Genomic DNA, 576,716 nt, shown 5'->3' with positions numbered 1-576,716 from the left:
AGATAGGAAGTTGGTCTCGCTTGCTTTAAAGTGCCAAGAGTTTTCAATGGCGGCAACGCCGTTCGTATACGTTTGCCTCTACATTCCACATATTTTGACCGAGCTGCATCAAACTTGGCCTGAGTGATCCTGGAGGCTTGCCCGTCAATCCTACGTCATCACATTATGACGTCATCTAAGCCCCGCCCCCTCGGAACCGGAAGTGCCGTTTTTTTCCTTGGAAAGCTCTGTTTATGGCTCTCTTGACCTAATCAAGGTGATTCTGTGTTGGATGACAGATAGGAAGTTGGTCTCGCTTGCTTTAAAGTGCCAAGAGTTTTCAATGGCGGCAACGCCGTTCGTATACGTTTGCCTCTACATTCCACATATTTTGACCGAGCTGCATCAAACTTGGCCTGAGTGATCCTGGAGGCTTGCCCGTCGATCCTACGTCATCACATTGTGACGTCATCTAAGCCCCGCCCCCTCGGAACCGGAAGTGCCGTTTTTTTCCTTGGAAAGCTCCGTTTATGGCTCTCTTGACCTAATCAAGATGATTCGGATGATAAACTCTGTCAATGCTCACTGCTGGCTGAACCGTGTGGGCGTGGCCAAATGGCGAATATCAGTCCCTCGCCATATACATACGTTTGGCTCTAATTCACACATGGATCATCCGATTGGCGCCAAACTGGATATGTATGACCTTTGTTCTGCTCTAAAGAGCCCAACGGGTTTGAGATGTAATTTGGGGAAAATGCGCGACAGCTTCTGCAGCGGCTAGCGGGCGGCGGTGCTGGAAACTGCGGCAGAGCTTCTGCGGTGGGGAGCGGGCTGCGGCTCTGGAAAACGCGCGAGAGCTTCTGCGGTGGCCGGAACCCCCGCGGTGGCCAATAGGCCGGAGCGGCGCTTGCTGCGAGGGCCGCCCGAGGCTGCTTGCAGCTTTAATTAGGCCCGAGCAGCAAAGCGCTGCGAAGGCCTATTGTATCTGTACTGTTTATTAGGCCCGAGCAGCAAAGCGCTGCGAAGGCCTATTGTATCTGTACTGTTTCTTATTATTATTAGGCCCGAGCAGCAAAGCGCTGCGAAGGCCTATTGTATCTGTACTGTTTATTAGGCCCGAGCAGCAAAGCGCTGCGAAGGCCTATTGTATCTGTACTGTTTCTTATTAGGCCCGAGCAGCAAAGCGCTGCGAAGGCCTATTGTATCTGTACTGTTTCTTATTATTATTCTTCTTACGATTCTGCCCCCCTCTTCGTGTGCCTTTTTGGGGGCTTTATCATATTCAAAAACTCACCAAACTTGGCGGAAGCGACTAGGCGGTTTAAAAATTTTGAATTTTAAGGTCGCCGCAAAAATCGCAAAAAAAATTGCTCAACGGCGGCAACTAGCAATTTTCAAAAGACCCATTGCTATTCACTTACTTCATCGTAGAGACTTGAAATTCGGTACAGTTGTAGAGCTCACTAAGACGCTCAGAATTTACAAGTAATGTCATAGTGCAAGTATCGCAGGAAGTCGGCCATGTTGGATTGAAGGTCCATTTCGGACCCTGATTTGGCCGTTTACAGCCTTCGTATTTGATCGAACTCCTCCTAGGGATTTCGATTGATCGGCTTCAAACTCGGTCAGTCTGATCATAAGGCATGTCTGATTTAAAGTTATCAAATTGGTGAGTTTTGGAGCATGTTGAAGGGGGGTTAGCAGGGGTCAAAGTTCACCTACACGCCATGAAACAAAAACCTCTTATATTTCCTATACAAAAACACATAGAGGGACCAAACTTTCAGTGATTGATCGACATCGGGTGTCCTAAAATACCCTGCAGTGAAATTTTTTTTTTATGTAGGCCACGCCCCCTGAGAGCAGGAAGTGTAATGTTTTACTGTGAACGGTCGCTATCTTAGCCCTTTGACCTAATCAACATGAAACTGTGTCCAGAGACAGAAGACATGTTGGTGTGTTGTGGATTCCAACCCCGACCTGCTGCGATGAAGCAGGTGGGCGTGGCGGCGTTGCGAACGCCATCGAATTTCGTTTGGCTCTGAATTCCACAGTTTCGGGGTGAGCTGCTCCAAACTCACTAGGATGGATCCTTATCCATCCCCGAACAGGAATCCATAGCGATATTTGGTGGGCGTGGCCTAATTTTTCTATAGCGACCCCTAGAGTATTTTAAATGAACAGCCCCAGGCCATGCTTTATCCTAGAATTACGAAACTTGGTACATATGTGTATCTTGTCAGGACGTACAAAAAAGTCTCTTGGAGCCATGCTCTAAACCCAACAGGAAGTCGGCCATTTTAGATTGAAGTTCATTTGACCTCGATTTTGACATTTAGAGCCTTCGTATTTGATCGAACTCCTCCTTGGGATTTCGATTGATCGGCTTCAAAGTCGGTCAGTCTGATCATAAGGCATGTCTGATTTAAAGTTATCAAATTGGTGACATTTGAACAGGTGGAAGGGGGGTTAGCAAGGCTCAAAGATCCCCTGTGATTGACTGTGTAATACAAAGGGCTTTGTCATGTGTAGGGCAATGCTGCCCTCTGGTGTCGAATTACTGAAATAATGAAACTATTTCAGTAATTTCAGTAAATCGACACCAGAGGGCAGCATTGCCCTACGGAATGACAGTTCAGTGTTGAATTAAAGAGGAAAAAATTAAATAATTTGTAATTCTAACACAAAAACTGACAGAGACACCAAAGTTTGAGTTATTGATCATCCTCGGGTGTAGAATAATATCCAATGGTCAAATGATGACATCACGTAGGCCACGCCCTCTGACAACAGGAAGTCTTGTATTTTACTGTGAACGGTCGATAGCTTCTGCACCAAACTTTGCACGAGTGACCCTGGTGGGATCCTTGACGACCCTATGTCATCATATTATGACGTCATCTAAGCCCCGCCCCCTCGGAACAGGAAGTGCCGTTTTTTTCCTTGGAAAGTTCCATTTATGGCTCTCTTGACCTAATCAAGATGATTCGGATGATGAGCTCTGTCAATGCTCGCTGCTGGCTCAACCGTGTGGGCGTGGCCAAATGGCGAATATCAGTCCCTCGCCATATGCATACGTTTGGCTCTAATTCACACATAGATCATCCGATTGGCGCCAAAGTGGATATGCATGACCTTTGTTCACCTCTAAAGAGCCCAACGGGTTTGAAATGTAATTTGACTCCACTGCGCCCCCTAAGTTCATACATCGGCTGTATCTCCTCGACGCATCGACCGATCTGCACCAGATTTTTTGACAGTCGTCGTGAAGCGCTGCCGAACGCATTAACGCGTATCGCCCGGTGGACGGGCGGGGGAAATGCGCGACAGCTTCTGCGGCGGCTGGCGGGCGGCGGTGCTGGAAACTGCGGCAGAGCTTCCGCGGTGGGGAGCGGGCTGCGGCTCTGGAAAACGCGCGAGAGCTTCTGCGGTGGCCGGAACCCCCGCGGTGGCCAATAGGCCGGAGCGGCGCTTGCTGCGAGGGCCGCCCGAGGCTGCTTGCAGCTTTAATTATTATTACGATTCTGCCCCCCCAAAGAGGCGCCTTTTTGGGGGCTTTATCATATTCAAAAACTCACCAAACTTGGCGGTGGCGACTAGAAAATTTAAAAATTTTGAATTTTAAGGTTGTCGCAAAAATCGCAAAAAAAATTGCTGAACGGCGGCAACTAGCAATTTTCTGTTGACACAATGGTATGAACGTACTTCATCGTAGAGACATGAAATTTGGTACACATGTAGAGCTCACCAAAAGACTCAGAACTTACATTTAATGTTATAAGCCAACTATCACAGGAAGTCGGCCATTTTGTATTGAACGTCCATTTTTTACCTCGATTTTGACGTTTACAGCCTTCGTATTTGATCGAACTCCTCCTAGGGATTTCGATTGATCGACTTCAAACTCGGTCAGTCTGATCATAAGGCATGTTTGATTTAAAGTTATCAAATTGGTGAGTTTTGGAGCATGTTGAAGGGGGGTTAGCAGGGGTCAAAGTTCACCTACTCGCCATGAAACACGAAACTCTTATATTTCCTATACAAAAACACATAGAGGGACCAAACTTTCAGTGATTGATCGTCATCGGGTGCCCTACACTACCCTATGGTCAAATGATGACATCACTTAGGCCACGCCCCCTGAGAACAGGAAGTGTCATGTTTTACTGTGAACGGTCGCTATCTTAGCCCTTTCACCTAATCAACATGAAACTGTGTCCAGAGACAGAAGACATGTTGGTGTGTTGAGGATTCCAACCCTGACCGGCTTTGACATAGCAGGTGGGCGTGGCGGCGTGGCGAAGTGACCTGTAACGCCGTTGCCATACGTTTGGCTCTGAATTCCACAATTTCGGGCCCAGCTGCTCCAAACTCACTAGGATGGATCCTTATCCACCCACCGATAGGAATTCATAACAAAATTTGGTGGGCGTGGCCTAATTTCTCTATAGCGACCCCTAGAGTATTTTAAATGAACAGCCCCAAGCCATGCTTAAACCTAGAATTACGAAACTTGGTACACATGTGTATCTTGTCGGGCCGTACAAAAAAGTCTCTTAGAGCCATGCTCTAAACCCAACAGGAAGTCGGCCATTTTAGATTGAATTTCATTTGACCTCGATTTTGACGTTCACAGCATTCGTATTTGATCGAACTCCTCCTAGGGATTTCGATTGATCGGCTTCAAACTCGGTCAGTCTGATCATAAGGCATGTCTGATTTAAAGTTATCAAATTGGTGACTGTATGAGCTTGCTGAAGGGGGGTTACCAGGGGTCAAAGTTCACCTACTCGCCATGAAACACGAAACTCTTATATATCCTGCACAGAAACTCACAGAGACACCAAATTTTCAGTTATTGATCAACAATAGGTGTCCTAAAATACCCTGTGGTGAAATTATGACATCGCTTAGGCCACGCCCCCTGAGAACAGGAAGTGTCATGTTTTACTGTGAACGGTCGCTATTTTAGCCCTTTGACCTAATCAACATGAAACTGTGTCCAGAGACAGAAGACATGTTGGTGTGTTGTGGATTCAAGCCCTGACCGGCTGCGATGAAGCAGCTGGGTTTGGCGGCGTGGCGAAGTGACCTGTAACGCCGATGCCATACGTTTGCTTCTAGATTCCACATGTTTCGACCGAGCTGCACCAAACTTGGCCTCAGTGATGCTGTTGTGATGCCTGACAATGCTATGTCATCATATTATGACGTCATCTAAGCCCCGCCCCCTCAGAATGAATTAGAGAGATCTTCTGTGTAATTACATAATAAACAGTACATGTTCGTCGTTTGTAGGGCAATGCTGCCCTCTGCTGGCCACTGAAATAGTTTCATTATTTCAGTAATTCGACACCAGAGGGCAGCATTGCCCTGCAGATGAAATTCTTCGATTTTGTAATACACAGGAAAAAATGAAAAATTGGTATTTCTAACACAAAAACTCACAGAGACTCCAAACTTTCAGTGATTGATCGTCATCAGGTGGCCTACAATACCATATGGTCAAATGATGACATCACGTAGGCCACGCCCCCTGAGAACAGGAAGTGTCATGTTTTACTGTGAACGGTCGCTCTCTTAGCCCTTTGACCTAATCAACATGAACCTGTGTCCAGAGACAGAAGACATGTTGGTGTGTTGTGGATTCAAGCCCTGACCGGCTTTGAGATAGCAGCTGGGTGCGGCGGCATGGCGAAGTGACCTGTAACGCCGATGCCATACGTTTGCTTCTAGATTCCACATGTTTCGACCGAGCTGCACCAAACTTGGCTTGAGTGATGCTGGTGTGATACCTGAAAATTCTATGTCATCAGATTATGACGTCATCTAAGCCCCGCCCCCTCAGAACAGGAAGTGCTATTTTTTTCCTTGGAAATTTTCATCTATGGCTCTCTTGACCTAATCAAGGTGATTCTGTGTTGGATGACAGATAGGAAGTTGGTCTCGCTTGCTTTAAAGTGCCAAGAGTTTTCAATGGCGGCAACGCCGTTCGTATACGTTTGCCTCTACATTCCACATATTTTGACCGAGCTGCATCAAACTTGGCCTGAGTGATCCTGGAGGCTTGCCCGTCGATCCTACGTCATCACATTATTACGTCATCTAAGCCCCGCCCCCTCGGAACCGGAAGTGCCGTTTTTTTCCTTGGAAAGCTCCGTTTATGGCTCTCTTGACCTAATCAAGGTGATTCTGTGTTGGATGACAGATAGGAAGTTGGTCTCGCTTGCTTTAAAGTGCCAAGAGTTTTCAATGGCGGCAACGCCGTTCGTATACGTTTGCCTCTACATTCCACATATTTTGACCGAGCTGCATCAAACTTGGCCTGAGTGATCCTGGAGGCTTGCCCGTCGATCCTACGTCATCACATTATGACGTCATCTAAGCCCCGCCCCCTCGGAACCGGAAGTGCCGTTTTTTTCCTTGGAAAGCTCCGTTTATGGCTCTCTTGACCTAATCAAGATGATTCAGATGATGAGCTCTGTCATTGCTCGCTGCTGGCTGAACCGTGTGGGCGTGGCCAAATGGCGAATATCAGTCCCTCGCCATATTCATACGTTTGGCTCTAATTCAAGCATGGATCATCCGATTGGCTCCAAACTGGATATGTATGACCTTTGTTCACCTCTAAAGAGCCCAACGGGATTGAGATGTAATTTGGCTCCACTGCGCCCCCTAAGTTAATACATCGGCTGTATCTCCTCGACGCATCGACCGATCTCCACCAGATTTTTTGACAGTCGTCGGGGAGCGCCGCCGAACGCATTCACGCGTGTCGCCCGGTGGACGGGCGTGGAAAATGCGCGACAGCTTCTGCGGTGGCTAGCGGGCGGCGGTGCTGGAAACTGCGGCGGAGCTTCTGCGGTGGGGAGTTGGCTGCGGCTCTGGAAATCGTGCGAGAGCTTCTGCGGTGGCTGGAACCCCCGCGGTGGCCAATAGGCCGGAGCGGCGCTTGCTGCGAGGGCCGCCCGAGGCTGCTCGCAGCTTTAATTAGGCCCGAGCAGCAAAGCGCTGCGAAGGCCTATTGTATCTGTACTGTTTATTAGGCCCGAGCAGCAAAGCGCTGCGAAGGCCTATTGTATCTGTACTGTTTATTATTATTATTATTCTTACCCCCTCTTCGTGCGCCTTTTTGGGGGCTTTATCATATTCAAAAACTCACCAAACTTGGCGGTCGCGACTAGGCGGTTTAAAAATTTTGAATTTTAAGGTCGTTGCAAAAATCGCAAAAAAAATTGCTCAACGGCGGCAACTAGCAATTTTCAACGGAACCTTTGCAATTCATTTATTTCATCGTACAGACATGAAATTTGGTACACATGTAGAGCTCAAAAAGACATTCAGAATTTGGTATAGATTTCATAGTGCAACTATCACAGGAAGTCGGCCATTTTGTATTGAACGTCCATTTTTTACCTCGATTTTGACGTTTACAGCCTTCGTATTTGATCGAACTCCTCCTAGGGATTTCGATTGATCGGCTTCAAACTCGGTCAGTCTGATCATAAGGCATGTTTGATTTAAAGTTATCAAATTGGTGAGTTTTGGAGCATGTTGAAGGGGGGTTAGCAGGGGTCAAAGTTCACCTACTCGCCATGAAACACGAAACTCTTATATTTCCTATACAAAAACACATAGAGGGACCAAACTTTCAGTGATTGATCGTCATCGGGTGCCCTACACTACCCTATGGTCAAATGATGACATCACTTAGGCCACGCCCCCTGAGAACAGGAAGTGTCATGTTTTACTGTGAACGGTCGCTATCTTAGCCCTTTCACCTAATCAACATGAAACTGTGTCCAGAGACAGAAGACATGTTGGTGTGTTGAGGATTCCAACCCTGACCGGCTTTGACATAGCAGGTGGGCGTGGCGGCGTGGCGAAGTGACCTGTAACGCCGTTGCCATACGTTTGGCTCTGAATTCCACAATTTCGGGCCCAGCTGCTCCAAACTCACTAGGATGGATCCTTATCCACCCACCGATAGGAATTCATAACAAAATTTGGTGGGCGTGGCCTAATTTCTCTATAGCGACCCCTAGAGTATTTTAAATGAACAGCCCCAAGCCATGCTTAAACCTAGAATTACGAAACTTGGTACACATGTGTATCTTGTCGGGCCGTACAAAAAAGTCTCTTAGAGCCATGCTCTAAACCCAACAGGAAGTCGGCCATTTTAGATTGAATTTCATTTGACCTCGATTTTGACGTTCACAGCATTCGTATTTGATCGAACTCCTCCTAGGGATTTCGATTGATCGGCTTCAAACTCGGTCAGTCTGATCATAAGGCATGTCTGATTTAAAGTTATCAAATTGGTGACTGTATGAGCTTGCTGAAGGGGGGTTACCAGGGGTCAAAGTTCACCTACTCGCCATGAAACACGAAACTCTTATATATCCTGCACAGAAACTCACAGAGACACCAAATTTTCAGTTATTGATCAACAATAGGTGTCCTAAAATACCCTGTGGTGAAATTATGACATCGCTTAGGCCACGCCCCCTGAGAACAGGAAGTGTCATGTTTTACTGTGAACGGTCGCTATTTTAGCCCTTTGACCTAATCAACATGAAACTGTGTCCAGAGACAGAAGACATGTTGGTGTGTTGTGGATTCAAGCCCTGACCGGCTGCGATGAAGCAGCTGGGTTTGGCGGCGTGGCGAAGTGACCTGTAACGCCGATGCCATACGTTTGCTTCTAGATTCCACATGTTTCGACCGAGCTGCACCAAACTTGGCCTCAGTGATGCTGTTGTGATGCCTGACAATGCTATGTCATCATATTATGACGTCATCTAAGCCCCGCCCCCTCAGAATGAATTAGAGAGATCTTCTGTGTAATTACATAATAAACAGTACATGTTCGTCGTTTGTAGGGCAATGCTGCCCTCTGCTGGCCACTGAAATAGTTTCATTATTTCAGTAATTCGACACCAGAGGGCAGCATTGCCCTGCAGATGAAATTCTTCAATTTTGTAATACACAGGAAAAAATGAAAAATTGGTATTTCTAACACAAAAACTCACAGAGACTCCAAACTTTCAGTGATTGATCGTCATCAGGTGGCCTACAATACCATATGGTCAAATGATGACATCACGTAGGCCACGCCCCCTGAGAACAGGAAGTGTCATGTTTTACTGTGAACGGTCGCTCTCTTAGCCCTTTGACCTAATCAACATGAACCTGTGTCCAGAGACAGAAGACATGTTGGTGTGTTGAGGTTTCCAACCCTGACCGGCTTTGAGATAGCAGCTGGGCGTGGCGGCGTGGCGAAGTGACCTGTAACGCCGATGCCATACTTTTGCTTCTAGATTCCACATGTTTCGACCGAGCTGCACCAAACTTGCCTTGAGTGATGCTGGTGTGATGTCTGAAAATTCTATGTCATCAGATTATGACGTCATCTAAGCCCCGCCCCCTCAGAACAGGAAGTGCTATTTTTTTCCTTGGAAACTTTCATCTATGGCTCTCTTGACCTAATCAAGGTGATTCTGTGTTGGATGACAGATAGGAAGTTGATCTCGCTTGCTTTAAAGTGCCAAGAGTTTTCAATGGCGGCAACGCCATTCGTATACGTTTGCCTCTACATTCCACATATTTTGACCGAGCTGCATCAAACTTGGCCTGAGTGATCCTGGATGCTTGCCCGTCAATCCTACGTCATCACATTATGACGTCATCTAAGCCCCGCCCCCTCGGAACCGGAAGTGCTATTTTTTTCCTTGGAAACTTTCATCTATGGCTCTCTTGACCTAATCAAGGTGATTCTGTGTTGGATGACAGATAGGAAGTTGGTCTCGCTTGCTTTAAAGTGCCAAGAGTTTTCAATGGCGGCAACGCCGTTCGTATACGTTTGCCTCTACATTCCACATATTTTGACCGAGCTGCATCAAACTTGGCCTGAGTGATCCTGGAGGCTTGCCCGTCGATCCTACGTTATCACATTATGACGTCATCTAAGCCCAGCCCCCTCGGAACCGGAAGTGCCGTTTTTTTCCTTGGAAAGCTCCGTTTATGGCTCTCTTGACCTAATCAAGATGATTCGGATGATGAGCTCTGTCATTGCTCGCTGCTGGCTGAACCGTGTGGGCGTGGCCAAATGGCGAATATCAGTCCCTCGCCATATTAATACGTTTGGCTCTAATTCAAGCATGGATCATCCGATTGGCTCCAAACTGGATATGTATGACCTTTGTTCACCTCTATAGAGCCCAACGGGATTGAGATGTAATTTGGCTCCACTGCGCCCCCTAAGTTAATACATCGGCTGTATCTCCTCGACGCATCGACCGATCTGCACCAGTTTTTTGGACAGTCGTCGGGGAGCGCCGCCGAACGCATTCACGCGTGTCGCCCGGTGGACGGGCGGGGAAAATGCACGACAGCTTCTGCGGCAGCTAGCGGGCGGCGGTGCTGGAAACTGCGGCAGAGCTTCCGCGGTGGGGAGCGGGCTGCGGCTCTGGAAATCGCGCGAGAGCTTCTGCGGTGGCCGGAACCCCCGCGGTGGCCAATAGGCCGGAGCGGCGCTTGCTGCGAGGGCCGCCCGAGGCTGCTTGCAGCTTTAATTATTATTATTATTCTTACCCCCTCTTCGTGCGCCTTTTTGGGGGCTTTATCATATTCAAAAACTCACCAAACTTGGCGGTCGCGACTAGGCGGTTTAAAAATTTTGAATTTTAAGGTCGATGCAAAAATCGCAAAAAAAATTGCTCAACGGCGGCAACTAGCAATTTTCAACGGAACCTTTGCAATTCATTTATTTCATCGTACAGACATGAAATTTGGTACACATGTAGAGCTCAAAAAGACATTCAGAATTTGGTATAGATTTCATAGTGCAACTATCACAGGAAGTCGGCCATTTTGTATAGAACGTCCATTTTTTACCTCGATTTTGACGTTTACAGCCTTCGTATTTGATCGAACTCCTCCTAGGGATTTCGATTGATCGGCTTCAAACTCGGTCAGTCTGATCATAAGGCATATCTGATTTAAAGTTATCAAATTGGTGAGTTTTGGAGCATGTTGAAGGGGGGTTAGCAGGGGTCAAAGTTCACCTACTCGCCATGAAACACGAAACTCTTATATTTCCTATAAAAAAACACATAGAGGGACCAAACTTTCAGTGATTGATCGGCATCGGATGTCCTAAAATACCCTGTGGTGAAATGATGACATCACTTAAGCCACGCCCCCTGAGTACAGGAAGTGTCATGTTTTACTGTGAGCGGTCGCTCTCTTAGCCCTTTGACCTAATCAACATGAAACTGTGTCCAGACACAGAAGACATGTTGGTGTGTTGAGGATTCCAACCCTGACCGGCTTTGAGATAGCAGCTGGGCGTGGCGGCATGGCGAAGTGACCTGTAACGCCGATGCCATACGTTTGCTTCTAGATTCCACATGTTTCGACCGAGCTGCACCAAACTTGGCTTGAGTGATGCTGGTGTGATACCTGAAAATTCTATGTCATCAGATTATGACGTCATCTAAGCCCCGCCCCCTCAGAACAGGAAGTGCTATTTTTTTCCTTGGAAACTTTCATCTATGGCTCTCTTGACCTAATCAAGGTGATTCTGTGTTGGATGACAGATAGGAAGTTGGTCTCGCTTGCTTTAAAGTGCCAAGAGTTTTCAATGGCGGCAACGCCGTTCGTATACGTTTGCCTCTACATTCCACATATTTTGACCGAGCTGCATCAAACTTGGCCTGAGTGATCCTGGAGGCTTGCCCGTCAATCCTACGTCATCACATTATGACGTCATCTAAGCCCCGCCCCCTCGGAACCGGAAGTGCCGTTTTTTTCCTTGGAAAGCTCTGTTTATGGCTCTCTTGACCTAATCAAGGTGATTCTGTGTTGGATGACAGATAGGAAGTTGGTCTCGCTTGCTCTAAAGTGCCAAGAGTTTTCAATGGCGGCAACGCCGTTCGTATACGTTTGCCTCTACATTCCACATATTTTGACCGAGCTGCATCAAACTTGGCCTGAGTGATCCTGGAGGCTTGCCCGTCGATCCTACGTCATCACATTATGACGTCATCTAAGCCCCGCCCCCTCGGAACCGGAAGTGCCGTTTTTTTTCCTTGGAAAGCTCCGTTTATGGCTCTCTTGACCTAATCAAGGTGATTCTGTGTTGGATGACAGATAGGAAGTTGGTCTCGCTTGCTTTAAAGTGCCAAGAGTTTTCAATGGCGGCAACGCCGTTCGTATACGTTTGCCTCTACATTCCACATATTTTGACCGAGCTGCATCAAACTTGGCCTGAGTGATCCTGGAGGCTTGCCCGTCAATCCTACGTCATCACATTATGACGTCATCTAAGCCCCGCCCCCTCGGAACCGGAAGTGCCGTTTTTTTCCTTGGAAAGCTCTGTTTATGGCTCTCTTGACCTAATCAAGATGATTCGGATGATAAACTCTGTCAATGCTCACTGCTGGCTGAACCGTGTGGGCGTGGCCAAATGGCGAATATCAGTCCCTCGCCATATACATACGTTTGGCTCTAATTCACACATGGATCATCCGATTGGCGCCAAACTGGATATGTATGATCTTTGTTCACCTCTAAAGAACCCAACGAGTTTGAGATGTAATTTGGCTCCACTGCGCCCCCTAAGTTAATACATCGGCTGTGTCTCCTCGACGCATCGACCGATCTGCACCAGATTTTTCGACAGTCGTCGGGGAGCGCCGCCGAACGCATTCACGCGTGTCGACCGGTGGACGGGCGGGGAAAATGCGCGACAGCTTCTGCGGCGGCTAGCGGGCGGCGGTGCTGGAAACTGCGGCGGAGCTTCTGCGGTGGGGAGTTGGCTGCGGCTCTGGAAATCGTGCGAGAGCTTATGCGGTGGCCGGAACCCCCGCGGTGGCCAATAGGCCGGAGCGGCGCTTGCTGCGAGGGCCGCCCGAGGCTGCTTGCAGCTTTAATTAGGCCCGAGCAGCAAAGCGCTGCGAAGGCCTATTGTTTCTGTACTGTTTCTTATTATTATTATTATTACGATTCTGCCCCCCCAAAGAGGCGCCTTTTTGGGGGCTTTATCATATTCAAAAACTCACCAAACTTGGCGGTCGCGACTAGAAAATTTAAAAATTTTGAATTTTAAGGTTGTCGCAAAAATCGCAAAAAAAATTGCTCAACGGCGGCAACTAGCAATTTTCTGTTGACACAATGTTATGAACGTATTTCATCGTAGAGACATGAAATTTGGTACACTTGTAGAGCTCACCAAAAGACTCAGAACTTACATTTAATGTTATTAGCCAACTATCACAGGAAGTCGGCCATTTTGTATTGAACGTCCATTTTTTTCCTCGATTTTGACGTTTACAGCCTTCGTATTTGATCGAACTCCTCCTAGGGATTTCGATTGATCGACTTCAAACTCGGTCAGTCTGATCATAAGGCATGTTTGATTTAAAGTTATCAAATTGGTGAGTTTTGGAGTATGTTGAAGGGGGGTTAGCAGGGGTCAAAGTTCACCTACTCGCCATGAAACACGAAACTCTTATATTTCCTATAAAAAAACACATAGAGGGACCAAACTTTCAGTGATTGATCGGCATCGGATGTCCTAAAATACCCTGTGGTGAAATGATGACATCACTTAAGCCACGCCCCCTGAGAACAGGAAGTGTCATGTTTTACTGTGAGCGGTCGCTCTCTTAGCCCTTTGACCTAATCAACATGAAACTGTGTCCAGACACAGAAGACATGTTGGTGTGTTGAGGATTCCAACCCTGACCGGCTTTGAGATAGCAGCTGGGCGTGGCGGCGTGACGAAGTGACCTGTAACGCCGATGCCATACGTTTGCTTCTAGATTCCACATGTTTCGACCGAGCTGCACCAAACTTGGCTTGAGTGATGCTGGTGTGATACCTGAAAATTCTATGTCATCAGATTATGACGTCATCTAAGCCCCGCCCCCTCAGAACAGGAAGTGCTATTTTTTTCCTTGGAAACTTTCATCTATGGCTCTCTTGACCTAATCAAGGTGATTCTGTGTTGGATGACAGATAGGAAGTTGGTCTCGCTTGCTTTAAAGTGCCAAGAGTTTTCAATGGCGGCAACGCCGTTCGTATACGTTTGCCTCTACATTCCACATATTTTGACCGAGCTGCATCAAACTTGGCCTGAGTGATCCTGGAGGCTTGCCCGTCAATCCTACGTCATCACATTATGACGTCATCTAAGCCCCGCCCCCTCGGAACCGGAAGTGCCGTTTTTTTCCTTGGAAAGCTCTGTTTATGGCTCTCTTGACCTAATCAAGGTGATTCTGTGTTGGATGACAGATAGGAAGTTGGTCTCGCTTGCTTTAAAGTGCCAAGAGTTTTCAATGGCGGCAACGCCGTTCGTATACGTTTGCCTCTACATTCCACATATTTTGACCGAGCTGCATCAAACTTGGCCTGAGTGATCCTGGAGGCTTGCCCGTCAATCCTACGTCATCACATTATGACGTCATCTAAGCCCCGCCCCCTCGGAACAGGAAGTGCCGTTTTTTTTCCTTAGATAGCTCTGTTTATGGCTCTCTTGACCTAATCAAGATGATTCGGATGATGAGCTCTGTCATTGCTCGCTGCTGGCTGAACCGTGTGGGCGTGGCCAAATGGCGAATATCAGTCCCTCGCCATATTCATACGTTTGGCTCTAATTCAAGCATGGATCATCCGATTGGCTCCAAACTGGATATGTATGACCTTTGTTCACCTCTAAAGAGCCCAACGGGATTGAGATGTAATTTGGCTCCACTGCGCCCCCTAAGTTAATACATCGGCTGTATCTCCTCGATGCATCGACCGATCTGCACCAGATTTTTTGACAGTCGTCGGGCAGCGCCGCAGAACGCATTCACGCGTATCGTCCGGTGGACGGGCGGGGAAAATGCGCGACAGCTTCTGCGGCGGCTGGCGGGCGGCGGTGCTGGAAACTGCGGCGGAGCTTCTGCGGTGGGGAGCGGGCTGCGGCTCTGGAAATCGTGCGAGAGCTTCTGCGGTGGCCGGAACCCCCGCGGTGGCCAATAGGCCGGAGCGGCGCTTGCTGCGAGGGCCGCCCGAGGCTGCTTGCAGCTTTAATTATTATTCTTATTTTTCTGCCCCCCCAAAGAGGCGCCTTTTTGGAGGCTTTAGCATATTCAAAAACTCACCAAACTTGGCGGATGCATACGGGGAGTTTAAAAATTTCGTATTTTAAGGTCGCCGCAAAAATCGCAAACAAAATGGCTCAACGGCGCCACCTAGCAATTTTCAAAAGACCCATTGCTATTCACTTACTTCATCGTAGAGACTTGAAATTCGGTACAGTTGTAGAGCTCACTAAGACGCTCAGAATTTACAAGTAATGTCATAGTGCAAGTATCGCAGGAAGTCGGCCATGTTGGATTGAAGGTCCATTTTGGACCCTATTTTGGCCGTTTACAGCCTTCGTATTTGATCGAACTCCTCCTAGGGATTTCGATTGATCGGCTTCAAACTCGGTCAGTCTGATCATAAGGCATGTCTGATTTAAAGTTATCAAATTGGTGAGTTTTGGAGCATGTTGAAGGGGGGTTACCAGGGGTCAAAGTTCACCTACATGCCATGAAACAAAAACCTCTTATATTTCCTATACAAAAAAACATAGAGGGACCAAACTTTCAGTGATTGATCGGCATCGGGTGTCCTAAAATACCCTGCAGTGAAATTTTTTTTTTACGTAGGCCACGCCCCCTGAGAGCAGGAAGTGTAATGTTTTACTGTGAACGGTCGCTATCTTAGCCCTTTGACCTAATCAACATGAAACTGTGTCCAGAGACAGAAGACATGTTGGTGTGTTGTGGATTCCAACCCCGACCGGCTGCGATGAAGCAGGTGGGCGTGGCGGCGTTGCGAACGCCGTCGAATTTCGTTTGGCTCTGAATTCCACAGTTTCGGGGTGAGCTGCTCCAAACTCACTAGGATGGATCCTTATCGACCCGCCAACAGGAATCCATAGCGACATTTGGGGGGCGTGGCCTAATTTCTCTACACGGTCCCCTACAATATTTTAAAAAATCAGCCCCAAGCGATGCTTTAACTTAGAATTACGAAACTTGGTACACATGTGTATCTTGTCAGGACGTACAAAAAAGTCTCTTGGAGCCATGCTCTAAACCCAACAGGAAGTCGGCCATTTTAGATTGAATTTCATTTGACCTCGATTTTGACGTTTACAGCCTTCGTATTTGATCAAACTCCTCCTAGGGATTTCGATTGATCGACTTCAAACTTGGTCAGTCTGATCATAAGGCATGTTTGATTTAAAGTTATCAAATTGGTGAGTTTTGGAGCATGTTGAAGGGGGGTTAGCAAGGCTCAAAGATCCCCTGTGATTGACTGTGTAATATGTTACACAGTCAATTACAGAGGGGATTATTTTGTCATGTGTAGGGCAATGCTGCCCTCTGGTGTCGAATTACTGAAATAATGAAACTATTTCAGTAATTTCAGTAATTCGACACCAGAGGGCAGCATTGCCCTACGGAATGACAGTTCAATGTTGAATTATAGAGGAAAAAATTAAATAATTTGTAATTCTAACACAAAAACTGACAGAGACACCAAAGTTTGAGTTATTGATCATCCTCGGGTGTAGAATAATATCGAATGGTCAAATGATGACATCACGTAGGCCACGCCCTCTGACAACAGGAAGTCTTGTATTTTACTGTGAACGGTCGATAGCTTCTGCACCAAACTTTGCACGAGTGACCCTGGTGGGATCCTTGACGACCCTATGTCATCATATTATGACGTCATCTAAGCCCCGCCCCCTCAGAACAGGAAGTGCCGTTTTTTTACTTGGAAAGCTCCGTTTATGGCTCTCTTGACCTAATCAAGATGATTCGGATGATAAACTCTGTCAATGCTCGCTGCTGGCTGAACCGTGTGGGCGTGGCCAAATGGCGAATATCAGTCCCTCGCCATATGCATACGTTTGGCTCTTATTCAGGCATGGATCATCCGATTGGCGCCAAACTGGATATGTATGACCTTTGTTCACCTCTAAAGAGCCCGACGGGTTTGAAATGTAATTTGGCTCCACTGCGCCCCCTAAGTTAATACATGGGTTGTATCTCCTCGACGCATCGACCGATCTGCGCCAGATTTTTCGACAGTCGTCGGGGAGCGCCGCCGAACGCATTCACGCCTGTCGCCCGGTGGACGGGCGGGGAAAACGCGCGACAGCTTCTGCGGCGGCTAGCGGGCGGCGATGCTGGAAACTGCGGCAGAGCTTCCGCGGTGGGGAGCGGGCTGCGGCTCTGGAAAACGCGCGAGAGCTTCTGCGCTGGCCGGAACCCCCGCGGTGGCCAATAGGCCGGAGCGGCGCTTGCTGCGAGGGCCGCCCGAGGCTGCTTGCAGCTTTAATTAGGCCCGAGCAGCAAAGCGCTGCGAAGGCCTATTGTATCTGTACTGTTTCTTATTAGGCCCGAGCAGCAAAGCGCTGCGAAGGCCTATTGTATCTGTACTGTTTTATTATTATTCTGCCCCCCTCTTCGTGTGCCTTTTTGGGGGCTTTATCATATTCAAAAACTCACCAAACTTGGCGGTCGCAACTAGAAAATTTAAAAATTTTGAATTTTAAGGTTGTCGCAAGAATCGCAAAAAAAATTGCTGAACGGCGGCAACTAGCAATTTTCTGTTGACACAATGGTATGAACGTACTTCATCGTAGAGACATGAAATTTGGTACACTTGTAGAGCTCACCAAAAGACTCAGAACTTACATTTAATGTTATAAGCCAACTATCACAGAAAGTCGGCCATTTTGTATTGAACGTCCATTTTTTACCTCGATTTTGACGTTTACAGCCTTCGTATTTGATCGAACTCCTCCTAGGGATTTCGATTGATCGACTTCAAACTCGGTCAGTCTGATCATAAGGCATGTTTGATTTAAAGTTATCAAATTGGTGAGTTTTGGAGCATGTTGAAGGGGGGTTAGCAGGGGTCAAAGTTCACCTACTCGCCATGAAACACGAAACTCTTATATTTCCTATATAAAAACACAAAGAGGGACCAAACTTTCAGTGATTGATCGGCATCGGGTGCCCTACAATACCCTATGGTCAAATGATGACATCACTTAGGCCACGCCCCCTGAGAACAGGAAGTGTCATGTTTTACTGTGAACGGTCGCTATCTTAGCCCTTTGACCTAATCAACATGAAACTGTGTCCAGAGACAGAAGACATGTTGGTGTGTTGTGGATTCCAACCCCGACCGGCTTTGACATAGCAGGTGGGCGTGGCGGCGTGGCGAAGTGACCTGTAACGCCGTTGCCATACGTTTGGCTCTGAATTCCACAATTTCGGGCCCAGCTGCTCCAAACTTACTAGGATGGATCCTTATCCACCCACCGACCGGAATTCATAACAAAATTTGGTGGGCGTGGCCTAATTTCTCTATAGCGACCCCTAGAGTATTTTAAATGAACAGCCCTAAGCCATGCTTTAACCTAGAATTACGAAACTTGGTACACATGTGTATCTTGTCAGGACGTACAAAAAAGTCTATTAGAGCCATGGTCGAAACCCAACAGGAAGTCGGCCATTTTGTATTGAAGGTCCATTTTGGACCTCGAGTTTGACGTTTACAGCCTTTGCATTTGATCGAACTCCTCCTAGGGATTTCGATTGATCGGCTTCAAACTCGGTCAGTCTGATCATAAGGCATGTCTGATTTAAAGTTATCAAATTGGTGACTGTCTGAGATTGCTGAAGGGGGGTTACCAGGGGTCAAAGTTCACCTACACGCCATGAAACACGAAACTCTTATATTTCCTATACAAAAACACATAGAGGGACCAAACTTTCAGTGATTGATCGTCATCGGGTGCCCTACAATACCCTATGGTCAAATGATGACATCACTTAGGCCACGCCCCCTGAGAACAGGAAGTGTCATGTTTTACTGTGAACGGTCGCTATCTTAGCCCTTTGACCTCATCAACATGAAACTGTGTCCAGAGACAGAAGACATGTTGGTGTGTTGTGGATTCAAGCCCTGACCGGCTGCGATGAAGCAGCTGGGTGCGGCGGCATGGCGAAGTGACCTGTAACGCCGATGCCATACGTTTGCTTCTAGATTCCACATGTTTCGACCGAGCTGCACCAAACTTGGCTTGAGTGATGCTGGTGTGATACCTGAAAATTCTATGTCATCAGATTATGACGTCATCTAAGCCCCGCCCCCTCAGAACAGGAAGTGCTATTTTTTTCCTTGGAAACTTTCATCTATGGCTCTCTTGACCTAATCAAGGTGATTCTGTGTTGGATGACAGATAGGAAGTTGGTCTCGCTTGCTTTAAAGTGCCAAGAGTTTTCAATGGCGGCAACGCCGTTCGTATACGTTTGCCTCTACATTCCACATATTTTGACCGAGCTGCATCAAACTTGGCCTGAGTGATCCTGGAGGCTTGCCCGTCAATCCTACGTCATCACATTATGACGTCATCTAAGCCCCGCCCCCTCGGAACCGGAAGTGCCGTTTTTTTCCTTGGAAAGCTCTGTTTATGGCTCTCTTGACCTAATCAAGGTGATTCTGTGTTGGATGACAGATAGGAAGTTGGTCTCGCTTGCTTTAAAGTGCCAAGAGTTTTCAATGGCGGCAACACCGTTCGTATACGTTTGCCTCTACATTCCACATATTTTGACCGAGCTGCATCAAACTTGGCCTGAGTGATCCTGGAGGCTTGCCCGTCGATCCTACGTCATCACATTGTGACGTCATCTAAGCCCCGCCCCCTCGGAACCGGAAGTGCCGTTTTTTTCCTTGGAAAGCTCTGTTTATGGCTCTCTTGACCTAATCAAGGTGATTCTGTGTTGGATGACAGATAGGAAGTTGGTCTCGCTTGCTTTAAAGTGCCAAGAGTTTTCAATGGCGGCAACGCCGTTCGTATACGTTTGCCTCTACATTCCACATATTTTGACCGAGCTGCATCAAACTTGGCCTGAGTGATCCTGGAGGCTTGCCCGTCGATCCTACGTCATCATATTATGACGTAATCTAAGCCCCGCCCCCTCGGAACTGGAAGTGCCGTTTTTTTCCTTGGAAAGCTCCGTTTATGGCTCTCTTGACCTAATCAAGATGATTCGGATGATAAACTCTGTCAATGCTCACTGCTGGCTGAACCGTGTGGGCGTGGCCAAATGGCGAATATCAGTCCCTCGCCATATACATACGTTTGGCTCTAATTCACACATGGATCATCCGATTGGCGCCAAACTGGATATGTATGACCTTTGTTCTGCTCTAAAGAGCCCAACGGGTTTGAGATGTAATTTGGGGAAAATGCGCGACAGCTTCTGCAGCGGCTAGCGGGCGGCGGTGCTGGAAACTGCGGCAGAGCTTCTGCGGTGGGGAGCGGGCTGCGGCTCTGGAAAACGCGCGAGAGCTTCTGCGGTGGCCGGAACCCCCGCGGTGGCCAATAGGCCGGAGCGGCGCTTGCTGCGAGGGCCGCCCGAGGCTGCTTGCAGCTTTAATTAGGCCCGAGCAGCAAAGCGCTGCGAAGGCCTATTGTATCTGTACTGTTTATTATTAGGCCCGAGCAGCAAAGCGCTGCGAAGGCCTATTGTATCTGTACTGTTTCTTATTAGGCCCGAGCAGCAAAGCGCTGCGAAGGCCTATTGTTTCTGTACTGTTTCTTATTATTATTATTATTACGATTCTGCCCCCCCAAAGAGGCGCCTTTTTGGGGGCTTTATCATATTCAAAAACTCACCAAACTTGGCGGTCGCGACTAGAAAATTTAAAAATTTTGAATTTTAAGGTTGTCGCAAAAATCGCAAAAAAAATTGCTGAACGGCGGCAACTAGCAATTTTCTGTTGACACAATGGTATGAACGTATTTCATCGTAGAGACATGAAATTTGGTACACTTGTAGAGCTCACCAAAAGACTCAGAACTTACATTTAATGTTATTAGCCAACTATCACAGGAAGTCGGCCATTTTGTCTTGAACGTCCATTTTTTTCCTCGATTTTGACGTTTACAGCCTTCGTATTTGATCGAACTCCTCCTAGGGATTTCGATTGATCGACTTCAAACTCGGTCAGTCTGATCATAAGGCATGTTTGATTTAAAGTTATCAAATTGGTGAGTTTTGGAGTATGTTGAAGGGGGGTTAGCAGGGGTCAAAGTTCACCTACTCGCCATGAAACACGAAACTCTTATATTTCCTATAAAAAAACACATAGAGGGACCAAACTTTCAGTGATTGATCAGCATCGGATGTCCTAAAATACCCTGTGGTGAAATGATGACATCACTTAAGCCACGCCCCCTGAGAACAGGAAGTGTCATGTTTTACTGTGAGCGGTCGCTCTCTTAGCCCTTTGACCTCATCAACATGAAACTGTGTCCAGACACAGAAGACATGTTGGTGTGTTGAGGATTCCAACCCTGACCGGCTTTGAGATAGCAGCTGGGCGTGGCGGCGTGGCGAAGTGACCTGTAACGCCGATGCCATACGTTTGCTTCTAGATTCCACATGTTTCGACCGAGCTGCACCAAACTTGGCTTGAGTGATGCTGGTGTGATACCTGAAAATTCTATGTCATCAGATTATGACGTCATCTAAGCCCCGCCCCCTCAGAACAGGAAGTGCTATTTTTTTCCTTGGAAACTTTCATCTATGGCTCTCTTGACCTAATCAAGGTGATTCTGTGTTGGATGACAGATAGGAAGTTGGTCTCGCTTGCTTTAAAGTGCCAAGAGTTTTCAATGGCGGCAACGCCGTTCGTATACGTTTGCCTCTACATTCCACATATTTTGACCGAGCTGCATCAAACTTGGCCTGAGTGATCCTGGAGGCTTGCCCGTCAATCCTACGTCATCACATTATGACGTCATCTAAGCCCCGCCCCCTCGGAACCGGAAGTGCCGTTTTTTTCCTTGGAAAGCTCTGTTTATGGCTCTCTTGACCTAATCAAGGTGATTCTGTGTTGGATGACAGATAGGAAGTTGGTCTCGCTTGCTTTAAAGTGCCAAGAGTTTTCAATGGCGGCAACGCCGTTCGTATACGTTTGCCTCTACATTCCACATATTTTGACCGAGCTGCATCAAACTTGGCCTGAGTGATGCTGGTGTGATGTCTGAAAATTCTATGTCATCAGATTATGACGTCATCTAAGCCCCGCCCCCTCGGAACCGGAAGTGCTATTTTTTTCCTTGGAAACTTTCATCTATGGCTCTCTTGACCTAATCAAGGTGATTCTGTGTTGGATGACAGATAGGAAGTTGGTCTCGCTTGCTTTAAAGTGCCAAGAGTTTTCAATGGCGGCAACGCCGTTCGTATACGTTTGCCTCTACATTCCACATATTTTGACCGAGCTGCATCAAACTTGGCCTGAGTGATCCTGGAGGCTTGCCCGTCAATCCTACGTCATCACATTATGACGTCATCTAAGCCCCGCCCCCTCGGAACAGGAAGTGCCGTTTTTTTCCTTGGAAAGTTCCGTTTATGGCTCTCTTGACCTAATCAAGGTAATTCGGATGATAAACTCTGTCAATGCTCGCTTCTGGCTGAACCGTGTGGGCGTGGCCAAATGGCGAATATCAGTCCCTCGCCATATACATACGTTTGGCTCTAATTCACACATGGATCATCCGATTGGCGCCAAACTGGATATGTATGACCTTTGTTCACCTCTAAAGAGCCCGACGGGTTTGAGATGTAATTTGACTCCACTGCGCCCCCTAAGTTGATACATCGGCCGTATCTCCTCGACGCATCGACCGATCTGCACCAGATTTTTCGACAGTCGTCGGGGAGCGCCGCCGAACGCATTCACACGTGTCGCCCGGTGGACGGGCGGGGAAAATGCGCGACAGCTTCTGCGGCGGCTGGCGGGCGGCGGTGCTGGAAACTGCGGCGGTGCTTCTGCGGTGGGGAGTTGGCTGCGGCTCTGGAAATCGTGCGAGAGCTTCTGCGGTGGCCGGAACCCCCGCGGTGGCCAATAGGCCGGAGCGGCGCTTGCTGCGAGGGCCGCCCGAGGCTGCTTGCAGCTTTAATTATTATTCTTCTTACGATTCTGCCCCCCTCTTCGTGTGCCTTTTTGGGGGCTTTATCATATTCAAAAACTCACCAAACTTGGCGGAAGCGACTAGGCGGTTTAAAAATTTTGAATTTTAAGGTCGCCGCAAAAATCGCAAAAAAAATTGCTCAACGGCGGCAACTAGCAATTTTCAAAAGACCCATTGCTATTCACTTACTTCATCGTAGAGACTTGAAATTCGGTACAGTTGTAGAGCTCACTAAGACGCTCAGAATTTACAAGTAATGTCATAGTGCAAGTATCGCAGGAAGTCGGCCATGTTGGATTGAAGGTCCATTTCGGACCCTGATTTGGCCGTTTACAGCCTTCGTATTTGATCGAACTCCTCCTAGGGATTTCGATTGATCGGCTTCAAACTCGGTCAGTCTGATCATAAGGCATGTCTGATTTAAAGTTATCAAATTGGTGAGTTTTGGAGCATGTTGAAGGGGGGTTAGCAGGGGTCAAAGTTCACCTACACGCCATGAAACAAAAACCTCTTATATTTCCTATACAAAAACACATAGAGGGACCAAACTTTCAGTGATTGATCGACATCGGGTGTCCTAAAATACCCTGCAGTGAAATTTTTTTTTTATGTAGGCCACGCCCCCTGAGAGCAGGAAGTGTCATGTTTTACTGTGAACGGTTGCTATCTTAGCCCTTTGACCTAATCAACATGAAACTGTGTCCAGAGACAGAAGACATGTTGGTGTGTTGTGGATTCAAGCCCTGACCGACTGCGATGAAGCAGCTGGGTGTGGCGGCGTGGCGAAGTGACCTGTAACGCCGATGCCATACGTTTGCTTCTAGATTCCACATGTTTCGACCGAGCTGCACCAAACTTGGCCTCAGTGATGCTGTTGTGATGCCTGACAATACTATGTCATCATATTATGACGTCATCTAAGCCCCGCCCCCTCAGAATGAATTAGAGAGATCTTCTGTGTAATTACATAATAAACAATACATGTTCGTCGTTTGTAGGGCAATGCTGCCCTCTGCTGGCCACTGAAATAGTTTCATTATTTCAGTAATTCGACACCAGAGGGCAGCATTGCCCTGCAGATGAAATTCTTCGATTTTGTAATACACAGGAAAAAATGAAAAATTGGTATTTCTAACACAAAAACTCACAGAGACTCCAAACTTTCAGTGATTGATCGTCATCAGGTGGCCTACAATACCATACGGTCAAATGATGACATCACGTAGGCCACGCCCCCTGAGAACAGGAAGTGTCATGTTTTACTGTGAACGGTCGCTCTCTTAGCCCTTTGACCTAATCAACATGAACCTGTGTCCAGAGACAGAAGACATGTTGGTGTGTTGAGGTTTCCAACCCTGACCGGCTTTGAGATAGCAGCTGGGCGTGGCGGCGTGGCGAAGTGACCTGTAACGCCGATGCCATACTTTTGCTTCTAGATTCCACATGTTTCGACCGAGCTGCACCAAACTTGGCTTGAGTGATGCTGGTGTGATACCTGAAAATTCTATGTCATCAGATTATGACGTCATCTAAGCCCCGCCCCCTCGGAACCGGAAGTGCTATTTTTTTCCTTGGAAACTTTCATCTATGGCTCTCTTGACCTAATCAAGGTGATTCTGTGTTGGATGACAGATAGGAAGTTGGTCTCGCTTGCTTTAAAGTGCCAAGAGTTTTCAATGGCGGCAACGCCGTTCGTATACGTTTGCCTCTACATTCCACATATTTTGACCGAGCTGCATCAAACTTGGCCTGAGTGATCCTGGAGGCTTGCCCGTCGATCCTACGTTATCACATTATGACGTCATCTAAGCCCCGCCCCCTCGGAACCGGAAGTGCCGTTTTTTTCCTTGGAAAGCTCCGTTTATGGCTCTCTTGACCTAATCAAGATGATTCGGATGATGAGCTCTGTCATTGCTCGCTGCTGGCTGAACCGTGTGGGCGTGGCCAAATGGCGAATATCAGTCCCTCGCCATATTAATACGTTTGGCTCTAATTCAAGCATGGATCATCCGATTGGCTCCAAACTGGATATGTATGACCTTTGTTCACCTCTATAGAGCCCAACGGGATTGAGATGTAATTTGGCTCCACTGCGCCCCCTAAGTTAATACATCGGCTGTATCTCCTCGACGCATCGACCGATCTGCACCAGTTTTTTGGACAGTCGTCGGGGAGCGCCGCCGAACGCATTCACGCGTGTCGCCCGGTGGACGGGCGGGGAAAATGCACGACAGCTTCTGCGGCAGCTAGCGGGCGGCGGTGCTGGAAACTGCGGCAGAGCTTCCGCGGTGGGGAGCGGGCTGCGGCTCTGGAAATCGCGCGAGAGCTTCTGCGGTGGCCGGAACCCCCGCGGTGGCCAATAGGCCGGAGCGGCGCTTGCTGCGAGGGCCGCCCGAGGCTGCTTGCAGCTTTAATTATTATTACGATTCTTCCCACCTCTTCGTGTGCCTTTTTGGGGGCTTTATCATATTCAAAAACTCACCAAACTTGGCGGTCGCAACTAGAAAATTTAAAAATTTTGAATTTTAAGGTTGTCGCAAAAATCGCAAAAAAAATTGCTGAACGGCAGCAACTAGCAATTTTCTGTTGACACAATGGTATGAACGTACTTCATCGTAGAGACATGAAATTTGGTACACTTGTAGAGCTCACCAAAAGACTCAGAACTTACATTTAATGTTATAAGCCAACTATCACAGAAAGTCGGCCATTTTGTATTGAACGTCCATTTTTTTCCTCGATTTTGACGTTTACAGCCTTCGTATTTGATCGAACTCCTCCTAGGGATTTCGATTGATCGGCTTCAAACTCGGTCAGTCTGATCATAAGGCATGTTTGATTTAAAGTTATCAAATTGGTGAGTTTTGGAGCATGTTGAAGGGGGGTTAGCAGGGGTCAAAGTTCACCTACTCGCCATGAAACACGAAACTCTTATATTTCCTATACAAAAACACATAGAGGGACCAAACTTTCAGTGATTGATCGTCATCGGGTGCCCTACACTACCCTATGGTCAAATGATGACATCACTTAGGCCACGCCCCCTGAGAACAGGAAGTGTCATGTTTTACTGTGAACGGTCGCTATCTTAGCCCTTTGACCTAATCAACATGAAACTGTGTCCAGAGACAGAAGACATGTTGGTGTGTTGAGGATTCCAACCCTGACCGGCTTTGACATAGCAGGTGGGCGTGGCGGCGTGGCGAAGTGACCTGTAACGCCGTTGCCATACGTTTGGCTCTGAATTCCACAATTTCGGGCCCAGCTGCTCCAAACTCACTAGGATGGATCCTTATCCACCCACCGACAGGAATTCATAACAAAATCTGGTGGGCGTGGCCTAATTTCTCTATAGCGACCCCTAGAGTATTTTAAATGAACAGCCCCAAGCCATGCTTAAACCTAGAATTACGAAACTTGGTACACATGTGTATCTTGTCGGGACGTACAAAAAAGTCTCTTAGAGCCATGCTCTAAACCCAACAGGAAGTCGGCCATTTTAGATTGAATTTCATTTGACCTCGATTTTGACGTTTACAGCATTCGTATTTGATCGAACTCCTCCTAGGGATTTCGATTGATCGGCTTCAAACTCGGTCAGTCTGATCATAAGGCATGTCTGATTTAAAGTTATCAAATTGGTGACTGTATGAGCTTGCTGAAGGGGGGTTAGCAGGGGTCAAAGTTCACCTACTCGCCATGAAACACGAAACTCTTATATATCCTGCACAGAAACTCACAGAGACACCAAATTTTCAGTTATTGATCAACAATAGGTGTCCTAAAATACCCTGTGTTGAAATTATGACATCGCTTAGGCCACGCCCCCTGAGAACAGGAAGTGTCATGTTTTACTGTGAACGGTCGCTATCTTAGCCCTTTGACCTAATCAACATGAAACTGTGTCCAGAGACAGAAGACATGTTGGTGTGTTGTGGATTCAAGCCCTGACCGGCTGCGATGAAGCAGCTGGCTGTGGCGGCGTGGCGAAGTGACCTGTAACGCCGATGCCATACGTTTGCTTCTAGATTCCACATGTTTCGACCGAGCTGCACCAAACTTGGCCTCAGTGATGCTGTTGTGATGCCTGACAATGCTATGTCATCATATTATGACGTCATCTAAGCCCCGCCCCCTCAGAATGAATTAGAGAGATCTTCTGTGTAATTACTTAATAAACAGTACATGTTCGTCGTTTGTAGGGCAATGCTGCCCTCTGCTGGCCACTGAAATAGTTTCATTATTTCAGTAATTCGACACCAGAGGGCAGCATTGCCCTGCAGATGAAATTCTTCGATTTTGTAATACACAGGAAAAAATGAAAAATTGGTATTTCTAACACAAAAACTCACAGAGACTCCAAACTTTCAGAGATTGATCGTCATCAGGTGGCCTACAATACCATATGGTCAAATGATGACATCACGTAGGCCACGCCCCCTGAGAACAGGAAGTGTCATGTTTTACTGTGAACGGTCGCTCTCTTAGCCCTTTGACCTAATCAACATGAAACTGTGTCCAGACACAGAAGACATGTTGGTGTGTTGAGGATTCCAACCCTGACCGGCTTTGAGATAGCAGCTGGGCGTGGCGGCGTGGCGAAGTGACCTGTAACGCCGATGCCATACTTTTGCTTCTAGATTCCACATGTTTCGACCGAGCTGCACCAAACTTGGCTTGAGTGATGCTGGTGTGATACCTGAAAATTCTATGTCATCAGATTATGACGTCATCTAAGCCCCGCCCCCTCAGAACAGGAAGTGCTATTTTTTTCCTTGGAAACTTTCATCTATGGCTCTCTTGACCTAATCAAGGTGATTCTGTGTTGGATGACAGATAGGAAGTTGGTCTCGCTTGCTTTAAAGTGCCAAGAGTTTTCAATGGCGGCAACGCCGTTCGTATACGTTTGCCTCTACATTCCACATATTTTGACCGAGCTGCATCAAACTTGGCCTGAGTGATCCTGGAGGCTTGCCCGTCAATCCTACGTCATCTAATTATGACGTCATCTAAGCCCCGCCCCCTCGGAACCGGAAGTGCCGTTTTTTTCCTTGGAAAGCTCTGTTTATGGCTCTCTTGACCTAATCAAGGTGATTCTGTGTTGGATGACAGATAGGAAGTTGGTCTCGCTTGCTTTAAAGTGCCAAGAGTTTTCAATGGCGGCAACGCCGTTCGTATACGTTTGCCTCTACATTCCACATATTTTGACCGAGCTGCATCAAACTTGGCCTGAGTGATCCTGGAGGCTTGCCCGTCGATCCTACGTCATCACATTATGACGTCATCTAAGCCCCGCCCCCTCGGAACCGGAAGTGCCGTTTTTTTCCTTGGAAAGCTCCGTTTATGGCTCTCTTGACCTAATCAAGGTGATTCTGTGTTGGATGACAGATAGGAAGTTGGTCTCGCTTGCTTTAAAGTGCCAAGAGTTTTCAATGGCGGCAACGCCGTTCGTATACGTTTGCCTCTACATTCCACATATTTTGACCGAGCTGCATCAAACTTGGCCTGAGTGATCCTGGAGGCTTGCCCGTCAATCCTACGTCATCACATTATGACGTCATCTAAGCCCCGCCCCCTCGGAACCGGAAGTGCCGTTTTTTTCCTTGGAAAGCTCTGTTTATGGCTCTCTTGACCTAATCAAGATGATTCGGATGATAAACTCTGTCAATGCTCACTGCTGGCTGAACCGTGTGGGCGTGGCCAAATGGCGAATATCAGTCCCTCGCCATATACATACGTTTGGCTCTAATTCACACATGGATCATCCGATTGGCGCCAAACTGGATATGTATGATCTTTGTTCACCTCTAAAGAACCCAACGAGTTTGAGATGTAATTTGGCTCCACTGCGCCCCCTAAGTTAATACATCGGCTGTGTCTCCTCGAGGCATCGACCGATCTGCACCAGATTTTTGACAGTGGTCGGGGAGCGCTGCCGAACGCATTCACGCATGTCGCCTGGTGGACGGGCGTGGAAAATGCGCGACAGCCTCTGCGGTGGCTAGCGGGCGGCGGTGCTGGAAACTGCGGCAGAGCTTCTGTGGTGGGGAGTTGGCTGCGGCTCTGGAAATCGTGCGAGAGCTTCTGCGGTGGCTGGAACCCCCGCGGTGGCCAATAGGCCGGAGCGGCGCTTGCTGCGAGGGCCGCCCGAGGCTGCTCGCAGCTTTAATTATTATTACGATTCTGCCCCCCTAAAGAGGTGCCTTTTTGGGGGCTTTATCATATTCAAAAACTCACCAAACTTGGCGGTCGCGACTAGAAAATTTAAAAATTTTGAATTTTAAGGTTGTCGCAAAAATCGCAAAAAAAATTGCTCAACGGCGGCAACTAGCAATTTTCTGTTGACACAATGGTATGAACGTACTTCATCGTAGAGACATGAAATTTGGTACACTTGTAGAGCTCACCAAAAGACTCAGAACTTACATTTAATGTTATAAGCCAACTATCACAGGAAGTCGGCCATTTTGTATTGAACGTCCATTTTTTACCTCGATTTTGACGTTTACAGCCTTCGTATTTGATCGAACTCCTCCTAGGGATTTCGATTGATCGACTTCAAACTTGGTCAGTCTGATCATAAGGCATGTTTGATTTAAAGTTATCAAATTGGTGAGTTTTGGAGCATGTTGAAGGGGGGTTAGCAGGGGTCAAAGTTCACCTACTCGCCATGAAACACGAAACTCTTATATTTCCTATACAAAAACACATAGAGGGACCAAACTTTCAGTGATTGATCGTCATCGGGTGCCCTACAATACCCTATGGTCAAATGATGACATCACTTAGGCCACGCCCCCTGAGAACAGGAAGTGTCATGTTTTACTGTGAACGGTCGCTATCTTAGCCCTTTGACCTAATCAACATGAAACTGTGTCCAGAGACAGAAGACATGTTGGTGTGTTGAGCATTCCAACCCTGACTGGCTTTGACATAGCAGGTGGGCGTGGCGGCGTGGCGAAGTGACCTGTAACGCCGTTGCCATACGTTTGGCTCTGAATTCCACAATTTCGGGCCCAGCTGCTCCAAACTCACTAGGATGGATCCTTATCCACCCCCCGACAGGAATTCATAACAAAATTTGGTGGGCGTGGCCTAATTTCTCTATAGCGACCCCTAGAGTATTTTAAATGAACAGCCCCAAGCCATGCTTTAACCTAGAATTACGAAACTTGGTACACATGTGTATCTTGTCAGGACGTACAAAAAAGTCTCTTAGAGCCATGGTCGAAACCCAACAGGAAGTCGGCCATTTTGTATTGAAGGTCCATTTTGGACCTCGACTTTGACGTTTACAGCCTTTGCATTTGATCGAACTCCTCCTAGGGATTTCGATTGATCGGCTTCAAACTCGGTCAGTCTGATCATAAGGCATGTCTGATTTAAAGTTATCAAATTGGTGACTGTCTGAGATTGCTGAAGGGGGGTTACCAGGGGTCAAAGTTCACCTACTCGCCATGAAACACGAAACTCTTATATATCCTGCACAGAAACTCACAGAGACACCAAACTTTCAGTTATTGATCATCAATAGGTGTCCTAAAATACCCTGTGGTGAAATGATGACATCACTTAGGCCACGCCCCCTGAGAACAGGAAATGTCATGTTTTACTGTGAACGGTCGCTATCTTAGCCCTTTGACCTCATCAACATGAAACTGTGTCCAGAGACAGAAGACATGTTGGTGTGTTGTGGATTCAAGCCCTGACCGGCTGCGATGAAGCAGCTGGGTGCGGCGGCGTGGCGAAGTGACCTGTAACGCCGATGCCATACGTTTGCTTCTAGATTCCACATGTTTCGACCGAGCTGCACCAAACTTGGCTTGAGTGATGCTGGTGTGATACCTGAAAATTCTATATCATCAGATTATGACGTCATCTAAGCCCCGCCCCCTCAGAACAGGAAGTGCTATTTTTTTCCTTGGAAACTTTCATCTATGGCTCTCTTGACCTAATCAAGGTGATTCTGTGTTGGATGACAGATAGGAAGTTGGTCTCGCTTGCTTTAAAGTGCCAAGAGTTTTCAACGGCGGCAACGCCGTTCGTATACGTTTGCCTCTACATTCCACATATTTTGACCGAGCTGCATCAAACTTGGCCTGAGTGATCCTGGAGGCTTGCCCGTCAATCCTACGTCATCACATTATGATGTCATTTAAGCCCCGCCCCCTCGGAACCGGAAGTGCCGTTTTTTTCCTTGGAAAGCTCTGTTTATGGCTCTCTTGACCTAATCAAGGTGATTCTGTGTTGGATGACAGATAGGAAGTTGGTCTCGCTTGCTTTAAAGTGCCAAGAGTTTTCAATGGCGGCAACGCCGTTCGTATACGTTTGCCTCTACATTCCACATATTTTGACCGAGCTGCATCAAACTTGGCCTGAGTGATCCTGGAGGCTTGCCCGTCGATCCTACGTCATCACATTATGACGTCATCTAAGCCCCGCCCCCTCGGAACCGGAAGTGCCGTTTTTTTCCTTGGAAAGCTCCGTTTATGGCTCTCTTGACCTAATCAAGATGATTCGGATGATGAGCTCTGTCATTGCTCGCTGCTGGCTGAACCGTGTGGGCGTGGCCAAACGGCGAATATCAGTCCCTCGCCATATACATACGTTTGGCTCTAATTCACACATGGATCATCCGATTGGCGCCAAACTGGATATGTATGACCTTTGTTCACCTCTAAAGAGCCCAACTAGGTTGAAATGTAATTTGACTCCACTGCGCCCCCTAAGTTAATACATCGGCTATATCTCCTCGATGCATCGACCGATCTGCACCAGATTTTTTGACAGTCGTCGGGGAGCGCTGCCGAACGCATTCACGCGTATCGCCCAGTGGACGGGCGGGGAAAATGCGCGACAGCCTCTGCGGTGGCTAGCGGGCGGCGGTGCTGGAAACTGCGGCAGAGCTTCTGCGGTGGGGAGTTGGCTGCGGCTCTGGAAATCGTGCGAGAGCTTCTGCGGTGGCTGGAACCCCCGCGGTGGCCAATAGGCCGGAGCGGCGCTTGCTGCGAGGGCCGCCCGAGGCTGCTCGCAGCTTTAATTATTATTCTTATTTTTCTGCCCCCCCAAAGAGGCGCCTTTTTGGAGGCTTTAGCATATTCAAAAACTCACCAAACTTGGCGGATGCATACGGGGAGTTTAAAAATTTCGTATTTTAAGGTCGCCGCAAAAATCGCAAACAAAATGGCTCAACGGCGCCACCTAGCAATTTTCAAAAGACCCATTGCTATTCACTTACTTCATCGTAGAGACTTGAAATTCGGTACAGTTGTAGAGCTCACTAAGACGCTCAGAATTTACAAGTAATGTCATAGTGCAAGTATCGCAGGAAGTCGGCCATGTTGGATTGAAGGTCCATTTTGGACCCTATTTTGGCCGTTTACAGCCTTCGTATTTGATCGAACTCCTCCTAGGGATTTCGATTGATCGGCTTCAAACTCGGTCAGTCTGATCATAAGGCATGTCTGATTTAAAGTTATCAAATTGGTGAGTTTTGGAGCATGTTGAAGGGGGGTTACCAGGGGTCAAAGTTCACCTACATGCCATGAAACAAAAACCTCTTATATTTCCTATACAAAAAAACATAGAGGGACCAAACTTTCAGTGATTGATCGGCATCGGGTGTCCTAAAATACCCTGCAGTGAAATTTTTTTTTTACGTAGGCCACGCCCCCTGAGAGCAGGAAGTGTAATGTTTTACTGTGAACGGTCGCTATCTTAGCCCTTTGACCTAATCAACATGAAACTGTGTCCAGAGACAGAAGACATGTTGGTGTGTTGTGGATTCCAACCCCGACCGGCTGCGATGAAGCAGGTGGGCGTGGCGGCGTTGCGAACGCCGTCGAATTTCGTTTGGCTCTGAATTCCACAGTTTCGGGGTGAGCTGCTCCAAACTCACTAGGATGGATCCTTATCGACCCGCCAACAGGAATCCATAGCGACATTTGGGGGGCGTGGCCTAATTTCTCTACACGGTCCCCTACAATATTTTAAAAAATCAGCCCCAAGCGATGCTTTAACTTAGAATTACGAAACTTGGTACACATGTGTATCTTGTCAGGACGTACAAAAAAGTCTCTTGGAGCCATGCTCTAAACCCAACAGGAAGTCGGCCATTTTAGATTGAATTTCATTTGACCTCGATTTTGACGTTTACAGCCTTTGTATTTGATCAAACTCCTCCTAGGGATTTCGATTGATCGACTTCAAACTTGGTCAGTCTGATCATAAGGCATGTTTGATTTAAAGTTATCAAATTGGTGAGTTTTGGAGCATGTTGAAGGGGGGTTAGCAAGGCTCAAAGATCCCCTGTGACTGACTGTGTAATATGTTACACAGTCAATTACAGAGGGGATTATTTTGTCATGTGTAGGGCAATGCTGCCCTCTGGTGTCGAATTACTGAAATAATGAAACTATTTCAGTAATTTCAGTAATTCGACACCAGAGGGCAGCATTGCCCTACGGAATGACAGTTCAATGTTGAATTATAGAGGAAAAAATTAAATAATTTGTAATTCTAACACAAAAACTGACAGAGACACCAAAGTTTGAGTTATTGATCATCCTCGGGTGTAGAATAATATCCAATGGTCAAATGATGACATCACGTAGGCCACGCCCTCTGACAACAGGAAGTCTTGTATTTTACTGTGAACGGTCGATAGCTTCTGCACCAAACTTTGCACGAGTGACCCTGGTGGGATCCTTGACGACCCTATGTCATCATATTATGACGTCATCTAAGCCCCGCCCCCTCAGAACAGGAAGTGCCGTTTTTTTACTTGGAAAGCTCCGTTTATGGCTCTCTTGACCTAATCAAGATGATTCGGATGATAAACTCTGTCAATGCTCGCTGCTGGCTGAACCGTGTGGGCGTGGCCAAATGGCGAATATCAGTCCCTCGCCATATGCATACGTTTGGCTCTTATTCAGGCATGGATCATCCGATTGCCGCCAAACTGGATATGTATGACCTTTGTTCACCTCTAAAGAGCCCAACGGGTTTGAAATGTAATTTGGCTCCACTGCGCCCCCTAAGTTAATACATGGGTTGTATCTCCTCGACGCATCGACCGATCTGCGCCAGATTTTTCGACAGTCGTCGGGGAGCGCCGCCGAACGCATTCACGCCTGTCGCCCGGTGGACAGGCGGGGAAAACGCGCGACAGCTTCCGCGGCGGTTAGCGGGCGGCGATGCTGGAAACTGCGGCAGAGCTTCTGCGGTGGGGAGCGGGCTGCGGCTCTGGAAAACGCGCGAGAGCTTCTGCGCTGGCCGGAACCCCCGCGGTGGCCAATAGGCCGGAGCGGAGCTTGCTGCGAGGGCCGCCCGAGGCTGCTTGCAGCTTTAATTATTATTACGATTCTGCCCCCCCAAAGAGGCGCCTTTTTGGGGGCTTTATCATATTCAAAAACTCACCAAACTTGGCGGTGGCGACTAGAAAATTTAAAAATTTTGAATTTTAAGGTTGTCGCAAAAATCGCAAAAAAAATTGCTCAACGGCGGCAACTAGCAATTTTCTGTTGACACAATGGTATGAACGTACTTCATCGTAGAGACATGAAATTTGGTACACATGTAGAGCTCACCAAAAGACTCAGAACTTACATTTAATGTTATAAGCCAACTATCACAGGAAGTCGGCCATTTTGTATTGAACGTCCATTTTTTACCTCGATTTTGACGTTTACAGCCTTCGTATTTGATCGAACTCCTCCTAGGGATTTCGATTGATCGACTTCAAACTTGGTCAGTCTGATCATAAGGCATGTTTGATTTAAAGTTATCAAATTGGTGAGTTTTGGAGCATGTTGAAGGGGGGTTAGCAGGGGTCAAAGTTCACCTACTCGCCATGAAACACGAAACTCTTATATTTCCTATACAAAAACACATAGAGGGACCAAACTTTCAGTGATTGATCGTCATCGGGTGCCCTACAATACCCTATGATCAAATGATGACATCACTTAGGCCACGCCCCCTGAGAACAGGAAGTGTCATGTTTTACTGTGAACGGTCGCTATCTTAGCCCTTTGACCTCATCAATATGAAACTGTGTCCAGAGACAGAAGACATGTTGGTGTGTTTAGGATTCCAACCCTGACCGGCTTTGACATAGCAGGTGGGCGTGGCGGCGTGGCGAAGTGACCTGTAACGCCGTTGCCATACGTTTGGCTCTGAATTCCACAATTTCGGGCCCAGCTGCTCCAAACTCACTAGGATGGATCCTTATCCACTCACCGACAGGAATTCATAACAAAATTTGGTGGGCGTGGCCTAATTTCTCTATAGCGACCCCTAGAGTATTTTAAATGAACAGCCCCAAGCCATGCTTAAACCTAGAATTACGAAACTTGGTACACATGTGTATTTTGTCGGGACGTACAAAAAAGTCTCTTAGAGCTATGCTCTAAACCCAACAGGAAGTCGGCCATTTTAGATTGAATTTCATTTGACCTCGATTTTGACGTTTACAGCATTCGTATTTGATCGAACTCCTCCTAGGGATTTCGATTGATCGGCTTCAAACTCGGTCAGTCTGATCATAAGGCATGTCTGATTTAAAGTTATCAAATTGGTGACTGTATGAGCTTGCTGAAGGGGGGTTACCAGGGGTCAAAGTTCACCTACTCGCCATGAAATACGAAACTCTTATATATCCTGCACAGAAACTCACAGAGACACCAAATTTTCAGTTATTGATCAACAATAGGTGTCCTAAAATACCCTGTGGTGAAATGATGACATCGCTTAGGCCACGCCCCCTGAGAACAGGAAGTGTCATGTTTTACTGTGAACGGTCGCTATCTTAGCCCTTTGACCTAATCAACATGAACCTGTGTCCAGAGACAGAAGACATGTTGGTGTGTTGAGGTTTCCAACCCTGACCGGCTTTGAGATAGCAGCTGGGCGTGGCGGCGTGGCGAAGTGACCTGTAACGCCGATGCCATACGTTTGCTTCTAGATTCCACATGTTTCGACCGAGCTGCACCAAACTTGGCTTGAGTGATGCTGGTGTGATACCTGAAAATTCTATGTCATCAGATTATGACGTCATCTAAGCCCCGCCCCCTCAGAACAGGAAGTGCTATTTTTTTCCTTGGAAACTTTCATCTATGGCTCTCTTGACCTAATCAAGGTGATTCTGTGTTGGATGACAGATAGGAAGTTGGTCTCGCTTGCTTTAAAGTGCCAAGAGTTTTCAATGGCGGCAACGCCGTTCGTATACGTTTGCCTCTACATTCCACATATTTTGACCGAGCTGCATCAAACTTGGCCTGAGTGATCCTGGAGGCTTGCCCGTCAATCCTACGTCATCACATTATGACGTCATCTAAGCCCCGCCCCCTCGGAACCGGAAGTGCCGTTTTTTTCCTTGGAAAGCTCTGTTTATGGCTCTCTTGACCTAATCAAGGTGATTCTGTGTTGGATGACAGATAGGAAGTTGGTCTCGCTTGCTTTAAAGTGCCAAGAGTTTTCAATGGCGGCAACGCCGTTCGTATACGTTTGCCTCTACATTCCACATATTTTGACCGAGCTGCATCAAACTTGGCCTGAGTGATCCTGGAGGCTTGCCCGTCGATCCTACGTCATCACATTATGACGTTATCTAAGCCCCGCCCCCTCGGAACAGGAAGTGCCGTGTTTTTCCTTGGAAAGCTCTGTTTATTGCCTTCTTGACCTAATCAAGGTGATTCTGTGTTGGATGACAGATAGGAAGTTGGTCTCGCTTGCTTTAAAGTGCCAAGAGTTTTCAATGGCGGCAACGCCGTTCGTATACGTTTGCCTCTACATTCCACATATTTTGACCGAGCTGCATCAAACTTGGCCTGAGTGATCCTGGAGGCTTGCCCGTCGATCCTACGTCATCATATTATGACGTCATCTAAGCCCCGCCCCCTCGGAACAGGAAGTGCCGTTTTTTTCCTTGGAAAGCTCTGTTTATGACTCTCTTGACCTAATCAAGATGATTCGGATGATAAACTCTGTCAATGCTCACTGCTGGCTGAACCGTGTGGGCGTGGCCAAATGGCGAATATCAGTCCCTCGCCATATACATACGTTTGGCTCTAATTCACACATGGATCATCCGATTGGCGCCAAACTGGATATGTATGACCTTTGTTCTGCTCTAAAGAGCCCAACGGGTTTGAGATGTAATTTGGGGAAAATCCGCGACAGCTTCTGCAGCGGCTAGCGGGCGGCAGTGCTGGAAACTGCGGCAGAGCTTCTGCGGTGGGGAGCGGGCTGCGGCTCTGGAAAACGCGCGAGAGCTTCTGCGGTGGCCGGAACCCCCGCGGTGGCCAATAGGCCGGAGCGGCGCTTGCTGCGAGGGCCGCCCGAGGCTGCTCGCAGCTTTAATTAGGCCCGAGCAGCAAAGCGCTGCGAAGGCCTATTGTATCTGTACTGTTTATTATTATTATTATTACGATTCTTCCCACCTCTTCGTGTGCCTTTTTGGGGGCTTTATCATATTCAAAAACTCACCAAACTTGGCGGTCGCGACTAGAAAATTTAAAAATTTTGAATTTTAAGGTTGTCGCAAAAATCGCAAAAAAAATTGCTGAACGGCAGCAACTAGCAATTTTCTGTTGACACAATGGTATGAACGTACTTCATCGTAGAGACATGAAATTTGGTACACTTGTAGAGCTCACCAAAAGACTCAGAACTTACATTTAATGTTATAAGCCAACTATCACAGAAAGTCGGCCATTTTGTATTGAACGTCCATTTTTTTCCTCGATTTTGACGTTTACAGCCTTCGTATTTGATCGAACTCCTCCTAGGGATTTCGATTGATCGGCTTCAAACTCGGTCAGTCTGATCATAAGGCATGTTTGATTTAAAGTTATCAAATTGGTGAGTTTTGGAGCATGTTGAAGGGGGGTTAGCAGGGGTCAAAGTTCACCTACTCGCCATGAAACACGAAACTCTTATATTTCCTATACAAAAACACATAGAGGGACCAAACTTTCAGTGATTGATCGTCATCGGGTGCCCTACACTACCCTATGGTCAAATGATGACATCACTTAGGCCACGCCCCCTGAGAACAGGAAGTGTCATGTTTTACTGTGAACGGTCGCTATCTTAGCCCTTTGACCTAATCAACATGAAACTGTGTCCAGAGACAGAAGACATCTTGGTGTGTTGAGGATTCCAACCCTGACCGGCTTTGACATAGCAGGTGGGCGTGGAGGCGTGGCGAAGTGACCTGTAACGCCGTTGCCATACGTTTGGCTCTGAATTCCACAATTTCGGGCCCAGCTGCTCCAAACTCACTAGGATGGATCCTTATCCACCCACCGACAGGAATTCATAACAAAATTTGGTGGGCGTGGCCTAATTTCTCTATAGCGACCCCTAGAGTATTTTAAATGAACAGCCCTAAGCCATGCTTTAACCTAGAATTACGAAACTTGGTACACATGTGTATCTTGTCAGGACGTACAAAAAAGTCTATTACAGCCATGGTCGAAACCCAACAGGAAGTCGGCCATTTTAGATTGAAGTTCATTTGACCTCGATTTTGACGTTTACAGCCTTTGCATTTGATCGAACTCCTCCTAGGGATTTCGATTGATCGGCTTCAAACTCGGTCAGTCTGATCATAAGGCATGTCTGATTTAAAGTTATCAAATTGGTGACTGTCTGAGATTGCTGAAGGGGGGTTACCAGGGGTCAAAGTTCACCTACTCGCCATGAAACACGAAACTCTTATATATCCTGCACAGAAACTCACAGAGACACCAAATTTTCAGTTATTGATCAACAATAGGTGTCCTAAAATACCCTGTGGTGAAATTATGACATCGCTTAGGCCACGCCCCCTGAGAACAGGAAGTGTCATGTTTTACTGTGAACGGTCGCTATCTTAGCCCTTTGACCTAATCAACATGAAACTGTGTCCAGAGACAGAAGACATGTTGGTGTGTTGTGGATTCAAGCCCTGACCGGCTGCGATGAAGCAGCTGGGTGTGGCGGCGTGGCGAAGTGACCTGTAACGCCGATGCCATACGTTTGCTTCTAGATTCCACATGTTTCGACCGAGCTGCACCAAACTTGGCCTCAGTGATGCTGTTGTGATGCCTGACAATGCTATGTCATCATATTATGACGTCATCTAAGCCCCGCCCCCTCAGAATGAATTAGAGAGATCTTCTGTGTAATTACATAATAAACAGTACATGTTCGTCGTTTGTAGGGCAATGCTGCCCTCTGCTGGCCACTGAAATAGTTTCATTATTTCAGTAATTCGACACCAGAGGGCAGCATTGCCCTGCAGATGAAATTCTTCGATTTTGTAATACACAGGAAAAAATGAAAAATTGGTATTTCTAACACAAAAACTCACAGAGACTCCAAACTTTCAGTGATTGATCGTCATCAGGTGGCCTACAATACCATATGGTCAAATGATGACATCACGTAGGCCACGCCCCCTGAGAACAGGAAGTGTCATGTTTTACTGTGAACGGTCGCTCTCTTAGCCCTTTGACCTAATCAACATGAACCTGTGTCCAGAGACAGAAGACATGTTGGTGTGTTGAGGTTTCCAACCCTGACCGGCTTTGAGATAGCAGCTGGGCGTGGCGGCGTGGCGAAGTGACCTGTAACGCCGATGCCATACTTTTGCTTCTAGATTCCACATGTTTCGACCGAGCTGCACCAAACTTGGCTTGAGTGATGCTGGTGTGATGTCTGAAAATTCTATGTCATCAGATTATGACGTCATCTAAGCCCCGCCCCCTCAGAACAGGAAGTGCTATATTTTTCCTTGGAAACTTTCATCTATGGCTCTCGACCTAACCAAGGTGATTCTGTGTTGGATGACAGATAGGAAGTTGATCTCGCTTGCTTTAAAGTGCCAAGAGTTTTCAATGGCGGCAACGCCATTCGTATACGTTTGCCTCTACATTCCACATATTTTGACCGAGCTGCATCAAACTTGGCCTGAGTGATCCTGGAGGCTTGCCCGTCAATCCTACGTCATCACATTATGACGTCATCTAAGCCCCGCCCCCTCGGAACAGGAAGTGCCATTTTTTTCCTTGGAAAGCTCTGTTTATGGCTCTCTTGACCTAATCAAGATGATTCGGATGATAAACTCTGTCAATGCTCGCTGCTGGCTGAACCGTGTGGGCGTGGCCAAATGGCGAACATCAGTCCCTCGCCATATGCATACGTTTGGCTCTAAATCACACACGGATCATCCGATTGGCGCCAAACTGGATATGTATGATCTTTGTTCACCTCTAAAGAGCCCAACGAGTTTGAGATGTAATTTGGCTCCACTGCGCCCCCTAAGTTAATACATCGGCCGTGTCTCCTCGAGGCATCGACCGATCTGCACCAGATTTTTTGACAGTGGTCGGGGAGCGCTGCCGAACGCATTCACGCATGTCGCCTGGTGGACGGGCGTGGAAAATGCGCGACAGCCTCTGCGGTGGCTAGTGGGCGGCGGTGCTGGAAACTGCGGCAGAGCTTCTGTGGTGGGGAGTTGGCTGCGGCTCTGGAAATCGTGCGAGAGCTTCTGCGGTGGCTGGAACCCCCGCGGTGGCCAATAGGCCGGAGCGGCGCTTGCTGCGAGGGCCGCCCGAGGCTGCTCGCAGCTTTAATTATTATTACGATTCTGCCCCCCCAAAGAGGCGCCTTTTTGGGGGCTTTATCATATTCAAAAACTCACCAAACTTGGCGGTCGCGACTAGAAAATTTAAAAATTTTGAATTTTAAGGTTGTCGCAAAAATCGCAAAAAAATTTGCTCAACGGCGGCAACTAGCAATTTTCTGTTGACACAATGGTATGAACGTATTTCATCGTAGAGACATGAAATTTGGTACACTTGTAGAGCTCACCAAAAGACTCAGAACTTACATTTAATGTTATAAGCCAACTATCACAGGAAGTCGGCCATTTTGTATTAAACCACCATTTTTTTCCTCGATTTTGACGTTTACAGCCTTCGTATTTGATCGAACTCCTCCTAGGGATTTCGATTGATCGACTTCAAACTCGGTCAGTCTGATCATAAGGCATGTTTGATTTAAAGTTATCAAATTGGTGAGTTTTGGAGTATGTTGAAGGGGGGTTAGCAGGGGTCAAAGTTCACCTACTCGCCATGAAACACGAAACTCTTATATTTCCTATAAAAAAACACATAGAGGGACCAAACTTTCAGTGATTGATCGGCATCGGATGTCCTAAAATACCCTGTGGTGAAATGATGACATCACTTAAGCCACGCCCCCTGAGAACAGGAAGTGTCATGTTTTACTGTGAGCGGTCGCTCTCTTAGCCCTTTGACCTAATCAACATGAAACTGTGTCCAGACACAGAAGACATGTTGGTGTGTTGAGGATTCCAACCCTGACCGGCTTTGAGATAGCAGCTGGGCGTGGCGGCGTGGCGAAGTGACCTGTAACGCCGATGCCATACGTTTGCTTCTAGATTCCACATGTTTCGACCGAGCTGCACCAAACTTGGCTTGAGTGATGCTGGTGTGATACCTGAAAATTCTATGTCATCAGATTATGACGTCATCTAAGCCCCGCCCCCTCAGAACAGGAAGTGCTATTTTTTTCCTTGGAAACTTTCATCTATGGCTCTCTTGACCTAATCAAGGTGATTCTGTGTTGGATGACAGATAGGAAGTTGGTCTCGCTTGCTTTAAAGTGCCAAGAGTTTTCAATGGCGGCAACGCCGTTCGTATACGTTTGCCTCTACATTCCACATATTTTGACCGAGCTGCATCAAACTTGGCTTGAGTGATCCTGGAGGCTTGCCCGTCAATCCTACGTCATCACATTATGACGTCATCTAAGCCCCGCCCCCTCGGAACCGGAAGTGCCGTTTTTTTCCTTGGAAAGCTCTGTTTATGGCTCTCTTGACCTAATCAAGGTGATTCTGTGTTGGATGACAGATAGGAAGTTGGTCTCGCTTGCTTTAAAGTGCCAAGAGTTTTCAATGGCGGCAACGCCGTTCGTATACGTTTGCCTCTACATGCCACATATTTTGACCGAGCTGCATCAAACTTGGCCTGAGTGATCCTGGAGGCTTGCCCGTCGATCCTACGTCATCACATTATGACGTCATCTAAGCCCCGCCCCCTCGGAACCGGAAGTGCCGTTTTTTTCCTTGGAAAGCTCCGTTTATGGCTCTCTTGACCTAATCAAGATGATTCGGATGATGAGCTCTGTCATTGCTCGCTGCTGGCTGAACCGTGTGGGCGTGGCCAAATGGCGAATATCAGTCCCTCGCCATATTCATACGTTTGGCTCTAATTCAAGCATGGATCATCCGATTGGCTCCAAACTGGATATGTATGACCTTTGTTCACCTCTAAAGAGCCCAACGGGATTGAGATGTAATTTGGCTCCACTGCGCCCCCTAAGTTAATACATCGGCTGTATCTCCTCGACGCATCGACCGATCTGCACCAGATTTTTTGACAGTCGTCGGGGAGCGCTGCCGAACGCATTCACGCGTGTCGCCTGGTGGATGGGTGTGGAAAATGCGCGACAGCTTCTGCGGTGGCTAGCGGGCGGCGGTGCTGGAAACTGCGGCAGAGCTTCTGCGGTGGGGAGTTGGCTGCGGCTCTGGAAATCGTGCGAGAGCTTCTGCGGTGGCTGGAACCCCCGCGGTGGCCAATAGGCCGGAGCGGCGCTTGCTGCGAGGGCCGCCCGAGGCTGCTTGCAGCTTTAATTATTATTATTATTCTTACCCCCTCTTCGTGCGCCTTTTTGGGGGCTTTATCATATTCAAAAACTCACCAAACTTGGCGGTCGCGACTAGGCGGTTTAAAAATTTTGAATTTTAAGGTCGTTGCAAAAATCTCAAAAAAAATTGCTCAACGGCGGCAACTAGCAATTTTCAACGGAACCTTTGCAATTCATTTATTTCATCGTACAGACATGAAATTTGGTACACATGTAGAGCTCAAAAAGACATTCAGAATTTGGTATAGATTTCATAGTGCAACTATCACAGGAAGTCGGCCATTTTGTATTGAACGTCCATTTTTTACCTCGATTTTGACGTTTACAGCCTTCGTATTTGATCGAACTCCTCCTAGGGATTTCGATTGATCGACTTCAAACTCGGTCAGTCTGATCATAAGGCATGTTTGATTTAAAGTTATCAAATTGGTGAGTTTTGGAGCATGTTGAAGGGGGGTTAGCAGGGGTCAAAGTTCACCTACTCGCCATGAAACACGAAACTCTTATATTTCCTATACAAAAACACATAGAGGGACCAAACTTTCAGTGATTGATCGTCATCGGGTGCCCTACACTACCCTATGGTCAAATGATGACATCACTTAGGCCACGCCCCCTGAGAACAGGAAGTGTCATGTTTTACTGTGAACGGTCGCTATCTTGGCCCTTTGACCTAATCAACATGAAACTGTGTCCAGAGACAGAAGACATGTTGGTGTGTTGAGGATTCCAACCCTGACCGGCTTTGACATAGCAGGTGGGCGTGGCGGCGTGGCGAAGTGACCTGTAACGCCGTTGCCATACGTTTGGCTCTGAATTCCACAATTTCGGGCCCAGCTGCTCCAAACTCACTAGGATGGATCCTTATCCACCCACCGACAGGAATTCATAACAAAATTTGGTGGGCGTGGCCTAATTTCTCTATAGCGACCCCTAGAGTATTTTAAATGAACAGCCCCAAGCCATGCTTAAACCTAGAATTACGAAACTTGGTACACATGTGTATCTTGTCGGGACGTACAAAAAAGTCTCTTAGAGCCATGGTCGAAACCCAACAGGAAGTCGGCCATTTTAGATTGAATTTCATTTGACCTCGATTTTGACGTGTACAGCATTCGTATTTGATCGAACTCCTCCTAGGGATTTCGATTGATCGGCTTCAAACTCGGTCAGTCTGATCATAAGGCATGTCTGATTTAAAGTTATCAAATTGGTGACTGTATGAGCTTGCTGAAGGGGGGTTACCAGGGGTCAAAGTTCACCTACTCGCCATGAAACACGAAACTCTTATATATCCTGCACAGAAACTCACAGAGACACCAAATTTTCAGTTATTGATCAACAATAGGTGTCCTAAAATACCCTGTGGTGAAATGATGACATCGCTTAGGCCAAGCCCCCTGAGAACAGGAAGTGTCATGTTTTACTGTGAACGGTCGCTATCTTAGCCCTTTGACCTAATCAACATGAACCTGTGTCCAGAGACAGAAGACATGTTGGTGTGTTGAGGTTTCCAACCCTGACCGGCTTTGAGATAGCAGCTGGGCGTGGCGGCGTGGCGAAGTGACCTGTAACGCCGATGCCATACGTTTGCTTCTAGATTCCACATGTTTCGACCGAGCTGCACCAAACTTGGCTTGAGTGATGCTGGTGTGATACCTGAAAATTCTATGTCATCAGATTATGACGTCATCTAAGCCCCGCCCCCTCAGAACAGGAAGTGCTATTTTTTTCCTTGGAAACTTTCATCTATGGCTCTCTTGACCTAATCAAGGTGATTCTGTGTTGGATGACAGTTAGGAAGTTGGTCTCGCTTGCTTTAAAGTGCCAAGAGTTTTCAATGGCGGCAACGCCGTTCGTATACGTTTGCCTCTACATTCCACATATTTTGACCGAGCTGCATCAAACTTGGCCTGAGTGATCCTGGAGGCTTGCCCGTCAATCCTACGTCATCACATTATGACGTCATCTAAGCCCCGCCCCCTCGGAACCGGAAGTGCCGTTTTTTTCCTTGGAAAGCTCTTTTTATGGCTCTCTTGACCTAATCAAGGTGATTCTGTGTTGGATGACAGATAGGAAGTTGGTCTCGCTTGCTTTAAAGTGCCAAGAGTTTTCAATGGCGGCAACGCCGTTCGTATACGTTTGCCTCTACATTCCACATATTTTGACCGAGCTGCATCAAACTTGGCCTGAGTGATCCTGGAGGCTTGCCCGTCGATCCTACGTCATCACATTATGACGTCATCTAAGCCCCGCCCCCTCGGAACCGGAAGTGCCGTTTTTTTCCTTGGAAAGCTCCGTTTATGGCTCTCTTGACCTAATCAAGATGATTCGGATGATGAGCTCTGTCATTGCTCGCTGCTGGCTGAACCGTGTGGGCGTGGCCAAATGGCGAATATCAGTCCCTCGCCATATTCATACGTTTGGCTCTAATTCAAGCATGGATCATCCGATTGGCTCCAAACTGGATATGTATGACCTTTGTTCACCTCTAAAGAGCCCAACGGGATTGAGATGTAATTTGGCTCCACTGCGCCCCCTAAGTTAATACATCGGCTGTATCTCCTCGATGCATCGACCGATCTGCACCAGATTTTTTGACAGTCGTCGGGGAGCGCCGCCGAACGCATTCACGCGTGTCGCCCGGTGGACGGGCATGGAAAATGCGCGACAGCTTCTGCGGCGGCTAGCGGGCGGCGGTGCTGGAAACTGCGGCAGAGCTTCTGCGGTGGGGAGTTGGCTGCGGCTCTGGAAATCGTGCGAGAGCTTCTGCGGTGGCTGGAACCCCCACGGTGGCCAATAGGCCGGAGCGGCGCTTGCTGCGAGGGCCGCCCGAGGCTGCTTGCAGCTTTAATTATTATTACGATTCTTCCCACCTCTTCGTGTGCCTTTTTGGGGGCTTTATCATATTCAAAAACTCACCAAACTTGGCGGTCGCAACTAGAAAATTTAAAAATTTTGAATTTTAAGGTTGTCGCAAAAATCGCAAAAAAAATTGCTGAACGGCAGCAACTAGCAATTTTCTGTTGACACAATGGTATGAACGTACTTCATCGTAGAGACATGAAATTTGGTACACTTGTAGAGCTCACCAAAAGACTCAGAACTTACATTTAATGTTATAAGCCAACTATCACAGAAAGTCGGCCATTTTGTATTGAACGTCCATTTTTTTCCTCGATTTTGACGTTTACAGCCTTCGTATTTGATCGAACTCCTCCTAGGGATTTCGATTGATCGGCTTCAAACTCGGTCAGTCTGATCATAAGGCATGTTTGATTTAAAGTTATCAAATTGGTGAGTTTTGGAGCATGTTGAAGGGGGGTTAGCAGGGGTCAAAGTTCACCTACTCGCCATGAAACACGAAACTCTTATATTTCCTATACAAAAACACATAGAGGGACCAAACTTTCAGTGATTGATCGTCATCGGGTGCCCTACACTACCCTATGGTCAAATGATGACATCACTTAGGCCACGCCCCCTGAGAACAGGAAGTGTCATGTTTTACTGTGAACGGTCGCTATCTTAGCCCTTTGACCTAATCAACATGAAACTGTGTCCAGAGACAGAAGACATGTTGGTGTGTTGAGCATTCCAACCCTGACCGGCTTTGACATAGCAGGTGGGCGTGGCGGCGTGGCGAAGTGACCTGTAACGCCGTTGCCATACGTTTGGCTCTGAATTCCACAATTTCGGGCCCAGCTGCTCCAAACTCACTAGGATGGATCCTTATCCACCCACCGACAGGAATTCATAACAAAATCTGGTGGGCGTGGCCTAATTTCTCTATAGCGACCCCTAGAGTATTTTAAATGAACAGCCCCAAGCCATGCTTAAACCTAGAATTACGAAACTTGGTACACATGTGTATCTTGTCGGGACGTACAAAAAAGTCTCTTAGAGCCATGCTCTAAACCCAACAGGAAGTCGGCCATTTTAGATTGAATTTCATTTGACCTCGATTTTGACGTTTACAGCCTTTGCATTTGATCGAACTCCTCCTAGGGATTTCGATTGATCGGCTTCAAACTCGGTCAGTCTGATCATAAGGCATGTCTGATTTAAAGTTATCAAATTGGTGACTGTATGAGCTTGCTGAAGGGGGGTTACCAGGGGTCAAAGTTCACCTACTCGCCATGAAACACGAAACTCTTATATATCCTGCACAGAAACTCACAGAGACACCAAATTTTCAGTTATTGATCAACAATAGGTGTCCTAAAATACCCTGTGGTGAAATTATGACATCGCTTAGGCCACGCCCCCTGAGAACAGGAAGTGTCATGTTTTACTGTGAATGGTCGCTATCTTAGCCCTTTGACCTAATCAACATGAAACTGTGTCCAGAGACAGAAGACATGTTGGTGTGTTGTGGATTCAAGCCCTGACCGGCTGCGATGAAGCAGCTGGCTGTGGCGGCGTGGCGAAGTGACCTGTAACGCCGATGCCATACGTTTGCTTCTAGATTCCACATGTTTCGACCGAGCTGCACCAAACTTGGCCTCAGTGATGCTGTTGTGATGCCTGACAATGCTATGTCATCATATTATGACGTCATCTAAGCCCCGCCCCCTCAGAATGAATTAGAGAGATCTTCTGTGTAATTACTTAATAAACAGTACATGTTCGTCGTTTGTAGGGCAATGCTGCCCTCTGCTGGCCACTGAAATAGTTTCATTATTTCAGTAATTCGACACCAGAGGGCAGCATTGCCCTGCAGATGAAATTCTTCGATTTTGTAATACACAGGAAAAAATGAAAAATTGGTATTTCTAACACAAAAACTCACAGAGACTCCAAACTTTCAGTGATTGATCGTCATCAGGTGGCCTACAATACCATATGGTCAAATGATGACATCACGTAGGCCACGCCCCCTGAGAACAGGAAGTGTCATGTTTTACTGTGAACGGTCGCTCTCTTAGCCCTTTGACCTAATCAACATGAAACTGTGTCCAGACACAGAAGACATGTTGGTGTGTTGAGGATTCCAACCCTGACCGGCTTTGAGATAGCAGCTGGGCGTGGCGGCGTGGCGAAGTGACCTGTAACGCCGATGCCATACTTTTGCTTCTAGATTCCACATGTTTCGACCGAGCTGCACCAAACTTGGCTTGAGTGATGCTGGTGTGATACCTGAAAATTCTATGTCATCAGATTATGACGTCATCTAAGCCCCGCCCCCTCAGAACAGGAAGTGCTATTTTTTTCCTTGGAAACTTTCATCTATGGCTCTCTTGACCTAATCAAGGTGATTCTGTGTTGGATGACAGATAGGAAGTTGGTCTCGCTTGCTTTAAAGTGCCAAGAGTTTTCAATGGCGGCAACGCCGTTCGTATACGTTTGCCTCTACATTCCACATATTTTGACCGAGCTGCATCAAACTTGGCCTGAGTGATCCTGGAGGCTTGCCCGTCAATCCTACGTCATCACATTATGACGTCATCTAAGCCCCGCCCCCTCGGAACCGGAAGTGCCGTTTTTTTTCCTTGGAAAGCTCTGTTTATGGCTCTCTTGACCTAATCAAGGTGATTCTGTGTTGGATGACAGATAGGAAGTTGGTCTCGCTTGCTTTAAAGTGCCAAGAGTTTTCAATGGCGGCAACGCCGTTCGTATACGTTTGCCTCTACATTCCACATATTTTGACCGAGCTGCATCAAACTTGGCCTGAGTGATCCTGGAGGCTTGCCCGTCGATCCTACGTCATCACATTATGACGTCATCTAAGCCCCGCCCCCTCGGAACCGGAAGTGCCGTTTTTTTCCTTGGAAAGCTCCGTTTATGGCTCTCTTGACCTAATCAAGATGATTCGGATGATGAGCTCTGTCATTGCTCGCTGCTGGCTGAACCGTGTGGGCGTGGCCAAATGGCGAATATCAGTCCCTCGCCATATTCATACGTTTGGCTCTAATTCAAGCATGGATCATCCGATTGGCTCCAAACTGGATATGTATGACCTTTGTTCACCTCTAAAGAGCCCAACGGGATTGAGATGTAATTTGGCTCCACTGCGCCCCCTAAGTTAATACATCGGCTGTATCTCCTCGATGCATCGACCGATCTGCACCAGATTTTTTGACAGTCGTCGGGGAGCGCCGCCGAACGCATTCACGCGTGTCGCCCGGTGGACGGGCATGGAAAATGCGCGACAGCTTCTGCAGCGGCTAGCGGGCGGCGGTGCTGGAAACTGCGGCAGAGCTTCTGCGGTGGGGAGTTGGCTGCGGCTCTGGAAATCGTGCGAGAGCTTCTGCGGTGGCTGGAACCCCCACGGTGGCCAATAGGCCGGAGCGGCGCTTGCTGCGAGGGCCGCCCGAGGCTGCTTGCAGCTTTAATTATTATTACGATTCTTCCCACCTCTTCGTGTGCCTTTTTGGGGGCTTTATCATATTCAAAAACTCACCAAACTTGGCGGTCGCAACTAGAAAATTTAAAAATTTTGAATTTTAAGGTTGTCGCAAAAATCGCAAAAAAAATTGCTGAACGGCAGCAACTAGCAATTTTCTGTTGACACAATGGTATGAACGTACTTCATCGTAGAGACATGAAATTTGGTACACTTGTAGAGCTCACCAAAAGACTCAGAACTTACATTTAATGTTATAAGCCAACTATCACAGAAAGTCGGCCATTTTGTATTGAACGTCCATTTTTTTCCTCGATTTTGACGTTTACAGCCTTCGTATTTGATCGAACTCCTCCTAGGGATTTCGATTGATCGGCTTCAAACTCGGTCAGTCTGATCATAAGGCATGTTTGATTTAAAGTTATCAAATTGGTGAGTTTTGGAGCATGTTGAAGGGGGGTTAGCAGGGGTCAAAGTTCACCTACTCGCCATGAAACACGAAACTCTTATATTTCCTATACAAAAACACATAGAGGGACCAAACTTTCAGTGATTGATCGTCATCGGGTGCCCTACACTACCCTATGGTCAAATGATGACATCACTTAGGCCACGCCCCCTGAGAACAGGAAGTGTCATGTTTTACTGTGAACGGTCGCTATCTTAGCCCTTTGACCTAATCAACATGAAACTGTGTCCAGAGACAGAAGACATGTTGGTGTGTTGAGCATTCCAACCCTGACCGGCTTTGACATAGCAGGTGGGCGTGGCGGCGTGGCGAAGTGACCTGTAACGCCGTTGCCATACGTTTGGCTCTGAATTCCACAATTTCGGGCCCAGCTGCTCCAAACTCACTAGGATGGATCCTTATCCACCCACCGACAGGAATTCATAACAAAATCTGGTGGGCGTGACCTAATTTCTCTATAGCGACCCCTAGAGTATTTTAAATGAACAGCCCCAAGCCATGCTTAAACCTAGAATTACGAAACTTGGTACACATGTGTATCTTGTCGGGACGTACAAAAAAGTCTCTTAGAGCCATGCTCTAAACCCAACAGGAAGTCGGCCATTTTAGATTGAATTTCATTTGACCTCGATTTTGACGTTTACAGCCTTTGCATTTGATCGAACTCCTCCTAGGGATTTCGATTGATCGGCTTCAAACTCGGTCAGTCTGATCATAAGGCATGTCTGATTTAAAGTTATCAAATTGGTGACTGTATGAGCTTGCTGAAGGGGGGTTACCAGGGGTCAAAGTTCACCTACTCGCCATGAAACACGAAACTCTTATATATCCTGCACAGAAACTCACAGAGACACCAAATTTTCAGTTATTGATCAACAATAGGTGTCCTAAAATACCCTGTGGTGAAATTATGACATCGCTTAGGCCACGCCCCCTGAGAACAGGAAGTGTCATGTTTTACTGTGAACGGTCGCTATCTTAGCCCTTTGACCTAATCAACATGAAACTGTGTCCAGAGACAGAAGACATGTTGGTGTGTTGTGGATTCAAGCCCTGACCGGCTGCGATGAAGCAGCTGGCTGTGGCGGCGTGGCGAAGTGACCTGTAACGCCGATGCCATACGTTTGCTTCTAGATTCCACATGTTTCGACCGAGCTGCACCAAACTTGGCCTCAGTGATGCTGTTGTGATGCCTGACAATGCTATGTCATCATATTATGACGTCATCTAAGCCCCGCCCCCTCAGAATGAATTAGAGAGATCTTCTGTGTAATTACTTAATAAACAGTACATGTTCGTCGTTTGTAGGGCAATGCTGCCCTCTGCTGGCCACTGAAATAGTTTCATTATTTCAGTAATTCGACACCAGAGGGCAGCATTGCCCTGCAGATGAAATTCTTCGATTTTGTAATACACAGGAAAAAATGAAAAATTGGTATTTCTAACACAAAAACTCACAGAGACTCCAAACTTTCAGTGATTGATCGTCATCAGGTGGCCTACAATACCATATGGTCAAATGATGACATCACGTAGGCCACGCCCCCTGAGAACAGGAAGTGTCATGTTTTACTGTGAACGGTCGCTCTCTTAGCCCTTTGACCTAATCAACATGAAACTGTGTCCAGACACAGAAGACATGTTGGTGTGTTGAGGATTCCAACCCTGACCGGCTTTGAGATAGCAGCTGGGCGTGGCGGCGTGGCGAAGTGACCTGTAACGCCGATGCCATACTTTTGCTTCTAGATTCCACATGTTTCGACCGAGCTGCACCAAACTTGGCTTGAGTGATGCTGGTGTGATACCTGAAAATTCTATGTCATCAGATTATGACGTCATCTAAGCCCCGCCCCCTCAGAACAGGAAGTGCTATTTTTTTCCTTGGAAACTTTCATCTATGGCTCTCTTGACCTAATCAAGGTGATTCTGTGTTGGATGACAGATAGGAAGTTGGTCTCGCTTGCTTTAAAGTGCCAAGAGTTTTCAATGGCGGCAACGCCGTTCGTATACGTTTGCCTCTACATTCCACATATTTTGACCGAGCTGCATCAAACTTGGCCTGAGTGATCCTGGAGGCTTGCCCGTCAATCCTACGTCATCACATTATGACGTCATCTAAGCCCCGCCCCCTCGGAACCGGAAGTGCCGTTTTTTTCCTTGGAAAGCTCTGTTTATGGCTCTCTTGACCTAATCAAGGTGATTCTGTGTTGGATGACAGATAGGAAGTTGGTCTCGCTTGCTTTAAAGTGCCAAGAGTTTTCAATGGCGGCAACGCCGTTCGTATACGTTTGCCTCTACATTCCACATATTTTGACCGAGCTGCATCAAACTTGGCCTGAGTGATCCTGGAGGCTTGCCCGTCGATCCTACGTCATCACATTATGACGTCATCTAAGCCCCGCCCCCTCGGAACCGGAAGTGCCGTTTTTTTCCTTGGAAAGCTCCGTTTATGGCTCTCTTGACCTAATCAAGATGATTCGGATGATGAGCTCTGTCATTGCTCGCTGCTGGCTGAACCGTGTGGGCGTGGCCAAATGGCGAATATCAGTCCCTCGCCATATTCATACGTTTGGCTCTAATTCAAGCATGGATCATCCGATTGGCTCCAAACTGGATATGTATGACCTTTGTTCACCTCTAAAGAGCCCAACGGGATTGAGATGTAATTTGGCTCCACTGCGCCCCCTAAGTTAATACATCGGCTGTATCTCCTCGACGCATCGACCGATCTGCACCAGATTTTTTGACAGTCGTCGGGGAGCGCCGCCGAACGCATTCACGCGTGTCGCCCGGTGGACGGGCGTGGAAAATGCGCGACAGCTTCTGCGGCGGCTAGCGGGCGGCGGTGCTGGAAACTGCGGCAGAGCTTCTGCGGTGGGGAGTTGGCTGCGGCTCTGGAAATCGTGCGAGAGCTTCTGCGGTGGCTGGAACCCCCACGGTGGCCAATAGGCCGGAGCGGCGCTTGCTGCGAGGGCCGCCCGAGGCTGCTTGCAGCTTTAATTATTATTCTTATTTTTCTGCCCCCCCAAAGAGGCGCCTTTTTGGAGGCTTTAGCATATTCAAAAACTCACCAAACTTGGCGGATGCATACGGGGAGTTTAAAAATTTCGTATTTTAAGGTCGCCGCAAAAATCGCAAACAAAATGGCTCAACGGCGCCACCTAGCAATTTTCAAAAGACCCATTGCTATTCACTTACTTCATCGTAGAGACTTGAAATTCGGTACAGTTGTAGAGCTCACTAAGACGCTCAGAATTTACAAGTAATGTCATAGTGCAAGTATCGCAGGAAGTCGGCCATGTTGGATTGAAGGTCCATTTTGGACCCTATTTTGGCCGTTTACAGCCTTCGTATTTGATCGAACTCCTCCTAGGGATTTCGATTGATCGGCTTCAAACTCGGTCAGTCTGATCATAAGGCATGTCTGATTTAAAGTTATCAAATTGGTGAGTTTTGGAGCATGTTGAAGGGGGGTTACCAGGGGTCAAAGTTCACCTACATGCCATGAAACAAAAACCTCTTATATTTCCTATACAAAAAAACATAGAGGGACCAAACTTTCAGTGATTGATCGGCATCGGGTGTCCTAAAATACCCTGCAGTGAAATTTTTTTTTTACGTAGGCCACGCCCCCTGAGAGCAGGAAGTGTAATGTTTTACTGTGAACGGTCGCTATCTTAGCCCTTTGACCTAATCAACATGAAACTGTGTCCAGAGACAGAAGACATGTTGGTGTGTTGTGGATTCCAACCCCGACCGGCTGCGATGAAGCAGGTGGGCGTGGCGGCGTTGCGAACGCCGTCGAATTTCGTTTGGCTCTGAATTCCACAGTTTCGGGGTGAGCTGCTCCAAACTCACTAGGATGGATCCTTATCGACCCGCCAACAGGAATCCATAGCGACATTTGGGGGGCGTGGCCTAATTTCTCTACACGGTCCCCTACAATATTTTAAAAAATCAGCCCCAAGCGATGCTTTAACTTAGAATTACGAAACTTGGTACACATGTGTATCTTGTCAGGACGTACAAAAAAGTCTCTTGGAGCCATGCTCTAAACCCAACAGGAAGTCGGCCATTTTAGATTGAATTTCATTTGACCTCGATTTTGACGTTTACAGCCTTCGTATTTGATCAAACTCCTCCTAGGGATTTCGATTGATCGACTTCAAACTTGGTCAGTCTGATCATAAGGCATGTTTGATTTAAAGTTATCAAATTGGTGAGTTTTGGAGCATGTTGAAGGGGGGTTAGCAAGGCTCAAAGATCCCCTGTGATTGACTGTGTAATATGTTACACATTCAATTACAGAGGGGATTATTTTGTCATGTGTAGGGCAATGCTGCCCTCTGGTGTCGAATTACTGAAATAATGAAACTATTTCAGTAATTTCAGTAATTCGACACCAGAGGGCAGCATTGCCCTACGGAATGACAGTTCAATGTTGAATTAAAGAGGAAAAAATTAAATAATTTGTAATTCTAACACAAAAACTGACAGAGACACCAAAGTTTGAGTTATTGATCATCCTCGGGTGTAGAATAATATCCAATGGTCAAATGATGACATCACGTAGGCCACGCCCTCTGACAACAGGAAGTCTTGTATTTTACTGTGAACGGTCGATAGCTTCTGCACCAAACTTTGCACGAGTGACCCTGGTGGGATCCTTGACGACCCTATGTCATCATATTATGACGTAATCTAAGCTCCGCCCCCTCAGAACAGGAAGTGCCTTTTTTTTCCTTGGAAAGCTCCGTTTATGGCTCTCTTGACCTAATCACGATGATTCGGATGATAAACTCTGTCAATGCTCGCTGCTGGCTGAACCGTGTGGGCGTGGCCAAACGGCGAATATCAGTCCCTCGCCATATACATACATTTGGCTCTAATTCACAGATGGATCATCCGATTGGCGCCAAAATGGATATGTATGACCTTTGTTCACCTCTAAAGAGCCCAACGGGTTTGAGATGTAATTTGGCTCCACTGCGCCCCCTAAGTTAATTCATCGGCCGTATCTCCTCGACACATCGACCGATCTGCACCAGATTTTTCGACAGTCGTCGGGGAGCGCCGCCGAACGCATTCACGCCTGTCGCCCGGTGGACGGGCGGGGAAAACGCGCGACAGCTTCTGCGGCGGCTAGCGGGCGGCAATGCTGGAAACTGCGGCAGAGCTTCCGCGGTGGGGAGCGGGCTGCGGCTCTGGAAAACGTGCGAGAGCTTCTGCGGTGGCCGGAACCCCCGCGGTGGCCAATAGGCCGGAGCGGCGCTTGCTGCGCGGGCCGCCCGAGGCTGCTTGCAGCTTTAATTAGGCCCGAGCAGCAAAGCGCTGCGAAGGCCTATTGTATCTGTACTGTTTATTAGGCCCGAGCAGCAAAGCGCTGCGAAGGCCTATTGTATCTGTACTGTTTCTTATTAGGCCCGAGCAGCAAAGCGCTGCGAAGGCCTATTGTATCTGTACTGTTTCTTATTATTATTCTTCTTACGATTCTGCCCCCCTCTTCGTGTGCCTTTTTGGGGGCTTTATCATATTCAAAAACTCACCAAACTTGGCGGAAGCGACTAGGCGGTTTAAAAATTTTGAATTTTAAGGTCGCCGCAAAAATCGCAAAAAAAATTGCTCAACGGCGGCAACTAGCAATTTTCAAAAGACCCATTGCTATTCACTTACTTCATCGTAGAGACTTGAAATTCGGTACAGTTGTAGAGCTCACTAAGACGCTCAGAATTTACAAGTAATGTCATAGTGCAAGTATCGCAGGAAGTCGGCCATGTTGGATTGAAGGTCCATTTCGGACCCTGATTTGGCCGTTTACAGCCTTCGTATTTGATCGAACTCCTCCTAGGGATTTCGATTGATCGGCTTCAAACTCGGTCAGTCTGATCATAAGGCATGTCTGATTTAAAGTTATCAAATTGGTGAGTTTTGGAGCATGTTGAAGGGGGGTTAGCAGGGGTCAAAGTTCACCTACACGCCATGAAACAAAAACCTCTTATATTTCCTATACAAAAACACATAGAGGGACCAAACTTTCAGTGATTGATCGACATCGGGTGTCCTAAAATACCCTGCAGTGAAATTTTTTTTTTATGTAGGCCACGCCCCCTGAGAGCAGGAAGTGTAATGTTTTACTGTGAACGGTCGCTATCTTAGCCCTTTGACCTAATCAACATGAAACTGTGTCCAGAGACAGAAGACATGTTGGTGTGTTGTGGATTCCAACCCCGACCTGCTGCGATGAAGCAGGTGGGCGTGGCGGCGTTGCGAACGCCATCGAATTTCGTTTGGCTCTGAATTCCACAGTTTCGGGGTGAGCTGCTCCAAACTCACTAGGATGGATCCTTATCCATCCCCGAACAGGAATCCATAGCGATATTTGGTGGGCGTGGCCTAATTTTTCTATAGCGACCCCTAGAGTATTTTAAATGAACAGCCCCAGGCCATGCTTTATCCTAGAATTACGAAACTTGGTACATATGTGTATCTTGTCAGGACGTACAAAAAAGTCTCTTGGAGCCATGCTCTAAACCCAACAGGAAGTCGGCCATTTTAGATTGAAGTTCATTTGACCTCGATTTTGACATTTAGAGCCTTCGTATTTGATCGAACTCCTCCTTGGGATTTCGATTGATCGGCTTCAAAGTCGGTCAGTCTGATCATAAGGCATGTCTGATTTAAAGTTATCAAATTGGTGACATTTGAACAGGTGGAAGGGGGGTTAGCAAGGCTCAAAGATCCCCTGTGATTGACTGTGTAATACAAAGGGCTTTGTCATGTGTAGGGCAATGCTGCCCTCTGGTGTCGAATTACTGAAATAATGAAACTATTTCAGTAATTTCAGTAAATCGACACCAGAGGGCAGCATTGCCCTACGGAATGACAGTTCAGTGTTGAATTAAAGAGGAAAAAATTAAATAATTTGTAATTCTAACACAAAAACTGACAGAGACACCAAAGTTTGAGTTATTGATCATCCTCGGGTGTAGAATAATATCCAATGGTCAAATGATGACATCACGTAGGCCACGCCCTCTGACAACAGGAAGTCTTGTATTTTACTGTGAACGGTCGATAGCTTCTGCACCAAACTTTGCACGAGTGACCCTGGTGGGATCCTTGACGACCCTATGTCATCATATTATGACGTCATCTAAGCCCCGCCCCCTCGGAACAGGAAGTGCCGTTTTTTTCCTTGGAAAGTTCCATTTATGGCTCTCTTGACCTAATCAAGATGATTCGGATGATGAGCTCTGTCAATGCTCGCTGCTGGCTCAACCGTGTGGGCGTGGCCAAATGGCGAATATCAGTCCCTCGCCATATGCATACGTTTGGCTCTAATTCACACATAGATCATCCGATTGGCGCCAAAGTGGATATGCATGACCTTTGTTCACCTCTAAAGAGCCCAACGGGTTTGAAATGTAATTTGACTCCACTGCGCCCCCTAAGTTCATACATCGGCTGTATCTCCTCGACGCATCGACCGATCTGCACCAGATTTTTTGACAGTCGTCGTGAAGCGCTGCCGAACGCATTAACGCGTATCGCCCGGTGGACGGGCAGGGGAAATGCGCGACAGCTTCTGCGGCGGCTGGCGGGCGGCGGTGCTGGAAACTGCGGCAGAGCTTCCGCGGTGGGGAGCGGGCTGCGGCTCTGGAAAACGCGCGAGAGCTTCTGCGGTGGCCGGAACCCCCGCGGTGGCCAATAGGCCGGAGCGGCGCTTGCTGCGAGGGCCGCCCGAGGCTGCTCGCAGCTTTAATTATTATTCTTCTTACGATTCTGCCCCCCTCTTCGTGCGCCTTTTTGGGGGCTTTATCATATTCAAAAACTCACCAAACTTGGCGGAAGCGACTAGGCGGTTTAAAAATTTTGAATTTTAAGGTCGCCGCAAAAATCGCAAAAAAAATTGCTCAACGGCGGCAACTAGCAATTTTCAAAAGACCCATTGCTATTCACTTACTTCATCGTAGAGACTTGAAATTCGGTACAGTTGTAGAGCTCACTAAGACGCTCAGAATTTACAAGTAATGTCATAGTGCAAGTATCGCAGGAAGTCGGCCATGTTGGATTGAAGGTCCATTTCGGACCCTGATTTGGCCGTTTACAGCCTTCGTATTTGATCGAACTCCTCCTAGGGATTTCGATTGATCGGCTTCAAACTCGGTCAGTCTCATCATAAGGCATGTCTGATTTAAAGTTATCAAATTGGTGAGTTTTGGAGCATGTTGAAGGTGGGTTTCCAGGGGTCAAAGTTCACCTACACGCCATGAAACAAAAACCTCTTATATTTCCTATACAAAAAAACATAGAGGGACCAAACTTTCAGTGATTGATCGGCATCGGATGTCCTATAATACCCTGCAGTGAAATTTTTTTTTTACGTAGGCCACGCCCCCTGAGAGCAGGAAGTGTAATGTTTTACTGTGAACGGTCGCTATCTTAGCCCTTTGACCTAATCAACATGAAACTGTGTCCAGAGACAGAAGACATGTTGGTGTGTTGTGGATTCCAACCCCGACCGGCTGCGATGAAGCAGGTGGGCGTGGCGGCGTTGCGAACGCCGTCGAATTTCGTTTGGCTCTGAATTCCACAGTTTCGGGGTGAGCTGCTCCAAACTCACAAGGATGGATCCTTATCCATCCCCGAACAGGAATCCATAGCGATATTTGGTGGGCGTGGCCTAATTTTTCTATAGCGACCCCTAGAGTATTTTAAATGAACAGCCCCAGGCCATGCTTTATCCTAGAATTACGAAACTTGGTACATATGTGTATCTTGTCAGGACGTACAAAAAAGTCTCTTGGAGCCATGCTCTAAACCCAACAGGAAGTCGGCCATTTTAGATTGAAGTTCATTTGACCTCGATTTTGACATTTAGAGCCTTCGTATTTGATCGAACTCCTCCTTGGGATTTCTATTGATCGGCTTCAAAGTCGGTCAGTCTGATCATAAGGCATGTCTGATTTAAAGTTATCAAATTGGTGACATTTGAACAGGTGGAAGGGGGGTTAGCAAGGCTCAAAGATCCCCTGTGATCGACTGTGTAATACAAAGGGTATCCTTTGTCATGTGTAGGGCAATGCTGCCCTCTGGTGTCGAATTACTGAAATAATGAAACTATTTCAGTAATGTCAGTAATTCGACACCAGAGGGCAGCATTGCCCTACGGAATGACAGTTCAGTGTTGAATTGAAGAGGAAAAAATTAAATAATTTGTAATTCTAACACAAAAACTAACAGAGACACCAAACGTTCAGCTATGGATAATCATCGGGTGTGCAATAATATCCAATGGTCAAAAGATGACATCACTTAGGCCACGCCCCCTGACAACAGGAAGTCTCGTATTTTACTGTGAACGGTCGATAGCTTCTGCACCAAACTTTGCACGAGTGACCCTGGTGGGATCCTTGACGACCCTATGTCATCATATTATGACGTCATCTAAGCCCCGCCCCCTCAGAACAGGAGGTGTCTTTTTTTCCTTGGAAAGCTCCGTTTATGGCTCTCTTGACCTAATCAAGGTAATTCGGATGATGAGCTCTGTCAATGCTCGCTTCTGGCTGAACCGTGTGGGCGTGGCCAAATGGCGAATATCAGTCCCTCGCCATATTCATACGTTTGGCTCTAATTCACACATAGATCATCTGATTGGCGCCAAACTGGATATGTATGACCTTTGTTCACCCCTAAAGAGCCCGACGGGTTTGAAATGTAATTTGACTCCACTGCGCCCCCTAAGTTAATACATGGGCTGTATCTCCTCGACGCATCGACCGATCTGCACCAGATTTTTTGACAGTCGTCGGGGAGCGCTGCCGAACGCATTCACGCGTGTCGCCTGGTGGATGGGTGTGGAAAATGCGCGACAGCTTCTGCGGTGGCTAGCGGGCGGTGGTGCTGGAAACTGCGGCAGAGCTTCTGCGGTGGGGAGTTGGCTGCGGCTCTGGAAATCGTGCGAGAGCTTCTGCGGTGGCTGGAACCCCCGCGGTGGCCAATAGGCCGGAGCGGCGCTTGCTGCGAGGGCCGCCCGAGGCTGCTTGCAGCTTTAATTAGGCCCGAGCAGCAAAGCGCTGCGAAGGCCTATTGTATCTGTACTGTTTATTATTATTATTATTATTATTATTATTATTCTGCCCCCCCAAAGAGGAGCCTTTTTGGGGGCTTTATCATATTCAAAAACTCACCAAACTTGGCGGTCGCAACTAGAAAAATTAAAAATTTTGAATTTTAAGGTTTTCGCAAAAATCGCAAAAAAAATTGCTCAACGGCGGCAACTAGCAATTTTCTGTTGACACAATGGTATGAACGTACTTCATCGTACAGACATGAAATTTGGTACACTTGTAGAGCTCACAAAAAGACTCAGAACTTACATTTAATGTTATAAGCCAACTATCACAGGAAGTCGGCCATTTTTTATTGAAAGTCCATTTTTTTCCTCGATTTTGACGTTTACAGCCTTCGTATTTGATCGAACTCCTCCTAGGGATTTTGATTGATCCGCTTCAAACTTGGTCAGTCTGATCATAAGGCATGTCTGATTTAAAGTTATCAAATTGGTGAGTTTTGGAGCATGTTGAAGGGGGGTTAGCAGGGGTCAAATTTCACCTACTCGCCATGAAACACGAAACTCTTATATTTCCTATACAAAAACACAGAGAGGGACCAAACTTTCATTGATTGATCGTTATCGGGTGTCCTAAAATACCCTGTGGTGAAATTATTTTTTTAAGTAGGCCACGCCCCCTGAGAACAGGAAGTGTCATGTTTTACTGTGAACGGTCGCTATCTTAGCCCTTTGACCTAATCAACATGAAACTGTGTCCAGAGACAGAAGACATGTTGGTGTGTTGAGTATTCCAACCCCGACCGGCTGCGATGAAGCAGGTGGGCGTGGCGGCGTTGCGAACGCCGTCGAATTTCGTTTGGCTCTGAATTCCACAATTTCGGGCCCAGCTGCTCCAAACTCACTAGGATGGATCCTTATCCACCCACCGACAGGAATTCATAACAAAATTTGGTGGGCGTGGCCTAATTTCTCTATAGCGACCCCTAGAGTATTTTAAATGAACAGCCCCAGGCCATGCTTTAACCTAGAATTACGAAACTTGGTACATATGTGTATCTTGTCAGGATGTACAAAAAAGTCTATTAGAGCCATGGTCGAAACCCAACAGGAAGTCGGCCATTTTGTATTGAAGGTCCATTTTGGACCTCGAGTTTGACGTTTACAGCCTTTGCATTTGATCGAACTCCTCCTAGGGATTTCGATTGATCGGCTTCAAACTCGGTCAGTCTGATCATAAGGCATGTCTGATTTAAAGTTATCAAATTGGTGACTGTATGAGCTTGCTGAAGGGGGGTTACCAGGGGTCAAAGTTCACCTACTCGCCATGAAACACGAAACTCTTATATTTCCTATACAAAAACACATAGAGGGACCAAACTTTCTGGGATTGATCGTCATCGGGTGTCCTAAAATACCCTGTGGTGAAATTATTTTTTTACGTAGGCCACGCCCCCTGAGAACAGGAAGTGTCATGTTTTACTGTGAACGGTCGCTATCTTAGCCCTTTGACCTAATCAACATGAAACTGTGTCCAGAGACAGAAGACATGTTGGTGTGTTGTGGATTCCAACCCCGACCGGCTGCGATGAAGCAGGTGGGCGTGGCGGCGTTGCGAACGCCGTCGAATTTCGTTTGGCTCTGAATTCCACAGTTTCGGGGTGAGCTGCTCCAAACTCACTAGGATGGATCCTTATTGACCCGCCAACAGGAATTCATAACAAAATTTGGTGGGCGTGGCCTAATTTCTCTATATCGCCCCCTAGAATATTTCAAAAAATCAGCCCCAAGCCATGCTTTAGCTTAGAATTACGAAACTTGGTACACATGTGTATCTTGTCAGGACGTACAAAAAAGTCTCTTGGAGCCATGCTCTAAACCCAACAGGAAGTCGGCCATTTTAGATTGAAGTTCATTTGACCTCGATTTTGACGTTTACAGCCTTCGTATTTGATCAAACTCCTCCTAGGGATTTCGATTGATCGACTTCAAACTTGGTCAGTCTGATCATAAGGCATGTTTGATTTAAAGTTATGAAATTGGTGAGTTTTGGAGCATGTTGAAGGGGGGTTAGCAAGGCTCAAAGATCCCCTGTGATTGACATATGACACAGTCAATTACAAAGGGGATATTTAGTCATTCCGTAGGGCAATGCTGCCCTCTGGTGTCGAATTACTGAAATAATGAAACTATTTCAGTAATTTCAGTAATTCGACACCAGAGTGCAGCATTGCCCTACGGAATGACAGAGTTCATTCCGTAGACAGAAGACATGTTGGTGTGTTGTGGATTCATTAGAGATTCAAGGTTCTCTAATCAAGAGAACCTTGATTAGGCTCTCTTGACCTAATCAAGGTGATTCTGTGTTGGATGACAGATAGGAAGTTGATCTCGCTTGCTTTAAATTGCCAAGAGTTTTCTATAGCGGCAACGCCGTTCGTATACGTTTGCCTCTACATTCCACATATTTTGACCGAGCTGCATCAAACTTGGCCTGAGTGATCCTGGAGGCTTGCCCGTCAATCCTACGTCATCACATTATGACGTCATCTAAGCCCCGCCCCCTCGGAACCGGAAGTGCCGTTTTTTTCCTTGGAAAGCTCCGTTTATGGCTCTCTTGACCTAATCAAGATGATTCGGATGATGAGCTCTGTCATTGCTCGCTGCTGGCTGAACCGTGTGGGCGTGGCCAAATGGCGAATATCAGTCCCTCGCCATATTCATACGTTTGACTCTAATTCAAGCACGGATCATCCGATTGGCTCCAAACTGGATATGTATGACCTTTGTTCACCTCTAAAGAGCCCAACGGGATTGAGATGTAATTTGGCTCCACTGCGCCCCCTAAGTTAATACATCGGCCGTATCTCCTCGACGCATCGACCGATCTGCACCAGATTTTTTGACAGTCGTCGGGGAGCGCCGCCGAACGCATTCACGCGTATCGCCCGGTGGACGGGCGTGGAAAATGCGCGACAGCCTCTGCGGCGGCTAGCGGGCGGCGGTGCTGGAAACTGCGGCACAGCTTCTGCGGTGGGGAGCGGGCTGCGGCTCTGGAAACCGCGCGAGAGCTTCTGCGGTGGCCGGAACCCCCGCGGTGGCCAATAGGCCGGAGCGGCGCTTGCTGCGAGGGCCGCCCGAGGCTGCTTGCAGCTTTAATTATTATTACGATTCTTCCCACCTCTTCGTGTGCCTTTTTGGGGGCTTTATCATATTCAAAAACTCACCAAACTTGGCGGTCGCGACTAGAAAATTTAAAAATTTTGAATTTTAAGGTTGTCGCAAAAATCGCAAAAAAAATTGCTGAACGGCGGCAACTAGCAATTTTCTGTTGACACAATGGTATGAACGTACTTCATCGTAGAGACATGAAATTTGGTACACTTGTAGAGCTCACCAAAAGACTCAGAACTTACATTTAATGTTATAAGCCAACTATCACAGTAAGTCGGCCATTTTGTATTGAACGTCCATTTTTTACCTCGATTTTGACGTTTACAGCCTTCGTATTTGATCGAACTCCTCCTAGGGATTTCGATTGATCGACTTCAAACTCGGTCAGTCTGATCATAAGGCATGTTTGATTTAAAGTTATCAAATTGGTGAGTTTTGGAGCATGTTGAAGGGGGGTTAGCAGGGGTCAAAGTTCACCTACTCGCCATGAAACACGAAACTCTTATATTTCCTATATAAAAACACATAGAGGGACCAAACTTTCAGTGATTGATCGGCATCGGGTGCCCTACAATACCCTATGGTGAAATGATGACATCACTTAGGCCACGCCCCCTGAGAACAGGAAGTGTCATGTTTTACTGTGAACGGTCGCTATCTTAGCCCTTTGACCTAATCAACATGAAACTGTGTCCAGAGACAGAAGACATGTTGGTGTGTTGTGGATTCCAACCCCGACCGGCTTTGACATAGCAGGTGGGCGTGGCGGCGTGGCGAAGTGACCTGTAACGCCGTTGCCATACGTTTGGCTCTGAATTCCACAATTTCGGGCCCAGCTGCTCCAAACTCACTAGGATGGATCCTTATCCACCCACCGACAGGAATTCATAACAAAATGTGGTGGGCGTGGCCTAATTTCTCTATAGCGACCCCTAGAGTATTTTAAATGAACAGCCCTAAGCCATGCTTTAACCTAGAATTACGAAACTTGGTACACATGTGTATCTTGTCAGGACGTACAAAAAAGTCTATTACAGCCATGGTCGAAACCCAACAGGAAGTCGGCCATTTTAGATTGAAGTTCATTTGACCTCGATTTTGACGTTTACAGCCTTTGCATTTGATCGAACTCCTCCTAGGGATTTCGATTGATCGGCTTCAAACTCGGTCAGTCTGATCATAAGGCATGTCTGATTTAAAGTTATCAAATTGGTGACTGTCTGAGATTGCTGAAGGGGGGTTACCAGGGGTCAAAGTTCACCTACTCGCCATGAAACACGAAACTCTTATATATCCTGCACAGAAACTCACAGAGACACCAAATTTTCAGTTATTGATCAACAATAGGTGTCCTAAAATACCCTGTGGTGAAATTATGACATCGCTTAGGCCACGCCCCCTGAGAACAGGAAGTGTCATGTTTTACTGTGAACGGTCGCTATCTTAGTCCTTTGACCTAATCAACATGAAACTGTGTCCAGAGACAGAAGACATGTTGGTGTGTTGTGGATTCAAGCCCTGACCGGCTGCGATGAAGCAGCTGGGTGTGGCGGCGTGGCGAAGTGACCTGTAACGCCGATGCCATACGTTTGCTTCTAGATTCCACATGTTTCGACCGAGCTGCACCAAACTTGGCCTCAGTGATGCTGTTGTGATGCCTGACAATGCTATGTCATCATATTATGACGTCATCTAAGCCCCGCCCCCTCAGAATGAATTAGAGAGATCTTCTGTGTAATTACATAATAAACAGTCCATGTTCGTTGTTTGTAGGGCAATGCTGCCCTCTGCTGCCCACTGAAATAGTTTCATTATTTCAGTAATTCGACACCAGAGGGCAGCATTGCCCTACGGAATGACAGTTCAATGTTGAATTAAGGAGGAAAAAATTAAATAATTTGTAATTCTAACACAAAAACTGACAGAGACACCAAACCTTCAGTTATTGATCATTATCTTGTGTCCAATAATATCCAATGGTCAAATGATGACATCACGTAGGCCACGCCCCCTGACAACAGGAAGTCTTGTATTTTACTGTGAACGGTCGATAGCTTCTGCACCAAACTTTGCACGAGTGACCCTGGTGGGATCCCTGACGACCCTGTGTCATCATATTATGACGTCATCTAAGCCCCGCCCCCTCAGAACAGGAAGTGCTATTTTTTTCCTTGGAAACTTTCATCTATGGCTCTCTTGACCTAATCAAGGTGATTCTGTGTTGGATGACAGATAGGAAGTTGATCTCGCTTGCTTTAAAGTGCCAAGAGTTTTCAATGGCGGCAACGCCGTTCGTATACGTTTGCCTCTACATTCCACATATTTTGACCGAGCTGCATCAAACTTGGCCTGAGTGATCCTGGAGGCTTGCCCGTCAATCCTACGTCATCACATTATGACGTCATCTAAGCCCCGCCCCCTCGGAACCGGAAGTGCCGTTTTTTTCCTTGGAAAGCTCTGTTTATGGCTCTCTTGACCTAATCAAGTTGATTCTGTGTTGGATGACAGATAGGAAGTTGATCTCGCTTGCTTTAAAGTGCCAAGAGTTTTCAATGGCGGCAACGCCGTTCGTATACGTTTGCCTCTACATTCCACATATTTTGACCGAGCTGCATCAAACTTGGCCTGAGTGATCCTGGAGGCTTGCCCGTCAATCCTACGTCATCATATTATGACGTCATCTAAGCCCCGCCCCCTCGGAACCGGAAGTGCCGTTTTTTTCCTTGGAAAGCTCTGTTTATGGCTCTCTTGACCTAATCAAGTTGATTCTGTGTTGGATGACAGATAGGAAGTTGATCTCGCTTGCTTTAAAGTGCCAAGAGTTTTCAATGGCGGCAACGCCGTTCGTATACGTTTGCCTCTACATTCCACATATTTTGACCGAGCTGCATCAAACTTGGCCTGAGTGATCCTGGAGGCTTGCCCGTCAATCCTACGTCATCACATTATGACGTCATCTAAGCCCCGCCCCCTCGGAACCGGAAGTGCCGTTTTTTTCCTTGGAAAGCTCCGTTTATGGCTCTTTTGACCTAATCAAGATGATTCGGATGATAAACTCTGTCAATGCTCGCTGCTGGCTGAACCTTGTGGGCGTGGCCAAACGGCGAATATCAGTCCCTCGCCATATGCATACGTTTGGCTCTTATTCAGGCATAGATCATCCGATTGGCGCCAAACTGGATATGTATGACCTTTGTTCACCTCTAAAGAGCCCAACGGGTTTGAAATGTAATTTGGCTCCACTGCGCCCCCTAAGTTAATACATGGGTTGTATCTCCTCGACGCATCGACCGATCTGCGCCAGATCTTTCGACAGTCGTCGGGCAGCGCCGCTGAACGCATTCACGCGTATCGCCCGGTGGACGGGCGGGGAAAATGCGCGACAGCTTCTGCGGCGGCTGGCGGGCGGCGGTGCTGGAAACTGCGGCGGAGCTTCCGCGGTGGGGAGCGGGCTGCGGCTCTGGAAACCGAGCGAGAGCTTCTGCGGTGGCCGGAACCCCCGCGGTGGCCAATAGGCCGGAGCGGCGCTTGCTGCGAGGGCCGCCCGAGGCTGCTCGCAGCTTTAATTAGGCCCGAGCAGCAAAGCGCTGCGAAGGCCTATTGTATCTGTACTGTTTATTATTATTAGGCCCGAGCAGCAAAGCGCTGCGAAGGCCTATTGTATCTGTACTGTTTTATTATTATTCTGCCCCCCTCTTCGTGTGCCTTTTTGGGGGCTTTATCATATTCAAAAACTCACCAAACTTGGCGGTCGCAACTAGAAAAATTAAAAATTTTGAATTTTAAGGTTGTCGCAAAAATCGCAAAAAAAATTGCTCAACGGCGGCAACTAGCAATTTTCTGTTGACACAATGGTATGAACGTACTTCATCGTAGAGACATGAAATTTGGTACACTTGTAGAGCTCACCAAAAGACTCAGAACTTACATTGAATGTTATAAGCCAACTATCACAGAAAGTCGGCCATTTTGTATTGAACGTCCATTTTTTTCCTCGATTTTGACGTTTACAGCCTTCGTATTTGATCGAACTCCTCCTAGGGATTTCGATTGATCGGCTTCAAACTCGGTCAGTCTGATCATAAGGCATGTCTGATTTAAAGTTATCAAATTGGTGAGTTTTGGAGCATGTTGAAGGGGGGTTAGCAGGGGTCAAAGTTCACCTACTCGCCATGAAACACGAAACTCTTATATTTCCTATACAAAAACACATAGAGGGACCAAACTTTCAGTGATTGATCGTCATCGGGTGCCCTACAATACCCTATGGTCAAATGATGACATCACTTAGGCCACGCCCCCTGAGAACAGGAAGTGTCATGTTTTACTGTGAACGGTCGCTATCTTAGCCCTTTGACCTAATCAACATGAAACTGTGTCCAGAGACAGAAGACATGTTGGTGTGTTGAGCATTCCAACCCCGACCGGCTTTGACATAGCAGGTGGGCGTGGCGGCGTTGCGAACGCAGTCGAATTTCGTTTGGCTCTGAATTCCACAATTTCGGGCCCAGCTGCTCTAAACTCACTAGGATGGATCCTTATCCACCCACCGACAGGAATTCATAACAAAATTTGGTGGGCGTGGCCTAATTTCTCTATAGCGACCCCTAGAGTATTTTAAATGAACAGCCCCAAGCCATGCTTTAACCTAGAATTACGAAACTTGGTACACATGTGTATCTTGTCAGGACGTACAAAAAAGTCTCTTAGAGCCATGGTCGAAACCCAACAGGAAGTCGGCCATTTTGTATTGAAGGTCCATTTTGGACCTCGACTTTGACGTTTACAGCCTTTGCATTTGATCGAACTCCTCCTAGGGATTTCGATTGATCGGCTTCAAACTCGGTCAGTCTGATCATAAGGCATGTCTGATTTAAAGTTATCAAATTGGTGACTGTCTGAGATTGCTGAAGGGGGGTTACCAGGGGTCAAAGTTCACCTACTCGCCATGAAACACGAAACTCTTATATATCCTGCACAGAAACTCACAGAGACACCAAACTTTCATTTATTGATCATCAATAGGTGTCCTAAAATACCCTGTGGTGAAATGATGACATCACTTAGGCCACGCCCCCTGAGAACAGGAAATGTCATGTTTTACTGTGAACGGTCGCTATCTTAGCCCTTTGACCTCATCAACATGAAACTGTGTCCAGAGACAGAAGACATGTTGGTGTGTTGTGGATTCAAGCCCTGACCGGCTGCGATGAAGCAGCTGGGTGCGGCGGCGTGGCGAAGTGACCTGTAACGCCGATGCCATACGTTTGCTTCTAGATTCCACATGTTTCGACCGAGCTGCACCAAACTTGGCCTCAGTGATGCTGTTGTGATGCCTGACAATGCTATGTCATCATATTATGACGTCATCTAAGCCCCGCCCCCTCAGAATGAATTAGAGAGATCTTCTGTGTAATTACATAATAAACAGTACATGTTCGTCGTTTGTAGGGCAATGCTGCCCTCTGCTGGCCACTGAAATAGTTTCATTATTTCAGTAATTCGACACCAGAGGGCAGCATTGCCCTGCAGATGAAATTCTTCGATTTTGTAATACACAGGAAAAAATGAAAAATTGGTATTTCTAACACAAAAACTCACAGAGACTCCAAACTTTCAGTGATTGATCGCCATCAGGTGGCCTACAATACCCTATGGTCAAATGATGACATCACTTAGGCCACGCCCCCTGAGAACAGGAAGTGTCATGTTTTACTGTGAACGGTCGCTCTCTTAGCCCTTTGACCTCATCAACATGAAACTGTGTCCAGAGACAGAAGACATGTTGGTGTGTTGTGGATTCAAGCCCTGACCGGCTGCGATGAAGCAGCTGGGTGCGGCGGCATGGCGAAGTGACCTGTAACGCCGATGCCATACGTTTGCTTCTAGATTCCACATGTTTCGACCGAGCTGCACCAAACTTGGCCTGACTCATCCTGGTGTGATACCTGACAATGCTATGTCATCATATTATGACGTCATCTAAGCCCCGCCCCCTCACAACAGGAAGTGCTATTTTTTTCCTTGGAAACTTTCATCTATGGCTCTCTTGACCTAATCAAGGTGATTCTGTGTTGGATGACAGATAGGAAGTTGGTCTCGCTTGCTTTAAAGTGCCAAGAGTTTTCAATGGCGGCAACGCCGTTCGTATACGTTTGCCTCTACATTCCACATATTTTGACCGAGCTGCATCAAACTTGGCCTGAGTGATCCTGGAGGCTTGCCCGTCGATCCTACGTCATCACATTGTGACGTCATCTAAGCCCCGCCCCCTCGGAACCGGAAGTGCTATTTTTTTCCTTGGAAAGCTCTGTTTATGGCTCTCTTGACCTAATCAAGGTAATTCGGATGATGAGCTCTGTCAATGCTCGCTTCTGGCTGAACCGTGTGGGCGTGGCCAAACGGCGAACATCAGTCCCTCGCCATATGCATACGTTTGGCTCTTATTCACGCATAGATCATCCGATTGGCGCCAAACTGGATATGTTTGACCTTTGTTCACCTCTAAAGAGCCCGACGGGTTTGAGATGTAATTTGACTCCACTGCGCCCCCTAAGTTAATACATGGGCCGTATCTCCTCGACGCATCGACCGATCTGCACCAGATTTTTGGACAGTCGTCGGGGAGCGCCGCCGAACGCATTCACGCCTGTCGCCCGGTGGACGGGCGGGGAAAATGCGCGACAGCTTCTGCGGCGTCTGGCGGGCGGCGGTGCTGGAAACTGCGGCAGAGCTTGCGCGGTGGGGAGCGGGCTGCGGCTCTGGAAAACGCGCGAGAGCTTCTGCGGTGGCCGGAACCCCCGCGGTGGCCAATAGGCCGGAGCGGCGCTTGCTGCGAGGGCCGCCCGAGGCTGCTTGCAGCTTTAATTTTTATTATTCTGCCCCCCTCTTTGAGCGCCTTTTTGGGGGCTTTATCATATTCAAAAACTCACCAAACTTGGCGGTCGCAACTAGGCGGTTGAAAAATTTTGAATTTTAAGGTCGCCGCAAAAATCGCAAAAAAAATTGCTCAACGGCGGCAACTTGCAATTTTCAACAGACCCATTGCTATTCACTTACTTCATCGTAGAGACTTGAAATTCGGTACAGTTGTAGAGCTCACTAAGACGCTCAGAATTTACAAGTAATGTCATAGTGCAAGTATCGCAGGAAGTCGGCCATTTTGTATTGAAGGTCCATTTTGGACCTCGATTTTGACGTTTACAGCCTTCGTATTTGATCGAACTCCTCCTAGGGATTTCGATTGATCGGCTTCAAACTCGGTCAGTCTGATCATAAGGCATGTCTGATTTAAAGTTATCAAATTGGTGAGTTTTGGAGCATGTTGAAGGGGGGTTACCAGGGGTCAAAGTTCACCTACACGCCATGAAACAAAAACCTCTTATATTTCCTATACAAAAACACATAGAGGGACCAAACTTTCAGTGATTGATCGACATCAGGTGTCCTAAAATACCCTGCAGTGAAATTTTTTTTTTATGTAGGCCACGCCCCCTGAGAGCAGGAAGTGTAATGTTTTACTGTGAACGGTCGCTATCTTAGCCCTTTGACCTAATCAACATGAAACTGTGTCCAGAGAGAGAAGACATGTTGGTGTGTTGTGGATTCCAACCCCGACCGGCTGCGATGAAGCAGGTGGGCGTGGCGGCGTTGCGAACGCCATCGAATTTCGTTTGGCTCTGAATTCCACAGTTTCGGGGTGAGCTGCTCCAAACTCACTAGGATGGATCCTTATCCATCCCCGAACAGGAATCCATAGCGATATTTGGTGGGCGTGGCCTAATTTTTCTATAGCGACCCCTAGAGTATTTTAAATGAACAGCCCCAAGCCATGCTTAAACCTAGAATTACGAAACTTGGTACACATGTGTATCTTGTCGGGACATACAAAAAAGTCTCTTAGAGCCATGGTCGAAACCCAACAGGAAGTCGGCCATTTTAGATTGAAGTTCATTTGACCTCGATTTTGACGTTTACAGCCTTTGCATTTGATCGAACTCCTCCTAGGGATTTCGATTGATCGGCTTCAAACTCGGTCAGTCTGATCATAAGGCATGTCTGATTTAAAGTTATCAAATTGGTGACTGTATGAGCTTGCTGAAGGGGGGTTACCAGGGGTCAAAGTTCACCTACTCGCCATGAAACACGAAACTCTTATATATCCTGCACAGAAACTCACAGAGATACCAAACTTTAAATTATTGATCATCATTAGGTGTCCAAAAATACCCTGTGGTCAAATGATGACATCACTTAGGCCACGCCCCCTGAGAACAGGAAGTGTCATGTTTTACTGTGAACGGTCGCTATCTTAGCCCTTTGACATAATCAATATTAAACTGTGTCCAGAGACAGAAGACATGTTGGTGTGTTGTGGATTCAAGCCCTGACTGGCTGCGACGAAGCAGCTGGCTGTGGCGGCGTGGCGAAGTGACCTGTAACGCCGATGCCATACGTTTGCTTCTAGATTCCACATATTTCGACCGAGCTGCACCAAACTTGGCCTGACTCATCCTGGTGTGATGCCTGACAATGCTATGTCATCATATTATGACGTCATCTAAGCCCCGCCCCCTCAGAATGAATTAGAGAGATCTTCTGTGTAATTACATAATAAACAGTCCATGTTCGTTGTTTGTAGGGCAATGCTGCCCTCTGCTGCCCACTGAAATAGTTTCATTATTTCAGTAATTCGACACCAGAGGGCAGCATTGCCCTACGGAATGACAGTTCAATGTTGAATTAAAGAGGAAAAAATTAAATAATTTGTAATTCTAACACAAAAACTCACAGAGACACCAAAGTTTGAGTTATTGATCATCCTCGGGTGTAGAATAATATCCAATGGTCAAATGATGACATCACGTAGGCCACGCCCTCTGACAACAGGAAGTCTTGTATTTTACTGTGAACGGTCGATAGCTTCTGCACCAAACTTTGCACGAGTGACCCTGGTGGGATCCTTGACGACCCTATGTCATCATATTATGACGTCATCTAAGCCCCGCCCCCTCGGAACAGGAAGTGCCGTTTTTTTCCTTGGAAAGCTCTGTTTATGGCTCTCTTGACCTAATCACGATGATTCGGATGATAAACTCTGTCAATGCTCGCTGCTGGCTGAACCGTGTGGGCGTGGCCAAACGGCGAATATCAGTCCCTCGCCATATACATACGTTTGGCTCTAATTCACACATGGATCATCCGATTGGCGCCAAAATGGATATGTATGACCTTTGTTCACCTCTAAAGAGCCCAACGGGTTTGAGATGTAATTTGACTCCACTGCGCCCCCTAAGTTAATTCATCGGCCGTATCTCCTCGACGCATCGACCGATCTGCACCAGATTTTTCGACAGTCGTCGGGGAGCGCCCCCGAACGCATTCACGCCTGTCGCCCGGTGGACGGGCGGGGAAAATGCGCGACAGCTTCTGCGGTGGCTGGCGGGCGGCGGTGCTGAAAACTGCGGTGGAGCTTCTGCGGTGGGGAGTTGGCTGCGGCTCTGGAAATTGTGCGAGACCTTCTGCGGTGGCCGGAACCCCCGCGGTGGCCAATAGGCCGGAGCGGCGCTTGCTGCGAGGGCCGCCCGAGGCTGCTTGCAGCTTTAATTATTAGGCCCGAGCAGCAAAGCGCTGCGAAGGCCTATTGTATCTGTACTGTTTATTATTATTATTATTACGATTCTTCCCACCTCTTCGTGTGCCTTTTTGGGGGCTTTATCATATTCAAAAACTCACCAAACTAGGCGGTCGCGACTAGAAAATTTAAAAATTTTGAATTTTAAGGTTGTCGCAAAAATCGCATAAAAAATTGCTGAACGGCGGCAACTAGCAATTTTCTGTTGACACAATGGTATGAACGTACTTCATCGTAGAGACATGAAATTTGGTACACTTGTAGAGCTCACCAAAAGACTCAGAACTTACATTTAATGTTATAAGCCAACTATCACAGAAAGTCGGCCATTTTGTATTGAACGTCAATTTTTTTCCTCGATTTTGACGTTTACAGCCTTCGTATTTGATCGAACTCCTCCTAGGGATTTCGATTGATCGACTTCAAACTCGGTCAGTCTGATCATAAGGCATGTTTGATTTAAAGTTATCAAATTGGTGAGTTTTGGAGCATGTTGAAGGGGGGTTAGCAGGGGTCAAAGTTCACCTACTCGCCATGAAACACGAAACTCTTATATTTCCTATACAAAAACACATAGAGGGACCAAACTTTCAGTGATTGATCGGCATCGGGTGCCCTACAATACCCTATGGTGAAATGATGACATCACTTAGGCCACGCCCCCTGAGAACAGGAAGTGTCATGTTTTACTGTGAACGGTCGCTATCTTAGCCCTTTGACCTCATCAACATGAAACTGTGTCCAGAGACAGAAGACATGTTGGTGTGTTGAGGATTCCAACCCTGACCGGCTTTGACATAGCAGGTGGGCGTGGCGGCGTGGCGAAGTGACCTGTAACGCCGTTGCCATACGTTTGGCTCTGAATTCCACAATTTCGGGCCCAGCTGCTCCAAACTCACTAGGATGGATCCTTATCCACTCACCGACAGGAATTCATAACAAAATTTGGTGGGCGTGGCCTAATTTCTCTATAGCGACCCCTAGAGTATTTTAAATGAACAGCCCCAAGCCATGCTTAAACCTAGAATTACGAAACTTGGTACACATGTGTATCTTGTCGGGACGTACAAAAAAGTCTCTTAGAGCCATGCTCTAAACCCAACAGGAAGTCGGCCATTTTAGATTGAATTTCATTTGACCTCGATTTTGACGTTTACAGCCTTTGCATTTGATCGAACTCCTCCTAGGGATTTCGATTGATCGGCTTCAAACTCGGTCAGTCTGATCATAAGGCATGTCTGATTTAAAGTTATCAAATTGGTGACTGTATGAGCTTGCTGAAGGGGGGTTACCAGGGGTCAAAGTTCACCTACTCGCCATGAAACACGAAACTCTTATATATCCTGCACAGAAACTCACAGAGACACCAAATTTTCAGTTATTGATCAACAATAGGTGTCCTAAAATACCCTGTGGTGAAATTATGACATCGCTTAGGCCACGCCCCCTGAGAACAGGAAGTGTCATGTTTTACTGTGAACGGTCGCTATCTTAGCCCTTTGACCTAATCAACATGAAACTGTGTCCAGAGACAGAAGACATGTTGGTGTGTTGTGGATTCAAGCCCTGACCGGCTGCGATGAAGCAGCTGGGTGTGGCGGCGTGGCGAAGTGACCTGTAACGCCGATGCCATACGTTTGCTTCTAGATTCCACATGTTTCGACCGAGCTGCACCAAACTTGGCCTCAGTGATGCTGTTGTGATGCCTGACAATGCTATGTCATCATATTATGACGTCATCTAAGCCCCGCCCCCTCAGAATGAATTAGAGAGATCTTCTGTGTAATTACATAATAAACAGTACATGTTCGTCGTTTGTAGGGCAATGCTGCCCTCTGCTGGCCAGTGAAATAGTTTCATTATTTCAGTAATTCGACACCAGAGGGCAGCATTGCCCTGCAGATGAAATTCTTCGATTTTGTAATACACAGGAAAAAATGAAAAATTGGTATTTCTAACACAAAAACTCACAGAGACTCCAAACTTTCAGTGATTGATCGTCATCAGGTGGCCTACAATACCATATGGTCAAATGATGACATCACGTAGGCCACGCCCCCTGAGAACAGGAAGTGTCATGTTTTACTGTGAACGGTCGCTCTCTTAGCCCTTTGACCTAATCAACATGAACCTGTGTCCAGAGACAGAAGACATGTTGGTGTGTTGAGGTTTCCAACCCTGACCGGCTTTGAGATAGCAGCTGGGCGTGGCGGCGTGGCGAAGTGACCTGTAACACCGATGCCATACTTTTGCTTCTAGATTCCACATGTTTCGACCGAGCTGCACCAAACTTGGCTTGAGTGATGCTGGTGTGATGTCTGAAAATTCTATGTCATCAGATTATGACGTCATCTAAGCCCCGCCCCCTCAGAACAGGAAGTGCTATTTTTTTCCTTGGAAACTTTCATCTATGGCTCTCTTGACCTAACCAAGGTGATTCTGTGTTGGATGACAGATAGGAAGTTGATCTCGCTTGCTTTAAAGTGCCAAGAGTTTTCAATGGCGGCAACGCCGTTCGTATACGTTTGCCTCTACATTCCACATATTTTGACCGAGCTGCATCAAACTTGGCCTGAGTGATCCTGGAGGCTTGCCCGTCGATCCTACGTCATCACATTATGACGTCATCTAAGCCCCGCCCCCTCGGAACCGGAAGTGCCGTTTTTTTCCTTGGAAAGCTCCATTTATGGCTCTCTTGACCTAATCAAGATGATTCGGATGATGAGCTCTGTCATTGCTCGCTGCTGGCTGAACCGTGTGGGCGTGGCCAAACGGCGAATATCAGTCCCTCGCCATATACATACGTTTGGCTCTAATTCACACATGGATCATCCGATTGGCGCCAAACTGGATATGTATGACCTTTGTTCACCTCTAAAGAGCCCAACGGGTTTGAGATGTAATTTGACTCCACTGCGCCCCCTAAGTTAATACATCGGCCGTATCTCCTCGACGCATCGACCGATCTGCACCAGATTTTTCGACAGTCGTCGGGGAGCGCCGCCGAACGCATTCACGCCTGTCGCCCGGTGGACGGGCGGGGAAAATGCGCGACAGCTTCTGCGGCGGCTAGCGGGCGGCGATGCTGGAAACTGCGGCAGAGCTTCTGCGGTGGGGAGCGGGCTGCGGCTCTGGAAAACGCGCGAGAGCTTCTGCGGTGGCCAGAACCCCCGCGGTGGCCAATAGGCCGGAGCGGCGCTTGCTGCGAGGGCCGCCCGAGGCTGCTTGCAGCTTTAATTATTATTACGATTCTTCCCACCTCTTCGTGTGCCTTTTTGGGGGCTTTATCATATTCAAAAACTCACCAAACTTGGCGGTCGCGACTAGAAAATTTAAAAATTTTGAATTTTAAGGTTGTCGCAAAAATCGCAAAAAAAATTGCTGAACGGCGGCAACTAGCAATTTTCTGTTGACACAATGGTATGAACGTATTTCATCGTAGAGACATGAAATTTGGTACACTTGTAGAGCTCACCAAAAGACTCAGAACTTACATTTAATGTTATTAGCCAACTATCACAGGAAGTCGGCCATTTTGTCTTGAACGTCCATTTTTTTCCTCGATTTTGACGTTTACAGCCTTCGTATTTGATCGAACTCCTCCTAGGGATTTCGATTGATCGACTTCAAACTCGGTCAGTCTGATCATAAGGCATGTTTGATTTAAAGTTATCAAATTGGTGAGTTTTGGAGTATGTTGAAGGGGGGTTAGCAGGGGTCAAAGTTCACCTACTCGCCATGAAACACGAAACTCTTATATTTCCTATAAAAAAACACATAGAGGGACCAAACTTTCAGTGATTGATCGGCATCGGATGTCCTAAAATACCCTGTGGTGAAATGATGACATCACTTAAGCCACGCCCCCTGAGAACAGGAAGTGTCATGTTTTACTGTGAGCGGTCGCTCTCTTAGCCCTTTGACCTCATCAACATGAAACTGTGTCCAGACACAGAAGACATGTTGGTGTGTTGAGGATTCCAACCCTGACCGGCTTTGAGATAGCAGCTGGGCGTGGCGGCGTGGCGAAGTGACCTGTAACGCCGATGCCATACGTTTGCTTCTAGATTCCACATGTTTCGACCGAGCTGCACCAAACTTGGCTTGAGTGATGCTGGTGTGATACCTGAAAATTCTATGTCATCAGATTATGACGTCATCTAAGCCCCGCCCCCTCAGAACAGGAAGTGCTATTTTTTTCCTTGGAAACTTTCATCTATGGCTCTCTTGACCTAATCAAGGTGATTCTGTGTTGGATGACAGATAGGAAGTTGATCTCGCTTGCTTTAAAGTGCCAAGAGTTTTCAATGGCGGCAACGCCCTTCGTATACGTTTGCCTCTACATTCCACATATTTTGACCGAGCTGCATCAAACTTGGCCTGAGTGATCCTGGAGGCTTGCCCGTCAATCCTACGTCATCACATTATGACGTCATCTAAGCCCCGCCCCCTCGGAACCGGAAGTGCCGTTTTTTTCCTTGGAAAGCTCTGTTTATGGCTCTCTTGACCTAATCAATGTGATTCTGTGTTGGATGACAGATAGGAAGTTGGTCTAGCTTGCTTTAAAGTGCCAAGAGTTTTCAATGGCGGCAACGCCGTTCGTATACGTTTGCCTCTACATTCCACATATTTTGACCGAGCTGCACCAAATTTGGCATGAGTGTTCCTGGTGGGATGCCGGACGATCGTACGTCATCGTATTATGACGTCATCTAAGCCCCGCCCCCTCAGAACAGGAAGTGCCGTTTTTTTCCTTGGAAAGCTCCGTTTATGGCTCTCTTGACCTAATCAAGATGATTCGGATGATGAGCTCTGTCATTGCTCGCTGCTGGCTGAACCGTGTGGGCGTGGCCAAATGGCGAATATCAGTCCCTCGCCATATTCATACGTTTGGCTCTAATTCAAGCATGGATCATCCGATTGGCTCCAAACTGGATATGTATGACCTTTGTTCACCTCTAAAGAGCCCAACGGGATTGAGATGTAATTTGGCTCCACTGCGCCCCCTAAGTTAATACATCGGCTGTATCTCCTCGACGCATCGACCGATCTGCACCAGATTTTTTGACAGTCGTCGGGGAGCGCCGCCGAACGCATTCACGCGTGTCGCCCGGTGGACGGGCGTGGAAAATGCGCGACAGCTTCTGCGGCGGCTAGCGGGCGGCGGTGCTGGAAACTGCGGCAGAGCTCCTGCGGTGGGGAGTTGGCTGCGGCTCTGGAAATCGTGCCAGAGCTTCTGCGGTGGCTGGAACCCCCGCGGTGGCCAATAGGCCGGAGCGGCGCTTGCTGCGAGGGCCGCCCGAGGCTGCTCGCAGCTTTAATTAGGCCCGAGCAGCAAAGCGCTGCGAAGGCCTATTGTATCTGTACTGTTTCTTCTTATTAGGCCCGAGCAGCAAAGCGCTGCGAAGGCCTATTGTTTCTGTACTGTTTCTTATTATTAGGCCCGAGCAGCAAAGCGCTGCGAAGGCCTATTGTTTCTGTACTGTTTCTTATTAGGCCCGAGCAGCAAAGCGCTGCGAAGGCCTATTGTATCTGTACTGTTTATTATTATTATTATTACGATTCTTCCCACCTCTTCGTGTGCCTTTTTGGGGGCTTTATCATATTCAAAAACTCACCAAACTAGGCGGTCGCGACTAGAAAATTTAAAAATTTTGAATTTTAAGGTTGTCGCAAAAATCGCATAAAAAATTGCTGAACGGCGGCAACTAGCAATTTTCTGTTGACACAATGGTATGAACGTACTTCATCGTAGAGACATGAAATTTGGTACACTTGTAGAGCTCACCAAAAGACTCAGAACTTACATTTAATGTTATAAGCCAACTATCACAGAAAGTCGGCCATTTTGTATTGAACGTCAATTTTTTTCCTCGATTTTGACGTTTACAGCCTTCGTATTTGATCGAACTCCTCCTAGGGATTTCGATTGATCGACTTCAAACTCGGTCAGTCTGATCATAAGGCATGTTTGATTTAAAGTTATCAAATTGGTGAGTTTTGGAGCATGTTGAAGGGGGGTTAGCAGGGGTCAAAGTTCACCTACTCGCCATGAAACACGAAACTCTTATATTTCCTATACAAAAACACATAGAGGGACCAAACTTTCAGTGATTGATCGGCATCGGGTGCCCTACAATACCCTATGGTGAAATGATGACATCACTTAGGCCACGCCCCCTGAGAACAGGAAGTGTCATGTTTTACTGTGAACGGTCGCTATCTTAGCCCTTTGACCTCATCAATATGAAACTGTGTCCAGAGACAGAAGACATGTTGGTGTGTTGAGGATTCCAACCCTGACCGGCTTTGACATAGCAGGTGGGCGTGGCGGCGTGGCGAAGTGACCTGTAACGCCGTTGCCATACGTTTGGCTCTGAATTCCACAATTTCGGGCCCAGCTGCTCCAAACTCACTAGGATGGATCCTTATCCACTCACCGACAGGAATTCATAACAAAATTTGGTGGGCGTGGCCTAATTTCTCTATAGCGACCCCTAGAGTATTTTAAATGAACAGCCCCAAGCCATGCTTAAACCTAGAATTACGAAACTTGGTACACATGTGTATCTTGTCGGGACGTACAAAAAAGTCTCTTAGAGCCATGCTCTAAACCCAACAGGAAGTCGGCCATTTTAGATTGAATTTCATTTGACCTCGATTTTGACGTTTACAGCCTTTGCATTTGATCGAACTCCTCCTAGGGATTTCGATTGATCGGCTTCAAACTCGGTCAGTCTGATCATAAGGCATGTCTGATTTAAAGTTATCAAATTGGTGACTGTATGAGCTTGCTGAAGGGGGGTTACCAGGGGTCAAAGTTCACCTACTCGCCATGAAACACGAAACTCTTATATATCCTGCACAGAAACTCACAGAGACACCAAATTTTCAGTTATTGATCAACAATAGGTGTCCTAAAATACCCTGTGGTGAAATTATGACATCGCTTAGGCCACGCCCCCTGAGAACAGGAAGTGTCATGTTTTACTGTGAACGGTCGCTATCTTAGCCCTTTGACCTAATCAACATGAAACTGTGTCCAGAGACAGAAGACATGTTGGTGTGTTGTGGATTCAAGCCCTGACCGGCTGCGATGAAGCAGCTGGGTGTGGCGGCGTGGCGAAGTGACCTGTAACGCCGATGCCATACGTTTGCTTCTAGATTCCACATGTTTCGACCGAGCTGCACCAAACTTGGCCTCAGTGATGCTGTTGTGATGCCTGACAATGCTATGTCATCATATTATGACGTCATCTAAGCCCCGCCCCCTCAGAATGAATTAGAGAGATCTTCTGTGTAATTACATAATAAACAGTACATGTTCGTCGTTTGTAGGGCAATGCTGCCCTCTGCTGGCCACTGAAATAGTTTCATTATTTCAGTAATTCGACACCAGAGGGCAGCATTGCCCTGCAGATGAAATTCTTCGATTTTGTAATACACAGGAAAAAATGAAAAATTGGTATTTCTAACACAAAAACTCACAGAGACTCCAAACTTTCAGTGATTGATCGTCATGAGGTGGCCTACAATACCATATGGTCAAATGATGACATCACGTAGGCCACGCCCCCTGAGAACAGGAAGTGTCATGTTTTACTGTGAACGGTCGCTCTCTTAGCCCTTTGACCTAATCAACATGAACCTGTGTCCAGAGACAGAAGACATGTTGGTGTGTTGAGGTTTCCAACCCTGACCGGCTTTGAGATAGCAGCTGGGCGTGGCGGCGTGGCGAAGTGACCTGTAACACCGATGCCATACTTTTGCTTCTAGATTCCACATGTTTCGACCGAGCTGCACCAAACTTGGCTTGAGTGATGCTGGTGTGATGTCTGAAAATTCTATGTCATCAGATTATGACGTCATCTAAGCCCCGCCCCCTCAGAACAGGAAGTGCTATTTTTTTCCTTGGAAACTTTCATCTATGGCTCTCTTGACCTAACCAAGGTGATTCTGTGTTGGATGACAGATAGGAAGTTGATCTCGCTTGCTTTAAAGTGCCAAGAGTTTTCAATGGCGGCAACGCCATTCGTATACGTTTGCCTCTACATTCCACATATTTTGACCGAGCTGCATCAAACTTGGCCTGAGTGATCCTGGAGGCTTGCCCGTCGATCCTACGTCATCACATTATGACGTCATCTAAGCCCCGCCCCCTCGGAACCGGAAGTGCCGTTTTTTTCCTTGGAAAGCTCCGTTTATGGCTCTCTTGACCTAATCAAGATGATTCGGATGATGAGCTCTGTCATTGCTCGCTGCTGGTTGAACCGTGTGGGCGTGGCCAAATGGCGAATATCAGTCCCTCGCCATATTCATACGTTTGGCTCTAATTCAAGCATGGATCATCCGATTGGCTCCAAACTGGATATGTATGACCTTTGTTCACCTCTAAAGAGCCCAACGGGATTGAGATGTAATTTGGCTCCACTGCGCCCCCTAAGTTAATACATCGGCTGTATCTCCTCGACGCATCGACCGATCTGCACCAGATTTTTTGACAGTCGTCGGGGAGCGCCGCCGAACGCATTCACGCGTGTCGCCCGGTGGACGGGCGTGGAAAATGCGCGACAGCTTCTGCGGCGGCTAGCGGGCGGCGGTGCTGGAAACTGCGGCAGAGCTTCTGCGGTGGGGAGTTGGCTGCGGCTCTGGAAATCGTGCGAGAGCTTCTGCGGTGGCCGGAACCCCCACGGTGGCCAATAGGCCGGAGCGGCGCTTGCTGCGAGGGCCGCCCGAGGCTGCTTGCAGCTTTAATTATTATTACGATTCTGCCCCCCCAAAGAGGCGCCTTTTTGGGGGCTTTATCATATTCAAAAACTCACCAAACTTGGCGGTGGCGACTAGAAAATTTAAAAATTTTGAATTTTAAGGTTGTCGCAAAAATCGCAAAAAAAATTGCTGAACGGCGGCAACTAGCAATTTTCTGTTGACACAATGGTATGAACGTACTTCATCGTAGAGACATGAAATTTGGTACACATGTAGAGCTCACCAAAAGACTCAGAACTTACATTTAATGTTATAAGCCAACTATCACAGGAAGTCGGCCATTTTGTATTGAACGTCCATTTTTTACCTCGATTTTGACGTTTACAGCCTTCGTATTTGATCGAACTCCTCCTAGGGATTTCGATTGATCGACTTCAAACTTGGTCAGTCTGATCATAAGGCATGTTTGATTTAAAGTTATCAAATTGGTGAGTTTTGGAGCATGTTGAAGGGGGGTTAGCAGGGGTCAAAGTTCACCTACTCGCCATGAAACACGAAACTCTTATATTTCCTATACAAAAACACATAGAGGGACCAAACTTTCAGTGATTGATCGTCATCGGGTGCCCTACAATACCCTATGATCAAATGATGACATCACTTAGGCCACGCCCCCTGAGAACAGGAAGTGTCATGTTTTACTGTGAACGGTCGCTATCTTAGCCCTTTGACCTCATCAATATGAAACTGTGTCCAGAGACAGAAGACATGTTGGTGTGTTTAGGATTCCAACCCTGACCGGCTTTGACATAGCAGGTGGGCGTGGCGGCGTGGCGAAGTGACCTGTAACGCCGTTGCCATACGTTTGGCTCTGAATTCCACAATTTCGGGCCCAGCTGCTCCAAACTCACTAGGATGGATCCTTATCCACTCACCGACAGGAATTCATAACAAAATTTGGTGGGCGTGGCCTAATTTCTCTATAGCGACCCCTAGAGTATTTTAAATGAACAGCCCCAAGCCATGCTTAAACCTAGAATTACGAAACTTGGTACACATGTGTATTTTGTCGGGACGTACAAAAAAGTCTCTTAGAGCTATGCTCTAAACCCAACAGGAAGTCGGCCATTTTAGATTGAATTTCATTTGACCTCGATTTTGACGTTTACAGCATTCGTATTTGATCGAACTCCTCCTAGGGATTTCGATTGATCGGCTTCAAACTCGGTCAGTCTGATCATAAGGCATGTCTGATTTAAAGTTATCAAATTGGTGACTGTATGAGCTTGCTGAAGGGGGGTTACCAGGGGTCAAAGTTCACCTACTCGCCATGAAACACGAAACTCTTATATATCCTGCACAGAAACTCACAGAGACACCAAATTTTCAGTTATTGATCAACAATAGGTGTCCTAAAATACCCTGTGGTGAAATGATGACATCGCTTAGGCCACGCCCCCTGAGAACAGGAAGTGTCATGTTTTACTGTGAACGGTCGCTATCTTAGCCCTTTGACCTAATCAACATGAACCTGTGTCCAGAGACAGAAGACATGTTGGTGTGTTGAGGTTTCCAACCCTGACCGGCTTTGAGATAGCAGCTGGGCGTGGCGGCGTGGCGAAGTGACCTGTAACGCCGATGCCATACGTTTGCTTCTAGATTCCACATGTTTCGACCGAGCTGCACCAAACTTGGCTTGAGTGATGCTGGTGTGATACCTGAAAATTCTATGTCATCAGATTATGACGTCATCTAAGCCCCGCCCCCTCAGAACAGGAAGTGCTATTTTTTTCCTTGGAAACTTTCATCTATGGCTCTCTTGACCTAATCAAGGTGATTCTGTGTTGGATGACAGATAGGAAGTTGGTCTCGCTTGCTTTAAAGTGCCAAGAGTTTTCAATGGCGGCAACGCCGTTCGTATACGTTTGCCTCTACATTCCACATATTTTGACCGAGCTGCATCAAACTTGGCCTGAGTGATCCTGGAGGCTTGCCCGTCAATCCTACGTCATCACATTATGACGTCATCTAAGCCCCGCCCCCTCGGAACCGGAAGTGCCGTTTTTTTCCTTGGAAAGCTCTGTTTATGGCTCTCTTGACCTAATCAAGGTGATTCTGTGTTAGATGACAGATAGGAAGTTGGTCTCGCTTGCTTTAAAGTGCCAAGAGTTTTCAATGGCGGCAACGCCGTTCGTATACGTTTGCCTCTACATTCCACATATTTTGACCGAGCTGCATCAAACTTGGCCTGAGTGATCCTGGAGGCTTGCCCGTCGATCCTACGTCATCACATTATGACGTTATCTAAGCCCCGCCCCCTCGGAACAGGAAGTGCCGTGTTTTTCCTTGGAAAGCTCTGTTTATTGCTCTCTTGACCTAATCAAGGTGATTCTGTGTTGGATGACAGATAGGAAGTTGGTCTCGCTTGCTTTAAAGTGCCAAGAGTTTTCAATGGCGGCAACGCCGTTCGTATACGTTTGCCTCTACATTCCACATATTTTGACCGAGCTGCATCAAACTTGGCCTGAGTGATCCTGGAGGCTTGCCCGTCGATCCTACGTCATCATATTATGACGTCATCTAAGCCCCGCCCCCTCGGAACAGGAAGTGCCGTTTTTTTTCCTTGGAAAGCTCTGTTTATGACTCTCTTGACCTAATCAAGATGATTCGGATGATAAACTCTGTCAATGCTCACTGCTGGCTGAACCGTGTGGGCGTGGCCAAATGGCGAATATCAGTCCCTCGCCATATACATACGTTTGGCTCTAATTCACACATGGATCATCCGATTGGCGCCAAACTGGATATGTATGACCTTTGTTCTGCTCTAAAGAGCCCAACGGGTTTGAGATGTAATTTGGGGAAAATCCGCGACAGCTTCTGCAGCGGCTAGCGGGCGGCAGTGCTGGAAACTGCGGCAGAGCTTCTGCGGTGGGGAGCGGGCTGCGGCTCTGGAAAACGCGCGAGAGCTTCTGCGGTGGCCGGAACCCCCGCGGTGGCCAATAGGCCGGAGCGGCGCTTGCTGCGAGGGCCGCCCGAGGCTGCTCGCAGCTTTAATTATTATTATTACGATTCTGCCCCCCCAAAGAGGCGCCTTTTTGGGGGCTTTATCATATTCAAAAACTCACCAAACTTGGCGGTCGCGACTAGAAAATTTAAAAATTTTGAATTTTAAGGTTGTCGCAAAAATCGCAAAAAAAATTGCTCAACGGCGGCAACTAGCAATTTTCTGTTGACACAATGTTATGAACGTATTTCATCGTAGAGACATGAAATTTGGTACACTTGTAGAGCTCACCAAAAGACTCAGAACTTACATTTAATGTTATTAGCCAACTATCACAGGAAGTCGGCCATTTTGTATTGAACGTCCATTTTTTTCCTCGATTTTGACGTTTACAGCCTTCGTATTTGATCGAACTCCTCCTAGGGATTTCGATTGATCGACTTCAAACTCGGTCAGTCTGATCATAAGGCATGTTTGATTTAAAGTTATCAAATTGGTGAGTTTTGGAGTATGTTGAAGGGGGGTTAGCAGGGGTCAAAGTTCACCTACTCGCCATGAAACACGAAACTCTTATATTTCCTATAAAAAAACACATAGAGGGACCAAACTTTCAGTGATTGATCGGCATCGGATGTCCTAAAATACCCTGTGGTGAAATGATGACATCACTTAAGCCACGCCCCCTGAGAACAGGAAGTGTCATGTTTTACTGTGAGCGGTCGCTCTCTTAGCCCTTTGACCTAATCAACATGAAACTGTGTCCAGACACAGAAGACATGTTGGTGTGTTGAGGATTCCAACCCTGACCGGCTTTGAGATAGCAGCTGGGCGTGGCGGCGTGGCGAAGTGACCTGTAACGCCGATGCCATACGTTTGCTTCTAGATTCCACATGTTTCGACCGAGCTGCACCAAACTTGGCTTGAGTGATGCTGGTGTGATACCTGAAAATTCTATGTCATCAGATTATGACGTCATCTAAGCCCCGCCCCCTCAGAACAGGAAGTGCTATTTTTTTCCTTGGAAACTTTCATCTATGGCTCTCTTGACCTAATCAAGGTGATTCTGTGTTGGATGACAGATAGGAAGTTGGTCTCGCTTGCTTTAAAGTGCCAAGAGTTTTCAATGGCGGCAACGCCGTTCGTATACGTTTGCCTCTACATTCCACATATTTTGACCGAGCTGCATCAAACTTGGCCTGAGTGATCCTGGAGGCTTGCCCGTCAATCCTACGTCATCACATTATGACGTCATCTAAGCCCCGCCCCCTCGGAACCGGAAGTGCCGTTTTTTTCCTTGGAAAGCTCTGTTTATGGCTCTCTTGACCTAATCAAGGTGATTCTGTGTTGGATGACAGATAGGAAGTTGATCTCGCTTGCTTTAAAGTGCCAAGAGTTTTCAATGGCGGCAACGCCGTTCGTATACGTTTGCCTCTACATTCCACATATTTTGACCGAGCTGCATCAAACTTGGCCTGAGTGATCCTGGAGGCTTGCCCGTCAATCCTACGTCATCACATTATGACGTCATCTAAGCCCCGCCCCCTCGGAACCGGAAGTGCCGTTTTTTTCCTTGGAAAGCTCTGTTTATGGCTCTCTTGACCTAATCAAGGTGATTCTGTGTTGGATGACAGATAGGAAGTTGGTCTCGCTTGCTTTAAAGTGCCAAGAGTTTTCAATGGCGGCAACGCCGTTCGTATACGTTTGCCTCTACATTCCACATATTTTGACCGAGCTGCATCAAACTTGGCCTGAGTGATCCTGGAGGCTTGCCCGTCAATCCTACGTCATCACATTATGACGTCATCTAAGCCCCGCCCCCTCGGAACCGGAAGTGCCGTTTTTTTCCTTGGAAAGCTCCGTTTATGGCTCTCTTGACCTAATCAAGATGATTCAGATGATAAGCTCTGTCAATGCTCGCTGCTGGCTGAACCGTGTGGGCGTGGCCAAATGGCGAATATCAGTCCCTCGCCATATGCATATGTTTGGCTCTTATTCACGCATAGATCATCCGATTGACGCCAAACTGGATATGTATGACCTTTGTTCACCTCTAAAGAGCCCAACGAGGTTGAGATGTAGTTTGGCTCCACTGCGCCCCCTAAGTTAATACATCGGCCGTATGTCCTCGACGCATCGACCGATCTGCACCAGATTTTTCGACAGTCGTCGGGGAGCGCCGCCGAACGCATTCACGCGTGTCGACCGGTGGACGGGCGGGGAAAATGCGCGACAGCTCCTGCGGCGGCTAGCGGGCGGCGGTGCTGGAAACTGCGGCGGAGCTTCCGCGGTGGGGAGCGGGCTGCGGCTCTGGAAACCGCGCGAGAGCTTCTGCGGTGGCCGGAACCCCCGCGGTGGCCAATAGGCCGGAGCGGCGCTTGCTGCGAGGGCCGCCCGAGGCTGCTTGCAGCTTTAATTATTATTCTGCCCCCCTCTTCGTGCGCCTTTTTGGGGGCTTTATCATATTCAAAAACTCACCAAACTTGGCGGAAGCGACTAGGCGGTTTAAAAATTTTGAATTTTAAGGTCGACGCAAAAATCGCAAAAAAAATTGCTCAACGGCGGCAACTAGCAATTTTCAAAAGACCCATTGCTATTCACTTACTTCAACGTAGAGACTTGAAATTCGGTACAGTTGTAGAGCTCACTAAGACGCTCAGAATTTACAAGTAATGTCATAGTGCAAGTATCGCAGGAAGTCGGCCATTTTGTATTGAAGGTCCATTTTGGACCTCGATTTTGACGTTTACAGCCTTCGTATTTGATCGAACTCCTCCTAGGGATTTCGATTGATCGGCTTCAAACTCGGTCAGTCTGATCATAAGGCATGTCTGATTTAAAGTTATCAAATTGGTGAGTTTTGGAGCATGTTGAAGGGGGGTTAGCAGGGGTCAAAGTTCACCTACACGCCATGAAACAAAAACCTCTTATATTTCCTATACAAAAACACATAGAGGGACCAAACTTTCAGTGATTGATCGACATCAGGTGTCCTAAAATACCCTGCAGTGAAATTTTTTTTTTATGTAGGCCACGCCCCCTGAGAGCAGGAAGTGTAATGTTTTACTGTGAACGGTCGCTATCTTAGCCCTTTGACCTAATCAACATGAAACTGTGTCCAGAGACAGAAGACATGTTGGTGTGTTGTGGATTCCAACCCCGACCGGCTGCGATGAAGCAGGTGGGCGTGGCGGCGTTGCGAACGCCATCGAATTTCGTTTGGCTCTGAATTCCACAGTTTCGGGGTGAGCTGCTCCAAACTCACTAGGATGGATCCTTATCCATCCCCGAACAGGAATCCATAGCGATATTTGGTGGGCGTGGCCTAATTTTTCTATAGCGACCCCTAGAGTATTTTAAATGAACAGCCCCAGGCCATGCTTTATCCTAGAATTACAAAACTTGGTACACATGTGTATCTTGTCAGGACGTACAAAAAAGTCTCTTGGAGCCATGCTCTAAACCCAACAGGAAGTCGGCCATTTTGTATTGAAGGTCCATTTTGGACCTCGAGTTTGACGTTTACAGCCTTTGCATTTGATCGAACTCCTCCTAGGGATTTCGATTGATCGGCTTCAAACTCGTTCAGTCTGATCATAAGGCATGTCTGATTTAAAGTTATCAAATTGGTGACTGTATGAGCTTGCTGAAGGGGGGTTAGCAGGGGTCAAAGTTCACCTACTCGCCATGAAACACGAAACTCTTATATTTCCTATATAAAAACACATAGAGGGACCAACCGTTCAGTCATTGATCATCATCGGGTGTCCTAAAATACCCTGTGGTGAAATTATTTTTTTAAGTAGGCCACGCCCCCTGAGAACAGGAAGTGTCATGTTTTACTGTGAACGGTCGCTATCTTAGCCCTTTGACCTAATCAACATGAAACTGTGTCCAGAGACAGAAGACATGTTGGTGTGTTGTGGATTCCAACCCCGACCGGCTGCGATGAAGCAGGTGGGCGTGGCGGCGTTGCGAACGCCATCGAATTTCGTTTGGCCCTGAATTCCACAGTTTCGGGGTGAGCTGCTCCAAACTCACTAGGATGGATCCTTATCCATCCCCGAACAGGAATCCATAGCGATATTTGGTGGGCGTGGCCTAATTTTTCTACATTGCCCCATAGGATATTTTAAAAAATCAGCCCCAAGACATGCTTTGACTTAGAATTACGAAACTTGGTACACATGTGTATCTTGTCAGGACGTACAAAAAAGTCTCTTAGAGCCATGCTCTAAACCCAACAGGAAGTCGGCCATTTTAGATTGAAGTTCATTTGACCTCGATTTTGACGTTTACAGCCTTCGTATTTGATCGAACTCCTCCTAGGGATTTCGATTGATCGACTTCAAACTTGGTCAGTCTGATCATAAGGCATGTTTAATTTAAAGTTATGAAATTGGTGAGTTTTGGAGCATGTTGAAGGGGGGTTAGCAAGGCTCAAAGATCCCCTGTGATTGATTGTGTAATATGTTACACAGTCAATTACAAAGGGGATTATTTTGTCATGTGTAGGGCAATGCTGCCCTCTGGTGTCGAATTACTGAAATAATGAAACTATTTCAGTAATTTCAGTAATTCGACACCAGAGGGCAGCATTGCCCTACGGAATGACAGTTCAATGTTGAATTAAATAGGAAAAAATTAAATAATTTGTAATTCTAACACAAAAACTCACAGAGACACCAAAGTTTGAGTTATTGATCATCCTGGGGTGTAGAATAATATCCAATGGTCAAATGATGACATCACGTAGGCCACGCCCTCTGACAACAGGAAGTCTTGTATTTTACTGTGAACGGTCGATAGCTTCTGCACCAAACTTTGCACGAGTGACCCTGGTGGGATCCTTGACGACCCTATGTCATCATATTATGACGTCATCTAAGCCCCGCCCCCTCAGAACAGGAAGTGCCGTTTTTTTACTTGGAAAGCTCCGTTTATGGCTCTCTTGACCTAATCAAGAAGATTCGGATGATAAACTCTGTCAATTCTCGCTGCTGGCTGAACCGTGTGGGCGTGGCCAAACGGCGAATATCAGTCCCTCGCCATATGCATACGTTTGGCTCTTATTCAGGCATAGATCATCCGATTTGCGCCAAACTGGATATGTATGACCTTTGTTCACCTCTAAAGAGCCCAACGGGTTTGAGATGTAATTTGGCTCCACTGCGCCCCCTAAGTTAATACATGGGTTGTATCTCCTCGACGCATCGACCGATCTGCGCCAGATTTTTTGACAGTCGTCGGGCAGCGCCGCCGAACGCATTCACGCGTATCGCCCGGTGGACGGGCGGGGAAAATGCGCGACAGCTTCTGCGGCGGCTGGCGGGCGGCGGTGCTGGAAACTGCGGCGGAGCTTCCGCGGTGGGGAGCGGGCTGCGGCTCTGGAAAACGCGCGAGAGCTTCTGCGGTGGCCGGAACCCCCGCGGTGGCCAATAGGCCGGAGCGGCGCTTGCTGCGAGGGCCGCCCGAGGCTGCTTGCAGCTTTATTCTTATTACCTTTCCTACATTCCCCAACTTTTTTATGAATGCTATAAAAAAAATCTTGCTTTGTCTTCTCTATCCCATTGTTCCTGCCATTTCTTCCTAATATACTTTTTACTTATACGTTTGACCTCATTTTTACTTATTTTGATATTAAGATCAACATTATCCTTTTTTGCTGCATTTTTAGCAAATTTATCCGCCAACTCATTTCCTACTATTCCAATATGGGCAGGAATCCAAACTAATTTAACCCTGGACCCATATTTTTTAATTCTAAAAGTTGATTGATTAATATCCAATATGATATCTTGTCTTGTTTCTGAATTTTGCTCTAAAATAATTATTAATGCACTACTTGAGTCTGAACAAATCAATATCTCCTTCTTCCTCGTTTCCTCACTCCATTCTTAATATAATATAATATAATATATATAATATAGCCATTAATTCACCTGTGTATACTGTCAACCTATCTGTTACTCTTTTATTTTTCATAATATTTAAGTCTGGAATTATAAATGCTATTCCTATTTTATCATTAGATCTAGCCAGATCTAGAGAAACTCATCCATGCGTTCATCTTCAGTCGTATTGATTATTGCAACAGCGTCTTCACAGGTCTGTCCAACAAATCAATCAAACAGCTGCAGCTGATCCAGAATGCTGCTGCTCGCGTTCTCACTAAAACCAGGAAGATAGAGCACATAACACCAGTTTTAAAGTCCCTCCACTGGCTCCCTGTAGCTCAAAGAATAGACTTTAAAATACTGTTAGTTTATAAATCACTGAACGGCTTAGCACCACAATACATTAAAGATCTGCTTTTATTGTATGAACCTTCCAGACCTCTCAGGTCTTCCGGTTCTGGTCTGCTCTGCATCCCCAGAACCAGAACCAAACGAGGAGAAGCAGCTTTCAGCATCTATGCACCACAAATTTGGAACAAACTTCCAGAAAACTGTAAAACAGCTGAAACACTGACTTCTTTTAAATCTAGACTAAAAACCCACCTGTTTAGAATTGTATTTGAAATGTAATCAATTACAAATTTATTGATGGAACTTGACTTAATGCTTTGTTTTGATTATTGATTCTATATTGCATTGTGTTTCTGTGTTTGTAATGATGTAAAGCACTTTGAAATGTCTTGCTGCTGAAATGTGCTATACAAATAAAATTTGATTGATTGATTGATTGATTAGACATTTTAGAAGCATCTGTATATATACTTGTATATACTCTGCATATTCTTTCCTTATATACCTTTCCACCTCTTTCTTTTCTATTTGTCTGCCTTTTTCCAATAAACTTAAATCAACTTCAGCTTTTCCACTTAACCAAGGTGGAGTATCAGGAATACTCACCACAGGACTAATTAAATAATAATTTATTCCTACCTCATTTATTTCATTATTAATAATCCATCCAAAACTATTTATCTTCTTTTTTTTTTTTTACTTTTTCTTGACATGGTTGTAATATAACATTTGGAGGAAAACTTTCCTTATGTCCTTTAATATTTGCCCAATAATTTATGGCTAGTTGTTTTCTCCTGAGCTCCAGTGGCATCTCACCCATTTCAACTTGTAAAGCTGATACTGGGGTTGTTTTCATTGCTCCGCAACAAATTCTTAATGCCTGATATTGTATTCTATCTATTTCTTTTAGTAAACTATTAGAAGCTGAATTATATACAATACATCCATAATCAAATACTGATCTAATTAGTCAGATGTATATTATTTTTAAAGCTTTCCTACCAGCTCCCCAATCTTTACCTCTTAAACATCTCATTATATTTAGTTTTTTTTTTTTTTACTTTTCTCAATAATTTTTTTAATATGTATTTTCCATGTAAGTTTTTTATCAAACCAAATTCCTAAATATTTTATCTGATCTATCCTTTCTATAACATTCTCATATAATTTAAGATTTACATTAACATTTATTTTCCTATTAGTAAATGTAACGAATTTAGATTTAGATATTGAAATTCTAAATCCCCATCTTCTACACTTTTTATTGCCTCTTGTATTTTCTTATTTACAAATTTTACGTTTTTTCCCCCTTTTCCAAATAAGACCATCATCTGCAAATAATGTCACTCCAAATGGGAGGGTCTAACAATTAACAACGTAATCTAAACATTTCCAAATATAAAAATGAATTACAAATTTTGGTTCTAAATTAACTTAAATATATTCCAACTACCCAAAGAACAAAACTAAATTGGTAAAAAGTACAAACTACAAAAATTTTGCATAAATGGCCACAACAATTAGGTATGTCACCTATTAGTTCAGCTACATAATAAGAAATGTTTTGTTCGATTTGTCTGGATTCCTGCTCATGTAGGTAAAGAAGGAAATGAAGAAGTAGATATATTAGCTAAACAGGCCCCAAAAGCAGATATTATTAACTTAAATATTTCTTTCAGCAAAAGTGAGGGAAAATCTATTATTCAAAATAAAATCCTTAAGGTTTGACAGGAACAATGGGCTAATCATGACACTGGTAGAGATTTATATAAAATTCAAAAGACTGTGGGAGGTAATGGTTGCATGAATGGAAGGTGGAAAGAAGAGATAGTCATATCTCGATGTGGAATTGGTCATACTGCACTTAATAGTTCTCTTTTCAGAATAGGGAAACATGAAACTGGGACTTGTAATTATTGTAATCAGATGGAAACAGTGGAACATGTCTTATTAGAATGTAACAAGTATTCAGAGGAACATCAGCATTTAAAGTCGATACTAAATAGAGAGAAAATAGGATTTTCTATGATAAATCTTTTAGGAAATAAATCAAATTCTGTTAGAAATCAATTAATTAGATCTTTAAAAAACACTGGGTTATTTAATCGTATTTAAAGTATATATGTACAGTATATATGTGTATTCATGTGCATATACACACATACATATATATATATATATATATATATATATATATATATATATATATATGAGTGTGTATGGATGTGAATTTGCACATTCGTGCATACCATTGAGGTGTGTATTATTAAATTCCCTCTGAGATAATTGATGACCACACTCCAGTCTGGTAGGTGGCGGTAAAGTTGGTTGCCATCCGCCAATAAAAAAAACTAAAGAAGAAGAAGCAGGAAATGCTTTAGAAACAAACAAAACCCCAAACTCGCTCTGTGGCCCCACGTTCATTTCAGAGTTCCCGAGGTCTTTTGAAAAAGTGACCTAGATAATCGTAGAGAGGTAGAATGTAAAAGGAACAAGGGAGTGACCCACGGCGAGCTACGAGTTCTGTAGCTGTGATAGTTTAGCAGCTTACTATAGTTTAGCCTAGCTTACATGTCTATGGCGTCCCCAGTAGATCTCCCACTGGTCGGCCCGACTTCTTCCTCACTCTCAGCTGCGGAGACAAAGCTGCCTTTTCTTCGTCAGCAGCTCCACTCTGTTGTCTCTTCCCCGGGTAGTGTGATGGTGGAGTCGGTTGACGAAGCTGAGGGTCTGTACGTGGCGGTGGAACGCTGTCCCCTGTGCACCACCTCCCGCCGTAGGCTTACTTGTGCCCGGTGCATTCAGGCCGGAGACTTCGTATTCTTCGACGGGAGGAATAGTGAAAGGTAAAGGTATCAGTGAGGACTAAAATCTGCTATACTTGTGTTTTTCTGTGCAACTCCCCCATCCCTCCCCGAGGAGCAGAAACTGGCAGGCGAAGAAGAGCTTTACAGAAGAGCCTATAGGGGTTACTTGAAGAACCACTTCCATTTCAGTATTTGTTTTTTGATTAATCTATGACTATAAAGCTATGATAATTTTAATATTTATCAGTCCCCAGTTAAGTTAGTTTTAAGTTGGGTATTCGACACTCGGACAGTGGTTTACTGCAAAGATCATTGCTTCTTGTATGTGACATACATTATGGTTAGCTTAGGGGCAATCAGCAATTAAAAAAAAAACAACTTTATTTAGTCAAAGTAAACACAAACAAGTATGGCAAGTAACAGTAGTGTAACTCAATTGCTGGGTTTCAGAAGACGTCACCCAATGCAGATGGAGAGCAAGAAGTAAATGCATCCCATTTATTTCTTTTGATTCAGCATCAAAATGTCTAAAGTCTGAGTCATATGGTTGTTCCAACCGTTTTAATAGAGAGAAAGATAAACATTATTCTCGTGTTTCAAAGGTAGTTGGTCACAAGGGAGTTAATTTTAACAAACTTACCGAAAAAAGAGGAGAAAAGTGGATCGACAATCTACAGGTAAAAACAGGCGGTGTGAAAACTAACAATGCCAGAGTTTGCATCGCCACTTTCTAACAGGTAACGATTGCATCGTTTAAATTGTATTTTCAGATATTTTATTGGACAGTTACTTAGAAAGACAAGCATTCATATGTAAGGTGAGCTATATTATTTTTATGCCCCAGGTTGGTTGTCCTCAGAGCGCTAATGTTGTTGGTGTAACCCAGAGACGTCAAAGTCAAATACACCGAGGGCCAAAAAAACAAATTTGCTACAAGCCGAGGGCCGAAACTATTTCAATGTTTATTAAAACACATTGAAATGATTGCACATAGCCTATTGAACCAAGACCTAACACAGTGTATATTATTTAATAATTAAATGAATAAAGCCATATTTTCTTATGGATCTGTCAGTAATTTCAAGTGAAACCATTTTTCAACAGGCAAACAGACAAAAACGAACTTCCTTCAAAGAAAAATCGCATGTTCTGTACATTAAAAGAATAAAGCAATATTTTGTTATGGCTCTGTCAGTAACCTCAAGGGAAAACATTTTCAACAGGCAAACAGCAAAAAATTAAATAGTTTTTAAAAACAAAATATTTTTCTTAATATCAAGATAAATACATAAATACAGGTCCTTCTCAAAATATTAGGATATTGTGATAAAGTTCATTATTTTCCATAATGTAATGATAATGATGTTGTGCAGTGTTTTCTGCCATACTTTTTCCTTCCCACAGACTTCCTACTGAGGTGCCTTGATACAACACTCTGGGAACAGCCTATTCGTTCAGAAATATCTTTGTGTCATACCCTCTTGCTTGAGGGTGTCAATGATGGCCTTCTGGACAGCAGTCAGGTCGGCAGTCTTACCCATGATTGGGGTTTTGAGTGATGAACCAGGCTGGGAGTTTTAAAGGCCTCAGCAATCTTTTGCAGGTGTTTAGAGTTAATTCGTTGCGTCAGATGATTAGGTTCATAGCTCATTTAGAGACCTTTTTCATGATATGCTAATTTTGTGAGATAGGAATTTTGGGTTTTCATGAGCTGTATGCCAAAATCATCCGTATTAAGACAATAAAAGACCTGAAATATTTCAGTTAGTGTGCAATGAATCTAAAATATATGAATGTTCAATTTTTATCATTACATTATGGAAAATAATGAATTTGATCACAATATGCTGATATTTTGAGAAGGACCTGTAAAAGTGCATGCATTATAAACTAAAAATGCATTATTGTGCTGCTCTATGATCCTACCGATCACTGCTTTCAAATAGTAAAATAAAAAAATTAATAAATCAAATCAGTTGTATTCTTTCTCATGGCTCTTATCTGCAATTTTCCCTGAGTCCATTCAACTGAAAAATAAATATGAATAAATAAAATATAATAAAATAAAATACAAAAATCTATGGCACACAGACAAAACAATAGAAGAAAAATCACGTCTTGTACAAACAAATGTAAAAATACGTTGCTGCTCTGTGATGCTCACTTGTCTGAGACTGAGCCTGATACTTGGTGGTGTCTCATCTTTTGCACAAGTTCATCAATGTTCGGTGTTAGGCTCTGAGCTGAGGAAATGCTCAGGATTGAGTGAAAGTGATTATCAGTAAGATAATGATGTGATGTTTTGATTAGCTTCATTAAAGAGAAAAGTTGTTCACACAGGTATGTGCTGCCAAATATAGAGAGCGTCCGAACAGCTTGGATGCGCAATTGGGTCGGTGATGAAACGTGCGAACTCAGCAGCACCCACTCTCATGTTTTTCCTTCAGTGTGTCATTGCGCTGGAGCTCAATCAACTCCATTTGTATATTTGGTGGTGCGCTTTCTACACCAACTGCAAAAGGATTGCTGAACAGTTCAAACCTGCTTTTTTGGACTTCAAAGTCAGCAAGTCGGCGGCAAATATGTTGACTTTATCAGCAAACTGCACTCAGGAACACAGCGGTAAAGAGCTTCTCTTTCATGGTCTGGCAGTGGAAAAGTGGCTTAAGTTTTCTTTCCTCATCTGCGTCTCCCACAGACTCAGCTTGGTTTTAAAGGCCTTGACTGTACTGTACATATCAGAGATGATACGTCCCCGTTCCTGCAGCTGCAGATTCATCACATTCATATGGCTCGTGACGTCACAGAGAAACGCCATTTTGCACAGGAAAGTTTCATCTCTGTGCTCTGTTGTGACTTTCCCCTTGCTTTCCATGAACGGACAGATCTCCTCACGCAGCTCGAAACATCTTTGCAGCACCTTTCCCTGGCTTAACCATTGCACCTCTGTGTGATACGGTAAGTCACCATACTCTGTATCTAACTCACCCAGAAATGCCTTGAACTGGCAGTGATTTAAACCTTTGGCTCTGATGATGTTAACTGCTCGCGTTATGGTGCTCATTACATGTTCCATTTTCAAGGCTTTACCACACAACGACACTTGGTGTATGATGCAGTGATAAGCTGTCAGGTCATCCTTGACGTTTTCCTCCTGCATCCTCTCACGCATCCTTGCCACCAATCCACTCCTGTGCCCACACATTGCGAGTGCTCCGTCTGTGGTTAATCCCACAGGTTTTTCCCAAGGCAGCCCCATCTCATTTACACATCTGGATACCTCTTCATACAGATCCTGTCCTGTAGTTGTGCCATGCATAGGACGTAATGCCAAAAACTCTTCTGTTATGCTCAGGCTGGAGTCTACTCCACGAACGAAAATTGACAGCTGGGCAATGTCAGATGTGTCCGTGCTTTCATCCACAGCAAGAGAATATGCGATGAAATCTTTTCCCTTTCTCACAAGTTGTTCTTTTATATTGGTGGAAAGCTGGTCTACACGTTCAGCAACGGTGTTTCTGCTCAAGCTCACGTTTGAGAATAGTTGTCTTTTGTCTGGGCACACTGCGTCACAAACTTTAAGCATACAGTTTTTGATAAACTCTCCTTCTGGAGTGTGTCAGCAGTTCCTGCAAGATGAAGGCATTGAAGCTATGGACTGGCCAGCCCGTTCCCCAGACCTGAATCCGATTGAGCACATCTGGGACATCATGTCTCGCTCCATCCACCAACGTCACGTTGCACCACAGACTGTCCAGGAGTTGGCGGATGCTTTAGTCCAGGTCTGGGAGGAGATCCCTCAGGAGACCATCCGCCACCTCATCAGGAGCATGCCCAGGCGTTGTAGGGAGGTCATACAGGCACGTGGAGGCCACACACAATACTGAGCCTCATTTTGACTTGTTTTAAGGACATTACATTAAAGTTGGATCAGCGTGTAGTGTTATTTCACTTTAATTTTGTGTGTGGCTCCAAATCCAGGCCTCCATTGGTTAATAAATTTGATTTCCATTGATGATTTTTGTGTGATTTTGTTGTCAGCACATTCAACTTTGTACAGAACAAAGTATTCAATGAGAATATTTCTTTCATTCAGATCTAGGATGTGTTATTTGAGTGTTCCCTTTATTTTTTTGAGCAGTGTATATATATATATATATATATACTGTATATACAGTATATATATATATATAAAAATAAATACATATACATATGTATCTGTATATACATGTGTATATATGTATATGTCAAACTGGTGTTGGACAGGAGCTCTTGATGATTGTACTTGTCTCTATAGATACTCTGAGAAATGGGGAAGGCTACAGAAGCTTGAGGAAGAGAAGGAAAGACTGCAGCAGAGGTAAAACATAATGGAACAAGTTACAAATGCATGTTCAGTTTGTGATTGATGTCACTTTTAACCATTAATAATGAATTTTGAAAATTTTTACTTCTCAGTGTCCTACGTGTGATGGGCAAGCGGCTACAGGCTGATGAGATGGTGAGTTCATATTTGTTACGATTAGGGGTGTAACAGCGCAAAGTAAGAAGAAATGAGATATTGAGGTCGCAAGAATGAGACAGGATGATATTAAAGAAAACTTAAGATTTTTCTGGGCGTATGCGGCTTTGGCCCTCACAATCCCTTCAACCAATTCTTTCTTCACTTCTCGGAGTGTGGATTCCTTGCCTGCCCTGAACGAAGCGTCCCTGACTGTCAGAAGCTCTCACCTCAGCACTCAGCCAGGTTTTCTGGTTCGGGTAACAAGTTACAGTCCTGGTGGTGATGACATCATCAGCACACTTGGAGGCTGACAGAGGAGGTGTATTCCTCCAGTTCCACCTCTCCCTCATAAGTAGCTCTGAAGACCTGCCAATCTGTGCACTGAAAACAGTCCTGGAGCACACAGGCTGCATCCCTGGGTCACACAGTGACTGTCTTCTTCGTTGGTCTAATCCATCCCATCAGTGGACGATATGCTGGTGCCAGCAGGATGGAGATGTGGTCAGAGAGGCCAAGACGGGGGCGAGGAAGAGCTCTGTACCCACCGTGAATGTTAGTGTACACACAGTCCAGAGTATTGTCTCCGTGTGTGGGGAAGGTGATATGGTGGTAAAAACTGGGCAGTGTCCATCAGTTTCACGTGGTTAAAGTCCCCCACAACCACGTAAAACAACTCTAGGTGCTTCATTTGCAGTGAGATAATGGTGTCATGTAGCTCCTTTGATGCTTCGTTGCCGTTAGCACGCGGAGGGATGTAAACAATGGTGAGGAACACGGCAGTAAACTGCCAAGGCAGAGAGTATGGCCGACATTTCGCTCTCATGAGTTCTATCACCTCAGAGCAGCAGTTTTTAACCAGTCCATAGTTCGTACACCAACCTTCATTCACGTACATACAGAATCCTCCTCCCCGTGTTTTTCCTGACCATTGGTTGCGGTCCGCTCTGAATAACTGAAGACCGTTCATCTGGAAGGCTGAGTCTGTCATGTTGCTGTTAAGCCAGGTTTCCCTTAGGCAAAGATTGGCACAATTCTTCATCTCTGCAGAAACTCTCAGCCTCAGATGTAACAAATCCGCTTTGTTATCCAGTGACCGGACATTGGCCAGAAACGGAGTCGGAATAGGTGGCTTCCTAGCCTTAAGCTGGGCCATCGCACTGCCCGCTTCCCCCTCTTCTGTTTTCGGGCACAATGTTTTCTTTTGACTGTTCCTTTTTACGCCCTGTTGCACTAGTCCGTTGTTCTGGGGAGCCGCTGTCTCCCAAGTGCCAATTTCAGCCTTGGTGATTAACAGCTGAACTGTCTTTGTATCAAATCCAGCTTTAAACTTCTCCACAACAGTATCTGGGACCTGCCTGGTGTGTTCCTTGGTCTTCATGATGCTCTCTGCGCTTTAAACCCCGAGACGATCACAGAGCAGGTGCATTTATACGGGGACTTGATTACACACAGGTGGATTCTATTTATGATCATCAGTCATTTAGGACAACATATGAATGTGTGGGCATGTGTGTATGGGGGTGCACACATGTGTCTGTGGGCATGTGCGCACGTGTGTATGTTTATATATGTATGTATGTGTGTATATATATGTGTGTGTGTATATATGTATATATATATACTGTATGTATATGTGTGCATATGATTTTTTTTTCTTTCAGAAATGGAAGATCATGCTCTTTAAGAAAAAGAGAGACCAACTAAAGGAGGCGGTTGCCTGGGGTAATGAAGAGGTGAAGAGCTGTGAGTGTTGGGTTCTTTGTCTGAATATTCTGATTAAATTATTTGCATCTCCTTATTTTCCGTCTTCTGTTTCAGATCGTGAGCTCCTTCTGCGCTCTCAAGAGGAAACTCAGAGGCTGCAGCGGCGTGCTGGAAGGCATCAGGAAAAGAGGGACAAAATTGATCGCCACAACCGCCGTCTGGTGGAGCTGTTGGAGAAGCGCAGCCGAGAACAACACAACAAACTCAGTCAACTGGCAGCTCTCAGACGAGACCACATCCAGGAGCTCATCACGCACATTTTCCATATGCAAGAGGAGAAGCAAAGCAGCAGGTTGGCAAATATAGCACAGCAGACAGCAACTGGCATCATCTTGCATGTTCTGCTGCTTCAGTAAGACTCCATTCAATCGTTTCACACAGTTCACAGGGACTTTTCTCTTTTATTTCCTGTTTTTTAAAGTATACACACAAAAAGACCACAATTTCTTGCATATAGTGTCTTTTAAAGTGCCTCTAGGTTTTTTCCATCTCTGAACAAGTACATCAAAAGAAAAATGAAGTACAGATAAATCTTTTCAGACTTTATCTATTCCAAGAGTGTTTGTCCATGTCTTTATCTATCCACCCACTTCAGGGTTTCCCCCAGTGTATCATAAGCCTGACAAGGCTTTACTTTCCTCCCCACCAGGCTAAGTATTGTTTGTTAATGTTAAATAGGGTTCTTTATTGACCAGTTACAGTAAAGATGGATTAAGCTAGGTTTATTGTTGAGTCACTGAACTGTATGAGGGTGTTTTTCCAAATTATGTCAGCTCGTCTACCTCTGAATTTTTGTAACTTAACATTTTTAACACAAAATCATGGTGGTGATTGCCCTAGCACCCTTACCACCAGGCTTAGCAAGTTTTCTGTGGAAAACCCTGCAACTATTGTCAAATATAAGCTGATTAATTCAAGTCACTACCTAACTAATGTATGGCTGCATATAATAAGTTTTTGTTTATTATGACATTTATTAGTTTAATACCAAGAAGTAGATTTGGTTGAATAATTTTTTTTTTTTTACCCCTCCAGGGGGTCTTTTGTGGGCTCTAGTGTCCCTTATATGAAAGTAGGCTGACAGGAAAGGGGGAAGACCTGTGGCAAATATCGCTGGGTCCAGGAGTCGAACCTGCGACGGCCGCGTCGAGGACTCAAGGCCTCCAAACATGGGTTGCGCTGTCCCCTACGCCACCACGGCACGCCCTAATTATTTTTGCATTTTTGTGACGTACAAAGAGCAATGTTCCTGAAATATTTCTTGAGAGTCTAAACATTCAGCCTCGGCCCTGGACTCAGAAGCACCAGTCCTGACGCCGTTACTGCTGTTTTATTCTGTCCTTTGTTTCTTCCATCATTTCTTCCTTCCCTTCTTCAGTTCTTGGCTCTCGAAACTTTTATTCCATCCCTTGTTCTTTTTGGTTATACTTAATTTTTTTTCGTCTATAGTTTTCTCCTGGTTTTTGTCTTTAAAATATTTGTACCTTCTAACCTGTATGCAAGTGGGTGCATACTGTGCAAGTTGTTCAGATTTCATATTTCCACTACAGAAATTTTGTTGAACACCGAGGGCCACTACTGTTACATATTTTTACCTTATTAAACTTTTATTTTGTTTGTGATTGAGATGATCACCTGCTGTAATATGTAACACAAAATAAAAGTCCATAAAAGAATTACAGTATTTTATTAGTGCATGAATAAGGGAGAGCTGCATGTAGTAGTGGGACTGTGAGAGGGGGGCGTTGATGATGTGTTCACATACTCCTCAGAAAGTATGTAATTGCTCCCCTGATCCAAAGCTTCACTTCATATTTCTTTGGGTTGATATGTTTTCTTTTTATGGTCACTGGTTTGCAGGTTTATTTTTACTTTGGTGGTCATACATCTGTATACGCTGCCGCACTTAAAACTATACCTAACATAGCAACACTACATACAGCATATGATAAAAGCATTGGAGCACAAATCTGACATCTGGAGGGAAAAATAGCAATTGCATACATTTGAAATTAAATTATTTCATTTTATTTGTGTCGCAGAGACCTGTCTGATGTCACAGAGGTCGGCCTCGCTCTAACCTCTAGCACAGTGACCGAGCTGGCAGAAGCCCGGAGAACCACTTACCTGTCTGGACGCTGGATCTGGGACGACCAGAATGGAGAGACCAGCATCAGCATCACAGGGACACCGGTTGTTTTGCCAAGCAACGGAGACTGCTCCGCCTACTACAGCTGGGTGGAAGAGAAGAGCACCAGCTCTGGCCCAGGTAAGGAGGCTGGCTTAAAAAATAGGATGATGTTCCGATTGATCAACCATCGATCATTATTGGCTGACTTCCATAAAAAAGTATGTAATAGCTTTTGTTCTATTTATATTTTGTTCAGACATTTTTAATCTGAACAACAGAAACAGAAGGAAAATTTTTCTTTTAATACTTTGAGACTGAATACTTTCCTAAATATAGTAGCTGCAGGAACATAAACTTATGTTTTTTTGTTTTTTTTAGGTTTTATATAATACTGCAAAAAACCTGTTGAGTTAATTTTATCAAATGAGTAACTATGATTTCTGGGGGGTTACAGACCTTCTGAGCTCCACTCCGCTGTGAACCGCAGAGAGGTTCTGCAAGACGCATGTTCGGGAAATGAGAGATCACACAATAAAGCCAGTGATAAAAAATAATGAATGGTGTCATATAAAATACAAAAGTTCTCAACTTCCAAATTTAATATTTGCCGCCCACTGCTCTCTCCGCCTTGACTGGTGCTCCTGCTGTGACTTGAGAGTGAAACTTAATTTGTTTCAGAATGAACTCCACATATGCATGGCATGAGCCATAACTCATACACGCTGACACCATATATAAATATACCCATATTTTCATAAACATAGGAACTATTTAGTGCAAATGTAGTCTGTCTTGATGAATTATTTAGAAAATACGGATGTTGAGCTCGTGCAGCTTCCTGTTAGAGCAGTGTTATCTTCCAAGAATGATTTGGCACTTGCTCTGGCGTTGGTAAAAATAGAATTGTTTCTAATTTTGCTCCACCCTACTGAAGGGCGGCACACTGCAATGCCATGCTCAGCCGTGCAGACGCAGTGTAAGTGCTGTCATTGATAATAGGGTGTGGGTATTTACTGCGGCAGATGCACTGTAGCGGAGCGGCGCGCAGCCGGATGTAGTGTATTGTAAGAGATATCCTTGAAATAAAACCCATGTGTTGACTGTGCCTGGCAGAGCTTTCGTTCGGAGCTGCTACATTATTATCTTTAAGCTCTGTGTATTGTGCACAATATAGAAATAAACCCGAGTGTTTTCATCTAAAAGTGATTGGTATTTTTTTTTTTTTCACAGCAAGCTTTAGAGAGACGTGACAGTGCACAGTCTGGTGGAAACCAAACAGCGACATGTGAAATTTTACACTATTCTAGTTTCATGACCTGCCCAGAACATTCACATGTTGGGACACACCAGAACTTGAACAAGTTACTTAAGTAACTGGATTATTTTTAATTAAAGAGGAATAATTATTATATGCATAGGTCTGTTATTACCATTTTGTGATTTGGAGGCAACAGATGTCCTTACTCCCCAGAAATGTTGGAGTCATTGTTGCTTCCTGAACAATGTGGCTCAATAAATAGAATTGCAGTCCTTCATTAGAACCAGCTGCCTCTTCATCAGTCCATCTAGTTTCTTCCTCAGGAAGATTTTATTTGATTTTGTAAATGTGGGGGGGTGGTTGATCGCTGATGATGCCTGGAAACATTTTTTTATTGATTTTCAGAACTTTATATAAACATCAACAAAAGCAAACAAAAACAACCCACCCCAAATCAACAAGGAGCACTGCAGTGTCTACATGAAAACATACATACAGCCTTAATACACAAAATACAGACATTCCCGGGTATGGTTCAAAGTAGAAAGTCCCCAAACTGTCAAAGGGCAGCAGAGTGAGTGACACATTGAATGTAACAAAAAAGGGTAGAGTGGTCAGTCCTCATCTCCAGTTGATATCACAGTCTATGTAAGAAAGATTGCAATGGGTTCCAGATCCTCCAGAATTTGTCTGATGTTTGATGAAGATTGTGAGTCAGTTTTTCAACTGAGATAATAGCAGAAATTTGTGATATCCACATATCAACTGCAGGGCCTGTGGTGCTGACCATCTCAGTAGTATACATTTCTTGGCCAGAAATTTAGTATCTGTAAAGATTTTGTATCTGCATTAAGTAGAATGTCTGGAGCATGATTAAAAAGACAGAAGGAGGGGGTTAGTAGGGACTGTTTAACAAACGATCCCTTGTATCATCAGATGAACCACTTTCTAGAAAATGTGAATACAATTGCAAGACCAAAATAAATGAATAAATGTGCCCCTATGTATTTTGCATTTATGACAAAAATCTGAAGCATCAGGGAACATCTTCTGAAGGTGAACAGGTGTATAATAAGTTTGGTAGAAGAATTTAAAGTTCTGCTCATGTATAGAAACCGAGGTGCAGTTGGGAAAGAGATCTCTCCCCAATCTGCTGGATTGAACGTCAGCCCTAGGTCATGCTCCCACACCAGTTTCATAGCATCATAACTTAAGGAATCAGAACCAGATAACAAACTACAGTACAGACCAAAAGTTTGGACACACCTTTTAATTCAATGAGTTTCCTTTATTTTCATGACTATTGACATTGTAGATTCACACTGAAGGCATCAAAACTATGAATAACACATGTGGAAATATGCACTAAACAAAAAAGTGTAAAACAACTAAAAATACCCCTTATATTCTAGCTTCTTCAAAGTAGCAACCTTTTGCCGTGATTACTGCTTTGCACACACTCTGCATTTTCTTGATGAGCTTCAAGAGGTAGTCACCTGAAATGGTTTTCACTTCATAGGTGTGCCCTGTCAGGTTAATAAGTGGGATTTCTTGCCTTATAAATAATCATGAAAATAAATAAAATCCATTGAATTAGAAGGTGTGTCCAAACTTTTAGTCTGTACTGTATGTATTTTAAAGATAAGTCCTATAGGAGACTTTGCCATGACAATTATATTTTCTAACTCAGACATTTTGTGAGAGAACTCACAAAAGTACGGATCTGTAGGAATTTATAGAAATCTCTGTTAGAAATATTGAAATTAGCTCTAACTTGTTCAAAGGGTTGAACAGAGTCAGAGTCCAGTATGTTCATAATAATTGACAGTCCCTTAGATGACCATTCAGACAAACCAATGCTTCTAATCTGTGAAGGTAAATCTGTGTTCAAAGTTAACTGCGACAACGAACAGAAGGTGGAGGAGATATTTAGATACAGTGCCTTGCAAAAGTATTCGGCCCCCTTGAACTTTTCAACCTTATGCCGCTTTTCAGGCTTCAAACATAAAGATCTAAAAAAAATTATTATTTTGTGAAGAATCAACAAGAAGTGGGACACAATTTTGAGGTGGAATGAAATTTATTGAATATTTTAAACTTTTTTAACAAATAAAAACCTGTGAAGTGGGGTGTGCAATATTATTCGGCTCCTTTACTTTTCAGTGCAGCAAACTCACTCCAGAAGTTCAGTGAGGATCTCTGAATGATCCAGTGTTGTCCTAAATGACTGATGAGGATAATTAGAACCCACCTGTGTAGAATCAATTTCATCTGGAACAAGGAGAAGAAAGATCAGAGATGCAGCCAAGAGGCCCATGATCACTCTAGATCTACAGAGATCTACAGCTGTGGTACACTGCACAAATCTAGCCTTTATGGAAGAGTTGCAAGAAGAAAGACATTTCTCAAAGATATCCATAAAAAGTCTCATTTAAAGTTTGCCACAAGCCACCTGGGAGATGCACCAAACATGGAAGAAGGAGCTCTGGTCAGATGAAACCAAAATCAAACATTTTGGCCACAATGCAAATGATATGTTTGGCGTAAAAGCAACACAGCTCACCACCCTGAACACACCATCCCCACTGTCAAACATGGTGGTGGCAGCATCATGGCTTGGGCCTGCTTTTCTTCAGCAGGGACAGGGAAGCTGGTTAAAATTGATGGGAAGATAAATGGAGCCGAATACAGAACCATTCTGGAAGAAAACCTGTTGGAGTCTGCAAAAGACCTGAGACTGGGACGGAGATTTATCTTCCAACATAAAACAAAATCTACAATGAAATGGTTCACAAATAAATGTATTCAGGTGTTAGAATGGCCAAGTCAAAGTCCAGACCAGAATCCAATCGAGAATCTGTGGAAAGAGCTGAAAACTGCTGTTCACAAGCGCTCTTCGTCCAACCTCACTGAGCTCCAGCTGGTTTGCAATGAAGAATGCTCAAGAACTTCAGTCTCTCGAAGTTCTTGGTTTTGTCTAATAGAGACAAAACCAAGCGACTTGCAGCTGTAATCGTGACAAAAGGTGGCGCTACAAAATATTAATGCAAAGGAGTTGAATAATATTGCACGCCCCACTTTGCAGGGTTTTATTTGTTAAAAAAGTTTAAAATATCCAATAAATTTTGTTACATCTCACAATTATGTCCCACTTGTTGTTGATTCTTCACAAAATAATAAAAATCTTACAGTTTTATGTTTGAAGCCTGAAAAGCGGCAAAAAGTTGAAAAATTCAAGGGGGCCAAATACTTTTGCAAGGCACTGTATTTCTTCACATCTCATCAAGCCAGCAAAGTACTTCAAACAATGAAGTTACTTCTGAGAAGAACTATTTGGTCTATGCCACTTATAAAGAAAAGGGAATTAAGTTAGCTTGGGAGACGAGACTGAAATTCCAGATCTAACCATAAAGAGTTCCTTCTATTCATAAATCAATTTGATATGATTTTAAGTTGTGCTGACCAATAATAAAGCTGCAGAGAAGGTAAAGATAAACTACAACATGCTTTGGCTTAGTTAATATGGAAAACTTGACTCTTGGGTGTTTGTTGTTCCAGACAAAGCAAGATAAATAAGAATTTATTGATTTGAAGTTTGCAGAGGATAGATAGCAGGGAAGATTTTGATATAAATAGTTCAGTCACAGAAGAATATTCATTTTTATGGTGTTAATTCTCCCTAATAAAGAGGTTGGCAGGGGAGCCCATTTTATTAAATCATTTTTAATCTTCTGAATTAAAGGTGAGTAATTAGTTTCAAGTTATTCAAATCAGGTGTAACAAAACTACCCAGATATTTGAAGTCTCTCATAGACATTTGAAAGGGAGATTGCATGAACCTTTCTGGGGGGGATGGTAAAAGGGGTGGTGACGGACTTTCCTATGTTGATTTTGTATCCTGACAAAACACTGAACGTAGCCATAGATTCCAGGATTGCTGGAATTTATTTCTCAGGATTGCACATATACTAATGTACGGCATCTGCAAGTAGTGAAATTATATGGTTTCTACTGCCTATATTGATTCCAGATGCATCCAGATTAGTCCTAATAATATTGGCCGGAGGTTCAATAAACAATGTAAACGATAAGGGCGAAAGGGAGCACCTCTGCCTACAAACCCTATGACTCTTGAATAGCTCAGACATCAAGCCATTTGTGTTAACCTAGGCTGTTGGGTCTGAATAAAAGCTTTTAACCAAATTGATGAAATTTGGTCCCAGACCAAATTTATGTAACACCTGTAAAAGAAACAACCATTCAACTCGGTTAATAGCCTTCTCTGCATCTAGGGAAACAATTAGTGCTGGCTCTTTGTGAATATTAAGATATTGAACAACATTAAAACGCGTCATATATTGTCTGTGCCATTTTTATAAATCCTACCTGATCTGGGTTTATTATTTTAGGGAAGATGTTTTCCAATCTTTGGGCCAATACTTTTGCCACAATTCTAAAATCAGCGTTAAGCAGACTAATACATCTAAAGGAGGAACAATCCAGGGAACTTACCTTCTTTTAAAAGCAGACTGATGGAGGCGTGTCTCCACGAGGGGGGATGCCATTACTCAAAATATCATTAACAGCGGGCATGAATATTGGTTGAATCTCTGGCCAAAATGACTTAAAAAATTCCAATGGAAACCCATGGGGTCTGGGACATTTTTGTTTGGCATAGATTTAATTGCAGCCCAAACTTCCTCCAGAGTGATAGCAGAATCTAAGAAGGCGCGATCCTCTCTCGTGACAGAAGGTAGAGATATACTGCTCAGATAAGAGGAGATATCTTCCGGGTCAGCCACGTCCGTGTATAGAGATGTATAAAAATCCCAGAAAGTGCTGTTAATAATTATTGGGTCGTATGTGACGTTCTTGTTCTGCATTCTTGTCATATTAATTAAACGACTCTTATCTTGATTTTTCAATAAATGGGAAAGCATGCGACTGGATTTATTACCAAATTCACAGACCTGGAAAATGTACAATGACCTCAGAAAGGAAATGACAACACCATCAGAAAACACCAGCATATGCTGTCACATTGTGTTCTACACAAAGGAATGTGGCCAGATTTCCTGAAAGTTGATTTTTATTTGGTGAGTTAGTTGATGAAGCTGTTATTTGAATTATTGTATTAAATTTGAGAGGCTAAGGCAGTTCAATATATTTTTTCACAGGAAACTTGCCTTCAATGTTCTGGTAGCTTTGTATTTTGGTAACCAACATTTTAAACTTTTTCTCCAGTTGAACGCATAGTTTATTTTAAATATTAAATGTTAACATCGGTTTTTTGTTGTTGTTGAACAACAAAGTTCATGTTGTTCAATTCGGGTTTATGTTTAACAATCTTTCACAGTAAACTAAATGAACCATGTGTTGCTCTGAACTTACTAAGATGCAGGATTAAGGTTTTTCAACATGGTTGACACCACGAATAACATTTCATGCACACAGAAAGGCAACTTTGAGCAGTAGGTGAAACAAAAATTAAAGGTTGAATGTAGAGTTCATTAAACAAATCAATCTTATCATAAAATGTTGTTGAATATTCAGTTCTATGTATTATAATGTGACATAATCAAGAGAAATAAGTGGTTTATATACAATTCTGGTAATGAGTTGGTTATAGTGGAATAAATGAAACTTCTTGACTTTAAATTTTCAGTAATATGTTCAAAGCAAAAGCAACACAAACGTAGTAGAGTTGATTGACTCCAATTTCTTTTTTTATTTCGTAAATGTGGGGGTCTGTTTGACCTACAATGACCCCTGGAAATGTTTTTGTTATCTTTAAAATGATAGCTGCACAAACATTTTTTCTGAACAAACCAGCACAAATGTAGTCCAGTTGATTGACACCAAATTATTCTTTTGTAAATGTGTGCAGGTTTTTGCTGCAAAAACCAGCACAAACATTTGACACCAGTTTCATTAGATTTGAAAAAGATTGGGGGACCAATTTCACTCAGGTGGGCAGCGGGGGCTACGGAGGCGGATAGCATCATCCGAACCAACGACATATACCAGCCGACTATTAGTGGGGTCCAGTGAAGGTGGGTGCAGAAAAGAGACCAGGTACCGCTCCATTTCTTAGAGAAGCTTCAGGAAATCTTGCAGAAAGCCCTAGATTTTACCAGTTGGCCACTACGTTTACTCCGGCAGCGCCAGCGTTTACGCTGAGGAAGTGGAGCAAGGCTGCTACAAAGGTGAGCAAGTATCCAACCAGAGAAGCGGAACAGCTGAGACGTTCACACAATGATCCTGATCAGTTTTCACCAAATCTTTGACAGAGAGGCGAAGATCCTGCAGTGTTTAGTAATCATACATAAGTAGTGAACCGACATTAATGATAATAAACAAAAGTGGCATACACACACTTGGCAGCGAGAAATGGCAAGCCTCACACACAGGTGCCATCTTGTCTGACACACCATCCACTAACATTTTCGTCTATGAAAACTCACAAATCTCGTCATGTTTTAGTCATCAAAAGACATCATCATCAAAACAAATAACAAATCATCTCTTGGAGTGGCAGCAGATGTTTCCACTGTGGCCCTCCCAGGGGCCCAGCACTCCGGGGGACTTTTGGATGTCTATGGCTCCAATCTCTCCCGTGACTGCCTCAGGTTCAGGGAGTAGGTCTGTGGCTCCTAACACCTTCTGCTGAACATTTTTATGTAGAAACTGGGGCTAACACAATTAAATTGATTATTCAAGTAGTCATCAACTAATTTAGTATTTGAAAACATCCCACTATGTTGATAGTGTAATTGTTAGATGCAGCCCTAATAGAAACCTTGTATAAACAAGCACGCTCATAGGTTTAATATACATGTTGCGTGGAGAAATGTAGAGAAAGCTGTAATGCCAAACAATTCTTAATGCCACACTGTAGGACGGTACACATTAAAGAAGAAAGCAGTATTCAAGCATATTACTGGAAGACTCAGTGAATGGAAAAAATGCACTTGTATTTTATTCAGAATTGTGTACTTTAAAATTGAACCTCCAAAAAAAAAAAAAAAAGTCCCAGCTCCTGGTATGTTTGGTGTTAATATAGAAAATGTTTGGAGTGGCTTGTAAAAATAAAACTTCTGTCAAAGGTCAGAATTTAGACAGTCCTGTGTATTTTGTTCTCGAATGAAATGAATTATAGCTTAAATAAATTTTACAGTCATAAGAAGTCTCAAATATTTAAACTTCAAATTTGAAACAGTCACCAAATTGGACATGGAAAGTCATTGTGTTTCCTTGAAATGGTTTACATCTCTGAGGAGACGGAATATTTCAATTAAACATTCATGTATCTTCCTGCAGAGCTCGACCACATTAACCCAGCTCACACCATCAGTGCTGCACTGTGCTACGCCACCCAGCTGGTCACCATTCTGTCCCACATCCTGGATGTCAACCTGCCCAAGAGGCTCTGCAACAGGTAGAGCCGGATTTTGTGATTGCTCCAGCCTTGCACCGTGCAGTTTAATATGATGGCTTGAGGGTGTACTGTATGGAGAGCCATTTCAGCTAAAATTAACTAAATAAATATGTAAATAAAGAAATAAGTAATTGGCTTCTTTATTCCTATTTATGTAATTATTTATTTATTATTTTATGTATTTCTGCATTTATTTCTATTTCCATTTCCTTATTTGTTTAGACTTTTTCCATTTTCCTTATTCATTTAGATGAAATAATAAATAAATGCATAAATAAATCAATATAAATCGGAATAAAGTGGCCAATTACTTATTTATTTACCTATTTATTTAATTTTGGCTGAAATGGCTCTCCATAATACTGGTGATTAACTTGTTTCTTCAGCGAGTTCTGCGGAGAGAATCTCAATCGGCATCGCTTCACCAGATCCCTGAACAAGCTCAACACCAACATCCTCCACCTCTGCTTCTCACAGGTCAGCCCCAATACACTGGAAGTGTTATTTGATAACCACCATAGGAGTTCTTCATATGTCCTCTTTGTTGGACTGTAGCCACCAATAAATACATCTTGTGCTAACTTGTAATGTGTAACTTTTGTTGCAATTATTATTATTTATGCAGATGTTGGTTGTTGTCATGGTTTGTTGGTTTAGTTTAGTTTATTTAGGACCTACATTTAGCTGCAGCAATGCTGCCACTATTTTTGAAGTGATTCACACATCACTTCATTACATCACTAAAACTGGTTTTAGAAATGAAATAAACCAAAAAACAAAATAACCAACATGGCATAATACATGTTCTGTTTGCTTTGTTTTCTGTCCGTTCAGAAAGCAGGATTAACAAGCCCTGATTAGAATGCAGACATACAGTATATTATAATATATTTATAATAATATGTATAATGTTTTCTTTCTAAGGTAGGCTCTTGTGTCAGGTAATCTAAATTAGTGTTAGGGAATAATTAAAGCTTTTAAGATTTATGAACTCTTGGTTAGCTTCATAGTGGGGGCTGAACCCTGGTATTATACCAAACATCATAGCTAATATTATGTAGCATTGTTGGAGAATTGAAAGGTGGCTAACTCATAAATACAGCATATAGGTAAAGAAATAACGCACAGAGACGTAGTTCTTCCTGCTGGTCAAGACGGGCTAGGAGATTTATTACACTCTTCCATGGATTCGTCTTACAGCTTCATCGGTACAAAAACCAAAAATCTCCCCGTATTCTTATCACCCTCTTTTATACACTCTCATCTTTACTGATGTGAGTTGGAAAGTTTCGACCAATAGCAATACTGTCCTTGGTTTACGTAAGGATTCTGGCAGCCCTTAGACTGAGTGTGTGTTGGACTTCCTTGAAAATATTCGGGACCTCTTGACCTCAACATCTGCTCCATTTCAGAATTGCCGAATAATCCAAATCATCACAAATTGTTGTTCTTATCTGTCCAAACAGCAAACTTCCCAAGTCATATTTGGTCCAACTTTGCGCTTCGCACGCAAGGAAAGGGAGAGTGTCAGGTCAGTTTGACCCAAAGAGGTGCCAAGAATCCTTTCACAAAAACAACTCCATAAATAGTATTTCCTCTCATACAGCATTTCGCCGGTGGACATAAGTACAGCATAGTAATATTCTATTCACAAAATATAGACAATAATATGTTGATGTTACTTGTAAAAAGTTATGCCCCAATCCTTGACATCAATAGTTTGTTGATTTGAACAGAAATATCTGGCAGTGCCTAGGCTTCTTCTGCTGTTTTGGTTTAGCCAAGTAGGAGGGGCAATTGCTCCAAGATGGCCACCATATTTCCTGTGCCCGAACAGCCAATAGGGAGTCTGTTAGAATTATTATGTGTTGTTATCACTCTTACATTAGTAGTTTTACATATATCACTCTTATATTAGTAGTTTACATTACTAGCTTGCTTTTCATTTTTAGGTTTTAGGTTTACTGTGTATGAATCAATGCTATGTTGAAGCTTTTTGACCCACATTTACAGAATGTCTGTATAGCATGATTATCTCTAACAAACAGAATGTTCCCCCTGCCCTTGTGAGAAATCGCTCCCATGAGAAAGTACTGGATGACCAGTACTTTCTCAGGTTTTGTCTCTGTGTGCAGAGACAAAACCTATGTTTTCTCTTTGTCTCTCCCTTGTGTGAAAATAAAAGACAATCTCTAACTGAGGGTTTTCAGAACTCGTGGTGGGCAGCTTGTAGAAGCAGCTCGCTGTGATTTCTCCTTTTGCAAAAGCTTGGTTGAAAACTAATAAATGTTGTCTGTGATTCTTTTTATGTAGGTTGAGAACATACCTATCAGTCTATTCTTTATTATGTCTATGGTGGCTACAATCCAGTAGCTTGTCACTGTCTGTGTGTGAATGTGTGGGTGATTAATTGTGGTCCTCTGGACTTTAAGCGCTATAAACTACAGGCTATTTACCAACCCAGCCATCCATCATTGCTAACAGGCTTTAGTTTAATATTTGACTTATGTAAATATCTAAAATGCATAGCCAATTTATTTTTATAATGTTTGATTTGTTTTGGATCTGTACTTGATTTTTCCTTTAATTTCCATGTGTTAGTTACTTTTAAGTTTTATGTACTGCTGGTAAATTGCTCAAGGATTGATAAGACTTTTCTAAGATATGTGGCAGCTCCAAGGATTTGGAATGTAATGCTAGCTCACATTAGGCAGGCCTCATCAATGTCTATTTTTAAATCTGCTTTAAAAGCCCATCTTTTTTCATTGATTTTTGACCCAGCATGAGAGGTCAATTTATTTGTCAAGTTGTGTTAACATCTTTTATGTGTTTTCCTTTTTTTATGTAAATGTTTTTATATAATGTCTTTTCAGCATCTTGGTCAATTTTGCTGTTTTAAAAGTGCTTATAAAAAGCTTGTCTTGTCTAGGGTTGAGTCTAGTAAAATGTACATTTGAAAAATATGTAGAAAGGGAATGAGAAAAGGTGCATCATATTTCTAGGGCTTGTGACTGCAGCTTATAATTTTCTACAGCTGATTATAACTTCTGGCCTTCCTTTGTGTTTAGCATGTCAACAGTGAAAAGCTTCATCCTCATCACACTCTCAGGAACATCATGTTTCTGGTTTCCCTTGACAACAATAACCTGGGCAGGTGAGTTCACTAATGTCGGCCTGTCAGTGTTTGCTTTAAAGGTTTGAAGTTCGTCTTTGTCTTTGGGTTTTCTCAGGGTTGTGGTAATGAAAGACCAGCTCTTTGTTTTTTGTATTCAGTGCACTGTGGGAACACCTGTCTGAAACAAAGCCACACTGTCTTTATCTGAGATTTACATTTGTAGACTGTCCATTCAGACAACATGGTTCAGCGCCATGGTAAGGTCAGTAAGGTTTGAGGTTTTATGTGTTTTGCTGCAGGACTGGTTCATTCGAAGTGAGCTCTGACCTGGAGGAGTCCATAGAGTTTGTTGAGCCAGAAGCATCGGGGTTGACTGAGGAAAGTGGAGATGAATCAGTGACAGATGAGGAGACGGACCTGGGCACAGACTGGGAGACAGTACCCAGTCCACGATTCTGTGACATTCCCTCTCAGGTTAGAACACTTGTTTAACTGCTCTTGAAGCCAGCAAAGAGCTATCTGTTATGACTAATACTCCAGTTAACACAGAAATATTTTTACTCCACTTAGATTTCTTACACACACAAAAAAACTTAAATGAAAACTGCAGTATGCAACTTTAATAAAACATTTTTTTACATATTTGTTGAAACTGTTATTACGTCATGATTGTATGGTAAAGATCATATGTTGATAAACTTCTGCCAGTGTTACCTAGAATCAACCAATCAGATCCAAGAGGAGGGTCTTAGCGCTTTCAATCACAATCTCATGTGGCGCTGCTCATCACCAACTCCCCCTCCCACGACAGCTTCTTCCTGTCATGAGTGCTCAGACTAGTTACCATAGCTACCAGTGACAGTTTTCCTGTAAAGGTAAGATGTTTCTCTGCTATTAGCAAGTTAAGCAGCATTGATTGACAGTACTAAGAACCTCCTCCTGGCTGTGATTGGTTGCTTTTGGTTAAGAAGGGTGCAGTTCTTCAGATGGCAATAGTAGCTCATAGAGGAAGTGGTGAAGATTGACCTGTTTGATGTCACATTTTATTAAACACTTGTAGCTTTTAGTGTTTCTAGGTCTTCCTGTTTTTTGGTATCCCATTTTCTCAAAAACATAAACTGTCATCAACTTTTTTATTGTTGTGCAAAAAGTAGAATTTTCCATCATGTCATTAATAGAAATTGGTAGAGTTACAGGACATAAAAAATGTCCTCATCTTGTGCACAAAAAGAAATGTTGAATTTCTGAACATATCTTAACACCAGGAAGTAAAACAGAACACCTACAGTGGCTTGCAAAAGTATTAGTATCCCTTGAACGTTTACATATTTTATCACATTATAAAGACAAACATAAACACATTTCAATGGAATCTAGGGCTGTTGTAAACGAATATTTTAGTAATCGAGTAATCTGTCGATTATTCTTACGATTAATTGCGTAATCAGATAAAAAAAGATCAAATAGAACAGTGGTAAATCTAACATAACAGCAGTATTACTATCACATATCAACATCAGTTGAATTTTTCACATTTGAGCTTCCCTAAAAACAACTTTTCTGTAGTTTAGAAAATTAACTTGTAACAAAAATAGCTCACTTTCTAAATTAACCTGAAGAAAAGTTATACAAAAATCTGAAATTATATTCAATTTAATAATAAAGAGGCAGGCTCACAAATAAGCTTATAAAAAAATGTCTATACTCCAGCTTTTGGTTTATGTATTCATCTTAAGTCAGTTTAATAGATGAACTCTCACCTTGCCCAGACATTTATAGCTCTCATGTTCAGCAATAATAACGACGGGATTTGACACCTGCATTTGTCACACACAGAAACACATCTACCAGCTATGTAACGTCACGATGTGCATCGCCACCCATTAGTGGCGACCGGGATGATATGAAATAAATTTTCCGGTTTGTCTGTAAAGCTACACTTACGTTAATCTTCTAATTCGCAGCCGCCCACAGTGTACAGTCTATCCGCTCACCTGTATAAATACACCTGCAGCGTTCTTCCCCGCTGTTCGCTCTGAACCGCCACCAGGCAGCAGCTCAAGGAGGAGAAAAGACTGCCGTACTCCAGGCATCGCGCCAGTCATTTTAAAGATGTTTATTGGTCCCCCGAAAAACGACAAAGATCCAGACATTATCATCAAACAATAAAATCCTCCCAGGCTGAACTTGAAAACTGGACGTTATGCTGCTAACACTTAGCTTTCGTCAACAACTCAGGCGGAAGTGAGAGCTCCGCGCAACGCAAGTGATAACCCGGCCGGAACACGGTGCGCTAAATAATAGAATATAAATTAACGAAGCTTCGAGGCAGATAAAATTTCCTCGAGAAATTTTAAGAATCGAGGTACTCGAATCACTCGAGGAATCATTTCAGCCCTAATGAAATTTAATGTGACAGACCAACACAAAGTGGCATACAATCGAGAAGTAGAAAGAAAATTGTACATGATAAAGGGTTTTCTCCCAGAAAACTTGCTAAGCCCGGTGGTTGAGTTGGTCCACCAGCGGCCCATCGTGTTTTTGTATTAAAAGATGTTGACAGTAAATTTAAAAATATTACTGGGTAATTATGTTACGTGAAGATATTGCCAGTGAAATGCTATATAAACCCACAATTATAGTTTTAAAGACAACAAATAAAAAAATACAATTAAAATAAATATCAAGTATTTGCACTTCTGTTAAATCCAAATAAACTAAGTAGCTGCTTCAGGCTCCACAGGCCTTTAGGGCTCCTGTAAATGCTAACATTTCAACACAGACCACATATGCAAATGCTTAACATTTGTTTATTGAGAATTTCAATGCTGCTAAAGTTGATTTAATAGTTTCAGCATAGATAAATTAAAAGATTTTAAATTGTTTAACATTTAAATTTAAGATTTTAAGGAGCTGGCAAATTTACTTTGTAAACGTTCAAAAAACAATCTTCATAGTTAGATTTTTTTTTTTTACCACGGCTACAGTCTGATGTTGAGTTTAATCTTTGAGTTTGAGCTCTGCTTGTTCACAAATACATCTCAGTAAACTGCAATTATCACTGATTGCTTTAAATGTTGGCCAATTAAATTAGGCCATCTCTCCCAGAATTGACTAAATCCAAGTTGAAATGCTGTTAGTGGTGCTGAGGTTCTTGGCAGCAAGAGGGCCCCACTAATTGATGAGCGATCCTCCCCCAATCATTTCAGGGCATTTGTCACCAACTGACCAATTAGCGTTCCAAGTACAGTTCTCCGACAATATTGACAGCATCTATCATAGAAAACACGCTGGGGTCAGAGAGATTTTGAGGAAAATAATAGAAAATCAAGGTCCCAGTTGTCAGTGGGTAATATGCAATCCGTCACCCAGAACATACAGAGGGTGGAATACAATTTATTACATTTCCAAAACCAAAAAGGAGTCTGGAATAACGCAAGAAATGGATCATGGACTGCAGCTCAGCTCACGTCCCGTTGAATGAAACTGATGGACGGGAACCACGTTAGTCACCAGGAAGGTAACCGGTAGTAAACATCCCAGTTTTTGTCATAACATACTTACTGATAGCTCCATGCTAATGACTCACAGCTGACAGCTAAGTGTCAAATAAACACAACTCAGTTAAATTAAAATAACGCTAAACATCTAATCATTTCCAGATCAATAAGTGAAGCTACTTATGCTGGATTTTATGCGTGTAGATTCCACCGGTAGCTCTATGGCAGCATGAAAACAGTCTAGGCTAACTGCTATATTGGAATCTAAACACCGTTTCATACTATTGTTTATTTCTAAGCATTTTCCTGAAGGCAGATTTTCACAAGCTGGTATTATTCAAGTCATTACTCACCCATTTTGTACATGCAAAGTGCGTCCCACAGCGTTCACACTCACAAAATCCAGACTTTGTGTCGCTCATTTTTCCTCTTGGGCTTTATCGTTGATTCCTCCGTTATTTCCCGCTAATAACCTTATAGACCTGACATAGGACTAGTTAGAGAATTTTCTTGCCTGCCGTATTTGCCTCAGTGTTGGTTTATAATACAAAAATGACTCAAAATATGTCTCTTGTCCTTAACACTAAATGCAGCAGCTATCTTCAGTTTTACATCTCTCAGAATATGATCTGCTGTTTTCAGTTGTTTAACTAAAACACGGAAGCTGTCTTTACCCAATCCATTTTCAGATGTATGATGTAAGATCTGTTAGTGAACGCATTAGCTCCAGTTCACACTCCAGACCAGATGGTGGCAGTATTGCACACTTTCAGTTGTTTTTTTCCTGCGCATTGTGGTTAAAAACACAATACATAGCTAAAGTTGCAAGCAGCATTGAAAACTCATGCCATTCCCACATGCGTCCACCAGGGGGCGCATTTGCAGAATCTTCCAAATCACCTTCAGTCCGTCTCAGTTCGAGTCCAGCTGGAAAAATTAAACGTTTGGCCCAGTGGTGCCCAAAGTTGGTCCTGGAGGGCCGGCATCCTGCATGTTTTAGTTCTCTCCTTGGTGGTATTGGTGGTAGTAACAACCTTTTCAGCAGGTCGGTGTTCTTCTTAGGCTTCTAATGAGCCATCATTGGATCCAGGTGCGTTAAACCTGGAGAGACTAAGGGAGAGACTAAAGCATGCAGGATGCCGGACCTCCAGGACCGACTTGGGGCACCACTGGTTTAGCCGAAATCCAACCTTCTAGAGAGGAGTCACTGTTTTCTGCTGAAGTACTGGTGGGTGCTTTCTGTAGGTTTTCTAACATCCTGTGTGACTTTTAAGACTTAGTGGATATGGTTTCAATCCTATATCATATACAGGGAGACGCTGCAAAAGTCACCAATAATGTTCAGTTTCTTCTCTGAGTGGATGGGCCTAAGTGATGTTATAAAACTACCACATCAATGTGTCTCATAGTGCTCACTTGATGCACAAAAAATCTGGTGCATATTTATTGTGCACTAGATTGCAAAGATTATTTTATTTAGATATAATCCTATTGGCCTGTTTAGAGGTTAATACGGATAATTTATATCCAGTTTGGTGGAAACTGGATGATGCATGTGTAATTTAGAGTCAACTGTATTTAAACGGCAAGAAATTGGAATTTGCCATTTATCCACACTGACATGCTAATGTCAAAAGCCAGTGTTGAGAGAAGGATTTAGCCTCATGTTGTTCTATGTCACTAAAACACAGGTTTAAATCTACTATAGTAAAAGGATATGTATATATATATATACAGTATACATATATATATATATATATATATATGTATACTGTATATATATTAGGGGTTGTGTCAACTAGTAGATTACTCTTTATCTGCAATGACTTTTTACAAGGGGACTAGTCGCAATCACGCATAACAAATTTTTCTTACAAAATGAAAGATGAACTAGGTGAGTCAGATGGTTCGAATTGTATAAAAAGGTCAGTAATTTACCAAATGGGTACTGCAAAGTCCAAAAAAGGCTACCGGAATAGGCGCATTACATGGTGCACTGGTTAGAGCAGCCGCCCTGCAGATAGAGGCTGTAGTCCTTCTTTAAGTTCGGCTCCTGTCTTCGGTTCCTTTACCCCATGTTTCTCTGCCCCTTACCCCATTCTCTCTACCCCCTTCCTGTTGAATTACTGTCACATAAAAACAACTAGTGCATAAAAGAATTCTTAAAGGAAAAAAAAACACCTTAATAATGTGTTTCATTGCAGCATGATGTCAGACTTTTCATCCATCCGACTGATCGTGTCACCCTGTGCGTTGAAGCTTCTAACATGGCACTTTTACATTCTTATAAAAATGACTGTTTGACAACATCTGGAAACGTGGTTCAAGCTGCATTCTGAGGATCTGACAGAGACTTTGCCTGCTGTCTTCTGCATATTGGTTCATCCCACAAAGACAGAGAATCACAGCTCTTTGTGTTAGAATAGAATGTCTAACGCTGCAAATAATAAATTGTTCTTTGCCTGGTGAAATAAAGGTTTAACTAGCTTTAGCAGCAGCTACCATGTTTTCTTCCAGGATTGTGCCTCCACCATAATCCTCAAGTGGAGATATGCACTGCCTTTTGTTGCTCAAAAGGCATGAACACCCTATACCCCCCCCAAAAAAATACTTTGTTTGTGGTTATGTGGGAAAAAAAGAAGAAAAAAGTCAAGTAAAATTAAAGATTTAAAAGATTTGAAGTGTATAAAAAGAATAAGCAGAGTAATGAGTTATGTTTGAACCCCTGTGGGACCTTGGTTGACAAACTTTTCTCCCTTTACTTCTGCAGTCAATGGATCTTTCCCAGAGTACTCTGCAGGTTTCCCAGCCATCGGCTAATTCTGGAGGAATGATTTCATCTGCTGCTGCCTCGGTCACTTCCTGGTTTCGTGCTTACACAGGCCAGCGTTGATTCAACCTCACCAAGGGATAATCTGGGCTGTGATCAAATCAGACCAGGAGGTCTAACATCAGCAAAAACCAACTTTAGATTGTTTTTATCTCAGTTTCTTTGTCGTTGGTTGTTAACAAAACAGAAAGATCTTGCATAATTTAAAAACTGCAACTTTAGAAAGATCAGAGTTGACAGTTGGAGCTGCTATCGAAAACTTGTACACTAATATTTTCAAATGCTTCAGTTCTATTTGTTATGAATGTGAGGTATGATGGTTGTTCTTTGTTAGTGTATGTGCTATATGCACAGACTGGACTCTCAAAACAATTTGTTTGGCATGTGAACAATCACCATCATTTTTTTCTTCAATAAAATACTTTTCCTGGAGTTCATATGCAGGATGTTTTGTTTTATGCAATTCTAGAATTGCACCTCTCAGGATGGCCCCTCTTCAGAGTAATGGATCTAAAGTTTATTTATTACTGTATGTTAATGTTTGTTTGCGTAAGCTTGACATGGAGCTGCACATGAAAACAATCCTTTTTTAACCATTCAGACTACCAACACAAAAGGCTGGTAAAAGAACACATCGTCTCCAGACTCCCCCCCACATTCGACCCGTTCCAGTTTGCCTACCGCTGAAACCGCTCCACTGAGGACGCCATCTCCTCCACCCTACACCCGAGCCTGGCTCACCTGGAGGAGAAGAACACTCATGTGCGGATGTTGTTCCTGGACTTCAGCTCAGCGTTCAACACAATCATCCCACAGCATCTGGCAGGAAAACTGGGACACCTGGGCTTCAGCACCCCCCTGCGCAACTGGCTGCTAGACTTCCTCACCGACAGACCTCAGTCAGTCCGGATCGGACAACACACCTCCGATGTCATCACCCTCAGCACAGGGCTGCGTCCTGAGCCCTCTGCTGTTCACTCTGATGACACACGACTGCGTCCCCAGGTTCGCCACCAATCATATCGTGAAGTTCGCAGACGACACAACGGTGGTGGGCCTCATCAGAGACGACAACGACCTGGACTACAGAGAGGAGGTGGAGCAGCTGATGGACTGGTGCAGAGACAACAGCCTGATCCTGAACGTTGACAAGACGAAGGAGATGATCGTCGACTTCAGGAAGAACCGGCCCAGCCACGCTCCACTGCTCATCAACAGCTCGACTGTGGAGGTGGTCAGCAGCACCAAATTCCTGGGGGTGCACATCACAAACGACCTCACCTGGACTGTGAACACCACGTCTCTGGTCAAGAGGGCACAGAAACGCTTGTATTTCCTGCGGAGGATGAGAAGAGCACACCTGCCCCCGCCCATCCTCAAGACGTTCTACAGAAGCACCATAGAGAGCATTCTGACCAGCTGCCTCTCTGTGTGGTGTGGAGGCTGCAGCGCCTCCGACTGGAAGAACGTGAGGAGAGTGTTGCGGACAGCAGAGAGGATCATCGGGGCCCCCCTTCCCTCCATTCAGGACATTTCATCCCAGCGCTGCGTGTCCCGAGGCCGAAACATCGTCAGTGACCCCACACACATGCACCGGTGTGACCCCTCACACCGGTGCATCTGTGGAACCGGATGCACCGGTTCCGCAGCATCCGGTGCAGGTCCACCAGGTTCCGAAACAGCTTTTTCCCACTTGCCATCAGACTGCTGAACTCTTAACTGGACTGCACTCAAAATCTGGTCTCCATACCTTGCACATGTACAGAGCTAAGTAACTTCCATTTTACTGTCAGTCCTGCACTTTATATTTTATATTCATATTTATATTCATATTTTATACTGTATTTTATTTTATTCTGGAGTAACCTCACAACATTGGAACCTCAAAACATTGTCCTGAGCCGTATGCAACGAAATTTCGTTCTGTATACACCCTGTGCATGCAAAATGACAATAAAGTCAGTCTAAGTCTAAAAAAGACACAAAAGTGTCAGATGACTTTATTACCCCACAAAAATAACTCAAAAATAGTCTAAGTAGGATGCATTTCCTTCCTTCTGACAAAGTTTCTGGATGGAAAGAGATGGACAGCCCTGGTTTGACCTGTTCCTCATGGTGCATTTTTATCCTAAGGAAAATATATAAAACTTCATTTATCTCACAAACAAGATGCATTCATATTATATTACAGCAGAAAACTAAGTATTCAATTATGCCCAATGAATGGAGCAGTACATTATTGCGAGACAACCCAAAATCTTTGCGTGGGAACACAATACTTTTGCAATAGAAAAAACGATCCCCCATATCTCTAGGGGACTCTGTAGTAAGCAATAGCCACGCCTTAACTTTCTTTTCTCTCATTTTATTTATTTAAATCCAAAGAAAAAATAAAATTTACAAGCTAATATGTAGTTCCAGTGTTCCACACTGTCGGCACAAAACTGCAACCAGGTGTTCTGACTATCTGTGCTACCCATCAATCTGTCCTACCTTGTGATAATGCACATGCGCACATCGATGCTACTTGTCGATAGGAAATATGCTTACTCAGCAGATTTTTCTATCGATACGTTCTAGCTGTGGAAGTTTCTCTCTTCTGTTTTACTTTGTCAAAAAATATGGTAAACTTAACTTATGCATTTATAATTGGCTTTCCGTAAGCTGCTGTATTGCTGGGTTTCAGACACGTGACCCGGAAAACGCGTGAAATTCAGATGGAGGTCCAGAAGTGGATTTCTCTGGTTCAAAACAGAAAAATTGATCACGAGTACATTAATGCCCTAAATACTCTGAAACAAACGAGGCATCTCAAAAAAATATGCGTATATTTAGGATATGATCCGTGTTATCTTGGTAAAAAAGACTTGTCTTATAATCTTAATCTAATGCATTGAGGCGATCCACATAACTAACTATCTGGAGCTGCAGACCTCATAGGACAAGCCAGAAGAAAGTTTTCAAAAGCCTGGAGAATAAAATCATTTAGTTTCAGGTTGGGTCAACCATTTAGGATCAAAAGAAGCATTAAATTTCTGTAAACTTGTTTCTGCCGGGTGAGTAGTGAGTTGTGCTATTATAAGTAATTAGTCTATGATAACGATTCTATCGCTAACAACAAACTAACCCATGTTATTCCTATGTGCTTGGATCTCCTGGTAAATAATTTATTTAGCTTCTGAAAAGCCAAATTTATGCTGGAGTTGTATGTTAATGTTGAGTCGTAGGACGCTGGATTCAGGTCCAATATAGGTCAACAACTAGCAATCGTCTAAAGAAACCCCCATGTTCATGGCCAGACACGAACCATCTGGGGGAAGAGTCACAGCTCACTGTGGCTGTATGGCTGGGTAGGTTTAGCATGAAAGTCCCACTGAATAAACATTATATTTTCTGTCCGTGACTCGGCACTGAGTTACCTGCTAACATTAGCACTTAGGGGACCACCAAGCTAGGGCATAAAAATAATATAGCTTACCTTACATATGGATGCTTGTCTTTCTAAGTAACTGTCCAATAAAATATCTGAAAATACAATTTAAACGATGCAATCGTTACCTGTTAGAAAGTGGCGATGCAAACTCTGGCATTGTTAGTTTTCACACCGCCTGTTTTTACCTGTAGATTGTCGATCCACTTTTCTCCTCTTTTTTCGGTAAGTTTGTTAAAATTAACTCCCTTGTGACCAACTACCTTTGAAACACGAGAATAACGTTTCCAACCAAAATGTCTTAGACTTTAGTAGGCCTGTCACGATAACAAATTTTGCTGAACAATTAATTGTCTCAAAAATTATTGCGATAAACGATAATATTGTTTGAAGACCTTTTTACACTGATTTAATGGAAATGACGTAATAATGCATGCGATTTCTTGCCAAAGATAGATGCACTTTATTTTCAAAAGAACACTACACACTGGAGCTGATAAACAAAACAACCAAAAACAAAAATAAAATGGATTCTCAGTCTCCATTAACAAAAACGCACTTGAAAAAAAACTAAACAACATAAAGCCAAAGTGGAAATAAATACTGCATTCAACCAAAAGATTATGAAGTCTGTATACTATGTTGCCCTTCAGTAATAATTAGATTTAAATAGAGAAAATGGGCACATCGACTACCTGATGCAATAGTTCACACGACATGATTTTTTGCTCCTGTTTTTCCCCTTACGACAATCTTAGAACGTTGGTCTTTCTAAGATTGCAGGGCCGTGCAGAGACCTATGGAGGGGCAGGGGCTCAAATTTAAAAAAGGGGCACGTTGAACAAAAACTCTGTACAACAACATAGCAACAACCCATATTAATCAAGAATCTAATTGGATCCTACTATATCATTGCCATCATGCAGGGAAATGCAAAGCAAATCTAGTCTATATTTTCCCCAACAGGTATAAAGTTTCTGTTTCTGCTGCTGACAGTCCTGGAGGGCTGAGCTGATCTGAGACTGTAGCTGTTAATTAAACAGACCAGAGGAGAGAAAGTCTCTGGTTATAAAGTTATGAAATAAGCAAAATTGCTGCCATTTTACTAATTAAGCCCTAATAATATCTATTTAACCTCTAGAACCACCTGATTTATAGATCAAAAAACTCAAAGGGGTTAACTCTATATAATAGTTTGATATTAGCACCTCTGAGACCTAGAATTATAAGACTGGAACATCAAGGCAAAGAAAACTCAGTAGCTGCTGGTAGGGGCCATTCAGGGGCCTCCAGACACTCAGAGGCCTCCAGACACTCAGCGGCCCCTAGAAATGGTTTAATTGTAACACAGACCATAGATCTAAACCTGTAGCATATTTTATAGAGAATGACAATGTTATTACATTTTATTTAATGCATTCAGCTGAGAAAAATAAACAGTACATTTAGGATTTAATTAGGAAGTTTACTTTGTAAAAGTTTAAAGAATCATCTTGATAGTTTGATTGTTGTGTTACCATGGCTACAATATGGTGTAATCTTTGTGTTTGAATTGGGTTTGTTCACAAATACATCACAGCAAATAACCAATAATCAGTGATTGATTTTAAACTCTGCCAATAAACCTGGTCTCCCTCTCACAGACTTCACCTTATCTATATTTAAACATGTTAGCGATTCTGAGGTTCTTAGTAGGACGGGTTCCGGAGGGAGGGGGGTTCTGTCTAAGGCCCCATATTACCTTGGGCCGGCCCTGGAGGAACAGCTGCTGCGATGCGCATCTCTGGAATCTACCTGGAATCTACCTTTAATCCCCCGGTGGCCCCTATGTCAGTCCCCCGATGCTTTGGGGACGTTTTGATTCATTTCATTGTGGCATGTTTGGCTTTTTGCTGCGGTTCTAATTATTGCTACAATATTTTCTCTGATGTTTATTTTGTGAACTCTAAATGCTCTGGGCCGAATCTTCTAGGTGGTACTGGGCTTTGATCTGCGTTGCGACTCGCGGTGACAGTCGGTACCGTGTCTCATATCAGGATGTCTGATATAAAGACAGATATTCTTTATATCTGTCGGTGGACTGACTCAGACTGCCTGTAGTGAACCGGGCCTTTAGCAGAATGATGAAGTTAAAGTCAGAAGTTTTTTCTGCAGCCGAAACATTTCTGTGTTTAGTGGTGAGGCGAGTTTTTCCCCGCTATTGCAAGGACGATTATAAAATATAAATAGAAACAGTTTTTCTAACGTCAGCATCAGACCTACATTTTTATTCACAAACCAGTGTATAAACATACAGATTAAAAATAAAAAATAAAATAAAAAAATTTTTGGGAAAAAAAAAAAAACTCAAAAAGGGCACTAGGGGCATCAAGGATAAAAAGGGAAGGGGGCTCAAGCCCCCCTGGCTCCTCCCTCTGCACGTGCCTGTAAGATTGTGTGGTGTGTTACGCTCCGATCTAAATCAGGGGTTTTCCCCGACTGGGATCTTTAACGCAGCCTGTTGAATGTGACAGGTAGCCAATCTGAAAGCGTGGATTCCCTCCATGCTTTCTGAGGGGAAATTACGGAGGGGAATCCCAAACAGCTGACACAGCGCAACCCGAAGTCCAGCAGACATTGGAGATGATATGTGGAAACAGCATTAATGTTTATTCAACATGCAAAGAATATAGAAATGACAAGGGGAGGAGTTGGAGCGAAACTGCTATTGCAGTTGATAAACCCGTAACTTTTCAGCTGTTCTTCGTTAACGTGAGTAAATAGGTTATAATGATTTTCATTCAGTCAGGACTTTACGCTGACACTGGCCACATGCATTGCAGGTAGATTGTAGTAAAGCATTGATTAATGCCTGGTTTTAAAATTAGTTAACTGGACTTGTAGCTATTATTTTGTGCCCATTGTTGGACACCACCTGTCAGGTATTGCGGTGTGAGTGGTGGTGAGGCAGAGGCAGCAAACCCAGGTAGCGATAAAGTAGATGATTTAATAAGATGCAAATCCAAAAGTCCAGAACACAGAGAAGCAGAGAGCAATGATCACAACAGGTGACAACTAGAAACTAGACAGACACGACAAGGACCCGACTAGGAACAAAGAACACAGGTGGGGTTAAATACACAGAGGGTAATCAGGGAGACAAGAAACACCTGGGAACAATCAAGGGGAGACAATACAATACGGAGACTAAGAGACACAGAAACTCAAAATAAACACAGATAGGAACAGATCCTGACACCACACGGCAGGAACTCGATCGAACAGTTATATCTAGGATTTCTGTGGCTAATGTGTGGTCTGTCAGGTTTTGAAAATGGGCCGACAATCAGCTGGTGTAGTGTGCCCTGGGCTTTACACTAAAGAAATGAGGAAGGGGGGGTCAGTGGAGAGCACCGGAGTTGAGCCTTTTTTTTACATTCAGTGTCATTAACAGAAAGAGAAAAAGGCCGGAAGAGACGATAAAGCCGATAATTAAAATGACGTTGATAGTTTTAATTTATCATACATTAATTGATTTATCGTTTATCGCTACAGGCCTAATTCTAAATTAATTTCACACAGTCAGCTCAATGTATCACAGGATTTTAATTTCAGATCATGCCCCTCTCTTAATCCACTTTAATCTTTTTGCTCCGTCGTTTAATTGGAAATTTATCCACCCCATCAATTCTGACAAATTATTCCAGCACTGACAAATTATTCCAGCAATTATGCCAATTATGTTTCAGCCAAAATCTCATATTTTCTCCTTTTTAATGACAATGGAGAAGTATCTGACTCAGTTTTGTGGGAGTCATTTAAAGTGGTATTAAGGGGTAACATTATTTCTTATCAGTCTTCAATCAAAAAGGCCGGATCGCAGCGTCTTGCAGATATTCAGGCTAAATTGGCTGTTTTGGAGGACAGCTATCAGAATTCTAATGAAAATATACTCAGTACGATCCTGAAGATAAAATCTGAATACAATCACAGGCTTGGGGAACAAGCTGGCAATTAAATTCGCAAACTTGAACAAAATAAAATTTAACTAGCAGACAAGCTTGATAGATTGCTCTCCAGACAAGTAAAAGGCACACTGGCAGAGAGCTATTCATAAAATTTCTTCCCCCTCTGGCCTACTGTTAGCTGACCCTAAACTCATAAATGATGTTTTTTTTTTTCAATTATTACAGTAATTTCTACACTTCCAAATCTAGTGCTACCAGTTCTGATACTAAAGACTTCCTAAACAATTTAAATGTACCTGTTCTGAATGAATCAGCCAGGGCAGACTTGGATTCTGATTTTGCAATTTAAGAAATCAAATCTGTGATAAGTTCATTATCTTCTGGTAAATCTTGTGGTCCAGATGGGTTTGGAGTAGAATTCTACAAAAGTCATTTGGATCTGGTTGCCCCTCTTCTTCTCCGTATGATGAACTCTTCAGTGAGGGAGGGAGTATTTCCTCAGAGTTTGTATGGTGCTAATATTTGTCTTCTCCTGAAAAAAGGCAGGGATTGCTCCATGTTGCCTCATACTGTCCTTTAAGCTTACTAAACAGCCACCAAAAAATAGTTGCCAAAGTATTAGCTACTCGTTTAAATAAACACATAGCTTGCCTGATTCATTCTGACCAGACTGGCTTCATCCCTAACAGGTATTCTTTTTCAAACACTCGTCAACTCCTACATGTTATGTACCGGACCAACCTTCCTGCCTCTGTGGTTATTTCATTAGATACTCAACAGGCATTCGATCAAATTGAGTCGGACTATTTGTTTTTGGTTCTCCAAAAATTTGGCTTTGGTGATAAATTTATGACATTACTAAAAATGCTCTACACTCACCCCAATCCTCAGTTCAGACTGATCAGGACAGGTCCGCTTCATTTTCATTACATCGCAGAACCAGATGTCTCTCATCGTTGCTATTTGCACTACAAGTATATCTCTATATAGAGATCTATATATTAAACATTAATTGGGAAATAAAAGTGAAACTTTTATTTTAAAAGCCAAAGAATTCTTAACATTTTTTTTAATGACCACACAAGATTTACATTTCCATGAACTCACAGACTAACACCATCTCCGTCAGCCTTGTAAAATAGAACATATCAAAAGTCCATGAGATGTGTGTATGGTCCATTAGTGTCTAGCTGAAGCACCTGTCTCTGTCCATATGTTCCATGTCTCACAGTCACCTCAGCTTCCCTCCCAGTCTCTCCAGCAGCAGTCATCAGTTCTTTCTCACACAGCGAGATGAAGGAGCTGTAAAGCTTCAGTCCATCCTCTTTGCTGATGTTATTGTGGTACTGCATGCCTTTCCCTTTGGCTTTTCCACCCAGCGTGGCCTGAGGGACGATCAGCAGGCTACCAGGAAGCTCCAACACTGAAACCCTCTTTCCAGAAGGCAGCTCGCACAACCGCAGGTTCAGCAGCGTGGACACTTGACACGAGGAGGAAGAACATGGGATTTATAGAGAAGCTTACATTTCTTAATGGTTCAAATTTGGTTAAAAAAAAAAAAAAAGATAAAATAAAACTAACCCATCTTTGGCAGGATGTCATCTGTGGCTCCCTTAAAGAAGCAGATGTAGATCACCATTCCTCTGTTGATCTGAAAATTAGCAAGGGTAATCTCAGATGTTTGATAATATTCAGATGTTGCTATGGTGGCACACAGAGGTGCAGCGGCATCTTGAGCTCCCAAGATTAAGCAATACTTTAATTTACTTGAGGCTGCTTTGGGCACAAGTTCAGTGCCAATTTTTCAGCTGAAGTGCAGCTCAGCCGAGCTGATTGCCATTGGAGACAATCCCACTGTTAATATATCAGAGACTGAAATCCACACTTGGTAGGATTTCAGGTTCCTGAGGACAATGGACTGGCACAGCAGAGTGTGAAAAGCAGCGGTCAAATGGAAACGGATTTGTTACAAATAAGCACAGAGATAAGAACTGTGCCGTTCTTTGCCTAACAGAAACAACAACATGCCAGACTCAGCCTTCCAGATCAACGGTCTTCAGTTATTCCGAGCAAGCCGTGACCACCAGTCAGTAAAAGCACATGGAGGAAGAGGGATCATGTGACTGAGCTTCAAGATGGTAGCATAGTGAATAACGCCAGGGACAGTGTTCCAACTTTCCTTTAAAAACCCTTACTTGTAAAAGCTGTGATCGAAGTTTGGAATATATAACACTGATATGTCTAAAGCTTCATCTGATACAAATATAACCATAAGAGACAGTTTATAATACACACACATACAGTATATATATACAGTATATATATATATATATATATATATATATATATATATATATATATATATATATATATATTTATATATACAGTACAGACCAAACGTTTGGACACACCTTTCTAATTCAATGGGTTTTCTTTATTTTCATGACTATTTATAAGGCAAGAAATCCCACTTATTAACCTGACAGGGCACACCTATGAAGTGAAAACCATTTCAGGTGACTACCTGTTGAAGCTCATCAAGAAAATGCAGAGTATGTGCAAAGCAGTAATCACAGCAAAAGGTTGCTACTTTGAAGAAACTAGAATATAAGGGGTATTTTCAGTTGTTTTACACTTTTTTGTTTAGTGCATATTTCCACATGTGTTATTCATAGTTTTGATGCCTTCAGTGTGAATCTACAATGTCAATAGTCATGAAAATAAAGGAAACTCATTGAATTAAAAGGTGTGTCCAAACATTTGGTCTGTACTGTATATATATATATATATATATATATATGTATGTATATATATACGCTCCTGATCAAAATCTTAAGACCAGTCCAAAAATTGCAAGAATTAGCATTTTGCACCATTGAATCTTAAGAAGGTTCTAAGTAGAGTTTCACAATGTTAAATGGACAAATCAGTGCAAGAGACAAGAACATTTGAGCAGGGAATTGTCTGAAAACTGCATTTACACTCAAACATGATTTTTTCAGCTGATCAAAAGTTTAAGACCATAGTCTTTAAAAGCCAAAAGCTGTGCAAACATCTGGATTCCATGTCATTTTCTGTGAAGTCTTTACACTGTCAAGACCTCCTGATGGCAAAAGCAAAAAAGCTCACTGACTTTGAACATGGTAGGATTGTTGAGCTGCATAAGCAAGGCCTCTCACAACGTGCCATCGCTGCTGAGGTTGGACGCAGTAAGACAGTCATTTTGCATTTTTTAAACGATCCTGAGGGTTATGGAACAAAAAAGTCAAGTGGTAGACCCAAAAAAATTTCACCAGCTCTGAGCCGCAGGATCCGATTGGCTGTCTGTCAAGACACGGGACGATCCTCTACCCAAATTAAGGCCATTACTGGTGCTGACTGCAGCCCAATAACCATCAGACGGCATCTGCGAGAGAAGGGCTTCAGAAACAAAAAACGTCTTCAAAGGCCACGTCTTCTTCAACGCCACAGAATTGCCCGTTTGGACTTTGCAAGGGTGCACCAAACATGGGACATTGAAAGGTGGAAGAAAGTTGTCTTCTCTGATGAGAAAAAATTTAACCTTGATGGTCCTGATGGCTTCCAACGTTACTGGCATGACAGGGAGATCCCACCTGAGATGTTTTCTACACGGCACAGTGGTGGGGGCGCCATCATGATTTGGGGTGCGTTTTCCTTCAATGGAACAATGGAGCTTCAGGTTGTGCAGGGGCGTCAAACAGCAGCTGGCTATGTGGAGATGTTGCAGCGGGCATCCCTCATGACTGAGGGCCCTCGTCTGTGTGGTAATGATTGGGTTTTTCAACAGGACAATGCTGCAGTTCACAATGCCCGCCTGACAAAGGAGTTCTTCTAAGAGAATAACATCACTCTTTTGGACCATCCTGCATGTTCCCCGGATCTAAACCCAATTGAGAACATTTGGGGATGGATGGCAAGGGAAGTTTACAAAAATGGACATCAGTTCCAGACAGTGGATGCCCTTCGTGAAGCCATCTTCAACACTTGGAGCAACGTTCCCACTAGCCTCCTGGAAACACTGGCATCAAGCATGCCTAAACAATTGTTTGAAGTCATCAACAAGAATGGCGGAGCTACTCATTACTGAGTCCTTTTTTTTGACACTTTGTTTCTGTTTTGGGGGGTTTTCGGGTTTTTTTGAGCTATGGTCTTAAACTTTTGATCAGCTGAAAAAATCCTGTTTGAGTATAAATGCAGTTTTCAATTAATTCCCCGCTCAAAAGGTTTTGTCTCTTACGCTGATTTCTTCTTTTAACATTGTGAAGCTCTACTTAGAACCTTCTTAAGATCCAATAGTGCAAAATGCAAATTCTTGCAATTTTTTGACTGGTCTTAAGATTTTGATCAGGAGTGTATATATATATATATATATTTTTTTTTTTACGGTCACTGACCTCTAGGGGCTCTCTTAATGGGAGAGCTCTCTCTTTGTGTTTCAGTTCTACCTGGCTGCCACAGGTGCAATGTGTTGGTGCTCGTCAGCCACCGCATAAAGAGCTTCTGTTGTTTCTATTCACAGTGGAAGCTGGTAGGGGTTCTCTGCTATTTTGTTTAACTGTTTTCTCCTGTTTTGTGGTTAGCCAAGGGAGTTCAGGTTTTGTACTTTTTTTTCAGTTCTCTTCTAGAAGGTGTTTTTTAAATTTTATAATTAAAAGGGGGGTGTTTTGTTTGTTGTTTTGGCCTCAGAGACCCTGAAGCTTAAAGCTTCCCTGTGTTTGTCTCCTGTGATTGAGGTTTTACTTGAACTGTAAAATAAACTATATTTTGCTACTGACACCAACTGTTTAGGTTACTGATTTTTGTTACACCCAGTGCCAGAATTTACCCTTAGTGATCTTGTGGGGGAGGGTTGTAACAACATAGTGTATCACAAAAGTGAGTCACCCCTCACATTTATGCAGATATTTAAGAATATCTTTTCATAGGACAACACTGACAAAATGACACTTTGACAATGAAAAGTAATCTGTGTGCAGCTTATATAACAGTGTCAATTTATTCTTCCCTCAAAATAACTTTTAACAAACAAGTGGCTTCTACCATGGTAATTATGTGAAATTAAATTAATTATATCCCAACTTCAGAAGATTTGCCTTTACCTTTACAGAGCTCTTTGGTTCCTCCTATCAGTCTGTAGCTTCTCATATTGAGGTCATCAAACCAAAGTTCAGATCTACCATAACTGACTGACACCTGCTGTCCTCAGGTTTGCAACCAGCTTGTGACTGAGAAACCAGTAACCTCCTCCCAGATGATGACATGAACTTGTTAGTTCCTCTGTCCATTGTAGTAGCTGACATATTGTGAAAATCCGGCAGAAATGATGCACTAATCGAATCATGTTTACATAGAAACAACGTGCTGAGAGGCTGTGTTTGTGAGACTTGTGGTCACGTGGGTCGGTTGTGGGCGGAGCTTGGTAAGGTCCATTGGAATGCTTTTCCACTCCTCCATGATGACATTATGGAGCTGGCAGATATTCAAGACTTTGCGCTCCTCCACCTTCCGCTTGAGGACGCCCCAAAGATGTTCTATAGGGTTTAGGTCTGGAGACATGCTTGCTCAGTCCATCACCTTTACCCTCAGCCTCTTCAATAAAGCAGTGGTCGGTCATCTTAGAGTTGTGTTTGGGGTCATTATCATGTTGGAACATTGCCCTGTGATCCAGTTGTCGGAGCGAGGAGATCAGGTTTTTCTTTTTCTTTTCTTCCTCGACTTTCTGGTTTTGGCTGCCATTTTAGAGCATTTGAACAACTGAACAGCCTATCATTTTCTGCACTTCTTTATAGGTTTTCCCCTCTTTCATGAATTTTTTGATCAAAGAACACTCTTCTTCTGAACGTACTCAATACGTTCTCAGACTTGGGCATTGTAAAACCTAATGGCTACAAGCAGAAATGATTTTCTGTGGTTCACTTTGGCAAAATGAGTCTCTGCCTGAAGGTGCTCCTGTATCCGACCAGCACGTCATGAAGTGGGTGAGACTCGTTTGGTGTGAATGCACTATAAGCCCTTTCCTGGTCATATAGAAATGTCTGTGGATTATTGCTTAATTGATTTAACAAATGAATTTGCTTAATCACCCACACAAAATCCACACAGTGTAGGAATTTTGAGCAAGCAAATGAGTTAATTAATGCCGTTGGATGCAGGATGTTAGATAAATGATGTCTAGCTAATGTCAATATATCACGTTAAGCTTGTTAAGAATAGGTTACTCATTTTGTTATCTAAAAAGTGGGTAGTACTGGTTACATTTACTTGAGTAACGTTTTGGGAAAAAGAGCAGTTTTACTGCACTGTACTTTTTTCTTTACCATCCATCCATCCATCCATCCATCCTTCTTCTGTTTTTCCAGGGTTGGGTTGCGGGGGTAGCAGCTTAAGAAGGGAGGCCCAGGCTTCCCTCTCCCCAGTCACTTGTTCCAGCTCCCAAGGCGTTCCCAGACCAGCCGAGAAACATAGTCCCTCCGGTGTCTCCTGGGTCTCCTTCCAATGGGACATGAGCACCTAACCAGATGCCCGAGCCACTTCAACTGGCTCCTCTCGATGTGGAGGAGCAGCGGCTCTACTCTGAGTCTCCCCCGGATGACTGAGCTTCTCACCCTATCTCTAAGGGAGAGCCCAGACACCCTACAGATAAAATTCATTTCGGCTGCTTGTATCCATGACCTCGTTCATTCAGTCATGACCCAAGTTCATGACCATAGATGACGGTAAGAACATAAATTGACTGGTAAATCAGGAGGTTTGTTTTTTGACTCAGCTCTCTCTTCTCCATGACAGACCGGTACAGCGCCCGCTTCACTGCAGACACTGCGCCGATACGCCTGTCGATATATTGCTCCATTTTTCCCTCATTAGTGAACAAGATCCCGAGACACTTAAACTCTTCCACTAGGGGCAGGACATCCCCCTGACCTGGCTCAAGACAATGGCCTCAGATTTGGAGGTGCTGATCCTCATCCTGTCTGCTTTTCTTTCGCTTGAGTAATATTATTATTAGTCTTACTTGAGTAGATTAATTTTGCATTCTTCAGAGATTGGAAATATTGGATTTCTGTGATGTATGAGGTAATGTTTACGCAAATTTGAGCATAATTACTGAACATTTTATACATGCCATTGTTTACATCCTTATTGTAAACAGTAAGGATGTTTATTTATTTGAAAGGTTACATAAAGGTTTCTTTATGTATTTATAAAATAAAAGTTTGTTTAGTCTACCTGCCACCAAAATAAGCCAATGCTAAACTTCTTTGGAGCTGGGGATGCCTCTGACTGACCACTTACTTGCTGACCTCCACCAACAAGCAAGGCAGATGAAATGTCTTGCCCAAGGTGATGGAGTGGTAATCATTAAGAAATCCAGTTTCACAACAATTGGCTACTTTTTTTGTTTACCTTGAATATAAAAAGTTGAACCATAAATTTTGCTAGTCTAATTTTGCTCAACAGTTTTTATTTTAAAATAAATACAAAATGAAATGTGTTTATTTTCCATTATTGAAACTATAACCCATAGAATTGTACGCGCTGAGACGGTTTAATACTGCTTAATGTTTACATATTTGCTTAAGAATTTTGCACTGCCTCCTGTAAAATCCTCACAGATTGTTACAACTGGTACTTTACTATGATGTAAATATATATATATATATATATATATATATATATATTATATATATATATATACCTATATACCTATATATATACTATTTATTGATCATGTTTTTATATTTTCACATAACTGTTGCTGTCACATTATTTATTCATTATTTAGAGTGCTTCTACAGTCCTGACTGGATATCAGTTATTTATCTATTGGAAAAAGTCTGTAATTATTTACCGTTTCAATGAAAATGCGTCTAAACGTTTTCTTTAGGTAAATATTAGGATTTATTTCCCTTACATCTAAATATTGCTTCGTGATATTTGTACCTGGGCGTATTGAGCCTCCAGCTGTTCATCCGCTTCTTGAACCTGCAGTCTGGCGTGTAAACACTGCTGCAGCACCGTCCGAGCCAGTCCGCCGCCTTTTTCTGCCATTTTTCACCTTCCTTTACTACTACTACTACTTCTCCTTCTATTTCTTCTTCTTCTTCTTCTTCTTCTTGGATTTACTGGCGGTTGGCAACGAACTTTTAGTAGCATTACCGCCACTTACTGGTATGGAGTGTGTGGTTCGTGATAGTTCATATATATATATATATATATATATATATATATATATATATATATATATATATATATATATATATATATATATATATATATATATACAGGCACGTGCAGAGGGGGGGCGAAGGGGGCTTGAGCCCCTGTCCTTTTCATCCTTGATGCCCCTAGTGCCCTTTTTGAGTTTTTTTTTCTTTTTTTTATTTATCTGTATGTCAGAAGGCCCGTTTGTGCCCCTCAGCAATAATATTTATCTAAATATAATAATTTAGTAAAAATAAACTAGTCTGGCTGCCCTCAGTCTAATAATGACTCTCAGAGCCTCCATGTTGTTCAGACTCCGGGTCCATGGTGAGGAGGAGGGGGCGGATCTATGCCCTCTAACTCTCAAATTATGGGCAAGAATATTTTTTCATACACTGGTTTGTGAATAAAAATGTAAGTCTGATGCTGACGTTAGAAAAACTGTTTCTATTTATATTTTTATAATGGTCCTTGCAATAGTGAGAAAAAACTCGCCTCACCACTAAACACAGAAATGTTTCGGCTGCAGAAAAAACTTCTGACTTTAACTTCATCATTCTGCTAAAGGCCCGGTTCACTACAGGCAGTCTGAGTCAGTCCACCGACAGATATAAAGAATATCTGTCTTTATATCAGACATCCTGATATGAGACACGGTACCGACTGTCACCGCGAGTCGCAACGCAGATCAAAGCCCAGTACCAGGTAGTGGTACCACCTGGTACCACCTGGTACCGGGTTGTACCACCTGGTACCGGGTTGTACCACCTGCTGACTGTTCGCTCTGCTTCTCCTTAACGTTTCTACCAGGCGGTTTAAAGCCGCTGCTGACGGGATCTGGGCTGGAGGTTCGCGGCTGTAAATAGAAGTTATTGCAGAACCTCAAGTGTTAAAGGAAGATTCGGCCCAGAGCATTTAGAGTTCACAAAATAAACATCAGAGAAAATATTGTAGCAATAATTAGAACCGCAGCAAAAAGCCAAACATGCCACAATGAAATGAACCAAAACGTCCCCAAAGCATCGGGGGACTGACACAGGGGCCACCGGGGGATTAAAGGTGGATTCCAGGTAGATTCCAGAGATGCGCATCGCAGCAGCTGTTCCTCCAGGGCCGGCCCAAGGTAATATGGGGCTTTAGACAGAACCCCCCTCCCTCCGGAACACGTCCTACTAAGAACCTCGCTAACATGTTTAAATATAGATAAGGTGAAGTCTGTGAGAGGGAGACCAGGTTTATTGGCAGAGTTTAAAATCAATCACTGATTATTGGTTATTTGCTGTGATGTATTTGTGAACAAACCCAATTCAAACACAAAGATTACACCATATTGTAGCCATGGTAACACAACAATCAAACTATCAAGATGATTCTTTAAACTTTTACAAAGTAAACTTCCTAATTAAATCCTAAATGTACTGTTTATTTTTCTCAGCTGAATGCATTAGATAAAATGTAATAACATTGTCATTCTCTATAAATGATGCTACAGGTTTAGCGCTATGGTCTGTGTTACAATTAAACCATTTCTAGGGGCCCCTGAGTGTCTGGAGGCCCCTGAATGGCCCCTACCAGCAGCTACTGAGTTTTCTTTGCCTTGATATTCCAGTCTTATAATTCTAGGTCTCAGAGGTGCTAATATCAAACTATTATATAGAGTTAACCCCTTTGAGTTTTTTGATCTATAAATCAGGTTGTTCTAGAGGTTAAATAGATATTATTAGGGCTTAATTAGTAAAATGGCAGCAAATTAGCTTATTTCATAACTTTATAACCAGAGACTTTCTCTCCTCTGGTCTGTTTAATTAACAGCTACAGTCTCAGATCAGCTCAGCCCTCCAGGACTGTCAGCAGCAGAAACAGAAACTTTATACCTGTTGGGGAAAATATAGACTAGATTTGCTTTGCATTTCCCTGCATGATGGCAATGATATAGTAGGATCCAATTAGATTCTTGATTAATATGGGTTGTTGCTATGTTGTTGTACGGAGTTTTTGTTCAACGTGCCCCTTTTTAAAATTTGAGCCCCTGCCCCTCCAAAGGTCTCTGCATGGCCCTGGGTCTAAGTAACAGGTCATATTTGTATGTACCTAGAGAACGACAAATCCAGCCTTTTAATGGTGACCAGTAAAAGATGGCCGCTCAGTTGATTAGTTTATTGAGGAGGTTGATCATGCCATAAGAACAAGGTGTCAAACTACCGAAGACAAACTTGATTTTATTCTGTCTCTTCTGAAAGGCCCTGCGCTGGAAGAGGTGAGATTATGCATGGATGAGGAACCAAAAGACCCTAGTGACGTGTTCCAATTACTTAGAGAAGCCTATTCTGAAAAACGTAGTGTAACTCAGCTTTTACAGGCATTCTATGGTCGTGAGCAGAGAGAATGTGAGGACTTTCAGGAGTATTTCCATGCTCTCTCACAAATACTACCACTAGCTCTGAAATAACAACCAGATGCTGTATCCAATGCTAAGATGGCAGTCAGAGAACAGTTTGTAGAGGTGTACGAGATTCATCTCTTAGAAGAGAGCTGTGCAAGATGGTTAAGGACAAACCCCAGTCCAGTCTACTAGATGTTCGTGAAGAAGCTGGTCTCTTGAAAAAAATAGCAGTCATACCAGAATTGCTAAAAGCAGAAAGGTTATGTGTGACAATGTTTGTCAAGTAAATCAGGGTACTAATAGTTCTAAAGACTAACCTGCTACTACTCTAGAGGATATTGTTAGAGTGGTTTCTGTACTGAGTAAAGCCATTGGTGAATTAACCCTTGCACTAAAAGAGAGCTTCACTCGCAAGAAGAAGCTTTTCCAAGATAAAAGTGGAAGGATTAGGCTGAAACCTCAGTTTACAGATGATGTAAAGCCCATTTGTTTCAAATGCAGTGGGGTTGGACATATTGCTAAAGAATGCATGCAACGTAACCCACGTAGACCACAGGGCACTCCCTCCACATCTTTTCAGGAAAACTAACCCCCTCGGTTGCTGGGGGCCACGCTATCCGAGGGGAAACAAAAGGCTCTCAGACTTTAACCGGTGAAGTATTTCTGGAGCGTGCAGTGGGAATGTGTAGGGAGGTTACAGTTCTCATCAATGGGGTCCCAGTTCCTTGCCTCTTAGACACTGGGAGCCAGGTTAGCACCCTCTCCGAGACTTTCTTTAGAAAGGATCTGTTAGGAAAAGAGGAGAATGTTGTCCCTACTGCCAACTGGCCCAAAACTGCAGCTCAGAACTCTGACCAGCTTCAATGCTTTTCTCTTCTTTATTACTGTAGGTTCTTCATATAAACCGACAGTAATAAGACGGAAGTAAGACCCATAATCGTTTCCACAGTAATTCTCCCAGGGATAAAGTAGATACTGTACATTTAAAATAGATTATTTATGTTTTTAGAAACATAAATGAGTAAATAGTGAGAAGTCTCGCTATTCTGGATGACACCGAGGGGTACTGTCCCAATTCTCATTTTTTTTGCACGCTAGTAACCTGCGCACTCGAACTCTTCTGTCCACTTTTGAGTCCATACTTCAGAGAGGGGCGTAGGGTGCAGAGTGAGTATTCTGACCGGGCCTTTGAGTTGAGTGGCCAGAGAAGGATGCTTGCAGCCGGATGCTCTTTTTCTCATCTTGGCAAGTTTCAAAATTTCGGTCCATCCCATCAGAGACACTGATACAAAAGACAATACAAAAATAATAAACAAACAAAAATCACAGTAGGTAAATGAAACAGATTAAAAGAAACAAAACCCAAAACAAAACAAAACAAAAACGACAAAAAAGAGAAATGCTAGCGCGGACATTAAGACTTTTCTTTTGAAAATTTTCTTACCGGAAGTCACAGGTTCACCGTTGCTACCTAAAGTCTTTACGGAACCAAATGCTAAAATTATTCATTGTTTAGTATTAATATATGTTACTTTTGACAAATCTGATGTATTTTTCGATTAAGAGAGTAAAAACTGTTCTACACAACAAAGATTTGGCTGAAAAATTATGAAATACGTGCTGGGATTTGACCTAAAGTTGCTTTCGGTGTTATGAAGATTGTTGTTGACCAGACGAAAGACGTTCTAAGGTGGGAATGGTTATCAGTTGGAAACTTCTGCATTTGAATATAAAATGGCACTGCACACTAACCAAGTGAAACTCTAGCTATTATGGACTCATAAATTTGAGCTATTTACCTTTTAGTTCTGTGCTCCATGGGTGGTACTATCATTTGTTGGTCAGTATTTTAAACATGGTAAGCTATAGTGGAATTGTTCTTGAAAATAGGGTTATATTAATATTTGTCAACCAAGTACATACCATTAAGACCTCACCTGCCTTGCAGTTATAATATGTCTAACTAGTCCCACTTGTCTCTCTCTTCTTTCGTACAGATGCCTTCATTTGGGTTTCTGGATAAATTGGAACACTTTTTTCAAACTGGAAAGTTTGGAGAAAATTCATCTAAAAGTTTAAAAAAAGGAATCAAAGCTGCCTGCAAACGATTCATCTACAAAGGTACTCCAATAAGTATTTGGAATGGTGACAAAAGTGAAACTATTCATCTTGAAAAGTGAATAAAGTCAATGAATGAGGCATTGCATCTTTACCAGATTTATTCCAATATTAAGATAACACCTCAAATTAGATTGGCTTGGATTGGTTACAACTCTTTAATAAGTTATTTCTTTTTAGTTTAAATTCAAATTCATCATACAATAATTACCAGAAACGTATTACCAGAATGCGGATTATGCCATTTGACAGTGCTATAAATTTGTGACAAAGATGAAGGCTAAGCTGTTAAATGTTTTAATTTGATTTTGAATCAGTCTGTTGTGCGTTTCTTTGTGGCAAATTCATCTTTTGCAGTTTCTTGTTAATCTTTTATGAAAGCTAAGGTGACTCACATAAAACACTGTAGTCACCAGCATTCTGTTAAAGATTCAACACAGACTTGATTTGAGGAAAGTTTTTAAGTTGCTCACCAGTTTTCATAATGTACTGCTTAGGTTTGATCTCCCACAACACTTCTCTGTTTTATCTGCTCTTTACATCTACTTTAACATACAATATATGAACATTTTAAATGATAAACCTCTGTCCACAAGTCAAAAAGAATTAAATCATTCAAACTAGCTGGAACTAAATCTGTAAAATAATCTCGCCTCCAGATGGCCTTTTGATGCGACCTTATCGAGGCCGCCTCCTTCGTGTCGTCAGAAGTGAAAAAGAGATTCGGGAGATTCTGACACGTTACCATGACGACAACAACCATGCCGGCCGAGAACGGGTAGTGAGAGAAATTATGGTGAGTGGAAATTATGTGTCATTTATCTAAAACTGTAGTAAGTGTTAAAAACTTGCTACTAGATTTTATCTTTGTGTTTTTCCAGCTGATGCACTACTGGGTTGGAGTGACGGAGACTGTGAAGAACTGGGTCAAAGCTTGCCCGGTTTGTCACAGCCGCCCTCCTCCTCCTCCTTTCCAACCAGCTGTTCTGTTCTGCCTGGTTTATGGCTGCGATGCCTCCAGCTACGCTTTCCCTGAGCTCACCTTTCACAGGTCAGACCTTTAACAATACAACAAAACACTTTTCTCAGCACTACATTCCCTGATTCAACAGAATGCTAAATGTTCTCCATCAAAATCAGACTTCAATTCACTTAATTTCATTTTTAAAGAGGAATATTAAATGCATTCAAGTATCTTCAAAAAGTTGCCATGGATGTGGATCCTGTGGGAAGAAATCGTATCCAGTAGCAGCCAGTCTTGTAAAGAATCTGAAGAGGTCTCTGACTGAAAACTGGAGCTGTATGACAACAATATTCCACAGCAACATGTCACTGAAGACACCATCATTTGTTTTCAAGTGCGGCTAATCCACCTCATTTACTCTTTCTGCTCCTTTAAATCTCTGTCTGGCCATGTGATTTGAAAACTGGGTGGAGAGATGTATTTAAATATCACTCATCATTGGTATTATGTTGACAAAAAATCAAAGAGAACCATAAACTCTGTACACAAAGCTGTGTGTTGTTGTTTTTTAATTCAGTAAAGTTGTGTAGATGTGATATGGTGCTCTCCTTTATGCCCTGCAGGTTTCCTAAGGATGAGGAGCAGCGCAAGAAGTGGCTGCAGGTGGCTCAAAGGGACGAAGCCTCGCTACGCACCAACTCCTACATCTGCTCCAGACACTTTGAAATGTCCTGCTTTACACTCACTGAGGAGGGTCAGCTGGTGCTGTCTCCAGATGCTGCCCCAACCTTACTGCCTGTAACAGCCCATGGAAATGAGGTGACAGTGTGGTGCTGGAGCATTTTAATCAGTCAGGGCAGGTGACGCAGTAAAATAGATGCTAACAATGATGAGAGAAAATCAGTTTGACTTTCCTATAGTTGTTTTATTGGTAATAACATTTTTATGGTCAAAATCGCTGAATTCATCTGCTGCTTGTTGAAATACAAGGGATCTATAGTGCTGAGCCCTGCAACTACAAGAGTTGTCCTTCTTCTACTCTAAGACATTTGAAAACAACTGGAAAATACAGAAAATAAGGCCTGTGTTCTGTCAGATCGGCATACGCGTAGCACAAACCGACTCCTATATGGATCAGAGAAGTATATGCTGTGATTACAGTGTGCTTTTATTTAACCAGAAACATAACATTAGAAGTTATATCATCATACACTTTTTTATTAACAGCTGTATGACATCCCATCTCAAAGGTTAACTTGCCAGACCATCATCAACGAACAGGGAGGTTTTATATGGAGCGTGATTTGTACACAGTGTTCCAAATTATTATGCAAGTGACATTTTCTCAGGTTTTCTTAAATGTTCAATGCAAATGATGTCAGTATAGTTTTCAAGTCATGAACTATTACAGTATAAATCAAATTTTACTGAACAAAGCTCCCATGAGAACAGTATTTTTTTCAAAAATAAAAAACTCAAAATGCACTGTTCCAAATTATTATGCACAGCAGATTTTCTAAACATTTTATGGATTATAAAGAACTGTAAATGGCCATTCTTTGCGGTCACACGTACTAAAATCAAAAGCTATTTCAATCAAAAACATCTCAACAGACTGACTTCCATGTTAACATTGGACCCCTTCTTTGATATCACCTGCACAATTTTTGCATCCATTGAACTTGTGAGTTTGTGGAGAGTTTCTGCTTGAATTTCTTTGCAGGTCCCTTCAGGGACTCTGAAGGGGCCGACCAGCTCTCTCTCTCTCTCTCTTCCCATGATTTCAGCCCAAAGCATGACTCCACCACCTCCTTGCTGACGTCACAGGGGTTGGGTTGGGACGTGGTGGCCATCCACCACCAGTCCACTACTTCGTCCATCTGGACCATCCAGGGTTGCACAGCAGTCATCAGTGAACAAGTCTGTATGAAAATGAATCTTCATGTACGGCTGGGCCCACTGTGACCATTTCTGCTTGTGAGCTCTGGTTAGGGGCCCAATAGTAGGTTCATGCACCACAAGCCTCTGGAGGATCCTCCACCTTGAGGTTCTAGAGGCACCAGCAGCTTCAAATAACTGTTTGCTGCTTTGTAAGGACATTTTAACAGCTGCTCTCTTAATCCGATCAATTTGTCTAACAGAAACCTTCCTCATTCTGCCTTTATCTGTCCAACCCATCTTTGTTCTGAATCAGCCACAAATCTCTTCACAGTACGATAACGCTTCAGTTTTTGTTAAATATCTAATGTTTTCATACATTAGATATTTGTATGAATACACTATCTACACTATCTGATAATTTTCCTCAGCAGAGATCCTTTCTCTTTCCCATATTGCTTGAAACCTGTGGACTGCTTAATAATGTGGAACATCCTTCTTAAGTAGATTTCCTTTAATTGAGCTCACCAGACAAACTAATCAACCAGCTCTCTGAAATTAATTATAGTGGTTCAAAGAACCCTGACACACAATACCATCTATAAATTTAATATCACAACAAAAAATGTAATCTTTATGACACTTGGATCCAATTTGCATAATATTTTGGATCATGGTGTAGTTGACTGCAGAGGCAACCAGTCCCTGCTTTAAATACACTTTGAAACCACGACATTGCATGTATGTCCATCTAGTTATCATTGAAAACAAGTTATTGACTTATTTTTATCGTATCTTGTTGACAGTTCCTCTAAATGTCGCAGAACATTTACGTACTCATTGCATGTATTTTATTCTGACAGCGTATGATGATCTGACAAAACCAGAATAAAACCATTCAAGGACTCACCTCCTTGTTAATCATCTTCATTAAAGCTGCCAGATTTTTCTAAATGAAAGGAAAATGAGAGACAAACAAGAATATTTTTAAGACAAAGTGACAGTGATATTTGTTGAGAAGGACAGGTGGATGAACTTCATATGAAAATGAAGCAAGATAATACAAGATTTTCAATATTATTCAGAAAAGAGACATCAGCCGAGGAAAACACTGAAACAAAAAATTTTGATTTGTTAGCTTAATCTACATATATCTATATATATTTTGGAACATTGTTGAATTGTATGGAATAGATTAAAGTAGGCCTGTCGCGGGGCGTGCCGAGGTGCGACGATCTACCGTAACACACCATGAACTGCAGGTTGATCGGTTATAAAATCGTAAGCGACAATCTTAGAGAACGCCCGACGTTCTAAGATTGTTGTAAGGGGAATAATAGGGGCAAAAAAACCGTATAGTGTGAACTATTGCATCAGGTAGTCGAATGTGCCCATTTTCTCTATTTAAATCTAATTATTACTGAAGGGCAACATAGTATACAGACTTCATAATCTGCACTCTTTTGGTTGAATGCAGTATTTATTTCCACTTTGGCTTTATGTTGTTTAGTTTTTATTCAAGTACATTTTTTATTAATGGAGACTGAGAATCAATTTTAATTTTGCTTTTGGTTGTTTTGTTTATTTTGTTTATCAGTTCCAGTGTTAAGTGTTCTTTTGAAAATAAAGTCTATCTTTTTTCAGGAAATCGCATGCATTATTATTCCATTAAATCAGTGTAAAAAGGTCTTCAAACAATATTATCGTTTATCGCAATAATTTTTGAGACAGTTAATCGCTCCGCAAAATGTGTTATCGTGACAGGTCTAGATTAAAGCTTTAATCAGTTAATGTCAACACTGAAATAAAGGATTCCATGTTGGATCTTGGATCTGTACATCCAGTTCTGGGGGAGTCGTACCTCATTGATCCTGACTGTCACCACACATCACTGAGTTTAATGATGCATTTGGCATTGATGGGTCATTTAAGGATAACATTAATGATTGCTCCTTTCTGTGGTGTCAGATTATAGCACAGTTCCTCCATGTCTTGCTGACTTTGTAGATAAAAACCGAATTGTATTTACCATTGCCACTGTTAATAAACAATGGTAATAAAAACAAGACCTGGATTGGACTTGGGATAGGAATGCTTGGTAAATCTGTATTTGTTAATTCTCCTTGATGTTCAGGTGTCTGTGGAGTCGGATGAAAATTTCAGTTATTCCAACATATGGAAAGATGAACTCAAAGGAGCCGCTGCTGCTGCTGCAGTCATCGACCACAGCGCTCATCCTCTGCAGCTTCAGGAACATCAGTACTGTCTGCCAGGCCCAGCACCGGACTGCAGGGCTGCCAGAATAATGAATGAACACCGGAGGAGGACAGCTGTTGAGCCAGGCTTCATTACTTACAACCATATTGCCAGGTATAACCATTGAATAACAACAGAGGACCGATGCAATGTTTAATTTCATTTTATCCTGTTGGTTTATCACCATACTGCAGGTACTTAAGTACCAGGGTACTACCTATGCAGGGCAAAAGAAGCAGGTCAGCTTTAAAAAGAATGGCCAAGCGTTTTAGTCTGATAGGTAAGTGGAGACAACACCAGGCTGGAATATCTCTGATTCATACATTATTATAATGATTTCATTTTAGAAGAAGTAAAACAGGGATTCAATTTTCTGTTTCAGACGGACTGTTGATGTACACCAGAGTCTCTCCGCCCCTCAGAGTACCACGCAGCAGAGAAGAGGTCAATTAAATACCAATGGATCAATTAGTATTACGTAGGATTTATAACAGGAGGCGTTTCGTTAATATTACATATTCAAAGTGTGCAGACTGGAAGTTGCTGTGGTCAAATAGGCACAGAACTGCGAAGCACCGGACTGCTAAAATGTGTTATATGTTTTAAACAAGAAATGTTGCAAATCCAGATACATAATTATACAGCAACACGAACTTCAAGTCTGAATCAGAATTAATTATATTGTTATTGTGCACGAAAGAAAGCACAACGAAATTTAAAAAATAGCAACTCTCAAAGGCAAGTTAAATGATTGAATAAAATAATAATAAATAAGTAATAAGTCCAGCATTTACAAAGAAGTGTAACATGAACAAAGCTAAAAGCTGTCATGTCTTCCAGGTCAATTCCATCCTACAGCAGTTCCATGACAACCAGGGCCACTATGGGCAGGGAATCTGCCAGAGACAGATCTCTAAGCACTACTACTGGGGTAGCCTGAGTCGAGACCTGGCCAGCTGGATCTCCAGCTGCCAGACGTGTGTCAACAGATCTAAAAGGAAGATGATTCGCTGCAGTGTCTCCAAGTGCACCAACCGCTGTGGCCCAGTGGAGAGAAAACTCGGACTTATTTTCCACAGGTCTGACTTCGCAGCACAACTAAAATCTGTTATTTCATTTATTTTCTTGGAAAAATCTTAACCGTGTTGTGCTTTTCTAATTACCTTCAAAGTAGTTGTTTTTTCTGTATTTTTATTGGTGTCTTTGAGCAGGTATTTTATTTACAATGTAACAGAACATTGATAAACTTAAGCAGCAACAGTTAAAAAAAACTGACTAATAAAAGTAAAAAGTACTCTACAAAAGTTAGTTGAGAGGGAAATACATACAAATCTCATCAGTACCAGGCAAAATGTTGCCCATATCTGTAATCATCAACATGACATAGTCACATCTGTCTTCCATAGACACGGTTAGGGACAGAGCCCATCTCAATGCAGCTCAATGTGCTGTTTATCCACCATCATTGGTGGCCACAATAACTAGCCTTAGCATTTATAGCAGGTGAATGCTATAGATGGTTTGTTTGTAAACCATCTATAGAGTAACACAGAGAAAGAGGGAGGGTATGAGCAGCACATACACTAGGATAACTGACAGTGCTGAGATCTTCCTCTGATTGGTTGTTTTTGGTGGAGTTGTGTATTTCTGCAGATGGCAGCAGGGAGGAGGCAAAGGAGCTAATTTTTTTTACATATTATCTGTCTCATGGTGTACTATCAGGACATAGTGATAGTTTTGCAGCTTTAACAAATATGTACCCCCCCCCAAAAAAAAACCCCAAAGAAGTTGTTTATAAAAGCTACATACTGCTGCTTCAAAAAACTCAATTTCATCACCACTAAAGAGTTTGCTCAGCTGATTATTATTATTCAGTTTGGTAATCCATTTTCATAAGGCATAAGGTTTTTTATTTGTCTTTATGTTTCTAGAACATAACAAAATTGGAGTGGTACCCTTAGTGATGAATAGATAAATAAATGAAGTCTTAATCAGTCCTTAGTCAGCAAATGGGTGTGAGTGTATCTGCAAGGTGGCAGAGGGGATGGAAGGTGAACAGCTGTTAGGAAAAAGCTGTTCCTTAGCCACGTGGTTGTGCTCTTTTATGTAACCTGTGCCATTTCCCAGCGGTACAACAGTTTGTGACCTGGGTGAGTGAGATCAGCAGCAATACAACTGGCCTTCCTTTGCAGTCTGCCAGTGTATATTAGGTCCAGGTTTGATAACTGACTTGTCATGATCCACTGGCCAGTTTTCACCATCCGGACCAAATCTTTTTTTTTCTGGTCTGTGCAGTTGCCGTACCACACAGTCATACTGAGGCAGAGGATGCTCTCAGTCACAGCTCTATAAAAGGTTTTGAGCTACTGAGGAGGGAGTCAAGCCCTTTTCAGTTTACTGAGGAAGAAGAGTCTTTGTTGGGGCTTCTGATGTGATGTGGATGCCCAGGAATTCGATGTTGTCCACGCACTCCACCACCTCCCCTTAAATTGTAATAGGTGGGTGTACTGTCCTCCTGGATCTCCTGTAGTCCACTATCCTTGGTCTTCCTGGTGTTGAGCACCAGCTTGTTCAGTAAACACCACTTGGACAGGTGCTGGATCTCCCGGTACTGGATGTACCACCTTCTATGGTGTTATCGTCTGCAAACTTTAGAGGAGTGTATGACTACACAGTTGTGGGTGAACAGAGTAAAAAGAGCCGGACTAAGCACACAGCCGTGTGGTGTACCTCTTTTGAGGACTAGGTTGGATGATGTTCAGTTCCCTATTCTCTCCACTTGAAGTCGGTTGGTGAGAGTCCCTAATCCAGAGGCACATTGATGTTGAAAGTCCCAGGTTGTGGAACTTCACTATAAGCTTCTTCGGGATGGTGGTATTAAATGCTGAACTTAAGTCAACATAAGCATCCAAATAACATCCTAACATAAGTGTCAAGATGCTTCAGATGTGTCAAGGCTATGTGTAGTGCAATGGAGACAGCATTCTCTGAGGACCAGTTCCTCAAACTCGTGCCTGTCCAGACCAGAAGGAAGTTTATCCTTGATGTATTTTAGGATGATCCTCTCAAAGCACTTCATAATCGCAGGAATTAGTCCAACTGTCTGGTAGTCATTTCAGCCGGTGGTCCCCGAACCATTGGTGGTCGCAGGGTACTGCATGTAAACAACTGTTTATTGTCATGACCTGAGCTCAAAGTGCAATGCTGCAGTTAGCATACCAAAGGATTGTGTTAAAAATAATTACTGGAAAACTGGCTTACAACCAGGTTACTCGAAAAAAAACCTGCAGATACTGATGGAATGAAAACAAGACTAAGAATATTATAAAATCAGAGGATGCTAAGTTATAGCTGCTGAGTGTTGATGTGTTGTTCACTAGTGATTGGATTCCTTTGAGAGGTTAGTGGTAGGAATCACTCCAGTTAGTCAGAACTGTCCTTTGTTTATTATGACTGTTCTTGGTAATGAATGATGCTCTGCTTTCAGGCCAATGGCAATTGTTATTTTATTTGAAAAATATTAAACAAAATTAAATAAATACAATTGATAGAAAAGGGTTAATTATTTTTATTTTTAATGGCACAGAAAATATTTTTTTGTTTCTGTTAAAGCAACTCAAGACTATTTTTCTTTAATTGTGCTTCTAAATCACAAATAGTCCTAAATGTTATTAATGCACATAACACTTGGCAGTAAAAAACAACTTCTTTTTTTATTTCCCTGTATTTGACATCATTAGAAAGTTTAGACTCCACACTTCCAGAAACTGTAAATAATTCAAAATACCCAAGTAGGTGTGTTCATGGCTTTGTCATGGCCAGTCACATTTACCAAACAGCACCACTCATTAGGATGACCAAAGAAAGCAACAATATGTGAGTTAAGAGACTAATATTTTTATTTCAGGTTTCATCATATATTAAAATGTGTTATTGCGGGGGCAATTTCAGGTTAGGTGGTCGGTGACTGTTTGTTAAATGGGTTAAGTGGTCCTCAGCCTGAAAAAGTTTGAGAAACACTGGTCTAGATGAACTGGTCTAGAAACACTGGGACAGCAGGATTGTTTTCTCTGCCACTACTAGATGTCAGATCTAGAGATCTTTTCAATGTAGCAGGAAGAGAGGGATCCCCACTGATTCGCTGGCTGGTGCTCTTGTAATCTGCCATAGTCCTGAGTCCTTCACACATGTTCTGTGGCTTGTTGTTATTGACAACAGTAACAACCATTGCTTCTCAATGCGTTGCCTGTACCTATGTTTTCCCAGACATATTCTCTTTTTCACCTCTTTCAGGCTTTACTGTAGACTAGTCTGTCAGATGACCTGTAGGCAGCATCACAGGCTCTGAAGAGGGACTGCACAGTTCCACCAATCCACAGCTTCTGCTTAGAATAAAACCTTGACAGTTTTAGTGGGTAGGATTTATAGCTCTCTCCATCGGACCCTTCTTTGAAAACCTCCCAATAAGTAAGCTCAAAACAGTCCTGGACTGAGGAGGAGGCCAAGTGGTGTTTTTGGCCCGGTGACATGGCACCACATTTCCACTAGTACAAAATACTCTTCCTGATGGGAAGCTAGTCGCAGGTACACACAGATACTTTTTTGCCAATCGTTTCACATTCGGGAATATTTCTTCATGGCCTTTGAAATAAATTTGTCATACTGCTACATTTTGTGGCAATGGGTTTCCGACACGTTTTGCAAATTACTGTATTTTGTTCCACATCCTCCTTAGAAAATCCATACCATAGCCAGATTACTGAACCAGTGCTGTTACTTTTCGGAACTAGTTCATCTGACTCTATTTCTTTCTCATTTAGCTTCTCACCTGAAACGCCCGCTGTCGCCATATCTACTCCTATCTCCAAGTCTATATGCGCATGCTCCAAGCAGCGTGTCAGGCAAAAAATGTTCAGGTTGGGAGGGAAGGATTGGGGTTGTGCAGATTAGTGATGCATCCATGCCGTGTCAGATAAACAACACTGGCAATTTATTCTCGATGGTTGTGATAAAGCCATTTTATGTAATACTGATTGATCTGCAGTTATGTTAATCGTGAGCAGTCTGCTATATCTTTATCTCCACATTGTGCTGGCGGTATTGGTCCACTGATAAACAACTTCATTTTAGTCTACACGTTTATCCCTAGCGGGATCGTGGGGGGTGCTGGTGCCTATGTCCAACGGTCAAGGTCACCAGTTCATTGCAGTGCAACACACAGACAGAACACGCAATCATGCACACACACTCAACTTGAGGTCATTCAAACTGACAGTCATGCTTTTGGACAGTGGGCTGGGATTCAAATCCTTCTTGCTGCAAGGCAACAGTGCTACCAGAATTTCAGAATTTCTGACTTTTGTTTGGCCAGATCATTTGCTCCAATATGAACAATATTCAGCTGATCAGTGGTTAGAGAGAGAATATTTTTTCTGTTGTATGAGACACTGTGTCATTAGGGAAGGAGAGTACTTTTGTGCTCTTATTACAATGACTGATTCCGTTTATTGCCTCATCATCGACAGTAAGCTCTTTTGGTATGTCTTCTGTTTTCTTGGTGTTCACTTTGGGGGGTGAATGTGTTGATCTGGCCTCATACCTCTTGTTGATGTTTGAAGGTGAGGTTTTTCAGTGGAATTCCCATGCAATAAGAATGTGTTATGGCTCAGGCTGGTTAGGGATTATTTTGGTTTCAGTTGGTTGCTTATTTTCTTTGGTGCAGCAAGTGTTGAGGTTGAATGTGGAGCAGTTGTTGATAACAGGGGGATATTATGGCTCAAAGCTGGCCATGCTGATTTGTATAAGTGAGGGGTTCTTCCTCTGTTAGTCATCTCATCAGATTCAAAATGTGAAACTTTTCTGTTGGCTTAGCTCCAGAGAGTCCCAGGGTGTGGTGCATCCGACCTCTCTGTTGTTTTGAACAAGAGTTGTTTAATTTCTAGAATATTTAAATCAATATTGACCTCTGACCACTGAATCTTTATTCCTACCGATTGAAGTCTTTGTAAAATACTTACCTGGTCGTTGTTTTGAGTCATTAGTAGAGTAGAGTTGAACCTGGATTGATCTCAGCATTCTCCTCCAACTCTGGAGTGGAATCTTTATTTCTACTGATTGAAGTGTTTGTATAATTTATTGATGACACTGGTGTCTGGGACATCAGCAGTCCCAGACTTATCCAAGATTTTAAATACAGGGTCCTGACAAGATGGAACAAAGTCTGGGTTTTGTGTATTTTTGACTTGTTGTCCTTAATTACTTGCAAATAGACCAAAGCCTTTAACATTTTCTAAAGAAATGTCCAAAGCCATTGTATAAAACCAAATGTTTGACCAGCGATAATTTAATCCTTGAAATTTATTGAACGTATTGATTTTTCAGGGATGACGATTCACTTGAAATGACTCTGACTCTTCTACCACAGCTGTCGATGTGACCAGTGCAACTAAAATGTAAACAGACAAATGTTTTCTGTTCTCCTGAACATCCAGGTTTCCTCTCCATAATCTGCCCCTGCTGTCTCAGTGGCTGAAGGCTTGCGGCCGGGGGAACTGGCATCCTCGGCTCTGGTCCTCCATTTGTTCTGCCCATTTCACAGAGAAGTGCTACGACAGTAGTGGGGAAAAAAACACCCTTCTTCCAGATGCCATGCCCACACTAAACATCCACAACGACTCAAAGGTGAGACACACAGAGGCACAGATGCCAATCATTTCTTTCATTTGAGCACACAGCCTGTAACAGTTCTTCTTCCATCACCTCAGGCAGATGGTTTGACCTCACCACCAGCAGGGGAGGAGGTATGTAGCCAAGTGGAGAAACTTTTGCCACAGATTGTATTATGTGATAAAATTTCAATAATAATGTTCTGTGTGAACAGGCCTTTTTTGCAAAATATAATGCAGTGGAGCTCTACATCAGCAGACGCATTTACCCTCCTGGACTAACCTATGTAGAGAAGAACACTTTCAGGAGATTCTGCAAAAGATACACTATCATAGGTTAGTCAAGTTCTGGGATCAATTTTGTTTGACAACCTTTACACCAGATGGACTATTGCAACAGGGACACATAATTCAGCACACCACTTTAGATGGTTAAGGCACCTCTTTTAGTGATGCATCTTTAATCTAGTAGGTTTGATAGAGCTGTAACTTGCCATAGTTATCTAAAATGGAACTGACACACTCCAAACTGGATGCTGTTCTACGCAGTATAATTTTCTTACTTAAGTATAGATCAGGAAATCATCTCAGGTAAACATAAAGATGTGGAAGACACTAAGAGTGATGGAAAATTGCAGGACCCCTTATGATGAAGATGATCATATGAGACAGTGTTCCCTCACCTGGGTCCCCTCCTATAGTCAGGTTTGGAGGTGGGGGACATTGGTGAGTGCCTGATGGCGGGGCTTTAACCCATGCCCATCCAGGGCTTTAACCCGGATGGGCATGGGTTAAATGCCATGCCCATCCGGGGATGCTAACCCCATGGTCTCCTTGAGAGGGGGTTGGACACTCTTCGACTCTGGAGTTGCTCATGGTCAGAGGCTCAGGGCAGGAGTGGGCATACTTCTTGCCCCCCATTTTGGTGCCTGTACATTGGGGTTTACCCCGGTGAACAAGATAGTAGCCTCCCTCTGACTACAAGTGGGGGTACAGGTTCTGACTGTTGTTTGTGCTTACGCACCAAACAACTTCAGATTGCCCATCCTTTCTGGAGACTTGGAGGAGGATATTGCAGAGTGCCCCTCTTGGGGATTCCCTTGGTCTGCTGGGGACCTTCACCGCTCACGTGGCTAGACCTGGAGGGATGTGGTTGGGAGGGGCAGCCTCCCTGATCTGAACCCGAGTGGTGTTCTGTTGTTGGACTCCTGTGCTTGTCATGGATTGTCCATAATGAACACCATGTCCTCCAGATCAATTTCAAAATCCTTAAATATTTGATTATGTACAACCAATGCAGACAAGGAAGTTGTAAGATAATATACATCCAGCCTACTGCAAATAAATAGCTCATAATTTAGATGCAATCATTTCATGTTATTACTTATATGCAATTTGTGGGACCACAGTGTGGATTTTTTTTCAGTGCAGGAAAAAGTTGCATATATTTATTTGTGGGACTGGGCTGGAAGTGCCAAAACAAAAATGCTCAGCCGGCTTTGAAGCCAGTCTAGCCTGAGTCCGGCTGTGCAGTGCAAAAAGGGCTTGAGGGCCATTTCTCCACCTCACATGTCACACCAACTCACTCTTTCTCCCCCTTGTTGGCATTAGTGATTAGTGGATTGTGTCATGTGCTGTGTACCAGGAGCCAGGTCATGTAGACTGGCTCATGTAGAAATCATCTTCGGATTCAAATTTTACCTGTGAGCTTCATTTTGACATCTATGGTGTACATACACAAGGTCTCTTGCATGGTGCATTAAGTTTAAAATTATTAAAACATCCTTAAGAGTCGGGACAAATAAAATCCACCTAGATTAATACAAGTAACAAATAATTGACACCAGTATTTTAGCTTCTCTGCTACAACACTGATGATTTGACCTGTTGACAGATGACAAGCTGCACATTGTGACAGGAGACCAGATGCGCTTGGTTCTGAGGAGTAGGCAGCAGGTTGAAACGGCTCTTTTGGACTTTCACAACGAACTTAACCACCTCAATGTCAACAAGTGTCTCAGACTGCTCAACGAAAGGTTTTTACATGTTTATTTTTCCCTACATGTCAGAAATTGCTTGTAGTTATCATGCAATCATTGTTCACAGTTTGATGTTTGACAGGTATTACTGGCAAACAATGAAGCCTGATGTGATTCAGTGGATCAACAACTGTTCTCGGTGCAGCCTGAAGATGAAAAAAAAGCCCTGTCATCGAGCAGAGGCAGATAGATCTGAGATGCAGTCTCTGACTTCTGCACAACATGCCTCACCCAGGTGATCTGGTTCCAGCTATTATATTATTGTTGAAGGCAGGAATATAACACTCCCGACACTTACTGGCACCTCTGACAAGCCTAGAAAACTTCATTTTTACTACATTATTCATGTACAGGGTGCTTTACAGGAAAACAGAGTAAAACACAAAATACAGTAGTAAACATTTAATCATCTCATAAGATGCATTATGATTAGGGGTGTCTCGATATCAGTTTTTTTCAGACCAAGTCTGAGTACTTCAGTTTAGGTACTCACCAATACCGGTAATTAACAAATTAGTACTCATAAGATACACAATAACTTTTGAAAACAAGTTAATTGTATTTAGAACAAGGTGGTTTAAAAAGGCATCTGCAAGTACCTAAATTCAAATACTGGCACTTGATCTGAAAAAGACTTTTTTTTTTTTACCCCTCCAGGGGGTCTTTTGTGGGCTCTAGTGTCCCTTATGTGACAGTAGGCTGACAGGAAACGGGGAAGGAGAAGAGGGAAGACATGCGGCAAATATCGTCGGGTCCGGGAGTCGAACCCGCGACGGCCGCGTCGAGGACTCGAGGCCTCCAAATATGGGTCGCGCTAACCCTTACGCCACCACAGCACGCCTTGAAAAAGACTATTTGCCAGAATTTAAATCTGCAGCCTGGCCCTAATTTTGGGTTAGCCATTAGTTCACTTTATGCTTCATTATTAACACATGTTCCAGAGCTGTTCTAGCTGCCATGTCTGTTGTCGTCTCATTCCTGGTCTGGCAAAACTCGCAATCACAGTAACAATCTCTGGATAACACAGTTCTCTGTTTAGTATTTCTTTTTCTTCTTACAACACATGGGCATACTGTTCTACTTTTTGACAAAAGAGGCACGTTGCTGTCTCGACTTCACATTCATCCACTGTATCTGTGTCGATTCCTCATCTTTAACACGGGCTTGCTCTAGGCTGAATCTCTCTCCTCTTGCTTTTTCATACACATGTCTCCACTATCTGATCTTGAATTATATCGTTCTCCAGCATGCCCAAGTCACGTGATTTCGGCCGTTTTCTTGACGCATTCATGAAAGCATCCACTGACTCTTCAGTGGATGCTTCAGGGCACTGAGCTCTCTGTCTGAACGTGTGTTGACTAGGACTACATGACTCCAAGGAGTAAAGTATGCATCTAGCGCGGCAACAGCCTGAGCAAATGTATCTTTGTCTCCCAGTAAATTTGCAAAAATTCTCTGCATTGGTGTTCCTATACAGTGCAGTAGAGTGGTTCCCCTCACCAAATCCTATGCACGAATAGTTCCACTTGCAACTTTAAAGAAACTGTAAGAGTCTTTCCACACTTTATACTCCATGAATAAATCAGATGCCCCAAAATTCAGTGGAACTGGCAGGACCAGCTACATGGAACTGGGTCCTGGTGCAGGTCCCTCTGCAGCTTCTTACTGATTGTTATCAGAGATGGCTCTCTCACAGTTGTTCTTACTTTTCTCTGGGTTATTAACAAACGTCCAAATGTTGTGTTGCATAAATAAACAGTCCTTTAATTCACTTTATGCTTATTTATTAACACATGTTCCAATGCTGTTTTAGCCGCCATGTATGATGTCTTGTATTGTTCTTGGTCTGGCTAATCTCACAATCACAGTAACAGTCTCGCAATAACACAATAACATTACTACATTACAAAACATAAGAGGCTTTGGAGTGCACCTGGTGCAGCTGAACCACTGATTCAGAATTATTCTCCCACTGAGGGGAGTGTGTGTGCAAAAATCAAGTAACGTTCAGAGTCTTGCTGATTTCTGATCACTTCCGTTGGTGAAATGTTACACGTTTCCAAAACTTTGTCATTGCAGAGAAACAGTTAAATGTATTCAGCTTGGTGATGACATTATGTGGAATATCAAGACACAACTGATAATATGCAAATTAACACAAATGGTAAGCTAAGACTTGGCCAAACTAATAGTCGTCTTTATCCTTTATTAGTCAATCAAACTTTAAAACACTCTCCATACTGTGACAACCTGCTTCTTGTACAAAACTGACTACATTATTTACCTTTCTCCTTTGACCCCTACTATTCTCTCTCATTTTAAGATGAGCCCTGATCACGGCCAATCTCTCCATGGATTGCCCTGATTGGTCTGCTGTTCAAACTGGTTTCTTTCCTGTTTGTAAAGATGTCAGTTTCTCTCCAGAGTGGCACATAGCAAGAATCGCCTCCACCATTTTGTCAGCTTACAGTCGTATACACAGAAGTCATTAAATTAAACCCAAGCCTGTTTTACCCTTTGTGTTTGTTAGTCCCTTTTGCTCTGCATATGGATCTGGGCTGAGAGTTTTTTGCATTAGCACTTCTAGTCTGGTCCCAGCCTGCTACCTGGAACCCCAAGAGCTATGGTTCCAATCGAACCAGCCAGACAGGGCTGGTTTGGAGTCAACTGTTAATTGGTGCATTGTCTGCTGGGAGAGGGATAGAGACGAGTTGTATTCCAGGGGCCTCGTGTAAAGTGTGCGTAAACTTAAACGATGAAACTGAACCTCATTTATTCTGACACAATAACATATCGCACAAAATTAATAGAATAAAAATAAAAGTGGGAAATCCTCACTCGAATGTAAGTGGTAAATGTCTTCAGTTCTTGTCACATAATGTAACTGTCTGTACGCTGCAGCTCATGAAATGCATGTTATCTGTGGGACACTTTCATTCTCACTGAAAAAGAAAATGGGGTTGGGTCAGCAGATTATCTCCAAACATGTCAGGTTTGATTATTTTTAAGGTGGAAAAGACAATCACACTTATATAAGTAGCTGTGCAAAGGTGTGCTGCGTAATTGTGGAATGCTTGGCACTGCTGAAGACATTGCTAATTGAAGGATTTGGACTGAGCGTTCGATCACACTCTGAACAATCGCCTACATGGGCCCTGGGGACACATGTATAAAAGAGTGTGCAGCTTTCATACTAAAATTTGACGTGCGGACAAATTGTGACAGGTGCTGCGAAAAAAAACCTCAGATGTATAAAACCGCGCAAACGTCACCCATAAATACCTGGTAAACTGCCATCACGTGTCCCAGTAACCATGGCAACAGTGCTTGCTTGTTGTAGTATAAATAGTTCTAATAATAATTATATATTTTATTTAAAGGGCCATTTTGAGGGCACATAATGTCACCTCACAAAAAATAACTCATAAATTATGCAGCTCACCTTTGCGCAGCTTCTTATATACACTCCTGATCAAAATCTTAAGACCAGTCAAAAAATTGCAAGAATTTGCATTTTGCACTATTGGATCTTAAGAAGGTTCTAAGTAGAGCTTCACAATGTTAAAAGAAGAAATCAGCGTAAGAGACAAAACCTTTTGAGCGGGGAATTAATTGAAAACTGCATTTATACTCAAACAGGATTTTTTCAGCTGATCAAAAGTTTAAGACCATAGCTCAAAAAAACCCGAAAACCCCCCAAAACAGAAACAAAGTGTCAAAAAAAAGGACTCAGTAATGAGTAGCTCCACCATTCTTGTTGATGACTTCAAACAATTGTTTAGGCATGCTTGATGCCAGTGTTTCCAGGAGGCTAGTGGGAACGTTGCTCCAAGTGTTGAAGATGGCTTCACGAAGGGCATCCACTGTCTGGAACTGATGTCCATTTTTGTAAACTTCCCTTGCCATCCATCCCCAAATGTTCTCAATTGGGTTTAGATCCGGGGAACATGCAGGATGGTCCAAAAGAGTGATGTTATTCTCTTAGAAGAACTCCTTTGTCAGGCGGGCATTGTGAACTGCAGCATTGTCCTGTTGAAAAACCCAATCATTACCACACAGACGAGGGCCCTCAGTCATGAGGGATGCCCGCTGCAACATCTCCACATAGCCAGCTGCTGTTTGACGCCCCTGCACAACCTGAAGCTCCATTGTTCCATTGAAGGAAAACGCACCCCAAATCATGATGGCGCCCCCACCACTGTGCCGTGTAGAAAACATCTCAGGTGGGATCTCCCTGTCATGCCAGTAACGTTGGAAGCCATCAGGACCATCAAGGTTAAATTTTTTCTCATCAGAGAAGACAACTTTCTTCCACCTTTCAATGTCCCATGTTTGGTGCACCCTTGCAAAGTCCAAACGGGCAATTCTGTGGCGTTGAAGAAGACGTGGCCTTTGAAGACGTTTTTTGTTTCTGAAGCCCTTCTCTCGCAGATGCCGTCTGATGGTTATTGGGCTGCAGTCAGCACCAGTAATGGCCTTAATTTGGGTAGAGGATCGTCCCGTGTCTTGACAGACAGCCAATCGGATCCTGCGGCTCAGAGCTGGTGAAATTTTTTTGGGTCTACCACTTGACTTTTTTTTTTTTTTTTTTTTTTTTTAAACATTTATTTATTGATTTTTTAACAGGAGAACAAGAAACATACATATATTCACTTACAAATACTTAGAATGTAGACCTAGACCAGACGAAAACCCAAAGGGCATATACACAGGGTAGACAAAAAAAACAACAAAAAAAAAAAAAAAAAAAAAAAAGGGGGGGGGTGGGGGTTGCAGCAGACCCTCAATTGACCAACCGACATAAACATCAATTTGACTCACCATATGGCCTTATAGCCATCCCTCTTTCAATCCATCAAGTTGGATATCATTTTGGCACAGCCAAGTGTAAAAGACAGACCAGACCACCCAAAATTTATCAAGCTTATTCTTAGTAAAGTAACTGATTTTCTCAAGTGCAAAGTAGAACGTCATTTGTGTGGTCCATTGTGAAATTCCACATAATGTCCTTTTCTTCCAAGAGAGTGCAATGCAACGTTTAGCTTCCAAAAAGGAGACATTAAGTAAGGATCTCAAGTTGTTTGGGATAACAAAGTCTTCAGGATAAATATTCAAGATGCACATTTTAGGATCCAAAGGAACCTTTTTACCAATCATCTGACCTATCACAATCAATACATCTTTCCAAAACGCTAACACTCGGGGACACGCCCACATGCAATGAAATAAAGAACCTTTTTGGGAAGTACATTTAATGCAAGTGTCAGGAATATTAGGGTTAAAATTATGCAATTTAGCTGGAGTGATGTATTGCCTAGTCAGCCATTTGTATTGTAATAATTTGGAATTTGTGTTAGCAGATTGTGTATGAATCGAAGTGCAAGCTACTGACCATTCCTCATTCGACAAGTTCTCTCCCAAGTCCGCTTCCCATGCTTTTAGGATGTTAGTTGAAGATTCTTTACAATTGTCAACCAACAAGGAATAAATTAGAGACACCTGTCCTCCGTCATATAGGTGACTTACAATAATGTCTTCTAGTGGAGACAAAGAGGGCAGATCAAGATTATTTTGTTGCTTGGATAAAATGAAATTCCGAACTTGAAGATATTTATAGAAATTTTTAGTAGGAATGTCATGTTTGCTTTTAAGTTCTTCGAATGACATAAATACTCTCCCTATAAAAAGATCAGATACCTTAGCTAACCCCTTAGCAGACCAGAGTTTAAAACCTGGGTCTGCTCTACCTGGACCAAAGTCCCTGTTTCCAAAAATGGGTGAAAACTGGGATAGCTGTTGCTTTTCTCCCAAATAATCAAGTACTTTTTGCCAGACAAGCATTGTATTTTTCAGAAAAGGGTTTTTTGTTTGTTTAATAAGTTTTTTCCTGTCTGATGAGTACAAGTATAAGTTTATAGGAATAGAGATATGCTGGGACTCCATTGTAACCCACGCTGGGGGCTCTCTGGAAATAAAGTAAAACATAGCTGCCCTGATCTGGGCTGCCCAGAAATACCATAATAAATTTGGCAATTGTAAACCACCCCTGTCATAAGGTAGATATAAAAGGGACAGTCTCACTCTAGGACGCTTACCGTTCCAGATGAAGTTGGAAAAAGTTTTATTTATCTCCTTAAAGAAGGAGAGGGGAGGGGAAAGTGGAACTGATTGGAAAACGTATAGAAATTTTGGCAATATTGTCATTTTTATGATATTGATGCGGCCTATTAAGGAAATGGGTAGTCTGGACCATCTTTCTATTAATTGCATAACTGATTCTGTAAGGGGGTTATAATTAGTTGGAATGATATTATGTATTGTAGGGGTAACTTTAACACCTAGATAGGTAAATCCTTGTTTAGACGCTACATATGGAGTTGAAATTGGAGGATTGAGACGTTCGTTTTCTGATAGGTACAGTATTTCAGATTTAGCATCATTTACCTTATATCCTGAAAAAACTCCAAAAGACTTAATTAAATCAGTTATTGCGGGCACAGTGTTACCCAGCTTGGAGCAAAACAGGATTATGTCGTCTGCATACAAGGCTATACGGTTTTCTAAGCTCCCTAATCTTATACCGGTTATATTATCATGTTTGCGAATTGCCATAGCTAAAGGTTCGATGGCCAATGTGAACAACAGAGGAGAAAGGGGGCAGCCCTGCCTTGTTCCACGTTTCAATTTAAAGGGAGATGAAGTTAGACCATTGGTTAAAATTTCAGCTTGTGGGTTAGAGTAAATTAACTTTACCCAGCTAAGAAATTTCCCTCCTATGCCAAAGCGTTCCATAACAGCAAACATATATTGCCATTCTATCCTGTCAAAGGCCTTCTCTGCATCCAGCGACAGGATGGCATTGTCTGGAACTCCAGATTTTTCAAAAATTACATTAAACACCCTTCTGATGTTGTGAAAACCCTGTCTTCCTTGTACAAAACCATTTTGATCAGGGTGAATCAACATGGGTAAGAGTAGTTCCAACTTCCTAGCTAACACTTTACACAAAATTTTAACATCATTATTAATAAGAGAAATTGGCCTATATGAGCTACATTGAGTTGCAGGTTTACCTGGCTTCAGGAGTAGGGAGATGATTGCTGTATTAAGTAAGGGAGGGAGAGATCCTTTACTAAAGGATTCCAGATACATGTCAATCATAGGAGGTATCAGTTTGGATTGAAAAATTTTATATATTTCAATTGGGATTCCATCAGGCCCTGGGCTTTTACCACCTTTCAAACCGGATATAGCCTCAGATAATAATTGTGCATTGAGCTCAAAATCAAGTGAGTTTAAGGATTCACTATCTAGGGGAGTAAATTCTAATGAATCCAAGAAAACAGTTTGTGCATGGGGAGCTAGGTCTGAGTAATCTGAGCTATACAAATTGTAGTAAAATTTTGAAAACGTGCTGTTTATTTCTTTTAGGTCAGATGTAAACACTCCTTCAGCTGTTTGAATTGAGTTTATTGCTTTATCTGTTTGCTCCTGTTTGATACGCCAAGCCAACAACTTACTAGCCTTCTCACCTTGTTCAAAATATGATTGTTTCAGTCTCATTAAACTTTTAATTGCTTTATTTGTAGACAGCATGTTGTATTTAGCTCTTAACCTAAGAAGTTCTGTGTTTAGTTGGGTTGAAGGGTTATGAAATAGTTGTGTTTCTGTGCTTTTAATAGATCTATCTAGTTGTTCCAATTCTTGTTTGTTAGTTTTATGCTTGAAGCTGGTAAAACTGATCATTTGGCCTCTTAAGAATGCCTTAAAGGCCTCCCATCTCACTGTAGCCGAGGTTTGGTGAGTGTTCAATTCAAAATACATATCTATTTTTGCTCCAATAAATTGTATGAAATCTGGGTCCCTAAGCCAAATTGATTGTAAACGCCACTTAGATGAAAAGGAAAGATTAGGAACCCTAAGACAGAATGACACCGGAGCGTGATCAGATATTACTATGCTGTCATGCCAACTATTAGTAATGTGTGGAACTAGATCAGCTGAGACTAAATAGTAATCAATTCTTGAAAATGTTTGGCAAGTACCAGAATAGCATGAGAAAGAAAACTGATTAGGATGCATATTTCTCCATATGTCAACCAAGTTGAGTTCTTTCATAAAGTTAAGTAGTTCTTTCCTTGTTTGAGCATGAGAAACGTCTTTGCCTGTTGATCTATCTAACGTTGGAATGAGCGTACAGTTAAAATCACCTCCTATGATGTACCCTCCAGGAAGCGACGCTACAGACAGAAACAGGTGTCTAAAAAAGGCAGGGTTATCATTGTTTGCCCCGTAAATATTGACCAAATTTAGTTTCACAGACAGTATCACACATTGTACAATTAGATATCTGCCATATCGATCCTCAGTTACATTGATGAGCTGGAATGGCACCGAGCTGTGGATTAGTGTGATTACGCCCCTCGAGTGTGAGCTAAAGGAAGTAGAAAAAACCCGACCATGCCATCTTCTCCTCACTCTACTAACATCCTCAGGGGTCAAATGAGTCTCCTGGAGGAAAACTATCTTAGCCTTTAATTGTTGAATCCTTTTCATCACCTGTCTCAGTTTGACAAGTTTATTCAGACCTCTTACATTCCAAGAGGTGAATTGAAGGTCAGAGGCCATCAGAAAAAAGGAAAAATTATTTCAGCCATGGTATGTGTATTAAAGAGTAAGCTGCAGAGGGAAAACATGACAGATAAAGACAAGAAAATACAGACACAACAAACAACAATTAGACAATAAGGTGTAAATCCCCAAATGAAGTACACCCATCCCACCCACTGAGAACACTTCCCAAGGAGCCATCCAGGCTCGGCCATGAAGCCCTGCTGGTCCACCCCAGCACTCATGACGAAGAGGAACAGCATATAAAGAAACCCCATCGAACCGCAGCCCCCAGAAAATCAGTAATGAACTTAACAACCAATAAACTATAATGAAAATAAACACACATTTGCATGTCTTAACCTTAGTTACCCTAACCATATTGTAAATTGACCATGTGTATTAAACACAAAATAGAGCTGCATTAATATCCATTATAAACCATCAAGTCAAAGAATTGAAAAGATATGAATATAGAAGTGCACTTACAGATATGTGACCATATTTGCATACATAGTGAGATATGATTAGACCACGTCTTATAATTGTTCACCTTTCTTGGACCTCTACCTGGTTCGTAACCAGGTTACGCTCCCGCTGGAGCTGCAGGACGAAGGACTCCGCTTCTGCTGCCTTGTCAAAAGCGTGACGTTTCTTCTTGTAGGTCACCAAAAGTGTGGCCGGGTGAACAACACCGTAGCGCAGCTCCGGTAACTCCAGAGAAATAGAAGACAGATCCTTTTTCACTTGGTCAAATATCTTGCGCTTTTTCAGAAGTTCGGCAGAAACGTCCGGGAAGAACATGACTCTGTTATTCTTCAAACGTATTTCTCCCCTCGTCCTGGCAGCCTTCATGATCCGGACTTTGTCCGCGTAGTTCAGCAGCTTCATGACCACCGCTCTGGACCGAGTCCCCGCAGCGTCAACCCGCCCGACTCTGTGTGCTCTCTCTATGATCAGCGGGATCGGGAACGTTTCTGCACCAAGCACCTCAGGCAGCCATTTCTCCAAAAATGCACACATGTCCGAACCTTCAGTCCCCTCAGGGAGACCGATAAGACGGAGGTTGGAACGGCGACTACGATTTTCCAGGTCGTCTATCTTTAGTTGCAGAGCTTCAATGGTAGTTTTCGTAGCAGTGTTATCGGCTTGCAGGGAGGCAACAGAATCCTCGCTAGCGCTGATTCTGTCCTCCGCTTGTGTAACACGCGCGGCAACAATTCTTATATCCGATTGCACCCCCTGGATAGCAGTTAGCAGGCTATCAAATCTCTTCACAAAGTCATCTTTCATCGAGTTAATAGCCGCCACGAGGTCACTAGAGCTACCTGCTTCCATGGCCGCCAGACCATCACCATCTGTGACTGTGGATTCGTTGTTGACGGGAGGCATATCCGAAGAGCCACTGCCAACCAGGGGAGAAGCTGCCCCGTCGCTGAAGGCCATGCTAACGCTAGCTAGCTTGCTGCTCCTAGACTGTTGCGCTGGGCTCAACATAGACGTTATTAAAGTCTTTTTGGAGGTTGGTTTTGAGTTCTTTGGTGCCATTTGGTCAGCGATAACTAGTACAGTTAACTAAAGAAACGAAAAGCAAGATAGTACAGGTTGTTCATTTAGTTTTTTAGAAGGAAATTGGAGAGGGCTCCACCGCACGTCCGTTCAGCACCACGACATGACCGGAAGTCACCACTTGACTTTTTTGTTCCATAACCCTCAGGATCGTTTAAAAAATGCAAAATGACTGTCTTACTGCGTCCAACCTCAGCAGCGATGGCACGTTGTGAGAGGCCTTGCTTATGCAGCTCAACAATCCTACCATGTTCAAAGTCAGTGAGCTTTTTTGCTTTTGCCATCAGGAGGTCTTGACAGTGTAAAGACTTCACAGAAAATGACATGGAATCCAGATGTTTGCACAGCTTTTGGCTTTTAAAGACTATGGTCTTAAACTTTTGATCAGCTGAAAAAATCATGTTTGAGTGTAAATGCAGTTTTCAGACAATTCCCTGCTCAAATGTTCTTGTCTCTTGCACTGATTTGTCCTTTTAACATTGTGAAGCTCTACTTAGAACCTTCTTAAGATTCAATGGTGCAAAATGCTAATTCTTGCAATTTTTGGACTGGTCTTAAGATTTTGATCAGGAGTGTACGTGTGATTATTTACACACCTTGATCCTCTTAACATAATCAAGGTTTGGAATTAACCTGCTGGTTGGGAATTAACCCCGTTTTCTTTTTCAGAGAGACTGAAAATGTCCCACAGATAACATGCACTTCATGCGCTTCGGTGCACAGACCGCAGTTACATCTTTATGGGACAAAACCTGAGGAAATGTACTATTTACATTTGAGTGAGGTTTTCCCATTCTATCATTTATATTTTCTTTATTTTGTGTGTGTGGCGTGTTGTCTGAGGATAAATGCGATTCAGTTTTATTGTTTAAGTTTAAACAATAAAAGATTAAAATCATGAAAAAACATTAGGTTCGATGCTCCTTGGTCTTAATGATGCTGAATGGAGTCAGATTTCAGTGTATTTAGGTGAGTTTTGGTGATTTGTAGTTTATTGTCCGTATAAAAAAGGTTTGCGTGGCTGCCACACATTTTCACGGCAGGTAAAAAGGTTGCGTATATTTACGCAAACTTTCATGGCACTTTAATTTTCAAACAGGCCAACTTGTGCAAAAACATGGTGCTGCACATGTTTTGTGCATACACATGCTTTGAGGGCCCTGATCTCTTAGTCAGAGAAGCATTTATTTTGTGTTGGACTTTCTCGATGTGTCATTTTAACTCGTCGTCAAAAAATTCTCATCATAATCTATTCTTACCCCTAATTTTTTAAATGATTATAATGACATATTCAATTGCATTTTATTTTCTTTCAGTTAATATTTCAACAAGCTGAAAGGAGGATCAACATCATACCATCAGATCAATAAATATATGCAACTTTTTGCTGTGCAAAATTAATAGAGTAATTTGAAGCCGGGCTTCAAAGCCGGCTAAGCATTTTTGTTTTGGCACTTCCAGCCCAGTCCCACATACAACTTTTTCTCCCACTGAAAAAGAAAAACACACTGTGGTCCCACAAATTGCATATAAATAATAAAATGAAATGATTGCACCTAAATTATGAGCTATTCATTTGCAGTAGGCTGGATGCATATCATTTCACAACTTCCTAGTCTGCATTGATTGTACATAATCAAATATCTAAGGCAGGGGTCTCAAACTACAGTCCTCAAGGGCCACTGTCCTGCAGTTTTTAGATGTGCCACAGGTACAAAACACTGGAATGAAATGGCTTCATTACCTCCTCCTTGTGTAGATCAGTTCTCCAGAGCCTTGCTAATGACCTATTATTCTATTCAGGTGTGGTGCAGCAGAGACACATCTAAAAGTTGCAGGACAGTGGACCTTGAGGACTGGAGTTTGTCACCTGTGATTTAAGGGTTTTGAAATTGATCTGGAGAATGAATTTACGCTCTGTGCTCTACTGGGATTACAAGTGCCACTTAAAGCAAAGATTTGAATGGTAAATGTCATTAACATTTCTCCAATTGAACCAATCAGAAGTTGGCGAGACTCTGAACGAGGGGATTTGTGCATCTCATGTCACTCCAGCGGGGGAAACTAACGTAAGACCAGGGACAGGGGGGAGCATAATATTGGATATTTACGGAAAAAAATGGTAGTTTCCTGGCCAACACGACTTGGCGTCGGTAGCTTTAGCAGGATTTTGATTTTTTTTTTTTTTTTTTAGAACTTACGCTTTTATTATTTTTACAGAGCAATTATACGGCTATACATCAGTAGTACATAACACAAGTGTTGGCAATATGAAGTTTTCAATAAAATAAACATCTTAGCATGACATCTTACGACCTCAGCATCACATCTGTGGCCTCATCACCATACAACCCTTAAATAAGGATACGCTTTGGGCAGGATAGCTAAACACCATATGCCAAAAGACAAACTTGTTGGACTTATTTACATCAACACAGCTTCTGCTGGCCCCCTGCTGACTAAAAGTGTTTTTTTGAAGTCTTAATGAGTAGGTTATCTTTTCCATTTTATACAATTTGCTTACTTTTTGAATCCATAAGTCATAGGAATGTGGTTCCAACTGCATCCACCTGATTGTAATGCATTTCAGGGCTGCTGTAAAAAGGACATTTAACAGATATACTTTGGCCCGTCCTTGCAAACCATCTGGTATAATACCAAGTAACGCAACTGTAACATCTTTTGGTATAACTTCCGGGAAGATATGGTTTATAGCCTTGTACACCTCATCCCAAACGTTTTGTAGTTAGGGTTAGGGTTAGCAGGGGCACGACCAAAAAATGTGTGTATGATTGGGGACCGCTGAGCCACAGTTTCTCCAAAACAAGCTTGGTACTTTAGGATCCATCTTGGCAACTACATCTGGGGTCCTGAAATGTCTGCTAATAATTTTCCATTTATATTCCCGCCACATATTTGAGTTTGTGACTCGATGTGCCTCAGTCCAGACTCCCTCCCATGTTTCTTCAGAAATTATTTTGGCCGTCTCTGCCTCCCATCTTTGTTTTGTCCAAGTGGGTTTGTTAAGTGGGATAGTTAACTTCCTCTTGGGATTGATAAAAATTCACACAAAATAAAAGTACATTTGCTCCTGTGTTCCAGCAGCTCTGACATGTTGAATCGGAGGTCTTGTAGGCCTGTGACGCTACTGAGTCAAAAGTTTCTCTGTAGACGATAAAAGAAAAAAAACCCAGATACCTGGTTCTGCCTCTTTGTGAGACACTTGCATCACGTTACCTCTCTCATTATTGGACAGAATTTTGTACCGGAGCCATTGGCTGCCTATGAACTTTGGGGAAGAATAACAGATATTTTTTTGTGGGAAAGGGATTTGTCTTTGTTTATAAACGTTTAAAATGCAAAACTGAACATTATGTGGATGGTCTTTTGTGAAAGGAAAATAATATATTTTTGTCATTCATTTGACCAAATGCTCTACCACTTTTAGGTAGTTTATTGCCCTTGTGTGACCGATTACATAAAGCTAACTCTATAAAAACCTACTTGTCAGGAATGATACCAGGCTGGCACACCTTAAAAATTAACTAGATGACCTTGTCATGTATGTAGCCATGCTACATACACTAAACAAAAATATAAATACCCCATGACAAATATAAGAGTTTTATGAATATTTGAGTTACACAATATACACAGAAACTCAAAATATATTTCCAGTAATTACTGATCTTCATATCGGCATTGATAACATCGTGGTATGGTCATTTGTAGTGGATTGACAGTCCTTTGAACATGATAGGGGTCAGGTTGAGGAATTTGATTTTGTCCAAGTTGGCTTCTCGTAGGCGGTTACGGACAGTCTGAGGTGTGATGTGTCTGTAGTGCAGACCAATAGTCTCATCAGCTGTGTGTGTCACTGGTCTTAGCCGATCCCATAGATGGACGAGCCGGATGTGGTGATCTTGTGCTGGAGATCATAACAGAGATTATATTTCTGTTCAGTACACATGACTGTATGTAACACTGTTTGTATTGCATGCAGTCATACAGTATGTAACACAAACAGCTTCATGTCACTAAAGAACTTAAAGTCAAAATATTTATGTTAAACATAATTTCCAGACGAGTTGAACTTAGCAGAAGTACAAAAAATGTAACACACATGAATGTTAAAACTAAGCAATAATGCATGAAAACTAAAGTGATTTCATTGACTTAAGTGGAAAAAAAGTAAACATGAAATAATTGTTATAATTATATTTCTCTGAACTTTGGTTTTGTGTCTGTTATCTGACTGTCTTTTTTTCCCATAATTGCAGTGGTGATGATGATGATGATGATGATGATGATGATGACGACGACGATGACGATGATGGTGATGAATATGATGGTGGTGATAATGATAATGAAAGAGGCTGTGTAGATGGGGTTGTAGAGGAGGAGCATACGCTGGAGTCTGTGGAGACAATGGTGGGTTTCTTCATTCACCTTGATAAAGTAAAACAAGCAACAAATTCTACAGCAGGGCGGTGGTCTCTGAATGGCTACAACGATGAAAAGAAAACAAAATAAAGGTGTTATTTGATTGTCATTTGACTATGACAATCAAATAACTCAAGATGATCAAACTAAAAGTTAATGTACTCAGATAGTCACTTGATACAGTTTAGGCTTCTGGTTTACACAGTTTCAAACAAATGTCCAAAATGCAGTTCTGTGTTGGTTTATTCCAGGATTCCAGGAAAACTACATTGTACAAGTTCACAGGATTCTTTGCTGCTTCTCCTGCTCTTGAGCTTCATGTGTAAAAGAGTGTGCAGCTTTCACACTAAAAACTGGCGAACGGACAAATTGTGAAAAGTCCGGTGCCCAAAAATAATCAGATGTATACAATCATGTGCATGCACATGATTGCGCACCTTTCTTTTATTAATTCCAATTTTGTGGGACATAGAGCGCAGCTTCTGGTCAGCCCTGTCACCACCCATAAATACATATTTAAATTAGTATAAATACCTGCAAGGCTGTCACCACGCAAAGCGGTAACCTTGGCAATGGTCCTTGCTTTTAGCAGCGTACGTATTTATAATAATAATAATTATATATTTTAATTAAAATGTGCTTTCAGGGCACAAAAAATAAAAAGAAAAAATTCAAAATAGACAAAAAAAAAAGAAAAAGAGCTGTTCAAACGCTCTGCTATTGCAGAGCGTTCAGCCGGGATTTAAAGAAAGACGGAGTCCCATAGATTTCTTTGCAGTGACAAGAGGGTGTGTGTATTTTATTAAATGGAGGAATCGTGTGTATAACTTGCAAATTTATAGAATGGAGATGCTTTCTGTCCATAAAGACCCATTCACCAAACTGGCATGGCTCGACTGAAAGATGACTGTCTCGACCTGTCAATAGCTCCAGCTGCACCGGTACCGATACCGGTGCCGCACGGCTCCTTCTTTAAGTTCTGCTCAGAGCTCCAGGATGATCAGTCTGGGTTAATCTAAACGCTAATAAATCATCATCAACATTTCCCAGCTGATCAATATGGTCTCTGAACAAATGCTCCTTCTGAATCCTTCCATTGGCGAAGTTCTACATCAGATCCAAAACGCGTCACGATTACGTGGCTCAGCTTTCCAAATCTACTTATATAAGTGTGATTGTCATCTACACATCTTGATACCTTAAAAATAATCAAACCTGAGCTGTTTGGAATTAATCTACTGATCCAACTCTGCTTTTTCTTTTTCAGTGGGAATGAAATTTGTCCTGCAGATAACATGCACAGACCGATACCTTCCATCTTTATCTGACAAGAACTGAGAAAATTTACTAGTTAGATTTGAGTGAGGTTTTCACATTCTTTATTTTTATTTATTTTGTGTACATGTTGTGTTATTGCCTGAGGATAAATGTGGTTTAGTGTCTGTGAGGAACCGTCTAGGACAAAAACTATGTTTTCTCTCACACTCAGTACTACAGACTCACACACAAACACACCTAGAAGACAAAAATTGCACATATACACCATTAAAATATCACACACACATACATACCATTTAAAGAATACAGGCATACTAGACTGAATCAGATATCAGAATCGTAAGTGTGTGTGCGTGAGCTAATACTACACTGAATGAATAACAATACATGTATGTGAATGAGATACAGTGAACCCTCGCCATAACGCGGTTCACCTTTCACGGCCTCGCTGCTTTGCGGATTTTTTTGTGTACCGTAGTTTTTTTTCACAGTGCATTGTGTTCTGCGTCCTGATTCGCTAAACAGTCTCCGCGCTTCTTCTCTGCCTGTGTGCCAATAACGTTAGGGTATTTAAACATGCGTAATACAGCTTGGCAAATTTTGGCAAATATTTTTGCCCAGAAGAAAAAAGAGCAACAACAACTGCCGATAACTATGTTCTTCTCTCGAAAAAAACACACCTGCACCACGGGCTTCAGAAGAAAAAGCCACTAGAGAGCGGAGTCAGGCCGCAGCGTCACAGTCAGAGGAACAGTGAAATACGCGAGTCACAATTTGTCCTACTGTACTTAGTATTGATGATTAAAATGGTTATTTTACTGTAGTTATTTGTAAGAAAGCGTTCTATTTGTTAAAAAAAATGCTTGGGCCTGAAAACAGATTTTGTTCTTTGGATTCAATGCATAGTATTTAATTATGCTTTATAATAATTGTGAAAAACTACTTCACGAATTTCGCCTATCACGGGTTCTTTTCGGAACGCAGCCCCCACAATAAACGAGGGTTCACTGTACTCAGACTTGTCTGTGTGAGAAGAGGCGGGGCATAATTTGGAGATCGCATTTCGCATGCATGCCTCCTGAACTGAGCAACATTGATAATATTTGTAATTCGAACATTTCTTGGTATACTGTGAGAATGTGTTGGCTCAACAACCACAGTGCAGTCTGGGAGCTTTCCCCACACCAAGTGTTCATGACCAGGCAAAAGTGTCAGAGTGCTGGTGATTCATATATTGACTGCAAATCATCACTGAGGGAATTTTCACATTGTCCCTCTCAAAATGTGGCATGTCTAGTTTTCCTGGTGGGATCGAGTATTTGGTGCAGTCACTGAGGTGTCCATGTTAGGGCACTGATGTTTTATGTGCCCAGGCTGATGACATATGAAACACAAGCGATGTAGCTGGAAGTGGGCGATGGTAGAGTGAGAGCTGTCCCTGCAGATGCTACAACTTCTGGACCCTGACATCCTCTTTCTCTGGAATGACTGACTGTGGCCTCGGAAGACAATAGGCCTTTGAAGAAGTAATCAGACTACTCAATACATCACCAAGCATCTCAGGCATCTTCTCCATGGTGTTCTGTACTGCAGTCAATTCCTTGCTTTGTTGGGACTGACTCAAGTTCTGCTTGTGGGAATGCATCATAACTTCTGCCTGAGTTCCCCCTTCTTCTCTGTGGCATTACTCATTACTGAAACAGCTTGTCTGAAGGAGCGCTCTGCTGCAGATTTACTTTGTTTGTATTTCTCTTCTTTCTGCTATTCATCAGTCCTCACTTGAACCTCAGCTTCATGTCGGTCCAACTGTCTGCCAATTTGCTCTTGAACACAAGAGATAGTGAAGGTTTGTTGCAGCATTGCACAAACACCAAGACCACCTCTTTACTGATGTCACCTGTACTTTTTCTTTGGTGCTGGAGACACTCCTCAGCTATGTCAGCTGCTTTATTCAGATGGACTCAGTAATCTAAGGGACTCTCATTAGCTCTGGGAAGTGTGCAGTAGAAGTCAGTGAGAGGCATGCATGAGTATGTGACGTCACTGAAGAATAGCATAAATTGCTTCAGGCTGCTGTTCAACACTGAGCTGCATATGTCTATTTTCACTACATCTCTGGCTCTTCCTCACCAGGCTGATCTGTAATACTAACATTCTTCTTTTTCAAATACATTGACATCAGCTTGACCCATTCAAGAACAGACCATTTGTCAGTTACTTCCCCATGAAAAATACGGGGTTCTTTGTCTATATATATATATATATATATATATATATATATATATATATATATATATATATATATATATATATAGATAGATAGATAGATATAGTATATACTGTATACTGTATATATATATATTATATATACTGTATACGTATATATACAGTATATATATATATAATATATACATATATTATATATACTGTATATATACGTATACAGTATATATATATATATATATATATATATATATATATATATATATATATACATACATACAGTATATACTATGTATATATATATATATATATATATATATATATATATATATATATATATATATATATATATATATATATATATATATATATATTTAACCCCTTAATGCATGAATTATGATCCTTTGTGTCAGGATTTTTTTCCATACTGTGAATCAGGTGATCAATTGTAATTTTCTCCAAATAAACAGTTGTTATTTGTAAAATACATCAGTAGTATTGTTCTTTAGGGTTATCTGATGTCACAATGTATTTTTTTTACCTGCAAAGTCATCTACAGTGGAAGGGGGGACCGGGTCAGTTGGCGTGCTTGTTTGTCTGGTGGCCATATTGGATTTAACAAAAAATTATTTCTTGCATTTGCAGCTGATGGCCTGATCACTACAGAATACACTATCTAATACACTATTAGATAGAGTATTTTATGATGCATTAGTGTCCACTTCAGTGGTCTGTGTGAATTTATAACATAAAAATCCACAAGAAGCACAAGAAAATGGCTTTTAGATAGCTGTCCACTGTAGTGACCACTATTCATGAAAGGGCTATATATATATAATATAGTGATTTAAGTATTGTCAGTAATGTCTGCCAGTAACATAAACCAGGTGTATAATGAGCTCAGCACTCGCAGCCTGCCCCAGTTAGCAAACACCTGGAAGGGGAGGGGCTCTGTGAGACAGAACCTCACTAACTTGTAAACTGCAGCTTCAAGGAGGAGCTTTGTGGAAATAAGTGAAGCTTTGTGAGAGCAAGCATTTAGGCACCCCAAATGGTTGCCACAGGAGCTTGAAGAATTTGTCAAACATGCATGAAAGACTGAAATCAACACTCTAACTATGTTTTTTTTTTTACGAAGGAATAACATTATAAAAGTATATAGGGTTAAAAAAAAGTCGATTTTACATAAAATATGTTTTGTGGTGCCAGAATTAAACAAATTAAAGTGTTTGTCAGTGACGTTTATTCTCATAAATGGTTCAGTGTCAGAGTCTTATTAAACAGTATTTTTTGGTGCATATGGTATGGCATTGTGATGCTTGTCATTGTAAGTTTCAAACGGTAATGAGTCGAGCTAACAACATTCTCTTGCTGGATATTCTGTCTATAATCAGGTTTAGCAGGTTCTAATACATACAGTAGTTTGAGCTGGTAATCTATTCCATGTTCTTGTCCTAACTGGTAATGAACATCTGATTTTATTAGGTTTTAAAACCTGTCATTAGAGCAAACTTAATCATGGAGCTGATACTTTTGTTTTGCCTCCTAATGCAGTCTGTGGAGACACCGCCATTCCCTGTGTCCTCCAGTATACTTCCCCCCAATCCGCAGCCAAGAATTCCCATACTTATCCATCTGAAAACCCCTTGTCAACTTCAAAACAAAGCATCTATCATTCTCCAACCCAGGATTCCCAACTCAACCCTTGTTGCCAGGATGTGGCCCAACAAAATGATGACCACTGTACATTCTGACACATTCAGGAGCTGTGACGTTCAATCCAGTAACCAGAGTCTGTCAAAGGAGCCAGCTGAACCTGAAGATCCCAAAGGAACAATTAGCTCTGAAAACAGTATTAATGTGCATCATTTCATCAAAGAGCAGAGTACAGCTGGCCCATCCCTCGTAGAGCCACATCCTACTTCTGAACAAACTCAAAATAACAGTCATGGACAAAAGACCAAAAAATCCAGAGATTCCCAGAGCCAGCGGCTACACCAGTGCTCTGCAAAGAGGAAGAGAGGTACACAGGGAGACAGTTTCCTTCAAGGGAGTTCCAGCTGTGGTCTAGAGCCAGTTGTGGCCCCAAGCTCCAAACCCTGGCCTGTTTTCACCATCGCCAACTCTGCAGTGGCACAGGGAGCTCAACTACCTCCCAAAGTGGATGGGTAGGACACAAAACTACTCTTTTGCTGTATTTTGCAATTTTTTAATGTTAAGTCATTTTTACTCAGCTTTCCTTTGCATTTGTGTGTATCAACAGTCCACCTGTACATCAGAAATCAAAAAGTCTTCAGGCCCGGACCATTATCCAGCAGTGCAGCCAGGCCAAAGTTAAGGTCAGACCAGCGGTAGATGGTGCTGATGCTGATTGGGTCCAGGTGAGTGAGTGATTCTGTAATGGCTTCAAATATGCTTAACATATGTTTACATTTGATACACTGTTTTTATATTGGCATTGATGAACACACACACACCTTTACAGGGATGTATTCATGAAGATACACAACTCCATAGTTTTATGTATATTAACCATTTCAGTATATATAGACAAAAACTTAATTTCGAGGTATTTTATTGTAAAGTCAATAAACTTTGATAAATACATTAGCTACATATTTCTCTTTCTTTTTTTCAGGAAAAAGTTTTTTGTATAACATGTCAATTCTGCAATAGACAGCATAGATAATATGTGAAAGAAATGCAACAGACTGAATTATTTTATTACATAAACTGCCTTAATACCCAAACACATCACATCAGAACTCCTCGGCCAGAAAACATGAAAAAACTATATATACTATGTATATATACGTACATGTGCATATAAATATACAGAGCCATATTATTCGGTATTATAAATATTATTATAATTATTATTTAATCACCTTTGTTTCTCTGTAACATATTTGTATTATTTTGTATATGTATAAATATGTATTGATATTACTAAATAAATTACATGCACACACACACACACACACATGCCCACCCATGTGTGTGTGTGTGTGTATATATATATATATATATATATATATATATACAGTATATATATATATATACGGTATATATTCTTCTTTTTTTTTTCTTTTAACACAGTTGTGTTAAAAATAATAGTCCCACATCACTAGCCAGATAAATCACTGTTTTGATGGAATTTCAACTTTTACACTACAGTAAGTTTTTAGAAGGTTTAGTAAATGTTTAGAAAACCAACAGACCCAACAGGCATGATGTGCATTCTGCTGATTCTGTGAAACTGAGTCATTTACTGAAAGGGATGTGTTCAAAAATGTGATTATGTGAAAACAACAGATACTTATGTAAAGATCAAAGCAACTGATGCTGCATTTGTTCTTGAGAAACGGAGTAACATGGATTGTTCAAGACACTGTTCAGAAGAAGAATGTTCTTTGGTCAAAAAATTAAAAAAGAGGGAAAACCTATAAAGAAGTGTAGAAAATAATAGGCTGTTCAGCTAAAATGGTATCAAATGCTTTAAAATGGCAGCCAAAACCAGAAAGTCGAGGAAGAAAAAGAAAAACAGCTTTTCAAATGGCTCAGTCTGTAACCAAAATGGCAAAGGCTCAGCCAATGATCAGCTCCAGGAGGATCAAAGAAGATCTGCGAGTGGCTGTGAGTTCTGCAACAATCAGACATTAATCTGAAGCCCCCACAAAGTCTCATTGTTAAAAAAAGACATGTACTGAAGCGGCTACAATTTGCCAAAGAACATATTGACTGGCCTCAAAAGAAATGGCGTAATATTTTGTGGACTGATGAAATTAAAATGGTTCTTTTTGGTTCTAAGGGCCACAGACAGTTTGTCAAATGACCTGGAAACTCTGAATTCAAGCCACAGTTAAACATTAAATATTAAATAACATCATAAATGTTATATAAATAACATTATTAACATTAAATAATATCTACTCTATCTAAAGTCAACAACTTTTCCCTCACAATTGACAGTTCTCTGGTCTCTCCAACCCCTCATGTTAAAAGTCTGGGTGTCATTCTTAACAGTACTCTCTCTTTTCACTCTCATATTAATAATATTATCCAGTCTGCACACTTCTACCTCCGTAATATTAACTGACTTCATCCATCTCTCTCCCTGCACTCTGCTTTCTTTTTGGTCCAATTCCTCAAATTGATTCCCTCCTGGTTGTTCTGCCTCATAAATCAATCTGTAAACTTCAACTGGTTCAAAACTCTGCTGCTCACATCATTGCCAAAATGGCTCCATTTCACCACATCACTCCAATTTTACAACAACTTCATTGGCTTCCTGTTTTTTTCAGAATTCAATTTAAAATCCTGTTGTTTACATTCAAGGCAGTTCACAACCTGGCCTCTCCTTTTCTGTCTGATCTTCTGCACATCACCACCTGCTCACGTTCCCTTCGTTCTTCCTCTTCCATCCACCTCAGTGCCTCTTGTCTGTCTCATCAACATGGGGAAAAGAACCTTCTCTTACTCTGCTCTCCAACTCTGGAATGCTCTTCCCCCTGACAACCGTAATATTGACTCTGTTCTGACCTTCAAAGCACAACTCAAAACTCATCTGTTCAAGTTAACCATCTCACTTTAACTGTCTAGTTATTTTGTGCCACAAGACACAAAACTGTTTAATTTGTGTTTTTAATCTTGTAAAGTGTCCTTTGGTGTTTTGAAAGGTGCTGTCAAATAAAATGCATTATTATTATTATTATTATTGTTATTATTATTATTTTCAGGAAAATAGTGTGTGTGTATTTAGCTCGTTATAAATGTGCTGATACTTCATTGCAGTATCAGCACATTTACATATAACGCTGAGGGGAGCAGTCGACCACTCCAAGATGGCGGCACAACGTCACATCAGTGACAATAGGCAAGAGCGGTCCATGAGGCGTCTATTCTTTATGTATATGTCTATGGTCTGACCTGTCCTCCCAGAATCCTCTGGTCTTTAATGCATTTCCCTTCTAACAGTGCTCTCTCTCATTAGACAGTATGGAATAAAGTTAGCTAAGCTAAGAAAATAACAGTTACTTCAGGCCAACTTAGTTACATAAGAAATATTTCTTGGTTGTTTAAAAGCTAGTTTCTGGCCCCAAAGTCAAGAAATTCTGCTCATAAAATTACATTTTTTTTCTCTCTCATTCTTGCTTCATTACATTGAAAGATAATGTCAATGGATCCTGTTTGCACTTTAAAACGGTTGAAACAAGTCCATGCAGCACATGAATTATGGAGCTTCAATCACTCTACTGCCACATTCAAGATGGTGCCAATGTAATGTAGGACCCAGCGTTCAATGATACGTATTCATGTCTAGGTCTCCCACCTTGACTCCCTGGAGACCGGTGGCACATCTGAGCTTAGAGCACACATCACCCAGATGTCCATAGCTGCCTGCAGAGAATTTAGCTTGTTAGCTTACAAGGTGCCTCACAGAAGCTTATGTTACAAACTTGGTCACTCCGGTTGAGTAGCAGTGCCTACACTAAGCTCAACACAATCCATACACTCTTCAGGTTTTGTTCCAGTGTTGTACAACTCCAAGAAACTCCTGAAGTCCCAGTTCTTCGGAGAGCATCTCCTACTCTATGCCTCACCTCTGACCTGCAGTTTTCCTGCTCAGTAACCTGTTGTTAGCTTAAATATAGCCAACTCTGTTATATCCCAATTAGTAAGTTTCTTTGGATAAGTGTTTACCAAATGCATAAACAAACTTGTTTTTTAATTGTTTTCCTTCCTGTTTCAGTTTTAGAAGATGCACTATTTTTTATTATCAGAAATGATCATTGTGTCTCTCTTTAGATCGAACAGGGGTTGGTTGTATATGTGTGCTTCTTTCAAGGAGCTACAGAGGAGGTCACACATGAGATGGGTGAGATATCTTTCAAATTCACCTTTTTTTCATGGGAATGAGATACATCAGTTGTTACTTTTTGACTTAAAGAATTGTCTTTAGATTTTATTTAAATTAACATTCTTTGTAGATCTGTATAAAGAATATTATATATAATTTTTGCTTGTCACTGACAGTCATCTTGCCTCAAGTGTAACCATTGAAACTTAGAAATGTTGACAGTTGCCTTAAACAAGTCCAGGTTTCATCCAGACTTTTTTCCTCATTAAGCGAGTCCATTCGTTTCCTCTTATTGATATAAAAGTACATTTCAATTGATTAAATGTTAAAAACATCAAGTTTATAACAGAATTAATTAATATACCAACTTACAGTATTAGTGTACCACTAAAAATGTCTCAATTTACTTTAACTTGCTGTTTTAAATGTACTCACCCCTATCGTTTCCATATTTTTCTCAACAGCCAACAAGTTCATGTCCACTAAAGTTTTTCGAAAAGACAGACACACTGTGTCAGTTCTCGACCTTCCTGGGAGTGTTTTACTGGTTCCCCAAGACTCCCTGGTTGGTGAGCCACTGGTTAATAGAAGAATGCAGTACAAAGACAGATGTGAGCCTTGGCTAGGGGCTCAGCTTTTCTCAAGCCTAGTTGAAGCCTGCAGACAGCTCATGTCAGAATCTGCCAAGTGCACAAAGGAGGGCATGAAGGTGGAGCATGGAGTCTATGGGCAGAAACAAGAGATCAGCATCAGATCTTTGGAACCGCTATCGTTGCTCCTGGAGTTCTGAGGCTCACCTGGAACACATGAGACCTTCCTACAACTTCAACCTTGTCCTCAAGGAAATGTCTTAGGGAGGCTTTTCATTAAATCTACAGTCAAAACAATAGAACTTACTTTGCTGAGCACTACAGAGGACTTACAGAAAGAACATTATTAGATTCCATATCAAATGTGATCCTATCTTCAAAGCTTCTGTGCGTCCTTGTAGTGTTCTGTTATGTTTGGTTAAGCTGCACCGTATGAAGGCTGTGTTTGTTGTAAGAAGCATAGTTGCTCTCAAATTTCTGGCATGTCCAATGTCTACCTCATTGTTTTGCACATGGATCGACACAAAAAAATGTTTTCAGAGGTTTAAAATACGGTGAGAAGTTCCTAACATCAAGTGAGGTAGAGAGAATGTTTGAGCTAAGAGAAATCCTAAGGATAAATGTATATTGTTTTTCATGCTCATACTTTACTATTTAGAGAAAATCACAATGTTCAAAATTTGTTGTAAAAATGAAAATGCATTCTGAATTTATAGTTATTTACACCTACAAAAACACAAATACATGGCTCATGTTGCTTTTATTAACCAACTTGAAATAAAATCCATTCTTGATTAATAAAGCTGCTGGTATAGATGCCAGGAATGGCTGCGGGTAGTCTATTAAGTATCTGAATGAGTGGAATAAAAAAAGTGAAAATAAATGTAATTTTACTCCATGAAATGTAAAACTTCTCTTAAAAGCTGAAGATACATTGAAGGTTGTACAATCTCTAATATCCATCTTACAGTGGGAGGAAAAAGGGTTTTGATGCAGCACTGATTTTCCAGGTTTCCCTAGTTACAAAGAACAATTAGATGTATTCATAAAACATCAAATCTGAAGGTAATGAAAAATAAAATGTGTCCAGTTTTTAAAGGGGGAATATTATGTACTTATGTATTTGAATAAAATACACATAGTGCCATTTTATTCTAGTAACCAAATTACCTTCAGCTATAATACAATGCTATAAACACCAAAAAGACATTACTTTTTAAAAATTATTTAGTGCTTTGAAACTGGGTGTATATCTCTTTAATAAGCTCCGCCTTCAGCACGTCATCACGTTTCTCCATATGCCGTTTAAAACATTCCTAGGGCGTTGGGCTGAGAAGTTGCTCCGATGATAGAAAGCCAAGTCCAGGCTAATCGCTGCTGCCGCCAGTCTGAGGTGCTGAGTGGAGGCGGAGCTGAAAACTGCAGTGCAGAGAGAAGATGTGCGGTGTTACAGCAGGCGAGGCACCGAAAATACTTCCATGGGAGATTCAAGCATTCCTTAAACATGCTTTAAAGAATCACAGAAACACTCCAGGTTTGTTTTTGATTAGGGAATAGCAAGATAACACGACTCAGAGGTTGGATTTTACAAAATACCAGAGGTGGGACCAAATCAGGATTTTGCAAGTCTCAAGTCTTTATCCTCAAGTCCCGAGTCTGAAACTTGGAAATTCAAGTCTTTTTGAGTCTTTTCTCCCCCCCTTTTTTTTTTTAACAATGTTGCGATTTTATGTTAAATGTAAATAAGCTGTTTGTTTTTAAAATCCATATTTATTTCAAATCTTGATAAAACGTGCAGCTGAACACAAAGTATAAAAACCCAGTAGACTTAATGCGCTGACTACAGTAAACAATCTATTGTCAATATAATTGCCTGATGTCTTCCAATCCATCCTGTGATGAACTGGACCCAGTTCATCATTATGATGGGGCAGAGAAACTCTCTTCCCTGAGTTCAGGTCCAGAACCTGCTTTCTGATCAGGACCCCCGGCTCCAGAAGAGCATAGCGGGGGGGGGGGGGGGGGGGGGGGGGGGGGGGGGGGGGGGGGGGGGGGGGGGGCTAGACTAAACAAGCATTTGCTTTAATATAAATGCATAAACAAATCTTTATGTAACTTTTCAAATAGGAGTACTATGTTTAGTGCAAAATAAACAAGGATATAAACAGTGACATGTATAAAATGTTGAGTTATGCTCAAATTTGCATAACCATTAGCTCATATGTTGCAGAAATGTAATATTTTCAATCTCTGAAGTTTTTTTAAAAAAATGCAAAATCGATCTACTCAAGTAAGAGTAGCAATAATAAGTAAAAGAAAAGTAAAGCTTTTACTTAAAAACTCAAGTAAAAGAAAAAAGCACAGTGCAGTAAAAATCCTCTTAATACCTTTTTCTCCCAAAAAGTTACTCAAGTACTACCCACTTTTGAACATATTTAAACAATACTAGCAGCCTATTCTTAACAAGCTTAAAGTGATATAATAGCATCAGCTGGTCATCATGTAGCTAACACTACCTGCATCCAACAGCATTAATCAGCTAGAACTGTGTGAAGTTCTTTGCCTTTTGCTGGTTTGCTGCCATGATTGAAGTTCTGCACAGCAGCAGCATCTTGGAGCTCATGTGTCTCAGAAAAACATGTTATGACTGAGTGTAATGGAATTAATGGGTCTACTTTATAAATATGTGTTTTACACTTTATATTTTGGGTAAAATATCAAGTCTTTTCAAGTAAACAGGTTCAAATCCAAGTCTGAACATTTTTTCAAGTCATTTCTAAAGTCTTAATATTAATCGACTCAAGTCTGATTCAAGTCCAAGTCATGTGACTAGAGTTCCCACCTCTGCATAATTTAAGTTGTGCTTCTCGTTTTGTATCAAATGAGTCTTCATGGGTAAATGTGTACTCTAATAATGTAACCTGTGAACATTTAAGAAATCTTATCCCAGCTTTTTATACACAAGAATTCTGCAACACACAGGTAGACAGCTGCATTGTTCCATGTGGGAAAGTTGTGGATTTTAGAGTTTGAGTCCCAGAACCGTCTTGCCACTTGACTTTTCTGACAATCACAGAAATCTGGTAGAGCTGGTATTTAATCAGCTAAATGGTCACTATGAATCCTCAGCCACTGATATGAATGTCAATTTATTAAGAAATGCGTACATACAGAATCCAAATGTTTCATTTTAGAAAAACTGGCAACCACTGCAGCTTTCACCTCTGAACTTTTTTTTGACTCTGTCCTTGAGTATTGCACTTTATGAACCGTGTGCTTCTTGTCTTGCCCTATATAAAGCAGATCAGTCCCCCTCCCACAAACAGTCACACTCTCTTAAAAGGTTTCTCTGGCGCATTGTGGTGATAACAGTGATCCTGTTCTCTGACAGATCCCGAAGCTCATTGATGAGCTCCTGCACACAGGGGCTGGGCCACGGGTGGCCGTTCAGGTAATCCCTCAGAATGAAGGAGCGCTCAACCAGGAGCTCCAGCTGCACCAGGTGTCGCAGTTTGTGGAGACTAAGGAGATCTTTCTCTGGCTCCCGGCGGAAAAATCTGCAGATGAGATGGGAAACATGTTAAAGGTTGAAGAAAATAAACAGAGCTGTTCATTTTTTAGGGATTGTTCAGATCACATCTAAAACAGTGAGAGGCACTGAATTGTGGGTCAAAGCACAATTCACAGCATTGAAAGGTCATAGGTCATCCACAATGACATGGGATACTGATTAAGGCAGATACTGGATCATTGGGGCTACTGAGTTTACCCCTTGATGATTGTTGCTCTGTTGGTATTGTTGCTTTGATAGCGATCTGCATGGTTGTTTTCATCACAGGAAGATTTAGATTTTTCTATGTCATCATCAAGATGTGATGGTCTGGCGACCTGTCCAGGGCGACCTGTCCAGGGCGACCTGTCCAGGGCGACCTGTCCAGGGCGACCCCACCTCTTGCCCGTTAACCGCTGGAGATAGGAACAGCACCTCTGGGGACTCGACTAGGGATGTATGATAATGGATGGACGGATGTCATCAAATGTCACAGTTATTAAGAAAATTGTAATGGAAATATTCATTTGAGGAAAAGTTATGTTAAAGCTTTCTGTTGCACTTCAAAATTCTTAAAGGGGCAGTATTGTGTATTTCCAAGAACATAATGCCATTTTATAGCAAGTAACTGTTATCTTCAGTTGCTGTAAAATGCTATATTAAAAAAGACATTAAAGAAATTTGACTTCGCAATTTGATGCCTTCAAATTGGGGCTCTGTCTCTTTAAGAAGCTCCTCTTTCTGACCCTCCACCTTTAGCGTGGGATAATAATGTTCGTCAATATGCCATTTACAATTACAACCATCTTAGGAACGCTGAAATGAGAAGTAGTTTGTATGATTAGCTCAGCAGACTCCTAGTTCCATGAGGCATCTGCTAATTGCTGCTGCTGCTAGTCTGGAGGAGTGAATGAGGTGAAAGCTCAGAGAATGAGCCTAGTGGAAATAAGCACATTTTTATGAAAGCAAGCATTTAGCACCCAGAATGATTGCCACGGGAGATTCAAGGATTTCTCAAACATGCATGAAAGAATCAAAGCAACTCCTCAGGTATGTTTTTGATGGGGGGGAAAAACATTACACAGTGTTCCAAATTATTATGCAAGTGACATTTTCTCAGGTTTTCTTAAATGTTCAATGCAAAGGATGTCAGTATAGTTTTCAAGTCATGAACTATTACAGTATAAATCAAATTTTACTGAACAAAGCTCCCATGAGAACAGTATTTTTTCAAAAATAAAAAACTCAAAATGCACTGTTCCAAATTATTATGCACAGCAGATTTTCTAAACATTTTATGGATTATAAAGAACTGTAAATGGCCATTCTTTGCGGTCACACGTACTAAAATCAAAAGCTATTTCAATCAAAAACATCTCAACAGACTGACTTCCATGTTAACATTGGACCCCTTCTTTGATATCACCTGCACAATTTTTGCATCCATTGAACTTGTGAGTTTGTGGAGAGTTTCTGCTTGAATTTCTTTGCAGGTCCCTTCAGGGACTCTGAAGGGGCCGACCAGCTCTCTCTCTCTCTCTCTTCCCATGATTTCAGCCCAAAGCATGACTCCACCACCTCCTTGCTGACGTCACAGGGGTTGGGTTGGGACGTGGTGGCCATCCACCACCAGTCCACTACTTCGTCCATCTGGACCATCCAGGGTTGCACAGCAGTCATCAGTGAACAAGTCTGTATGAAAATGAATCTTCATGTACGGCTGGGCCCACTGTGACCATTTCTGCTTGTGAGCTCTGGTTAGGGGCCCAATAGTAGGTTCATGCACCACAAGCCTCTGGAGGATCCTCCACCTTGAGGTTCTAGAGGCACCAGCAGCTTCAAATAACTGTTTGCTGCTTTGTAAGGACATTTTAACAGCTGCTCTCTTAATCCGATCAATTTGTCTAACAGAAACCTTCCTCATTCTGCCTTTATCTGTCCAACCCATCTTTGTTCTGAATCAGCCACAAATCTCTTCACAGTACGATAACGCTTCAGTTTTTGTTAAATATCTAATGTTTTCATACATTAGATATTTGTATGAATACACTATCTACACTATCTGATCATTTTCCTCAGCAGAGATCCTTTCTCTTTCCCATATTGCTTGAAACCTGTGGACTGCTTAATAATGTGGAACATCCTTCTTAAGTAGATTTCCTTTAATTGAGCTCACCAGACAAACTAATCAACCAGCTCTCTGAAATTAATTATAGTGGTTCAAAGAACCCTGACACACAATACCATCTATAAATTTAATATCACAACAAAAAATGTAATCTTTATGACACTTGGATCCAATTTGCATAATTTGGAACAGTGTGTAACATGATGGAAAGCTCACAAAGTCAATTTTATAAGTCTTCCATTTGTCTTTTTCAACATATAATGTTAATTTTTTAGATTCTTTTAATTGTGTTCAACAGACAACACAATGTCTGTGTTTTCACAGATCTTGAAAATATGATTTTATAATTTCTTACATTTTTTCCCCCATCTTGTGAATAAAACTATAAGGTTTAATGTAGCCATAGTCAACATATTAATGATTTTATCTTTAAATATAATCTGCACATTAGTGAAGTCTGCATTCCAGTAAACAAGTAACAAGTGTCCAAATGTTGCTACTCACCGTATCCTAAGAGTCTTGAGATGAGGAAATAGCATGGGGATCCGTCTGCAGAGGCTTCCACTAGAACGGTTCTGCTCAATGTCCAGGTGCTCCAGTCCTGGAACTTTAGGAGCAATGGAGTCCATGTCTTTCAGAGTTATAGCTACTCGCAGTGTCAGCCTGGTCACACTGGGTGGGATGGTGGTTGTATATGTAGCAAGGGAGTTCCCACCTTAAGAAATATTAGAACATTTCCTCTCAGAACCAACACAGTGATTGTGCCAAATTCAATGAAAACATCAAATTCTAAACTCTCCCATCAACAGAACTTTCAAGGAGATCTGTTAATGGAACCTATTAAGAAAGTACCAGATTTTGGATAAGCCCAGGGTTTTTGTGTATCTAACCAAAAATGATGTCAGCACATGATTCTAAAGAACTTTCCTTTCGCCTGATTCACTTTGGCTGTTTCCACTTCAAGCTTGAGCTGCACTCTTCTAGGCAGAGGCCTCTGATGTCTGAAGGGTGCAGCTTCCAGTTCACCTACTAGCAGAGAGGCCTGGACTCTCCACTGTTTCTCTATTTGAGGCTTCAAACTCCTCATGCTCCTTGTTGTGGCTGCAGCTGTTCTGAGTGACAGCTTTTAGGAAACAACAAATGTGTTTTAGCAAGGCTGAGATCTGGACTGTCACAGGTCCACTGCATCAACATGAAATGTTTACCTGGGTGGTGGGATTTATACAGCATGATGCAAGCTTGGCTCTCTTTGTGTGAAATGACCCGACAAAACCTGTGTGTTCTTTAGTCTTCCTGATATAATGGCAGCCAGGAACACAGATGAAGCTTCCAGCTGTTTTTATACTACAATCACTGGAGACGCTGTTGGCTCAGCTGAGCTCTGTTACACTGAGGGTTGGACCACCCAGCTAGACCTCTGCTGATGTTTACTCTCACTGAGCAAGAAGGTAAAACTCAAAACAGTATTGATGAAGAATAAAAAGAAAGGAGTCAGTTTAGGTTCAATGTAATCAGCATCATCATGACACTAATCAACCGCAGCATTAATCTAATTACATGTTTCTAAATATCATTATGCCCCACTTTTAGTGGAAGAATGACTGATGCTGTTTGAAACTTCTCTGATGAGAATTTGCTTTGTTCTCTGCTATGCTAACTCACATCCTACTGATCCAGACCAGCAAGCTACAAAAATGTGATATTAAAATCTTAAATATTTTATATTAAAATGTATTTGAAGAACATTTTAATATTGTGTACTTGTGTACTATCCATCCATACATAAATATCAGCATAAACAAACTACAGAATGTAAAACATGCTGAAAGGCAGCAGAACTCACCGATGATGGTGAGTGACTCCAACTGTCGCAGAGGGGTCAGCCAGGACCTGAGTCGACACTCAATCCCTTCTCTGATGTACCTGTAGCGGACAGCAAGAGACCGAAGTGAGGTCAGACTCCTCAGAGCATTTTCAGGGAGGATAGTCTCTGGGTAGTCCACAAGCTCCAGACTGGTCAGCGCCGGGCCGCCGTACGAAGACATTCCTGCAGCAGAAAGGAAAACATTAAGAAGCAGATCCAGGAGTGTAGATTATGGCTTTAACACTGGATTACAGGAGAGGTTTAGGAGTTCTAATTTTTATTAACTGAAATAACTCTAGCAAAGTAATAGATTTTCCAGCTGGAAAATACATAAACTATCTATAAAACTGCTACTCGGCTGTTATTGTCCATCTGGTGAAAATTAATACATCAGTGGCCATGATGTAGTTTTATGTTTAGCAGGACTTCTGGTTTGCTAAATATGAAGCTACATATAGTAGTTTTGAACCTGTGTCCTGAGAACTACATTGTGACGAAAATACAGGGAAAATATGACCGACTGTCCCAAAGGAAGGCAACGTTTGTGTATGTTGCTTGTTCTCCAAATTAGTATATTTACGCTATTTAAATGGGACTGAACGTACAGTGTATAATTCGGACTGTCACTTGTGAAGCTATGACGGCAGGCATAAGGAGAAGGCATACCTGGCTGTTCTGGATTCGGTGGACTCAAGTAGTCGTCAGGAAGCGGTTCTGGTGGCTCCCCCTTCATCCCCCAGGAAAGGTGGATCAGCTTCTTCAGCTTCAGCAACATGGCGTGGAAGTCGTTGCGGGGAACAGGCCTCACCGTGTCCAGCCCGTAACCCTCACTCTGCTGGTGGAAAAGGAGGAAGCGCAGGTTGACCAGCTGGGACACAGTTTTGATGAACTCCACAGTGTTGGGCAGCCGCACGTTGCACACGCTCAGGTGTGTGAGGCGCTCCTGAAGGTGCTCCGTTAGGCTGTGGCCAAGCAACGCTTCATCCCAGGTAGCGTTCCGTACCCCGAGGTCCCGTAGGTTGGGAAATCGGGCAAGGTTGTCCATGTATTTCTCTTTATATTGTCGCCCGCCATCTACAAATACTATGGCAGTGAGCGACGGGAGGAACTTTACCAAACGTCGCCACTCTTTTCGCCGCAGGTGTCGCACAGCCACTCGGGTGAGCTTGCGATAATTCAATGTGTGCCAGAAGCCGTAAGTGTAGCGGCGAAGTTCGGACATCACCACAGTGTAGTCCTTCCATAGGGATGGGTGGTCGATAAGCTTCTTTAAGTGCCTGCAGCAGGAGCGAACCGTGTGTTTTTCCTCTGTGCTAAGATAGCTAAACACATAAACCCAAAGTTCAGGTGGTAGCTGCGGTGGTCCTTCCATTACTTCATGCACTCAGCGTATAGAACAACAGTCAACAAACCTAGTGCGTAAATATACTGTTAATAATTTAGGCTTTTTAATGGATCGCTATTTTAAAGTTTTCGGCGAATTTATTCTAACTGCAGCCTTATGTTTACACCGGAAGACGGTCGATTTCTTTGAGCGTTACACTAAGAACCGTCCGGCGGCAAACAGCCTATAGGGGCCGACCTGGAGAGTTTTTTTTTTTGTTGTTTTTTTTTATTAAACATTTTTAACAAGTGTACAATATCACGTGGCATGTACATACATGAAGAAAACAAGTCTTACAGGCTTAAGGCACACATATAATTATGACAATAAAAAAATAAAAACAGGTAAAATAAAATTATAAATAAATAAAATTTATCAGACATCAGAGGGATAGCATAATGAAAAAAACAAACCGAAAAAACAGAGACAAAGGGGCTTTAGTTTTCAAACAAATTCACACCATTACAGGCGTCCAAAAGCTGTATTTATTCCATGCTTGTTTTTCATCAGTTTTAAGGTTCTGTAGTGATTTTTGTCCATTAAAAGGTTTTTAAAAGCTGAAAAGTTAGGATTTCTATTTCCCCATTTACAGGAGTGGATGAAGAATTTGGCGAGGATCAGCAGGTTGTTAAGAATGAGGTCGGTTCTTCTGTCTCTGTGGGTTTTTCCAAATATTATATCCTCTCTTTTTAAGGGATGATGTAGGGAAAGTTTTGATGAGATCCAGTCCTGAAAGTTCCTCCAAAATGTTCCAGTTTGCACACAATAGAAAAAGAGATGATCTGTTGTTTCAATGTCGTTGTCACAAAAGGTCCAGCTGTTGGTATCAAAGTTGAATCTTTGTCTTAATAATTCCCTGGATGGAAAAATGTTATTGAGAATTTTAAAATGAACTTCTTTAGCTTTAGGACTTAGAGGAGATTTAAGGTAAGCGGTTCTCCACTTATTAACCTCTGAATCAGAAAACAAATTTAAAATGGAGTTTTTATTTGGTCGGACAGGAAATATAGCATTAGTTAGATGCTGACGCATCCGTTTGTTAGAATTACATTTGTCCAAAAGGTTAAATCCAAACAATTGAAGAGCTGGTAACTGAAGGTTAGCTGATTGAATATTTATATTTTGAACCAGATATTTGACTGCAGTGGGGATGGAGTTCATTACTGTGTTAAATTGAGTACGTGAGCAATCCAAATTATACAATAAGCAAAATTCGTCATAAGACAACCAATCTCTATTGTCATTAAGAAAATGTCTTATGGACCAAATACCTTTTTCCATCCAGTGATCCAAACACAGAGACTTATTCCTGTGTAACACATATCTGTTATTCCAGATGGGAGTTTGGTGAGGAGTGAAGTTGTGTGTGTACATTAGTTTCCAACACAACAAAACCTGCTTGTGAAAGGCAGATAACTTAACAGGAAGTCTGTTGACATCAAAGTCACATCTAAGAACAAAATCCATGCATCCAATTTTTTTAAACAAACCTTTGGGGAGACAATACCAGAAACTATTTCTATTTATTAGAAAAGATTTCAACCAGTTTACCTTTAAGACCGCATTTAAACACTCAAAGTCAACAGCTTGTAAACCTCCATCTTTAAAGTCTTTAACCATATTTGCTTTCTTTAAGTAGTGGACTCGATTTTTCCAAATAAAATTAAAGTTCAGCTGATTTATAGCTTTAATATATTTATTAGGTATGGCCATAGAATAAGCTGGGTATATGCACCGGGACAGCGACTCCATTTTGGTTAAATAGGTTCTCCCAAACAGGGTCAGATCTCTTTGGAGCTTCTATTTAACTGAGATTTGCAATTTTGTATTTTATTCTCTATGTTAACAGTTTCACTGAGTTTAGCATCTTTAGTAATTAAAATTCCAAGATATTTAACTGAGGATTTAATGGGAATACTATAAGCTTCCGTCAGATCAGAGCCATGAATCGCCATCAGTTCACACTTCTGCAGGTTTAAGGTTAATCCTGATGCTTTGGAGAAAGTATTAATTAACTCAAGTACTTTAGGGGTTTGGTCTAGACTCTTCAAAAAAATTGTGGTGTCATCAGCTAGTTGACTGATTATAATTTGGTCATCTAAAACTTTCAATTTGGGTCTATTTGAGTTTTTTATGAAAATACTCATCATTTCAACAGCTAAGATAAAGAGAAACGGGGAAATATTGCAGCCCTGTTTTACTCCCCTATTAATGGAGAACCGTGGAGACGAACCGTGTGGCAGAGCAACTGAACTTGTTATAAAAGCTTTTTATTATTCTGCAGAAGTTTGGTCCAAATCCAAACATGTGTAAAACTTTGAAAAGAAACTGATGTTCCAACATATCAAAGGCTTTGTAGAAATCTAGGAAAAGGATGAAGCCTTTATCCTCAGTCAGGTCACTGTACTGGAGTAAATCCTGCACCAACCTGATGTTATCATGTATAGATCTTTTGGACATAAAACCTGTCTGTGTTTCAGAAATAACGTCTTTAAGGCCAGTCTTTAATCTATTTGTATAGATATACGTCAGTAGTTTATAATCACAGTTTAGAAGGGTGATCGGACGGTAATTGTCGAGAACCTTGTTGTCTCTTCCTGGTTTGGGTTTCAGGGTGATAACGCCCTGTTTCATGGTGTGTGGAAGTGAATTATCACACAAGATCTCTTTAAAAACCTGGAACATAAATTCTCTGAGAACATCCCAGAAGTGTCTATAGAAATTGGCAGTAAGGCCATCAGAGCCAGGAGATTTATCCAGCTTCAAGCACATGGTGGCGCTGTCTAGTTCTTCCATATTAATATCTTTGTCGCAGTTTTCCTTGAAATCATCAGAGATTTGAGGGACAAAGTCTTTGACTTGGTCTAGCACAAGGGTCGCCAACCTTTTCTATTCAAAGAGCCATTTGGGACCGCCTCCCAATAAAAAGAAAGCACTTGGAGCCACAACCCATTTTGACGTCATATATATAAAACCTATATGCTATGTACAAAAATCGATACCATGTTGCGTTTATGAAATCAACGAACTGCTGCAGAGAACACAAAATTTTATTTCTGCATGTAACAAAACGCATTTTACACTTTATTGATGCTCAATTTCAAACAAAACACCCTCTGTCTATTTGGGTCTTTGTATTTAAGAAATAAAAATCGAAACTTACCAAACCCGCACTGAAGGAAAAATAGAAACAGAATGCAGTCACCTGTCCTCCTCTTATTCAGGAGATAAAAATCAAAACTTATCCAAATATTATCCACCGGCACTGAACGAACCAAGCAAACCAACAAATGCGCAGTCTGCTTCTGTGTCCCGTAGTACGGTACGGAGCCCTCTAGGGGACATGGGGAATTTTTTTCTTTTGCGTTCCCTCGCAAAACTTTTGCGTTACCTCGCAAAACTGTACTGGTCAGTTATGCAGCATAATTGAATACTGTAAGCCTTTCTTACGGTGGGCGCCGTATTTTCTGCTTTAATGGTTATGTGAGGTTTTTCCATGAATGTTAGTATCTTTTTGTGAAATATCTGAAGTTTTATATCTTTCTTTAGGATAGAAAGGCACCACAAACCTACGATATAAACAGAAACTTTCCGTAAGTAGGAAAGAAATAAAAATACATTATAATTTGGACTATTTCTGAGTTATTATCGCGGGTAATAAATCATCTGACAGTTTTGATTGTGTCTCTGTTGTGTTCGTATCTGAATGGTTTAAAGAGCTGCTTTCAGTGCCGCTCCATCTTAGCCTTAACAGACATAAACATGCAGTAAAAAAATAAATCGATTTTCAATCAGTGTTTTGCACCAAACAGTTTTTACTATTAACAAGTTTTTATTATTAAAAACACAACAAACTAATGATGGTAAAGGGCCGCACTGGGTTAACTCGGGGAATCTCATCTGTCCGTGTATCAATCAACTCCAAACCTCTTCTTTGTTCTGTCACAATTATCGATTTATTCCATTTTGATGATCAGGCTCCAAACTTTGCAAGGACTGACCGCCCCGCTCACCGCTTCCTAATACACACAAAGCCAGTATCCTTCCCATTCATACCTGGTGACGTCACTCCCACATCGACACACCTAAGTGTCAAAGCCGCCTGCTCCTGTCATATCAATAATTACTTATTTCATTCATATGGCTCTTACAGAGCCTCAGTGAAAACTTGTTTATTATTATTAACTGTTTGGTGCAAAACACTGATTGAAAATCGATTTATTTTTTTACTGCATGTTTATGTCTGTTAAGGCTAAGATGGAGCGGCACTGAAAGCAGCTCTTTAAACCATTCAGATACGAACACAACAGAGACACAATCAAAACTGTCAGATGATTTATTACCCGCGATAATAACTCAAAAATAGTCCAAATTATAATGTGTTTTTATTTCTTTCCTACTTACGGAAGGTTTCTGTTTATATCGTAGGTTTGTGGTGCCTTTCTGTCCTAAAGAAAGATATAAAACTTCAGATATTTCACTAAAAGATACTAACATTCATGGAAAAACCTCACATAACCTTATATTAAAGCATAAAGTACGGCGCAAACCGTAAGAAAGGCTTACAGTATTCAATTATGCTGCATAACTGACCAGTACAGTATTGCGAGGGAACGCAAAATAAAAAAATCCCCCATGTCCCCTAGAGGGCTCCGTACGCTTCAGCCTTTCGCATCAGCTCTGAAACAGCCTTTTTTCTCTCCTCTCCCTCGGGATATTTTTTAGCAAAGACAGAGTGTTTGCTCTTGAAATGTCTTTCAACATTTGACTTCTTGTTGTTTGCCAGTCTGTCGCCACATATTAAGCAGACTGGTGAACCAGTTTCATCAGCGGTGAAAGCAAAATGATCTGTCCACGTAGCATTAAATGTTCTGCCATCTTCAGAATGTTTCCTTTTCTTGGATTTATTCATGATGTGTCTTCCAGGCAAGGATCAAAAAGTCAATAAATCAGTGCGCTAAAAAAATGCGGTCTGCCAGACATGTGGGGTTCGCCAGGAGTGCCTGTCGCACATCAGCGGACATGACGTATATTTTGGGTGCTAAAAATGTTCAAAACTTTTGTTTTAATGTTACAAATTTGCCATAATCTTCAGATTTAGAAATTTATTTTAAAATGATTTTAATTTATAATTTTTTTATGATTTAATTTTAATAAAATATTCTATTTCCCAAATTCACTGGGAGCCACAACAGAAGGATGAAAGAGCCACACGTGGCTCCGGAGCCATTGGTTGCCGACCCCTGGTCTAGCAGAAGGTCGCAGTCTGGGGTTGAAAAAGAAGAGCAATAAAGGTTTTGGTAAAAGTTGCTAATTTATTTTGCAATTAGAATTTGGTCCGTACATTCATTGTTGTTAATAATAAGGGATTTAATGTGCTTTTTAACTTGCCTCCTCTTTTCCAGCCTGCAGAAGTATGAACTGTTTTTCTCCCCTTCCTCAATCCACTTAGCTCTGGATCTGACAAAAGCTCCCCGGGCCTTTCTTTCGTAGATTGAGTCTAATTTAGCTTGTAGGGTCACGAGGTTATTTTTGTCAGCATCAGTCAACATTTGTTTAACACATAGTAGGTTTAACTCTTTAACTAACCTTACTTCTTCCAGGTCATTGTTTCTTTTTAGGTTTTTGCTGAAAGAGATAGAGTAAGCCCGTATCTTATATTTTAGATATTCCCATTTTTTAGTGTAGGTTATTATTGAATCGTCTAACAGAATCTTTTTCACTAGTTTCTTGATTTCCCTGCAATATAATTCATAGTTTAAGAGATTTGCATTGAATTTCCAATACCCTCCATGTCTCAAACTGTCAGGAAGAGGAGTAATTAATAAATTAATGCTGCAGTGATCTGTGAGAGGAGTTGGAGACATATTACAGTCTGATGTTAGTTTGAGAATATCATCTGTTCCTAACCAAAAATCTATTCTAGATCTGCTTGAAGCATCTGATTTAAACCAAGAGAACTGTTTTTCATTAATATGTTTGTCTCTCCATAAGTCAATAAGACCCAAGCTGGTACAGAAATCAGACAGAATCCGGTTTGGATGAACATTAGTGAATTTGTTTGGGTATCTATCAAGAGCTTCGTCCATAACCATGTTCCAATCCCCACCTAATAAAACATATTTAGTAGGAAATCTGTGTTTAAGTTGTTTGATATTTACTTCAATCATAGAAAGAAGCTCTTTATTTTTCAAAATGTTACAGTAACCATAAATATTACCTAGGATTATTAATGAGTCCTCAATATGTAATACAGAAAGAGACCAATGGCCACCACTGTCATGTTTTGTATATATTATTTTCCCTGGAAAGTTACTCAGTAATATAGCCACACCTGCTGATTTTGAAGTACCATGAGAATAAGTAATTTGATCTCCCCACTGATTTGACCAAAATCTTTCATCACAGTCCGTTGAATGGGTTTCTTGAAGAATACAATGTGGATTCTTGTTTCTACAATACATAAACATCGCCTTCCTTTTGACATTTTCTCTCAGGCCCCTTACATTTAACGACAAAAACTTGAGACTAGATTTTAAAGACATAAAATTAAAACAAAAGAAAAGATCAGTTTAAAAGACACAAACCTTATTAAAAGTTTTGTTAAGATAGAATGAACTAAAGGCAAGAACCTGGGAAGTCTAAGAATACCCTTTACATTATAACATAGAAAAATCAACCTGCATCCACAACCTTCACTAACTTTAACTTAAAACTACTCCTTTTTTTCATTTGAGCGAAAACAGAAATAACCTCTGGAGCGCAGATAAAGAGTTTTACTCTGACAGGCAACTTAGAGATATAACTCCATATTAAAAGGAAAAACGGTGTGGATTTTGATTTTTTTTTAACCTTGTAATAGGATGATGTAAACATCAGATTAATCTGTAGTCTCAGAAAGGAGATGAAGCTTTGATCACCTTGCCGTCGATCACTGCCATGTGACCTCTGTAAAAGGTCACCTGACCCTGGGATCTGGCTTTGGTAATCTTGGGCCACAGTTCTTCTCTTGCCAGCCGGTCTTCCTTAATAAAATCTTGAGCAAAACACAGACCTTGTTCTTTGCACACCTCTGAATCCTTCGTCACTTTCCAGACTGTGTCTCGATGGCGCCTCCTGGTGAACTGCAGGATGACCTGACGGGTCCATCCCTCTTCTTTTCTTCCTAATCGGTGGATTGTATCGATCACATCTCCTATCTGGTCCGCCCACTGTCCTAAGATTCTTGAGAGAAGTTGTTCTGCCTTTTCTCTGAGGTTTTCTCCTTCTTGCTCTTTGAGGCCCGACAGCTTCAGGTTCCATCGACGCTTGTATCTTTCAGCCTCCAAGAGTTTTTCTTTCAAATTTGCATTTTCTTTATTCATTGCAGCGAACCTCAGTTCAAGGTTTCCATCGTAGATTTACATTCAGCAACGCCGACGGTGTTCTGCTCCACTTGGAGAGTAATGCGGGCAAACAAGTCAGAATTTTCTTTTAGCTGTTTTCCAAAGTCATCAACCTGATATCCAGACTTTTAATGGCTGCTAAGACGGCAGCTAAGGAGACCTCAGTCTCAGTGGCTTGTTTTTTAGCAGGAGTTTGGTTGGAGTTGCATTCAGTTGCCGTCTAATACCGGAGGCATTTCTTGATGTCTCCATCGGTGTTTCGGCGCTAGCAGCAGCAGCGTAGTTATGCATGTTTAGCTTAGCAGCGTTAGCATTCTTCAGACTAGGAAAATCTTTCTCATTAACGGCCGACATCTTTTATAAAACTCTTATTTTCCTTCCTTACTCTAGAGCGTGGATGTTCCGGGTCCGCCTCGGGGATGAAATGATGTGTAAAGGGCCAGTTTAAGTAACTGGTTGAGGGCTGCACGGATGGAGCTCAGAATAACACGTGTGCCCACATCGCCATCTTGCCGGAAGTCTCCCGACCTGGAGAGTTGAATACGCCCCTGTCCCAATACTCGCACTGTGCCCTCCGCCCCTCTATGAAGTATGTACTCAAAGTGAACAAGGGTTCGAGTGTGCAGGTTACAAGCTTGCAAAAATTTGAGAATTGGGACCATGTGCTCTGCATGTCAACTTCGACATCCAAAATGGCGGATCGATCAGGCATTTGTGCTGCTAAAAAACACACGTCACTATATGATATATTTGGCTGACCAAATGGGTTTTCCTATGACTTGTTGAAAATAGAACAAAATTTGATGTATTCGCAGTAAAGTGAAACAAAAATTATTTAAATTCTTTACATTTTAAAACACAGCGTGCTCTGTGAACTTTGTCGTATTTTTAATGGCAATTTTTTTTAATATGTTGATATGATGATTTTGTCAAAAAATACCTATTAAAATGTACAAATATGGGGACAAAATTTTTTAATTCATAACACTGTCATTTTTCCCCTCTACCCTGACAAGAAAACATTTAAGAATCGTGATATCTATAAATAAGAACCACATACCTTTCTTTTCCACTCTCACAAAATAATTAAGAAATTAATTTCAAAATTATGTATGGCTTTTTCCCTGTAATGACTTTCTGCAAAAGAAATTCAATATAAATATCAACTATACATTTTGTACGAGATACTGAAGACACTTTTTTTTTAAATTGCAACTTCATAAATGATTTTCAAAACTGGATCTTGTACAAGAAATCTATTCTTTTAAGTTTTGGTATAACAAAAGGTGGCCTTTTGTCTTAAGGGGATGAAGAGTGAAATTAAGATATTAATGATTTAATCCACTGGCTACATTTTTATTCACATATGCCCTTTTCTAAAAATCACCTCCATTTTTATTGTTTTTAATCCATCCACCCATTTTCTTTTGCTTGTCCGGAGTCGGGTCGCAGGAGTAGCAGCCTAAGTAGGGGGACCCAGACTTCCCTCTCCCCAGCCACTTTTGCCAACTCCTCCGGGGAAGCCCAAGGCGTTCCCAGGCCAGTCGAGAAACGTAGTCTTTCCAGGGTTCCTCTCGGTCTTCTCCAGGTGGGACATGAACACCTCACCAGGGAGGCGTCCAGGAGACATCCTAACTAGATGCCTGAACCACCTCAACTGGCGCCTTTCGTCATGGAGGAGCAGCAGCTCCTCCATTACTCCACTGGGTAAAACTACTGATCAGCAACTGACATGTACCCATATCTCTGATCTACATCTCAACACGTGTGCTTCTGTATCCTGTCTCCAAGATATCCTTAGAGACAGGATATCTCACCCTGTCTCTAAGAGGAGAGCCCACACACCCTACAGAGAAAACTCATTTCAGCCACTTGTATCCATGGCCTCGTTCATTCAGTCTTGCCCCAAAGCTCATGACCATAGTTGAGGCTAGCAGGGTAGATTGACCAGTAAATCTAGTTTCACTTTTTGGCTCAGCTCTCTTCACCATGACAGACCGGTAATTAACATTTTTAACTGAAACTTTAAAAGGTTACAATAACAAAAAAGCCTAATCTTTATACCAATAACAGTGTAATTTAGAGAATAGAATAAAACTTAGGCTAACTTACTTTTGTGTGGGTAGCCACCTGGTGGTGATGCACTTGACTAAAATTCAAAAGGTCTGTTCTGTTTTAGTGCTGTTCAGCATGTAGTGCATCTGTAAAGCACCTTAAGCAGGGGTCTCAAACTCCAGTCCTCGAGGGCTGCAGTTCTGCAACTTTTAGATGTGCCTCTGCTGCACCACACCTGAATAGAATAATTAGGTCATTAGCAAGGCTCTGGAGAACTGATCTACACAAGGAGGAGGTAATGAAGCCATTTCATTCCAGCGTTTTGTATCTGTGGCACATCTAAAAACTGCAGGACAGCGGCCCTCGAGGACTGGAGTTTGAGACCCCTGACCTTAAGGTTTTAAAGATTTGTCTTTAGAGCTTTAAAGTGCATTTCTCTATGTAAACTGCATTCATGGGTCACATGTTTAAAAGTGGGCTTTTAGAATACTAACATCTGAAACTATATTGATAGTGAAGAATGTATCCCAAACAAAAAAAAAGGAATAATAACATTTTGTCTGCAACAAACCATAATTCTATTGCAGCTCTGGTGGTTCTAGATAAAAACAATAAAATGTTGCAACACATTGAGTCAGAAACAGAAAACACGCCATAATTTCATCCAAACGTATCAATGTATTTTAATGATAATGTTGAACAGTCATAAAAACAACTTATTCTTGTGTCAAGTCGACTACTGATCCTGGGAAACATTTCTTAATCCCTCTAATTACAAAAAAGAAGGGAAAAAAATTAATGCTGACCGTAAACAGAAATAAGAAAAAAAAAACATCCATGAACTTCTCTCTAGCTGAAGCACTGTTTTGACTTTTTTGGAACATGAAGTATGGAATATCTCATCTCAGTAGTCGCCCATGTTTAAATATGGAAATTCAGGTTTCTCTTCCCAACATAGCAAAAACAGTCCTGTCAGTTTCCTGGTGAAAATGTCAATATCATCCACCCAATCACAAAGTAGAAGAGAAACACTGGATATACCACAAGTGCCTTGCGGTTGGTCAGGTGGCTGTCAGCAAGGAAGGCTGTAGAAGCAAAGGTAGACCAGCCAAAAGATGCTATCACCACTCCCAGTCGAACCGCAAAGCTCACCTTCCCTGAAACACTGAGCAGGACAATCCGGCACACAATGAGGGCCACTGTCAGAGGCATGATGCAGTATCCCAGTACACACAGGCTCTGGAAGAAAGAGATTGTGCCACCCAGGAGCTTGGAGTTAAGAGTGATGACGATGGAGCCGAACCAAATGATGACAAAAACCTGGGATGAGAGACAATTTGAAAAAGTACAGTTGTCAGTTATTGGGAAACTTGTAAACTCAGAATTACATTCAAAACAACATTCCTATGACCATGGGTACCTTGATTACATTGTAAAAAAAAAAAGGGAAGCAGTAGTTGGAAAAAATTTGAGAATCCGCCTTTCGTAAATTCTTATTTTTTACTCTTTTAATCGTATGCTGACTAATAGTCAAACTTTTGTTTGCAACAGTGCCTGTGATAGTGAGTAGCAATATAATGGCTAGTCACAAATCTACACACACAGTACCATGAAAAAGTTTCTACTGTATTTTATCATATGTATGGTAAGTATGAGATGCAGCACTGTTTTAATTTAAACTTTCCTGTCCTTGGCTGTAAACTGCCTGACTGGGGAGATGAGTTGAGAAGAAGCAAACTATTTTTAACCAAATCAGACTAATAATCAATTATTTTTAATTGGCCTGAATCAGTGAGAACGCTGTTTTTAAAAACTCTCCCTTTAGAAAATAAGCACTAAGATATTTAAATGACAGTCCTGGTGAAGCTTTGGTTGGTCTGGTTATTCTACCAGCACCTTATTCATTTAACCAAAGTTGAGTTCAGAGATGAATTTGTGTGGATAAATCCCAAACAAAGCATTGCTAAAACACAAACTTTGATGAGATAAACAGTAACTACTTTAATCAAAATATTTCCAGTAGTTGTGTGTAGCTGATGCCTGAGCAGGGTGAAAAATCCTGCTCCAAAAATTCAGTATCTGAATATGAGTTGATTCTATTAACACTCGAGTTAAAGAAGTCAGACTGAAGCTTGGAGATCACACAACCCCTCTCCAGGAAAAAATTACTTTACGGTAAATTGCTGTGATTATAATTTAACAATGAACTGACAGTGAAAAAATCTTCCATGGTGGTAGTATACTTCTGCTCTGTTTGGAACATGTTCAACTTATTATGCATTAGAGTCACAATTTCAAACTGTACTGACGTATAATTTCTCTCAGGCGTGCTTAGCCATTTTGCGTGCCTGAATTACGAAGCTAAAACTCAAACTTAAATTAGTTGCAGTCTCAACAAAGTAGCTGAGCTCCTGTACATCCTCTACATCAGCGTTTCCCAATTCCGGTCCTCAGGCCCCCCTGCTCTGCATGTTTTAGATGTGCCTCTATTCCAGAGCAGCTGATTCAAATGATTGCATGACCATCAAGTGCTGCAGAAACCTGTTGATCACCCATATATTCAATCCAGGTGTGTAGCAGAAGGGAAACACCTAAAACATGCAGGGCAGGGAGGCCTGAGGACCGGAATTGGGAAACGCTGCTCTACATCATCTAATATGGAGAGCGGCCAAGAAGAACACTCCAGAGGATTTATAACTGGGATATTAGAACTGACTGATTGAATGTTTGAAAAAGCTTGGTTACCTCGGCAAACTGCGGTCCTCCCTGGTCGTCGCTGTCGGCCGCGCCGCCTTGAAGCAGCAGAGCCAACGTGACGCAGAGCAGCAGCGGACCCCACAGGTCCCAGTCACGCAGCAGAGCCGAGCTCCGCTTTGGATACAGCACATGAATGAACTTGTTACCCACGGCTCGGAGGTCACGCACAATAGTTTCCTTCACCGGCTCGTCCAATGTGGAAAACTCATCGTCTCTTGTGGATGGGCCGACGGGGACGGCAATATCTCCTTCCACTGGTATCTCTTCCGATATGGAGACGTCTGACAGCCCAGCGAACGGCCTACTGGCCTCCTCAGCCGACGCCATCTATTTTGCAGTTGAGCTTATAACCAACACCACGTTCACTCAAAGCAAGTAGAGTTCTCTGAACTTATGCGAACCACAGCAGTGACTAAATGAGGTACTGTTCTATTAAAGAATTTCAGGCGTTGAACTGACAAGAACCTCACTCCACGTCCGCTAAGGATTGTTTACTTCCGCACTACGTCAGCTGAAGACGTGTGACTTCCGCACTACGTCTTGTGGTGCATTCGAGTACACATGCTACTGTTCGACTCGTACCTGTCAAGTCTCCCGTTTTGGCCGAGAAACTACCGTATTTTACCCTTCTGTCCCGGCCCCTCGTATTAGCATTTTCCCGTAAACTTCCCGTATTAGACTAATTACGTCGCGACCCCTCGACCCCCGCTCTGACGGTAGTTACTCCCTGCTGTTAGTGATGGGCCAGGCTTCGAGGCTTGTACCGAGTAAAAAGGGGGCGTGTCAATGAAGCCCCGCTTCGACGGGTGTGTCGTTTTGCTGAAAACCACGTGACTGGCAGCAAACGATGCCTCGCATTGCATGGGTCACGTGACTGCTTCATTTTGCGTGTCGGTTTTCAAAATAAAAGCGTGATGAGCCGGGCTGCTTCATGTGATCGTTCATCGGAGGAGTGTTTGTCTTCAGCAGTGGCCGAAATAAAAGGAACCTTTGATAGTTCATATATATTAACAATTTTGATGATGGCACTCATCAAAATGTAATGTTTGTTATTGGTTTTCTCAGTGGTTGATTATGGTATATTTTGTGACTATATATATATGTTTGTGTGTTTTTATTATGTACAGCACTTTGAAACTGCATTGTTGCTGAAATGTGCTACACAAATAAACTTGATTGAAATGGAGCCAGCAAGAGGAAAAAATCTGACATCTGGGAATACTTGAAATGATCACTCACAAGATTCTTAAAAAAAAAATTAACCCCTTCACCTCCAAAATTCTCACCTTCTTGAAATTTCCACTATTTCTTTGTTCTGCAAAGATATCTCAGTCTTGCACAGCAGAAACAGACTAAAGCTGTTGGAAGAGTAAAATTCTGGCCTGATGAGTAAAAATAAGGGTTCAGATCAGAGAACCAACTAGGAATCCAAGAAACAGAGAATTTTTGAAGAATTTTAGTTTCTCAGGAGGCAAATCAAAACTCAAAGAATATTGTCTGCCCCAACAAGCACTCCACCCCGAATACACTAAAACAAATGTCTATTGTCAAATCAGTTGATGACAAAAACAAAAAAACAGCCACATACCAGGATTGGCTACAAATAATTTTAATAACTAAAAACGATTAGTTAAATAGGATTTAATTGACTCTCCTGTTACTAAACATGAGTTTGACAAAAATGTTGTGACATTATTGCATTTACTAATTTCTTTTAAGTATGAGTGACAAAGTTTCAACAGCAGGTGTCACTAGTGAGAAATGAATGAACCACCGAGTAACAAACCTTTGGGTGAAGCAATGGGCCGGAAGCTTCATTGCTTCACGAGGCTTCATTTGGCCATCACTACCTGCTGTTACGATAGTTGCTAGACTCCTTCCACCCACAACAGGTGTTCTGATTATCTCTGCTACCCATGAATCCAGGCACGTGCAGAGGGGGGCTTGAGCCCCTTCCCTTTTTATCCTTGATGCCCCTAGTGACCTTTTTGAGTTTTGTTTTGTTTTTTTTTTCAAAAGAAATTTTTATTTTATTTTGTATTTTTAATCTGTATGTCAGAAGGCCTCTTTGTGCCCCTCAGCAATAATATTTATCTAAATATAATAATTTAGTAAAAATAAACTAGTCTGGTTGCCCTCAGTCTAATAATGACTCTCAGAGCCTCCATGTTGTTCAGACTCTGGGTCCATGGTGAGGATCTGTGTCCTTTAACTATTCAATTATGGGCAAGAATATTTTTTCATACACTGGTTTGTGAATAAAAACGTAGGTCTGATGCTGACGTTAGAAAAACTGTTTCTATTTATATTTTTATAATCATCCTTGCAATAGCAGGAAAAAACTCGCCTCACCACTAAACACAGAAATGTTTCGGCTGCAGAAAAAACTTCTGACTTTAACTTCATCATTCTGCTAAAGGCCCGGTTCACTACAGGCAGTCTGAGTCAGTCCACCGACAGATATAAAGAATATCTGTCTTTATATCAGACATCCTGATATGAGACACGGTACCGACTGTCACCGCGAGTCACAACGCAGATCAAAGCCCAGTACCACCTGGTACCACCTGGTACCACCTGGTACCGGGTTGTACCACCTGCTGACTGTTCGCTCTGCTTCTCCTTAACGTTTCTACCAGGCGGTTTAAAGCCGCTGCTGAAGGGATCTGGGCTGGAGGTTCGCGGCTGTAAATAGAAGTTATTGCAGAACCTCAAGTGTTAAAGGAAGATTCGGCCCAGAGCATTTAGAGTTCACAAAATAAATATCAGAGAAAATATTGTAGCAATAATTAGAACAGCAGCAAAAAGCCAAACATGCCACAATGAAATGAACCAAAACGTCCCCAAAGCATCGGGGGACTGACATAGGGGCCACCGGGGGATTAAAGGTGGATTCCAGGTAGATTCCAGGTAGATTCCAGAGATGCACATCGCAGCAGCTGTTCCTCCAGGGCCGGCCCAAGGTAATATGGGGCTTTAGACAGAACCCCCCTCCCTCCGGAACCCGTCCTACTAAGAACCTCGCTAACATGTTTAAGCAATGAGGAGAGCCAAAATGATCATGTCATGACTTTGGAAACTTCTGACTTGAGTTAATTGGAGACACTACTGTGGATGGACAGTGCATCAGGAAAGTATGCACAACACATAATTTTATTTTTCCATATTTTATGTTTCAGCCAAATTGAAAATTTTTTTAAATTAATCTTTCTCCTTAAAAATTGACACATGAATACCCCATGATGAAAATGTGTGAAAACATTTTTTTTATTAAAAATAGGAAATCGAGGAATCATATTTACATAAGTCTTCACAACATTTGCCATGCAGCTCAATATTGAGCACATTTAGATATGACTATGATTTCTACCATACAGTGCCTTGCGAAAATATTTGGCCCCCTTGAACTTTTAAACCTTTTGCTGCTTTTCAGGCTTCAAACATAAAGATCTAAATTTTTATTATTTTATGAAGAAAACAACAACAAGTGGGACCCATTCTTCATTGCAAACCAGCTGGAGCTCAGTGAGGTTGGACGAAGAGCGCTTGTGAACAGCAGTTTTCAGCTCTTTCCACAGATTCTCCATTTATCTTCCCATCAATTTTAACCAGCTTCCCTGTCCCTGCTGAAGAAAAGCAGGCCCAAACCATGATGCTGCCACCACCATGTTTGACAGTGGGGATGGTGTGTTCAGGGTGGTGAGCTGTGTTGCTTTTACGCCAAACATATCGTTTTGCATTGTGGCCAAAATGTTTGATTTTGGTTTCATCTGACCAGAGCTCCTTCTTCCATGTTTGGTGCATCTCCCAGGTGGCTTGTGGCAAACTTTAAATGAGACTTTTTATGGATGTCTTTGAGAAATGTCTTTCTTCTTGCAACTCTTCCATAAAGGCTAGATTTGTGCAGTGTACCACAGCTGTAGATCTCTGTAGATCTAGAGTGATCATGGGCCTCTTGGCTGCATCTCTGATCTTTCTTCTCCTTGTTCCAGATGAAAGTTTAGAGGGACGGCTGGGTCTTGGTGCATTTGCACTGGTCTGATACTCCTTCCATTTCAATATGATCGCTTACTCAGTGCTCCTTGTGATGTTTAAATCTTGGGAAATCTTTTTGTAATCCAATCTGACTTTAAACTTCTCCACAACAGTATCAGAGCTGCATGGTGTGTTCCTTGGTCTTCATGATGCTCTCTGCGCTTTAAACACAACCTGAGACGATCACAGAGCAGCTGCATTTATACAGGACTTGATTCTACACAGGTGGGTTCTAATTATCCTCATCAGTCATTTAGGACAACACTGGATCATTCAGAGATCCTCACTGAACTTCTGGAGTGAGTTTGCTGCACTGAAAGTAAAGGAGCCGAATAATATTGCACACCCCACTTCACAGTTTTTTATTTGTTAAAAAAGTTTAAAATATCCAATAAATTTCATTCCACCTCAAAATTGTGTCCCACTTCTTGTTGATTCTTCACAAAATAATAAAATTTTTTAGATCCCTGTGCACGTGTGGGTTCTCTCCGGGTTCTCCGGCTTCTTCCCACAGTCCAAAAACATGACTGTCAAGTAAAATGGTGTCTAAATTCTCCCTAGGTGTGAGTGTGAGTGTGCATGGTTGTTTGTCCTGTTTCTGTGTTGCCCTTTGACAGACTGGCGATCTGTCCAGGATGACCCCACCTCTCGCCCGGAACGTTAGCTGGAGATAGGCACCAGCACCTCCCGACCCCGCTAGGGACAAGGGCATACAGAAAATGGATGGATGAGTGAAGCCTGAAAAGCAGCAAAAGGTTGAAAAGTTCAAGGGGGCCGAATACGTTTGCAAGGCACTGCATAGTTTTTTTTCTTACAGTCACAAATAATATTTGTTCGTTCTGATTTTGTTCCATACACATCTGTCTTTTTTTAATTTGCACCTAAATAAACAACATCAATTGCACGTGGTTTGAAAGAGAATGTATCTTTTTAGTTTGCTTCAATATTTCATTTTAGGAGACTAAAAGGGAAATGAATGTACAGTATTTGTTGATTGTAGCAAATACACACATCATATATTTTATGTGTGTTTGCTAGATACAGAATGTTACTGCTTTTGGAAAAAGCTATAGCTGTAATAAGATTTAGATTGTTATTGACAAATCCTTCAAATGATTATCATTTTAACATGCTGTTGTTCAGCATGGAGGTTTGTTTTCTGTGTCTCTGTGCTGGTCCTGTGATGTTATAGCAGCCTGGGCAAGTTGTCTTCTTCTATCTGTTAATGGTAAAAGACTGGACTTTCCCAGTTTTTCTGACCAAGCATTTACACTAGAGCCACATTCACTCATTCACACACCAACACACAGATTGGTAGGCAACTTGGGGTTAAGTGCCTTGCCCAGGGGCATGTGGACATGTGACAGGAGGAAACTGGAATTGAACTGCAATCTGCCGTTTCCAGGTGACTATGCTACCCACTGAGTCACAGTCATAGTTCATCTATTAATGTTCTTCAACAAACCACATATCTGTACCTCACGTTGCTCCTTTATTTTATTTATTTATTTTTTGTATTTTTTGGGGGGTGGGGGGTGATTTATAGTACCACCAGACATATTTTTCTCCAAATAAAAGAGGTATTGATGTTCATGTGACCTTTTACTTGGAAGAGGAGGAACGTCCTTTTTATGAAGGAGAGTTGCAGAGAGTTTGGTTTATTTGGCCTCTCCTTTGTTTGTATTCAGCAGCACATGTAAAAGGATTGACGAGTTATTATTAAATTTTCTTTTGAAGCACAAAATCCATTACATTAAAAAGTCTGTTATCATGAATCCAAATGATTTCCTGGACTTTTCTACCTTAAATAATGCTCTAAAAGTCAGATGGATTAAACAATACCTGTCATGTCATGTCCCACCGCATGTGGGAATTTCATTCCTAATTTTATATCCTCTTTTTATATTATCTCAATTTGGTGAACTTGATTTTCTTTTACTCTGTAACTTTAATCCTGAAAAAATCCCAGTCAAACTGCCCACATTCCACAAACAATGTTTGCTATCTTTTTTACTCATCTATAAGCACAACTATTCTCCTCACAAATATATGATCTGGCATAATAAAGATATTCTATACAAGAATAAGTCGCTTTACATTGACACCTAGAAAAAAAATGTAATGTATGTCAGACAGCTATTTAATAATCAATGTTCATTGTTCAGTTACAGTGAATCTCATTTTAAGTTTCCAACTACTGCTAAGGAATTTGCAGTTGCCCTTGTTGCCATTCTCTCTAGCCTTGTTATGATTATGAAAGGCATTATCAATCAAAAGCCAGTTCCTATCTTATACAATATAATGGATACTTCTATTGCTAAGATTTGTCTGGTGTCTACTTCCAAAAACAAGAAAATTTGTTCCCCTTTTTGACTGCAAATAATTTCTCGATCCTGTGCTATTGTTTATTGAAATAGCACAGGTTTGCTATTGCAACAAACCTTCTTAACTGAAAGAAGGTTTGGTCTCAACCTTATAATCCCCCCCCACTAATATAGTTAAAGAAGTGACTTATAAATGTGTCCACAGAAGCTACCCTAATAAACAGTGTGTGTGTAGATTTAAGAAAAACTTTTGATATGTTATGGTCTTTCTATGCCACAAACTGAAGACATGACTCATTTGTTTTTGGAGCTGTGACTATACCAAAAAAGTCTGGGATGATATCATGAGCTTTATACTTTCTATTTCCCCACAAACTCTTCTCCGTAATGAAATTGTTATTCTTGGCTTTACTGCTTTTGACAAAAAGAACTGTGACTCCTTTTTTGTCATCTGCGTCATTATTTACTTATATTACTTTTTGTTGCTAGGTACTTTATACACAAATGCAAGTTCAGCAAAAACAGACCTTTATTCAAAAGATTTAATTTGGTACCATCATCTCATCTAATAATCCAAAAGCCATGAAAACTGTAAGTTTATTACACAAATTTAATATCTTGTAAAAAAAAAATTGTTGGTTATAAACCCCCTCTCTCTTCCCCGGCACAGTTCTTTCTTTTCTTTCTGTCTACGTTGTCGATGTTTTGACGATTACTGATAAAGATTTTTTTTTAAAAAAAGAAAAAGAAATGCTGAACATGGGAACTATGCGCAAACCTGATGCGCAGAAAGCTCTCGGAGCTAAACATGATTGTGTTCACATTCTCCAGACTGTCCCATTTACTGAGGATATCAGGCAGTAAAGCTTCAGTATTCCGAAACGGGACCGACATAAAACGCGGAGCAGGTTGCTGTGTGCAGCTGAAAAGATTCCAGGTCAGGTTTGTGTCTGTGATTCTGCTGGGAGGTTAGCTTACGGTTTCTTGTATTAGCATCGTTGGCTGAATGGATGTGGAGAGCGCAAAAAAAAAAATAACATGGAAAACTCGAAGAATGATTGGACATAAAATCCACCACCTCTTTAATATGACTGGAACATTTACAGGCTGTTGTAGATTCTCTCTTTTCCTCTATGTCTTTTAGCCTCTTTTAACTGCTTACACTACATACGCTGCAGCTCTCATAACCATGTTTATGTGTGGTTTAGGTTTACATTGCGGCTATTCATGAGTTGAAATTAATTTATTGTGGTCAACCTGAATGTGAATGATATTGTCGTGTTACTCATTGATATGGTTTTGCTCCAATGCGGTGTTTTCGAAGCCCACTGAATGCTGCTCTCTAGAAACTTGTTTTGAAACATAATTTTAAAATGCAACATTAAACATATATGCGTCAAATGGGATTTATCGTAAAGTTTTGCAAATGGTTTTGTCACACAAGTAGCATTTTTCAACAGGCGTCGACACAGTCACCGACCGACAATTTCGAAACATCTGCGGTGCGCATAGGTTTCAACCAGTTAATTTAGCCACCAGTTAATCCATAACATCGCCAGTCATATGTAAACAGACTGAAAGTGATTAGACAACTCTTTACCTTAAGGGAGAGTACAGATTGCAGAGAAGAATAAAAAGCTGAACTTGTGCTACAATCCTTGCCTCACTTGGTTCCATCCACAAGGTGAGCCAAGTGTGGCCCAGCATTGGATGGTGAATGCAACTCTGTATCTGTCAGTGTTGTATAAAGTACTGAAATCTCAGAGTCAAGTAAAAGTATAGGGACCTCTCCAAAATATGACTTTGGTAAAAGTCCAAGTCACTGACTGAAATGTTACTTGAGTTAAAGTCTTAAAGTATCTGAAACGTCTTGTACTTAAGTATGGAAATTACTGTAAAAATGGATGTACTCAAGTAATGTAATGAAAAGTATAAGTAAAAAGTAAAACAAGGCAAATGTAGTTTGAATGACTTTTTTATATTTTGGTAAACTTGTCAAATACACTTAAAATAATGTACACAACCAAGTGCAGGCAAAATTAAACCTGCTAATAGATATACCTGCAGGCATCATTTAGTTAAGAAAATTAGGTGCTTTACCTATAGCACAAGGTTAACTTAACCTGCTTTACAACTGATTATTATTCGTTAAATTTAGTCTAAATTGCTATCGCTATGGCTTCTGTCCCCCCTTGAACAGAGGAGTCTAGGTAGCCTGCTACAGTCAACATTAGGCCTAAGCTAAATACACCACGTGTGGAACTGAAACAATGCCAAACAAAGTTCATTTATACAGGTAACGTTATGCTCAAGATTTCACAATAGTGCCTAGTGACCAAGCTATAGTTACTGAAACAGGAGGATTATAATCATTTCATAAGAAGTTGCCTCGATGTGTTTCTTCAAGTTGGACGGGGAGTTTTTGTAAGATAGAATTTCCACATCTTTGGGCAGGAATAACATACATTTCATGCGGTACGACGAATCTTTAACACCCACGAAAGAGTATATTGTGTTTAAATAAGGCCATGGGCTCTCGTCACCAGCTGGTGGTTCCCCTGGAGCCGTGTCTGACGTAGTTGCAGTCGTTGTGGTCTCCGTCTCCTCCTCCATGTGGCTGCTGCTGATTGCGAGACTTGCTTTGTGTTTAATTGGAGAAGCGAAACAGGTGTATCCTATTGGTGGTGATGAACAAGCCCAGGCAAGTAGGCTACCGACTTTGTTGCAGTCAATCAGTAGGTGGGGTCAAAACACTTGCGTTTCTCTCTCTCGCTTTTTTGTAACGAGTAACTAAACCACACATTGAAAATGTATCGGAGTAAAAGTATGCAATTAAGTTCGGAAATATAGTGAAGTAAAAGTGAAAGTTATCAAAAATTTTCATACTCGAGGAAAGTATGAAGTACTCCAAAATATACTTAAGTAAAGTAGTGAAGTGTTTTTACTTTGTTACTTTACAACACTGGTATCTGTTCCCTTTGTATGACATGAATGGCTTGTAACATTTGATGATTTTTCGGCATTAAAACCTGTTTTTATATAACCAAATCTCATTACTTCTCAAGGTAATTTATACTCAGGGGTTCTGGTCCTGAAACTGGCTAACGGACCTGGTGGAGCATAGAGACAAAAATGAATGAACTCCAACACAGACTTTTATTTGGTTAATGTCGTATGTATGTCTCGCTTTTATTTGTTTAAAAGTTGGATTATCACTTACTCCACAGTGGTAGTGGTGATTATAAAAGACTAAAACTAAATGCTGAAGTCACTTTGTGATTTTAGGTAATCAGTTTCCACCTTCTTATTGTGTGTGTGTGTGTTTTTTTTTAAACCATACTCTATTTGGTATGAGTATAACGCATACAGTCATGCTAATTATTCATAACTTGAGGCAGATTTAAATTTAAAGTCATGTTTTAATTTTACCAACTTGTTTCTTTTGACTGGAAGTAATTGGAAAGTTTTTGAGTCTCCTAGCTTGAGGAAAGACTTGAATCTGTAGAGGGAGCTGAAGATTAGCATGATGGCGAAAAAATCCTCAGAGACTTGGAGCTGAGGCCCAGTGTGATGGATTAACTGGTGGCTAGATTAACCGGTTGAAACCTATGCGCACTGCAGATGTTTCTAAATTGTAGGTGGCTGCAATGCTTCGTAGCTACACATTGTAGCTATATTATAATTTAGCAACATAGATAGGATACTTTTGTCAACGGTTTGTAAATGACTGTACTTTTTGTAAATGAAAATGTTACAAATTCATTATTATTATTATTATTATTATTATTATTATTATTATTATTATTATTATTATTATTATTATATTTTGGCTCGTCAATTGATATTGCTATTGACACATTTTCTGTGTCAGCCTTTCATCTATTATGCAGATGTTTTATGGCAGTTTGCTATGCGTTTACTGGATTAATCCAGCATAATTGAATATTTTTAGATATTTCATGTGTTTCATTGTTTATTCTCAAGAGGTTGTAGCAGTATCAAGGATCTGGATAGGTGTAAGCTGTTGCCTGTCTCCATGGACGGCCCAAACATTAATCAGAAACTCCTGGACCTACTGCAGCAAGAACAAGCAGAGCAGTATGGGGGTGCGCTTAACATCTGGTTGTGGTAGGAAGCTGTGGCCTTCACACCTTGCATAATGCTTGCAAAGGCGGCTTTGTTATGTGGCAACTGGACAAGGTTCTGAGAGCCATGCACACACTCTTCCATAATACACCTGCAAGAAGGGAAGATTTCACAGTTCTTACCAAAATCACACAATTTCCACTGCCATTCTGTGGCCACTGGTGGCTTAAGAACCTACCAGCTGTGGAAAGGGCCTTAGAGATATGCCCTTCAGTGACCATGTACTTGGATGCAGTCAGGACCAATAGGCTACCATATCCAGAAACCTTGTCTTTTGACACCCTTGAAGTGGCACAGTCACTTCAAGGCACTCTTGTGCCTATACTAGTTCTAGGCATCATTGATTTTAGGCACTAATGCCTAAAATTATGGCAAAACTTCACTTCTACATGTCTGTCATCAGAACCTTCAGCACCTTCCTGAACATATACCAGACTGATGTGCCAATGATGCCATTCCTTGTGAACAATTTGGCAGAATTGATGATGGTAATTATCTCCTACTAATGAGCATAGTTTTATTTCTGATTTTATACATACATTCATGATATGACAACTATGTCATGTTGAAAAAAATCTGAAAGAAAAAAGCAGTTTTGACATAATTTACAGGTAATGTTGCAGTTGTGTGAGTTGAATTTTTAGCTTTTCTGCTCACAGTGTATTTTGATTCGTTTCATAGGGAAATCTTTCAGGACATCAGTCCACTGCAGTTAGCCAGTTTGGATGTTGGTGACAAAAATAACTGAGTCCTCCTTGAAGAAGTAAGCATTGGCTTGGATGCAGAATAAACTTTGAAAGTAGTTTATGAAGTAATTGTTAAAATTTTTACCAGGATCCAGAAAATAGATGTACTTGTTTTATGGGTCACTCTTGGTCCGGTGGCTCCGGTTCATGGCAGCCTCACCTGTCTCAGTGTGCCCTGTAGCTTTCCACCATCAGCGTGTGAAGATGTGTGTGAATGAGTGAATTACTGTAGTGTAAAGTGCTTTGGAGTCCTTTAACATGATAACGCGCTATATAAGTTCAGACCTCTTTCTAGTTGCTCTTAATTCCTGTCAGGAACTCCAAAGACAGAAAAAGATAGGAGATCTCACTTTTAGAGTTTAAGAGAGACTGCATCAAGGTGATGTTGTCATGAAATGCAGTGGTGTGAGGTGGTGAGGTAGACGCCAGGAGATCCAGGTAAGTGAAATAAAGAATATTTAATGACAGAACTGATCCAGAAATGTAGTCCAACAACCAAGGCAGCACTGCAGAGCGGAAATCAGGGCTCTTCACAGGTAGCGACAAGGAGAAACTAATGGACTGACACAACATCAGACAAGACGCCAAACGAGATGAGGACCCGACAAGACTTAGACTAGACTTAGACTTAGACTTAGACTGACTTTATTGTCATTTTGCATGCACAAGGTGTATACAGAATGAAATTTCGTTGCATATGGCTCAGGACAATGTTTTGAGGTTCCAATGTTGTGAGGTTACTCCAGAATAAAATAAAATACAGTATAAAATATGAATATAAAATATAAAGTGCAGGACTGACAGTAAAATGGAAGTTACTTAGCTATGTATATGTGCAAGGTATGAAGTGGAGACCAGTTTTTGAGTGCAGTCCAGTTAAGAGTTCAGCAGTCTGATGGCAAGTGGGAAAAAGCTGTTTCGGAACCTGGTGGACCTGCACCGGATCTCTGCTGTCCGCACCACTCTCCTCACGTTCTTCCAGTCGGAGGCGCTGCAGCCTCCACACCACACAGAGAGGCAGCTGGTCAGAATGCTCTCTATGGTGCTTCTGTAGAACGGTTTAAGAGAGACTCTGTAGTGCTGGAGTTAGTTTTTGCACTGTATGACAAGTACGTCCAGAGAAAGCGTTCCAGCCCCGCTCCTGAGTCTCCGGGGCCGTCGCTGCCACCAGTTCCAGCTCCTCTCCTAACAAAGACGCAGACACACAGGTGGCATTAAATACACAGAGGGTAATCACAGAAACGAGACACACCTGGGAACTAATCAAAGGGAGACAGGACAACACGGAGACTCAGAGACACAGGAAACTCAAAATAAACACACAGAAAAACACGGAACATGACAGTACCCCCCCCTCAAGGGCGACTACCAGACGCCCAAAAAACAAAAACACAACAAGGGTGGGCGGAGGGGTGCTGGACGGGGGGCCAGAGTCCAAAACAACAAAAAAACTACCCACAGGGTGGGCGGAAACAAAGGAGGCGGAACCCGTGGGGAAGTCCGGAGGGCGTCCACGACGCCGGAGGCGGGAACCACGGAGGTGGTCCGGCGGTCGTCCGCGATGCTGGAGGCGGGAACCACGGAGGTGGTCCGGCAGTCGTCCGCGACGCTGAGGGCGACGGTGAGCAGCTTTAAGGGCCACCCGGAGATGGCGACGAGGGGTCTTGGGGGCCGCACGGAGGCGGCGACGAGGGGTCTCGGGAGGAGCACTAAGAGAAGGGACGGAACTAGGGAGCTCTGGAGGAACACTGGGAAGCTCTGGTAGAGCAGAGAACCCACTAACTGGGGCCGAGAACCCACTAACTGGGGCCGGAGACCCTCTTACTGGGGCAGGAGACCCTCTTACCGGGACAGGCTGCGCCGCCTGTCGGCCAGGTGCCAGGCGGGCTGCCTGGAACTCCATCACCATGGGGACAGTTCCTGAAGCGGCTGGAGTAGTCTCTGGTGCGGGGGCTGGAGGCTCGGGCAAGCCGGCAGGAGAGCCGGCAGATGCTGAAACCGGAGCAGCGACGAGAGGCGGAAGATCCTCAGCGGCGGCGAGAGGCGGAAGATCCGGAGCAGCGGCGAGAGGAGCTGAGTCCGCCGCGGCGGTGACGAGGGGAGTGGATTGTCCCAATGATGCTGGAGCTGGGAACGGAGCTGGAGGTAGCGCTGGAACCGGAGACTCGGGAGCTGCAGGAGCGGCAGTAGTCTCTGGAGCGGGGACTGGAGGCTCGGAAAAGCCGGCAGGTGAACCGGCAGGCGAGCCGGCTCCAGTGAGAGGAGCTGGAACTGGTGGCAGCGACGGCCCCGGAGAATCAGGAGCGGGGCTGGAACGCTTTCTCTGGACGTACTTGTCATACAGTGCAAAAACTAACTCCAGCACTACAGAGTCTCTCTTAAACCGTTTGAACAGATATTCAAAATCCTCCTCAGAGTCCATAGCAAATAGGTTAGGAGGAAGCGCAGGGAATATATTGACGGTGGTTATGGTGATGGTGCTCATGTTGGCTGAAAAGATCCTGGGCGTGCCTCACCGATCGGTATGGTCGGGTCCTTCTGTCATGAAATGCAGTGGTGTGAGGTGGTGAGGTAGACGCCAGGAGATCCAGGTAAGTGAAATAAAGAATATTTAATGACAGAACTGATCCAGAAATGTAGTCCAACAACCAAGGCAGCACTGCAGAGCGGAAACCAGGGCTCTTCACAGGTAGTGACAAGGAGAAAGAAATGGACTGACACAACATCAAACAAGACGCCAAACGAGATGAGGACCCGACAAAGACACAGACACACAGGTGGCATTAAATACACAGAGGGTAATCACAGAAACGAGACACACCTGGGAACTAATCAAAGGGAGACAGGACAACACGGAGACTCAGAGACACAGGAAACTCAAAATACACACAGAAAAATACGGAACATGACAGGTGTTGACTATCCTTCAGAAAGTATAGAACTTGGGGTGTTGGGGCGTGCCGTGGTGGTGTAGGGGATAGCGCGACCCATGTTTGGAGACCTTGAGTCCTCGACGCGGCCATCGCGGGTTCGACTCCCGGACCCAGCGATATTTGCTGCATGTCTTCCCCCCCTCTCTTTCCCCCTTTCATATAAGGGACACTAGAGGCCACAATAGACCCCTGGAGGGGTAAAAAAAAAAAAACGTAAAAAATATCAAATAAAATAAAAAGAACTTAAAGCGCTCCAAACGGCTCAAAACGTGCCGCAACGGCCCTTGACGCGTCTCCACATACACTTTGAATGTAAATCAGACGAGCCTGACGCTCAAAACGCATTTGGTATGAACACACCATAAAACTGTGGGTTAAACAGTTAAATGTAGTTGAAACGTTTGCCAAAAGAGTAGAAATTATTCCAGCATTCACTTTCTCCTCATCTGGATGTCTCAGACATACCACCTGAACATGGGACTCTCCATCCTCCAATCAGACGAGTAGGCTTTGCTTTCATGCCTTTATTATGTAGCATAATTTAAAAGAAATGGTCCACTATTTTAGTGGGCCATACGTAGGCCTGTCGCCATAAACGATAAATCAATTAAGCGTACGATAAATTAAATCTATCAACCTCATTTTAATTATCGGCTTTATCGTCTCTTCCGGCCTTTTTCTCTTTCTGTTGATGACACTTAATGAAAAAAGGCTCAACTCCGGTGCTCTCCACTGACCCTCCCTTCCTCATTTCCTTAGTGTAAAGCCCAGCGCACACTACACGATCTTAGAGCTGATTGTCGGCCCATTTTCAAAACCTGAGAGACAACACATTAGCCGACAGAAATCCTAGATATAACGGTTCGATCCTGGTGTCCAACAATGGGCACAAAATAATGACTACAATTCCAGTTAACTAATTTTAAAACCAGGTATTAATCAATACTTTATTACAATCTACCTGCAATGCATGTGGCCAGTGTCAGTCCTGACTGAATGAAAATCATTATAACCTATTTATGTCACGTTAACGAAGAACAGCTGAAAAGTTACCGGGGTAGCAGTTTCGCTCCAACTCATCCCCTTGTCATTTCTATATTCTTTGCAAGAAATATTGAATAAACATTAATGTTGTTTCCACATATCATCTCCAATGTCCGCTGGACTTCGGGTTGCGCTGTGTCAGCTGTTTGGGATTTCCCTCCGTAATTTCCCCTCAGAAAGCACGGAGGGAATCCACGCTTTCTGCTTGGCTACCTGTCACATTCAACAGGCTGCGTTAATGCTCCCAGTCGGGGAAAACCCCTGATTTAGATCGGAGCGGCCGCGACGATCTACCGTAACACACCATGAACTGCAGGTTGATCGGTTATAAAATCGTAAGCGACAATCTTAGAGAACGCCCAACGTTCTAAGATTGTTGTAAGGGGAATAATAGGGGCAAAAAAACCGTATAGTGTGAACTATTGCATCAGGTAGTCGAATGTGCCCATTTTCTCTATTTAAATCTAATTATTACTGAAGGGCAACATAGTATACAGACTTCATAATCTGCACTCTTTTGGTTGAATGCAGTATTTATTTCCACTTTGGCTTTATGTTGTTTAGTTTTTATTCAAGTACATTTTTTATTAATGGAGACTGAGAATCCTTTTTGTTTTTGGTTGTTTTGTTTATTTTGTTTATCAGTTCCAGTGTTAAGTGTTCTTTTGAAAATAAAGTCTATCTTTGGCAGGAAATCGCATGCATTATTATTCCATTAAATCAGTGTAAAAAGGTCTTCAAACAATATTATTGTTTATCGCAATAATTTTGAGACAATAAATTGCTCCGCAAAATTTGTTATCATGACAGGCCTAGCCATGCGCATTACGCACGTGTGGGCTGTATCTGTGTGGTTTAGGTTTGTGGTGGTTTTTTGCAACACGCACATGATGCGCGATGCAGATGTTTTTGTGCTCTTGTGGATCAGGTGCAGTGATAGTGTTGTGCGTACCCTCCAATAATATTCTGCAGGCATCCCTGGGTGAGCAATTACTTAAGTGTATCTTAAGTATGATGGATCCTGGAGGGTGCGTGGGAGTTCCGCCCAACCGGTCTACATGTGTTTTGTGGACTTGGAGAAGACGTTCGACTGTGTCCCTCGGAGAGTCCTGTGGGGTTTCTCTGTGTGTGGGGTACTGGGCCCTTTGTTACGGGCGGTCAGGTCCCTGTATGACCAGTGTTCTGGTCCGCATTGCTGGCAGTAAGTCGGGCCTGTTTCTGGTGAGAGTTGGATTCCGCGAGGGCTGCCCTTTGTCACCGATTCTGTTCATTACTTTCGAATTTCTAGGCACAGCCAAGGTGTTGAGGGGATTCGTTTTGGTGGCCTTAGGATCGCATCTCTGCTTTTTGCGGATGATGTGGTCCAATTGGCTTCATCAGGTCGTGATCTGCAGCTCTCAAAGCGGTTCGCAGCCAAGTGTGAAGCAGCCGGGATGAGGATCAGTGCCTCCAAATCCGAGGCCAAGGTCTGGATCCGGAAAAAGGTAGAGTGCCTTCTCCGGGTCGGGGGTGGGGGGGGGGTGGGGGTGTCCTGCCCCTAGTGGAGGAGTTTAAGTATCTCGGGACCTTGGTCACGAATGAGGGAAAAAGGGAGTGGGAGATTGACAGGCGGATTGGTGCAGCATCTGCAGTGAAGCGAGCGCTGTACCCGCTTCACTGCGGTCTGTCGTGGTTAAGAGAGCGCTGAGTCACAAAGCAAAGCTCTCGATTTACCGGTCGATCTATGTTCCCACCCTCATCTATGGTCATGAGCTTTGGGTCATGACCGAAAGAACGAGGTCGCGGATACAAGCGGCCGAAATGGGTTTTTTCCGTAGGGTGTCTGGGCTCTCCCTTAGAGATAGGGTGAGAAGCTCAGTCATCTGGCAGGAACTCAGAGTAGAGCTTCGCTCCTTCACGTCGAGTGGAGCCAGCTGAGGTGACTCGGGCATCTGGTCAGGATGCCTCCCTGGTGAGGAGTTCTGGGCACGTCCCACCGGGAGGAGGCCTTGGGGAAGAACCAGGACACGATGGAGGGACTATGTCTCTCGGCTGGCCTGGGAACGCCTTGGGATTCCCCCGGAGGAGCTGGAACAAGTGGCTGGGGAAAGGCTGCTACCCCTGTGACCCGACCCCGGATAAAGCAGAAGAAGATGGATGGATGGATGGATGGTTTTTTTTATTTTAACCCAAAGATTTATAAATGATAAAAAGATAATCTGAGCTCATAAAAGAGGTCAAAGAAACAAAACTGAACTGTTTTATGAACAAAAAATGCAAACAAACATAACTGACCTGAACAAAGGAATGACAAACGGGTATATAAACTGGCTGATCAGACAAATTCAGACACAATAGGTGTCTACTAAACAGAATACAATTACTAACAAATAAAAGTACAACTAAGTTTGGCTAAAACTAAACACCCAAAAATGAAAATCAAAAATATTAAACTCTAAATACAAATATTTACTTAAATACAAAAAACTTATTTAAAAAAGTCCTTTTTGTGGGCTTTATGCCCAAATTATGTAAAAATAGACATTTGAAATTGTTTCACCTGTGGGCCCTGAATGTGGAACCTATGAAAGTTTAACCTTTTGAATGGAATTATGGGAATTAAATAATTTTATCTATGATATTCATATTTTTTGGAAAGGGTCTGTATGTTGGGTAACAATCTTGTATTGTTACTTAATCCAGTCCAGAATCTTTCTGTCACATATGAGATCTTGGAATTGTAATTTTCCAGGTTTAGGTAGAAATATTATATAAGCAAAAAAATGTCCATCAATTTTGTTTTCTACCTTACATGTTATGGACATTATGTCAATGTGGTGTTATGGTGTTCTACCCTCCCCACTCTGTTCACAAGGCGCAGCCAGAAGCAGATTTGTGATTGGTGGGCGGGGCAGATGGCTTTATAGTTGAGCAGGGCTCTGCAAGGTGTGTGTGTCTTTGTTTCCCCTGGTACATGCTGGCTGCCTGAGTGGCTCATCTGAGATCCATTGCTCTGCTGGCGTTTGCGGCTGGAGGTTGTTGTGGCGTGTGGCTTCCATATAGTCCTTGCTTGCTGATCCGTTCCTTCCCTGGGTGGGCTGTGTTTCCACTCCTGGGCGCATGATTGTTTTGGAGCTGTAATGCTTTGGATGCTCTGCTGTCTTGTCTTGCTAGTGTTTGTTTGGGCCGCTCTCGACTAAACCTGTTGCTGCTTGGGCAGGCTCGTGGACGGGGCATGATTCCTCTAGCCCCGTTGAAAGGACTCTAAAATCGGACAACAGCAATTTGTTCCATTGCTTGAAGTGTTTTTCTTTTACATTTCATCTTTGTTGTGCATTATTGAAATTACTAATTTGTTTGCTTTTTTTTGGTTTGATTTACTACTTTGCTTTCTTTTGCATTGCATGTTTTTGTTTTTTGGAATAATTAAGAGTTGTCCTCATCCTACACCTTTTCTTTCCAGGGACCGAATAGTAGGCCTGAAGCCATGTTTTTAAAAAGAGAAATGTTTTAAGGAAATTGTTAATAAAATATTGTGTACTATTCAGTCTGTGTTCTGGTGCATCTTGTACATAACTTAAAAAGATCTCCCCCTGCTGGTCACATCAAGTTTATATGTATATCACAATTCAGCACCAAAGCAGTTCAAAGTGCTTTACATCATAGAAACAATATAGCAACCAATTATGTAACATCAATAAATATTACATTTTCTCAAATGCCATCATCAAGCAAATTCACATCAAGTATGTTGATAAATGTTCCATTTACTACTAATCAAATGCGACTCTAAACATGTGGGTTCTTAGCTTTGATTTAAAGAAACTCAGTGTTTCAGGTGTTTTGCAGTTTTCTGGAAATTACATTGAGGTGCATAAACACTAAATGCTGTTTCTCTATGTTTGGTTCTGGTTCAGGGGATGCAGTCAAATGGGTCGATGAACAAAAAAGGTCTGCAGGATAGGCAGAAGCAGCAAATGGCCAGAGGTCTTCCTAAGCAGAAGCCCATCAGAGACGTCAAACAGGTGATTGTTGTTGCTTCGGGGAAAGGCGGCGTGGGCAAGTCCACAACAGCAGGTACTGCTGACTTGCTCTGCAGAAAAATTTAACACTTACTTTTTTGTCAATGATTAACTGGCACCTTGTTGATTATTCCCAGTAAAAGCAGGAGTGTGTGTGGGGGGGGGGGGGGGGGGGGGGGTGTGTGTGTGTGTTTCTACATCTAAAAATTGTAGAAACACTTTTTAGTGTAGATGAAACATGGAATTTGTTTTTGTTAATGTTCAGATTAAATTAAACAAATTTGATCTGAAACAGATTAAATTTGTTTAATCTGTTTCAGATTAAACAAACTGAATTCATTCAACCACAGATTCATATTTTGAACTATGGAAACATAGTTTTAAACAATATATTTCATCTTATTATTGTAAATATTTTACCTTTTCTTAAAACAAAAGGTTTTAAGATATAACCTTTTGAAGAATATGATAAAACTCAGTTCTAGTGTGTTTGTGTATTTGCAGTGAACTTGGCTCTTGGATTAATGGCCATTGACAAGGTAAGTTATCAATCATGTCTTTTTTTATTTATTTAAAATGAAACTGTGTTACAGACAAGGGTATAACAGAATCAGAAATGTGGATTTGATAAAAAAAATTAATCAAATAAAATTTCTGACTCTGGATCACGCTATGCCTAAGGTCAGGTTAATGGAGCTGATCTTTCTCTCTCAGTCTAAGTCAGTTGGTCTGTTGGATGCTGACATCTATGGGCCCTCCGTTCCCAAACTGATGAACTTGAAAGGAAACCCAGAGCTCAATGATGGTCTGTTGTTTAGCTAAGCCTTGTTGATAATGACTTAGATGTTCTGTTCTGTACATGAAGCTGAGCTTTTTTCACCTTCCTTTTAGATAATCGAATGATTCCTCTTATCAACTATGGTGTCCCATGGTGAGTTGTTTTTTTCTTTTAAAAATAGTCATGGTTAAATAAAAAAAAAAGCAGAATTATGGGTCACCTGTGTGGGTGAACATATACGTGAACCATGTGTGGGTGTGTTCACATGTTCTCTAACGTAACTTCTCTGTTCTGTCAGTATGTCAATGGGCTTCCTGGTGCAGGACGCATCCCCAGTAGTTTGGAGGGGACTGATGGTAATGTCTGCTATAGAGCGCTTGCTCAGACAGGTAAAAGTTAGATAGAATATTTATTATTTCCCCATTCTGTCACCCATTAATGTTGATATTGCCTATTTGCATTTTTAGGTAGAATGGGGCTCTCTGGACTACTTGGTGGTAGACATGCCTCCCGGGACGGGAGACGTCCAGCTGTCCATCACTCAGAACATTCCCATTGCAGGTCAGTTCTCCTTTAAGGTTGTATTCACACTAGCCCTGTTTCGTTCGCTTTAATCAGACTCTAATTTGTTTGTAGAAACTCTAATTCGTTTGGGGGGAGTGAATGCAAATTTAAATACCAAAACAGACTAAAAAAGCTAACTCTGATCCGCCTAAAATGTTCGGTCTCAGTTTGGCTGAAGTGAACTCTGATGTGGTTAGAAGGCAGTGTGAATGCAACTGGACTGGAGACCGCTCCAAACGCAGGAAGCTAGTTACAGTGCAGGGAATTCTGGTCAATATATTACTCTCTGCCTTGCAGGTTCACAGCGATGTTGTGTAGGTTGTTATGGCAATGGATCTGCGTTCGCTCACAGAGAGCGAAAAAAAGCTGAATGTAAATGGCTTAAAGTTGTTTACACTTGTTTATCAGTTTATTTCCCCTTTGCTGTGGCACATTGTAGCTGCTACAATTTTTAAATCTTTAATAAATGACAAAAACTAAATTGCCTCGTTTGTCTGAATATGCAGTTATCAAATAGGATGACATATTTCATATGTCTCATATATATATATTTATATATATATATATATATACCCCACAGGCGATGGGGGGGAACAGGTTTTTCGCTTAGTTTGGATCGTTTGACAGTGCAATGTGAATGCGAACCTCTGCAGTTGAAAATGTAACAAATGTTTAAATTTTGGTCCCCAATCAAACCGAGTCTACCGGACTATCAGATGTGAAAACACACCCTAAAAAGACTCACTGTATAATCATTTTTTTAACCTGTCAGTGTGTTTGTGTGCATTGTGAAGGGGCAGTTATCGTTTCAACACCACAAGATGTTGCTCTGCTGGACGCTCGCAGAGGAGCTGAGATGTTTAGAAAACTTAACGTGCCGGTAATCTTTCTATCAGGGCAGAAACAGAGAATCTGTTGGTAATGTCTGAACTCTGGATGACAGCAGGTTTTCTGCCTACAGGTTCTGGGTCTGGTTCAGAACATGAGCGTCTTCCAGTGTCCCAACTGTCATCATCATACCCACATCTTTGGATCCAACGGGGCAAAGCAACTTGCTGAGACGATCAGTGTCAAGTTTTTGGGTGAGACAGTCAAGAGCATCATTTAAAACCTGATAGCCAGATCATGATGGTGTGACTTTTGGTTTTCTCTGGAAAATATTTTTGATTTCATGTAAAGCTTGTGGATTTGTTGTAAAATTTCTCTGTTTTCTGCCATATAGCAATTTTATGGTTCTCACCAAGTCTTAGAACCAGAACTCCGTTTTTTTCTCTCAGGTGACGTCCCTCTTCACCTAAACATCAGAGAGACGTCGGACAAAGGACAACCCATAGTCATCTCTTCTCCTGACAGCCCAGAGGTTTCTACATTATTCTATTTTTTATATGATTGCTTCAGTTAGTTTCAATAATACCATGAAATTTCCTCCAAAATAATGTAGCAGTCTGGTAAAATCCCTCATCTATAGAAACTGCATAGTTTTTTGCTGACCTTTAATGGCACACTGTGGGTCTTTCTCACTAATTTAAACCAACCATTATTGTATACAGTGTTGAATATTTGTAGAAATTTCACACTGATTCAAAGTGTGTGTACTATTCTACCACTTAGTAACCAGTTTACTAATATTACTGTACTAAAGTTATACTAGTCTTTCCTATCAAAGTCAGAAGATTTTTCTGTTTATCAAACTCTCACTTTGCCTTCTACTACTGGGCAGAACTAGAAAGCTCTTCAGAAATATGTTTAGCAACAAGCTGAGTTTTCTTCGAGTAAAATAATAAAACTACATGCACCAAGACAGCTTCTGAATGAGGCTGCCAGCTTCTGTGTAACTTTCAAAACGTGATGGCAGCATAAAGAGATTTCATATCACTGTACAGGTTCTAAAACACAGCAGGACATAGTTTTTACTTATTACTTACTTATATACTATACTTATTATTTTACTACCTTTTTTCATGTTGCTTTTATATAAAAATCCACATTGTCAAATATTAGAAAAATGAAGGTGTAGGTCTGTTCATAAACATATTGTTTATGAACAGACAGTTGTTCAAATATTATCTGCTAATAGTTTTTCTTTTTAGTTTGAGGAACTTCTGTTATCTGTATTAAAGTTTTCTTCTGTTTTGTTTTTGTACATCCAGGCTGAGGCTTACAGGAAGTTGGCATCTGCTGTGATCCAGAGCCTAGAGGAACATACCAGATGACTAAAAACTTCTTTCTCTCTTTGTTTCTTTGATTTTTCTTTCACTCTGTCTTTTTGTTTGTTCCTTTCACCATTTTTGTGCTTTCATAGACCTCTGTCATGTTGAAAAATTTGAACCTGTAAAACTGTCAATAAATAATTTAATAAAATCTTAAAACTTTATTTAGGTGAATATGCTTTCACCAGGCTGGTGGTGTGGTGTGCTGATAATTTGATCATTAACAACATCATTGAAGAAAACGAGATTATTGCTACCTTCACAAGGGGAAAGTCTGACCTACAACACATTACCATCATCACAAGATGTGTGGATTGGGGGGAATCTTTAAGAGGGAAGCTTTAAATTTCCAGATGTCCACAAGGATGCAGACCCCAAAAGGAGCTCTATCAGCATGGTGAGAGTGAAGAAGGCCCAGTAATGTCTCCACTTTCTGACCTGTGGTGAGAGCTGCTGACCATCTGCTGCCTTCCGGCATATCTGGATGATACACTATCTGCACTATCGCACACAGGACGCCACTAGGGAAGGTCACAGCACCACCCAGAAGATTATTAGCTGCTCTTGTTTCTAGAGGGCTCACAGCATTCTGAGGGACAGCGGGTGTTTGAGCTGCTGCCCTCAGGTCACACAGACACACTGCTGAGGTCACACACTGCAGGGACCGATTTCACAATGGTGCTAGAATTCTTAATATCTTCTTTCTACCCATCAGCTTTCAAACACCGTTTACCAACATAAGGATCCACTGGGAATCAGAAACCCGCACATATTCCAGCGCTCGGGAAGCCTACAACGAGCTGAAGAAACGCGGGATCCAGGTGGAGGAACCGGCGGCAGCTGACGGTGGTTCCAGAGCGGAGTCGAGTCTTCGGGAGCTACTGGGCTGGCAGCCGGCAAATAACAGTGGTGCTGCGGCGGCACTGAGAGCGAAGAGTAAGCTGCAGAACTTCCAGCAGAGCATTTCCGAGTGAAAATAGGCTGAACAACATGACATAACGCAACATTATTTTGACTGGGCTCTGATTTACTATTTCATGGGAGAGGACACTGTTTTTTTTTCTACGTTGGACTAATAGGATGGACGTGTTTTTTCCTAAAGGCGCTTCTACTGTCCTTTTCGGGCCCTCTCAGTTTGAGAGGTTTAACCCTCGACTTGCCAACGGGGTCAAGAGTGAGAAGAGGGAGCTTCTTCTCATCTTGGAAGTCAGTTTGATATTGTTTTGTTTTATTACTGTTCGTGTTCTGGATTCAGGGGCCAAATCAGTCAAGGTAATTTTCTTTGTATATTAATGTCATATAATTTAAAAATCGCTTCCTTAAATGTAAACGGATTGAGTAGTCCAGTAAAAAGAAAAAGAATTTTAGCTAAATTGAAAAAAGATGGGATACAAATCGCTCTTTTACAAGAGACACATATGTCTAAACAAGAACATGATAAGTTTAAGTCATTTGGTTACTCAAACACGTTGTATAGCTCTTGTAGAAATAGTAGAAAGAGGGGGGTAGTCACCCTAATTTCTAACTCACTGAACTTTGAATTGATATCTGAGAAGGGCGACAAAGAGGGCAGATTTGTTGTTATATAGGGGAGAATTGATAATGTTGTGGTCACGATTGTTAATATATATGTACCGCCAGAGAGCAACAGGACTTTCTTAAAAACGTTCTTTGACACCATTATCTCATTTAGTGAAGGAGTTCTTGTTTGCGCTGGAGATTGGAACACAATCCTTAATTATGCTCTAGATACAACAAGCTATAAGAAACAAAAAACTGGTAGGTCAAAAGATTTAAATATCCTGATCCGGGAGATGGGCTTGTTTGATGTCTGGAGGGATCTTCATAATAAAGAAAGAGAATTTACTCACTACTCTCCTGCACACAAAGTCCACTCCAGGATTGATCTGTTTCTGATGAACACCATTGATAGATCCAAAGTGAAGGAATGCTTAATTGGAACATCTGATATTTCAGACCACAACATTATCTATTTGTCCATCAGTTTGTCTAATAGGCCTAAAACAACATTATGGTGCTTAAATATAGGTATCTTTAATAATGAAACAAAGGAGATTAGAAAAGAAATAACGAAATGTGTAAAAGATAATAATAATGGGCAGGTAAATCCCACCTTAGTCTGGGACACGGCCAAGGCAGTAATGAGAGGGAGACTAATTTCTAGAACTGCTTATCTTAAAAAAATAAAAAGATTAAAATACGGTGATTTGGAAAAAACATTGAGGGAATTAGAATTAAAACAGCAAATGACTAACAATGGAGAATTTTCAGAACAAATAACAGAAACTAAAAACAATATAAATGATATGATACTCGAGGAACTTGATGAAAAATTATGATTCTCCAAACATTTTATGAATCAGGCCCAAAAGCTACACGAATCTTAGCTAGGCAACTTCGTAAACACCAATTGAAGCATTCGATTACCAAAATTAGAGAATCCTCAACTGGTAACTTAACCTATGACATGGATAAAATACATAAGACCTTTGAAAATTATTTTAAAACATTATACTCTACCCCAGAACCAGTTAACATAACTGCTATTGACAATTATTTGGCAGCTTTGGACCTACCTTCGCTTGGATTAATCCAAAACGAAGCTCTATCTGCTCCCTTTACCCAGAAAGATTTAGATACAGTTATTGGACATTTAAAAAGTAATAAGTGCCCAGGTAGTGATGGGTTTCCAAATGAATTGTACAAGATGTTCAGGGAGGAGCTATCTCCTGTCCTGCTTGAGTCTTTGAACTAGACATTGAACAGAGCTGAGATCCCACCATCTTGGAGAGAGGCTATAATATCTGTCCTCCCTAAAGAATGAAAAAATTTTCAATGCTGCGAATCATATTGCCCAATCTCAATTCTGAATGTCGATTATAAAAGCTTTACATCAATAATTTCTCGGAGACTGGAGTATTACTAGTTAGATCTAATACAAGAAGACCAGACGGGATTCATCAAAGGCCGACAAACTCAGGACAGCATAAGACGAACATTACATATATTAGATCAAACCAAAAAGCAGAGCATCAGAGTCGCATTAGTTAGCCTTGATGCAGAAAAAGCCATTGATCGGGTCAACTGGACTTTTTTTATATAAGGTACTAGAGCGTCTGGGCTTTAATAATCAGTTTATTAGTTGTTTGAGGTCACTTTATGATGAACCATGGGCCAGGGTAAAAATCAATGGGCACCTTACAAATAGCTTCCAATTACACAGAGGAACCCTCCAGGGATGTTGTCTAAGTCCATTGCTTTTTGCAATATTCATTGAACCCTTGGCACAGGCCATTAGAGAGGATGATGGGATAAAAGGTGTCAGTTTTGCAAATATAGAACACAAAATTGGCCTTTTTGCAGATGATATAATCACATACCTCCAAAAACCAAATACAACTCTCCCCAAAGTTATGTCAGCGCTAACTGAGTTCTGTCAACTGTCAGGGTATAGTCTAAACATCACAAAAATACAAGTTCTGACAACTAACTATTCCCCTAGTAAATCTATAAGAAAAACCTATGAACTTAAGTGGGATGCCAAAAAGCTAAAATACCTAGGAGTACTTATTTCCCGAGATTTGGATGAGTTATTTAGTTTGAACTGAAACCATACAAAAAGACTTGACAGCCTGGGCAAGGTTATTGCTGGATTTCACAGCTAGGATGGAAATAGTGAGGATGAATCTGCTTCCTCGTTTTTTATATCTTTTCATGTCATTGCCTATTAGAATATCTAGCGCACAGTTTCATGCCTGGGACAGGTTGATCTCAAGATTTATTTGGGCCGGGACCAGACCAAGGATAAAATTTAAAACACTCCAAATTAATAGGGACCAAGGGGGTCTGGCCCTTCCAAATTTGAGGGAATACTATTACGCATCTCAGATGAGATTTATGGTCTGCTGGTGCTCCTCAGAAATGGAGACTGGATGAAAACAGATTGAACTTAGACAAGGTGGGGTCCAACCCCAAACACGACTGGGAGATAAAATAGTTACAGACAAAAATGGCTCCTCCATGGGCTGCCACCTTATCGTGGTGGAGGGGTTTGAGTGTCCCAATGATCCTAGGAGCTATGCTGTCTGGGGCTTCATGCCCCTGGTAGGGTCACCCAAGGCAGACAGGTCCTAGGTGAGGGACCAGACAAAGAGCAGCCCAAAGACCCCAATGATGAAGGAAAACTTTGGACTTGGTGTTCCCTCGCCCGGACGCGGGTCACCGGGGCCCCACTCTGGAGCCAGGCCTGGAGGGGGGGCACGATGGCGAGCGTCTGGTGGCCGGGCTTTTACCCATGGAGCCCGGCCGGGCTCAGCCCGAAGAGGAAACATGGGCCCCCCCTCCCATGGGCCCACCACCCGTGGGAGGGGCCAAAGGGGTCGGGTGCAGTGTGGGATGGGTGGCAGCAGAGGGAGGGGACCCTGGCGGTCCGATCCTCGGTTGCAGAAACTGGCTCTTGGGACGTGGAATGTCACCTCTCTGGTGGGGAAGGAGCCGGAGCTAGTGCGTGAGGTCGAGAGGTTCCGGCTAGAAATAGTCGGTCTCACCTCGACGCACGGCTCTGGTTCTGGAACCAGTCTCCTTGAGAGGGGCTGGACATACTTCCACTCTGGAGTTGCCCAAGGTGAGAGGCGTCGGGCAGGAGTGGGCATACTTGTTGCTCCCCATCTCGGCGCCTGTACGTTGGGGTTTACCCCGGTGAACGAGAGGGTAGCATCCCTCCGCCTACGGGTGGGGGGACGGGTTCTGACTGTCGTTTGTGCTTACGGGCCGAACGACAGTTCAGATTACCCACCCTTTTTGGAGTCCTTAGAGGGGGTACTGGAGAGTGCTCCTCCTGGGGACTCCCTTGTTCTGCTGGGGGACTTCAACGCTCACGTGGGCAATGACAGTGAGACCTGGAGGGGCGTGGTTGGGAGGAACGGCCCGCCCGACCTGAACTCGAGCGGTGTTCTGTTGCTGGACTTCTGTGCTCGCCATGGATTGTCCATAACGAACACCATGTTCAAGCATAAGGGTGTCCATATGTGCACTTGGCACCAGGACACCCTAGGCCGCAGTTCGATGATCGACTTTGTCATCGTTTCATCGGATCTGCGGCCGTATGTCTTGGACACTCGGGTGAAGAGAGGTGCGGAGCTGTCCACTGACCACTACCTGGTGGTGAGTTGGCTCCGGTGGTGGGGGCGAAAGCCGGTCAGACCTGGCAGGCCCAAACGTGTTGTGAGGGTCTGCTGGGAACGTCTGGCGGAATCCCCTGTGAGACGGAGCTTTAACTCCCATCTCCGGCAAAACTTCGAACACGTCCCGGGGGAGGTGGGGGACATGGAGTCTGAGTGGACCGTGTTCCGTGCCTCCATTGTCGAGGCGGCCGATCGGAGCTGTGGCCGCAAGGTTGTCGGTGCCTGTCGCGGCGGCAACCCTCGAACCCGCTGGTGGACACCTTCGGTGAGGGATGCCGTCAGGCTGAAGAAGGAGTCCTATCGGGCCTTTTTGGCCTGTGGGACTCCGGAAGCAGCTGATGGGTACCGGCGGGCGAAGCGGCATGCGGCTCGGGCGGTTGCTGAGGCAAAAACCCGGGCGTGGGAGGAGTTTGGAGAGGCCATGGAGAAAGACTTCCGTACGGCTTCGAGGCGGTTCTGGTCCACCATCCGGCGTCTCAGGGGGGGGAAGCGGTGCAGCACCAACACTGTTTATAGTGGGGATGGTGTGCTGCTGACCTCTACTCGGGACGTTGTGGGCCGGTGGGCAGAGTACTTCGAAGACCTCCTCAATCCCACCAACATGCCTTCCACTGAGGAAGCGGAGCCTGGGGACTCTGGGTTGGGCTCTCCAATCTCTGGGGACGAGGTCGCCGAGGTGGTTAAAAAGCTCCTCGGTGGCAGGGCCCCGGGGGTGGATGAGATCCGCCCGGAGTTTCTTAAGGCTCTGGATGTTGTAGGGTTGTGTTGGTTGACGCGACTCTGCAATGTCGCATGGACATCGGGGGCAGTTCCCCTGGATTGGCAGACTGGGGTGGTGGTCCCCCTGTTCAAAAAGGGGGACCGGAGGGTGTGCTCCAATTATAGAGGGGTCACACTCTTAAGCCTCCCTGGCAAGGTCTATTCAGGGGTCCTGGAGAGGAGGGTCCGTCGGATAGTCGAACCTCGGATTCAGGAAGAGCAGTGTGGTTTTCGTCCTGGTCGTGGAACGCTGGACCAGCTCTACACCCTCGGCAGGGTCCTGGAGGGTGCATGGGAGTTCGCCCAACCAGTCTACATGTGTTTTGTGGACCTGGAGAAGGCGTTCGACCGTGTCCCTCGGGGAGCCCTGTGGGGGGTTCTCCGGGAGTATGGGGTACCGGGCCCTTTGATACGGGCTGTCAGGTCCCTGTATGACCGGTGTCAGAGTCTGGTCCGCATTGCCGGCAGTAAGTCGGGCTCGTTTCCGGTGAGAGTTGGACTCCGCCAGGGCTGCCCTTTGTCACCGATTCTGTTCATCACTTTCATGGACAGAATTTCTAGGCGCAGCCAAGGTGTTGAGGGGATCCGATTTGGTGGCCTTAGGATCTCATCTCTGCTTTTTGCAGACGATGTGGTCCTTTTGGCTTCATCAGATCGTGATCTGCAGCTCTCGCTGGAGCGGTTCGCAGCCGAGTGTGACGCGGCCGGGATGAGGATCAGTGCCTCCAAATCCGAGGCCATGGTCTTGAGCCGGAAAAGGGTAGAGTGCCTTCTCCGGGTCAGGGGGGGTGTCCTGCCCCAAGTGGAGGAGTTTAAGTATCTCGGGATCTTGTTCACGAATGGGGGAAGAAGGGAGCGGGAGATCGACAGGCGGATTGGCGCAGCGTCTGCTGTCAAGCGGGCGCTGTACCGGTCCGTCGTGGTGAAGAGAGAGCTGAGCCAAAAAGCGAAGCTCTCGATTTACCGGTCGATCTACGTTCCCACCCTCATCTATGGTCATGAGCTTTGGGTCATGACCGAAAGAACGAGATCGCGGATACAAGCGGCCGAAATGGGTTTTCTCCGTAGGGTGGCTGGGCTCTCCCTTAGAGATAGGGTGAGAAGCTCAGTCATCCGGGAGGGACTCAGAGTAGAGCCGCTGCTCCTTCACATCGAGAGGAGCCAGTTGAGGTGGCTCGGGCATCTGGTCAGGATGCCTCCTAGACGCCTCCCTGGTGAGGTGTTCCGGGCACGTCCCACCGGGAGGAGGCCCCGGGGAAGACCCAGGACACGCTGGAGGGACTATGTCTCTCGGCTGGCCTGGGAACGCCTCGGGATTCCCCCGGAGGAGCTAGAAGAAGTGGCTGGGGAGAGGGAAGTCTGGGCCTCCCTTCTGAAGCTGCTACCCCCGCGACCCGACCTCGGATAAGCGGAAGAAGATGGATGGATGGATGGATGGATGGATGGATGGATGGATGGATGGATGGACAAAAATGGGAATGGTATAGTTGAAGACACGTTGTTAATCTGGAAAGAGGTGGTTGACAGGTACAAATTGGCAGATGTCACTGGACTCCTGATGTGGCCCTCCTGTAACTCAAACTTTCGGCCAGGAGAATTAGATTCCTCTTTTTTAGGCTGGAAAGATAGAGGACTTGTTGCTTTGTGCCAGTTTGTTGAAGGGAACGCCTTTAAAACATTTGAGCAAATGAAAAGGGATTATAATCTTGAGAACAGAGATTTATTTAAACATTTTCAGGTAAGACATTTTTACAATACTAAAATAAAAAAGGTGTTCCTCCGGAAGGTAATACTATTGTAAAAGTTTTTACAAATGCTTATACTCACCTCCCATGTAAAACTGTTTCCAAACTATCTAAAGGGTTGCAGAAACATAATGGAAATAACACCTTGAATATTAAGTCTAAATGGGAAAGGGAATTGAGAGTAAAAGTTGCAGAGGGTGATTGGCTCTCAATGTGTGTGACACAACAGACATCTACCAGTTCTAAAAGATGGAAGGAATTTGTCTGGAAGTGCTTAATTAGATACTTTATTACACCTCAAATTACTAGTAGACATAGAGGAGAAGAACAGCAATGTTGGAGGCAATGTGGCCAACATCACTCTCATGTATTTTGGTCCTGCCCAAAGTTGGCACCTTACTGAGATGGAATCTATCAGATTATTGGGATAATTTTGGGGTATGTCATCCCCAAAGACCCCAGAATTTTTCTGCTGGGGCTGATATCTGGAGAAGTATTTCAAAAAGAAGATGAGTATCTTTTTAAAGTTCTATCAATTGCAAGCAAAAAACCGATTACACGCTCTTGGCTAAAAAAACTCCCTCCCCAGCTAGACAATTGGCGGGAAGTCGTGGAAGAGATTCACTCAATGGAAAAACTGACATATCTTTTACATATAAAAGGACACTCTTACAACAAACGCTGGTCTAAATGGCTGTCATACAAGAACAAGGAAGCATAACTACATGTAACATCTTGTAATTATTTTTTATTTTCTTTTTATTTATAGGCTATATGTATCAGTGCCCCAAGTTCTGTGTGTGTTTTATGTTTCATTGTAATGAAAAATGTTAAATAAAGAGTATAAAAAATAAAATAAAAAACTGAGAAGATGAAGTATGAAAGTTGTTGAAATAGTTAGAGAAAGTTCTCAATCAAAATTGATTTGCACATTTCTCCATACATGTACATAAAAAGGTGTTTTGAAAAAGCTGAATATTTTTGTCACTTGTTTCAGAAAGTGAAACTCAAATTCATTTCACACCGAGTGAATATTTCAAGTCTTATTTCTTGTCATTTTGATGATTATGGCTTACAGATAATGAAAACTCAAAATTCAGAGTTAAAAAATCTAAATATTACATCTCTTGACAATACTGTGTAGCCCCTCTGACAGGAGTGTCAAACTCATTTTCATTTCAACAACCTACAGCTCAAAATAAGAGGTGCAGAAACTAAATGCCAGAGTTTGCAGCGCAAACTTGTTTAAATTATATTTTATTGAACAGTCACTTAGAAAGACAAGCATTCATATGTAAGATAAGATACCGTATATTATTTTTACACCCTACCTTGGTGGTCCCCAGAAAAGGTTTGAGTGCTAATGTTGTTAGCAGCTAGCTTAAATTCAATTCAAATTCAAAGATACCTTATTAATCCCAAAGGGAAATAAAATGTTGTTGTAGCTCATCAAGATTCTTCAAAGAGCCATTGAAGATGGCAAGGAAAGATCTCCTGAAGCGGTCTGTACCACATTGAACCTGAAGAAACCTCTGACCGAAGATGCTCTGCCTTCCCAAGACAGTCTGGTGAAGAGGATGGTCAGGGTTGTCAATAATTTTCTTGATTTTATGAAGAATCCTTCTCCAGAGATTCTTAGTGCTGATATTGGCATTTTACATCTTACTTTATTATTTTTAGGTTGTCCAAGCGCAGGAGGTTATGTAAATTTCCAAGACTGGCCCCTACTGTTAACCTGGGTTGTGACTATTTCCCTCTCTCTGGTGCATTTCTGTCAGAGGAGCAGCAGCACTGTCACAGATGCAATAAGTTGAATTTAATTTAGTTTCTATTCGATTTAAAACTGAACTAAAAAGTTACAGATAAGAAGAAAATAGCTCACAAAACAACGTATTTTGTCCTGATTAATCGCCAAAAAATTACTTGTTTCCAGTAGTAACGACATTGCAAATGGAAAACTAAAGCCATTTATAAATATATTTATAAGCTATCTGTCATGTAAACTAAAAACATGAAGTAACACATCATCTTATTGAAAGCCAGGTACAAAATAAATTAAATTAAACTTACCGTAATATTTGATGAAATAAAACACATGAAACGAAACTTCCACAGGTAAGATGTATTTAAAGGAAATCTGCTGATTAAGCAGTATGTGACGGTAGCATCAATGTGCGCATGTGCATTACCACAAGGAAGGATGGATTCATGTAGGGCTGTGCAGAGACCTGTGGAGGGGCAGGGGCTCAAATTTAAAAAAGGAGCACATTGAACAAAAACTCCATACAACAACAACATAGCAACAACCCATATTAATCAAGAATCTAATTGGATCCTACTATATCATTGCCATCATGCAGGGAAATGCAAAGCAAATCTAGTCTATATTTTCCCCAACAGGTATAAAGTTTCTGTTTCTGCTGCTGACAGTCCTGGAGGGCTGAGCTGATCTGAGACTGTAGCTGTTAATTAAACAGACCAGAGGAGAGAAAGTCTCTGGTTATAAAGTTATGAAATAAGCTAATTTGCTGCCATTTTACTAATTAAGCCCTAATAATATCTATTTAACCTCTAGAACAACCTGATTTATAGATCAAAAAAACTCAAAGGGGTTAACTCTATATAATAGTTTGATATTAGCACCTCTGAGACCTAGAATTATAAGACTGGAACATCAAGGCAAAGAAAACTCAGTAGCTGCAGGTAGGGGCCATTCAGGGGCCTCCAGACACTCAGAGGCCTCCAGACACTCAGGGGCCCCTAGAAATGGTTTAATTGTAACACAGACCATAGAGCTAAACCTGTAGCATATTTTATAGAGAATGACAATGTTATTACATTTTATTTAATGCATTCAGCTGAGAAAAATAAACAGTGCATTTAGGATTTAATTAGGAAGTTTACTTTGTAAAAGTTTAAAGAATCATCTTGATAGTTTGATTGTTGTGTTACCATGGCTACAATATGGTGTAATCTTTGTGTTTGAGTTGGTGTCATGAATTACGGTGCGGTGTTGGTGGTGAGGCAGACGCAGCGGACCCAGGTAAGATGAATATGGTGTTTAATGGCGAAAACACAGTCCAAAACAACTGGCAGCACGCACATGGACACATTGAACATTCACAAGACATTGACACGGACCCGACGAGGAACAAGGAACACAGGTGGAGTTAAATACACGGGAGGGTAATCACAGAAACGAGACACACCTGGGAACAATCAAGGAGAGGACAGGACAACAAAGAGACTCAAGGACACAGAAAACTCTAAATAAACATAGAAAAACACAGATCCTGACAGTTGGGTTTGTTCACAAATACATCACAGCAAATAACCAATAATCAGTGATTGATTTTAAACTCTGCCAATAAACCTGGTCTCCCTCTCACAGACTTCACCTTATCTATATTTAAAGAGATGGTTAACATTCTGTATGTGAACTTCTGATTGTGAAGTTCACATACAGAATGATATACATTCATTAATAGATGAATATCTGACATATTCTTTCTATCAACATTGGAGCATTTAGCAAATGGAAATCATTTTGGTGGTTGACCAACTGACCTAAAACAGGAGATGGTCTGATTTCATTTCAAACGAGGGATGAACTGATTGCAGTTTTCTGGCCGACCACTATCTTTAAAAAGACCTGCCAATTCGGGTTTTGGCCAAAATTTCTTTTGTCTTAACATTTGCTTAAATATAGGGACAAAGATGTTAAGTTTGCAACAGTGAATGGATTATTTTTAAGTGTACATGTGCAGGCATGACCTGGTGGGCAGATCTATCAGTCAGTCCTCTCACAATAGAGGAATAGGAAATAGTGGATGATTTCCAGACCTTCATTGAGGAAGATAAGATCAGTGGTTAAGATCAGTTTCTCATGTAAGTATCCACCGATTGCCGCTTTCCCCAAATTAAGGAAATCAGGCCTGATTTAGCTGTACACTCCTACTTCAGGTGTCTTCATTGTGTCTTTTTAACCAGAAACTTCTTGTTGCAACTGTATTCTTTGTTAGGCTCATGACCAGAGGTAGGCAGGGTATACCTAAAAATTGCACTCAAGTAAAGGTAGCAATACTTCAACATATTTTATTCAAGTAAAAGTACAATGTACTGTAGCTGTCCAAGGAATTACTCAAGAGCAAAAGAGTAATTGGTAAAAAGTTCACTCAAGTACTGAGTAACTGATCAAATTGTTAATCACTTAATATTTAAAAATTACATTATCAGATGCACCAAAATATAAAGTTACCAAAATGTCAATAATTCATATAAGTGACAAAAAGTAACAAAATCGGGCAAAAGAAAATTTTTCCAGATCAGTTTCATATAAAACTTATGAAACTTTATCAAAAACCGAATGTGTGTTTCTGGCGAATCTTTGTTTAAAACATATCTGTCTTTCATCCAGTGATGATAGAGAATCAAAAAATTTTACTCAAGTAAGAGTAGTAATACTTCATTATAAAATTTCTTAAGTAAAAGTAAAAAGTATAGAGTAATAAAAATACTCCTAAAAGTTTTTTTAAAGGTACTCAAGTAAATGTAATTGAATAAATGTAACTAGTTACTACCCAACTCTGCATGACTATTCAGAACTTCCAAAGAGACTTCTCTTGGTTAAACATATAAATATCATATGGTATGCGTATTTGTGCAGAGATGAGGCTACAGTGTACTCACATTTTAACCAAATAATTTTTTTTTTTTGTCGTACAAGTTTCATTAAATCATAAATAACCCACTCTATAATGAGGAGTTTTACGCTATGAAGTTCCAGTTGGGTCCAGTAAAACTAAGTTATGCGGTCTACTTTTATCACTGATAATTTGACTCGCGAACACAGTTTGTTGTATTTGCATGCAGGTGAAAAAGCCTTTACATAAATTACGTACAATCTGAATATGACGAGGGAGAGGGACAGGTGTGGGTGAACCGGGATGGAAAGGGATGGGCTGATATACGTAGACATACAGGGCGGGGGAGCAGGGAGCGAGTGTGTGTCGCCATTGCCGCTTGGCAGTGCTGTTGGGAGAGAAGGAGGAAGTCCGCAAAGCCAGCTTTCAGTTTTCAGTGGATACCAGCCTAACATGGACAAGAGTAAAATGTGGACTTGTCGGTTGTAATGACCTAACAGTATTACGACTCCAATCAAACCTGACTTTGGAGTTTTTTCCGGAGAACCCGACTGCCGACAGAAGAAGGGATATATATATTTTTTACCTTCGAATGTGGATATGCTTCCTTCTGTTTTCCGTGGTATATGGATCTAGGAGCCACCATGTTATTAGGTGGGTAGGGGAATGTATCTGAGCCGACTTTATGAGCTCACCCAGCACTCTCATTTAAGGACGAAAGGTACCCGCACGACTGTAACTTAGAGTGTTCAAGTAAACCAGTGCCAGAACCAGACCTGGTCCGGTAAACTAGCCTAGTTGTGTATTTTACTCGAGCAATCTCCGTCCTGGTTGGTGCTAACGCTAGCTGTTAGCTAACTCACTCTGCTTAGGCTAACAGTGTTTAGCTAACGTTTTCAGAGGGGATTAGAGGTGTGTATTTTTCCTCTCTCCTAATTTTTTTTAGGGCGAGATCGATATTTTACGACTGTGGCGCAAAGCTGCGGGTGTGACTATTGAAGGGAGCCCTGTCGCATTATTCTAATTCAGTCTTTTAGTTCCACTTTAATTCCAAGGAATCCTCTCTAACCTGTTTATTCCTGCTCTGACACTTCTTTCCTCCGGTAAAATTATTGTCATTAAACCCACACATTTACCGTCTTTGTTGCTGTTTAGAAATGTTTCAGATTGTCTATCAAGACAATCTGAAACATTTCTAAAGAAAGCTTATACACTAATAAAATGATGAGTTTAACAGACAAATTATACAATTCTAAATTAGTTATTGACTTTGTCTACAAGTTGCAGGGATGGTCTTTAGATGGTCCACATCTATCAAAAGATTTAAAGTAAACATCTTTTTCCTTATTTTGTCATGAGTGGAGTATATTCACACACGACCTATCTCTCACTAATGAGAAGTTATGATCAAAAAATTGAACTGAAAACAAAACACAGGGTTTTGTTGCGGTAGTGAAAGGTAGTGAATTTAATGAGCTCAAATTAAGGCCAATAAAAGGTAGTAAGAATGCAGGCCAGTAACTAAAGGTAGTAAAAGGTAGTACATTTTTCATCATCCCTTCAAAATATATTTACTTTTCCATTGATGCTCACTTATTGTTTTAAGTTTGTTTTACTAAAATCTGTATAAAAAATTCTAACTAGAAAATTCCTGAAGAAATTTAACCGGGGCCTGCCAAAGTGTGCCCGTCAGTTTGGACCCAGCGTTCTGATGCTAGAAATTAGCATCAATGCTAAAGAAAGCTGCAATCATATGAGGACAATGACAAGAATGTTGACTAACATGTACTTGCACCATTCAGAATGATAAAGTAAGTGCATCAGCTAAAATTAGCAAAAATGCTAATGTTAGCATCATTGCTGTCACTAGCATGTGGGACATCACTAGGATGTTCTCTATAATGGACTTACTCCATTCAGTATACTAAACATGGCTAATAAGTCAAATAAATAGCTAATAGCTTATTGAAGCTAAAATGCTAATGCTAATGAACTGCCTTGCTGCGCAAGGCAGTTCCCTAACCTGAGAGAAAAAGATAATGCAGAATAATATTATTGCACCGCCTGCGGCGGTGCACTAACCTCAGGGGCATGTTGAGGCTTTTATTTTGAAATTTTTGTTAAGCTTAATTTCAAAGGTCCAAACTAATCCCATGTCTAATAGTCATTGGGTTAAATCAGTTATTTATTGCTCAAAAGTGCAATTACCTAATGTAAGATTTCTCAAGGCTTTTATTTTGAAATTGTTGTTAAGCTTCCTTTCCAAGGTGCAAACTAATACCATGTATAACAGTGATTGGATAAAATCAGTTATATAATGCTCACAAGAACAATTATCTGATGTAAAAATTGGCAAGGCTTTTATTTTGAAATTTTTGTTAAGCTTCATTTCAAAGGGCCAAACTATTCCCATGTGTATCAGTGCTTTGGATAAAAAAGTCACATAAAGCCAAAAAGAGCAATTACATAATGTAAAAATATTCAAGGCTTTTATTTTGAAATTTTCATTAAGCTTAATTTTAAATTGCCACACTAATCCCATGTGTAACAATTGCTGGGTTAAATCAGTTATATAAAGCTCAAAAGAGCAATTTTCTGATGCAAAAATTGTCAAGGCTTTTATTTTGAAATTTTCATTAAGCTTTATTTTAAATTGCCACATTAAATCCATGTGTAACAATGGTTGGGTAAAATCAGTTATAAAAAGCCCAAAACACAAGTAGTTCTAAAGGCCAGCTCAGTCCTCCTCTGTAGTAACTGACAGTTCCTCCATGTTTGTAGTTCTGACATTCAGCTCAGACCTCTTTTGTAGGCACTGAGTGTCCGCCATGTTGTAGTTCTAACCTTCAGTCATTGTAGTTCTAAAGAGCAGCTCAGCTGTCATGTGAGTGAGACAGAGACGGAGAGACAGAATTGTAACTGTTTGAAGCAGTTAGTTTTTTTGATCAAAGCAGGCTGAACATATCTTTCTCTACATGCTGTCAATAGCATGTGGGATATCATTAGAATGTTGTCTGTAATTGACTTACTCCACTCAGTATATTAAACATGGCTAACAAGTAAGAAAATAGCTAATAGCTTATTTAAGGTAAAAGGCTAATGCTAATGAACTGCCTTGCTGCGCAAGGCAGTTCCCTGACCTGAGAGAAAAAGATAATGCATGCTAATATTATTGCACCGCCTACAGCGGTGCATTAACCTGAGGGGGATATTGAGGCTTTTATTTTGAAAAAATACATAAGCTTCATATTAAATGATCACACTAATTAAAATGTCTAACAGTGTTTGGGTTAAATCCGTTATTTACTGGCCAAAACAGCCTGTAGCTCTAAATGGCAGCTCAGCCCTCTGTTTTAACTGAGTATTGATTAGAACTACAGTGATGCGTATTTGTAGTCCTAACCAGCAGCCAATCCCCTCCTGTGTTCCATTGCTATGGTTATCAATCCTCTGCTAACTGTCATGTGTGTGCGACACAGAGAGGTGGAAAAAGATTTCTATCTTTGTGAGACACCCCATTGGTTTACATGGAAAAAGCAGCCTGAACAACTCCTTGCCGTTCAGGAACCGAGAGACGTATTGGAAAACCGTTTGAAGCATATGAAAGAGCTATTTGTCGTCTTCCATAGTACCGCGATTCATATTTGTAGCTCACTCACAGTAATTGCAGTGATGAGACAAAAATGGTGCATGCAGAGCTCAGAAATTTTTCAGAAATACATGGAAGTGAATCTGGGAGAGCGTCAGTTATCCTGGCGCATGATTTCGCTCTGAAGCACCTTGACAGAAAACCGTAAGCCCTAGAGAAATTTCGAAAACATTTTACCGGAGCAGGCAGGCGTATCGATGTCATGACCGAGTTTGATACCAATTGGGCGATATTTGTGGGCGTGACGGTGATTTCAAAATTAATGTGGGGTCAAAAATTCTCTTCATTTCTCACTCTAAAAAAGCGGCAGTTGGTGTCAGTTAGGCTCTGCGTTTCGGCAGTTGGTAATTTTGCTCGTTTTTCGCTTTTTACGTCGCCATCGTAAGTCCGATTCCTTATAAAAATAATAGCTCCAATGCCGGGAATAAGCCGCACGTTTTGATACCACTTTTGTGGGTGGGCTCACAGCGGTACGAGCCGCATTAACGGTAACGGAATAATAATATATAATATACTAGAAAATTTCGGAAGAAATTTAGCCGGGGCCTGCCAAGGCGCGCCCGTCGGGCATGGGCCCGGCGTCGTCACGCTACAAATCGGCGTCGACGCTAAAGAACGCCGCGACGTAATCAGTGGCACGCGGAGAATCGCAAGAACGTTAAGTGAGGCGGACGTGCACCGTTCAGTATTATAAAGTAAGTATATCAGCTAAAATCAGCAGAAACGCTAATGTTAGCGTCATTGCTTTCATCAGTATGTGGGAAATCACTAGGATATTTTCTGTAATTGATTTACTCCATTCAGTATACTAAACATTGCTAAAAAGTAAAATAAATAGCTAATAGCTTATTGAAGCTAAAATGCTAACGCTAATGAACCTTGCATGGAACTGTTTAGTAACAGTTCAATGCTCATAAACTGCAGGAAGGCAGTTCATTAGCATTTACCTAATGATTGTCACAAATATAAATTTTCAATAACGCACACACACAACATATCACAGTTTAAAAATATATATTGACCTTATGTTAAAGATTTCTACAAACTTTTTACAGGTAAAGTTTACAATGAACCAAAATTACAACATTTAAAGAATACCATAAATTTAAGAATCTAATGTCTCTGCAATAAAAAGAAATTGCTATCTTTTTTATTTTTAAACAACACCTCATATTGTTAAATAACTGATTTTATGTATTCAAGTTTTAAATATTACATTTGAGTTTGCATGGATGTAAAATTACTGCTCAGTTTAAAAATTACAGTATTTTTAAACTGAGCAGTTTAAAAATATGCTCAGTATTTTTAAACTGCTCAGCTAAACTTCGCTCTTTAGCTCGTTAGCTTGTCGATGTTTCAGTTTTATTCGCTGGGAAAATTATTCTTTGTCTGCTTTGAAGATAAGCAGACAAATAATAAAAAACAAGTTTTGATATTAACTCTCAACTTCATTCACAAAACTTTTTCGTTATTTATTACACAACGAACATGCATTTCACATAAGAACAAAACAATGAGGTGACGTTGCCTGTCCTTGAACACAACGCTGATCCCTCTTCACCCTGTCACCAACTCACACACATCCTCATTGTGTTGTGTTCTGTAAATAAACACAAAACACAAGCAAAATCAATAAACTATATGCATATTCCAGTATACTGAGTTTTGGTTTTACATTCATTCTATTTAAATGTAGTTTGTTTGTGCTTACCAATGTTTTCTGGCCGGATGTCAGGCACCGTTTTCCCCTGGTCAGTTCGTCGATGTCTGGTTTTAGTTCTATTCTGTGGCAATCCGCAAAACGGCGTGTAGGTTTTCGTCAGTAATGCGCGATCTGTGCTTGGCCTTGTTTAAAGTCATTATTGAAAACATCTGTTCGCACAGATAGGTGCTTCCAAACGTGGACAAAACACGAGCTGCATGGAGTCGAAGCTGTGGCATCAAATCAGGGGGCAGTAGACGGTAAAAGTCCTCGATTGAAACATCACGGGACTTCGCTCTTTAGCTTCTTAGCTTGTCGATGTTTCAGTTTTATTCGCTGGGAAAATTAATAATCAGCTTGAGGTGACTCTGCTGCACTCTAGTGGCGAGAAGCCGTAATGTTGGTTGGTAAGAATCGGAAGGCATTATGGGATATGTAGTTTGTAGTCAATTCGTCCTCAAAACCTATTTTAAGTCAATCAATGGGGCTGTAAAACGGTGGTAGGGGGGAGAGGGCCACATAAAATGACGTAGCGGGCAACATGTGGCCCGCGGGCCTTGAGTTTGACACATGTGCAATAGAGGATCTATCTGCTGCTCATGCAAAACAGTCTATTTTAATCCCATGTGTAATAGTCATTGGGTTAAATCAGTTATATAATGCTGAAAACGCAAGTAGTTGATGTAAAAATATTCAAGGCTTTTATTTTGAAATTTTTGTTAAGCTTCATTTCAAAGGGCCAAACTAATACCATGTGTAACAGTGCTTTGGATGAAAAAGTCAAATAAAGCCAAAAACAGCAATTACCTGATGTAATAATATTCAAGGCTTTTATTTTGAAATTTTCATCAAGCTTAATTTTAAATTGCCACACTAATCCCATGTGTAACAATTGCTGGGTTAAATCAGTTATATAAAGCCAAAAAGAGCAATTACGTCATGTAAAAATATTCAAGGCTTTTATTTTGCAATTTTCAGTATGCTTCATTTCAAAGGGCCAAACTAATACCATGTGTAACAGTGCTTTGGATGAAAAAGTCAAATAAAGCCAAAAAGAGCAATTACATGATGTAAAAATATTCAAGGCTTTTATTTTGAAATTTTCAGTATGCTTCATTTTAAAGTTCTGAACTAATACCACGTGTAACAGTGCTTTGGATGAAAAAGTCAAATAAAGCCAAAAAGAGCAATTACGTCATGTAAAAATATTCAAGGCTTTTATTTTGAAATTTTTGTTAAGCTTCATTTCAAAGGGCCAAACTAATACCATGTGTAACAGTGCTTTGGATGAAAAAGTCAAATAAAGCCAAAAAGAGCAATTACATGATGTAAAAATATTCAAGGCTTTTATTGTGAAATTTTTGTTAAGCTTCATTTTAAAGTTCAAAACTAATCCCATGTGTAACAGTTACTGAGTTAAATCAGTTATATACAGCCCATAGCAGCAGGTAGTTCTAAAGGCCAGTTCTCAGTCCTGATCTGTTTCAACTGAGGATAGATAGAACTACAATGATGCGTATTTGTAGTCCAAATCAGCAGCCAATAGCCTCTTGAGTTCCGTTGCTATGTTAAATAAGTTTCACACCAAGGTGTGAAGTGTTAGTGAAAGAGCCTGAGAGCCTCAGAAAATCTTGTCGCATCACTTTGCTCTGAAGCACCGTGACAGAAAACCGTACGGTCTAGATAAATTTCGAAAACATTTTACCGGAGCAGACAGGCGTATCAATGTCAGGACCGATTTTGATACTAATCGTGCGATATTTGTGGCCGTGATGGCGATTTCAAAAATGATTTGGGTTGAAAAAGTTGTCTTGATCTCTCACTCTAATCAACGAGAGAAGCCCTCTAACTTTAGGAAAAATGAGAAACTTTGGGTCGCTTAGAGGCAAATTGTGGACAAACCGTAACTGGTATCGACGAGCCGTCTTCACTTTCGAAGAGATCACAGACGTATCTACAAAATGAAATTTGAATGGCATTTCTAGGTGAATTTGTGACGACACAGAAAATCCTCAAAAATAGGGTATTTCCAGGATTTTTCCCATTGACTTATAATGGGTTTTTTTTCGCAGTTTTTTGCGAATTATGTCGCCACGTTAAGCCCAAATCCCACCAAAAATAATAGCTCCAATGGCGTGAATTTTCTGCACGTTTTGATACCTCATTTGTAGGTGTGCACCCAGCGGTATGAGCCGCATTAACGGTGACGGAAGAAAAATAAAGAAGAAACTTAAAGAGACGCTTCTCTCCGACAATAGTAATAGGTTCCTGCCATTGCTTTGCATGGCAGGCCCCAATAAAGAGACATTCTATCGGGTGTAGAATAATAGGTGCCTGCCATGCAATGCATGGAGGCAGTACTGACTTGCTTCGCAAGTCAGTACTGCTCTCCTTATGCATTGCTATGGGCAGGCCCCAACTACTGTACTGGCAGCTGTCACTGATAGACTCCAAGCTGCTGTGCGCATGCGTTGTGTTGGAACCGCCTAACGTGTTGAGACTAGCTAGTCATTTTGCGCTTCGCCGTGGGAAAATAAGTTTTCACAACTTTAGCTTGATGATCCGAGATTCAAAGACTAGGAATGACCGAAAGGCATTTTGTAAAGTATACAGGAAAAAATCTAAATTTCACCTGGAACGACGTGAGGTCTTGTTGACATCACTTCTGCCAGCAGAGGTCGCTGGCCTTACTATCATAGCTGGCTATCACTATCGGCGTTCTAAAAAATCTCATTCTTATTTTCCAGCTAAACTCTCTCCAGTTTAGACTACTCAGGCATGTATGCCATTTACCCCAAGTCTCTTCCCACTCTGTATCCTCTACCACCACGTTTAGTTCCAGTTCCCATTTATTCTTGACGTCTAGAGTTGTCTCGTCTTGGTCGATTCGTAATCTCTGGTATAGAGCTGAGATAATCTTTTGAAGATCTTTTTGGTTCTCCACCACATCGATCCAGTATTGTTCAAAATTTGTCAGTTTCTCTTTTAATTTGTCTATTTCTTTGTGTTTTTGAAGGTTTGGTCTAATCTGAAAAGATCCGTGTTAGCGATGTTATATTCATTTTGTAGTTGCGAGAAGGCTTTTAATGTTGTTCCTGTAAATAGTTGGTTTATTGTTATTAAACCTTTGTCTGCCCATTCACCAAATCCCCCATCAAGTTTGTTAGGTTTAAAGTCGACTATGCCATTTATTCTAGCTGCTCGTGATAGGGAGAGTGGTAGCTTTAATTTCCTCCGAACTTTATCCCACACTTTCAAAGTAAACACCACCCACTCATTTTGGATCTTAAGTTTTCACCATCCGTTTCTACTTAAAAAAGGTAAGTCTCAAGATGCTCCCTACTACTGAACCCTGTTCCAGCTGTACCCATTTTGTATCCAAATCCAACCTAATCCATGTAACAAAAGTGCCTTTAGCTGTGCCGCCCAATAATAACTTTCAAGATGTGGAAGAGCCAGGCCTCCCACATTCTTTGAAGAACACATAACCTTAAGTCTCACTCTTGGTCGTTTGTTTTGCCAAATTAATCTTGATATAAGTCTGTCCAACAACTTGAAGGTGGTGTTGGGAACCATGACCGGAAGGGAATTAAAGCGGAAAAGAAGCCGTGGTAGCACATTCATCCTAATCGTTTCCACCCTGCCAACTAAAGATAATGGGAGAATCTGCCATCTTTCCAAATCTTTTTTGATTTGAGATATAAGTGTGTTGTAATTAGCGTTGTATAACTGGGAAAAATTATTGGTCAGAATGACTCCTAAGTATTTAAGGCCCGCTATTGGCCATTTAAATTGTACTTCTTTCTCCAGGTGTTCTGGCCATTGTCCTGACATCATCATTGCTTCCGATTTAATTTCATTGACTTTATAGCCTGAGATGTGACCAAATGTGTGTAAGCATTTCATAAGGGGGGGTATTGTACTTGACGGGTTTTTTATGTATAGGAGGATGTCATCTGCAAATAAAGAAATATTATGTTCTATACCTCCCTTATCTATTATTCCTTCTATGTTTTTGTTCGTTCTAATCAGTTCTGCTAACGGCTCAATACTTATGGCGAAAAGAATAGGTGAGACCGGGCTTCCCTGCCTCACCCCCCTTTTTATGTTGAAAAATTCAGAGCAGTAGCTGTTTACCCGGACCTTCGAGATTGGATTTTGGTTAAGGATCGCAATCCATCTTATGAAAGTGTTGTTAAATCCCATCTTCTTCAATGTGTAATTTAGATAATCCCAGTCCACCCTATCAAATGCTTTCTCCGCATCTAATGCAAGGAGCATTGAAGGTTGGCTGTCTTTCTTAGCAATTGACTGTATATTTAGTGCTCTTCTAATGTTGTTCGATCCTTGTCGTGTAGTTATAAATCCAGTTTGATCAGGTTTTATTATTTTCTTTAAGTACCTTTGCATCCTATTTGCTAAAATTGAGCCAAGAATTTTTAGATCGTTCCCTAAAAGACTTATGGGACGGTAGGAGGCACATTCTTTAGGGTTTTTCCCCTCTTTATGTATTACCGTTATTATCGCTTCTGACCAGCTTTTTGGAGGATCATTTTCTTTTAAAGCGTAGTTGTATACTGCACATAATTTAGGGGTAAGTTCTTTTATGAATACTTTATAGCAGTGGTCCCCAACCTTTTTAGTCGCGCGGACCGGTCAGCCCTTCGCTATTTTGCTGCGGACCAAGCGGGGGTGCGGGAGGGGGGTAATGGTGCGCGCAGCACTCCGATGTTGACGCAATTTTGACGTGCAAGACGTAACCGGTTTAGGATTTTCAAAATAAAAGATCCGGAAGTAGTTCATTATTTCTTGCGCGGCCCGGTACCAATTGGTCCCGGTGGTTGGGGACCACTGCTTTATAGAACTCTCCACTTAGACCATCTGTCCCTGGAGTTTTGTTGGTTTTTTTATAATTTAATTACTTCCTCAACCTCAGTATCCGTAATTGGCTTATTCAGATCACCCGCTTCTTCTTGTGTTAATTTCGGTAAATTAAGCGTTTTAAAGAGGTCCTCCATTTCCTCCCTTTTCTGGGGAAGACTTTGGGAATTATATAGTTCTTTATAAAATTCTCGAAACGCCTCTGCAATTTTTTCGGGTTGGGATAGTTCTATTCCGGGTGGCATATGTTTGGAACCACTTGACTGGCCTGTATTTTTCTCAATTGGAAGGCCAATAAGCGGCTGGCACGGTTCCCCACTTCATAGTATTTTTGACCAGTATACCTCATAGCACCTTCTGCCTTATAAGTAAGTAGTTTGTCCAGTGCTTCCCTGCTTCTTTTAAGTTTTTTCAGTGTCTTCTCTTTTCTATCCCTTTTATAAGTTTGTTCTAATCTTCTCACTTCGTTTTCTAGGTCATTTACTTTCTGTATCCGTTATTTCTTTAATTTACTTGCAATTTCTATACATTTACCCCTAATTACTGCTTTAGCTCCATCCCACAATATCACCTGGGACACTGCCCCATTATCATTCAAGCGGAAGTATTCATCTATTGTCTTCATTTGTTCTTGGACATGTGGCTCGTTCAGCATGGAGACATTCAATCGCCGGTATTTAAAATGTTTTTTGTTTTTCATTCTTAATGTTATTCTGACTGGTCCATGGTCTGACAAAGTTATAGGTTCAATAACACTATGTACCATCCTATAAAGGTCTCGTTTGGGTATAAATATCATATCCAGTCTTGAGTATGAACCGTGCACGTTTGAGAAGAATGTGAAGTCCCTGCCTTGTGGGTTACACGCCCTCCAAGTCCCAACTCCCCTAGCAGGTGTTTCAGGGCTTTCGGGTTTTTTGCCAAGAGGGCCTTGTTCTGGCGGTAATTTATCTTGTTTTGGATCCAACACACAGTTAAAGTCTCCTGCCAATATTATTACACCTTTTGATTCTTTTGCTAAGACGGAAGCTACTTCTATTAAAAAGGTTGGATTATCTTCATTTGGGGCATATATATTCATTATTGTTATGTCCGTCCCTTCTATTGACCTCACCACCATCACATATCTCCCCTGCACGTCTTCCACCTCCTTCTGCACAGAAAAGTAGATTGTTCGGTTACTTCTTCATAAAGACGTCCAGAAACCAGACATTTAATTTCATGTTTGGAAAGTGACACAAGGAAGGAGTAACAACAAGGAACTGTGTGAAGCCTGACAACAACAGCGCAACAAGGTAACGAGAAGGGAAGTAATGCAACAAAGCTCAGAGTTAATTTAAGTCAAGTTAAAAGGAGATTTTCACCAATTAAGAAGTCCATAACATTTCAAGTAAAACAAAATGTCAGAAACAAATGACACAGAAATAGAAGTTGCCAATGCAGAACAAGCTGCCAAAGCAGAGCAAGTAGATGAAACCTCTTTAGTGCAACCTGGGCAAGAAGAGCTGCGTAGAAGTGAAAGACCTCACATGCTAACAGGAAAAGGAAAAGAATTTCATAAAGACCATTTTTATCTTGTCTCAGCACAAATTAGTTGAAAGCACTCCCTTTTCTCTTTAAAGAAGAACTGACACTGATATTCAGTGTTCTTGAAATGATTGATGTTGCCACTCATTCTCAGGAGGTCTTTTTACAAATTAATTTCGTTTTAAAAACCCAAAATTCTCCTTCAAAACTTAGAATTTAGAAGACTTTTGGATCCAAGTAAATATGTCTGACAACGTTTTTAATGTTTAAGTTCAAATGTTCATGTTTCCAACAGATGTAATCAGATCCAGGTATGGAAAAAAATGTCTGTTTTGTTAGTATGTCTTATATATTTTTTGCCTGTTTTTAACTGATTGTTTTCACATTTCATATCTTTCAGGAAGGTGATAAAAGAAGGCGTTGGCTGCTTTAACCCGGCTTACAGAAAAGTCTCTGCAAGGAGTGAAAGTAATTTGAAGAAAAAGATTGACTTAAACCCAGGGAAAATGAAAACATCCAGAGCCCTGACCCACTGAGCAACTGAACTGGAATGAAATCTTGATCTATTTTTCCTAATAGCAACCAAGTTAGCAATGAGTGGGCGTATATAATGGCCAAGAATAAGGATGCACGCTCCCTGACATTTTCCATTAGTGTGGTTGGCCTGTCTGGGACTGAAAAAGAAAAGGGCAACTGTGGAGTGGGCAAGTCCTGCCTGTGCAATCGATATGTGCGCCCAGATGCAGACAATTACTACTCTGAGCACACCTCAGTGCTCAGTACAATAGATTTTGGCGGACGTGTTGTCAACAATGACCATTTCCTATATTGGGGGGAGGTGAACATTCGGGGGGAGGAGGGTTTGGACTGTAAAATCCAAGTCATTGAACAAACTGAGTTCATTGATGACCAAACATTTCTTCCACATCGAAGTACAAATCTACAGCCATATACCAAACGAGCTGCAGCAACTAAACTCCAGTCAGCAGAGAAGCTTATGTACATCTGCACTGACCAGCTGGGCTTGGAGCAGGACTTTGACCAGAGGCAGATGCCTGATGGGAAACTGAACATTGATGGCTTTGTGCTTTGTGTTGATGTTAGTAAGGGTTGTAATAGGAAATTTGATGACCAAATGAAATTCATTAACAGCCTCTACTCACAAATCGTTAAGTCAAAGAAACCTATTGTTGTTGCTGCCTCAAAGTGTGATGAGTATATGGACCAGCATTTGAGGGATTTGCAGACCTTTGTGGCCAGCAAAAAGAATTTGATGTTAATTGAGACATCAGCACGTTTCAATGTCAACGTAGAGCACTGCTTCAATACCCTTATCCAGCAGATTGATAAAACAAGAGGAAAGCCTAAAACTATACCATACCAGGATGCCTATAAAGTCCATCGACAGCTTGCTGCCTCAGTAACAGAAAGATTTGAGAAGCTCATGGTGCAAACAGTGAGGGACTATCATATTACATGGAAAACGGTCATAAATAACTTGAAGGGTCAGCCAGACTATGATGAGTTTATCACCCTAGAGGGATCTCGAAAAGCTCGCTCCATGTTCACAAAGTACATTGCACAACTGAAACAGGAGCACATCAAACGCCGGCGGGAAGAGTACTTAGTAACACTTCCAAAAACCCTTAACAATATTTTCTGTAGTCTGGAGGAAGTTGAACACCTGTCATGGCCTGAGGCACAGACTATAATCCGAAACCGGCAAGATTTCCAGTGTTGGTTTGTGGTACTGGATCATACACCATGGGATGAGTCAGATCACATTGATAATAGTGATCGCAGAATACCCTTCGACCTCCTTAATACCCCTGATGGGGAGAGAATTTACTATTCCCATGTCCAGCACTTGCTATCTGAGAAAAGAAGGGTGGAGATGAAAGATAGGTTCAAGAAGACTCTGGAAAGAGTTCATTTTATCAGTCCAGGACAACCCTGGGAGGAGGTCATGTGCTTTGTCATGGAAGATGAGGCCTACAAGTACATCACTGAATCTGACAGAAAGGATGTTTACTGTAGGCATCAGCAGGAAATAGTTGAAAAGGCCAAAGAGGATTTTCAGGAAATGCTATTTGAGCATGCTGAACTGTTTTATGACTTGGATCTTAATGCAACTCCCAGTTGTGACAAGATGACAGAAATTCACAGTGTACTAAATGAGGAGCCCAGGTACAGAGCACTGCAGAAACTTGCCCCAGATAGAGAGTCGCTTCTCCTTAAACACATTGGGTTTGTCTACCATCCCACTAAAGAGACGTGCTTAAGTGGACAGAACTGTGTAGATCTGAAAGTAGAGCAGGTTTTGGCCAACAGGCTGGTACAGCTTGACCATGGACGCTCAAATCTCTACTATAGCAGTGCCAACATTGATAAGATCAACCTCTGCCTTCTTGGAAAAGATGGTCTCTCACAGGAACTAGCAAATGAGATCCGAGCTCAATCCACAGATGATGAGTACACGCTTGATGGTAAAATTTATGAACTAGAGCTTCTTCCTGTGGATGTTAACTCCACTCTGCTGTTCAGTCACACATGGGTTGCCACTTTCAAGCCTCATGGCTGCTTTTGTGTGTTTAACTCTATTGAGTCTCTCAACTGTATTGGTGACTGCATAGGTAGGATCAGAGCAGAGATAGCACAGAATAGACGAGATCAGTTTGCTCAGCCACTCCCTTTTATTCTCATTCTTTCAAGTCAGAGAGACAGTGTTTGCAAAAACATACCTATTCTAAGGCACCAAGGCCAGCAGCTTGCAAACAAGTTGCAGTGTACCTTTGTTGACATTCCCTCAGGAGCTTTTCCAAGGAAATTCACAGAATTCCAAATTAAGCAGGGGCTCAGGGCAGTGCTGGAAGACCTTAAGCATAACTTGGGTGTCTTAGCACCCCTACCGTGTATTAAAGACATGGCTGAGACAGATCTTAGAATAGTCATGTGTGCTATGTGTTGGGACCCTTTTAGTGTTGACCTCATCCTCTCACCTTTCTTAGATTCACATTGCTGTAGTGCTGGACAGCAAGGCCAGAGCAATACACTCATTCTCGATAAGATTATTGGGGACAACCGGAAAAGGATCCAAGTCACTATACTCTCTTACCACTCTGCTATTGGTGTCCGGAAGGATGAACTTGTGCATGGCTATATTCTGGTCTACTCTGCCAAGCGCAAGGCATCAATGGCAACCCTCCGGGCATTCTTGGCCGAAGTCCAAGATGTGATCCCCGTCCAGATGGTGGCGATAACAGACAGTCAGGCGGACTTCTTCGAGAGTGATGCCATAAAGGAGCTGATGACTGAAGGGGAGCACATTGCCACAGAGATTGCTGCTAAGTTCACAGCACTCTATTCCCTGTCACAATATCACCGGCAGACGGAGGTTTTTACACCCTTCTTCAACGAAGTGCTAGAAAAAAAGCCAAACATTGAGAAGGCCTTCTTGCTCGACAGCTCCACTCGCGACTGCACCACCAGTGAAGATGTTTTCCCCACATCACCTCATAGTCATTTGCCAGCTTACACCACCTATTATCCTGAATCTGATGATGATAATGAGGCCCCCCCACCTTACAGTCCAATTGGTGATGATGTCCAACTTCTGCCTACACCCAGTGAGCGGGCAAAGTACAGGATTGACCTAGAGGGAAATGAGTACCCTGTTCACAGCACACCTGTCGGAGACCACGACCGCAACCACAAAGTGCCCCCACCAGTCCGACCTAAACCTGTGCTCCCTAAGCCTAATGTGAAGAAGCTCGACCCCAACCTGCTTAAAACCATTGAAGCAGGCATGCGAAGCAATCGCAGGATGCCTCGTGGCCCAGTCACACACACTGAAGATGTGGAAGCTTCAGACAACTATGCAGAGCCTGTTGACACCCTGGTTAGGTCCAGAGGTTTCCACAGCGACGACATCTATGTTGTACCTGAAGACGCCCACAGCCGTCTGGTGAAAATTACACCTCCATTCCTCCATTCAGGAGGAGATGAGGAGAACGGATTTGATCGGAAGTCTCAAGCCATGAGGCGACCATCTAAGTACAAGCATCGTTCTAAGATCCTCTTCAGTAAAACAAAGGCCTATCAAAGACGATTTCATTCTGATAGTGATGGTGAAGAGTTTTGCCCTGCCACACAGAAAAAGAAAAAAGGAAGAGCCCATAGAGGCAGTGAGGAGGACCCTCTTCTCTCCCCAGCTGACCCATGGAAGATTGGTATAGATAATCCTGCAATCACCTCTGACCCTGAAGATGATAAGAAGATGAAGAAGAAGAAGGCATCAAAGACACTGAAGGACCAGAAAAAGGTGAGTCTTTCCTATTATTCAGCACTGGCACACAATCTTTTTTTCATCTAAGTTTTTATTGGTTTTATAACAAATGAACAAACTTAAAACAGGCAGGTCAGTGCTTATCGTATCAAAATAATAATACAAAAATCCTCAGGGGGAACAAAACTACTCCCAACAAACAAAAAGTCAGTCACCTTAATGAGCTAGATTCATACTAGATGTCCAGAAGCAAATTTACTCAAAATCTTAACATATTTATCCTAAGCACTTAATACATCTGTGTTATGAGGTTATGAGAGTACACAAAGGTACTGAAGCAAACCGTCAGTGCATGTCTCATTGCTTAAGTCGCGGTATTTTTAAGGTATCAGTGCAAGTCACAACTGTCAATGCTAACTTTTTAAAATGTTTTATTATTTTCATTTAATAGCTACTGCGAGTCACAAGGTATGCAAACTTGGACTTGTACAACTTGTTGATGGCCTACACTGCAGTAAACATGTTTAAAGATACCTCCAGCACCATTAAGACTCTGGATGAAAAACTGAGGTACCTGCTCTACCAGGAAGAGCAGGTCTCCCATGTGTTCATCAAACTGTTGAAACTAAGTGCGACAGAGACACCGGGATCTGGGTCAGAGTATATCTAGTTTCTTCTGGACCTGGACAGCACCACTGGAGGGTCAGGAAATGGCACCACGGGGCCAATAGTGGATCGATACTATTGGGAGAACAGTGCCCTCAAATTTATGAGAGAATGGACAGCCTGAGCACTTTGAGTGACTCTGCTGTTTGTGCCTCTTTGTCAAGAAGATGCGTTCCTCACTCTGTGACCTGCTCTGGAACTAGAGGTTGATTTAAGATCACCTCTGTTCCTCCTGAAGTGACCAACAGAAGGGATGTGAAGCAGATGTGCAGGACCAGCGCTGCCTCCCTTGCACACTCAGGTGGATACAATTTGGACCCGGTTCCACCTCAAGCTTTGGTTACCTCCACCACCATCGGACTTTTCTCTGTGGTGAGCACAGAAGATGATTCTGAGACAGAGGACTCAGATATAAAGAGGGAACCGCAGAGACTTGGGGAGAAACATCTGAAGGAAATCTCAGAGTTGCAAGCACATCAATGTAGAGAGGTGTAACTACTCTATCGCTGACTTGGTAAGGTTCCTCCTCCTGGCCTTGGCCTCTTACATGTTGCACCGCATAGAAGCCGCAGTACTCTTCCTGTGGAGAAGACTACATCTAGTTTCCTCTGGACCTGGAAACTAGATGTAGTCTTCCTGGGGAGTAGAGTCCTGGGGAGAAATTCCCCAGACTGAAGCCCAGGGAACTTCTCAGCCCCCTAGATCAACAATTTGGGCACGTCAAAACCAAAAGCAGTGACTCCACTAAACCAGGTGCTGCTCCAGGGCCAAGTGAGCCAGCAGCGAGTTTAAATGGTTCTACATGCAGAACGCAACCCACAGCAGGCCATTGGCCATGTACCAGCCACCTTCCCAGCTCTGCTTCAGAGCCAGTGCAGACTCAGCAGCCCTGCTCCCTGAAAGGCTCTCTGTCCTCTGATAACATCTGTGCTGGGCTACAAGGAGATGTCACTTGCACACAAGCTCAACCTGAACAAGGGTCAACACTCAAAAGGTTGTGTCTTGATAAAGAGCGAGGTTGCAGGTCTTGGGCTTCAGCATCAGTCAGTCACAGCAAATGCTTGTGCCTCTGGACCGGTCCAAAGGCTGAAAGCACTGGGCCTACAGTTATGACCAGCCCCTTGACCGGACCATTTCACATGCATCAGCTACACTATCTTGCTGCGTTCACAGCTTTACCTTCCCCTCTTTCCTTCAATCAGTGTCCTGGGTTTTTCTCTCCAGTTTCTGCCAGGGACTTTGCCTTTCCTGCTGTTTCCACCAACCTCTCCAGCAATACTTCATCTTCATCTCATCAGCTAACTGACCCCAAGGCAAATACTCTCTTATCTGGGTAGCATTGTCTCTTCCAACTCTGTTACCAAAACCTTAACTTATATTACAGCCATTTATCAATATAATGTGCATAAAGTCTATATATTTAACCAGCATGTGTTAAGTATTGGTATTAATTTATTATTGTTCTGTAAGGAACATTTTTCTAGCAGCAATGGGAAAAAGACAAAACGGGAAAAACACAGATTCAATTATACATTGGCAAAACAAGTAAAAAAGTCTGAGAAATGTCTCTACAGATATCAATATAAAATGGTCAGACTAACCGACAATTAGGGCTGCACTGTGGCGCAGTTGGTAGTAGCGTGCCACTGCACTCCTGGGTTCGAATCCCAGCCTGGGGTTTTTCTGCATGGAGATTGAATGTTCGGTAACACTTTATTTGAAAAAGACTGACATGACACTGTCATAAACATGAAGGAGTCTTTATGAATGTCTATGACTTGTCATGAAGTGTCATTCGGTAAATAATGACACTTTTAATGCGAAGTTGCTCTAAAAGTTGCACTGAATATCATTATTTTGTAAATGACATTTTTAATGCAAAGTTGGCACTTTCAATGCAAGTTTTAGAGTGACTTTGCATTAAGTGTCATTATTTACTGAATGACACTTCAACAGTCATAGACATTCATAAAGACTCCTTCATGTTCATGACAGGTGTTATGTCATGTTTATGACAGTGTCATGTCAGTTTTATTTACATCCTGTCAAATAAAGTGTTACCGAATGTTCTCCCTAAGCATGTATGGGTTCTCTCTAACCTCTCCTGACGTGTTTGGGTGTGTGTGTGCATAATTGTTTGTCCTGTCTGTCCCTGTATTGCCCTGTGATGGACTGGTGACCAGTTCATGGTGACCCTGCCTCTCGCCTGTTGAAAGCTGGAGATAGGCACCAGAACCCCTCATGATCCATCCATCCATCCACCCACCCACACATCCACACATCCATTTTCTTACACCCTTGTCCCTACTCCCTAGTGGAGTCGGGAGGGGTGCTGGTGCCTATCTCCAGCTGTCAACAGGCGAGAGGTTCACCCTGGACAGGTCGCTAGACCATCGCAGGGCAACACAGAGACAGACAGGACACACAACCATGCATACACACTCACACCTAAGAAGAATTTAGAGAGACCAATTAACCTGACAGTCATGTTTTTGGACTGTGGGAGGAAGCCTGAGTACCCTGAGAGAACCCACAACTCCATGCAGAAAGACCCCGGGCCGGGAATCGAACCCAGGACCTTCTTGCTACACCACTGTACAGCCCCCTCATGACCCGACTAGGGATAAATTTGTAAGATAATGGATGTATGGATAAATGACATTTAATGTTTTATTGCTAAATGCATGGTTTAAAATTAGAAAACATACTCCCCAATTTAGGTAAACTTTACAGTGGTGTATCAGTGCTAAAGCTTGTTCATACACCTGATGTTTTTTTTTCCTGATGGACAAATCCACGATGAAGATTTATGGGCTAAGTCAGTGTGCAAATCAGCAGAGAAATTCCTTCTGGTGCCACATGACAGCCATGAATGCTGAGCATTGTTAAAACTATGACGCTATTGGATCAACAGATGAGAATGAAGAACAACTCTAGTAGACAGTGTTTGTTGACTGTCCTGGCCAATTACAGAAGAGTATGGAGAAATCTAAGTTACCAGCATGATAAAAAGGAATTTAGTCTTGTTCTGTTAGGGTTATCTGGGGCATCTGAAAATGATTCAAATTAAATCCCAAATGTACAAAACCTGGCAGCACTGCGCAATTATTTATGAAAGTAATGCAAAGCAAAAGTGGAAGATTTCCTGAAAAATTAAGTATGCTTCCAAATCGTGCTAATCTGAAAAATTCCAGTGTGCGTTCTTTTTTCCAACTCAGCACCTTGTGACTCTCCTGACTGATCTACTTCCAGTTTTCATCGCATCAACAAGAATTCTCCTGTCTTCCTCCATCACTCCTCCCATCTCATATAAGTTAATACTGCTAAACAACACATACTATTGTACACAATGTCTTGTACAAATACTCTCTCAAAATGTTCAGAATTTATGTTGCTTTAATAATATATCTTTTTGCTGTCATGCTGCTACCTGATCTTTTTAAGATTCTTCTGCTTCTGTTATCAAACTTTCAACATTATCTCTGCATCTGTTAAACGGTTTATTTTTTCACCCTCCTTTAATTTGACCTTCTTCCTTCTAAATGTATTTGTTCTGTCACTCATTCTCGTCTTAATGTTCCTTATTGACCTGTTTTGTTGTTACTACTTGCTTTATTGTTTAGTATTTCTTGATTCCTGTTCACCCAATTACCTTCCAGAAGCTTCTGAAATTCTCATCTCCCTTTTACTTGTAGCCCAAATCGACCAAGCCCCCGAAGCCACTTTACCCACCCACTCGGAGAACCTGGGACAGCAACTACTTTGGTGTTCGCTTGCAGAATCTTGTGACTTCAGAGCGTCCCATCCCCCTCTTCATTGAGAAATGTGTTGAATACATTGAACGCACAGGTCAGCCACTCATTTTCACATCTTCGGTCAGTTTTTTTTTTTTTTTTTCATCAGTTCTTTCAAAAATACTTATGCATCTTTTTAAATGTTGACTTCTTTCTACATATAGAAACACATTCCTATGGGTTTAGTTAAACAATATTGGCTTCTTTCACATGATTGATTATTTGGCATTTTATTGAATAAATCCCAATAGGAAAATTCCTCAGATAAGCACTTTTGAATCAATTTTGCTCAATATGACTTCGATTAAAGAAACTGATAAATACATGGCATCACAGACTTTTACAGAGAAGAGGTGTTTTCCTGAAGGAATGAAAAAAATAATGAATGTGGGGATATGGTTTCCTCTTTCATACTGGAGTGGTTGGATAGTAGCCACGGCTGCCCTGGGGCAAGGCTATCATACACCAGCAGGCAAGGCGAATTTGCCCTGCTGATTGCGGCCACTGTCACCACCATCACCTCTATTATTGTTAGAAGAGGAAACTAGACATGTAAGCAAGTTTATTGTCTCTGGGATATTGATTGTGTTGACGTTTGTTGTTGTTTTTTGTTTTTTTTGTCGTAAATAGACCAAATCATGTCTGAAATCCTCATCTCTAAACTGGTCTGGTGTTACTTTTCCTTCTGACCAGAGAAATAAATATTTAAATCATTCATTCATGTTTTAGCAGTTGGATGTATTATGCATATTAATGTGGCTCCATAGTCTTTCACATTTAATGCTTTTATGAACACTAGGAAGTAAAAGTGTTCCTTGCTAAATCTTTTCAAAGTTACTTTTTTGCCTGTCACAGTGGTCTGGACTGGCCATATCCTGACTCTTTAACTTCTTACTAAATTTAACATTAGCAAGAAGTTTTTATAAATTGGCAAAACAAGCTTTGTCAGCACTATTACAGAATATTAAGTCGGTGTTCTAAATACACCAAATATGTTGTTTTAAGAATTTACCAAAATGCTCACAAGTCTTTTCAAGTGTGTTGACTGGGTTTGTAATTATATTTAGAATGGGTAAGGTTCAGTAGGATTTGCATCATTTTCACATTTCAAGGAGTGTTTCTACTACTGGATTCTAGAAACTCTAAGTATCTTTTAATGTTCCTCTGAATGCAGAAGAACATAAAACCTGCTTTTCTTTACCAGTGTTTTATCTGGCGTGCTTTGTTTTTTAATCAGAATTTGAATTTGGTGTAGTTTTTGGATAACACAAATAACATTAGCAAGCTGGAATCAGTACTGTGTGATTTTGAATGATTCACCAACTCCATTGTCAATGTCAATGTCAAATTTATTTATATAGCACTTTAAAAACAGGCATAAAACTGCACCAAAGTGCTGTACAAGAATGACAATAACACACATGAATAAAAACAGAGTATCAAAACACTAGTTTAATTAAATGCTAAGGAATAAAAATGAGTTTTAAGAAGCGATTTAAAATGATCCAGGCTGTGGGCAGATCTAATTTGGAAAGGAAGATTGTTCCATAGAAGAGGAGCAACAACAGCAGAAAACGCCCCATCTCCTTTCCTCTTAAGTCGGGTCCGAGGAACTGTCAGTAAAAGCTGATTATTTGAACGTAGGGTTCTGGACACAGACTGAAACTTTAAAAGGTCCCGAAGATAAGGGGGAGCTAATCCATTTAAAACTTTATAAGTTAATAAAAGAATCTTAAAATCTATTTGATAAAAAACAGGCAGCCAGTGTAAAGAGGCCAGTGTGGGCCTTATATGGTCACGCTTCCTGGTTCCTGTAAGAAGTCGTGCAGCTGCGTTCTGGATGATTTGAAGTCGCTGCATCTGTGATTTATCCAGGCCTCTATATAATGAATTGCAATAATCCAAACGAGATGTAATGAAGGCATGGATAAGTCCTTCAAAGTCCTTAAAACCAAAATAAGATTTAACTTTTGCTAAAATCCGCAGGTGATAAAAACTTGATTTAACGACAGAGCTAACTTGTTTATCTAGCTTTAAACAGCTATCAAAAGTAAAACCAAGATTCCTAGCAGAGGTCTGACAAAACCGAGCTAAAGAACCAAGAATCAGATCTGGATTTGTAGTGTGAAGACTCTGACCAAATAATATAACTTGCGTTTTACTTTGATTGAGGTGAAGAAAGTTTTGCTCCATCCAAGATTTGACTTCTGCTAAACAATCGATCAATAGCTGAAGAGATTTATTTTTACCATTTTGTAGTTTAAGGGGCATATAAATCTGGACATCATCTGCAAAGCAATGAAATGAAACGTTAAACTTATGGAAAATCTTACCAAGAGCCAGACCTTCACATTTCCAGTCAACCGGGGAGAATTTATAAAAGCACAGTTCAGAGGTAGAAGTTCAGAAAACGGGAACAACTGACCTTCTTGTAGCCAAGTTTCTGTGATGAATAAAAAATCCAAATCCCAAGAAGTAAACAGGTCGTGTAGCACGAAGGTCGTATTAGCTAAAGACCTAGCATTAAGCAAAGCCAGGCGGATGGTTGATGGTGCAGAAAAACAAGTTGAAGACGTAACATAGTTCAACCGCCTGAGGTTTCCATAATCCACATTCCTCTTTTGATCCTGAAACCGTCGATGATAGGAAAACTCCACCGCGTCCTTCCGAGAGCAGCACAGCCCCGGAACAACGGGGCGAATCCAGCGGCGTCCTACGTTCAGGAAACGAGGACACCGTCCCAGTCGAGGAGAGCCGCCTCGACGGCGAAGAAATGCCAAATAGGCTTTAATCCTCACCGCCAGTCCTCCACGTTTACCACGTCTTCGACGGAAACGCCTTTCCGGAATCAAATGTGGAAAACTCAGCAGCTCATTAGGGATGTCAGTGAGGAACTGGAAGCCTCGGTTTCTCGGACCCGGACCATATCCAAATTGTAGATCTACCGAAGTTTTAATGTCCAGAAGTGCTTGACGGTCATAAACAATTAAGCCACCAGAACCATAACAGCATAAATGTGCAAAAAGAGTAAAAATAACAAAGTAGTGAGAGCGAGTCGGACGGCGTGCCGAATACACTGGCGCCATCTTGGCCCATCATTTTCAAGGTCAGGATACAGTTCAGTTCGCTTTAATTTTTTATATTGACATTGTGACACCATTAAATCCGCCTGCCATTTTATATATTAAATGGGCAGAGATTACTTATTGTATTATTGTTTGCCTTAAATTCTTGCTGGGAACATAATGGTCATTCACTGCCCAATCATAGTTATGAGTGTGAGCTTTTTAAATACCAATTTGGTGCCATCTCTAAGATCTTCTGGCTGCTCAGCATAAAAAGATTCAGCTTTTTGAATCTCGGGTCAGAAAAAATGTTGGACAGTTCTTCCTTGTGTCTCTGAATAAATTTTAGGACGTAGTATGTAACCTTTATTAAAAATATGTATTTTTTATATACATATTTGTTAAAACTATCACTATGTTGTGACAGTATAATTTGAGACAGAGAATATGTAACAAAATATCAATCTCCTTTTCCCTATGAACCTGGTGTTATCTGCACAAATACACCGCTTGGTTGGAAACAACCAATCAGAGCCAGAAGAGGGGTCTTGGTGCTGTCACTCAACCTCATGTATGCTCCACTCACTCTCTCTCCCTTTCTCTCTGCTCCGTTACTTCTTCCCAATAGCAAAGCCTGCCATGACTGCTCCATGAACTGTTTTCCTGGTGCATTAAGTTGTTTCTCTGCCCCATTAGCACATTGAGCAATGTGTACACTACAGGCTAAGAACCTCCTCCTGGCTCTGATTGGTTGGTTTTGATCTGGAGTGGTGCATTTCTTCAGAGAGCAATAGTAGCAATGTAAGGAGGTGAAGGAGCTTGATTTTTCTTTTTTTTTTTAAACTGATTATCTGTCTCATGCTATACTATCATGACATGGTGATAGTTTTAGCAAATATTTAAAAGACATTTTTTGTAAATGTTACGTACTGCAGCTTTAAGATGTGACTGATGTTGAAGTACTCCATCTCTTATAAATTGCTACATTTGGATATCTTAATCCATGAAACAGTGGTTTTGTTTTGGTTATGGCATTAGTTATTTCTCCTAATATGCGTAGTTGTTATTTGATGTCTTTTGTGGTTTTCAGTTTTTTGCATTTCTGATGTTTGCTACAAACTAATTTCCCTTTGGGATATGAATAAAAACTTAACTGAACTGATTATCCTATCTTTTTACTGAGAGGCTGTGTAAAAGACATGGGAAGTAGATTTTCCTTCCACCTGACTTCCTCTTCCTTCGTGGCTCTGTGAAGAGGAGAAGGGCCCATGGGATGCTGGCGCTTCCCTAGATGAGCCAACATACTGGGACAACACAGGTTGCATAATCCAGAATTCTGCTGGAAACACGCAACCACGAACCCCCATTACCTGTGCGTTAACATTGTAATCCATGGAGATCACAGACCCTGTGTGCTTTCACTTCCTATTCCTGAGATTACAGAATTAAATGGCCGTAGTTTTACTTGCAGGAGACTCTCATGGATAAATCTAAGGATGAACTACATGTCTTGAATATCTTGCATGCTGTCTGATTGCATTCAGTGTTCCCGCTTCAGGGGCCTCATGCATAAAAGAGTGCACAGTTTTCACACTAAAACTCGGCGTACGGATAAATATTGAAAAGTGCGGTGCACACAGAAATCCGGATGTATAAAGCCATGCACACGCACATGGTTGCGCATCTTTATAAATCCTAATTTGTGGGAAATGGAGCGCAGCTGCTGGTCCGCCCTGTTGCCACCCATAAATACATCACGTGAAGCAATAACCATGACAGCGTCCTTGTTTGTAGCAGTATGAGTATTTATAATAATAATAATTATACATTTTATTTAAAAGGTGTTTTCAGGGCACATACGGTCACCTCACATAAGTAAAAATACATTTTAAAGACAAAAAAAAAAATCCAAATTTAAAAAAGAAAATAAAGAGATCCTGCAAATGCCTGTTTGAAGAGTAGTGCGTTCAGCTGGAGTTTAAAGACAGACAGCGTGTCAGAGAGTCCTTTGAGTGGGGAATGTGGACGTTTGTTTTACATAGTAGAATCATGCGCATGAGTTATACATTTACAGAATAAAGATCATTTCTGTCCATAAGGCGCATTCACAAAGCGGGCATGGCTCAACTGAAGCATGACTCCAGCTGCAACTGTACCGGTACTGCACGGCTCCTTCTTTAAATTTTGCTTAGAACTCCGGGATGATTAGTCTGGATTAATCTAAACAATAATAAACCATCATCAACATTTTCCAGCAGATCAATATGGTCTCTGAACAATTGCTCCCTCTGAATCCTTCCATTGACAATGTCCTCCATCAGATCCAAAACGCTCCACAATTACTCACCTTTGAATTTTGCGCAGCTACGTGATCAAGATGTGTGATTGTCTACACATCTTGATCACCTTAAAAATAATCAAACCTGTTGATTATTTTTAATCAGCAGGTTTGAGTTAATCTGCTGATCCAACCCTGTTTTCTTGTTTAGTGAGAATGAAATTACCCCATAGATGCATTTCACGCTCTTCAGCGTTCAAACCAACGCATTACATCTTTATGAGACAAAAACTTAGGAAAAGTACTATTTGCATTCAAGTGAGGTTTTCACATCCTTCTTTTTTTCCCTTATTTTTCGTGCGTGTTTGGTTTATTGTCTGAGGACAAATGTGATTCAGTTTCATCGTTTACGTTTAAACAATAAAATATTAAAACCATGAAAAAAACATTGGATTTGATGCTTCATGGTCTAAATAACTGAATGTGTTCAGATTTCAGTGTATTTAGGTGAGTTTTGATGCTTTGTAGTTTGATATTGTTCACAGAAAAAGTTTGCGTGACTGCCACACATTTTCACGCCACAGAAAAAGTGTGCGTATATTTAGGCAAACTTTGATGCAAAGTTCACTTTTACACATGCTGATTTGTGAGTAAAGTATGGCACTGCACATTTTTTGTGCCTATTCACGCTTTATACGTGAGGCCCCTGGACATTATCTGCTTCAGATTTCTTTGATCAAACATACAGTACAGACCAAAAGTTTGGACACACCTTCTAATTCAATGGGTTTTCTTTATTTTCATGATTATTTATAAGGCAAGAAATCCCACTTATTAACCTGACAGGGCACACCTATGAAGTGAAAACCATTTCAGGTGACTACCTGTTGAAGCTCATCAAGAAAATGCAGAGTGTGTCCAAAGCAGTAATCACAGCAAAAGGTTGCTACTTTGAAGAAACTAGAATATAAGGGGTATTTCCAGTTGTTTTACACTTTTTTGTTTAGAGCATATTTTCAAATGTGTTATTCATAGTTTTGATGCCTTCAGTGTGAATCTACAATGTCAATAGTCATGAAAATAAAGAAAACTCATTGAATTAAAAGGTGTGTCCAAACTTTTGGTCTGTACTGTATATCTCATATATCTTCTGGAGGCTATAGGCTCTGAACAGCTGCCTCAAGACTGTGTGTGTGAAACCACGCAGTCTTTTTTTAACTCTTAATGTTCATTGTATTTACAGGTTTATTACTGCTGAATCTGCTGAGGTGGCCCAAGGATATATCAGTGGGTCAATTTTAACCAAGACCCTTATTCTGAAAGAATTCTAACACTAATACTAGCTCCTAGTGATGTGATCTTAGGAAATATTTTAAAATTCCAGAATTCAAAGATTTTTCTTAGAATTTAAGCAGGAAAGATGGACGACAGATGGACGATAGAAAGGAGAGACATTCTCCATAAATGGATAGAGCTCTGCCAACATGAGGCTCTGCTACTTTGTCCTGCTCGGTTTTTGTGTCCTTCCTGATTTTATGTTGGTCATTTTTGCCAGATCAATCAAATTTCTACAAGCAGGTGAGTTGCTGACATTAGAGTGCCCACATTAATATAAAATACAGTAGATGATGTAGTAAAATAACTACAGTACAGCATTTATGTGGTGATTTATCATGGCTTCAGCATGGTAAGAAGCCATGATAAATCACCACACTGGGAGCCAGAGCACATCACCCCACCAAATTGATATTAGTCAACCTTACAATAAAGCATAAGGCAACAGGGTTTCCCCCAGAAAACTTGCTAAGCCCTGTGGTTGTGGCACTGAGGCGGTCCATCGGGGCTTTGTATTTTGTATGTTAAGTTGACAGGAAATGTAAAATATTACTGGGTAATTTTGTTACTGTGAGACATTGCCAACAGTTCTTAAACCCACAACTATAGAATCTTAAAAACAACAAATCAAAAAAGTACAAATAAAATAAATATCAATTATTTGCACTTCAGTTAAATCCACATTAAGTCATCAGTTAGTGGCTCTAAAAACACAATGTAATGTTGATCACATTAGAACTGATCTATGGCATACACAAACTAAGAGAATATCAATGCAGTTAAATTTCATTTAATGTTTGCAGCATAGATAAACATGCTACCAACATGTTTATCTATGTTTGCAGCATGTTGTTACATGTCTAGGTTAAATGTAAACAATTTAACATTGTTTAAATGTTAAACAATGTTAAATTGTTTAACATTTAAATGTAAGATTTTAAGGAGCTGACAAGTTTACTTTGTAAAAGTTCAAAGAACAATATTCATAATTGGACTGTTTTGTTACCATAGTTACAGTCTGATGCTGTGAGTTTAATCTTGCTGTTCATAATTTATCTTAGTAAACTACAATTGCATCTGACTGCTCAGCCAATTAAACTTGGCCCCTTCTCCCAGATTTCACTAAATCCAGGGTGGAATGCTATTAGTGGTGCTGATGTTCTTAGCAGGAAGAGGGGCCAATAAATTAAATTCCGCTCAAGGCCTCATTCAACATTGGACCGGCCTTGCATGATGAACCAGACCCGCATAACTATGCATCTCTACTGCTGAATGTAGAGGAATAAACAGAAAGATTTAATCTATGTGGCTTTAGCAGCTCTTCCATTTTGTGTCTATTGAGTTTTTAATAAGTGCACAGAGGCCGTTTTGGTTGCCCGAGCTTTTGGGACGAGTTTTTCACATCTCCGCCTGGCTGCGCAGCAACTCTACCTGACTTTAAGGAGACGAAGCATTTGATATGCATTGTGTTGCTTCAAGAAATAAAATAAAACAAGAACAAACCAGTGTACTGCGCTAGTCACGAGATGAAAAGCTCCTCCACGGGCTGAACCACCGGTCCATAACGCACTGGCTAACTGGGAATTCAAACTTTATCCCTGCATACAAAGAAACAGCATCTTGAGATGTCAACAGACATTCCAGTATCATTCTCACTGCATGCTCAACGCGCACCTCTAAATGTTCACCTATGAACATGGAACGTAACTCCATCCATCCATCCATCCATCCATCTTCTTCCGCTTATCCGAGGTCGGGTCGCGGGGGTAGCAGCTTCAGAAGGGAGGCCCAGACTTCCCTCTCCCCAGCCACTTCTTCTAGCTCCTCCGGGGGAATCCCGAGGCGTTCCCAGGCCAGCCGAGAGACATAGTCCCTCCAGCGTGTCCTGGGTCTTCCCCGGGGCCTCCTCCCGGTGGGACGTGCCCGGAACACCTCACCAGGGAGGCGTCTAGGAGGCATCCTGACCAGATGCCCGAGCCACCTCAACTGGCTCCTCTCGATGTGAAGGAGCAGCGGCTCTACTCTGAGTCCCTCCCGGATGACTGAGCTTCTCACCCTATCTCTAAGGGAGAGCCCAGCCACCCTACGGAGAAAACCCATTTCGGCCGCTTGTATCCGCGATCTCGTTCTTTCGGTCATGACCCAAAGCTCATGACCATAGATGAGGGTGGGAACGTAGATCGACCGGTAAATCGAGAGCTTCGCTTTTTGGCTCAGCTCTCTCTTCACCACGACGGACCGGTACAGCGCCCGCTTGACAGCAGACGCTGCGCCAATCCGCCTGTCGATCTCCCGCTCCCTTCTTCCCCCATTCGTGAACAAGATCCCGAGATACTTAAACTCCTCCACTTGGGGCAGGACACCCCCCCTGACCCGGAGAAGGCACTCTACCCTTTTCCGGCTCAAGACCATGGCCTCGGATTTGGAGGCACTGATCCTCATCCCGGCCGCGTCACACTCGGCTGCGAACCGCTCCAGCGAGAGCTGCAGATCACGATCTGATGAAGCCAAAAGGACCACATCGTCTGCAAAAAGCAGAGATGAGATTGAGGGGATCCGATTTGGAACGTAACTCAATGTGAACATTTGTGGTTGACATTGAGCTGCACAAGCAGAGCAAACATGGTGGATTCAAACCTGACTCCTACCTTGATGAATTCTACAAAGAAACATGGATCCTCATCCTCTCAGGGAGTTGATATCAATGTCCATATAGGTTAGCCTAGATGAGCTATCCACACAGAGGTAAACTTCAGAGATCAAGCCACGGCACCGCTCACAAAAAGGCCAATGTGCAAAGGCGCCAGCGGTCTTTGCGCGCTCCCTATTCAGTGCATCAACTATAAAACCTGAAAACTATTAATCCATCATTCTTTCAGCAATAATTCTGCCCTGCCTGTCAAATTAGATTAGATAGCATTTATTGTCATTGAACAGGATTCAACGAAATTTCTATTGCAACTCCTGTGCAAAAAGTCAAATATATACAGTAAATAAAATAAACAAACACACAATAATAATAATAATGCTCCAAATGCTCACTGTGGAAGAGATGCTTGTAGTCTGGCTATAAAAAAAAAGAAAAAAAACAATTATTTACTTTTCTTTAAAAATAAAAAGAACAACACGCAATGTAAAAACAAAAACACACAACGCTTAGCCTGGTGTGGAGGAGGGCACCTAAAGCTTGGTGACCCACCAGGGTTTCTCTGGGAAAACCCTGAGGCAAGAATTCTCTTTGCCTCCATCTTATGTTTGAAATTATACATGAAAGTTTCTCTCTTTTCTCTCATCTGTGCTGTTCAAACAATAAACCTTCAAAATATTAGCTGCTTTTGTAAGGCTCTTGTTGTGAACCACACAGAACTGTTCTTTGATGCGACTGACATACAGCAGGGAGACGAGGGAAATGTGACCTGGGAGGTTTCATTAAATGTTTGGTTCTCTCCAGAGATAGTGAGTGGTATTTGACACATAAATGGCAAGGTGAGAGAGAGAGGGAGAGGTAGGGGAAGGAATTAGTAATGATTAAATGGCTTTCTGACGCTTCCACAATTGAAAGTCCATTGGTTGTTATCTTCCTCTTTATTTACTGAAAAGAGAGCTGGCATGGGCATAGGTGTTTCTGAGGAGGAAGGGTCTGACGGTGAAGGGTTGAAACTGGACGTTGTTCCAAATCACTGAATGGTTATATTAGGCCTCAAAAAACTTTTAAAAAGAGATAACACTTCTTTGCCTTTTCTGTTTTTTCTATTTACATCTTTTGTTGAAAATTGCTTTCTTTTAATGTTTTCATCCCGTAATATATTTGTTAAATGTCAACAAACTAACTGGAGAGAGTAAAGCTCGACCAAAGCAAGTTAAGGTTTCATACTGATTGGATATTGGCTGGAGTCTCATTCTCTGCACATTCTTTTCAAGTATATGTGTGTTATAATGTGTGTTGTTGTGTGCTGGCAGCTGGATTGACGTCATATCCAATGGAAACAGAGCAGAATCAGGCTCTTTATCACTAATAATTGCGACCATTGATTCCAGTCTGATCCCCGATGAGACTGGTCTATTATTAAACCTTTACCATCTTTATCTGTACAGCAAATAGCTAATTTTCTGTGAAGTTGAGCAAAAGTAGAAGTCCATGGTAGCTTGAGTTTTCCTCATAAACCTCTGAGCAGCACTGTAGTTATTTACTTTAAATGTCTTCTCTTGCCTGTTATTTAACCAGATAAACAGGATAATTAATTTTGCTGAGTTTAGACAAAGCCTCTATAGTGAAAAGTGATGCATGGAGGGGTTCCACTCTTTTTGTTAATGGCATCCACTAAAATGTTTGCTTGCTTATTTATGTTTCCAGTATTTGTGTCCAATTGCTTCATTCTCTCTTATTTAGCTAGAGGAAGCTAACCACTAGGGAAGCTCATTTCCATGAATGAAAATAGTAACAAAGTCAATTCAAGATTTTTTCTATAGCACATTTCAGGAACAAGGCAGTTCAAAGTGTTTAAAACATCATACCAGTTATGAAACAACAATAAACATTACATTTTGTCACATGCCATGATCAAAATCATCAAGCAATTATACATCAAATATATTGATCAATGTTCCACTTACTACTAATTAAAGGCAACTTTGAATAGGTGGTTTTTTAGGTTTGATTTAAAAGAACTCAGTGTTTCAGCTGTTTTGTAGTTTTCTGAAAGTTTGTTCCACATTTGTGGTGAATAAATGTTGAATGCTGCTTTTCCATTCTGGTTGTGGGGATGCAGCGTAAACTAGAACCAGAAGACCTGAGTTGTCTGGAAGGTTGATACAACAACAGCAGATCTTATTTTCGGTGCTACGCTGATGAGTGATTTATAAACTAACAGAAGTGGTTTGGTCCATTCTCTGAACTACAGGGAGCCAGTGTGAGAACTTTAGGACTAGGGTGATGTGCTCCATCTTTATGGCTTTAGTGAGAACATGAGCAGCAGCTTTCTGGATCAGCTGGAACAGTTTGATTTTTATTTATTTAAATTTAGTCAAAGCTGTAAAAAGACACTTGTAGAAATCAATGCAACTAAAGATAAACACATGGATGAGTTCATCTAGATCCTTAATCCTGGAAAGGTTGTCTATGTAATAGAAGGCCGACCTTGTAACTGTCTTAATGTGTCTCTGAAGGTTCGGGTCAGAGTCCATCACCACACCCAGCTCTCAGGCCTGATCAATAGTTTCTAGTTGTAATAACTGAAGCTGTGTGCTGAAGGTAATTACTTCAGTTTTGTTTCTGGAGAAATCAGGAGAAGGTTATGGCACTTTTACACAATGATTTGTTCTAAGCATTTGTTATGTAGAGCTGTTTTATGGTTACTTATTACTTGTTGTAACTCGAACTAGTGCAGGGGTTGCGAACCTGCAGCTCTCGAGCTACATGCGGCTCTTCAACGGATCCTGTGCCGCTCTTTGATGCCGAAATTTCCCACACTCATTGAAGGAGGCACTGACAAAAGCAGGATGTGAAATTTTGTTAAGCTAGCGCTACAAGTCTTTAGTAGTTGTCAGTATAAGACAGGGGTGTCAAACTCAAATACACAGTGGGCCAAAATTTTGAATTGAACAAAGCCGCGGGCCAAGGTTGAACAAATGAATCTTTTAATATGGACCCAAACAAGTTTTGATTTAACAACAAATATTGAACAAGCAAGGCTTATGTAACTTAAAAGTGCAGGCATGCAAAATTGAGTAGCTAAAAATAATAAAAAAATATATAAATGGCATATAAAATAAAATTTAAATAAAAATTGAATGCCTCCTTTCTGAGGTAAATGTCAAAATTAGCTTCGTACACAGGTTAATAAATTTGAAAATAAAATAACATAACTAGAAAATTCCTGAAGAAATTTAACCGGGGCCTGCCAAAGTGTGCCCGTTGGTTTGGGCCCGGCATTCTCATGCTACAAATTAGCATCAATGCTAAAGAACGCTGCAATTATATGAGGAGAATTACAAGATTGTTGACTAACATGCACTTGCACCATTCAGTATGATAAAGTAAGTGTATCAGCTAAAATTAGCATGATGTAAAAATTGTCAAGGCTTTTATTTTGCAATTGTTGTTAAGCTTCATTTCAAAGGGCCAACCTAATCCCATGTATAACAGTCATTGGATAAAATCAGTTATATAATGCTCAAAAGAGCAATAATCTCATGTAAAAATTGTCAAGGCTTTTATTTTGAAATTTTTGTTAAGCTTCATTTCAAAGGGCCAACCTAATCCCATGTATAACAGTCATTGGATAAAATCAGTTATATAATGCTCAAAAGAGCAATAATCTCATGTAAAAATTGTCAAGGCTTTTATTTTGAAATTTTAGTTAAGCTTAATTTCAAAGGTCCAAACTAATCCCATGTATAACAGTCATTGGGTTAAATCAGTTATATAATGCTCAAAAGAGCAATTACCTAATTTAAAAATATTCAAGGCTTTTATTTTGAAATTTTCAGTATGCTTCATTTTAAAGTTCCGAACTAATCCCATGTGTAACAGTGACTGAGTTAAATCAGTTATAAAAAGCCCAAAACACAAGTAGTTCTAACGGCCAGTTCAGTCCTCTGTTTCAAATGAGTCTTCCACCATAGATAGAACTACAGTGATGCGTATCTGTAGTCCTAAGCAGCAGCCAATAGCCTCCTGAATTCCATTGCTATGGTAAATAATTGTCTCAGCAAAGTGTGAGCTGTGAGTGAGACATGCTGGGGCAGACAATTCTCTGTTTGAGCCAGCCAGTTTCACCCAAAAAAAGCATTGGGAACAACTCCTTTCCGTTCGGGAACCGTAATACATATTCGAAAGGCGTTTGAAGCGTATGAGAGGGCAATGTGTCTTCTGCGATAGTCCCGAGATTCATATCTCTACCTCACTCACAGTATTAACAGCGATGAGAGAAAGAAATGTTTTGCCCAGATCTGAAAATTTAGTCAAATACATGGGAGAGAGCCTCAGAGAGCCTCAGAAAATCCTGTCGCATGACCTTGCTCTGAAGCACCGTGACAGAAAACCGTACGGTCTAGATAAATTTCGAAAACATTTTACCGGAGCAGACATGCGTATCAATGTCAGGACCGATTTTGATACCAATCGTGCGATATTTGTGGGCGTGATGGTGATTTCAAAATTATTTTGGGGTGAAAAATTCTCTTCATTTCTCACTCTAATCGGTCAGAGACACACTCTAAGTTTAGGAAAAATGAAAAACTTTGGGTCGCTTAGAGACAAATTGTGGACAAACCGTAATTGGTATCGACGAGCCGTCTTCACTTTCGAAGAGATCACGGACGTATCTACAAAATGAAATTTGAATGGCATTTCTACGTGACTCCTCCATGGGCTGCCACCTTATCGTGGTGGAGGGGTTTGAGTGTCCCAATGATCCTAGGAGCTATGCTGTCTGGGGCTTCATGCCCCTGGTAGGGTCACCCAAGGCAGACAGGTCCTAGGTGAGAGACCAGACAAAGAGCAGCCCAAAGACCCCAATGATGAAGGAAAACTTTGGACTTGGTGTTCCCTCGCCCGGACGCGGGTCACCGGGGCCCCACTCTGGAGCCAGGCCTGGAGGGGGGGCACGATGGCGAGCGTCTGGTGGCCGGGCTTTTACCCATGGAGCCCGGCCGGGCTCAGCCCGAAGAGGAAACATGGGCCCCCCCTCCCATGGGCCCACCACCCGTGGGAGGGGCCAAAGGGGTCGGGTGCAGTGTGGGATGGGTGGCAGCAGAGGGAGGGGACCCTGGCGGTCCGATCCTCGGTTGCAGAAACTGGCTCTTGGGACGTGGAATGTCACCTCTCTGGTGGGGAAGGAGCCGGAGCTAGTGCGTGAGGTCGAGAGGTTCCGGCTAGAAATAGTCGGTCTCACCTCGACGCATGGCTCTGGTTCTGGAACCAGTCTCCTTGAGAGGGGCTGGACATACTTCCACTCTGGAGTTGCCCAAGGTGAGAGGCGTCGGGCAGGAGTGGGCATACTTGTTGCTCCCCATCTCGGCGCCTGTACGTTGGGGTTTACCCCGGTGAACGAGAGGGTAGCATCCCTCCGCCTACGGGTGGGGGGACGGGTTCTGACTGTCGTTTGTGCTTACGGGCCGAACGACAGTTCAGATTACCCACCCTTTTTGGAGTCCTTAGAGGGGGTACTGGAGAGTGCTCCTCCTGGGGACTCCCTTGTTCTGCTGGGGGACTTCAACGCTCACGTGGGCAATGACAGTGAGACCTGGAGGGGCGTGGTTGGGAGGAACGGCCCGCCCGACCTGAACTCGAGCGGTGTTCTGTTGCTGGACTTCTGTGCTCGCCATGGATTGTCCATAACGAACACCATGTTCAAGCATAAGGGTGTCCATATGTGCACTTGGCACCAGGACACCCTAGGCCGCAGTTCGATGATCGACTTTGTCATCGTTTCATCGGATCTGCGGCCGTATGTCTTGGACACTCGGGTGAAGAGAGGTGCGGAGCTGTCCACTGACCACTACCTGGTGGTGAGTTGGCTCCGGTGGTGGGGGCGAAAGCCGGTCAGACCTGGCAGGCCCAAACGTGTTGTGAGGGTCTGCTGGGAACGTCTGGCGGAATCCCCTGTGAGACGGAGCTTTAACTCCCATCTCCGGCAAAACTTCGAACACGTCCCGGGGGAGGTGGGGGACATGGAGTCTGAGTGGACCGTGTTCCGTGCCTCCATTGTCGAGGCGGCCGATCGGAGCTGTGGCCGCAAGGTTGTCGGTGCCTGTCGCGGCGGCAACCCTCGAACCCGCTGGTGGACACCTTCGGTGAGGGATGCCGTCAGGCTGAAGAAGGAGTCCTATCGGGCCTTTTTGGCCTGTGGGACTCCGGAAGCAGCTGATGGGTACCGGCGGGCGAAGCGGCATGCGGCTCGGGCGGTTGCTGAGGCAAAAACCCGGGCGTGGGAGGAGTTTGGAGAGGCCATGGAGAAAGACTTCCGTACGGCTTCGAGGCGATTCTGGTCCACCATCCGGCGTCTCAGGGGGGGGAAGCGGTGCAGCACCAACACTGTTTATAGTGGGGATGGTGTGCTGCTGACCTCTACTCGGGACGTTGTGGGCCGGTGGGCAGAGTACTTCGAAGACCTCCTCAATCCCACCAACATGCCTTCCACTGAGGAAGCGGAGCCTGGGGACTCTGGGTTGGGCTCTCCAATCTCCGGGGACGAGGTCGCCGAGGTGGTTAAAAAGCTCCTCGGTGGCAGGGCCCCGGGGGTGGATGAGATCCGCCCGGAGTTTCTTAAGGCTCTGGATGTTGTAGGGTTGTGTTGGTTGACGCGACTCTGCAATGTCGCATGGACATCGGGGGCAGTTCCCCTGGATTGGCAGACTGGGGTGGTGGTCCCCCTGTTCAAAAAGGGGGACCGGAGGGTGTGCTCCAATTATAGAGGGGTCACACTCTTAAGCCTCCCTGGCAAGGTCTATTCAGGGGTCCTGGAGAGGAGGGTCCGTCGGATAGTCGAACCTCGGATTCAGGAAGAGCAGTGTGGTTTTCGTCCTGGTCGTGGAACGCTGGACCAGCTCTACACCCTCGGCAGGGTCCTGGAGGGTGCATGGGAGTTCGCCCAACCAGTCTACATGTGTTTTGTGGACCTGGAGAAGGCGTTCGACCGTGTCCCTCGGGGAGCCCTGTGGGGGGTTCTCCGGGAGTATGGGGTACCGGGCCCTTTGATACGGGCTGTCAGGTCCCTGTATGACCGGTGTCAGAGTCTGGTCCGCATTGCCGGCAGTAAGTCGGGCTCGTTTCCGGTGAGAGTTGGACTCCGCCAGGGCTGCCCTTTGTCACCGATTCTGTTCATCACTTTCATGGACAGAATTTCTAGGCGCAGCCAAGGTGTTGAGGGGATCCGATTTGGTGGCCTTAGGATCTCATCTCTGCTTTTTGCAGACGATGTGGTCCTTTTGGCTTCATCAGATCGTGATCTGCAGCTCTCGCTGGAGCGGTTCGCAGCCGAGTGTGACGCGGCCGGGATGAGGATCAGTGCCTCCAAATCCGAGGCCATGGTCTTGAGCCGGAAAAGGGTAGAGTGCCTTCTCCGGGTCAGGGGGGGTGTCCTGCCCCAAGTGGAGGAGTTTAAGTATCTCGGGATCTTGTTCACGAATGGGGGAAGAAGGGAGCGGGAGATCGACAGGCGGATTGGCGCAGCGTCTGCTGTCAAGCGGGCGCTGTACCGGTCCGTCGTGGTGAAGAGAGAGCTGAGCCAAAAAGCGAGGCTCTCGATTTACCGGTCGATCTACGTTCCCACCCTCATCTATGGTCATGAGCTTTGGGTCATGACCGAAAGAACGAGATCGCGGATACAAGCGGCCGAAATGGGTTTTCTCCGTAGGGTGGCTGGGCTCTCCCTTAGAGATGGGGTGAGAAGCTCAGTCATCCGGGAGGGACTCAGAGTAGAGCCGCTGCTCCTTCACATCGAGAGGAGCCAGTTGAGGTGGCTCGGGCATCTGGTCAGGATGCCTCCTAGACGCCTCCCTGGTGAGGTGTTCCGGGCACGTCCCACCGGGAGGAGGCCCCGGGGAAGACCCAGGACACGCTGGAGGGACTATGTCTCTCGGCTGGCCTGGGAACGCCTCGGGATTCCCCCGGAGGAGCTAGAAGAAGTGGCTGGGGAGAGGGAAGTCTGGGCCTCCCTTCTGAAGCTGCTACCCCCGCGACCCGACCTCGGATAAGCGGAAGAAGATGGATGGATGGATGGATGGATGGATTTCTACGTGAATTCGTGACGACACAGAAAATCCTCAAAAATAGGGTATTTGTAGGATTTTTCCCATTGACTTATAATGGGTTTTTTTTCGTAGTTTTTTGCGAATTATGTCGCCATGTTAACCCCAAATCCCACCAAAAGTAATAGCTCCAATGGCGTGAATTTTCTGCACGTTTTGATACCTCATTTGTAGGTGTGCACGCAGCGGTACGAGCCGCGTTAACGGTTACGGAAGAAAAATAAAGATTAAAGAGACACCTTTCTTGGGAGGATAGTAATAGGTTCCTGCCATTGCTTTGCATGGCAGGCCCCAATAACTATGAATAAATCATTAAATAAACTTTGAATAAACCATTCAGGCCTTGGAGTAACAAGAAAAGGTGCATAGAAAACTTATTTATTGCTCATTTTGCGACACACTGATCTACTCTGATGCGGCCAAAGCCAGATACCTGGCATCTTTTCTTGGATGCCAGTTCATCAATGTCGGGGCTCAGGGTTTGAGCTGAGGAAACCTTCATTATCGAACAAAGATGTTCGTCAGTCAGACGTCTCCTGTGAGACGTTTTCGCCATCTTCATTGAGGAGAAAAGTTGCTCACATACCAGTGAGCTATAAACCAGTGTTGTATAGTAACGAAGTAAAAATACTTCACTACTTTACTTAAGTATATTTTGGAGTACTTCATACTTTCCTCGAGTATGAAAATTTTTGATGACTTTCACTTTTACTTCACTATATTTCCGAACTTAATTGCGTACTTTTACTCCGATACATTTTCAATGTGTGGTTTAGTTACTCGTTACAAAAAAGCGAGAGAGAGAAACGCAAGTGTTTTGATCCCACCTACTGATTAGCAAGTAGCAAGCAGGCTACCGAACAAAGTCGGTAGCCTGCTTGCCTGGGCTTGTTCATCACCACCAATAGGATACACCTGTTTCGCTTCTCCCATTAAACACAAAGCAAGTCTCGCAATCAGCAGCGGCCACATGGAGGAGGAGACGGAGACCACAACGACTGCAACTACGTCGGACACGGCTCCAGGGGAACCACCAGCTGGTGATGAGAGCCCATGGCCTTATTTAAACACAATACACTCTTTCGTGGGTGTTAAAGATTCGTCGTACCGCATGCAGTGTATGTTATTCCTGCCCGAAGATGTGGAAATTCTATCTTACAAAAACTTCCCGTCCAACTTGAAGAAACACATCGAGGTAACGTCTTATGAAATGGTTATAATCCTCCTGTGTCAGTAACTATAGCTTGGTCACTAGGCACTACTGTATTGTGAAATCTTGACCATAAATGAACTTTGTTTGGCATTGTTTCAGTTCCACACGTGGTGTATTTAGCTTAGGCTTAATGTTGACTGTAGCAGGCTACCTAGACTCCTCTGTTCAAGGGGGGACAGAAGCCATAGCGATAGCAATTTAGACTAAATTTAACGAATATAGGAAAGGCATGCAAGTTCAAAACCAGGTTTACAGATGCCAATAAGCTGCATTTCCCTCCCAATTCTTTTTTTCTTTTGCATAATGACCAGTTGTGTGCACCACCTACTGACTGTAGCATTGACTGATTCACTGATTTGTGAAGTAGAGTAATTGTAACAGCTCTTTTTCTTCATGTTGGCCGCATTTTCTGTACTATTTATTTTTCTCATTTTCAGCACTGACCTTACTTGAAGGGAAAACTTAAGGCTTACAAAAACTTTGTATTTTCTGTCCTGGAGGGTTTACTAAGAAGCTGGTTCAGTTGTAAAGCAGGTTAAGTTAACCTTGTGCTATAGGTAAAGCACCTAATTTTCTTAACTAAATGATGCCTGCAGGTATATCTATTAGCAGGTTTAATTTTGCCTGCACTTGGTTGTGTACATTATTTTAAGTGTATTTGACAAGTTTACCAAAATATAAAAAATGTCATTCAAACTGCATTTGCTTTGTTTTACTTTTTACTTGTACTTTTCATTACATTACTTGAGTACATCCATTTTTACAGTAATTTCCATACTTAAGTACAAGAAGTTTCAGATACTTTAAGACTTTAACTCAAGTAACATTTCAGTCAGTGACTTCGACTTTTACCAAAGTCATATTTTGGAGAGGTACTTGTACTTTTACTTGACTCTGAGATTTCAGTACTTTATACAACACTGATGTAAACAGATATTCTGTTTCCCTCCTGTCCAGAAAAGTTCTATTTTCTGTCTTTCTTTTTGCCATTTTTTGGTGGGGTAACACAGTGACAGCTGTAGTTTGAGGTCGCAGTGTGGTTTGGGGGAGAGGCACGGGGATGCGGGGTGCGCCGGGGCTTTCAACCGAAGGAGTGCGCAAGAAGACGGATCACCACCTTCCTAATACATCCATGTCCGCTACCATAAGTGTTACTGACACAGAGGAGGAGGCGTGTCTGCCTCTGTCCTGATTGACGCGCCAAAAAACAGCAGAGCATTATGGGATTTGTAGTATAAGCGGTGAATGCAGCATCACAGCGTTGCCACCGTATAATACCGGCGGGCCGGCCGGCTCTAATATTAATTTAAAATTGCCTCGCGGGCCAAATATAATTACACTGCGGGCCAAATTTGGCCCGCGGGCCAGAGTTTGACACCTATGGTCTAAGAGGAGAGACTTTATTTTATAGATGGAAGCTGAATCATTTAAGAATAAAATCTGTTTCCATGGTAGCAGCTTTCCTTGACAGGTCTCTGTATTTCTGTCGGCTACATAATTTCACATGGGTGCACTTTGCGCCACATCCAAGCTTGGATGTTGGATTGAGGATTGTGGAGCAGAGATGGGAGCGAAGCAGAGCAAGCTGCTACTGCTGCTGCATAAGTAATAAGATAGAAGCAAGTCAGAGTTTGCACAGCAGGTTGAGGAAAAGCATCTCCAATTGAAATCTCAAAAGGGCTCATTCACATGCTGTTGATTGGATTGTAGCTACAGCTGCCCTATCGCTTAGTTGATAGAAGCAAGGCTGCATATTTTGCTCTATTGGCCCTTCTGGCCAACGCCAGCATGTGAGGTGGGTGAAGTCTTGCCCAGGGACACAAATGATGAGGGCAGGCAGACCAGGAATCAAACCGGAAATCCACTGACTAGCCTGTAATTCTGTAGTAGTGACTTGCCAGATTGTTATTTTTTTATCAGTGGTTTGATAACTGCTGTTTTTAAAGTAAGGGGAAAAACAAATGAGAGGATTGAGTTTATGATTTGGATCAGAGCAGATGCAATTTCAGGCAGAACTTTCTTAAGTAAAATTGTGAATTGGATATTAAGACAACAGAAGAAGGAGCTAAGGGCGCATGACTGTGATCTGACTAGAATATGTAGCATAATTTGCAGAAGTAGATTTGTCGGAAACATATTTAGGATTTTTTTGAGTATAAACTGATCAGATTGTGGTTTGTTGTTTTAATGACAGTAATTCAAGTTTTACTGGTGCTATTATTTAAGAAATGCCAGTAACTCTTACCCCAATGAGATGCACAGTTTCATTGGGTAATGTTTAACTAATGCATGTTCTAATGCTTTAGTCCTAATATCTTCTCTGTTGATTTTATTTTTAAAGGATTCCAAGAAGCAGAAAGATATATGAAATTGTGTGTGTGCCTGTAACAAGGTGGCTTTTTGTGGCTGGATTTTACAGTGAGGATGAAAAGTTGAGGCAGAGTCAGGTGGAACAGCAGTGGTATATTTTTCTCGCAGCATCAATAAATCATTTCACAGGTGAAACTGCAGCCTTAAATAGTCCCATCTGTGACGGACCAAACTACCTTTAATTCACCAATCTCCACCTATTTAAATAAAATACCTTTTAGTAAATAGAAACATTTCCACTTACTTTTTATAAATATTTTATGTTTTATCATTACACCATAATGAAACACCACAAAACCCATAAACAATCCCCCTGCCCCCACTACTCAATGGCCTCTACTGGAACATTGAAAAGTGGGAGAGGCCATTTTGCCAGGATGCCGGCCCTCCAGGTCCGACTTTGGTCCTGACTTTGGTCTGGACCCCTGGGACAGTATTTGTCCAAACGCCCTGGAGAGGACACAGAAAAGACAGTGAGTCACTTCATATTAGCACTCCACACTTAACAGGTTATGCACAACCATTTGCTCAGTTTTACCCACCAGTAGCTCATTGCTCCGAGTAACAATTATCCTCCCTTCACAGGCAACCACCTCACTTCTCAATGAGGAGCAGCTGTGCAGAGCCCAGAACAAAAGGCTACATGCTAATCACTAAAAATACTCAATAAATACAGTTAAAACTTCTTGTGTGCAAATTGTTATTTATGTGCAAATCTATGCTTAAAGTGCAGTGCTAAATAAAGTGCCTGTTAATAAAGTGCAAAAAGTGATTTAAAAGTGCTATACAGTGATTCAAGTAAAAACAGTAAAAATAGCAATACCCAATAATGGGTATTGCTGTACATTATATTGAAGGGTGTGCATAAGACTGACATGATGCTGTCATAAACATGACATAACACCTGCTGTCATTAAGTGTCATTCGATATATCTAATAGCACTTTTAGAACGAAGTCGACATAGTTAAAAATGTCTTTGTTATGACAACTTAAGGATTTAAGGATTTTTTATTGTCATACCATCTTATTTGTTTGTGGGACAAAATTTGGACTTGGGTCCCAGATGAAGAAATTTAGTAAGACAAATAAAATATAAATACCGTATTTTCCGCACTATAAGGTGCACCACATTATAAGGCGCACCTTCAATGAATGGCCTATTTTAAAACTTTTTTCATATATAAGGCGCACCGCATTATAAGGTGCATAGAATAGATGCTACAGTAGAGGCTGGGGTTACGTTATGCATCCATTAGATGGAGCTGCGCTAAAGGGAATGTCAACAAAATAGTCAGATAGGTCAGTCAAACTTTATTAATAGATTACAAACCAGCGTTCTGAAAACTCCGTTCATTCAATGAACAGCTGTTGCTTCCTCCACTTCCGCACCATTGATTCGTTCATGTTAAATTCTCTCGCTGCTGCTCTATTCCTGTGTTCTACTGCGTGACTGATCGCCTTGAGCTTAAACTCTGCGTCGTAAGCATGTCTCTTAATAGGAGCCATTTTGGGGTCTTTACACAAAACCCAGCGTGCACCGCGCGCTTCTTCTTCTACGGGGGAAAATGAAGTCGGTGGCTACTTTCCCCCGTTTCTTCTTCTACGGGGGAAAATGAAGTCGGCGGCTGCTTTCCCTGTTTCTTCTTCTACGGGGGAAAATGAAGTTGGCGGCTGCTTACCGTATTTGCGAGACCTGTTGTGGCTCAATATTGGTCCATATATAAGGCATACCGGATTATAAGGCACACTGTCGGCTTTTGGGAAAATTGAAGGTTTTTAGGTGCGCCTTATAGTGCGGAAAATACGGTAAGTAAATAATAAAGTAATTTGTGATATTTAGATATGTGTGTGTAAAAATGATTCATGAAATGAAGCTGTATTCGGTGAAGTTTGAGTTCAGCAGTCTGTTGGCTGAAGGGAAGAAACTGTTCCTCAGCCTGGTGGTCTTGCTCTGGATGCTCATCAGCCTCCTGCATGAGGGGAGCAGTTGGAACAGTCTGTGTGCAGGATGGGTGGAGTCCTTCATGATGAGGAGCGCCCTCCATCTGCATCATGCTTTGTAGACGTCTGAGGTGGAAAAAGGCTGCTCCCTACAGTACTCTGTGCAGCCTCTGCAGAGCCATCCTCTCAGCAGCTGTGCAGCTGCTGCGCCACACGGTGATGAAGGTGCAGAGAATGCTCTCCACCACACAGCGATAAAAGCTCCTCAGGACTGAGTTCCCAAGTCCAGCTCTCCTCAGCTTCCTGAGGAAGTTGAGACGCTGGTGGGCCTTCCTGGCCAGACAGGAGGTGTTGGTACTCCAGGTGAGGTCACTGGATATATGCACACCCAAGTACCTGTAGCTGGAGACCACCTCTACAGTTGCTCCTCCGATATACAGTGGCTGAAGAGGATCCTTGTCCCTTCTAATATCCACCACCATCTCCTTGGTCTTCTTCACTTTGATGCAGGGGTTATTTTTCTGCACCACTGCACCAGGTGTTCCACCTCCTCTCTGTATATTGACTCATCACTGTTCATGATGCGTCCCTCTACTGCTGTGTCATCGGCAAACTTCACTATATGACAGCTCGGGTGTCTTGCCGAGCAGTCATGCGCCAGCAGAGTGAAAAGGAGGAAGCTCGGCACGCAGCCTGAGCCAGTGCTGAAGGTGATGGAGACGGTGTTGTTGATCCTGACAGTCTGAGGTCTGTTGGTCAGGGTGTCCACAATCCAGTTCCCCAGTGTGGAACTCAGTCCAAGAGATGCACTGTGGCACACTTGCTGTACATATATTTACATATACATTCTGTTCTGCATTTTGAATCCTTGCAAGGTCTGTTCTAAGCTGCTTTTTATATTGACAGCATGTCATATTTTATTCTTATTTTATCTTGTCTACATTGCTACTCAGTGGTGGATGTTGTGTGTCTTGTCTCTATGCTGCTGTAACTACAAAATAATTTCCCTGCTGGGATGAATAAAGTAATTCTATTCTATTCTATAAGAGAGAAGAGCTTCTGCACCAGGGTCTGTGGGATGATGATGTTTAAGGCTGAGGAGAAATCTGGGATCTCATTAACCTAGGCCAGAGGTGCCCAAAGTTGGTCCTGGAGGACCGCATGTTTTAGTTCTCTCCCTGGTAGTAGTAACAACCTTTTCAGCAGGTCAATGTTCTTCTTAGGCCTCTAATGAGCCATCATTGGATCCAAGTGCGTGAAATCAGGGAGAGAACTAAAACATGCAGGATGTCGGCCCTCCAGGTGTCAGGATCTGTGTTTTCTGTGTTTATTTAGAGTGTTTTGTGTCCTTGAGTCTCTTCGTTGTCCTGTCCTCCCCTTGATTGTTCCCAGGTGTGTCTTGTCTCTGTGATTACCTTCCCGTGTATTTAACTCCACCTGTGTTCCTTGTTCCTCGTCGGGTCCTTGTCAATGTCGTTGTCAATGTTCAGTCTAGTCGTGGTCAGTGTTTCCTTGTGCCTGCTGCTTGTTGCTGGACTTATTTACCATAAAAATCATCATTTATTCATCTTACCTGGGTCCGCTGCGTCTGCCTCACCACCTCTACACACCGCTTCATGACACCAGGAAGTAAAGGGCCTCTGGCCGACAGGGGGCCTAGCCCCAAATGGGTGTGTTACGGTTCACAGACAGCTTGACTTCAACAAAAAGGAAGCCTGGCTACATTGGCAAAACAACTTGGGTAATTATGCAGCATCACTCCAACTACCATGCTTAATTACATTTATGCATAGGAATATTGTACTTGTTCTTAAACAGCCCATTATAATGAGTGGTACCAACCATTTCAGCATTTACTTCTACGTGAGTTAAAAACAAAATTCACTCACTAGCCACTTTATTAGGTACACCTTGCTAGTACCGGGTTGGACACCCTTTTGTCTTAGACTTTTTTTATTGTCATTGTACAAAGACATGTACGCAAGTGTGCCTGTAATTACATGATATACAAACAATAATATATTGCTAAATATATATAATGTAACTTTTGTCTTCAGAACTGCCTTAATCCTTCGTGACATAGATTCATCAAGGTACTGGAAACATTCCTTAGAGTCTGGTCCATATGAATTGCAGCCAGTGCAGTTAGCGAGTGGATGCGCAATCTCAGGCTCAGCTCAGCTCACTGCTGACCAGCTGCGCTTCTGAGCATATGAATGGAAAATTGCAAAATTTAGCGATTTTGAAGAAAAAATAATCAAAATTGGTAAAGCTAAATGAAAAATAAATACTTCATAGTACAAAACACAGGGTGAAAATAGCTATATAAATTATCCTATCATTATATTATTCTTCCATGATGACAGGTAAGGGTCTGCCTCCCCTGACCGCATGTCACTGATTATTTTTATATCTACATATATAGCTATATATACAGTATATATAGCTATATACAATATATACAGTATATATAAATTATGTAGTGACTTTGGTTGGGTGAACAAAAGCCTGCCTAAGATCAGTAGCTGTTAGCGATCAGTAGCATAGAAAGAATAGACGCCTCATGGACCGCTCTTGAATACTGTCGCTGACGAGATTTATAGTGGCCATCTTGGAGCGATCGACTGCTCCACACAGCATTATAAGTTTGACAGGCACAATGACGAATCAGTGCATTTAATCAATCACACCTCACTAAATGCTAAATAGATTTTCACAAATTTTTTTCTGTAAACCTTACTCAAACAGCTATCATAGCTACATTTACAAGGAAATGTTTTTTTTTTAAAGTATTTTTGATTTGAAATGATACATGGTTCAGCATATTTAAATATTTTTGGGGAAAACGGAATAGATTGTGTCATCTAATGTAGCACAAAACCTGAAATTATATTATCCTGGTCCCCATACAGGCCACCATTTTGTTACATTCGGCTTAAAGCAGAACTTACAATACACACAAGGGAGATCTGTCCCAGGAATCAGGTAAGGTATGCTACCCCATTAATTTGTAAACATAAATAAATAAATAAATACCCAATCACTCAATAAGAAATAAGTTGATCCTTAGCAACAATGATTTATTGAAAAAGAATTTCAATACTACGAAATAATAATAGTTATCTTGATAGATCGATAACCACATTCCCTCAAAAAATAATTATGGTCACTCGGTTTGAATCAGCAAAAGACCTAATTAATTAAATGTCCAAAATTTTCCCATCCTTTTTTCAAAGAGATTATTGTCCACAAAGAGTTCCATATCCTCGAAAAATAAACAAAGTCCTGGAAGTATTTCCCCGTTTTGATCCAAAGTCCCGATCCAAAATGAAAAATCCTAACGTCAAAACCCCTCCCAAAAAAGATACGAAAAAAGAGTGGTACCAGCAAAAATCCCCAAAAAGAAAAGTACCGTCCAGATCTCACCGGGAGCGTTTTTCTTTCCCCTCGGTGGCGTCCTCTCGCACTGGCGGCGTCCACTTGCACCGGGCGCCGTTTCCTGGGTGCAAACTCCGATCCAGTTCCTAAAATACTATCTGTGGCACGGGGCGAACTTTGATCGCTGTTTTTTATGTCTTTCCTTTGATTTTTACTAGTTTTAAACGTTCAGACAAGTCAAAACTCCCGCTGCACAGATCCCACGGTGAGCGTCTTCCTCCCCGCTTGCGCCTCCTGTGCAGACGCACACGCCCCTTTTTAATTACTAATTTGTTTCACACACACCTGAAAACATCAGGATTTACCCAAATCAGTTATAAACAGTGGAAATTGGAATACTTTTTAACAATGAAATCACAGCAACTGTTCTACACGACAGGTTGATACATTTACATTTACTTTTAATGTATCTATTCAGAAAAAAACAAACATAGTGGTTATGTTACATCAGTGTAGTGAATCCGTCTCTCCTTAAAGACATTTCCCACTTCTTCCTCACATCATTGTCTTTATGAAACCTTCAAAACAAAAATGGGAGCTATCTTACTTTTGACAGAGTGAAAGAATTACATATAAATAACAGTCTTTGCCACCTTGTGTCGCATAATCTAAATCAATGTTAGGTTAAGTCTCCGTTAGTATTCATAGCGGGGGCTGAATCCCGGTATTACACCAAGCTCTATAGCTAATATTAGCTGGCATTTTGTCAGTGGACATAAATACATTATAGTAATATTTTATTCACAAAAAGTAAACGGTAATATATCTGTCTTACTTGTGAAACGTTATCCCCCGATATCTCACGTCAATAGTCCGTCGATCTGAGCAAAAATATCCGGCAGTGCTGAGGCTTCTTCTGCTGTTTTGGTTTAACCAAGTAGGAGGGACGACCGCTCCAAGATGGCCACCTCAATTCCTGCACCAGAGCAGCCAATGCACTGTCATAATTATATGATGTCTGGCACAGGTTGCTACATTCCATAGTAGGTACACAGGCAAACCCGCGAAAAGGAAACAAACGCACCCATTACAACACTTTCATTCTATTGGCTGAGAGGTTACTAAGCGACTGTGCCAAAAGACGGTTCCACGTTTCGTAAGCGAGCAAAGAGTCCGAGCAGAGACTAAGTGTGAGCGCAAGAAGAAGCTTTGAGGAAAGCGTTACAAGTTTTGAGAAGAAAGACATGAAGTCCTACTTTCAAAGTGAAAATGTAAGCAAAAGTATTAAAAGTTTTGAGAACAAAAGACATGAGATCCTGTTTTCAGACTGAAAATGTGTGCTCTTGGATTATGGCAGGAAAATTCCCCCATACCTTACGAGTACATTGAACTCATTCTCATGTTCAAGAAACCAGTCTGAGATGATTCGTGCTTTATGACATGGTGCATTATCCTGCTGGAAATAGCCATCAAAAGATGGATACACTGTGGTCATAATGGGATGGACATGGTCAGCAACAATACTCAGGTAGACTGTGACGTTGACACAATGCTCAGTTGGTACTTAAGGGCCCAAAGTATGCCAGGAAAATATCACCCACACCACTGCACCACCACCCCCCTGAACCGCTGATACAAGGCAGGATGGATCCATGCTTTCATGTTTCATGGTTTCTCCCTGGTTTAACGTTAAACTCTCCCTGGTTTAACGCCAAATTCCAACCAGACTATCCGAATGTCGCAGCAGAAATAGACTAAAGCAACGTTTTTCCAATCTACTATTGTCGAATTTTGATGAGCCTGTTTGAATTGTAGCCTCAGTTTCCTGTTCCTGACAGGAGTGGCATGTGGTGTGGTCTTCTGCTGTAGACTAAATGCGTTGAGTTTCTGCCATGTAATTGGCTGATTCGACAGTTGCTTAAATGAGCAGTTGGACAGGTGTACTTAAAAAAGTGGCCAGTGACTGTATAATAACAATGTATTTAGTCAAAATTTACTACGGTTGACTCTTGCTTACTAAACTGGCTTCCTGGTTCCTGCTCCAGCAGATCTATGCTATAAGTTGGCGCTGACATACGGACAGAAAAGCAGGTAGAGCAAGGTTCCAATTTTGACAGATAAGGGAGAAATGGTAGGGTAAAGTAGTGATAAGATGTGTGCTGATGTGTGCATCAGACTAAGGGATCATATCACAGCAGGAAGAGTCTATCAGATCCCAGTATGCAAACATGAAGTTCATTTGTGACTTTATTCCCTTTCCAGCTGTTCTGGTTGTGTGAAGACAGACATGTATCTGTTCCTTGTGTTCCATCCTGTTTGGGAATCAAATGTCCTCATAAAGACAGTAAGCTCTAGATCATTGGTGCCCAAAGTTGGTCCTGTAGGGCCTGGAGTTCTCTGGGTCCAATGATGGCTCAATAGAAGGCCTAAGAAGAACATTGACATGCTGAAAAGGTTGTTACTACCAACAAGGAGAGAACTAAAACATGCAAGATGCCGGCCCTCCAGGACCAACTTTGGGCACCACTGCTCTAGACTGTTGACATGTTGGAGAAACTGTGAGATAGATCATTCAAGAATCAGAGAAACTCATTTATCAAACATTCACAGACCTCAAAAATACAAACAAGTCTACTCGAAGGTATTTTGAGTTATTTACAGATTCTGAAAGAGTGGATTCTAAGCATTCCAGTCAAACACATGGAAAAACATAATTCCCTCCAATCTTATAAGTAGTCCTGATGTTGTTGTTTTTTCATTGGTTTCTTTAGCATTTCTTTTGAGTGGTCTTAAGTTCACGTCATGGCACATAAACGATCGCTTATATAAAGTACCTTGCAGTCCACTTGGGGGTGCCAGTGGATAACAGTTTGAGAAACTTCAATAGAGGAATATAAATGAAAATATGATGAGATAGAGTCAATATTTTATTTATAAAGTCAGACATAGTATTTTGCAAAAAAGTTGCCAAAAATGCTTTTAAAAAACCCCAATGTGTGCATTTTCTTTACTTAATAAAAAAATCTATTCATTTTATTATGTAGCATATACTAAAGCATACCATGAAACAAAATTGTGTTTGTATTGCCTGAAGGTTTTTGATGAAGTGCCTTTCTTCAGCATGTAGAGATGAGTAATGTGGTCAGATATTGAATATAAAAGACTGATTTATAGTTCAGATTAGATGGAACTGCGGGTGGTAGAGTGGGAGAATAAGGGGGACGATGAGTAACATTAAGTTTATGTTCTTCTATTCTGTTGTTTATTGAACAGTCCAGACTGACAACAGAAACACCAGGGGCCTCATGCATAAAAGAGTCTGCAGTTTTCACACTAAAACTTGGCATACGGACAAATTTAGAAAAATACGGTGCACAAAAAAATTTGGATGTATGAAGTCATGCGCATGCACGCGGCTGCGCACCTTAGATTTATAAATCCTAATTTGTGGGAAATAGAGCGCAGCTGCTGGTCCGCCCTGTCGCTACCCATAAATACATATGTAAATTAGTATAAATACCCGGAAGTCTGCCAACACATGAAGCAATAACCATGGCAATGTCCTTGTTTGTAGCAGTATGAGTATTTCAGTTTCATCGTTTAAACAATAAAATATTAAAACCATTAAAAAAACATCGGGTTTGATACTTCGTGAATAACTGAATGGAGTCAGATTTCAGTGTATTTAGGTGAGTTTTGACGCTTTGCAGTTGATATTGTTCACAGAAAATGTTTGCGTGTTGCTGCACTTTTTCCCGCCACGGAAAAAGCGTGCACACATTTACATAAACTTTGATGCAAAGTTCATTTTTATACATGCTGACTTGTGCGGAAAATATGGCGTCGCATATTTTTTGTGCGTATGCCGCTTTGTACATGAGGCCCCTGGTGACCAAAAACAAGATTAAATTAGATGTTATCTGTGTGAAATGTAGTGTGTAAACCTGATGTAATACAACATTCAAAGTTTCTGTATTGATCTTCCACTGAATAAATTAGAGATGGACAAAGTAATCTGCAACACCGTACATTAATATAACAAAAAAAAAGACAATGTTAGTGCCATAATATTGTGTATCCCTAGACATGACTGTTCATTCTTATCAAGTTGACTGAACTGGGTGTGCAAACTAAACTGTTGCTCCTCCATTTAAAAAAAGTTCCAGCTAAAAACCTTAACCTCCTTGGAATATTGAAAAAAAAATTAATTAATCATTCTAGTACTTTCAATTATTGTTGTCAGACTTTAAACAACCTGAAAAAGGAATAACTGAGTTTCATAGATAAGAGAGCTGATGATGTTTCTAAATATTTCTGAAAGTCTGCTTAAGGCACTATGCTGTTACTGCCACCAGAAAACTGTCCTGGCGTTTGCACAAGTGTGAAATGCTCCTTTATTTTTCTCAGTCATTTTATGGGAAACAGCTTTAATCTGGTCAAAACATATGGAGGTTAGAAACTTCCAGCTGAAAATGGAAGTTTTAGCTGGAAGCCAAGCAAAATTGGTTTCATTTCTAATTAATTTTTCCTGAATTATCATTGCTGGGAAGATTTCAAGAATATTTAGTGTTTATGATGACATCCTGATGATGACCAAGATGGCGGCGCGTGAACAATGCGAGGCTCAGCGTCTCTCCAGAATCTGCTCTTTAGTGGTTTTTTATCTATTCATAACTGGACTTTTTTTTCAGAATTGCACAGCGTTGCTGCACTACAGCAGACACGAACTTCTGGACCTTTGGAGCTACAATTTTGACTCTATGATCGCCGATCTCCGACTCATCCCAGAGATCTCCAGAACACCGGAGGCTGCTCACTTCTCCCGGCCGGGTGGAAGTGTACGCAGGCCGCGACGAGAACGTAAACAAAGGCGGGGTAAGCGTGGAGGGGTGCAAGCGAGGCTAAAGCTAACACCACACCGGCTCCTTTTACCCAGCATTTTCCTCGCCAATGTCCGTTCTCTGGCTAATAAAATGGATGAGTTACGACTATCCATCACGAGTGACAGACGGATTATGGACTCAAATGTCATGTTTTTCACCGAAACATGGCTAAACAACAGCTGCCCGGACAATGCTATCCAGCTAAGTGGACGCCACACACACCGAGCCGACAGGACAGCAGATGACTCTGGCAAGACCAGAGGCGGAGGTTTGTGCATTTATATTAACAAAGCTTGGTGCACAGACTCTGCTACTACCGAGAGTCACTACTCACACAATGTGGAGTTTTTAATGGTCAAATGCAGACCTTATTACCTCCCAAGGGAATTCACCTCGATCATCCTCACTGCCGTGTACACCCCCCCGGATGCTAATGCCAAGCTAGCCATGAAAGAACTCTATGTGGCTATTAGCAAACACCAAACCAAATACCCCGAGGCTGCTTTTATTGTTGTGGGTGATTTCAATTACTCCAACTTGAAGACAGTTTTTCCCAGATTCCACCAACATGTCTCCTGCCACACCAGAGGAGACAAGACCCTGGACCATGTCTACTCCAGTCTGGCTGGAGCCTACAATGTGACACCCCTCCCCAACATCGGACAATCAGACCATCTCTCCCTGTTCCTCACACCTCTGTACTTACCACTCATCCAACGTGTGAAACCTACCGTGAGGACAGTAAAGGTGTGGCCAGAGGGCTCAGACGCTGTGCTCCAGGACCGGTTCAGGAATACAGATTGGACTATTTTCCACCATACAGACTTGGATCAGTACGCCTCATCTGTACTGAACCATATTTCCACCACCATAGAACGTGTCACCACCTGCAAACGCATTACCATGTACCCCAACCAGAAACCCTGGATGAACCGAGACGTTCGTCTCCTGCTGAAGGCCCGCAACATCGCCTTCAGGTCAGGGGATGCACAGACTTACAGTGCAGCCAGGGCTGAACTGAAGAAGGGAATCAAGAAGGCCAAACACCACTACAAAAGGAAGGTGGAGGATCATTTTTCTAACGCCAACCCCCGACGTATGTGGCAAGGCCTTCAGATTCTCACAGACTACAAGAACCCCAATACCACCCCCGCTTCTACTGATGTCTCCTTCCTCAACGAACTTAACAACTTCTATGCTCGTTTTGAGAAAGGGAATACCACAACTGCAACCAAAGCAGCTACCACCCCAGGCCAACAGCCACTGACTTTCCTCCCCACTGACGTAGGAGCGGCTCTGAGCAGGATTAAATCCCACAAGGCTCCGGGTCCTGATGGCATACCTGGACGTGTCCTCAGAACGTGCTCTGGGGAGCTGGCAGGAGTGCTGACAGACATCTTCAACCTGTCCCTGGCCCGCGCTGTGGTACCGACCTGCTTCAAGTCTACCTCCATCGTCCCAATTCCTAAGAATCCCAACCCAACCAGACTCAATGACTACCGCCCGGTAGCCCTTACCCCCTCATTACCAAGTGCTTGGAGCGGCTGGTCCTAGCACATCTCAGATCCTGTCTCCCCCCCCACACTAGACCCCCACCAATTTGCATACAGACAGAACAGGAGCACAGAGGATGCAGTCTCTATAGCGCTGCACTCTGTCCTTTCTCACCTGGACAGTAAGAACACTTACGCCAGACTGCTGTTCTTAGATTTTAGTTCAGCATTCAACACTGTCATCCCATCACAACTCATTACCAAACTCACAGACCTCGGCATCAGTTCACTCATGTGTAACTGGTTGCTCGACTTCCTGACCATTCGACCTCAACATGTCCGGCTGGACAACCACTTCTCATCCACCATCATCATAAACACCGGAGTGCCACAAGGCTGTGTGATGAGTCCCTTCCTCTACTCCCTCTTCACCTACGACTGCAGACCTGTCCATGGCTCTAACGCCATCATCAAGTTCGCAGACGACACCACAGTGATTGGCCTCATCAGAGATAATGACGAGGCCGCTTACAGGGAGGAGGTAGACCGTCTGGCTGAGTGGTGCGACAAAAACAACCTGCAGCTGAACACGGAGAAGACCAAGGAGCTTATCGTGGACTTCAGGAGGAACGCTGACCTACATCCACCCATCCACATTAAGGGGACAGTGGTGGAGTGTGTGGACACCTTTAAGTTCCTGGGAGTCCACATCTCCGAGGACCTGACTTGGACGACCAGCTGCTCCAAACTCATTAAGAAGGCGCATCAGCGCCTCTTCTTCATGAGGACCCTGAGGAAGAACCACCTGTCCTCAGAGATCCTCACAAACTTCTACCGCTGCACCATTGAGAGCATCCTCACCAACTGTATTACAGCTTGGTACGGGAACTGCTCTGTCTCCGACCGGCAGGCGCTGCAGAGGGTGGTGAAAACTGCCCAGTATATCGCCGGGGCACCGCTCCCTGCCATCAAGGACATCTACAGGAAGCGGTGTTTGAAAAGGGCCGGGAAAATCACAAAGGACTCCACTCACCCAGCACACACACTCTTTTCCCTCCTGCCCTCTGGGAGGCGTTACAGAAGCCTACGGACCAGAACCACCAGGCACCGGAACAGCTTCTTTCCCACAGCTGTCACGCTTTTGAACGCCTCCTGACATAAAACATAAACTATAAGGACTGTACTCCCCTATCCTCTCATACAACAATAACACATGGACTATCCTCACACACACACATCACGGACTGTTTTCTTCACACACACATACAACCTGTACATTTTATCTGCCATTATTTATCTATAATCCATTCCCTAACATTCTTGTATATTCTGTATAATCTGTATAATCTGTGCATATAGCTCCCATATTTATATTTATACACAATATCTATATCTCTTGCTATAACCCCTTATAGTCCATACATACATAGTCTTGTACATCTGTAAATAAATATTTATATCTCGTAGAGCACTTCTGGATAGATGCAAACTACATCTCGTTGCTTGTACTTGTGACAGTGCAATGACAATAAAGTTGAATTCTATTCTATTCTATTCTAAACAATGGTCCAGCTTTTTGTCTTTTGCCAAATAAATGCTTTCTGGGACCTAAGTCTGACTGCGACCCCAATAACTTATAACAAAAGAAATTAAACGACTCCACTCAAATTACCAGCTCTTCACCTGTTGGGGTCTGAAAGCACAGTGCCTCACAAGGTCCTCCTGGTCTGCATCCGCAGAGAAATCTGTGATAGTTCATTAGTCAGTTGCATCTTTCTGATCCAAACCGATCAATTGAACTCTGTGAGCTTTTTACCTTATGCTGGTCTGGGCATGCACTTTTACAAAGATTTTTTGTGTGGTTTCGCTACCCCAAAACAGACAGAGCTTACGTCTGCTGCTCTCCTCCTGAGCGCCGCTCTCCTTCTGGGCGTGGGAAGATAACGTCTTCCAGCTCCATTTGTTAAAATCATAGTGCACAACTAATCCAGTGCTCTGCATTAGTTGTGCTGCGCATTACAGTCTAATTAACTTCTGAGCCTTTATTTATTTCCTCAAGCTAAACGGCTCCTCTGTTTAGACTATAAATGGAAACAGCATTGCATTCTCTTTAATTTTTTATGTTCTTTATCATGTATTGGAGACTGGAATTAGTGGCGCCATTTCAACCAAAGGTTTTGAATGCACTTCTGAATCAGATGCGCTCCAAAGCTTCCTGTCCATAACTCTTCAACATGCTGTCAGCTCCCGGTCAGGCAGACGCATTTAGTTCAGTGTCCATGAGATGATATTTTTTATTGATTAATTTTAGTTGCCTCTGCGATGAGGCAAAGTTTGCGTAAAAACTTTAATGTCTGCCCATGTGTACCAGTCAAGGGTGTGAATTATAACCTGTCAAAATGAAGAAAAGGTTTCAAATACAAAAAGTATTCTGTTAACGTGAACCCTGGTCATAATATATAACATCCTGCTCACCTTCGTCATATGTAACATTGCTTTAACCCAGCAGAGCTGAATTTTTGTCTGTTTTTGATGAGGAACATTGTCTGTGTTTTTGCAGGTCTAACGACTGAGGGTGTTTACCGTGTCAGTGGAAACAAGACAGACCAAGATAACCTTCAGAAACAGTTTGATCAAGGTAAGCTTTGATCTGTCTAGATACTGTATATGCTCACAGTGAAACCTATTTCAGACTCTTTCAGTGACTGAAAACATTTAACAGACTGAAAGTAATTCTAGTTTCTAGTTTACGCTAGTAATTCTAGTTTAAGCTATGCAGTGGTGCAAAAAGAGGGTATGCACTGTATGCAATGCATAGGGACGCTGTACTAAAGGGGGCGCAAAAACGATGTGGGGATTTTTTTTCTAGTCAGGAGGGCCAGGTTTTCGATTTCTCCCCAGACTGACTGAAACAGGGCCACAAGACCCTGTCCAAACTGACGACTCTGATGGCTCAAATTAGCCTCCATTCATCCATTCTTCTATTCTTCTATTGTTCTATTGTACATGTGGTCGTTGACCGTCAGGCCAGAAGGTAGGGATGTGAATAGTCCATGTTGGGGGTGGGTATCTATGATACCTACAACTAGTCAGTTTAGTTTTGAAGCATACATGAAGTGTTTTTGGAGAGATGTGACTTTTTGCAGCTGATCCATGATGTTGTGCTGCATTATCCAGGTCATTTTGCCAAATGTACATAGAGTTTGCAAAACATACAATCTGTTTCAAAAAGTATGCAAAGGTTTTTCTAAAAGAAATGAGTTACCAGGGTACTTAAGGGTACTTAGGCCATTTGGACAATCTCTAGACTGAATAGGAGTGTTGTCTACGTGGACTACCTTCGGCCCTCCTAGTGTTAAGTACTTAACAGCTGTTTGTGTTTGAAATGATCAACAACAGAGGAACAGCACTGATTAGGCGCCCCCCTCCTTGCCAGCCGCTCTCCCCTCCCATACAGGTAGCTTGGGCAGAGTCCCTTCGACAACGCGCTGAGGCGCGTTTTTTTTTTTCTTTTAAATTTGAATTGTAACAACAGGGAGCTAAAGATGGGCGGCAGATAACCCTCCGGGGCACAAAACAGAAAACAGAAGAGGGGGAGGGATAAAGATGTTGGAGAGACAAAGAAAAGCTTTTCAAAGTGGTTGAAAGACAGTAGGTAAGTAATGTCAGTGTATCAACAAGAGAGTTGTAAATATTCAGGTTAGCATAAGCTAGGCTACAATGACAGGTGGTTGTTGTTGTCTCCACCCCGTATTGAACCAATACGGGACACGATTTATTCCGTATTGCTATAAATGTCTGATAGACACACATATCACACACATCTCAACAATAAGCGTAATAATAATGACCAAAAAAAAGACACCGGAAATATTAAGGTCAGCTATATTGTCGTTTAAGGATCTAAACAGGACCCCCCCAAACCACACGAACTCACGCTGTTGTCATGGTTGCCTAGAGACGGACTCTACGCAGCCGCAGTGAGCTGCTATCAGCTCGCGTCTTTTTAAAATATCCACCCGATACTACACCGTTCTTAGAAGCAAAACCTCTGGCAAAAATACAGACGGTAATGGGAAGACACAGGCTAAACAATCACAGTGAAGTTTAACAGGGGCATTTAAAAAAAATGTGTCGGCGATATTCAGCGGCCCACAGTGGGTTGTTTGATATCAGACAGAATGGATCAGGAGAGGAACCGCAGACCCGTCAGAACCTAAAGAACCAGACATCAGTCTCTTCATCCCTCAATCATTTCCTGAGACCGAACAATAATATAAATGGCAATTTAAAGAACAAATCATACAAATAGATTAATAGTGAGTAAATAAATAAATATTGTGAAGAGAACATTAAAAATGTTTGTTAGGATTGTGTAGGAAAAACGTTGATATCTTTTATAAATACAGTGTTTTGTGGTAAATATTATTTTAATATTTTATTAATGTGGGTTGCCAATAGGAACTAGTTCAATAGGAAGTCAGGTTATCCAAACGGATAACCTGACTTCCTATTGAACTATAAGAATAATAGAAAACATGCTAACAAAATGCCTCAGACCTGCAGCCCATAGGCGGTTCTAGACACAGGCTAACAGAAGCGGCTCTTTGGCTCTCTTATATATTAAATGATGAAATACTGCCCTGTTTTTCGTTTCATTCTTTTCTAATTGCCCTGAGGGAAACAATTTATTCACATATATGTACATTTATTATTGATACTTTAATTAAAAATGAGTACAAGTTTATGTCGGGGGAGGAGGTGAGGGGCGCCAATGACATGTTCGCATACACCTCACCAATATGGCTGTGAGAAGTTGAATTTCTAAAGCCATTTCCCAGCCTACAACCCCAGAATGTTGTCCGATTCTAGATTGGGGTTCAAATACCACATAGCCAACATCCTGCCCTCCCCCTCCAGAAAGAAATGACAAGATGGAAATACATATAAGTTAATATCAACCCAGTTTTGTTTATCAGACTGATACTAAGGTTAGTGCCGTAATATCCTGTATCCTGTTGGAGTTCATTCATTTTTGTCTCTATGCTCCACCAGGTTCGTTAACCAGTTTCAGGGCCCGACCAGAACTCCTCAGTGTAAATTATCTTGAGAAATAATGAGATTTGGTTAGATATAAAAACAGGCTTCAATGCCGAAAAATGATCAAATGTTACAAGCCATTCATGTCATACAAATGGAACAGATAGAGTTGCATTCACCATCCAGTGCTGGGCCACACTTGGCTCACCTTGTGGATGGAACCAAGTGAGGCAAGGATTGTAGCACAAGTTCAGCTTTTTATTCTTCTCTGCAATCTGTACTCTCCCTTAAGGTAAAGAGTTGTCTAATCACTTTCAGTCTGTTTACATATGACTGGTGGCAGTCACACATAAACATGGTTACGTAAGCTACAGTGTGTAAGCAGATAGAAGTGGATAAAAAAGATAGAGGAAAACACAGAATCCATAACAATCCCTAGACATGACTGTTTATTATTAGCAGGTCAACTGGACAGGGTGGGCAAACTAAACTGTTGGTCTTCCATTTCAAAAATGAGACTCTGAATCTTAATGTTTTTCAGTGATCTATTCTCTGCAAATCTAGTTGGATGGTTGTATTGTGGTGACCTGTAGTGATGGGTCAGGGACAAACGATTCGGCTCTTAGAGCTGGCTCTTTGAAATGAACGATGGGAACCATCTCCTCCCTGAGAGCCGTTGTCCATTATAAGAGAAGGGCCATACCACACTTTTGTGTGGTGTGCTGCTGTTGATAGAGAAAGTGGGAGAGAGACATTAAGAGAGGGAGCTGTCTCCCTACCGTTTTCCCCTCTACTCTCACTCTTTCAGTGGCTCCGCTGAGCAGAGTCTGCTGTGCTCACAGCATAACTTTGTTTAATTAGCATTGCAGCCTTGTGGCCAATTTCAGGGCCATGCAGAGACCTTTGGAGGGCTTAGGGTTAGCAACAACCAAGAATATTAATCAAGAATATAATATTTAGTTATTTATTTAAAACATGATATTAGTATAAAATCATGCACAAGAACAAGGAATGCAAAAGACACATTTTTTTGTACCACAGTAATCTTAACATGCTTTAAAAGGAGCAGGAAGAAGTACAAAATGTCTGAACTTCTACCCTCTAAACTCATACAATATTTTCATATAGGCCCTCATTAATAAATCACATAAAAAAAATAAAATAAACGGGTTAATTCATTTTCCATTTTATCTGGGTTTGGATATTTCTAAGTATATACATCAATACCCACACAGTCATATGCATTAGCATCAATTTACAACACATATTAGTGCTATCTCTCACCCATATTTCTATATCTTGTGAAAATGACCTCCTTATATTTTCTTTTAAATTGTATTAAATTTTGACTTTATTTTAACTCCTCATTTAACTTGTTCCATAACTTTACCCCATGAATTGAAATACAAAAGCTCTTGTTGTTCGTAAACTACAAATCCTTAAGTTGGAGTAACCCTTTATGTTATATCCCCCTTCTCTTTCATAAAACATGCTCTGTATGAGCTCAGGTAGCAGTTTATTAGATGCCTTAAACATAATTTGAGCAATTTTAAATTACACCAGCTCTTCAAATTTAAGAATTCTAGATTTTAAAAATAATGGGTTTGTCTGCTCATAATAACCAATTTAATCGGATCATCCTATAACATTGTCTTCAAATTTAATCTATGTTTTCCCCGATAGGTATAATGTTGCTGTTGAGGGCTTTCTGCTGAGAGCTGGAGGGCTGTGTTGATCTGATTCTGTAGTTTTTAAACAGACCAGAGGAGAGAAGGTCGCTGGATATGAAGTATGTTATGAAATAAGCAAATTTGTTGCTATTTTACTAAGTAAACTATAAAAATAAATTGCTTTGAATCTTTGTTGAGCCACAGAGCTGTTTTGTTGCCCAGGTTTTTTGAGTTTTTCACATCGCCGCTCTTTATTGTCAATCAGGCAGGCCTGTTGCGCTTCTTAATGTGTTTACAGGTCCACTCCACTGCCACTGCTGAAATCTGTCTGACTGGAGCAGTGAAAGCTAGGGAGAGAAGGCATTTGATAAGACTCAGCTAGAGGCATCGCAGTGACTCAAAACAAGAGCGTGCTGCATGTTTTGGCATGGAGTTCCAAGGACGGTCCAGTGGCTGCCAGTCTATTAACGGAGGGGTCCACCTCCCCTGGTAGCCATGTCAGTCCGTCCTGCTTTTGGGACATCTTGTTTTATTTCATTATTTAGTTGTAGCATGCTGCGGATCAAATTATTGTTACAGTATTTTCACTGATGTTTATGTGATATTTTGTGAGCTCCAAATGCTATTGGCACATTTGGAGCTCCAATAGTTCCAAATGTCAATAGCATTTGGAACCTTTACTGCCGTGAAGGTTCTGCAGTGACTTCTATTCACAGCTGCTCACCTCCAGCCCAGATCCCATCAGCAGCGTTGTGAACCGCCTGGTAGTAACATTAGGTTAAGGTGAAGCACAGAGCGAACAGTGAACAGGCGGTACAGGGCTTTGAGGTGCGTCGTGGTGACAGTGGCGGTACCGTTTCTCTATATCAGAAGATTCTGATTCTGACCCACTGCGGTGGGACTGACTTAGGCTGCCTGTAGTGAAACAGGCATTTAGTCCAGCGCTGGGGCAGCCTGATAAAATTAAAGTCAGAAGTTTTCTCTGCAGCCAAACCATGTCTGTGTTTGGGGGTGAGGAGGGTTTTCCCGCTATCGCGAGGATAATTACAAAAAATAAATAGAAACAGTTTTTCTGACTGCAACACTAGACCTATGTTTTTATACAGAGCCCCCTAGGGTACATGAGGAAAAATGTTTCTTCTGCGTTACCTTGCAAAACATTTACGTTACCTTGCAATAAGTAAGTTTTGCGTTCACTCGCAATATGCTTACTGCAATATTTGCTTGTGTATTTTGTATACAGTCATAAATGTCAATTTCAAATTTATACCCATTTAAAGAGAATCAGTGTTTATTCTGAACTCTTTGATGCAAAAAACAGATTGAAAATCGATTTATTCACTGCATATTTTTGTCTGTTTGTGTAAGGTTGCGATGGAACTGCACATGAAAACAGCCCTTTAAACCATTCAGGCTACCAACATAAAAGAGACACAATAAAAACTGTCAGATAATTTTGTTACCCTGTGATAATAACTCAGAAATAGTCCAAATACTTTGGCTGTATTTTTATTTATTTCTTTCTTACAGAAAGTTTCTGTTTATATCATAGGTTTGTGGTGCATTTCTATCCTAAAGAAAAATATATAAAACGTCAGATATTTCACAACGAGATATTAACATACATGAAAAAACCTTACGAAAACCTTATGTTATCGCAGAAAGTACAATGGCCCCGTAAGAAAGTCTTACAGTATTTAATTATGACGCATGAACTAATCAATACATTATTGCGAGAGAACGCAAAATCTTTTGCGAGGTAATGCAAAATAAAAAAATAGACCCCATATCCCCTAGAGGGCTCCATATTTTTATTCACAAACCAAGTGAATTGGTGTAGATTAATCTGACAATTCATCAACAAAAAGTCTGGAAAATGATATTTAAAAAGGGGTATTTACTCTAATTACAGGGAAATACGGCAAAAACCTAAGTTAGACGGTAATGAAATGTTAGCTTCGTTAGCGTCTAGCTGATTTAGCTAAAGAAGCAACAGAGGGCCTATTGTTGAACCTAAAGAGGTCCGTCCGCCTTTAACATGGCATATTTGGAAACGATTCTTCGAGAGTTGCGAGACTTCCGTCAAGAAAACTCTGATACTCTAAAAGAAATTAAAGAGAAAATTAAAGTTGCCAACAGCCGGTGTTGCGTCGATTTGTGTTTCCCCATCAGATACGGTTCATCCTGCATCTCCTCGCTGCTCCACACCACCCAAAATACGCGCGTGCTTGTTCAGCCCTCTTATCTAGAGAACTACAGATGTCGGACACCATAAAAGCTCAAACAACATGGTTCGGATAGGTTGTCAGACTTTTTTCACCTTTTTGCAACTGCGCACTCATCAGACACACACCCATATGTGTGTATATACACACACACACACATATATATATATATATATATATATATCAGTGACGTGCTGTCAGGGGAGGAAAGTGAGGCAGAGCCTCACTTGTCAAAATGGAAAAATATGATAAAATAATTTATATTGCTATTTTCACCCTGTGGTTTGTACTGTAAAGTATTTATTTTTTATTTAGCTTAAGCAATTTTGATTATTTTTTCTTCAAAATCACAGAATTTTTGCATTTTCCCATTCAAATGCTTGGAAGCGCAGCTGTTGAGGCAGCAGTGAGCTGAGCCTCACCTGGGATTGATCAAATCTCTCTCTAACCTCACTGGCTGCCATTCTATGGGAGCATGCTCCTCCTGTCTGTTTGTTGCCAATAAAATGGTTAAAAACATTTAATGTATGAACTGGTTTTCCATAATTTAGCTTATGTATATAATGTACAATGTTTTTGTCACCAACTGTGTGTGTAACGTGTTTCCTGTGCTGAGAAGAGATCAGAAATGGCAGAGAACAGATTCGAGGTGAGGCAAGCAGTTCTCCTGCCTCATGGTAGGGGGCGCTCATGATCCCAGACATTGTGACTCCACAACTGCAGAGTACAGTAACAACTAGCTAGCCATACAGTAAAGTGCAGCGATTTATTTAGAGTTTTCTCCTCGTACCACAGCAATCACTTAATAATAACAAAATAAACATTAAGCCTAAAAGCATGACTGTGACGTGTTCAGCAGCAGACAGCAGAAAACAAGAACGACTGTGGCTGTTACTATGCTGCTAAGAAAAATAATAAAGTTAGGTTTTCAAAAAATAGAGAGACAGAGAGAGAAAACGGTAAATGTGTCAATTTGTAACCCAGTTTTTCCCCCGAGAGGTCTGTAGACTGTGTGAGATTATCAACCATTCAGCATAGTATGAATAGTATAGAATAGTATTCTGCTTAGCTGCAGAATACTGCTTGCCTCCATTTCACTAACATTAACATGAATTAAGGAAAAAAATTACCAACATATTCATATATTTAACTTGTACCTGTATCTTTTCCCACTTAACAGATGAGTCGGTCACTCATCTGCAGCTCTAACCCACGTCCCTCCTGACCCGTCCTCTCCTAAGTGAAATTAAAGCTGCAGTCTGTAACTTTTATAAAAAACTTTTTTTTTTACATATTTGTTAAAACTGTCATTATGTTTTAACATGAGTATAGCATGAGAGATAATCTGTTAAAAACTTATTTCCTCTGCCTTCTCCCAGTGCTATCTAGAAACAACCAATCAGAGACAAGAGAGTTTTAGTTCTGTCAATCACAATCTCATGTGGCTGCTCATCCTCCATCCCCTTCTACTGTGCTATACTGTAGCTAGTGTCGATTGTTGTGAATGCTCAGTCTAGTTAGCATAGCTACCAATGACAGCAGATAAACATTTTTCCTGTAATGATAAGTTGTTTTTCCACCATTAGCACATTTAGCAGTGAGTGAATGAGTTGATTGACAGCGCTAAGACTGTCCTACTGGTGCTGATTGGTTGTTTTGGTTGGAATGTTGCATTACTTTAGCCAGTAATAGTAGTTCAGGGAGCAGGTGTTTTCACAGATTATCTGTCTCATAACAAACTGTGATGACATGGTGACAGCTTTAACAAATATGGAGAAAACATATTTTATTAAAGTTATATACTGCAGCTTGAATAAAATGCAAATACATAGCATTTTTTGAGAAGTCTGGATTGCTTCATGTATATTTTGCACGTTGTCTATGACTGTTGCTGGTGGGGAGAGACATTTCAGTAATCTAAAACTAATAGAATAAATTTAAGCAACCTATTTGTAAACTGTATGTGGACTGTTGCATGTAAAATTCATGAGCAGTAAATATTGTGCTAGTTATCAGTATTGGACCAAAGAAAGCAAGGCAGTTGCAAGACTTTAAAATTGTGACGCTTTTGATGGGTCAGATAGACTCAAAAATTGTAACAGCAGCTGCGTGGGGGGCCCAATTTAATTTTTTGTCATGGGGCCCAAGATTCCTGGCAGCTCCCCTGCATACAAGCGCGCACATATTTTGCCGCCAGCGAGGAGACACAGCGGGAACCGTTCTTGTGTGAAATGCTGGCAAATTAATTTGTTCCCATGTCATAGAGGGGGAATGGATTATTTCAGGCAGCTAAAATATATGGTTCCCCCCTCATAACTTTGGCAAATAAAGAGCAAATGTTACCACAATCACAGGATTTGTTGTTGATGATGAGAGGAATAAGCAGAGTTGCAGAGTTTGTGAAAAAATAACTAGAAATTTCCTTTATCCAGTAATCTGTCATATTTTACATTAGAAGGGGATTTTCTCATCTTTTCAGGAAGTCTAATCTTCATGCCCTGCTATTAGCCAGATTCCCTCCTCTTATATTAGCTATGAAAAATTATAAATTCACAAAATGTGTTGGAAAACTGTTTAGTGACTTACTCTTTTTGTCAAGCGGGAGTGACAAAAGTAGGAAAAAAAACGATTCTCTTGACCATTAAAAAACAACACAAAGAAGACCTCCACACAAGACCTCGTGTATTTATTTATTTTAGAATTTTGTTAGCAGCCGACTAAACTGAATGTTACAACCTTGACATGATGATTATATGAGTTGTTTTACCGAGAAATGGATCAGAAGTGCCATGAACATGAACGGATCCTCTCTGGCTGCAGTGGGAACAGATTTTCACAGGGGAACAGGATTTTGCACAAGACCGTGTCTGATGGGAAAACGCTGATCGACATAACACCAGATTGATAACGCATAGAAGAAGAGGAGCGTTTGTAACACATTGAGGATGCTACAATTGAGCTCCTGGAGCTACAGAAACAGTTTGAAACACAGCTTGTGGATCAGGAGGGACGTTCAAGGAGGGAGAATGTTTGGATTCATGGATTCAAGGAGGGTGCAGAGGACGGAGCCGGATCGATGACGGAATTTATAGAGAACATTTTGAGAAAGAAACTCGGTCAGAAGCCGTCTTTGACCTTCCAGATTTAGAACTCATCGGGCTCTAGATCTGCGTCCCTACTCGGATTCACCATCGAGATCTATAGTGACAAAATTTATGAGCTTCAGAGTGAAAGAAGAGATTATAAAGAAGGCATGGCAGAAAAAGGGATTTATGTACGAGGGGAAGAAAGTTTTTCTGGATCATGACTATGCCCCAGAGGTGCTGTAAAAACGAAAGGAATACATGGAAGCGAAAAGAGTTCTGTGGGGGAAGAACATATGGTTCCAGATGCCATTCCCGGAGAGACTGCGTGTTTCTATGAGGGAGATACGCGGATCTACAACACGGCTCAGGAGGCAACCAAAGACATGGCGGAGTGAGGGCTGCAGGTGGTGGAAGCCTCCCAAGCCTCCATGGGGCCCTAAGCGAAATTTGGTTTTGGGGCCTCTAGTTCTGTTAACAATGTGGACTGGCTGCATTCAACAGCCCGATCATTAGGTCATTCACACACCTGCTATAAACGTATTGCATCTCAGGCAGTGCTGTTTACATTATATACATGTATAAAATATAGGGATGCTCCGATCAGGATTTTGCCTCCGATTCCGATACGATCACTGATCTTAGCCGATCACCTGATTTGACTGTTTATTTTTCGCGTTAGTTATAAATGATACTATGTGATCTGGCAAAATTAAAAAATGATCTGGTAATAAATTCACCTAATTAACATAAACATGCAACATACTTGCAGGCACAATACAGAAGCTACTCAGTCAAAAGAACAACTGGAAAACCTGCAACCAGTTAAACAACATTTAACAGTAAGGTTCTCTGTACCCTAAATTATACACGAGTCAAATAAATCACACACTGCCTATATCAAATAATGTAAAAGAGAGAAACATTCATTCAAAGTCCAATGCAGGTTGCATCAAAATAAACAATCATGGTTTACTGAATCAAAACTTCCTGAGAGCATGGCTAGCTGATTAATGCTGGCTCTGATTGGTTGTTTCTGACTGAGCGAAGTAATTCTGCAGAACAGAGGAGGAAGGAGAGGAGATCGATTATTATTTATTTATTTATTTATTCATAAATTATCTCTCATGTTTGGACATAGCGAAAGTTTTAATATGTGAAATCCTTGTTGTTGTTGTTATTGTTGTTTACGTTACATGCTGCAATTTCAGCAGACGTTCCGGGTGGAGCAGAAACTGCGCTCCGTATGTGAAATATTACTAGCAGTAGAGCGTAGTGGCGGTTCAACAGCAAGAGCAGATCCAGCGTCTTTCACCGTCAGCTCAAAGACTTGAATTATTTTTCGGGTTATTTGTTTAGCTTTCTGATCATCATGCTAATCCGGGTGAGTGTTTGTAGTTGTGCGCTGCTTTACCTGCTATCTGGCCGCACCCGATGTAATGTTTTTCCTTGCGTTGAGCCTCGATGTAGCCAAACTCCGTCAAGTGCTTGTTTTTTAAATGTCGTATTAGATTCGTTGTGTTGATGCATTTTGACGTGCTTAACCCCCGAGGTAATTTTCCTCCACAACGTGCAAACTTCCCCATTCACTCTCAGAGCGTTAAAGTTCCACACGACAAGATTTGTTTCTGCGCAGTTGCGCAGTGTGAAGGAAAGATGAGATAAGCTGCACACGCAGGCTGCGAAGTGAGATAAACGTGATTGTTTTGGTGATCGGCAACAAGAGACAGTACACTACACATACACTTTTTCATGGAAATCGGCCGATTATGATCGGTGGCCGATCTATTGGCACACCTCTAATAATATAGGATACATTTATTTGCCAACTGATTTATCGACCAGTTGATTTCTGGGCGCCGATTTCTTTAATTTTGGGGATCGTGATTGGCCGATACTTACACGCGAAGCCCATCTTATCCCCTGATCTTATCTTCATCAGCAAAGGTTTAAAAATCAATCAGGTCAGTTTTGCACGTTTGCAGTTAACAATATTCACCCCACTGTTGCCAACTAAGTGACTTTCTAGCTATTTTTAGCGACATTTCAGACAAAAAATATTCATATCAACCAAAATCAAAATCAGCAGGTCAGGCTCTTTAAAGATCCAGGGATCGGCCAGAAAACTGCAATCGGTGCAGCCCTACACACATTTTCATGAGATTCTTTGATTAAATAAATTTCTCTTAAGCATAACTCCAATAGCTAAAAATGTAATTTATACCTGGTGAGTCTTTCTCCCCTGAGAATGTGGACCAGTACTGGTACTGGACTGATTCTGAGCCTTCAAATTATTTTAACAGAAGTGTCACATAACACAGAAGTTGATGTCAAAATAATGTTTGTTTTAGCCACAAAATGATTATGCTCAACAGCAAACAACAAATCCACAACTACAGCGCAGAGCAGCTCATCGATGTAGCAGCTATGTAGCCTGACGTAAAAACATTTTGCTAGACAATGTCAAACATTGAGAAGTTTTAATTATTCTTATCAAACCCTATCAAACACGGTTTGAAGCCAAAAATACCTCAGAAATATCCAGAGCCACCATGAGAATCAACTCATTTAAAGTTTAAACTCAGTTTCACACAAACACAATGACCCTAGAATAAATGTTTAGCTGTTGAACTGGACCGTTCAAGGTAATTTTCTATTAGCAGCTTTAAAAATCTTTGACTTGACATTACATTACTAAGACACATTAAAACAAACCTTTATCTTGGCTTTTTTTTCCCATTCTTCCTCTTTTCTCCCTCCGTGAAGGATAAGTCCTTTTTTGAGACATAGTTTTGCTAACTTAACTTCTGACCGGAGCTTTGGATGTTTGGATGCTCTGCACGGCAGCTCATGTTACTGACAAAGCGTGAGGTACCTTCCACGGCCACCAGGGACCCCAAGAGCAATTTCTTTTTTTCTTTTTATCCATAAAATAATGATTCCTAAATACATTATAAAAAATATATATTATTGGAAAACAAATCACCTCATGGTGAAATTGTGTGTTTTTGATATTATAATGACATAGAAATTATTACAAAAAAAAAAAAAAATCAGATCCACTCAGGGGGCCTGTTGGTGGTCCTGGGGCCCTAAGCTTAGTTGTGCTTAGTTTGCTTATGCCTTGGGCCGGCCCTGGGTGGGGGTGACCAGACCAGCGGAGAACAGCTTGGAGAAGATCTGAACCCTAACTTGGAAGACCATCGGAAAGGACGGACACCCAGAGATACAGTTAAAGGATACAAACAACGACTGCAATGTTTTGAGAGAAGTCAAGATAAGATTTAAGGACCACTGTCTTTTAAAAGAGGTATTTAAGATCTTTTAGTTTTTTTGAATGGGTCTATTCAAGTTTGAGAGGAGAAACAGGGGGTTTAGTGAATGATAATTCCGGTCAAGTTAACAGAATTTTTTCCTGAGGGAATTTTTTCACTGGGGTCGGGGCATTCTCCCCTTTGTTGTGAACATTAGAGCTGTGGAGTAATTATGAGCAACGCTAACTGCAACAGAAAGGGCCCAGTCCCTCTGGCAGGGAGAGGAAATCTTTTTGGGCAGGTATCATCATGGCTCAAAAAGGGTCAAAATGCAGACCCTACTCTTGGAAGTTCTTTTGCTAGTCACGAGTTCATCAGTGAACGCTCTAAAATTGTTCAGTTGTGTGTTCATTATTTGTTTATCTGTAGTCTAAAGGTCCTTCAAGGTATAAAGGTGGAAAATAAGGAGTTACATAGAGTTACAACACAGAAAAAGGTATTAAAGTTGGCCTCTTTTAATGTGAATGAGATGCTTAACTCAGTTAACAGATCTAAAGTATTAGGAAAATTGAGAAGGGAGGGGGTGAGAGTGGCACTGCTGCAGGCAGAGGTCACGCTAGACTTTTTTGTTCTTCGTCATTTTGACCAACAGCATTAAAAAAATCGGTCATGTACTATTTTATTTTACAAATTATAATCATCTTAACATAGGCTATTTAGTAGCATTTTTATGCAGTTTAGTTAATATTCAGCTAAATCCAATCGAACATAAACACATCTAACTTTTTCTCGGTAGTGACACAAACCACTGACTGTGGCCCCAATAGCATAATAAATTAAATTAAACGACTTAAATTACAAGCACTTCACCTGCTGCGGTCTGAACGCTCAGCCTCACAAATTCCTCCTGGTCGCATCTGCATAGAAATCTGCGCTAGTTCATCAGTCAGTTGGATCTGTCTGATCCAAATCAATTGAACTTTCTTTTACACTGTGCCAGGTCCGGACATGCGCTTTTACGATGATTTTTTTGCGTGGCTTTGCTTCTCTGAAACGGACAGATGTCATGTCTGCCGCTCTCGTCCTGAGCGCGGTAGGGTATCGTCTTCCAGCTCCATTTGTTAAAACCGCAGGATGAGTTAACTTTAATTCTTCGGAGCAGCGGAGCCGCGTCCGCATTAGTTGTGCATGTTACGCTCTAATTAACTAATGCATCTTTATTTATTTCCTCAAGATAAACTGCCGGCTCCTCTGTTTAGACTATGAATGGATTAATACAACATTGCATTTTCTTTAGTTTTCTCTAGTCTGTACTGGAGACTGGAATTAAATGCTCCATTTCAACCAAAGGTTTTGAATGCTCTTCTGAACCAGACGCTCCAAAGCGTCCGGTCCATAACTCTTCAACATGCTGCCAGCTCCCAGTCAGCAAGACGCATTTAGTTCAGTGTCCATATTCAGAAAGGATTTTTTTATGCACCAGTCAAGGGTGTGAATTATAACTTGTCAAATTGTTGTTAAACCGTTGTTTAAAAAAGTAACCAATCAAATATGGAAATGGATCTGCCGTCCCTCTGGAAAAGATTACATATGTATTAAAGGGCAAACAGGATTTGTTTGAGTTCATCTGAATCCCTTCATTAAGTATGTCAAGGATTTGAACATCTCGGATGAAGGTACAAGTGACTGAAGAACATGTTAACTGCAGTTCCCAAAGGCAATTCTATTAGAGGACATACACTGTTGAATTTAATATCTGAATAAAAAGATGATATGTGGAATATGTGATGGGCTGCAATAGAATCAGGATTGTGAGAGGCATTTTGTTGATTTCTGTTTGTGTTTTTTTGGCCTGAACAGTACTACTCCTTCTGCTGTCATACTTTGCAGAATGTTCAAGCTGTTTGTCTAAACTGCTAAAATTCCAATAAAGATATTTTGGGGAAAAAAAAGAAGATTAATTTACCATATTTTCTGGACTATAGAGTGCACCTCACTATAAGCCGCACCCACAAAGTTTTTTTTAAAAAAGGTCCATAACAAACGTACATATAGGATATTTATTAAGGACGCAGCAGAGGGCTGCATCCTTAATAAATCTCCTATTAAGGACTCAGCCCTCTGTCTCCAACAAACCATGGACTCGTTCACACCTAGCTTACGTGCAACAGCTATCGATCTGTACTGCCAGATCGATATCCCTCAACTTAAAAGCTGCATCATATGAACTTCTTCGTGTGGTTTCCATGATAAGGGGGAATGAGTTTGAAGAAATTTCTCCGCCGTGCCTGCTGCTAGCATGTGCTTGTTTTAAATGAAAATTAGCACTTTCTTCTTTGATTTCCAATTTTGACTTCCAATGATTCACGTTCTGCTAAAGAGCCCTCTAGTGGTTGAAGAAAAATCCACATAAAAGCTGCACCAGACTGCACCAGGAAAAAAATAGTGGCTTATAGTCCAAAACAAATGGTAATTGAGTTGGAATCGGGGATTTTAAGATGTTTATTTCAGCAAATGAATCGAAGGTGGGGAAGAAAATAATTTCTAAATTGTACACAGGATTGGAAAATCTTAAGAAAAGCAATGCAACATGCATAAAAGTGAGATGGAAAAAAGAGGCTAACTGTGGACTGTCACAGGAGAGCTGGGAGGAGATATGTGGGTAGCAATGGAAAACATCTTGTTCCCTTTCATGGAGAGAGTTTGTATGGGAGAATATTGTAAGATATTTCTTTACACCAGCACAAAGAAAATACCAAGATACAAGATGTTGGAGGCAATGTGGAAAAGACAGAGCGGGTCACTTCCATGTGTTTTGGGATTGTGCCTACATGGTACCCTATTGGCAGGATTTAAAGAATTGCATGAATCAGGTGCAGAGGGTGAGTATTTGACGTTCTGTACATGGAAAGAGTACATCTACATCTGTACATGTAGATGGAAAGATTAACAAGAGCAGCTGATAAATATATGTATAGGCTTATGTTGGTAGTAAGCAAAAAAGCCATTACTAAGAAATGGCTGAAGGCAGAAGCTCCTAAAAGGGAAGACGTAATCCACAATATTTATATTATGGAAAGGCTGACTTTTTCCATCCAATTAGAATCTGGAAAATTTAAGAATTATTTGGAAAATTGGTGGGGTTTTATTTCACCCTGGAGATCAGACTTTGTTGAATAATACTGTTGGTTTGGGGTAACCTTATAGTGCTACAGACTGTAAATAGTTTGCTTAAAGTTCATTTTCAGTGAGAAGAGATTTAAAATTGGGATGAAGAACAGATAAGAAAACTGGATTTTGAATTTTTCTTTTTCTTTTTAATTAGTAAGTGTATGGGTAGATTGGGTAATATACAGAGTAGCAAAGTTGTTTTGTCCAATGCAGGTATAGAATGTATGTGCAGCTTCTCTTGGATGGTATGTATAGAACATTTAGAAAAAAGTTTAAGTTTGGATGAACACTTGTATGGAAAATAATTTTCAATACAATTTGCAAATTACAAAATACAAAAAAAACATGGAGGCAGAGGCACTGAGAATATGTTCAGTCATTATTAGACCAAGGGCAGCCAGACTAATTTAAATCTAAATTGTTATATTTAGCTAAATATATTGTTGAGTGGGACAAGCAGGCTTCCTGACAAACAGATAAAGAAAAATAGGCTCAATACTCCTCCTCTCCTTCTCTGCACGTGCCTGTGGCCAATCACGTGTGAGGATATGGCATCATACTATTATGAAAACAGAGAGGTGGACAGACATGGCAGACAGGTGAGTCCATCCTCCCAGTCAATAGACAGAGGGGATGCCCTCCAGCATCTGGCTGAAGATTAAAGATATTATGCAACAATATATCATTTATTCTTGTCAATTAAAAGTTTGATTTAAATATTATACAAAAGTAAGAATGTCTGCTTTTATTAGGTACACCTTGCTAGTACCTTCAGAACTGCCTTAATCTTCATGGCATAGATTCATCAAGGTACTGGAAACATTCCTTAGAGTCTGGTCCATATTGACATGATAGCATCACGCAGATGCTGCAGATTTGTCGGCTGCACATCCATGATGTGAATTTCCCATTCCCTATTGGATTGAGATCTGGTGACTGTGGAGGCCATTCGAGTACAGTAAACTTATTGTCATGTTCAAGAAACCAGCCTGAGATGATTCGTGCTCCATGACATGGCTTGTTATCCTTCTGGAAGTAGCCATCAGAGGATGGGTACACTGTGGTCATAAAGGGATGGTTAAGGTCAGCAACAATCGTCAGGTAGACTGTGGCGTTGACACGATGCTCAATTGGTACTTATGGGCCCAAAGTGTTCCAGGAAAATATCGCCCACACCACTGCACCACCACCACCCCCTGAACCTTTGATACAAGGCAGAATGGATCCATGCTTTCATGTTGTTAACGCCAAATTTTGACCCGACCATCCGAATGTCACAGCAGAAATAGACTCATCAGACCAGGCAACTTTTTTACAATCTTCTATTGTCCACTTTTGGTGAGCCCTAACCCTTTCCCCATTTATTATGATCGCCTTGAATGTCTGCTTTACACCTCCTTAAGTCGATAGATACAGTGAAGCCTTTTCTGGACACGGCATTTCTCCATGTTGTGTTGCAAAAAATAAACCCTCTCTGCTGCTGTGTCATGTTTTTCTGTGTAGATCACAGCATTGATTTTGGAGAGATGGACCTGGCAGTGAATGCTGTTGCTGGAGCGCTGAAGGCTTTCTTTGCTGACCTGCCTGACCCTCTGATCCCCTACAGCCTGCACCCAGAGCTGGTGGAAGCTGCAAGTAAGAACCACCAATAATCCATTAACAACTGACATTTCTGACAGTAGTAGGCTGTCAGAAATGTCTGCCTACTACATTTCTGACTTCTATCTTAAGGTTTAGAAGATAGAAATCTGAAGGTGAAGATTTTTATTGGATGTTTAAAGTTCAACAAACACTCAGAAATCCAGAGTATGAAGAAAAAATCACACTACTTACTTGTTTGTAAAGTTGTGAAATGCAGTAGCTCTTGGACTAAACCAAACTCTATTCCTGTTAATGTCAGGCAAAGTGAAAAGCTTGCTCTGCATCAATTTTCCAACATATGTAATCTAAGATGGATAATTCAAATATAAGTATTATACTTGTCATGTTTTAATGTATGGAGGAGGATTAGGGTCACTGAAAAAAACAAACAAAATAAACATTTCTGAGCTAAATCTCAGAATTTTTTCTTCCAAAATCTGAGATTAAAGTGAATATATCATGCTTTTAAATCCTTCCTTTTCGCATGTAAATGATTCACTTATGGTCTATAAAAGTGGATCCATACCAACTACTTACAATATGGACCATAGTTTAAGTATGGCGTCAATGCATGTCAGATACCTTTTAAAATATTGAAGTTACCACAGTATGAATGACAACAAAGTCTAAACATAATTAAGGAGTTAGCTAACGAAGCGTCAAAAACGTCACTGAATGCACTTGCATGTGTTCCCCAAGGCAAAAATTGCAAAAACAAAACGCAATAATTAATTTCAAAACATGCAGTACAGTTATATCCTCGAGAAAGCAGCTAAAAGCTAGCACACACTGCTAACAGAAGCAGAAGGCTCAATGCTACTTGTAGAGACAGGAGCTTCAAAAATGATCATGTGGATGCTGGTCTTTGTTTCTGTCTGTTTAATAAGTAAAGCAAAGAAACAAAATGTAGCAGCTGAACAGTGATCAGAGAGGAGATTGAGGAAATAAAAAAAAGCAAAACCTGCTGAGACAACTACTGCACATTTCAATTTCCGGTTTCAAATAACACTCTTTCTGTTAGTGTATGTCACATCATTATCTAATATACTCATAAAACTAATTTATTTTTATCAGCTGCGTTTCCACTGACCAGAAAATTGCACAAATTGGAATTACAAAATAAATTTGCCTGATGGGGAAAAAACCTTTTTGAAAAATTTGCTAAAAGCTTTTTGTGCTGGGATGCAAAAAAAACCAAACAACAACTTTGTTTTGCAGGTGACCAACAACAGAAATAGTTAAAAAATGTATTTCTAAATATAATTAGCTGATATTTCCAAGTCAGTCTTGTAATCTGTATTAACTAATTATTCATTTATTTCCTATAAAATCTGTTGCTGGTTTTAAGTCAAAATATTTTACAACAGCTAGGACCTCATGATCAACAGAAAATGTATGTCTAAAGTAAGCTTTGTTGTCATTTTAGTGTCATTTGGAGCTAATTGCTTTGCTGTGTTCATCGTTTCCATAGAGAGAGGGAACTGACGCCTCAATCTAACAGTATTTTGAGAAATCCCTCCTGATATTGGAAGAGGTTGCTGAATCAGTGGTCAGTAAGTGCTCAACAAACAGACTTTCTTGACTTATGTGGGTACATTCCCAAGAAAAATAAAATTTAACCAGACATTTTGAAGAGGCTGTGATGCTGCGGGAGGATGTAAGAAACACTAGAACTGAACATTTTCACTTGTTTACTTGCAACTTTGGCAAAACTGAACTTGGACTGAACTTGGACTACAATTTTTTTTTTTTTTCCAAGATGGCGGCGCACGCAGTTGCAGCGGTTCATTGCTCTCTCGGTCGGTGTACATACATATACAGTCGGGACGATCTCCTGACGATCGGTGCCCGCTACGAACTAGATGTTACAGCTGATTTTCAATGCTTGTTCAATATTCCGGGGGACATAGCGAGGAGCCCCGGCGCACCGTGGATTACCATCGCAGCAGGGAGGAAGCGACGGCGGCGTAGAGAGAGAAGGCAGAAGCGGGGCTGCAGGGCCGGCGTGCTAGCTAGGCTACGGAGGCAACCACACAAACCACCGCTCCCCAGCCTGTTTCTCTCGAACGCCAGATCCCTTGCAAACAAGATGGATGAACTGAGACTACAGGCTGCATCTCACAGCGCAGTGAAGGACAGCTGTATTCTTCTGATCACGGAGACCTGGCTGCATCCAGACGTAGCGGACTCTGCCATCGAGCTAGCAGGCTACACAGTACAGCGCCGTGACAGAACGAAAGACTCCGGTAAGAGCAGAGGAGGAGGGCTCTGTGTGTACCTGAACAACACCTGGTTACTAACACAGCGACTGTCATCAGCCATTGCTCCCCAGACCTGGAGTATGTGACTGTTAGATGCAGACCAATATACCTCCCCAGAGAGTTCACCGTAGTCATGGTAACCGCTGTTTACGTACCACCGGATGCTAATGCTAAAACAGCTTTTGGACTTTTGCATGGCAGCATTAGCCATCTGCAGAGCATCTATCCAGATGCTGTGCATATCATAGCGGGGGACTTCAACCATGCAGACTTGAAGACAGCGCTCCCCAAATTCCACCAGCATGTAAAGTGTGCTACAAGAGAGGCTAACACTCTGGACAAAGTCTACTCCAACATCAAGCTAGGCTACAGGGCTAGACCACTTCCTCACCTGGGTCAGTCGGATCACCTGTCCCTACATTTAATTCCTGCTTATGCCCCCCTCAGGAAAACTGCTCCAACCATCACCAAAACCATCAAATCCTGGCCCCAGGATGCGACACAGCAGCTGCAGGACTGTTTTGACAGACAAACTGGGATGTTTTTGAACATCAGGACCTGGAGGTTTTTACGGACAGTGTACTGTGCTATATCAAGAACTGTATTGACACTGTAGCTGTGGATAAACGCATCCGGGTCTTCCCAAACCAGAAGCCCTGGATGACTCAGGAGGTCCAGTGACTGCTAAAGACCAGGAATACCGCCTTCAGGTCTGGGGACAGGACCGTCTACAGTACAGCCCGAGCTAACTTAAAGAGCAGCATCAGAATGGCTAAGTCTGACTACAGGAGGAGGATAGAGGGCTACCTTGACAGCAACAACAGCAGGCAGGTGTGGCAGGGAATCCAGCATCTCACCAACTACAGGACCAACCTCGCAGCTGTGGAAGGCGACGCCACGCTGGCAGAGGAGCTGAACCTCTTCTTTGCCTGCTTTGAGGTGAAGCCAACAGAGGCAGCCACACTACACCAAGCAACCCACAACACCACACCCCTCGTTGTAGAGGAGCACGAGGTGAGGCGCACACTGCGGGCTGTCAACCCAAGGAAGGCTGCTGGACCTGATGGCGTCCCTGGACGTGTCCTGAAAGACTGCGCCGATCAGCTGGCTGGAGTCTTCACCAGGATCTTCAACCAGTCCCTAGCCCTGTCTACAGTCCCATCCTGCCTGAAATCTTCCACCATAGTCCCCATACCCAAGAAACCTCACATCTCCTGCCTCAACGACTACCGGCCAGTGGCACTAACCCCTGTGGTGACGAAGTGTTTTGAAAAACTGGTCCGGGGTCTCATCACAGCACTTCTCCCTCCTGGCTTTGACCACCACCAGTTCGCCTACAGAGCCAACAGATCCACAGAGGACGCTGTGATCACGGCCCTCCGTGCTGCTCTGTCACATCTGGAGCAGCAGGGGAGCTATGTGCGGATGCTCTTTGTAGACTACAGCTCTGCTTTTAATACCATCCTCCCTCACAGACTGGTGGACAAATTGGGGGACCTGGGCCTCCCTCACTCCACCTGCATGTGGATTCTGAGCTTACTGACCAACTGACAGCAGAGAGTTAGGGTGAGAAAACATACATCCACTGCCCTCAGTCTTAGTACTGGCTCTCCACAGGACTGTGTGCTGAGCCCCCTGCTCTATTGTCTGTACACATACGACTGCACCTCTGCCCACCACAGCAACACCATCATCAAGTTTGCTGATGACACCACAGTGGTGGGGCTCATCTCAGGAGGCGACGAGTCCGCCTACAGGGGTGAGGTGGAGCGGCTGTTGCAGTGGTGCAGGGAGAACAATCTGCTCCTCAACAGCTCAAAGACAAAAGAACTCATAATAGATTACAGGAGGAATAAAACGGACATTACACCACTAACCATTGGGGGAAAATGTGTGGAGAGGGTAGCTGATTTCCGTTTCCTGGGGGTCCACATTGAGCAGGGCCTCACATGGAACATGAACACCTTCGAGCTGATAAAAAAGGCCCAGCAAAGACTGTACTTCCTGAGGGTTCTCAGGAGGAACAACATCAAGGAGAAGCTGCTAGTGTCCTTCTACAAGTGCTCCATAGAGAGCATACTGACCTACTGTATCTGCGTATGGTATAACAGCAGCACTACGGCTCAAAGGAAAGCTCTCCAAAGGGTTGTGAATACAGCCCAAAAAATCATTGGCTGCCCTCTCCCCTCACTGGAGGACTTGCACAGCGACCGCTGTCTAAGAAAAGCACAACACATCACAAAGGACACTTCTCACCCCGGACATTCTCTGTTCACACTGCTGCCTTCAGGCAGAAGATACAGAGCAACCAGAACAAGAACCAATCGTCTCAGAGACAGTTTCTACCCGATAGCAATAACAAAACTAAATGCAATCAAAAACAACCATTAATCATCATAAATGATGTATAAATGTGGCTGTTCTTATTTATTTATTTATTTTTGCCAGTTGTTTGTTGATTCTTGCGTTGTGTGTGAATTGTGAGACAGTTATCTTTTGTTTTTGGGCATGTGCACCGACTGATGGCACCCTTTGAATTTCGTTGTCCTTGTGACAATGACAATAAAGATTTATCTTATCTTATCTTATCTTAAAATTGCTGCAAGGAAAAAAGTGTTGGATTAACAAAACTGAATAGCCATGACCTTGTTTAGCAGATCCACAGCAAATGCGGTGGTGTCATAGACAAGAAAAATATTAAAGTGAAAAATTAACATACTGAAAAATATAACCCAAAATGAGTACAAAGATATCTACACAGAACTGGGAGAAAATTATATAAAAAAAATTTTCACTCCTAGACAAAGTACACAAAAAATGTGTAATAAAGGATTCATGATTAGTTGTAACAATAGACTTAATCTGTGTCCGGTCCGGTAACGGCTGTTTAGGGTCCAGTCTTCCTCCAGTGTCTGTTGTGGTTTTCAATACCAGTGTTCTAGCTCTGTTAGCATTTAAAAGAGCTCCCAGCACTGCTTCTCTGATGTTTTCTCCAGCGTCTGTAGTTCTGTGTCCGGTCCGGTAACAGTTGGTTAGGGTCCGGTTTTGGTCTGGACATAAACTGGGCAGCAGTAGTGTCGCTGGTACTACTGCCGCAGAACTCCTTTAGCTTTCCAAAGACCTTCCAGTGCTGTCTGTTTCTCAAGGCATGTTTCACTATCAAGGTGTTCTGTCATAGGCGCTTTGTGGATAAAAACTGACCACATGGCATTTGTTTTTAGCTTGTGAAGGCAACACTCACCTCTTAAAGACTTCTGGAGGAAAATGTTGGGAACACAAATGTAGAAATTGTGTTCGGTGTGGGAAGCGATCCAGATTTTCCTGACTTTTTTTATTAGAGCCAACAGTGTTGTAGTGTGGCATTTAGGCCAACATTTTCAACTAATCCTGGATCCCGTTAAGAACTGAAAAAGTGGATTTTGCATGCATGATATGTCCCCTTTAAAGTTAGAAAAATAGTCATAAAAAATAAATATTTTAAAATATATACATTAAAATATGCTTTAAAATATGTCGCATTAAATTTTTCTGGGACAATTATTTTTTTTGTTAGATCCAGTCATCAAAATGTTAATTAAATAAAGACCATAAGTATTTCACTCTTTAATGAATAAAAAATTTTGTATTCATATCGTCACACACACAAACAAGCTGTTTGTAAAATGTCAGTTTCCCTGTGTGTGTGTGTGTGTGTGTGCATGTGTGTGTGTTAGAACTCATGGACTACATTGAGCGGCTAGAGGTGTTGCGAGAGATTGTGAAGAAGTTTCCTTCCATCAACTACCAGATCTTCAAATACATAATCACACATCTGAACAGGTAAGAAAAGTTTCACACAGTGAGAAACACACAAGAAATCAAGAGCTCTTAAGAAGCTAGCTCAAGTTAAAGACCATTAATTAGACTAAGTTTGATTTTTATGCATCTACATTTCATAGAGATCCTCGGTATGGAACTTTAGCACCAGGCGTGAATCTAAACAAGTCTGTGTCTTGTATCTTAATCACATCATGTGTGATTACATCAGCATAAACATCCTGTGAACCTGTCCCAGAGGTGTCCTGGTTGTAGCTGAACATCAATGCTTGATTTTTAGCAGAAAACCAGTAAGCTGCTGAAGGTTCAACTTTGGTCTTTTCCTTCTGCTTTGCTGCCCCCTGGTGTCGATCTTGGGGAAGTTTTCAGCTGCTTCCATTTTCTCAAATATTTTATGCATCCTTTACACTTTCTTTGTGTGTGTATATATATATATATATATATATATAAAATAAATATATATATAAAATTAAAAAAAATCATGATTTATGTCAGTAATTCCATTCAAAAAGTAAAACTTGTGTTTATTACACACAGGCTGATATATTTTGAGTGCTTATTTATTTTAATGTTGATGATTAGAACTAGCAACTGATGAAAACCCCAAATTCAGTATCTCAGAAAATTTGAATATTTTGAGAAGGTTCTATATTGAAGATATCAGTGCCACACTCTAATCAGCTAATTAACTTGAAATACCTGCAAAGGTTTTTAAACTGTCTCTCAGTTTAGTTCTGTAGACTACACAGTCATGGGGATGACTGCTGACTTGACAGGTAATGTTGATGCCTTGCAGCAAAAAGGTCTTGGGTTCTTTCTGCATGTGTGGGTTCTCTCCAGGTACTCCATCTTCTTCCCACAGTCCAAAAGCATGACTGTTAGGTTGATTGGCCTCTAAATTCTCCTTAGGTGTGAGTGTGTGTGCATGGTTGTTTGTTCTGTCTGTCTCTGTGTTGCTCTGCAATGGACTGAGATTTTATGACTTGCCCTCATGTGTAAGGTGTCAATGGTTGTCTTTCAAACAACTAACTGTGCCACTGTGCAGCCCAAGAAAAAGCAAATACAAATAATTCAGTTCCTGTATTTTGAATAGAAAAATAAACATTTTATTTCCCAATGAATAACAACAGCATCCATTTAGTAAAACCTTGATCATTTCCACCAAAGTGAAGCTAAAAATCATTTTAATATTATGTAAAAAGCTCATGCTCTTTCTGCTGCATCAATCAATACAGTGTAGGGCTGATCTGGGGAACAGCAATTGAACAGCAAAACATAATAGATTTTTTACTGAATTTGAACCAGGTTGTTCTAAAACTTTTCAAGTCTGTTAATTAATCGATTTTGATTTCTAAATTAGTAGATTATTTCAACAATCAATTAATACGATTAATCGTTTCAGCCTGAGTGTGAGCTAGTTATCTTCATATTGTAAATGTTACCAAATAAGTCCTTATTGCAGGACATCGATATTAATGATGAATGTTTTGGTAATAAGCAGACATGTTTACCTTAGCAACACAAACCTGCTGTTTTATTGCCACTAAGAAGCAGTTGGTATCAATTGTCTCTCTGATCAAAAAGTTGCATGTAAATAAAGGTCAGTGCCTTTTCTGTTTTAAATACAGTCAGACTGTATCATTTCCATGCATTATCTGTTTGATAAACATTATATAATAATCAGTGATCCCAATGAGAACTTACAAAACTTACAAACTCTCTCACATGTACTCGCATGCAATGGAAGTTAACTTAAAATCTCAGTTTCTGATTGGACCCCAGGAAGGAAAAAGAGGGTTTTCACGGACAAAAAATAGCTGCGAGCGACTCAGTGAGTGAGGCAATGAATATTTTAAATAACATTGTTAATGCTCCTACAGTAGTGTTAGCATTATCTGCCATTATTTATCTTGTATTATATTATATACAAGATATACAGCGATGTATATCTTGTATATACATGATATAATCCATTCCCTAACATTCTTGTATAATCTGTATATTCTGTATAATCTGTGCATACAGCTCCCATATTTATATTTATACACAATATCTATATCTCTTTGCTATAACCCCTTATAGTCCATATATACATAGTCTTGTACATCTGTAAATAAATATTTATATCTCGTAGAGCACTTCTGGATAGATGCAAACTACATCTCGTTGCTTGTACTTGTGACAGTGCAATGACAATAAAGTTGAATTCTATTCTATTCTATTATCAGAAGTGTTACATAGAAGCCGACAGCCAGCATCAGAACCCCCATCTGTCACTGCAGTAAAGTTAGCCGCCTCTTTGGAAATGACAGTAAAGCTAGCCTGCTCTCGAGTTTGACGTGAGCGACAGCACAAGTTGCAGCGTCCTCCTTTCAAAATAAAAGCACACCTCCGGTTTATGTCTGATTCACACTTTAAGATTTTTTCCAGCGGCTGTAGAAGTTTAAAGCTTTGTGTTAATTCATTTGCAAAAAGAAATTATGTATCTGAAAATAAATTAAAATATATTGTGTGGAAAAGAAATTCTGTAAGCCACACATGTGGCTCAATCAAAATTGGTGACGTTTGACAGGCAAAAAATCTTTCTGACTCCATAAACAATGAGCTACCAGTGACTTATCTCACTTCAGGGTGACACAGGGACGCCTCTAGAATCTCCTAGATCCCGGATATGTATCTTATTATTTAATTACTATAGACATGAACATTATACTGCTTGACTTCTGCTGTTAGGTTTAGTGTAGCTTTCTTCTTATTGGATCATTTTTACTGAGTTTTGAATTCTTCTTGGACCGTTTCCTGTGTCCCACTGCCACACAAACATTTGGTGCTAGCAGCAATTATTTGTGTATAAAATCTGATGGCTCGTACATGTTTATTCTAAAGATTGTGTTGTGTGGATTTGTTCCCTGGTCAGGGTAAGCCAGCATAGCAAGACCACCCTGATGACAGCCGACAACCTGTCCATCTGTTTCTGGCCCACCCTCATGCGTCCTGACTTTGAGAACAGGGACACGCTATCCACCACGAAGCTCAACCAGGCCGTCATCGAGACGTTCATCGTGCAGTGCGACTATTTCTTCCATGGGGGTGACGTGGCCGAGACCTCCAGCAATGAGGGAACACCCCCGCCACATTGCCACAACATGGTGGAGGCTCTTCTACCCCTGCAGCTGCCCCCCCCTCTGCAGCCCCAGCAGATACAACACACGCTGACCCCTGACCCCCTCATTTAACACACCAATAAGTATTCTGGGGCATCGGGAGTTCAGTATGTGCTTCCAGCTGTAAACATAGGGAGATGCTGGAGGTCCTTCTTCTGCTTCACATCAGTGGCTGATCCTTTTTTTTAAATATTCTTTCAGCTTTGGGTTCAGAGAGTGCTTGGTGGGATGTTGGACCAGTCTGGATCTGGGAGATGGGCTCATTTTGGAAGCTCAGTCTGGGATTATGGAATTGCACATCACATTATGGATTGCATAATTTAGATCAAACTGAATACAGTGAGGAATGAGCTGATCTAGGCACATAATGCTAGTTCTTTAAAGGAATCAAACCTAGTTCAAGAATTTTTCAACATATTTGGGGCAAAGACTCCATTTCTACCTTCATGGAAAAGCACACCAAGTTGTTTTTTGTCCTGTTACAGGCCCAGCCTCCTGATGCCATCTGGGCACCACTAAAGGGAAGGTAAACATTACAACTGATATTCTCATTTGAAAACCTGATGAGAGTATAATGATAATGACATACACACACCAAGGGGATTCTAGTCTTCCTGCAGATTCTGGCACAGGAAAACAGTTTCTGACTTCGAGTCAGTTTGGGACATGTTTGAGTCTCAACCTGTGAAACTAAAACAGCATTCTGAACTTTAAGCCCTGCACCTTTAATGTTTTCAGGAGGTAATAGGTTTTCAATACTAAACAATTCCTTTTCCACTACACAAGCCTAAAGGAGCCCTTAAAGGACAGCCCATGCACGACTAGTGTCAATGGTCCATATTGCAATTCATGTTGTTTGCTTGCTTTATCCTGTCATATTTTTTTATATTTTGGTAACATCTGATTTCTATCCATGTTGTATGTGTGTGGGTGTGTGTTTGCTGTTGTGTAACAATGCTGAAGTGTTGGATGATTTATCTGTAGAAACTTACATGTGGTTGGCGTTCGGGTTCTGAAGACTGGTGTCACTCTGTCCAGGAGAACCAGGCTTAACTTCTCATGCTCAACTCTTCAGTTTCTTAAAGAGACAGCTCCCCGTGTCTTCTTGGTGTTGTCACCCTATTTCCTTAATTTCTTTATTTCTCTTTGTCTGAAATTTGCATGTTTTTACCACTTTATGAAAAAAAGTCAACTATACAAAATGAAGTGAAAAACTTGAACACTAAGAGCCCTTGATAGGATCCCCACCACTTTATTTGACTTTTTAAGGGCAATATTTCAACAGAAAAAAATCTCATTTGCATTAGCTTTTTTGTTGTTCCTGGAGGAAATCACATCTTTAATATCATATTTTTTTTGTCAAATAGTTTCCCTAAATAGAGGAAAGAAGTATATAAGTCTATATATAAATATATAAATCACAAGTTTCTTAAGTAACAAACTACCACAGGGTACTGGATCCTAATCTGTCACAAGCTATGATCATATATGTTTATTATGGTGAATGTTTTTTGTTTATTTGTGATGTGAATGTGGGTATGTGCACATTTGGGGTGAGTAAGGTAGGTGGGGTTAGGATAGGTGATCATACTGGGTCAGTACAACTCAGAAAAAGAAAGGAAGAAAGTCTCAATCTTCATCTGTGATACTTAAACAACAAATCTCCTTTCCTAGTTTCCAGGTCTCTCAATTCATCCTGTGAGTAAAATATTTCAGAAATCTACATCCTTGCCTGCCTTTTGCTACAGGATGATAAACATTTATTATAGCTTATTTTCTCAATCTTCTGTCCATCTGGATAACACTTGTTTTTGCTGCTTGCTATAGATATTATATTACTCTTTATTTTACAATTCAAAAAATTCTAAAATTGTATTATAAATCTTACTTTTTTTATTATTATTTCTTTAATATTTTCTGTAAAGAGTGCAATTTTGTGGTACTTTACCCTAACTCTACTCTACATTTCAAAGGGAAGCTTCTAATAAAAAACAACCACTAATGCTTATGTCTGCAAGGATTTCCAACACTGATATTGCCATAGTTCTGTTTTTATGTTGCTCATCTGAGGTACAAAATGTCTTTGCAAGAAAGCAGTTTAACATTTATTGTTATTGGCCTATATTCATTATATAAAAAATTAAGCATTTTTTTTTGTTCCCCAACAAAACATCATATTCTCCCAAACAAAGTAGTTTCAGAGGTCTGGCTGTCACTCCAGATGGCTATTGCTGATAGGTGTTCATTTTTTATCTCATCCAGTGATTGAGGGGGACTATAAAGCATGTATTAAATCTGTGAAATATCTTTCTGTCCTTAGATACTTTTTGATTAGGAAAAATTCATTTATAGCCAATGTTTTTTATTTTTACCATTTTAAAATGTACAACTCATGTCCTTTAACTAGTTGATTTTGTTTTCCTACAGGATCATGATTCACGAGTCTCAATTTGGATAATTGGTAGCCTGGTAAAAACCAGCCCCTTGTTCTGGGCCTTGCTTCATCCAGAGGGTCTAGACTCTCGACTATCGAGAAACTATTGCTACTTTGTTGAAGTTGTAAATTTTACCCAATCGCTAACGTTTGGCCATGACGTGTGTGTAGCTTAATGAAATTTGCATACGCTGTAAACAACACTAAGGGGAGTAGGGCCACGATATCTTTGCCAGCAATAAAATCTATTAAACATTCCTCTTGTTCCGACTTTATTTGCTCAATATTTGGACGCGTGGCCAACACAAACTGCATGGTTTCGTTCACTCCCTCCACTGCCATTGCCAAACTACAACCCCAAGTTACTAACCTGAACACACCATTCATTACTCTGAATTATAAAGAAGTGCCACATTAAATTGGCCCAGATTTTCGTAATGTTGGGTGATGGGCAATTTGGCGATACTTGCATGAGAAACTGATGTTATCCACCGATCTTATCTACTACTTTCACAAAAGTCTGAAAATCTGCCACTGTGCTTCTGCTGAGAAAGAGGACTGGCTGACCCGCCCACCAGGGCATATCTGCATGGTTATTGTGGTTAACAATAATAACCTCACTGTTGTTAACTTTGTGACTGTTATGGCTTTTCAGACAAAAAGCAGGTGTCGACCAAAATTGGAAGATCGTTGATTGGCCAGAAATCTACAATCAGTGCACCTTTATGAAAGGCATAACTGTATTAAACTCAGAGGCTTTTTAAAGTAAAATATAGTAAAAGTATTTCTGAACAACCACAGTTTTAAAAGCTGTAGCAGCTTCTGCTTTTAAAACCAGCTGATGTTTTCCTAAAGTAAATTAAAAACATATGGCATATGTAAGTATATTTTATTGCATTTTTTAAAAATATTTTTAAAAAATATATTTTTCATCTGTCAAACTACATTTTTTTTGTTGTTGCAATTAGTGCTTTGTCATTTTCCCTCCTGTATCAAATTGATTACCCCAGAAGTGGTAAAAGATTCAGGCAGATGTGTTCACAACTGAAATTTCTCCATGCCTTGTACTTTAAGGCTGTTCTTTTCAAATATGCACCTTTGATAGTCCTAGTGTGCTATTCAGTAGAACTATCTAAATCAGTGGTGCCCAAAGTGGGCCGGAGGGCCGGCATCCTGCATGTTTTAGTTCTCTCCTTGGTGGTAGTAACAACCTTTTCAGCAGGCCAATGTTCTTCTTAGGCCTCTAATGAGCCATCATTGGATCCAGGTGCGTTAAACCAGGGAGAGAACTAAAACATGTGGGATGCCGGCCCTCCAAGACCTTCTTTGGGCAAAACTGATATAAATGAAGATCCTGAAATGTGCTGAATATTAATTCAGACAAGGAATTTTTGATGCCTTCAGACAAGAAGTGCCAAAAATTTGTATTTACAAGTTAAAATATAAGAGGAGACAAACTGTGAAGATTGAAGAAAGTGTGAAATATCTCAAATATTTGGGTTTTAATTTGGGATCAGATCTCTCATTAAAGGGAAAGAAGCTAGGCCAGAACCTGGTTCATTTATAGGACACTTTGGATTGTGTGTCTGAGGGGCTGAAGAAAAGTTCAAAATCCGTTTAGCTAAAATGTGCTGGTATTCATCAACATGTAATAAATATGGCATATTGCTGGACTAGAGGGGATTTTTGGAGTAAACAGAATCACTTCTATTTACTTAAGGTTTTTTTTCTGGGGCTGGGTGTCATCAACTGTTAGGTATTAAAATGCTACGTAATGATATGTTTATCTGTAGTTTTCAACAAATCAGTTCCTTTGATTTACCGTTTTGTTACAATCCCCCTTTCAGTCATACCAGTGTACAAACTATTACTACAGTCAATAAAATGATTTTCAGAAATAAAGAACATCTTCAACAGTGTTTTCCCCAGCTGTGTTGTCTCTAAATTGTTTTTCACTAAACCAACTACAAAGTATGATGTACAACTGTGATGTTCAGATTGACGGTCAGACTTTATTGCCAGACCTGCTATCAAAGAGAAGATCTGATCACTGCTGACTGGAAGCTTGGATGATCAGAAACCCCTGATGGAATTTTGTGTTGCGTTTTCTGATCTGTCCCAATATTTCACTAAAAGATATTCACTTGGGATTGCATAGAAATAAAATATTTTTGTCACTCTTCACATAAAATAATGTTTTTCAAGCCTGTATAGCTTGTAATTTTGGAATATAATGGCATTCATATAATTCAGTGTCTCAGATCATGAGAATATCTGAGATATAAACAAGAACATGTTTATTTCAGACATGGTCTCTGAATACAATGTTAAATCATTGTATTCAGAGGCTTATAGCAAAGTGGGGGAAAACTACTTTTCTCCCCACTTTGTACTTGGATACAGACCTTGTACTTTTATATAAGTACAAAAAAGTCTAAAGAAACTAATGTCTGAATTATATGTTCAACTTTATTTACTGTTTAAGCACCTCAGAATCCTGAGACAGGAAGGCTTTAGTGCTTTTAGACTAGAACATGTCTAATTATTGTATTTACAGAAAGTTACAGCAAAGAGGGGAAAAACTGCTTTATCTCAGCAAAATCACAAAATGCAGAGTATTAAAAAACAGATGTCTGGATTATATGTTCAGCCTTATTAACCATGTATGCAACTCAAAATGCTGAAGAAAGGTTTTAGACTTGTGACCTGTGTTATTTCCATGGAAACACTTCTGTATTCAGCCTGAAAGAGCGAGTGTATGGCAATGAGTGAGCAGACCACAGTCAGAGTGCCAAACAACTGATCCGCCTGGTCACACCGCTGTAAACACAATCCTATTTGAGCTCTTCACAAGAAGCATGCAAAGGTAATAAAACAAAATAACACAGAGACCTTAAGGAATATGGCCATATTTTTCTAAAAGCAACAACTTCGAACCTGAACAGTCAGCTGAACTAGAACTCTACGTTTAAGCTATGGGCTTGTTGTACTTCCTCATGCTTTGGAAGCAAAAAGCCCAAACCGTAATCTCCCCAATTACTTGGTCTCTGTTTGACACTAACGACAATAAACACACATAATATACGTGAAAATATGTACAAAATAAGGTAAAAAAAACATTGTCCGTTAGAATGGATTAAAATGTTTAGATAGTAAATAGCACATTTTTATAAGAAAAATGTCAGAATATTGCATACTAGCATAAGCTAAAAAGTTAATATTAGCCACAAAGTTTAAAGAAAGTAAAACTCACCTTCGTATCTGTGAATGTATAACGAGGCGAACATCTTAAAACCTTTCTTCAGCTTATTTGTTAGAGCTTCGGATCGACGTACATCGTTAATTTTTACATTGGCAAAGCCCTGCAAGCACCTAGTATAAAATGCCATTGTCAATAGACCAGAAATGACCGAGCCGCTTTTCCCCAAACGCGGAAGCTGACCTGCAAATAGCAGTGAGTGGCAACTTTTTTTCATCGCAGATGCAACATATGTACAGCACATGTGTCAAACTCAAGGCCCGCGGGCCACATGTGGCCCGCTACGTCATTTTATGTGGCCCTCTCCCCCCACCACCGTTTTACATCCCCATTGATTGACTTCAAATAAGTTTTGAGCACGAATAGACTACAAACTACATCTCCCATAATGCCTTCCGATTCTTACCAGCCAACATTACGGCTTCTCGCCACTAGAGTGCAGCAGAGTCACCTCAAGCTGATTATTAATTTTCCCAGCGAATAAAACTGAAACGTCGACAAGCTAACAAGCTAAAGAGCGAAGTTCCGTGATGTTTCAATCCAGGACTTTTACCGTCTACTGCCCCCTGATTTGATGCCACAGCTGTTTTGTCCATGTTTGGAAGCACCTATCTGTGCGAACAGATGTTTTCAAAAATGAATTTAAACAAGACCAAGACCAGATCGCGCATTACTGATGAAAACCTACACGCCGTTTTGCGGATTTCCTCAGCACAAGAACTAAAACCAGACATCGACGAACTGACCAGGGGAAAACATTGGTAAGCACGAACAAACTAAATTTAAATAGAATGAATGTAAAACCAAAACTCAGTATACAGGAATATGCATATAGTTTATTGATTTTGCTTGTTTTGTGTTTATTTACAGAACACAACACAATGAGGATGTGTGTGAGTTGGTGACAGGGTGAAGAGGATCAGCTTTGTGTTCAATTACAGGCAACATCACCTCATTGTTTTGTTCTCATGTGAAATACATGTTCGTTGTGTAAGAAATAGCGAAAAAGTTTTGTGAATGAAGTTGAGAGTTAATATCAAAACTTGTTTTTATTCTTTGTCTGCTTATCTTTAAAGCAGACAAAGATTAATTTTCCCAGCGAATAAAACTGAAACATCGACAAGCTAACAAGCTAAAGAGCGAAGTTTAGCTGAGCAGATTAAAAATACTGAGCATATTTTTAAACTGCTCAGTTTAAAAATATTGTAATTTTTAAACTGAGCAGTAATTTTACATCCATGCAAACTCAAATGTAATATTTAAAACTTGAATACATAAAATCAGTTATTTAACAATATGAGGTGTTTAATTTATTTTTAACATTGTATTTTCATACATTTATGCTAGTGTTGCCCAAGTCTAGTTTTCCAGACCTATAACTCTGCAACTTTAGATGCGTTCCTTCTCTAACACGCCTGGATCATTGACTCATTCATAGGCCTCTACAGAACTGAGTTGCTGCTAATGAGGGAAGTCAACTTTTTGTCTGGGGTATGTTTTAGCAGGGACGCATCTAAAAGTTGCAGTCTGGAGGACTGCACTTGGGCATTCCTGATTTATACCCTCAATGTGGCCCGTTGAGGGTGGCCAATATGCTGAAGTGGCCCTCGGTGAAATTGAGTTTGACACCCCTGCCGTACAGCTAGCTTTGCTAACATCACGTCCACATAGCTTACCTTTTTTTAAGCTTCCTTTCCAAGTGATGATAACAGTTGGACTAGTCCCCACCGTCTGTGAAAGCGAAGTGCTGCTGAATTTACATGTCGCCATATCTGATGATTTATATAGTGGAATTGGTCTAAGCGGGCACATACAGGGGGGGCTGAGGGGCGAAGGGGGCTTGAGCCCCTTCCCCTTTTATCCTTGATGCCCCTAGTGTCCTTTTTGAGTTTTTTTGTTGTTGTTTTTTGTTTGTTTTTTTAATGTTTTTTTCAATTTTTTAAATCAGTGCATCAGGAGGCCTGCTTGTGCTCCTCATCACTAATATTTAGCTAAATATAATAATTTAGCAAAGTAAACTAGTCTGGCTGCTCTCAGTCTAATAATGACTCTCAGAGCCTCCATGTTGTTCAGACTCCGGGTCCATGGTGAGGAGGAGGAGGCGTATTTTCTGATACGCCATATGATGCACAGGCTTCGACTGGATTTTCGACCTTTGAACAGCTCTATGGGCGCCAAGTGAGAGGACCATTGGACCTCCTGAAGGACTACTGGGAACATCCTGAATCAGTGGAGGAAAACATCGTGGCATATGTGGTCAAGATGCGACAGAGATTGGAGGAGATGACAACTCTGGCACAGGAGAGCATGAATACGGCACAACAGAACCAGAAAAGATGGTATGACTGGAAATCTAAAGAGGGTCCTCAAACCAGGCCAGCATTGCTGCCACCAACCTCAGATGACAAGCTGCTTGCCAAGTGGCAAGACCCATATGAAACGACTCGACAAGTGGGTAAGGTCACATGTGAACTGTTTATGCCTGACAGAGTGAAAAAACATCATACATTTCATGTGAATTTGCTGAAAGAATTCCAGATGCTTCAGAGACCAGTGCAGCAGCTCTTGATTTGTGAGGTTCAAGATGAGGAGGTGAAGGAGAAGTTTTTGCCCTCTAACAAAACACAGCTCAGTGTGGTTGATCTGTCTTATCTGTTAGCAGCCCAGCAGGAGGAGGTTGCAGCTCTGCTGGATCCTGAACTCTTTTTAAGAGACTCTAGGTTTTACAGACCTGGTACAACTTGATATCTATCTCAAGAAAGATGCTCCAGTTCGGCAGAAGAGCTACAGGATTCCTGAGCGGTTGGTGCCAGAGTTGAAGAAAGAGATCAACTTTATGTTGGATCTTGGCATCATTGAAATATCAACTAGTAAATGGTGCAGCCCTGTGGTTCTCGTAGCTAAAAAAGATGGTTCACTGAAATTTTGTATTGACTTTCGTTATCTGAATTCTCTGTCTCAGTTTGATCCATATCCTATGCCCAGAATAGATGACCTGTTGGAAAGAGGGTCTTTGTGTGAAGCTAAGTTTTAACTTGAAATTAGTTGATTCTCATGGTTGGCTCTGTATATTTCTGAGGGTTTTTTGGCTTCAAAATGGCGTGTTTGGTAACATATGATAAGAATAATTAAAACTTCTCAATGTTTGATATTGTCTAGCAAATTTTTTTCCATCAGGCTACATGGCTGCTGCATTGATATATCAATGAGCTGATCTAAGCTGTAGTTAGGGATTTGTTGTTTGCTGCTGATCATTTTGTTACTTGAACAAACATTATTTTTACATCAACTTATAAGTTATGTGAAACTTCTGTTAAAGTCATTTCAAGACACAGAATCAACCCAGTACCGGTACCGGTCCACAGTCTCAGGGGAGGAAAACTCATCTGATATAAATGAAATATTTAGCTATTGGAGTTATGCTTAAGAGAAATTAATTTAATCAAAGAATGTCATGAGGTAGGGCTGCACCGATTGCAGTTTTCTGGCCGGTTACCGATTTTTAAAGAGCCTGACCTGCCGATTTTGATTTTGACCAATACCAATTCTTTTGTCTGAAATGTCACTAAAAATAGCAAGAAAGTCACTGAGTTGGCAACAGTGGGGTGAATATTGTTAACTGTAGATGTTCAGACCTGACCTGGTGGGCCGGTGTGTCAAACCTCTCACTGTAGAGCAGAAGAGGAGAGAGGCTGATTTTTAAACCTTTGCTGACAAAATAAGATCAGTGGATAAGATGGGCTTCACATGTAAGTATCAGCCAATCACGCGCCCCCAAAATTAACCCAAAAATCTTATATTTTTTTTATCATATCTTGTTTATCTATGTGAGGCACAAAGTATATAAAAATTAAAATCGGGCAATATCTGTCCAACAATTAGCCACATAACTTTGCAACTGAGTTCTGCACCGTAGAGAAAAGAAAAAGTAAAGCATTAACCTCCAGGTCAGGTCCAACGTGTGTATCCAGCCAGTCCATAAGATGGTCTCAGTTCAGTTCATCCAGGAAGCAAGTGCATCCTTGGGTGATCGAAACAATTGGGTTTTCCCTCCGTGTGCAAAAGACAGAACAGCCGGGTATTGCATGGAGAATCTCATCTCTTTTTTGATAAGAAGTTTGCACACCCGTTAAACGCACGGCGCATCTCCTTGACAGCAGCAGTCATATCCTGTCTGATGAAGACCGTTTGGCCTTCGTATGTGAGTGGAGCCTGCTTCTTTGGCGCCGCCAGGATCCTGGATGTATCTCTGGAGTGACATAGCTTAACAATCACAGCGCGTGGCCGGTGTTCTGACTATCAGTGCTGCCTTGTCAGATTTTCCTACCGTAGCACAGATAGATGGCTAAGTCTATCTGCTGGTGCTACGCGTCCAAAGCTGCTACCGTCATGTTTACAAGTAGAAAACTATAGCAGGTTGTGGTAATGTTAAATATATTGGATAACATTATTTGAGTGACGGGACTGAAGTAGAAGCTTAGGAGTTATGCTTAACTTAGCATTGGAACAATTTATATACACGATGAAACCACAAGAAGATCACTTCCTTCATCTTACTTCCTTCCATCTGAATATCCTACCCGTTGAAAATGAAAAGCTATAGATGTATGCATTAATCCTTTTACTAGAATATCCTACCTGTTAAAATGTATTTTAAATACAGAGGTGTTTGTAAGAATAAAACAGTATCAGACAGGAGAAACAGGTTTTTATTGGAATTAAATTAAACACAGACAACAGATCACCGCAACCCTTCTAACTGCGCAGGTCATTGTGTTCCTGAAATGATAGAATATGATTAATATCCACTAATATTACACGGCTATTACACAGATTCAATCCCACATAGTACCGCTAACATCTATTTAGCAAAGTTTAATAATAAAAAAAGAGTGTAATTAGCCCCTCTTGGAGGCATTAATGCCATGTGTAAAAGTGAAACCACTAAGACAACAGTCACTGTTCAACTTCACAATCAACCAGAATTATATTCAGACAATCAAATGCATAAAATCATAACAGCTCATCATAATCATCAGAAACCAAATCCACAAAGAAGAAATTAATTATCTTAGAAAAATACAAAAATATGAAGACGCGCCTTCGGACACCATTGTGTGGCAGTTAAGACAGTTCCACCCCAAAGATCTGACTAGCTGTTTTAGCTCAATTACTTTTATATAAAGGCCTGTTTCTATTGTCTGATGCGTTGCAGTGTACAGTTTAGAGGTGGACTCAAACAGTCCGTGATGACGAGTTGCTGTTTGCTCTGTGTTCAAGCACATTCATAGAGGTGAGGGGAAAGAAAAGATGTAGAAAAAGTAGACAAGCAAGTAACCACATCCAGGAGAAGATTGTGAAACAAAACCCATTTAAAAATGTGGAGAAGATTCACAGAGAGTGAACTGCAGCTGGACTCGGTGCTTCAAGAACCACCACACACATATGCAAGACATGGGTTTCAGCTGTGACATTCCTTGTGTCAAGCCATTCTAGAACAACAGACGGCATCAGAAGTATCTTGCCTGAGCTAAAGACAAACATTACTGGACAGCTGCTGAGTGGTCCAAAGTTATGCTCTCTGATGAAAATAAGTTTTGCATTTCCTTTGGTTAATTGTAAGGTGATGTTTCACACTGATGACTTGAACTTAACCATTTTGTATTCTTGGTAAATACCACTTGTACCTGTTGAACCTGATGTGTTAAACTGCATGTCAAAATTCATAAATGTAAGGTTTTGTGAGTAAATGTGAGTTTTTCTGTATGTTTATTTAGTTTTCTGTGTCAGTTGAGTTTCCGTGTTGTCCTGTCTACCCTTGATTGATCCCAGCTGTGTCTAGTTCCCTTGATTACCCCACCTGTGTTTTTTGTTCTGTCAGGTCCTTGTCTGGACTGTCTAGTTGTTGCTTGTCTGCCATCTATTGGTTACTGTTTACCAGTTGCTATCAGAGACTAGTTCAGGGGTGGGCAATCCTGGTCCTCTAGGGCCGGTGTCCTGCAACTCTTAGATGTCTCCCTGATCCAACACACTTGAATCCTATAGTTGAATCACCTCCTAAGTGCAGTCAAGTTCTCCAGAGTCCTGCTAAGGACCTCATTATTTGACTCAGGTGTGTAGAAGTACTGATACATCTAAAAGTTGCAGGAGACCGGCCCTCGAGGCCTGGAGTTGCCCACCCCTGGACTAGTTCCTAGTTTTTGCTCCTCTGTGCTGCCTGGATTTTTGTGTTTTTCATCATTAAACCACCATCATCTTCAACTACCTGGGTCCTACCTCATTAATCCTCGCCATCTTCATCCCCACCTCATGACAATAAATAAAAATGGAAAAAAGAGAAGCACATTATATAACGATTTAATGCAAATTGAGTAGAATAATCTAGGATTCCTTAGAAAAGAACCTTTTGCCAATTTGAGCAATAATCTGAACTTGACTGCATTGCTTGATAACTATCAGTTTGTAGTGGATGAACTTGACTATTAATCTGTCTGCATGATTGGATTAGTAGGCCATGACACAACAAGTGTTGTGAATTGGGACTATATAATTAAACTGAATTGAATTAAAAATTATGATCTAAGTCTTTTCCAAATTTCCTAAGTAGAGTTGATCCCAGCATCTAACGTTGGTTAAATGCAAACCTTTACATTTCTGTGGTGCTTATATTCACCACAGAATATATGAGGGATTATGAATATAAGCACCACTGTTGAACTAGAAGAGGGAGTGTGTGCTAAAGCATGACTTGTTTCTAAATTTAGTACCTTGAAGAGGTTTCTGCTAGGCCCTGGTATGGCTCTTACTTCTCCAGTGACAGCCCATCCCATCCAGGATCCCGGCATGCCTCAGGACTGTCAAACTGCTCATCAGGTTTCATTACCAACAACTACAACGGTAACTGTTCATCCACTTTGGAGTTGATTACTGCCTGGACTTCAGTCTGACTGTTACCCTGTCTGAAAAACATCATTTTTCTGTAGGTAAGTACATGTGAGGTTTTCTGTTAATATTAATTATTGGGAGAGCGAAAGCAGCTATTGAAAGACATCGACAATTCTGTACCTTTGATTGTAAAGTTGCTAAAGTAGCTTCTGTGTAATAAATTGTGGTATTGCTATCATGATTTGTGCTTCCTAAGGACAGTTTCTCAGTGATCTTTTTGAACCTGCAGAGCAGCTGTCAGTTTTCTCTTTTATTAAAATGTCCTTTGGTCTTCCTCAAGGACTCAGTAAATGTTTGACATGACTGATCTGAAAACATCCACGTGTTTTCTGTTACTATTCTTAACTGCTCTGAGCTTAGTGAGAGCAACACCATCTCATTTTACTGCGATCAGAGGGAAAGCACTTAGTTCCTCTAAATAGTATGGAATCAGGACCAATCACTACATCAAATGTTCTATGTTCTTTCATGTAGTTTGAAAAGTAACATTATCTCTGTTACTACAGACTACAGAAGTATAAATAAGGATTATCTGGTTGTTTGTAGATCAACAAATTCATAATTATGTCTTATGACTGGACAATACTTTGTTCCAGCTTTCTGTCTGTTATTTTGAAAAACAACTAAAGATTGGACGGTGAGCATCTTGGTGCATTTACATCTCAACACATACTCATTTTGATGCAATTCTAGATTGGATCATTGTAACACAAGACTTATGTCAGACTGTTATTTTAGAAGGGAAAAATCATTCACCTTTTAGGGAATCCGAACATATAAGCGAACCTGTTATTGCAACAATTATATAACTATTGACTTTGGACAAAATCAGCTATTCTTCCTTGGGTCAGTGTACACAAAAAAAGACAAGATTAGATTTACGGAAAATCATATTAAAGATCAAGGATTAAAATAACACATTCTATTTTTATCACTTTTAAAGAAAAACATGGTTTAGTTTGAAATAGGAAAATATGTTAGATTTCCCTTAAATAAATGCATACCTTCATTTAATTTAATGCTGCTAATGTGGCTATAGGAGCTCTTCCATTTCGTGTATGTTGAGTTTTTAATAAGAGTCACAGAAACTGTTTTGGTTGCTCCAGTTTTAAGGGACAAGTTTTTCAGATATCGCGCAGCCTTGCACATATTAACTCTTAAGTAGACAAAGCATTTGATATGGCTTGATGCTTCGCCTAACCGGAATAATAATAATAGAAATAATAATAAAAAACCAGTGTGATGCGTGACTACGAGGACAGTGCGATAGCTCTTCACCAGGCTGAACCTGCATGATGAGGTTAGCATTGGTTCATTAACCACTAAAGCTCCGGCCACCATGACGACATACATAAACTTTACAGGGAAGACAGAGCCACACGCTGGGCAGCGTGTTGAGATGTAAATGTCGCATAATTGTTTGTTCACAAAGATAAATCATTCTCACCACTCCATCAACCCGCACCTCTGAAAGCGCGACTACAAGTTATTTCTGCGGATCACATACAGCTGCACAACCAGAGCTAAAGGGGTGGGTTTAAAACTCTTACCTTGATATAGAGTTCACAAAAGAATCATAATTCCTCACAGCGGGTTGGTGTAAATATCCATACAGGTCAGCCTGTGTCCAGTTTTAGTGAAAGGAGGCTCACGTAAACTTTATAGACATCCAACTGCTGCAGCACGCGGTGTCTCCCGTGTTTATACTTTGTGCATTTAAAGCAGGAGAGCTGTGTGATGGGTCCGCTCTCCTGCTTTAAATGCATAAAGTATAAACCTATCTTTTAGGAATAAATCAGCTCCGCCAGTGAAATGCTGAGAGCAACAGATAAGCTTACAATTCGGCTTAAAACAAACAAACAAAAATAGCGATTTTCTTTTTTTTTTTTTATTATAATTTTCCTAAAAACAAAAACAAGCAACGCTTAGCCTGGAGGTGGGGAGCTAGTAATTCATGGTGGGCTGCCAGGTTTATAATACACTGGAGGAAACACTGTTTTTAAACTTGATACATTTATAAATGGCAAAGAAGGCTTTTAAAATCCTTTAAAAGAACAGATTTATATTTGTTTTCCATATTTACCCCACTTTTTATCATTTAGACATTGTTTTTAAACTTAGATGATATTATTATTAAATTAGTTTAATACTCAAGTTTGTACTGTGTAGCACAGCTTTATCCAGGGCTGTTTGGTTTTAATTAGATCCTGGCAACATGCATATGAATGTTTGCTGTCATGTCCCAAAGGCTTTGGAGAAATCTTCCTGAATATTAGGCATTACAGAAATGGAGCCTAGGTGTAAATTCAAACTGGAAAACTCTCCAGCCTCACATGCACCATCCAATCACCGAGTCATCTGCTGTCAGCCTATTAGCATATGACCAAGCCCCATCTTCGCCAATCACCTATCAAGCTCCCACTTATATGGCAGTATCCACTCTGCAGCCGTGCTCAATCCGTTCATTCGCACGCCACAGCTTCTCAGCTGGCTATTTCACCTGATCCTTTTCTTCGAGGATCCCCATCCTTCCATCTCTCATCCTGCCAGCAGAAGAGCTGCTTAGCAGTGCATTCTGGCCCTTTTTCCCCTGTGACGCTCCTCAGACTCAAGGGAATTTCTCTCAACCCCAGCCTCGAATCATCTCAAGCAACTTTACCCGCTGCTCTCTCGCCTGACTAGGATTCATTGTTCACCACCGTATCCATGGTCCGTCTCCAACAAGCGTACCCAAGGTCTCGCCGCAAGAATCTACATCGCCGTTCCCTCCCACCTCATCATTCATCATTTCTCCATTCCACTACCATCATTCATCACATCTTCTTTCTACCTGTCCCCTGCTTTGGTTCATCCATGTCAACAGCTTCCCTCACAGCTGCTGTCAGCCCGCTCATCAGCACCTCTCCTTGGATTTCTCACGCTACGCATGCCTTGGGCTGTCAGTGTAAGTCATAGCCTTCACATGTCCCATTCATTTTTCACAACGCTAGGACACGCAGGCACTTTTAAGTAATCTTTCACCTTCCCGAATTTGCAGGCCCTATTCGCATGCACTACTCAGGCTGCGCTTCAAACTCTTCAGGAATTTTTACGGAATAATAATAATAAATAAATTTATTAATTAAGAAGTACATAGATTAATTGTAGCAACTATCTTTCGCTGTGTAATATAATTACTTATGCTACCAAATTGACACTACTGAATGAGATGCGTGTGTTGCGGAAAGTGCCTCCACTGTACTGTATGTGATGATTAGCCCAGTGAGTATTGTGTATGTTGTGTGTGGGTGAGTGAGATGTGTGGCAACCGTCCTCCGGTCAGAAGGGGGTGCTGCGTGCTGAGACCCACGTCTCAGCATGTTTTAGGAGCAAGTGAGAGACGGTATGTGTGGCAGAATGAGTGTGGACGACGACCGGAGCAGCAGCTATTAAGAAAAGTCTGTGGAGTCTTCACCTGTTAGCCGGAGCTATTAAAGTTAATCTCCAACCACCTCCGTGCCACCACGTGGTCTATGTTCAGGGCGAGTGAGGGAGTTAACTTTCAGTTTCAAACAACCTAAAACATTCGAACACCACACAAATAGGAGAAAGACAAGAGAGTTTTAGATTTACTTGCAGCAATGAGAACAGACAGGATCGTGCTTCAGTTACAATCTCCCACCGTTCTGAAGCACGTGCTACCACACCCTTTCTTTTTATTTCCTTAATTGTCCCTAGTTACATACGTAGCTTATTCTGTTATCTTGAGTTAATCATGTAGCATTGCTGCTTCTTCTGTTCTCTTGAGTCACAGGCGTGTTGCACCTATGGGCTGACGTAGTGCAGAGTTCAAAGTGCAGAGTTCAGTTCCTGTTTGCTTCCTTCTGCAGGCGGTTGAGTTCAGTTCCTGTTTGTAGCTGCAATGCAGGAACTGATGAACTCACAGAACAATAGGAGCTGTTGCAAACAAAACAACTTCACACAACAAACACAGCAAACTTAAGATTACATATACTAAATATTTCTAACATTAACCCCAAAGTGGAGACTTCGGCCCTGGAGGAAGATCTCCCCTGTGTCTTCTGACCATGGTCAAAGGACTGAGCAGGAACGGTTAACACTGGTGACCACGAAGGGACCTCTTTGCCTTGCTGGACGAGTGGTGAGCACCGAGTAAGAGAGATAATAGCGGCTAGCAATAAAGCCAAGAGACTGCACATTAGCCCATTGCTTAGCAACCGCAAGATGGATGCCGCCGCCCTCCAGCCCCAGGAAAATTATGGGCTTGAAAGTGATTATTCCAACCCGTTTATGACATTGGATATGTCTTCCGAGGGTGCAGAGTGTAGAAAGGCTACCAACGATGTGACGGTGGGTGTAGCAGCTCCCCAGCAGTTGAATTAACCAGCCAGTCTCGACGGGTGAATTTAGCGTTTTTGTTTTCTTCGGGTGATTCAGAATCACCACAGTCACCACAGTCACCTTAGTCACCGTGAAAACTAAAATATATGCAAATATTAGAATACAAACATAAACTTACAATACAAACAACAAAACAAAACGTACCTCGCTGCTTTCACTGGGGAACACTAAGTGTTGATTTATTCATGCTACTCAGCTTGACAGTTCAAGTCATTGATTGACATGACGATTCTACCAGCTTTTAAAGGGCCTGCCCTCATTAGTTACGGCAGCCCAAGAGGTACAACAAAAAACCCCCCCAAAACATTACAAAGTACAAATACCATCAAACAAAACAAAACAAAAAAAAAAACAACAACAAAAATGCTAATCAAAACAGACAAACATCCATAAACAATCTGCGTCATACTTAATTTAGAAAATTCTTAATTTACTTTAGTCTACTATCCGTTACAGTGGGGAAATGTGAACATTACAACTGTTACGGTCCAACCAGTAAGGCACAAGGACAAAGGCATATATAAAAAATTATTTTCTATTTATTTTTCCAAAAGTCTTAACAAAAGCCTTTCAACAACAAATCTCAAAAATATAACAAAATGGGCCCAAAAGAAATCAACTAAAGCACACCTAACATTATAACATTATCACCTAACAAACCAACAACTGACCTCACACAATGAACACTAGTGATAGGTCCGGCAACACTGATGCGTCGGCGCATGTGTCAAGCCCATAGACCAAAACCCGTGTCGGTGCGCGTATTGATTTCAGCAAGTCACGTGACCGATACAGGAACTGTTTTGAAATGACGTTGACGCGCCAAACTGTGTTTATAAGGAAGCGAATCTGTCAACAGGATGCATTTGCCAAAAAGATTCTTTATCTTTTATTGTACGGCGTCAACTATGGAACCTCAAGGCAAACGAAAGTTTTCCGCAGTGTGGGACCATTTTGATCTTACATCGGAAAACAAGGTATTTGTTTTCATTTCGTTGTTTCATCCTGTTCTTTTCAGTTTGTACTTGATCTATCTGAATCCAAATTCAGCTGAAATTGAGTCTTACTTTACTTTCATATTATGTTCTGCAGGTTAAGAGTCGCATATGTTTGACAGAAATGTCTTATTTAAATAAATTCACCTCCTCAATGCTGAGGCATTACAGGGCAAAGCATGAGAATGCAGTCCCAGATACAACTAGGATAAATTCAGGTATACAGCCATTCTACAAATTACTCAGTTGCCTTTTATAAATTATTTCATATAAATGTATTGTTTACTTAATTTTTTTTTACAGCAGGAGTTGTGTCAAAAAAACAGAACAGACTAAATTACAAAATGTTGGAAAAACTTATTTTTTTGAATGAAAATTTGTGGGGGAAAAAAACCAAAAAAAAAGTCCACAAGCGTCCTCATTCCAAACATGTTCACTTTCATTTTCATCACTTGGTACATGTTCACATTATTTATTGACTGTATCAAAGAATATCAAATATATTTTGAATTTAACTGAAGATATGAAATAATACAATATATAATATACAATAAAATACAATGACTTAAATCTTATTGTATAGACTAGGTCATCAAATCAGTCTGTCAACTACGTTGCCTGTAGAGATTTTTAATGTCCAGGAGGTGTCAGTATTCACCTATTCACCGTATTCAGTGACGCAGCATTGACACAGTATCGATACAGTTTTGCTATGGGTCGAAACGATACATGACGCCTCATTTACCCATCACTAATGAACACACAGGGGAATTTATACACAAAGGCTATTCTACACAAACGAGGAGGGGTGAGAAATGAGACAAAAACAAACAATGCATAAACATACAGTAAATAAGTAATTCAAACCAACACATTTTGACTACAAAACAACTATGAAAACAAAACAACCTAACACCAAAATTGTTTAAGGAGTTATGCTATTAATAGAGAGAGAGGCAGGTCCTTTAACATCAAGTCCCCTGTTTCCAGCAGCCTGATGGTTTGTTCCACTTCCTGGTTTGACTGATAACCAGTCCTCTCACTCAGCCAGTCCTTCAAACTCAGCAAAACAAAATAGTTAATAATTCAAATAAACAAAAGGAGTTTACTAAATGTGTGCACCCATAATAGTAAACCACCTAATGCAATAAACACAAAAAGAGTGAAATTATAAATATATTGTGTGAAAACATTGAAATAAATACTAACACTGGGGAAATGATGGAGGAACCTCCACAACAACCCTTTTCTGTATGATGAACGCTGTTTTAGCTCACACGCTAAAGAAGGGGACATGTTTGCAGCACACCACGGTTTCGCTCAGTCACAGGTTAGCTCTACAAACCCATTCGTTGATCCTGAATGTCAAGTTTATGGCCATGTGGGGAATGCAGACGACAGCATACATTACTATCCAGTCCCCATGTTTCAAATAAAAGATAATTATTCGGACTGCAACCCATTTGCTTCTTTCATACAAAGCTTTGTACACAGCAAGCCGGCCCCATTTAACCCGGTGGCACTTCCCGCCGTGCAATGTACCTCTTCCCATAACCTGGATGACTTTGCATCTATTGCTGAACCCCTTCATAATCTAACCAAGAAAAATGCTCGTTTTCAGTGGCATGCTGAGCACCAGGCTGCTTTCGACAAGTTAAAGTGTCGCCTCATCTCAGCCCCCATTCTCGGCTATCCCCTGGACTGCAGTGAAATGATACTTGAAACTGATGCGAGTGACACTGGCATCGGTGCTGTACTGTTGCAAATGCAGGAGGGTGTGGAACGAGTGTTGGCTTATGACAGTCGCAAGTTGGCAAAGCCTGAACAAAACTACTGCACAACAAGACGTGAACTTCTGGCCATAGTGGATTTCACATCCCATTTTTGTTAGTATCTCCTCGGCTGGCCCTTTAAGGTGCGTACATACCACAGCAGCTGCGCTGGCTGACCAAAATGAGAGAGCCAGAAGAACAGTTAGCTTGATGGCTTGAGAAGCTAGCTGAATATGACTTTGAGATTATCCGGGTCGACAGCACACCAATGCTGACAGTCTCTCCAGGAGACCCTGTCGCTAGTCCTGCCATGTAAAGTGCAGAACCTCTCCACATCACCCAAAACCATCACCCCATCAGGCTGTCCAGTGTGAGTTGAGCTCCCACCACAGCGGTTTGTCCAGTGGGGGTCAGTCAAAACACCCTCACATCAGATACAGAGACTTTAGACCAAAACATTTCCACTGATACAACGTGCATCACAATGTTCAAACTGATGGATGCACTGTGAAATTGACTGAGAAAATATATGTGGCTAAGACTCTTTGTTTCATGGCTGGACCATGAGGGAGCTGAGCCAGGCCCAGGATGTTGATGTGGACATTGCACCCATACGCAGCTGGACGAAGGCCAGTGATAAACGTCCCCCTTGGTCTATCGGTTCTATTGCCTTGATGACATCCAATTCTACCAAATTCTACCAATTCTACAAATTGTGCTGCCACGTAAACTACAACTTGACGTGATGAGACAGATGCATGAGCGGTCAGTCGGTGGACATTTTGGTGTAGAGCAGACCCTGACCAGATTAAGAACCCGATACTACTGGTACCACATGAGGGAGGATGTTGCCCTCTGGTGTAAAACCTGTGCCAGCTGTGCATCAAGGGCTCGACCCCAGAAGACACTGCAAGCTCCTATGGGAACAGTCCAGGTAGGAGCTCCTATGGAGTGCATTGCACTGGATATTATGGGACCACTAAATTAGACTGAGCATGGACACCGCTATGTGCTTTTGATACAAGATTACTTCACAAACTGGACTGAAGCATTTTCTATTCCATATGCGCGAGCTGTGACCGTTGCCAGTATCGTTACTATACGATACTGGCTAGTATTACTAGTGAGTGGGTGTGCCGCTATGGAATCCCCCAAGAGCTACACAGTGACCAGGGACACAATTTTGAGTCTGAGGTGTTCCAAGGGATGTGCAGCTTGTTTGGGATAGACAAGACTCACACAACATCATTCAGGCTGCAGTCAGACAGTCAGGTCGAGCGTTTCAACACCACCCTCCAAAAGAGGGTGGATTGGGACAGCACACTGCCATTGGAATTGGGACCTGATGATTCCTTATGCTGTTGTGGCATACAGGGCAACCAAACATAATGCTACAGGCTTCTCTCCAAACTTTATGATGTTGGGCCTAGAAGTAAGTGAACCAGTGGACCTTGTCGCAGGTTTGCCTCCTGATCCGGAACACCAACCCACTGCTCCAGAGTATGTGCAGCAGATGCGGGAACGGTTGGAGCTGGCTCACCAAATCGCCCTGGGGAACTCAGTCACACGTGCAAAGAGACAGTATGACAAGAACTACTGCCACACACAGTATAAAGTTGGAGACCCTGTTTGGTATCTCATTAAAAGGACACATCATGTCAAAGAACAAAGTCAAAAAGTTCCTCCCATCATATGAAGGACCACACTTCGTCCTAGGCCAACTAGATGACCTTGTTTACCAGATTCAAAAGAACCCAAGGTCCAAGGTGAAAGTTGTCCACCGTGACCAGCTAAAGCACTACCGCAGCCTGAAGCCCCTGGACAACACATGGGTCTTGGACCAAAGTCAACGCTGGGAACCTACGGAGAATCCACCACCAATCTTAGAGGAGGACTCAGCAGACTGTGACCTGGATCTGCAGGGCTTGTTCTCTGATGCAACCATTGGGGGAGCTGGCTGTTTCCTGCTGCCTACCTCAACTGCACAAACACATCCCAATCCAGGTGTGTTTGTACCATCCTCCCCTTCCCATGTCAACCATGAGGATGGTGGGGGTGCGGTGGGATATTCACCTCCTCTGGGCCCGCTGGTTTGACGGTCTAGGCGTCGACGCAGAGCACCGGACCGGTACGGCACATGGATAGTTCCAAGTAGGACCATGGACTCAGTTTAAGGTTCTAGCTATTCTAGTGTCCTGCGAAGTTAGCTAAAACTATTCAACAAGGCCACATGTGTCTGTTTTCTTTATTACTGTTCAGTTGTTCAAACTTCAAAGAAAATTTAACTGAAGAGCAAATGGTTTATCTAAAAGAACATGTTTTGCTGTATGTTTTTCATACCTGATAGAGTTCAGTTAGTGTCCTGCCTGGTCGTCATAAATGCCCCTGAGTAATTTCTTTCCTAGACTATGGCATGTAAAGCTTAATTTTGCACATGTAGGTACACCTTAAATGAGCTAATTATCTCACTGGGATATGTGGTTTGATGCTATACCTCACCTATATGTAATGATGATTGACACAGTTATCTCTTGTTAGCTATAGGGATTGTATATCAATTTTATGCATTGTAAGGCTGGAGTGGAATTATTGCTTAATTGCCACCCAGAGTGGGGGTAGTTTTGCGGAAAGTACCTCCACTGTCTGTGATGATTAGCTCAGTGAGTATTGTGTATGTTGTGTGTGGATGAGTGAGATGTGTGACAGCCGTCCTCCGGTCAGAAGGGGGCGCTGCGTGCTGAAACCCGCATGTTTTAGGAGCGAGTGAGAGATGGTATGTGTGGCAGAATGAGTGTGGACGATGACCGGAGCAGTGGTTATTAAGAAAAGTCTGTGCAGCCTTCACTTGTTAGCTGGAGGTGGTTGGAGTTAACCTCCAACCACCTCTGTGCCACCGCGTGGTCTATGTTCAGGGCGAGTGAGGGAGTTAACCCCGAAGTAGAGACTTCGGCCCTGGAGGAAGATCTCCCCTGTGCCTTCTGACCATGGTCAAAGGACTGAGCAGGAACGGTTAACATGTGTTTATGACCCATTAGCATCAAATGCAGGGCAGTCGATAAATGAAGGGGGGCAGGGGGGATGCGCGCAAAGGACAAATCAAATGCTATAATTTCTTAATAGTTGGTCGAGAGAAAACTAACAAGTAAAATCGAGGCAGATGATAAAGTAAGCTTTCAGAAACTTAATACAGCTGTTTGAACAGGAGGTTGTGCTAGGTACAGAGACACTTTGCTAAAAATAACCTGGCATTTACATATGTGGCAAAGCCGTTCGCAAGTGTTATGCCGGCTGAAGAGAGATGATCTGCGCTGACTGCAAGTCGTAAATTATTTCTTTAGCCTAATTGTGATTTTTCCCTCAGTTGTGAAGGCGACATGCGCAGTTTTGTGGCTGCTGACAGAACATAAAGTTGACTGATATCGCACATCTCAGTAACAAGTCAGCTCAAGTCCTTTCACCAATTGGTAAACACAGGCACGTGCAGAGGGGGGGGCTTGAGCCCCTTCCCTTTTTATCCTTGATGCCCCTAGTGACCTTCTTGAGATTTTTTTTTCCAAAAAATTTTTATTTTTAATCTGTATGTCAGAAGGCCTGTTTGTGCCCCTCAGCAATAATATTTAGCTAAATATAATAATTTAGTAAAAATAAACTAGTCTAGCTGCCCTCAGTCTAATAATGACTCTCAGAGCCTCCATGTTGTTCAGACTCCGGGTCCATGGTGAGGAGGAGGAGGCGGATCTGTGTCCTTTAACTATCCAATTAAGGGCAAGAATATTTTTTCATACATTGGTTTGTGAATAAAAACGTAGGTCTGATGCTGACGTTAGAAAAACTGTTTCTATTTATACTTTTATAATCGTCCTTGCAATAGCGGGAAAAAACTCGCCTCACCACTAAACACAGAAATGTTTCGGCTGCAGAGAAAACTTCTGACTTTAACTTCATCATTCTGCTAAAGGCCCGGTTCACTACAGGCAGTCTGAGTCAGTCCACCGACAGATATAAAGAATATCTGTCTTTATATCAGACATCCTGATATGAGACACGGTACCGACTGTCACCGCGAGTCGCAACGCAGATCAAAGCCCAGTACCACCTGGTACCACCTGGTACCACCTGGTACCGGGTTGTACCACCTGGTACCGGGTTGTACCACCTGCTGACTGTTCGCTCTGCTTCTCCTTAACGTTTCTACCAGGCGGTTTAAAGCCGCTGCTGACGGGATCTGGGCTGGAGGTTCGCGGCTGTAAATAGAAGTTATTGCAGAACCTCAAGTGTTAAAGGAAGATTCGGCCCAGAGCATTTAGAGTTCACAAAATAAACATCAGAGAAAATATTGTAGCAATAATTAGAACCGCAGCAAAAAGCCAAACATGCCACAATGAAATGAACCAAAACGTCCCCAAAGCATCGGGGGACTGACATAGGGGCCACCGGGGGATTAAAGGTAGATTCCAGGTAGATTCCAGGTAGATTCCAGAGATGCACATCGCAGCAGCTGTTCCTCCAGGGCCGGCCCAAGGTAATATGGGGCCTTAGACAGAACCCCCCTCCCTCCGGAACCCGTCCTACTAAGAACCTCGCTAACATGTTTAAATATAGATAAGGTGAAGTCTGTGAGAGGGAGACCAGGTTTATTGGCAGAGTTTAAAATCAATCACTGATTATTGGTTATTTGCTGTGATGTATTTGTGAACAAACCCAATTCAAACACAAAGATTACACCATATTGTAGCCATGGTAACACAACAATCAAACTATCAAGATGATTCTTTAAACTTTTACAAAGTAAACGTCCTAATTAAATCCTAAATGTACTATTTATTTTTCTCAGCTGAACGCATTAGATAAAATGTAATAACATTGTCATTCTCTTAAATGATGCTACAGGTTTAGCTCTATGGTCTGTGTTACAATTAAACCATTTCTAGGGGCCCCTGAGTGTCTGGAGGCCCCTGAATGTCTGGAGGCTCCTGAATGGCCCCTACCAGCAGCTACTGAGTTTTCTTTGCCCTGATATCTCAGTCTTATAATTCTAGGTCTCAGAGGTGCTAATATCAAACTATTATATAGAGTTAACCCCTTTGAGTTTTTTGAGCTATAAATCAGGTTGTTCTAGAGGTTAAATAGATATTATTAGGGCTTAATTAGTAAAATGGCAGCAAATTAGCTTATTTCATAACTTTATAACCAGAGACTTTCTCTCCTCTGGTCTGTTTAATTAACAGCTACAGTCTCAGATCAGCTCAGCCCTCCAGGACTGTCAGCAGCAGAAACAGAAACTTTATACCTGTTGGGGAAAATATAGACTAGATTTGCTTTGCATTTCCCTGCATTATGGCAATGATATAGTAGGATCCAATTAGATTCTTGATTAATATGGGTTGTTGCTGTGTTGTTGTACTGTGTTTTTGTTCAACGTGCCCCTTTTTTAAATTTGAGCCCCTGCCCCTCCCATAGGTCTCTGCATGGCCCTGGTTAAACAAGTGATTAATTCTTGTTTGTCATTCCATCATCAATACACATCAAATTTGCTCAGTGTTCTATTCACTACTAATGAAAGGCAACCTTAAACAGAAGGTAGTTTACCCTCAATTTAAAATAATGTGTTTTGATATTTCATTTATGGCATTTTTTTTCCAGATTCATGATGCACAGTGACTGATTTCTGCTTCATGTTTCATTCTGAAGATGAAGTACAGAGCAAACCAGAAGACCTAAATGGTCTGGCAGGTGCTATTTCATCAGATCTTTAACAAAGTGATCACTTTTCTTAAGTCGTTTGAGCTTCTCTATATTTTCTTGGTCTCAGAAGCTTTACTTGCTTCTCTGTCAACAAGCAAACTGTCTTGTATTCTGATATTTTTCAAGCTTATGTCTCATCTGATGCTTCTAAGTTTCATCTCTTGTCCGGAATCTGCCTGCTTATTATTTCCCAGGCCATTCTGTCACTTCTAGGTTGATGCAGTCTATTCTCTTGCTTAACCAGGTTCCACAATTGAACGCGTTCTTTCCAGTCTCGCTTCTGGGCCAATTGTCATTAGGCACCTACCAGTCATTCCTGTGGGTTTGTCAGCAGCAATCAGCACTCTCAAGCTGTCCTGTAGCACACAGCCCCCATCTGGAAGAAGCGAACCTCCAACATCGTTGCCTGAGACCTAGTCAAGTTTGTTCGCGTGGCACGTTTCAACGAGTTCAAAAGCTCTACGTAATTAAAATCTAAAAATCCCAAAGTTACAATAATCTAATGCATCGAGTTTTACAATTGCAGTTCATCAAAGTGGCTTTTTTATTTGAGGTCCAGTCTTTTGTCTGTTCACCAAAAGGTCTTTCAGGTACAGTGAGCAGTAAAACAGCAACAAAATGTCTGTCAAATCAGTCATTCGTTTTATTTCTGCCAACAGCCATATTTGAATAGCTTTTACATTAAAAAGCTATTCAAATATGGCTTTATCTAAACATATTCACATCCCAGAGCAGGTCCGAACAAGATGAAAAACAACCTCACCCACTCTGTGTGACACATCTAAATGCTAGACCGTGATTTCAGAAGGTTTTCAGATTTGACCTGGTGGCTTTTTGATGCAAGTCCTAAACTAAAACAGAGGCTACATGTCATGTTGGGTTCAAGTCTTTTGACCTACACACAGAAGACAAACAGGAGACTAAGAAATCAGAATGTTTATTTTGAACAAAGATTGAATTGTGAGATGTGTGGTTCTTGTCCTGTGGGTGGGAAGCAGGGGTTGTCAGAAAAATTATGTTTAAGTTTGCCTTTACAATCACAGTAGTGTTTAAAGCTAGAGTTGTGGTCCAGAGATTTGAAATTGAACCAGTTTCAAAACTTTTGGTCAATATACTTTGGCCAAAAAATGTTTTTGGAGGGTAAGGGATCACAGTTATTTTAGCTTTTTAAGCCAGCACAAAGACAGGTGATACTTAAAAAAATTTATTTACACACTAAAGCTTGTGAAAAAATTGGAGTGCCAGGAGATGTTGAGTAATCTGCCATCAAAAAATGTAAGACTAACAAAGAAAGTAGAAGCCAAGACCAAAACTTGTTTCTATTGAAAAACTTGTTAGCATGACTGTGGAACTGTGGCAGGGTTTTCAAAATCAAAATTTAGGACCTTAAAACCGACCAGATTGTCATACAAAATATTAAATCTTTAAGTCCTAAACGGAGTGCCAGTGATCCAGCCAAATTTGCAGCCCCGTAATTCCGCCACATTTGCACTATATGACAAATTCTAACAGTTTCTGAAAGGGGACACGTTGCCCTTTCCAGGCAATAGAGTTATTACAGTGATTTCACCCCCACCGTAGCAGGGAGTGAAATTAATCTGAGGGGCACTCTTTTAATAGACTGTAAATTGCGAAAATAACTTGATACATGTTGAAAGTTCCATTTGTTATGGATAAATGGGCAAATATATTTACTCACAGCAGGGCTGGCCCAAGGCATAAGCAAACTAAGCAGCCGCTTAGCGCCCCAGCAGCACCAAGGGGCCCCCTCAGTGGAGCTGATTTTTTTTTTTTTGTAACAATTTCTATCTCATTATAATAACAAAGCACACGATTTCATCATTTTTACAATAATATATATTTGATAATGTATGTAGAAATTATTTTATGGACAAAAAGAAAAAAAAAAAAGCTCTTGGGGCCCCCTGGTGGCTGCGGTATGTCATGCACGCTTTGTTGGTAACGAGCTGCCGTGCAGCGTGCAGAGCGCATCCAAGCATTCAAAGCTCCGGTAGAAGATAAGTTAGCAATACAAGGTCTCAAAAAAGGACTTATCCTTCAGGGAGAAAGAAAAGAGGAAGAACAGATAAAAGCCAAGATAAAGGTTTGTTTTAATATGTCTTCGTAATGTAATTCTTATAAAGAAACTGTCTTAAGTGGCTAATAAAAGAAAATTAGCTTTATAGCGACCTTGAACGGTTCAGTTCAACAGCCAAACATTCATGCTAGAGTCCTTGTGTAGTAAATAGTAAATAGTATAGTAAAAACTATTAAGTCAGTCTTTTTCCTACCGCTCCACACTACACATGCGTTAAAAAACACTCATATTTGCTCCATACCTATCAAGTTTTGGATTTGACAACATGGGGGGAAGGAGACGTAATTATTTTATAATACGGGAAAATATGGCTGGAAAGAGAGGTAAAATACCGCGGCTTCCCGGCCAAAACGGGAGACTTGACAGGCATGGCATACTCCCCTCCTGGCCTGTAACTGATGCGCTCTACTTGCAGACAGAGGGACCAAGGCAATCTGTCAAGTTTCCTGGTGACGAGATGGAGCCAATGCACAGACCGTTAATGTTGAGAGGCATTAGAACAACTAAAGAAAGACTAGTCTAAGGAAACTAAATAGTACGGAGCCCCTAAGGGGACATGGAGAGGAAAAAAAAAAGGAAAGAAATCCCGACTTATTATCTCGAGATCCCGACTTATTATCTCGAGATCCCGAGATCCCGACTTATTATCTCGAGATCCCGACTTATTATCCCGACTTATTATCTCGAGATCCCGACTTATTATCCCGACTTATTATCTCGAGATCCCGCGACATTTCTGAAAAATCGCGAGTTACTTTTTTTGGGGGGAAAGGCATGTTTTTATGCGGTAAACGTGGGGGAGTGTGTCTACATTGATTATGGAGGACGACTTATATCATTTTCTGCGGTCCAGAGATGTCCCAGAGGAGGATATCATGCACATGCAAAGAGACAAGGTAAATATAATCGCATAAAACATTGTTTGATAAATATCCGCTCAGTGAAAAACTACGTTTGATAGCCTTAGCTAAGAACCGCTTTGTATTTTATCAAGAAAAACTTGTTTTATCTGTTAAAGTTTGACCACACATTCTACAATTTGTCTTCAAAAAAGGGGGTTACTATGGCAACGGCACAACAAATTATGCGACCCATAACTAGCAGCGATAGTGCTACACAAGAAGTCTTCGCATGGCTTTCTGAAATACAACTATTACTATATATATATATATATATATATATATAAAGATGTGGATGTCTTTATTCTAATTATTTTTTTATTTTTTATGTCTCCAGGTGGACAAGGCTGTGCTGTCTATAATGACAGACGAACAGATGACCAATTACATCACTTCATATGGTGACAGAATAGCAGTTCTGTCTTTTTGTCAGCAAAGTACACTTATTGCAGAAAAAGATACTCTTCTCCAGAACTTAAGAGATAAAATTGGAGCACGGAAAATGAGATCTAGGACCAAAAGAGCTGTTTGTAGCACATCTGGTTTGTTCCAAATGCAAGGGGTGGAGATGGCAAGAGGAAGAAGTAAGGCAGCAGGGAGGACTTCGAGAAAAATTGAAATTGGGTGGCTTCATTTTCACATTGATGAATACCAACAAGTGAGAACAAGAAATGGTGGAGGAACGAGGCATGCAACAGTGGATAAAAGTACAACTGTTTCTCAAATTCTTGAAATGGGAAAGGAGCTTTTTTTTCCAGATGGGACCTCCACCAAAGGGGTAATTGAAGACTTTCTTTTTGAAGTTTGTGACTTCAAAAAAAATCTGATTTCTTTAGATGAAACAGTCGGAAATCTTTATGAAAAAACCAAGCTGAAGCTTTTACGGTTTTACATGTGCACAAAGAAAGAAGAAACAGTTCAGTATTCATCTGAAGAAGATTGTCAAAGTCCTGAACAACCAAATGACATGGATTCAACCCCAACAGCTAGAAAAGGATCTTTTGGTGAAATGGAGGATTGTGATGATCAAACTTTGAATCACCTAGACTCTTCCTACAACCATTCTGGAGTTGTTGATTTTACAGATCCACCTCATTCTGGATCCACACCTCGGCAGCCCCAGCCCTTCAGCTCTGAAAATTCTGGATCTGTTCCACACATGGATGAGGGAGACACGGTTGTATGGAATCCTGAAGAGGACCTAATTGGATTGGATGATGACAGTGACATAGTCGTTGTAACACTAAATTATGACAACACTGAAGAAGTTGTACAGGTAAGATCAGAAACGCTTTGGCGTGATACGATTTAGATACTTATAGAAGTGATATGTGACATTTGAATTGAGGTAAAATAGTAACATATTATTTGGTAGAATTTACATAGTTTTTTTGTGATGTATTTTTAATCAACTGTGAAATAAATATCTATCTTAAGGCAAAGGTATGAATAGTTTAACACTTGTGTTGTGTGCTGTAATCAAACATAACTTTATATATTACAATACTGTACAACTTTGTCATTCAGGACGATCTCAGCAGTCCCTTTGGACACGGTTCCCCGATACTGTTGCCTTCAGCCAGGAGTCTCTTCTCATCACAAATGCAAACCAGTAATATGGAGGCAGGACAAACTGGCCAGGTGAAATGGACACAGTCAATACAACCCAGAGCTCATTTTCTCCTCTGTAATGAACAACTCAGTACCACCTTTTTTTTAAAGGTCATGCAATTATTACATCTTTTGAATTGAATACATATTTTTTTATTGAATTGAATATATATTTTTCATTTAATTGAATTGGTATTTTCTATTTAATTTAAAAAAATCATATGAAAGTATTAAAGTATGGATTAAGCAGAAGGGTTAGTGTTCTACCAGATCTTCCAAAGTTCTACAAATTAGCTTGGTAATCATAACATAGTAATGAAGAGAATATTAACAAACAAATGTCCAATCTGTTTGTAGAAATCTTATATTTGTATCTGTGTTGTTAATAATGGTTATTGCTTTATCTTTTACCCAGGACTCTGGCTTGATTCCACCCGAAGATTCTCACCCAAGTTCAAGCGGTCTACTGCCCCAATCTGTTTCAGCTGGTAACTCAGAAAATCTAGCAAACCATCTACATGTGTCAATTCGCAGGATCAAGGTTGTGGAAGATCTTTTGGCTGTGTTTATGGAAAACAACCTTTTGAATCAGACTTTAAAAATGGAGTTTGTGAATGAAAGAGCAATCGATGATGCTGGGGTATCAAGGGAGGTTTACACTGCATTTTGGGAGCAGTTTTTGGAACAGTGTGAGGGTGAAACAGAGCGAGTTCCCAGGTTGAGGCCTGACTTTTGTGAGTCTGAATGGCAAGCCATTGGACACATTTGGGTCAAAGGATTTCTAGACCATGGAGTCATTCCAGTGAGGCTATCGAAAGCTTTCATTTTAGCTTGTGTCCATGGAATTGAATCAGTGGATGATGATGTATTGATCCCATCATTTCTCAACTACCTCCCTCTAGTAGAGAGATCAGCTGTTGAGAAGGCTCTACAGGGCACCATGGATCAAGGTGATGAAGAGGACTTGCTAGACCTCTTCACAAGGATGGGGTCCCACTTCCTGCCTCCCAATGAGAACATTCAGCAGGCCATTGAAACCATGGCTCACAAGGCAATTCTTCAAGAGCCAAAGTATATATTGGATTGCTTCTCCACATCCATGGCATGTGTACAAGTGGAACTTGCTGACAAGAAAAGTCTGTTGTCTTTGTATGAAAAAAAGAAGGCCTCAGGTAAAAGACTGTTACAGCTGTTTGAATCAGCAAATGTGACGCTGTCCCAGAGAGAACAGACAACCTTTAACCACCTTCAACGTTTTGTAAAAAATGCTGATGAAGACAAGGCCGAAAAAATACTGCGTTTCTGCACCGGCTCTTCTGTAATCTGTGTTGACAAAATTCTCATTTGTTTCAACACTGAAACCGGGCTTAATAGAAGGCCTGTTGCTCGCACCTGTGGAGCTACCCTAGAACTTCCTTGCACTTATAGTTCTTACCCAGACTTTCGCACAGAGTTCGACAACATCCTCTCCAGTAATTACTTTGAAATGGACATAATTTGAAGTTGATGGGAGGTATTTACAGCACCTTTTTGTTTTGGTTGGAAATTTTGAATGCAGTTTTTTTTTTTTCTAAATTTCATATTTAAATATTTAATGCATTCAGTCATATAGCAATTGATTTTATGTTTTCATGGTTTGGCTGTATGTTTTTGTTACTTTACATTTCAATTGTATTTATTTTCAAAGATACCTTGTGAATAATACAAATTAATGTAAAAATTACTTTTCCGCAAGATTTTAAGATCTTGTTTTAAGTAAATAATTCCTTAATATTGATCAAAAAGTACTGTTTATATTGGAAAATTATTTAACTTATAACAAGATATTTTTCCTATAAGTTAATTTATCTGCCAATAGAGCAAGTACTTTCTCATCAATATTAAAGAATTACTTACTTAAAACTCTATATGTTGCTGAAAAGTTACTTTTAAGTTAATTTGTCTTATTTTAAGTGTAATAGGATATTTTCACTAGAAACTAGACCAGAATTACTTGTTAAGATTTTGTTTTTCAATGTATGAAGAAGTGCTCCTTTGATTTTATCATATTCTAGCCCCTTTTTTTGTAATTAAACAGAAATGTGTTCTCATTTTCTTTCAAGATGCTGTACTACAAGACCGATCTGTTGATGTAGCCTCTGTGCAATGTTGCTTTAAGCAGAGTTTGTTCTTTCAGTAAGGTTTACTGTTTAAGCTTTTAGATGTTTTTACAGATTTTTTAAAAAGTTCATAATTGTGTTTACAACCCTTATTAACTTCAGAGGCAAGAAATATGCATTTTGCTTTGTATCATGTTGATTGTTTCAAATACTTTTCCTTTCTTTATAGCATTTCAAATTTTAAAAAGTTAATTAATGCAACATTTATTTTAAAAATAGAATGGCAGGACAGAGTTTATCACTTAAAAGAAGCATTTTGTTTTGATCACAGAATTACATTTTCAGATAAATATTATTTATACTAAATACCCTTATTTTCCTTTTATGTTTATCTTTGTTTGACAAGTAAATATTTGCTTTCACAGAGTTTATTTTCATCTGAAACAGATATTGCATATTTACAAAATGGTTAGAAGCAGTTGAATAAACTGGCAGTTCATGAAACTCAAATGAACAATACATTTCTTCATTGTCCCTTCTAGAGAACATAATGAAATACTTTTGAAAGAAAAGAAACACAGTTTGTTTACATCTGCATGCCATTCTAAGTGGGCTTGTAAAGGTGCTGAAAAATGTTCTTGCTTGCAGTCAGCACATTTTAAAGTGATGCAATGATTGCCTCTCTTAGATGCATATACAAGTTCAAAGCCTGGTAAGCGTCTGTGGGTAAGGTGAGATGGGACTCTGCCATAAGGATGTTGCAGAGGTCAAAGACATCTGGATCACATGGTTTGGTCAGTCGAGAAATGCACTCATTTTTGCATACTTCAACATGTTCCTCTTCAACAAGGCAAAGAAAGTCTCTTGTCCTGTAGAGCTCAGGTAATGCATACATCACATTGGGTCGACCACTGGGGACATTTCTGTTGTTTGATGGCCTGATGGAGTGTGCATTCCAAACCTGGGCAGTATCATCCAGCTCATCCTGTCACAAAGAACACATGAATATGAGAATCATACACACTCATCTGTCTTAAAATTAGTAAATTATAAGAGTCATAAATAGGGATAGGAATTCCTAAAAACTTTGCAATACCAATTTCATTATGATTATTAATTATTGATTTTATTTTCATCAATTCTCAATGAGTTAGAGAATAAAGTCCTTAATTTAAAATTTGCACCATGTTGTATTCAATTCAAACAAAACTGAAGGTGGCTTAAAAAAGAAGAATCCTGCAGTTAGATTACAATTTTAACATGAAATTCAACTTTTTGCACATCAACAATGTTTGCGAACACAATTTTGCATGTTTCACATCTCAGGAAAAATCTTTCAAGACTTACAGTGTCTCCAGCTATGGTTAAACACATTATTATATGTGTATTGTTATTTAAACATCTGAGAAAGCTAAGCAACTTCAAGTATGCAAGATCAAATCATGGTCATACTGATTTATTTAGTCCACTGCTTAAACTAGTGGACTTAACACATAGCATTTATGTGTTAATGAAAATGATGTCTTGCTTACAGCTAAGGAAAATATAACATTTTAGATTAGAATATTACATCACACCAATAAAAACACTAAACTCCTGCTTTAAGGTTATTTTAAAGTGCTTTTAATTTGACAATACTCATCCCAAATTCTAATTTATTGAATATGACTGTACATATAACTGAGATTGAGACTATTCATACAGTACAGAGCTGATATTAAAACAATAACCTTGATATGGAAGCATCTAAACTTGCCTGGCAGAAGAGCCAGAGTCCATTCCTCCCCCAGGGACCCTCAGACCTCCCTGAGGATCACGGCTAAGCAACATGTCAAACACTTTACATTCAATAGTCATTTGCATGATGTGTGTTAATTTTTTGGGACGTTGGAAGGATTTGTTCCCTTTATTGTGATTCAAGCTTTGTTTGGGTCCTAGTCTTTTTTTGTAGAATATAACCACACTTTGGAACCCATAATGTGTCCTCGGTCCAAAGTAGACTGATCTCGCTATTCTGTTGAGTTCTCCAGAGTTCTGGTATGACTTTATTATTTGATCTGAATGTCAAATGAACTACGTTGGGACTATTTGTTTGGAAACACAGCGGATGCGTGTGCGAGCACCGGCCACCGGCTCTTGCTGCAGTTAAGTTGCGCAGCATCCGCTGTGTTTAAAAACAAGTAATCCCTCTAGGATCTCAGTTTGCTATTATTATCCAAACATAAATAAATTATTAAGATTAACTCACCTGTATGATCCCCATGCAGCAAAACTGAAGAAGGTTTTTGTCTAAAAATCCACCATCAAAGTAACCGTTGTCTCTGATGTCTCCAAAAAGGGACAACCAGAACTCCACACACTGGTTACGAAGGAAACGCCACCAATATTCAATTCTTTGATTAGCTGTACTTGCTCCTTCCAGGTAACTGTCAAGGGTCTCGTTTGGTTCCGTTGGTACAAGGAAACGCTGGAAACTTCTCACATGGCCATTTTCGGTTCCAAGATCACCACGTACAACTCTAGGGCAGCCATTTAAACGCTGCACCGCTTCGATGTAATACCCCCCGATCACCTTTGGATTACTACTTGTTGTGTAAGCATTAAGCCAGATTATTTTTCTTGAAAACCCATCAATACTTGCGTTGATGCATATTCCATATGGTTTAAGTTTGTCGTAGGAGTCCATGTGCCAGATGAAGTTTGGTCCCTTTGAAAAGTAATTTCTCCGTCTGAGACGTCTTGCCTGCCTCAGTGCCACCCCTTGGGGATCCAATTCCTTCAACACAAAGCGCACATCTTCTTTTCTCACACGAAGTCCATGCTCTCTGCATTTAGCGTACATCCATCGGTAACCGTGAAGCTGTCCAGAGGACTGTAGCTGGTTATTAATGAATTCTACCAAAACTGCCAAGTCGGAAAAGGACTTGCGCCGAATGAGTCCCCGCGCTCTGAAAACTCTCTTCAGATGTCTCTCACTAATACTAAATCCATGTCTGCTGTCAAGCACTGATTTAATGTGTTTATACTCAAGCCCAAGCTCGAAATAAAAATCTATATATCTACCCCATGGGTGGGTGTCCTCCATCACTGTGATTAGGTCGTTATGTACTGATGTCGGGATCTCAAGATAATAAGTCGGGATCTCGGGATCTCGAGATAATAAGTCGGGATCTCGGGATCTCGAGATAATAAGTCGGGATCTCGAGATAATAAGTCGGGATCTCGAGATAATAAGTCGGGATCTCGAGATAATAAGTCGGGATTTCTTTCCTTTTTTTTTCTCTCCATGTCCCCTTAGGGGCTCCGTAAAATAGTAATGTGAGAGAGACTCTATAGGCACCCTTCTGTCAAAATTTAATCGGAGTTTGATTGATGAGTGATTTATGACCCTAATCATTAATTGCTATTAATATCCCCCCCCCCCCCCCCCCCCCACCCCCCCCGCCCCCACCCTTTCCCACACACACCTGTTACGCCAACTGTTATTCCCACTATGTGTTTTAAAAATAGTACAATTAAAGTATGAAAAAACATTATGAGTTTTAAGAATAATACAATGAAAGTATGAAAAACAATAAGTGTTAGATAATTGAGAATAATATACAATATAGTATATTTAAATAGAATGTTGTAGTTACCTCCGGTTTTTCTCACTAAGCCATTTGGTGTTTGTGTGTGTGTGTGTGTCCGGCTCTCTCGTGCTGACTATGAGTTTGTGACAGAATACCGGACAGGCCTCACCTGTCATCTGTGTGAGGCGGGCTAAAAAAAAACCCTAGGTAGGCGATTCTCTTGACCTGAGGGTCATCACACACACCGCCTGCAAGGAAACTCTATGTCTCCGGAAAACAGATTTTCAAACCGTCATCGATTATCAGCTCGGGATCTGCGCGGGAAAAGGGTTCCTGCCATCTGTCCGGCTCTCTCGTGCTGACTATGAGTTTGTGATATAATACCGGACAGGCCTCACCTGTCATCTGTGTGTGTTAGGCTAAAAAAAAAAACCCCTAGGTAGGCGATTCTCTTGACCTGAGGGTCATCACAGAGGGCCTGCAAGGAAACTCTATGTCTCCGGAAAACAGATTTTCAAACCGTCATCGATTATCAGCTCGGGATCTGCGCGGGAAAAGGGTTCCTGCCATCTGTCCGTGTCTTTCAGGGTGATTCTCATCAATTATCAGGTATAACTGTTTTACCACTTTATTTTATGGTAGCACGATTAGTCAGTGCTGACTATGAGTTTGTGATTTCCTTCATCGCTTAAATTTTAAACTCTTATAGATTTTCTTTTTCTGTAACACTTGCTAGTGTGAAACATGTCAGTAAATGTTCCTCGTCTGTACACGTACTTCTGAAGAATATGTGACAGACAGTAAACAGGCCTACGTGAGGCTGCTCAAATTTAACTTTTATCTTTCCGCAGTTAAAGAATTTGTCCAGACTTTTCCAGAATTTGGTCCGGCATCAATGTGAATGATTTTGTTCAGTTTTTTTTTCTTACTGTTGAATCAACGCTGATCTTCCCACTGCTTCATGTTTTCTCCAAAATAGTAAATCTTGGTTTAAATACATTTGAAACTCATAGATTTTTTTTCTGTAACACTTGCTAGTGTGAAACATGTCAGGAAATGTTCCTCATCTGTAAATTTATTTATGAAGAATATCTGACAGGGACTAAACAAGCCTAGGTGGCTCTAATGATGCAACTCTCAGAATCTGAGCGTGAGGCCATCTGTGTGCCAGGGTGGGTGCGTGTATGTGGCAAAGGACATAAGAGCTGAGGGTCAGTGGTGACCCCTCCCACGCAGAGGACCCCCCCCCCTTGCTCTCTGCGTGCGTGTGTGACAAGACTTAAAGCTGGACATATACCTCACGCGTTCTTTTAAAAGCAGACGTCATCTCGGGGTAAGAATCACAGCTCTCCAGAATTTCGACTCACTTTTGTTACAAATCCAGCTGTATTTCCAAACTTGATAATTTTCTTTAAACAAGTATTATTTTGAATCATGTCCGACTTTACAGGAAGACCTGCAGCTATAAGTTCTCAGGTTCTGTCCACGTTGTTCGATCGTAAGTAAATACAATTCTCAAATTCTCTTTCTCTAGTCATATACTGAATATATATATGTATATACAGAAATGCATCATGCTTAATAATGATTTTCTTATTTTTAGGGGCAGTCTCAGAAGATCCAAACATTGTCTTAGAGTCGGAATTTATAAGCGGTAAGTTTGTTTTCAGCATACCTTTTTTTCTTCTTTAACCAGAGTTGTAACATAATTTAAAATATTATTTGCTTACAGATCTTGCCAATACTCAGGAGACATACCAGAACCACACAGCATTAAACAATACAATTGGTAATTTAATATCTCTGTAACCAGGATTCTAAAAGCGAGAAAATAAAACATTTACTCTAATTTTACTCTAATATTTACAGATAACCGGGAGAATCCTAGGAAGAACCGCTTGTCATTGAATAAAAAAAGAACTGACTCTGAAGCTATCAGATCATCACAGCTGGTGAATACGGCTCTGACACCATCCGGTTCTGTTCAGACAGGAGTACACAGTAAGTTTTTTTTCTTTTTTTAAAACAACTATCTTAACCAATCAAGAAACTGTTTGTTTTTTTTTTTTATTATTTATTTTTTCGTCATTTTACAGGCATAACCCGTGATGAAGACGTAATTCTCATCTCGTCTGAATCGGAAGACGAACCTGTGGCAGACCTGCCTTCAGGGCAGAGATTTGATTTCATCTCCGTCACGCCTCCTCCCACACCACGGCAGGCTGCCAGGGCAAGGCCAGACATCGAACAGAGAGCAGAACCAGAACCTGAAGCGGAACCGGAACCAGAACCTGAAGCGGAACCGGAACCAGAAGCGCTACCTGAGAGGCCTACTAATTCTCACCACCCATGTAAGTTTAATTATTTGTTTTAGATAATAAAGATATATACCTTTAATGCTTCTCATGTCTGATTCCAATGCAAGTCCCAATTTTCAAACTGTTATTTTAAATTAAAAGAAAGATATATATCCGTAACATAAACTCTAATAAAGTTTCTCTTTATAACACCTCAAAATACGAAACATGGGGAGGGGTGTGAATATTTTTCTACACTGGGAACATTTCACTGAAAACTTTACTCAACCCACCCCGACACACAGAGACAGAGACAGCAGAGGGGAGGGGTGTGTGTGTGTGTAGGGCTGGGTGTGTGTGTGTGTGTGTGTGTGTGTGTGTGCATGCGCTTTTTTGTCTCCAGGAAATAACAGCCGATGGCCAGGGGTGGGTGAGCGATCCCCCCACCCGCAGAAGATCCCTTGCTCTCTCTGCGTGCGTGTGTATGTCTCGTTGACATAAAGCTGGACATGAAAGCAGACGTAATAAAAAGGAGTTTGTGTGTATTTATTTCCCCACATACCACTATAAAAATAAATAAATAATAAAAATTTAAAAAACCTTACAAGTCGCCAAGAGCTACGTTCTTGTCAAGTTGGAGACTCCAGTTTGTCTTATTGTAAAATTAAAGTGCAATGTTTGTTCACTACCCCCTCTAACATGCTACATGCTTTTTTTAAAAAAATTATTTATTAATTTATTCTATGTTATTTTTGTATTTACTTTATCCTAATCTACTTTATTTATTTTTTAAATGCTTTTTCAGTAATGCTTTAATTCGGCCTTACCTAACTGATTGTAATCATATTAAATATATTCCACAGCTTCCGGACTCAGGGGCTGGGAGAGGAAGAGGAGAGCACATAATCTCCAATTCAGAACCGTTTTATTAGATGGATTGATTACAGGTATTTTATTTGAATTTATCTAGTAAAATCACATTTCATAGCTGCTAGAAGTTTATTCCTAATTATTTATTGCAGAATCTTTCATGCTGCTGGACAGACCTCCTACGGACAGAGGACGACGACGACAAGCTCTGGCTCGCAACCGAGAACAAGTTAAAATCCTGCTACAAGCCAGCAGAACAGTGTTGCATAATCTTTCCTCCGATGCAAAGGTGATTGTGAAATGAATCATGTATGATTTGTCTCTTATAACTCAGTAAAGAATGGAAGACCAACAAGCTAGAGTTGAATCATCTCAATCAGATTATTCCCAACAAATTTCTAATTCCATCCAAACTCTGCAAACACTTGCATTAGCATTGAATACTGGGGGAAATGACTTTTCACAGAGCCCTGCTCTTAGCCCTGCTAGATCACCAATCTCTGATATTTTAAACGCATCTGAAGTCTCAGACTATTTAAGACAAATTAACGATGCAGTCCGCGGTTTAAATGACTACATATCTCCGCAAAACTCACCGGCTGCCTCATCTGTGTTGGATGAAACTTTTCAAAATACAGAATCTCAATCAGATTATTCCCAACAAATTATTAATTCCATCCAGATTCTACAAACAATCGCTTCAGCTTTGAATACCGGGGAAAATAACTTTTCACAGAGCCCTGCTCTTAGCCCTGCTAGATCACCAATCTCTGATATTTTAAACGCATCTGAAGTCTCAGACTATTTCAGACAAATTAACGATGCAGTCCGTGGTTTAAATGACTACATATCTCCGCAAAACTCACCCGTTGGTTCACCGGCTACTTCGTCTAGCATTTCATTAGATGAAGGTTTTCAAAATACAGAATGTGTGTTACCATCTGAAACAGTTTCTGCAGCAAATGATCAAGCACGGTAGCAACAGCAGCGAGGAGGTAATCTAGATCAAAATCAGAGAATTGAACGTCAGCGTTTCAATAACATTGAAATAAGGAGATCGTTATCAATCGGGCCTCCAACCCAAGCTGTACCTGACATTGCTGAATTCTACACCGCAGTTATGAATGTTTTAACTGATCTGGCAATTGATGCAAGATCAATAGCTGAACGTAATGACTTTGTACAGTTAGAATTAGTGTGGGGTGATATTTCTCATCACATAAATATCTCTGTTACTGATAACGACGCAATCCTGCCTGCATTTGAAGAATTTTTAGATGAGCTCGTTCAATCTAATGCAGAGCTGCCCTCAGAAAGTAATTTGGAGCTGATTCTTCAGATAGTCAAGAATCCTACAGGAGGTTCAAAACGCAAGGCTGAAAGAACATTGGAATGTGAATTGATTAATAAGAAGAGGCGTCACCTGTATATTGTAGAAAATACAGGAAATAAATTGTGTTTTGCTACCAGCCTGGCACATATAGCTCACCCTGAATTTACAGATAAACAAGCTCTTGAACAGGGAAGAAAGTGGCAGCATCAGGCAGGTCTAACTGATCAGACAGCGGTTACATTCAGCGACGTCGCAAAGTTTGAAAACATTCTACAAAGAAAAATTGTAGTGTTTCATCGAACCTCAAAAGATAGGGCTTTATCTAAATTTGAAACAGATTTCCAAAATCGTTCAAATCCCTGCTTTCTCCTCCTCCATAATAATCACTTCTATGGCATTAGGAATCTTGCAGGTTTTACCGGGTCGAGATATATTTGCAGATTTTGTTACGGCGGTCATAATAATTCTAACACCCATCATTGCCAAGGTTACTGTGGTGTCTGCAGTTGTTACAGTTGCACACAACTGCAGTACAATCCAGTACATTGCGATGACTGTAACAGAATATGTCGAAACTCTACATGCTTCGATAGGCACAAAGAACCTCGCAACAGACCTCATGCTGAAATGCTTGTAAGTGATTGCGAGACGATCAAATTTTGTTCTACGTGTAAAAGGTTGTATCGCGTTCCTATGAACAAAGAGAAAACTTTACACATATGTGAATCAAAATGTGTCATCTGCGGTGAAAAAAATCTACCTCCTGGTACAGATGTAACTCTTAACGATCATCAATGCTACATTCAAACCAGTACTACTGATGACAAACTTCATGACAAACTTGTGTTTTACGATTTTGAAACCTTTGTAGATCAGAGCGGCGTACATAAACCCTTTCTAGTCTGTTCAAAAACTGTGAAAGGTGTTGAATGGCACGCTTATGGCCTGGATTGTGCACAGCAATTCCTTCTTCATTTTCGAAGACCAATGTTTAAGGGACACACCTTCATCGCACATAATGCACGTGGGTTTGATAGTTATTTATTGCTTAACTCTATGGTGCAGTTAGGTATCAAGCCTTTTCTAATCATGCAAGGAGGAAAAGTTCTTTGTTTTACAGACCCCGATTACAAATTGAAATTCATTGATAGCCTGTCATTTCTGACTATGAAACTGAGTGCCATGCCGAAAGCACTGGGCTTCCATGACCGCTCGAAAGGATATTTTCCCCACGAATTTTCCGCTGAAGAGCATCTCAAGTATGTGGGTGTGTTTCCTCCTTTAGATTCGTACGGCGTCAAACTTATGAATCCTGATGAGAGGCAGAAAATTACTGATTGGTACGGTGAAGCATCCAAAGGCATTTTTGACTTTGAGAAAGAATCCCTGCATTATTGCAAAAATGATGTGGACATTCTTTTTCAAGGTTGTGTTAAATTCAGAGAGGAGTTTTTTAAGGAGACAAATGTGGATCCCTTTAAGAACATCACAATTGCTTCTGCATGCATGCAGGTTTTTGTGACCAATTTTCTTCCAGAGAAATCCTTGGCGATCCCATCCGCTGTAGATTACAGGCGTGGGTCCAAAACTTTCTCCAATGCTTCAATTCAGTGGCTAGAGTGGAAGATGGACAGTGAGAACTTACAAATTGAGCACGCGCTAAACTCGGGCGAACGCAAAATCGGACCCTATTTTGTCGACGGATTCGCAGTAATCTCAGGTTTAGCCACCGTATTCTCTTTCAACGGGTGTCTTTATCATGCCTGCCCTCGGTGTTTCAAGCAGACTGAAATGTGTCCTTTGAAAGAGAATACGGTGGCTAAACCTGAGATTACTGCGAATCCGTCGACAAAATAGGGTCCGATTTTGCGTTCGCCCGAGTTTAGCGCGTGCTCAATTTGTAAGTTCTCACTGTCCATCTTCCACTCTAGCCACTGAATTGAAGCATTGGAGAAAGTTTTGGACCCACGCCTGTAATCTACAGCGGATGGGATCGCCAAGGATTTCTCTGGAAGAAAATTGGTCACAAAAACCTGCATGCATGCAGAAGCAATTGTGATGTTCTTAAAGGGATCCACATTTGTCTCCTTAAAAAACTCCTCTCTGAATTTAACACAACCTTGAAAAAGAATGTCCACATCATTTTTGCAATAATGCAGGGATTCTTTCTCAAAGTCAAAAATGCCTTTGGATGCTTCACCGTACCAATCAGTAATTTTCTGCCTCTCATCAGGATTCATAAGTTTGACGCCGTACGAATCTAAAGGAGGAAACACACCCACATACTTGAGATGCTCTTCAGCGGAAAATTCGTGGGGAAAATATCCTTTCGAGCGGTCATGGAAGCCCAGTGCTTTCGGCATGGCACTCAGTTTCATAGTCAGAAATGACAGGCTATCAATGAATTTCAATTTGTAATCGGGGTCTGTAAAACAAAGAACTTTTCCTCCTTGCATGATTAGAAAAGGCTTGATACCTAACTGCACCATAGAGTTAAGCAATAAATAACTATCAAACCCACGTGCATTATGTGCGATGAAGGTGTGTCCCTTAAACATTGGTCTTCGAAAATGAAGAAGGAATTGCTGTGCACAATCCAGGCCATAAGCGTGCCATTCAACACCTTTCACAGTTTTTGAACAGACTAGAAAGGGTTTATGTACGCCGCTCTGATCTACAAAGGTTTCAAAATCGTAAAACACAAGTTTGTCATGAAGTTTGTCATCAGTAGTACTGGTTTGAATGTAGCATTGATGATCGTTAAGAGTTACATCTGTACCAGGAGGTAGATTTTTTTCACCGCAGATGACACATTTTGATTCACATATGTGTAAAGTTTTCTCTTTGTTCATAGGAACGCGATACAACCTTTTACACGTAGAACAAAATTTGATCGTCTCGCAATCACTTACAAGCATTTCAGCATGAGGTCTGTTGCGAGGTTCTTTGTGCCTATCGAAGCATGTAGAGTTTCGACATATTCTGTTACAGTCATCGCAATGTACTGGATTGTACTGCAGTTGTGTGCAACTGTAACAACTGCAGACACCACAGTAACCTTGGCAATGATGGGTGTTAGAATTATTATGACCGCCGTAACAAAATCTGCAAATATATCTCGACCCGGTAAAACCTGCAAGATTCCTAATGCCATAGAAGTGATTATTATGGAGGAGGAGAAAGCAGGGATTTGAACGATTTTGGAAATCTGTTTCAAATTTAGATAAAGCCCTATCTTTTGAGGTTCGATGAAACACTACAATTTTTCTTTGTAGAATGTTTTCAAACTTTGCGACGTCGCTGAATGTAACCGCTGTCTGATCAGTTAGACCTGCCTGATGCTGCCACTTTCTTCCCTGTTCAAGAGCTTGTTTATCTGTAAATTCAGGGTGAGCTATATGTGCCAGGCTGGTAGCAAAACACAATTTATTTCCTGTATTTTCTACAATATACAGGTGACGCCTCTTCTTATTAATCAATTCACATTCCAATGTTCTTTCAGCCTTGCGTTTTGAACCTCCTGTAGGATTCTTGACTATCTGAAGAATCAGCTCCAAATTACTTTCTGAGGGCAGCTCTGCATTAGATTGAACGAGCTCATCTAAAAATTCTTCAAATGCAGGCAGGATTGCGTCGTTATCAGTAACAGAGATATTTATGTGATGAGAAATATCACCCCACACTAATTCTAACTGTACAAAGTCATTACGTTCAGCTATTGATCTTGCATCAATTGCCAGATCAGTTAAAACATTCATAACTGCGGTGTAGAATTCAGCAATGTCAGGTACAGCTTGGGTTGGAGGCCCGATTGATAACGATCTCCTTATTTCAATGTTATTGAAACGCTGACGTTCAATTCTCTGATTTTGATCTAGATTACCTCCTCGCTGCTGTTGCTACCGTGCTTGATCATTTGCTGCAGAAACTGTTTCAGATGGTAACACACATTCTGTATTTTGAAAACCTTCATCTAATGAAATGCTAGACGAAGTAGCCGGTGAACCAACGGGTGAGTTTTGCGGAGATATGTAGTCATTTAAACCACGGACTGCATCGTTAATTTGTCTGAAATAGTCTGAGACTTCAGATGCGTTTAAAATATCAGAGATTGGTGATCTAGCAGGGCTAAGAGCAGGGCTCTGTGAAAAGTTATTTTCCCCGGTATTCAAAGCTGAAGCGATTGTTTGTAGAATCTGGATGGAATTAATAATTTGTTGGGAATAATCTGATTGAGATTCTGTATTTTGAAAAGTTTCATCCAACACAGATGAGGCAGCCGGTGAGTTTTGCGGAGATATGTAGTCATTTAAACCGCGGACTGCATCGTTAATTTGTCTTAAATAGTCTGAGACTTCAGATGCGTTTAAAATATCAGAGATTGGTGATCTAGCAGGGCTAAGAGCAGGGCTCTGTGAAAAGTCATTTCCCCCAGTATTCAATGCTAATGCAAGTGTTTGCAGAGTTTGGATGGAATTAGAAATTTGTTGGGAATAATCTGATTGAGATGATTCAACTCTAGCTTGTTGGTCTTCCATTCTTTACTGAGTTATAAGAGACAAATCATACATGATTCATTTCACAATCACCTTTGCATCGGAGGAAAGATTATGCAACACTGTTCTGCTGGCTTGTAGCAGGATTTTAACTTGTTCTCGGTTGCGAGCCAGAGCTTGTCGTCGTCGTCCTCTGTCCGTAGGAGGTCTGTCCAGCAGCATGAAAGATTCTGCAATAAATAATTAGGAATAAACTTCTAGCAGCTATGAAATGTGATTTTACTAGATAAATTCAAATAAAATACCTGTAATCAATCCATCTAATAAAACGGTTCTGAATTGGAGATTATGTGCTCTCCTCTTCCTCTCCCAGCCCCTGAGTCCGGAAGCTGTGGAATATATTTAATATGATTACAATCAGTTAGGTAAGGCCGAATTAAAGCATTACTGAAAAAGCATTTAAAAAATAAATAAAGTAGATTAGGATAAAGTAAATACAAAAATAACATAGAATAAATTAATAAATAATTTTTTTAAAAAAAGCATGTAGCATGTTAGAGGGGGTAGTGAACAAACATTGCACTTTAATTTTACAATAAGACAAACTGGAGTCTCCAACTTGACAAGAACGTAGCTCTTGGCGACTTGTAAGGTTTTTTAAATTTTTATTATTTATTTATTTTTATAGTGGTATGTGGGGAAATAAATACACACAAACTCCTTTTTATTACGTCTGCTTTCATGTCCAGCTTTATGTCAACGAGACATACACACGCACGCAGAGAGAGCAAGGGATCTTCTGCGGGTGGGGGGATCGCTCACCCACCCCTGGCCATCGGCTGTTATTTCCTGGAGACAAAAAAGCGCATGCACACACACACACACACACACACACACACACCCAGCCCTACACACACACACACCCCTCCCCTCTGCTGTCTCTGTCTCTGTGTGTCGGGGTGGGTTGAGTAAAGTTTTCAGTGAAATGTTCCCAGTGTAGAAAAATATTCACACCCCTCCCCATGTTTCGTATTTTGAGGTGTTATAAAGAGAAACTTTATTAGAGTTTATGTTACGGATATATATCTTTCTTTTAATTTAAAATAACAGTTTGAAAATTGGGACTTGCATTGGAATCAGACATGAGAAGCATTAAAGGTATATATCTTTATTATCTAAAACAAATAATTAAACTTACATGGGTGGTGAGAATTAGTAGGCCTCTCAGGTAGCGCTTCTGGTTCCGGTTCCGCTTCAGGTTCTGGTTCCGGTTCCGCTTCAGGTTCTGGTTCTGCTCTCTGTTCGATGTCTGGCCTTGCCCTGGCAGCCTGCCGTGGTGTGGGAGGAGGCGTGACGGAGATGAAATCAAATCTCTGCCCTGAAGGCAGGTCTGCCACAGGTTCGTCTTCCGATTCAGACGAGATGAGAATTACGTCTTCATCACGGGTTATGCCTGTAAAATGACGAAAAAATAAATAATAAAAAAAAAAAACAAACAGTTTCTTGATTGGTTAAGATAGTTGTTTTAAAAAAAGAAAAAAAACTTACTGTGTACTCCTGTCTGAACAGAACCGGATGGTGTCAGAGCCGTATTCACCAGCTGTGATGATCTGATAGCTTCAGAGTCAGTTCTTTTTTTATTCAATGACAAGCGGTTCTTCCTAGGATTCTCCCGGTTATCTGTAAATATTAGAGTAAAATTAGAGTAAATGTTTTATTTTCTCGCTTTTAGAATCCTGGTTACAGAGATATTAAATTACCAATTGTATTGTTTAATGCTGTGTGGTTCTGGTATGTCTCCTGAGTATTGGCAAGATCTGTAAGCAAATAATATTTTAAATTATGTTACAACTCTGGTTAAAGAAGAAAAAAAGGTATGCTGAAAACAAACTTACCGCTTATAAATTCCGACTCTAAGACAATGTTTGGATCTTCTGAGACTGCCCCTAAAAATAAGAAAATCATTATTAAGCATGATGCATTTCTGTATATACATATATATATTCAGTATATGACTAGAGAAAGAGAATTTGAGAATTGTATTTACTTACGATCGAACAACGTGGACAGAACCTGAGAACTTATAGCTGCAGGTCTTCCTGTAAAGTCGGACATGATTCAAAATAATACTTGTTTAAAGAAAATTATCAAGTTTGGAAATACAGCTGGATTTGTAACAAAAGTGAGTCGAAATTCTGGAGAGCTGTGATTCTTACCCCGAGATGACGTCTGCTTTTAAAAGAACGCGTGAGGTATATGTCCAGCTTTAAGTCTTGTCACACACGCACGCAGAGAGCAAGGGGGGGGGGTCCTCTGCGTGGGAGGGGTCACCACTGACCCTCAGCTCTTATGTCCTTTGCCACATACACGCACCCACCCTGGCACACAGATGGCCTCACGCTCAGATTCTGAGAGTTGCATCATTAGAGCCACCTAGGCTTGTTTAGTCCCTGTCAGATATTCTTCATAAATAAATTTACAGATGAGGAACATTTCCTGACATGTTTCACACTAGCAAGTGTTACAGAAAAAAAATCTATGAGTTTCAAATGTATTTAAACCAAGATTTACTATTTTGGAGAAAACATGAAGCAGTGGGAAGATCAGCGTTGATTCAACAGTAAGAAAAAAAAACTGAACAAAATCATTCACATTGATGCCGGACCAAATTCTGGAAAAGTCTGGACAAATTCTTTAACTGCGGAAAGATAAAAGTTAAATTTGAGCAGCCTCACGTAGGCCTGTTTACTGTCTGTCACATATTCTTCAGAAGTACGTGTACAGACGAGGAACATTTACTGACATGTTTCACACTAGCAAGTGTTACAGAAAAAGAAAATCTATAAGAGTTTAAAATTTAAGCGATGAAGGAAATCACAAACTCATAGTCAGCACTGACTAATCGTGCTACCATAAAATAAAGTGGTAAAACAGTTATACCTGATAATTGATGAGAATCACCCTGAAAGACACGGACAGATGGCAGGAACCCTTTTCCCGCGCAGATCCCGAGCTGATAATCGATGACGGTTTGAAAATCTGTTTTCCGGAGACATAGAGTTTCCTTGCAGGCCCTCTGTGATGACCCTCAGGTCAAGAGAATCGCCTACCTAGGGGTTTTTTTTTTTAGCCTAACACACACAGATGACAGGTGAGGCCTGTCCGGTATTATATCACAAACTCATAGTCAGCACGAGAGAGCCGGACAGATGGCAGGAACCCTTTTCCCGCGCAGATCCCGAGCTGATAATCGATGACGGTTTGAAAATCTGTTTTCCGGAGACATAGAGTTTCCTTGCAGGCGGTGTGTGTGATGACCCTCAGGTCAAGAGAATCGCCTACCTAGGGTTTTTTTTTAGCCCGCCTCACACAGATGACAGGTGAGGCCTGTCCGGTATTCTGTCACAAACTCATAGTCAGCACGAGAGAGCCGGACACACACACACACACAAACACCAAATGGCTTAGTGAGAAAAACCGGAGGTAACTACAACATTCTATTTAAATATACTATATTGTATATTATTCTCAATTATCTAACACTTATTGTTTTTCATACTTTCATTGTATTATTCTTAAAACTCATAATGTTTTTTCATACTTTAATTGTACTATTTTTAAAACACATAGTGGGAATAACAGTTGGCGTAACAGGTGTGTGTGGGAAAGGGTGGGGGCGGGGGGGGTGGGGGGGGGGGGGGGGGGGATATTAATAGCAATTAATGATTAGGGTCATAAATCACTCATCAATCAAACTCCGATTAAATTTTGACAGAAGGGTGCCTATAGAGTCTCTCTAATGTGCAAAGAACAAAAAAAAAAGAAGAAATAAAGAAAGTAAACTGAAAAGTATGTACATATATGGCAAGACCAAAGTAGCTATATTTCTATGTATTTTCCAGATCTACAGTATGCTGTCAGGAGCCTGTTGATCAGAGAGGATGTCATCAGACTTCTACTCGAGCGATGGTTTGTTGGAGAGGGGGTCCATCCCCCTGGACATCGATAACGTCCACATGGTTCTGCAAGGTCAGTCCATCTTTGCTTACAATAAACATTTTGACAGCTTGTTTAAACTCAAGGTTTATATGGCAATACAATTGAAACAGTCTTTCTATTGCGAATGTAGCAGTATAACTTACAAGGATGCATAAGTATTCATACCCCCTGAACTTTCTCAACTTTGGCTACGACTGAACCACAAGTATATTGTATTTAAGGAAAATAAATAGTAGTGTGTATTATTTATTTACTAAACAATGTTGCTTTGACTGAGGCTATTAAAAAATTCAAACCCTTTAGGAGGGTCTTTTGTGCTTTTATTGACGTGGCAGCCCCAAGAAAACCCATGGTATTAACCTCTCCTTCACTGTCAGTTGAGACGGCCCTGGAGCACAATGCCTATGCCCACTAGAAGAGCGCCCTTTTTTAAAAAGACTTTGCTGTATTTTCCGGTGGCTACTATGACAGGGGAAAAAACAACTTTTACAATCCGAGATGAATAACAAACTTGACGGAAATGTGTAATACATAATTAACCCTGTTACGTCCACAAAGGGCACAACATATTTGAGGACACGAAGACAAAAATGAGGCTTCAAAAGTAATTTTTATTTTCAATTCTCTCGACCTTTTCTTTAAGATGAGCTTCTTTTGGTTTTTCTGTGAAGAAAAAGAGAATTAAATCCTCGGTTCCCCGTGTCCCAAAAAAAAGAAAACAAAAACTCCCAAAGTATAAACAGAAAGTTGGACCTGATGAGCCGATCAAAAAGAACAAAACGGTACAGCAGGGGGCCAACCCTATACAGGGCCGTCGAAGCCCCTGCTAGTATCGGACTACAAGAAAAAAGAAACTACTGTTAAAGAAAAATCGAAAACAGGACAACCGGTCCCACCAGGTCAAAAATTACAACAAAAAAACATCAACCAAACAAACAGCTAACAAAAACTACCGTGTGGCAGGCTGGAGACGTACGCACCGCGTCAGAACGCATCCTGGGTGTTGGTTGGGAGTGGGCGTCGCCCTTTACCTGGCGCAACCCAGCCTATTTATAGGTGGTCCAACAGCGTCACAAATTAACGGACCAAATTACAAGAAAGAATTATCAAAACTCCGAAGTATATTAAACAACAAAAATCATACAACTAACTTCTATACAAAATAATCCAAGTGAAAAAAAATAGACAGAAATAAATACATTGTGCCGAAGCACATAACAACCCCTTAACTTGCACCGGAACGCCTTCGTGCCATTTTTCCATTGTATTTTCCGGGGCTGAGACTTAAGGGTTTAAACTCCATTAAGATGCTTTTATTGGAGCCTAGAGCCCCCCCTTATGATTGACACCTAGTCTTCTGCTCAACTGTGCTGTCAGGTTTTCGGACTGTTTTGGATTTTGTTTGTGTATTCTTGGATTTTCGTTATTAAACACCATCATCTCATTTCAACCTGGGTCTCAAGCATCTGCCTCACCACCAATTCCACCACATCATGACATATATAGAGTTTGAAATTGCTTGAGGTTGAGAAAATGTTCCTCCATTGTGCATAATGCTTTGCACAAATAGAACTGGTTAGGCAAAAAGAAAATATTTACAACAAATTAAATATTTATCATTAATAACTGTATTAAGCATGGCCTTAAGCCATAACTCAAAGTGCAGGCATCTACATAAAGATTTGGTAGAAGATTAAATTCTATCATAGCTGTAAGAAAGTAAGTTAATGTTAACTATGCATTTCTTTTCTTTGACAGTGGAACAAGAGCAAATCCAGAAGAGAACTTTCACCAACTGGGTCAATGCTCAATTGGCAAAGGTGAGATTGCATTCTGACTCTAAAAGCTGTTTCTACTGACAAATCCAGCAGTTTGTTGTACTTACTGAAAGTTGGAAGAAAATGCTTATAGTTATTGACCAATTTCAAAGCATATGAAATTAGGTATATATCTCTACCAGCTCTGAACATTTAAAGACCGAAATGTTCTCCTTCTTCATTACTCAGTAGTTTATACTCAATCAAATTGAATGGAGAGCATTTGTGGATATCAGTCTTCAAGTCCCACCCCATAATATCAGATGGGTTTAGGTTTGGACTTTAACTAGGCCATTTGAACATATGAATATGCTTTGATCTAAGTCATTCCATTATAGCTCTTGCTGTATATTTAGGTTGTTGTCCTGTTGAATGGTGAACCTCTACCCTAATCTTAACTTCCACAGCCTGTAACAGGTTTTCTTTCAAGATTGTCCTGGACTTAGCTTCATCCATCTGACTAGCTACCTCATAGTGGCGGATTTCCTCCCAGAGAGCATTATTTTTCTCCAACAGACTATTCCACTGAACGAAGCATGTGCAGCTCCCCTTTTTAACCTCCATCTTCCCGTTTCTGATGGGAAGACGGAAATATCCTCATGTTTGAATGCTGGGCAGCTAAGATATCCCTGCAGATAGCCACAATCCTTTCTTTCCTTGATATCAACAGAAAAATTAAAAAACAAAACAACAACAAAAAAAACGTAGCACTGGATTGTAGCTACTGAAGAAACATCCGTTCTCCATTATGAGTTCTTGATGTATGAGGCTAAAGAAGAGTCAGTGAGCGGAATTCATGAATTCCACTCACTGACTCTTCAAAATACATATCAAAATACAGTTTATATCAAAAATACAGTTGGTCCATTCTGACATACTACCTTTAAGAGCTAACATGCAAAATGGCGACAAGCAACAATTGGTAACTTCTTTTGTTAGCCTCTGTCTAAGCTATGCCCAAAGGGGGCGTTCCCTAGTGTGTCATTTCTTCTAGGAGAGCTAAAACAACTAGCTAAAAGAGATAGAAGGAAAACACAGAATTTATTTATTCTCAATAGTCCACCTGTTGGGATGATATGAATCTCATCCCACAGAAATCATTAAGTATGCCCATGTGTATTCTAAGCTATCTAGCGGACCACTCCTTTCAGCTGTCACCAGGAATCTTGTCCTCCTCCACACATCAGTACATCTCCAGTAACGCCCCGCAGGATCTTGGTGTTCCCACAAGTCATTCATGCTGCGATGCTGCACTGCAGCAGCTTGAAGTGGGCCAGGACAGCCGGAGACTGCACCATGATCAACTGAAAACATAGAATCTCCAGGCAGGCTGCTCCACGGTCATCAGCAACTTGTGGAACTACTGCAGCTTGAGCTTAGCATAGAGCCACATGTCCAGCCTCAGGGTCGTCCTCATCAGCCATCTTCAGCAGCTCACCTCGAGAGTCGGTCACGCCGGTAGAATCGTTCACCTGGCAGGCAATCCTGATGAGGAAAGTGACCAAAGTGTCAGTGCATTGCTTCTCCACAGGTTTGCTGAACATGGTCTCTGCTCCTGGCATGGACTGACTGCGGTCAAACACTACGAATGCACCACCGGCTGCCATTCGGAACCGCTTGATGCCCTGCCCGATCCGGGCCAGTTCCAAAGACAATCCTCTCGTCATGGTGCCGTGACTGGTTCCCTCACAGGTCATAACTTTGGTCCGGGACACCGGCTGCTGGTCCTTGGTCCTCTGCAGCCTCTATCAGAGATATCAGAATGACCTGGATGAAGTTCTTCATCACCTCCATGCTCATCACTGATAGCCAGGTCTTTACCAGATCCACTGGTTACTTGACTGGCCTTGATGACCTCAAGGGTAGCCTGCTGGAGGCTCAAATGTTCCCAAACCATATTCTGCAGTGATCGCATGAAGAGTGAGATGAGGCGGACATGTAGCTGCAGGGCAACTTCAGAATAATCAGAGTTCCAAACAGCTGGGTGGGGTTGGTGTATCTGGTTGCTCGGGACAGCAAGGAGTGAATGGTCCGCAGCCTTCCTGTTACAACTAAACTAATATATTCAAAAATAAAGTGATCACACATCTCAAAAATATAACATTGTTAATAAAAAAGAATACAGCATTTCTGTCTTAATATGATTCTTTTTTTTCTCCCCTCCAGGGGGTCTTTTGTCCTTTATATGAAAGTAGGCTGACAGGAAAGGGGGAAAGACATGCGGCAAATATCGCCGGGTCTGGGAATCGTACCCGCGACGGCCGCGTTGAGGACTCAAGGCCTCCAACCGTGGGTCGCACTATCCCCTATGCCACCACAGCACGCCGCAGTCTTAATGTGATTCTAAACCGAAATTGCTTGAGCATTTTGAAAATATTGACTAATTTAGAAATTACAATAGAGAAAAACCTTTCAGCAGCATAACATAAGCATAAACAATTGACAAAACTAGACAATATCTAGAACTTCTCGATACTAATTTATTGTTTCTTCACTGGATGTGTTGCACAACCCCCCCTCCACTTCTCTCACTCTCTACTTCCTCTTCTGAGAGGGTGAGATGTGCTACCAGCTCTCCGTCTTTACGGCAGACGCTGCGCCAATTCGCCTGTCGATCTCTCGCTCCCTTCTTCCCCCATTTGTGAACAAGATCCCGAGATACTTGAGCTCTTCCACTTGGGGCAGGACACCATCCCCCCTCTCCCCGACCCAGAGAAGGCACTCTACCCTTTTCCAGCTCAAGACCAGGGCCTCGGATTTGGAGGCACTGATCCTCATCCCGGCCGCTTCACACTCGGCTGCGAACCACTCCAGCAAGAGCTGCAGATCACGGCCTGATGAAGCCACATCACATCATCCGCAAAAAGCAGAGATGCGATCCTAAGGCCACCAAAACGGATCCCCTCAACACCTTGGCTGAGCCTAGACATTCTGTCCATGAAAGTAATGGACAGAATTGGTGACAAAGGGTAGCACCGGCGGAGTCCAACTCTCACCGGAAACGAGCCCGACTTACTGCTGGCAATGCGGACCAAACTCTGACACCAGTCATACAGGGACCTGACAGCCCGTATCAAAGGGCCCTGTACCCCATACTCCCGGAGAACCCCCCAGAGGGCTCCCCAAGGGACACGGTCGAACGCCTTCTCCAAGTCCACAAAACACATGTAAACCGGTTGGGCGAACTCCCACGCACCCTCCAGAACCCTGCTGAGGGTGTAGAGCTGGTCCAGTGTTCCACAACCAGGACAAAAACCACACTGCTCTTCCTGAATCCAAGGTTCGACTATCCGATGGACCCTCCTCTCCAGGAACCCCTGAATAGACCTTGCCAGGGAGGCTCAAGAGTGTGACTCCCCTATAATTGGAGCACACCCTCCGGTCTCCCTTTTTGAACAGGGGTACCACCACCCCAGTCTGCCAATGCAGGGGAACTACCCCCGATGTCCATATTTTAAAAAAGCTCAATATTTCTATTGTTGTCAGAAATATTGTGCAGTGACTCTTTTCCTTATACCTGTTGATTTTTTCAGCCAAAAATTGGACCTTGAAGGCCAACTGTGTCATCATCATAAACAGTTAAAAATCTGAATTTGAATTGCTTTTCTAGAAAAGCAATTTTATCTTTCATTTTAAACCCACAAATTAGAAATGATCAATTTAGACAGAGGAGCTGAAATAAATGTGAAAGTTCCTCTGAAACAAAAATTTTGCAGTACTGTAACATGTCATTGCCTTCCAAATCAAATGGTTTGGTGGACTTACCATAGATTTATGTATTAATTGTCATGTAACGGTGGTGTGAGGTGGTGAGGCAGACGCAGCAGACCCAGGTAAAGTGAGAAATGACGGTTTTAATGATAAATAAGTCCAAAATAGTCCAAAAACAACCAGGCAGCACGACTGAGCAGAAGCCAGGGCTCAACGCCGGTAGCAACTGGTAAATTGACTGGACAACACTAAGGACTGAACGCACATAAGATGAGGACCCGACAGAGACACAGGTGACACTAAATACACACGGGGTAATTAGGGAACGAGAAACACCTGGGAGTAATCGAGGGGAGACACAGAGACACCGAAAACTCGAAATTAACACACAGAAAACACAGAACATGACATTAATTCAACTCAATTAAACATTTTAGGCATAGATATGCTGTGATCCAATTGTTTTCCAATCTGTTTGTGCTTGACATAGTCAATTAATATCACATCCACCGCACTAGTAATAAAATTTCATCAGGTCCAATTTGTTCCTACACACCAAAGCACTCATCTGCTCTATAAAGCAGCAACTAGTTTAGTTAGTAAAAATAAAAAAAATTCCAAACTGGATGAGACAGTAGATTAATTTAAAATAAAAAAAACCAAAACAATAAATTCTATCTATTTTAAGCCAAGGATGAATTCTGATTGCTCCTGTTCTATTGTATTAATCCCCACATTAAAGTAAAATCACCAAATTATTTACAATCTCAACATAATATTTCAATTTAGATTTGAATCATAAGTTGTCTCCGAGACAAGAATATTTTGTAACCAATATAATGAACCTTAAATCAATCTGCAGCTGTTTCATAATTTCCTATTTAAATCATATACCCAATCATATTTATTTTACCAATCCTGTAACCTTCTTTTAAACACTTTAAAGTGATCACTTTAAATGAAAAAGAAATCCTGTTTTGAGGATAAGAGAAAACATGTTAGAATAGGCCATAATGAAAAATCAAGTCCGCTAAAGACCACAATTTCTCAGTTTTCATTAATGTTAAATCCGTCTTATGTGATTCCAAAGTATTTATAAATGATCAAAACTTCCTGCCAATTATCAAAACTTCCAAAAATTAATAAAATGTAGTGTGCTCCAAGTAAATCTGTCCTGTTTTTTATCGTCCCCATTCTAAAAGATAACCTGAAAAATAAGAACAAAATTACCAAATTTTTGTTTCCAATTTTCATTATACCAAATAAATTTGAAGCAGTTATCAATGAAGCAAAATTTATAAAGTTTCAACACAGCAGACGCCACCCTGTTTGTTTTCAATTTTACATGTAAAATCTTAAGTAAAAAGCCTCCTACTATACAAACAGGTGATTTTGCTTTAACTTAAATTTTGATATCAAAGTATGATTTATGTAATCATGATCATTTTAGAAATCTCTGTGCAGTATTTGTCAATATAAATGTATCCAATGCAGGTCACAGACCCACATGTGTAATAGTTAAAAAATTCCCCCTTTGTTTTTTTTAAAACCATATCACTCACCAGTAGTTTTATTACTTTTTCCACCTTTTTAAAAGCTTTTCTGTTTAATGAAGGAACTTTAGAAATATAAGACCACTCTGTAACTCTCTAGATGTATCCCCCCCGTAATTATAAACAAAACATTTACTGTCTCTACATAGTTTAAAAATAAGAAAAGTATCACTACATCTATTCACTAAAGTGACGTCATATTTACATAGTGCTTCTTAAAACCCATCAAAGACTCCCCACAATAAACTCATTCCCTCTCAATCATACTCAAGCAGACGCTTTCACACCCGATTGTAAGAAGATGCAGGATGTAACCCCCGCATCAGGCTGACCAAAACTGGTTGGGGCTGTTTACTGACCCTTCATCCCCCTAATAAAACAAAGAACACAACTTCATTCTCAGTATTTTAAGGTATTTCTCATATCGGTTAATCTTATAAAATAAATTTATATTGATTTTATTTACCAAATAAGCAAAGATTTATTTTATGAATCACATGTTTCTCCACATTTTTAAACTAAAAATGTAAAAAGTTGAAAGTTTTAATCATAATTTTTCTTTTATATTGTCCAGCTTTTACATTATTTTCCAATAGTTCTAATATGGTTGTTTTCAAAAAAATCTGTTTTAAATGATTCAATTTATTATTCCATCTGGTTTTTTTTTTATGACAACCATGAGTCATAGAATGGTCAGTTTTAGTCTAGACTCCCTAATAGAATCTCTTAAGCGCTTATTTTGTCAGGTCTGTCAAATCTAAAAATCGTCACCTTAGTCATCATAAGGTTTTGTCAGTCTTCAGTCTTAGTCTTTAGTCATCATGGTTTCTGTCTCAGGTCCAATTGTCTTCCAACTCCACACAAAATGTATTTTCTATGCAGGGAGATCCTCCTACAAGAAACAAATTTATTCACTAGTGTTCTTGCTTTAGCTGTTGGTGAAGCATATTTCATTATTCAGTTATTCTTTCACGTCCATCTCTGTGATAGGAGTGAATAAAATTACAACTTCTACGATGGCGGCGCCCGAAATGGCTGCGGCTGCATGGGCTCTCGACAACTTGCGAGTATTTGAGCAAAATACGCCGCCTAAAACGCTACAAACTTTGCATCCACTCAGTAAGTTAGCATATGATCGCCAGCGTCTGCTGGAATTACGATCATCAAGTGATTTTGGACTCATAAATACGACTACTCTGGAGTGTTTACTTGATCTCGGAGTGCTACGGAGGCAAGACCCAGCGGCCCGCAGCGCAGCGGACTCGCCTAGCAGCACTAGCCGGAGGAGGAGAAAGCGAAGGCGGTGCGACCGGCAGCGGAAGCTCGGCTGTCGAAGTGGACTAACAGCTAAGCTAAACGCTAACCCCCACAGATCGCCGCTTCCGTCCATCTTCCTCTCCAACGTCTGCTCTCTGGACAACAAAATAGACCATCTGCAACTGAAACTGTCTTCAAAGAGAGAGTTGAGGAACTGCTGCGCTCTCATTCTGACGGAGACATGGCTCAACTCGTCCATACCGGACAACGTTGTTAGCCTGGAGGGGCTCGCTACATTCCGCGCAGACAGGAGCAGCGCTCTCAGCGGTAAAACCCGAGGAGGGGGGCTGTGTATTTACATCAACAACAACTGGTGTAAAAATGCCGTGACTGTCGCCAGTTACTGCTCCCTGGACATCGAGCTTCTGACTGTTAACTGCAGACCATTCTACCTGCCCAGGGAGTTTACTGTTGTTAGCATCACTGCTGTGTATGTGCCCCCCAGTGCTAACACTAAAGAGGCTATGAGTGTTCTCTACCGGACCATCAGTGAGTTGCAATCCTCACACACAGAGGGCATTTTCATCATTGCTGGGGATTTTAACCAGGCTAACATGAAGACTGTTCTCCTTCACTTCAACCAGTATGTGGATTTTCCAACCAGGGGAGGAAATACTCTAGACTTGGCCTACACCAACATCAAAGAAGCATTCAGAGCAGCCCCCCGCCCCCACCTTGGCTCTTCAGACCACCTATCTGTTATGCTAATTCCTGCATACAAGCCCCTGCTGATCAGAACAAAACCTACAGTGAGGCAGGTGAGAATGTGGACGGAGGGGGCCATGGAGGCACTTCAGAACTGTTTTGAGTGCTCTGACTGGGAGATGTTCAAGGCAGCAGCCACTTACAACGACCAGATCAACATCGATGAGTACGCCATGACTGTGTCAGCCTACATCAATAAGTGCACAGAGGACGTCAGCATCACTAAGAACATTATCACCCGGGCCAACCAAAAACCCTGGATGACTAAGGAGGTACGGGAAATGCTAAAAGCACGGAACTCAGCCTTCAAGTCTGGCGACAAGGAGGCACTGAGGACAGCGAGAGCCAACTTGAACCGTGCTATCAGGTTAGCAAAGCGAACCCACAGTCGGAAAATACAGGAGTTCTTCCACGACACCAGCAACATCCGGAGTATGTGGCAAGGCATAAAGGCGATCACAGATTACAATCCATCCTCCCCCCCAGTGGGTAAAGTTGATGCTGACTTTCTAAATGGACTCAATAACTTCTTTGGGAGGTTCGAGGCACTGAACAGTACTCCGGCAAAGAAAACTGTTCCCCACCAGGAAGAGGAGGCACTGCCTGGACACAGCCGATGTGTTGAAGACTCTGAAAAGAGTCAACCCACGGAAGGCCCCTGGCCCCGACAATATACCTGGGCGGGTGTTCAGGGAATGCGCAGGTCAGCTGGCTGGTGTCCTAACAGACATTTTTAACACCTCACTGGACCAAGCCACAGTGCCAGCCTGTCTCAAAACTGCCTCCATCATTCCGGTGCCAAAGAAACCTCAAGTCACCTCTTTCAACGATTACCGGCCTGTGGCACTGACTCCCATCATGATGAAGTGCTTTGAAAGGCTGGTAAAAGAACACATCGTCTCCAGACTCCCCCCCACATTCCACATTCGACCCATTCCAGTTTGCCTACTGCCGAAACCGCTCCACTGAGGACGCCATCTCCTCCGCCCTAGTTGTATATATTGTTATTATTATTATTGTGTGTTTGCTTATTTTCACTGTATATATTTGACCTTTTGCACGGGAGCTGCAATGGAAATTTCGTTGAATTCTGTTCAATGACAATAAATGCTATCTATCTATCTATCCATCTATCCATCTATCTATCCATCCATCCATCCATCCATCCATCCATCCATCCATCTATCTACACCCGAGCCTGGCTCACCTGGAGGAGAAGAACACTCATGTGCGGATGTTGTTCCTGGACTTCAGCTCAGCGTTCAACACAATCATCCCACAGCATCTGGCAGAAAAACTGGGACACCTGGGCTTCTGCACCCCCCTGCGCACCTGGCTGCTAGACTTCCTCACCGACAGACCTCAGTCAGTCCGGATCCGATGTCATCACCCTCAGCACAGGGCTGCGTCCTGAGCCCTCTGCTGTTCACTCTGATGACACACGACTGCGTCCCCAGGTTCGCCACCAATCACATCGTGAAGTTCGCGGACGACACACCGGTTGTGGGCCTCATCAGAGACGACAACGACCTGGACTACAGAGAGGAGGTGGAGCAGCTGGTGGACTGGTGCAGAGACAACAGCCTGATCCTGAACGTTGACAAGACGAAGGAGATGATCGTCGACTTCAGGAAGAACCGGCCCAGCCACGCTCCACTGCTCATCAACAGCTCGGCTGTGGAGGTGGTCAGCAGCACTAAATTCCTGGGGGTGCACATCACAAACGACCTCACCTGGACTGTGAACACCACGTCTCTGGTCAAGAGGGCACAGAAACGCTTGTATTTCCTGCGGAGGATGAGAAGAGCACACCTGCCCCCGCCCATCCTCAAGACGTTCTACAGAAGCACCATAGAGAGCATTCTGACCAGCTGCCTCTCTGTGTGGTGAGGAGGCTGCAGCGCCTCCGACTGGAAGAACGTGAGGAGAGTGGTGCGGACAGCAGAGAGGATCATTGGGGCCCCCCTTCCCTCCATTCAGGACATTTCATCCCAGCGCTGCGTGTCCCGAGGCCGAAACATCGTCAGTGACCCCTCACACCCCCACCATGGACTGTTCTCCCTGCTGCCCTCTGGAAAGAGGTTCCGCAGCATCCGGTGCAGGTCCACCAGGTTCCGAAACAGCTTTTTCCCACTTGCCATCAGACTGCTGAACTCTTAACTGGACTGCACTCAAAAACTGGTCTCCACTTCATACCTTGCACATATACATAGCTAAGTAACTTCCATTTTACTGTCAGTCCTGCACTTTATATTTTATATTCATATTTATATTCATATTTTATACTGTATTTTATTGTATTCTGGAGTAACCTCACAACATTGGAACCTCAAAACATTGTCCTGAGTCGTATGCAACGAAATTTTGTTCTGTATACACCCTGTGCATGCAAAATGACAATAAAGTCAGTCTAAGTCTAAGTCTACAATACAAAGCAAATGTAGTATATATTTCCCCAACAGGTATAAAGTTGCTGTTTCTGCTGCTGACAGTCCTGGAGGGCTGAGCTGATCTGAGACTGTAGCTGTCAAACAGACCAGAGGAGAGAAAGTCTCTGGTTATAAAGTTATGAAATAAGCCCTAACAATATCTATTTAACCTCTAGAACAACTTGGCTGCAAACTGATTTATGGATCAAAAAAAGCTCAGAGGTTAACTCTATATAATTGTTTGATGTTAGCACCTCTGAGATCAAGAATTGTAAGATCTCAGAAAACTCAGTAGCTGCTGGTAGGGGCCTCCAGACATTCAGGGGCCCCTAGAAATGGTCTAATTGTAACACAGACCATAGATCTAAACCTGTAGCATAATTTATTTCATTTTTTTTTTTTTTTATCACTTTCATTTTTTTCTAGGAAATGTGAAAGAATTTATTTAAATACAAAATACTAAACATTCATATTTGCCAAGTTGAGCTAAAATATGAGGTTACAGGTGATAAACTAGGAGCAGTTTGGGAACTGTGCTCTGAAAAGAGACAACCTTCCTATCACTTCTTGACTGCTTATCTATTATTAATATTTTAGTAGCCTTTAGCTCTGGGTGCTGTCATGCATATTGATAGGAGACATGAATACTGTAAATGTCTTTTTAGTGCATTTTTGAATCTTTGTTTCTGTTCCCCACTAAATGTTTGTGTTTTAATTAAACTAAAATTAAATATTTTTATTTTGGTTTATTTGTGCCAAATTCTTGAAATGTGGAAGCCTGGAGAACATTTGAGGAGCTTGTTGTTATGACTTAAATATATGACCTGTATGACTTTATTTTGTGACAGCGGAGGCCGCCATCAACGATAAGAGATCTGTTCAATGATTTCCGGGATGGTTCCAAGCTGTTGGACCTGCTGGAGGTGATGAGTGGTCAGTCCATTGTGAGTACCGTCTCAGCTCAAAACTTATAAACTTCCCAACTCAAAGCCAAAACGTGTTCTAAGAAATCCTTTGACTTGATTTTGTTTTTCAGAATCGGGACAAAGGCAGAGGAATGTTTCAACACAGGAGCAACATTGAGAAAGCAATTTCCTTTCTGAAGAAAAAATCGGTAAATGAAAAGTAAATATATGTTCAAAATTGATGCTGAGAACTTTATTAGTGTCATTTATGAACATTTATGATGACACATGGCAAAAATATAAAATATATATAACATAAAATGGCTGTGTCAATGACAGTTGACACAATCAACTGAGCAAAATGAAGGAATGGCATAATTTGCATGCCATTTAGCTTATATGTCTACCGATGATGATGTGAACCTGAAGAAAAAAGTTGTGGCATCATGACTAAAGCTAGAGAATTATGTGGTAGTGATCAAAACATCGGGAATTATTTATCTATAATCCATTCCCCAACATTCTTATATATTCTGTATAATCTGTATAATCTGTGCATATAGCTCCCATATTTATATTTATACACAATATCTATATCTCTTGCTGTAACCCCTTGTAGTCCATACATACATAGTCTTGTACATCTGTAAATAAATATTTATATCTCGTAGAGCACTTCTGGATAGATGCAAACTACATCTCGTTGCTTGTACTTGTGACAGTGCAATGACAATAAAGTTGAATTCTATTCTATTCTATAAAGTCACAAAAGACTTTGGATTTTACTTATACTCTATTAACTTGGAACTTCATTTGGACTTGCTACACGGAGCTTCAGTTTCCAGACTTCTGCATCATAGAACAGCCTTCCCTCATGCTTCCCCTTCAAACTAGCCAGCAGCAATTATAAAACACCTGGTGGAATTGAACATCTATGCTGAGTTCAATAATACAGACTACTTGTGGTAAAAACGTTGCTAAAGGGTTAATACAGGAGCGATGTTGTTATGACTTCATGAAGGCGGAGTGTCGGAAAGAGCAGGAGTTTGTTAAGGAGACAGAGACCCAGTTTCAGGACGTTGAATTATAGAGTCAGATTTCTTTTATGTCATATTTGATATGTGCAGCATTTTTCTAACAACTGAAGGCAACATATTAGTTACTTGATTGTGCTACAAAATGGCACTATCAATCAAATCAAATTTTATTTGTATAGCACATTTCAGCAGCAAGGCATTTCAAAGTGCTTTACATCATATCAAACACAGAAACACGATGCAACATAGAATCAACAATCAAAACACGACATTAAGTCATTAACTCACTATGTGGTGGGCAAACACATGGAAGCACTTTCCCCTTTAAACTATTCTTGAATCAGTTGGCTAGTAATGTCTAGCCATGTTATGGTAATTTTCTATAATCCCCAGATCTAAAACAACCTAGATAAGATACAAATAACATTTTATCTGCTGCTCAAAATACAAGGTGATCAAATAGCTTAAAATTTCATCAGGTGACCTTAATTATGTATAAAAGGTAGCAACATTCAAGGATTCAAGGATTTTTTAAATTGTCATACCACCTTTATAGTTTGTGATACGAAATTTGTACTCAGGTCCCGGATCAAGAAATCCACTACACTAAAAAAAATAAGTAGATAAATAATACAATTAAATAAATAAATAAACAGATGACAAATAAACAAATGTAAGAGATATGTGCAGTTATGAGTCTGTGTATAAATAAACTATGAAATGAAGCTGTATTCGGTGAAGTTTGAGTTCAGCAGTCTGTTGGCTGAAGGGAAGAAACTGTTCCTCAGCCTGGTGGTCTTGCTCTGGATGCTCATCAGCCTCCTGCATGAGGGGAGCAGTTGGAACAGTCTGTGTGCAGGATGGGTGGAGTCCTTCATGATGAGGAGCGCCCTCCATCTGCATCATGCTTTGTAGACGTCTGAGGTGGAAAAAGGCTGCTCCCTACAGTACTCTGTGCAGCCTCTGCAGAGCCATCCTCTCAGCAGCTGTGCAGCTGCTGCGCCACACGGTGATGAAGGTGCAGAGAATGCTCTCCACCACACAGCGATAAAAGCTCCTCAGGACTGAGTTCCCAAGTCCAGCTCTCCGCAGCTTCCTGAGGAAGTTGAGAAGCTGGTGGGCCTTCCTGACCAGACAGGAGGTGTTGGTACTCCAGGTGAGGTCACTGGATATATGCACACCCAGGTACCTGTAGCTGGAGACCACCTCTACAGTTGCTCCTCCGATATACAGTGGCTGAAGAGGATCCTTGTCCCTTCTAAAATCCACCACCATATCCTTGGTCTTCTTCACGTTGATGCAGTGGTTATTTTTCTGCACCACTGCACCAGGTTTTCCACCTCCTCTCTGTATATTGACTCATCACTGTTCATGATGCGTCCCTCTACTGCTGTGTCATCGGCAAACTTCACTATATGACAGCTCGGGTGTCTTGCCGAGCAGTCATGCGCCAGCAGAGTGAAAAGGAGGAAGCTCGGCACGCAGCCTGAGCCAGTGCTGAAGGTGATGGAGACAGTGTTGTTGATCCTGACAGTCTGAGGTCTGTTGGTCAGGGTGTCCACAATCCAGTTCCCCAGTGTGGAACTCAATCCAAGAGAGAAGAGCTTCTGCACCAGGGTTTGTGGGATGATGATGTTGAAGGCTGAGGAGAAATCCAGAAAAGGCAGATGGATATAACAGTTTCTGCTCTCCAGCTGGGTGAGGGCTGTGTGGATCACCGATGAACTGGTGTCGGCAGTGGAGCGGTTCTTCCTGTAGGCGTACTAATGGGGCTCCACAGTGACTTCGATGGAGTCCTTGGTGTGATTCATGACTACCCTCTCAAAGGACTTCATGACTACCGATGTTAAGGCTATAGGCCAGTAGTCATTCTGGCTCATCACTGTGGAGCACTTGGGGACAGGGACAAAAATGGCAGTCTTTAAGCAGGTGGGCACACCTGCTTAAAGGCGGACGTTTCAAGTGATGTGTTGAAACGTCCGCCAACACCTCAGACAGCTTCTGTGCACAGTTCCTCTGTACCCAGCCTGGGTTAGGTTGTTGGGGCCTGCAGCCTTACGGGGATTGATTTCCTGCAGGGTCTTTTTCACATCTGCTGTGGTCACACAGAGAGCTGTGTCACCAGGTGATGGTATTAGTCTGGTGCTGAGGGAGGTGTTAGGATCCTCAAAGCAGGCGTAGAACTTATTAAGTGCATCCGGAAGTGAGGGGTTCATTGGGCATTGTGCACTCCTGATGATGTAGTTAGTGATGCACTTGATCCCCTTCCACATGCGCAGGGGGTCGTTGGTGGTGAAGTGACCTTGATTTTTCTGGGCGTATGCGGCTTTGGCCCTCACAATCCCTTCAACCAATTCTTTCTTCACTTCTCGGAGTGTGGATGCCTTGCCTGCCCTGAACGCAGCGTCCCTGACTGTCAGAGGCTCTCACCTCAGCACTCAGCCAGGTTTTCTGGTTCGGGTAACAAGTTACAGTCCTGGTGGTGGTGACATCATCAGCACACTTGGAGGCTGACAGAGGAGGTGTATTCCTCCAGGTCCACCTCTCCCTCATAAGTAGCTGCCTCGCTGAAGACCTGCCAATCTGTGCACTGAAAACAGTCCTGGAGCACACAGGCTGCATCCCTGGGTCACACAGTGACTGTCTTCTTCGTTGGTCTAATCCATCCCATCAGTGGACAATATGCTGGTACCAGCAGGATGGAGATGTGGTCAGAGAGGCCAAGACGGGGGCGAGGAAGAGCTCTGTACCCACCGTGAATGTTAGTGTACACACAGTCCAGAGTATTGTCTCCGTGTGTGGGGAAGGTGATATGGTGGTAAAAACTGGGCAGAGTGTCCGTCAGTTTCACGTGGTTAAAGTCCCCCACAACCACGTAAAACAACTCTAGGTGCTTCATTTGCAGTGAGATAATGGTGTCATGTAGCTCCTTTGATGCTTCGTTGCCGTTAGCACCCGGAGGGATGTAAACAATGGTGAGGAACACGGCAGTAAACTGCCAAGGCAGAGAGTATGGCCGACATTTCGCTCTCATGAGTTCTATCACCTCAGAGCAGCAGTTTTTAACCAGTCCACAGTTCGTACACCAACCTTCGTCTTAAACCAGCCTTCAACCTTAAACATCAACTTCCTGTTGACATTTAAATTTATACAAGAATGAATAGATGAAACTACAAAAGAATAAAATAGAATAGAAAATTTGCAGCATATCCAGGTTCTGACTAACATGTAAATCCAAAATATATATTAAGCTGGCTTTTAATATAGATGATCACTGCAGTCTGCTTACTATAGTAAAGCTCCATGGTGGCATTACAAGTACTTCCATTACAAAATTTCAAGTTTGTACAGGTAAGTTTTGGTTAATTTGGAGATTTTTCTGTGTGAAATGAAACGAAGTGACTAGGTAACAAATTCAATAACTGAAATTAGACCAAATTTAACGCACTACATATCTGAAAATACCGAAGAGCTTTGGTCTGTATCTTTTGACTTTCACTTATTAAGACTGTCAGATTTCCCAGAAATTGCCTGGTTTCAAATCATGAAAAATTAGATTAGTTTTATATTGCCCGGTTGGACATATTTTATACCAAATCATCCCTACATCTTACCATTCCTATTGGATTTTAGTGTCAGTTTTCAGAAAATATAAAATTATTGTATTGATATTCTAATGAATAAAATGATTTCACCTGTTAAAATAACAAACATGTATCTGTCTGTCTCTTTAGATCAAATTAGTCAACATAAACACTCCTGATATAATTGATGGCAAACCCTCCATCATCTTGGGCCTAATATGGACAATTATCCTTCAGTATCATGTAAGTTCACTTACACTTATTGCTTTTACTTTTTTGTTTCTCTTTGGGCATAACTTATTTCATCTATTTGATATGATCACAGCACTAAAAGTAGTTGAGAGCTTTTTACTACCTAAGACTTAAGGTATGAGATGTAGTAATTAGATAATAAAAACAGTCAAAGGCAAACCTTTGTGCATTGCCCAGATTTTCTCAAAGCTTTATTGGTTTTGTGTTTCCCAGATTGAAGAGTTGGCCAGCTGCCTCTCATTTGATTCCCGTCAGTCGTCCATGGAGTCTTTGGCCAGTTTGGACAGTCGCTCCACGCTCTCGAGCCGCTCAGCCAGCAATAGCCCTGTTCCTCCCAAAGGCTCTCCTTTACACAGCCGCTTTCGAGTTTCTGCTAAGAAAGCCCTGTTGCTATGGGTCAGAGAGCAGTGCCACAGGTTAGCTAAGTTCATTGGCATTACTGATCAAGGACACATTTGTATTTTCTCTGTTTCTGCATTCATAATCAATCATATCGAAGCCTATGTGAATTCTGTCTGTCGATACAAGGTGGTACATCTCCCCTTATATTGTCAAGCTAAAATCAGAAGTTGATATATATGCACACCATTCTCAGAATTTGAACTGAAATTATTTAAAACTGCAGAGCTGTATGTCACTGTAAAAATAATAAAAATGAATACAACTTGATGATTAGATGAAATTGCAAAAGGTGTGACTGTAAATGTTCCCTTTACAGGGTAACTTTGTGTTACCATAAAGTTAGCCTAAGTCAGACCTGGCCTTAAGTTTCTAATTCAATCTTGGTTTTGAGTGAAAAAAATATTTTACTGGATTTATATATTTTTTTCCCTCAGAGCTGGCTGTTCAGTAAGCATAAAAGACTTCAAGGCAAGCTGGAGGAGTGGTGTGGTCTTTCTCACAATCCTGAACACCCTCAGACCCAACTTGATAGATCTTTCCAAAGCTAGAACCAGGAGTAACAAGCAGAACCTTGAGGAGGCCTTCCACGTTGCGGAGACAGAGTTTAGAATTCCAAGACTGCTGAATCCCAATGGCAAGTACCCAAATTTGGTGCTTTTAAGTGTTGACATTTAATATTTGCTAATATAAAACACATCATCCCACAAATCTAATTCTTTTCAGTGACTCTTCACGGAGATAAGGGTAAACTGTGTAAAAAAACAAAACAACCTACAATTTTTTAGGAGAATCTGCAGCCTGGCAATATAAGCCATACTCTGATCTTCTGCTTTTGAATGTTGACGCAGTTACTATTGACATTAATGTCATCTGCTGCTACAGCATATGTATTACACCTTTATTCCCAGACCAGGTTTAAAGACTTTAGGTTAATATTGACCTGGCTTTGTGTTCTGATAACACACCTGTGTACAGGCCAGTCATGCTCATGGAGTAATTTAGAGAGGAAACGGTTGAAAAGTTTAAAACATTTATTCTTCCTCTGTCAACAAGAAAAGAAAGAGGGACATGTGCAAAGCTGGAAACAGTGCTCACTAGTGGCCCCATTCTGGAGTTTCTGGTGAAGCTAAAGAATATTTTGTACATTTCTTCAGCCCAGATGGCTCATGAAATACAGAGTTTCAGAACTCAGGTAAAATAGAACTTTGCAGTATTATGTTCAGCATTCTTGTTACCTGAAGAAGATATCACACTTTGCTTTTAGCTAAATCAGATTCTGCCTAAGGCCTCATATTACCTTGGGCCGAACCTGCCTGACGAGTAAGAGTCGATTCGCTGTGCTTTCTGCTGGATGCCAGAGACCAATAGGGAGATTTCATTTATGAGGCACTAGCAGGGACTGACTTTCAGATCAGGCTTTTCTGTTTCCTGACTGTTGAGCCACAGAACTGTTTTGTTGCCCAGGTTTTATGAGTTTTTCACATCGCCGCTCTTTATTGTCAGTCAGGCGGTCCTGTTGCGCTTCTTAATGTGTTTACAGGTCCACTCCACTGCCACTGCTGAAATCTGTCTGACTGGAGCAGTGAAAGCTAGGGAGAGAAGGCATTTGATAAGACGCAGTTAGAGGCATCGCGGTGACTCAAAACAAGAGGGTGCTGCATGTTTTGGCATGGAGTTCCAAGGACGGTCCAGTGGCTGCCGATCCACTAACGGAGGATATAACGGAGGGTTAACAATGGATTAAACAGCTGTAACGGCTGAAAAATGTGGGGGGGACAGAGGGCAAAGAAACAGGAAGTGCTGAAGCCCATCAAATAGAGATAGGAATAGTAGAAAGTTGGCCACTCTGAGGTAAAAATAAAAAAGCAGCTTTCTGTCCAGAGAGAGCACAGCTGACTCCATGGGCGGGCAATGCCCCCTAGTGCCCCCCAATGCCTGCCCAAGCCACCGGGCCTGGTGATGGTGTGTTCACTGATTGGATATCAAGCTGATTTAGGTCAGCAGTTGATTTCTTAGTGCATCGCTAGATAATATCTCAAATCTGTAAGATTTGATGTATGAGACCAGAGATTATTTATCATAAACAGTTATTGAATACAGAAATGCAGATTGGTAATGTATGTTTGTTTGAAAAGCCTTTGAATATGGACAACTTTTGTTATAAAATATATGCAGTTACGTGGAAAATGATCAAATTCAAAATTCTTATTTTGTGGGCTGCGCAGTTAGTAGAACTGTTGCCTTGCAGCAAGAAGGTCCTGGTTCGATTACCGGCCCGGGGTATTTCTGCTTGGAGTCTGCATGGTTCTCCCTGTGCATGCGTGGGTTCTCTCCAGGTACTCTGGTTTCCTCCCACAGTCCAAAAACATGACTGTCAGGTTAATTGGTCTCTAAATTCTCCGTAGGTGTGAGTGTGTGTGTGTGCATGATTGTTTGTCTGTGTGTTGCCCTGTGACAGACTGGCGACCCGTCCAGGGTGAACCACCTCTCGCCCAAAACGTTAGCTGGAGATAGGCACCAGCACCTCTCCTGACCCCACTAGGGACAGGTGTAAGAAAATGGGTGGATGGATGGATGGAAAATTCTTCTTTTACTTAAATTTTAACAAAAAAGGGATATCAAAAATGCATGTATCCCTTTCTTAATAATCAGTAAAAAACTATTTCCATTACAGCAGTCACACATGTCTCACTAGACAGTTTTTATTAGGTTTCCACTGTTATTGAAGATTTGTCTTTGATTCTTTGATGATGAGTTCCAAATCCTTGAGGCTGGAAGGCTTCCCTATCTTTACCATCACCCTAATAAGACCCCCTTGATCCCAACTCCCTCAAAATGATTCTTTTGGAGATTCAAGTTCTAGGTTCTGGGTTGATAGGGCTATGGCAGCATGTTAACATTACACAGTAGTGGATAAATTCTAATACTTGAATAAAAGTACTTAATATTCAAAAGTACAAATTATGTTTTCTAATATCTGTACATTGCTATATTGTTTTTTGAATGCTTTTACAGTATCTTGTAACTTTCTGAAACCACCTGAATCACTACTATGAAAAATCTGCACCACCTGTAAAAAATTTCAGCATAAAAATTTGATTTTGAATAACTTTGGCCTCAGCTTTAATGTTGATGATCTTGTGATTTGTTTGTTTTATCCTGACAGTTTTCAGTGTCATCAGTGAATCTTCAAAGAGGTTTTTCATCCCTTGTATATGCCAGTTGTACACTGTAAAATGTAATAAGTTCACTTTACTTAAAAAAAGTTAGGAAACCGATTGCCTCAAAATCTCCAAGTAAAGTAGCTAATTCATTTTAAGGTGTTATAGCTATAAATAGCTATGTTTAGACCAATCAATCAATCAATCAAATTTTATTTGTATAGCACATTTCAGCAGCAAGGCATTTCAAAGTGCTTTACATCATTACAAACACAGAAACACAAAGCAACATAGAATCAATAATCAAAACAAAGCATTAAGTCAAGTTCCATCAATAAATTTGTAATTGATTACATTTCAAATACAATTCTAAACAGGTGGGTTTTTAGTTGAGATTTAAAAGAAGTCAGTGTTTCAGCTGTTTTACAGTTTTCTGGAAGTTTGTTCCAAATTAGTGGTGCATAGATGCTGAAAGCTGCTTCTCCTCGTTTGGTTCTGGTTCTGGGGATGCAGAGCAGACCAGAACCGGAAGACCTGAGAGGTCTGGAAGGTTCATACAACAACAGCAGATGTTTAATGTATTGTGGTGCTAAGCCGTTCAGTGATTTGTAAACTAACAACAGTATTTTAAAGTCTATTCTTTGAGCTACAGGGAGCCAGTGTAGGGACTTTAAAACTGGTGTTATGTGCTCTATCTTCCTGGTTTTAGTGAGAACGCGAGCAGCAGCATTCTGGATCAGCTGCAGCTGTTTGATTGATTTGTTGGACAGACCTGTGAAGACGCTGTTGCAATAATCAATACGACTGAAGATGAACGCATGGATGAGTTTCTCTAGATCTGGCTGAGACATTAGTCCTTTAATCCTGGAAATGTTCTTCAGGTGATAGAAGGCCGACTTTGTAACTGTCTTTATGTGGCTCTGGAGGTTCAGGTCAGAGTCCATCACTACTCCCAGGTTTCGGGCCTGATCGCTGGTTTTCAGTTGTAATAACTGAAGCTGTGCACTGACTCTAGATCGTTCCTCTTTAGGTCCAAAAATAATAACTTCAGTTTTGTTTCTGTTCAACTGGAGAAAGTTTTGGCACATCCACACATTTATCTGTTCTAAGCATCTGTTCAGTGATTGGATGGGCTCTGAGTCACCTGGTGACATCGTAATGTAGAGCTGTGTGTCATCTGCATAGTTATGGTAGCTAATATTATTTCCTGTTATAACCTGAGCTAGTGGGAGCATATAAATATTGAATAAAAGGGGTCCTAGGATTGAACCTTGGGGTACCCCACATGTGACCTTTGACCTCTTTGATGAAAAGTTTTCAATTGAAACAAAGAAATCCCTGTTCTTTATGTAGGATTCAAACCAGTTAAGCACTGGACCGGAGAGTCCGACCCAACTCTCCAGTCGATTCAGTAATATGTCATGGTCAACAGTGTCAAAAGCTGCACTGAGGTCCAACAGAACCAGCACTGTGGTTCTCCCACAGTCCGAATTTATATGGATGTCATTGAACACTTTCACAAGGGCGGTCTCCGTGCTGTGGTGAGCACGAAAGCCAGACTGGAAGGAGTCAAAGAGGTTGGTTATCGTTAAGGAGATAGTTAATTGTTTACACACAGCTTTTTCAATAACTTTGCTGATGAATGAGAGGTTGGAGATCAGCCTGTAATTCTGCATTAGTGATTTGTCCAGATTGTTCTTTTTTATAAGTGGTTTGATTACTGCTGTTTTCAAAGCCTGGGGGAAAACGCCTGATGAGAGCGATGAGTTTACTATTTGGATCAGATCAGCAGCAATAACAGGCAGGACTTTCTTAAAGAAATGTGTGGGTAAAACATCCAGACAGCAGGAACTGGAGCTTAGTTGACTTATAATTTCCTCTAGGGTTTTATAATTAAGTAGTTGAAATTGGGTCATTTTTCCTGTATTTGTTTTGTTTGGGCTCAGCATTGGTACTGGCTTTATAGTGGATGTACAGATTAATCCTCTGATTTTTTGAATTTTCTCTGAAAAGAAGCTGGAAAACTGGTTGCAGGCGGCAATACATTGGAATTCAGGCGGTAACGTCACAGGAGGGTTTGTGATTCTGTCAACTGTTGCAAATAAAGCTCGAGCATTGTTAATGTTTTTGTTTATGACATCCGCAAAGAAAGCCTCTCTTGCATGTTTTAGTGTTAAATGATAGTTACGTAGTCTTTCTTTATAGATGTCATAATGAACGTGGAGTTGAGTTTTACGCCATTTTCGTTCTGCCCTGCGGCAGAGTTGTCTTGCAGATCTAACTGTTTGTGCATTTCTCCATGGAGATTTCTTTTTACCAGACACAACCTTCATTTTAATTGGGGCAATGGAATCAATAATATCTGAAACTTTAGACTGAAAATCATTTACCAACTTATCTACATCATTACAGCTTAAGGGTGAGGAAGAAGAGTAGATTTGATTAAAAGTTTCTGCTGTGTTTTCAGTGAGAGAACGTTTTGTGATGTTGCTGTTTGTCCAAGTGGGTTAAAAGATAAAGAACTTTCAAAAATAACAGCGAAGTGATCCGACAGGGCGACATCATTTACAGAGACATTGGAAATATTCACACCCTTACTGATAACCAGGTCCAGTGTGTGTCCTTGAGTGTGTGTTGCTTGTTTGACATGTTGTGTTAGACCAAAAGTCTCTAAAATATTAGCGAGCTTTTTTGCCCCTCTGTCTTGGGGGTTATCAACATGAATGTTGAAATCACCAACAATTATTAAACAATCATAATCAATACATATAAGAGATAGAAATTCATTCAAGTCAGTAAGGAAATTTTCCACAAAAGTTGGAGTTTTGTATAGAGTTACAGTCAAAGTTCATTTGCGGCCTTTAACCTCAATTCCAAGATACTCAAAAGAGGTGAAGTGACCCAAAGAGATTTTACTACAATTTATGGTATTCTTAAATATTGAAGCCACGCCTCCTCCTTTTTTGTGTTTTCTATTCTCATTGAAGAAATTGTAGTTAGGAGGCGCAGATTCAATTAGTACGATCGATTCATTATTATCATTCAACCATGTTTCTGTCAGAAACATAACATCAATATTATGCTCAGTGATGAAATCATTAATTAATAGAGCTTTAGCACAGAGAGATCTGGTATTTAAAAGAGCTAGTTTAAGTGACTTGGAGGCCAAGAGTTCTTCAGTCTGGGGTTCCTTTAGGCAAGGGATCAGTCTGAGGTTTGAATTAGGTCCCCTGTATTTTATGTTTCTGTTTCTTGTAAATTTTCTTGTAGTGATCCAGACAGGTAATGTCCTGTTCTGCAGTGCCGGGGGGCCAGACACATTCTGGAGCAAGAAGGGTGTAAAGATAAAGTCTGGACCCTCAGACCTCAGAAACGCAGAGTGATGGATCCTCTGGGACGTTAGAGTCAGGTGGCTTAAATGAAGTGAGGTCTGCTACGTGAGCGCTAAGGAGAGACGTCCCAAGTACAACCTGTTGATTCATTCCATCTGTAAATTTAAGAAACTCCGGTCCAGAAGACATTTCTCCATGTGTATCTTGTGAATCCTGTGAATGAGTGGGTGAGCAGAGAGGGAGGGGAAAAGGAGGAAGGGAAACAGTCGCTCCGTCTCCAGTCGATGTCGTATCAGCTTGTTTATGTTCCTGATAAGGTTTCTTCCTAGTCAGAAATCCTTGAGCCTGTTCTTCTGAAGCGATGATCACGTTGCTGTCCTTGTTGATAAAATGAAAAAGATTTGCAGTGAGCAGCTTTATCCCATGTTTATTAGGATTGCGTCCGCCTCTTCCAAAAAGGTGAAAATGCTGCCAATAGATCCAGAGGTTATCGATGAAGGTCACTGAGCTGGCAGAGCAGCTTTTAATCAGCCATTTGTTTATCATGTCCAGCCTGGAGTGTTTTTCGTCTCCCCATTGAGGTGATGGAATTGGACCACTGAGAAATAACTTCATTTTTAACTTTCCCATAGTGTCCAGAAGAATATTAAAGTCCTTTTTCAGAATCTCAGATTTCTGCTTTGCCACATCGTTGGCTCCAACATGCACAACTAAGGACTCAATATCTGGCTGATCAGCAGTTAGCGAAAGAACTTTACGAGTTAAATCAGATACAGTGTCACCAGGAAAAGAAATCACTCTCGTTTTCTTGGGATTGCAAACGTGACTGATTCCATTTACTGCCTCATCTCCAACAATAAGCACTTTTGGCATACCTTTCATTTTCCTGGTAGCCGCTTTGTCCTTTGGGGCTTTGGGGGGTGGATGTGTTGGTCTTGCCTCATTGTTGATGTTTGAAAGCGAGTTTTCACTCAGAGGCTCAGGCTGGAGTACAGAAAATCTGTTTTTCAGTGGGATTCCCACAGAGTCAGAATATTTTGAGGCTCGGGCTGGTCGCTCTGTCCTTGGGAGCGGGGTCGGTGGAACCGTTTTGGTTGCAGCTGCTTGTTTGTTTTTCTTTGGTGGAGCAGGTGTTGAAGTTGAAGGTGGGTTTCGGCTCAGAGCCGGCCACGCTGATTCGTCCAGGTGAGGGGTTCTCCCTGTCAGTCGCCTCATCGGATCTGCGGTGTGAGACTTTTGCTTCGGCTTGGCACCCAGAGCGTTCCAGGGTGAGCTGCTTGATGCGAGGCGTACAATCTCTCCGTTGATTTGAGGAAGAGTTGTCTGATTTCCATAGTTGGCGTTGATTTCAAAGTTAACCTCCAGCTGTTTGATCTTCATTTCTATAGACTGAAGTCGTTGTATAATACTGCTAATGTCCTTGGGGTCGGCCGGAGGCATTTTGTCCTGGTTCAACTTGGAGATGAAGAAAAGTAAGGTAAAAATAAAAGTAAGAAAATCCTCCAGTCTTTAGGTTTGTAGTAATCCAGTTATGATGTTGAAAATGTGAATATAACTATAAAAACTGTCACTTTAAAAATAGCTCAGGCAAAGTTATCAGTAAAAACGGGAGAGAGCAGGACAAGCTGTTGCTCCTTCAGCTGCCACACAGATAATGGCAGTAAACCTGAGTGCCGTTAACTCAAAATCATTAATTGGGTTAACTGTAAAATATTCATTCAGACAACTCATGCAATGGCAGTAAACTTGAGTATAGGTAACTCAAAATCATTAGTAAGGTTGACTATAAAATGTCAATTATGACTACTTCAATTTGTGAGTTATGTCAATTAAGCAGTACTCATAAAAATAAGTTATGCTTACTCGTTTAAGCGTTCACATTACTTGCAAAATATCAGGAAACCAATTGCCTTGATATGTAAGATGAACCAAAAGTGTTAAGTTATTGAAACGAAGAGCCAACAGACAACAGTTTGAATGGACAAAAATGTTTAATAATTAAACAGGTTTACCTTAAATACAGGGTTCTCAAGTGTGGTTACATACACACTAACCTGGAAACAAAGTTTTCCATAGACTTTTTTAGAAAAAAAAAAAATGACATGACTTTTTTTCTAGGGCAGCCTTCAATCTAATATTGAATCCTTCAAATGGCCCTCAGTCTTTAAAACTTTGAGAATCCCTGCTTAAATGTCCTTGTTGACTGGTGTGAAACAAAAACTCAATTCTCAATAATAGAGCTAACATTTATCATAACATCGATAAAGTGAATAGTGAAGTAGTGAAGTGAAGTAATGTTTCTCCTCATTAACATAAAACCATTTATTAGTCTGCAAGTGCAGTGATGCTCCCTCCAACAAAAATGAATCAAACAAGAAATAAAAATCACTTTTCCAATAAGGGTAAAGGTATCAACGTTGATCCATAATGTCACATCACATTCACTCATTACATCAGAAGATTTTTGAGTGATTGTATTTTTGGTTTTAGGGATTTATGTCCAAGTGAGAGAAGCACCTTTTGGATGAAGTCAAAGGTGTACTTCAGTTGTTGAGGGTACTCCAAATTCAGAGCATAAATAAGTCCAAAGAGCAAGCACATGGCATGTGGAAGATTTCCAAGGTCATTCATGAGAAGACTTCCTTCCAAAAATCATGGCAGTACCTGAAGACTCAAGGTGCAGTGAGTCAGGGGAGGCCTGCCTGTCCTCAGGAATGATGGTCAGAATCCCAATGGGGGTGTGAGACACGTCTGGGTCTTCGCAGTCCTAACAACAATAGAAGCAACACCACAATTACATATCAACGTAACACTTCTTCATCATGGCTGCTTCTCCTACAGTTTACAGCTGTCCCACCTATGGCAGTCCACTCATCATCAGCCTTCTATGACAGTACAGTGAGCGCATTTCCCAAAAGTGTCAGTGATAAATAAGTGTTGATGTTGGAAGGGAAAGTTCATAACATTTTTACATGTTGCACTTCATCAGCTAAGTGAAATTCATTGTACTTTTTTGTTCTTGATGACATTCGGGTTTCACATGGTGTGACGCTAGAGAACTGCAACTTAAACCTTTCAAAAGACAGCAGAGAACCACTAAAAGTGTTCTGATTGGGGATATTTCATCAATGCATCATGTAAGAAGTACAGAAGCACTGATTCAGGCTGAGTGAAAGAACAGTAACTAAAACTAAAGCTATCAAAGTCACATAAGGAGCAGAATTAAGTGGGACATACCGCGGTGTGGAATTATAAAAATGTAATAAAGATGACTTACAAAGCTTGTCTTGAAGAAGTCCGTGTTCTCATCTCCAAGGATCACAGAAAGGCCACGAAGCACTGCCGTTCGCTTCGCAGTAATAACTGTACTCTGAAAAATCATATCAAACACACATCAACAGAGTAAGCTGGAATGAGTTAAGGTCACTTTTCTTTTAGAGTAAGATATACTATTACATTTTACAGTGTACAGAGTCTAGATAGAAACTGATTTAGGAAACATTCTCATTGATTCCAAATAAATCAGGAGCACTTATTCAGACTGTTGCTAAATGTTCTGAGACGTTCCCATTAAGCCTGAGGGAGAGCTGAATGACGATAGAAAGTCTGCTGACTCTCTTGTTTGTTCATATGACCCTCATACAAGTCCCTCATTTGTTTCCTCTGATCTGCCTGCTGGTTCATTACCATGGCAGCATTTATCCACATTTTTCAGAAATCAGGGATCTACTTCCCCTCCCCATATTTGTTCCCAGAACTAAACTCCTCATACTTTTGAGTTGGTTGTGAACCTCTGAGGGTGGTGTTGTAGTGAGGCTGATCATGGAGGTCTCTGATGTTGATGCAGATGTGGATGTCAGAGACCCAGATGAGAAGTCCATCATGACCTATGTCGCTCAGTTCCTGCAATACTCTAGAGATGTGGCTGCCCAAGAAGATGAGATGCAGGTCAGTGTTTTGATTAAAGTTCTCATACTTAGCATGCCACTGGTTTTCCCTTTAGACATAATTTTTTTCTTTGAGTTTGTTCTAACCCCTCCTTGTCACCTCTTTCCTTCTTCTACTTGCCTTTTCCCCCCTTAAACACAGTATCTGACTCCTCTAGAAAGCCCCTCACCTATCAACGTGCCTGTTCACTACACTCCTTCTATTTCTGCTTCACCTCTTCAACAGGTACAACAAACCATTGTATCCTGCCTCTGCCTCTCTTTTTCCCCTCACGCTGTCATAATTTCAGCTGTTTTTTGTGCACACATGTGCATCAGCTGACTTGCTAGTTGTGTTTCTGAATTATTTCCCTCATGTGATTTTCCATAACATTTTATAATAGCAGTTAGACTGGCAGGCAACTACTGTAATGAGCTAATGGATTAAACTACAGCATGATATAAAATGAGTTGAACAATGAGGTTCTTGATCCAGTTGTTTTTTTCAAATTAGTTGTTTGAAATATGTAGCATGAAAGTGTTTTTAAAATTATGAGATGTCTACCCTTTGGTTTTATGAAATATAAAAAGTTGGAACTGTAAAATATTTTTGTAACAGACTGACAGCATTTTATCTGCATCTCTCATTTTATTTGGTGCATTAAAATGAACAAAGCTTAGTGCTTGGCTGTCAACTGCTCCACCAAAACCTGGATATCAGCTTGTAGAGCCACAACAAAAAGCAAAGTCAGGATCCTAAAAACCAAAACACCAAACAGTTTCCCTCAAAACCTTGGCTGGGCCTAGAAATTCTGTAAAAGGTGAATTGTTGACAAAGGGCCACCTTTACTGAGTCTTATAGAGACCCAATTCAGTCAGAATTAATTAAATCAATAAGTAAACATATTATTAATTGGCGTCTTTATTTAATCGCTTTTGCAATACTGGCCTTATCTAAATTTATTCATATATTTATTTAGTCACATATACAGTATTTATTTTATATATATTTATTATGTTTTTTATTCATTCATTTATTAATTCCTATTCCCATTTCTCTATGCATTCCTCATTTTAATTTCCAAATAAGTAGGGCTGTGTCTTAAAACTTCAACTTCTGCCAGTTGGTTGGTTAGCATCACACTGTACTTGACTTCATTAAAGATGGCGACGAACTTTTTTTTTTTAGAAAACTAATGCTATAAATCCTGACTTTATTTTCTTTGGTGTGGACGCTCAGACCACAGGTGGCGCTACACTTTTTTGTCATCCATCATTTTGACTGACACTGTCAAAAATATTCTGTCATAATGTATTTTTATCCTTGAATTTTTAAATGATATTGACATGTGCTATTCAGTTGCATTTGAATTTTATGCAGTTTATTAATATTCAATAAGTTGAATAGACAATCCACATCCCATCACACATAAGGCAGATGAACCAATACATTCTCACTCCGTACTCGTCATATGTGGATGCTTGGTCAGCTTCCCATTGCCAAGTCTGCATCCAGGGGGACTTCAGCAAAGTGTATTACCCACAATTCATGGCTGCATGTGATGTTTTGGGTTAAAAGGCAGAAATATAGCAATGTGTTTTTTTGGCTTTATTGAAAATAAAATAAAAAATAATATGATTGGGCACACATCAATAACAAACAGTGTGACAAAAGTAATAACCCTGACATGAACAGACGCACATTCAACATTGTTGCTGTCCAGCCAGTTAAAGGTAAATGTCATGCAAGTTAGTGCAATGGTAAAACATAGCAGTATCCTTCTCCCGTCTCCAGCACCAGCCGCATGTCCAACCCCGGTAAGCAGGCACCCTGCCCCAGTAAGCGGGGAAAGGAATTCTTTGCGTCAGAAACAGTTTTCCCGACGCCTCCCAGCACTAGCCCTAGTCTCCTAGTGAGTTTCCCAGCGCTCTGCCCGAGTCTCCTAGCGAAATTCCTAGTGCCCTCCCTGAGCCGGCGGCTAGCCTCCCCGAGCCTGAGCCAGTGCTTCAGGTCCACCTCGTGGCTCCAGCAGGCCTCTTTGAGGTTCTTCGTGGGTTTGTGCAGCCTCCTGGCTTCCCTCCAACACTCTTTGTGGATCACGTCGGCCTCTCTGTCAGACCTGAAACGAGGGGTCCGCTTCCAACATCGCTGCCCACCTGACTTTTTGCAGCAGGTTCCTCTCTGACTGTGTGGTTTATTTGGACTGGTTTTATTTTTGTTTGTTTCTTTTTGTGATGTTTTTCTTTGGACTCTGGCCCCCCATCCAGCGCCCCTGTGCCCACCCTGGTTGAGTTGTTTTTTGTTTGGACTTTTAGAGGCGTGGGGACAGGGGTGCCGTATAGGGGGGAAAGGTTAGGACAATTCCAAGGGCTCCTGGCCGACAGCGGACCCTCCCACAGAAAATTGTTTTTTTTCTTATATATACAAGAGAAAAACATTGGGGGCCCTGTCAATTACAAAATTAATCATATTATGTTTTTAAAATTGTGTTATCAGTAAAAATTAAATATTAGGCTACCATTCCCAGGCCAAAAAGCACACATCCATATTTGCCCTGAACATCCCCCTGGATAATAAAGTCTGATTTTCAAAAAGAGATAGAAAGAGAAAAAAGACAAGAGTGTGAATTTATAACTCAGTTTTTCTCCAAAAGAGATCGTGTGAAATGATCAACCATTTAGCATAGTTAGCTTAGCTACAGACTACTGTTTGCCTCCATTTCATTAGCATCTAATGAATGAAGGAAATAACTTAACAACATATTCATGTATTTAACTTGTCCCTGTATCTTTTACCACACTTAACAACAGATGAGTCAGTCAGCAGTAGCTATAGCCCCAATACCAGCATAACCCCTCCTCCCTTTCCCAGTGAAAAAACTGAGCAACACAGTGTTCAGTGACAAGCTAGTTAGCATCATTCCAGGGATTTTTCCTGTCTCTGTACTCTTTTTACAGTTACACAACAAAAACAATTTATTTATTTCTCACAGAAATTCTAACAATCTTTATAAAATCTTCCATTAGCACACGTACCAGTGAGTGAATGAGGTTGATAGTGCTAAGACTGTCCTCCTGTTTCTGATTGGTTGTTTTGGTCAGAACAGTGTGTTTCTTTAGACAGCAGTAGCAGCTCAGAGAGCAGGTGGAGGAGATTGAATTTTTCACAGATTAGCGTTTCATAGCAAACTATCACAACATGGCAACAGCTTTAACAAATATGAAAAAACTTTAATTTTTTTACTAAAGTTATATTCGGCAGCTTGAACAAAATGCAACTATAAAGCATTTTTGAGAAGTCTGGATTGCTTCATGTATATTTTGCAATAATAAAAAAATTTAAGCAACCTATTTGCATGCAGTATGTGGACTGTTGCATGTAAAATTCACTGGTGAATATTGTGATTGTATCAGAATTGGACCAAAGAAAGCAAGGCAGTTGCAAGTCTTTAAAATTGTGACGCTTTTGATGAGTCAGATAGACTTAAGAAATTGTAACAGCAGCTGCGAAGGGAAGGCCCAATTTAATTTTTTGTCATGGGGCCCAAGATTTCTGGCGGTGCTTGAAAGGGGTGTACTGTGAGGATATTGATTTTTGTATGTGTTTGCCTGATAATCGTCTTTCTTTGTTGTCGAGTCCACTCCTTGATTGTTACCAGCTGTCCCTCGTGTTCCCTGATTACTCTCTTGTGTATTTAACCCCACCTGTGTCACCTGCTCCCCACCAGATCCTTTTCGCAAGTTCTGCCAAACTAGTTTGTTCCTGTCTTTAGTACGGCATGGATGTGTTCCTCTGCTTCAGAACTCAGAACAGTGAGTGATATTAGAAGGGTTCATATGAAACCTCTACTGAAACCTTATATTTGTAATTTATAATGCTTCCAGGCGACACCTGATCGCAATGCACAAGAAGTGACTTGCTGGCTTGTCCAGGCCTTTGATGAGCTGTTGGAAGGATGGGACTCCACAGAAGGAGAAAGCTACTCTGAGCGATACCATGTGCGTTTCTGGACCATAGTTTCTGCACTGCTGAGTTTAATATGCCTTGTGAAAAGTTTTCAAACCTTTTGTAGTTTTTCACTATTCATTTCACAATTGGGATATATCAGTATTAGTACCATTGATTAAAAATGGCTTTATATTAATAATTGATGTTTATTTTCATTAAGTGCAGTATTATGAGGTGTTTAACTGAAGTAGAAGAGCAGTGTCAAAAGGGTAGAGAAATGTATACTCTACATAAAATATAAGTTTTCAACCATTACATATCGCATATTGATGACTCGCTAGACATATTTTGCAAGGTATTACTTGTAAACATCATGAAAACCATGTATGATTTTCCATCTACTTCACAGTTCCAAACTGCGTTGTATTGGTTTGTCATAAAGTAATCTTAAATGCACTGAATGTTGTAGCTTAAAAGTGACATGATGTGAAAAAATTCAAGGGGTATGAAGACTCCATAATAGCATAATAGCAAATCATTGCAATGTTTAGCTCTCTGGAACATAGCTTACTTTCTTGGCTTTGTGTTTTTTCTTGAGTTGATTTGTCAATAATGTGTCTGAGATTTGTGTTTTCTTTAGGTTTTTCAGACCTTTCTTGTGTCCTTTAATGAGCAGCGTAGGCCCATCATGCCTTTACTGACAGCAATGAGACGCACTCCAAACATAAGCCAGGATCAACGGTCTCTTAGGGAAGCATGGGAATGCCTCAGTGAAAAGGTTCTGTTTGGTTCTCATATAATTTAGAAACATATTTTGTTTCTTGTACATTGCATAAACGTAGACACGTTGATTTGAATTAGGTTTTTGCAAATCAAAATAAAAACATATGGTCTACCAATCATAAAAACTCTGTAACCCTCTGTAGTTTAACATCAAAGAAATTGTCTTCATGTTCTGCTTTCATCCAGCTGCGAAAATTCAAAGTTGAGTTAGACAGGAGCCTTCCTGCCCCTCTGGATACTGTAGCTGGATGGTTGCTGAGAACAGAGGGAGCTCTGGCTGAAGAACAAGGTGACTCTCAGGATCATGGCTGTGCTGCTGATGAAGCAAGGGAGAAACAGGAGCTTCTCAAGGTAACTAATCAACTAGAGGAGAGAGAGAAACAGAGACAGAGAGTGAGAGAGAACTGACAACTTTAAAGAGACATTGCACAAAGTAGGAAAAACATGATCTTTTCTCAATTTTTGGAGCCAAGGTTAAATTGCAAAGGAATAAAGAATTCCTGACAAAGAACACCCTTGCATCACTCCCCTTAAAACAGTAAATGAAGCACTTAAGCCTCCATCCATTTCAAGCGTACTCACTCTGCACTTTACAGAACCTGAATCATAGCTATGAAACCTGAGTTGAAACCAAAAGCAGTCAAAGTTTGTCACAAATATTAGCGTTCAACCCAGTCACTTTTTCTTCATCTATAGCAATAAGACCAATATCTATGCCCATGAGCTGCAGATTTCCAAAACATCTCTGACTAAAGTCATATTATCACTTATCAGCCTGCCAGACAACGATATGTCTGGTGTCCATGAATGACGGAAGCCATCATCTCCTGGCACCCAGGACTTTGGAAAAGATCTTGTAGTTCATGCAGAGCAAAGAAACAGGTCACCAGTTCTTTAAATCTAGTAAATCTCCCTTCTTTGGGAGCAGAGTAATGACTGCCCTTCTGCAGCTCAGAAGCAGCCAACTTCTCTGCAGATGATGCAGCAAATCCTCACCTATCACGGACCATCAGGACTTGTAAAAATGAACAGGAATACCTATTAATTGGTATGGGATATACCACTCTTTAGGCTCACCAAAGCAGTACGTAATTTATGTAGATTAAGCTGAGCCTCCAGTTTTTGATTAACTATAGCGTCCACTTCAGGAAGTCCTTCGAAGAAACCATCGCTCACATCAGAAAAGTCCAAGATCGCATAACCACAATCAGACTTTAGAGAGTGAACAATCTTTCTTTCCCCATTCCTTTTTTCCAGTCCAAAGAAGTGAGACGGAGCATCCATCTCTGTTATACTCAGGAAACATGATCTGATCAATGCTCCTTTGGCTGCTGAGGTGAACAGAAGCCTTTTTAGATTTGAGGAAATTTGAAAACCCTTGGTTTCCTGTAGGTGCTGTTAAACCCTGCAGTTCTACCATCCAAGTTCCTCATAGATCTGGTCATGTCTTTAGTGACATTAGGGGTGAACTGTTGACACAACTACTTGATTTAACATTTACCATAATCCCACCACTATTGGACACAAGAAAATTTTGATTTGGATGGTTTGTGATGAACCCAAAAATATTCAAAAGCTGTTCTAAAAGCGCTATCATTTAAAAGACCTATATTAAAACGCCGGCAGGTACCTCATATATGAACATTTTTAATATATACAGAACAACAAGCCAGACAATGATCAGAAAAACCACAACAGGGATTATTTGGCAATTTCTAATATTCAAATAATGTTTAAACAAATATATATGATCCAACAATGCCAGGAATAAAAGATTGTCTTTAGAATGACTCTGTGCTCTCTCTAATTTCTGTTGAAAACTCTGCACACATGTGAAAGGTCAGCAGCTGTAATCAGCTGTGTAAGCCTTTGAGAGGATTCAGAATGAGATTCTTAATGGTTCCTATCTAGTAGATGTAATAATCTATTTTCAGTCCAATTAAAATCTCCACACAAAAACAAATATTCATTTTCACTACAATCTTTGACGGCGTCACATAAAATATTCCACAGAGTCATTCTGTCCAGAACTCAATTTCATATTTGGCTTTATCTTTCAGTAACCCGTCCTCAATTATTTCCTCTGCTTAACAAGAAATAGGCAAGAAATTCTTAGAAAACACCAAGAACACCATCCCCACACCTCCACTACAACTGCACATATGAGATGGCAATACCAAGCCCCCTTCACCTCTGTCTCTTCCCCACATCCCTTCTTCTAATCACGCTCATTATCAGCAGGTTTCTTGAACCTATGTTATATACATTTTTAAAACTATAGTCTTGAAAAAAGCAGCTCCTTTTACTTCATCTCTGGCACCATTCAAATTTAATGTGCCTATATAAAAGGCACACATAGAGGCACAGAATAACAGGGATGTACAGAATATATGTCTAAACATCTTCATCAGCAGTAAGTGTTTGGGTTCTGACTTTCAAGTTTCAGTTTTGTCGAGTGATAGATTGTTTGATCTGTTAACACAGCAACAAAGTTTCCAGTTTTCTTTGTCAAACCCTGAGATTATAAGTCTGTTTATTGAAAACAAACCTCTTACGGTAAGAAATTAAGAAGTAGCAGGAGAATACAGATTCTGCTGATCCTGGCTCAAAGACAGGTAATTTTCAGACTCAAAACCACTCTCTCCTGCTTTATTTGCCCTCTTAGCTCCTAAAAAAATTGAGCTTTTCTTTTTCTAGGACAGTTTTTAAAAATCTTCATCAAACCTGCTGTCATCTTCAACTTCATCGGTTTTTTTGGTACCCTGAATTGGCATCAAACTATTCACAAATTGGTCCTTATTTATATCCCTGTCTGTTATATCAATTTCTCTTGGATTATCATTGTCATTAGAATGATCACAATTTATAAAAGATTGCATCCTAGAGGGTTGTTGCTCTGCAACCACAACAGCAGTGCCTCCACGGTCCATAGTCCCATCAGCAGTAGGATTCTCACCAACGACACTAGAATAAACAGTGGCATCGCAGCACGCCTCAGTGCCAGCAGAGCTGCTGGTGGCGTCGCTGCAGTGGAGCTGCCTATGCCCCCAGCAGCCTAACAGCTGCTCACAGAGTGTTGCAGTTGGCACCCGCCCCTCAATTGCATCATTCACCAGCTGTGTATAAGCTGGTGAATGATGCAGAGATTTTCTTGAGCTTTTCTGGGCAGGATTGAATTACATGTCATTCTCCACCACAACCAAAACATTTCATGTTCTCAGAAGAGGCAAAAACAATATAATTAAACCCATCTATTTTGAAATTAAAAGATAAGTTAAGCTCATTAGCTGTGTTCTTAAGGATCCTAAATACCTGTCTTCTGGGTCACACCACATGTCCAAGGAGCACAGATTTGCAACCCAAAAGCACCATCTTTATGGGTGAAGCTAGCTGGTCATACCGAGACAAATACTTGACTAGAAGATCATTTTTAATAAACAGGGGCTGTCAGGATCTGTGTTTTTCTGTGTTTATTTAGAGTTTTCTGTGTTTTTGAGTCTCCGTGTTGTCCTGTCTCCCCCTTGATTGTTCCCAGGTGTGTCTCGTTCTGTGATTACCCTCTGTGTATTTAATGCCACCTGTGTGTCTGCGTCTTTGTCGGGTCCTCGTCTAATGTGCGTGCTGCCTGTTGTTTGGACTGAGTTTCCTCCATTAAAAATCATTATTCATCTTACCTGGGTCCGCTGCGTCTCCCTCACCGCACCGATTCATGACAGAAGGACCCGACCAAACCGATCGGTGAGGCTGCTTATTATGGACCCAGCTGGAGTGAGGTTCCCTCCTAAAAGGCAGAGCGGACCGAGGCGGAGATCCGGCAGGGAGGAGAGGGTGCTGGCTGAAGCCCTCGCCGACTTGCAGCGGGAGCTTTTCCGGGGGACAAGATTGGTGTTGGCACCCCCCGGATTCGGCCCCCGTCGATTCCTCCGTCCGGGAAGTCAGCGACCTGAGCCGCCGGTGGACCCGGCCCCTGGTCGCCCCACGGGAACACCACCTCCGCTGTCTGCCCGGAGACAGCGACGTGAGCCGCCGGTGGACCCGGCCCCTCGTCATTTTCCGGAGCCGCCACCTCCACTGCCGGCCTCGAGGCTTCGCTCCGGCATTCCCCCGATGCCGGCTCCGAGGCTTCGCTCCGGCTCACCTCCGCCGCCGGCCCCGAGGCTTCGCTCTGGCTCACCTCCGCTGCCGGCCCTGAGGCTTCGCTCTGGCTCACCTCCGCTGCCGGCCCCGAGGCTTCGCTCTGGCTCACCTCCGCTGCCGGCCCCGAGGCTTAGCTCCGGCATTCCCCCGCTGCCGGCCCGAGGCTTAGCTCCGGCATTCCCCCGCTGCCGGCTCCGAGGCTTCGCGCCGGCATTCCCCCGCTGCCAGCCGGCGCACCAGAGACCGAGACCCTCTGCGTTCCTCCCGAGACCGAGACCCTCTGCGTTCCTCCCGAGACCGAGACCCTCTGCCTTCCTCCCGAGACCCCGACTCTCCGCCTTCCTCCCGAGACCCCGACTCTCCGCGTTCCACCGGAGACCTCGACCATCTGCGTTCCTCCCGAGACCCTGACTCCCGAGACCCCGACTCTCCGCCTTCCTCCCGAGACCCCGACTCTCCGCGTTCCTCCCGAGACCTCGACCATCTGCGTTCCTCCCGAGACCCTGACTCCCGAGACCCCGACTCTCTGTGTTCCTCCCGAGACCCCGACTCTCTGTGTTCCTCCCGAGACCCCGACTCTGGGCGGCCCCCGGGACACCTTGTCGTCGCTGCTGGGCGCCCCCGGGACACCACCTCGTCATCGCTGCCGCCTCAGGGCGGCCCCAGAGACTCGTCGCCGCCGCCTCAGCGCGGCCCCAGAGACTCCTCGTCGTTGCCTCCAGCGCCGCGGACGGCCGCCGGACCACCTCCGTGGTTCCCGCCTCCAGCGCCGCAGACGGCCGCCGGACCACCTCCGTAGTTCCCGCCTCCTTTGCCTCCGCCCACCCTGTGGGTAGTTTTTTGTTAGTTTTTGGACTCTTGGCCTTCCCTGTGCTTCCGCCCACCCTGGTGGGTTGTTTTTTGTTATTTTGGACTCTGGCCCCCCGTCCAGCGCCCCTCCACCCGCCCTGGTTGTGTTTTCTGTTCGGACTTGTTTTTGGGGCGTCTGGTAGCCGCCCTTGAGGGGCGGGATCTGACAGACAGTATCTGTCAGATACTGTCAGGATCTGTGTTTTTCTGTGTTTATTTAGAGTTTTCTGTGTCTTTGAGTCTCCCTGTTGTCCTGTCTCCCCCTTGATTGTTCCCAGGTGTGTCTCGTTCTGTGATTACCCTCTGTGTATTTAATGCCACGTGTGTCTGCGTCTTTGTCGGGTCCTCGTCTAATGTGCGTGCTGCCTGTTGTTTGGACTGAGATTCCTCCATTAAAAATCATTATTCATCTTACCTGGGTCCGCTGCGTCTGCCTCACCACCCCTCACCGCACCGATTCATGACAGGGACACATTTAAGATGATAATATTTTTGGCTGGACTAACCAGAGGAAGAACCAGTCATAAATGATGATGACTATCAAATCATTCACTTAGATGTACTATTAGTAAAGACAACAATCACTCCATTCACACTATCACAACCCACCACTCCTCCTACAGCTACAGCAGCCTTCTCTGCTGAACAGCTAATCATTGGTATGAGATTGACAGCATGCCAATGTGTCAGCTTTTCAAACTCTGCTCCACCCTCTACAATGGGCATAATGCCAAATCAAGTCTACTGCAAAAACTACCAGGCCAGGCTAGAGCAATCAAACTAAACTAAGATCGATCAACTGTGTGCAGAGAAATGTGTTCAAAACACTTTGCAGCAAAAGGTAGAGAAAGACCCCCCAAAAATTCACTCATTCTAACACTCCTGTCTCTATTCCATTCACTCAAAGAGAGAGAGAGATATCTGTACATATGTGTGAGTGTTTTCCTGTCTTTGCAGATTTGTTTAGAGGAGATGCCACAGCAATTGAAAATCTTCCAGTCCTTCCAAAACCTGGATGACTTTGGAAACATGATGGTTCCATCAGACAAGATTGAAGAACTAAAGAGGAGGTTCATTGACATTCATGTGCACATTTTGAAAGTTATAGTAGGTCTTAAAAGTGTACACCCCTTGTTAAAATGCCAGGTATTTATAACATGAAGATTGAGATGTTTAGAAATAGTTTTACAACTTTTGCTCTCATATCATGTGACATATATCTGATACAATAATTTTGATTCATTGTCAGTCTTTAATCTAATTCAATTATTAAGGACTTTTTCTGACATATTCTAATTTGCATGCTTTAAAGGGGCAGTATTATGTAAAAACCAACTTTTCTGAGCGTAACATCATGTCATAATGTTGTTGCCTCATCAAAAAACATGAATGCTGCCTTGATTTTTCATGCATGATTGGGAAATCCTTTAACGTCTGTGGCCTCCATTCAGCTGTGCAGAACACCTGGGTGAACTGAGTGCCACCTTCACACTTCCTTGGAGCTACAGTTCCTTTTTAGTCAATTCGTTCTTTACAGCACAGACTGTAGGATATCATGTCCCTGTGTGACCTAATTGAAGATACTTTTAATTATCCCTTTATGAGTGTTGGCTTTGCAAAAAAACCCAACATCCACGGTCACCCATTCTTTTCCATAACGAATGACAACACTCCACTGCACTAGCAAGGACCACGCCACAAAGATATGCGTTTAAAGATTTATTGATGAATGGATGAGGGATGAATGAGAGAGAGATGAAGGGAAGGAGGGATGATTTGGTCATCTGGGGAGAATGATTGAGGGTTTAGGATGTGAAGACTCTGCGTGGTGGTGTGGTCTTCGAGAAACGGTTCCTCTTATTTTTCCCCAAGCCAACACAGGATCCCCCAGACGAAACCTGCACCAAAAAGAAAAGCAAAGCGTGGTTATGAATGAAGACGAATTAAATAAAAGAGGTAAAGGGTAAGGGAGGGTGGGTTTGATGAAAAGCAACAGACTGAGTTGAGTGGGTGAGCAGAGTATAAATAGGTCGCCTGGAAAATTGGAGGTGTGGTTTGGGCGTGGCCCAGCCCCCGAAATTGAGTTTACACATTAACTCCATTTCACTAGCAAGGACCACGCCACAAAGATATGCATTTAAAGATTTATTGATGAATGGATGAGGGATGAAGGGGAGAGGGATAAAAGAGAGATTTTTGACAAGGGGAACATGGACTTTTGAGAACCTCTATAATAATACACTAATGTACTAATATTACATTATTATGTAATCTATAATATATCACTTTAGTACAGACTATTAATAAACCAATAAATTGATCTGCTTTATTGTAAAAAATTTTCCTGGTATGTTTTTTTCACAACATCAGATTCACCAATGTGAGAGTGACTGCTAAGTACCATGGGATCAAGCTGGAATACAAAGAGTACCGGCACACAGTTCTGGATCTATTGGGACAGATCACAGCCAAGCTCTGCATCTCAAAGAGACTCTTCATTTCTCCTGAAGCTGTCAGAGTGTTGCTACAAGAATGGGACGTAAGTTCTCATTAGGCTTGGTATCTTTAATGCATCCATCAATGAGTGCTCTGTTAATGTTTTGCTGATGCTAATCATAGCATAGATTTACTGTAGATATACAGTATTTTCTTTCAAAATGCAAATAAGTCACCTGTTGTATTTTTTGTATGGCTTCAGACAATTCCAAAAGACACCAAGCTACAAACAAATGCACAATGTTGAAATTTATAGTTTTGAAATCAGTCAGGAACAGTAAAAAATAGAACACATAAATCCTGCGCTTCCTGTTATTGACAGCATTCACACTTCTATTATTGTTACTCATAGAAGCATCATCCCTGACACAATCCAGCACTGATGGACGCAGGGTCTGAGCAGTGAATTCAGAACAGGTGTTTATTGAGGAATCAGCTTTTTCACAGTTGGACAGGCCAGGGTCAGAGCCAGGGAATCCAAATCCAGGTCAACAGGTTCCAGATTTCAGGGTCAGAGAGATGGAGGGTCAAAAGCCAGCAGGTCCAAATCCAGTGGAGTAGGTCAGGATCGGGGACAGGAAGGGCAACTGGACAGAAGGAAAGAGACAGCTTAGTAACCGGGCAAATCGTTTAAGTAGCTACAGCAGGCCTGAAGGTGTTAAGGCTAAGGGTTTCATAACAATCTGACGCCGTGCAGGAGGAAGATCTGTTCTTTTTTTTTTTGAAGAATATTTTTTTTTATTGAATTTTATAACATAAAAGAAAGAACAAGTGACAGTGATACACTTAACACAGATTCTCATTAAATAACTTGGTCCCCAAAGCAAACAAACACAAATAAACAATAATAAACAATGAGAAAAAAAAAGAAAAAAGAAAAAAAAAGAAAATAAAAAAAATAAAAAAATAAAAAAAACCCAGCAATCTCTGCACAGTTCTCTTAATGTCCTTTGTAACGGTTCAGAAACTCGGTCAACGGTGACCATGTCTTTTCAAATTTCGCTCCTTTTCCTCTGACAATATAAGTGAGTTGCTCCAGAGCCATACAGGATGACATCTCCTTCACCCACATGTGATTTGATGGTATATCCATTTTCTTCCAGTATAGAGATATTAATCTCCTGGCCTGCAGGAGTCCAAAGTCAATCAATTCTAACTGTCTGGAATTAAAAACACAGTTCTCTGAATAAATACCCAAAACACACATTTTGGCCTCAGCAGGTACATTCACTCCAACGATCTCTGACAAAGTTTGCGTAACCAAGTTCCAATATTGTTGTAACTTTGGACACTCCCATACACAGTGAAAGAGAGTACCCCTTCCAACCAAACATTTACAGCAGATATCTGGGATGTTAGGTGCCCAGCGGTTCAATTTGACTGGAGTTATGTAAATTCTCATCAACCACTTGTACTGAAGGAGTTTCATGCTTGTATTAATTGATTGTTTTTGGGCCTTTACGCATGCAGTATTCCAGTCCGCTACTTGTATCTCCTCTTGGATGTCAGCTCTCCATGCATCCAATTTATCTGCAGTGGATTCCTCATCGTGCCTTAGTAAAGCTATATAAAATAAAGAAATATGACCTCTCCTCTCTAAATTTCCTAGCACAATATTCTCTAGGTATGATAGTGGTGGTTTGGATTCAATCGTTTTATGTTTTGACATAATAAAATGTTTAATTTGTAAATACTTATAAAAGTGTTTCTTTGGAATGCTATATATTTGGCATAACTGCTCAAATGTAAGAAGCCTGTCATCCTTATAAAGATCTGCCAGTTTCTGTACACCTTTATTTGCCCAGATTTTGAAACCTCCATCAGCTGTCCCTGTCTTAAAATATCTGTTCCCCCAGATGGGTGAGAAAGAGGAAATGGAAGGGGTATCTCCAATATATTGATGGGTCCTATACCAAACATCAATTGTGTTTTTCAGAAAGGGATTTTTTGTCATTTTTATCAGTTGCTTTGGTCTTGCGGAATACAAATACAGATTTAATCTAAGGTTTGTTATTAATTGTTCAATTTTTATCCATGCTGGGGGTGATTCGGTTGAGAAGTAAAACATAGCTGAACGTAGCTGGGCGGACCAATAATACAATTTAAGATTAGGAAGTTGCAACCCCCCTCTCTCATATGGCAGGTACAACAGGCGAAGTCTTAATCTAGGTTTTTTATTATTCCAAATAAATCTACTGAAAATACCATTTAAACCATCAAAAAATTGTTTTGGGAGAGGCAAAGGAATTGTCTGAAAAAGATACAAAAATTTTGGCAATATATTCATTTTAATCACATTTATTCGGCCAATCATTGATATGGGCATTATCATCCAATTATTCAGTGACTCGTTTACTTCACTGACCAGAGGATCATAGTTTGCTGATACAATTGTTTTAATGTCTGAGGTGATCTTAACACCAAGGTACACAAATCCCTCTCTTGCATTGATAAAGGGGGTTTGTATAACCGGGTTCAGTCTTTCGTCCCTGTTCAAAAATAGAATAGAGGATTTTGAATCATTTATTTTGTAGCCAGAAAACTGACCAAACAACTCTATTTGTTGCATTAAATTTGGGATGCTAATGGACAAGCTTGTCAAAAAAACTATCAGATCATCAGCATACAATGCCAATCTATGCTCTTGGTTTCCCAACTGAATGCCAAATAGATCAGTTCGCATTCTTATCATCATTGCCAAGGGTTCTATAGCTAAGACAAATAACATCGGAGATAACGGACAACCCTGGCGAGTGGAACGTTCTAATATGAAAGGTTTGGAGGCTAAATTATTTGTCCAAACACTGGTTTCAGGAATTGTATACAAAAGTTTAACCCATTTGAGGAAATTGCAACCAAATCCATACCTCGGAAGAACGTTAAATAGATATGACCATTCAATTCTATCAAAGGCCTGACGGGCATCAAGTGATAATAAAGCAGTATCTTTAGCGTCAAATTTCTCATGAATTATATTTAGGACTCTTCTTATATTGTGAAACCCTTGACGTTTTGGTATAAAGCCATTTTGATCGTTATGAACTAAATACGAGATAAAGGGGTCCAGTCTGTTTGCTAAAACTTTGCAAAGTATTTTAGTGTCCACCCCCATCAGACTGATTGGTCTAAATGAGGAACACTCCTCAGGGGGTTTACCAGGCTTTAACATCAGTGTGATCATTGCATGTCTCAAAGTAGGTGGGAGAACTTCACTTCTAAATGCTTCTTCATACATATTAAAGAGCGGGGTTATAAGTTTTTCTTTAAAAGTTTTGTAGAATTCAATAGGGAAACCGTCTGGCCCAGGAGCTTTACCGCTGTTGATACTTTGTATGGCCTGTGAAATTTCCTCAATTGTTAAATTTGTATCCAACTCCTTTTTTGTCTCTTCTGCAAGTGTCTGAAACTGAAGTTGATCTAAGAACATGTCTTGTTCTTCCGAAGCGTGGCAGCACTCCGATTTATATAGATTTACATAAAATTGCCTAAAGCTATCGTTAATTTCAGCTGGATCTACTGTTACTCTACCAGAGGGGGTCTTTATACTATTAATTGCTCTTTCACTTTGTATTTTCTTAATTCTCCACGCCAATAATTTCCCAGCTTTCTCGCCTTGGTCATAATAAGATTGTTTTAACCACATTAAACTTTTTGCTGCTGCTTCATAAGATAATTTATTATATTCAGTTCTCAAACGTAACAATTCACTCTGCTTTGTTTGGTCATCATTGGTATTTAAGTCTAATTCCAGGAATTTTATTTGTTTATCCAAAATTTCCATTCGCTTCTTTTGTTGTTTGTTTTTTGTACTTGTATAGCTAAGAATTTCACCTCGAATATATGCTTTGAATCCTTCCCACCTCACTGAGGCGGAAGTCTGACCCGTATTTAATTCAAAATAAGTATCTATCTTCTCCCCTATCAATCTGACAAAATTTTGATCTTGTAGCCATTTTGCTTGAAACCGCCAACGAGGTGTACTATGCACCAAGTTTTCTATGTGAATATTCAGTGAGATAGGTGCATGATCACTGATCACTATGCTGTCATACTGACATTGTTTGATCATTGATAAAAGTTCTCTTGAAACAAGGAAATAGTCTATACGTGAGCGGGACCTGTGTATACCCGAGTGACAAGAGAATTCTATTTTATCAGGATTTTGTTCTCTCCACACTTCCACCAAGTTGATATCCAATATATATTGACTTATTAATTTTCTAGTTTGCTTTTTATAAGCATCTGGGCCAATTGATCGGTCAATATTTGGGTTTAAAGTGCAGTTAAAATCTCCTCCAATTACATAAAGTCCTTTAAGAGTAGATATAGTAAGAAACAGGTCTTCAAAAAATTTTGGCTTATTTTCATTTGGACCATATAAACTCACTAAATTTAAAGTAAATGAGAAAATATTACCCTGGACAATTACATACCTACCAGCTGAATCTTTTATTGTTCTTACAATTTGGAATGGTATGCTTTTATGGATCAAAATAATTACGCCTCTTGCATAATTATCATATGATGCATATATCACCTGGCCCGGCCATCTATTTTTAACAGACTTTATCTCACAGTTTGTTAAATGTGTTTCTTGAAGAAAAATTATCTTTGATTTAAGTTGCTTAATCCTGTTTATAACCTGTTTCAGTTTAGTTTGATTCCGAAGACCTCTCACATTCCAACTTGTAATTTTTATGTAAGAAATGTGAGTATTAACTTGTTCCATCCTTTGTTTTTTTTTTGGAATGTTAATAACAAAACATGATGCTGAGTTAACGGAAAATACACACAGATTTGAGTAAAATAAAATAAGTAACTAAATAAAAGAAAAAAACCCAGAAAGTGACACATAACCCTTAATTCCCCCCCTCCCTTACTCAGATTAATAAATTGGGGCTTTTGCTAATCCACTAATAAGAGGAGTAGCTGAACTATGAGGCCCACTTCAAAAGTAACAGTGGTGCCCGTGAACCATACACCATAGTAGAAACATTAATACAGCGAACCCATAAATAGCCATAAATTCCCTCTTCTGAGGCATTTAACCGAAGATATTTCGTATTAAAGTGGCATACATAACCAGCAAGTACAAAAGTATTTGCTAAAAGTGTTATACGAACATATAGAACTGTCCCGCATAAGAGAAGAGAAAAAAAAAAAAAAGCCAAAACAACGTCACTCCTTAGCTACCTATGACTTATACATACACCAAAAATTAACTGGATATTGTGTCAGCTGAGACAGAGAACAACAGATATCAGATATAAGCAGCTGATTTTGTGGTTCAGGAACTGAACCGCTCACCAGTACAGTCAGTTCTCTCCAGCGTATGTGCGGAGGAAATCCCCAGCTTCCTTAGGAGATGAAAACAGCTGTATCTTCCCCTTGTGGAGGATCCTCATTTTGCATGGATTGTATTGAAACCCGCGGAACATTCCCTTTTCAGAAAAAGCCTTCCTGATGTTATCGAACTCAGCTCGCTGTCGGATGGTTTCTGCTGAAAGATCTTGGGTGAAGAAAAGTTTATTTCCATCGTATTGAATATTGCGTTGTTTTGTAGAACGGAAAACAAATTCCCGATCTTGGAAATTCAGGAAACGAATGAGGACGGCTCTGTGCTGGTTCGGCTTCGGAGGTGCCAGAGTGCGGTGGGCCCTCTCAATGATGAAGGATCTATCGGTCTCCAGCCAGCGCGGCAGCATCTCCCGTATAAACTCCAATAAAGGCCGCTGACCTTCAGCGCTCTCCCGGAGCCCAAAAAGGCGCAGATTCTTCCTTCGGCCTCGATTCTCCAGGTCGTCAGTCTTCGCCTCCAAATAGGATATTCGCTTCAGGGTTTTGGTCAGACTAGCCGTACTAGCTTCTAAAAGTTCCTCCACCGACACGATTCTGTTTTCAGCTTCCTCCAGTCTAGTAGCATTAGCCGCAACATTTTGCTTCACCTCTGCTATGTTTTTTTCCAGAGAAGCAATGGACTTCGTCATTTCACCCATACGGTTATCTATGCTGTCCAGTTTATTTCCAAATCCACCGAACTCGGAATGTAACGACCGAAGCTCAGCTAGTACCGTGCTAAGGTCACACATGCTATCAATGCTAGCGGCACCTTCTTTGTCTTGATCTGTTCCCGAAATATCAGTTTTAGTTGGTTTTTGGGAACCGCGTTTTCGTGTGAAAATATCACAATCCTTAAGAGTGGTCGATTTTGACATCTTCAAATCCAAATTATGTTTCTAATCCTGGGTTTTATCGAAGATTTGGTGCAGGTCACACGGAGCATCCACTTTAAGCTGCCATCTTGATTCGCGGCTCCACAGCGCCCCCCAAGATCTGTTCTTATATGGCAGCAGCTGGAGATCAGGGTGATGATGATCAGGTGTGAGTGGTCACAGTTCAGCGGCAGCTGTGACTACGGTGGCCGACAGGTGCAAATGCGCAGCAAAAGAGAAACATGCAAACAAAAAAAAAAAAACACGCGCACAAATTAAATGCGGCAAGCAAAAAGCGAATAAAATGCAGCAAACAAAAAGAGAGACGCAAACAAAAAAGAAGACACCCCCGAATGAAATGCAGCAAACAAAAAGAGAGACGCAAACACCCCCGAATGAAATGCAGCAAACAAAAAGAGAGACGCAAACACCCCCGAATGAAATGCAGCAAACAAAAAGTGTTGAAAACGGAAGTGCTCCAGACCACTAGGGGGAGTCAAAGAAAATAGTATTCATTTCTATGGGACCAGATGCAAGATTCAGAGAAAGAAATTTGAAAGAAAGTAAAGGTATCTCTCTGAATCTTGCATCTGGAAAGTGATTATTGTGAGAAGTCTGAAACAATAGAGCATGTTATTTTAGAGTGTTGTAAGTATGAAGAAGAGAGAAGATGCATGCTGAGAGAGTGTGTAGGTATTAAAGAAAGGTTTAATTTAATAGAATTTTTGAGGAGAGATTTCGGGAGTAGACATATTCAAATAATTATTCGGTATCTTAAAAAAACAAAGCTATTTCATAGGATATGAGTAGAGCAAGTTGGGTGTGAGTGTGTAAAGAATATCAAAGAGGGGTATATAAAGCTATAAGCAAGTTGGATAATATAAGCAGGTGTGTATGTGTGGGGGTATGTTTAATCAGGAGTTAATGGAGGGAAAAGGTAGAAAGTGAAAGTTTATAGACCATCTCGAACCACACTCCATACTGGTAAGTGGCGGTAATGCTACTGTAAGTTTGTTGCCAACCGCCAATAAATACCAAGAAGAAGAAGAAGAATCTTGCATCTGGTCCCATAGAAATGAATACTATTTTCTTTGACTCCCCCTAGTGGTCTGGAGCACTTCCGTTTTCAACACTTTTTGTTTGCTGCATTTCATTCGGGGGTGTTTGCGTCTCTCTTTTTGTTTGCTGCATTTCATTCGGGGGTGTTTGCGTCTCTCTTTTTGTTTGCTGCATTTCATTCGGGGGTGTCTTCTTTTTTGTTTGCGTCTCTCTTTTTGTTTGCTGCATTTTATTTGCTTTTTGCTTGCCGCATTTAATTTGTGCGCGTGTTTTTTTTTTTGTTTGCATGTTTCTCTTTTGCTGCGCATTTGCACCTGTCGGCCACCGTATGTGACAATCCCAGAATCCCTGCAGTCAGTTTGGGTCTTTCCAGTCCTAGATCAGTTTTCACCACATAATTGTTCTTCACCCCAGCAACTAGTAAAGGTCCATCCATCCATTATCTAAAACGCGTATTCATGTAGAGTCTAGACAGGTGCTGGTGCTTATCTCAAGCAGTCAACAGGTGAGAGGCGGAGTTCACATGGGGCAGGTCACCAGTCCATCGCAGGACACTCATAAAGGTGTCTGTTTTTTGAAGACATGTACCAAACAGAATGCTGAGGCCAATTTCTAATTATTTTGGAAAGTTTTGATTGATTCTCTTTAAGAGAATATCAGAAAATGTAAGAATAATATATACTGAATACTTTTTACTCTTTTTTTAATAGTAGGAGCAGTGGTGATGTCACACTTTATGTGAGAAAGCAGTTGCTAAGAAATAGAGCTTCACTAAAGGAACTACTACTGCCTTTACCTTTTTACTTTTCTCTAGCATAGAAAATAATCCTGGTTCAGTGCTCCTGCTTTTGTGATCACTCTTTATTGTCAAAACTCTAATCAGTCGTGGGAGATGGTCTCTCACACTGAGTCAGGTTCTGATGGCGGTTTCTTCATGTTAAAAGGGAATTTTCCTTCATGCTGTCAAAACATGCAAGTGAAAACACTGTGAGAAATTCTTGCAAAGTCAATGTCAAAGTTACAAGCAGTCATTCACTGCTGCTAAAGAAGGAGGAAATCCTCCAAATCAGTGACTTTTTGTAATCTGCTGGATTTCTTTGGATAGAAAACACAATGTAATTGCACTGTTGTATAGTTGGGATCAATTGAAATGTATGTATGACTGGACTGAATTGACTTAGTTTTTCTTTTTTTACAAGTGACTTGTTTTTTTAATATATAGATAAACTGATTTGACTGTGTCATATTTTAAATAAAACTGAATTAAAATATGGCACATTCTAAACATCCACCCCAAGCAGAAGTTGTGATGTGCTAATAAAAGACATCCTACTTCTGTTTTCCTTGACTTCATTTAAAACAACTAAAAACTCCATCATGAATTTTTAGGACTGTGGATTAACAATGTAAATATTTTCATGTCAAACATATTACAATAAATGTTGACAACTACATACTCAAAGATGACTTTGACTTTGCAAGCATGAGTCTAGATTTTGGCCATATATTGGGAGAAAAGGAAAAATCCCCATTTCTTATTTTTTTTATAAATCACAAATTGGTTCAAAGAATCTGTGGTCAGAGTAGAATATTTCAGTTCAGGTTTAACTGGTCAACATTTTTCAGATTTCATGCTTGTTTGACTCTAGGCCCATTCCACTCTGACCATGTTCAGAGTTTGGGTGACAGTGTTGCAAATGTAATCTGCTGCTGTCATGGTGGTGCTTCGAGACAGACTTTACTTTAAAGGGAAATTGTGGAACTTTAACATAGTGAGATGTTGTAATGCTACACACCTAATGTCTGTAAATACGGTGGCCCTGAGGTGCAAACCACTTCAACAAATTGAAAAACACAACATTAACGAAGCACAATTACAAATTACAAAAACGTAGCAACATTAACAAAACGGATGAGGTATGTCCCAGTGGGAGACCTGAGAAATCACTGATTGGACCATAGACATGAATGGGTAGACTGAACCCTACGTTATGTCTCCCCCATCTTGAAAGTGGCAGTGCAGTGAACAATCCCTAATTCATGTGCTGTGTGGACTTGTTTCAACCTTTTACAGTACCATCTAGACCAGGGGTGGGCAACTACAGGCCTCGAGGGCAGGTCTCCTGCAACTTTTAGATGTGTCTCTACTTCAACACACCTGGGTCAAATAATGAGGTCATTAGCAGGACTCTGGAGAACTTGACTGCACTTAGAATAGAATAGAAGTACTTTATTCATCCCAGCAGGGAAATTACTTCGCAGTTACAGCATAGAGACAAGACACAATAACAACTACCACTGAGTAGTAGTTGTAGATAAAATAAAAAATAAAATATAAAATGCTATAAATTGTAAAAATATAAAATGCTGTTAATATAAAAAGCAACTTAGAGCAGTCCTTGCAAAGATTCAAAAAATGAAGATATGTATATATAAATATATGTACAGCAAGTGTGCCACAATGCAGTTGTGCAAAATTGAACTGATTAGTGCAGAACAATGATTTAGCTTAGGAGGTGATTCAGCTGTTGGATTCAAGTGTGTTGGACCAGGGAGACATCTAAGAGTTGCAGGACACCGGCCCTCGAGGACCAGGATTGCCCACCCCTGATCTAGACCCACTGTCTTAACCTTTCACAGTTAAGAGAATTAAAGAAAATAATAACTTAATCTTGCATGCAAAATTTCTTTGTAGCAAGTACTGTGCATTTCCACGGTGAAACTAAACAACCGAGAAATATTTACTTTGTATTTAAATTGACTCGATTAACTACTCTGATTGTTATCTTCTTAGCTAAGCTAACGTTTTTCATTCTGTGTAGTTTTTCTAAATAGAGAAAAACTACACTTGTCACGAGCACTTTTGGCATTTGTTTATTATTGCCATGGTTACCTAGAAGTTCGCAAGACTGTTTATCTGTGGTCAAACATGGTTACTACTTAAAAGTATGTCAGTTGTCTGCAAGATGTTTCTTCTAATTTATGTAGATTTAAGATAAAATAATTTGTTTGATGTAACAGCAAACCTGAAGTGGACTGAAAGTAATATAATCCTGAGCGCAGCATGGAAGCTCCCTCTTAAATCTGCAAATATTTTTTTACTGGCGAACATGGTAATGTTATAAGTAACATTGTTAAACTAAGATACATTGTATGTTTTATTATATTTTTCACTGCGTTTAGTGGTTCTACGTTGGAATAAAGAAACAAATCATCAGTATGAGACGTGGATTATTGGAACCAGTACAGCTACAAAACCGCTGTTAGAAGGGAAGACCAAAGGATTTTGTCAGGATAGGTGTTAAACTCAGCACTTTTTTCAGGAGGAGAGTCTATGCTTCATCCAGCTGCAGCCTAAGGGCCAAGCTCACTCAAAGCATCTCAGCTGCAATCACTGGAGGATATTTCCTTGGGTCTGGCAACTTTCATCCAGATGGGCCTACCTGTTGCCTTCTGTGGATTAAAATACTAGCTGCCTGAGTTAAATTAAGTCCCACAGACCACACCCGTTAATGGTCGTTCTCCTCATTTTAATAACTTATTCTTAAAGTTTGCCCAGGTTAGGTTTTTGGGTCTTGAGTTACAAGTCGCAGAGAAGGTATTTATATATTCTATGGGTTTGCTAAGCTGCTGGTAGTTACACCTTGTGTCGGTTAAGTCATGTGAACACCACAATTAATTACACCTATCGGAGAACTAGGGTGACACACAGAATGAATGTCCACCATGTGACTGTCTTTGTGTGCCAGTGTTGTAGTCAAGCCCACCTAACCCGAGACCAAGACAAGACCAAAACCAGAGTGTATTGAGACCGAGACAAGACCAAGACCAACACCCTGCGCTACATGACACAATAAAATGTGAAATATGATCAAAATTGCTACTCAAATTGATCTGAAAGATTTACATTCCTATAATGTGAATCTTTATGGGAATGTGAATCTTTCAGATATTAAATACTTAGAACTGAAATAAATTTAACCAATATTAATAGCAGAACAAAGAGTTTGTTCTGCTTATCTAAAAAGATAATACCCTGGGCATTTGCCCATATTATTCATGTCAGAAATCACCACTGTCTGCACCATTAAACATAGCAATTGAGGCAAAGCCCTGATGGTAAACAACGCTCAACTATGAACACTGACCAAAGAGCAACAAGCAAGAAGTAACCAAGCACAAGGTGCTCACCTTGACTGTTCTCACCCTCCCTCCCACTGCATGAAGCCAGGCAGTACAATGCTGTAATGTCTACCATCATGGCAGAGGTTATAGCTGCCACTTTGAACGAAAACAATCAATGAGCAATGCGCATGCTCTGCGTGCTCTTTCATTCTTGTGTTTTATTTATTTGCTGATTAAATAAATATCAATGTATATAATTAGATAAAATAATGATAGCTACTGCAGTGTACGCAGAGCAAAGAATGGCTCTCAGTGAGGCTCCAGTCCTATCTTCTTAGCAGGCACGTGCAGAGGGAGGGAATAGGGGGGCTTGAGCCCCTGCCCTTTTTATCCTTGATGCCCCTAGTGCCCTTTTTGAGTTTTTTTGGGGGGGTTTTCCAAAAAAATTTTATTTTTATTTTTAATCTGTATGTCAGAAGGCCTGTTTGTGCCCCTCAGCAATAATATTTAGCTAAATATAATAATTTAGTAAAAATAAACTAGTCTGGTTGCCCTCAGTCTAATAATGACTCTCAGAGCCTCCATGTTGTTCAGACTCTGGGTCCATGGTGAGGAGGAGGGGGCGGATCTATGTCCTCTAACTCTCAAATTATGGGCAAGAATATTTTTTCATACACTGGTTTGTGAATAAAAACGTAGGTCTGATGCTGACGTTAGAAAAACTGTTTCTATTTATACTTTTATAATCATCCTTGCAATAGCGGGAAAAAACTCGCCTCACCACTAAACACAGAAATGTTTCGGCTGCAGAAAAAACTTCTGACTTTAACTTCATCATTCTGCTAAAGGCCCGGTTCACTACAGGCAGTCTGAGTCAGTCCACCGACAGATATAAAGAATATCTGTCTTTATATCAGACATCCTGATATGAGACACGGTACCGACTGTCACCGCGAGTCGCAACGCAGATCAAAGCCCAGTACCACCTGGTACCACCTGGTACCACCTGGTACCGGGTTGTACCACCTGGTACCGGGTTGTACCACCTGCTGACTGTTCGCTCTGCTTCTCCTTAACGTTTCTACCAGGCGGTTTAAAGCCGCTGCTGACGGGATCTGGGCTGGAGGTTCGCGGCTGTAAATAGAAGTTATTGCAGAACCTCAAGTGTTAAAGGAAGATTCGGCCCAGAGCATTTAGAGTTCACAAAATAAACATCAGAGAAAAAACTGTAGCAATAATTAGAACCGCAGCAAAAAGCCAAACATGCCACAATGAAATGAATCAAAACGTCCCCAAAGCATCGGGGGACTGACATAGGGGCCACCGGGGGATTAAAGGTGGATTCCAGGTAGATTCCAGAGATGCGCATCGCAGCAGCTGTTCCTCCAGGGCCGGCCCAAGGTAATATGGGGCTTTAGACAGAACCCCCCTCCCTCCGGAACCCGTCCTACTAAGAACCTCAGAATCGCTAACATGTTTAAATATAGATAAGGTGAAGTCTGTGAGAGGGAGACCAGGTTTATTGGCAGAGTTTAAAATCAATCACTGATTATTGGTTATTTGCTGTGATGTATTTATGAACAAACCCAATTCAAACACAAAGATTACACCATATTGTGGCCATGGTAACACAACAATCAAACTATCAAGATGATTCTTTAAACTTTTACAAAGTAAACTTTCTAATTAAATCCTAAATGTACTGTTTATTTTTCTCAGCTGAATGCATTAAATAAAATGTAATAACATTGTCATTCTCTATAAATGATGCTACAGGTTTAGCTCTATGGTCTGTGTTACAATTAAACCATTTCTAGGGGCCCCTGAGTGTCTGGAGGCCCCTGAATGTCTGGAGACCCCTGAATGTCTGGAGGTCCCTGAATGTCTGGAGACCCCTGAATGTCTGGAGGCCCCCGAATGGCCCCTACTAGCAGCTTCTGAGTTTTCTTTGCCTTGATATTCCAGTCTTATAATTCTAGGTCTCAGAGGTGCTAATATCAAACTATTATATAGAGTTAACCCCTTTGAGTTTTTTGATCTATACATCAGGTTGTTCTAGAGCAGGTGTCTCAAACTCCAGTCCTCGAGGGCCGCAGTCCTGCAGTTTTTAGATGTGACACAGGTACAAAACACTGGAATGAAATGACTTAATGACCTCCTCCTTGTGTAGATCAGTTTTCCAGAGCCTTAATGACCTAATTATTCTGTTCAGGTGTGGTGCAGCAGAGGCATATCTAAAAGTTGCAGGACTGCGGCCCTCGGGTACTGGAGTTTGAGACCCCTGATCTAGAGGTTAAATAGATATTATTAGGGCTTAATTAGTAAAATGGCAGCAAATTAGCTTATTTCATAACTTTATAACCAGAGACTTTCTCTCCTCTGGTCTGTTTAATTAACAGCTACAGTCTCAGATCAGCTCAGCCCTCCAGGACTGTCAGCAGCAGAAACAGAAACTTTATACCTGTTGGGGAAAATATAGACTAGATTTGCTTTGCATTTCCTTGCAGGATGGCAATGATATAGTAGGATCCAATTAGATTCTTGATTAATATGGGTTGTTGCTATGTTGTTGTACGGAGTTTTTGTTCAATGTGCTCCTTTTTTAAATTTGAGACCCTGCCCCTCCATAGGTCTCTGCATGGCCCTGCTTCTTAGTAAAGAGAATAGATAGAATAGAATAGAATAGATAGCATTTATTGTCATTGAACAGAATTCAACGAAATTTCCATTGCAGCTCCCGTGCAAAAGGTCAAATATATACAGTATAAATAAGCAAACACACAATAATAATAATAACAATATATACAACTAAATTAACTAAAGGCACTCAACCACACCAAAGAAGTAGCAGCAGGTCCAATTATGGCAAAGTACAGATAATGTGACAGTGCAAAGTGCAGAACAATATGGCTGTGTGGGGGTGGGGGATATGTATGTGTGACTGCGAGGTTATGATATGTGTGGGAGGGGGGAGGCGGCAGGGAGTAATGGCTCTGACGGCTGTGGGGAAGAAACTGTTTCTCAGTCTATTTGTTGTAGTCCGTATATTCCTGTACCGCTTGCCTGATGGCAGCGGCACAAACAGTCTGTGGCCCGGGTGGCTGGAATCCATCGCTATGGATCCAGCTCTCTTCTTGACCCGGTCTGTGTAAATGGAGTCCAGGTCTGGGAGGGGGCATCCCACAATGCCTTGTGCTGTTCTCACCACCCGTGTCAGTTGTTTCCTCTCCAGTGCTGTGCAGCTACCATACCACACAGTCATGTTGAGGCAGAGGATGCTCTCGATCATCGCCCTGTAAAAGTTCACAAGCAGCCGTGAGGAAAGTCCAGCCCGTCTCAGTTTCCTGAGGAAGAAGAGCCTTTGTTGTGCTTTCTTCACCAGGTGGGAGGTGTTTGTGTTCCAGGAGAGGTCAGAGGTGATGTGGAGGCCCAGGAACTTGATGTTGTCCACATGTTCCACCACTTCTCCATCTATGAGAAGGGGAGTGTGAGCCGTCCTCCTGGACCTTCTGTAATCCACAATGACCTCCTTGGTCTTCCCTGTGTTCAGCACCAAGTTGTTGGCTGAACACCACTGAGTGAGCTGCAGAATCTCCTCTCTGTAGTGGGTCTCGTTGTTGTCTGAAATGAGACCCACTACTGTTGTGTCGTCCGCGTACTTCACGACTGTGTTGGTGGGGTGGATGGCCACGCAGTCGTGTGTAAACAGGGTGAAGAGAGCTGGGCTGAGCACACAGCCCTGCGGCGTGCCTGTGTTGAGGACCAGTGGGGACGATGTTGAGCCACTTATTCTCACCACCTGAGGCCTGTTGGTGAGGAAGTCTCTGATCCAGTGGCACAGTGAAGCGGGCAGCCCCACCTCGAGTAGCTTCAGCACCAGCTTGTCTGGGATGACGGTGTTAAATGCTGAGCTGAAGTCTACAAATAGCATCCTGACGAGAAGTTCAGAAGACTCGGATCGTTCGTGAATGTCATGTTGCAGACTTTTAGACACAGTGTTGTCCCATATATGCAACACGTTAGTCAACACCTCCGCACAATAATTCAGCGCAGTGAGTGACTTTTTTTCATCACAAATGCTTATGTGTCTCTGTACGGCTAGCTTTGCTAACATCACGTCAATGGAGCTTACCATTCTATGAGCTTCTTTTCTAAGTGACGAAAAAAGTTAGACGTAGTCCCCACCGTCTGTGAAAGCGAAGCACTGCTGAATTAGCTGTCGCCATCAGATTTCTTATGATTTATGCAGCGCAATTCTATTACTGATGATTAGACAGACATCTTCTGCCACTCAAAGAAAACCACTTGCATGTCATTTTTATCCTTCACTTTAGCCTGTGGCTATCCGTATTTCTCAGAAGGCCCAGTCACCCGACTGCTCCCAGCTCGACCAGCAGACTGAACACCACCTATTCTCTGTTTTGCCAGTGTAGTATAAATAAATTTGTAATGTAATGTACTTTCACTTTTTGTGTATTTTTAAGTGAACTATCTCAATCTGAAGTATTAGGGTATTAAGACATGTAAAGAAATAAAAATGATTTAGTCTGTTAGATTTTTTTTCACACTGCTGTCCCTAACAGAGTTAAAATATTACACTGTAATAAATATGCTATTGAAGTAAAAAATAAGTAGCTAAAGTTTGATAATTACTAATTTATCATAGTTTGTCTTTACAATAAAATGCCTAAAAATTAAAATGAAGTTACTTTATTTTCATAGCTTGAAGCAATGCAAGATATGAAGAAATGCACATTGAAACATGGAATTGTGTTAATATTTTCATTGTGTGTGTGTATTCATCAAAGCCTATATAAAAATGACTTATCAGAATTAGTTGCTGTCATGTTCTGTGTTTTTCTGTGTATTTATTTAGAGTTTTCTGTGTCCCTGAGTCTCCGTGTTGTCCTGTCCTCCCTTTGATTACTCCCAGGTGTTTCTCATTCCCTGATTACCTCCTGTGTATTTAGTGTCACCTGTGTGTCTGTGTCTTTGTCGGGTCCTCGTCTAACGTGCTCTGAGTCCTTCGTGTGTCCATTAGTAAAACCAGTTGCTACCGGCGTTGAGCCCTGGCTTCCGCTCAGTCGTGCTGCCTGTGTTTTTGGACTGTTTTGATTTCATTTTTTCATTAAAACCATCATTTCTCACTGCATCCTGGGTCTGCTGCGTCTGCCTCACCACCTACACCGCACCGTACATGACAGTTGCATCAAATGTAAACATTGTTCCCCAAAACAATTAAATAATCACATCAAAAAGTTTCAAACATTGTCTTCAGTGTTTTGTTTTTTATTCCGCTAGTTTTTTGATTCCTAACTATCATAGTGGGTGAGAAAGAATGTGTCAGTGACATTCATTAACTTAAAATAGAATGGCTCTATGAAGTTCGGTCCATTTACTTGTATTAGCTCACTGGCAGATACGCCACTTTCAATATGGTGTATCGCAGCAACGTGAGGCATCTATTTATTCAAGCGATAACTTCCGGTTCAAAAGCAAAAAAGTATTGTCGTCCAATCAGCGATTTCTCAGGTCTCCCACTGGGATATACCTCTTCCGTTTTTTAATGCTGTTGTGTTTTTCAATTTGTTGAAGGGCCACCGTATGTAACTAATGTTTATTATAAACTTGAAATTGTGTTTATATGTGTATTTTGTGTGAATAAGACTTGATGATAGCACCCTAATAAGACTAGGGTTGCAAGTTTTATTTGTAACCCTAACCCATTTTGATGATCACAGGAAATAAACAAACACGAACTCCCCTCTTTGCTTGAAGCCGCACTTCGCAAGCTAAAGCAGATTTCTGAGAAATATTCAAGCAAATCTGCTCTCGGTAAGTAAGAACTAATGGGTGGAACATGGGATTTTTCCTGGAAGTATTTAATCTCTGTTGATCTTTACTTCTCAGCTTCAGATTACCACCATGTGAGTCAGCAGGTGAAGCAACTTGAGAAGAACACTGCTGTTGTTTTGGAGGAGGTGTCATCTGCCAAGATCCTGATGGGCCGGATTCTGTCTGCCTGGGACTCATACATTGCCTGTTTGAGTTCCCTTCAGGCTTGGCTTGAACAGAGCTCTGCAATGAACAATCAAGGCAGAATATTAATGGTATTACACTCAAACATCTAGTTTGGAATTATATGACAGAGTCAGTTCAAACCAAATGACAGGCTCTTACTTGAAGTGAATATTAGTTCTTAAGTTAGGATGCACTGACGAGAATTTTGTGTTCAATTTCATCCTCACGCTACAACTGTATCCACTGATAAAGTATTATTAGCACAATTTGGTAGCACAGTGCTTTGAGTTATGACTAAAAACAGATTAGATATTTTAGTTTCTGATCGACTGATCAAGACCAACTGAGCTGAAAACTGTTTACAGCCTGAAGTTTGCTCACTGATGCTGGCTTTAAGTTAACGACTACTTAGATCAGCACCTGCACAGATGCAGCAGTAGAAATCTATATGTATCTACACTGTAAAAAAGCTCTGTAATTTTACAGTAAAAAATGGCAAAATATCAACAGTTCTTGACTGTAATATCGGAAACATTTTATTACCATAGAAAATACACAGAATTACCGTAAGTCAATACCGCAAAAAAACTCAGTAAATTTTCGGTAAAAAAAATTGTAAAATACCTACAGTTACTAACTGTCATATATAAAAAATTTTATTAGCATAGAAAATATATGGAATTACCATAACTCAATAAACATATATTTCTAGTAATTTTGACAGTCATGAAATGTAGAAAACACAGAAATCTAATGTAAAAATCTAAGTAATATTCAAAGAAAAATATTGTAATATTGCCATCAGTTAATTACCCTAAAATTAATGGTACTAATCGGCCAAAATTACAAATTTTGCTGATATTTATACGACGTAAAACCGTAAACCAGAGTGCAAGAGTAATTTTTACAAAGAATAGATTCTTTTTTAATAATTAATAATGCCTTTTATATGTCAAACTGAAATCTCAAATGTAGTCCAGGAATCGAACTGGCGAACCACCAATTGCAAGGCAAACTCCTAGAGCCGACGCCACCATCATTTATGAGAGGCTTTTATTAAGTGATGCATTTGTGATTATTTAATTTTATGCTAACCATAGATTTGTCATATATTAAGAGAACTCTATGTTAGGGCTTGCTGCTTGCATGAAGCTGAAGTTGGTTTCAAATTGCAGCTTCCAATATAGGAAATGGCTAAAGGGCGATTCCACCTAATTTTTCACTACCATCAGCATCTTTAATTTACTCTAGCTAAAAAACTATATCACCTAGACTCTTCAAACCTGGACTAGATTATTCTCAACTAATATTATAATAATATAATAACAGAATATTTAAAACCAAGTGTGGGATTTGTTAAACTTCAATAAAGAGTAATTCTAGTGTGATCCAGATGCATAAAAAATGTGATACCACCCTTCATTGAAGTTTCACAAATCCCACACTTGGTTTTAGATATTCTGCTATTAGAGCAGAATAATCTAGTCAAGCTTTGAAGATAAGTGTCATAGTTTTGAAATTAGAGCAGGTCTAGTGTTATCCAAAAACATAAAATTGTGAAATCAACTTTTATTGAAGTTTCACAAATCACACACTTGGTTTTAAATATTGTGCTATTAGTTGAGAATAATCTAGAGACTTTTTCATTTTGTTATTGTGTTAAACAGCAGGGTTTACAGTTAATAGAGTTACTGTTATTTGTCATGTAAACACAGAGTTCTCTAGTTTGTATTTCTGCTTGATCCAGCAGCATCAGCAGCAAGATTCTTTTAGCTCTGATCCTGCAGTTGCGCATGGCTCAGGATACTGTGGTGTCCTGAACTCACCACAGTATCAACAGTCCTTGTGCACTAGCTAAAGCTGCTAAATAGCAGGTGCTAGCTCATGGTGCGTAGAGCCATGTAGGCCTGGTCCTTATCAAGATGCGGCTACTGAATTGAGAGAGCCGTTGAAATCAAGTTTCTGTTATTTCTGCGCGTTCAGGAGGAGGAAAAGGACAACACATTTCTTCATCACAGGTGAGCCCCTTTCACAGTTTTAACTGAACTTAGCTAACTTGAACCAACTGATGAAATGTTTCCCTGTAATTTCTGAGCCACACTGTTTATGTACATGCATTGCAGCTAGACATTTTTGCTATATGGAACATTTAATGCTAATTTTCCCAGACGCAACACTTCCATTAATGTTTCTGTAGGAACGACTGCATAGATATATTTAGATGCTTCAAATATTATTTCAGGTCTACTTTAGTCTGCGTATCCTTAAAGTTATTGTTAATGACAGAAGAAACTTTTTCAAGTTTGGTTCAGTAATTCTTTGAATTACTTTGAGTGTGAAATGTTAGTGCATGCAAGTTAAAACCGTGAAGAACACTTTAGCTTTTGTTTCATTACTTTGGTAATACTTGGAAGCTTGGTGTCAGAGCTAATATTTAATATTTTCCTTTAATCTCTTGACTGTCACCCCCAAAATATTTACATTAAAGTCACTGGGTCCATGACAGTTAAAGGGTTTTAAGTTAAGGATATTTAAATATTAAATATTTTACAGTTTAACAGTTTTTCTCAGTTTGGGTGCATTTCTCAGAACAGAATTAAAATTCTTAAAACTACTTCAATCTTGAAATTATTGTGTCACTTCTGCACATCAAAAAAGTAGTTTCTCATACCTTTGAGCTAGTTGCAAATGCTTTTGTACATTATGCAACTGATTGTGCACTTCTCTGTGTAGCCGCTCTCATCCGACTCATCTGTTGTACATGTACTCTGCGTTGTGTGTAATCGGCAAAGGGAACCAGGAGACGAGGACACCGGGGTGTATTGCAGCAGTAGGGCAGATTTATTCTGTTTAAAACAAAAATGTATTAGCACTCCAGTTCTTGGGCTCTGGCTTTCCCACACACACCTCTCCCCAGCGCAGCTTGGCGCGAACTCTAGGACTGTGGTAAAACCAACCAAAATTCTCTGACATTCACAAATAATAAAGTAAAATGTCAAGACAATTAAAATAAGACCCAAACAAAAATAATCTGCCCACTAGTTACAATATTTTATAATTCAAACTGAAAATATACGAAATACATTAACCTAACATTCAGATAACATTTTGAAGCAACTCACATACCTGTTTAAAACAAAAATGTATCAGCACTCCAGTTCTTGGGCTCTGGCTTTCCCACACACACCTTAACCAATCAAAAGAACAAAAATGACCACATTGGCACGGTAAACTCAATAAATGTTATTAACGTGGGAATTAAGTACCCAGTACAGTGCTGCGCTAAACATAAAACAGTTGGGGAACAACATATAACAACTTGTGAGTTCGGCAAACATACTTTCAAGGACATTTTGAATACTTTAACAGACAAACAGAAGACAACTTTGTACGCTTACCTCTCCCCAGCGCAGCTTGGCGCGAACTGAGGAGGGCTGCGCGAACACACAGGATATGACGAGGAGACAGGAAACAAGAAAATAAAAGCTTCTCCGCCAAAATAAAATACAATTCAAAAACTAAGAAAAACAAATATACACAGGTAATGAGGATGGATTTGAGGTGGAATATAAACAGTTTTACACACTTGCTACATCTGCTTCCCCCCCCCATTTTAATTAGCTTTAATCATGTTGATCAAAATGTATTAAACAGGTCTCTGTTGAATTGTCTCAACTTCCAAAACAGCATAGTCTAAGTCTTAACATGCATAAGTCTTGAAGTTGTCATAACATCAATCATATTTTTATTAATTTATATTAGATTTTGTTTTAAATCTGTCCTGAATTGATAAATTGCTCCCAAGTGAGTCCTGAGTTTCTCTAACAGGTCAATGTATGAATCATTAGCTCATGGTTCACTGGGAACCAATGATCAACCAGTTTTCTGAAACAGATTGAAGGTGCATCTCGTGAAACATCAGTGGCAACAATATAGCCAGAACACAACACAATGTTACATTTCTGACAACTGAAGAACAAGGATCTGGGCAGAGTCAACAGCTAGTGAGAAGAAGAGGAGTGAGAATGTGGAGGAAATAGTTGGGAGGAAACCAGAAGAAGAGTCAGAAGAGGCTGAGGACATCTGCCAGAGAGGCGAAGTTGAGGGGTGCTCTGTGGGGTGGGAGCTCAGCCGGGGACTGCCTCTCCAAGATGGAGCTTTGAGTAAATGGGCTGCGCTTTGCATGAGGAAGCATTGAAGCACTACCGAATGGTTTCCATGGAGATCCGAGAATATGCAAATATTTTTTGATGAGAAAATGACTCATCATGAGCATACAAGATATTGTGTCGTAATCAATGTATATATTTCACACCCAAATGTATACTCTTATTGTGGGGAGAAGGTGAGGTGAGAAGACACCAACGGTTGTACTACATTCTATTTTTAGTTTGGATTGGAAGACATAGAGAATAAAACACGACTCAAATTATACACTGCCTGGCCAAAAAAAAAGTCGCCACCAAAAAATGGTCACACTCTCTAATATTTTGTTGGACCGCCTTTAGCTTTGATTACAGCCCGCATTCGCTGTGGCATTGTTTCAATAAGCTTCTGCAGTGTCACAAGATTTATTTCCATCCAGTGTTGCATTAATCTTTCACCAAGATCTTGTATTGATGATGGGAGAGTCTGATTGTCATCTTGGAATATGCCCGTTCCATTTGGGAAGACAAAATCCATTGATGGAATAACCTGGTCATTCAGTATATTCAGGTAGTCAGCTGACCTCATTCTTTGGGCACACAATGTTGCTGAACCTAGACCTGACCAAGTGCAGCAACCCCAGATCATAGCACTGCCCCCACAGGCTTGTACAGTAGGCACTAGGCATGATGGGTGCATCACTTCACCTGCCTCTCTTCTTACCCTGATGCGCCCATCACTCTGGAACAGGGTAAATCTGGACTCATCAGACCACATGACCCTCTTCAATTCCTCCAGAGTCCAATCTTTATGCTCCCTAGCAAACTGAAGCCTTTTTTTCTGGTTAGCCTTACTGATTAGAGGTTTTCTTACAGCTACACAGCTGTTCAATCCCAACCCCTTGAGTTCCCTTCACATTGTGCGTGTGGAAATGCTTTTGCGTTCACAATTAAACATACTCCTGAGTTCTGCTGTTGTTTTTCTGCGATTTGATTTGACCAAACGTTTAAGTAATCGCCGATCACGATCATTCAGGATTTTTTTCCGACCACATTTCTTCCTGGAAGACGATGGTTCCCCACCATCCTTCCAGTTTTTAATGATGCGTTGGACAGTTCTTAACCCAATTCTAGTAGTTTCTGCAATCTCCTTAGATGTTTTCTCTGCTTGATGCATGCCAATGATTTGACCCTTCTTAAACAGACTAAAGTCTTTTCCACGACCACAGGATGTCTTTTGCCATGGTTGTTTAAGAAATGAGGAGTTATTCATTGCATCAGCTGGGGTTAAATAACTTGTTGCCAGCTGAAAGATAATCGCCTATGCAGTACTTATCCAATAGGAGGCTTGTACCTATTTGCTTAGTTAAATCCAGGTGGCGACTTTTTTTTTTGGCCAGGCAGTGTATTTTTGTCTTTTTCTGCTGACTTCCACATTGGTGACCTCGAACATCTGCGAACATTTGAACATGTTTTTTAACGAGAAATCACCAGATGCTGCTGCTGGTTCTCCGCCAGCTGTGGTTTCGGACCCAGTTTCTTGCCAGGCTGCCGTTACTCCAACCGCCGCTTCTGTTTTTGCTGCCGTCATCAAGTTTCCAGACTTCTGGCAGCATGATCCAGAACCATGGTTCCAGCATGTGGAAGCCCAGTTCCATCTCCATGGGATAACCACAGATGAGACCAAGTACTTCCATGTAGTTGCTGTGTTGGATTCCGTTTGTGTTGGATGCTGTGGCTGCGGTGGCGGAGCAACGGAAGGACGATGTTCTCTGCTTCTACCATCGCCGGTTCAGAGTGAAGGGGATAGCTGCATTCCTCCTTGTTCGTTCGTGTGTCAGGGAAACGACAAAGTCGGCGCTCTCTAACAGCTGTGTGTGCCGGCAGTTCGGACAAGCTGCTTTTCATCATGGATGAAAGACCTCTCTCTGGACGGCGTTTCCTGGTGGACTTGGGTACATAGCAGACCATCATGCCAGTTTCGGCAGCGGACGTTTTGTGCAACAGTAATGGACCACTGGTGGACGCCGCTAATGGGACCCCGATTCGCACTTTTGGATCGAGGTTGGTGACTGTGTGTTTCAACGGACGTCAGTTTCAGTGGGACTTTGTAATAGCTTCTGTGTCTTTACCTATTTTGGGTGCAGATTTTTTGTGTGCTTTTAGGTTATTAGTACATGTTACTAATAGCTGCTTAATAGATGATGTGTCTTTTGATACATACCCCTGTAAACTTGGGGGTCCCAGCTATCGACCCCTCGCCAACATGCTTGCCACAGGTGATGAGTATCAGTGTCTGTTAGCTGAGTTCCCATCTTTAACAGCTCCTTCATTTTCTGCTACCGTGGCAAAGCATGGAGTGGAACATTGTATACCTATGGTCGGTCCACCGAGCGCGTCACCTAGACACAGCTAAGTTAGCGTTAGCGAAAAAGGAGTTTGCAAACATGGAGCGTCTTGGCATTATATGGCGCTGCAAAAGTCCATGGGCATTGTTAAGGAAAAATGATTATTTTCAGTGCTTAATATAGTTAATCTTACGACATGTATAAAAGGTATATTCAACACTCTTATTTGGAACAGCTTTGTGTTGAGCATTTGGGATTGAGCCAGATGAGCAGGCATTCAGACAGGCAGGGGCCTCCCCGCTGTGAGGCCACGAAGCCATAAAATTAGCATTCCCGGCAGCGCAGAGAGACTTTAGATTTCACAGGTATCTGTGAAGTCTTATCTCAGGTCGTTCTGTACCCAGAATGACCGTGGGAGCCACAGGGCGTCAGGGCAGCGGTTTGCTTTTTTGTTTTGCCAGAGACCAGATGGCCCTTTGATCTTTGCCGTAAATTAGGGGGAGTTCCAAGTTTCTCTGAGTGCTTAAGGGAGTTTCCAGTTGGTCAACCAGAGGAACTCCTTGAGTGCATATATTAAATAGAAAAAACACCCCCTTACTATAAGATTTCATGTCAGCACAAAAAATTCAGAGAGCGGTCAACATTTTGTTTTTTACATCGGCTCTCTCCAAAGACGCGTCTTTGCTTTTTGTTCGTCTTTGTTTTGTTTTTTGTCTGTCTTTGTCTTGTCTGTCTTTGTTTCTATAAGGTAAACAATGCATATCTCTGTTCCTCTGCAGCTTTGTTGATTGATTCATGCGTTGCTTTGTATGGTGTTAAGAAAAATGATTATTTTTTGGTGCTTAATACAGCTAATCCACGACATGTGTAAAGGTATAGCCAACACTTTAATTTGGAATAGTTTCTGTTGAGCAGTTGGGAATTCAGCAGACAAAGCAGGGCCTTTTTTCCTCCCCCTTTTGACAGACACAGCAATAAAATTTACAGTCTGAAAGAGGTTAGAGACTCTTTGGCGCCTCTCCCCGTATCTGGCATGGCCCAAGACGAAGAGGTCCGCCCGTTTGCGTAGATAAAAAAACAGACACCTTTGCTATAAATCAGGAAGTCCCAACTTTCTCTGGGGGGCCGAGACAGGGCTCTGATTAGTCGGACAACGGAACGCCTTTTTTGCATATATTAAATAGGGAAACGCCTCTTTGGTTAAAATTTCAGGTCAGCACCGGAGAGTCTGAGAGTTTTTTCATCTTTTCTGCACGTGGGCGCCTTTGTCTGTCTTTATGTTCGTTTGTCTTCCCTTGTGTGTCTTATTTTGTGATAAAATGCATATCTCTGTTCCTCTGCAGCTTTGTTGTCGATTGCTTTGTATGAGATTAAACTCCGTGATTTGTGACGTCAACACGTTTTGTTGTTGTTTCGTTTTAGCAGCACGCCGTCGCTACACGTCGCTGCACGGAGAGCGTCACTCGCCAAGGACTCGGAAGATCCCGGGCAAGATTAAAGAGGAAAAGAGCCAAACGTTTTGTCCAAAGCTAGCATTAAATGATCCTCTTTTTTAATAATGGAATTAAACTCTGTGATCTGTGACGTCAACGCGCTTTGTTGTTGTTTCACTTTAGCAGCACGCCGCCCACTGAGAAGATCCGGGAGTTTTAAGGAAGAGAGAGCCAAACGTTTTGTCCAAAGTTAATTTTAAATTATTATTCTTCCTTTAACAGCATCTCCGTTGCACATGGTTCCAAAAGCAGACGGGGGTTGGGGACCGTATGGGGATTTTCGGCGCCTTAACAACGTAACCAGTAATGACAGGTACCCAATTCCTCACAATCAGGACTTTTCTGCCCGCCTGGCTGGAGCAACCGTTTTCTCTAAGGTGAACTTGGTCCGAGGTTACCATCAGGTTCCAGTGCATCCCTTAGATGTACCCAAAACCGCAGTTATCACGCCTTTTGGTTTTTATGAGTTTTTACGGATGCCCTTTGGTCTTAAAGGCGCAGCGCAGATGTTCCAGCGGTCCTGCAGGGTATGCCATTTTTGTTCGTCTATTTGGACGGCATATTGGTGGCTAGTCCCTCTGCGAAAAAACACATGGTGCACCTTCGTCAGCTGTTTTAGACTCAGTGAACATGGCCTGATCGTGTACCCAGCTAAATGCCAGTTTGGACTGCCTGCTGTTGAGTTCCTGGGACACAAAGTGTCTTCTCAAGGGGCGGTTCCCCTACCTGCAATGGTTGAAGCAGTTTCCGCTTTTCCCCGCCCTCCCTCAGCGAAGCTCCTGCAGGAGTTTTTAGGGATGGTAAACTTTTATAACCTTTTCATCCCACGGGCAGCTAACCCCAAGCACCCCTTGTATGAAGCACTTAAGAGACAAAAAAGGGGACCATCAGATATAGTGGACTCCCGAGAGGGTGCAGGCATTCGATGATGCCAAAAAGACCTTGGCTAATGCTGCGCTTTTGGCCCATCCATCTCCAGTAACTCCTGTGGCTCTAACAACTGATGCCTCTGATTATGCAGCTGGGGCAGTTTGTGAGCAATGGATGGATGGTGCCTGACAACCCCGTGCTTTTTTAGCAGGAAACTCCAGGATGCTGAAAAAAAATGTAGCACCGTATGGGGATTTTCGGGAACTGCTTGCCCTTTTTCTGGCAACATGTCATTTCTGCTTCATGTTGGAGGTCAGGGACTTTACTGCTTTTGTTGACCACAAGCCTCTCACTTTTGCTATGACAAAAGTTTCTGAACAGTGGTCGGTTCAGCAACAACGGCATTTGTCATTTCAGAGTTCACCACTGACATTCAGCATGTGGCTGGCAAAAATAATCTGGTGGCTGACTGTCTGTCCAGAGCAAAGGTTGCTTTTGTGCATTTAGGTGTGGACTACCTTGCCATGGCCACAGACCAACTGACTGGCCAGGATATTCTGGCCTTTAAAGCGGCTGAATCCAGTTTGCATTTAGAGGAGGTCTCCTTTCATGAGTGTGGCACAACCCTTCTTTGCGATGTCTCGACTGGCAAACCTCTGCTTTTGGTCCCTACTAGTTGGCGTCGGAGAGTTTTTATGCAGTTTATTCCCTTTCACACCCGGGCGTTAAAGCTTCTGTTAAACTGGCAGGGGCAAAGTTTGTGTGGCCAGGACTCTGTAAAGATGTACGGACATGGGCGGCTTCCTGTTTGACTTGCCAGCATGCCAAGGTGCAACGGCACACTAAGGCTCCACTCGAGCACTATCCTGTTCCACAACGGAAGTTTGAACATGTGCATGTGGACTTAGTGAGGCCGCTTTCATCTTCCAGAGGTTTTACCTATCTCCTGATGATGGTGGACAGAACTACTCGGTGGCCGGAGGCAGTTCCACTGTCATACTTTGGTTGATGTGGCTCGGGCATTTATCTCCTCCTGGGTGTCCTGGTTTGGTGTGCCATTGGACTTGACCTCCGACAGAGGTCCCCAGTTCACTTCAAAGTTGTGAACTGCAGTGGCAGAAAGCCTTGGGGTTAAACTCCACCGTACTGCTGCCTACTATCCGCAGGCCAATGGTCTTTGTGAGAGGTTCCACCGCACAATGAAGGCTACATTGCGGGCCTCGTTGGTGGATAATAGCTGGATAGATCACCTACCTTGGGTTTTGTTGGGCCTGTGTTCGGCTCCAAAAGAGGTCCTGCTGTTTTCTTCAGCTGAGTTGGTCCTGGGCCAGCCTTTGAAGGTACTAGGGGAATTTCAATCTGGAGAGACTCAGACGGAAAAAGCAGCGATTAAAAAGGTTTATTGATATGCATGAATTCAAAGTTCTTTGGCACTTGGGCCCCGGCTGAGGACATTGAGCTGTGAATTGCAATAAGCTCGGATGAGCATTCCCGATGTAAGTTAGGAATGTCATCCCCCGGGACCCGACACTGGTGGTGGAGGTCGGTGAAGGATGCGAGCCTGAAGAGTGGAGGTGGAGAAGGGGTGGAGGAGGGTTGAGCGCAGCTGGAAAGCGGAAGATGCCATGGATGGAGGTCCTTATCAACTGGGCCTTGGTCGGTGATTGGACGTGACGTGGCTTGGTCCAGCGTTGATAGGTCACCGGCGATGAGCGGGATGCGCCGATTGGATGATGCAGGTGGGGCTAAAGAGTCTTCCAGTTTGAATTTGCACCTAGGCTTAATTTCTTCCAGGTCCAGCGGGTTCGGTTGATCCCCTGGGGAGTAGAACAGCTCTAAATGGGAAATCTAGATCTTTTACCCCGTTGGAAGCCCATCACTGCCTTCCACAAGTGTTTGTGCCAAAGGACCTAATGTCTGCCGAGTATGTATTTATCCGCTATGACTCACACTGCTCACCACTTCAGCCTCCTTACGATGGTCCAGTCTGTGTTTTGGAGAGTGGAGCTAAGGATTTTTTGGTGGTGTTGGGGGGTAATCAGGAGAGTATTTCGGTGGACCGTTTGAAGCCAGCTCATGTGTTACCAGGGGACCCAGTTGAGTTGGCTCAGCCTCCTCGCCATGGTGAGGAGGAGTTTCTTTACCCACTCTTCCGGGTCGTCCTTTTACAGCTGGTTTGTCCCCCTCAGGTGGACAGTTTGGTAGGAGTCGATCTGGAGAGTCTCTTTCAATTTCAACCCCTGTTCCTGCAAAAAGAAGCGGTGGTGGACAACTTATTAAACTCCCTAGTTGTTACCGTTAGGTATTTCAATTGTTTTGTTTGTTGCTGCTGTTTAGTTTTTCCTTTGTGTGTTTTCTTTTATGTACTTGTGATGTTGTTTCACATGTTATGTGTTTTTGTATTTGTGACATTTTGTGTGTTCAGGGCGGGCCTGTGTGGCGTAATCAATGTATATATTTCACACTCGAATGTATACTCTTATTGTGAAGGGGAGAAGGTGAGGTGAGAAGACACCAACGGTTGTACAACATTCAATTTTTGGTTTAACAAGACTTGATAAAACAAGACTCAAATTATATTTTTGTCTTTTTCTGCTGACTTCCACAGTATAAAGCTCAAATCTAAACAATTGATGATGATATACACACCATATAAAGGCTGTTCACTTTTTAAATAATCAACCCTTTTTTTTATTTTTGGGGATTTTTTCTGTTTGGCTTTCAGCATTGAGTTTATCTTGTGTCATCCATCCTGAATTGTTTTGAATGTTTCTCCCAAAATGGAGGATGGAAGGATGAAGATAGAAATTCTCTGAAACAACAGGTCTTCAACTGATATTTTTTGTTTGTGTTTTTTTGTCTAGTTGCACAGAGGATCACACCTGTCGACAACAAACAAAGGTTTAAGAACTTCTGAATTTTCGGTCAGAAATGATCACTCCGCCTGGTTGAAGTACCTGTCTCCATGTATGCATGTGTGTAAGTCATCAAAGGTGAAACAAACATTTAAGCGAATACTGAGTTTATGTAGTGAATCATTCTAACTTTTGCTTTGTTTCTGTTTTCCAGCAGAGAAACCTGATTGACAACATATGAGTCTCAAGCTCAACCTGTGACTTGGAAGACCGTATCCATGTTGCACAGCCTCCTGAGCAAATTGTTTCTTTAAGTGGATTACTCATAGTCTGTGTTTTTGTTTTATTTAGACTTATATTCTTTATAATTTTCCATATTGAAATGCTGACAAACTACATGTCCTTGTATGTTGTACTGTAATTTGATGGTAAAATTCTGGTAATAACAGCTACCGGTAGTTTAACGTAAAGGTTTTTTCTTTGTTTGTTTTTACAATAAAATGTCAATATATCACACAGTCCTGCCATGTTTTTCACTTATGTAGACTAATGTCTATGTTATATGTGTTGTTTTTATAGTAAGTACCATAAAAAGTTTACAGTTCTGAACTGCTAAAGTCACGGTTGCCAAAATAATAAAATTTTATGCCTACAGCATAGTGTAGGCATAAAAGGAACCATAAAAGGTATGGCTTTCATTCACCCACCATTTCTATCAACCTAATTTTTCACTACATTCCATATTTTAAACTACTCTAGTTAAAAAACTACAGCACTTGGACACTTCAAACTTGGACTGGATTATTCTGCTCTAATATTTAATAGAATATTAAATATTAACAGAATATTTAAAACTATGTTTGGGATTCGTGAAACTTTTCTGATTTGTGAAACTTCCATAAAGGGCATTTGTTTCCCCCTTTTTTTCAGGCCTCTGTCACACGAGAACAGCTCTACTTCCCAAACTACAACACGTACACACTTCAAACCTGGACTAGATTATTCTGCTGTAATAGCAGAATATTTAAAACCATGTTTGGGATTTTTGAAACCATTTTCTGATTTGAGAGACTTCAATAAAGTGCGATTTTCTTCCCCTTTTTTTGATCTTATTAAAAAAAGAGGATCATTTAATGCTAGCCTTGGACAAAACGTTTGGCTCCTGCTTCCTCTTTTAATTTTGCCCGGGATCTTCGACGAGTGACGTTCTCAGTGGGCGACGTGCAGCGACCGCGTGCTGGTAAAACGAAACAACAACAAAGCGTGTTGACGTCACAGATCACAGAGTTTAATCTCATACAAAGCAATCGACAACAAAGCTGCAGAGGAACAGAGATATGCATTTTTCATAAAAATAAAAAACACACACAAAGGGGAAGACAGACAAACATAAGACAAATACAAAAAGGCAAAAAATAGCGGCCGCTCTCTCTCTCTCTCTATCTCAGCATTGACCCAAATTTTATAGTCAGTGGGTGTTCCTTCAATTTAATATATGCAGTCAAGGCGCTCCGTTCTTTGACCAATTAGAAACTCCCTCAGCCCTCAGAGAACTTGAAAAAACTCCCCTCATTGTAGCAAAGGTGTCTGTTTTTTGTCCAAGCAAAAAAGGGGGGGACCACTTCGTCTTGGGCCGTGCCAGGTACGGGGAGAGGCGCCAAAGAGTCTCCTGCTCTATCGGAATGTAAATTTATTGCTCTGTCTTGTCAGCGGGGGAGGAAAAAAGAAAGGGCCCTGCTTTGTCTGCTTACCACTTCTCAGACGAGACCTGTTCCAAATAAGAGTATTGTATATAACTGTTACACATGTCGTATATTGGCTATATTAAACACCAAAAAATAATCATTTTTCTTAACAATCTCGATCACACTTCAACTGCTCTAATTCCAAAACTACAACACCTAGACTCTTCAAACCTGGACTAGATTATTATCAGCAGAATATTTAGAACCATGTTTGTGATTTGTGAAACCATTTTCTGATTTGTGAAACTTCAATAAAGGTTGATTTCATCACTTTTTTTTGGATCTCGGTCACACTAGAATTGCTCCAGTTCCAAAACTACAACACCTAGATTCTAGGTGTTGTAGTTTCTAGGTCCTAGAAACTTCAAACCTGGACTAGATTATTATCAACTAATAGCAGAATAGTAGAGCACATCCCAACTTCTTACACCGCCAGCTCGAAGACTTGAATTATTTATCGGGTTATTTGTTTATCTTTCTGACCATCATGCTAATCCAGGTGAGTGTTGGTAATTTTGGGCTGCTTTACCTGTTACCTGGCCACTCCGGATGTCCTCTTTTCCTGCATTGAACCTAGATGTAGCCAAACTCTGTCAAGTGTTTGTTTTTAAATGCCACATTAGATTCGTTGTGTTGATGCATTTGGACGTGCTTCACCCCCAAGGTAATTTTCCACCGCAACACGCAACTGTCCCCATTCACTCTCAGAGCTTTATAGTTTCACACGACAGGATTTCTTGCTGCACGCTTTCGCAATGTGAAGGAAAGATGAGATAAGCTACACAGGCAGGCTGCAAAGTGAGATAAATGTGATCGGTTTTGGTGATCGGCAACAAGAGACAGTGATAGGAGATCACCGATCATACACTTTTTCACGGAAATCGGCCGATTATGATCGTGGCCGATCAATCGGCACACCTCTAGTATTTACCTTAACAGTAGTCTACTGTCAAAATAAAACACCCCGTATAGATAAGTACAGGGTTTCCCCCCAGAAAACTTGCTAAGCCTGGTCGGGGCGCCGAGGCGGTCCATTGGTGGTCCACTGTGTTTTTTGTACTAAAAGATGTTCATTGCTTTCCATTGAGTCAGGAATATCGGTGGTCAGGAAAATACCACAATCACGCAAAGAATCTGACAATAGGACGCAATGTTTAGCGGTTAATTCAACCCTATGACAGCCATGGATAATAAGGTTCAAGGGTTTCACATTTAACAGGTGAGGAAAAAGTTTTAATTTAGAGAAAATATTGAAAACGTGAGCAGTGAGTTAGTTATGGTAGCCTAACTGTAGCTAGCCTGCTATTGACTGATAACTTTAAGATGTGCTGCTCAGTTTGGTGTTTTGGTTTCATTAGCACTAAAAGAGGGCAACCTGCACACCAGGTCATCAGTAGAGCAGGTGTTTAAATCAGCTAATCAACCACCGCTGTGTTCAGGCGAAAATGTATTAATAATGACAATATAGACATCAAGCCTGGCAACATAATGTAACAAACTGAATGTTCTGTTTTGGCGTTTTTGTGTACTTTTTGTGTTGATTCTCCTGATCGGTAATCTCTGCTCTAACTACTCGTTGAGCTGTTGTCTGTCGGTTGCCATGGCAAGGGGTCCACGTGTAATGCCGACACAGCAAGAAAAGGCAGAATAGAAGTGGTTTTGTCTAGTTTTGTTCTTCACCTGTTTATCAGCTTTATTGCACCTTTATTGTGGCGCACTGCAGCTGCTACAATTCCTAAAAGTTAAACAAGCGACAAAAACTGAACTAAGAGGGACACAATAACGGCTTCATGAGCTCAGAGGTTCAAACTGCCGAAAAAAAAGGAATGGATGCCATCTGCTAAAATATTCTTTGCCATCTTCAGTGTCCTTTCAGCAAACAGTTGAGATAAGATTTTTGTGGTTTAACTACTATTTTACATTGCCATTAAAACAATTCTTAAAATTTGGTCTTTTATCCTAAAGCTCATGTGACCATACAAGCCAGAAAATGAAACGTTAGAACACTCAACAGTTATCTTGTACACAAGCTCTAGTTTGCTAGAAGCCACCAAGTCTTCTTAAAAAATAGAGTCTGTGTGAGCAATTCTTTAAAATTTTGTCAGTGTTTTCAACAAAGATGAGCTGACTGTCCTGGAATAACCCAACATATTTAAAATTGGCTACAGTTTTAACAGTTTAGCCATCGAGTGAAACTGGCCCTACTTTAAGGTTTTGTTTGGGTCATATCATTATCACTACATCCTTATAATAATTACAATAATTGTAATTAAATATTTTCTAAAAGCTCACAAGTGTAAGTTTTTTCTTTCCTCAAAGTTAATTGGTGTGGCTTATTTTCAGGTGCACTCAGTAGTCTGGAAATTGTACATGTTTTACACATTCCTTACTTCAAACAATCTAACACTATGTAAATAATTATCTCAAACAAACTTGAAGTTTTTTCTAAAATTGCATTTATATCAATACAATTTTATAAGCCTTTTTAGACCAAAGTAGTATTAAAACAAAAAAATCTGTTACCTGGAAAACAAATCTGTTAGATCACATAATAACAGAGTTTACAGTTGCTTATAATCGATCAGCAGCTGGACATACAACTTTAACATGACCAGTAGGACACTTTCCTTTCCACTGGTAGAGTATTTCTAATCTCTGCTGCTGCATGGTTTTCTACAGGTAACATCTGAGTCGATGAGTGAGTGGGGCTCTAGGCATGCCCATTTAAATGAGGTGGCTAATTTCCTGATGGAGTCAACAGACCCTCAGACCAGTAGGGGTCTGGCAGAAGAGCTATGGAAACTCAACAAGCACTGGGCAGAGTGTGTCAAAGAAAACACTTTGGTAAGTCATCCAAGAAACAAAATGTGATTTGTAATGTTCTAGATTCCCATGTTAACTTACAAATGACTGCTGAATTGTGCCACTCAGGGTGGCAGCAACAGGTGTACATTGTACTTTCTTTGAGATCCTTTCTTTTTCAAAACTTCATTCCTGCCTTTTTGGAATGAAAGGCAGGAATTTTTGGATAACTGTTTCTTGTTTTGGATACTGTGTACTTGGATAGATTTTGAGGGTGGCAGGGGCATCGGCAGTATGAGTTTGCCCTGCAATCAGTGGATTGCCCTCATTGTTTGCATCCCTGGGCAAGACACTCAACCCACCTTGTCTGCTCATGTTGTTGCTTCTGTCAGTATTTACGAAAAGAGTTCACCAGTGTTATTTTGGTAGCTGTTTACATTCCACCCTCAGCTCTTGCCCATAATGCATGTGATGACATCAGTTCCATAGTTGATAAGATACAGACAAAACATCCTAATGCATTTGTGGCAATATCTGGTGATTTTAATCATGCCTCACTTTCTTCTACACTGCAAACATTTCACCAGTTTGTCAGCTGCTCCACCCGAGAAAAAAAGGCTTTAGATTTGCTATATGCTAATATCAAGGATGCATATGTTTCCAAACCAAGACCTCCTCTGTGGAAATATAATCATAATCTTGTTTTTCTCTGCTCTGGACACAAACTCCTTGTGAAGAGACTACCTATAGGAAGGTGACTGTTAGGAAGTGGTCACAGGAAGCAGAAGAGGCCCTACAAGGTTGTTTTGAAGCAACTGATTGGAGTGCTATTTGCCAGTGAGATGGAGATGACATCGGTGCCATGACTGAGTATTTGACCAAATACATAAACTTCTGTGTAGACAGCGTCATCCCTACTAGAACAGTGAAATGCTTCCCAAATAATAAAATCCTGGGTCACCCATGAACTAAAGGAACTACTAATCGAGGAAAAAAGAGCCTTTAGGGCACAAGTCAGGGAGCTGAGGAGTATACAGAAGCAGCTGAAACTCAAGATTAGAGACAGCAAGGAGAAGCACAGGAAGAAGCTGGAGTCTACTCTACAGGTCTACTCTAACATCAAACTGGCTTAAAGAGCCAAGCAGGACAGTCACACCTGATGCAGTCTGACCACCTGTCACTGTTTTTGATTCCTTCATATACCTCCTTGAGAAAATCTGAACGTATCACGATGAGAACCATCACAAGCTGGCCTGACAATGCCTCTCTGCAGCTGCAGGATGGACAACATTCTATGTTACATCAAGACCTGCACTGGCAATGTTACAGGGAAAAAATTATCTGGATCTTCCCAAACAAGAAGGCATGTTTTAAGTCTTCTGCAGCCTTGAACAGTTTTATTTCCAGGATTAACATGGATTTAACTATACCCAAGAGTGATGCGTGCTAGACAGAAATTTAAATTTCCCTGCAGGAAAGTTTCTGTTTGTCCGTCTGTCCGTCCTCTCACACAAACTCTCTCTCCTCAGGAGAACACAACATCGCCCCTTGCAGATTTGCCAACCAACTCTCAGGATCTCCAATATTTGATAAGAGAGGCTACTCTGATTCTTAAAGAGCCTCTAGAAGCAATGGCAGGTCCTTTGAGAGTGCACAGGAATCACTTACAGGTCACACCAACAGAGACATCACTCGTACATTGCAGATAATGTTCATTTGCTTTCTTTTCATTTTCAAATATGTCCTCAGCTAAAATGTATTTCCCCACCATTAGCTCATGCTAAGGAAGATAAAAGAAGTAAATCTTGGGGCTCTAAAGCCATCTGCAGAATGTCCACTGGATCAGCTTCAGAAACTTAGACATGCTATACCTGAAGTAAGAATGAGTATACTTGCATTTGTCTTTTTGATATTTTTCTAATTATGTTTATTTTTGCAGTTTTCTTTCATAAATATTACATATGCCAAGCACAAATATTTTAAGATATCACTGCCCTTTATTATTTTTGCATCAGGTAATGCAAACCTTATTTGAAGCTGAACAAGTTTGTGCAGAGCTCCAGCATAGTGTGTCTGGGTTGGACACAAGACTAGCTGAACTTCTACTCTGGGAAATGGAGGCCAGGGAGCTGTATGAGGTGCTGAGGGCCAGAGATAAACAACAAAAACTACAGGGCCAGGACCCAAGAGCTAGGGTATAATGCCCCATGGAACAAAAATATATTCTTTTTTGAGAAAAAAAACGTATGCTTATTATGCAACATTTGATTTGCAGGTCGTCATTTCCCGAGGTCTACAGCTGGAGGGCCAGGTGGTCACAGAGGAGCAAGACCTGCAGGTCATAGTTATGACTATGCAGAAAACTACGCCTATCCAGTACCTTTATGCCTCTGCAATGCAGAAACGAGTTCAAAATGCTGTTGCCCAGTCCCAGGCCAGTTGTTTTTCCACAAATGTACATTGATTTACAGGCTACAAACAGATGTTTTCCTAATGTATGTGTTCAATTCCAGGAAGCTATTGGTTTGCTCAGTAGTCTCGGTGCAAGAAGGGACAAAAGCAGAAGCCCCCCAGAAGCCAGTCCTCCATCAAAAAAATTAATTCAGGCTAAAATAATGTCTCAACACTTGAGGCAGTCAGAGACAAGGATGCCAACTCATCAGTCAGAGACAAATGGCATTTCAAATCACAGTGAAGAAGCCTCTGTGCCAAAGATAGTTGTACAAGAATACAGAGAAGAAAAGATAATGTCTCCATCAATGCCAAATACCTATGCACAAGTTGTAATACAGATAGAGAGCCAAACTCAGACTTGCCAAGATGCCAATGCACAAAAACACCAGACAATTCAAGATACTAGTCAGATACCTCAGCAGCAACCACAACAGGACCTTAGCAAAAAAAATGAGCAAGAAAAACAGCAGCCATTTAAATACAAACCAGAGCAAAAACTAGAAGAGAACAAAGAGCAAGGGTTGAATCTAGAACAACCACGACCATGTCAGGATAAGCAAGAGGAACAAGATGGTCTTGAAACAATTTGCCAGTTTCAAGTGAAACAACACACACTCCCAATTGTAGAAGAAGAAACACTTTTTAAACAGGCAGCTGAGGAGATTTTATATCAGCAACCAGCTCCAAAGAAAAAGTCTCTGAGTTCACAAGAACTTCAGAGCAGAAAGGCTCAGGCCATCAAGAACCGCCCATGGCTTCAGAAAGCAGCCTGTCCAGAAAAGAAAAGTCCAGCTGCTTCTCAAAAGGATTCTAGACATGATCCTCTTCAGATGAGACAGATCAAATCACAGTTGAAAAGAGAAACAAAAAGTTCTGCTCCATTAATGTATGTTTCGCAACATACATTAACTGGTAAGACACTCCTTGAATCCCAAGTGAAGGTGACTAAGCAAACACAACAACAAAAAGAACAATACCAGTCTGCAAGGGAATGGCAGCAACAAAAGAAACAGTCTCAAGACTATAAAAAACAACCACACCCACCTATTAGACAGATAGAACCTGATTCGGGCACCAACAATAAATCTCAGATCCAGTCTTATACAAAATCACATGTCATAAATCAGTCAGAACCAAATGTACAGGTTAATCTTCAGTCAGTATCACAGGTTCAAATCCAGTCCAGAAGTTTGGTTTACTCTTGTGCAGATGGTCCAAAACCACCAACAACCATGTCCCAAACCAGAATCAGTCAGTCACAGAAACAAATACTTCCACAATCCCACAGTCACTTTCAAACAAGTGTCCTTTGTGAACCTCAACTTCCCTTGCATATCCCTGCAGAGCCTACAATCAGACCCACGTCGCCTAATCAGGCACCTCCACCAGGTTTTATCCAGCTTCCTGTGCCATCCCACATTCAGCTTCGTAGTCATCCACAATCTTGGGCTCCTGTTAGACCCCCTTCTCCTAAGCCACCAACAACTGACAGGCCTGAAACCCAAGGTCAGCAAAGTATGACTCAGTCTCTCCCTCAACCCCAGTTGAACAAACAATCACAGCTTTTTGCTCATTCATTGTGCCAACCTCAGATCCCAGCAAATTTGGGAGATCAAGTTCCTGCACCACCTCAACCTGTGGCTTATTCTCAAGCCGTTTCCCAGTCAATTACCCAGGCTCAAACCCATCCTCAGCAAAGAGCAAATGTTCAAACTAATACTTTTTCCATTGACCAGGCTCAGAATATTATTCAGTCAATGGCTGGTCCACATCAACCTCAGCCACCAATTTGTCATGAGGGCCAACATGTAGTCAGTTATCAAGATCTTTCAGCTTCAGATCCCACAACTCTCAGCCAGTCACCAGCCTTTCACCAAGGTCTTTATTCTCCATGCCAACTGCAAGCATGGCCACAAGTTAGACCCTCAACCCAAATGTCTGTTCAACATTTTCCAGCTCCAACTCAACCTTTCCTTTGCCCTGAGATTCATCCTCAGCCTCGGTTTTCAGCTCAGCAGTGGGCAGCAAACCAAGAACTACAAAATCAAGCTATCCTTCAACAAAAGCATCCAGTTTCACAAATGTATTACCAGCAAATTGCTCAAGGTTCACATTCTCGGGAATATTCAGCAGCTCATATTTTGCCACAGTGGCCACAGCAAACAACTCAGATCGGCTCCCATGCGTATGTGGTGGATCTATCCAGTACTCAGCCTCAAATTAGTCCCCAGAGAAATACTCAAGCCTGGACTCAAACCCACCCCCAAATAAGTTCCCAGAGTAATGTCCAACAGAGTCAGCAACAGAAGAGAGCTTATAATATAGCACAGAAAGATCAAGGCCTGATTCAGCAACAGACCTGGTTTCAGCCGCAACTACATCCCCAAACTTATCACCAACCTCCATCTCAGACATATTTACCAGCTCAGCACCTTCTCCAAAGGCAACATCACTCTCAACCTCAGATTCAAACTCAAATACCTCTACCACCATCACCACCAGACCACTCTCAGTCACAGTTCTCTACACAGTACCAAATATACAATCTTCAAGGCCAGTCCCAAACACAGACCCAGACACAGCTACAAAGTAAACCTCCTGCTAAGAATAATCAGCCTCCGCCTCATACTCTCTTTCAGGAGCTCCCTCCCCAATCCACACACTTCCAAGTCCTGTCGCACCCAGTGATTGAAATCAAAGGTGTTACACCTCCCCAGCCCAAACCTCTGGGCCAGGCAGAGTTGCATCCGGCAACTCTGTTTGAATTGTCAGCTCAGCCAAAGGGACAATCATTATCCCAATTAAAGACAAAACCCATAAGTGACCCCATACCACTAATTGCTACAGCAACAACGATACTCAATGTAGAAACTTTGCAAAGCAAGAAGGAGCAGACACCACAGGCCCAGGCCAAGGTTTGCTCACCATCTGCGCCTGGTGTTGTGTCTGCCATAGAACCTATAGATGAACATCAGGCGCAAAAAAGATCTGTGGTTCTGTCTCCACAAAAACCTGATGTAGAATGTACACAGCAGTCCAATGTGGTGACAAGAACTTCATCACAACCAACAGCTCAGTCACAGATTCAACACAGTGTTCAATCAGTGACTGAACTTAAGGTGCAATCATCGCTAATACCCAAACCTAAAGTCCAATCTCCACTACAAACCCAGCAGAGTTCTCATTCACCAAAGTTGACCAAGTCCCAAACTTCAACACAGCTCAGGGTTCAATTACCCCCTCAGACAAGTCAACCAGTGTCAGCACTCACTTCTCAGATTCATGTGGAATCTCTGGATCTCTTCACTAAACCATCCTCTCTAGATCAAGCGCCTTCCCAGGCCTACACAGAGGCCTATGTGAAGGCCCAGGCTCTGGCCAGTAATCACTTCGAGGAAGCCAAGCATTGCCTGCAAGCTCACATCATGGAAGCAATCTCTGTCTTCAAAGACAAGCATCTGACAGTTGAGCAAGCATCAGTAAAAGAGGTGAATTGATTTTATTTGCATAATACAGCATATAGTTAACATAAAAACATAGATTATTTTAGTGAGAATATGCTGCTTTATCTCCCTGTATTAAAAAAGTATTTTGATCTTTTCAGTGTGGGCAATATTAATGCTGCAAAGTCAGCTACGAATGCTATACTTATTGTCTAATATATTCCAGTTGAGATCTGCATATAAATGAGATATCATATTAGTTGGATGAAATCTCACAGCAGCACATGTCAACCACCTGAGACAAATTACAGTGTCCAAGATGCTGAAAGTCTTAGAGAGAGCTGGAAGCACAAATAAGAAAAAGAAAACTGAAGAAATCGTGAATTCAATTGATATAGTCATCGCAATATTCAGCAATAGCATTGCATGACTTTCTGATATCCTGTAGCCCTAATAGCCTAAGTAAAAATCTGATCAAAGCAATGATGATCTGCTTAGTTTATCATAAGCAACTGCTCCATATTTGTTTAATAAATGTCGGCTATGTAGAAACTCTGTAAATTTCTTTTACACTTGAAGAGAGGTTTAAAAAAGTGCACAACCTGGTAAAAGGTATGTCCTGATTTGTTAAAAAGAGGGAATTTTTTTCAACCAAGGCTTGTCAAAGTATGGTTATACCACATTTATTGGTATACCTCTTTAATCAGCATAACGAGGCATCTGCTTGCTTTCACTTATGAGACTTTCCTACATTTCTCCTCAGGAGGCTCTGCAGACTCTTGACCCAGAGTTACTTGCGGAATTCCTGAGAGCAGCCAAGGGCATGGAGGCTTTCTGTACTCAGTCTCAACTCAAAGAGATGGAATTCTTTACTCAGTCTGTCCAGTCACAGTGGGAGGTAGGATATAACAAGAATTGCTCAAAATCTTCATTGTGATTTTAACCTTCCCACAGTCTTAGTCTGATGCTTAGGAGGAGACCGTCACACTGAGGAGACCATCAGTTCCAAAAACCCCCCTCAAAAACGCATATAGGACACAGTCGGACCTTGCACAGACCAAAAGCTTGTGGTGTCCAAATGACTTTGGTTGACTCCCAGAGTGTTAAAAACCAGAAACATTTCTGTTTCTGTTATTTTATTTTATTTTTTTGTATGATTCAGTTGTTTAAAAATGTCTTTTGCCAACCTTTTTAGCCCAAATTAACTCAAAGTGTAACAGTGTTGTGATTTTATCTTTTTATAACACCTAGACACCAAAATAGTAAAAGTTATATTTATTTTTATTTGGGGCGACTGTGGCTCTGTGGGTATCTTGTCATCTTGTGATCAGAAGGTTGTAAGTTTGATTCCAGCTTCCTCCTGCCACATGTCATTGTGCCCCTTGGCAAGGCATTTCACCCCACATTGCCTACCGATTTGCGTATCGATGTATAAATGTGTGTGCGAATGGGTGAATGTGACTTTAGTGTAAAGCGCTTTGAGTATTCAAAATGATTGGAAAAGCACTACATACGTTCAGTCCATTAACAATTTCCAATGACTACGGAGCTTAATCTACCTGCTTGCTTTCACACCTTGTTCCGCCTCCTTGCATTCCTCCAAGGAACTTATCAGAGAGGATTTTGGTGAGTAGGCTCAACTATGGGAATGCTGCTCTTTTTAACATCAGCCATGATTTTGTCAGTAGACGAAAGGAATCAATTGTAAGCATACATGTAATCATGACAGGGTATCAATCAAATGATTGTTTGTTTGAGTTACCTCAGTGCCGACTGCTCCAGTCCTTCAGTGAAACTAAGAGATGGAGAAGGGGTGGAACAAGCCTATGGAGACAACAGATTGGTTCATACCACAACTCAGCATCAAAAGGGGGGAATGGGATTTTCTTATGTTAGTTTCAGTTAGGTTTTTGTGTGTTTTCATGTGGGCTGATCAGCCAGTATTTAAGTTTCTCCTTTGTCTCATTTAGATATGTCTGTTTGTTTGAGTTAGTGTTCTCAGTTTGAGTAGAATTCTGTTACTTTGACCTCTTTTATAGACCCAACTTTGTCATTTTTATTATAAACCTAACTTTTGTTTTGGGTTAAATTAAAAAAAACAAACCTTCTTTTTGGACTTAAACTTGTGCCTGACTCATCTTTTACTGCTCGGTCCATCACAAAGCATTTCTGGTGCTACTTTTTCGAGCTGGAATGTTTTTAGTTAAAATAGATTATGATAAAAAGAAAAAATCAGTTTATTAAGACCTTTACAGTGGAGAGCTGATGATGGAGAAAGATTTGACTTTAGTGAGACTAAAAGGATCAACATTTGAGGAGCAATTAACAGTGAAAGGCAAAACTTTTCCACCACTTTCCATGACAGCGCGACAGCTGAACATTTTTCAACTTTCTTGTGTTGTGTCACATTGCATATGCATTGTCTACATTTAATAGCTCAAAATTTCATATGCACAAATTTATCTGGTCACTTGCATTATTTTATCAATTTTATGTTATCAATCAAATAAGTGTTTATTTGTGCAAGACCATTAATGTAAAAAGATGCTAAAATTATTACATTTTAAGTAAGTACTCATCTAACGCAGAGAAAACAATCATATCTTAACTGTTTGTTAAGCCTGTTTGTCAAGAGCTATGCTTGCAAGTTTTAAACTGATTTATCTTGGTCACCGGCATCAGTCTCAGATTATTCTTTGTTTAACACAGAGAAATACAGACAACTGGCCTTTTGTAAGATTCATTTATCCTATGAGTATGTATGGCTTCCAGTCACCCCATATGCATGTGTTGCTATTACAAGTCATACCAGTGTTAAGCTCAATGTTTTTAGAAATCTATAGCACTAACTACTGGGATAAAACAAGCTTCTAAGTTATATTTATAATTAATTTAGCCTTTTTTGGGGGTGGAATCGGTCACTTTTTTATTTTTTATATTTTTCTTTATGGTGTTTTATATAGGAGAACACTTTGAACTGCCTTGTTGCTGAAATGTGCTTTACAAATAAACTTGACTTGATTCTTGATGTATGTGATCATTCCCCAGGCTTGCTTCCCAGCTGACTTTGCAGAAGCTGGTCAGCACTTGGAGACCCTGAAACAGCTGTGTGGCACTCTGAGTCCTGAGGACACTCATCACCTGGCTCAGACACATCTCCTGGAGTGTGAAAAGAGGTTGGCTGCCATTCAGTATCAGTTTAGTGGAGACCAAGATTCACCACAACCTGATTCTCTGTGGTGTAATGAAAGGGAGGATAGTAATCTGAAAGCTATTTATTGTGTCTCAGACTGTTAAATTAATCTGCCACACTGGTTTGAGCTGTGTGTAGAACTTCAAGAGCAGCAGGAGGAAGGTTATCAACACAAGTTTCAAGGCAATGACAGATTCTTTATTTTTCAGAAATAAGGTCCACTTATTTCCTAGGTTAAGATGTAGATGTGAAGCTTTATAGTCCTCACATCTACATGTGAAGATATGAGAATTATTCCCTCATATATATATATATATATATATAGATATATAAGATATGCAGACATTTATTCATAAATACATGAAACTACCTCATATGATTTCAGGTTAGTTTAGAAAAATAGACAAAAGATAATTCATTGACTTTCTTTGGATATGGAACTGTTTTTATAAACATTTATATTATAGCATTTAAAAAAAAAGATTAAATTGGGTATAACTTAATCCTGGTGTTTATTATTGTTTTATTTTGTAGAGTTCATCAAGGCTCTGGTGAGGTTGGGACCACACAGAAGGGATCTAAAAAATCTAGTGAAAAGCTTCCAGTTTCAGGAGAGGTAAGTTTAGAGAAAACCATGTTTTCTGTTAAAATACCTTCTGTTAGCAGTAAATTTCCAGTGAGCAAGTTAACAGAATATTTTCCATATTTGACCATTTATTTTTTTAAATGATGGAAAAATCTGATGACTGTCCTTCATTTTCAAGGATTACAATTCACACATACTTGGTGCAGATGCACAGAGTACATCACAGAGGCAACTAAATCAATCCATAACAAATCAATTCTGAAAATAATCTCTGACATGGACATAGAGTTAAACGCCTCTTGCTGACTGGGGGCTGACAGCGCTGGAAGTGTTATGGACAGAACAGTTTGGAGCACATCAGGCAACAAATATAGAACTGCTCTCAATATCTGCACTCTTTTATAACATCCATCCGGTACCTCACCATATTCTCAGAAGTGAAAACTCTTGCAATAATATGTGAGTAGTAGGAAGATGTACATACGTGACTGAACATCTTAAGACAGGCCGAATACAAAGCAAATTTGACTGTTTGACATGAGACAAAAAGGATCAGGGGAAAAACTCTGCAGACACATAGAGATCAGAAGACCAGAGATCAGAATCACAGTTTCTCCACAATCATCTCCTGAGACTGACATGGGGAAACATTATATTATGATTTATTCAATTTTCTACTGTGTTTTTAGTGGAATATTGTGGTTTATTGTGGAGTTTAAATGATCATTAATACATCAGTATTAGTTTTATTTTTAATAAAACAGTAGTGTTTATTTTAGAATTATAGTAAAAAAAATCCATAATATTTTTTATATGTAATTAATTGACAATGTGTAATTGTCAGGCAGAGCAGGTTGAAATATTTTGTTATTGTTGAAAGCGGGGTTAGAAAAATAAAGACATCTGAAAATAGTTAAATCGGTTTTTGTAGGTATATACATATTCATAGCTACAACATTCATACAATATGCCATGACTGGTTTAAAACATGATTCACTTTATGTTAAGTCAATTGAAATACGGTGGCCCTGAAGTGCAAACCACTTCAACAAATTGAAAAACACAACATTAACGTAGCACAATTACAAATGACAAAAACACGTTGGAAGAGGTATGTACCAGTGGGAAATCTGAGAAATTCCTAATTTGACAGCACTACGTTGTGCTTTTGAACCAGCAAAACGTAGTGTTGCCGCAATAAGCCATAGCGTCAGCCATATTGAATGTGGCTAAAGCTAATACAAGTACCGGTAAATGGACCAAACTTCATAAAGTGCTGTTCTACAAAGCATTTTAAGTTAATGAATGTCACTGACACATTCTCTCTCACCCACTATTATATTTAGGAATCAAAAAAACATTGAAGACAACATTTCAAACTTTTTGATGTGATTTTTTAATTGTTTTGGGGCACAATGTTTACATTTGATACAACTGATTCTGATAAATACATTTTTATATTGGCTTTAATGAACACACACATTGAACATACCGCTTAAAATTAGTCCACAAACTGTTGCTATTGCTTCTACGTCATCATCCGTGTTTGTTTATTCTAGATTCATGTATGGTATGTTGGGGGTTTTACGGGATTTTCTTCTGGAATCGGTTTGTGTCTGGTGTGTTGCTCCTGCCATGTGGCTGGACACACGAACCGATCGAACCAGTTGTCGAAATGTTGCTTATGCACACTTTGGTGCTTGGTCTCTATGTGGCAAAGCAGTTTGAAGGCTTCATTGCCTCATTAGCGAGTTGGTCGCCACATATCATGCAGTGCGAATGTGGGAGTCCACTACCGGGATAAATCCATTCTCCTGTCTCTTCTCTGGGCCTTTTCCCTTTGCAAAGAAACTTTCCAAAGAGTTCTGATCCATTTCGTACTCATTTTGCTGCTTGTGGACTTAATCAGGCATGTGCAGAAGGGGGGGAGGGGCGGTGGAGACTTGAGCCCCTGCCCCTTTTATCCTTGATGCCCCTCGTGCCCTTTTTGAGTTTGATTTTTCTTTTTTTTTGTGTGTGTGTTTTTAATTTTAAATTTTTTTAAACTGTTCCCCCTTCATAACATGGAAGTTAAAATATATGGCTCCCCCCTTTTAACTTTGGCAAATAATGAGAAAATGTTACCAAATATAGAGAATTTGCTTTTGATGATGAGAGGAATAAACACAGTGAAAGACTTGCCGGTAAATGCATTAGTTCCTATGTTAAGGGGGAACAGATTATTTCAGGCAGCTAAAATATATGGTTCCCCATTAATAACTGGTAAATACTGAGCAAATGTTACAATATTTACATGATTTGTTGTTAGGGAAAAGAGGAATAAGCACACTTATTCCCATGTTATGGAGGGGGAACAGATTATTTCAGGTGGCTAAAATATTTGGTTCCCCCCCTCATAACTTTGGTAAATCAAAATCAAGAGCAAATATTACCAAAATCACATGATTTGGTGTTGATAATGACATGAATAAGCACAGTTAAAGACTTGCTGGTAAATTAATTTGTTCCTATGAAATGTAGGGGAAACAGATTCTTTCAGGCAGCTAAAATAGCATATATGTGTTGTTCCCCCCTCAAAATTGTGGCAAATAAAAAGCAAATGTTACCAAAATCACAGGATTTATTTTTGATGAAGAGAGGAATAAGAACAGTTAAAGACTTACTAGTAAATTAATTTGTTCCCCTATTATGGAGCGCGAACAGATTATTTCTGGCAGCTAAAGTATGTGGTTTCCCCCTCATAACTTTGGCAAATAAAGAGTAAATACTACCAAATCTTCAGAATTTATTGTTGATGAGAGGAGGAATAAGCACAGTTAAATTAATTTGTTCCTATCAGATGGATGGGGAACAGATTATTTCAGGCAGCTGAAGTATCACCCCCCCACCTTAACTTTGGCAAATAAAGACCAACCATTTCCAAATTCTTAGTGATTGTTATGTGTGATAGTATGTTTGAGCCACCAAAAATTAGCAACTGGAAATTTCTTTTATTCAGTAATCTGTCATATTTAACATTAGAACAGGATTTTACAAAAAGCCTACCCTCGCATCTTTTCAGGAAGTTCCATATTTGTGCCCTGCCATCAGCAGGCTTCCCTCCTCTTATATTAGCAAAGAAAACTTATAAATACACACAGTAACTGACTTTTTCTGTCAGGTTTAAGTGACAAAAATAGGGTTTAAGTGACAAAAATAAATGAGTTGTTTTACCGAGAAATCGATCAGAGCAAAAATGAATGGATCCTCTCTGGCTGCAGTGCACGCTCCCAACACAGGGAGATCAGATTTTCACAGCGGAACAGAATTTCGCACAAGACCAGAAATTTGGTAATATTTACTCTTTATTTGCCAAAGTTACTTGGGGGCAACCATATATTTTAGTCACCTGAAATAATCTGTTCCCCCACACCCTGTATAACATGGAAAAAATATAATTTACCTGCAAGTCCTTCACTGTGTTTAATCTTCTCTTCATGAAAACAAATCTTGTAAATATTATAACATTTCCTCTTTTTTTGCCAAAGTTATGAGGGGAGAACCAATTATTTTGCCCACCTGACATTTCAGGTGGGTAAAATAATTGGTTCAAATCATTATTTGTTCCCCCTCTATAACATGGGAAAAAATTCAAATTAACTTATCTGCAAGTATTTAGTAGTGTTTAATCTTCTCATCAACAATAAATCATGTAAGTTTGAAAACATTTGTCCATTACTTGCCAAAGTTATGACTGGGGAACCAAATATTTTACCCACCTGAAATAATCTGTTCCCCCCTATAACATGGGAGCTAATTAATTTACTAGCAAGTCTTTAACCATGCTTGTTCCTCTCTTCATCAACAACAAATCCTGTGATTTTGGTAAGATTTTCTCATTATATGTCAAGGTTACTTGGGGGAACCAATTATTTTAGCAACCTGAAATAATCTGTTCTCCCACCATGGAATTGGAACAAATTATTTTACCAACAAGTCTTTAATTGTGCTTATTCTCATCATCGACAACAAATCATGTGATTTTTGAAAATGTTGCTCATTATTAATCAAAGTTAAAGGGGGAACCAGATATTTTAGCTGCCTGAAATAATATGTTCCACCTCCACAAAAGGGGAGCTAAATATTTTTTCACAAACTTTTTAACTGTGCTTATTCCTCTCTTCATCACCAATAAATCCTGCAAGTTTGAAAACACTTGCAGGTGTTTTGCCAAAGTTATGAGGGGGGACGCGCATATTTTAGCTGCCTGAAATAATCAGCTCCCCCTGCATAAGATGGGAACAAATTCATTTTGTGGAGAGGAAAAATGTTCTTTTTCCTCTCTTCATCAACAATAAATCCTGTTATTTTGGTAACATTTGCTTTTTATTTGCCAAAGATATGAGGGGGGAACAACACATACGCTATTTTAGCTCTCTTCTCCCTCTATAACATAGGAACAAATTAATTTACCAACAAGTCTTTAACTGTGTTTATTCCCCAATTTATCAACAATAAGTCCTGTTATTTTTGTAAAATTTGCTGTTTATTTGCCAGAGTTATGAGGGCGGAACCAAATATTTAGCCACCTGAAATAATCTTTCCCCTACAAAGAATAGGTTATTTAATCCAGCTAAAATATATGGTTCCCCCCTTTAACTTTGGGAAATGATGAACAACAGTTTCCCTAACCCTACCCACAGTTAAAAACTTGCTGGTAAATTAATTTGTTCCTTTGAAATTGAGGGTGGGCAAGGGGAGTGTGGGGGGCAGATTGTTTCAGGCAGCTAAAATAACTAAAATATGTTGTTCCCACCCATAACTTTGGCAACTAAGAAGTAAAGGTTACCAAAATCACATGATTTGTTATTGATTATGAGAGGAATTAGCACAGTTGAAGACTTGCTGGTAATTTAATTTGTTCCTATGAAATAGAGGGGGTACAGATTATTTCAGACAACTAAAATATATGGTTCCCCCCTCATAACTTTGGCAAAAATTGAGCACATGTTTTCAAACTTGATGGATTTATTATTCATCAAGAGAGGAAAAAATGCAGAAAAATGCAAAAGAGGTTATTAGTGATGGACTAATAATAGCGAGGATTCTGAAGGGACTCCCAGAATCATATAAGCCTTTTGCTATTCACACAACACAGAGCAGTGAAGACTTGAGCTTCACACAGTTTAAGAGCAGACTTCTAAGCTATGAAGAGACAGAAACGTTTGAAAGCAAACCAAAGTCAGATAATGTAATGAAAGTGGACATGACAATTGTAAACTGCTACAACTGCGGACAGTGCGGGCACATGGCAAGAGACTGATGCCAAAAGACCGCGCCAAAATGGTGCAGCTACCACAGAAGTACAACCCATAGTGACGAGACATGCAGAAAAAGATCGAAATGGAAAGATGATGCCAAGCAGACTTCAGACATGCAGGACAACCATGAGGAAGACCAGACCATGGTATTCAAAGTCAGCTGGAATCTTGTGCCTGACAACAACAAGCTTAATGGAATAATGGTGAACTATGGAGCCACATCACACATCATCACTGATTAAGAGCTGTTCACAGGAATTGACAAGACTTTTGACCCAAGTAGACACTACATGGAACTGGCAGATGGAAAGAAGATGAACAATGCTGCACTGATGATCACTGTGGTGATGCACAGATTGAACTGTTGAACTCAAAGGGGAGCTCAAATGCTTTACTCATCCCATCCTACCGACAAAGCATATTTTCTGTGATATCAGCTATAGCCAATGGAGCCAGTGTAACATTCACAAATGGGCAGAATGAACTGCTGAGTAAAGATGGTTCTGTGTTCCCTATTGAGGCACATGAGAAACTGTATTACCTGAGGATGAAAAGCTATTGCTTTTCATCATTATGAAGGATGCATTGAGGAAAACTTAAATGACATGATGAACAGAGATAAAGTGATCTAAAGTGATAGCTTGTGATCTGAAAACATGGCATGAAATATTAGGACATTGTAACATGGCTGATATGAAATTACAAAATGTAGTAGAGGGAATGAAAGTCATTGACAACAGTAAAATGGAGTGTAACATCTGTACAAAAGGGAAATTTATCAACAGCAGAAACAAAGAGTCAGATGTTAAAACGAGCAAGCCACTAGAGTTGGTTCATACTGACCTATCAGGACCTATTGACCTTATAGGCTTAGAAGGACACAGGTATGCTATTTCCTTTACTGATGACTTCTCAGGATCTATTGCAGACTATTTTCTGAAAATCAAAAGTGATGTGACTAAAGAAACAAAGCAATTTCTCACATACTGTGCACCCTATGGTAATGTGTTTTAGGTCAGACAATGGGTCCGAGTACACATGTAATGATTTTCAAACACTACTCAGAGATAAAGGCATTAGACATGAAACGTCATCACTGTACTCCCCACACCAAAACGGAAAAGCAGAGAGGTGGAGAACACTCTTTGAAATGGGAAGGTGTATGTTATCAGAAAAAGGCTTACCTAAAGAACTGTGACCATATGCTGTTCAGTGTGCTGCCCACATTCGCAACAGATGTTATAGTAACAGAACCAAAAACACCCCATATTTCTTGAGGACAAGAAGAAAGCCTAATCTTTCAAACATGTGGGTATTTGAATCGGAGTGTTACTCATATAACAACCACCACAAAAGGGGAAAAGGGACTGTTTTTAGGGTACTGCAGCTTATTTCGTATACCACCCACAGGTGAGAAAAGTTTCCAGACACAGGCTGGTAAAGTTCATCAAAGAAAATAGTGTTGACCAACAGACACAGATATTTGGGATCTAGGGATCCAGGATCACAGATACCTGATGCAGGCAGACAGATATGATGTAATACCCTTAACCCAGGACGTTACCCAAAATGTCACCCCAAGTTACAAAGAGGAAGTTACTCTTCAAGAAACTCAAAATGCAGAGTTTCCAGATTATCTCACTGGGAGTGAAATTAATGATCAAATTCAAACAAAGCGAAGCGATCGTTATCCAAAAAGAGAGAAAAGGCCCTGAAAATACCTTGAAGATTACCAATTAGATCCTAAAACTAAAGATGCAACACAAATAACTGTTGATCATTGTTACAGGGCTGTGTTTGGTATCCCTCAAACTTTCAGTGAGGCTCAGAAGTCACCACAGGCAGACAGGTGGAGACAGGTAATGAGGGATGAAATTGACTCGCTTTAAGAAAACAAAACATTTGAACTGAGTGTTCTACCAGAGGAACGCACACAGTTGGAGGGAAGTGGGTATATACACTCAAAGAAAATGAAGGAAAAGAGATTTTCAAAGCTAGGTATGTAGCAAAAGGCTACAGCCAAACAGAAGGTATAGACTACCATGAAAGTTTTGCTCCAACAGCTAACATAACATCAGTGTGAGCATTAATGCAGATAGCAGTTCAGAACAACCTTAAAGTACATCAGGTGGATGTCAAAACAGCTTATTTGCATGCCCCAATTGCGGAAGAAATTTGCTTGGAACAGCCTGAGGGATTTGAACAGCAAACAGAAACAGGACATAAATGTGTGTACAAAGAAAGAAATCCCTGTATGGAGTAAAACAATCAGGGAGAAATAGGTACAAACTCCTGAACGATCATCTTGAACAAAACAACTTTGAAAGCAACCTAGTTGATCATTGTGTGTACAGAAAACAAACAGAAAATGACACGGTTATCGTGCTCATTTGGGTGGATGACTTGATCATTGCTGCTAGCAGCATTGAGGTTTCAAAGAAACAATTAAATCAAAGTTTAACATGAAGGACTTAGGCAAAATATCGCATTTTTTAGGCATACATTTTGAACAAAAAGAAGATTAAATTAAAGCCACAAGTGGCGTTGGGCAGCCTTTGCAGCTCAGCGCCACTCCGGCCTATTGGCGACCGCGGGGGTTCCAGCATTGCCGCATTCTTGCCAACACAGACGCCCTCGTGCCGTTCCCACACCCATCTGCCAGGTGATACACATCAATGCATTTGGCAGCGCTAGCCAACGACGCACAAAAAATCTGGTGCAGATTGTTTGATGTAGCAAGCAGATATTGCTGATGGATTAACCTAGGGGGCACTGAGGAGTCCAATTACAATTTAATGCTATTAAGCTCTTTAGAGGTGAACAAAGGTCATGCATATCCAGTTTGGTGCAAATCGGATGATGCATGTATGATTTAGAGACGACCGTATGGTTATGGCGAGGGATTGAAATTCACCATTTGGCCACGCCCACACAGTTCAGCCAGCATTGACAGAGTTCATCATGTCATTTTATGTCAGGTGGCATAGAATTAAACCCATATGAATCATCGAGTAAAAGTAAGATATACAATAGAAAAAACAGGTGACTTCCTATCGGAAGTCGGCGGGGCTAAGGTGATGTCATCAATTGAACTTGACAATGTAATCAGGACTGGTCTGTAGAGAGACATAGGAAGTCTGATGCAGCTGTGACCTTGCATGTAGAAGTTATTGAACCTTGATATTTCATGGCGAATAGTCAAAGTTTGACACTTAGCCACTCTCACATGCTTTGATGTGAGAGTCAAAGCATGTGAGAAATCTTTTTATAACTTTGGACCTTCAATGCCTCAAGACTGTGCTGAGTGATTTTGAAGTCTGTATCTCAAAAGCTGTAAGACGAATTTGATCAGATATGACATGAAAAAGAGAACATGATGGCTTTGATCCAAAATGGCCGACATCCTGTTGGATTTGGACCATGGCTCCAAGAGACTTTTTTGTAGGTCCTGACAAGATACACGTGTACCAAGTTTCATAATGACTTGGGGCTGATCATTTAAAATATTCTAGGAGGTGCTGTAGAGAAATTAGGCCACGCCCACGAACGATTCTTGCGGATTCTTTTCTGGAGGTGGACAGGGATGTACCCTAGTGAGTTTGGTGCAGCTCGGCTCAAAACTCTGGAATTGAGAGCCAAACGTATGGCAATGACGTTACAGGTCACTTTGCCACGCTGCCATGCCCACCTGCTCTATCAGAACCAATCAGGGTTGGAATCTACATCACACCAACATGTCTTCTGTCTCTGGACACAGACTCATGTTGATGAGGTCAAAGGGGTCAGATAGAGATTGTTGACACTTCCAAACATGACACTTCCTGTTCTCAGGGGGCGTGGCTTAAGTGATGTAATAATTTGACCAATGGGTATTGTAGGTAATCTGATGATGATCAAACACTGAAAGTTTGGTGCCTCTGTGAGTTTTTGTGTAGAAGATATAACAGTTTTGTGTTTCATGGCGAGTAGGCGAACTTTGACCCCTGGTAATCAGGGGCGCAACTACATACTTTCTGAGGTGTATGCGAACATGTCATAGGCACTCCCCCCCCCCCCCGCCCCAACGGCATAAACTTGTACAACTCATTTTTAATTAAAGTACCAATAATAATAAATGTACATATATGTGAATAAATTGCTGCCTACAGGGCAATTAAAAAAGAATAAAAATGTGCAATATTTCATCATTTAATATATTTGAGACAAAGAGCCGCTGTTACCCTAACCCTAACAGAAGGAACTTGCCCAAGCTACCTGTATGGGAGGGGAGAGCGGCTGGCAGGAGGGGAGGGACACCTAATCAGTGCTGTTCCTCTGTTATTGATCATTTCATACACAAATAGCTGTTAAGTACTTAAAATGCTGACTAGAAAAAAAATCCCCACATCATTTTTGTGCCCCCTTTAGTGCGGCGCCCCTATGCATTGCATTCACTGCATACCCTCTTTTTGCGCCACTGCAGTTGCCATCAGGCTTTACAATGCCCAAGGCTGTACTAATTGATTACATTTTTTTCTGTGCTCATTTATATTTTATATATTGATTAATATATTGCATGTGATTGCTTGCTATTTATTTATTTGTTTATATCTAGTTATTTTTAACTTATCACACTTAGGTATATATATATACTGTATTTTACACACTTTGTATTTATTACCTAAGATGGAGTAGCTTTCAACAAATAAACAATTTCCCCTTAGGGATCAATAAAGTATATTCTATTCTATTCTATTCTATTTGGTCCAGACACGGACCATATCTGGGTCCTGAAAAAAAGCCTTTTTGCAGGTCTCAGACAGGCTCATAATCCCAGCCCGACCCAGAGCTGGTGCATGTGCGTAAACCTTTGGGTGACCGTTATGGAGCCTTAAGGATTTGGTCCAGATTTCAAGATATTAGGCTGCATTCTTTGGATTAGGATTAATCTTAGTGAGTTTAATGTATCTCAGTTGGAATCTGTGGAATTTAGAGCCAAACATAATGGCATGTCTTATTTTGCCATATTGCCATGGCCATACCCTACAGTGAAATATATTTGTGCTAAAGACCTGACACAATATCATGTTAATTAAGTCAAGAGGGTCAGAGATAGAAGTTTTCAAGAAAAAAGCGACTTCTAATTCTGAGAGGGTGGGGATTTGATGTCAGCACATGACCACATAGTCTTGTTGAACATCCAACATGGATGACTCATACCGGTATACTGGCCATGCCCATGAACATCCTCGAAAACTCAGGATTGTGATCATTTGTAATCCCCCATGCCTTAAGTACATACTGTCTGAAAGTGAAGCCAATAGCTCAAAATCCCTTTGTTAAAATATGAGGTGTGTAAACGTGAAAAATTTCCAAAAATTACCCTTCGACTCAAAATGACCACCTCTCTGGACATTTTAGAACATACCTCCAAGATAATTTATTTTATTTTTTTTTTGCTTATGTGCGTATGTGTTTATTTTTTATTTCTATCTGTGTACCAAGTTTCATATCTCTACAATGGACAATATGGCCTATGTCAGTGTAGGGGTTGCTATAGAGCAGTTTGGCCACAAACGCTTTTAATTCCATTGAAATCGAAAATTTCTCACGCAGAGTTTGGTGAGTTTTTGAATATGGTAAGGCCTCCAATAAGTCACGTAAAGTTGCTGAATAATAATAAGAAACCTTGTTATTATGATATGCCTTTGCAGTGCTTTCACTGCCGGGTTTACTTCTGGCTCAGGTCTCTAAAGTTAATCAGTCAGGTTGGATCGGGCTTGGACACAATATCTATGGACTCCATTCGAGTCGGATTAGATATTTTAGTCCTGAACCAAACTCGAGTGCAGAATATGGTCACTGTTGCCGGCCCAAACCTCCATGGGGCCCTAAGCAAAATGTGGTTTTGGGGCCCTCTAGTTCTGTTAACAATGTGGACTGGCTGCAATCAGCAGCCCGATCATTAGATCATTCACACACCTGCCATAAACTTATTGCATCTTTGGCAGTGCTGTTTACATTATATACATGTATAATAGGATACATTTATTGGCCAACTGATTTATCGACCAGTTGATTTCTGGGAGCCAATTTCCTTAATTTTATGGGATCGTGATCGGCCGATGCTTACATGTGAAGCTGATCTTATCCCCTAATCTTATCTTCATCAGCAAAGGTTTAAAAATGAGCCACAGTTCTCTTCTGCTCTACATTGAGAGGTTTGACTGACACACTGGCCCACTAGGTCAGGTCTGCACATTTACAGCTAACAATATTCACCCCACTGTTGTCAACTCAGTGACTTTCTTGCTATATTTAGCGACATGTCTCTTAAGCGTTACTCCAATAGCTAAAAATGTAATTTATACCTGGTGAGTCTTTCTCCCCTGGTATGTGGACCGGTACCGGTACAGGACTGATTCTATGCAGTCCAGTACCGGTCCACATTCCTAAGACACATTAAAACAAACCTTTATCTTGGCTTTTTTCTATTCTTCGTCTTTTCTCCCTCCCTAAAGGATAAGTCCTTTTTTGAGACATAGTTTTGCTTACTTAACTTCTGACCGATGCTTTGGATGTGCTCAGCACGTTGCACGGGCAGCTCATGTTACCTGCGAAATGTGCGGTACCTACCGTGGCCACAAGAGCATCCATCCATCCATCCATTTTCTGTACATCTTTGTCCAGCACGCCGGGAGGGGTGCTGGTGCCTATCTCCAGCTAACATTCCGGGCAAGAGGCGGGGTCAACCTGGACAGGTCGCCAGTCTGTCGCAGGGCAACACAGAAACAGACAGGACACACAACCATGTACACACACACTCACACCTATGGAGAATTTAGAAAGACCAATTAACCTAACAGTCATGATTTTGGACTGTGGGAGGAAGCCGGAGTACCCGGAGAGAACCCACGCATGCACAGGAAGAACATGCAAAAAGACCCCGGGCCGGGAATCGAACCCAGGACCTTCTTGCTGCATGGCAACAGCTCTACCACTGTACAGCCTGCCCCAAGAGCAATTTATTTTGTTCCTTTTTATCAATAAAATAATCATTTCTACATACTTTATCAAATATATATTATTGTAAAAACAAATCACTTCATGGTGAAATTGTGTGTTTTTGATATAACGACAGAAATTATTACTAAAAAAATAAATAAAATCAGCTCCACTGAGGGGCCCCTGAGTGGCCCTGGGGCCCTGCTTAGTTTGCTTGTGCCTTGGGCCGGCCTTGCTGTGGAGACAAAGCTAGATGTGTTTATTTGTTTTATCTGTGATGGAATCTGCAGCCTCTTTTCTACTTGTTGAATATTAATTAAACAAAAAAATTTGATTGGTAAAAATATATGACGGAATTTTTAATGACACCATCAATCAAAATGATGGACAACAAAAATGTCTAGCTTAAACTCCGCTCAAGAAATATTAATTGAGGTACAACAGATAAGACATGTCATTTTATCATTGTGGTGCAGGTTTCCCAGGTTATAGTTCAGAAAACGGTTGAGAAGAAGACGGACATTGAGAAGCAAGCATCTGTGGAAGAGATCACAAAGAAGGACGCTTTAGAAAGGTACAATATATCCCACTTTTTCAGCGCTAAAATGTTTTTGATTTGACTATATTGCAGATTTTGATACAGTAGTATTTAGATCATTTTTTTATTTCATCTCATGGAATTTTCAGATATGAAACTTGCAAAAGAACTCTGCAAGCCCATCTGGCTAAAAATGAACAGAACTTTAGGGATGTTCCTTCTGACTTAATCTCCCTGAAAGCCCTGCATACACGACTCCAAGAAATACAGGTACATGTCAGAAAATTACAAAACAAACAGACCAATCACAGTGATGAGCTAAGGAAATTGACTTGAGCTATGTCCCTCCACAGTTTTTGAGACAGGAGACCGAGTTACTGTGGTCTGAGTATGCAAACCAGTGTTCCCACTTTTCCCAACTGAGAGGGGACTCTTCGCTGGAGCAAGAGAAGGCAGAGCTGCTGGAGCTCTGGCGCAGCCAACAGACTGACCTTCAGAGGAGAGGCAGCTCACTGGGTGCTGCCCTCAGACAGATTGATTCAACAGAAAACCACCTGGTGGACTTTAATGACCGCCTGGACCGCTATCTGAGACAATCCAAAGATATTACTGGCTTCAGCCTGGCCAGCACCAACATCCTGAAAGATATTAAGGTTTGCTGTCAATATCCCTTGTCAACCTTTCAGCTGTGCAAAATGTTTGGGGGGGACATGTATGTGTTCCAATTGTTCTCACAAGTAGGAGCGGGAGTTCCCTATCAGAATTCACACAAGGAGAGTCCAAAGTCAAAGTATTCTTGACCTGATAGTTACAGTCATAATTAATAAATAAAAATATTAAGTTCATTTTTGCAATATCTCAATCTATCAAGTAGAACACCTTATATGGATTAATTATACACAAACTGTTTTTTAGGTCTTTATTTCTATGAATAATTTTTTTTGTTACAGCTAATGAAAACACCACATTTCAGATTAGAATATTACACCAGAACACTAAAAAAACACTTTTTAAAACAGTAATTTGGACTTAAGACCAACTTAAAGATTGTTATTTTGAAAAGCTACTTTAAATTGAACAAACCTCAGATTCTAATTTACTAATTTATTAAATATGACTGTATGTGGTATGCATATTATTGTATTTGAATCTTGACTGATGTAAAAGTAAATGGCAGCACTTTCAGATTTTAGGGTAAGCAGCTGTATTTTGACACATTCTAATCAAATGGGAACAGGTCTTGGTATGTGTTTTCATGATTAATCAAGACAAAACTTTGTCTTGTTTCCCCAAAGGAGCTCCATGACAACATTCATAGTGAGTTGGATCAGTTGTCTCGACTGGACCCTGAGTCCAGTGACCTGGACCCTGGAGAATGCTTCCGTCTGACTAGAGAAGTTGAGACACATAAAGCCAGCCTGGATCAGCTCCGACAGCAGGTCCAGAAGAGTGAAGCGGCAGCCCGTGCACTTGACCAATTTCTCATCTCACTACGCAAGGTGGATGATGACATATCTGGGGTCCAAGGTACCTCCTCCACTGATTCTTTGGTCCTGCAGGACTGTCGCTGCAAACTGTCTCTGATCAGACAGAGCATTGACAGTCTGAAAGAAAAGGCACCTCAGCTGGACCTGCTTCTGCAGGGAGCAAGGCTGACTGTAACTAGGGATGGTTCGCCAGCTTCCTGTCTTGACATGGTGGCTGTCCTGCTGAGAAGCCTGGAGGAGGCTGAGAGTAGACTGGCCAGCCAGCAGAGATGCCTTCAGAAAGAGACTCAAAGCAAATCTTTTGGTCTAAGGAAAAGGATAACACTTGGAGAGCTGAGGAAGCTTCAGGATGTGATTGAAAACCAAGGCTTGAAAGAGCCCACCATGCCTGCTGTGCAGCACAGGTATTTCATCATCTAGTTTCATTTGCATTTCATGTTAATATTAGTTTTTGTACTTAATCTTAGGACTTTTCTCCTGATAAAGTTTATTCTTCCCTAATGAATTCCTTTTTTTATTGTGGTATTGTTGCTTAAAGTAGTTAGAATTATTTTAATATCCTAAGCTATGAAATATGAGACTGAAAAATAAACAAAATAAAGTAAAAACAAGGCATTACATGTTGAAACATTTGCAAAAAAACAGTGGTGGAAAGAAAGTTTATTGGTGAATACAAAATTATTTGTGGTGTGATTAATGGCATTCCATGAGATGAGGATTTAGATGAATTAAAGAGAAACATTTTTGGTGATCTGGTGAAAGACTTACAGAGATTAACAAAATAAAAACATATGATAATATGATATATTACTTGAAGAAAAAACAGAGATTATATGTATACAGGAAACATAGCTAAAACCAAATCTAGATTTTGTTACAAAAGGCTATGATAGTTTAAGAAGGGATAGAGAGGAGGGAAGTGGGGGAGGGTATATGATCTTTATAAAGCAGGGAATACAATATCAGATTTTAGGGAAAAGTGTAGAATTGGAATACATTGTAGCTGAAATATGAGGAACAGAAGGAATATGTAGTATCATTATTTTTTATAATCTGTGTAAACTACTGACATTTGAAAAGATGGAGGAATAGATGGGACATTTGGAAGGGAAAGTTATATGGTGTGGGGAATTTAATGCAAATTGTACGTTGTGGGGTAAATACAATGATAAAAATGGACAAGTTATTGAAGAGTTAATAGAAATTAAAAATGTTGTATGTCATAATGATGGGAGGGGAACAAGAATTAATGTGAGAACAGGAACAGAGCCCGCAGAAAGTTAAACATTTGTGTCTAACTCAATGGCTAGAATTTGTTTATGGGACATTAAAATAACTGTAATTGGTACTGATCACTATCACTATTTTTTGACATAGAGAAAGCCTATGACATGTTGTGAGTAGAATGATTAATTAAAATATACAAGCTGGGTATTATTGTCAAAATGTTTTATTAGGTTGGGATTTTTATCAAATAGAAAATTACAAGTCAAAATAGTTTTCTAAGAATTATGCAATTGAATATGGAAACAGACAAGGAACAATCATTTTTTGCAATGATAGATGTGTTTACAAAACTCAAGAAGCTGTTCACTTTTTGCAAATGAGTGCAACACGTGCACTCATGTGGAAGAGGGGACAAAATGCAAACTTTATCACTACATGCTACAACATCTTTCACAACAATTCAGGAAGCTATTGATAAAATTGAAAAATGGCCAATGAGGGTTTAAAACAAAGGTTACAATATTTACACACAAAAAATACAGGACATCAAAATTAAGTTATATAAACAATAATTAGAGTAAAATTTATAAAGTTTTTAAGAAAATGGTTTGATGAGAAAATAACATGGAATATACATTTACACAAAAAATATTGATAAATGTAAAGAAGTCCTAAACATTTTGAGATGTTTAGCTTAGAAGTGATTTGGGGGCAGAAAGAGGATCTTTGAAAAGATTTTACACAGGATTGATCAGATAAAATATAGATTATGGAAGTGTTGTTTATGGTTCAGCAGTAAAAACAGATTTGGAAAAACTAGACAATATTCAACATCAGGCATTAAGGATATGTACAGGAGCATTCCAAACCACCCCAACAGCAGCACTTAAAGCGGAGATGGGATAAATGGAATTAGAATTAAAGCTGCAAGCAGCCTCGGGCGGCCCTCGCAGCAAGCGCCGCTCCGGCCTATTGGCCACCGCGGGGGTTCCGGCCACCGCAGAAGCTCTCGCACGATTTCCAGAGCCGCAGCCCGCTCCCCACCGCGGAAGCTCCGCCGCAGTTTCCAGCACCGCCGCCCGCTAGCCACCGCAGAAGCTGTAGCGCATTTTCCACACCCATCCACCAGGCGACACGCGTGAATGCGTTCGGCAGCGCTCCCCGACGACTGTCAAAAAATCTGGTGCAGATCGGTCGATGCGTCGAGGAGATACAGCCCATGTATTAACTTAGGGGGCGCAGTGGAGCCAAATTACATTTCAAACCCGTCGGGCTCTTTAGAGGTGAACAAAGGTCATACATATCCAGATTGGCGCCAATCGGATGATCTATGTGTGAATTAGAGCCAAACGTATGAATATGGCGAGGGACTGATATTCGCCATTTGGCCACGCCCACACGGTTCAGCCAGAAGCGAGCATTGACAGAGCTCATCATCCGAATTACCTTGATTAGGTCAAGAGAGCCATAAACAGAGCTTTCCAAGGAAAAAAAAGACACTTCCTGTTCTGAGGGGGCGGGGCTTAGATGACGTCATAATATGATGACACAGGGTCGTCAGGGATCCCACCAGGGTCACTCGTGCAAAGTTTGGTGCAGAAGGTATCGACCGTTCACAGTAAAATACAAGACTTCCTGTTGTCAGGGGGCGTGGCCTACGTGATGTCATCATTTAACCATTGGATATTATTGGACACAAGATAATGATCAATAACTGAAGGTTTGGTGTCTCTGTCAGTTTTTGTGTTAGAATTACAAATTATTTAATTTTTTCCTCTTTAATTCAACATTGAACTGTCATTCCGTAGGGCAATGCTGCCCTCTGGTGTCGAATTACTGAAATAATGAAACTATTTCAGTGGGCAGCAGAGGGCAGCATTGCCCTACAAACAACGAACATGGACTGTTTATTATGTAATTACACAGAAGATCTCTCTAATTCATTCTGAGGGGGCGGGGCTTAGATGATGTCATAATATGATGACATAGCATTGTCAGGTATCACACCAGGATGAGTCAGGCCAAGTTTGGTGCAGCTCGGTCGAAACATGTGGAATCTAGAAGCAAACGTATGGCATCGGCGTTACAGGTCACTTCGCCACGCCGCCACACCCAGCTGCTTCATCGCAGCCGGTCAGGGCTTGGATCCACAACACACCAACATGTCTTCTGTCTCTGGACACAGTTTCATGTTGATGAGGTCAAAGGGCTAAGATAGCGACCGTTCACAGTAAAACATGACACTTCCTGTTCTCAGGGGGCGTGGCCTAAGCGATGTCATAATTTCACCACAGGGTATTTTAGGACACCTATTGATGATCAATAATTGAAAGTTTGGTGTCTCTGTGAGTTTCTGTGCAGGATATATAAGAGTTTCGTGTTTCATGGCGAGTAGGTGAACTTTGACCCCTGGTGACCCCCCTTCAGCAATCTCAGACAGTCACCAATTTGATAACTTTAAATCAGACATGCCTTATGATCAGACTGACCGAGTTTGAAGCCGATCAATCGAAATCCCTAGGAGGAGTTCGATCAAATGCAAAGGCTGTAAACGTCAAAGTCGAGGTCCAAAATGGACCTTCAATACAAAATGGCCGACTTCCTGTTGGGTTTCGACCATGGCTCTAAGAGACTTTTTTGTACGTCCTGACAAGATACACATGTGTACCAAGTTTCGTAATTCTAGGTTAAAGCATGGCTTGGGGCTGTTCATTTAAAATACTCTAGGGGTCGCTATAGAGAAATTAGGCCACGCCCACCAAATTTTGTTATGAATTCCTGTCGGTGGGTGGATAAGGATCCATCCTAGTGAGTTTGGAGCAGCTGGGCCCGAAATTGTGGAATTCAGAGCCAAACGAAATTCGATGGCGTTCGCAACGCCGCCACGCCCACCTGCTTCATCGCAGCCGGTCGGGGTTGGATTACTCAACACACCAACATGTCTTCTGTCTCTGGACACAGTTTCATGTTGATTAGGTCAAAGGGCTAAGATAGCGACCGTTCACAGTAAAACATGACACTTCCTGTTCTCAGGGGGCGTGGCCTAAGTGATGTCATCATTTGACCATAGGTTATTGTAGGGCACCCGATGACGATCAATCACTGAAAGTTTGATCCCTCTATGTGTTTTTATATAGGAAATATAAGAGTTTCGTGTTTCATGGCGAGTAGGTGAACTTTGACCCCTGCTAACCCCCCTTCAACATGCTCCAAAACTCACCAATTTGATAACTTTAAATCAAACATGCCTTATGATCAGACTGACCAAGTTTGAAGCCGATCAATCAAAATCCCTAGGAGGAGTTCGATCAAATACGAAGGCTGTAAACGTCAAAATCGAGGTAAAAAATGGACTTTCAATACAAAATGGCCGACTTCCTGTGATAGTTGGCTTATAACATTAAATGTAAGTTCTGAGTCTTTTGGTGAGCTCTACAAGTGTGCCAAATTTCATGTCTCTACGATGAAGTACGTTCATACCATTGTGTCAACAGAAAATTGCTAGTTGCCGCCGTTGAGCAATTTTTTTAGCGATTTTTGCGACAACCTTAAAATTCAAAATTTTTAATTTTTCTAGTCGCGACCGCCAAGTTTGGTGAGTTTTTGAATATGATAAAGCCCCCAAAAAGGCACACGAAGAGGGGGGCAGAATAATAATAAAACAGTACAGATACAATAGGCCTTCGCAGCGCTTTGCTGCTCGGGCCTAATTAAGAACACAATTAGCAATAAACTACTGAATCAGCTTACAAGGAAATAAGTCAAATCATCCAACATTAGAAACTCTATAGACATGTTTTGTTTGTCTTTTGTTCTGTTCTTTCTGCTGTTGAAAACTTGCTCCATATCTCAAGTCCATCAACCTGCCACTCTACGCATCACCGTGATGCGCACAGCATTGTGTTCATGTGATCAGAACCTGTTTGCTATTCCTCTTAAGGTCTCCGTGTTACTTCGCTTTATTAGTTTTGCATGCTTCTTGTGAAGCAGGACGGTGTTTACAGCAGTGTGTACAGGCGGATCAGTTGCTCGGTTGTCTGGCTCTGGTCTGCTCTCTCGTTCCCATAAACTCGCTCTTTCAGGCTGAATACAGAAGTGATTACATGGAAATAACACAATAACCTTTACCTTCTTCTTTAGGCTGAAGAAGTTGATCTGGAGTGAAGTGAAGGCTGTAAACTTTGCTGTGCAGCGTTAGCTTTAAATGGTAGCGACGAATATTTACAAACCACCGTCTTCTTAATTCAGGACCGTTTGGAAATCCATGAAAACTTAAAAGCCCATTATATTAGGAAGACAATAATGTTCATAGTATTGTTTTATTTGCATCTGAAATAAGACTTTGTCTTTTCTAGCTGTCATGGTAACTCAAAGCAGGGAAAAAAGAGAGCAGCATTTGCGCATGCGGTTGTGACGTCAGCGCGGCAGGTGCAAAGAGCCCATTAGCATTTATAAAAATACACTGCTCCCAAACCAAAACAGCCAATCAGAGCAAGTGGGAGTATGCAGCTCACTCCTGCACAGCGCGCACCCTTGTTCAAGTTGAAGTTAGCGGTATCCCGCTGCTGCTGTTGTGCTAATGACAGAGAAACAAACCAAATTTATTGGGAAACATCTAATTTCTGGATTAGTACCTGGTACAAAAACCAAGACAGGTTCTAAAGAAGACCTATGACAAAAGCCAAGCTAAAAATAAAGAATAAGTCTGGAATAAAGAGGATAAATATCGGCGCGGAAGTTTGCTACATCTCTGCTTGACAAGTAACTATGTCTGCTTGTTTTCATTTATTTTTAAATAAAAGTAGCAATTAAGATATTGTTATAGCAAATATCTGGTATTATTCTGTAGTTTGATGCCGCACTGTAAGAAAGTTGTGATATTTTAGCATTACCTGCTAACTCAACCTCAATCTAAATATTGTTTCGATACTTACACTTATTTGTCCCAACATATTCTTTGAATCAGAATTAAATGCATTTAGATTTAGTGAAATTATTTTATTGTGGGCTGAACCTGTCAAAAATAAAAAGTACATGAAATATACATTACATTTGCACTTGAGTCAACTGCTTGTAATCCTGAGTATCACAAAGTTTTGTGTTTCACATAACAGCCGATTTTGTAATATATTACTCCTACTTTATAAAACCTCAGGACTGAAAAATGTGTGCTACGGAGCTGAACAGGATATGTTTGGTTGCAGATTAATTCTTGTGAATAAATTTGAGAATGCATTAACATGTAGCCACAATAGCTGTGATCATGTATGTAATGTGAAATGGCAAAAATAATTTAATGATAATCATTATGACTTTCTGGTACCATGCCGGACAAGGATGCTTTTTAACATCCTGCTAACAGAATGTTTTTAACAGAATGTTATAAAGATTCTGCATAAAACATAAAAACAGTGTTACATGTATTACTGTTATCAAATAAAACAATACGTATACCAACATAGTAAAAAAATGCAAATATTGTAAAAAAAAAAATGCAGATTTACATTTTTTAAAAGTAAGTTCAAACTGTTATTTTCATTTTATATTTTGGGGCATGTTGATAGGCCTTCTTCACCATGTCACCCTGCAGATGAGTGGCTGCTGAAATCCTGTCAGCATGGTCCCTTGGAGGGTTGAATGAAGAAGAGGCACATGGCCTATCCAGTGTTATCAGAAATCACAGTGCATCCTGCCTAAAGGAGGCTCATGTGGACTCCTTTGACTTAAAACCATGAGACCAAGTGACCCACATCAGCATTGTGTGCTTTCCAGTGTGCCAGCTCCCACCACACAGTAGATATTGGAGACACAAGTCAGCAGGGGCCCAGGGAAGAAGTAAATGTTTGTATCAAACCATCACAGCTACTTAGTACCTTCCCAATAAAAACTTGAAATTGATTTTAATCTTTAAAAAAAACTAGGCCTCATTTGGGCAAGACATAATTTTATTTTTGATTATGAATATCTTTAAAGATGCATTCTTTAAAAATATTTAAAGCATATATCCTTGCCACAAATATCTGGCATGTCAAATGAGCCAGACATTTGTGAATCAAAATGTCAGGCACATCTCATTGTTTATGCTCTTTCAACAGGTCAGATATTGCTCCAGACACAGAGACACATGAAGGAATTGTCTGTTTACATATTTACTTGTACAGGAGTACTTTGCAACAAAAGCTGATTTATTTTACACATATGCAAAATAAAACATTTTAAGATATTATTCCATGCTTTAGTGAGATTCCTTGGCATTGCATGAGTAATATATAGCGAGAGATTTTCATCAAGTTACCATGCTATTATTCTAACGGATACTTTAATAATGTGTGTGGTAAAGTTGTCCTTTTGTTCTCAAAAGTGAGCAATTGGGAATAAATAATTTTTAAACCCTTTATTGAGAACGACTATATTAGAAATGTTTTGAATAAGCAAAATATTTATATGCAGAAAGAAAGCATTAAAATTTTCAAAAGCACACAACACTGCAGCTATATTATCCTTGGAATAAATCCGCTGTACTGCCCATAAGGACCTGAAAATCTGTCCTGGATTGTCCAAATATACCAGTTTGGGATAACCACTCTGTGACCAGGACACAGGAACAGCCAGAGTCTCCATGGGGCCCAAAGTGAAATTTGGTTTTGGGGCTGTCTATTTGACTAGAAGGCCCCATAGAGGCTATTTCTGCTAATAATGTAGACTGGTTGCAATCAACAGTCAGATGATTAGGTCATTCACTAAACTAAACTTATTTAATCTCTGACAGTGCTGTTTACATTATGTTCTATATGCATGTATAATATAGGATACACGTATCAGCCAACCGATTTCCTTAATTTGGCAGATGGGTAATTGGCCAATACTTGCATGTAAAGCCCAGCTTATCCCCTGATCTTATCTACCTCAGCAAAGGTTTAAAAATCAGCCACTGTCATTGATACTATAACTCACTGCACTAAGCCTGTTTCTGTACTGATTTCAGGAAACCACCATGACAGGATCACATTTCTGCTGACCCACTAGTGTGACCACACCCTTCTGCACCATTTACTTTAGTAATAAAACTTTTTGGTTAACCATCCTCTTGTTGTGGCTGCGTTTTGGGTTCTGGCTGATTCTGCTTTTACCATTACACCGAGAGGCCGGAGTGGATTTTAAAAACCTCAATCTGGTGGATGGAGTAGTCTGAAGGTTTCCCTTTTATGCATTGTATACATTCTTTGATGCCGTTGTAGGTTGGTCTCACTTGCATGATCGCGGGCAGGAGGGTCCTGAGGCAGCTCTATAGTCTGCATTCTGTGCATCATCATAGTTGGGATGGGCCAGACAAGTGTCCACATTGAAGAGGTTGCCCAGTTGTGCTACTATGGGAATGCCATAGAGGACGGTGATGACTGTTTTAAGCTTGAACAGACTGGGTCTGGTGGTTTTGGCGAAGTTCAAAATGGCTTCATAAATAACTTGCCCTCCTTGTTCAGGTTTAGGAAGTGATTGCCTGGCCAGTTTCACGAGCACGACCTGAGACCAGATTCTGTACACCAGTTGAGGCCCGTTTCCTCCTCCTACCTCAATCATGGGGTAGGTTTGAAGCTGTGCAGTGGATAGATTTTCAGGCTTGTATTTTGTCCCCAGTCTGGTATCTGAACTAGGAATCTCTGGTTTGGCCTTAATCTTTGGCTTCGTCCCTACTTTAGCTGCTGCTCCCATGCTGTCCTCTGGGTCATCTGGGTCAGTGTTCCCTTCCTCTGATTCCTCTTCTTTGGGCTCCGGTCTTTGAGGAGGCTGTAAGTCCTGTTGCTGGACCTGTTGTTGTGGTGGTTGCCCTGGAGCTTGTCAGCCATATCCTTGGAAAGAGTCGTCATCCATGGTCCCCATGTTCCAAAACGGGTTGTGAGAGTTCCTTTTGGGGTTCTTTGCTTTGGTTCTTGGCAGACTCTTTAGGTCATAGGGCGGTGGTTGGTCCAGTGGAGGTAAGGATGGGTAGAGTTGAGTTGATTCTGGTGATAGTGCTGGAGGTGCAAGGTCTCAGCCGCTCCACATGTAAGGGGAAAAGCAGAGGAACATTTCTTAGCTTTCTTTCCCTTTTTCTTATCTGGTGGAAAAGGTGTTGTGTCTGCTGTGGGTGTAGATGCTGGAATATGTGGTGTGTTAACACTTTTTACTCTTTGCACCATCTTTAATTTAGACTGTTGTTGTTGGTGTAGTTTTCTGCTATCTCTTTTCCAGAGTGAGAATGTATCTGCATGTGCCTTCATTGCTGTCGCTATGTGTCTGTTTACCGTTCTCATCTGATCTATTTTATCTCTTTGTTTGACTAGTTCCTTTTCCAACCTGTCGATGACCTCCATTTCTAGAGACCCATTTTCTGGAAATCCAAATTTATGATGCCACTGTGACACAAACTGGAGCACCTGATCTGTGTGTGTTCTACTCATATATTCTGCCACTGGTCCTACAGGAGTGTAGGATTGTGATTACTCGAGAAAAATCCTCTCATGATTAATCTCTACCTTAAAACTCTTTAAAAAACAAAACCCGTAGTAATTAATTAAAAATCTCATGCACTACTCAGTTGAATGACTTCAACCTACTCTCAGCTGAATAGATTCAGCCTACATTTGTCCTCAGTTGAACTAAGTCAACCTACTCTCAGTCAATACACATTGACCTACCTCAGTCAGTAAACACTGACCTACTGTGCACAAACTCAGTTAATGTCACCGATTAACCTACAAAACTCAGTCAATAATTATTGACCTACTGTACCTTAAATTCAGGCCTCGGTTGCTCTCCTCTCAGCCTTTGGTCTTTATTCTGTCGTGGCTGATACCCTCGGTGGATCCAGAAAAGCCCTCGTGCTCTCAGACAGGCCTGTTGGAGATGGAGGAAAAGCCTGATGGCTCTGGTGATCAGCCCTCTTCTGGGGTCCACCGAGTGGACGAACCAGCAAAGAATTCTGTTCGTGACACCAAGTTTGTGGAAAAAAAAGAAATCTGTGTGGTAACAGATCAGGCTGAGACTCTGGCAAATGGCAAAGAGCAAAACTTTTATTTCATCTGCAGATGGAGAACAGCACACAGCACGCTGTAGTGAGTTCTGAACATCAGTTACAGATACATTCTTTCTTATAGCATACAAGTTGAGCGATAACAGGGTAGGAGGGTGTAACCCACCCGTCAGTTAATCCCCTAGATGGCAAACATCCTCTGTTCAAACATGTAAGCATCTGAGAATCAAGTTTGCTGATGGAACATCTTTGCTAAAATAGGAACATCTGTCTGACACCTAGCATGTGCATCAGTTTCTCAGAACTCTGAGCCAATGTTTCAGTTGAGCAGGTTTGCATGCACATTCACACCCCAACTACAGAAATATGCTCTGTGTTTCCTGTGGACAAGACGCCCTTAGGTTTATCTTAGCAAAACATAGTGGATTGACCATTTGATAACCGCTGCTTTCTTTCTGTTCCATGAAGTGTGTTTTCCCAAAGAGGTCTCTCTGTGGGTGGCTGAACAGATACTGCGTAACTGAACTTCAACTGAGCTTCTGTAAACATTACCTTAGGAATGTCTGACATCTCTAACCACTGAACATCCTGTTCTAACTTGCGGAGGGTCAGAAGAGCATATTTCCTGTTGAGCTACAACTAAGTGCAAACCTTTAATAAAAACATCATAAAGTGTACATTTAAAATGATTAAACATTGTTAATTAGTTTTTTCCTTCACAATAGTTAGCAAGAATTATCTAACATTGAGTATTTAAACACAGTTGCTGCTTTTATGTTAATTTACTAGCTATTTATAACTTAGAAAAAGAGTGCAACATTACAATGTCAACAGATTTTTTAAATGTAAATGAATAACTACATATCAATGCCTAGCTGTTCATCTGCTGAGCCCTGCTACTAGCCTGCACGTTCACGCTAGTCTCCTCTGTGCGGAAAATAAAGTACTAGAATAAAGTATTCATCAACATTGAATTTGCTTGCAGAAGATGATTTTTCCCCCTCTTAACTGGAGAATAGCTTAGCTTAGATTTGTGGTGGACATAACTGAATGTAATGTGTCTGAAAGTACCTCAGATGTGTTAGTAATTTCAACTGGTGAAAAACACATTTCTACTGATGAAAAATGCTGTTTCTTTACATATAAACACACTTATGTTATGAAAGCCTCAATTTCCTGCATCATTCCTAAAACCTGTTTCACTTCTAGGCTTCGTGCTCTGATAGACTTGGAGGGCCAGCTACAGGTTCAACAGTCTGAGGTTCAGAGTCTCCGGGAAATGAAAGATCTTCAAGGTGAAGAAGAGAACCTCCTCCAGGACCTGGAAATGCAGTGGGAAGAGACTCAGAGAGCTTTCTTTGACCGGTAAGGCAAGAATACAAATCATAAACTGTGTAAATCCAACAAACCATATTTTCCTACCAAACCATTATAACACAGACAAGGTAGTCCAGTACATCCATTCAGATCAGTCAATTGGATGAGAATTATTATGTTCTTTTAAAGGTGCAGTAGATTTTATTACAGACTCAGAGTCCAGATTACATACAAAAGAAAGCAAAATAAAAAAAGTACAATAAAAATAAAAAACGACTCCTAGCTATTCAGAAGGGAATCATACCAGTGTCTCCAGAGTACAGATGAGTATTTTACTGCACTATATTTGATATTAGTCAACAGTATTATAATTCTATTATTAGACTCGTTTAAACGACAAATAAATTTATACATAAGCTTTATTAAAACAGCCATCAAAGTGCTGACGCGAGCAGATACAAACAGTTCACTGGCACAGGTCCATCTGGGTTTATTTAACAAGAGTCTCAGTGTATCATTATAAGCCACCTTCAATCTTTGAAGACTGGCTTTTTTAAAATTGCACCACAAATGTGCAGTATACAGTGATGTACAATATGACCTAAACAAGTTCAGTTTCACTTCATCAGAACAGAATCCAAACTTACGGACAAGGATATTTGCCTGAGCGTATAACATTCGAACCTGACGGTAAATGTCCTCATCATCAGACAGACGGTCTGTCAACACATGGCCAAGATATTTTACTTCACTTGAGACATTCAATAAAGTCCCAGACAATTTGAAATTTGGAAATACTCTATTTTTGTCCTCCTTAGTGCGACAGATCAAGATGATACTTTTTGATGGATTGAATTTGACATCAAGTAATTCACCATATGCTGAGCAGACATTAAGCAGCTGCTGAAGACCAGCTGAACTTGGACTAAAAACCACTAAGTCATCAGCATACATTAAATGATTAATAATAGTATCACCAACCATGCAGCCAGTTCTACACAGGTTTAGCTGCTTAGAGAGGTCATTCATATAAAAATTAAACAACATAAGAGATAAAATGCTTCCTTGTCTGACGCCATTGCTGACATGAAAGGATGCAGACACACAGTTGTCCCATTTCACCTGCATCGTTTGATTAGCATACCAGTAGGACAGACATCTTACTATATACTTAGGAACACCAGCTTGGGACAATTTTAAAAATAATTTTCTATGATTTACACGATCAAAAGCCTTAGTGGCGTCTAAAAAGCACAGAAAAACTGTAGAATTTTTGCTGTTATAATTATTCAGTAATTCTTTTAGGCCATATATACACATATCAGTGCCATGTTTGGACTTGAACCCAAATTGATTGTCAGTGGACATAACTATCTTTGCAAATTTTGGCAAAATAATTAATTCAAAGACTTTAGACAGTGTGCTAGCTAGGGCTATAGGTCTATAGTTATCAGAGCTGCCAATTTTACCAGCTTTGTTTTTAATCACAGGAAGTAGAAGAACATTCATTAAGGATTCAGGAATAAAACCATTCATAATAAAACCAGTGAAACACAAGGCAAGAAGAGGGACGACCCTTGAACTGGCAAATTTGAGATGTTCAGCTGAAATAAGATCCATAACTATAGATTTATTACAGACAGTTCTTTAATTGCTTGATTGACCTCGTGAGTTTTGATAGTTTCTACACTACTAACCTTGTCAACCTGGAAGGGTTCACTCTGTACACAGGTGAATAACTTGCTGTAGTGGTGTTGCCAAAAATTCACAATCATGTTCACCCCAGAAACACCATCGACAGTGAAAGGGAGAGAGGATTTACTGTTACTGATGGTTTTAACCTCTTTCCAAAAGGTTTTTGTATCCTTATCTAAAAGATTTTTTGCCAAGGAATCAGCCCTCATGGTTTGCTCATTCTGTCTAATGAAGCGTACTGCATATTTGTATTTAGAATTAGACAACTTTTTATGCTCAAATATAGGGCCCTGCCTAGGTTTACCTGCTAGAGTCCAAGAAGTAGTAGCTTCACGGGCTTCACTGTGGAATTTAGACACATATGTGTTCCAGCCTGGTCTATTTTTAATCTTTGCATTACTTTTATTAAAAGGCAGGCTAGCCCCCAGTAGCGCTTCAATTATGTCGGAATATAATCCAGTTATATTGATTCTATGTTCAATATTAGAGCAGTTACAGTCTGTACACGTAACTGCCTCTCTTGATAAATTAATGGTAGATAACAATTGATCAGTTTGGGCATAGTAACGGGCTATTTGTTCACTAGATAAAGAAGACCAGTCTATATACGTCTGATTATGAATACTGTTCTTATTTACAGTTGCGGGTACATGATCAAATCTAATTGATACCTCGAAGGGGATGTGATCAACAGTGGACACATTGTATAAGATATTAATATATATCAAAGCAGCATGAGCATCTGCTGTAGTGATGCAATGGTCCAACCAAGATGTAGTATGCCAGGCTTCACTTATATAAGTGTAACTCGCAGCTGGCAGAAGTTCTTTACTTGACAATATTAAATTAAAATCTGTACAAAAATGAATCAGGTGTTTAGCAAACAGCGAGTTTTTATCCGAGATGTCTGCATTCATGTCACCCATAAGATAGATACATTTTGACTTCTCATTTTGCATAAAAGAGCTAATATAAGCAAGTTTACTAAGGTATTCTTCTTCATTATGATGACATTCATATGGAGCGTAGACATTTAAAATAATAAACTCTTTGTCAAGCTGTTTCACGTGTACTGCAATACACCAATCCACACCTAATCTCATGAGATTTATCACTGCGTCCAGGCTTCTTTTCCATAATATAGCCACCCCTCCTGGTATCCTTCCTCTTTTAATTCCCAGACTGAGGTCAGTAGTAGATTCTCCGGCACCCAGGAAGCTGTCATTGATAGAGTTTAGTCCTTTTAAATCCTGTTTGGCTAAAAATGTTTCTTGCAAGCACAAGATGTCACAATGTAGCAACAACTGGTCGACAACCAACCGGCAAGCTTTATCATCTGCACTCTGCCCTGAGCGCAGGCCACGACAGTTGTAAGCGATTACTTTAATGTCCATAATTCTTTATGACTTTGAGCTCACGCCAGCAATAGGCGCGCATATGTCCATGGAAGAAAGGGTAGCATTTGCGCCGATGATAGTTTTGCGTGGCTCATAAAACCTTCTCACATTGGTTCCCTCAGGCCAGAGCTCTGGGTTGTACATGACAGCCACCTCACTACATTCGGCAGAAACCTTGAATGAGGCGTACCTGGTATTAACAGTAGTGATTCTCTGGCATTTTACATGTTGCCCAAGTTTGGTTTTAAGATAAACACATAGTGTTTCCGCATCCAAGTCAGGTGAGAATTTAGAGGCAAAAACACTCACCAGTTTGGTTTTCACCATTTTGATGTTCCCTGCGGCCCCAGTACCAACAATAGTTTGGCCAGCTTTCCTGCGTCCCAGTGAAGGGCCAGAGCGAGTCGTCGTATTCACAACCGAAGGAACTTTGGGCTGTCGGTGCCGTTTCACGACCTGGCTCCACTTAGAAGATCCCGGAGATGGCGTAGATTCTCCGGTACACATCGCAGGAGTATCTCCCTTTACAGTTGATAGCGAATCTCCCTCCAGAACTTGAAGACGGTGTTCCATATCCAAGGCAATGTTCAGATCCATGTCCGCCGCACCCTTCTCCTTCACCGGTACAGATCCTTGATCGGTGCGTTGTTCAAGAGCAGACACCCGGCTACGCAGATCCGCCGTAACATCGTGAAGACCTTCACTTACTTCAGCCTGAGCTTGAAGTGTTTGCTTCATGGCAGATACTGCAACGTGGAGCTGTTCCATTTTGCGTAGCAAGCCGCAGACATCCATGTTGGTAAAAGTCACCGGAGGCAACTCGTCTAAGTAATGGGACACAAATCTGGGAATATTATCCCCGCATTCATTTAGCACTTTGAGGCAGGCCTTCACATTGTTGATATCCTTTTGTGCTCCTTTATACGAGATGTTACGCTGAGAAGAAGTGCAGAGCTCATACAGCGTCTTCTTTGATGTTTCTATCCAGTCTGAGTCAAAAGTGTTGACGGCTAACAACACAATCTCATCCTGGCTTAGAGTCTTAAGTTTGATAGAAAGAAAGTGTAAAAACTCATCCTCTACGATAATTTTATCCTCAATAGTTTTATATATGCATGGTTTTAAGCGAGCTCTAGAAAACGCCAGAGATCCGGAAGAGCGCGCTGCTGCCACGTCAACCACGTCAGCCATCATTCAGCAACCAACAGTTGTGTATCAACACAACTGTTTTACAGTATTATGTAAAATTAACATTTTAGAGCTGCATGTTATAATGTTATAACTTTGATGCCTTCATATATGTTTGAAAAATCTTTTAATCTCCCATGGCAAACTTTCAGCTGTGCAAGACGCTTGGGGGGACTGAGCGCCCCCTTCGATCTTCCTTGGAGCCGCCGTTTCCGAGCTTCCATAGAGCCCCTCCTCTGAAACTGCCTCACTCAGCTCCTTCAGACTTACCAGCAGTAATTAGCAAACACTTGGTTCTCAACCAGATCACCCAAATACACATTAAAAAGTGTACTTGGGCTATAGTTAATTTTATGGACTTTACACTAATGTCACTTATTTATTTTGCTTTAGTTATGACAACTTACATTCAGTTAACTTAAAAGATACAAGCTGACTTGTTCTTAAGCGGAACAAGTCAGCTTCGGACAGGGGGGCGGTTCTAATGACCGGGCCCTATACCCAAATAATAAAACTCATGATAATTTAACTTTACAACATAGACATGCTCGCAACAGCAGAACTTACAAGTATCATCACCACAGAGAGCGACTATGTCATTCTGAAATCCATCTGACATGAAGTACAACAAAACAAGAGAACAACAGAAACATCAGGCTACTGGTCACTAATGATGAAACAACACAAATTCAAATCAGTTCAGAACCACGGATAGCGTTCGGATTATTTTAACACTTTATCAATTTCATCTCAGAGCCGGGGCAATTCTAGGATCTGACTTTTAGGGGTGCTTAGCCCCCAGTAAGGCTAAGACCCATGAAAAGATATTCGTTGGTGCAGTTTTCTAAATCTAACTGCTTATTTACATACATTCACAAACAAAATTAAGAGACATGTTGTCAGTAATTCATAGAATAAACAATATTCATTTTACTCAAACATATACCTATAAAGAGTAAAATCAGAGAAACTTTTAATTTTTTCCAGAGGTGTATAAACTCAGTTTGAAACAGAATCTCTAGACCACATCATACCTGCCAACATCTGCTAACATTAATGAGACACAAGCAGCTGTGGAGAGACACAGTCCTAGTGTGGTCTGCTCTCCCGGAAATTAAAATAAAATCTACTCAAAACTATGCACTTCCAGTCATTTGAAGAACATTTTACTAAATTCATAGGATTAATAAACCTAAAACCAGTTTATTATCAAGGTAGAAGTTCAGGTTAATGACTATTGAAAATGAGTCCTTAACCTGAACTTTATTTGAAAATCATACTTAGAAATTGTATTACCCTTATTTTTATCTGAAGGTTATGTAGCTGTTGGCCTTTTTTACAAGAATGTATGTCAATCTATGGAAAAGTGGACATTATGAATCAGGGTTTTACTATTTCAGTTCACAGTTCATGTAGTGGGCCTGTCATAGTTTCAAGACAAAGCACCTTTTTCTTTGCAAAGAAACAGCCTAACATTCTGTGCTGTTCTTTAGTTTGACATTATTTAAGTGACTCCAGGGAGATTTGGGAAATTAATTACAAAACAACACAACAGACACTAATCAAACTTCAAAAAAGACCATTAAGAGTAATTAACAAGGCTAAGGACCAGGATCAGACTAACCCATTATTTATCCAAATATTTTGCACACATACATTTTGTACTGAAGTACAAAATACTCTTAAAATAAATAAAGCCATTACTGTCCAATATATTTATGAATTTCCACTCATAAATATAAAAATAATTCTAAATTAAGTACTGCATTGCCATTTTAAATTGCCCATTGCAAAAAATCACTAAGCATAATATTTTGCATTGCAAATTGTCAGCTGAATAAAGGTGCTGATGATACAAGTCTGGCCTCTCTTAGCTGGTTAAAAAAAAAATATAATGGTCTTTACTGTTTTCTTTCGAGGCTGGTTATACACCAAATTTACAGCCCGTGTGTAAAACTAAAAGTTTTAGCTTTTTCTGTCGAGATAGGATCATACTTTCCATCTGCTAGATCAGGGATCTGCAACCTGAATCTTCGGAGACACAAGCGTCTCTTTGGTTCACAATATTAAATGAGAAAATATTGCTCTGTTTTTGTTTAATTCTTTTTTAAGTGTCTCCATTAAAAAAACAAAAACAAACATTTTTGCTTCTAAGGACATGGAATCGGGTAGAGGATGTTTTAAAAAGACGAGGGTTGATAGCACCTCACCGAGGCTGCATAGTGTCCGTCTCTAGGCAACCGTGACGGCAGCGTCGCGGTGCTAAAGCACCCCTAAACAGGGCTAGAATCGCCACTGTCTCAGAGCCTAAAGCCTGGTTAACTTGTTGAACCGAGCACGCAGCAGCGCGCGTTGAAGCAGGTACGCAGAGGCACGCACCGCATGCACAGCGTGCACCTCTGGAGGTTTGTAACTCGGTGTGGATTGTGCACGCTGCCGTTCACACAAACTGTACAATCTGGAAGATGCTCTTCCAGGCGGCTATAATGTAAACCTTAAATATAAACAACATACTTCTGTCTTGGCTCAAAAACGCGCTCAACCCGAACTGTTAAATCGACTATAACTCAGCTTTCAGTCCCTGACATCACCGCTGGACCACCAACAGAGAGAAAAGGGGATGGAAACTAGGCAGCTGGGCTGATACAATTTACAGTTAACTCACACTTTGTGAATAATTTCAGAGTTGCTACCCAGGGCCGTGCAGAGACCTATGGAGGGGCAGGACATCAAATTTAAAAAAGGGGCACGCTGAACAAAAACACAGTACAACAACATAGCAACAACCCATATTAATCAAGAATCTAATTGGATCCTACTATATCATTGCCATCCTGCAAGGAAATGCAAAGCAAATCTAGTCTACATTTTCCCCAACAGGTATAAAGTTTCTGTTTCTGCTGCTGACAGTTCTGGAGGGCTGAGCTGATCTGAGACTGTAGCTGTTAATTAAACAGACCAGAGGAGAGAAAGTCTCTGGTTATAAAGTTATGAAATAAGCTAATTTGCTGCCATTTTACTAATTAAGCCCTAATAATATCTATTTAACCTCTAGAACAACCTGATTTATAGCTCAAAAAACTCAAAGGGGTTAACTCTATATAATAGTTTGATATTAGCACCTCTGAGACCTAGAATTATAAGACTGAGATATCAAGGCAAAGAAAACTCAGTAGCTGCTGGTAGGGGCCATTCAGGGGCCTCCAGACATTCAGGGGCCTCCAGACACTCAGGGGCCCCTAGAAATGGTTTAATTGTAACACAGACCATAGATCTAAACCTGTAGCATATTTTATAGAGAATGACAATGTTATTACATTTTATTTAATGCATTCAGCTGAGAAAAATAAATAGTACATTTAGGATTTAATTAGGAAGTTTACTTTGTAAAAGTTTAAAGAATCATCTTGATAGTTTGATTGTTGTGTTACCATGGCTACAATATGGTGTAATCTTTGTGTTTGAATTGGGTTTGTTCATAAATACATCACAGCAAATAACCAATAATCAGTGATTGATTTTAAACTCTGCCAATAAACCTGGTCTCCCTCTCACAGACTTCACCTTATCTATATTTAAACATGTTAGCGAGGTTCTTAGTAGGACGGGTTCCGGAAGGAGGGGGGTTCTGTCTAAAGCCCCATATTACCTTGGGCCGGCCCTGGAGGAACAGCTGCTGCGATGCGCATTTCTGGAATCTACCTGGAATCTACCTGGAATCCACCTTTAATCCCCCGGTGGCCCCTATGTCAGTCCCCCGATGTTTTGGGGACGTTTTGGTTCATTTCATTGTGGCATGTTTGGCTTTTTGCTGCGGTTCTAATTATTGCTACAATATTTTCTCTGATATTTATTTTGTGAACTCTAAATGCTCTGGGCCGAATCTTCCTTTAACACTTGAGGTTCTGCAATAACTTCTATTTACAGCCGCGAACCTCCAGCCCAGATCCCGTCAGCAGCGGCTTTAAACCGCCTGGTAGAAACGTTAAGGAGAAGCAGAGCGAATAGTCAGCAGGTGGTACAACCCGGTACCAGGTGGTACCAGGTGGTACCACCTGGTACTGGGCTTTGAGCTGTGTCACGACTCGCGGTGACAATCGGTACCGTGTCTCATATCAGGATGTCTGATATAAAGACAGATATTCTTTACATCTGTCGGTGGACTGACTCAAGCTGCCTGTAGTGAACCGGGCCTTTAGCAGAATGATGAAGTTAAAGTCAAATGTTTTCTCTGCAGCCGAAACATTTCTGTGTTTAGTGGTGAGGCGAGTTTTTTCCCGCTATTGCAAGGATGATTATAAAAGTATAAATAGAAACAGTTTTTCTAACGTCAGCATCAGACCTACGTTTTTATTCACAAACCAGTGTATGAAAAAATATTCTTGCCCATAATTGAATAGTTAAAGGACACAGATCCTCACCATGGACCCGGAGTCTGAACAACATGGAGGCTCTGAGAGTCATTATTAGACTGAGGGCAACCAGACTAGTTTATTTTTACTAAATTATTATATTTAGCTAAATATTATTGCTGAGGGGCACAAACAGGCCTTCTGACATACAGATTAAAAATAAAAATAAAAATTTTTTTGAAAAAAAAAAAAACTCAAAAAGGGCACTAGGGGCATCAAGGATTAAAAGGGCAGGGGCTCAAGCCCCCCTCGCCCCTCCCTCTGCACGTGCCTGTTGCTACCTGTAACTAGTCCGGCTCCTTCGCTGGGCTGGCAGTTTTGACGAGTCTGAATCGCTGCCAAGAAAAGAGTCCGGTTCATCTCCAAGACGAGGAACAAAATATGCGTCCAGTTTTTGGCTTTTCCTTGCTCTCTTTTTTCCATCCTTTTCACTTTGCCTCTCCACAGAGCTCCACTCATGTTAACTTAGTCCGTAAAAATGCTCTATCTAGTTTGCCATCTGTTGCCAAGTGACTGATGATGATGTTGGTGGACGGCTGGTGACAAGCTTTACCCAGAATACACTTGGAGACAATATGGACGATCCACTTGTAATTTTGTGTGTTATAAAGTTAAATATAAATAAAGCCAGTCATGTAGCACAACATTGTATTCAATATTTTACACCCACTATGTCACTAAAATTAGTCGGTCTTGTAAAGTTTTTAGCAACCATGAGTCAACAATGACTGCGCAGCCTACTGTATAATCTACTGGGCACCATTCGATATATTCTCGCATACATCATATTCAACAAGAGTTGAGTACAGGCCCGCCTTCTCCAGCTCTCATCAGACGTGATAAAGGGTTGGATTCCTGAAGTCATATTCTGCCTCCCATCATTGACCCCCTTCTAAGCCCATCAGTCAGAGGCTCAAGAGCTCATCAGTGAAACACAAGCCCTTTGCAAACTAGCAGGTTTACGTCTGCATAAGTTCAATTCTAACCAAAGTGGTACTCTCTCTCATCTTGCACCTTCTTGATTCTAAATTCATTCTAATTCTTTTTCTCAATTGGAAGAATAGGAGTCTCTCAGCATAATAATCTAAAAGGTATAATATTGGTCTACATTTATTTAAAAAAATAAGCTATAGAGTGGTCTAAAGTAATAAGTACTCCACAATTTCTAAAAATACTAATAAACCACAATAATCTAAAAAGTATAGTATGGTCTAAAAAGTGAGTAAATCACAATTTAGAGTCGTTTCTCTAGATTCTAAGTTTGTTCCTTTTCTGGGTTTATAGTGACTACTCCACAGTTTCTAAAAAGTAACTAAATAAAAAGAGGAAAAGACACATTAGGGAAGTATGCACATAGCAACATTCAGATAAAATAGACATGAGTGAAAGGTGGTGACGTCACGGAATGTATGTGTTTGTTGTGTAAGTGTATTGCATTCGTATGGCCATGAACCGTGTTGCTCAGTATCCCAGCAATACTCTGCTCACATTCACGTGGAGGATAAGAGGAGGAGGTGAGGTGGGAATGAGTGTTATGTTTACATATCTTGGAGGCAGTGATGGCATAGTTACTTTGAAAAAGTAATTTTAATCGGATTACTGATTACTCCTTGAAAAAGTAACTTAGTTAGATTACTGATTACTTGATTTGGAAAGTAACTAAGTTACATTAAAAGTAACCTTTTTAGTTACTTTCAGCAGCAAATAATAACAACGCTCCGCCTCCTGTGAAAATTACATTGATCTTTGCCAATACTTAATTGCAAATTATCTTATAATAGTAACATCAACAATATATAACACTTATAAGGTTGAACTGAAGGGGAGATTGTTTAATGGTTACAACAGTACAAAAAAAACGTTAATAATTTGTGCGTGTTTTTGTGTGTTTCTATTGTTTGGAAAACTATAAATAGGATTTTAAATCCCCTTCCCCCCACTTCAGCGTCCAGGTTGTGCTTTACAGCCCTGTGTTTGCTGTCCACAGCTCAGATGGCTGCACAGATTTGTGACACTTATCTTAATATTAATAATTATAATGACGTTTAGTTACTCAACTTGCGGTCATGTTCCTTCGTGGCTGTTTTAATGTTCATTGCGCTGTTCAAATTAGTCTCAATGTTTGCAGTTTTCTGGAGCGCAACGCGAAGCTTGACGTAATTCAGAGGTAATATATTAACTTGACATTAACTAAGACACAGCGGGACAGATCATCCGGGAAATGATGGAGAGCCTGACTAAAACTAATTGGATGCCAGATTTATGTCTGCTTATTTGCAAGCCCCAAAACAGCAACCCTCGACTCATTAAATCTGCAAGTGACTTCAGAAAAAAACAAGTCCAAAGCTGCTTATAATAGGACTTGGAGAGCGAAACTCAAAATAATTCCTGGTTTTCTAGCAACAAAATGCACATCTCCCTCTTCCCTCCATTGTTTATGTTTCTGTCGCTGCTGATAACACTCACATAGAAACAGTGGTTACTCCCCAAGACGCGAAGAGGAAATAAGATTAAATTACAAAAGAAAATAGTAACACACAGTAACGCAAAGTAAGTGGATTTGAAATAGCAACGTGTTACTGAAAAAGTGGTTGAACGTCAGTAATGTGTTACTATGTAAAGCGTTACTATGTAATGCATTACTGACATCACTGCTTGGAGGATATTTGAAATATGCAGCCCTCCCTTCTCTGTTCATCCCAATCATCCAAATTAGTTTGGCCGTTCCACTGAGCCAAAGCTAGCAACTTCTCCAAGATTGATTTCATCCCGCCAGTGAGTATTAGAGTCCTTAGCAGGGCTGCGAGTCTCAGCAAAACTCCTATCCAACTTGCGTCTTGTTCCACAGCATAACAGTCTGGGTGTTTGCTAGTTGGGTCTATCCGTCACAAATCTGTCAATATATTACAGGTACCCTCAAGCTCCAAACAGCAGAAATCCTGTTATCACGAATAAATCAACAGTGTGTCCCGCCAGGTATGTTCCTGTAGGACAAGAGGGCTCTCCTGTGCCCAGTCTTCTCAGTGAGAAAATTTGATCAATTGCATTGAAAGAGCGGTTGACCAGATATTATAGATCTGGAAGATGTGCAAAGAAAAGCTCCAAAAAAGAGACGCTTGCCGTCTGGGAGGAGAGTCTGTAGCATCCGCTGCAGAACAGCCAGACTCAGAAATAGTTGTCTCCCACTGGCCATCAGATTGCTGAACAATTCCATCATGAAGACTGTCTGAGACTGTTTGAAAATAGTAATTATTATTTGTATATTATTTAATTATAAGCATACTTGTGTTTTTGTGTGTTCTCCGGTGGCCAAGTGAGGACATTTCATTGCCAATTTTACTTATGTTTCTTTGTGCAATGACAATAAAAATAAGTCTAAGTCTATTTTTAATACATAATTCAAATCTCTTTTGCTTAATTCTACAGAATGTCAACTCAAACTTTGAAGTTGTTCCAAACTAAAAAACTAAAATATCTAAAATTGCATTATCACTCACATTGTACTTTTAAACGTATGTTTTAAGATGTTATTTTAGTTTTTCAAAGATCCTGTACACTTAAAAAAGAAAATAGTTGAACCAATCTAACTGAATTGTTTCAATTAGTAACAAGTATTTCAATTAATATTATCCGACTTACTATATTAAGTTGGTTTAACTTAAAAAATAAGAGGGGGAAGATGTACAGCCAAAGGTTATCAGGTTGGAATCGAACCTGCGACGACCATGTCAAGGACTAAGGTCTCCTTATGTGAGTTATGCTCTACCCCTGCGCCACAATTTACTAAGTTATAGAAACTTAGTAAGTTGAGGTGGATAAGCTTAATGAATTGAGTTGGATGATCATAATATATTGAGTTGGTCAGACATAGAATATGAAACTGGCATTGAACTCAGTCCTGAGTTTGTCATGTTGGTGTCGAGTTTCCTAACCCACATGCAGAAACACTCCAGAGACAGGAAATACAATAGTGTGATTTATTTACAGTGAATTCAAACAAAAGGAATTAGGATCCCGGTTCGTCTGGCAGATCTCAGGGCAACTAGGGGAGGACAGAGATGATTAGTCGGGACCCAGGAAATTTGCCGTTTGGTGGAGGTTGAGGATATACCTGTTCGGGGGGAAGTATTGGACCGGGAGAGGACCTTGAGGGTCTAGAGGCTGGTCAGCGGGTTGAGGGTCGAAATCAGAGGCGGCGGCAGAGGACGGACAGGTAAGGCTCAAGGCGGTGAGGGTTCCGTCTCGAGGGCGACTGATGACCTGATAGCTCCAGACCAGGGTAGCTGGGAACACAGAGACAAGAAGGGTCAGAATCTGGGGAACAAATCCTGGTAGAAGTAGCTCAAGGTAAGCCAGTACCGTTACAGGCTAACACTCTGGCAGAGAAGTGTCAGCATCCTCCTCCATTTATATGCCTCCAAATGAGTAGATGGAGGACAGGTGTGCAGACGCCGACTCACGCCCACAGAAGGTCTCAGGCTCCCTCTAGTGGAGAAAAGCTGACAAACCTCAGGACAGAGTTAAAGTTTCAAGTAAAGTTGAAGTAAAAGGTTCCTTTTAAGTTAATTTAAGTTGGTTAATTGAACACAAAAAAGTAAGTTGTCATCACTAAACCAAATGAATTAAATGAGATTGATGTAAATAAGTCCATAACATGAACTACAGCGAAAAACCCTTTTTAGAGTAGGATGTAGGATGGGGTGTTGTATATTCTGGACCAGATGTTATGTTCCTTTTTCTACTGGCTCTACTGGACCAGGCTCCACTCTACTCGGTCTGCTAGTGTTTTTTCCCAGGGTGGTACCTGTTTTTTTGGTCCCTGCTCTGGAGTAGAGTCTGCCAAGGCTGACCAGGTACTTCAATGTAATGTAAACATGCTGCTGTTCACTGCTTGTCCGTGGGCATGGACAGATGTAAGAGAAAGAATCAAAGAAAAACAAGATACCATACTTGAAACTTGCTACAAGAAGGAAGCAATTGAATCCTCAAAATCTACAAGCAAGTGTAGAACAATGAGATGCTGGCTTTTCTGTGCAACAGACTTCAATATTCAGAGGCAGCTTGATTCAGCAATGAGGAATGAGTTGTGTTTGTCGACAAATGGAAAGCCTTGGATAGTTGCCCCAGAGCCCCGACACAGCTGTCGGGGGCTGGCATGCATCTAAAGTGCAGGCATTCAGATGCATGCCTGCACTTCAATTCTGTAAGAACATCAGTCACATTTTTTAAAATTAGCAAGTATTTAATCAGCGCATTGGGCACCTGTGATCCCTTCTTCAGAAAGGTGAAGGTCTCTAGACATCCTGAAGGTAAACAACAATATTGGGAGTACGTGAAGGTGGACACTGGCATCCCAGTACTGCAGGCCCCCAGGAATGCCCACACTGACGGTGTGCAGCGACAGTTTACAAACATCTAAAAACACATTGAAATACATTAATGTGTGGTGCCAGCATGCAACAATTCCAACACCAACAAGTTATTTGCAACACCCTGGCTAAAATTAGTACATATATTTGGCACTGTACTACAAGCTTTATATAGTACTTGGAATACAAAAATCAGCGGAATTCAGCTGTCCTTCTTATCGCCGCATTCGCTGCAGCAAAATTCTTCACACTTCGCCTATTCTTGAAATAACAGAAAAATCACAATTAGGATATTAAAAACTCTCTTCTTTTGTCTTGGAAAAATAATATTCACACAATTATGAAGCACAGCACATGGCTAGGATGCCTGGAGGTGGGGCTCAATACCCCCGACTACCATGAGATGTCGCCCCAGCTGAAACTTTGGAGTTGAGTAGAGCAAGGCTGGGTAGAGTAGAGGGGGGCTGCTGAAGTAGAGCCAGTGGAAAAGGGGCATCAGAAAGGTCTTACAGGACTAGTAGACACGCCTGGCCCAAGTTTTTTGGGGGACCCAAAAACCGTTTCCTTTTTTTCAATGACTTGAAGCTGATAAACTGAAGGAAAAATCTTTGGTACATGCTATTAAAGTTCAAGTTTTTTTTACATTTCTCTATGCTCTTCTAGGTTACGTACATTTCTGATCACACATTTGGTTGAATGTAATGTAATTGCAAAACCCTTTGCTGTGTTTGTTTTTGCAGGAAGAAGCAGTACAATGTTCTGCTGGAGCTTCTGAAGAAGTTACAGACCTGTCGCAGCTACCTGAGCACCACTATTCAGAAAGCTGAGCAGACCATCAATGATCAGGCTTCTTATATCGGCAAAGAAAACTTGCAGAGAAGTATGGCAAAGGTGAGTCTATCAATTCTAGTAATGCATAAATTATTTTGCACCATTCTGAAGATAACTGCGCTGTGTTCCTTCCTGCAGGTGTGTGATATGAAGGAAGAGTTGGCTGGTATTGGTGAGAAGATAGAAGAGATGAAAGGTGCTTGCAAGCGGCTTCAGTCAGACCTGAAGAAGTTTCCAGATTGCACTGAGGCTCCCTTTGAAGTTGAGGCAGACATTTTGCTGGACAGCTGGCTTGATGTATGGACTGGTGCACCTAAACATATGAATAGCATTTACTGATATCACTGTAATATATTTGCTGGCTACATAATTTCACTTTTGTATCAGTGACCTACTCTGATCAGAAACACTAAACAAAATCCGCACACATGCAGACTTACAGTACAAATGTAACCGAATACATTCTTGGAGGTCTAGGAACAAAACATATCAGATTTTCCACAGTAAAATCACACAATACACTGTTTGTCGCCATTGAGCTTACCTCGCACAGCCCGAACCAGCTCTTTGTTCAAAGGGTTTGAATCTCGTGTGTCTGATGGGCTGGTCCAAAGCAGATCAACAAGGGCAATGTTTAAGCTGGTCTTGAGGTGAATATGTCAGTCTCTAACCACCTAGCATCCAAACATCAAACCCCACTTCAACAGCTGAAGACTTCAGCTGTTGGCCTGGTCAGACCGAGAAGCCTGCAGCAGGTAAACCCCCAAGGCACGCCCGTTAAGAGAAGCTTTTCCTTTTATACGACTTGAACTTGGAATTGGGCTGAATTGTTTTAGAAATCTGGAAAAATAGACTGCTGGGATTTTCTTTATCTTCTTGGTCAAAGCAACTGATAAAAATTTCTGATAATTTTGTTGAGTACAGAAACCAACATTTAACACCATGCTTAAAGATGACAATCTGAATAATTGAATCTCCACAACTTCCAGCAGGATTTTCAGTGCTTTAATGTGGAGAGGATATCAGCTACAGCACACAGTAAAAAAAACCCAACAGGAAAACAAAAAAAGTACATAAGTTGCAAGACTCATCAAATTATCTTTGTCATGTTGGGAGCTAGGAGCTAGACCCACATACAGAACACACCTAGGAGACTAGGACATCAGACAAAGATAGTTTGACAACAATGATAGAATGTGTGGTTCTTCGCTGTGGGCTGATGAACCAGGCACGTCGGAACACTAGAGGTAGGTGAGAGTAGAGGTGAGGTCTCGTATAGATTAGTCGGAAAGTCAGATGAGACTGAAGGTCAGATGTAACTTATAGTAATTTTCCACCACAATCTTGTCAGATTCTTGCAGAAAAATTTATTTAAATTCCTTTAAGTAGTCTTCAAAAGAACATCCAAAGTTGGAAGGATTGGGAAACCGGGCCTCAGTAAAGCCTTTATTCAAGAGACCCATCTCACTGATATAGAACATTTAAAGTTGCGCAAGGATTGAGTTGGTCATGTATTTTATTCTTCCTTTTTATCCAAAGCTAGAGGTGTAGCTTTGCTTGTCAATAAAAACCTCAGATTTCAGTTAAATTATACTGAAAATCTGGCAGATTAATTTTGATAGATTGTGTAATAAATACAAACAGGGCAATCCTTATATGGCCCAAACTTAGACAACCCCAATTGTTTTATGATTTAATTCTAAAACTGGCAGCAGTTGAAGCTCCATGTATATTGGGTGGCGATTATAACTTGGTTCTAAATCCATCAATGGATTGCTTTTCTCCTAAACTTGTTACGCTATCCAGATCTGCAATCTGCGATCTTTCAGGGCATGAAAGAAATAGGATTGGGGGACGTATGGTGTAATCCAACAAGCAAAGACTACTCAGTCTACTCCAATGTCCATAACACTTACTCAAGAATTGATGTTTTTGACTTCAGAAACTTTTGTCACAAATTAAATCCTGTTCTTGTTTAGCAGCTACGATTTCAGACCTTAACTCTGTACAAATGGAATTAGAATTTGCCAACTTGTTTTTTCTTGTCCTAGGTGGAGATTCAGTGAATATCTATTTAGAGACCCTGCATTTGTCACTTTCATGAATATCAAAATTGATATGTATCTGGAAGTAAATTTAAATACCTCCTCACATTCAAATATATGGGAAGCACTCAAGGCTTATATGAGAGGGCACATTGTTTGACATGTTTCACATAGGGTAAACAAAAAAGGGAACCGCTTTCTCAACTAGAAAAAGTTGTAAGAACTTTGGAAATTGACCATTCAAGAACAAAATAACCAGAATTTCTTAGAATTTGGCAGCAAAACAAGAAAACTACTGGCCTGGCAGATAAAAAAGGAGGACCATGAAAAATTTATTCAGAGTATTAAAACAGATGACGGTAGACATTTAGAAAATACAAAAGACTTAAATTTGGAATTTAAAAAATATCAATTGTTATTAAAATATCAATTATTAACCCCCTTACAAATACGATCAAAGAGGCATTCCAAAAAACAGCACTTCCTCAATCTTTAAAACTTGCAACAATAACATTACTTCCCAAACCTAGAAAAGATGTATAAAAGTGTGGTAACTATAGACCCTGAGCCTTCTCAACTCAGACACTCTTCTCTATAATTGCATCTCGACTGGAGAAAATAATTCCAAAAATTATCCATGCAGACCAAACAGGTTTTGTTAAGAACCAACAGGGCTCTCCCTGTTGGTTCAGACAGTATCTGGAGGTTGTTTCATATTATTGATATTGCTAAAAGAAAGAGGTACCTCCTGGTAATATTTTCTATGGATGATGAGAAGGCGTTTGATTTTCTTTTTGAGACTGAGAGCTATGAATTTTTTTGGAACCTTTATGAGATATCACTCTTTAATAGCAGGGCACAGATTTTGACTAATAAGAACATACACTTGCACTGTATGCAGACAATCTGTTAGTATTTATATCTCAGCCATCTAAATCTTTTCCGTCTTTACTGGCATGCCTTGGGTTATGCAGTGCAGTTCGTTTCGGGCTACAAAATCAATTATTCCAAGAGTGAAGCGTTTCCACTTAAGACACAATTGACACAACAGAGTTGTTTAGCTACTAGTATATTTCTCTAGTTTTTTAATTTCTGTTTTACTCTTAATGTGGTTGATTTTGTATTAAAAATATCTAGCATTTAACTGTTAGCCTTGAGCTTTGACCAGTTAGAGCTAGATTGAGTCCAAGTTCTGCATCAGTTAAATTTAAACAGCACTTATGACAGAGGGAATAAATGCTAAATAAATTAGGCCTTTTTACTCATATGTGTTATCTGTATTGAGCTTTACTGTCTTTGTTTAATTTCTTTTAATATTTTTGTTGTTTTACTTTCCTCTTATTTCTGGCCTTTCAAAAATATATGATGTGTAATGCTAAATGTAATTTGTACTGTATGTGTTGCTACATGGAGAGAGTGGGTGGGCTTTATTTTTGTAGTTGTTTTTTTTTTCAATCAAAAAAAATGGACTATTGTGCACTGGATGTAGATTTTGGATGGTTGTACATTCTGAATACATATATAACAGTATGTTCACACCTTCTCATTGAATTCAATGAGAAAGTGTGTCCAAACTTTCTTTTGGTCTGTATTGAGTACAGACCAAAAGTTTGGACACACAATTGTGTCCAAACTTTTGGTCTGTACTGTATATATATATATATATATATATATATATATATATATATATATATATATATACAGTATATACACTGCCTGGCCAAAAAAAAGTCGCCACCTGGATTTAACTAAGCAAATAGGTACAAGCCTCCTATTGGATAAGTACTGCATAGGCGATTATCTTTCAGCTGGCAAAAAGTTATTTAACCCCAGCTGATGCAATGAGTAACTCCTCATTTCTTAAACAACCATGGTAAAAGACACATCCTGTGGTCGTGGAAAAGACGTTAGTCTGTTTAAGAAGGGTCAAATCATTGGCATGCATCAAGCAGAGAAAACATCTAAGGAGATTGCAGAAACTACTAGAATTGGGTTAAGAACTGTCCAACGCATCATTAAAAACTGGAAGGATGGTGGGGAACCATCGTCTTCCAGGAAGAAATGTGGTCGGAAAAAAATCCTGAATGATCGTGATCGGCGATTACTTAAACGTTTGGTCAAATCAAATCGAAGAAAAACAACAGCAGAACTCAGGAGTATGTTTAATTGTGAACGCAAAAGCATTTCCACATGCACAATGCGAAGGGAACTCAAGGGGTTGGGATTGAACAGCTGTGTAGCCGTAAGAAAACCTCTAATCAGTAAGGCTAACCAGAAAAAAAGGCTTCAGTTTGCTAGGGAGCATAAAGATTGGACTCTGGAGGAATGGAAGAGGGTCATGTGGTCTGATGAGTCCAGATTTACCCTGTTCCAGAGTGATGGGCGCATCAGGGTAAGAAGAGAGGCAGGTGAAGTGATGCACCCATCATGCCTAGTGCCTACTGTACAAGCCTGTGGGGGCAGTGCTATGATCTGGGGTTGCTGCAGTTGGTCAGGTCTAGGTTCAGCAACATTGTGTGCCCAAAGAATGAGGTCAGCTGACTACCTGAATATACTGAATGACCAGGTTATTCCATCAATGGATTTTGTCTTCCCAAATGGAACGGGCATATTCCAAGATGACAATGCCAGGATTCATCAGGCTCACATTGTGAAAGAGTGGTTCAGGGAGCATGAGACATCTTTTTCACACATGGATTGGCCACCACAGAGTCCAGACCTTAACCCCATTGAGAATCTTTGGGATGTGCTGGAGAAGGCTTTGCGCAGTGGTCAGACTCTCTCCCATCATCAATACAAGATCTTGGTGAAAGATTAATGCAACACTGGATGGAAATAAATCTTGTGACACTGCAGAAGCTTATTGAAACAATGCCACAGCGAATGCGGGCTGTAATCAAAGCTAAAGGCGGTCCAACAAAATATTAGAGAGTGTGACCATTTTTTGGTGGTGACTTTTTATTTGGCCAGGCAGTGTATATAGTATATATATATATATATATATATATGTATATATATATATATATATATATATACACAAAAAATAAAGTCATATCACAATATATATTCTGATGGGTGGAGGTAACAATATATGACGATATGATTTGTGTAAAACTTAAGAGAAAGGAAAAGAAAATCACATACTAGTTGAGTGGAATGTACTCTTCCTTACAGTAACATTTGCTGTGCTGTTGAGCGTAGTGCTAAGACTGCGGGAGCCAGAGGGGTTAAGAAGCAGGATCCATTGGATTCAGCAAGCTTTACCTTGTGTGTGTCCCACGGCGGTTGTGCTGACTTTGCCTGCGCTTTTACGCCTTGTCTGTCTGACCGTGACATTTACTGCTCTCCTCCTCTCGTCACGCTAAGACCGTCGGAGGTTAAACACACTCAAGGTCCAGATAATTAAAGTTTTTGCACCTGCCTTTTTAACAAGCTCTTCCTTTATGCTCTCAGCCGTGCTGTTTCCCACTTGCTCTGTTTTGATGCAGCCGGTTACGTCATCAACAACTATTACCATGGTTAGCATGTAGACTACATAGGCCAAATTTCTATAGTTTCTACCGTATACCATTTATATTGCGCATTACTAATGACAAGCCATGCTATTCAACAAAATTAACTTAATTTCCTCATTTAGACATGGGCAATGTTTTTCAGTACATTATCACAGGAAGCAGTGTGATGTTTCCATACATACATTAGAGTCAGACATTTTTTCCCTTCGATGTTTTTGCAGATAACTGAAAAGACAGATTCCTATATGGATAACCTTCGAGTGGGATTGGAACTGTGGGAGAAGCAGCTGATGCTTGGAGGAGAGATGGACAACTGGGCTCGATCTAAACTTGCCCTTTTTTCAGAAGAAAATCCTTTCAGCAATGAACAACAAGTTCTTGCCATGAGAGTAAGATCTCAGTCTTGAAGTAAAACAATTTCTATTACATATATTTTCCATTGGCTAAGATGCTTCTTGTTTACAGGATGAGATTCAAACAAATGAGGAGAATATCGAACATTTTCATAAGAAGTCAATTGAAATTCAGGAGATGCTGTTGAGTCAGGAAACTCCTTTAGAACTACAGGTAAGTGACACCATGATATTCTTTCCTTCTTGTGGTTTGGTCTTTTTTAGAATAGTGCACTTGGGCCTTTTTTGTAAATTCACTCCTTTTGTAAACATTCTAGGTGATGGAGACCCAGCTTAGGAAGAGAATGGAACAGGTGAAGGAGTTATTCACTGACTGCACAGATATTTTTGAGGAGATCAGAGTTGTCAGAAAGCATCTGTCTGAGAAGATAAAGGAGTGTCGGACAGGTGTGGAAAACATCCAGAATTGTCTGAGTAAAATTGAGGCTTCGGATGCAAAAGCAGAAGCCCAAATACAGGTACATAACTGGTTAAATATTAAAACTGTCCTCACAAATGAGTGAGATGACTGATTAACACTAGCCTCTGCCGCTCATCAGGACCTAGACGCAGACCTGAGTTCTCAGGAAGAGCACGTGGAAACTGTGTTGAAAGAGGTGGGCTTGGTGTCCAGTGTCCCCAGTTCACCGGTACTGGAGGAACTATCTAATGACTGCAGCAGTTTAAGAGAGGCCATCGCGCATATCAAAGACATAATCCACCTGAAGAGGGAGGAGAGAGACCTGTTCAAGGTCATCAGCGGTCAGTGGAAAGCACAACAAAATTATAAATGAGTATAGTGCAAAGATCCTAATTCTTCTATTGATCCTAGGTAACAATTTACATGGGACCCATCTCACCAACACATAAATATCTCCCTTATTTATGTGGAAGATATTTTAGCAAAATAAATCCTCTAACAATAAATTTAAATCCAACCTCAAATTCACACATCTGTTACATAAACATAGAAACAACAAAAAAAAAACCCGCAGTTGATTGTATCCTGAGTTGTCTGGGAGTCTCAATATGGTACAAGAATGGTAGCCATACAAAGTATTTTACAAAAGTAAAATATGTTGGCAGAACCATGCACAGCATGTCTCTGTTGTTCAACCTTGAGCTTTGACAGCAAGTCCTCAATCCATTGTTTATGGGTATAAGTATGAGTCGACTGGCAATCAATGTGGAAAAGGCTACAGCTGAATCTTGCCAGGTGGAAACACCGCATACCAGAGGAACAACCCCAAATATTGCAGTGAGAGCATTTGGGGGAATATTAAAATTCCACAACTCTGACAGGGTCTTAAAAACAGTTTTCCAGAAGGCCTGCAATTCTTGGCATTCCCAGAACATATGTCCAAGTGTGCTTTTCTTGCTTTTACATCTGGGGCAAGCCTTGTCTGACCCTGGAAACAACTTTGCAAGTTTACTGTTTGACAAATGGAGCCTATGAACTACCTTAAATTGTAAATTGCCATGCCTAATACAAATTGATGATGTATGGATAACCCTAGTTGCCGGCTGCCACTGTTATTCTCAATCCCATCTCCAGCTGCCACTGTGGCATGGAATAAATTACTTTAACAAGAGTTTGGATGAGAAGAAATAAGAAATTTATTAAAACCTTGCAAGGTCAGAACAGAAATACAGAGTCAAAGGAGTCTGTCAAGTCTACTCTGACTAACAGTGGATCTGGCTTCCTTTTTTAAGTTCTGGTCACAGAAGAGAGACTTGATTGGACAATAGGTGTGAATCCCTGATTGTTATGTACCAACAATTCTGTGGAGCCCAACTAAAATGGTCTTGCCATTTGTCTATTGTTAAGGAAAGGGGGTTGTTCTTTAATGCTAAAGGGAGCAGATAAGTACTGGGTTGGGGAAGTAACACTAGATAGTCTCCAGGATCAAGGCATTCCCTGCTGTTATATGGCACTGTAGAAGTCTATAGGAGAGTAGCTTGACCAATTTCATGATAAGATCACGCAGACACATGATCTCATCATCAGATACAATCTAAAGCACAAAAGGGGTGAGAAGCACATTCTAAAATTTTCCATTACACACTGTTCCTTAATTTTTTCTAATGAGGGCGTTGCAGCTGTATGGATTAATGAATACAATGTTGATATGACCCCTCTCTGTATGGGCTCTATATCCAGACATTCACCAATCCAACTGTATGCTTGAGTCTGAAGTTTTGATGAGAAAATTTGTTTCACAAAGCTCCATAGATGCAAAGATCTAAAGAAAAGTTGAAAGAAGGTAGGCCAGATAATTGCTTCAGCTTTTGGAAGGACATAAAATGGCCATCCTTGAACAGGTCTCTTACAGTAGTTATACCTTTATTTGCAAGCATGGAAGGTGGAATCAATTAAAGAAGGTAGGAAGAAGGCATTTGCTGATGTAGGAGCTGCAATGAAATCCTGTTTTTGCTTGAAATGGATTATGAACTGGTCCCAGATCTTAATCACTCCCAGTGTAACTGGGTTAATTGTAATCAATTGTTTATCTAATGGCAATGGTGAGGAAAAAACTGAGGCCAGTGAACCAGATTTACAAGAGTTTTGTTCCATAAGTGACCAAACAGGACTGTTTAATTTCCCCGGGCTTAAGCCAGAAGGCAAGTTTGCAGATTTTTAACATCCCAGTAAAAGTGCATACAATTAGGCATACTCAGAACCCCCACCTTCTTTCACCTCTCCAAAAACTCCTTTCTGATTCAAGGAATCCATCTATTCCAAATGTAAGTAGAAGTTATCTTCTGTATTTTAAAAAAATTAAGAATAAATATTGGAATTGTCTGCAAGAGGAATAACAATTTTGGTATTGTAACCATTTTAACTGAATTGATCCTCCTTGTCAGAGACAGAGGAAGGGATGACCAACGTTTCATATCTTGCTTAAACTGATTGAAGGCAAGATTACAATTGTGTTTGAATAGGTCGTTGTAATTTCTGGTTATTCTTACTCCTAAATAAGCATATTTTTCCATTTCCATCTTCCATTTACAGCACTCACTGTAAATGGAAGAGAGTTTGGGGGCAGGTGGTTGGGTTTATAATTAACAGGAAAATTAAGACATTTTGTTCTTTTAATCAAATATCCTGAATATCATACCAAATTCCTCAATTCACTTTATAGCTTTAGGAATGGATTTGCACAGGTCAGCCAGAAATAGGAGATCATCAGCATATGACATGACACAGTAGGGATTTGTCCCGCTCTGTTTATTCCCATCACCCCTGGATCGTTCCTAATTGTAGCAGCAAGAGGTTCTATAGCTATGTTAAACGGCAGCGGGGACAAGGGATATCCCTGTCACATTCCACGAAAAAGAGGAAAGTAATCCGACACAATATTATTTGTCTGAACTGCAGCCAGTGGAGACCTATAAAGTTTCTCTATCCATGGAAAGATGGCCGAAACCCAAAATGCTCAAGAGCCCTCGTCAAATAGCTATGTTAAATTCTGCCAAATGCTTTGTGAGCATCTAATGATATAACCTCTTGTATAACCTCATATCTTCACCCAGCAAATACATTACATTAAACAAATGATGACTGGTCAATAATTTTAAGTCTGTCTTGTCTCCCTTATTTCATATATTTATTTATTTCTGACATGATAGTAGTATAAAATCATGTACAAGAACAAGGAATGCAAAAGACACATGCTCGAAAAGGGGTAGAAAGAAGTAAGAAACTCCTACCCCGTGAACTCATACAATATTTTCAGATGGACCCTCTTTAATAAATCAAATCTAAAATAAAAATAAACAGGTTAATTAATTTTCCATTTTATCTGGGTTTAGACCGTCGTGAGACAGGTTAGTTTTACCCTACTGATAATGTGTTGTTGCAATAGTAATCCTGCTCAGTATGAGAGGAACCGCAAGTTCAGACATTTGGTGTATGTGCTTGGCTGAGGAGACAATAGGGCAAAGCTACCATCTGTTTGATTATGACTGAACGCCTCTAAATCAGAATCCCACCTAGACGTAACAATACCGTAGCGCCGTAGCGATGCATCACTTCGGTTGGTCTCCAGCAAGGAGAGCCTTCCGTGACTGGACCGGGGCGTGGCCGGACAATGGTCACCCCTCTCTGATCGCGCACGGGATGTTCGTGGAGAACATGGTGCTAAATGACTTGCAGACGACCTGATTCTGGGTCAGGGTATGTCTAAGTATATACATCCATAATACACATGACTGTAGTTTGTAATTTCTTACTAACTGCAGGGAAAATTGGTGTGGTTCTGGCCCAGGTGAGCATGTTGATTGCCTAACCATGTTGGCTAGTATGTAAATGAAGCTATGTGAGAAATGGTGCTTTCAGATATGCTCAGTCTGTGATGTGGTGTATGTGATTTTACTGTAGTAGAGTACAAAGATCACATATGTACTGCTGGAAGGAATTAATAAACCAATCCTAGCGGACCCTTCAGGTGTCCCAATTTCTGGTTAACCTCAATAAGAAAGAGGTCAGACAGAGTTCTCACTTTTCTGGGACCCTCAAAATGGTTCTGGCGTTACGTTCATGTCGGTGACTCTTTTTAAAGAGCTGAATGTCGAAGCAGTTTATTCACAGAGGATCTTGAGATGCATTTTTTGCATTTGGGAGGTCCAACTACGACCTGCCATCCTTTTTTGTGATCACTCATACAGTTGTCAATCGGCACAATAGCATGTGTGTCTGACCTTTAGAACTTGTTCCATTGTTTTGATTCACCTCTTGATAACACAGCCATGGAACTCTTGACTCAGGGCACCTTCACTATTAATTTCTCCAACTGATCTTTTACCCTAAAAGACATTGCCTTTTGTCCAGCTGAACAAAGCTTGCATAAAACCACAAAAGCAACATGGTTCTGCCAACTAAATTAACTTACTTTTAGTAGACATGCCATAAGTAATTTGTTTTAGATTAAAGAACAAAACAGTTGGGTTTTTTTGTTTTTAGGTTTTTAAATATTTATTTGAACTGGACAAGAAAATATACCTACAAGAAATTACACCTATTCATATAAGTGTAATATAACTCACTTTTTTACTCACATGCTTTTAGTACTGCTACTTAAACAATGATGCAGATTTTTACCAATGGGTTTCAAAAGGGTGGGCTGCTGCATGATGAAGAAGACAGCATAAGCTCAAGAGCAAATTCACTTCAAGACAAAAGTGACATTGAGAGTGAAAATTAAAGAGAGCCTAAGGAAGTGTGTGAAGAATTACTGTACTTAGGCTGTTATAGGGTGGTATGATTCACAAGAATCTTACCGGAGAACATGATTTAGTGATTTTAGTACACATAAGGTAGATGAAGATATTGATCAATGTCTTTTCCTGGTAGCATGGGTCACATAAACAGAATATTTTCTGTCTTTGACTGGGTTTTTTATTAAAAAATTTGACCACTTCGTTCAGATGCAGTAGCCTGGCTTTCCTGTGCAATTCCTCTTGAAAAAAAAATCTCACTTCCACATGTTGTGTAATCGTCCTGTCAAGAGATGAATCTTTTATAAATTAAGTGTGATCATTTTATTTCTTCATTTATATGTAGTTACTGGGGCCACACGGTTTTTCTCACTGCAGAGAAAAGGTTACTTAGATTCATCTTAATTTTTTTTTGACCTGCCAAAACATTAAGGTGATGGACAACAAAACAGTCTATCACAAACTCTGTCTGGTAGACTACTAGAAATATTTTCTTTAGTAGCTGTGGTACAGACACTCTTGGGGAAAAGCATTTATAGTGGGATAGTGTAAGTATCCCACACTATTTATTTTATTCCTTGTGGAAATGTTGTGCATTTATTGCATTCAAATCCCTTGGAAAAAACTAATGAAATGGTAATTTTATTTTCCTCAATGGGAAAATAGTTTGCAGCACGTACACATATCAAACAAATAGATCATGCACATATAGAGTAAACAGAACAGTCCAAGTTCAACCATTCAGCATAAACAAAAATGCAATGTGCAGTAGCATTAATGTAAGAATGTTTTATGTCTTCTACCCATTGTAAAACTAATAATATTGCCAACATTTCTCCTGTGTATACTGATAATCCATCTGTAATTTGTTTTCCTGTTTTCATATTGAATTCTGGTACTACAAAATCTATTCCTAGTTATTTTTGATGCATCTGTATAAATTTGAATATATTGATAATAATTATTTAAATGTAACTGTACTGAATAGCTATCTACCATGTAAGATTTATCTTGTTTCTTTTCCATTATTGACATATCTGCTGTTGCTTCTGGTAGAATCCAAGGTGGTATAATTGATATTGGTGTTGTTTGAGTCACTTCTAAACTATTCATTTTAGATTCTTCATTTTCTTTTCAATTGTCCATCCAAAACTCCTCATTTCTTTCTTTTCTTTTTCCCAACATGGATTTAAAATTTCCCAAGTTGGATGATGAAAGTTATTGCCTTGTAAATTTAACCAATAATTGATTTCTAATTTTGTTCTTAAATCTAACGGCATTTCTCCCATTTCTACTTCTATTGCTGCTGTTGGTGTGGTTTTAAATGCTCCAGTACATAATCTTAATGCCTGATGTTGGATAATATCTAATTTAACCAGGTGTGTTTTAGCTGCTGAACCATAAACTATACAACCAAAGTCTGTTAGATCTTATCATTCCTGTGTAAATCTGTTTTAGTGATTTCCTATCTGCTCCCCAGTCACTGCCAGCCAAGCATCTCAAAATATTTAAGATTTTCTTACAACTTTTTGAATATGTATATTCCATTTTAATTTTTCATCAAACCGTAGCCCTAAAAATTTTATACACTTGCTCCAATTCTTGCTTATATAATTTTAATTTTATTTCCTTGTTAAATTTTTTTCTGATTAAATATCGTTACTTTGGTTTTTTCAACTGAAAACTTAAATCCCCATTGCAATGCCCATTTCTCTATTTCAATAATAACCTTTTGTAATTTCTTTACAATGAAATCTACATTTTCCCCTCTTTTCCAAACAGCTCCATCATCTGCAAAACGTGAACAACCCATTTCTTTTCCAATATCTTTAAATACATCATTTATCATAATTGACAACAGTAAAGGACTTATAATACTCCCTTGCGGAGTTCCATTTTCTACTCTATATCACTTCACCAATTCTAACTTGTATTTTCCTATTTGTTAAAAAGTCTTTAATCCATTTAAATATTTTCCCTTTAATGCCCAATGTGTATAATTTAACTAATAATCCCTCAACCCACATCATATCATATGCTTTTACTATATCAAAAAATACCTCCACTACACTTTATTTACTTTTGCTCTTCTAATTTCATGCTCTAGACATAGAGTTGGATCATTAATACTCCTCCCTTTACAAAAACCACTTTGATATTTTGACATATACCCTTTGTTATTTCAATAATATACTAGTCTATTATTAATCATTTTTTCCATTATTTTACATAGATTTGATTTTAAAGCTATTGGTCTGTGGATTTCTGGGTTTGAGTTATATTTTCCTGGATTAGCTATTGGTACTATAATTGATTCCTTCCAGGTCAATGGTAATTTTTCCTCCTCCCAAATTTTATTATATAATTAGAATATTATGTCTTTTGACATAATATTTTTCACTGAGTTGCCTTATCATTCTATACCAAATTGCCGATACCTGGTGCTCTATTTTTTGTCTTCCTAAGTGCATAATTCAATTCGGCTTTTGTAAATTCAACATTCAACAAATTACTTGTTTCTTCAACACTCTCTAATAAGTCTTTATGTTTAAGCTTTGTATTTTCTCTTCCTTTTCTTCCCTCTTCACTAATATTACTTGAACTATGAATTTTACTAAATGTTCTTGCCAATATTTCAACTTTATCTTCATCTCTTATTATATTTGTATTATATATTTTTAATATAGGATATTCAAACTCTCTCTTCATGCCATTCATTCTTTTAATTATTTTGAAAATTCTTTCAATTTTTGTTTCTTTCCCTATTGTACTACAAAAATGTCTCCAATATTCCCTTTTTTGCATTCTTGCTTTCTTTTATAATCAATTAAATTCTTATAAATTGGATTACCTTTTAGTACCTTAAATGCTTTATTCCTTAACTTTATTGCCCTTTTACATTCATTTTTCCACCATGGCACCATTTTCTTACGACTTTTACACCCTCCTTTTTTTATTGTATGATCTGCCGCTTCCATGATTATCTTACAAATTTTTAAATTTACATCATTTATATCCATTCTCATATCTACTTTTCCTAAGTTTATTTGACTCAAATATCTAAATTTAATCCAATCTGCCTTATTAAAATTACATTTTTTATTGGGCTTTATATTCTTATTTAAAGTTAATCCTACTCTTATTGTAAAGGGATAATGATCATTATCTATTGTTAAATTTTTATCAGTGAACCACTCACAAATACCAGCTAAAACATTTGAGACAATTGTTAAATCAATAACTGATTTCATCCCTGTTCTTACATTGATTATTGTTCCCCTCCCATCATTAATACATACAAGATTTTTCATTTCCATGAATTCTTCTATAACTTGTCTGTTTTTATCATTACATTTACCCCACAATGTACTATTTTCATTAAAATTCCCACACCAAATTACTTTCCCTTGCAAATATTCAGGTAATTCTTCCATTATTTCAATTGATAATGTTTTACATGGATTATAAAAATGTATTATTTTAAATGTACCTTCTTGTTCCCATATCTCAATTACTATATATTCAAGTTCTTTCCCTTTCCCTAATACCTGATATTGTATCTCTTGCTTTATAAATATTCCACGTCCTCCTCCACCTCCCTACTGTCCATCTCTTCTTACACCATCATATCCTTTAATCACAAAATCTAATGTTTTTAACCATGCTTCCTGAACACAAATAATTTCGGGTTGTTCTTCAAGACTATCAATATAACCTTGAAGTTCCTGTCCGTTAGCAATTAAACTTCTTGCATTCCATTGTAATATTAACATGAACTACTTTCACCTGATGGTCCTGATCTCCCATCTACCTCCAACTTTTTCTTTATGTTCTCCCATGATCCCTCTTTAAACCCCAAATCTTTTCAGCTCCTCTCACTATTATTTTGATCTTCTCAGTTTTATGCTTGGCTTGGTCAGTACAGTTGATAACATATGCTGCGAATAATAGTTTTTCAACTGATATTGTGATATTTTCTTCTGACTGTACTTTGCTTTGCTGTGGAATTTGACTTGCTGTTTGTTTAATCTCTTGTTTTCTGTTCCTTCACATTTTAACAGCTTCTGCATAGCTTATGTTTTTACTTGTTTTAATTTTGCCCTCTCCCTTACTACACATCCTCCATATGTAACTCTATGTTTCTCTCCACAGTTACAACATTTTTGTTGTGCTTCTTCTTTACATTCTTCTAACTTGTGATCTTCAACACATTTTGGACATCTCTGCTTCCCTTTACAAACTGCTGCTATGTGTCCTTTGTGACCTTTGACATTTGGAACAATGAAGTGGTTTAGGGATACAAGTTCTGACCTGAAAACTGAGATAACCTATTTGGATGTTTTGTGGCAACTCTTTTTCTTCAAATTCAATGACGATTGACACATTTCCTACTTTTTCTCTATTCATTGTTTTTGAAAATCTTTTCAAGTTATTCACTTTTGCACCTACAATATTTCTCTTAATTTTATCAAGATCTTCATCTAGAGGGATCCCATAAATAATTTTTTTCTTCCATGATTTTTTTCTCCAACACAGTTTTTTTGCAAATATTATCCACATTTAAAGCCTTATTCTTTTGTTCTTCATTTTTACAAACTACCAATAAGTTTCCATCCATCCATCCATCCATCTTCTTCCGCTTATCCGAGGTCGGGTCGCGGGGGTAGCAGCTTCAGAAGGGAGGCCCAGACTTCCCTCTCCCCAGCCACTTCTTCTAGCTCCTCCGGGGGAATCCCGAGGCGTTCCCAGGCCAGCCGAGAGACATAGTCCCTCCAGCGTGTCCTGGGTCTTCCCCGGGGCCTCCTCCCGGTGGGACGTGCCCGGAAGACCTCACCAGGGAGGCGTCCAGGAGGCATCCTGACCAGATGCCCGAGCCACCTCAACTGGCTCCTCTCGATGTGAAGGAGCAGCGGCTCTACTCTGAGTCCCTCCCGGATGACTGAGCTTCTCACCCTATCTCTAAGGGAGAGCCCAGCCACCCTACGGAGAAAACCCATTTCGGCCGCTTGTATCCGCGATCTCGTTCTTTCGGTCATGACCCAAAGCTCATGACCATAGATGAGGGTGGGAACGTAGATCGACCGGTAAATCGAGAGCTTCGCTTTTTGGCTCAGCTCTCTCTTCACCACGACGGACCGGTACAGCGCCCGCTTGACAGCAGACGCTGCGCCAATCCGCCTGTCGATCTCCCGCTCCCTTCTTCCCCCATTCGTGAACAAGATCCCGAGATACTTAAACTCTTCCACTTGGGGCAGGACACCCCCCCTGACCCGGAGAAGGCACTCTACCCTTTTCCGGCTCAGGACCATGGCCTCGGATTTGGAGGCACTGATCCCCATCCCGGCCGCTTCACACTCGGCTGCGAACCGCTCCAGCGAGAGCTGCAGATCACGATCTGATGAAGCCAAAAGGACCACATCGTCTGCGAAAAGCAGAGATGAGATCCTAAGGCCACCAAATCGGATCCCCTCAACACCTTGGCTGCGCCTAGAAATTCTGTCCATGAAAGTGATGAACAGAATCGGTGACAAAGGGCAGCCCTGGCGGAGTCCAACTCTCACCGGAAACGAGCCCGACTTACTGCCGGCAATGCGGACCAGACTCTGACACCGGTCATACAGGGACCTGACAGCCCGTATCAAAGGGCCCGGTACCCCATACTCCCGGAGAACCCCCCACAGGGCTCCCCGAGGGACACGGTCGAACGCCTTCTCCAAGTCCACAAAACACATGTAGACTGGTTGGGCGAACTCCCATGCACCCTCCAGGACCCTGCCGAGGGTGTAGAGCTGGTCCAGCGTTCCACGACCAGGACGAAAACCACACTGCTCTTCCTGAATCCGAGGTTCGACTATCCGACGGACCCTCCTCTCCAGGACCCCTGAATAGACCTTGCCAGGGAGGCTTAGGAGTGTGACCCCTCTATAATTGGAGCACACCCTCCGGTCCCCCTTTTTGAACAGGGGGACCACCACCCCAGTCTGCCAATCCAGGGGAACTGCCCCCGATGTCCATGCGACATTGCAGAGTCGCGTCAACCAACACAACCCTACAACATCCAGAGCCTTAAGGAACTCCGGGCGGATCTCATCCACCCCCGGGGCCCTGCCACCGAGGAGCTTTTTAACCACCTCGGCGACCTCGCCCCCAGAGATTGGAGAGCCCAACCCAGAGTCCCCAGGCTCCGCTTCCTCAGTGGAAGGCATGTTGGTGGGATTGAGGAGGTCTTCGAAGTACTCTGCCCACCGGCCCACAACGTCCCGAGTAGAGGTCAGCAGCACACCATCCCCACTATAAACAGTGTTGGTGCTGCACCGCTTCCCCCCCCCTGAGACGCCGGATGGTGGACCAGAATCGCCTCGAAGCCGTACGGAAGTCTTTCTCCATGGCCTCTCCAAACTCCTCCCACGCCCGGGTTTTTGCCTCAGCAACCGCCCGAGCCGCATGCCGCTTCGCCCGCCGGTACCCATCAGCTGCTTCCGGAGTCCCACAGGCCAAAAAGGCCCGATAGGACTCCTTCTTCAGCCTGACGGCATCCCTCACCGAAGGTGTCCACCAGCGGGTTCGAGGGTTGCCGCCGCGACAGGCACCGACAACCTTGCGGCCACAGCTCCGATCGGCCGCCTCGACAATGGAGGCACGGAACACGGTCCACTCAGACTCCATGTCCCCCACCTCCCCCGGGACGTGTTCGAAGTTTTGCCGGAGATGGGAGTTAAAACTCCGTCTCACAGGGGATTCCGCCAGACGTTCCCAGCAGACCCTCACAACACGTTTGGGCCTGCCAGGTCTGACCGGCTTTCGCCCCCACCACCGGAGCCAACTCACCACCAGGTAGTGGTCAGTGGACAGCTCCGCACCTCTCTTCACCCGAGTGTCCAAGACATACGGCCGCAGATCCGATGAAACGATGACAAAGTCGATCATCGAACTGCGGCCTAGGGTGTCCTGGTGCCAAGTGCACATATGGACACCCTTATGCTTGAACATGGTGTTCGTTATGGACAATCCATGGCGAGCACAGAAGTCCAGCAACAGAACACCGCTCGAGTTCAGGTCGGGCGGGCCGTTCCTCCCAACCACGCCCCTCCAGGTCTCACTGTCATTGCCCACGTGAGCGTTGAAGTCCCCCAGCAGAACAAGGGAGTCCCCAGGAGGAGCACTCTCCAGTACCCCCTCTAAGGACTCCAAAAAGGGTGGGTAATCTGAACTGTCGTTCGGCCCGTAAGCACAAACGACAGTCAGAACCCGTCCCCCCACCCATAGGCGGAGGGATGCTACCCTCTCGTTCACCGGGGTAAACCCCAACGTACAGGCGCCGAGATGGGGAGCAACAAGTATGCCCACTCCTGCCCGACGCCTCTCACCTTGGGCAACTCCAGAGTGGAAGTATGTCCAGCCCCTCTCAAGGAGACTGGTTCCAGAACCAGAGCCGTGCGTCGAGGTGAGACCGACTATTTCTAGCCGGAACCTCTCGACCTCACGCACTAGCTCCGGCTCCTTCCCCACCAGAGAGGTGACATTCCACGTCCCAAGAGCCAGTTTCTGCAACCGAGGATCGGACCGCCAGGGTCCCCTCCCTCTGCTGCCACCCATCCCACACTGCACCCGACCCCTTTGGCCCCTCCCACGGGTGGTGGGCCCATGGGAGGGGGGGCCCATGTTTCCTCTTCGGGCTGAGCCCGGCCGGGCTCCATGGGTAAAAGCCCGGCCACCAGACGCTCGCCATCGTGCCCCCCCTCCAGGCCTGGCTCCAGAGTGGGGCCCCGGTGACCCGCGTCCGGGCGAGGGAACACCAAGTCCAAAGTTTTCCTTCATCATTGGGGTCTTTGGGCTGCTCTTTGTCTGGTCCCTCACCTAGGACCTGTCTGCCTTGGGTGACCCTACCAGGGGCATGAAGCCCCAGACAGCATAGCTCCTAGGATCATTGGGACACTCAAACCCCTCCACCACGATAAGGTGGCAGCCCATGGAGGAGCCAATAAGTTTCCATTTCTCAAAATCTTTACTATTTCAACATCTCCAATTTTCTTTTTAATTTCTCTTGACACCACAATGGGGCTGATGTTATCTTGTTCTTCCTCGTTCTTAAGTTTTAATATTATTTTAAATTCCTCCCTCACAACTTTCCTCCTAACTATCCTTTCTTCTTCTGAACTACTTCCTTCCAGTTCCTGTTTACTGCCTTGAATATCACCAATTCCCTTCCTTCATCTATTTTATTTCTTCCACATCCTCTCCCTCTTCATCTCTCCACTGTCATCCACCCTTCAAAATCCATGTCTTCCTCATTTCCTATCTCCATTTCGAACCATTCACATACCAGTTTATGCCCAAATCCGCCTTTTCCAAATGCTATATATGTTTTTGTTTTTCCTGCGCCGCTCCAACCACCTTCGTCAGCCGAGCTTTACAACTGTTCTTAGGAGCAGTTGCTTTTTACTGATGAGCTCACCAGATGTGCAGTTCCACCAGGTGTTTGCTTATTTGCTGCTGCAGCTAGTCTAAGGAGCTCAGTGGGCTCAGTGAGTATGCAGAGGGGTACTCTGTTAGGCAGAAGCTTGTCTGGCAGACAAAGCTCCAAGGCAGTCTAAATGACTGCCACAATGATTGAAGGATTTTTCAAACAAGCATCAAAGAATCAAAGTGTCACATTAGATATATTTGTGATGACAGAATAACATTATAACATGAAATGCAGCTCAGAAAGTATAATATCCACTCTTTAATACTAAGGTTTGTAACTGCAAGGTTCCTGCACCTCCACAGGTGCCCCCTTAGACTCTTGGCTCCTTTGTCGCTGGCCACTAAGCTCCAGGCTTCTTTGTCACCAGGCCGTCCTGTGGCCTTTGCGAACTTATACCTAACACCCTCGGAACTTCAGCTTTTTTTCGCCTTTAAAAATCTGGTTGCTTTACCAAGTGCCAAGAAGAAGAGTTGTACTGGAACTTTTGTGTTTCGATAGTATTTTTAGTTTTTGTTCTGGTTATTTTCAGTCTTTTCAATATTTAGCAGAATGTGGCTGAGCATTCCTCCTATCAATAAGGTACAGCACTTTCTGCCTCATCCTGCACGTTTTCACTGCTAATTTATGGCTGATCAGAGACTAAATATGTCACAGACATTCATTAATAAATATAGACAGACTGTGGAGCATCAACATGTGTAATCTAACATGTATATTGGTGTTATAAAGATACAGAGATGAGCATGCTTTAACTGCGTGCTTACTGTTTGTGACACAGCACCACTAAAGGTGAGGCCTAGCACATCACTGCCTACTTCTTCTATGTATTTGAACAGGAAATGCATATTTGACCATAAGATGATGAAATCTTACAGACAACAAAATTAAACAGATTGATTTTCTGTTATAATTATTAGTGCTGATTCTGCTCCTCCTGACTGCATGCCACTTCTATCTACCAAAGTGTGGTCCATCAAATTCCAACTATATTGGGTTCATTGTGGAAACACCATTGGCTGGTCCATTTTCTTAGAACCTGATACATCTAACATAGAAGTAACATTTCTGGCAGGTCGAGTACCCTCGAAGGGACTGTAAACCTGCTGACATCACAGGGTATTAAGTCCAATTGTTTCTTTGGAAATCAGACCAAAAGGTTAACTGTGACACTCATTATGATTAGTCTCTCACTTAGATGGAACATTGATTGCACTAGTAGCTGCCAAGTGACAAACAGAGCTAAACTACATTAGGAATCATACTCATTTGTGAGAACAGAAAGCCTACTTTAACGCCAACTTCAACTACAAGGTAACTTTAGGTGATTTACAATCCTCTCTGCCCCCAGTTTGTCTGATTAAAACCATAATTTGGGCACCACTCATGTTGACATTGAACACAGACCATCTGATCTGCAGAGTGTTACTGATATCGGGGAGATACTGCCTGACTATCTTGCTTCCTATGTTGATTTATTTTTTCCCCAGATGAAAGAAAATTGTTTGAGGAATGGTTCCAGGATTTGCAGCTGTCTGTCAATGAGTGCTTTGAGAGCCCTGAGAGCAGATCAGATGTGGAAACATCTTTGCAAAAACTAACTGTAAGAGAATGAATAAGATGGTGCCTAGATGCTGTAAAGGGGAAAGGGTGGGTAGCTAAAGAATCTTGTGTGTCCTCTATCCACCAGGGATTCTTAATGTCAGAAGATACAGAGAGACGTCTGAGGCAGCTCAATGATCAGCTGGAGAGAGCTAAACAGCAAGTTTCTTCTCAGCAACTCTCAGAGTTTATCAATTGGCTGAAGGAGCAGCAGGAGGAAGTGGCTACATTTAGAGCCCACTGCCAAAACAGACAGGAGCAAATGGAGTCTCTCCTTGATGACTTAAATCGGTAAGTTCCTCAAACAATTTCTTGAATACTAGTTTGATCCAAACTAGTATTCAATTACTACTTGAAATTATTTCTTGAATACATTGTAACTTGAGAAACAACTTACAAATGATTAGTTTGATCCTAATCCAGGCTACAGAAGCAACATGAAAACCTCTGTGAGTGGCTGCAAGACAAAGAAAAACAATCGGTGGTGCCAGAAAATGTGAAGCTTCTCTTCAAAGAACTTCAGGATGAGAGGTGACTTTCTTTATTAACACAGCTAAAGCTGTTCACATGCAGAATTAACAGGAACAAAGTCAGCACTGCCTTTGGAAGGCTGGAACATCATTGTACAAGATTATGTAGTTTTTTTCTTGTTACTTACTGCTTTTCTCTTTTTCTCCTAGTACTTTTGCCTAGATAATTTAGAAATGTAACCTGAAATGTTTCTAGTAAGATAAAACAATTTTACAAATACCACTAGTTCACAGAAGGGCCCTTTTCTGCATCACTGAAAATATACTATAGTCAAAACTTCTGCAGGTTAGGAGACCGAGCCATCCACAAATGAAACTAAACTGACTGGACCAAATTACACCATATCTCCTTTACTCCATTAGGTCACAAACTTTTTGTGCACTCCTAAAAAAGGTAGTCAAATTTAGACATTTATTATTAGACCCTAAAAACAAGTTCTATTCCCCACCCTTAATTCATGATCAGAATTATATCATTTCTAGTTTGTGATCAGCTGATCCTGATCAGGGAGATTCAAGGTAGAAACAGTCTCATTCTATTCACCAAACGATTCTCAGAGATTTGTCCGGAAAATCTCTAAAACCATCGAGTCTTACCCTAATAAAAGCCTTTTTATTAGGGTGGATTTCTAGGGACTACTATGCTGACTGTACACCACTGCAAAAAAATTATTTTGCTAACTTTTGCCATCTAAGAAAGATAACAACACTTAGACAGCACTTTCTATAAGTAATGTCATGAAATTACTTTTCTACATATTTTATACTTTTATCTTTTTCAATCATTTCATGTTGCCTTATGTTTCTTTGTCGTTAGTGTTAGAGGTGTAGCCCTCAGTGAGCTTTTGGCATCAATACGCAGGCAGGGGGTAAGAGCTGAAAACATCCTGAAAGACGGGGACAACTTGTTACAGCGCTACAGAAATTTGGAGACTCGGCTACATAAACAGGCTACAGCCCAGAGTGTCCTGGACGAGGAATACAACAGGTTCAATTCCCAGGCAGAGAGCATCAGAACCTGGATTAGTGACCTTACACAACCACGGACCTCTCCTACCAAAGACAACAACATGGAGGAGATGAAGCATAAAGCACTGGTCAGTGGAACCTGATATATTCAGTAAAACACCCATTTCTTATCTTGTATTTGTACACTCCACATTTTTTCACTTTTCTGTTATGTATGACTGGTCATCTTGTTTTTGGTGATTGTTTTACTGAAAAAGACAATGTAATGCAGCTTCATAATGCCGCTAAACATAATTGCTTAAAAACTGTAAAGGGAAAATATTTGAGCTTGGCAGAATTGTGTGTTGTTAATACTCAAATGGAAGACTTATTTCTGTTTCATCAATGTGAAACTGCTGAGAGAATTACAACAGCTTCCAAAAGGAAATAACATTTCAGGGTCTAACCTTCCAACTATGGTTGTTCGAAACGATTATTTTGGTAGTCAAGTAATATATATTGATTACTTTGATGATTAATCGAATAAAAATGTTTATAACGTAAAATACTGTTAAATACTGACATAATAGCAGTATTAATATTGGATATCAACATTGGCCCAAATTTTTATATTTGTACATCCCTAACAATTACTTTTCTGTAGTTTATAACTTTTAATGTTATAGAAATTAACCTATAACATTAATAGCACACTTTTTAAGTTAACCTGGGCAAAATTATGCAAAAACACTTAAAAAAAAGTCTATACTCTAGTTTTTAATTTATGTATTCATCGTCAGTCAGTTTAACCCAGGGGTGTCCAAAGTCGGTCCCCGAGGTCCGGCATCCTGAGTGTTTTAGGTCTCTCCCTGGTTTAACGCAGCAGGTTCCAATAATGGCTCATTAGGGGCCTAAGAAGAACATTGACATGTGGAAAAGGTTGTTACTACCACCAGGGAGACCCCTTAACCCTCACCCCATAAATCACCAAAAACGCCTAAAAAGGTATACCCAAATTAAATCAGCTGCTGTTTTGAACAATTTAGAGTACATGTCATGATGGGTTAAAGGTTTCTAGCCCACATGCAGAACACAAGACAGGAGAGTAAGAATCAGTTTAAGTGATTTATTAAGGTACACAATTATCAGAATGTGGGAAGGTGGTCTGGTCCAGGGAATCAACTGTAACGGGCAGCAGTGGTTCACTGCGAGGGGAAAAAGCAGACTGGTGAGTTCAGGGGTCGTGGGAATATGGAAAACTCAGATGAAACACAGGTTGTTCTTACTTGGTGGTGGTTGGATCTGAATCTTGGAGGGTAACTGAGTATGTCCAGGGTCTCGGTCTCTTAGTGGGTCCAGGAACAAACGGAGGAGTGCGGCGGAGAACGGACAGGTAGGCTCGGGTGCAACGGAGACACAGCGGAGTGGTTCGACAGCCAGCCGTGGGGTCCAGGAGATACTTGCAAAACAACGGAGAGGTGAGTCTGGGAACTCGGGCAACCAGTGGGTATCTTCCACGGCGTCACGAGGGAGGTTCTGAAACCAGGAAAGCTGCCAGGCTCTGGTCCACTGGTCCAGAGTGTCAAAGGGATCACCTGAAGGCAACAGAGGAACACAAAGAGAATCACTAGAAGGCTCAAGGCAACGAGGTAGTGATGTTACGTGATGTGCCGAGGCTTCGAGGCGTGTGTCGAGTAATGGAGGGGGCGTTTCCGTAAAGCGCGTATCGAGGCTTGCTTCATTTAGGGGAGGAGCCGAAAACGATGACGTCCGAAGCCTCGCTGCCCGGCTGTACCACGTGACTGCTTCGGGAAGTGGCTCAGAGTTTGGCGCGGGGTTTGACAGCTTTAGAAACCCCACAGGCTGCATTCAAAATGTGGGCTGTTGTAGGCGAGTTGCGGTCAGTTGAGAGAGTGGATAGAGTTTTGATAGTTTGGATAGCAGAGTTTGGATAGTGGTTATTTAGTTTGAGACAGTTAGTTTGGTGTTTGGAGAGTTTAGGAGAGAGATAGATAGATAGGAGATTTAGGAGCGCGAGGACAGGATAGGAGTAGGATGGAGCCGGCGAGAAAGAGGAGGATTTCCCCTATGTGGGAACATTTTGATTTGATAAGCCCTAACAAGGTAAGGTGAACTGAACATTTGCAGATGCATTAGGTTTGCTTATGAGGAACTGTATTTTTCACTGTTTCTTATTTTCTGTAAAGGTGAGGTGTTTATTGTGCTCCAAGGAGTTGGGGTACAATAATAACACCTCATCCATGTAGTGTCAAAAAAGAGAAATCGTTTGAAACCAAAAACTGTGGAGAAATTGTTGTTTCTTAATAAAAATGCATGAAATCATCCAAGTTACACAAGCATTAGCCTATTCACTACCCCCTCCCTAGTTCCACAAGCACTTTCACTGTCCTCTGCCTGATTAAACCCAGGCCATTTTTCTAGAGTCACAGAAAAACTTTATTACACAACATGCCATATCACATGACACTACTATTTTGGGAATAATTACACACAGAGAATACATTCAAACAATATTTTATTATACACATATGTGTATACATAATTTATGTAGACAAATGATTTCGTCCTACACCTTTTGTGAAGTTACTCCCAAGAGCCATAATAGACAAAAATTCAATGCATCACACGTGTTAAGATACAGCTGGCTGTGATTATACACCTGGCCAGTAGGTGGTTTCGTGTGCACATGAAGCTTCAAGAAATGAACCCTTTCTCGAACCAGTTGGCTCAAGTGGTTCAATGCCTCATGAGGCTTCATCTCACCATCACTACAACGAGGAACACAGAGACAGGGCTCAAGGGGGCTCAGAGGTACCGTGACTGGCAAACACTCAGGCGACGCTGGACTGGCGGTCAACTCCTTAAGTATGCTCCGCTGATGAGGGTAATTGATGACAGCTGTGGCTGATGACACCACCGCACTCCAACCGGAACCTGTCGCCATCTGGTGGTAAGAGGTGGACAGGAAAACCCCACCAAGAGAACCAGAGAACCCCGGAACATAACAGTACATGCAAAAGCTTGGTCTCTTTATGAAGATAACAAGCTAAATTTTCAATTTTTGCAGTCAAAAATACTTTAACTGTAAGTAGTTTGTAGCTATTACGTTTGTAACACAAAAATTGTTTTAAAATTTTGCTTCACCCAGATTTTTCATTTTTATTTCTTGTAAATGCACATTGAGTGTTGAATGTATGGACTCGGAAATACAATAACTCTGTATAATAAAGTATTCTGCTTGTGGATTTGAAGACTGATCAAAATAGCACAAAAAAGAAATGTCATTTTGGACATGTTTATTTTTTGAGGATGTACAAGTGTTCTCCAAATGGCACACTTGGACCACATCTGATATACAAACTTCAAATGACTGTAACTCCTCAGTGCTTCAATATACAGTCATCAATGAGGGCTCTAATGAAAGATAATGACCAGAGGAATCAGAGGTGTGACCAAGTCACTGTGTTGCAAGTCTCAAGTAAGTCTCAAGTCTCTGTCCTCAAGTCCGAGTCAAGTCTCAAGTAAAGACAGGCAAAAGTCGAGTCAAGTCTCAAGTCAGGAACCTTTAGTTTTGCCGCGTTTTTTTAAACGTTCAAATCCTGTTAATTTGATTGGTTGTGCTGCAGCTACGTACACATACATACATAAGGAGAGAGGAAAAACATAGTGACGGTCTGCGAATATTGATGCGGAATGAGTGAAATTAATTAATGACGCCACTTTATAAATAATGTGTTTTAAATTTTAAGACTTTGAGTAAAAAATATCAAGTCTTTTCAAGTAAACAGCTTCAAGTCGAGTCAAGTCCCAAGTCAATGGCATGAAAGTCAAAGTCAAGTCCGAGTCTTTGAGCATTTTTTCAAGTCAAGTCTCAAGTCGTGATTTTAACGACTCGAGTCTGACTCGAGTCCAAGTCATGTGACTCGAGTCCCCACCTCTGAGAGGAATCCTCTGGTAGACACAACATTACTGATAGTGAAAATTACTTATGTTATTGCGCAATACCAGTGACCTGAAGGCACTTTTAAACAAAAAGAAGATGGCTTTCAGGTCAGGAGATAAGGAGGAGCAGAGGAGAGTTCAGCGTGAACTCAGAGAGACACTGAGGACATGCAAGGACAACTACAGGAGGAAGCTTGAGTCCAAACTCGAGCAGAACAGTGTGAGAGATGTGTGGAAAGGAATGAAGAACATCGCTGGAATGAAGGGGAAGGACACACAGATATCTGGGGGCCGGGATAGAGCAAACCAGTTCAACCAGTTTTTCAACAGGTTCAGCTCACCTCCTGCTACTCCCATACCACCACCAGCCCCCCACACATCCACACTGCCCCAAGTTGTTCAATCCACCTACCGGCATTCTCCAGCACACCACCTCTCCTTCAGCCCCCCAAGTCCCCCTCCTCCCCCATCTCCACTGCAGACAACAACACCTACCCCCAGCTAACGGTGACTACAGGCCAGGTTGAGAGACAGTTGGAGCGATTACACCAGGGGAAGGCTGCAGGACCTGCATCAGGCTCTGCACCACGGATCTTGAAGACCTGCTCCATCCCGCTGGCCCCTGTACTGGTACACATGCACAACCTGAGCTTGAGGCTGGAGAGAGTCCCGCTGCGGTGGAAGACATCACATGTGGTTCCTGTTCCCAAGAAGCCAAGGCCAGCCGACCCAGAGGACTACAGACCAGTTGCTCTCACATCTCATGTGATGAAACTCATGGAGAGACTGGTCCTGGCCCAGCTGAGGCCTCGGGTGAGGACGTTTCTAGACCCCCTGCAATTTGCCTACCAGCCCCACTTAGGAGTTGACGATGCCGTCATCTTCCTGCTGCAACGAGCACTTTCGCACCTGGATGGTGGAGGAGACACTGTGAGAATCACATTCTTTGATTTCTCCAGTGCCTTCAACACCATCCAGCCTCTGCTGCTGGGTGAGAAGCTGCGGAGGATGGGTGTCAACGACTCATTGATCTCCTGGGTTACTGACTACTTGACAGGCAGGCCACAGTTTGTCCGTCTGGGCAGTGTCCTGTCTGATGTGGTGGTCAGTGACGTAGGAGCTCCACAGGGAACTGTGCTTTCTCCCTTTCTCTTCACCTTGTACACCACTGATTTCCAGTACAACTCTGAGTCATGTCACCTACAGAAGTTTTCTGATGACTCAGCGGTTGTCGGGTGTATAGGGGATGGAAGGGAGGGGGAGTACAGGACACTGGTGGACAGCTTTGTGGAGTGGTCTGACCAGAATCACCTGAGGCTCAACATGAGTAAGACCAGAGAGATGGTGATTGACTTCAGAAGGAAGAAGATACCTTCACGGCCACTAAAGATCAAAGGGGAAGTGGTGGAGGAGGTGGAGGATTACAAATACCTGGGAGTTGTAATCGGCAACAGACTGGACTGGGCATCTAACACTGGCGCTGTGTGCAAGAAGGGGATGAGCAGACTCTATTTTTTAAGGAAGCTGAGATCCTTCAATGTGTGCAGCAAGATGTTGGAGACCTTTTATCACAGTGTTGTTGCCGGTGCCATCTTCTTTGCTGCTGTTTGTTGGGGAAGCAGCATCAGAGCCAGCGACTCTAATAGACTAGACAAAATCATCAGGAAAGCTGGCTCTGTACTGGGACTAAGGCTGGAGTCCCTGGAAACTGTGGTGGAGAGGAGGACACTGAAGAAGGTTCTGTCTATTATGGACAATAAACAGCACCCTCTCCACCACATAGTGGACAGACAGCGGAGCACCTTCTCACATAGGCTGCTCCAGCTCCGCTGTCGTAGGGACAGATACAGGAAATCCTTCCTGCCACATGCCATCTCACTGTACAATAAAAGCTAAATCATTGTTCTGCACTAATCAGTCCAATTTTGCACAACTGCACTGTGGCACACTTGCTGTACATATATTTACATATACATACTGTATCTGCATTTTTTGAATCTTTGCAAGGACTGCTCTAAGCTGCTTTTTATATTGACAGCATGTTATATTTTATTTTTATTTTTATTTTGTCTACAATTGCTACTCAGTGGTGGTTGTGTGTGTCTTGTCTCTATGCTGCTGTAACTGCGAAATAATTTCCCTGCTGGGATGAATAAAGTAATTCTATTCTATTCTATTCAATAGTCTGCCCCACCCGATCCTCACAACTCTCATAGACTGAATGGACAGAGAGCTGGTCTTCTGACAGAGAGCTGATCTTCTGACCAGCTCTCCGGCCAACGTGTCCGGAAAATCTCTAAAATCCTCGAGTCTTACCCTAAGACAGATTCAGGGGAGATAATCTACTCAAGCTGGTGTCAAGAGAGACTCATCTAACTTTTAACTACCTTCATTCAAAAGTTATGATTTTTTTCAGTTATTGAAGTAATCAGCTGAGTAGCCCTGCAGCAGCGTGACTCCATAAACCACTCTTGTTAATGGTAGCTCTCTCCCTATCAATAGTGAGCACTTGTTACAGACTAGATAATTTTAGTAGCTCAACATAAGCCCCAAGGTCATTATTTTACAAACACTAAAGAAACGCCTGTAGCTACCACACTTCTAGAATCATGCTCATGGGTTTTACATTGATCAGAAGAACCATACTCAATAAATGACTCAATTAATTTGACTGTCCGCAACTCCTTATCAAAATTTTAATGCACCTTTATTAAGCAAGCTTTTAGCAGGGGTAAATAACAATTATATTCAATTATCAAAGACTATAGGGTTAACATAAAAATTTTGAATCACACTTAAATCTTTTCTATCACCTTTCCCTATGTTGTATCATTTAATTAATAGAGCGAGGCTTTGGGGTGCAGTTCAACTCATACCCAGATGATGAATGATCTCAGCAACAGAAGGCTTTGGTGTCCTTGGTTTGGGTCTTGTCTTCACATGGAAAATCCTCCTTTGAACAGAAGCAAAGTAGAACTGATTGTCACCTTTCGACGACTCAGTCCTTCATTACACAGTGATCTTTGTCCATTCACCAAGTCTGTTGCAGCAAACTAGAGATCCTTGGATTGAGTGCAGGTCGGAAGTCTAATCAGGAACCAGGGCTGTGAGCTAATCAGTCTTAACCCCCCCTTAGTAGTGCAGAGTCTTTACCTCTCCGGGGTTCCAGGGCGTGGTCCTCTGCTGCTCCTCGGTCTACGTCTTCGTGTTGGCTCAACTTAAAATAAAACACATGAACTAAAATTATGGCAGTAAAAGGATAAGTACTTTTTGAAATTAAATATTTACTTTTTTCACATTGATGTAACTTGACAGTATATGGAAAAAAATGCTTTGATTTGATTGATACAATAATATTCAAGCACACAACATTTCAAAAGTAAGAAATGTAACTCAAAAGCTCTATTTATGAAGACAAGCATCAACATGCTATGATGTTCCCGCCACTATTCTCATTTTATTAACAGACAGGCAGATAGATGTATAGATAGATAGATAGAAACTTTATTAACCCCTTTGGTATTTTCCTGCAGGGAAATTGTAATTTATTATGATGGTGGTGTTATTTGCAGAGTTAGACCATACACGGAAACTACTGTGTACGGTCAAAACCTGTCTCTGCATGCAGACCACAGTGGCGACCCCTTTTCACTAGTCTTAAGAGTATTAGAGTAAAAGGGACTGATTAATTATGCGTGCCACACTTTTCAGATTTTGTATAAGTCTCTTTAACCTTAATCATTATTATACGAATTTGTGTTAATCTTACACGGCAAAATGATTTTTAAGTTTGTGGTTTGTCGTGAAAAAAAACTATTTCCAAGCACTGTTCAGGTAAAATCACTCAATCAGGTTTATTCATGAATTGTGCACAACTCAGAGAGCTCACAGGACAGTCAATAATGAAGCAAGTCTGAAACGGAAAGCTCTGCCAGGCAGAGACAACACATGAGTTTTGTACAAAGGGATAAGGGATCCAAAGCATGGGAATCACACTGGTTCCCATGCAGCTGGGGAAAAACAACGTCCAACCTTGTGCATGTAACCCAAACAGCTTTAACTTGGTGGGAATATACAGAACTTAGAATAAACATATAGCAATACAACTAGCAGGTGTGACCTAATTGTAATTTTTCCACATCAGGTTGCAATAACATCCCACTTTAAAATGTTTATGATTGGGGTCTTACAGGAGGCAGAAGGTTAAAGAAAATGTTTTAGGACTCAACATTAACACAACCCCTCATGTGCAGCTCTCTTCATGGCAATTAAAAGGCAATTTTAATCTGAAATGTGTAACATTACTGGTTTATGGCTCTATCAACACCTTCTTGTTTTTTCCAGGCTGTCCTAAGCTCTAGACCAGAAGGCGACTCTAAAATCAACAGTCTCCTTGGAGCAATGGAAAAGCTGTGTGAGCAAGAGGACATAGATGTCAGGAGGAAACATGATTTTTGTTTGCTGGTTAGAGAGATGGAGGATCAATGGAGGAATGCCCTTCAGGCTGCTGAGGAGGCCTTCAATCAGGCAGAAACAAAGGTCAGGTTAGAAAAACTGCTAGACACTTTCCAAATCCACACTGAAAATTTGGAGTCCTGGATCAAAAACCAGTGTGATATTTTGGCTTCTCTGGGTCCTAATATGGAAGTTGAAGAAAAACTCAAAATTTCAGAGGTGTGTTGGACTTCCCTGTGAAACATTTTGAGAATTTGAATTAAAAACACCCCTGAAATTTTAATGTTTTATATTTGTGTTTACTTTCACGGGGCTAAAATATATTCAGAATACATTTTTAACCTAAACATTTTTTGTATAGTCACTATTTTTACATGGTTGAAATTTAATTTGATATTTTTAGTTCAAATTAAAAATTCATAATAGTATTTGAAAGTGATCAAATTTTCAATAGCCATTTTTCAGCTTAAGATAAGATAAGATAAGATTTATTTGTCATTGTCATCAACAGATTACAACGAGATGCAGGTTATGTGTATATACATAATATACAAAGATAAAGAAATAAATAGTACAAAATGAGAAATAAATAGACATCAGAAGATGGTTGCAGTGCCTGGAGGTGTCGCAACAGAATTTACATTTTTAACAAAGTGGTGTCAAGAGCAGAAGTTCTTATGCCTTTGAATTTAGTGCCATGATTGCCATCGGGTAAAAACTGTTTTTTAGGCGATTTGTCCTGGTTTTTATTGCTCTGTATCTCTTGCCTGATGGCAACAGCTGGAAGAGACCATGGCCAGGGTGTGAAGAGTCATTTAAAATGTCCAAAACTTTCTTGTGGAGCCTGGAAGTGTAAATCTGTTCCATAGTGGGGAGGGGGCAGCCTATGGTTCTCTCTGCTGCCCTAACAAGCCTCTGGAGCGCCTTCTTGTCCGTGGATGTGCTACTGCCGTATCAGACACACATTTCAGTGTTAAAAATTTAGGCATATAAAAAAATGTACTTTTCAAAATTCAAAAGTAATATTTTCAGTCTCCTCAGATTCAATTGGCTCAATTTCACTGAGTGAAATTCAGCGTCAAAAAAAAGGCAAGGTGACTTCAAGTCATAGACAGAAGCAAAGGATGTCAGATTCCAACACTCAACTAATCCAGTTACGCTTTGTTAGTCACGTGACGTGAAGCTTCAGGCTTGTGTGGCGGCACTCGTATTGAAGGAAAACTATCACCGACGCGGTCCTGGAAGCTAATGATAACTTAACGGTGAGCTAATGCTTTTTTTATGTAACAGTGTTTTTTGCTCATGAAGTTTCATACATTATCTTACAGCGTAACTTGGTACACTTGGCATGCGTGACTTGGTTCATGTACTAAATTGGGTTAACAGCTAATGCAATATGCAGGATCAACATATTACTTTTTAAAACCATTCTTCTTTCCCCATCGTGGTCCTGTATTTTGAAAAGACATTCTACTTGCACCAAATCTGACATCTTTTTAACAAACCAATAGCAACTTTATGTAGTATTTTACATTTCCCAGTTTGTTAACTTTATTGACATACTTATTTTACTTTTTGGTGTGCAAAACTGCGTACATTGAGCAAATCTTACTTCACCATATAGAAATTTTACCATAAGACAACAAACACCACAATTATTTTGATGACAAATTGTTTTTCAGGAAGCAAGTTCCAAGCACAAAGCATACAGTGTCTGCCCCAACAATCACTCAACTCCCAATACACTGATTTACCACATATCTTCATTGTCAAATAAGTCCACCCTAAGATTACATTAGGGTACAAATCATTCAAATGACCTGAAGTAAACCTTGCCTTTTTTGCACTGAATTTATAGTGAAATTGAGGCAGATGAATCTGAGGAGACTGAAAATATTGCGTTTAAATTTGGAAATGTACATTTTTTTATACGCCAATGTTTTTTAACACTGAAAAGTTAAACTGCAAAACAGCTATTTTCAAATGTGACCACTTTGAGATAGAAATCCGAATTTTTAACTTGAAGTGAAAATAACACATTAAATTTCAACCATGTAGAAATAATGACAATGCAATATTTTTTGTGAAAAATGTATTCTGAAGACTGAAAAAGTAAGCACAAATATACAATATTAAAATTTTTATGGGCATTTTAGATTCAAATCCTGGTGACATATATATAATACAATACTGTTTAAGATTAAATATTTTGATATAGGGTGTTTATCCTTTGTTTAGGCTATTCTGAGCTCCAGACCTTATGGAGAGTCAAAGCTGCATGATTTGAGGCAACAATACCAGAGCATCAGTGAGAACCAGTGCTCAGATGGGAACAAGAGGAAAGAAATTTGTAGTGCTGTCAAACACGCTGAGGAGCAGTGGGAGAATCTCTTACATGATGCTGAAGTGGCTGCAGAGCAAGCAGAGAGCCAAGCTGGCTTTGAGAGGGAGTTCAAGTCTTTCAGAATTCTGGATGAAAGCTTCCAGTCCTGGATGAGCGAGCTGAGCCAGAAACTATTGAGCCTGGGTGGTCACATGCAGTTTGAGGAGCAGTGGCAGATTGTTCAGGTAAGTGAGATTGAGTTATTTTGTATTTGATTTTGTTTGTATTTAGTGTGCATCATATGTGCTACCAGTAATTTTGCTACTAAAGTTTTTAGAGGCTACCCATGGAAACATTTTCTAAACTGCTGGTTAACTAGTAGTGTTGTAATGTTCATATCAACACTAGGGTGATAATTAGGTAACACGACTTTCCTCACTCCTTGATTTAGATTCAAATATTGGATACTGTTGACACTGTGCCAACTGCTTCAAATTTTGTTTAGTGCTCTGGTACTAGGTTTTCATTTAATAGTGACAGATGTCAGTTGTGGATAAGGTTGTCAAAGTATAATTGAAAAGATTTTTTTTAATCAAAGCTAATCAGTTAATTCAAAATCAATACAAACTGAACCATTTTCGTCTCCCAAGATTGGTTAATAACCTCTCACTGACACTCAACCCCTCTCTTCACTAGTCTGAAGGGCAAATGTTAGTCTTGTTTGGAGGTGATTTGCCTATGAGGAGGACGCAGATAAATTCCCTTTGGGTAGAACAACCCTTGTAAAGCATCTTGAAGGGTTATATATCTGATGTTTGACATGCAGCATAAAAGCTTAATACAGTTTCTGCATCTTCAACAGTGAAGAAATTGTTTCCCCTCCCTTTTACATGGAGTGATCAGTCTATTATTAATCATTCTTTTCCGAGGCACACATGAAGTAGTGGCAGCCAAGATCCTACCTAGGAGACCCAGTGTCTCCTAGGTATAAAAGCAGCCGTGCTCCATGTGTTGAGAGCTGGCAGAACTGACTTGAAGCTTGCTTAGGGCTGAGCTGACTTCCCTGCTTTGCTCCGGTTTCAGGCTGGCTCCCCTGCCTGACTCACCCGGCTTTCTTTTGGAGCGAGAATTTGAAACATTAAATGTCCAGCAGACTTTCAGCTGAATGTATGCTAAACGTCTGAGACAACATTTGTCAGACGTCAAATTGAAATGCCACGAAACATTCGGCAAACATTTTTGGTGGTCTTTCCGCACACATGTCAAAGTATGTCAAAATAAAATGTTATATATCATTTTGTTAAATCTTTGGACATACTAATTTGGCAGCAATTTTCAGTAAAATTCAAGGTACCCATGTGAAACAGTTGTCTTCCATTTCCTAGGGAGATTAATCCAATCTTGTAACAAATTGGAAAATCAATTACAACCATGTAAAACACTTTGCAAAGAATTTATTAATTTTACAGTATTAAGATTAAAACTACCAAGACAAAATCTGATTTAAAAAAAAACATTTATTGTACTATACATATGTACAAAAAAGACATTAATAAAACTTTTCTTATAACAAAGTAAAATGGTACAGAATCAATTTTAGTACAGCAGGCTTTCAGAAAAGACATTTGCACTAATAATAAATCAAAGCAAAGTCAGCATTTAAAAACCAGCCACTGCTTAAAAATATAATATTAAAAGATATGTACAAAACTGATGTGATGTCACATGCACAAAATAAATTAAAAAATAAAATACCACCTTGACCTTTCTTAAAATTTTTTTGGTGTTCTGAATCTGGTCCTTGGTTCTTTGGTACAGCCCCTGAAAAACAGATAGTATATATATATTTTAAACTGAGATGGGTATTATATACAGAAAATTTTAATAGTTTCATAAAACAACATATTCTATTGGCTACAGAGAAACGTGCACAACATAGTACACCTGTAGGATAATATACAATTCACACAATCTTAGGTTGACGGGTACATGAGCTTATACTTACTAAATATTCAATTCACAAATACTGTAATACGGTCTGTATTACAGTGAATCTGAAGAAGCCTCTGACTGAATGTACTCTGCCTTCCCAAGACAGTATCATGAAGGGAATGGTCAGGGTTGTCTATAATATTTGTGATTTTATGAAGAATCCTTCTTTTCATTATCATCTCCAGAGGTTTCACAGTTGTCCCAAAAACAGAACCAGCCTTGTTTATCAGTCTGTTGAGCCTTTTAAGGTTCTTGGCTCTGACGCTGCTACCTCAACAGATGACGGCAGAAGAAATGACGCTCTCAACAACAGACTGATCTGCAGCATCTTCGTGCAAATCTTGAAGGATCCTCAAGAAGTACAGTCTACTCTGTCCTTTCTTGAAGCCGTCTATAAGAAGGCTTCACTGTTTTATCTCCAGTCAAGTCTGTTGTCAAGGCGAACACCAGGATATTTATATTCCTCAACCACCTTCCCCATGATGGAAATAGTTTGATCTAACCCTAATCCTGAAATCAACAATCATTATGACAACTCGTTCAACCATTTTCAATGTTAAAAAGCACAATATGTTAAAAGCATATTGTGCTTAAATGTTGTGGAAAGTGAGACAATTCAACAGAGATCCATAATACATTTTGACCAACATGAAAAAGCAATTGTAAGTGTAGGAAAAAACAGAGAATTGTAGATAACTTATATAACATACAAAATCAATTGAAACTTGTTCAAAAGAACAGGAAAGGTCTTTGTTCGATATGCACGTGGCACAATGAGTTGAAAATTCAACAAGTAGTTTTGAGAATTTAAATTCTGTTTTGAAAAATGCACCAAAGGGACTAAGAAAACTATCAATATGAACTGAAACACTATGGTTTTATAGCAGACTTGTTTGTCCATTTATTTGACCAGTTCTTAGCTGTTAATTTGGCTTAATCATACAAATATAATTTTAATTACATCTTTTGAATTTATTAATTCTTTTTTTATGTGTTTTTCTTCTCCAAAGTACTTTCAACAGTGTTGAAAAAGCAAATTTGCCTTTTTTTTCTCCTAGGATGTCATAAGTTTCAAATCAGAAGGAGAATCCAAGCTCCTTGACCTCAAAATGCAATCAGCCACTCTGTGCAAGCAACTGGAGAAGAGCAGGAAAGCAGAGGTGGAGCAGCTGGTGGCACACACAGAGCAGCTCTGGGGAGCAGTTTTAGAGACAGCCCAGCAAGCTGAACTCCAAAGTATTTTGGACGACTTTGATTTCCAAAGAAAAAACACTGACTCCTGGATAGGAGAAAAACAGCAGAATCTTCAGTGTGTATTCAGTCACACTCCATCTGAGAAGAGATGCCACACAGCACAGGTCTGTTTCAAAGTAACATACAGATATGGACAAAATTGTTGGTACCTCTCATCTTCTCCTCTTTGAGCTCTGGGTGAGAGCATTTTATTATTGAGCAGGGGTTAATCACATATTAATTTAAGCATTATATCAATCACTGTTAAGAATAGTGGGTTGGGATTCCTTTCTGTACATATTCTTACTTGTTTGTAAATATTACTGACAGTTTGACAGTTTGTACTGCCCTGCAGGGTTTAGGCATTTCCCAAATTCAGCACACATGATTTCAATTGATGACTGATTAACAGGATTTTGGTGAATTACATCTGGAATCATCTGAAAACATGCAGATCAGTATGCCTTGAGGACCAGGGTTTGGAAAAACTGCTAAACAATTTTGAATCAAAGTATTCAATTTATCGCACCCCTTCCTCACCTCTCAAACACAATCCCCATTAGACATTGCTTTTCAAACATACTTCAACAGAATTGTATATAAAAAAATAAACTCATGAAACAGGCGTGGACAAAAATTAAGATTCCCTATACTTAATATTTTGTTGCACAACCTTTTGAGGCAATTACTGAAGTAAAAAGATTTCTATTACTATCAAGCAGAAGTCTTTCTGCACCTCAGCAGATATTTTGGCCCACTCCTCATAAGCAAACTGCTTCAGTTGTCTCAGGTTTGAAGGCTGTCTTTTCCAGACGGCATGTTTCAACTCCTTCCAAAGATGCTCAACAGGATTCAGGTCAGGGCTCACAGAAGGCCACTTCAGAATAGTCCAATGTTTTCCTCTTACCCATTCTTCAGTGTTTTTAGCTGTGTGTTGGCGTCATTATTCCGTTGCTAGACCCATGACCTTCGACTGCAGGGTATCCCCAGAAAATTTGCTAAGCCCGGTGGTCGGGGTGCCGAGGTGGTCCACTGGCGGTGGACCATGTTTTTGTATTAAAAGATGTTATGTTGACAGGAAATGTAAAAATATTAATTGGTAATTAGATGTTACGGGAAAATATAGCCTGTGAAATGCTATTAAAAACAACAAATCAAAAAAATACAGTTAAAATGAATATCAGTTATGTGTACTTCTGTTTAATTCAAATGAAGTTAGCAGCTCCATAAGGCTCCGCTCCATATGTCTGTGTTAGGGCTCCATAAATGGGGCCCTAACACAGACCTCTGACACTGCAACACTAGACAAAAAAAACCCTTGATCATCAGTCCTGCCTGTTGAGTTGTGCGTCATAAAACTCTGTGTACAAGGTGACTAGCGGAGGGGTTACACTGGTGCTGTGACCTGGATTCGAACCGGGGTTGCAGCCGTAACCCCTCCGCTTGTAAAAGACAGCACAATCACTCTTCAAAATGTGTCTGGAAACTGCATGCCAAAATCCTTCAAAGCAGAAAGCAAAAGAAGACACAGTTGGCTGATCATGACTGATCAGCCCATGAACACCAACTGGCGCAGCACCACTCACAAAGTCATATTTTTCCAGCCCAACCACAGGAAAACTTTACAAATTATATCCATCCATCTTCTGTACACCAATGTCCCTTGATAGGTTTATTTTAATACCTAACTAGCAAAGATTCAACCGGAGGCATAATTGTCTTTTCTGCAGAAAGGAGAGAAGACCCGAGACGCGGAATACCGCTGTAAAACACTGTCTGGGATCAACTCTGCCAGATCTTTCTCTGCATTTGGCTTTATTAGAAAATACAAGGAAGGAGGTTGGGCCTTCTCACATAGTCACACAAAGAATTTGACCAATGACCTTTTTCTACAGGGTGCTCTGGAACCTTCTGTGGACATGCCCTTAAAAGGGCATGTGGCTGGCCACAACTAATCAGTTACACATGGAGCTGATAACACAGGAATGTGCAAAGTCTCTAGCCTCCAGGCAAACATCCTAAAAATGGTTAATAGTGTTTCACAGAAGAAAAGGAGTCAAGTAAACTACACACAAAATAATAATATGAAAACATACCCTTTCAAATAAACTCACAAGTAAATGAACTTAGATAATTTTTCTAACATCCCTAGTGGGGTTAGGAGGGGTGGTGGTGCCCATCTTTAGTGAACGTTTCGTGCAAGAGGCGGGGTACACCCTGGACAGGTTGTCAGTCTGTCACAGGGCAACATAGAGACAGACAGAACAAACAACCAAGCGCACACACACGCTCACGCTCTCACACCTAGGGAGAATTTAGAGAGACCAATTAACCTGACCGTCATGTTTTTGGATTGTGGGTGGAAACCGGAGTATCCAGAGAGAACCCACACATGCACACGGAGAACATGCAAACTCCATGCAGAAAGACCCTAGGCTGGGAATCAAACCCAGGACCTTCTTGCTTCAAGGCAGCAGTGCTACCAACTGCCTCACTGTGCAGCCTCAAATTATATCCGTAGATGTTGAATATCCTTACAATATTTTGTGAATATGTTGAACTAGAAAAATATGACCTTAAGTAAAAAAATGTTTTCCGTAGAGCTGCCTCACTCAGACCTACCTCCACCAGCATCCATTAGAATTCTAGTGGGGGAAGCCTGAGAGCCCAGGGCCAGAGGTTTTGCCCTTTTCTTGAAGTAAATATATACGGGTCCAAAATGACCCGAAACACCATAGATGTTACTATATTTGATAATATTAAAATTAAAATCTTTTTTTTGTTGAACATTTAAGAAATGTGTTTTAATATCTCTCAGTTACACTCAGGTAACAGAAAAACTGATTATTTTGTTGCCTTCTTCTCTTAAGGTTCATTTGACCACTTTTTAGACATTGAAAACGAGGGGTATGCTGTTAAAACAAAGGCCCAGGGGGCCACAAAAAAATATTAAAACCAATCTTTTCATGGATGAGGGAGCCCAACCAGCTAAACAAGAGTTAAGAAAAACATTGGATGATAAAAGATTGTTTTTAGGGTATTTTATGGCTGATTTAATACACGGGTCCAAAATGACCCGCTAACACTACAGATGGCAGCAGAAAGCTAACACCAGAGGAAGGTTAAGCAGCGATGATGATGAAAGTATAAACCTATCTTCTATAAATCTATATTTTAGGAATAAATATGCTCCGCCAGTGAAATGCTCAGAGCAACAGAGAAGCTTGCAATCTGGCTTGATTAAAAAGAAATAAAATAAGCGCATTATTATTATTATTTTCCTAAAAACAAAAACAAACAACGCTTAGCCTGGTTGGGGGCTAGTAAAGCATGGCGGGCTGCCAGGCTTATAATACACTGGGGGAAACCCTGGACTGAGACACTGGGCAGCACATTTCTCTCTAGAATCCCTTGATAGTCTTGAGATTTTGTTATACGCATAGATTCAAGGCACTCTGTGCCAGATGCAGCAAAGCAGCCCCGGAACATACAGAACAAAGCCTCCTCTATGTTTCACAGTAGGGACAGTGTTTTCTTGATGCATTCATTATTTTCCATCTGCGAACATATGATGTGGCTTGCCAAAAAGTTGCATTTGTCTCCTCTATCCATAGGACATAATTCCAGAAGCTTTGTGGCTTGTCAACATGTAGTTTGGCAAATTCCAGTCTGACTTTTTTATGATTTATTTTTAACAATAGTGTTCTCCTTGGTTGTCTCTCATTTAGTCCACTTTGGCTCAAACAGTATTGGATGGTGCGATCTGACACTGATGTTCCTTGAGCTTGAAGTTCACCTTTGATCGCTTTAGAAGTTTTTCTGGGCTCTTTTGTTACTGTTCGTATTACCCATCTCTTTGTTTTGTCATCAATTTTCCTCCTGCGGCCACATCCCGGGAGGTTGACTACGGTCCCATGGATCTTAAATTTCTGAATAATATGTGCAAATGTAGTCACAGGAACATGAAGCTGCTTGGAGATGGTCTTAAAACCTTTACCTGTAACATGCTTGCCTATTATTGTCCCTCTAATCTCCTCTGACAACTCTTTCCTTCACTTCTTCTGGTCCATGTTGAATATGGTACACACCATGTCACCAAACAGCACAGTGACTACCTGTAGCCCCATATGTAAGCCCACTGACTGATTACAAGAATGTAGACACCTGTGATACTAATTAGTGGACACACCTTGATTTAACATGTCCCTTTGGTCACATTATTTTCAGGATTACCATGATTTTTTTCCAGGTCTGTTTCATGAGTTTGATTTTTAAAATAATTCTTTTGAAGCATGTTTGAAAAACAGTGTCTGACTTTCATTTGTTAATTATTCAGACCTTTGTCAGATTAGTTATTTCTGTGACCATTGTGTTTTTTTTTTCATTGAACGAGGGGTACCAACAATTTTGTCCATGTGTCTATGCTGTAGCATTCTGTTTCTGGAAGTGGCATGTATGGTTAACTGTGGTTTAAATGGATATAGATGGATAACTAATGTTATAAAATGTCATTTAGAGTGCTCTGCAAATGTATTTATAACCCTTAAGACCTTTTACATTTTATTACATTAAACCCAAAAACTCTCAATGTGTTTTAAAGTGAAAAACCAAGGAATGTGAAGTATTGGAGCAAAGTAGAAGGAAAATGATGCACACTTTTCAACATTTTATCAAATAAAAATCTGAAGTACGTTGTTCATTTATAAAAAAGGAAAATAGTCAAACAAGTTCATTCCTTTTTAAAGGCCATTTTGAGTTCCAGACCTGATGGTGACTTTAAGGTCAACAACCTAAGGAGACGAGGCCAAACTCTGTGTGACCACCAGGGTGCTGATGAAGGACAGAAACTCCAGGCTCAGCAGACTGTTAAAGACATGGAGAAACAGTGGTGGAAAATCCTCCAAGTTGCTCAGCAGGTCGAAGCTGCAGCAGCAGCTGAGATAGCTCAGGATATCGAAAGGAGGAGTTTGGAGGTGAGATGATTGTGTTCAAATTTAATCTCTCTTTTTAAACCATGATTAGACGAGGTGTGTTTCTTAGTGATCTACAAACTGCTGAGGAGAAGCCTTGAAAATCTGTGACATCAGTCTGATGGTAAAGACAGATGAAAGTCTGTATGTACACTGAACTTTATTGTTATCTATCTATCTTTCTAGACCTCTCGTGCCATTTCTGCATCCATCTACTATGTGGCGCATTTGCTGAATCTTCCAAATCATCTTTAGTTCAGTAAGATTTCTGCAGGAAATCTTAAAAGTTTTCCTGCAATCCGACCCTGCAGTCCAGACAGGAGATATTGTCACTTCCTGTTTGTGGTGAAGGATTGGCGATAACTTGCAGTGTAAACTGCGAGGGATAGAAATTCATCATTCTGCCACACCCATATGCTCCTGCCAGCAGCCAACTTTGGGAGAAGGATTCATAATTTTGTTTTTCTGTATCATTTAGACATAGGTTTAGATCTGTCTGAATCAAAGCGTAAAAGTAAGGCAACCAGCAGCAAAACGGGTGGCATCCTGTTCAACGAGTGGGGCTATGGTGATGTCACCATATCACCATGTGAATATGATCAGTGCTGATTTGTTATGACACACAGAACATGTCATAATATTAGCACCTTGATGTTTCATGGCAAATCATCAGATTTTGAGGCTTGGCCACGCCCACATGCATAAAAAAGATTTTGATAATGTTTGATTGTCAATGCCTCAAGACTTTGCTGAGTGATTCTGCATCTCAAAAGCTGTAGGAGGAATGTGCTCATATACAACTTGTGTAAAAAAGATAGAAAAAGTCAAAATGGCAACTTTGGTCCACAATGGCCAAAGTGGACCAAATAGTGTTTGGTCCACTTTTGGTCCACAAGCCCAACAGAACCCCTGGTTCTGTTGGGCTTGAACCAGGGGTGGCGAATCAGTTAAGCATTAAGAGCTAAATTAAGCTAATCATTATCTTAAAGAGCCACACAGCAATTTCAAGATTAGCTTTATACCACATTGCCTGCTGAAACGGGCAATGTGGTATAAAGCCTTATGGACTAAGTTTTTTCCTTTGTCCATAGGGCTTTAGTGAGACACTAACAGTGTTTAATTTTTACAAGTGTCTTTGAGTTTGTACTGTTATAGCTACTTGAAGCAACTCTTTCACATGTGTTTTTAGTAAGAACATAACAATTAGACTTAGTTTATTTAAGCATAGTAAAAACCTCATTCACAGACATACAGAAAACTTTTGAGCTCTGTGAAAGTGACTAGTGCAGGACATCTTTGAAACATGTAGTACAATTTACTTCTGTACTCAGATTTGTATGTTTGAGGTTGTGACCTCTATCATTTCCATATTTTACACTGTACTTTAAACAATATTTTTTGTGTAACAAACCAAGATCATTACTGTCATTTAGCTCTCTTTAAAAGTCTTACGAAGGCATTCAATATAAACAGGAAAAATCAGAATTTCAATCCAAAATGACCTACTTCTTGTTTTATGTTGATCATGACTGCAAGAGACTTTTCTGTACCCCCTTTCTTCCATACTGTCACAATGATAGATACCGAAACATGGTATCGTTCAATTTTACGTGAATAGGTATACCTCTTCCAGTGGAGCCACTTGATCCCCACAACTGACTCAGCCTTTTCTTATGATATTGAGTATGACTTGTCACGTCTCTAGTCCAAGGTCAGCTTTCCCAAGTTCACTATTCACCTTTCCTCAAGATCCAAGCAAACTTGATCTGTTTCAGCATGTGATCCGACAGAAAATCTGGTTGGATGATGAACTCAGCAGTTAGGACACGTGAAGTCAAAATGTGGCCTCGCAGACTTTTAGCAGTTTCTTGTGACTCTATCTCCAACTGTACAACCAAGATAGACATGAGGTCTACTTGGTCAGTGCTACGTATTTTTTGTCTACATATTTCTTTCCTGGAATTTAATGACTGAGGCGATGCCTCTCTGTGTGAACTAAATGATTCAATTGTAATCAGGCATCTGTCAGTGAGAGCCAAATGTGGTACTTTGAATGAAGTTTGCAATAGTCTTTGGCCTTTAACAGTTTAGGGGATTGTTTGGTGGCCTGAAATTGTTTTCAGGCTCATCCAAACCCCACTGATGTTGCTATTCTTTAGCTGACCCTTCATCTTCTTTTTGTAAACTCCCCTGCCCCTCTTTATTTTTTTTCTCAGTTTTTACTGCACAGCTCTCAGTCCTCACTTTTTTCTGATCTAAAAACTCTCTTCCTATGCCTGATGAGAGCCTTTATTTCAGGGTTGTTCCATGGCTTGTTTGAGAAACATTGTACCTAGATTAATCTCGATGTGATCCCCATGAGGAGCACAGAGCTCTTCTCTCACAGTGGAGCTGAAACAATCCCTCAGAGCCTCTTCAATCTCTTGTAGTGCTCTATCTATAAAGTACTAAATAGTGTTTGTTATTATGCAATAGTCAGCCCCGCCCACTCCTCTGGGTTGACTACTGTCCAGTTCTCTGTCTAACAGGTCCGGAATATCTCTAAGACCTGGGTCTTACCCTACAGGAGGTCTATGAGAGATAATCTTTTTAAACTGGTGGCGAGAGAGGCTCGTCTAGCTCTAACTACCTTCGATCCAGAAGTTACAACCCTCTACAGTTAAGAAACAATCAGCTGAGTAGCCCTCACAGTTGCATAGCTCCAATAACCACTTCTGTTAACGGTAGCCCTCTCTCTAAAATAACCTGCACTTGGAAACGGCTAGATTAGATTTAGTGACTTAGATCCAAGTCCCAGGGTCGTTATTTTTATACTCACTAAAGGAAAGTCCGAAGCCACCACATTACTAGAATCATGCACACTAATTTTACTTTAATTGGAGAAACTAAAATAATCAATGACTCAATTAATTTCAATGTCCACCAACTTCTACAGAATTTTAAAAAGTATATTTATTAAGCAAGCTTTAGCAGGGATAAGTGACATACAAATTAATTATTAGAGATTACAGTACTAATTTAGAACAATAAAATCAACATAAACCAACCATATTATTCTAACTCCTTTCCCTGGCCTGTGTCACTAATAAACTGAGAGAGGCTTTTGGGGAGCAGTTCAACTCATACCCAGATGGCAGTTGATCCGGCAACAGAAATCTTCAATTCCTTGGTCAGAGTCTTTGCTCCTTGTGTGGCAAAATCCTCTTTAGAACAGAAGCAAAGCAGAACGGGTCATTATCCTTTGAATGCCCAATTATTTATCCCTCTGGGACCTTTGTCTTTCCTCCAAGTCTGTTGCAGTGAGTTTGAGATCATTGGGTTGAGGCAGAGTCGGCGGTAGAATCAGGAGCCAGGGCTGGGGGCTGAAGGATCTTGTCCCTTTTTGGCAGCGCAAAGTCTCAACTTCCCCGTAGCTCCAAAGTGCGGTCCTCTGCTGATCTTTTCTCTGCGTCCTCCTGTTGACTCGTCTTCAGTGCCGCGGACTAAGAACAGTTTGTTCCTCTTTCTGCCGTCTTTTATACTATCTCAGCCCATGGTTGTGTATGGGGAGGCGGTGTACGTGACTTCTTGAACGTTCGATGAGTCTATGGAAAGTCCCAACCTTCCCCAACTGTTAGCCCTTGCGTAACTTACAGCGTTAAACATCATGTGAACTTCCTCTTTTTGCTAGCCATCTGGTGTCTTTCGTAATCGTACTCCTTGAAACTCCCCTGCTCCCCCGCTCTACTCAGCTTGCCTATTGCGACACAGCCTGAGAACAGGACCTCACCCATCACTTTAACTTCATCTTTTTAAATCATCACATTTCTGTTAATTCATTATAAATCATTAACACAATCATCTTATCATTTACATTCATCATAACTTTGAGTATGGTTTTAAATCAACACAGTTCTGTAATCCATTGTTAATTATCAAGCATGATTGTAAATCAACACATTTCTGTAATCTATTATTAAGTATCAACCATAATCATCATGTTTTTATAATCATTACAAATTAAGATACAAAAATACATTTCAGAAAATCATTCAGTGTTTAAATGTGCACATACATATTTATCCTTAATTATACTTAAATCAAACTGCAAGGCACTCTATTTCTCTCAGGCCCTTATGCTCTGTTTTCTGCGTGTACCTGGAAAGATCTCACAACACTACGCGAGTTTTCACGACAATAGTCTTGGGATAAAATACATTTGTGAGGTTCTTATCAAGTATGAATCATGTAGAACATGCCCTCTCAAAATCCCCCCTAGTGTTTTGAACACATACAGTCTGTATGTTCCTTTCCAAGTCTTCATACTGAGCCAGGCTGTTGAGGTCATACTTGTCCAAACTGTTGGTTCTTTTAACTCTGGTTGGAAAACATGTTTGCTTACAGAAAAATGGGAAGAAACAAATTTGTCTGTAAAAGTCTGAAATTAAATATTAGATTTGGATTTAAATTAGCATTTTAAAAGGCGTTTCTGTAATGCAATGCTTTTAAGTCTTAATTACTTTTTAAGCAAATACCGTACATAAAGATCTTTGGTGTTCTGTCTGTTCTATCTGTCTGGTGATGTATAAAGCACTTTATCTTGTGTATTTTTTTTTTTGCTGTCTGAATAAACTGGCTTGTAATGTTCAGTGCTCACAGTGGAAAATAGTTTAAAATAGACGTTGGATACAGATATGTCCACACCAATCCGTATGAAGTGCTGTTGTTCCAGATGACTTTTTCAAAAATAATCCTTTTTATTTTTTTAGATGAGAGAATTGGATACCCATCAGAGTAACACCGATTACTGGATTGAGGGGCTCCAGCAACAAATGGTGTCCCTGGTCAACCAAACTAAACCTGGGGACAGACTTCATGTAGCAGAGGTTAGCTATCAATTGTTCTCCCACATACATTTAATACATGTAAACTAATGGAGTATAAAAACAAATTCTTAAAAAATATATTTCATTTATTTCTAATGGTCTTTGTGGTGACACTTCTCCTCCTATTTCTAGGCCATAATGAGTTCCAAGGCTGAAGGTGATTACAGAGTCCAGAAGCTCAGGAGTCTTTGTCAGAGTGTTTGTTCACAGGATCTTGGCAAACAGAAAAAGCAAGACCTTGCGCAAAGATTACAAGACAGTGAGGAACAGTGGGCAAGGCTGCTAAAAAATGCTAAACAAGCAATGAGTGAAGCTGAAAGGCAGTGTGCTCTGGATCTTCAGATCAGGAACTTTGAAGCCCTGAATGAAAGCATTGGCAACTGGCTAAAAGGAAGGCAGAAGGATCTTATGTCTCTGGATAATGAGACTGATCTAGAACAAGTGATAAAAACGTCTCAGGTATGTATAAAGTTCTAGGAGAAAAGTACTTTTGCAAACTACTTACTTTTTAAAGATAATTTTAAAAAAGGGATATTTAAAATCATCCATCATTTCTACTTCTATTGCTTTCCCTGAACCAGTTCCTTAAAATTCAATTGTTATTGTTTGACAAGTACTGCTTCATATTTTGAGTGAGTTGGAATGATTCCTATGTCAGTGAATTTTGAATGTGTACAGAAAGCTGCGAGTGGTATCAATCAGGACCATTCTAAACATAAAGTGGACTTTTGTAAGGCAAATAAGGAGACATGATTGACACCTCAAGTAAATGTACTGCTACAATATGCATGCACAGTTATAGTAAGAAGAGTAACTGTGCATAACTGTAACTGTAAGTTTTGAGAGTTTTGCAAAAAAAAAAAAAAGAAGCAGCAGAGTCAGGTCAAATTTATGGGTTAGTTTGGCCTACTCAAGGTCCAAATTTAATTTATCTGAAAATTCCAATAATTTCCTATACAATTATGTAGACACACACACACTCACAATGAAAGTTTTCTTTTTCCTTTGTCTGTGTGCTTTATTATAACATGTATACTAATTTAAACTCCTTGCGTTGAAAATGTGTTTTATCATTAGAACATCCTGAGCCTCAAGCCTGAGGGAGACTCAAAGCTGTCTGAACTGACAAGACATAGCCAGAGTTTGTCTGAGCAGGAAGGCAGACAAGAATTTTCAGTGTATGCACAGCAAAAGGCCCAGAAGGCAGCACAGAACTCAGAAGAACTTTGGAGGAAAGTCCTGCAGACTGCTGAAAACACTCTGCTGAAAGCTGAGGTCCACTACTCACTCTCCAGAGAAATGGGGGCCTTCCGAAACCATGCAGATAACACTAAAAGTTGGATTGAAGGCCTGGATAAACAAGCTGAATGTATGCAAGGTGGGATGCAGGGCAGCAAGGCTCAGCTAGAGGAAAGAATGAAAACTGCACAGGTATGATATTCATAAGAACATTTTTTAAACAAATCATGCTGCAATGAACATTTTCTTTCATGTTCATTTTTCAGTCACTAACGTTTACCACATAAAGATGATTACTCAAATAGTTTTTCATTAGCTGAAAATGTTTATTGGGACCATCTCAGATATGAATGTCTGTGGTTTTACAATGATTTATGTATATCAGCACAAACTTTGCATGTAGGTCATCTTGAGCTTTAAGTCAAATGGTGAAAGTCAAGTGATGGAGCTGAAGAGGCGAGCACAGAGTCTCTGTGACTATGCAGGCCTGCCAGAAGATAAGAGGATGGAGGCTCAGCAGATTGTCCAGGATGTAGAGATACAGTGGAGGGCAGTTTTGCAAACTGCTGAAGAGACCCACAGGTACAAAGCATGTTTTAGAATAATTGTAACATAATTTCAACAAAATCCTTTTTGATTTTTGTGATGTGCTGATGTATTGATAAAATCAAGGAAACATGGTACTGAAGACAGTGGTCCTATTCTGAAATTTAGACCTCATCTTACCTCAGCAGAGAGGCTCTATTCTAAATCTTATCTCTGGTTTTTATAATTTTGTGATAGTTTCAAGTTGGTGTGAAGGTCACAAACACAGGCAGTAAGATGATTTTTGAAGAAGTTAAGTAATGAAATATACTGAAAACATACAAACTGAAAGTAAAGTAACATAATCTAAACACATGAAACAATAGCAATAGTGGCAGGCAAACAATGTTGAGCATCGCAGGTGGGTCTCACACTGAGCTGAGGAAATAAGGAGCTTTAAATGCTGGGAAGATGATTACTAGACAACGGAAAAGTCAGACTATTTACTGAGCAAAAACATTAGGCTGCATTGAACGAAGGGAAGCTGGCTCTGGATAATGACTGAATTAACAAGTGAAACTTAAGAAAACAACAACTAACAGAAGCAGACCACAAAAATAAAATCAAAATAAAAAATGAAACAAACTAAAACCAAACCTAAATTAACATTTTGTGTATATTCATCCATCCATCCATCTTCTTCCGCTTATCCGGGGTCGGGTCACGGGGGTAGCAGCTTCAGAAGGGAGGCCCAGACTTCCCTCTCCCCAGCCACTTGTTCCAACTCCTCCGGGAGAATCCCGAGGCGTTCCCAAGCCAGCCGAGAGACATAGTCCCTCCAGCGTGTCCTGGGTCTTCCCCGGGGCCTCCTCCCGGTGGTACGTGCCCGGAACACCTCACCAGGGAGGCGTCCAGGAGGCATCCTAACCAGATGCCCGAGCCACCTCAACTGGCTCCTCTCGACGTGAAGGAGCAGTGGCTCTACTCTGAGTCCCTCCCGGATGACTGAGCTTCTCACCCTATCTCTAAGGGAGAGCCCAGACACCCTAAAGAGAAATCCCATTTTGGCCGCTTGTATCCGCGATCTTGTGCTTTCGGTCATGACCCAAAGCTCATGACCATAGATGAGGGGGGCAGAGTTCTGTATGGTTTCGAGGCAATTCTGGTCCACCATCCAGCGTCTCAGGAGGGGGAAGCAGTGCGGCACCAACACTGTTTATACAGTAGTGGGGATGGTGTGCTGCGGATACAAGCTGCCCCTCCACTTGGGGCAGTCTCCCCTGCCCCGGAGATGGCACTCTACCCTTTTCCGACTCAAGACCATGGCCTCAGATTTGGAGGCACTGATCCCCATCCTGGCCGCTTCACACTCAGCTGCAAACCGCTCCAGCAAGATCTGCAGATCACGGCCTGATGAAGCCAACAGGACCACATCATCTGCGAAAAGCAGAGATGCGATCCTAAGGCCACCAAAACGAATCCCCTCAACACCTTGGCTGCGCCTAGAAATTCTGTCCATAAAAGTAATGAACAGAATTGGTGACAAAGGGCAACCCTGCTGGAGTCCAACTCTCACCAGAAACAAGCCTGACTTACTGCCAGCAATGCGGACCAGACTCTGACACCGGTCATACAGGGACCGGTGTCCCTGTATGACACCGGTCCTTGTATGACCGGTGTATGTATGACCCATACATACAGGTCATACATGACCTGTAAGTCATGTATGTCATGTATGACATACATTACATTGTATCATACATACAATGTTACAATGTTACAGTCATGGCCCTTTGATATGGATGTATCAAAGGGCCCAGTACCTCATACTCCCGGAGGACCCCCCACGGGGCTACCCGAGGGACATGGTCGAACGCCTTCTCCAAGTACACAAAACACAAGTAGACCAGTTGGGCAAACTCCCATGCGCCCTCCAGAACCCTGCTGAGGGTGTACAGCTGGTCCAGTGTTCCGTGACAGGATGAAAACCACACTGCTCTTCCTGAATCCGAGGTTCGACTATCCGATGGACCCTCCTCTTCAGGACCCCTGAATAGACCTTGCCAGGGAGGCTTAAGAGTGCGACCCCTCTATAATTGGAGCACACCCTTCGGTCCCCATTTTTGAACAGGGGGACCACCACCCCAGTCTGCCAATCCAGGGGAACTGCCCCCGATATCCATGCGATATTGCAGAGTCGCGTTAGCCAACACAACCCTACAACATCCAGAGCTTTAAGGAACTCCGGGAGGATCTCATCCACCCCCGGGGCCCTGCCACCGAGGAGCTTTTTAACCACCTCGGCAACCTCCTCCCCAGAGATTGGAGAGCCCAACCCAGAGTCCCCAGGCTCAGTTTCCTCAATGGAAGGCATGTTGGTGGGATTGAGGAGGTCTTCAAAGTAATCTGCCCACTGGCCCACAACGTCCCGAGTTAGGTCAGCAGCACACCATCCCCACTACTGTGTAAACAGTGTTGGTGCCGCACTGCTTCCCCCTCCTGAGATGCTGGATGGTGGACCAGAATTGCCTCGAAACCATACAGAACTCTTTCTCCTTGGCCTCTCCAAACTCCTCCCATGCCTGAGATTTTGCCTCAGCAACCACCCGAGCCGCATGTCGCTTTGCCCGCCGGTACCCATCAGCTGCTTCCAGAGTCCCACAGGCCAAAAAGACCTGATAGGACTCCTTCTTTTGTCTGACAGCATCCCTCGCCAAAGGTGTCCACCAACGGGTTCAAGGGTTGCCGCCTCAACAGGCACTGACAACCTTGCGGCCACAGGTTTGATAGGCCGCCTCGACAATGGAGGCATGGAACATGGTCCACTCAGACTCAATGTCCCCTAAACGACAGTCAGGACCCGTCCCCCAACCCGTAGGCGGAGGGAGACTACCCTCTCGTTCACCGGGGTAAATCCTAATGTACAGGCACCGAGATGGGGGGCAACAAGTATGCCCACTCCTGTCCGACTCCTCTCACCGTGGGCAACTCCAGAGTGGAAGTATGACAGCCCCTCTCAAGGAGACTGGTGCCAGAGCCATGCATCGAGGTGAGACCGACTACTTCTAGCCGGAACCTCTCAACCTCACACACTAGCTCCGGCTCCGTCCCCACCAGAGAGGTGACATTCCACGTCCCAAGAGCCAGCTTCTGCAACTGAGGATCAAACCGCTAGGGTCCCCTCCCTTGGCCGCCACCCATCACACAATGCACCTGACCCCTTTGGCCCTTCTCACGGGTGGTGGGCCCATGGGAAGGGGGACCCATGTTTCTTCTTCGGGCTAAGCCCGGCCGAGCGCCATGGGAAAAAGCCCGGCCACCTGACGCTCACCGTCGTGCCCCCCCTCCAGGCCTGGCTCCAGAGTGGGGCCCCGGTGACCGGTGTCTGGGCAAGGGAACGCCAAGTCCAATGTTTTTAATCATCATTGGGGCCTTCAGGATGCACTTTGTCTGGTCCCTCACCTAGGACCTGTCTGCCTTGGGTGACCCTACCAGGGGCATGAAGCCCCAGACAGCATAGCTCTTAGGATCATTGGGGCACTCAAACCCCTCCACCACGATAAGGTGGCAGCCCAAGGAGAGGGCTGCCACATGAATTGTGTATATTCATGTAGTTTTATTGTGACTGAATTTTTTCCTGCTTATATTCATGATAAGAATGTGTCTTTTAATTGATGCTCGTATTTTAGGGTTACCCTGAGATTCTTTATAGAATCCTGCAAATAAAGAGTCTTAATATTGTTATTGGTGTCTTAAAGCTCAGAGCAAAACCTAAAAAAATACAAAACCAAAGTTTAAATTCTGATTTCTTTTTGAAAAAGAAAATAGAGCATTAAGGAACATAATTAAACCAGATTTTCTAGCATATGTGCTGTAAGTGGTCACTTCCCAATTCTGTTTTAAGCAAAATTAGTATTAGTGTCATTAGAACTGTCAGTGTTATAAAAACGGCCCAGACCCTCTCTGGGTAAGGCGTATCCAAAAAATTGCCAACATTTACAGATCCAGATTGTGAGTTCCTGGTCAGGGCCCATCAAACTGTAGATCAGTTAATCTTGGTCACCACATGGTTTTGTTCCTGAAACATTACTTGGAATGTTTCATGAAAATTGGAGAGTTTTTCAATTCTTCTTGCTCGATCATATTTGATCCTGATTTCTGACGTTCTCTTATCTACCACCTACCACCCTGCAGACAGCTGCAAGGTTTTATGGACCGCCTGCTTTCTTGCAAGTTTAATCAGGACCAGGCTGAGGCCCTACTGGCTGAGATCCAGAAGCAGGCATCCAGCCTTCCACAGATATTCACGTGGCCAGGCTTGGGAGAGCGACGACAGGCTGTTGAGCAGGCCCAGACCCTCCTGGAGCAGAGCACAACCTTAGCCCCTGTATTCTCAGATGTGCGTTCACAGGTAAACACAAAGAATTTAAAATATTTTAGTTATTAGAGAACAATTCTAAATATGTCTGCTTCTTGAAGGCTGAGGAGCTGTATGAAATCACACAAGACCAAGTTTGGATTGAACCTTCCTGGACAGCCATGGAGGAGGCCATTCCTGCCCTGCTAAAACAGCTAACTGTGAGCATAATAAAAATAAGAGAAATGTGACTGCAGCTGCTGTTTCAGTCTAAACATGAATTTCTGTTCTCAGGATGTGGTAGCAAACTTGGAGCAAGGTATTGTGATGGAGCGGCAGTGCACTCTGCTTATTGAACAGCATGAAGCAGCTCAGGACTGGCTGAGAGAACAGGTTAAAGGCCTGGGACCCCCACCTACAGACAGATCTGGCCTTTACAATTCTGTCAACACCCTAAAGGTTAACACATTTAATCTTCACAGTTTAAGTTGGAATACTTAGTCATCAATGGGTCACGTTTGGAATAAGAACTACATTTCTTAGACTTTAATTTTTGGCACTAAAAGACTGAACAGTGTTGGCCAAATGACTTTGCAGTGACGTACGTGTTTAGTCCTTTTTTTAGTTTGTAAGTTTGTTTGCATGTGTCTCCAGAATACTAACATACATTTAAATATATTTTATGTGAAGAGCCAGTGTTAAGAGTTTTAATGTTTCTTCCTCATACACTAGACCCAGTCCTGAATCACTTCGGTCATACTCTATATTTCCAATGTTAGAGGAGAAACACATATAAACAACATATAAGCAAAAAAACAAAATAAAACCTCAGGTAACGTCCGACTGTCCGGCATGTTTTCACAAACACTGCATCTTGTCAAAGTACTGTCACTTTTAGTTTACTACAATTCTGACAGTAAATGAACAGATATTGTAGGTAACTTAAGGTGAGACACAGAACTAGTAGAGGCTGTCGTTCAGCATTATCTTATTGCTAAGTGATAGATCAGGTTCAAGCCGAACAACAAAACATAACACACAAAACATCATTATGTACTTACATCACCATCATCTGTAGATTAGTGTTGAACAGTATGAAGTGAACCTTCCTTTAATCCAAGTATTTTGGCAAATTGTGCTGTGGGCTGTTTCTAGTTTTCAGAGGACTACAATTTTCTTTGGCCATATTTCAGGGATATTGCAAAAAAAATAAATAAAATGAAGCCACACTGCTTTGTTCTCCGTGACTGAGAGAAAAAGCATGGACATGTGCTCTATTGCAGCCGACAACACAGCATTTTCCTTTTACAGAAGCCGTTATTCAGGGTAAATCTAGTAGAACAAACTTAGCATTATTTTATACTGAAGTGGGTGGAGCCCCACTTTTGTTGTCAGGTCTGGGTATGGCTTGGGTGTGCTATGTAACAAAATTGTGACACAACAATTTGCAGGTTTTTGAAACAGGTTGTATTGCAGATACCAGTAGGACATTTACTTATTCCCAAAGAACAGTAGGTGTTTTTTTGTTTGTTTGTTTTTGACTATTTCTAGAAGCATTAGATAACCAAAATGGAAGGACACAGACATGCAAAAAGTAAATTTTTCATAACAGTGAACCTTTAAAGTTTTAAGCCAGGTACAAAACAATAAATGTGTCCTGTGTCTGGGTACAGTTCCTTTGCAAAGTAGTAACTTTTCAGGCATGTGAAATTCGTACATAGCCAGACAGACATGACCAAAACATAGTTCAGATATGTGCTACTGAGTAATTATTCACCTCTTTTTTGAAAGTGCCAAATGTGCCTGAAATGAGTAGGCCAAAAAGGGCCCATAGATACGTGACTGGTCAAATATTTCAAAAATTTTATTATTATTATTATTAGTAATAATAATAATAATAATAATAATAATAATAATAATAACTATCACATAATCAAAGAGATGTTGAAGAAAAAAAATAGTAAAAAAAAAAATCCCTACCTCAAAGTTTCTTTACAGGCTCATATGAAATTCATTGACTTTTTGCGACAACAAACATCAAATTAAACAAATATATTTCATAAAATTTTAACAAACAAATGGCTTCTACCGCGATAATTATATGAAATTAAATTAATTATATCCCAACTTCAGAAGATTTGCCTTTACCTTAACAGTGCTCTTTGGTTCCTCCTTTTAATCTCTAGTTTCTCATATTGAGGTCATCAAATCAAATTTCAGATCTACCATAACTGACTGACACCTGCTGGCCTCAGGTTTGCAACCAGTAACCTCCTCCCAGTGTCAGAATCTCACTGAGGAAGAAACTGCATTAGGTTTTCTATCACTTTATTATTTCTGCTATAACTGATGTATAATCACATATAAAATAAGTCAATAAAGTTTAATTTACAATTTTTATGTCTTCATGTTATGAGGTAGATCTCAGCCGGCTGGTGAGAGAGAAAGTAGATCTTGGTCTCAAAAAATTTGGGCATCCCTGCTACAAATGTATCTTTACCACACATTCTGACATTTGTGCATGAAATGTTTCAGATATTTTATCTAATCAGTCTTCTGCTGTCCATATCTTGGAGTTTCTATACACGCTAGAAAAGCATTTAGAGGTTATTGTCACTAAAATGAGAACAAAAGGATTCCAAGCTTTTTTTCTTGGAATAAACATGCTAACATATAATCTGCAACAAACTCAGATTATTACCTTTGGTTTATCGGCTTAAACCCAATGTGAGACCTCCATGTCCGTACCTCTAAACTTTCACAGAAATCCTCTCCACAGGGCTGGAGCATTACAATTTATAAGCACGCAATAAAGTGATCATATTGCACTTGACAACAGGTTGTAGTAGGTACGTTCACCTCACGTTTCAACCTAAGGAGCCTGTTGTTAGTCTTTGTGCGTTTGTTTCTTTCCACTAATAAACATTCTCTCAGTTTCCTGTTCTGTTTCACATCCAGAACAGGAACGTGAAACAGTAGATTAGACTAATCTACTAATTAGTCTAATTAGAGAGACTAATTAGTAGATTAGTCTGTCTTTCTAGAGACTAATCTACTAATCAGATTGACAAATTGAGTGATGCGAGCTCCAGTCTTTCATAGCGTCATTGATGGATATGACTATACTGACAGGAAGTAGCTTATTATTTTGTGTCAAAAATACAGTGAATATGCCATTGTTGCCATAAACACTGAAAGTGAATAAAACTGTTTGCAATACATTATTTCACGTCTGATCATTGAAGTTGTATAATCTTTGGCCATGTAATACTGATGACCTATTATGCCTAATAACATCAATAATAATAAGAATAATAATAGCAATAGTAGATTTTATTTATGTAGTGCTTTTCTTAAAACTCAAGGACACTACAGGAATCAAGCAAAATTACAAACGGAGCACTCAAGTACATCAAACAAAATATGAAACATAAAAGAGGACGTTAATCATACCTTAAAAGCTGTTCTAAAAAGGTGTGTTTTGAGAAATGATCTGAATGTGTATAGGTCTGAACTGTCACGGATGTGTTTGTAGAGGGAGTGCCATAGGATGGGAGCAGCTATGGAGAACGCTCTATCACTTCAGGTCTGATGCTTGGTTGTTAGTGATAGAGACATGAGGAGTGGAGGCTGTGTGAAGGAGTGTAATGGGGGAGCAAGTTGGTTAGGTAGCATGGGGCTTGATTATGGAAGGCTTTGAAATGGATGCGCTGAGAGACAGGGAAGGAGCTTCTGGAGAACTAGGGTGGTGTGGTCACAGGAGTAGGTATAGCCAAGAAGGGGAGTGATGGATGGAGAAGTAATATTTTTTAGATGAAAGAAGGCAGTTCTTATCAGGTTCAAACAACCTAAAACATTCAAACACCACACAAATAGGAGAAAGACAAGAAAGTTTTAGATTTACTTGTGGCAAGGAGAACAGACAGGAGCGTGCTTCAGTTACAATCTCCCACCGTTCTGAAGCACGTGCTACCACACCCTTTCTTTATATTTTCTTACGGTGGTCCCTAGTCACATAGCTTATTCTGTTATCTTGAGTTAATTATGTAGCGTTGCTGCTTCTTCTGTTCTTCTGTTCTCTTGAGTCACAGGCGTGTTGGACCTACGGGCTGACGTAGTGCAAAGTGCAGAGTTCAGTTCCTGTTTGCTTCCTTCTGCAGGCGGTTGAGTTCAGTTCTTGTTTGTTTCCTTCTGTAGCTACAATGCAGAAACTGGTGAACTCACATAACAATGGGAGCTGTTGCGCAACAAAACAACTTCACACCACAAACACAGCAAACATAAGATAACATATACTAAATATTTCTAACAGTTCTGCTCTTCTGTTACACCATGATAGAAGAGCAGTGGAGGAGCTGTTGTTAAATTGTTGTCTGTTTGTGAGATATGACTGTAAATAGGAGACAGCGATGTCGGTGATGTTGAGGGAGCATTCTATATTGGAGAGAAAAATGGTGTGACTGATGGTGAGGTCTAAGAGGACAAGAATGTTGAGATGTCCAGAGTTTGAGAAAAGGAGATCAATGGTGACTTTTAGTAGGGCTATTTCTGTGCTGTGAAGTGAACGGAAGTCAGAATGAAATGGTTCATGCAAGTCATTGGAAGTAAGGTGGGTTTTCATTTGATTGGCAACAACATTTCCAGTATTTTAGACAGAAAGGGGATGTTGGTCAGATCGTGTCAGGGTTTAGTCCGGGCTGTTTGAGGATGGGTGTCATAGCAGCGAGTTTGAGGGTTTGGGGGACTGAACCAGAGCTGAAGGAGGGTGACAATGATGATGCCACTGATAAGTGGAGAAATGACAGGGAGACAGTTATTTACAAACATGGATGGAATGAGGTCCAGAGCACAAGTGGAGCTTTGCATGCCTGAAATGAGTTTGGACAACTCCATTGGGGTCACAGGAGGAAACTGACAGAAGCAACCTTTTTCATCAAACATAAACACAAGAAGCCCATATTCACAACTGTTCTTACAGAATTTCACCTATGTGCATCTAGGGATGCGTACCTTTGACACTTGAATTGATTTGGTATTGATATCTGGTACCATCAGTGATGGTACTCGACGGTACCAATTTTTGGAACTTTTGTGTGTGTTGTTTTTCATAAAAAAATATTTTCTTATATAACATTTAACAAATATATCAAGACAACATCCAACTCTTTATATTCACAGATGTTTGACAAATTTCTTTAAAGTGAAAACTCTTCAGAGCAATTAACGGAGTGTTTTGTCTCATCGAACAAATTAAAATCCAGCTCCATGTATTCCTATTTATCAAGTCCCCTCAGTTGCATCGTAAATGTTGCTGTTGCCATAACCAAATGTATTAAACATTTGTCCGTCCATGTTGCCGGCTACAGAAGAAGAGTCCGTGACAGATGCAGGTGTGCTAGCAGAGGCTAATGCAGGAGTTGTAGGTCTGAGGCTGTCGAAAGTTGTGCACTCTTTAGAAAAATCTTGTGTTTAGCCAGGTGTTTTCTCAAGTTGTGCATGCTTTCAACACTGGCCTTGTACCTCACGTCACAAATATTGCAAAGAGCATAATTTGCATCGCATTTTGAAAAATGGAGCCATTCATTTGAGTGTTTTCTAACGGCTGTGCTTACTTACAGTCATATGAAAAAGTTTGGGCTCCCCTATTAATCTTAATTTTTGTTTTTATTTCTAAATATTTGGGTGTTTGCAATAGCTATTTCAGTGTGATATATCTAGTAACTGATGGATACAGTAATATTTCAGTATTGAAATGAGGTTTATTGGGCTAACAGAAAATGTGCAATATGTATTAAAACAAAATTTGACAGGTGCAAAAATTTGGGTACTCTTATCATTTTATTGATTTGAATACCCTTAACTACTTTTCACTGACTTACTGGAACACAAAATTGATTAAGTAACTTTATTATGATTTGAACTTCATAGCCAGGTGTAGCCAACCATGAAAAAGGTATTTAAGGTGGCCTATTGCAAGTTGTTCTCCTATTTGAATCTCCTCTGAAGAGTGGCATCATGAGCACCTCAAAAGAACTCTCAAATGATCTCAAAATAAAGATAGTCCAACATAGTTGTTTAGGGGAAGGATACAAAAAGTTGTCTCAGTGATTTAAACTATCAGTTTCCACTGCGAAGAACATAGTAAGGAAGTGGAAGACCACAGGGGCAGTACTTGTTAAGCCCAGAAGTGGCAGGCCAAGAAAAATATCAGAGGCAGAGAAGAAGAATGGTGAGAACTGTCAAGGACTCCCCACAGACCACCTCCAAAGACCTGCAGCATCGTCTTGCTGCAGATGGTGTCACTGTGCATCGCTCAACAATTCAGTGCACTTTGCATAGGAGAAGCTGTATGGGGGAGTGATGCGACAGAAGCCTTTTCTGCCAGCACGCCACAAACAGTCGCTTGAGGTATGCAAAAGCATATTTAGACAAACCAGCTTCATTTTGGAATAAAGTCCTGTGGACTGTTGAAACAAAGATTGAGTTGTTTGGTCATAAAAAAAAGGTGTTATGCATGGAGGTGAAAAAACACAGCATTCCAAGAAAAACACTTGCTACCCACTGTAAAATTTGGTGGAACTTCCATCATGCTTTGGGGCTGTGTGGCCAATGCCGGCACAGGGAATCTTGTTAAAGTTGAGGGTCGCATGGATTCCATTCAATATCAGCAGATTCTTGAGAACAATATTCAAGAATCAGTTACAAAGTTGAAGTTACGCCGGGGATGGATATTCCAGCAAGACAATGATCCAAAACACCGCTCCAAATCTACTCAGGCATTCATGCAGAGGAACAATTACAATATTCTGGAATGGCCATCCCAATTCCCAGACCTGAATATCATTGAACATCTGTGGGATGATTTGAAGCGGGCTGTCCATTCTCGGCAACCATCAAACCTAACGGAACTGGAATTATTTTGCAAAGAGGAATGGTCAAAAATACCTTCAACTAGGATCCAGGAACTCATTAAAAGCTATAAGAAGCGTCTAGAGGCTGTTATTTTTGCAAAAGGGGGATCTACTAAATATTAATGTCACTTTTCTGTTGAGGTGCCCGTATTTTTCTTTTAGTCCAATAAACCTCATTTAAATACTGAAATATTACTGTGTCCATAAGTTATTGGTTGTATCAAACTGAAATAGCTGTTGCAAACATCCAAATATTTCGAGATAAAATAATAGGGGTGCCCAAACTTTTTCATATGACTGTAGTTTACTGAACTAGCTGACGTCATTACGCCCCTTTGTGTGCTATGCTGCATTCAGGACAAATATGGAAAATCCCCCAATCTTCCTCCATACTGTCACGATGATGCGTTTAGGTACCGAAACGTACCGTTTGTTTTTATGTGATTAGGTTCTTTGTAGTACTGAAAGAATTTGGTTGGTACTTATAAAAGTATAAAAGAATTCGGTACCTATCCCTATGCGCAACCTTAGTCCAGGCCTCCTGGTCTAACATTTTCGTCTTTTTCTAGGCTTTGCTCCAGACAGTTGATAGGGAGCAGAGAGACATGATGGAACTGGATTCTGCCAAAGACTGCTTGTTGAGCCTCTGTGCTCCTGGAGGTCAAGATGCTATCACACTGGAGGTTCGCTACCTCCATGAACAGTGTGCCAAATCAGAGCATGAAGTGAGGAAGCGCCTGACAACCTGTGAGAGGCAGTTAGAGGAGATGGACTGTGAACTGGCCCAAATATCCCAGGAGTTAAAGGAGAGAGCAGCTGCCCTGCAGTGGGAACTGCGCTCTCTGGACCAGGCATTTAGTTACAGTGAACCACAGAACAACATAGCTCAGCTTCAGCAGCACTGGCTCAGCCTTCAGGTATTGTCTGAATTTTCTTTAAAAATGTTTTGCTGAAAAAAATGCACCTTCTGAAATAATTGTTTCTCTCCCACTGTGCCAACTGTTGAGTAATGTAGCTTTTCATTTTTCTGTCAGAACTGTGAGAACTCACTGCTGGATTTGGGTGTCAAAGTTCATGACCTGTACCAAGAAGTAAAATCTGCAACATATACCAACGAGTTACCTGCAGAAATTATCAGTTTGGTTGAATCTTTATGCCAGCAACATACCAGGTACCATTATTACAAACACCTTTTCCTGACATTTCAACAGAGCTGCCATTCACAATGTTCACAATTATTAGGCAAGTTTGAGTTTTGACCATATCATCATTTTTATTCATATTTTCCAACACTAAGCTGTATAAACCTGAATTCTTATTGAATGTAAACATATCTGATGTTTATTTGTTTAATGAGGGAGAGTGAGAGCTAAGGAGATCAACACTATATCAAGGTCTGTAGAATTATTAGACAGCTTCTTTTAATCAGGCAAAATGAGCTGAAAAAGAGACTTAAGTGACTCTGAAAAGTCCAAAATTGTAAAAAGTCTTTTAGAAGGATTCATCACTCTTGAAATTGCTAAGACATTGGGTGTGATCACAACTTAGCTGGAGTGCCCACAGTACTTAATTACATACATTGAAAAGACATCCTGCCTACATTTAAGCTTGGTGGTAGCTCACTGATCCTCTGGGGCTGCTTTGTTTCCTCTGGCACTAGAAACCTGCTGAGCAAAATGGATTTGATAAACTATCTGGAAATCCTTGGAAAAAAATCCCCACTGTCTGTGAGGAAGCTGGAGCTTTGGTGACACTGGAGAGTCAAACCCGATGTCCTGAAAAATTCTCTAGACTGATCATCAATGGCTGCAGCACACAAACCAAATGATCCTAATGAACTGAATACATTTGGCTACGAAGTGTACACCAAGATTAATTAGGAGTAATGCCAGAAGCTACTGCCTGGTTTATAAATCCTATTTTTAGCAGGTCATACCTGCTGAATGATGCAGCCTGAATTTATTATTTATTGTGGTTAATTAGAGCCTGATCAAAAAAAGAATAGAATACTTTGGTCCTTGTTACTTTAATTAAAGGTGTCATCCTTGGAGCAGAAGTCAGAGACTGATGGTGTTCTATGAAAAATGATCAGGTTCCCTTATTCTAAAACTATAATGTTTGCTGATGGAGACTTTATATATATATATAATATATATATTAAAAAATATATCAGCAAAAAATATTATATTAACCCTAACCCTTAACCCCAACCCTAGCAAAAAAGTCTCCATCAGCAAACATTATAGTTTTAGAATAAGGGAACCTGATCATTTATATATACAGTATATATATATATATATACACACCCATTTCTGTTATACCTGGTGCCAGAAACAGCAGAAACATGCTACACTCATTGACTCTGATTTCTAATTAAATGGAATCAAAAAAAGTATTCCCCCACCATGTTATTTATTGAACCTACTTTTTTCCTGAGTTGCACAGACACTTATTTGTATTGTATGTTTGAACGATTACAAGATCAATTGATAACAACTGCACTACATTTTCTTTCTCTGCATTGACAGTTTGGAGTTTAGGCTAAGTGACCACCAAGGGGCCTGTTCTACAAACACAGCTCATTATCTGAGGGACTCTATTTCTATTATGCAACAGTGGACCCACAGCAACCCTTCAGACTTAGTTTCTTCTGTGCAGGTTTTCTCCTTGTCTCTCAATCACGTCACATATTTTACTGTTAAATTATTGCTAATATTCTGCTTCTTCATCTATGCTATCATAAAATATATGACATAAAATATATTACACAGATATGTGAGCAAAAGTTAATGTTTTTTTTTCCCTCTTGGTCTCAGATGGCCACAGACGAAGTTGAAAATCTGCAACACAATCTGCATGAAGCACTTTCTCATCAACAATTTCTAACAGCCTGCCTGACACAAGACTTGTTTGAGAAGTTTAAGAAAGAGTGCTTAGAGACTCTTGAACATGTAGATGCACACAAGAACTCTTTAAATCAGAGCTTGAAGGTAACTACATCATAGAATTGTTTCTAAATCAATGTTTTGTAAGATCAAGAACGAAACGTGATCTTACAAAAGTAAGACTAAGAAACATGGTGTTTCTTACTTTAAATAAAGTAACTTAATTCTAATACAAAAAACCTTATTTCAGTTTTCTCTGTTTTATTGAAGGAAATTGAACAGAGAGGCGAACAACTGCCTGATACTCAGTCCTTGGATATGTCTCATGTAAAACTGGTGGAAACAAAGAGTACTGTTGTGGCACCACCTCGTAAGAACAAGAGTTTCCATGAGAAGCAAAGTGCATCCTTACCCAAAACATCTACATCTGTTATGGATGAATTATTGGTTCATGTTGAGGAAATGCAGACTCAAATTCTGAAACCCAGTTTGAAACCAGTCTTGGAAGTTTCAAAAAGTGCTACATGTGAAGAAATTTCACTGATTCCATCCAGAAGAAATTCAAAGTGCTTAGAGACTGAAAAAGAACTTGTCCATACAGAGGTGGAGTCTGACATGAGGAAAGCTACAAAAACTCACTGCAGTGTTATTAGTAGAAGTGAGCCTGAAACCAAGTTTGAACCAAGTAACATTGAGGCCAGGAGTCAAATATTACTCTCAAAAACAAGTGATGCTAAATTGCAACAGAACCAGGAATATTTTAAAATTGCACCATCTGGCGTTACTACTGTTGAAAAAAATGCAAGTGTTGTGTGTCCACAGTTTGTTCAAAGGTACCCTGATCCAACTCTTTTAAGACAAAAAGAGGTTCGACCTCCCAGACAAAAACCAATGAGTCCAAAATGTCCCTCTAAATATCTTGAACAACAAATGGTACAAGCAGAGCTAACTGAAGTCAGCCATGGGGAAGAATCAAAACTTATACCAATCAGAAGAAAGTCAAAGACTGCCGTCCCTGCTGCAACTTGCAGGGAAGTTGCTTTTGATAATTGGAGTACAGAAGTTGACCCTGAAGATAATAAAACACCTGTCAGCTTGGAATCTTCAGATTTGCTCAGAGAATCAGAAACAAAGGAAACCACTGATGAAGAGAAAGATAAACCTTCTCCAGCCAAAAGAAGATTAAAAGGTCAAGAAACACCAATAGAGCATATCTCCAAAACATTGGCAGAAAGCCATACCCATCCAAACAGTGACAAGTCTTTACAGAGTTCTAAAGAGCAACAACGGGCTTTTGTAGAAGAAACTGAACTTATATCAAGTCGTCGGAAGTTGAACCTTGAAGTTCAGTTGGAGTTATATTACTCTGCCAATATAACACCAAGTGTAGATCCTGATGATACCCAGCAAGAATCAAACTTTGCCACAGAAACCTTTATAGACAGTCCTTTTTTGTCACCCAAAAGAAAATCAGAGAAAACAGAACTGTGTGTTGTACAAGCCTTTGTACAGATGGATGAGGCTGAAAGTAATACGTCTTTACAGTTTGAACAAAATAATAATGAATCTATGGCTCAAGGATCTTCAGATCAGTTCATAGAATCAACTGACTCTTCTCTTAAGGACAAAGGTAAATTTTCATCAACTAAATGTATCTCAGGAACATCAAAACCTTTGCAAGACACCATTGCAAAACCTGTACAGGATAAATTAATGTGGCCTGAAGGACAGAATCCTTCAGAAGAAACAGAGACCATTTTAACAGAAATAGCAGTCATACCGATAAGGAGAAAATCAACATGTAGTGACGTTTCAGCATCTGTCCAGCCTGCCACTATGGGAATCTACAAGCTGGAGTCTAACGAAACAAAAAAAGAAATTGGAAGTGAAAAAGCTACTGATCAAGAAGAACATGAGCCGGTCCTAACCACAAGGTCCAACTGTCTTGTAAGTTATCAAGAACATTTTAGCAAGGAGAAGGCACAGGGAATGGAAAATGATCAGATCAGATCAGGGGGAAATGAAAGACAGGCTGAAGTACTAGTAGTAGAGTCAGTTAAGCTTATACAAAACAAAAGAAAGTCAGAATGTCAAAAGCTTCCTCTAGAACACTTGACTAATCAGGTTCCATCAAATGAAAAGTATGATTCTGAGAGCTCAGTGCCACCATACACAGAGGAAACAGATTTTAATTTGGCAGGAACTGAGCTTAGACAAACAAGAAAAGATGTAACAAGGGTTGAGCCTTCAGCAGGTCCAGAGTTACTATGTGCTACTGATGTAGATACAACACATCTTATAGAAAAGCATAACAGCCTTAAATTTACCACAGCAGAAAATAACAGCAATGACAATGAAGCTGTAGCAGAAGACATCAGCTCAGAAAAAAAGAATGATTTCCAAGACCAGGATCAACAAGAAAAGGAAAAGGCCACAGTTGATCTAGACACAGGTGGAAGATTACTACAGTCATTAGATAGTCCTTTCCACAAAGTAGAAACCTGTGCTTCAGCTCATGCTAATGGCTCTAAGGCAGACATTTCATACAGTTCAAGTATACCATGCAAAACATTCGACACCGGGCTGCAGGAGTCTGAGCACAAAGCCAAAGAGACTCCTCACCAAACTATTTCTCAATCTTCAGAAAGAGATGTGGACGTGGTTTCTGAAGTACAGTGTCTGCTTTCTTCTGATACTATAGATGTTTCCATAGCTTTACAACCAGAGACTATGGCTGTTGGAACTGGTGCTTTAGAGATGAAGGAAATAAGGAAGGAACTTAACACAGAAAGAGATTCTTCAACTCAGCCATCAGATATACTAACTACTAGTCGGGAGGAATATGAGTACTTTACAACCACAACATCAAAAAGTTTCCTTGTTACCCCAGAAACTTTTTACAAGGAGGAAACACTGGTGACGAAAGCTCCTGATCATCAGATAGCTGAAGCTACTACTGAGTTGATGTATTTTAGAGACCAACCAGAACTAATAGATTCAGTTATAAATGAACAAAGTCCAGACAAAATTGAGTCACAGAATCTAAGTAATAGTGATAAAAATAAAACCCAAAGTAAATGTGGAGAAGCACCTTCAAGAACACAAGATGACAGAGAACCATTTTCAACTTCTGTAGTGGGACTAACACAGATTTCATTAACCAAACAAAAGTCAGAAAGCCCCAAAAATGTTGATGAAATGAAGGCATCTGGAACAAAGACAGAAAATGGCAATATAGACAACCAAACTATTGTACAACAACACAGTGACATAGCTGAAGAAACTAAAGTTCAGATTCTGGAAGATGAGACTCTACAAGGCATGAAAGTAGCCACAGTCATTCTTGATACAAGGGAAAAATGTATGGGTAAAGCAAGTTATCTTAGCCACGAGTTGGACACTTGTGCATTAAGCCATCATGCTAAAGAGAATGAGGAAGACATTTCAGCCATTCCATTAAAGTCATGTCAGGAGTCTGAGCATAGAGGCAGAGGTTGTCCACAACAAACAGTTGCCCAGTCTTCAGAAAGAGATCTGGACACTGCTTTCAAAGTGCAACTTTCTTTTTCCTCTGACTCTTTAGATCCACCTATTACAGATAATTACATATTAAATTTGTGGAAAAACACAGAGAAAATTGAGAAGAGATATTTGATTCTTGATGTGCCTGCAGCCGCATTAAGTCAGATAAGTGAGATAGAGCTAAATCAACCTGATGCAGAGTCTCAAGGCAAAAATATTTCCAACAGACATAGCTCTGCTGTTTCTACACTTGCTTTGTCTCAAGAAGAAAGGACTGAGCTCACAGAAATACACTTAACAGAGAATGACAATTTTAAACTGAGAGGAACTGTGAGTGAGCAAAAAGAGTCTGAGCATAATGCATCACAGGAAATATATGAGAAGCTTAAGGAAAGTTCTGTGCACAAAGTCAAAGAGAAGGAAGAAAAGTTTGCTCAGAAAGAACCTGACTGCATTCTAGATCTAGATATCACTAGCAGTCCTGAGGTCACTGACAACACATGTGTCACAGGAGATAAGACAGTTGAGGAGCCTGTTGAAAGTATTATCCAGGAAGATATTATTGAGAAAACCTCAGCTGAAATCAAGGCTCCTGGTTTGGAAGCAGCAATGGTACACATGACAGAACCTATAGAAATAAGCTTTTATGAGCAAGACCAAATACATCAGATTGAGACTAGACTGGCAAAGGAATGCAGTATTCCAGTTAAACGTCCCACTCTTCTAACACATAAGGGTGATGCAAAATCTGTCACCTTAGAGAGATCTCAAATACTGGCCAAAGTCTGTATTCTACAGCTAGATATGCAGAGCAGCCAAGAAGAGAGTGATCCCACCTCTAAGGAAGAAGAAAAAGAGACAGTCATAGATATTGATCGAACACATAACCAGTCTGAAAAATATATAGTTTCTCTCAACCCAGAGGAAGCTACATCTACAATGAGTGAGATAGATCAAGAAAGTAGTAGCCAAATTGTAGGTAGTGTCGGTCAAGCTAGCTCTGTTCAACTCACTTCTTTTGGTTATGAGTCAGTACACCCACAGGAAACAAGAGTCATTGAAATATGCTTAAATGACAAAGACATAGGTCACAGAGAAAAAGAGACAAAGATAGAACTTTTGAGTACAGAAAATGAAAAGGCTGGGCCTGGCAAAAGACATAGTTTCATGAAAGATCATCCTGAAATGGCAACTGAAACACCAAATTATTTTTCTAACAGCCTTGGAGAAAAATCCGAAGAGTCAGAGAAAACTCACAAGGAACCTGAAGAACAAGAAGCCCAACAAGCCAGTGCTAATGGGCAGGAAAACATGTTTGTCAAAGTAGATGAGCCAGAAATAGATGGAATAAGAGTGGAATCACAACAAACTGACTCCAATGTGTCTCAGGATGACTCCTCACAACCATTGTCTTCATGTGATGCGGACACTGTACTTGATGACAAAACGACCTCTGAACAAGGTCATTTCAATACAGAAGTAATGAATAGGCAAGACATCTGGAGAACCGTAGAGGAAAGACGTGGGGATCTGTCCCAGAAACTGAATGACAACTCTATTACAGAAAAAGGAAAACGGTTGTTGATTTTACAACCAGATACTAAGGTGCATAAAACCACATCAGTGGTTACAATCGCAAAGATGCCAAAGACTGATCCAAATGAAACATGCATACAGGGCCATCGAGGGATAGGAAAGCAAAACCTAATTTCTGTAGATGTTTACCCTGAAGAGATGTTAATGGTAGATTTAAAACGGCAAGTATCTTTTGACGCAAAGAAACCTGAAATAGATAATGAAAAAATTCAAGATTGCAAGCAGCTAGAATCTGGGAATGGTGCATTACCTGAGGTAGATAAAGATCCCAGTGTTGCAGAGCAACCATCTAAACTGGTAATACATGACACTGATGTTGGACCAGAGACCTTTTATAAGAACTTTATTGAAAATACAGAAATTTTTGTGAGCCCTTTTGAAGTCCGAATTGCAGACACTGAAAAGCAGCTAGGAATGGTGCCGTGCATAAAGACTGACTCAATAAAAGAAAGCCAAGATGCAGCAATAGCAAAGGTTCAACAAGGGTTTGAAAGAATTAAAGAAGCTGTTCAAGAAACCTTTACAGAGCGGTTCATGTCTCAACGTAGCTTGGTCCAAACGTATAAACACTCAACAGATGCAAAAGAAAAGATTGGTGAACAAGTGACAGAGACTGAAGAAAGTACAGTCAGTGCAGATCTACAGCTTCAAACTCTTGATGATGAAGTAAAGCTTCAGACTGTGAACTTGCCAAAGGTAAGTTATTCTATTATAGCCATCAGTTTTGTATAAGGAACACAAATCTTAGCCCCAAATAGAATACACGAATGGTAAGAAAGAAATATTGTCATTGAAGTCAGACTACTTGCAGCTTCCAGGGTCATGTGACACATATTATATAAGGTGTTGTGTTGGAATCTTAAAAACTTCATTAGCACTCGACTGGGACGGTTAAGAAATATAGTGAGAAGCACTTTATTACCCCTAAAGGGCTGCAGTGAAAACTTAACATATTTATTTATGAATGCTCACATGAAGCCTTTTCATTTTTATCTTTTGGAAATAAAGTGATCTAGCCTAGCCATTGTGTTCCCATGCCATTCCGCTTGATTCTCATCTCCCTTCCTTGCTCTGTCTGGGTGTGATGGATTCCTCCAGTAGAATTTCAACTGGGTCAGTCACTGAAAAGAAATAGTAGTTGTGACTGTTGATGTCGATTTTCTGCGCTAATTTAGAAGTGTAGTTGGGGCGTGCTGTGGTGGCGCAGGGGGTTAGCATGCCCCATGTTTGGAGGCCTTAGTCCTCGACGCGGACGTCGCAGGTTCGACTCCTGGTCCCGACGACCTTTGCCGCATGTCTTCCCCCATCTCCTCACCCTCCTTCCTGTCTGCCTACTGTTGAAAAAAATACGAGCCACTATCGCCGCAAAAACTCTTCGGAGAAAAGGAAAAAAAAAAAAAAAGAAGTGTAGTCTGCCTGTAGTTGTAGTTTAGCAATGGCAGGAAGTTTCCAGCCAAAGTTGTCCGTAATGTATATCTCCAGGAACTTAGAGCTACTGATCTCCTTTGTCTTGTTCAATCAATCAATCAATTTTTATTTGCATAGCACATTTCAGCAGCAGGGCATTTCAAAGTGCAAACAAAAACACAGTCATACACCAATCAAAACATTACATTAAGTCAAGTGCCATCGTTAAATTCGTAATTAATTACATTTCAAATACAATTCTTAACAGGTGGGTTTTTAGTCGAGATTTAAAGGAAGTCAGTGTTTCAGCTGTTTTACAGTTTTTTGGAAGTTTGTTCCAGATTTGTGGTGCATAGAAGCTGAATGCTGCTTCTCCATGTTTGGTTCTGGTTCTGGGGATGCAGAGCAGACCAGAACCATAAGACCTGAGGGGTCTGGAAGGTTGATACAACAGCAGATCTTTAATATATTGTGGTGCTAAGTTGTTCAGTGATTTATAAACTACCAACAGTATTTTAAAGTCTATTCTTTGAGCTACAAGGAACCAGTGTAGGGACTTTAAAACTGGTGTTATGTGCTCTATCTTCCTGGTTTTAGTGAGAATGCAAGCAGCAGCATTCTGGATCAGCTGCAGCTGTTTGATTGATTTGTTGGACAGACCTGTGAAGATGCTGTTGCAGTAATCAATGCGACTAAAGACAAAGGCATCGATAAGTTTCTCTAGATCTGGCTGAGACATTAGTCATTTAACCCTGGAAATGTTCATCAGGTGATAGAAGGCCAACTTTGTAACTGTCTTTATGTCGCTCTGAAGGTTCAGGTCAGAGTCCATCACTACTCCCAGGTTTCGGACTTGATCGCTGGGTTTTAGTTGTAATAACTGAAGCTGTGCATTGACTCTAGATCGCTCCTCTTTAGGTCCAAAGATAACCTCAGTTTTGTTTCTGTTCAGCTGGAGAAAGTTTTGGCACATCCACACATGTATCTGTTCTAAGCATTTATTCAGTGATTGGATGGGTTCAGAGTTACCTGGTGAGATTGTAATGTAGAGCTGTCCTATCTTGTTGACATTCAAGAGCAGGTTCTTTATTCTACACCAGCCCATAAGATGTTGTACTAGTTTTCTGTAATCCACTAAATTGTTGTCCTGAATGAGGCCCACCATTGTTGTATCGTTTGCATATTTCAGGATGTGGTTGGGGTTAAACCTGGGACAACAGTCATGGGTCATCAGAATAAACAGCATGGAGCTCAAGACACAGCCCTTTGGGGAACCAGTATTCAAAGAAATGACACTGGAGGTGTTATTACCCACAAGTTCTGTTGGTGAAGAAGTCCAGGAGCCAGTTGCACTGTGGAGTGTGGAGGCCCAGGGGGACCAATTTTCATACCAGATGTTAGGGGATGATCATATTAAATGCTGAGCTGAAATCCAAAAACTGCATCTGCAAGTCGGCATTCCTCTCCTCCAGGTGTACCAGGCTCAGATGAAGATGGAGATGACTTCCTCAGTGGAGTGGTTAGGCTTGTATGCAAACTGGGATGGGTTAAATGATGGAGGCAGTATTGAAACAATGTGATCCTTAACCACCCTCTTGAAGCACTTCATGATAGTTGATGTTAGTGCAACGGAGCAAAAGTCATTAAGACACCCGATGATTGGTTTCTTGGCTCTGGAATAATTATAGCTGACTTAAAATATGGGGGAACAATGGTCTGGTACAGTGATGTATTAAAGATGTCCTTGAGCACATGGGCTAGCTGTTCCACACACGCTCTGATCAGCCTTCCTTTAATGTTGTCAGGAACGTTCCAGTGCATTTCCATGCATTCACGGAAAACAGCAACTCCGTCAGAAAGCTGACCACAGCTACACTGTTTCTCTTTTCTTTTTTGCTGTCAATATTTCAGAAAAACGAGCTGCTAGCAGCGTTGCTAATTCAGTTATTCTGCTGCAAAAGTTATATGTGTTCCTGGCGCTGCTCCTGATTAAACTCGTTATTAAACTCTTCCCATACTGAGTAGATCTCTGATAGCAAACTTCTAAATGCTAAAAGCTAAATGTTTGCAGTTTTTCCAATGTAATAAATCACAAGGTAATCAATGAATGCGGTCATCTGCCAATCAAGTGGTTTTAAAGCTTCAGACTATGAACCTACCCTGCTTGGTGCTGCTAGAACTACCCCTGAAGTAGGTAAAAGAAATCTGAGAACAGCCACACTGAGCTGGGCGGATTTGCTAGTAGAAAACAAATATGGCCAACGCATAACGAACCGGTTAGAGGGGGTCTAGTGGAAAAGCACCTTTAGAGAGCCTGACCTGGAGCCTCATGTATAAAGCGTGCCTACTCACAAAAAATGTGCGGCACCACATTATACACACAAGTTGGAAAATGAAAGTAGTGTGAAAGTTTGTGTAAATATACGCAAACTTTTTACTTGCCTTTTTACCTGAAAATGTATGACAGCCACACATTCTTATTTTGTGGACAATAAGAAAACTAGAAGGCAACCAAAACTCACCTAAGTACACCGAAACCTGAATACATTCAGTGTATTTACACCACGAAGCATCAAACCTGATGTTTTTTTCATGATTTTAATCTTTTATTGTTTAAACTTAAACAATGAAACTGAACTACATTTATCCTCAGACGGTGACATTATTTAATTTATTTTTCACAAAATAAATAAAAGTACAAGGATGTGAAAACCTCACTTGAATGTAAATATTAAAGTTCCTACGTTTTTGTCACATAAAGATTGGTCTGTGCACCGAAGGTTATGAAATGCATGTTATCTGTGGGTAATTTCATTCTCACTGAAAAAGAAAACTGGCTCAGGTCAACAGTTTAACTCTAAACATGTCAGGTTTGATTATCTGTAAGGAGATCAAGGTGTGCAGACAATCAAACATAAATAGCTGTGCAAAGGTGTACAGTGTAATTGTGGATCGTTTTGGCTCTGATGGAGAATATCACCAATAGAAGGTTTCGGGGAGAGCATTTGTTCAGAGGCCATATTGATCTGCTGGGAAATGTTGATGGTGGTTATTGGGCCATGCTTATTGTTTCAAACGGTGGCAGCCTTCTGGGTTTTTATACAAATTTATGGGTAGCGACAGGGTTGACCTGGAGCTGCGCTCTACTTCCCACAAATTATGATTTACAAAGAAAAGTTGTGCAGATATGTGTGTATGCACGGCTTTATACATCTGAATTATTTTGGTGCACCAATTTGTTTATATGCCAATTTTTAGTCTGAAAGCTGCGCACTCTTTTATATGTGAGGACCCTGGAGATGTTGGCAGCTATTTTGAATATAATCCCTTTGTTGACTATTTTTCATGCAATGGAACACACAATTTCAGTTTCTTTTGAGACTTCTTTGCATCCCTTACCAGACTCAAGCTACATTCTACATTCTGAAAGCCTCAGAAAGTTCTTTGCAACTCACTATGGGGTTCACAGTCACTTCAGCAGTTTGGAGTACCAAGCTAATTGTCTGGGGTTTAAACAGGAAAAATCTCAATCAAACGAGGAGAAATAATGTTCTTATCTTATTGAACTTACTTTAAGATTTTGAGTGGGTTGTCCTAATTTATTCACTGAAAATACATTTTTTATCACATTTTACAGAAAATTTATGTTGCTTGAATTTTTTCATACTGTTAAAATTTATATTAAATATCTAAAAAATACGAAAAAGAAAACACAGACTGCTGAAAGGTCTTAAGTCTGTCATGCTGGTTTATATTAACTAAGATATATATGGGGGTTTAGCACTGTGGTATTAGTAAAATTATGTAGTTTTCATAAATGTTGGTTTATATTTTACTGCCAAATGCATGTTAAGTGCTTAAAGAGAATATAACTGAATAATCAATTTATTGTTTGTTAAAAAATGTATAGATTGGTTCCAGTGCTGAGGAAAAGCTGACAGAATCACTGGGGGTTGAGAAATTCTCATCTGATATTGCCCCAGTAACCCATTGGGAAGAACTGGCTGCTCAGGAACATGGAACAAGGCTTACTAACAAACCAGATCTGAAAGAATCAGAGAGTACCACTGTAGATAAGATTTTCACAGAGATACAGCAACTCTCAGACACCAAAATCATCACTCAACTCATAGAGGTACTGTGATTACAGTCTGTCAGTGTTTGTCAGTGTTAAGCTTACTGTTAACTTATGCAAACAGGAATGAATCTAAGATTCTTCTAAGTTAGTTTCAATAATGTTTTGACTTTTTTCAAGGTTGAACTGCGCAAAAACGAACCAGAGGATCTGATCATACCCACCAGTCATTTGGATTTGCAGCAAAGCAGACTAGCATCTACTGTTTTTCACATTAAGAACAGTCCCACTGAGCTTTACCCAAAAGCCATGGCCCTGCAAGTGGAGGAGGTTCAGGTGAGATTAGTGGCTGCACACTTGCAAGATAATATATATATACAGTATATACAGTATATATACAGGGGTATATATATATATAACGTCTGCTTGGACTAGGACGTTAAAACACAACACTTGACACAGAACCATAATGTTCATTTTATTCTTTTAATGACAATATCCATCAGAACTGAGCTGATATTTGTTTTTTTTTTATTTTCTGGGGCTTGATGAGGCTAGCGGTGGAAACTGAAAGAGTTTTTCCATGCACAAAGTTTTTCTCATTCCATAAAATGAGAGGTGTTTCAGTTTCATTGTCCAACCCCTGTATATATACAGTATATACTGTATATATATATATACTGAACAAAAATATAAATGCCCCATGTCAAATATAAGAGTTTTATGAACATTTTTGTTACGCAATATATAGAGAAACTCAAAATATATTTTGAGTAATTACTGATTTTCATATCGGCATTGATAACATCGTGGTATGGCCATTTGTAGTGGATTGACAGTCTTTTGAACATAAGGGTCAAGTTGAAGAATTTGCCAAGCATGCAGGTTGGCTTCTCGTAGGCGGTTACGGACAGTCTGAGGTGTGATGTGTCTGTAGTGCAGACCAATAGTCTCATCAGCTGTGTGTGTCATTGGTCTTATCCGATCCCATAGATGGACGAGCCGGATGTGGTGATCTTGTGCTGGAGTGGTCACACGTGACCTGTGAGGATAAGGTAGATTTGCAGTAGTGCCACTCTGTTGGAAACAAACTCTTAAATGGCCTATGGTCCAATAATGGACATTGAGCCGTGCAGCTACTGCTCTGGTGGACGTCCTTGCACCCAACATGCCAATGGCATGCTCTGACATAACTTGAGACATATGATTCATTATGACTTGTGACAAAATTTGACATTGTGGGGTGGCTTTTTATTGTCCCCAGTCCAAGGATTGTCCAGTTGTTGCTCATTTTATCTGATCTCCCATGGGTGATGTCCCACCCATGCACTGAGTAAAAAAACAACTCTCTGAGTAGTGCTTACTGATGGCAAATTGGATTAAAAATTATACACAAATCAAGAGAAATATTCCTTTTCCACAATAAAATGTCAGCAAATGCTAATGTACAGTTTTTAACTGCATATGGCAACAATATATGCATGGGGCATTTATATTTTTGTTCAGTATGTATGTGCGTATATATATATACTGTATATACTGTATATGACACTGAAGCAAGAACATAAGAAGCTTGAAGCTAAAATCTGAAGCTTGAAGTAAGTCTGATCTTCCTTTTGTTGAACAGCAAGGGTTACAGCTTGCACAGCTTCAGATGTCACTGATCCCCAAGCTGAGAATAGCAAATGCTGGGATAAAGGACATTTTGGATCAGGAGGATCAGTGGGGCACTATGGCTCAAGATGCAGCTGCTGTTATCCAGATTAAACAGGCCCAGTTGCAACTTGTCACTGATTACTGCAAGCAAAGAGAAATGGTAAAAATGATGATGGATCAGCTCACTGCAGAACTACAAATCATGAAAATGTAAGTTATGATGACGTCTGTGCTTTTTGAACATTTCACTTTCATAAAGCAGTGCAATCTCCTCAGTTTGACTTAAATGCCTTCAATGAGTCAGTTTGGACCTGTTTTTCTATCAGACATTCTGAAAAGCTCAAGATTTTGACCAGTTTTAATCCGCCGTCCTTGAAGATGAAACTGGTCAAAAACCTTAGGAGAAATCTGTTAAAGTTTGAGGTGCTAACTTTAACAGACTAGATATGAGATTGCTTAAACATTTTTAAGCAAAAATGGCCAAAATTTGTCCTTTGACCCAAAATGGCAGCCTCTCTGTACATTTTAGGACATACTTCCAACAGACTACATACCAAGTTTCAGATCTCCTATCTTTTGTTCAGGGGGTGCTGTTGATCAGTTTGGCCTTTCCCACGTTTGATTCCATTAAAAATACTTAATTTCAAATGGGGGACAATTTTTTGTATAGCTTCCTGAATTTTTAAATATATTTAGGCCCCTGAATTTGCATTTTTGGCTGTAAAAAAAAAGAAAAAGAAAAAGAAATCCTTCAAATGCAATAACCCTTCACAACAGTTTCACTTCTTGTGTCTTATAAAATAAGACTGTTCTTGTGTCTTATAAAATAATGGTTGGATAGGCAGTTCTTCAAACATGTCCTAAAAACCTCAAATTCATACAGTTTTTTTTATAGTAAGCCATTCCACTGTTGTGCTGCTCTGACTGTTATTGAAGATTGACCAAATGTAGGCCTGTACTTTGATGACTTATATTGCCGTAGTATTAACCTCCGTGTTGGGTTTTTCTGTTTAGCAGCTTACATATAATTTTAGATATGAGATTGCTTAAACACTTTTAAGCAAATTTTGAAGCACTATCAATGTTTAATATATCGATGTCATCTGACTGGTGTTCTTCACAGTTTTGGTTTTGGAGGATGGGAAGTTGTTTGCTTTAGCTAGAATTTACATAATGTACATAAATATAGCGGAGTTTTACTTTATTTCTTACATGAATGTAGGCAAATTTGCTTTTGAATTTCAGAATAAAATGCATGTGCAAAATCATAGTAACTTTTTTGCTATTCAGATCTCCACAGGAGAGCAGTTTCAAGGAGGTAGAGCGACTATGCTGCTTCCAGAGACGTGTGGAGGAGAACCAAGTGACACTTGGGGAGCTGCTTATGACACATGCAAAGATTTGTCTCCATCTTAATAGATCGGATCAGGAAACTGCACAGATTGAGCAAAATATTCTGCTAGAAACGTGGAGGGCTCTGGAAACAACTGTTGAAAACCACCTTCATCATGCAAATGTCCATTCTCATTACATCAACACTCTTCTAACAAATCTGCATAGTCTGCAGGAACATGTAAATCTACTCTGGAGCGACCTTACAGCCAAGCGTTCCCTACCTATTAAGTGGTGTTGCAAGGAGGCACAAATCCTGATGGAGGCAAATGCTGAAGTTAAAGCAGCCAAGCAGCAATACTTCCATTTACAGCAACTATCAGAAGAATTACTACACAGCTCCCAATGGAAGAGAGAATCAGAGGAGATAAACAACAAGCTCAAGGAGATTAAAAATGAGCTTTGTCTCGCAGATGAATTGTTATTATCTCAAACAAAAAACAGCAGCAACCCCATCATGGAGAAAATTATCACAGTAATTAGAGATGGCCTTGCATGGGCCAAGCAAATGGAGATTGGCATTGAGGGCAGAAGGAAGTGGGTGCATCTTCTTCCTGAAGAGGTTCACCGGCAGCTCAGAGATCTAAAGAAGCTTCAGTCTGAAGTAATGGCCAAACAGGGTCAACTGGAGTCATTGGTGGAGGAGGTGACAGAGCTGCTTCCACAGCTGGATCAGGCTCAGGAGGTACCATTTGTACATATTTCTCTAGAACGCCTTGAAGAACTGTCAAAGTTCACCACTGACAAGCTGTCCAAAGCTATAAAAGAGATAGAGTTTGGGCTCCAGATGAGAGAAAAGTTATCTGAGCAGATGGCTGATTTAGACTCTTGGATTGTTGTCTACCTACAGACAGACGTATCAAGGTGTGCAAAAAGTGAACCTATAAGTTACAGTGATTTGGATCATAAAGTTTGCCAGGTCCAAGAACGCCTAGCTGAGGGAAAAAGACAGGCAATAATCTGTGAGGCTCTTTTAATGAAGAGTAAAGACATTGCAGTAGAACTCAGTGTAACAGAGAACTGTCAGCTTTTTGACAAGATTAGAATGCTCCAGGAAGAGATCAATACCATAATCAACCACGAGAAGGCCCAAAAAGAGGAGATGGATCAACTCATCAAGACTGTACAATCAAGAAAGAAAACCTTTGTCAGTATTGAAAAGAGCTTGAGACAAATGTCAGTCGAGATGAGCAGACTGAGGTTTCCGATAAAAAAGGAGGCCTTGCAACTCTTAAAACCTCTAAAACTCCTCCTTCTGGAGCACAAATCACAGGTTGACTGTCTGATACCATGGACTCCTCAAGAGCAGTTGAAGGAAATAAATTATGTCATTTCTGAACTTCAAAATAAAATTGCATCGCTTGAAATGAAATCCAGGGATCATGAGAATTACCTGAACATCAAGCAGGGATTGGGGATTCTGAAAGAGAACCTTCAGCATCAAATTAATTTGACCAGAGAGAATAGCATGGACCTGGTAAAGAAGTACAAAATATGCCACAGCCTCCTCATCCAATTTTCTTTAATGAAAGGATTGCATAAACAGGCTAGCTACAATCTTGAGTTGATCTCTGCAGACCTGTTTCCCTCACAGCTGACTGCGGAGCAGCAGGGGCTTAAAGAAACTGAGGACATCATTGATACTTGGGAAATTACTGTCTTCAATAATCTCAGTCTCATTGAATTGAGTGTGCTCAAAGAATTGGACCTTGAATCAATGAGGAAATCTACTCAGGATTTTCTCTCAAAAACCCTCAGAGAGCTTCAGAGCACCTCTTTGTTGAAGCCCAACCAAGTGACAATTGACAGGGAATACCAGCGAGTTCTGTCTGTAAAGAAGGTAGTAGAGTTACAAATGAGAGCATTTCAAGTGTTAGAGCAAAAGAAAGGAAGCACAAAAAGGAGACAATATGATAAGTTGATGGACTTGAAGAATTCCATCCTGAATGAATGTGACTCAAAAATGGTAAGTTGTGATTTCTATTAGAACTGAATAATACTTTGTTTACTATCATGTTTAAATATTTTATAAATGAAGGATTTGTTGTTTTGTTATTTGTTAGTAATTATTTTTTTATTTAGAAAGACAGATTTCCATCACATTCGTTAATTACAGCTTTACCCATTTAAGATCGTACATGAGTATAGATAGATAGATAGCATTTATTGTCATTGAACAGAATTCAACGAAATTTCCATTGCAGCTCCCGTGCAAAAGGTCAAATATATACAGTAAAAATAAGCAAACACACAATAATAATAATAACAATATATACAACTAAATTAACTAAAGGCACTCAACCACACCAAAGAAGTAGCAGCAGGTCCAATTATGGCAAAGTACAGATGATGTGACAGTGCAAAGTGCAGAACAACATGGCTGTGTGGGGGTGGGGGATATGTATGTGTGACTGCGAGGTTATGATATGTGTGGGAGGGGGGGGCGGCAGGGAGTAATGGCTCTGACGGCTGTGGGGAAGAAACTGTTTCTCAGTCTATTTGTTGTAGTCCGTATATTCCTGTACCGCTTGCCTGATGGCAGCGGCACAAACAGTCTGTGGCCCGGGTGGCTGGAATCCATGGCTATGGATCCAGCTCTCTTCTTGACCCGGTCTGTGTAAATGGAGTCCAGGTCTGGGAGGGGGCATCCCACAATGCCTTGTGCTGTTCTCACCACCCGTGTCAGTTGTTTCCTCTCCAGTGCTGTGCAGCTACCATACCACACAGTCATGTTGAGGCAGAGGATGCTCTCGATCATTGCCCTGTAAAAGTTCACGAGCAGACGTGAGGAAAGTCCAGCCCGTCTCAGTTTCCTGAGGAAGAAGAGCCTTTGTTGTGCTTTCTTCACCAGGTGGGAGGTGTTTGTGTTCCAGGAGAGGTCAGACGTGATGTGGAGGCCCAGGAACTTGATGTTGTCCACACATTCCACCACTTCTCCATCTATGAGAAGGGGAGTGTGATCCGTCTTCCTGGACCTTCTGTAGTCCACAATGACCTCCTTGGTCTTCCCTGTGTTCAGCACCAAGTTGTTGGCTGAACACCACTGAGTGAGCTGCAGAATCTCCTCTCTGTAGTGGGTCTCGTTGTTGTCTGAAATGAGACCCACTACTGTTGTGTCGTCCGCGTACTTCACGACTGTGTTGGTGGGGTGGATGGCCACGCAGTCGTGTGTAAACAGGGTGAAGAGAGCTGGGCTGAGCACACAGCCCTGCGGCGTGCCTGTGTTGAGGACCAGTGGGGACGATGTTGAGCCACTTATTCTCACCACCTGAGGCCTGTTGGTGAGGAAGTCTCTGATCCAGTGGCACAGTGAAGCGGGCAGCCCCACCTCGAGTAGTTTCAGCACCAGCTTGTCTGGGATGACAGTGTTAAATGCTGAGCTGAAGTCTACAAATAGCATCCTAACGTAGGTGTTGGGATGCTGCAGATGGGTCAGGGCTGTGTGCAGAGTGATGGAGACAGCATCCTCTGTTGACCGGTTCGCTCTGTAGGCGAACTGAAGGCTGTCCAGGTTTGCGGGGATAAAGTCTCTGATGTACCTCAGAAGAATCCTCTCAAAGCACTTCATGATCACCGGGGTCAGAGCGACGGGCCGGTAATCGTTCAGGCTGGTGATGGACCTCTTCTTCGGTACAGGGATGATGGTGGAAGACTTGAGGCACTCAGGAACCATGGCGAGCTGCAGGGACAGATTGAAAATGTCCAGAAACACTCCTGCCAGCTGGTCGGCGTAGGTTTTCAGCGTCTGGCCTGACACCTTGTCCGGTCCTGTAGCTTTGTGGGTGTTGATCCTCCTCAAGGTGGCCATCACCTGATGCTTCTGTAGGACGAGGGGCTGGTGCTGCTCTTCCAGTATACAACCGGAGAGTCCAAGTGATTTTGTCCATACTGCCTTTCTGGTATTTTTTACAGCCTATTACTAATTTTGTTGTAAACAATAACAAAAATGAACAGAATTGAACAATAATGGGGATTGCACCATCTCGAGCAATAAAAACCACAAGAACATACAAGGGCAGGGCACATAATTCACAAGAACAATCAAATGAAGTCAGATCTAATTGGTTTTACATACTCAGTCCATTTGGTCCAGATCTTATAAAACTTTCCTTTTTCAACTTGGAGGGAAAAAGAAATCTTTTCCACAGCATAAATCTGGTAAACAATTTCAATCCATTCATCGATAGTGGGTGGATCTGGTTTTAGCCATTTCCTTGTGATGGATTTCTTACTGGCTGCCAGTAGTATAGCCAGCAGTTTTTTGTCTTTATTGGTCCATGTGTCCAATTGTAAGTTGCCCAAATACGTTTCACATTTGAATGGAATGTTTACATTGAATATATTTTCAATGTGTTTGTGGAACTCTTCTCAATATGGTTTTATTACTTGGCAGTCCCAAAAAACATGGAAGTGGTTGGCTCCGTTAGACCCACAAAGTCTCCAGCAGGCGTCCCCGTTGCTTTGATATTGTCTCTGAATGGGTGTAACAAAAAATCATGCAATGTTTTTCCGGCAAAACTCCCGCCATGTGTTTGATCTGATTGAGACCCACTGCAGTTGACATATTTCCTCCCAGCCTTCTTGTTAAATTATTACCTTGATTTCCTTTTCCCATTTCCTCTTTATGTATTCTGTATTCTCATGTTTAGATAGATGTATGGCATTATATAATTTAGAGATAATTCTGCTCTCTGATGTGGGCTTAATTAGTGATAGAAACACCTCCATGAAACTTGAATCCTTTTTTCTCAACACCTCTTTAAAATTTCTATTAAAATAATGTCTCACCTGCAGGTACCTAAAAAAAATCATCTTTTTCCAGTCCATGATCCTTCTGTAAGGTTTCAAAACTCTGAAATATCCCTTTGTGGACAAATGAATAATAGGTAGTTAATCCTTTTGAGATCCATAATTTGAATCTGTTATCAATCCTATTTGGTGCAAAATCCGAATCATAGGCACACCACCTCATAATTTTAGATGTATCTCCTATTCTGCAAATTTTAGCCAATTCCTGCCAGGACTTGAGAAAGCTACCTGTTATGGAGTTTCTGGGCTCTGCTGTTCTTCCTGTAATTTATAATCACTAAGTAGGGCTGTTATTGGGGTTCCTTTTATTGTCGTGCCTTCTATTTCCTTCCATGCTGCGATGTATGATGGTGAACACAGGCAGATTAAAGGTCTCAGCTGGGCTGCATGGTAGTATTCCTGTAAACAGGGAAGGCCCATTCCACCCTTTTCCTTTTTTAGTTGCAGAGTTCTAAACTTAATTCTGGCCTTTTTACCCTGCCACAGATACCTCACTATTAATCTATCCCATTCTGAGAACTGTTTAGGTGGGATTCTGACTGGTAGACATTGAAATAAGTACAGTAACTGTGGAAGGATCGTCATCCTGATGGATTCTAACCGGGAGTTCAAACTTAAAAAGGGGATAACATTCCATCTATTTAAATCTGATTTTATTTTCAAATTTAGTGGGCCATAATTTGTATCAAACAGTTTTGAGAAGTCCCTCGATAGTGAAACACCCAAATATTTGATAGACTCAGCCTCCCAATTCCAGTTGTACCCAGTCTTAATTGAAGACGGTGGATCGTAGTTAAATGTTAATACTTGAGTTTTATTTATATTAATTTTGTAACCAGAGATTAAACTGAACTCTTCTCTTTTTGTGTTCATCCGAGTATGTGTTTTGAGAAACATTTACTCAGAACTCTTGCTGCAGCATTTTGGGTCAGCTGAAGGCGTTTAACTGTATTTGATGAACTTCCTCATTATAAAGAATTCCAGTAGTCCAGCCTTGAAGTAACAAATGCATGAACTAATTTTTCAGCATCAACCTGGACAGGATATTTTCAAATTTAGAAATACTCAAGAGATGAAAGAAAGCAATCCTAGAAACTTGTTTAATATGGGATTTATGACATATCCTGATTAAATATGTAGTCTCTCTGGATCAGGCTTTATTAAGAGGCCAATGTAATGCCATCCAGATCAAGTAATTGACTGAGCAGGTTCTTTTTCAAAATGTCTGCCTTGTCAGAATTTAAAAGAAGAATGTTGTTGCAGATTCAGTTCCTCCAGATTAGGAGCATGTAGTTTGGGACAAATTGCGACCACCAATTGGTCGCAATTTTTTTTCACATTGAAGAACTCTATCACTATAATGATCTTATTAGCATTTAACATTAAATCAGATAACAAAATGTGAGATATGATCTAAAAACAGAGTAAGAGACTGGTGGATGATATGAAGTGTTGTTGCGCAACACCCCCCCCCCCCCCCTTCTTTCTCTCTACTCTCTCACTCTACTTCCTCTTCTGAAAGGGGAGATGTGCTACCAGCTCGCCGTCTAACGGGTGAATTGAGTTTCCTAAATCTGCTGGGATTTACCCTGTCCAGAACTGAAGTAAACTCTGTTTAAGCTGGCATCGAGAAAAGATTCACCTGGTTTCTGATGACCTACATCCAGGTGTCCCAACCTTCTTCCCCCTGTGAATTAGCCAGACTGAGCAGCCTGCAGTCAACTAGTTTCACAGAGCACACCTGTTAACGGTCTCTCCTTCTCTATATTACAACTTGCACTTGGTACTGAACCAGGTTGGTTTTAGTGACTCGGGCGAGTCCCAAGGATGTTGTTTTACATATGGGCTACCAGCAACCTATAAAACATTTTCCACCTCTTCCTCTCCAGAATCACACATCATAGCTATTTTACAACCATCAAAGAACTTTAAGGTGACTCATTAACTGAATGTCCACAACATCTTTTAGATTTTCTTTATGCTAAATATTTTATTAGTAAGGCCGTTTTGCAAGGGTCAGTACAGCTTAATTCAGTAGCAGAAATAATCAAATAAGTAAAATCAATCGTCTATCTTTCCCTACTGCTGACACTGAGAACTAAAAAGGGAACCTTTGAGAGAGACGGACAGAGTTATGGCATTTCGAACAGCAGACCTGGCCTGATGATGAAGAAAGAGTTGCAGCAGTAGGAGGAAGTTGATCGACGAAGGCAGGGATCTCTGTAGGTCTGATGAGCTTCTTCTCCGCATGGATGCTGAGGTCACACAGGCCTTGGGTGCTGGCAGGAAGGAAGGCACCAGTTCTTCTTCTTTGCCTTTGTTCTTTGTCTTTGCCTTTATCTTCATCTTTGTCTTTGGGATCTGAACCCAGCTGATGAGAGAAGTACGATTTGAAGCCACATGTTGCGGGGCTGACTGGTTGGTCCCCATGCGCAGGACAGTCTTCGGCTCTGTGGCCCTGGCTCTTCTTCAGCTGCAGAGTTCTTTGTCCATCTCGATCTTGGCTCAAAGCTGCCTGGAGGATCCAACCAAAGATTCCCCTTTTATAGGGTTTATCCACCTTTTGGTGCGTTTGCATTGGCTAGCACTGTTGCTGTGCTTGTTTAATTGACTGACTGCTTGGACAGATGATCTCATATCCATCACTGTCTTAAGAGACATTATGTCCTGATCTCTGTGCTAATGTCTCAGGGTTGCTCAACCTCCTATGTCCATTGCTTGCACAACCCTTTCTCTGAAACGTTTACGTTGTTCAACAATCTGTCTCCAAATAAGGCGTTGATCATCTCTGCTCTCCTGTTAGTTCCCCTTTTTCCCTTAACCTTTCACCTACCATTTACCTCCAACACATCAGTGATGTTTAATTGCAGTTACACCTTTTACACCATTTCAAGTTCAATGTCATAATCACATTTATAACTTCTTTATCTTCTCTGATTTAGCATTCATTTATAATTTTATAACATAACTTATTAATTACTCTTATTATAATCTTAATGTGAGTTATTACATATGTTTTCTGAAAAGAAACCAAGAATAACCATGATTATAATTATTTGATACCAAAGTTACAGTTATTTGTTTTTCTTGTAAGTGATCCCACAAATGTAAGTGTAAGTATTATTATAAGTAAACCAATATTAATATAAGTATTTTACTTTGAATCTTATCAATTACTCAAAATGTTTAGATTTCATTCTTTAAAACTTTCATGCTTTGAAATAAGGAATAGTCTCAACTATTTTTATAAATCTGCAGGCTGGAAACTTACTTCCTCCTTTTCCAGGAAACCTGCTCTTCCTGTCTCATGACTCTCTCTGTCTGACTAGGATTTCTTATGATTAGATAGAAAAAGAAGTAGAATTAAAGCAAAGTTTGCAGGAGACAAAAACAACACACACAACCAGATTGATTTTATTGACATTTAAGTCTACTATTGGGCCTAGATGTCACTTGAGTGATTCATTTTAAAGATAACTTTATTTATTATTACTGTTAAACTTAAATGTCCAGCATGGGGAAGTGGGATGATCTCGATTTCCTTGACAGAAGCAACAAGCAAAAGTGGTTTTAATGCTTTGCAACTAAAAATGGGGACACTGAAGGCTCCCACATACTCGGGTGTACTGTGCACATTCCCTGAATTGCTCAGACTCTGAGTGTACTGTCTGCAGATGGTTGAGATTTCACACTCAAGCATACTGATAGACTAAAATCTTCTTGTGACAAATTTCTTTATTTCCCACAACCCTATTGGATACTAGCAGGTTTGATGAGCTTGATGGGAGCTTAGCCTTATGTCTTCTCCATCAAGGAAGCCTTAACACATCTGCAGGACAGAGAGTCAGACTACGTGTCCTCACCCCAGGGTGTGCTGGCTCTCAACCTTATCAACTTAGTGTCACATCCAATTCCAACACCCTTGCCTCCAGAACTACATTGAGCTACATTTATTATAGATACCATTATCACTCAATGAGGCTATTCAGTGATAATGTAGCTAAATATCTGGCACACAGAGCAAGAGACAAGAACAGGAGACACGCAAAGATGTAGAGACACCAGAATAAACAGAAGAATAAGGCATAGCAGCACTGAAGCTGAGCTAGTGCGTTTCATACATTTTGTGCATCAGAAGGGATGTGCACAGGTTGTACATCAAATGATGTACAACAAGTTGTTTGGATAGTTTTAAATCTTAAAAACTCAAAACCTCTTATTTCCTCAAGTTTTCTTTGATGAAGAAATTGTTTGATCTGAAACATTTAAGTGGGGCAAAAATGCAGAAACCGAAGCATTTAGGCAAATGCCTTTTCATGGAACAGCAATTGTACTTTTTTTTCCAGGAGGATATGTTGAGGGCAAGAGATTGCCTGAGAAGCTACACCCTTGCTGCCAATAAAGCCTTCCAGTTTCTGCAGGACATGGAGGTCTCTCTGCTGCCTCTCCAGGGTTCTACTGGACCGTGTTGTGAAAGGATAGAAGAGACACAGCATGCTTTGGCATCTCTTCAGCATCAGTTTCAGGCCTACATTGAGGAACTTCAAAAGCAGGCTGTTGTGTTGACTAGCTTATCTTCACAGAGGGTAGGACAGCTCCAGGAAAGGATCCTGAGTCAACTCCTAGTTAGAATTTCCACACTCCTGGCACAAGGACACATGCAACTAGAAAATCTCCACAGGTAAATTGGGTCTAACTGCTAATGTCAGAGGATTAAAAAATGTTATAACTGCAAATAATAAAATGTTGCATGTAAAACTTTTTATACAATCAAACTATTTATATGATTTTACTCGGCTCCAAATTTTATTGTTTTATTTAGATTTTATGCGACACCCTAATGAAACAAACTACATTGTTTACCAGCAGACCTGGACCTGCAGAGAAAGATGCTGTACAAAGTATTATGTTGCTGTATAATGTCAAAAGCATTTGCTCACCCCTTTAACGATTGGGTTCAGGTTTTCTAGTCTCTTTTGAGGCAAGACTTGTATAAAATCCATCAGCTAAGCATGCAGCCACCTTGTACAAACAGCTGCGAAATTTCCTCATTCCTAAGTATTCCGCTGTAAACTGTGAAAGGATTGGGAATGACACCAACTTATCCATGAATTGGTAGATCAAGTAACATCACAGAGTGGTATCAGCTGATTCTGAGACACAGATTGCAAAAGGTTCACCAACTTTTGACAGAGTCAACAACAAAGCTCCAAATTTCATGTTGTATTCAGATGGGTTGAAGAGTGGTGTGTAGAGATCTTCATTGAATGGATTTTCACTGCTGAGCAGATGTGGAGGAGCGAGTTTGGTGCAGGAGAACTTCACACCAGATATCATATCCGATATCAGTGTGACCTCACACATGTACTTATGGCAAAAGTCAGCCAAAAAAATAAAAAATAAACACCCATAAACATTGCAGAAAGCCTTCCCAGGGTAGCTGGAGTTGTTAGGATTTCAAACTGTTACCAGGTTCATGATTGTGTAAAGTCAAGTGGGCAAATAGTTTTGGCCAAAATAATCAGTGGG

At 41.5% G+C, this 576,716-nt stretch overlaps 12 protein-coding genes and 4 long non-coding RNA genes across 31 annotated transcripts; 8 read left to right on the top strand and 8 right to left on the bottom strand.

Moving 5' to 3' along the window:
- Positions 1-92,758: 92,758 nt before the first annotated feature.
- On the top strand, positions 92,759-120,191 carry atg14 (autophagy related 14). Its single transcript, XM_032547337.1, has 11 exons — positions 92,759-93,253; positions 97,512-97,574; positions 97,673-97,715; positions 99,380-99,461; positions 99,537-99,774; positions 101,525-101,751; positions 110,192-110,309; positions 110,696-110,786; positions 113,378-113,463; positions 113,724-113,898; positions 119,695-120,191. The coding sequence occupies exons 1-11, from the start codon at positions 92,979-92,981 to the stop codon at positions 119,815-119,817; spliced, it is 1,521 nt and encodes a 506-aa protein (XP_032403228.1). The 5' UTR covers positions 92,759-92,978; the 3' UTR covers positions 119,818-120,191.
- A 7,952-nt stretch (positions 120,192-128,143) lies between these two features.
- Positions 128,144-135,258, bottom strand: dtd2 (D-aminoacyl-tRNA deacylase 2). Its single transcript, XM_032547906.1, has 3 exons — positions 135,094-135,258; positions 128,713-128,782; positions 128,144-128,611 (listed from the first exon to the last, which is right to left on the bottom strand). The coding sequence occupies exons 1-3, from the start codon at positions 135,199-135,201 to the stop codon at positions 128,280-128,282; spliced, it is 510 nt and encodes a 169-aa protein (XP_032403797.1). The 5' UTR covers positions 135,202-135,258; the 3' UTR covers positions 128,144-128,279.
- Positions 135,259-139,187: 3,929 nt separating this feature from the next.
- Positions 139,188-179,113, top strand: LOC116709396 (uncharacterized). 2 transcript variants are annotated; one of them, XM_032547897.1, is made up of 19 exons: positions 139,188-139,427; positions 139,735-139,858; positions 140,515-140,651; positions 140,737-140,906; positions 141,443-141,638; positions 144,832-145,067; positions 145,148-145,233; positions 145,336-145,397; positions 145,794-146,032; positions 151,445-151,634; positions 151,718-151,753; positions 151,834-151,954; positions 153,513-153,654; positions 153,740-153,892; positions 168,117-168,267; positions 173,335-173,948; positions 174,044-174,161; positions 177,589-177,658; positions 178,105-179,113. In XM_032547897.1, the coding sequence occupies exons 2-19, from the start codon at positions 139,735-139,737 to the stop codon at positions 178,428-178,430; spliced, it is 3,171 nt and encodes a 1,056-aa protein (XP_032403788.1). In that variant the 5' UTR covers positions 139,188-139,427; the 3' UTR covers positions 178,431-179,113. The 2 variants fall into 2 exon arrangements, with proteins under 2 accessions (XP_032403788.1, XP_032403789.1); XM_032547898.1 differs by lacking the exons at positions 177,589-177,658; positions 178,105-179,113 and adding an exon at positions 174,419-174,593.
- Positions 179,114-181,363: 2,250 nt separating this feature from the next.
- On the bottom strand, positions 181,364-187,302 carry LOC116709399 (uncharacterized). The gene is made up of 4 exons (XM_032547899.1): positions 186,439-187,302; positions 185,752-185,955; positions 184,413-184,623; positions 181,364-181,787 (listed from the first exon to the last, which is right to left on the bottom strand). The coding sequence occupies exons 1-4, from the start codon at positions 187,142-187,144 to the stop codon at positions 181,535-181,537; spliced, it is 1,374 nt and encodes a 457-aa protein (XP_032403790.1). The 5' UTR covers positions 187,145-187,302; the 3' UTR covers positions 181,364-181,534.
- A 9,952-nt stretch (positions 187,303-197,254) lies between these two features.
- Positions 197,255-200,307, bottom strand: yipf6 (Yip1 domain family, member 6). The gene is made up of 2 exons (XM_032547905.1): positions 199,342-200,307; positions 197,255-197,916 (listed from the first exon to the last, which is right to left on the bottom strand). Exons 1-2 carry the CDS (start codon positions 199,678-199,680, stop codon positions 197,569-197,571), a joined length of 687 nt encoding a protein of 228 aa, XP_032403796.1. The 5' UTR covers positions 199,681-200,307; the 3' UTR covers positions 197,255-197,568.
- A 6,153-nt stretch (positions 200,308-206,460) lies between these two features.
- On the top strand, positions 206,461-222,298 carry nubpl (nucleotide binding protein-like). Of its 4 annotated transcripts, none has more exons than XM_032547904.1 (11): positions 206,465-206,649; positions 218,478-218,585; positions 219,087-219,121; positions 219,297-219,387; positions 219,474-219,513; positions 219,659-219,749; positions 219,828-219,921; positions 220,719-220,804; positions 220,886-221,006; positions 221,202-221,284; positions 222,075-222,298. In XM_032547904.1, exons 3-11 carry the CDS (start codon positions 219,107-219,109, stop codon positions 222,135-222,137), a joined length of 684 nt encoding a protein of 227 aa, XP_032403795.1. In that variant the 5' UTR covers positions 206,465-206,649; positions 218,478-218,585; positions 219,087-219,106; the 3' UTR covers positions 222,138-222,298. The 4 variants fall into 4 exon arrangements, with proteins under 4 accessions (XP_032403794.1, XP_032403795.1, XP_032403792.1 ...); XM_032547901.1 differs by having other exon boundaries at positions 218,478-218,637; XM_032547902.1 differs by having other exon boundaries at positions 206,465-206,654; positions 218,478-218,637.
- Positions 222,299-234,851: 12,553 nt separating this feature from the next.
- arhgap5 (Rho GTPase activating protein 5) lies at positions 234,852-321,376 on the top strand. Of its 2 annotated transcripts, XM_032546814.1 has the most exons (7): positions 234,854-235,139; positions 246,645-250,565; positions 254,891-255,044; positions 290,259-290,336; positions 307,645-307,776; positions 313,757-313,862; positions 316,777-321,376. In XM_032546814.1, exons 2-7 carry the CDS (start codon positions 246,855-246,857, stop codon positions 317,093-317,095), a joined length of 4,500 nt encoding a protein of 1,499 aa, XP_032402705.1. In that variant the 5' UTR covers positions 234,854-235,139; positions 246,645-246,854; the 3' UTR covers positions 317,096-321,376. The 2 variants fall into 2 exon arrangements, 1 of the variants encoding a protein (XP_032402705.1); XR_004336775.1 differs by lacking the exons at positions 290,259-290,336; positions 307,645-307,776; positions 313,757-313,862; positions 316,777-321,376 and adding an exon at positions 254,409-254,508 and having other exon boundaries at positions 234,852-235,139; positions 254,891-255,002.
- LOC116708791 (uncharacterized) lies at positions 255,090-267,492 on the bottom strand. The gene is made up of 3 exons (XR_004336779.1): positions 267,223-267,492; positions 265,927-265,931; positions 255,090-255,100 (listed from the first exon to the last, which is right to left on the bottom strand). It is a non-coding gene; the product is annotated as an uncharacterized LOC116708791 (long non-coding RNA).
- Positions 321,377-329,603: 8,227 nt separating the features above from the next.
- LOC116708782 (uncharacterized) lies at positions 329,604-575,878 on the top strand. 7 transcript variants are annotated; one of them, XM_032546811.1, is made up of 62 exons: positions 329,604-329,699; positions 365,752-365,878; positions 367,607-367,668; positions 378,229-378,324; positions 378,417-378,494; positions 383,057-383,149; positions 383,372-383,574; positions 383,995-384,194; positions 393,901-394,001; positions 394,143-394,226; positions 397,865-397,978; positions 398,569-398,706; positions 398,898-399,062; positions 404,655-404,767; positions 406,068-406,236; positions 423,331-423,424; positions 423,500-423,699; positions 439,746-439,910; positions 441,398-441,538; positions 441,643-441,744; positions 441,884-442,063; positions 442,144-442,302; positions 442,382-445,810; positions 446,529-446,663; positions 448,814-448,941; positions 449,493-449,574; positions 462,305-462,402; positions 462,516-462,636; positions 462,720-463,019; positions 463,662-464,257; positions 475,300-475,455; positions 490,209-490,359; positions 490,438-490,596; positions 496,081-496,248; positions 496,325-496,426; positions 496,530-496,730; positions 496,812-497,013; positions 511,423-511,535; positions 511,623-511,825; positions 511,958-512,065; positions 512,927-513,161; positions 521,320-521,649; positions 523,669-523,998; positions 526,804-527,103; positions 531,724-531,951; positions 536,697-536,813; positions 536,946-537,272; positions 537,891-538,244; positions 538,456-538,634; positions 542,772-542,988; positions 543,057-543,155; positions 543,229-543,393; positions 550,415-550,762; positions 550,880-551,016; positions 552,374-552,503; positions 552,662-552,835; positions 553,001-558,544; positions 563,166-563,390; positions 563,511-563,666; positions 564,958-565,196; positions 566,277-568,344; positions 575,534-575,878. In XM_032546811.1, the coding sequence occupies exons 2-62, from the start codon at positions 365,791-365,793 to the stop codon at positions 575,870-575,872; spliced, it is 21,438 nt and encodes a 7,145-aa protein (XP_032402702.1). In that variant the 5' UTR covers positions 329,604-329,699; positions 365,752-365,790; the 3' UTR covers positions 575,873-575,878. The 7 variants fall into 7 exon arrangements, 4 of the variants coding, with proteins under 4 accessions (XP_032402702.1, XP_032402701.1, XP_032402703.1 ...); XM_032546810.1 differs by having other exon boundaries at positions 512,882-513,161; XM_032546812.1 differs by lacking the exon at positions 394,143-394,226 and having other exon boundaries at positions 512,882-513,161.
- LOC116708784 (uncharacterized) lies at positions 345,347-348,770 on the top strand. Its single transcript, XM_032546815.1, has 3 exons — positions 345,347-346,847; positions 347,099-347,212; positions 347,598-348,770. Exons 1-3 carry the CDS (start codon positions 345,933-345,935, stop codon positions 348,681-348,683), a joined length of 2,115 nt encoding a protein of 704 aa, XP_032402706.1. The 5' UTR covers positions 345,347-345,932; the 3' UTR covers positions 348,684-348,770.
- On the bottom strand, positions 349,694-352,585 carry LOC116708786 (uncharacterized). The gene is made up of 2 exons (XM_032546822.1): positions 351,530-352,585; positions 349,694-350,266 (listed from the first exon to the last, which is right to left on the bottom strand). The coding sequence occupies exons 1-2, from the start codon at positions 352,364-352,366 to the stop codon at positions 349,940-349,942; spliced, it is 1,164 nt and encodes a 387-aa protein (XP_032402713.1). The 5' UTR covers positions 352,367-352,585; the 3' UTR covers positions 349,694-349,939.
- LOC116708787 (translation initiation factor IF-2-like) lies at positions 353,911-357,499 on the top strand. Its single transcript, XM_032546823.1, has 7 exons — positions 353,911-354,351; positions 354,457-354,507; positions 354,586-354,642; positions 354,723-354,854; positions 354,950-355,204; positions 356,014-356,097; positions 356,173-357,499. The coding sequence occupies exons 1-7, from the start codon at positions 354,288-354,290 to the stop codon at positions 356,322-356,324; spliced, it is 795 nt and encodes a 264-aa protein (XP_032402714.1). The 5' UTR covers positions 353,911-354,287; the 3' UTR covers positions 356,325-357,499.
- LOC116708785 (translation initiation factor IF-2-like) lies at positions 358,344-364,341 on the bottom strand. 5 transcript variants are annotated; one of them, XM_032546817.1, is made up of 7 exons: positions 363,901-364,341; positions 363,745-363,795; positions 363,610-363,666; positions 363,398-363,529; positions 363,048-363,302; positions 362,155-362,238; positions 358,344-362,079 (listed from the first exon to the last, which is right to left on the bottom strand). In XM_032546817.1, exon 7 carries the CDS (start codon positions 361,109-361,111, stop codon positions 359,111-359,113), a length of 2,001 nt encoding a protein of 666 aa, XP_032402708.1. In that variant the 5' UTR covers positions 361,112-362,079; positions 362,155-362,238; positions 363,048-363,302; positions 363,398-363,529; positions 363,610-363,666; positions 363,745-363,795; positions 363,901-364,341; the 3' UTR covers positions 358,344-359,110. The 5 variants fall into 5 exon arrangements, with proteins under 5 accessions (XP_032402708.1, XP_032402709.1, XP_032402710.1 ...); XM_032546821.1 differs by having other exon boundaries at positions 361,547-362,079; XM_032546818.1 differs by having other exon boundaries at positions 363,745-364,341.
- LOC116708790 (uncharacterized) lies at positions 424,543-428,117 on the bottom strand. The gene is made up of 2 exons (XR_004336778.1): positions 426,737-428,117; positions 424,543-426,456 (listed from the first exon to the last, which is right to left on the bottom strand). It is a non-coding gene; the product is annotated as an uncharacterized LOC116708790 (long non-coding RNA).
- On the bottom strand, positions 488,063-488,631 carry LOC116708788 (uncharacterized). Its single transcript, XR_004336776.1, has 3 exons — positions 488,459-488,631; positions 488,211-488,382; positions 488,063-488,141 (listed from the first exon to the last, which is right to left on the bottom strand). It is a non-coding gene; the product is annotated as an uncharacterized LOC116708788 (long non-coding RNA).
- Positions 501,793-503,516, top strand: LOC116708789 (uncharacterized). The gene is made up of 2 exons (XR_004336777.1): positions 501,793-502,776; positions 502,848-503,516. It is a non-coding gene; the product is annotated as an uncharacterized LOC116708789 (long non-coding RNA).
- Positions 575,879-576,716: the final 838 nt, after the last annotated feature.

The sequence above is a fragment of the Xiphophorus hellerii genome, chromosome 19, assembly GCF_003331165.1.
Source record: "Xiphophorus hellerii strain 12219 chromosome 19, Xiphophorus_hellerii-4.1, whole genome shotgun sequence".
NCBI classification, from domain to species: Eukaryota; Metazoa; Chordata; class Actinopteri; order Cyprinodontiformes; family Poeciliidae; genus Xiphophorus; species Xiphophorus hellerii.
This window is presented reverse-complemented; position numbering and strand designations above follow the sequence as displayed.

Bases quoted from the DNA above. Each gene is read 5' to 3' on its own strand.
- LOC116708786 (XM_032546822.1), bottom strand. From the start codon at position 352,366: ATGGAGGACACCCACCCATGGGGTAGATATATAGATTTTTATTTCGAG. The intron at 350,267-351,529 runs GTGAGTTAATCT...TCTTTGTGACAG, and splicing joins GCTGCATGGGGATCATACAG to GATGAGCTGGATGATACTGC.
- LOC116708784 (XM_032546815.1), top strand. From the start codon at position 345,933: ATGACAGACGAACAGATGACCAATTACATCACTTCATATGGTGACAGA. The intron at 346,848-347,098 runs GTAAGATCAGAA...TTTGTCATTCAG, and splicing joins ACACTGAAGAAGTTGTACAG to GACGATCTCAGCAGTCCCTT. The intron at 347,213-347,597 runs GTGAAATGGACA...TCTTTTACCCAG, and splicing joins AGGCAGGACAAACTGGCCAG to GACTCTGGCTTGATTCCACC.
- dtd2 (XM_032547906.1), bottom strand. From the start codon at position 135,201: ATGGCAGAAAAAGGCGGCGGACTGGCTCGGACGGTGCTGCAGCAGTGT. The intron at 128,783-135,093 runs GTACAAATATCA...GCTAATTTTCAG, and splicing joins TGGAGGCTCAATACGCCCAG to ATCAACAGAGGAATGGTGAT. The intron at 128,612-128,712 runs GTTAGTTTTATT...CCTCGTGTCAAG, and splicing joins TGACATCCTGCCAAAGATGG to TGTCCACGCTGCTGAACCTG.
- LOC116708785 (XM_032546819.1), bottom strand. From the start codon at position 361,111: ATGAATGTTTTAACTGATCTGGCAATTGATGCAAGATCAATAGCTGAA.
- LOC116709396 (XM_032547897.1), top strand. From the start codon at position 139,735: ATGCCTTCATTTGGGTTTCTGGATAAATTGGAACACTTTTTTCAAACT. The intron at 151,635-151,717 runs GTGAGACACACA...CCATCACCTCAG, and splicing joins ACATCCACAACGACTCAAAG to GCAGATGGTTTGACCTCACC. The intron at 153,655-153,739 runs GTTTTTACATGT...GATGTTTGACAG, and splicing joins CTCAGACTGCTCAACGAAAG to GTATTACTGGCAAACAATGA.
- LOC116708787 (XM_032546823.1), top strand. From the start codon at position 354,288: ATGTCCGACTTTACAGGAAGACCTGCAGCTATAAGTTCTCAGGTTCTG. The intron at 354,508-354,585 runs GTAAGTTTGTTT...ATTTGCTTACAG, and splicing joins AGAGTCGGAATTTATAAGCG to ATCTTGCCAATACTCAGGAG. The intron at 354,855-354,949 runs GTAAGTTTTTTT...GTCATTTTACAG, and splicing joins TGTTCAGACAGGAGTACACA to GCATAACCCGTGATGAAGAC.
- yipf6 (XM_032547905.1), bottom strand. From the start codon at position 199,680: ATGGCGTCGGCTGAGGAGGCCAGTAGGCCGTTCGCTGGGCTGTCAGAC. The intron at 197,917-199,341 runs GTAACCAAGCTT...CTCTCATCCCAG, and splicing joins GAGGACCGCAGTTTGCCGAG to GTTTTTGTCATCATTTGGTT.
- arhgap5 (XM_032546814.1), top strand. From the start codon at position 246,855: ATGGCCAAGAATAAGGATGCACGCTCCCTGACATTTTCCATTAGTGTG. The intron at 255,045-290,258 runs GTCAGCCACTCA...GTGTTTTTGCAG, and splicing joins TGAATACATTGAACGCACAG to GTCTAACGACTGAGGGTGTT. The intron at 313,863-316,776 runs GTAAGAAAAGTT...TTCCCTGGTCAG, and splicing joins ATAATCACACATCTGAACAG to GGTAAGCCAGCATAGCAAGA.
- LOC116709399 (XM_032547899.1), bottom strand. From the start codon at position 187,144: ATGGAAGGACCACCGCAGCTACCACCTGAACTTTGGGTTTATGTGTTT. The intron at 185,956-186,438 runs GTATGCCTTCTC...TTTCTGCTGCAG, and splicing joins ACCGAATCCAGAACAGCCAG to GAATGTCTTCGTACGGCGGC. The intron at 181,788-184,412 runs GTGAGTAGCAAC...TCTCATCTGCAG, and splicing joins CTCAAGACTCTTAGGATACG to ATTTTTCCGCCGGGAGCCAG.
- atg14 (XM_032547337.1), top strand. From the start codon at position 92,979: ATGTCTATGGCGTCCCCAGTAGATCTCCCACTGGTCGGCCCGACTTCT. The intron at 101,752-110,191 runs GTAAGGAGGCTG...ATCTTCCTGCAG, and splicing joins GAGCACCAGCTCTGGCCCAG to AGCTCGACCACATTAACCCA. The intron at 113,464-113,723 runs GTGAGTTCACTA...GTTTTGCTGCAG, and splicing joins GACAACAATAACCTGGGCAG to GACTGGTTCATTCGAAGTGA.
- LOC116708782 (XM_032546810.1), top strand. From the start codon at position 365,791: ATGTCATCAGACTTCTACTCGAGCGATGGTTTGTTGGAGAGGGGGTCC. The intron at 384,195-393,900 runs GCAAGTACCCAA...ATGTTGATGCAG, and splicing joins AAGACTGCTGAATCCCAATG to ATGTGGATGTCAGAGACCCA. The intron at 490,360-490,437 runs GTGAGTCTATCA...TCCTTCCTGCAG, and splicing joins TGCAGAGAAGTATGGCAAAG to GTGTGTGATATGAAGGAAGA.
- nubpl (XM_032547901.1), top strand. From the start codon at position 206,494: ATGCGCAGAAAGCTCTCGGAGCTAAACATGATTGTGTTCACATTCTCC. The intron at 206,650-218,477 runs GTCAGGTTTGTG...GTTCTGGTTCAG, and splicing joins TGCAGCTGAAAAGATTCCAG to GGGATGCAGTCAAATGGGTC. The intron at 219,922-220,718 runs GTCAGTTCTCCT...TGCATTGTGAAG, and splicing joins TCAGAACATTCCCATTGCAG to GGGCAGTTATCGTTTCAACA.